General features: G+C 45.8%; 23 protein-coding genes and 1 long non-coding RNA gene across 53 annotated transcripts; 9 read left to right on the top strand and 15 right to left on the bottom strand.

The window, feature by feature from the left end:
* Window positions 1-3,446: 3,446 nt before the first annotated feature.
* LOC131109701 (uncharacterized) lies at window positions 3,447-7,947 on the bottom strand. The gene is made up of 3 exons (XR_009120773.2): window positions 7,592-7,947; window positions 5,557-5,660; window positions 3,447-3,870 (listed from the first exon to the last, which is right to left on the bottom strand). It is a non-coding gene; the product is annotated as an uncharacterized LOC131109701 (long non-coding RNA).
* Window positions 7,948-8,931: 984 nt separating this feature from the next.
* LOC131109585 (zinc finger and BTB domain-containing protein 14-like) lies at window positions 8,932-11,464 on the bottom strand. Its single transcript, XM_058061745.2, has 2 exons — window positions 11,287-11,464; window positions 8,932-10,798 (listed from the first exon to the last, which is right to left on the bottom strand). The coding sequence occupies exon 2, from the start codon at window positions 10,774-10,776 to the stop codon at window positions 9,610-9,612; it is 1,167 nt and encodes a 388-aa protein (XP_057917728.2). The 5' UTR covers window positions 10,777-10,798; window positions 11,287-11,464; the 3' UTR covers window positions 8,932-9,609.
* A 4,696-nt stretch (window positions 11,465-16,160) lies between these two features.
* Window positions 16,161-45,943, bottom strand: epb41l3b (erythrocyte membrane protein band 4.1-like 3b). 18 transcript variants are annotated; one of them, XM_058061555.2, is made up of 27 exons: window positions 45,806-45,943; window positions 33,643-33,734; window positions 32,974-33,114; window positions 31,581-31,685; window positions 31,464-31,506; window positions 31,312-31,387; window positions 31,027-31,245; window positions 30,340-30,427; window positions 29,789-29,818; window positions 29,294-29,446; window positions 29,094-29,191; window positions 28,708-28,883; window positions 28,245-28,414; window positions 27,422-28,006; window positions 25,399-25,452; window positions 25,209-25,244; window positions 24,955-25,020; window positions 24,294-24,464; window positions 23,531-23,587; window positions 22,808-23,359; window positions 21,818-21,856; window positions 21,214-21,264; window positions 20,466-20,549; window positions 20,008-20,106; window positions 19,204-19,284; window positions 18,882-18,997; window positions 16,161-16,858 (listed from the first exon to the last, which is right to left on the bottom strand). In XM_058061555.2, exons 3-26 carry the CDS (start codon window positions 33,025-33,027, stop codon window positions 18,887-18,889), a joined length of 3,198 nt encoding a protein of 1,065 aa, XP_057917538.2. In that variant the 5' UTR covers window positions 33,028-33,114; window positions 33,643-33,734; window positions 45,806-45,943; the 3' UTR covers window positions 16,161-16,858; window positions 18,882-18,886. The 18 variants fall into 18 exon arrangements, with proteins under 18 accessions (XP_057917538.2, XP_057917529.2, XP_057917531.2 ...); XM_058061546.2 differs by lacking the exon at window positions 45,806-45,943 and adding an exon at window positions 38,943-39,222 and having other exon boundaries at window positions 33,643-33,761; XM_058061548.2 differs by lacking the exon at window positions 45,806-45,943 and adding an exon at window positions 38,943-39,221 and having other exon boundaries at window positions 22,814-23,359; window positions 33,643-33,761.
* A 1,269-nt stretch (window positions 45,944-47,212) lies between these two features.
* Window positions 47,213-65,239, bottom strand: tmem200cb (transmembrane protein 200C, genome duplicate b). Of its 3 annotated transcripts, XM_078789092.1 has the most exons (4): window positions 65,113-65,239; window positions 55,336-55,380; window positions 53,767-53,975; window positions 47,214-49,449 (listed from the first exon to the last, which is right to left on the bottom strand). In XM_078789092.1, the coding sequence occupies exon 4, from the start codon at window positions 49,414-49,416 to the stop codon at window positions 47,923-47,925; it is 1,494 nt and encodes a 497-aa protein (XP_078645218.1). In that variant the 5' UTR covers window positions 49,417-49,449; window positions 53,767-53,975; window positions 55,336-55,380; window positions 65,113-65,239; the 3' UTR covers window positions 47,214-47,922. The 3 variants fall into 3 exon arrangements, with proteins under 3 accessions (XP_057918661.2, XP_057918659.2, XP_078645218.1); XM_058062678.2 differs by lacking the exon at window positions 53,767-53,975 and having other exon boundaries at window positions 47,213-49,449; XM_058062676.2 differs by lacking the exons at window positions 53,767-53,975; window positions 65,113-65,239 and adding an exon at window positions 59,288-59,353 and having other exon boundaries at window positions 47,213-49,449.
* Window positions 65,240-67,133: 1,894 nt separating this feature from the next.
* LOC131109381 (receptor-type tyrosine-protein phosphatase mu) lies at window positions 67,134-177,868 on the bottom strand. Its single transcript, XM_058061315.2, has 35 exons — window positions 177,284-177,868; window positions 150,216-150,338; window positions 140,479-140,753; window positions 137,053-137,131; window positions 134,637-134,752; window positions 133,527-133,701; window positions 128,028-128,321; window positions 120,424-120,732; window positions 119,392-119,501; window positions 116,232-116,433; window positions 115,467-115,569; window positions 113,158-113,431; window positions 111,063-111,099; window positions 110,349-110,423; window positions 107,849-107,984; window positions 105,816-105,845; window positions 98,904-99,112; window positions 97,458-97,538; window positions 97,100-97,126; window positions 95,227-95,238; window positions 93,696-93,889; window positions 90,835-90,922; window positions 90,211-90,287; window positions 84,603-84,639; window positions 78,945-79,042; window positions 76,566-76,682; window positions 75,691-75,845; window positions 75,423-75,558; window positions 72,593-72,742; window positions 72,356-72,529; window positions 71,564-71,695; window positions 70,047-70,172; window positions 69,199-69,362; window positions 68,660-68,795; window positions 67,134-68,580 (listed from the first exon to the last, which is right to left on the bottom strand). Exons 1-35 carry the CDS (start codon window positions 177,729-177,731, stop codon window positions 68,527-68,529), a joined length of 4,953 nt encoding a protein of 1,650 aa, XP_057917298.2. The 5' UTR covers window positions 177,732-177,868; the 3' UTR covers window positions 67,134-68,526.
* Window positions 177,869-181,486: 3,618 nt separating this feature from the next.
* lrrc30a (leucine rich repeat containing 30a) lies at window positions 181,487-182,481 on the bottom strand. The gene has a single exon (XM_058061325.2). It carries the CDS (start codon window positions 182,479-182,481, stop codon window positions 181,585-181,587), a length of 897 nt encoding a protein of 298 aa, XP_057917308.1. The 3' UTR covers window positions 181,487-181,584.
* A 4,833-nt stretch (window positions 182,482-187,314) lies between these two features.
* Window positions 187,315-192,742, top strand: rheb (Ras homolog, mTORC1 binding). Its single transcript, XM_058061657.2, has 8 exons — window positions 187,315-187,643; window positions 188,642-188,713; window positions 189,395-189,462; window positions 191,195-191,277; window positions 191,358-191,414; window positions 191,501-191,548; window positions 191,859-191,940; window positions 192,058-192,742. The coding sequence occupies exons 1-8, from the start codon at window positions 187,592-187,594 to the stop codon at window positions 192,148-192,150; spliced, it is 555 nt and encodes a 184-aa protein (XP_057917640.1). The 5' UTR covers window positions 187,315-187,591; the 3' UTR covers window positions 192,151-192,742.
* A 138-nt stretch (window positions 192,743-192,880) lies between these two features.
* ly97.3 (lymphocyte antigen 97, tandem duplicate 3) lies at window positions 192,881-194,275 on the bottom strand. The gene is made up of 4 exons (XM_058061658.2): window positions 194,218-194,275; window positions 193,951-194,026; window positions 193,125-193,247; window positions 192,881-193,032 (listed from the first exon to the last, which is right to left on the bottom strand). Exons 2-4 carry the CDS (start codon window positions 194,015-194,017, stop codon window positions 192,926-192,928), a joined length of 297 nt encoding a protein of 98 aa, XP_057917641.2. The 5' UTR covers window positions 194,018-194,026; window positions 194,218-194,275; the 3' UTR covers window positions 192,881-192,925.
* Window positions 194,276-197,704: 3,429 nt separating this feature from the next.
* On the top strand, window positions 197,705-211,779 carry acvr2ba (activin A receptor type 2Ba). Its single transcript, XM_058062005.2, has 11 exons — window positions 197,705-198,136; window positions 201,038-201,254; window positions 201,605-201,720; window positions 201,923-202,074; window positions 202,154-202,297; window positions 202,374-202,517; window positions 202,966-203,114; window positions 203,190-203,304; window positions 204,174-204,312; window positions 204,939-205,069; window positions 205,475-211,779. Exons 1-11 carry the CDS (start codon window positions 198,085-198,087, stop codon window positions 205,667-205,669), a joined length of 1,554 nt encoding a protein of 517 aa, XP_057917988.2. The 5' UTR covers window positions 197,705-198,084; the 3' UTR covers window positions 205,670-211,779.
* Window positions 211,780-213,270: 1,491 nt separating this feature from the next.
* Window positions 213,271-239,329, top strand: LOC131109390 (rho GTPase-activating protein 29-like). 3 transcript variants are annotated; one of them, XM_058061336.2, is made up of 22 exons: window positions 213,271-213,447; window positions 214,001-214,346; window positions 225,207-225,350; window positions 227,605-227,701; window positions 228,933-229,005; window positions 229,212-229,272; window positions 229,690-229,839; window positions 229,922-229,986; window positions 230,059-230,169; window positions 230,982-231,062; window positions 231,260-231,427; window positions 231,510-231,647; window positions 231,796-231,977; window positions 234,589-234,752; window positions 234,844-234,978; window positions 235,283-235,381; window positions 235,602-235,765; window positions 235,956-236,144; window positions 236,210-236,347; window positions 237,227-237,465; window positions 237,552-237,822; window positions 237,898-239,329. In XM_058061336.2, the coding sequence occupies exons 2-22, from the start codon at window positions 214,070-214,072 to the stop codon at window positions 238,846-238,848; spliced, it is 3,897 nt and encodes a 1,298-aa protein (XP_057917319.2). In that variant the 5' UTR covers window positions 213,271-213,447; window positions 214,001-214,069; the 3' UTR covers window positions 238,849-239,329. The 3 variants fall into 3 exon arrangements, with proteins under 3 accessions (XP_057917319.2, XP_057917320.2, XP_057917321.2); XM_058061337.2 differs by lacking the exons at window positions 213,271-213,447; window positions 214,001-214,346; window positions 225,207-225,350 and adding an exon at window positions 226,815-227,115; XM_058061338.2 differs by lacking the exons at window positions 213,271-213,447; window positions 214,001-214,346; window positions 225,207-225,350 and adding an exon at window positions 227,158-227,428.
* Window positions 239,330-240,363: 1,034 nt separating this feature from the next.
* On the top strand, window positions 240,364-262,368 carry abca4b (ATP-binding cassette, sub-family A (ABC1), member 4b). The gene is given in 49 exon segments (XM_078789090.1): window positions 240,364-240,660; window positions 242,080-242,192; window positions 242,259-242,352; window positions 242,819-242,960; window positions 243,026-243,162; window positions 243,227-243,354; window positions 243,444-243,641; window positions 244,449-244,538; window positions 246,231-246,477; window positions 246,550-246,689; window positions 246,992-247,108; window positions 247,198-247,395; window positions 247,479-247,684; window positions 248,452-248,628; window positions 248,908-249,130; window positions 249,212-249,433; window positions 249,562-249,766; window positions 249,849-249,935; window positions 250,289-250,504; window positions 250,617-250,794; window positions 250,865-250,996; window positions 251,335-251,474; window positions 251,543-251,680; window positions 251,762-251,943; window positions 252,702-252,807; window positions 252,877-253,082; window positions 253,197-253,254; window positions 253,458-253,630; window positions 253,749-253,873; window positions 253,954-254,081; window positions 254,220-254,493; window positions 254,611-254,643; window positions 254,713-254,818; window positions 254,886-254,960; window positions 255,282-255,451; window positions 255,538-255,715; window positions 255,796-255,911; window positions 256,328-256,475; window positions 256,885-257,008; window positions 257,075-257,204; window positions 257,359-257,479; window positions 257,544-257,606; window positions 257,687-257,793; window positions 257,909-258,050; window positions 260,396-260,530; window positions 260,622-260,725; window positions 260,806-260,898; window positions 261,632-261,881; window positions 262,057-262,368. Coding segments are annotated over 48 exon segments (6,948 nt in total). The 5' UTR covers window positions 240,364-240,660; window positions 242,080-242,126; the 3' UTR covers window positions 262,177-262,368.
* LOC131109391 (noelin-3-like) lies at window positions 261,377-270,148 on the bottom strand. Of its 2 annotated transcripts, none has more exons than XM_058061342.2 (7): window positions 269,829-270,148; window positions 267,975-268,118; window positions 267,557-267,712; window positions 267,256-267,475; window positions 266,996-267,102; window positions 266,249-266,930; window positions 261,377-262,156 (listed from the first exon to the last, which is right to left on the bottom strand). In XM_058061342.2, the coding sequence occupies exons 1-6, from the start codon at window positions 269,946-269,948 to the stop codon at window positions 266,253-266,255; spliced, it is 1,425 nt and encodes a 474-aa protein (XP_057917325.2). In that variant the 5' UTR covers window positions 269,949-270,148; the 3' UTR covers window positions 261,377-262,156; window positions 266,249-266,252. The 2 variants fall into 2 exon arrangements, with proteins under 2 accessions (XP_057917325.2, XP_057917326.2); XM_058061343.2 differs by lacking the exon at window positions 269,829-270,148 and adding an exon at window positions 268,247-268,328.
* A 253-nt stretch (window positions 270,149-270,401) lies between these two features.
* LOC131109740 (collagen alpha-1(XI) chain-like) lies at window positions 270,402-327,348 on the bottom strand. 2 transcript variants are annotated; one of them, XM_078789089.1, is made up of 67 exons: window positions 327,302-327,348; window positions 311,846-312,010; window positions 310,789-311,002; window positions 309,861-310,023; window positions 306,139-306,267; window positions 302,579-302,668; window positions 302,217-302,300; window positions 300,530-300,838; window positions 299,663-299,728; window positions 298,582-298,623; window positions 298,170-298,232; window positions 296,728-296,802; window positions 296,495-296,578; window positions 294,566-294,622; window positions 294,019-294,072; window positions 293,874-293,927; window positions 293,291-293,344; window positions 293,144-293,197; window positions 292,637-292,690; window positions 292,518-292,562; window positions 291,870-291,923; window positions 291,756-291,800; window positions 290,043-290,096; window positions 289,137-289,181; window positions 287,908-287,961; window positions 287,797-287,841; window positions 287,318-287,371; window positions 287,193-287,237; window positions 286,576-286,629; window positions 286,383-286,490; window positions 285,734-285,787; window positions 285,348-285,401; window positions 284,797-284,841; window positions 284,528-284,581; window positions 284,264-284,308; window positions 284,071-284,124; window positions 283,931-283,984; window positions 283,780-283,833; window positions 283,593-283,700; window positions 283,049-283,138; window positions 281,843-281,896; window positions 280,662-280,769; window positions 280,483-280,590; window positions 279,612-279,665; window positions 279,486-279,539; window positions 278,354-278,461; window positions 275,757-275,810; window positions 275,360-275,413; window positions 275,228-275,281; window positions 274,993-275,046; window positions 274,763-274,870; window positions 274,639-274,692; window positions 274,512-274,565; window positions 274,366-274,419; window positions 273,659-273,712; window positions 273,487-273,594; window positions 273,364-273,417; window positions 273,234-273,287; window positions 273,063-273,170; window positions 272,938-272,991; window positions 272,817-272,852; window positions 272,695-272,748; window positions 272,378-272,630; window positions 271,915-272,027; window positions 271,777-271,845; window positions 271,382-271,615; window positions 270,402-271,290 (listed from the first exon to the last, which is right to left on the bottom strand). In XM_078789089.1, exons 2-67 carry the CDS (start codon window positions 311,928-311,930, stop codon window positions 271,144-271,146), a joined length of 5,256 nt encoding a protein of 1,751 aa, XP_078645215.1. In that variant the 5' UTR covers window positions 311,931-312,010; window positions 327,302-327,348; the 3' UTR covers window positions 270,402-271,143. The 2 variants fall into 2 exon arrangements, with proteins under 2 accessions (XP_078645215.1, XP_057918003.2); XM_058062020.2 differs by lacking the exon at window positions 327,302-327,348 and adding an exon at window positions 316,680-316,982.
* A 1,001-nt stretch (window positions 327,349-328,349) lies between these two features.
* On the top strand, window positions 328,350-332,184 carry LOC131109963 (alpha-amylase). The gene is made up of 9 exons (XM_058062552.2): window positions 328,350-328,801; window positions 329,266-329,412; window positions 329,498-329,695; window positions 330,483-330,713; window positions 330,996-331,129; window positions 331,203-331,425; window positions 331,513-331,634; window positions 331,726-331,851; window positions 331,928-332,184. Exons 1-9 carry the CDS (start codon window positions 328,613-328,615, stop codon window positions 332,115-332,117), a joined length of 1,560 nt encoding a protein of 519 aa, XP_057918535.2. The 5' UTR covers window positions 328,350-328,612; the 3' UTR covers window positions 332,118-332,184.
* A 38,697-nt stretch (window positions 332,185-370,881) lies between these two features.
* LOC131109953 (netrin-G1-like) lies at window positions 370,882-415,532 on the top strand. 4 transcript variants are annotated; one of them, XM_078789086.1, is made up of 7 exons: window positions 370,882-371,105; window positions 375,995-376,574; window positions 390,630-391,273; window positions 403,639-403,811; window positions 406,301-406,327; window positions 409,086-409,130; window positions 413,658-415,532. In XM_078789086.1, exons 2-7 carry the CDS (start codon window positions 376,329-376,331, stop codon window positions 413,888-413,890), a joined length of 1,368 nt encoding a protein of 455 aa, XP_078645212.1. In that variant the 5' UTR covers window positions 370,882-371,105; window positions 375,995-376,328; the 3' UTR covers window positions 413,891-415,532. The 4 variants fall into 4 exon arrangements, with proteins under 4 accessions (XP_078645212.1, XP_057918523.2, XP_078645214.1 ...); XM_058062540.2 differs by lacking the exon at window positions 370,882-371,105 and adding an exon at window positions 371,235-371,771; XM_078789088.1 differs by lacking the exons at window positions 370,882-371,105; window positions 409,086-409,130 and adding an exon at window positions 371,235-371,771 and having other exon boundaries at window positions 406,301-406,323.
* An 8,379-nt stretch (window positions 415,533-423,911) lies between these two features.
* On the bottom strand, window positions 423,912-451,622 carry LOC131109370 (guanine nucleotide exchange factor VAV3-like). The gene is made up of 28 exons (XM_078789085.1): window positions 451,017-451,622; window positions 449,012-449,128; window positions 446,508-446,566; window positions 446,363-446,428; window positions 446,056-446,164; window positions 445,828-445,920; window positions 445,554-445,622; window positions 445,375-445,478; window positions 445,171-445,270; window positions 444,966-445,061; window positions 443,250-443,318; window positions 443,102-443,188; window positions 442,214-442,299; window positions 441,996-442,128; window positions 440,659-440,768; window positions 439,734-439,835; window positions 439,548-439,639; window positions 438,791-438,818; window positions 437,564-437,711; window positions 433,610-433,675; window positions 433,356-433,390; window positions 433,150-433,266; window positions 430,522-430,609; window positions 430,020-430,187; window positions 427,389-427,395; window positions 427,111-427,164; window positions 425,280-425,428; window positions 423,912-424,992 (listed from the first exon to the last, which is right to left on the bottom strand). Exons 1-28 carry the CDS (start codon window positions 451,218-451,220, stop codon window positions 424,951-424,953), a joined length of 2,598 nt encoding a protein of 865 aa, XP_078645211.1. The 5' UTR covers window positions 451,221-451,622; the 3' UTR covers window positions 423,912-424,950.
* A 2,182-nt stretch (window positions 451,623-453,804) lies between these two features.
* On the top strand, window positions 453,805-459,317 carry dcaf8 (DDB1 and CUL4 associated factor 8). 2 transcript variants are annotated; one of them, XM_058061299.2, is made up of 13 exons: window positions 453,805-454,089; window positions 454,425-454,501; window positions 454,570-454,638; window positions 455,053-455,696; window positions 455,899-456,039; window positions 456,108-456,202; window positions 456,312-456,422; window positions 456,498-456,628; window positions 456,690-456,797; window positions 456,865-456,995; window positions 457,110-457,229; window positions 457,702-457,818; window positions 457,895-459,317. In XM_058061299.2, the coding sequence occupies exons 2-13, from the start codon at window positions 454,462-454,464 to the stop codon at window positions 458,000-458,002; spliced, it is 1,815 nt and encodes a 604-aa protein (XP_057917282.2). In that variant the 5' UTR covers window positions 453,805-454,089; window positions 454,425-454,461; the 3' UTR covers window positions 458,003-459,317. The 2 variants fall into 2 exon arrangements, with proteins under 2 accessions (XP_057917282.2, XP_057917281.2); XM_058061298.2 differs by lacking the exon at window positions 453,805-454,089 and having other exon boundaries at window positions 454,121-454,501.
* Window positions 459,318-460,410: 1,093 nt separating this feature from the next.
* ndc1 (NDC1 transmembrane nucleoporin) lies at window positions 460,411-465,218 on the bottom strand. Of its 3 annotated transcripts, none has more exons than XR_009120737.2 (19): window positions 465,046-465,218; window positions 464,457-464,577; window positions 464,280-464,381; window positions 464,032-464,206; window positions 463,841-463,967; window positions 463,658-463,766; window positions 463,517-463,568; window positions 463,313-463,445; window positions 462,845-462,937; window positions 462,691-462,772; window positions 462,443-462,607; window positions 462,049-462,315; window positions 461,847-461,959; window positions 461,613-461,663; window positions 461,476-461,539; window positions 461,081-461,181; window positions 460,857-461,017; window positions 460,678-460,792; window positions 460,442-460,584 (listed from the first exon to the last, which is right to left on the bottom strand). XR_009120737.2 is itself a non-coding variant. In XM_058061297.2 (18 exons), exons 1-18 carry the CDS (start codon window positions 465,079-465,081, stop codon window positions 460,729-460,731), a joined length of 2,016 nt encoding a protein of 671 aa, XP_057917280.2. In that variant the 5' UTR covers window positions 465,082-465,218; the 3' UTR covers window positions 460,411-460,728. The 3 variants fall into 3 exon arrangements, 1 of the variants encoding a protein (XP_057917280.2); XR_009120736.2 differs by having other exon boundaries at window positions 460,449-460,580; XM_058061297.2 differs by having other exon boundaries at window positions 460,411-460,792.
* A 150-nt stretch (window positions 465,219-465,368) lies between these two features.
* LOC131110007 (uncharacterized) lies at window positions 465,369-466,624 on the bottom strand. Its single transcript, XM_058062646.2, has one exon. It carries the CDS (start codon window positions 466,224-466,226, stop codon window positions 465,489-465,491), a length of 738 nt encoding a protein of 245 aa, XP_057918629.2. The 5' UTR covers window positions 466,227-466,624; the 3' UTR covers window positions 465,369-465,488.
* Window positions 466,625-466,772: 148 nt separating this feature from the next.
* On the bottom strand, window positions 466,773-470,555 carry yipf1 (Yip1 domain family, member 1). Its single transcript, XM_058061302.2, has 10 exons — window positions 470,337-470,555; window positions 470,108-470,219; window positions 469,816-469,970; window positions 469,665-469,745; window positions 469,507-469,594; window positions 469,306-469,422; window positions 469,059-469,225; window positions 468,294-468,476; window positions 467,633-467,739; window positions 466,773-467,471 (listed from the first exon to the last, which is right to left on the bottom strand). Exons 2-9 carry the CDS (start codon window positions 470,136-470,138, stop codon window positions 467,653-467,655), a joined length of 909 nt encoding a protein of 302 aa, XP_057917285.1. The 5' UTR covers window positions 470,139-470,219; window positions 470,337-470,555; the 3' UTR covers window positions 466,773-467,471; window positions 467,633-467,652.
* Window positions 470,556-470,750: 195 nt separating this feature from the next.
* On the top strand, window positions 470,751-473,528 carry lrrc42 (leucine rich repeat containing 42). Its single transcript, XM_058061300.2, has 7 exons — window positions 470,751-471,388; window positions 471,790-471,921; window positions 471,986-472,107; window positions 472,236-472,321; window positions 472,388-472,501; window positions 472,576-472,660; window positions 473,144-473,528. The coding sequence occupies exons 1-7, from the start codon at window positions 470,988-470,990 to the stop codon at window positions 473,443-473,445; spliced, it is 1,242 nt and encodes a 413-aa protein (XP_057917283.2). The 5' UTR covers window positions 470,751-470,987; the 3' UTR covers window positions 473,446-473,528.
* Window positions 473,529-473,553: 25 nt separating this feature from the next.
* On the bottom strand, window positions 473,554-476,355 carry tmem59 (transmembrane protein 59). The gene is made up of 8 exons (XM_058061301.2): window positions 476,121-476,355; window positions 475,921-476,026; window positions 475,446-475,540; window positions 475,082-475,234; window positions 474,950-475,019; window positions 474,721-474,832; window positions 474,485-474,602; window positions 473,554-474,019 (listed from the first exon to the last, which is right to left on the bottom strand). The coding sequence occupies exons 1-8, from the start codon at window positions 476,274-476,276 to the stop codon at window positions 473,858-473,860; spliced, it is 972 nt and encodes a 323-aa protein (XP_057917284.2). The 5' UTR covers window positions 476,277-476,355; the 3' UTR covers window positions 473,554-473,857.
* Window positions 476,356-476,601: 246 nt separating this feature from the next.
* On the top strand, window positions 476,602-478,019 carry tceanc2 (transcription elongation factor A (SII) N-terminal and central domain containing 2). The gene is made up of 4 exons (XM_058061916.2): window positions 476,602-476,848; window positions 476,916-477,057; window positions 477,188-477,381; window positions 477,646-478,019. The coding sequence occupies exons 1-4, from the start codon at window positions 476,750-476,752 to the stop codon at window positions 477,832-477,834; spliced, it is 624 nt and encodes a 207-aa protein (XP_057917899.2). The 5' UTR covers window positions 476,602-476,749; the 3' UTR covers window positions 477,835-478,019.
* An 819-nt stretch (window positions 478,020-478,838) lies between these two features.
* cdcp2 (CUB domain containing protein 2) lies at window positions 478,839-486,168 on the bottom strand. Its single transcript, XM_058062648.2, has 6 exons — window positions 486,102-486,168; window positions 485,213-485,560; window positions 484,806-485,147; window positions 482,480-482,836; window positions 479,279-479,457; window positions 478,839-479,204 (listed from the first exon to the last, which is right to left on the bottom strand). Exons 1-6 carry the CDS (start codon window positions 486,166-486,168, stop codon window positions 478,899-478,901), a joined length of 1,599 nt encoding a protein of 532 aa, XP_057918631.2. The 3' UTR covers window positions 478,839-478,898.
* Window positions 486,169-487,997: the final 1,829 nt, after the last annotated feature.

The raw sequence follows: 487,997 nt of genomic DNA, 5'->3' as shown, positions 1-487,997 counted from the left end.
TTCTATATCCATCCACCAATTTTCTATGCCGCTTATCCTCACTGGGTGGGGGGGTATGCTGGAGCCTATCCCAGCTGCCTTCGGGTGAGATGCTAACCGCCTCTTGCTCTATAATGAACATATGTCTTGTAGTATCTATTTGTCATAGAATTTCTCAATATGAATTATGGCACAATATATTTTGTCTTTTCATTTTTTGGCTTGAAGGCCACATGCGCTTTTCCATGATTAGGTCGCCCCTCCCGGTTGGAAAAGTCAAAGTAAATTGCTAAAGGTTTCTCTTGTGCTTTATTCAATAATCAAATGCTGCTCTCTTTCATGTGTATGATTTATATTCTTTGGAGCATCAAAGCAGCCGACTACCTCCATCCTCTTTGCATTTTCTCCTCTAATCCAGGATCCATGCTCCAGCACACCGACTCCGGCCTTCCTCGGAAGCGGGCGAGCAGGAAGTGGACAGACACGGTGATGGGATTTGTAAGGAGGCCGGAAGGGGCTTTCATGGGGGAGTGGCTGGGAGCAGGGAAGTGAGACCGGAGTCTTGTTCTTGTGTGTTGACCCCTGCGTTGCCATGGCATCGGCGCCCCGTCTTTGTGCAGGAATGTCATCCCTGCCACGCTACTAGTATTACTAGTATTCCCTGGCTGTTACTGCTCCCAAACATTCTACGCCAGCTCTCTATTCCTGATTAAATCCATGCTGCTCACGACTGGAAGAGATGAGGGTTTGTGTTTTCTGATCTTCTTAGGGCTCCCTGTGGACGTTTGTGTCATCTGCAAAAGGAGGGAGTGGCTCGTCATGAGCAAAACATTCCAACTGAGTCAGGCCTCTGAATTTCATTTCTAAAGAGTTAATTACTTGGAGAAAATCCCATCATACCAAACGTCAAAATATTAAGGGGGAAAATGTCATCATTACAATTATCAAACCTCACACACTCAACAGGGGCCCCAGAAGCATCCAAAAATGGCATCAAATGCTTATGTTACCATTATGGTATAAAACTAGTTTGAGGGCGGTGATTTTTTTGATAAAAAACGTAAGGGGTTAGTATGTCGTTTTTTTCAACTTGCTTCTAATGCACTTTTCTGATGAAAAAAAACAAGTGAATCCTCACACACACTCAACAGGGACCTAAGAAGCATCCAAAATGGCATAAAATGCCAATGTTTGAGGGCGGTGATTTTTGACAAAAATCACAAGGGGTTAATTAATTGTATTTTTAGAATGGTTTTCCGGTCAATAAATAAACAGACACTGGCCGCAAATGGCCCCCGGGCCACACTTTGGACATCCTAGTGTGATATTTCATGGCTTTTGTCCCACTATCGTGGGCTAAAACTGCCAAAAAAAGTAGAACCCAGGACGCAGCCATGAGGCACTCCATGCTGCCCAAAAGTGTTTTGTTAGCCCCTCCCTATCTGATCCGTGTTTGATCACCAAACTTTGAAACAACATCTCCACTCGGGACACGCTGAGGAGTGTTTTTGCACACTCAACTGTTTGCCAAAGCGAAGCCGTCAGAACGCCTGCGACCACATTTGACCCTCGGCTGCCTTCCGAGGAGAAGCCAAAGCGTGTGACTGAAACACGACATCGCCTCCAACTTCAACATGGACCACATCTGCTGAGCCCGGCAAGGACACTTAAACGAATCCAGAACCAAAAAGAGACAGCGTGGTGGGGGAGGGGGGGGGTCGTTTGATGGGTAAATAGTCCCATGTGCAATAAGGGCTTCTATTGTTTGGAGCTTCTCTGGGATGAAACGGCCTGCGGGTCCAAAGATAAATGAAGGGATGATGAAAGCTGGGAAGAATGAAAAAAAAAAACATCTAGAGGAGACGAAAGACACTTAAGGGGGCAACAATCTCATCCAGCAAACGTTTCACATATTTCCTGGCTTGTATATTACTATGATAGAATAAAACTGACAAAAAATAAAAAAGGGGGCCCTGGGACGCAGCCTTGAGGTAAAAGTACAGTTTTAGCCGAGCCCATATTTCCTGGTTTTATGTTACCATTATGGAATAAAACTAAAGTTTTAGCTTAGTTAGTGTCTATTTCCTGGTTTTATGTTACCATTATGGAATAAAACTAAAGTTTTAGCTTAGTTAGTGTCTATTTCCTGGTTTTATGTTACCATTATGGTATAAAACTAAAGTTTTAGCTTAGTTAGTGTCTATTTCCTGGTTTTATGTTACCATTATGGAATAAAACTAAAGTTTTAGCTTAGTTAGTGTCTATTTCCTGGTTGTATGTTACCATTATGGAATAAAACTAAAGTTTTAGCTTAGTTAGTGTCTATTTCCTGGTTTTATGTTACCATTATGGAATAAAACTAAAGTTTTAGCTTAGTTAGTGTCTATTTCCTGGTTTTATGTTACCATTATGGTATAAAACTAAAGTTTTAGCTTAGTTAATGTCTATTTCCTGGTTTTATGTTACCATTATGGAATAAAACTAAAGTTTTAGCTTAGTTAGTGTCTATTTCCTGGTTTTATGTTACCATTATGGAATAAAACTAAAGTTTTAGCTTAGTTAGTGTCTATTTCCTGGTTTTATGTTACCATTATGGAATAAAACTAAAGTTTTAGCTTAGTTAGTGTCTATTTCCTGGTTTTATGTTACCATTATGGAATAAAACTAAAGTTTTAGCTTAGTTAGTGTCTATTTCCTGGTTTTATGTTACCATTATGGAATAAAACTAAAGTTTTAGCTTAGTTAGTGTCTATTTCCTGGTTTTATGTTACCATTATGGAATAAAACTAAAGTTTTAGCTTAGTTAGTGTCTATTTCCTGGTTTTATGTTACCATTATGGTATAAAACTAAAGTTTTAGCTTAGTTAGTGTCTATTTCCTGGTTTTATGTTACCATTATGGAATAAAACTAAAGTTTTAGCTTAGTTAGTGTCTATTTCCTGGTTGTATGTTACCATTATGGAATAAAACTAAAGTTTTAGCTTAGTTAGTGTCTATTTCCTGGTTTTATGTTAAAGACTCAAAGAGACAATGTCATATGCTAATTAGGGGGAGGTACTAACCGGAGGGTTCCCGGGTCATTACTAGCCACTCCCCCTCGGAAGCAGCAACATTTGTTCCCAAAAGCAAACGAACCAACGTAGCAGCTCACTCCCAGAAATCCATGTCTCAGCACATCTCTCCAACGCTCCCATCTGGAAAAGGTCCGTGACTGCAGGCGACACAGTCGGGATTCTTGTGGTTTTCGCGGCAGCCGGTCCTTCCATGTTAGCTGCTGTTGCTGCAGCGCCGAAAAGGCACCAAAAACGCACGCGTGTCCTGCAGAACACGCCCTGCACGCAGGAGGACAAGCATGTAGAAGCCATGGGAAGCCTTTTCATCCACCTGATGGACGCCAACAGCAGGTTTAGTCAGGGTGCATTCAGGGAACGAAGGGATGCAAGGACCACGTCCATATCTGACTTTTTATTGACTTGCTTTTCACCTGCTTCATCACTTCATGCAAGATAACATTTGGCTGAGGGGCTGCTAGTTAGCATTGGATAGCATTAGCAGCAATAGCATTAATGCAGTAGCTCCCAGCAGCCCCTAGTAGCTCCCAGTAGCTCCCAGTAGCTCCGAGTAGCTCCCAGTAGCTCCCAGTAGCTCCCAGTATCTCCCAGTAGCGCCCAGTATCTCCCAGTAGCTCTCCAAAGACTTGACTTGGAGTTGCTATTAATGATGGACTCCCATAGCCACTAAATGAGGAAGTGGGGTTCAGCAGTAGTCCAGAAGTACTTAGGAGCGCTCGGGAGCGTGACCAATCACAGGGGATGGAGCGTGCTCGGAGGCGGGCCGTGTGTGGAAGGAATTAAAATAGACCATTTTGGGAATCCAAGGATATCAAGCTTTCTGTGTGGGTTATGGAAAAAGGAAAAAATAGCATAATAATAATAATAATAATAATAATAATAATAATAATAATAATAATAATAATTAGGTGACCCAGAGACAACACGTAGACAACGTTCTCCCCGTTAGTCATGTGATTACATGTGTCATGTTATGTGACTGTATGTGTGTATAGTATGTAGCATGTCGTATGTACTATGTAGCATGTCGTATGTAGTATGTAGTATGTAGTATGTAGTATGTAGTATGTAGTATGTAGTATGTAGTATGTAGTATGTAGTATGTAGTATGTAGTATGTAGTATGTAGTATGTGGTATGTAGTATGTAGTATGTAGCATGTAGTATGTAGCATGTAGTATGTAGCATGTAGTATGTAGCATGTAGTATGTAGCATGTAGTATGTAGCATGTAGTATGTAGTCTAATAATAAAACAGTCTTATTTAAGAAGTGCCTTCCTCCATTTTGTCTGTGCTTTGTATGTTTTTGGCCGGTCCACCCACCATGGGGTTGGAGGCTTCCCACCACGACTGGCTCACCTGCCCTGGGCGGCGTCTATGAAATTAGAGCCGTCTGTCTGTCAACCAGGCTGGGAATGCCTTGGGAAGTTGAGCGAAGTCGCGGGACAGGGAAGTCTGGGCTTGTTGGGAAGTCGGGCTATGGCGAGGGAGCCATGTTGAAAGGAACACGTATGTTTTTTAAGTGCAGCCAACTCGGGGCCTTCAAAGGAAGTCATAAACACAAGTCAAGTGGAGTTTTCAAAGATGCTAACGTGCGAGTCCTTTTACATGCTACAATGTCATGACTTGATGGCGGCGCTCGCGTCCGATGTCCAAACATGTCCAGTAACCCCCCCCACCCCCTCATCCCTTGATGGACAGCCAAATTGCTAAAAGGTCACATTTCACAACACAGCAACACCCCCCCCAAAACATTTGATCTTTTCCTTTGAGCTTCCTTGCTGTGGGTTAGCGTGTGTCTGTGTGCGTGTGCATGTGCGTGTGCGTGTGCGTGTGCGTGCGTGTTTAGCGTGTATAGTGATGCCTTCTTTACAGCACACTTTGATGAACTGCGTGGCGACCATTTTCCTTCATATTTCAGAGAATCATCTTGCAGACATTTCATACGCAGTACACATGTAGTACCCGTGGAAGTGTACAATTTGATAGTAGTACACAAAAACATGCTATTGTTTTAAAATACCGTACCATTCCACCACAGCAGATATGTCATATTACACATATCGATATCGATAATTGAGAGTCAGACAATATCGGCATATCAGTTTTCGGCCAAAAATCCAATTTCTTTCTTTCTTTGTTTGAGTTCGAGTCAATTATTAAAACGTTTTGGGTTCCCCCAAAAAAGTTTTCTCTGGAAGATTAGTACGTAAAAAAACAAAGTGTTGGTGCAATTTAGAAGCAAAGTGATTTGATTCTTGTTTGAATTCTTTCCCGTTGAAGTTTGGTTTGAGGGAACTTTGTTTCATCAGCGCTAGCTTGGCTTGTTGTCCGCTACAAGCGACCATGATGTAACACTCACGCACGCACGCACCAAGTCCAAGTCCCCAGCATGTCCAAGGACCAGCGTGGGAGCCGACCCTGCGACTCTCCAGCAGCAGAGATGGATGTGCGGCGTCCGTCAATGAACGTGTGTGTGCGTGTGTGTGTGTGTGTGCATGAAGTACCAGAATTTGTCCCAGATTTTCTTCTTCTTGGTCGTCTCCAGGAAGCTTTGATGTGGCTCTCAGTGTTGCGACCGCAGGGCCAAGAGGAACCAGATGATCTTTTCCTGCAGTAAAAGGGAAGAGAAAGAAGTTGAACAAGACGGGGGAGGAGGGGTGGCCATGAGGCTGCAGGTAAACAATCCGTCTTCATAAATCCAGGATGAGGCAAACACGAGGAGGAGGACGAAGCTGCAAAACAGATGTCATCTTCTTCACGTCAACACTTTGATGGATTTGGATTTGAATTGCCAGGACGATGGAAAAAATACATGCAGTCCCCCGAATTAGATATGCCTTTATTCGTCCCTCAGTGGGGAAATTTGTCGTGGGCATAGTTTTAGACCAGCAGTGGCATAGAAAAGGCTGCCGTCTTCATGCCAGGCCACCAGGTGGCAGTGCTGCAACAACACATGAGGTCTGCACATTTGGAAGGGAGCCCTGAAAGAAGTTGGGGATGGCTCAGAATGCTCGGTTTCAAAAGGCGTGGTAAAATTGCTCCTTTGTGATGTCACAGAGGGCTGGACTTCCTTATGTGGGCGTGGCTGTAAGCCAGATAAGCTCTGCCCTCCCCCAGGATCCTAATCAGGATCCTAATCAGGGTCCTAATCAGGGTCCTAATCAGGGTCCTAATTGGTTTCATTTCGTGGAAGTCATGGAGCAAAAGCGTTAGTTTACGTCGTGTAGTGAAGCCTGCTTTTGTTTTTATACAAAACAGTGGGCGCATACATCTGGGGGCGGGTCCTAGGTGGTGTGATGTCCACGGGGTCGGGGGTGGGTCCAGCAGAGGACGGTGATTGTTGATGACAAGGGTCCGTGAAGCAGCACCCGGGCCTCCTGTCCTTCCTGTGATCTTGTCGTCATGGCGACAGCAGGCCTCCGTCAAACAGATTAGCTGACGTGCTTTGATCTTCAAGACGGAAGGCCAGAACGAGGAACCCTTAAATTGGCGACGCCGGTCCACATCAAACGGACCGCTGGCATGGCGGCCGGCTGGATGCTCTTAGAGGAGCACTTTAGGAGATCCACTTCCAGGCGGAAACTTTTTATTGCAGATCAGATGGGCTGAGAGGATTGTGTGGTGGGAGCCAAAGACCAGGGTGGGAGCCAAAGACCAGGATGGGAGCCAAAGACCAGGGTGGGAGGCCATTGTTTCTCATCAATGATGTAAACATTCCTGTGGGAAGAAACCGCCACTTTTCTTGTCATGTGACCACTGAAGGCTTCAAGTGGTCGCGTGAAGGTAAAGATTGGTAGATCTGGTCAAAGTCTAAATATTATTGACACATATTTGCTTCTGGTACATTTGGAGTTATGCATAAAAGCCTCAAGCACGACGTTCTTCACCAACACGGAAGCATTTAAAGCCGCAGTACCTTTTTTACATCCACGTTCCCGCTGCTACTCTTCAGAGAAGATGCAACCTGCCATTGGCCACCTTAGATACCCTCTCTATGGTTGGCTTCACTATGCAGGTCAAGGGTCAATCAGCTTACCAAACACATTTTATGTTCCAATAACTAATAATTAACTAAATGTATTGAATCAATAAAAGTATTGTAGTATTGTATCAATAAAAGAACAAGGGTGCCCACATGGAGGCACCTGCCTACTTTAGTTGAAACAACGATTGCGATTTAGAATATTAAAATCTAGACCATGTTCTTGGTCTTTCTGGTCATATTTTGAGTAAACATCACAAGTCACATATGAGGAGCGCTTCGTTGGAGGTGTACCTCATGAAGTATCTCAACCAAAACATTCAACATTGTGTATTTTTGTGGTACAAAGATGTCAGCATCAGCTCGTTTACGTCTACGCTGACCTGCTTCTTCACTCTTGGAAAAACACCAGAGACAAGATGATGGATGAGAAACACTTCAGATGTTGGTGGTCAAACATCGCACAACACCTATGCACATGTGTACCGTGGGGGGGGGGCAGGGGGTGTCAGAGGGACATTAGGGACTTCCTTTGAAGCCCATCAGCAATTTCTGACCTGAGAGGACGCTTCATCAAGGCTTCACAACGGGTCACCGCTTGCCTGCAAGACGAGCGTCAGGGCGCAAAGACGAACGTTGTCAACCTGTGGCACGTGACGATCCTACAGGAAGTCCGGAGACGATGCGTGCACGTGATGTTGTATGCAGTTGTTTGTGCCTGTATAAATATCCATATCCACTGTATGTGTGTGAGATGAATGTAATTAAACTTTCTTTTAATTAGACGCTGCTCTTTTCTGGGAAGTCTGTGGCAGCGCTGGGTGGAGCTACACTGGAGACTGGAGGTTTGCGGTCGGGCCCGGGGAACCGTGCCGCCCCGTAATGGAAACCGGCTGTTTTACCACACACACACACACACACAAACACCACGCACGCGTTCACGTGCATTCTAAAAGGGAATGACGTGCACATTCGCATGCACGCCCATGCGTGTCAGCTCATGCATACATGCAAACAAATAAGCACGAGCACATCTCATTAAACACGCAAGCAGTCTCATTGCACATGCGTGCACACGTCCACGTACATGCACACACATACGAAAGGCGCTTAGAGCGCACGCGCAGGCAACAATAAGCCCCGGTCAAATCCCGTTCCGGCCTGTTTCACCGACACGCACACAAACAAAGCAGGAAGCGGGGCTGTTGTGACGTCATCACAGGTGCTCCTGCAATCAGGAAGTACGGCAAACTGCTTTTTGGGCGAGGGGAGGGGCGGCAGCGTGTCAATAGGGGGCTCGTGGCACCCCCACGCGGCAACACGACACACTACACCCGAGTCAAAAGTGTACAATTCCAAAGTGCGTGACCGCGTCCTTCCAAATGTCACGCGCTCGTCCTCGTGACAGGAGTTGTTTTCCTACTTCCGCAAAATGGCGACGGCCGCCAGCGTCGATACAATAACAACACGAAACATAACATTAAACAGCAAAAGGTTCAGCTCAAAGCTTACGATTAACCCGAAGAGGCAGGAATAGTGATTAAAGTTTCACCAAGTGGTGACTTTTTAACTTCCACCGACTAAATATTGATTGGTGTTGCTGTGATATTAGCATATTAGTGATATTAGATATACCGATGCAAAGATTTGCTGCTCCCTATTTCACAAACGTGGGGGATTAAATACAAGGGAAAACGTCAAACAAAGATTAACGTTACAAAAATATCATTCTAGCAATCGCAAAAGCGTCAACACAACTTTGACATTCAGATTCCTTTTGTTGTTTGCACATTTTAGTCTGATAAAGCTGCAATTTAGGATATTCTAATATTAATAATTAGTAATTAAATAATCAGACCAAGACTTCCCCCTTATGAAAAAACAGGACCAAAAAGCATAGGAAACACAGCAAATGGTGTTTATTGTCAAAGTGTCAGACAAGGTTATTTATATATGTATATATATATATATATATATATATTTACGTGTGCGCTCATAATTCCTTATTGTGAACTGTAATTGTGCCACAAGCTAAGCTACAGTATGTACACGCGGCAGGCCACGCCCCCATACTGTATAACAGTAAATCTAGTCCGGCGGCCCGCGCTGTCCCAGACTTTGGTCTGAGCCGTGACTCTTTCTCGTGCAGCGGAAGAAGAATGGGAATATTCAATCAATACAACTAAACACATCCACGTGAATATAAGCAATGCCCCCCCCCTCGTTTGGAGACAACAAATCATGAAGGGTTAAACCAGGGGTGTCCCCCCAGTTGATTATTAATGAGATTATGACATATGAACAGGTCGACTTGCGTTGCATTGCTTTGGGAAACATTTGGACACCCCCCCCAGTTAAAGAAAGATTTCAATGTGAAAAACCCCACCCAAGCAACCGTGGTCATGAGAGGTGGGTCGCCCGGGGAGACGCGGGCGTACGGCAGCGTGACCTAAACATTTACACGAGTCTACAAGTGGAAACAAAACGCGTTCCTTCCGCCGCGCCCCTGCCGTTTAAAGCGTTTGTCCGCGGGGGGTGTCGCGTCACAAGCGCGCGTCCCCGTTCCCCGAGAGGCTCAGCAGTCGGAGTTGTGCGAGTGCGCCGCCGTCTCCAGCTTCCAGTCCCTCTGCTCGTCGGCGGCGGCGCCGTGCTGCGAGGCGGCGGGCGACAGCGACATCTGTCGGCGGGGGTTGCCGCTGTGCATGGTGTTCCAGTGGCGCTTCAGGTCCGACGCCTTGATGAAGGCCTTGTCGCACGAGCCGCAGTTGAACGGCCGCTCGCCGCGGTGCTGCCGCTCGTGGTCCTTCAGGTGCGACTTGTGCTTGAAGGCCTTCTCGCACAGCTGGCAGGCGAAGGGCCGCTCGTTGCTGTGCACGCGCTCGTGGCGCTTGAGGTCGGGCCCGCGGATGAAGGCCTTGCCGCACACCACGCAGCGGTGCGGCTTGTAGCCCGAGTGGATCTTCAGGTGCTCCTTGAGGTGGGCGGCGGTGGTGAAGGCCTTGGGGCAGTGCTCGCAGCCGTACGGCCGGTTGGCGGTGAGCAGCCGCTCCTTCTTGGCGCCGTGGTCCAGGGGCTTGGCCCCGGCGCCGGGGCAGGCGCCGTGGTCGCGGTGGCCGTACAGCAGGTACTCCAGCTTCATGTCGCCCGACGAGGACGAGCCCCAGCCGTGCGCGTGGGCGTCCTTGGCCATGCCCGTGTTGTAGCCGTGCGGCGGGGGCAGGTGCGACCCCCCCGCGCCCATGCCGTCCATGCCCTGGTCGTAGAAGCTGTTCTTCCGCACCTCTTCCATGGCCAGCTCCTTCAGGATGGCGTCCTGGGCTCGCATGCCGTGGTCCCCGGGGGCCTGGTTCTCCCGCGTCTTCATGTTGGTCAGCTCCCGCTTCTGCGTGCACAAGTTATCCAGGAAGTTGATGCCCAGGATCTGGCCGGACGACATCATCATGTTGATGTCCTTCTTCCGGACCGCCAGCCGGGCCGTGTACATGTAGTTGAGCACCTCCTCGAAGATGTCCGAGCGAATGAAGTCCAGCTCCACGATGGAGTTGTCCTCGTCGCTCTGCTTCTTGAAGAGCTTCTTGAAGTAGTTGCTGCAGGCCGCCAGGACGCAGCGGTGGGCCCTGAACTCGATGTTCTCCACCACCACCACCACGTCGCAGTGCTCGCCTTCCATCCGCTGCTGGTTGAGCATCTTCAGGAAAGTGGCCTTGTGGTCGTAGTCTATGTATCGCAGTAGATCTGACATGCTGCCTGTGGAGTGGAGCAACCTGGGGGGGGGGGGGGGGGGCGAGAAGCGACAACAGTGAGTGACGGCAGACCCTCTTAAGTCTAAGTCCGGGTGCTGACGGACTCGCTAAGGCGGACACTAAAAGTTAGCACAAGTCGCCGACGAGATCATGCAGAAATTCCTCCGGAGGGGGGGCGTTAGGCCCAAGGCGAGCCAAGCCGCAGTCGTGCGAATAAAGTCAACAAAAACAAGCTCGCTGCCATTAAATGCGCTTCTTAAGAGTCGGGTGGTGCGTTCACGAACCCGGCCTTCGGCGTGACGAGCCCGCAGACGAGAACCGTAGCGAGAATATTCCCATATTATTTCACATTTGACTGCGTCCAGCCATTTTGGCTCCGATGGCATGTTCCCGTGTCTTCAAACAACGGGAAGGCGGCGCTGCTAAAGCGGCCGAAAGGACGCCGTGCGGCCTTTAACGTCGTCGCCGTGCGCGGACGGCGACGGCAGGGAATTGAAAAGGTTTCCTACCCGAAGCCCGAACGCGATCCCCGTGTTGTCACGCAAGGGAAGCAGTCGACGATCCACAGAGACGCTGTCGTTGCTCCTCTTCCTTCTCGGCTTCTTTTCGCTGCCGTGCGGGGAACGCCGCCTCGGTCTGCTGCCCCCCGGCGGCCCGGAGGGGCTCCTGCAACGACGTCCCTTTATTTCAAAGGCACGTTGACACAAACTGCTTTCAAGATGCTGCGGCGTTCATCGCATTCATTTCCCCCGGCGTCGTTCGCTTTACTCCGCCTTCATGTTGTCCTTCCAATTACTTCCGATTGGTTTGCCTCAAAGGGGTCTTTTTTTCAGGAATCTCTTCCTGTGGGCGGGGCATTAATAATACTTTAACAACACGTTCCTAATACATTACTAGTACTTTACGAACACGTTACTAATACATTACACATTACTAATACTTTGCGAACATGTTACTAACACATTACTAATACGTTACTAATACAGAGGGTGACGCAGGGGACAATTTTCCGCCCAAAATAATGTTGACAACAAGAAAATGTTGAAATGTAGTAGTAACTGTTTTAAAGCTACTTTTATGAATGAAATGTAACCAAATGTAGTAGTAACTGTTTTAAAGCTACTTTTATGAATGAAATATAACCAAATGTAGTAATAATTGTTTTAAAGCTACTTTCATGAATGAAATGTAACCAAATGTAGTGGTAACTGTTTTAAAGCTACTTTCATGAATGAAATGTAACCAAATGTAGTAGTAACTGTTTTAAAGCTACTTTTATGAATGAAATGTAACCAAATGTAGTAGTAACTGTTTTAAAGCTACTTTCATGAATGAAATGTAACCAAATGTAGTAGTAACTGTTTTAAAGCTACTTTTATGAATGAAATGTAACCAAATGTAGTAGTAACTGTTTTAAAGCTACTTTTATGAATGAAATGTAACCAAATGTAGTAGTAACTGTTTTAAAGCTACTTTTATGAATGAAATGTAACCAAATGTAGTAGTAACTGTTTTAAAGCTACTTTTATGAATGAAATGTAACCAAATGTAGTAGTAACTGTTATAAAGCTACTTTCATGAATGAAATGTAACCAAATGTAGTAGTAACTGTTTTAAAGCTACTTTTATGAATGAAATGTAACCAAATGTAGTAGTAACTGTTATAAAGCTACTTTTATGAATGAAATGTAACCAAATGTAGTAGTAACTGTTTTAAAGCTACTTTCATGAATGAAATGTAACCAAATGTAGTAGTAACTGTTTTAAAGCTACTTTTATGAATGAAATGTAACCAAATGTAGTAGTAACTGTTTTAAAGCTACTTTTATGAATGAAATGTAACCAAATGTAGTAGTAACTGTTTTAAAGCTACTTTTATGAATGAAATGTAACCAAATGTAGTAGTAACTGTTTTAAAGCTACTTTTATGAATGAAATGTAACCAAATGTAGTAGTAACTGTTTTAAAGCTACTTTTATGAATGAAATGTAACCAAATGTAGTGGTAACTGTTTTAAAGCTACTTTCATGAATGAAATGTAACCAAATGTAGTAGTAACTGTTTTAAAGCTACTTTTATGAATGAAATGTAACCAAATGTAGTAGTAACTGTTTTAAAGCTACTTTTATGAATGAAATGTAACCAAATGTAGTAGTAACTGTTTTAAAGCTACTTTTATGAATGAAATGTAACCAAATGTAGTAGTAACTGTTTTAAAGCTACTTTCATGAATGAAATGTAACCAAATGTAGTAGTAACTGTTTTAAAGCTACTTTCATGAATGAAATGTAACCAAATGTAGTAGTAACTGTTTTAAAGCTACTTTTATGAATGAAATGTAACCAAATGTAGTAGTAACTGTTTTAAAGCTACTTTTATGAATGAAATGTAACCAAATGTAGTAGTAACTGTTTTAAAGCTACTTTTATGAATGAAATGTAACCAAATGTAGTAGTAACTGTTTTAAAGCTACTTTCATGAATGAAATGTAACCAAATGTAGTAGTAACTGTTTTAAAGCTACTTTCATGAATGAAATGTAACCAAATGTAGTAGTAACTGTTTTAAAGCTACTTTTATGAATGAAATGTAACCAAATGTAGTAGTAACTGTTTTAAAGCTACTTTTATGAATGAAATATAACCAAATGTAGTAATAATTGTTTTAAAGCTACTTTCATGAATGAAATGTAACCAAATGTAGTAGTAACTGTTTTAAAGCTACTTTCATGAATGAAATGTAACCAAATGTAGTAGTAACTGTTTTAAAGCTACTTTTATGAATGAAATGTAACCAAATGTAGTAGTAACTGTTTTAAAGCTACTTTTATGAATGAAATGTAACCAAATGTAGTAGTAACTGTTTTAAAGCTACTTTTATGAATGAAATATAACCAAATGTAGTAATAATTGTTTTAAAGCTACTTTCATGAATGAAATGTAACCAAATGTAGTAGTAACTGTTTTAAAGCTACTTTCATGAATGAAATGTAACCAAATGTAGTAGTAACTGTTTTAAAGCTACTTTTATGAATGAAATGTAACCAAATGTAGTAGTAACTGTTTTAAAGCTACTTTTATGAATGAAATGTAACCAAATGTAGTAGTAACTGTTTTAAAGCTACTTTTATGAATGAAATGTAACCAAATGTAGTAATAATTGTTTTAAAGCTACTTTCATGAATGAAATGTAACCAAATGTAGTGGTAACTGTTTTAAAGCTATTTTCATGAATGAAATGTAACCAAATGTAGTAGTAACTGTTTTAAAGCTACTTTTATGAATGAAATGTAACCAAATGTAGTAGTAACTGTTTTAAAGCTACTTTTATGAATGAAATGTAACCAAATGTAGTAGTAACTGTTTTAAAGCTACTTTTATGAATGAAATGTAACCAAATGTAGTAGTAACTGTTTTAAAGCTACTTTCATGAATGAAATGTAACCAAATGTAGTAGTAACTGTTTTAAAGCTACTTTTATGAATGAAATGTAACCAAATGTAGTAGTAACTGTTTTAAAGCTACTTTTATGAATGAAATGTAACCAAATGTAGTAGTAACTGTTTTAAAGCTACTTTTATGAATGAAATATAACCAAATGTAGTAATAATTGTTTTAAAGCTACTTTTATGAATGAAATGTAACCAAATGTAGTAGTAACTGTTTTAAAGCTACTTTCATGAATGAAATGTAACCAAATGTAGTAGTAACTGTTTTAAAGCTACTTTCATGAATGAAATGTAACCAAATGTAGTAGTAACTGTTTTAAAGCTACTTTTATGAATGAAATGTAACCAAATGTAGTAGTAACTGTTTTAAAGCTACTTTCATGAATGAAATGTAACCAAATGTAGTAATAATTGTTTTAAAGCTACTTTCATGAATGAAATGTAACCAAATGTAGTAGTAACTGTTTTAAAGCTACTTTCATGAATGAAATGTAACCAAATGTAGTAGTAACTGTTTTAAAGCTACTTTTATGAATGAAATGTAACCAAATGTAGTAGTAACTGTTTTAAAGCTACTTTTATGAATGAAATGTAACCAAATGTAGTAGTAACTGTTTTAAAGCTACTTTCATGAATGAAATGTAACCAAATGTAGTAGTAACTGTTTTAAAGCTACTTTTATGAATGAAATGTAACCAAATGTAGTAGTAACTGTTTTAAAGCTACTTTTATGAATGAAATGTAACCAAATGTAGTAGTAACTGTTTTAAAGCTACTTTTATGAATGAAATGTAACCAAATGTAGTAGTAACTGTTTTAAAGCTACTTTTATGAATGAAATGTAACCAAATGTAGTAGTAACTGTTATAAAGCTACTTTTATGAATGAAATGTAACCAAATGTAGTAGTAACTGTTTTAAAGCTACTTTCATGAATGAAATGTAACCAAATGTAGTAGTAACTGTTTTAAAGCTACTTTCATGAATGAAATGTAACCAAATGTAGTAGTAACTGTTTTAAAGCTACTTTTATGAATGAAATGTAACCAAATGTAGTAGTAACTGTTTTAAAGCTACTTTTATGAATGAAATGTAACCAAATGTAGTAGTAACTGTTTTAAAGCTACTTTTATGAATGAAATGTAACCAAATGTAGTAGTAACTGTTTTAAAGCTACTTTTATGAATGAAATGTAACCAAATGTAGTAGTAACTGTTTTAAAGCTACTTTTATGAATGAAATGTAACCAAATGTAGTAGTAACTGTTTTAAAGCTACTTTTATGAATGAAATGTAACCAAATGTAGTAGTAACTGTTTTAAAGCTACTTTTATGAATGAAATGTAACCAAATGTAGTAGTAACTGTTTTAAAGCTACTTTTATGAATGAAATGTAACCAAATGTAGTAGTAACTGTTTTAAAGCTACTTTTATGAATGAAATGTAACCAAATGTAGTAGTAACTGTTTTAAAGCTACTTTTATGAATGAAATGTAACCAAATGTAGTAGTAACTGTTTTAAAGCTACTTTTATGAATGAAATGTAACCAAATGTAGTAGTAACTGTTTTAAAGCTACTTTTATGAATGAAATGTAACCGGCTGTGTATTTGGGCTCTATGAAAAGTACAAGAAGCGGTTTACGTCCACCTCAGTTAGGATGTGTGGCAAAATGCATAGCAAAGATTTGCCTTGGTTTATGTACAATTTCTGGTTAGTGTACGATACATGTATAGACCACGTCAAAATCTTAAGACCATTTGAAAAAGGTCTAGAATGGACCTTTTGCACATTGGGACCTTCATGAGGTTTTAATATGCAAAGCGGGGGGGGGGGGGGGGGACTTCAAGTGAAATAGGCTGTTTATCAACAAGTTGAAGACCAGGCCTCCAAAAAGGTCTGAGTAGGACTCCGTAATGAGTGTCCCAAGAATATAAAAAGAAAAATGATATCACGTTTCAGTTGTGAAATCAACTTTTAATTCATCGGCAAGCGATTGAAAAGAAAGACACTGACGTCTGCCATGTTGTCATCTGACCAATCAGGAGAAGGAAACGTGAAGAGACGATACTTTGGTGCTCTGAGAAGCGAGGAGGCGCACGGCGTTGGCTTGACGGCAGGTGGAGGCGGAGTCGCACGAGGTTGAGGCCTCACGCTGGCGGGACCCTGACAGCCTGGCGCGGGTACGCTAGCATCTTCCTTCCTTTCCGTCAAGCCTGGTCTGGTCTGAGATGTCATGGTTTCCATGACAACAAAAATGGTGAAATAAAAGCCCCTTTCGCTGAGCAAACCTGCTAGGCAACATCGGACGGTTGGAGCACGGAAGGTGGAATATTGCAGACGGAAGAATTGAACCTGCAGCTGGACGTCATCGATAAGAAGATGGAATCGAACCGTGAAAATGCATTCATGTCTTAAGGCGCTGATCCACCTTGCTGCTTATTCGTCATCGCTTTTTAAACAGGAGTTATGGAATATGAATATTAACGCCCGGCGGCTGTGGCGTCATGCAGTGGCCTGTATTTTTGCAGGTCGGATGGTCGCCACCAGGGGGCAAGCTGCAACATTTGGAGGAGGAAAAGGGGCGGCTTTCTATTCCTGGATCAACGGTGGGATTGTTGGATGCAGCCATTAGTCCTGGAAGAGCAGAGGAAACAGGAAGTCAGTCTCGGTCAGTGCTGCTGTCTCCAAAGGAGACATGGGGACCCGGGGACAGGGGGACACGGGGACCCGGGTACACAGGGACAGGGGGAAACCCACACCGCGCTGTTCACACCTGGTGTGGGGGACCATCTCAAACGTCCATGAAGCTCATTTTTAGGGATTTAATGCGGCACGGAGCGCTGTTGGGCCAGAATTCCCTGGCAGGTAAGACCACACCAGGTCTGATCAGGGCCGAGCACAACCCGCATCCGGTCCAGGGAAACCTCCCAAATCCACCAGCCCCATCATTCCCACTGGGATGCGTTCCTTTCCAGCACACGCCAAGCGCTGCAACATGTATGAAATGAGAGTATAGTGTGCAATGTAGATGGAGGTTCGAGTCCCATGCTGAATGGGCGGGGCGCCCCCTGCTGCTCCTCTTTTATTCTGTTATCGGCGCTGTTGTTCTGTCTCAGTTTTTCATGCACTCCGAATCATTATCCACTTAACGTTTAGAAAACAACCCCCCACCCCCCTAAATTCAAATTAAATTGAAAGCCAAGATGTGAGGGATTAGCATCTTTCCAAAATGTCAGTCAGGACATAAAGACGACGTGTCCCGCCTGCCAGGAGTTATGATGGGATGCAGCGTCACGTAGCACTGGTTTCCTCCATAAAAGACGTTTCCATGGCAGCCACCGGGTCACGCCGGCCCCTGATTAGGTTTCCGTAGGTATCAACAGGTTTGCCGGTTCAGCAGGAATTTCATCTTTTCGTAAGGACACAAAGTCAGCTAAGGGTGGAGACCAACGCTAGGTAGACCAACGCTAGGTAGACCAACGCTAGGTAGACCAACAGTAGGTAGACCAACGCTAGGTAGACCAACGCTAGGTAGACCAACGCTAGGTAGACCAACGCTAGGTAGACCAACGCTAGGTAGACCAACGCTAGGTAGACCAACAGTAGGTAGACCAACGCTAGGTAGACCAACGCTAGGTAGACCAACAGTAGGTAGACCAACAGTAGGTAGACCAACGCTAGGTAGACCAACGCTAGGTAGACCAACAGTAGGTAGACCAACAGTAGGTAGACCAACAGTAGGTAGACCAACGCTAGGTAGACCAACAGTAGGTAGACCAACGCTAGGTAGACCAACAGTAGGTAGACCAACGCTAGGTAGACCAACGCTAGGTAGACCAACAGTAGGTAGACCAACGCTAGGTAGACCAACAGTAGGTAGACCAACGCTAGGTAGACCAACAGTAGGTAGACCAACAGTAGGTAGACCAACAGTAGGTAGACCAACGCTAGGTAGACCAACGCTAGGTAGACCAACGCTAGGTAGACCAACGCTAGGTAGACCAACAGTAGGTAGACCAACAGTAGGTAGACCAACAGTAGGTAGACCAACAGTAGGTAGACCAACAGTAGGTAGACCAACAGTAGGTAGACCAACAGTAGGTAGACCAACAGTAGGTAGACCAACGCTAGGTAGACCAACAGTAGGTAGACCAACAGTAGGTAGACCAACGCTAGGTAGACCAACGCTAGGTAGACCAACGCTAGGTAGACCAACAGTAGGTAGACCAACAGTAGGTAGACCAACAGTAGGTAGACCAACAGTAGGTAGACCAACAGTAGGTAGACCAACGCTAGGTAGACCAACGCTAGGTAGACCAACGCTAGGTAGACCAACGCTAGGTAGACCAACGCTAGGTAGACCAACGCTAGGTAGACCAACAGTAGGTAGACCAACAGTAGGTAGACCAACGCTAGACCAACAGACACCGTGTTGCATTGAGAAGCAAGCAGGAGAGCTCCGTGTCCGGCAGGCAAGCAGGTTGCATGAGGATGATGAAGGGTTAGTGTGAAGGTTTGAGGAGAACATCCAACACGTGCGTGCGTGGACCACGCGGTGGCTACAGAAACAGGGTGACCGGGGGCTGATGGGAAAGCGTCATGCCAGAGAGCCGGGCTGGAGGAGAAGCGGGAGCAGGACCGGACTGGACTGGCTTACCTGGGTCAGTCCTCCCCCTCCTCAGGCGTGATCTCTGTCTCTTTGTGTACCACTACTTTGGTCACTGACATGTCAGGATGCTGTTCTTTAGCCTCCTTTATGGCCTGAGCCAGAGCCTACGTACACAATGCAGTGCCACAATTGGGTCACCGGGGGGGGGGGGGGCAGAGAACAGGTGGGGGTGGCATGCGGCATTTAAATCAGTAATCCAGCAGGAATGTCAGGACTGTTCACATTTGTACCACGTTGGACGTGTGGAGGGCCCGCATGCTGGGACCCTTCCTCTCCAGCATCATCATCAGGTCCAACGGCTGAAACGTACCTCATCGTGGTCGATGTCGGAGTCTCCTGTGATGACGATCCGTTTCTCAATTCTGGTCTCTGAGATCCCCCCTTTCACGGTCTGGAAGATGACAAACCAACAGCTGATTCTGGGGTTCCGTAAGGAAGCGCTTCCCAACCGTTATTGAGCCGAGCCACATATTAAACATAAACAGCTCCAGACCATCACACTACCACCGCCGTATTTTTCTCAAATGGCAAAAGGTCTCTGGGATCATCAAGATGTTTCCTGGCAAACCGAGATGAGCTTTCATATCCTTTTTTGTTCAGCAGGGGGTGTAGTCTTGGAACTCAGGTCTTTGCCAGGGTCTTATGGTGGAGTGCTGTGGGGTCTTTTGTGACCTTAAGGTACTATAACCATTTCTGGGGGGGTGAAGCGGTAAAAAATGATTGAATGAATGAATGTTTGTGTCAGAGTGAGAGGTCTTACTCGCTCATATTTTGAAATTGCTGAAGTTTGTGGGCGAGTTTAAGAGCAAATATGCTAATAATCAAGAAAAACAGTCATACAAAAATATGCTTGCTGACTGTATTGTTTTCAATAACGGGCCAAAGTTCCCAAACTGATATCCTTTACACACAACGTGATGTCATTATCCTTGTAGTCGCACATCCAATCCTTTACCACAAAGACAATTGCCCTACTTATTATCCATAAAATGTATTTGTACCTGCAATTAATTCTGAGTTAACTCTGAGTTAACTATGGACAAAACATGATTCACCGTGATGAAATATTTCTAGCAACGGCGGCACGTAGTTCTTGTTGAGCTTGAACTCTCACCTTTGTGATGTGTGTGGTGGTGGTGGTGCTGGTGGTCTCAGAGGTGATGGTCTGGGCACTCAGCAGCACGCCCGGGTCGGCGTCGCCGTTCATGTCGCCCTGTTGACAAGTAGCATGTTCAATGGTGCGCTATTGCTAACGAACCTTCCGTCCCAGTCAAGGGAGGGGCAATGGTCAAGGTGTTTCACATGGCGGTGCACCGAGCCTGGGGGGCCATGTCCAGCTGGTCTTTATTGGCCTGTAGCACGTTCTAAAACCCAACTAGGAAGAACCATCAGAGTACGGTGGGGGCCAAAGGTCAAACACATTCATCACGCATCCAAAACAAGGCCGCTTCCTTTAAGGCGTTGACTTTGACAGCCTTAGTAGTCGATACTAAGAAGTTCCAGGAGTCAGAGACATTGTGGAGTGATAGACCTTAGCACCACAGATAGATCATAGATGGCATTAGCACGTACCGCTCCAGATTCGTAGGTGATGGTCTTGGTCTCCGTGTGGATCACGGGGGTCTCCTTCAGGCCGATCACATCCTGGTCATGATGCTGCTGACGGCAGGGAAACAGTTTAAGGCTCAAACCTGCACCTTTTAATCCGGCACTTGCCCGTACGTAAGCGGCACTAGACTGTACGTAAGCGGCATTAGACTGTACGTAAGCGGCACTTGCCCGTATGTAAGCGGCACTACACTAGACTGTACGTAAGCGGCACTAGACTGTACGTAAGCGGCACTAGACTGTACGTAAGCGGCACTAGACTGTACGTAAGCGGCACTAGACTGTACGTAAGCGGCACTAGACTGTACGTAAGCGGCACTAGACTGTACGTAAGCGGCACTTGCCCGTATGTAAGCGGCACTACACTAGACTGTACGTAAGCGGCACTAGACTGTACGTAAGCGGCACTTGCCCGTATGTAAGCGGCACTACACTAGACTGTACGTAAGCGGCACTTGCCCGTATGTAAGCGGCACTAGACTGTACGTAAGCGGCACTTGCCCGTATGTAAGCGGCACTTGCCCGTATGTAAGCGGCACTAGACTGTACGTAAGCGGCACTAGACTGTACGTAAGCGGCACTACCCCCCCCGCCCCCCACCAAAAAAACCTATGTATGGACTAAAAACCAATCGTGTTCAGCCTCCCAGTCAGCAAGCAGAAAAGCGCGGCACACAGCTTCCCATCCGCTGCACTCGGTCATGGACACTCACCGCATCGGTCTCCGTGGTAAAGACCGTCTTCTGGTCTGGACCAGCTGGTACCTGTGATGGACAAGAGTGGTGATAACAAGAGGTGGTTTGCATCCCAGTAACACTTTAAAATAACATTCAAAGTTGGACCTTGACAATAACAACATGTGACAAAAAAGCACCAGTTTGACACTTTTGACTGACATCTGACATTTGACATGTGCTATTTACAGGCACAACCTGGCAACTCAGAAGATTCTCCTATTTGTAATTTTATAAAGTATCAATTAGTAATTTACTTTAGTTTAATTGTCTGCAAAAGGGGCTCATCCTGGACGGGACAGCTGGGATAGGCTCCAGCATCCCCACAACCCTAGTGAGGACACGCGGTAGAAAATGAATGAATGGTACGTTTACAATAAAAGTTGTAAATAAATTGCACATTTTGCCAAGAATGATGCTGCCATTTGTAAAGATTTAAACAAGAAGTGAAAAAGCGAGCGACCAAAGCAAACCAGGAGGTGCAGTTCCACGCACCGCCTGCAGATATCAACATGGGGTTAAAGTCCACCATCACGGCCACCAAACATGACAAGTGAGCGTGTGACCTGAGAAGTGTGGTCACCTTTTGGCACGAGGAAGAAGAAAGGCGTCCAAGGGTTGACTGTAAGGATGTAGGATGTAGGATGTAGGACAAGGAAGAGAGAGAGGACAGTGAGAAAGGACAAAGGAGTCAACAGGCCAAAAGGAGCGAGGACGGGGAGCGCTGCTTTCCATTGTATGGAATACCGTTGTTATGACGCGTCAACCAACCAACAAGTCCTGCCGGGCAGGTAGATCCATACAATGAGTTTTAGGGGAGGGGAGGAGCTGGAGAAAGCCGCAGCAATGGGGGCGGGGCGGGTGGCGCCATCGAGTTGCTGCTTCTCCCGAGTCGAAAGACAACACTCAGTCCCACCGCCCGCTTGTTGGAGGCGGCGGCTGGGGGCTGAGGCTGGGCGTGTTTAGGGACTGTTAGCCATGCACGATGATGGATTAGGATCACGATTAGTCTTAGAACCATCATAAGGCTGCTGCTGGGAGGAGGATGGTGAGCGCCACACACGGGAGACGACTAACAACCACGATGGGCGAAGCTCAACGCCAACGCAGAGGAAACCCTGCACACGGGAGGCAACGCGTGATTGGCCGTCATGTGGAGGGAAATCGGCTGGTGGTGTTGGTGATGAAGATACCTTACTTACATGGTGTCCACAGAGGGCCCAAGCACTGCAGGTTCTCCAGCAGGAGGTTTGATTGAGGAGCTCCTTCCCAAACCAAAGGAGGGTTCCTCATCCAAGTCAGCTGCCTTAGTGAGCGTCCGGAAAGAAAACCTGGAGTGTGTGGGCCCTCCATGGCAGGAGTACTGATTAGCATCCTGCCTGCTCATTGGTCCATGATAGAACTTTCTGGGATCTTAAACTGAATGGTCGGACGGTGACTGGCAATGGCGGCCCGTCACGCAGGTTCCCCTGAAGATGAATGGAGGGCTTGACCTCCAGTGTGTGGCGCCCATAGTGGGGATGTGGGGGCGTGGGGGTGGTGGGGGGCATGGAGCTGCTTGTAGTTTTCATACAGTTACCACAGCCAAGGCTGTTGACTCTGGGAGTGGAATCTGAGCCACATCCGTCTCTGACTGCTCTTGGACGGCGTCCGCTTTCTGGCCAGACTCCTCAAAAGTCTTCATCTCCTCCGTCAACACGCTGAAGACCTCAGACTCCTCCGCCTTCAGCACCTCCGACACCCAGGAGGCCATGGCCTTCTTGGGTGAGCCCACGGCTTTAATGTGAGACATGTCTTCCATCAGCGTCTCCATCTTCTTGACGGAGGGACTTCTGGCTTGGATGACCGTCTGGAGATGTTCTTTGTCTTCAGCCTCCTTCAGGATGATGAGCATGCCTCGCTTGTCTATGATGGCCTGGGACACCTCCTCCCTGACGGATCCTGGGCTCACCTTGGCCAGAGATTTCTCCGACAACTCCTCCTGGGAATCTGGGCTTTTCTCCTCAGCCTGCCCGGCCATCCCGTCCTGGAAAAGGCCCTCGTCCACAGCAGTGGGCGGGCTAATCCCCCGTGGCTCGGAGACGGCTTTACTATCTGTGCCGCAAATCAGCAGATCTCCTGCCGCCTGGGGAGACACTTGGCTTATTGGAAAGTAGATTCTTCACGTTAATAAGGTGTTAGGACATAAGCAGGAGAAGGAAAGTCACGTTTGGAGACAAAGACCACGCTGCCAGCTTGCAGGGCAACACGGCACCACTCCGAGCACAAACATTAGAAAATGGGGAGAATGGTTCACCTCCGTGGTTTTGGGTTCCTCCTTTCTCGCAGTTCCAGCAAGGACCCCGTCTTCATTCTGCAGAACCAAAACACAAATGTGAGATAAGACGAAGACTTTGAAAGAGGATGCAAATATTCCCGCCAAAGTTGTGGTGAATAAAGTCTGGTGGAGCAAAGCCTTCATGGCGTCCACGCTTGGCTTCATTTGCACACTTGAACATCACAGATGGAATGTTCTGCTACCGTATTCACCTTCTCCAGCGTCATGTGACCATTCCATGGTGAGATCCCGCTGTACGGACACAGCTGATGTCATATTGTCCTAACTCTTGGTAGGATCCAGATTGGGGTCTTTGATAGCATCGGTTAACTTTGGTGTGCAAATGATCCTTTATTCTCCTGAAAATACCACTACCACAGAAGTACTACCTTGGTTACTTTGTCAAGCCCACCCAGCCGTCAAGGGGCCGAAGACCAAACAGCACACTACTACTACACAGTACTACTACACAGTACTACTACACACTACTACACTACACGACATGAGTTGGAGGGAATCGCTATGAAGCAGCAGAACACCAGACATGGGTGGATGTTGTGTACAAGTACGTCTCAGGCAGCAGGTAGACCTTAGCATCGCTCACAAGGTCCCAGGCTGGAGTTCCTGACATGTGTCGGCACCCCAGCATGAAGGGAAGTTCTTTTCAGTCAGGAAGCCAGACACCCTCAATGTTATCTGACCTACTTAGGATAGAAGTTTTTCCACAACCACGTGTGCTTACGTCCTGCAGGTCCAGAGGTTCGATCATGGGCGCTTCGCGAGCCGGGGACGAGGAAAGTCTCCTCTCCCATTCCGTAAGGCCGGGAGCAGCAGCGTCCATCTCCAGGAAGGAGCGCTTGAGCTCGCTGATGTTGGCTTGGTGCTTGACCATCTCCGGAGGGGGCTCCATGTCCTACAGCGGCCCGGTGAGCCACGATTAGAGGTAGGTGAGGCGGCGGGAATATGGAATATGCAAACTCAATATTGCCAAAAATAAAAAAATGCAACGGATGCAATGGAAAAATGCAAACAAAGTCCAAATGTTTGGATGCAAGTGTAGCAATCACAGTGGAACCTCTACATTCATTTGGGGGGGAGGCGGGGTACACCCTGGAATGGGCAGGGCTGATATAGTAGTAGCTAGATATAGTAGCAACACTATTACTACTGTCGCTTGTCGAGGTGGACGCGTAGAGGTTCCGCTGGACTGCAATGGTTCTCCTGTACGGAGACACGCCACTCCCAGAAATCCTGTTTGTGTTAGTTTTGTTCCTTCAGGTCCGATGGCTTGCAGTGAGACAGTGAGATGCTCGTACCCGCACACGACGCCAAGACAGCACAGCACAGCGCCATGTCAGTAAGATTAGGATGGATTAGGATGGATGAATCAGATTTGGACCAACCTCCAACATCAGATTACCGTGCTTGACAAATAGCGCTTCCTCTTTTACTCGCCTAAGGACACCAGACTGCAGAGGAGGAAACAAACAGGATTTGGAGCTTCTCTGATACCATGCAGAGCAAACCAGAGGAGCAGAAATGGGTGGAAGTCCTCCCCCCAACAAGAACACAAGAAGTAGTAAAATGTAAAATGACGATGTCGCCTCTGAAGGGTGAGATGGCAGCAAGCAGGAAGTCATCAAGGCAGGCATCGTACCTGGGTGCGCACCTCAGAGTCCTCATCTGCATCCGACTGACGGCCATGAGGAGCACGTGGAGGTGAGGAGGAGGTGAAAAGAGTGATATGTGGAGGAGGTAGAGAAGTACAAATTGAAGTATGTCAAGATTCTTCACGTGTCGCCAGCCCAAACCCCGCAGATGGCCGAACCACGCCCCCACATACAAACCTCCGTGGCCGTCACATCTCCGTCCAGGGCAAAGTCAGTCTGTTCGCTGTCGGTCTGATTTGTCAAAGCCGACGAAAACATTCCAGCAGCAAGGAGATAAAGAAATAAAGCCCACGTTGGAAAAACACACACCAATACTTCAGTCGTCATTAGCACAGATGGAAAGGAAATGGGAACGCAAATGGGAACGCACGGGAGGTTGTCGTCATCACTGTCGAGACCAGGGCTGTCCAAAGTACGGCCCGGGGCCACATGCGGCTTGCAACTTATTTTTTGGAATGGGCCGAGACCTATGGCGTACTAAAATCAAACGGGGCCTACATCGAAACACGACAATAAGGTTTGAGGAAGACATTACCATGTTGAATGCTACAGGAAATTCCATGGATACAGGCGGACCTTGTGTTCCGACGTTCCGTGTATTGGTATTTCATAGGTACTGTACGTACACACTACCAACGGAGGGACGTCGTACAAAAAGCGTTGCTACGACGACTTCAGGAAAGCGAGAGGAAGGGTCCAATGCTCCCAAAGACTCTCTCAAGGATAAAGATCTCTGAACGTGGAAGAACCCAACCAAGCGGTGTAGTCCATCTTTCCATGACTGGATCTCCTGTCCTTCATGGGTTGTCTGCGGTGTAGGGACGACTCAAACATGGTAGTCATAGCAACGGAACGTCTGTCGGCCACGGGCCTCCTGGACCAAAAACTAGCAAACATGTTGTGGTTTTAGCGTGTTGATACACAAAGGTTGGACAGCCCTGTTCAGGACGAGGCGGCCGCACGAGGTTTGGCAACACAAAATGACATTAAAATGACATTAAAATGACATTAAAATGACATTAAAATGACAAAACCAAAAAAGAGCAAATGAAAATACTGCAAGTGAGACAGACTCAGAGGAAGTTGAAAACCATCAGTCAGTTCATTTTGGGGTCTTTGCATCTTTAAAAATATGACAGCTGAATTTGAAACCTGACTTTCAGGCCCCCCCCCTCTCCATGCACATTTGACACCGGAGGGGCGAGATGGTGACGCAGCTCTGCATTACATCATCCAGGTGATGCCAGATCCATCCAAGGGTTGGTTCATTTGGATGGACGTAGAGGGATTGTGTTGTGTTGCATTCTAATGCATTCTAATGCATTCTAATGCATTCTAATGCGCTGGTGGAGGCCTTGCAATGCAGAGCGCTGCAGTAAATGCACGTGTTGTCATGCAGTCTGGACACGATGGAGGCATAGATGACAACAATGATGCCGAGACAGGTGAGACACAAAGCTCTTTGAAATGCACTTTGGCTAAAGATGGCGACCTCTACTGGCTTGCCGACTTTAAACTGAGTTGGGAACTGCAGCGTTTTAGAGAAATCAGTTTAAGAGGTGCAATGGAACCTCCAAAGTCTACCCCCCCCCCCGAAGTATTATAGCTGGTCACCAAAGAAAAGTGTGACCATAACCATAAAACGGGAAGTATTTACTTTGTGAAGTACCGTATGAGCAATACTACTACTACTACTACTAAAGGCAGAGTCGTCTTAAACGAGTAACAAGTTTGACTTGTCTTTTAGAATTTGGAATATTATGCAAGCGTAAAAAGAAGCTATAATAAAACTAAATCAACTATATACTTTGAGCCAATTTACCAAGATGTTGGTACTACTAGTACCGCTACTCATAAGAACATCACCACCAATAATAACAACCTCCAGCCATGGAGGGACTGTGCTGACGTTGGGCGTTCCACTGCAGCACACAAATAGCCAAGTGCATTTAACCGTCCCACGAAGGCGGGTCGGTACAAGGCGGTCCAACATCAACTCGTGAGACTTGCACCCCTGCTGATGCGGATGCGGCCACAACGTGATGAAGAGCACAAGGTTTGAAAGTGGACGGACACCGGGACCAGACAGTCGCCAGGCGACCCGGCAGAGCTCGATGGAGGGCAGCGTAAGGGCTCAAGGTCAGAGAGGCGGCTACGGGAACACACAGAGTCCGACACCCACACCCACACCCACACACACCTCATCTTCCTCTGAACTGTCATGGTCATGGTAGCCCTGGGCTATGCAGGCGGTCAGGGAGGCTGCCTTGGGCTCCAGGTAGCAGAGGCACAGCGCCAGGGGGAAGGAGAGGGTGAGGGCGTAGGGGACGGAGAAGGAGGTGGACAGCAAGAAGAAGAAGATGAAGAGAAAGCAGGGGATGAGCGAAGGAGACTTGATGGGCAGGAAGTTGTGCGCGCACTCCGGGAGGAAGCGCATCTCGGACAGATCGGGGAAGCTGATGTAGCCGTCCTCGTCCAAGATGGCCGCCAAGTCGGGCAGGTGCAGCGAGAAGGAGAAAAGCGTGCCGCTGCGCGCCTTGCCCTGCTCGAGCCGCCGCTTGCGGGCTGACAGCAGCAGCGCCCGCTCCTCCAGCAGGGCCTCCTTGCGCTCCGAGCGTGCCTGCTGGCGGCGGCGGCCGCCATTGTTCTTGACCGGGCTCACTGATGAGGCCCGTTTGCGCGTGCTCTCCCTGCGGCGCCGCCGTACTTGAGTGGACAGCAAGGGGGATGAAGGGAGTGAGAGCTCAGAGCTGAGGGGGGTGCTGGTGAACACAGAGGGCGAGTGCTGATGGGGGGGGGTGTTTGTGGTGGTGCGGATGACGCCCAACACGCATGAGCACACGTGAGTAAAGTCATGTGGTTAGAAGGAAGGACGGGGGTGGGGGGGTGGGTGGGAGGAAGCAAATTAGTAAAGCACACAAAAGATGAAAAGTGCTAAAAGCTAAAAGCAAGTCAGATAGCGTACGTCATCCAGCCATGAAAAATCACCTGGGAAAAGTCATTTCGTCTCTGGCGCCGCTTACCTTGACTTCCTGTCTGAGTGGTGTCGTGGCGGCGGCGTCCCCGCGTGCATCCTCCTGCTCCGCCTTCTCCTCCTCCGCCTTCTTCTCTGTGGTGATGGTGGTGATGATGTCTCCCCTGGCCGCCCCGTCGCTGTCCTTCATCAGAGTCTCATGGTTCTCCGTGACGGGTGCTGGAAGATGCCAGGAAAAGTCGGACGGGAGTCAGCGTACGTTTAGGGACACCTTAACAGCCCAGCGGGTTCCTTGGTTCCTGTTCTGGTTTTAACGGGCTGGCTGTGGCTACAATGGGATTGAATGCTTGAACTGGAACAAAACCCATCAGACTTCAGCCTTCACTGGGACGGTTTGCATCCGAGTGTGAAGCTTCTGGGATGAGACCCCCGCGACCCGGATCCGGATAAGTGGAGAAAAAGGGAATGGAGCAAAACCAAAGCAACAGCACTTGAGCGAAGGTCCTCCTCACCTCCGTCCAAGCTGCGGGACATGGTGTAGCGTTTACTGGCCGAGCGTTCGAAGAAGGGAGCGGGTCGAATGATCTGTGAGCTGGCACGGCGAGTCTGAGCCTGCGTCCTGCCGCTGTAGCGGAACTTGGAGCCCATGGTGAGGAACTTCTTCGGGGGCGCCTCGGGGGACACCAGCCTGCCACAAAGAGCATGCACGTGTTCTTGGATTCGAGCGTTTTCAGCTTCCCACGTATGTACCGTACTGGGCATGGAAAACGGCTTGTGGTGCAACTTTCAAATGTTCATTCATTTCAGTAGATCAAGTCCAAAAGCTTCCAGCATACACGGTCAAAGCCAAGAATTCAAGAAGGAACGAGCGGGTTCAAAGCTGCTTCTTCAGTCTTACCTGAAGAAGGTGTGGTGCTCCACACAAACCTTCCACAGCCGCTTGGCTGCACGGTGGTTTGGAAGCTTGAAGCCGATGGTGCTTTCAAACTGCTCAAACTTGAAGCCGCCACCCCAAAAAAGTGGCGTTAGAGTCACTTAAAAAGGTGCAACACTTTTGGATAATGTATCGTGCTTTTCCCATTTCATACGGTTGCTTACCTCGCCAGGCCGGATTTTGATGTAGAAGTTGTTCCTCTTGTAGGAGATCTTGAGGATTTTGGGCCAGGCGAACCTGTTGATGCGCAGCCTGTCCCTGTAGATGAGGAGGCCACTGGCGCACACCCCCAGCATGATCTCCACACCCTCAGAGTCCTGAGGACGACACAGGCACAGAATGACAACGCAAACCTCAGACTAGAAGCAGACCAGAAGCTATCAGGCTGAAGCGGCAGGTGGTGTGGCGAGGCTTCTTCTACCTACGTATGCCAGGGGCTCGGAAGCGAGACGTTAAGTCTGGATGACGTCAAGCTCGTCACCAAAACAAGACATCAGTTGAAAGCAATCTGCGAGGGAAGAGCCCATCCAAAGCGGGAACTATACCGCTCTTAAGGAAGTGGGATGTTGGAGAGTGTGCAGTGACCATGCACATTCACACACACACACGCACACACACACACACACACACACACACACACACACACGGCAGCCGCTTACCTGTGCCTCGGCATGAGCCAAGCCTACCAACTTTGCATTTAGTGAGAGAGGAGACAAAAGAGGGAAGCTGGTCTGACGTGCTGCATTATTCCTTATCCTACATCAACAGGATCATCAGACACTCCAAAAGTATTCCCGGTCCTCATCTTGATGAATCTCTAATCTGCCAACGCAATATCCTCTCGGATTCACATGTCGTCTGATGGACAGCAGCCAAAGTGGAGCATGGCGGCAATGAGGCGTGGCATCGTAGCCATAGAGCCGTGGCCGCCGTCACTGAGACTGCTGCCCCCGCGACCCGGACCCGGATAAGCAGAGGAAAATGGATGGATGGATGGATGGAAAGGCATGTACACGCATCACAAGTGACCTTTCATAAACATTTATGGGATTGACAGCTGAGTTCCAGGAAGTACCACTCAGTAAAGCTTTCTAGTAGGAAACATGTATTTACCCTGAATAGGTATTGAATAGGTTTGTGAACGCACCACCAGCTAGAGTTGTACTGTGCCACATGACCACTGCCGGCAAACCGTATGCTGGACTGTTACCTTGGCATGGTGAAGATCAACGCCGTACATGGACAGCTTCTTGGCATTCTCCAGGAAATGGATTTCAGCTTCTGCTGGCGTCATCCCCCTGATTGGACCACAAAAGGAACAATCAATCAATCAATACGACACAAACATCATTCAGTATGTTCACATAAAAGACACAAGGTGATTTTATATCCTACGTACCTTTTATCTTGTCCTAAAGCTCCAATCTATGAATATTATTATTTCTATTATAATATTCTATTTCTATGAATATTCATTTTTTTCAATGAAAAAGATGAATTTCTGGAATTGAATAAAAGTCTATCTATAAAAGATCAAATTGGACTAAATGGGTGTGCTAAATACTTTTAGGGTAGGATTAATCATTTTAATCATTTGTCATGATTACAGAACAATTTGTGCTGGGATTTTGAACTTTTTTTTCTTTGTGATGCCCTTATTTTGTAGCCCCACAGGATGTGCGTTGTGTGTGTTGAGGTCACTTGACAGTCAATGGAGGAAATGAAAGGCATGAGAAGAAGGTCAGGTTTCCATGTTTTTCCCCTGTACAATAAATGGAATAACGGAAGTCCAGCCATGGGATATCTTTCACTACTACCACAACTAAATACTACCACAACTAAATACTACCACTTACTAAATATACACCAGAAGAACACCTCTGTAGCTTTCACTGACTTGTAGGTCTTGTGGAGCTCCATGACCTTCTCCTCCAGCTCTTTGGTCTGGTTGGGTGCGAAGCGCAGCTCGCTGATGTAGTCGCTGGCCAGCTCCTCTGGGTCGTAGTCACCCAGTTCCGACTGCACCGTGTACGAGCCCAGGACAGTGTGTGTGGCGAAGGAACAAGGCAGGCGGCCCGAAACCACGTCGTCTCTCAATTGCAGGCACAGGTAGTACCTAAGGGGGTGGATGATCTACCATCTTCACCACCTGCTTCCTCATTGGATGAAAGAAAGAGCCCACCTGGTGATGTCTTCTGTCAGCTGTGAGGGGTCGGGGGGGTAAAACTTCACATTGAAGGCAAAATTCCAGGGCAAAGCTGAGAAACAGCAAGACAGGTTGGATTTCAATGTAAATGATTGTAGAATGAGCCGTCATTAATTCAAGATACTTACTCCTGATCTGCTTTTTGAGGTCCTTGGAAGGGTCCAGCCAGTTCTAGCAAAGATAGAAGCAACCATATGGAAATGAATCATGTGCATAAATCCACCTGCAACGCTCTGTAAAGCTACCTTCTGATTCTCCACATCTCTGTACGTGATGCCAAAGTAGTCCTTCTCCAGCAGGTTGAGGTGATCGCACACTTTGTCAAAGAGAACGTGGCTCTTGACCCGTTTCTGGAGGACAGAGCATGACCAACATCAAGTTGACCGGCAGGCACTCGTCGTTCATCCAAGATCATTTGTTAGCGCTTGCTAACAGGGGTGTTGTTATGAGCTCATCATAAGAGCCGCCGGGAGGACGGGGAGGACCAACCCTGGCGGGACGTGTCCAAGGGGATTAGCCGAGTCTTGACAGGCTAGCGAGGCTTTGCTGTGACAGCGGCGCTCAACACTTGAACCCAAACGCCCTGACACCCACACGGAGACTTTCCCAATGCAATCCAACTTTGGTGTTGGCAAAGTAGAACAAAATAAGTAGAAATGCTGAAATGGGAAATAGTAGAGTTTATTAAGAAGCTTACTAGCTAAGATGTCATCATAACAATAACACTAAAGGCTGGTAGGACGGCGTTTCCAAGATGAGGATGAAATGATGTGCAATGCATTTAAAGTACAATAATTCCGCTACTTTTTGGGCTAAGACAAATAATACGTTTTTTCACCTATATCCCAAGGCTGAGATGAATTCCTTTCTTGGAATATATACCGTAACGTCTTTTAGTATTAGGGCTGGGCCAAATGGACCAAAGTCATACCCTCATATACTTAGGTAGAATATTCATTCATATACGTCCATATTTTTTCCATGAACTGAATTTAGACAAAAGTCAAATATATGTAAGTTTTATTAAAATAAAATAGTATATTCTCTTTTCTGAATAAAAAAAAAGTTCAATCTAATGTTGAATCCTCAGTGCAATCATGCTGCACTCACGGTAGCCTCTGCAGCCGTGCTAGCGCCGTTAGCGCTTCCATCTCACGTTCCCATGACGACAGACGGTAAACATGTTTGATGGTGTCTTTGAAGACCTTTATACCGTCTTGAAACGCGTCAAATCCAGTCTATATCGATACAAACGACATGCTTGTTTTTGATATCGGATAACAGAGATATGGATATTTCAAAAATATGGACATATCCCCCAGCCCTATATAGTATACATTCATATCAAATATCAAAGTGGCCCTTGCATCCTTTCATTTTTACGTTCAGTCACTATGTGGCCCTCAATGGAAAAAGTCTGGACAGCCCTGACAGATCATCTTCTAAAAACTGTTCAGATGCTCCACCAGCTGGTAACTGGTTGACTGGTATTGGTTGTGATGTCCAGTGACAAATGCTTGTTTTCCCAGTCAGATGTTTGTGTCAGCCAACACCACCAAAGCCTCTGTAGGACCACCTCTGGTCAGGGGATTTGGAGAGCTGAAACCCTCCCAGACCAGCGAGACTAGCGAGTCTTACCTCCACATCGAAGGTGAAGTCGGAGCCGTCCAGCAGTGTCACTTTACATTGCATGATCTTCGCCTTCTTGGCTCCTTTTGAAGGAGACCTGGACAGACTGGTGGACGACTGGCGGGACACTTGGTCTCCTTCCTGCTGCTCCTGAGAGGTGAAGATCATGAAAGTGTGAAGGCCCTGAAGGCCCTGAAGGCCCTGAAGGCCCTGAGGCCCCTGAGGCCCCTGAAGGCCCTGAAGCCCCTGAGGCCCCTGAGGCCCCTGAGGCCCCTGAGGCCCCTGAGGCCCCTGAGGCCCCTGAGGCCCCTGAAGCCCCTGAAGCCGTGCATTGTACTGACAGATGCATGCCGGGCAGCGTTCCCTATCCCTGACCACTTCCACTTCCCCAAGTGTCAGATGCTTCTGTCTTAAACAAAACCACCAGTTCTGTCACATGTCTGCAAGCTAAAAATAGAAAGCGGGCCGTCGTGAGTGCTTCTCCAAATGTGCTCGTGTCCCTTCTCGGTTTGGTTATGGAGAGAGTGAGTGAGGGAGTGAAGTCTGCTTATGGCTGCCTTACGTGACATGTGACTTGCCAACGTACTGGCGGTCCTGCTGGGTTCCATTTTATATTAGACTGATGGAGAAGGAAAAAGGGACGCGACTCAACACGTCCAAGGACAGAGAGAGGCTGACCTGGTCTTTCCTGGCCGGGGTGCTGTGTCCCACGGCGGGCGGAAGCTGCTCTGGCTGGTCCTCCTGCTGCTGCCTGGCCTCAGAGTCTGCGCCTGATTTGGTTGTCATGGTAAATTACGCTGGAGCAGAAGAAGAGGAGGTAAAGAGGGAAACTCCATGAGTCAGCTGACCACCGCACTCATTAGCTTGAGAGACTTTGGTTAGACACCCAGGGATTTCAAAATAAAGCTCAGTGGAGCTCAGTTTTAAGGTCTCGGTTACTACGTGACCCAACTTAGCTGACGCTAGTACACGGTAGTAGAAACCCTATTAACGCCCCCTCAAAAACAGGTGGGGTACACCCTGGACTGGTCGCCAGCCTGAGCTGGTTGCGCAAAGTCAGCTGGGATAGGCTCCAGCATACCCCTGCAATCCCGGTGATGATAAGCAACATAGAAAAAGGACGGATGGATTGGTCCATAAGGCCAGTGGGCCCCCGAGCACCAAGGCTATCCGCAGGCTCAGGGTGGGAGATGGGGGGGGGGGGCATGTGTGCAGGATCGCGGGTCGGCTGCTGTTGCTGCCAAGGGACTGGGTGATCTAGTGTGGATGCTTGCCATTCTGCAGTCGCCCCCCTCCCCCGCCTCTATTTATAGGGCCCTGTTTGTGCCGTCGTGGCAGGATCTTGGGCTTGCAGCGGAGGTCGGGGACACATGCCTCTGGATCAAAAGGGGAGCCGTTGTGGTCTGAGGTGCCCCCCCATCCCAAAAGAACAATGTGAAGACAACACTACCTGGGGTGAGCAGAGAAGCATACAAACTAGCGCCATTTGGCTCCGACTGAAATGGAAGGTGATGATGTCACAGGAAGTCAAAGCTGCAGTACGTCTGTGCTTGGGAGTCTGGAGCTTGTATAGGAATTTTGGGAATTGCTTCCCTGACATCCGGGGAGCGAGGTTGTCTTGCGTTGCTCATCAAGCTGCTTTCAAACGTGCACAATAATCAGGCCATAAAAGGTAGATTAGGAAATACAGTCAGCAAGCATTTATGATGCTTTATGATCCCATTCCCACAGGATCCAAACCAGTGGTGGGACCAATGAGGGTTCTATCACCAGTATCCTCCTCGCTGCACCTTTATCACGTGTGGCAGTAAAGCAGCAGCTAGCTAGTTAGCTGACAGCACTAAAGCTAACCTTTGCCTTCCTCCCCCACACAGACAAAACAGGAAGTATGGGTATGGGGGGAGGAAGGGGGCATGGTAGCACCATAGAACAGGAGGAAGAATACGTTCAGTCACTGGTGACAAGCGCTCCTCACAGGGCGAACAGCAGTCCAGACACAGCGGCCTTGTGCGCATGGTGCATGGTGCATGGCGCATGGTGCATGCATTATGCAGCAGAGAAAGATGCTTTCAGCCCCGCATTCAGTGCCAGGATTTGTGCTGGTATCAAGAGTGGCAGGCCACCCCGTTCAATACCACACCAAGTCAGTGGCGGCCAGAGCTTTAGCAAGGCACTTTAGTCAATTGCTTTGTTGAGGAGTGTGCCGTGAACGCAATGCTGAAATGCATAGTTATCAGGGGGGGGGGGCAGTGACGGACCGCTAACGGAGTGAAACAACAGTAAACATTTCCAGAAAGGATGGGGGGGGAGGGGAAGAATGCTATGAATGTGGTTTGTCTATATGTGCCCTGTGATTGGCTGGACCCCGCCTCTCACCCCAAGACAGCTGGGATAGGCTCCAGCATACCCCCGCCCTAGTGAGGATAAGTGGTATAGAAAATGGATGGATTTGTTTTGACTGCAGTTGATCAATAACTGGATCTCCAGCATAGAAACAGGATTCAGTATAGACAAATGGCAACAGCATCCAGCCATAGCTTCGGACAACAATATATATTATATGTACAGTCAAAGTATTTTACACCCATTTTCATTTTCATTGTGACAAAGCTGTTGGTGGAAAATACAGCAGGCACTCGGGAAGGCACCAGATGAACTGGGCAGAGGAAGATTCAACGTCAAGCCTTGACGGTGCCTTCACGGCAGGACTTCTAGATGTTTTGAAGCGTTTAGAAATAGTTGAAACTGTTGATTGTTATTTTGATTGAATGTTTATGATTTAATATGATTTAATAATGATTGAATACCGTGTGTTGGGAATGTCTGGTCAGAAATCAATGCTGCCATCTTAGCCAGGCAGCTCTGATAAAAGATCTTTAATCTGGCCAAATAAAAGACGACTGCCAAAACAATCCCAACAAAGCTAATCACGGCGATATTCATGTCCAAAATTGGTCCGGCTTCATCTGCGTATGGTTACATATTCCATCCCTGATGAGTGGCAGCCAGCTCCCTGCTGCAGGGATGGATCCAATCTCATTTTTAAAAAGCTCCATTAGAAAGCGGCTTGGTGGCCTGCACACACGCACACACACGTGCTAGAAGCTAGAAGCAAACAGATGACGAGCGGCCATCTGTGCCGAGCGCCATTAGCCGGCGTGCAACACAGCTGGGCCCGCCCCCGCCATCCCTGCCCCTCACATTCACCAGCCCCCAGAGGCTTGTGGAGGTTACATGGCTGCTGTCTTTTTGACACGTCACCCTCAACCCCCCCCCTGCATGCCAAGCATACACACGGCGGTCCTCCCCGCATGGCCGCTAGCGTCGGACAGCTGCCGCGTACCATCCCAGCTACTGTAACGGGAAACCGTGTTGCGGGGTCTGGACATTTGGATTGACATCCAGGTCCCCAAAGTGCTTTTAAGAGGCCTGTCTGCGGCATCCATTCCTTCTGTCCTCAAATGTTTTCCTGTATGCAAACACGAGAATATGGCACAATCTTTTTACCCTTTAAAACTTAAAAAAACTATTGTTTCTTTAATATTTGGAATTACATCTTTAAAAACAACTGCTAATAGGACAGCATTTTCCCTTATTTTATTACAACAACAATATCTGGACTTTTCCTGCAAACTATTGTTCCAAAAATGACACCTTTAGTTGTTTTGCTAGTTTCTCATATTGCAACTTTCACTTTATGCTGCTAAAATTACGGCATATTACAACACTATTTTTTCCTTGTAAAATATGTCAACAAATGACTATGATGTCTTGTGTTCTTTCTGCTGTGATTTCAAATAAAAATGTACCAAACACGCGAGGTGACTTTGCACATAGAACCAGACGGGATGGCCGATACCGGTCCAACTTTTTACCCGTTATCAGCTTGGAAATGAAATCAGTGGTATCGCTAGCGCTCACACTGCAGCCATGTTTACTTCTGCAAACACACACAAATGAGTGATGTGGTGCTTTTGCCAATGCAGGTCACTTCCCAGACGCTTTGCGTTCATAACATGTGACATTTGTTTGGTGACGTGAATCTCATTTGGGAGTAAATGCGCTGTGACAGTGTGTCCTGGTGCGATGTCATCAGTGGGTAAATGTGCTAACAGTGTGTCCTGATGAGCTATATATATATATATATATATACACTAGATCTGTGTACATTATATACAGTATATGCCCCTTTATGCTAAGCTATGTGTCCATAACAAGGATTATTAAGTCATTCTTTGTGGCTTCTTAACAGGGAGCAGATGGGATTAAAACATGTTATGAGATTAGCTATAAGTAAAGAGTAAATCAGCTGTGCCTTGATTAGCACAAACATGTCTGCTGAGGGGTGCAATGTTAAAAGCTGGGTGGTTTTGACCTCTGCCAGAGTTTTGTCTTCCGAGCATACATGAATGCCAATCAAGATTCATAATTAAGTGGTTCATCCAATGAGACTAATTTGGAGCTTTTAGAAAGAAGCGCTCGCTGTCAGGCAGCATTCGTGTAACGGGTTTATCATTGCGGTTGTCCTTGACTATCACGGCACTATATGGTTATATCGCCTTACCCATTTCCTGGGTTCTTACAATAGGCTAGAGTACTTTGGAATACAGGATGTGAACAAATGCATAGCAAGTGTGGCAAGCACGAGAGGTAGGATTCAGATCACATTTCCTCTTTCTACTCCACTTGGGACATGTGGAACAGTCAACTGTTATGTGATGTGCTCCGGCGCCGTTAGGATGATGAATTAAAGCATTAGCGTTGCTCCTGCCTTCAGACTGTTAGCTATCATCTTTAGCTATCTCAAGATCCACAGGGCAGTTTAACATCTAAACATTTTTTTTAATCAAGCATGCAAATGTTTTCATTGCACGGACGATGAGCAACAGGGCAAATTGGCACCAACGTTCAAATACTGCAAAAACAGAAACCAAACTATCCCCATGAACATGAAGACACATGCAAGAGAAAACCGTATGCAACAGAGAGGACGTTAGCCAGGCTACCAGGAAGGCCTGAGGAACATCGCTTTTGAAGGACATGAACTGGATGCCGGCAAGATAGTGGGCAGGATGAAAAGGTGTTGTTGTTACACTCTTTAACAGAAATACTTTCCAGGATTATTATTATAGCTAACTATTTTTGCATATTTAATTTGCAGCTTGCTTGCCTTATTTATATTCCGTGAAGCAGATGTTGCATCCCATCAGATTATGAACAAAAAGTGCAAGAACGGTTTGAAATGAAACTGGACGTGTTGAATGGCGCCATTGAATTCCCGTTCCAGCAAAGCCGCCCCACGGAGAATGGGAAAGAAAGACAAGTGCTTGTGTGTCGCCGCCATTGTACACACATTCATGGAGCAGATGAATGCACAGCAAGGCCCTCAATGCTGGCCTTGGCTTTTTGCCTTTCCTTCATCTCAAGCAAGACGCTTGTCTGCTGACTCCAGGTCAGCCATCACCCCCGGGGATGCAAGGATGCGGGACCAGAGGCCCAGAGCCGGGGATGCAAGGATGCGGGACCGCGGGACCAGAGGACCCACACCGTGTCACCTCTGCGTGACCACGCCCACCGCACTGCAGCCCAGAAACAGCCCACCGATCCGATCCGTCTTGAGTCCCAGACAAATTCCACCCTACAACTTGCCCCAAAGCACCCGGTAGCGCCATTTTACAAAGCAATCGGTACGACAAATGAATGCTTTTCAGCACTTCTGTCACTTGAGTTGAAAACAGCTAGCTCACCTTTAAGTGCCAACCGTGTCTCAACCCGAAGCACACAGCCGCTTATGCTAGCAAAACAACGTTAGCACGACGCCAAAGTAGCTTTAAAGTAGCTTTAAAGCACGTCAGGACGACGTTGAAGGCAAACCATCACTGTACTCCGACACGAAGCCTTCCAAAGAGCACCTTTGAATGTGACGAGCGCCCTTTCTGTGACGCCCGGTTAAGGCGATGAAAGCGATAAAAGGTTACCGGGCGGAGACGTCCTCGTCCGGCTGCTTACGCGGGCTCCCTTCGCCGTGCGTGGACGTGCGTGGACGTGTGTTTCCTGACAGCGGCGCTGCTCGTCTGGCTTGCCGTCGTCGTCGTCTCCTTCTCCGCCCCGCCAGCCTTTCGCCCTCCTCTGCGGCCGAGTGGAAAAACGTGCGTGCGCACACCCCCACGGTCGCTAGCACACGTAATTAATGGCCCGAAGTACGGCGCTGTTTTTTACGGGGAATAATGCAGCACGGGAGACGACAAGTGACGTCATCGAGTCTGCTTCTGTGCTCACGGTGCATTCACGGCACGGACTAAAAACGGAAGACCAAAGACTGTTTATGGACAGTGTTTACATGCGCAGTACCGTGTTGATTATTCTAAGTTCGGCCTCTTTCACTGGTCGGCAAGCCTATTCCAACCAACAGGGGCATTATTAGGCTGATACCAAGTAGGCAGTGTTTTTATGGCCAGGTCACTCACACTAAGTATTGGTAGTGTTTTTATGGCCAGGTCACTCACACTAAGTATTGGTAGTGTTTTTATGGCCAGGTCACTTACAAAGTATTGGTAGTGTTTTTATGGCCAGGTCACTCACACTAAGTATTGGTAGTGTTTTTATGGCCAGGTCACTTACACTAAGTATTGGTAGTGTTTTTATGGCCAGGTCACTTACACTAAGTATTGGTAGTGTTTTTATGGCCAGGTCACTTACACTAAGTATTGGTAGTGTTTTTATGGCCAGGTCACTCACACTAAGTATTGGTAGTGTTTTTATGGCCAGGTCACTTACACTAAGTATTGGTAGTGTTTTTATGGCCAGGCCACTTACACTAAGTATTGGTAGTGTTTTTATGGCCAGGTCACTTACACTAAGTATTGGTAGTGTTTTTATGGCCAGGTCACTTACACTAAGTATTGGTAGTGTTTTTATGGCCAGGTCACTTACACTAAGTATTGGTAGTGTTTTTATGGCCAGGTCACTTACACTAAGTATTGGTAGTGTTTTTATGGCCAGGTCACTCACACTAAGTATTGGTAGTGTTTTTATGGCCAGGTCACTTACACTAAGTATTGGTAGTGTTTTTATGGCCAGGTCACTTACACTAAGTATTGGTAGTGTTTTTATGGCCAGGTCACTTACACTAAGTATTGGTAGTGTTTTTATGGCCAGGTCACTTACACTAAGTATTGGTAGTGTTTTTATGGCCAGGTCACTTACACTAAGTATTGGTAGTGTTTTTATGGCCAGGTCACTCACACTAAGTATTGGTAGTGTTTTTATGGCCAGGTCACTTACCTTACACTAAGTATTGGTAGTGTTTTTATGGCCAGGTCACTCACACTAAGTATTGCAAACGGAGCACCATCAAAGAAAATTATTTTTTTACAAATAAAAAAATGCCCAATGGTGGCTGAAATTGTTTGCAGTTTTATAGAACTGCATGGCATTATATTCCAATACTTCACGTTTTACGGAGCTAATAACCCATCCGTCCCTTTTCTAGAACAATCTGGTGTTTTATGATATGAAATATGACGAATGACGCCACTGCTGTGAGGCCGACCGCTAGACTGCCAACTAAAAAAACGTTTGCGGGAGAACGCGTTATGTCGCACCACTTTTGTAACCATTCAGAGCTACTTACGCCATACATCGCAAACAGGAAGTCATCAGCACTTCAAACCTCAATGGTGGCGCTTTGAGGCGCTCAAAGGCTTGCTTTTGAAGTTGCTACTGTTCATGACATCATGAGGGCACAACGTCCTTCCTCATGGACATCATAGCAGCTCCACGAAGCCACCCTCCTTATGGAGGACAGCGTTGGAGAAAGGCTTCGCTACACATTATAAAATGCAGCCGCAAGGTCTGCCAATTAGCAGTCAGCTTTTAATGAGGGAGATTATTCTGATCCTGATGTAAGCTATGCTAACCTATCGCCCATCCATCCACTTCCTGTGCCGCTTATCCTCACTAGGGTGGGGGTGCTGGAGCCTATCCCAGCTGACTTAGGGTGAGAGGCGGGGTCCACCCTGGACTGGTGGTCACTGGACCTCCATGTAGCTCGTTGGTGCTCCAAGGACTTTGGATCTTTCCCTGCTTCCTCAAGCGTTGTGCTTTCTGCTGATGTCAGCGTCACGTTTTGCCCGCCAATGTAGACGTTTGTTTCCTGTTTCCTGTTTCCTGTTTCAGCAGTGCGGTTTGGATTCCCCCGTTGCTACCCAGTGCTACCCCATGGTGCTACCCCTGTGGTGCTGATGGTGTTGATATCTACAGCCATATTTCCATCCTTTTCATGACATTTGTCTTCAAATATGTCATTGTATAATGATTTGATAAGTACATGACTAATAAAAGGACCATTTTATCTTTTTTATAATAATAATAATAAGTCATAAGAATTGACCCATCAAACGAGGGAACTAAATGGAGTGTATGTACATGAGGGTACACCTGGCCAATCTAGTAAGGGACATGTCGGACGCGTGCAGGTGTACCTAATGCTGCGGTCCCCCGAGTACATGGAATGATTAGAATTCCTTAGATTGGAAAGTCGTTGCACCAGATAAGAGCGGGTGATAGGACTAGGCTAAGAACCAAAGGCTAAGAACCAAAGGCTGAGAACCAAAGGCTGAGAACCAAAGGCTGAGAACCAAAGGCTAAGAACAAAGGCTGAGAACCAAAGGCTAAGAACCAAAGGCTAAGAACCAAAGGCTAAGAACCAAAGGCTGAGAACCAAAGGCTAAGAACCAAAGGCTAAGAACCAAAGGCTAAGAACCAAAGGCTAAGAACCAAAGGCTGAGAACCAAAGGCTGAGAACCAAAGGCTAAGAACCAAAGGCTAAGAACCAAAGGCTAAGAACCAAAGGCTAAGAACCAAAGGCTGAGAACCAAAGGCTAAGAACCAAAGGCTAAGAACCAAAGGCTGAGAACCAAAGGCTAAGAACCAAAGGCTAAGAACCAAAGGCTGAGAACCAAAGGCTGAGAACCAAAGGCTGAGAACCAAAGGCTGAGAACCAAAGGCTGAGAACCAAAGGCTGAGAACCAAAGGCTAAGAACCAAAGGCTAAGAACCAAAGGCTAAGAACCAAAGGCTAAGAACAAAGGCTAAGAACCAAAGGCTGAGAACCAAAGGCTGAGAACCAAAGGCTAAGAACCAAAGGCTAAGAACCAAAGGCTAAGAACCAAAGGCTAAGAACCAAAGGCTGAGAACCAAAGGCTGAGAACCAAAGGCTAAGAACCAAAGGCTGAGAACCAAAGGCTAAGAACCAAAGGCTGAGAACCAAAGGCTGAGAACCAAAGGCTAAGAACCAAAGGCTAAGAACCAAAGGCTAAGAACCAAAGGCTAAGAACCAAAGGCTAAGAACCAAAGGCTGAGAACCAAAGGCTGAGAACCAAAGGCTGAGAACCAAAGGCTGAGAACCAAAGGCTGAGAACCAAAGGCTAAGAACCAAAGGCTAAGAACCAAAGGCTAAGAACCAAAGGCTAAGAACAAAGGCTGAGAACCAAAGGCTGAGAACCAAAGGCTGAGAACCAAAGGCTAAGAACCAAAGGCTAAGAACCAAAGGCTGAGAACCAAAGGCTGAGAACCAAAGGCTAAGAACCAAAGGCTGAGAACCAAAGGCTGAGAACCAAAGGCTAAGAACCAAAGGCTAAGAACCAAAGGCTAAGAACCAAAGGCTAAGAACCAAAGGCTAAGAACCAAAGGCTGAGAACCAAAGGCTAAGAACAAAGGCTAAGAACCAAAGGCTAAGAACCAAAGGCTAAGAACCAAAGGCTGAGAACCAAAGGCTGAGAACCAAAGGCTAAGAACCAAAGGCTGAGAACCAAAGGCTGAGAACCAAAGGCTGAGAACCAAAGGCTAAGAACAAAGGCTGAGAACCAAAGGCTGAGAACCAAAGGCTGAGAACCAAAGGCTGAGAACCAAAGGCTAAGAACCAAAGGCTAAGAACCAAAGGCTGAGAACCAAAGGCTGAGAACCAAAGGCTGAGAACCAAAGGCTGAGAACCAAAGGCTAAGAACCAAAGGCTAAGAACCAAAGGCTAAGAACCAAAGGCTAAGAACCAAAGGCTGAGAACCAAAGGCTGAGAACCAAAGGCTAAGAACCAAAGGCTAAGAACCAAAGGCTAAGAACAAAGGCTAAGAACCAAAGGCTAAGAACCAAAGGCTGAGAACCAAAGGCTGAGAACCAAAGGCTGAGAACCAAAGGCTGAGAACCAAAGGCTAAGAACCAAAGGCTAAGAACCAAAGGCTAAGAACCAAAGGCTGAGAACCAAAGGCTGAGAACCAAAGGCTAAGAACCAAAGGCTAAGAACCAAAGGCTAAGAACCAGCAGAGAGCCGACCGGAGGACACGTGTCAGCTGATCAATGCGTCCTGCAGCGCTGACTCAGCACCGTGACAAACGACATGTGACCTGTGGACTCGCTTCGCTGATGTGGCCGCTTGAGTCTTGGCTTTTTCTTTCTGCTGCGCTCGCACGCTTCCCTCTTCCTGCTCGCGCGGCTCAACTTTGACCTCGTTTAACCTTGAAGCCGCCCTTGTTTTTTTCAGCCAGGAGAGCGTGGCTTTAATGTGATTTAGGCGTGGAAGTCAACAGGAAGTCAAAGCTAATCATAGCATAAAAAGTCGTAAAAAGCGTTTTTATCATGGCTTTGCTAACGACGCATACTCCCGTCACGTGATTGCGGAGGAAGCGGCTTTCAAGGTTAGGGAGGGCCAAATAGCTCATTGCTCTGTCGTGAACGTCCTTGAGGGGAATATGACATTTTTATATGACATTCATTATATGAATATGACAAGAAACTTCCTGTTTATTTTAGAACATGAATTATCATAAGCTAAACTTGGTCAAATTGCCATCATTATGTCTCCAGGGAGCCTTTGAAGCGGCCAAGTGACTACTTCCTGTATGAATCACCTGGTTCTCATGCTGTCATTTCCTTCATGCGCGTGTGTGCCAACTCTCCCTCTCCTTTCCGTCATGTGAGGCAAGCTACTGAGGAGCCATGGCAGCCCGGGTGGCAGGTTAAAGTCTTCCCGGGCAACAAAGACACAAGTAAGTAGTACTTGAAAGTACAGTATATGTACATGGAATATACAGTATTCCATGTAAGGAATCACACAGACGGCGTGGGAGCCGTGCGTTCCCATACGGTCGTCCCTCAGAAGAACATTTGAGGAGGTATCCAAATCCACAGCTAATCCTCATTCCCACTATAAATCCTGGAGCACCGTCAAGGTCCGTCCCTGGAGACGTGGCCTCGTGTGGCCGAGCCCCACGCCGCTGCCGGGAGATAACGCCTCCGCCAACCAGTTATCTCGCCACTCAACAAGATTGAGTCATCGCGTTATCTCCTTTATGGCCGCCGAAGGCCGTGCGTGGGGGATTTGGGGGGGGGGGGGGGGCATTCACGTTTGGAACGCATCAGGAACTTTATGACACCCGAAAAACAAACCCGATGACTTCATTAGGTACCCTGGCACCATGCCAAGGGTGTCCAAAGTGCGGCCCGTGGGAAGAAAACTAAACTAAACTAAAACAGTAAAAAAATAAGAATAATATTTATTTTTCATTTTAAGTTTTCTTGTTCGATTCTATTTAACATGAAAAATGCCAACTTTGGACACCACATTATTCCACAGTATTCCATGCAGTTTTCCAACGGCCATGTTGAGCCTGTTTCCCGAGTGACCATGCCGAGGTAGGACCACAGGACCGTAACCTCCCCTGCATCATCTGTCCAAGATGCCGCAGACCGAGAGACGGAAGCGAAGCCGCACAGCAGCACATGCCAGACGGATTGATCGGGACCGTATCAGTATCCCATCAGGATCCCTAGTATTGACCGGAATTCCACAGATGAATAGTCAGGAGATTTCGTCACATTTCAACTCCGGAAGCTTTTCAGGTCCAAGAGAACTAAACCTTTCCTGGAACCTTTCACGTTCATTCTTCGTGCCTTTTGCTTTTTCTTTGGCTATTTATGGCTTCATGGCAACACTTCTTCCAAAAGAAGACTTTGCCCTGGTCTTATCTGTCTGGCACGTACTGGCCCGTACTGGCCCGTACAGGCCCGTACTGGCCCGTACTGGCCCGTACATTCACCTTCATCATTCCCACCCATAAAGCCTGCAGGTCCAGGGCACCCACCAGGTCCATGGACCATGTGACAACTGGCCCCCCTTCCTTGAGACCTTCACATTTCTAGTTTCCATTTCCTATACCGCTTATCCTCCGCTTATCCTCCGCCTATGCTGGAGCCTATCCCAGCTGCCTTGGGGCGAGAGGCGGGCCCAGCCAATCCCAGGGCACATATAGACCAACAAGCATCCACCAATGAAGCCAAACCCAGGTGGCCCCTCATAGGGGACATGCCCAATCCCCTGACTGCGTGGCCAGCATGCTAACCGCTCATCAGGAAACAGGAAACAGGAAACATCAGCTCAAGTGTGGGAGGAGAAAGCGATGCTCAGCACTTCAGTTGAAAGTAAAGTAGGCTTCTGCAACGTCAGTCATTACCAGCTTGACACGTGATCTGTGGATCTGTTGAGCTTCCACGGAGGTTACGGGATCAAACTAAGAAACCAGGACTTGGACTTTTAACGTACCGACGTCTTCCTCTAGGGTCCATGTTGCTGCCGTGAATGAATAAAGACTCACCATATTTGACGTTCCATGGCCGACAGTGGTGGGGGTGTTGGGGGGGGGGGTCGGCGGTCACCAGAGGAAGCAACAGAAGCACAAAGTGAAAACAGAAAACAGCATTACATGACATTGGACATGCTAGCCTAAAGCTACCAGTGCTGCTCCTCATGGAAGCATATCCTCCTTCTAACGGACATGGATCATCTTTACCTGACTCCTCAAACTCCTCAAACTCCTCAAACTCTTCCCTCGACCCCCCAGCTGTGTGAGCGACCACCAAGAGGAGCGCCTCGGAGGGAAAAGCAGCGGACACCTGTCAAGTCAGCTGGAGGGGGGGGCCAATCCTCATTTTAACCCCGCCCTCCTTGCTTGGAATTAGCCGCTCCCCCTCAGCACAGCGTTGGCGCCATCTAGTGGCGGTTCCCAGTAGCAACGTGTGTGTGTGTGTGGAAAGCGGTGGCCACCAGAGGGCGGTAGAATTAGGCCACACAACTAGTTTACATTGGTTACTTTTCACCATATTTGGCAATATGGAGCACATTGGAGACGGCTGATGAAACTAAATCTTTAGTATTGTGGTTTTAGTCTGCACATGTATACAATTTAATCTTGTTGAGAGCTGAGTGTGCAAATAAATACATTCTTAGTATTATATTAGCAGTAGTATATTAACAGTCACAATATCAATGTCTTTACTGCATACATACGTAGTTGGAGTACATATAGAGGTGGAGTCTATGTGTTTATATACTTTAGATACTTTATAGTTGGAGTACATATAGAGGTGGAGTCCATGTGTTTATATACTTTAGATACTTTATAGTTGGAGTACATATAGAGGTGGAGTCCATGTGTTTATGTACTTTATATACTTTATAGTTGGAGTACATATAGAGGTGGAGTCCATGTGTTTATATACTTTAGATACTTTATAGTTGGAGTGCATATAGAGGTGGAGTCCATGTGTTTATATACTTTAGATACTTTATAGTTGGAGTGCATGAGTCCATATTAGGGATGCTCCAATCAGGGCTTAGTCTTGTGAGAGCTACTTTTACCAAATGAAAATGGCCAATAGCTACTGTATTTCCACCCCGGAGGCGTAATACTGTACGTATGACATGCTGTTCTCTGATTGGTTTATGGCTGCTAGCATAGTACTGTACGGATGACATGCTGTTCTCTGATTGGTTTATGGCTGCTAGCATAGTACTGTACGGATGACATGCTGTTCTCTGATTGGTTTATGGCTGCTAGCATAGTACTGTACGGATGACATGCTGTTCTCTGATTGGTTTATGGCTGCTAGCATAGTACTGTACGGATGACATGCTGTTCTCTGATTGGTTTATGGCTGCTAGCATAGTACTGTACGTATGACATGCTGTTCTCTGATTGGTTTATGGCTGCTAGCATAGTACTGTACGGATGACATGCTGTTCTCTGATTGGTTTATGGCTGCTAGCATAGTACTGTACGTATGACATGCTGTTCTCTGATTGGTTTATGGCTGCTAGCATAGTACTGTACGGATGACATGCTGTTCTCTGATTGGTTTATGGCTGCTAGCATAGTACTGTACGGATGACATGCTGTTCTCTGATTGGTTTATGGCTGCTAGCATACATATTATGTCCCTGTGTCAGTAAAGATACAATTAGTCTGTCGGAGCCGTTGGATAGCGTCCCTTTAATGCGTCCAATTAAAGGCAAGGTGTGTCACATGTTGCAGTTGAGGCAACAATCATCAAGTTTGCAGACTGAAAAACTCCAAGCGTCAATCTTCTTTTGTCATCGTTTAATTTTTTTCTGGATGCAAGAGAATCGGAACTATTTGGCGCAAACAAGCTACGCATTGGGCGCACACAAGGACGCCTACATTGTTGGGGTGGGGGGGCATTTATCCAACTGTGATGGTTCCTATAAACAAGCGTGCATGTAAAGGAAGACAAAGCCTAAATCAAACCTGAGATTAATGTTGGTGACGTCATGGCGTGTTTATTCACACAGCAATGCAGTAGATGACCAGTTGAGCTTTTTCTCGGTGCTACAAAGGCGGCCTTTCCGCCTTTTCCGCTAGTCTACCAGCTACAGTTGCCTCTACCGCCGTAAACCTCGATCCAGATCCGTCAAGTCTTTAGTATTGCTCTTGCTACATTGAAAAAATAGAAAAGTCACATCTGAATATTGGAGCTGTTTTTACGTTTTGCCCTTGAGTGTTCATGGCTGTGTGTCCCCCCCCCACCCCCCTGCCCCCGGGGCCCCATGCTCAGCCCGCCATCATCAAGTCTTCTACAGGACAGTTCCAAGGTAGTCTACGGTCTCTGTTTAGGGTTCCACGGAGTCGTCGGGGGTCGTCAGTCCCTCGTCTCTCGGAGCTTGATCCGCCGCCGCTACGTCCTGCTCGGGGTCAGCTAAAGAAGTATCCGGGGCTTCGAAGGACTCGCCCCCGAGGTCACTCAGTTTGATGTAGCCCTTGCTGTTGGAGCGCTCCAAGCGGGGGCAGCTCAAGCGCCGCCCCCTGTCGCCCTGACGACACACGCTCGCCGACAGGCTGCAGCGTCGGGCGGACCGGGGCTGATCCGTGAGCGAGTTAAGGGACAGCCGCGACCCCATCGCCCGTGCAATCGGGGACGGGGGGAAGAGCTGCGTCCACTGTGGGGGGTCCTGTCGCAGCCCCTGCTCGTCCTCATGTGACCGCTGAGGTGAAGGTGGACCAGCGGTGGGGGGCTCCTTGTCTTTGGCGTCTGTCTTGTGGAGATGTCCGCCACTGGTCTGCTCTTCTTCGCCAATATTTTCCGCCTGGATGACCACGCCTTCCTGCGGGCGCCCCTCCGATGCCGCCCTCTCGGGGGCCTCCACCTCGCAGTTGTTCAGCTTGATGACTGGGAGGGTGAAGGCATTGACGGAGGAGGTAACGATGGAGGTGGTCTCCCACTGTCGGGGCTGCGGGGCTTCCTCGCCGCTGTTGCTGTAGTCCTTGTAGATGCTGTAGACCGTGTCAGTGAAGGTCTGGACATCTTTGGACCAGCTCCGTGTGCGGCTGGCCAGCGACGGACGCCTGAAGACCTCCTCCCCGCTGAGCTCACCGTGCAGGTTGAGTCCGGTGGAGGGCCAGGAGCTGCGAGTGTGCATTCCGCTGGGGGGGTGGGAGCCCAACGGACCCTCGGCGCTCTTGGACTGGGTGTAGTTCACCAAACCGTTGAGTGGCGAGTACTCCTTGGAGCGGACGCTGTGCAGGTCGATGACCGTGGAGTAGATGTCCCTCAGGTTGATGATTTTGGTTTTCTTGTCTCGGTTCTCGTGGAGAACTGCGTTGGCACAGATGAAAAGGAAGATCCCGATCCCCATCACCAGCGGTCCAAAGACCTTGAGGTTGTCCGAGTACAGGTAGTTGTCCAGGAAGTCGCACAGGAAGCCGCAGTGGGCGGAGGGGGTGGGGTCACTGCTGTTGGAATGGCTGTGGTCGAGCAGCTTGGTCTGGTTGGAAGGATCTCGGCCGCCGTTGGAGGAAACGTTTGGACTTTGGGAGAAGCTCATCTTGTTGTGGCCTCCGGTCCGGCGGCGCTCTTGGTACTGCTGCTGGTTCTGGCTGGGCCAGTAGCCCAGTATGGCCATGGAGATCCCCATGACCAGGACCACGACCCCCACGGCGGCCACCAAGCCGGCCGGGGAGCACAGATTGAGCTTTCCCTTCACCACAACCACATCGTTCTTCTTCTTCTTCTTGGATTTCCGCTTCTTCTTGTTTTCTGCTCGGTTCTTGGAGCGCAGGGAATCCTGGCGCCGGTTCATGCGCAGCAGGCCGCCCGTGGCGATCATGGTGGCGTTCGGACAGCAAGCTTCTTACTCGACCTGCAAGAGTACACAAAAGCCGGGGTGGGGGAGGGGGGAGTTGGGATTAGGTACACATGGAGAAGCAGATGGCTACACTTGATGTAAATGTTCTACACGTTCATCTACACATGGATTATATGCCTAATCCTGATTTATCACAGCGGGTGGATTAGTACGCTAGTACACTAGTACACTAGTACACTAGTACGCTAGTACGCTAGTACACTAGTACGCTAGTACGCTAGTACGCTAGTACACTAGTACGCTAGTACGCTAGTACGCTAGTACGCTAGTACGCTAGTACACTAGTACGCTAGTACGCTAGTACGCTAGTACGCTAGTACACTAGTACACTAGTACACTAGTACGCTAGTACGCTAGTACACTAGTACACTAGTACACTAGTACACTAGTACACTAGTACACTAGTACACTAGTACACTAGTACACTAGTACACTAACAGCATACATCAGATGCTCACAGACAAGAAGGACTTTGGGATGCGGGGGTGCAACCTTGACCAGTTGCAGGTGTATTTATGGTCTATTCATGGTGTATAATACAGTGTATTCACGGTGTATTTACGGTGTATTCACGGCGTATAATACGGTCTATTCACGATGTATAATACAATGTATTCACGGTGTGTTTACGGTGTATTCACGGCGTATAATACAATGTAATCACAGTGTATTCACAGTGTATAACATGGTGTATAATACGGTGTATTCTACGGTGTGTTCACGGTGTATAATACGGTGTATTCACAATGTATAACCGATGTAACCGCAGCAGCCCAGCCCATCCACCTCTCGTACTACTCGACAGCTGGGATAGGCTCCAGCATACCCAGAAAATGGATCCATAAAAAAATGGCTTTTGGGGAGCAGATATTATGGAGCCCCACAAATCCTGCCTGGCAACAAGGGAACAAGGGAACAAGGGAACAAGGGAACAAGGGAACAAGGGAATGACAAGTCGTTATAAAAACGGTGCTTCCGGGAAATGCGCCTCCAAATTCAAGGGCTCTTGTCGATTCCGTCTTGAGGGCACGGAAGCAGGAAAAATAATGGAAACTTTAGTGACGGTGTTTGTAGTGAATCCCGGGATGGCAGACGGCGGGTTGCCAGTTGGATCAACTAAAAGCAGTCATGTGACTGACACGGAGCCCAGCTAAGTGATGACATGAGGTGAGGTGAGGTGGATGAGGATGAGGAGATGAGGTGAAAGTGGAGGCGTGATCCAAAAATAAAGTCCACAGATGATGTGGGTTGAGTGGGCAGGTAAATAGCTGCAGGTAGAAGATGCTCGCCAGATGTGGCGGCCATATTAGTCATCAGCGAGGGCCCACATTCAAGGAGGACGTGTCCACGTATCAGCCGGGGAGGAGCTGATGTTTCCGGACAGGAGGCTGGGGGGGGGGGTGTACTCCCCCATCACGTTGTGGCAACCCCCCCCCCCATCACTCCCTCGTGCTTTCAAAACAAATACACTTCAGCATGAGGCATCTCCATGTGACAGCCGCTCTAACTGGACACTTCATTAGGTACACGTCCGCATGCTGCCTCATGCGACGCCACGGAAGGAAGGCTTTTGAGAAGATATGGCATTCGTCCGTGTCCGCCATCTTTCTATGGCTTCTTTGCAAGACTTATGCTAGCTCCGTCACCAACAGCAGCTTCTCATCCTGGAACCTCACTCTTCCACTCGGGTCCCTCTCATTCTCACATTTTTCCAGCTATTAGCAACCCCCCCCCCCAGTTGTGCTCCATGACTTCCACAAAATAAACCCACTTAGATGAGCTGTTACTTCCACAGAGGCCACCGGTCCTGGGTGGGATAGGCTCCAGCACCCCCAGGACCCTCATCAGGATAAGTGGTAGAAAGCACTATGATGGCATAGTGCTAGTTAGACTAGAGTCTAACATAGTGCTAGTTAGGCTAGAGTCTAACATGGTGCTAGTTAGACTAGAGTCTAACATGGTGCTAGTTAGACTAGAGTCTAACATAGTGCTAGTTAGGCTAGAGTCTAAGATGGTGCTAGTTAGACTAGAGTCTAAGATGGTGCTAGTTAGGCTAGAGTCTAAGATGGTGCTAGTTAGACTAGAGTCTAACATAGTGCTAGTTAGGCTAGAGTCTAACATGGTGCTAGTTAGACTAGAGTCTAACATAGTGCTAGTTAGGCTAGAGTCTAAGATGGTGCTAGTTAGACTAGAGTCTAACATGGTGCTAGTTAGACTAGAGTCTAACATGGTGCTAGTTAGACTAGAGTCTAACATGGTGCTAGTTAGACTAGAGTCTAACATGGTGCTAGTTAGACTAGAGTCTAAGATGGTGCTAGTTAGACTAGAGTCTAACATAGTGCTAGTTAGACTAGAGTCTAAGATGGTGCTAGTTAGACTAGAGTCTAAGATGGTGCTAGTTAGACTAGAGTCTAACATGGTGCTAGTTAGGCTAGAGTCTAACATGGTGCTAGTTAGACTAGAGTCTAACATGGTGCTAGTTAGACTAGAGTCTAACATGGTGCTAGTTAGACTAGAGTCTAACATGGTGCTAGTTAGACTAGAGTCTAACATGGTGCTAGTTAGACTAGAGTCTAACATGGTGCTAGTTAGACTAGAGTCTAACATGGTGCTAGTTAGGCTAGAGTCTAACATGGTGCTAGTTAGACTAGAGTCTAACATGGTGCTAGTTAGACTAGAGTCTAAGATGGTGCTAGTTAGGCTAGAGTCTAAGATGGTGCTAGTTAGACTAGAGTCTAACATGGTGCTAGTTAGACTAGAGTCTAACATGGTGCTAGTTAGACTAGAGTCTAACATGGTGCTAGTTAGACTAGAGTCTAACATGGTGCTAGTTAGGCTAGAGTCTAACATGGTGCTAGTTAGACTAGAGTCTAAGATGGTGCTAGTTAGACTAGAGTCTAACATGGTGCTAGTTAGGCTAGTCTAACATGGTGCTAGTTAGACTAGAGTCTAACATGGTGCTAGTTAGGCTAGTCTAACATGGTGCTAGTTAGACTAGAGTCTAAGATGGTGCTAGTTAGACTAGAGTCTAAGATGGTGCTAGTTAGACTAGAGTCTAAGATGGTGCTAGTTAGACTAGAGTCTAAGATGGTGCTAGTTAGACTAGAGTCTAAGATGGTGCTAGGTAGACTAGAGTCTAAGATGGTGCTAGTTAGACTAGAGTCTAAGATGGTGCTAGGTAGACTAGAGTCTAAGATGGTGCTAGTTAGACTAGAGTCTAACATGGTGCTAGTTAGACTAGAGTCTAAGATGGTGCTAGGTAGACTAGAGTCTAAGATGGTGCTAGTTAGACTAGAGTCTAAGATGGTGCTAGGTAGACTAGAGTCTAAGATGGTGCTAGTTAGACTAGAGTCTAACATGGTGCTAGTTAGACTAGAGTCTAAGATGGTGCTAGGTAGACTAGAGTCTAAGATGGTGCTAGTTAGACTAGAGTCTAACATAGTGCTAGTTAGGCTAGAGTCTAACATGGTGCTAGTTAGACTAGAGTCTAACATGGTGCTAGTTAGACTAGAGTCTAAGATGGTGCTAGTTAGACTAGAGTCTAAGATGGTGCTAGGTAGACTAGAGTCTAAGATGGTGCTAGTTAGACTAGAGTCTAACATAGTGCTAGTTAGGCTAGAGTCTAGTTAGACTAGAGCCTAATGAGCGGACGAGGCTGATCAAGGAGACGATGGCGATGCTGCTGCTCATATTTTCATGGTGGAATAAAAAGCGGATTGTCGGACGTCGGCCGCATCGGAGCATCAGAAGGCTGCATTGGGCATCGAACACGCTTTAGCCTGACAGCGTGGGCGTGGACTCTATTTTTTGGGAGGGGGTTAGAAAGGCCAAGTGTGGGTGACCATCGTTTTTGTGCACGGAAGCTGGCATCCGCTTTGGCTCTGCTTCCTAAAAAGCATCACTGTAGCATGGAAGGAAGGAAGGAAGGAAGGAAGGATGGAGGAGATGAAGAGGAGGGTGGGCTATTGGGGGGGGGCATATGTTAGCACAATTTCCACGACCGAGCGTCAGTTTGTGTGTGCCTGAAGATGTCCAGAACCGCGGCACAGGTCCACAGATCCAAACACGTCAAACACGTCCAACACGCGCCTCCCGACAAAGACCACGCACACGCGCACGGACACAATGAACCAAGAGCCATAAAAAGTTGGGTCTTTCCGGCAGACGGATGGCATATTATCGATCACCGTCATGACAATCCGATAGCAAAACGATGCGTTCGATGTTCGACCCCGGTCCGCGAACGCATCACACCTCTGTGCTGATGGTTTTAGTCCAATACATCAGGTCTACCGGAAGGAAACGTCCTACCTTCGGGGCGTCCAGGGAAGGCGTGTGCATGTCGATGTGCGCCAGGAGAACAAGAGATGATGGAGGACCAAGAGATGGTGGTGCTAGTCCTCTAGGTAGAGAGACCAAGAGATGGTGGTGCTAGTCCTCTAGGTAGTCCTCTCCACGATGGACGGACCGAACCCAGCAAGACACGCAAGGCGATGCAAAGCAAGGCAGGGGCGGGCCAGCTGCCCCCCCCCCCACCCCCCCGGGGCAAAGAGAGGGAGAGAGAGAGAAAGAGGAAGCATGATGGATGTCCTCGTCTTGCATATTTGTATTAATAGTGATAAATAATAATGACAACAGTCAGTAACAATAACAGTCAGTTGTATTGTAGTATTATGGGGGGGGGGGTGTTAGTATCTTGCTATATACGTATACTGCATCATAGAAGGAGCTGTCCAACTAATTGCATCATCTCAGGTACCAAAAAGGGAACCAATATATTCACATATACATGATGGAACTATGGAGGAATTTGGAAACATTTGAAGTAGAGCTGAATGCTTTGGGACCACATTCCAGCGGGTCTAAATGCTTTGGGATGACGTTCCAGCGGGTCTAAATGCTTTGGGATGACGTTCCAGTGGGTATAAATGCTTTGGGACCACATTCCAGCGGGTCTAAATGCTTTGGGATGACGTTCCAGCGGGTCTAAATGCTTTGGGATGACGTTCCAGTGGGTATAAATGCTTTGGGACCACATTCCAGCGGGTCTAAATGCTTTGGGATGACGTTCCAGTGGGTATAAATGCTTTGGGACCACATTCCAGCGGGTCTAAATGCTTTGGGATGACGTTCCAGCGGGTCTAAATGCTTTGGGACCACATTCCAGTGGGTCTAAATGCTTTGGGATGACGTTCCAGCGGGTCTAAATGCTTTGGGATGACGTTCCAGTGGGTCTAAATGCTTTGGGACCACATTCCAGCGGGTCTAAATGCTTTGGGATGACGTTCCAGTGGGTCTAAATGCTTTGGGACCACATTCCAGCGGGTCTAAATGCTTTGGGACCACATTCCAGCGGGTCTAAATGCTTTGGGATGACGTTCCAGCGGGTCTAAATGCTTTGGGACCACATTCCAGTGGGTCTAAATGCTTTGGGATGACGTTCCAGCGGGTCTAAATGCTTTGGGATGACGTTCCAGTGGGTATAAATGCTTTGGGACCACATTCCAGCGGGTCTAAATGCTTTGGGACCACATTCCAGCGGGTCTAAATGCTTTGGGATGACGTTCCAGCGGGTCTAAATGCTTTGGGATGACATTCCAGCGGGTCTAAATGCTTTGGGACGACATTCCAGCGGGTCTAAATGCTTTGGGACGACGTTCCAGCGGGTCTTTCATCTCATTCAAGCGTAGAAATGTGGTAAATATTCCAATGATTGGTGTAAAAGATGACGTCATCTCTATTATGGGATGTCTTCCCAAGCGGTGGCAACCAGAACCTGCAGCAACCATCATGGCCGCACTTTTCCAACTTCTAGTAATGACTTAGCTCAGCCTGACTTAATAATTCATTAGCAAGACATTTGTGGGTAATTACACTCACCTGAGCCAGCTGATGAATGAGGCCTTCACGGGGGATTCACTGCCCCTGGAAAAAAAGGAAAACGTGAAAGGGAGAGATTTAAGTGTGTCACGCGTAGCCAACGCTTGGATTTATTTCATCATTTTTCATGCAGAAATTCAATAATTCAGTGTGATGACTTCCCTGGATGCGCAAAAGCTGTGTCACTTCATTCCTCAAACGTCCCAGAGGAGAGAGGAAGGGCGCATGTGGCAAAAAATAGTCGCTCCTTTGTTTTCTTCTCCTTCAATCCTTGTGGGGAGAGGAGAACTTCTATTGTTCCCAACTGCTTCCCTCACATAAGACGTATTGTGATATAGATATAGTAGATATAGATATAGTAGATATAGATGTAGTAGATATAGATATAGTAGATATAGATATAGTAGATATAGATGTAGTAGATATAGATATAGTAGATATAGATATAGTAGATATAGATATAGTAGATATAGATATAGTAGATATAGATGTAGTAGATATAGATGTAGTAGATATAGATACAGTGAAGAAAATAAGTATTTGAACACCCTGCTATTTTGCTATTTCTCCCACTTAGAAATCATGGAGGGGTCTGAAATTTTCATCGTAGGTGCATGTCCACTGTGAGAGAGATAAACTAAAAAGAAAAATCCAGAAATCACAATGCATGATTTTTTAACAATTTATTTGTGTGATACAGCTGCAAATAAGTATTTGAACACCTGAGAAAATGAATGTTAATATTTGGTACAGTAGCCTTTGTTTGCTATTACAGAGGTCAAACGTTTCCTGTAGTTTTTCACCAGGTTTGCACACACTGCAGGAGGGATCTTGGCCCACTCCTCCACACAGATCTTCTCTAGATCAGTCAGGTTTCTGGGCTGTCGCTGAGAAACACGGAGTTTGAGCTCCCTCCAAAGACTTTCGATTGGGTTCAGGTCTGGAGACTGGCTGGGCCATGCTAGAACCTTGATATGCTTCTTACGGAGCCACTCCTTGGTTTTCCTGGCTGTGTGCTTCGGGTCGTTGTCGTGTTGGAAGACCCAGCCACGACCCATCTTCAATGCTCTGACAGAGGGAAGGAGGTTGTTCCCCAAAATCTCACAATACACGGCCCCAGTCATCCTCTCTTTAATGCAGTGCACTCGTCCTGTCCCATGTGCAGAAAAACACCCCCAAAGCATGATGCTACCACCCCCATGCTTCACAGTAGGGATGGTGTTCTTCGGATTGTACTCTTCATTCTTCTTCCTCCAAACACGCTTATTGGAATTATGACCAAAAAGTTCTATTTTGGTCTCATCTGACCATAAAACTTTCTCCCATGACTCCTCTGTATCATCCAAATGGTCATATGCAAACTTAAGACGGGCCTTGACATGTGCTGGTTTAAGCAGGGGAACCTTTCGTGCCATGCATGATTTCACATCATGACGTCTTAGTGTATTACCTACAGTAACCTTGGAAACGGTGGTCCCAGCTCTTTTCAGGTCATTGACCAAGTCCTGTCGTGTAGTTCTGGGCTGATTCCTCACCTTTCTTAGAATCATTGAGACCCCACGAGGTGATATCTTGCATGGGGCTCCACTCCGATTGAGATTGACCGTCATGTTTAGCTTCTTCCATTTTCTAATGATAGCTCCAACAGTGGACCTTTTTTCACCAAGCTGCTTGGTAATTGCTCCGTAGCCCTTTCCAGCCTTGTGGAGGTGTACAATTTTGTCTCTGGTGTCTTTGGACAGCTCTTTGGTCTTCGCCATGTTACAAGTTAAAGTCTTACTGATTGTATGGGGTGGACAGGTGTCTTTATGCAGCTAACGACCTCAAACAGGTGCATCTGATTCAGGATGATACATGGAGTGCAGGTGGACTTCTAATGGGCAGACTAACAGGTCTTTCAGGGTCAGAATTCTAGATGATACACAGGTGTTCAAATACTTATTTGCAGCTGTATCACACAAATAAATTGTTAAAAAATCATGCATTGTGATTTCTGGATTTTTCTTTTTAGTTTATCTCTCTCACAGTGGACATGCACCTACGATGAAAATTTCAGACCCCTCCATGATTTCTAAGTGGGAGAAATAGCAAAATAGCAGGGTGTTCAAATACTTATTTTCTTCACTGTATAGTAGATATAGATGTAGTAGATATAGATGTAGTAGATATAGATGTAGTAGATATAGATGTAGTAGATATAGATGTAGTAGATATAGATGTAGTAGATATAGATGTAGTAGATATAGATATAGTAGATATAGATATAGTAGATATAGATATAGTAGATATGACCCGCAATGTTGGGAATGTTCTTCAGGGATATCTTCCCCAGCCATCCAAGGGATGAAAGACTGCTATCGTTTCAAAGCGAGGATGTCCAAAGTTTTGGACGTTTGGCAACCTGGCCTGGCCGAGGAGGAGCGCTCATGTGGGCCAGGCTTTGCCAGAGGCGGCCTTGGTGCCCTGGAGTTTTCATCAATGATTTGAATGAATGAATGAATGTCCTGATTATCCTAAGCTATATAAATATGTTACAGGTCAGTACATTTTTTTTGTCAGTCCAATGTCATATTGGGTGATTACTTTCAGTTTTTAGTTTACCACTAAATTCCTACAAAACGTCAAGACTATTTTTTTTAGTCCTTGTGGAACCTTGGTTAGCATCATGAATCCGTTCCACAAGGTCCAAGCACGTAGTAAGAACCCTAACCGTTTCCACGCGGGACATTTATCATGTTATTTCAAAGAAAGGCTGCAAATGTCCCCGGATAGACTTTGGTCACCGCCGTTCTTTAGTCCTTGGAATGTCAACAAAAATCCCTGGAGGCCACCAAAAGCATAAAATTGTCTCACCAGGAGACCTTAGTCCTTATTAGGCTTCAGGAGCAGAAGCTCCAGCTATCAACTTCATCAATCTGGGTTGTGACCTTCATGGCTGGCCCGCATTCCTACGGAGCAACTTCCCCATAAATCAGCATTGGGCTAATGAGATGCAGGCAGCCCGCAGGTGGACCGATGCAGGCCACAGAGACGTATGGATGTTTGGGTTCCCGTGTCAGGCTTCCACGGAGCGCCGGAAATGGAACGAGACATTGGCGGAGACGAGTAATTGGGTTGGGAGAGGGAAAGATGGAGTGGGAGTGGGAAGCAGCAGGGAGCTGCACCCTGCAGCGTGTAAGGGCGGGAAGGACGGTGGCGATGTGTCATGTCTTGCTGCCGCATGGTGTCCTTAGGGAATCTAACACCAAGAACCACATCTTCAATGGAGGTACACGTAACCTTAATAGTGTAAAATGTACGCAGAGCCACACAAAAGTTTGTACATGAAGTGAAAAACGTGCAAAGTGGGGTGTACACGAAGCTCAGATTCCACTAATGTGAAAACTGAAACTAACCCGATGAAAAACTGCAGCGTGTCCATGATAACCCACACAGAAGTCTTTCTGGATCTTCCAGAATCTGAACCTATTCCAGCAGTATTTCCTTGGATTTACAAAACGGCCTTTATTAATTTATTCCACTCACAGCCCGCCTCCTGGCACGTCCACTCCACTGTGATTGGTCACACTCCCAAGTGTTCCCGAAGACTTCCCGACGACTGCCGAACCCCCCCGAGTTGATAAGAAATGAATAAACCCTTTGGAGAGCTACTTGGAAAGTACTTAGGAGCCACTGGCTGGACACCCCCGACTTGACTGACCCCTGTGTGTGAAGTGAGTTACGTTACCCAGAGTGGGGAGGTCGGGTGGTAACGTAGGTCCACGTTTATTTGGGTGCAGACAATCCTGACACAACATCGGTAGAAGTTCGGTAAATTTGGTCATAACGTTTATTGTGGGACTGCCCGTGTTTAAAAGCAATTGTGGTGGGAAAGACGCGCCCTGATGCACACCCTATACTGCTACACAGACAGCTGCGTACTTACACAAAAACACGATTAGGACGCTGATACATTGGTAGTTGCAGCTTGCGCTTCCGACTCCAAGTAACGCTGGAAAGTCTTCAGCACCAGTTTGGCGGACAGTTGGCGACAGAATCTGCAACTCCAACCACTTCTGTTAGCCGTCATTCAAACCTGAACAATATTCCTGGAAGCCATTCCTAAGGGCTAACATGGTGAAAACAGAGCGGGGGGAGGGCAAGCCGACAGCTTGTATCCGGGAACGCCCATATAAGGAAGTCCGGCTCACAGCAGGGGCGGAGCTAAGGGGTGGCCAATTTTGGGAAACCAGAAACACCGTTTTCACTTGGACGTATTTCACTGCGGCACACAAATGGCGGCTCGGAGTGTTGGAGCTGTGACAAACTTCCAAGTCGACAAAAATATATGACAAGCTAGCATCCCGCTATCCTATCTGGGAAGTCCTTCATCATTCTTATGGTGTACCTCCCATCCTGTTCATGCACACTCTGCTTCTCTACGCCAGCAAGCAGTATGGGTTGCTCAAGAGGTACTTGGTGGGGCCTGATGGTCAAAGTGCTCGTAGGAAGGAGATGTGGCTTTTACTGATAAAATAAGACAAACAATTCACTCCCTTTCCGTTTCTTCTTTTTGAAGGTCCACTTAGGAGCTCCTTAGGATCCAACAGTACAAGACGTAGTACATTAGTACAACGTAGTACAACTTGGCAAGCGAGTTTATCGGTAAGGACCTCCAAAGGCCAGTTGTTGTTTTGGCTCTGGTGTACCTCATCAAGGATCTCATCATCTACTCGTGCGTGAAGACATGAGGCTAGCAGAACATAGAAGAACATGGAGGAGCGCTGAAGATACGACTAATTAGAATCCTCAACAGCACAACTTTGGAATCCTGCAGCAACAAAGCAAAAGAGGTTTCTTGGCCGTCTGTGTGTGTGTGTGTGTGATGGTGTGTGTGTGATGGTGTGTTTCTGGAGGCCGTTGGTGTGTGTGTGTGTGTGATGGTGTGTGTGTGATGGTGTGTGTGTGATGGTGTGTTTCTGGAGGCCGTTGGTGTGTGTGTGTGATGGTGTGTTTCTGGAGGCCGTTGGTGTGTGTGTGTGTGTGTTTCTGTAGGCCGTTGGTGTGTGTGTGTGTGTTTGTGTTTCTGTAGGCCGTTGGTGTGTGTGTGTGTGTTTCTGTAGGCCGTTGGTGTGTGTGTGTGTGTGTGTGTTTCTGTAGGCCGTTGGTGTGTGTGTGTGTGTGTTTCTGTAGGCCGTTGGTGTGTGTGTGTGTGTTTGTGTTTCTGTAGGCCGTTGGTGTGTGTGTGTGTGTTTCTGTAGGCCGTTGGTGTGTGTGTGTGTGTTTCTGTAGGCCGTTGGTGTGTGTGTGTGTGTGTGTGTGTGTGTGTGTGTGTGTGTTTCTGTAGGCCGTTGGTGTGTGTGTGTGTGTTTCTGTAGGCCGTTGGTGTGTGTGTGTGTGTGTGTTTCTGTAGGCCGTTGGTGTGTGTGTGTGTGTGTGTGTGTTTCTGTAGGCCGTTGGTGTGTGTGTGTGTGTGTGTGTGTGTGTGTGTGTTTCTGTAGGCCGTTGGTGTGTGTGTGTGTGTGTGTGTGTTTCTGTATGCCGTTGGTGTGTGTGTGTGCGAGCAGGGATTATTATTATTATGCGTGCGAGCCAAGACGCCAGCTTCCTGGGATCAGAGCGAAAAGGCCTTCTTTCATCTCCCATCCTGGATAATGTAGGTCATCTCTTCGGGGAGAAACAACAAACATGAAATGAGGCAGAAGAAGAGCACATAAGGCAGGCGGCCTCGTGAAAACATCTCCCCATATTTCCTCTCATCTTTTTCAACGCCAAAAAAAGCATCCGTTGACTTTGAGCGAAAGGGGAAGTGGAATTTTCCCAATGTGAAATACGGCATCTTTCCTTCTCTGTTCTGTTGCCTCGGAAGACAGGAGGCTACTCGGGATTGGGTATCCATGGCAACCGTTTCATAATGCTCTGCAAGCACCTTAGAACAGGCGTCCTTTTCATCCGGGCCGCAGGGCAGACAGCGAAAGGGGCAAAAGGTACGGCTTAGCACGGATGGAGGGAATGCTGGGAAATGGGATGATTGAGGAACAAGGCGGCAATGATGGGACAAATTCATTTAGCTGGGATTACTTCCTGCTGCTTTGAGGACCCGATGTCATTTGACAATAACGTAGACAAAAGTACAGTAGTCTTTGACAAACTGCTGGGTAGTTATACAAGGTCATATGGGGGTCATACGGGGGTCATACGGGGTCAATGCAAGGTCATACGGGGTCATCAGGGTCAATTCAGGGTCATCAGGGTCCAGCCTTAGCCAGACGCTGATGAAGGTCCACAAAAGTAGGGGTAGCCAATGTGCGGACTCGGGGCCATCTGCAGACCACGGCTCATTAAATAACTGATACTATACTATGTACTATAAACACATATACTCGCAGCGTCACAGTAGTACAAGTACACCCTGATAGCATCCATCGGCTCGCAGCATCACAGTAGTACAAGTACACAGTAGTACAAGTACACCCTGATAGCATCCATCGGCTTGCAGCATCACAGTAGTACAAGTACACAGTAGTACGAGTACACCCTGATAGCATCCATCGGCTTGCAGCATCACAGTAGTACAAGTACACAGTAGTACAAGTACACAGTAGTACAAGTAGACCATGATAGCATCCATCGGCTCGCAGCATCACAGTAGTACAAGTACACAGTAGTACAAGTACACCCTGATAGCATCCATCGGCTTGCAGCATCACAGTAGTACAAGTACACAGTAGTACAAGTACACAGTAGTACAAGTACACCCTGATAGCATCCATCGGCTCGCAGCATCACAGTAGTACAAGTACACAGTAGTACAAGTACACCCTGATAGCATCCATCGGCTCGCAGCATCACAGGAGTACAAGTACACAGTAGTACAAGTACACCCTGATAGCATCCATCGGCTCGCAGCATCACAGTAGTACAAGTACACAGTAGTACAAGTACACCCTGATAGCATTCATCGGCTTGCAGCATCACAGTAGTACAAGTACACAGTAGTACAAGTACACCCTGATAACATCCATCGGCTCGCAGCATCACAGGAGTACAAGTACACAGTAGTACAAGTACACCCTGATAGCATTCATCGGCTTGCAGCATCACAGTAGTACAAGTACACAGTAGTACAAGTACACCCTGATAGCATCCATCGGCTCGCAGCATCACAGTAGTACAAGTACACAGTAGTACAAGTACACCCTGATAGCATCCATCGGCTCGCAGCATCACAGTAGTACAAGTACACAGTAGTACAAGTAGACCATGATAGCATCCATCGGCTCGCAGCATCACAGTAGTACAAGTACACAGTAGTACAAGTAGATCATGATAGCATCCATCGGCTCGCAGCATCACAGTAGTACAAGTACACAGTAGTACAAGTAGACCATGATAGCGTCCATCGGCTCGCAGCATCACAGTAGTACAAGTACACAGTAGTACAAGTACACCCTGATAGCATCCATCGGCTCGCAGCATCACAGTAGTACAAGTACACAGTAGTACAAGTACACCCTGATAGCATCCATCGGCTCGCAGCATCACAGTAGTACAAGTACACAGTAGTACAAGTAGACCATGATAGCATCCATTGGCTCGCAGCATCACAGTAGTACAAGTACACAGTAGTACAAGTACACCCTGATAGCATCCATCGGCTCGCAGCATCACAGGAGTACAAGTACACAGTAGTACAAGTAGACCATGATAGCGTCCATCGGCTCGCAGCATCACAGTAGTACAAGTACACAGTAGTACAAGTACACCCTGATAGCATTCATCGGCTTGCAGCATCACAGTAGTACAAGTACACAGTAGTACAAGTACACCCTGATAGCATCCATCGGCTCGCAGCATCACAGTAGTACAAGTACACAGTAGTACAAGTACACCCTGATAGCATCCATGGGCTCGCAGCATCACAGTAGTAAAAGTACACAGTAGTACAAGTACACCCTGATAGCATCCATCGGCTCGCAGCATCACAGGAGTACAAGTACACAGTAGTACAAGTAGACCATGATAGCGTCCATCGGCTCGCAGCATCACAGTAGTACAAGTACACAGTAGTACAAGTACACCCTGATAGCATTCATCGGCTCGCAGCATCACAGTAGTACAAGTACACAGTAGTACAAGTACACCCTGATAGCATCCATCGGCTCGCAGCATCACAGTAGTAAAAGTACACAGTAGTACAAGTACTCAGTAGTACAAGTAGACCATGATAGCGTCCATGGGCTGTACATGGAACGGAAGAGAAGCGTATCCCGTAATCCGGAAGGACGGGTGTCCAACTGGAAGTCCAGGTCAAGTCATCAAGAAAGCGGACGTCATTTCCCGTCAGCTGGCTTCCACGTTCCCGTGGCAACACCGCCCCCCCCTCCCCCGTCCGTGCAGCTCCTTGCATGTGATGAGTCTGTTGCCATGGCAACCCTGCGGAGCTTTTCCTGCCAATCGAGCGCAGAAGACGAGTGAACCAGCGGTGCCCCCGTCCGCTAGGACAGCATGTCTTCATCTGTTGCCACGGCAACCTGCTACAGCGTTCCCAATAGATGGGGTGGCATGCCGGGAGGCCGTGCCTTCATCTCGCCGGCCTTGCATGGAGCTCCTCCAAGGAGGAGAAGATTGATGTTGCTAAGACTGCTTGCTAATCAGGAGGAAGGCGCTCTTCCTCATCCTCATCCTCATCCTCATCCTCTTGGATGATCTTTGTTCAAAGGTCTGGCTGGTCTGGCTGGTCTGGCTGGTCTGGCTGGTCTGGCTGGTCTGGCTGGTCTGGCTGGTCTGGCTGGTCTGGCTGGTCTGGCTGGTCTGGCTGGTCTGGCTGGTCTGGCTGGTCTGGGCCTGGTTTTCCATTGCTGGGGTGCCCTTGTCTGCAGGAAGCCCCTCCCACATCAGCACCATGGGGACCTTCCATGACCGATTTTCATGGCACCGACTCATGATTGAGATCATTGGGAAGACATAGGGATGACCATCACCTCCTCCCGTGCTAACCGCCCAACTAGCAGGCCCCCACGGCCCCTACGGCCCCCCACGGCCCCTACGGCCCCCACGGCCCCTACGGCCCCTACGGCCCCCATGGCCCCTACGGCCCTCATGGCCCCTACGGCCCCCACGGCCCCCACGGCCCCCACGGCCCCTACGGCCCCCACGGCCTACAAAATAAATAGAAATAGAAAGACTGTTCTTGGGACAAGGGGGCAGCAGCCAAACGATGGCGTCCATCCTCATCAGTCCTGAAGGCCACTGAAGAGAAGAGCACCAGAATGACAGGAAATGACATCACAGCGATGCAATTAAGAGTCGGAATGATGTAATACTACCATCCAGTCACGTTGGACACGATGCCATGTGACTTGTCACATGACGTGACGTGGTTTGCTACGATAACGTTCCAGGTGCTGCCATGGCGAAAGCAACCAACGGCGTCGTAGCGAGGCAGCACAAAGCGGAGGCCTCGCCGGGCTGCCGGGACGTGATGGGTCACGAGGGGAGTCACAGGAATAAGGACACCACCTTTAAATACGGCTGGGTCCCATCCGATTTCACCACAGCGCCATCTGCTGCCCGCGATGCTAACCCTCCGGTCTCCGCTCTGCTCGGACGGGAAGAGAAATCAATTTTGCTTATTGATGGCGAGGCTACAAATGAAACCTAATATGGCGGATTGTTACGGGAAGGCGGCCCCCACAGCTGGGGCGGCCTCTGCCAGCGCCAAGGCTGGATGACAATATCGATATCTGTACAGTAAGAAGAGAAAGGAAGTGAATCGGGTAAAAAAGGATAATTGACCTTCTTCCTTCCTTAGAGATAAGCTGGTCATGATTGCGTCATCGTTGGGTCGCGACCCCAGGATGCGGAGATGACGACCAAAGCAGCTCAAACGTCGTTTAAACTGATGCCATACGGCTAAACCACGAGCACGTGCAAGCAGGGACACCACGATGACCCAACAACGTGAGGAGCGCACACCTGAACTAAATAGACGTCACCGAAACAGGAAACAGGTGAGGGGTTCAGTGCAAAGCAACGGAAAATAGAAGGGAGCAACACAGGAAGTGAATACAAAATAAGGGCATGGACCAGGAACTAAGGCATGAACGGAAACTAAATGAACCAAGGCCAACTTTGCCCTTTGACCTTTATGTTTGGCTGTGCAGCGGCACCATGCGGCACAAGCGCTTCAGCTTTCATAATTTAATAATTCATCACTTTTTTCACTGCAGAGGAGAAGTACCAGCGTAGGAAAACATCAGTTTGCTCATTAAACCCTCATTAAATATGCACAATGGAGATGTGGAGGCAACGTTTCATCATCACTTACATATTTTGGGTCTTAATTCAATGGATTTTTTGGGGTTGCAGCGGACTTAAACAGTGAGGAGGCCCCCAATGTTGACTATGACAATGTTGTTCATTGGCCGGTGATAAGATAGCAGGAATGCGCCATACTGCCCTCTTGTGGACGCTTGCCGTCACTGCACAAAGCTCCTCGCCCATCACTGCATGCTTGGACTGTAGATTCATAAAAAATGCATAATGTCTGCTATTTTGGAAAATGGGAAACCGGATTCTTGCACGGGGCTTCAGAAATATATTTTAGAAAGGAAACATGGGTTATTTATGAAGCCCCCCCGAGGGCTGCATACTGAAATATCCAAAAATGCATTTCTCTAATATGGAAAATAAATAAATAAAATTGCATTTTAAAAAAACGTTTATTTTTATTTATTTACATTTATTTAATATTTTTTTAATTTGGGGGGTAAAAATGTAGCATATTTTTTTATATTCATAATTTTCTTTGAAAATTCCATCCATCCATTTTCTATGCCACTTATAGAAGAGCACTTGTGTCATAGAAGATCTTTGACTAGGTGTAAACGTATTGGGCATCCATTAACCTGCTGGAGCCTATCCCAGCTGTCCACCCTGGACTGGTGGCCAGCCAATCACAGGGCACATATCGACAAACACCCATTCCAACTCCACACAGAGATGTCCAAGCGGGGATTCGACCCAGGTCTTCCCCATCTCCTGCCTGTGTGGCCTACATGCGAACGCCCAAGAGTCCGCTGGGATAGGCTCCAGCATACCCCCACCCGAGTGAGGTTAATGGATGCATGTTTACACCTAGTCAAAGATCCTCTACGTGACAGGAGTGCTCTGCTGAAGGACTTTAAAGGGCTCGATTGGAAAAGAGAATTGTCCTTGATTTGGCCTGCACTCCAAAAAAGCAACATGTGTCTGCCTTATCAGCAAAAGTGTAACATGGAGTTTATGGTATATTTATATGTTTATTTATTTATTCATTTTTCAATCATGTAGTTTTAACATGACAAGCAAAATCCTTCAAACTACTTGATGGTTTTATGTCAGCACAAGCCATTAGGTTGTGCTGACATAAAAAAATTGAGTCAGGGATCTCATTAAATGACAGCTTTTTAATTAGGTGGAAATTCTTTCTATAATTTTATTACGTTCACCCAACAAATTATTTCATTGCGTGTGGGGGCCGTGGGTTGAATATCCCTGTCCTCTAGGAGGACTTTGGGGTTCATCTGTCCTCTCTCTCTCCCATGGACACATCTGGTGTGGGCGAGCGGCACCTTTCTCTTCTCTCATCAACCTTTCTTTCCTCACTTCCTGCTACTCATCCTCCCCTGGGCCCCGTGGAAGAGAGAGATGGAGATGGAGAGAGAGACAGAGGGCTAATTGTCCAGGCTAGCTAGCAAAGTGAAATGAAAGAGTTGTGTGTGAGCAGATGGAAGGAGGACATTTCCTGAAAAGAGAGTTTAATTCGGAGCAGAGACTCAAATGGCACCAAGTTGATCTTATTTTAGATAAGAGTCATATTTACATAACGGCAACTTATTGGATAGTATACATAGTATAGTAGGATAGTATAAGTACAAGTACAGCGGCACCGTCAAAAAGCGGTGTTATATTGGCCTCTAGTGGTTGAAAGCTGCACTACACCATCAGCATCATCAGAACGACAACCCAACTTGCTAGCAAAAAACTAAAGTGAAAGAAAGTACAAAGAAATTGTGGGTAAAGATTTAGTCTTTAATTTGCCATCAAATAAATGAAAATAAGTTATATTTGATTTGATCTGCTGGGAACAGTTTAAGCTACACTTTCCCGGCTATGTAATTATTATTTATTTGATGTGTTGTTGTTATGCAAATTAGGAAATGGAGGCGGGAGTTTGGGGATAAGAACAACAATTGCAAGTGGATGATTACCAGGCCAAGACATGGCGTGTGGATGCCCCCCACCCCAAAGAAGAAGGTCTCCACCACCGTTGAAGGTAATATAATTGCAATGGAAGCGCCTACATTTTCCCTTACCAAAATAAATATCTTTTTCCTGGGCAGGCCTACAAAGGAAGCTACTTTTCCTAAAAATATATTGACATTTCCTTTGAGTCTCATGTTGGAATCTTAACTACTAAACAATCCCCAATGTTAATTGTAATGTTAAATGTAATTTTATTACTTTGAAATAATCGAATTATAAGGAACTACGATTCAAATCATGTGCCGTTTAATACGACATTCTGTATGAAATAATAAGCCATGTTTTCGGAGGAAAACGAGCCCAAGCTTGTAGTTCCTCACCCGGCCGCCAGATGTCCTCATAGCGCCATCTTTGTCATCCCCAAGACACACCCTGACAACAAGCATATTGTTGTAAGTTACATTTATATTATTCGTGTCTTTACAATCCGTGATACAATGAAACCAAAAAGAGGAAGAAAAAGCACACATTAAGATGAAAATAAACCAAACTATAAAACATATGATTGTCACTTACTGCCAGTCACAAAAGCAAAGCAAATCCCAGGAAACATACAGGCAATAAATAATCTAGACAAATCTGTACAATATGCACAAGAGGGGTACAATGGGGGTGCAAGTAAAGCTTGGCAGGAGTCAGAACTTTACAGAACACAGATGGAGCGTTGACTCGCTTGGATGCCCCCCCCCCCGTTGGGAACCAGGAGCAAATGGGCTCATTTCATTTTACACAAGCGTAAGACATTCCCATTCCGTGTTTTGTTTGATGCTTGTTGTCGGGTGGCGGGCTAAAGGGGGGGGTGTCGGGTCAGAGCCGAGCACACTTGGCACGTTGGACACGTCAGACATGTCAAAGTCTCTGCAGTGTGAAAGGAAGGGTGGGGGGGGGTCCCGTCCAGTCCAGTTAGCCAGAGTTGAGGAACTCCAGCGCCACCTCGTAGCAGAACTTGTACTGCTCCTGCAGGAACGAAGAGGGGGCGCCAACATCAATGGGCTTCTTGGCTTGTAGCATACATGCTAACATCGTGGCAGCTCACCAGCAGGTCCACCATGTTGGGCTTGTTGTTCCTCAGCGTCTTGACGGCGTGAAAGACGTCCACGGCGCGTTGGTGCTGCAGCATCTCACACACGATGCTGATGGCGCAGAACGTGCCGCTGCGGCCGCCCCCGTTCCTAGAAACACGCAAACGAACGTTTCTCTCAGCGTATATCCACGTCATCGATGTCATCGATACTGTATCGCCGGGATGGCCAAAGTGTGGCAAAAAAAGAGCAAACATGCAGAATGTGAAGCTTGGAATGTGTGGAATACGCTCACATAATTAACATGAGTTAGTCATTAATAGGAAAAGTTCAAAGTTCATAGTGATGAATATTAGTTATCCTCAAACGTCCACCGTTTAAAGCCATCGTGCTAGCAGTCCAGCGTTCTGATGATCATATTTCTTGAACCATTTGTAAATGAACGAACCTCCAAACAAGCCAACAACCTGACTCAACGTGTCGGTGCATCGTTGACGACGGCCGCACGTCCATCACCAGGACGAGCGGATGTGTTTGCTGTTGCTGGACTTACAAACAGTGGACCACGGTGCGTCCTTCTCCTCCGTCGTACTCCTCCTGCCACTTGTCCACCTGCCTGATGAGCTTGAGGAAGGAGCGCTTGGACATGGGCGTGTCTCGGTACATGGGCCAGCCCAGGAACTGGAACTGCTGCACCATGCGGTATCCGTCCTGAGGCTGGAGGATGACAAAGCGTCACGGAGGCTGGGGGCCGACTGGACGGATGAGGGCGGGGTGAGGGCACGGATCCGCGTGTTGATGGATGAGAACGGTTACCGTGGGAGACGATGGCTAGTTAAGCCGTCTGCCGTTCAGACACTCTAAATCACACTCAGACACGTGGATCGATACCGCCTGTCAGCTGGCGTGCGTGATTAGATGGGCGCAGCACATACACATATATATATATATATTTTTTTTTTGTACTTGGGGAAAATCTTGGCACACCACTAACCAAAATATATGCTTTGGTGTATTTACCCATATACTGTGGTGTTTTTAAGAAACTACAATAGTAATGATGCAAAGTGGCGTCACGGACGTCGCAGAGCGGTGTTCCCTGGCCAGTGCGTGCGGGCCGTTAAAGGCGTGCGCTATAGATTCCGCCAACATAGATGCAGCAGAAGGAAGCTGGTATCTGCTGGTATCTGCTGGTATCTGCTGGTGTCTGCTGGTGTCTGCTGGTGTCTGTCGGTGACGGCCTCCTTGTTAACGACAGAAGGACTCGGCCTCTGCACAGCTTGAACGGACAACGGCAGCGAGCGAGCAAGTGGGACGTGTGATGGTGGAGAATAAATTGGCGCTCGTTGCAGGAAAAAAAACAAGTTAGCAAAAGTTGATAAAAAGTTATTTTTCCCGTACCCGTGCTGCGTTGTAGATGCGGAATATTCTGCTGATGATGTCCTCCTCCAGGTCTGCAGACACAAACTCCACCTGGATGGGACCGTGGCGGTGGACTCCGTTCTCGGGCCAATACTGAGGACACAACTACACACACACACACACACACACGGAATACTTTAGAGTGCATGAGTTAAATAAAGAGGCTGAAATAAAGATGGTGATGGTGGACGTGCTTGATGCCACCGACAGCTGCACTTCCTGCCTTCCACCTCGCCCACTACAGTGAGAATATCCAATGAAAGACTTCCCTCTATCCTCACCGGGTGGGGGGGGTTGGGGGGGGGGCATGGTGTGTGTGTGTGTGTGTCAGTGAGGGAGAGAGTCTTGTGTCTTCTGGCTTTCATCCTTGGGTGTTATGACAGAGCCCCGGGCTAAGAAACGTGGAGATTCTTCTACCAACACAAAACACTCAGGGCCGCCCTCGCCTGCACTCACACCGCACTTCACTGATACACAACACACACACACACACACACACACACACACGGGTGGGGGGGGCTGGGGGCTGGTGTCCCATTAGTTTGATTGGTCAACGCCATGTGCACATTTACAGATATTTATTGTATTATTGTTCCTCCGCATGGCAATATTATTATATAGAATTGAATGATGACCCTGCATGCATTGCAATATATTTGATTATTAATATTATTCAACCTTCATTGCATGCATTTGCATCCGTTATGATATTTCTATCAATCCTGTTCAATCTGAAAATGCAATGTTTAATTTATAAAAAATATATCATAATATATACATATACATTGTAACTCATGAACAATAGCTACAAATATATATCACATCATTTTATTTATATTTAAAATAAAAGATGTATTTATTAGTCCTGTTTAATTTTTCACTGTGCAATCAAAAAAATATGATTTTATAATATATGTCATGTCACATGATAACTGGGTATGTATGTTTGAGTCACATGATAACTATGAGTCACATGATAACTGGGTATGTTTGAGTCACATGATAACTATGAGTCACATGATAACTATGAGTCACATGATAACTATGAGTCACATGATAACTGGGTATGTTTGTTTGAGTCACATGATAACTATGAGTCACATGATAACTGGGTATGTTTGAGTCACATGATAACTATGAGTCACATGATAACTGGGTATGTTTGAGTCACATGATAACTATGAGTCACATGATAACTGGGTATGTTTGAGTCACATGATAACTATGAGTCACATGATAACTATGAGTCACATGATAACTGGGTATGTTTGAGTCACATGATAACTATGAGTCACATGATAACTATGAGTCACATGATAACTATGAGTCACATGATAACTATGAGTCACATGATAACTATGAGTCACATGATAACTAACTGGGTATGTTTGTTTGACTTGTTGCTGTTCTTCCTGTTTGTTTTAAATACAACAAAATGGACCGTCGGAAGTCAAACAAGCCGGAGTTCAAACGGGACAAGACGGTCCAAAACCTACCTGAGCGGGGTCAACGTCGTTGAGCATGACGATGGAGGTGCAGTGGTAGTCCAGGACCAGCCTCCAGAAATCCTTGACCGTGTTCGGCAGAGGATGCTGTGTCACGATGAAGGCGGACGGCTGCTTGTAGCTCTGAGGGACAGACGGAGACAAAAGAACTTGGTCAAAGGTTGAAGACTTGGTCGTGTGGACCGAGTGAGCAGTAAGTAACAATTTATGAGTCTGAACAAAAGCACCAGCGTAGAAGGAGCGGCGTTGCTAGTCGCCGTTTTCCACCACATTAGCCGTTACCCATGCTGTAGAAAGCTAAGACTAACATGCTAAAGCTAGTTACCGTTGAAGGAACCTCTTTTCTTGAGAAACCTTGGACCGTCCAGTCTCTACTTCCGGATCAGGTTTGGGATCCAACACATACGGATGGATGTTAATTGCCGTTTATTAGAATCAACTGCTGTGTCGTTAGCTAGCGGCACAAACTGGAACTCCTATTAAGTTCTCGCTCGTGTGACCAAGCGGAACGGGCGTGCCTGGAGGGGGCCGTGGGTGGAATAAATGAAAACGGACCATTTTCACGGGAACCACGAAATCCAAAGAAATCCAGCTGAATGGGTGCAGACTCTGGAAGATCTAGAAAGCTTTGTGTGCTGGTTATGTCGTGTAGCCACAACTCAATACAAAGGGCCAACAAATGAGCAGAATAGGTCCCGTTAAAAAAATGAATTCTGGTTTATAATCCTATAATATTTGGCTGACTTTATCAACATTGTAACGGACGGGGGCTCAAACACGTACATCCATGAGGGCGGCGTTGATGTAGTTGGAGCTCTCGCCGTCAATGGTGATGAGGAAGGGCAGGCAGCGGTCGGGGGGCAGGACGTCCATGCAGCGGTTCTTCTCGTGGTTCCTGGGCAGCAGGGCGATGCTGCAGTCCTCCACCCTCAGCGTGGGCGTCACCATGTTCAGCGTCTGCCGGCACAAACCAACATGCTTACGCTGGAACCCGCTAACGTGCTAACTGTGCCGTCTTACCCGAAACTCCTCCTTGATGGGACTGGAGTTAGTCTGCGGGTCCAGGCGGTTCATGTCGTAGTAAACCGAGCGGAACTGTCCGGCGGGAATGGTGGTGTCGCCGCAGAGACACGCCTCCAAGATGGCGTCGTGAATGAAGACGTACTGCTCCTGCAAGGCAAGGCATCCTCATTGCGAATCCGTCTGGCAAGGGCGACTTTGACCTCGGGTTGAACCGGCCTGACTATTCCCGGAGCCGTTTCCCGTGACTAATGTTTGTCTTTAAGGTCACATGACGTCTTTTGCTGCGCTTGCTGATTTGGTACGAGCCTGAGGAGGGGATCGCTGCACCGGTTGGACCGTTCCGCTGACCCAAATACACGCTGACAACCTCAACGTGTGGCTTAGCATATACGTATGTAGTAGTGCTGTGGTATTATTGTAGTATTATTTTTAGGATCCAAATACCAAGATGCTAGCAGCACAATCTGATATGATGGAAACTTGGAGTGGTGGGGTCCCTGGTGGTGGGGGCCTGGCTTTGTGGGGTGGTGGGAGGCAGTCACTCCACTTTCATTCTCAGTGACAGCTACATGTACACATACTATGTATTTATGCTCCAAATATACACTTACAGACATACTTGTACACATGTACTTACAGTATACATACTGTATACGTACATGTACATATACACCTATCAAAGTACTTCCACACATAACTCACTGATTTATCCACAGTGATGTTGTTGGTTTTATTACAGTGATGGTGCTAAGATGCTAATTTAATCTGTTTTTTTTTTTTTAGAGAGCTTCACATTTGAAATAGGTGTCTCCCAATGACATGCATTGTTAGCTAGCTCATATTAACTCTTTTTCTGGTGTTACAATACACAGAAAAGGGAAAGAAATAGGTGTTCATGTTTCACATAAGGATTGGGAATGATGGACAAAATTCCAAAGAAAGTGGTGTGATGGCACTATATGCAGGGGGAAGAAAGAGTTTGGCTGGTAAGAATCCAGCAGAGGGCGCTGTCTCCATGCATCAATTCACATAATGTTTTCCAGCAGGAAGATGCTTTGACAAGATGTGCTGTTTTCTAGGAAGGGTTTCTTCAGCGTCCAGCTGACTTTACTGTAGTATATTTTTAATAACTATGAGGGATATTATAGGGCAGCAACATATGCTAAGAAGTAAAAAGCATATGCCCCCCCCCTTTTGCTGTTCTTATTTTCAAAAGTTTGTTCTTAAATAATGTTGCTAAGTTTTTCCTTTTGTAATATTCTAACTTTATTGAGATCATTTTCCTGCAATGCCATCAAATATTGTTCAGTTTTTTCTCATATTATGACTTAAAAAACAAAGGAAGGAGAAAATGGCGCCCGTCTCTTCCTCCTCCCTCTTTCATCCGTCAGTCAAGCAGCTGACACGCCGCCGCCGCCGCCGCCGCCGCCGCCACTGCCAGTTGATGGAAATGTGTTCTGAAGTGACATTTCCAGCAGACACCGGCTTGTCATTTCCCGCTAAAATCCACGCTCGCTCGCTCGCACAAGGTCGGCGATGAGACGACACGTGCGGCTCCTCGTTAAGGAAGGACGGGACCTCCTGACCCCCTTCGCTCGCTTGATGATGGCCAGCGCTTCAGCCAATGAGGTGCGGGGTCCGTGCACGGCAACGAGCCCACCGGGTCGCCAGGACTCTTACCGGGGTACGGATGTGTTTTGGTTGACTTTGAAGGTCACTGAACTTGAGGGGAGGAGTGACTCAGCGGCGCTTGAGGTGCGCACCTCCCTGACAAGGACGCCGTTGTGAAACGTTAAAGCCAACCATGCCTGGGATTCAACGGGAATTCTCTCAAGTGACACCTCCAGACGGCTCAGGAAGTCCCAAATGTGCAAGCCTGCTGAAGTCCTTTACTGCAGCCCACCTTGGGAGGGGTCTGGCTTTTCACCTGGGGGGTTTCCAAAGTAGAAATCTCTGAATTTTTAGATCCCTGTGAGGATTCCCATCATTCATCCGCTCATTCTCCATCTCATGAATCATATTTTTCATTTGCTCAGGGAAGTTTCCTTTGCTTCTTTCCTTTCCTCAAGGCAGCATTATCTTCCAAAAGTGCCTTGATATCCTCCTGTACGACCTTGACCCGCTAACCATTGCTTAGGATCCAGTTCCCGCCAGCCGGACTGGCTCTGCGTCTTTGACTTTGGGTTTGGTATTGTTGCTAGGCAACCTCTTTCAACTTCAAAAGCGGCCTGGTTAGGTTGGCTTGCTAGCTGCTGTCAGCACTTGGAACTTTTATTTGGAGAAGTCTGTAGTTGATATGTTAGTAGCTGAAAACTCCCAGATACTTCCTTTACACGCAACATCAAGGAAAGAGCATTCCAACATTAGGAGAATCAAATCCAAACATTATGGGGATGAAGATAATATGAAATGAAAATTGAAAAAGTTTTACCAAAGAAACAATACAATCCCAAAACAGACAACATCACGTCTTGTCCAAGCGCGTGGTCAAGTAGTTAGTGTTCTGGACTTAGGAGCGCACACCTTGGGTTTGAATCTCCACTAGTAAGCATCATTGGTATTCATCAGGAAGGGCATCCCGAATTTAAAGGGCTCACGCCCAAAACCGTATGGGGATCAAAAAGATGTGCTGTGGCGAGCCGAAAGAAAGAAACAAAAACGTCTTGTCAAAGCATCTTCCAGCTGGAAAATGTTGAGTCAGTGGACTTTTGAGAACGTGCTCGCTGCTGGATTGACAACTGCGGATAGCGCCATGCAAGCATTTTCATTAGAGCATTAGAGCAAAGAAATCCACAAATGTGGAGAGAGAGCCTTGGATGCATCCTACCTCGGTCTGGACCATGTTGACCCTGCGTGACCTCAGCTCCCGAACGCAGTTGTAGATGTCCACCACGCCCTCACGCTCGGCCATGTCTAGCATGATGTCGATGACGATGAAGCAGCCCGTCCGACCGGCACCGGCGCTGGCAATTGAATCATGTGGAATTGAATGATAGTCTCAACATCTCAATGGGAATATTTGAAAGATAGAAATGTGTGAAACCAGTTCTGCTGTCCTAGACTATTTGCTGTCAAATGGGGGCCGGGGGACCGACCTGCAGTGGACCACCATGGGCCCAGCGTTGCTCAAGGTCTTGGACTTGACCCGTCTGATGAAGCCCAGCAGGCCGGTGGAATGGTACGGGACGCCGTGGTCTGGCCAGCCTGTGAAGTGGAACTGACGGATTTCCCGGATCTCATGGATGCCTCTCTGGAGTCGCCATGGAAACGCACACACATGAACACTCGGGGTAAGATGCATGTATAAACGTGCGTGTCTAAACCTCCCCTATACCCTCGCTTGCCAAAGTGGGGTACACGAATTGATCAGCTGATCAGCTGACAGCCTATTCCACTTCCATAATCCATTGATTGATTTGAATTGATAGATTTTTTTTTTTTGCATTTTGAAGCCCTACTCAGATCCTTCTTAAAGGGGACCTATTACGCTCTTTTTAACCCTTTGTATTGACTTGTGACTCCTATAGAGCAGCTACACACAATTACCTGCACAGAGCTTTCTAGATCTTCCAGAATCTGCACCTATTCCAGTTGAATTTCCTTGTGACTAATTTAAAACATTCCACTCACAGCCCGCTTTCGGGCACGCCCACTCTGCTTTGATTGGTCACACTGCCAAGCGTTCCCAAACACTTCTGGGCTACTTCTGAATCCTGCTTTCTAATTTTGTGTAAAAGTAAGTTGATTATAAATGAATAAACGCTTTGGAGAGCGACTTGAAAAGTGGCTAGGAGCTTTTGGTGGGACTACTACTACTACTGGATGCACACTCTGTAATGCTACACACAGTTAGGACACTTCCAAATTGTTACTTGGAGCTCGCGCTTCTGACTCGGTGGTGGGGGCGGGGCCTAAAGCTTGCGCTTCAGACGATGTACCTAACGAAGTACTCGGCGTATCCTTTGCGTACCTTCTCCACAGCAAAGGTGCGGATGACGTACTCCGACAGCAGTTCGGTCTCGATGAGCGTCACCTTGATGTCTCTGTAGATCTCGGTGTCGTCTGGCCAGTACTTACAGCACTTCACCTGGAAAACACAACTCATCAAAAATCATATCATAATCAATATAATATCAAGCGATTACCGTCGTAGTTGTTTATTTGGCGGCATCCCGGCCTACTCTCCCTGTCCTTGGTGTGCTGTGTGGGGAAGTCTTAGAAGCGTACTGGAGTTGCAAAGTGAATAATTGGATGGAGACGTTAACCCCCCCCCCCCCGTCATCCCATCTTTTTCCCATGTCAAAATGAGACAGGATGCGTATTATTATTCCGGAAGAAATGAGAATTTCAAGTATGAACGGACAGCCTCGTTTGCACGTGAATGGGATTAAATGGTAGCCAACTCTGCTGCTTACGCTTTGGGATGTTACAGAGGACGAGGGAGGGAGGGGGGGGACAAGATGGGCAAAAAAAGGAAAAGTGTATGAGGTGGCGCTCCAATAATGATGTGAAATCATAAACCCTGGACTGTTAAGAAGAGATTTCCCTACAGAAATCTAAAACACTCCAGTGGAAATATTACTCGTATTAGCTATAATAAGAGTGCAGAATTACCCCCCCCGCCCACCTCCTTCAATTAAAGTGTTACTGGTGGGGGCAGACTGCTGCTGATAGACTTGAGGACATCTATCTGATGCTTTGGATGGAGCCGCTTCAACGTTCCTCCGAGGAGTCCATGAGCTGGTTAGCGATGAAATGAGAATTCCACAACTCACACGCACACACACACACACACGCACACACACACGCACACGCACACACACACGCACACGCACACACGCACACGCACACACACACACACACACACACACACACACACACACACACACACACACACACGTGGCTAATCCCCCGATGACAACTCCTCCCAGCCAGCAGCGGTTAGGTGGAGGCCATTACATTATTGGATGTCGGAATTGTGCGCTCCGTTAGCCTGCAATTAGCCCGCTTAGATTCCAAGATGGCACCGCAGAAAAAAGTCCAATAAAACACGCCAGGCCACTTGACAACTATTCCTACTTTCATCCATCCATCCTTCTTTTATCCAACCATCCTTTGTCTATCCATCCATCCAGCCATCCATCCATCCTTTATCCATCCAGCCATCCATCCATCCTTTATCCAGCCATCCATCAATCTTCCTCTGCTTATAGTATGATGACTACAGTATGAATACTACAGTATGATTACAGTATGAATACTACAGTATGAATACTACAGTATGATTACAGTATGAATACTACAGTATGAATACCACAGTATGAATACCACAGTATGAATACTACAGTATGATTACAGTATGAATACTACAGTATGAATACTACAGTATGAATACTACAGTATGAATACTACAGTATGAATACTACAGTATGATTACAGTATGAATACCACAGTATGAATACTACAGTATGAATACTACAGTATGAATACTACAGTATGAATACTACAGTATGAATACTACAGTATGATTACAGTATGAATACTACAGTATGAATACTGCAGTATGAATACTACAGTATGATTACAGTATGAATACTACAGTATGAATACTGCAGTATGAATACTACAGTATGAATACTACAGTATGAATACTGCAGTATGAATACTACAGTATGAATACTGCAGTATGGCTTCCACAGGTCGTTCCTGTGAGTTTTTAGACTTTCTATGGAAGTGCATGTGTGCGTGGAAGTGCATGTGTGCACGTGCACTTGATGGTAAAGTAGGAAGTTTGAAATCTTCCAACAAATGAAATACTCCTACACCCCCCAGCCGGTACAGAGGCAGAGCGTTTCCCCAAATTCATCAGCCCATGGACGCAGCAGATGGCCCGCTGTGCTACGCTACAGCGCCTTTACGAGGAAGCTCCACTCAGCCTCCATTGGACGGGGATCATATAGCAGATGCTCTGGGGGCCCCCTGTGGGTAGACCCCCCCCACTCCCCTTCCTCCTCCTGCGCTGCTAAGCAGGTGTGGGGAAGAGGAGGGGCGGGGCTGGGTGTCTGCACAGGAAGGGCCCTAATGAGGTACCAGGAGAGGGCGGCCATGAATCACCACAAAGCTGCAACGTTCACATCAGCAGAATTTAGACGTGCGTTCGTGTTTCCGCCACAATGTGTCGGAATGATCAACTTCCACGCTCGGCTCAAGTTAGTGCCACAAATGACAGCAAATAAAAAATATTATGGAACGCTCCCCTCAAGCACGCTGGGGAGGCGGAGCCTCCACTGCTACCCGAATGTGCTAACGAAGCTCATCCATCAGCTCTTGGGGGGGGGGGGGTACTCACCCTGCCCACCTCCACCAGGTTGGTCACCATGACGATGGCAGCCGTGTTCTCCTGCCACACCATCCTCCAGAAGTCCAACACCGTCTCCTGCATGGGGCCTGGAAGGACAGGAAGCACACCTTGACAACCTTTCACAATAAAGCTCTTATGCTTTACTTAATCCATGCAGATTTTTCAAGGTCAAACTCGAGCACTTCTCACCCCCCCCCAGTTTAACCAACTCCTGCACATGAAAGGAGGTGCTACTAAAAATGACAAGAAAAGAAAAAATAACATGAGATGAATTTGTTCATAGGAGAGTTTCAGTTTCATGTTTGGAAAAGAAGGAATCTTTGGTAGCTGAAGCACTTTGGAAACAAGGTGGGGGGGGGGGGGGGAGAGCAATAATTGTAGATGAAGAAAGAGTTCATTCATTTATTACACAGGTTAATTAGAATGACGATGAACATTTGCTTAATCAAAAGGCAGAATGGAATTATTCCAAATTAATTAGCAAATGCAAATTTTGACATAGTTGACAGCATTCTAATGAACCCCCCCCACCCCTCCCGCCCCCAATTGCCAGGAGGAATAAGTACAATCATGCAGATGCACTAACTTTAACTAATTACCACAACTAACTCATCCAATCAGACAAAAACACAAACATTCTTGTACTGACATTCTGTATGACCCAAACTCCATTTCATCATAAAAAGATCAAATAATTCCATTCAATAGTTGAAACCTAATGACTATTACACTTTTTATTATTAACTCATTCCATGTCAGACATTTTTAAAAAATGATTTGGAACTTAGGTTTTACGGTTTGTTTTTCAGGCTTAAAACGGCACCAAATGTGTCCTGTTCTTCCCGGGAGTTGTTGTCCTTCCCGGGAGTGGAGCGCAGCCAAGAGGTCACAAAAGACCCCACACTGCAGGTCTCACTTGCCTGAGTGAAGGTCAGTGTTCATGCCGCTGGACCAAAATGGCCTGCATGGCCCAGTTCCAAGATGAAAACCACCACTGAACAAAAAGTTCCTTAACGTGTGTCTCGATTTTGCCGAGACCTTGAGGAGAAAATGAGGAAAGAAGTTGAATGCGTCCCATTACTTCTGGTGTCAAAGTGGACTTCATTAGACACAAACGAGGAGTTTCCACGATGGCCCCTCCACGTGGTCTTTCTTGTTTTTAGCCACCAATCAGGATAAAACCCGTGTGAGCCTCCTGACAGCTAGGAAATATCACATTTCTCATATTTCTTCCATCAACTCCTCTTATTTCCAGTCGCTCTCCCATTTCCAAAGACGTTTGGAGGATCTCCCGGCCCAGTCAGCGCGGCGTCGCCAACAAACTGCAAGCTCCGAGCGCCCACCCGTCCGCCCACGCCGGCCCCCGGGGGAGGCCTGGTGGCGGCGGATGCTACGCTACGGCGAGAAGTTTGGGCAAGTGAGAAGCAGGACAGCTGGTGTGGAGGTAGCACTGGGGCATGGTTATCTTTACTATGATTATTATTATGATGGTTATTACTATGATTATTATTGTGATGGCGGACAAAGCCTTGGCGGTGCCAAACAAGATGACAGGAAGTGGACAAACGGCTGAAATTGAGAACTTCCTCAACTTCCTTTGTTTGTTGCTCTTCCTGACGAATACCGACGATGCTTACTAGCGGGGACTCAAACCCGGGGCGTTTGCTCCAGAACGCCAACCACTGCACCACCCTGACTCTATTGAAGATATCAGGTGTGGGACATATTATTTTTAGTCCACAGTATCAGATATCGATATCACAGCTACCTGAGCTGTACCATGACCTTTAATGTGACTAGTAAGTACTAGTAGTACTAGTAAGTACCAAATACGATGACCACAACATAAGACAAGAACCATGGGATATCAGTGATATCAGTGAAAGCATATTTTGTTGCTATGGCCATGATATCCAATTGTCAGTATTGAAAAAGTACAGTATTACTTAGTAGTAGTAGTAGTAGTAGTACAGTTTTAGAAAATTGCTCAGGGAATATTTTCCCAATTTCTGCTGGCTTCCAAATAGCTAATAGGACAATTGGAGATCAATTAATGAGAGATTTTCCAATCAGGATTTTATGCTGCCGATACCGATACGGATATCGGAAGTGAGAGATTAAAGCCGTCTATCAGCCATACCGATGCCCAAGGCTATCAGGAATACACAGACATACTAACTAAGGAATATCATTCCAATTGTAGGAAATAGGAAATACAAATGTAGCACATTTTCCCACCAAAAACAAGGTTTAGTCTTTGTGGCGAATGATTGCGTGTTATGTACGTATCAGAAACAGGTTAGCACATTAGCGCCACTAACGAGGCGTATTTTTCTCCTGTGCGCCACAAACGAGCATGCTCCGTCAGACAACCTTGCCGAGGGGTCGCTCCCAGCCTGAAACGGAGGACTCGGAGGAAGTCAAAAGTGTTTGAGCGCTCGCTCGGGAACGCCGAGGTAGGAGCGTAGCTCTTTTTTATGTGCAGAAGTTTGGAGGAACTTCACAGAAGGATTCCTCTCAACTGACAGAGGATGACGATGCTGCCGCAGTGTTTCAGGGAGTGGGATGGCGGCGGCGGAAATCCCAAAGCCACGCAGACGGCGATCAGCAGCCGCCTAAACGGCGAGCCGCATTCCTTCGGCACCCATTAATAAACACAGTCGGAACATTTTAGCAGCCGGAATGCTGGCTTAGCATTGATTTGTTGTGTTCCAGGTCGCTTTGGAATGCCAACCAGTAAATATTCCAGCTCCCAGCCTTCAGGAGACATCCCTGGTGGAGGGAAAGAGCAGCAAAGGTCAGAGGTGAGGATGGAAGCTGGCAGGACACGGCGACGTCTCACGGCGACGTCTCACGGCGACGTCTCACGGCGACGTCTCACGGCGACGTCTCACGGCGACGTCTCACGGCGACGTCTCACGGCGACTGAAACGATGACGGGCTTGTAAAAAGCCACCAAGGTGAGGCGTTTAATCTGCCGACTAAATGGGCTGCAGCCCGCCGTAATGAGGCGGGGTGATGAGGCTTTTATGGGGTGACAGCTGCTCCACCTGCCGTTTTCACCTTGACGCCGCCCAGGGCGCTCGTCAGACGACCCTAAAACTAATGAGCGCCGTTTCCTTCCCAGCTCCGGCTGAGGAGAGCGGCGCCCAGAACCTTCATGACGTTGCTGCTTTCATCAGCAGGGGTGGGGGGTGGGCGCACTTGTCTCACAGGGCCTTTAGGTGGTGGTAGTGTGGTAGGTAGGAACGTATCCTGTGGTGGTAGTGTGGGAGGAAGTCAAAGAATGTATCCTGTGGTGGTAGTGTGGTAGGTAGGAACGTATCCTGTGGTGGTAGTGTGGTAGGTAGGAACGTATCCTGTGGTGGTAGTGTGGTAGGTAGGTACGTATCCTGTGGTGGTAGTGTGGTAGGTAGGTACGTATCCTGTGGTGGTAGTGTGGTAGGTAGGTCCATATCCTGTGGTGGTAGTGTGGTAGGTAGGTCCATATCCTGTGGTGGTAGTGTGGTAGGTAGGAACGTATCCTGTGGTGGTAGTGTGGTAGGTAGGTACGTATCCTGTGGTGGTAGTGTGGTAGGTAGGTCCATATCCTGTGGTGGTAGTGTGGTAGGTAGGTCCATATCCTGTGGTGGTAGTGTGGTAGGTGGGTACGTATCCTGTGGTGGTAGTGTGGTAGGTAGGTCCATATCCTGTGGTGGTAGTGTGGTAGGTAGGTACGTATCCTGTGGTGGTAGTGTGGTAGGTAGGAACGTATCCTGTGGTGGTAGTGTGGTAGGTAGGTCCATATCCTGTGGTGGTAGTGTGGTAGGTAGGTCCATATCCTGTGGTGGTAGTGTGGTAGGTAGGTCCATATCCTGTGGTGGTAGTGTGGCTGGTCAGTACATATTGTTCCTCTAACAGCTGCCACTTTCCAATTGTGGTCCATCCGTAGCAAATAGAAGCATTAGCATTAGCATTAGCATTAGCAATGGCAGAGCTGGAGGGAGCAATTAGCTGCCAACGAAGCTTTAAGGAAGTACAATCTTTCCAAAGAGGAATTCTGTTCCACTTTTTTAATGACTTGTGTCGGAGAGCTGGTGGGTTGTCACTTGGGGAGGCCTCTCATCTCCAGCCCCCCCATGAAAAACCAGAGCAGGAATCCAGATGTTTCCACATGTGAGTGGAGGAGGAGCGGCTGGGGAACCAAGCTTATGAAGTCCAAATGCTTTCTTCCTGAATTCAAATGCAGATTGATACTTGTTTTGGTCCATCTTGGGGATCACCTAGCCACTACTTATGAATATTCATTTTCCAAGGCACATATGCGTCTTTCCAGGAAAATAACTAATCAACATGAAACATTAGCAGTCTGAGGCTCAGAGCTAATCATCCTCACACCCACAAATAACATCATATAAATAAGCAATACAATCAAATAAGCCCAATGTACATATAAGATATGTTCTTCAGACATGCTTACTTCCAATCTCTCCATTCACCATATACGAAATCATCTTCCTAGGACAAAGCCACTTCCTGGTTAGACTTGGAGCATAGCCCGTGGGCAGCACACTAGATGGGTATGATTGACACGTGTCCTCTGTCCTTCAAGACAAAGTACCACACAACACAACTTTGACGATAGATCAACTCCGACGTTGCAGAAATGGATAAACGGATCCCGAGTAGCGAGGCGAGGCGAGGCGAGGCGAGGCGAGGCGAGGCGAGGCGGGATTAGCGCAGCGTGTTTGCTGCGACGTGGTGGAGGAGAGCAAACTTGGGCTCGCGTTAATTGAGACACCGAGGAGGAGAGGCGCCGGCCGCGCTAATCAACAACTCATTAATGCAACTCCCAACTGGCCCTGAGCACAACGTCTACCTCCCTCCGCCGCAAATACACCGCTCCTACTTTCTTCACCACGTTCTTTTGGCTAAGTACACCAGTACATGTGCACCAAGTACACCAGTACATGTACACCAAGTACACCAGTACATGTACACCAAGTACACCAGTACATGTACACCAAGTACACCAGTACATGTACACCAAGTACACCAGTACATGTACACCAAGTACACCAGTACATGTACACCAAGTACACCAGTACATGTACACCAAGTACACCAGTACATGTACACCAAGTACACCAGTACATGTACACCAAGTACACTCGGTGGCTTTTAAAGGACTGCAGAGACACGAACTAGTAGTAATTGTCTGTATCATCTGCCATCATAACAGCTTTGCTCTGGTGCGTGTGTATCATCTGCCGTTATTACAACTTTGCTCTGGTGCGTGTGTGTCAATTACACAAAACAAATAAAACATCATTAATCAAATATACGAGTTACCGCTGTTAATGCCCTATTTCTGAGAGGCCTAGAATATATAGGAATAGATATATAGAATATATATCAATAAATAAATATATATAATCTAAAAGTATATTAGGGCTGCGTATGCATAATTATTGCCCACGTAGCGTGGCGGTAGCCTCTGCTGGTTTCTACTTGTCATATTTTGTCCTGTTTCGGTATTTAAATGGACTGATTTAAAATGTTTCATTAGAAAAATACATGAAAGCGTATAATAACCAATAACCAATAATTAATAACTAATAACTAATAACCAATAACCAAGCATGTATGGAAAACAGTATTTCTTACCTTGAGTGGCGATGTAGTGATTTGGCCTGTGGTATCCCTGCACAAAATACAACAAATAAATGTCAGACTCCCATACGGTACATACAGTACATACAGTACATACGGTACATACAGTACATACGGTACATACGGTACATACTATGCACTACGTACTATGAATATAACATTAAGTACACCTGCAGAATCTCTTTCTGCAAAGTATAAACCTACCACAAATATTATGTTGATGTCAACATTTCAAATGTTTAGCGGTAGGAAGCTAACACGTTGATAGCATGATGACATAAGATAGCATGATGCCCTGTGATTGGCTGTCCAGGGTGTACCCGCCTCCTGCCCACAGTCAGCTGGGATAGGCTCCAGCACCCCGTCCGTCTCATTCCTGGGCTTCATTCTGGTAAAAGTGGGTGTCGAGGTGCAAACTTTTATTGCAGGTTTATTCCAAATTTTGTCCGTGTGGCGGCGTTCCTATCCGCGTTAATATGGACTGAGCCGAGATTCAGTTGGATTCCATTCGAGATTCGCACAGTACATTGTTGAGGTGGACACGGGGTTCGGACACGGGGTTCGGACACGGGGTTCGGACACGGGGGTTCGGACACGGGGGTTCGGACACGGGGGTTCGGACACGGGGGTCCGAGTAATGTTGCCCCAAGGGGCTGAAGATGAAAATTAGCACCCATGTGCTTTCCATTCCAGACGCTCCAAGGCTAAACTCTTTTTTTATCCCACACAACCGTGAACTGCAAATGGCCCCCTCGCCGCATCATGACCACCCCTGATCTTTTCTCCAATTCCATCCATGAATGAAGTCGCCATAGTTGACTTAAAACGAGCCTTTCAAGCTTTCTTCCAAAAAAGGCGTGAGCACGAGCGACGCACACGCAATCCGTCAGATTCAACTAACAGCAGCCATCTTGGCCGTCTTGGCCGTCTTGGCCATCTTGGCCGTCTTGGCCATCTTGGCCATCTTGGCCGTCTTGGCCATCTTGGCCGTCTTGGCCATCTTGGCCGTCTTGGCCATCTTGGCCATCTTGGCCGTCTTGGCCGTCTTGGCCGTCTTGGCCATCTTGGCCGTCTTGGCCGTCTTGGCCATCTTGGCCGTCTTGGCCGTCTTGGCCATCTTGGCCGTCTTGGCCATCTTGGCCGTCTTGGCCATCTTGGCCGTCTTGGCCATCTTGGCCATCTTGGCCGTCTTGGCCGTCTTGGCCGTCTTGGCCGTCTTGGCCATCTTGGCCGTCTTGGCCGTCTTGGCCATCTTGGCCATCTTGGCCATCTTGGCCGTCTTGGCCATCTTGGCCGTCTTGGCCATCTTGGCCGTCTTGGCCATCTTGGCCATCTTGGCCGTCTTGGCCGTCTTGGCCATCTTGGCCATCTTGGCCACAACAGCTTCCTAGTCTCCGGGATTACGCTAATCCCTTCAACTTGCGTTTGTCCAATTCCTTGTCTTGTCCCCTGAGACGCCAGGCGGGAAACAAAACATCAGGAGGACTTAAAGGCTCTTCATCCCGTCATCCTTGCCTGCACCCCCCAGCCCCCCCCCCCCCCCGCTGCTTATCTCACTCATATTCAATTGAAGCGGGACGCTGATTAACGAAGGGAAGCAGACACAAAAGGATATTTCCCTTTCTCTCCTCCTCCATTTTTAATGACTTCTTTATCTGCCGGCCGAGCGGGACTTTTATTTGTGCTTTCATGTTAGCTCCTGGATTAGAGGTGGGGGGGCTTGTGGGGGGGGGGGGGGTGTCAGGTGCACAATCACCGCCTCCAACATTTCCAAGGAAAGGAGGCCGACACAAGTGTAAGCATGCGATGGAGACGCCAACAAAAGAAGGCGGATGGAGGAATAAATCATGGAACTAAAAGGGAATTTAATATGTTTGGCTTTTTGATGCCTTGCTTCTTCCTCTGATCACTTCCTTTTGTTCCAGTGGCGGCGAGGAGGAAGCCTGCCCACAGGCTCCCATTTGGATTTCCTGATCAGGAGATGATGAGTAGGAATATCCCGCCATAAACGTTGGACAATAGTGGCAGACCAATGGGATGCTGGTTCAATTTCTTCAGCTTAATTTGGTCCTCCAATTGAACTAATGTCAACGTTTTGATATCAACACAAGCTTCTATAGTATATTATGATAAATATATTCAATATTGTTATGAATGTGATGTCCGCGCTCTAGAATGTGGTGGGATTGTAAAGACTGACGTATGTAAGCAAGGCGTCTTCCTTTAGGAATCATACGTATATAAGGAGGCTAAGGAAGTGCCACTCAGTCACAGACAACTCATACAAGTGATGGGCAGAGATGATCATCTTCATACTTTGTACTTTGCTAATAGGGATGTTTGTGCCACATACAAATGTGCAGCTTTGCAAATGATCCGGTTGCCAGCATTACTACTGCTCTTTTTTTATTGAAATTGGACCAAATATTTCAGGTAAACATGACACTTTTGTCAAACCTGTTTGGCCCATTGCAGGATTGGTGTTTAAAAAAAAAGACGTCTTAGATGCGAAGAAGACATGAGAAGACTCACATTAGCATCGGCTATCGTCTCATCACCCAGCTAGTGGCCACTACCAACCAATACCAACCACTACCGAGCACTACCAAGCACTACCAACCACTACCGAGCACTACCGAGCACTACCAACCACTACCAACCACTACCAAGCACTACCAACCAATACCAAGCACTACCAAGCACTACCAACCACTACCGAGCACTACCAACCACTACCAACCACTACCAACCACTACCAACCACTACCAACCAATACCAAGCACTACCAAGCACTACCAACCAATACCAACCACTACCAAGCACTACCAACCACTACCAACCACTACCAAGCACTACCAAGCACTACCAACCAATACCAAGCACTACCAAGCACTACCAACCAATACCAAGCACTACCAAGCACTACCAAGCACTACCAAGCAATACCAAGCAATAGTCAGCAATGTTGTATAATTGCATCCCTAAATAATAAAAGGTAGTACTCCAATATTAAAAAGGGTCCTTGATGAATAATCAGGCATGTTTTCATCATTCATCATGTTGGCATAGCAATAAATCTCTTCAATGAGGAAAGCCTGAAACTTCCAGTTGTGGGGTTCTAAATGTCAACGCTAATTAGTAGCTTCAGGTCAGACGGCCACCCCCCCACCCCCCCCACCCCCCACTATCACATGCATGGTACATCTTCGTTTGCAAGAAAAGGCGAAAAGGCACCGTTCATGGCAGCATAGTGCAGGGGTTATTTGGTTGGGGCACCGGGAGGTCCAAAGGGCGGCTTGGGGGCCGTATGCAGCCCACAATGGTTTCTTTATCGGGCTGCGGCACATTCTAAAAACACAATTGAACAACAAAACCTAAAACATTGCAAAAAGAATAACATCAAAATATGAGGAGGAAAATATTTCCTCTTCCATGTGTTGCTACGGTATATTGACGTGATCTGTCCATGGGCTCCACAATCAAGCAATCAACAATCAGCGTCATATCTGATGAGCACATGTATTTGATTTTAGCCTCCATTTTTGCTACGTTATCACATGTTGTAACGTGGATGTTTGCACTTGTACCACGCCTTCATAGGAATAAAGTCAAAGTCGGATTCTAACAACTAGTTAGAACTAAAAAAAGTTGCACTTTTATGAGAATAAACGTATAATATTAAGTGGAAAAATAATAAAATAATAATATATAAAATATAATATAAAAATAATGTCGCTTAAGTAGGATAGACTTGAAATATTAAAAAAAGGCATTTTTAAAGTTGTAAGATGACGAGATGAAAGAAAACAAAGTCAAGTTGCAAAAGTGAAAGTCTGTTGGGAAAAATGGGAATGAGGTGAGGATATCACGGAACGTTAGGAGAAGGATGTAGCAACATTATTATTGTTATCATATTGTTATTATTATATTATGATTACAGTCGGGGATGATGTTTATTAGCCTAATGGCATGTTTGGGCTGCATATGATCGTCATCATGATGTCATCATCATCATCATCATCATCATCATCATCATCTCCCGTGGCCGTGCAATAAGAAGAGCAGCAGGAACTTCCAATGAGTTAAAGAGCTTGCCGGGGAGTAAAAACCATCGTTACCCATATGTCTCCATTTATGAGCACTTGAGAAGAAGATGGGGGGGGGGGGTGTGTGGGGGGGTCCTGTTTAATATGCATGCATTATCTTGAAAAGGCTTGTAGCCGTGTTTGTCTGACTTGTTGTGCCGGCAGCATAATGGAGCATAAAAGCCAACGCAGCAAAGGTAAATAATTGAGGGCTGGCACACCTCGCATTATGAATCCATGTTTGGGGGCGGAACAAGAGATTACAAATGGCCACATTAGGCAGGGCGGGGGGGCACTTATGGAGGCAGGTACATCGGCAGGCTATTAGCCTCAGAGGAAGCATCTCGCTGGCGGGGAGAGGAAGGGGTGGCGCTCCCGTTGGCTGCCTCTCGTTTCCTCCGCCATAAATCAGGTCAGACCAGGAGGCGGCGCCTAAGTGAGTTGGATCTGTTGTTAACGGGCGGGGGTGCGGGGGGGCCTCACGCTACTTTTTAATGACTTTAGAGCGGCGTGAAGGCGTGCTAAGACACCCCAGGGCATGCACCGTACCTTCTGGAGTTGGCACGCGTGCAGAACGAGGGTGCTAAAAAAAAAATTCTTGATGTTACCGCTTATCCTCACCAGGGCGGGGGTACGCTGGAGCCTATCCCAGCTGTCTTTGGGTGAGAGGCGGGGTCCACCCCGGACTGGTGGTCAGCCAATGACAGAAGCGCTACCATTCAATCATGCTAGGTTAGCATACTGAGGAGAAATTTGAAGATGTGTAGTGAAGCCTTTTGGGCGGATGTCCATGAAGGGGGGAATGTTTACCCTGGTATTTCCTTTGGTGCCAGGCTGTCCCATTCCTTGGGATGGTGTCTATTCCTCCATTCCTTGGAATGGTGTTTATTCCTCCATTCCTTGGAATGGTGTTTATTCCTCCATTCCTTGGAATGGTGTTTATTCCTCCATTCCTTGGAATGGTGTTTATTCCTCCATTCCTTGGAATGGTGTCTATTCCTCCATTCCTTGGAATGGTGTTTATTCCTCCATTCCTTGGGATGGTGTTTATTCCTCCATTCCTTGGAATGGTGTTTATTCCTCCATTCCTTGGAATGGTGTCTATTCCTCCATTCCTTGGAATGGTGTTTATTCCTCCATTCCTTGGAATGGTGTCTATTCCTCCATTCCTTGGAATGGTGTCCATTCCTCCATTCCTTGGAATGGTGTTTATTCCTCCATTCCTTGGGATGGTGTTTATTCCTCCATTCCTTGGGATGGTGTTTATTCCTCCATTCCTTGGAATGGTGTTTATTCCAAGGCGTGTATTGTTAGTCTGATCTTTATTCCTCTTCATTTAACCCCGCAGTCATACGGTACCGTGCTGTATAAAGGTTGTGTGTGTGTGTGTGTGTTTGCGTGCGACGGTGGCCTCCCCCGCGGACCCCCGGCGACGACGGGCCCGCCGCCCTCTCCCACCCCCGAGAGGAAGCGCGGTGACCTTTGCGTCGGTGGCGCTGGCTGGTGTTTGTACTTACATCAACGTAATTTGCATTAATGTAATCGGAGCTCTGTTCCCCCTCCAGGGCCTGCAGCCTCACACGGGAGTGATCATCTGGAAAAGAGGCAGAGAGGAAGGAAGCACGCTGGAATCAAGCAGGCCGGCGCGTGGCAGGAGGAACAGGAGGAAGAGGAGGAAGAGGAGGAACAGGAGGAAGAGGAGGAAGAGGAGGAAGAGGAGGAAGAGGAGGAAGAGGAGGAAGAGGAGGAAGAGGAGGTACTGAAGAGGGGGGTGGGGCAGATGGAAGCGAGGAAATACAAAATAAGACTTGAACCAAGTCTTTGGCTTCAACGTGGTTAGGAAGGATTTGCCAAAAGGCCTTTTGATTGACATTTGTTGTCTCCACAGAGTCGCAACTAAAACATATGGAAAAATGTAAATCTTTTTTTAAAAGCTAATGTCAGGACGTTAGCATCACAGCAGCTCTGCTGGATGATAATAAAAGTCTTTTGCCTGAGCACCTTACACTGACCACTTACCCCCCCCCCCCCCAAAAAAAAGCCAGGCCAATAAATCAGACAGCACCATGGAGGAATGCGGGGGAGGTTTAGGGGGTGGGGGTGGGGGTGGGGGTGGGGGAGCAGTAAATTGATGTACATACATGCAATAATGTTCCCGTATCGGTTCTTCATGCGGTTCTCATCCTTCTTGGCCGAGTCCCACGGAGCCGACTGCCCCTCAAAGAAGCTCTGTTAAAAAAAAGGGGGGGGGGCATGTCATGTGATCATTGATTTAATTGCTAACAACTCAGATGTTATTGCTAACCGCTATATTGTCGCTAATAACTTCATTGTTAATGCTAACAACTACATTGTTATTGCTAACTGCAACGCCATTGTTAGCAATACTAAGTCGGTATTAACTACAACATTTGGGATGTGATGTTATTACTAGAAAGTTATTACCATGTTATTGATAATAACTACACTGTTATATTGCTAACGACAATATTCATTTTAACAATGGCGATGCTATTGTTAACCACTATGTTATCGCTAACAACTACAATATGTTATACTGCTAACTACAATGTTATTGTTAACAACAACAATGCTCTCAGTAACCACGATGTTATCGCTAACAACTACAATATGTTATACTGCTAACTACAATGTTATTGTTAACAACAACAATGCTCTCAGTAACCACTATGTTATCGCTAACAACTACAATATGTTATACTGCTAACTACAATGTTATTGTTAACAACAACAACAATGCTCTCAGTAACCACTATGTTATCGCTAACAACTACAATATGTTATACTGCTAACTACAATGTTATTGTTAACAACAACAATGCTCTCAGTAACCACGATGTTATCGCTAACAACTACAATATGTTATACTGCTAACTACAATGTTATTGTTAACAACAACAATGCTCTCAGTAACCACGATGTTATCGCTAACAACTACAATATGTTATACTGCTAACTACAATGTTATTGTTAACAACAACAATGCTCTCAGTAACCACGATGTTATCGCTAACAACTACAATATGTTATACTGCTAACTACAATGTTATTGTTAACAACAACAATGCTCTCAGTAACCACGATGTTATCGCTAACAACTACAATATGTTATACTGCTAACTACAATGTTATTGTTAACAACAACAATGCTCTCAGTAACCACTATGTTATCGCTAACAACTACAATATGTTATACTGCTAACTACAATGTTATTGTTAACAACAACAATGCTCTCAGTAACCACTATGTTATCGCTAACAACTACAATATTATTGTGCTCTAGTTAGCTACCATGTTATCGCTAAAAAAACACTATATTATCACAAACATCAATGTTATGGTTACTAACATTTATGTTATGTCATTGACAACTATGATGGTATCGCTGACATCTACGATGTTATCATTGACAACTATGATGGTATCGCTGACATCTACGATGTTATCATTGACAACTATGATGGTATCGCTGACATCTACGATGTTATCATTGACAACTATGATGGTATCGCTGACATCTACGATGTTATCATTGACAACTATGACGGTATCGCTGACATCTACAATGTTATCATTGACAACTATGATGGTATTGCTAACATTTATGTTATCATTGACAACTATGACGGTATCGCTAACAACTACAGTATTTTTTCTGACAACTACAATATTACTGTTAACAAGTAAAGGTTTTGAACAAACGCCATTGTTGTCGTCTTTGGGCTAGTCCACTGATCCGCCTGCACCCAAACGCCACACGCCAACGCCAACGTGTCCTGGCAAAGTGAAGTACTACATTAGCATTCTGGATGCGTGCTGGCGGTGGGAGGCGGGGCCGCCGCTTTAGCAGCTGGTAGCAGGAAGGAAGGTACATTTCTTTTTACGCTTTCAATCACCGTGGCGTTCATTGGTCTGGGCGGCAAATAAAGATCTCCCAGACATGAAATCCCGTCCATTTAGCCTTTAAATATGCTAAAGGACATCCATCCGTTCGTAGGAGATGGCAGGAAGTCAAGCGGATGGATCATAAGCTCCTCCTCTTTTATGGCTTCACGTCAAACATGAGGAGACACATTGTCTTCTAGCTTCCTAAGTGCGACCCTGTCTACTTCCTGCAGTGCAAGAACATCTGCTCCACTAAGCAACACAACATATTTCATATTACTATTATTATTATTATTATTATTCATATTACTTCATAGATTTCATGAAAGGAAAACTGCTTTTTTGGCAGTTTGGAAACATCAACACGTCTTTTTCCATGCGTTTGAAAATATAATAAAAGCTAAGATGAGGAGGCTAATTCATGCATGTAATAATAATATATAATAATAACAATAATAGTGAACATCAACGCTGTGACTCCATGAAGACACAAAGAAGGATTCAACATAACAGAGAAGCACAATTGTGGGCTGCAATTCCATTTGGGAAGTGATGAGGAAATAATATTCCGATCATTTATTGGGAAGAAATTGCAGCTAAAAAGGGAACAATTGTGCTTCTTGTGTGCCACACATGGTCTTCATGAAGCTTCTGGGAAGGATGTTCTTCAGCGTCCTGCTAACGTCTGCGGTCAACAATGAGGACGTTTCCATGTCAATTTGGGAATATTTGATTCCAAAAGTCCAAAAAAGTCTCAATGTTGTACAAATGTATTGTTAATGTAGTATTTTTTTAAAGCTTCATAAAGATTGCATGTCCAACACCTCACAGACATAGCTGGGGGGGCTGGGGGGGCTGGGGGGGCCGGGGGGGTCACTTGGTAAGTGCCCTTTAGGTTTAGGTTGCAACAACAAGCAGCACCTGAAACACCCTTGGAATATGAAATATGAATATGAACGTCTTACCTCGTTTATCTGGGACAGAAAGAGCATGTGTCAGAGAGAGATATAGTAGAGCGTTAGACGGCCAAGTGGCTCATGAGCAGGGCATTAACCTCAACACATGATGTGTTTCCAAGGAGACGCGGCGTCCTACCTCGTACTCCTCCTTGAAGCCGTAGCCCTCGGCGCACTTCATCTGCGTGATGTGCTGCAGCAGGTCGGCCACGCGGATGGCGGGGTGCAGCTGGCCGCTCTGGTAGGGGGCGTCCACGGCCTCGCGCTTCCTCAGCGAGTGGGTGTGGGACTGCACCAGGCTGCTGGTGTCGCTGCTCATGTTTTGGCCCTCGTCTGCAACAAGCACAGGGGTGGGAAGAAGGGGGGGGGCGGCCGGGCCCGGGTGAGAACAAGATGCAAAGGCAAACATGGCGACACCATGCGTGAAACAGTAAACCATATCTTCTGGAAGTTTAGCTTTGGGATGGACTGTCCCGCTCGCCGTTGGACCAGATGGATGGACTCATCTCATTCACTCTTCAGCACGACGTCACCATCTCGTCTCATCACGACCATCGTCCAGTGACCATCTACTGACTGGACGAGTCATGTGGTGAGAAGGTTCTGGTCCAAGTGTCTCTTAAAGGGACCTATCATATGCTCATTGTGGACTCCTATAGAGCAGCTACACGCACAAAGCTTTACAGATCTTCTGGAATCAGCACCCATCCAGCTGGATTTCCTTGGATTTCAACCAGCGATCATTTTCCTCATGAATAGATCCATAAATAAATATCAATAAATATAGATCATTATAGATTAAGTGAAGCTACAAAATGAACAACCAAGTTGGGTTAGTACAGTACTTCTGGTATGGGGGGTACTGCAATGAACTGCTGGGGGGGGGGGCACTTTCAATATTAGTGTAGACCTGACAACATTACATATATAATTATGGACGGGTGGTGTGTAGGTAAAAAACACATAAATAATGTAATGTAAAAAAATAAATAATGTAATAATAAACCTGATGACGTTGGATAATATTTTCTTGTCCTAAAAAGGCATAACGGGTTCATATTAGCGTGCCTACTTCTGCCGAGGAGGTCGTGGTGCTGCAGACAGCAACAATCTTGCTAGCGTGCTAATCCTGCTAGCGTGCTAATCCTGCTAGCGCGCTAATAGCGGTATATTTTGGCAGCAGATGCTAAGACATTTTTTACTGGCATCAACTTTGTTTCGTTTATTTGGAAACTTGAGTTGGTGGTGGACGTGAGGCACAGATGTTGTTGGGGGGGGGCGGGGGGGGGGTCAGCCCATGATGGACGTGCAGCCAGAAACATGAAGGATGCGTGGATGCGGATGAAAGGGTTGGGGGCGGGGCCAAGGTGGCGCCATGAGAAGCATCACATAAACAACAAACAGCCCTGATCTCCACGGAAATGAAATCACGTTTAAAAAAAAAAGCCCAGGAGAATGGGAATGGGAATGGGAAGAGGATGAACGTGGAGTGGGGTGGCGTTGGGAGGGGGGCACATGCTCGGCTAATGGCGGGGCTGCAGGGGAGGGGGTGGGGCAGTGAAATGCTAACATGTCCACTGGTCATGCAAGTTATGTCACAATGTCGGAAGCCCTCGCTGTCCGACTCAAACCCCCCCACCCAGGCCCGGGGCCCCCATGGGAGAACTTACCATTAATGGGCACTTTTTAGATAGCAGATATAAGAGGGAACGAGTGTGGAAAAGAGAGAGAGAAAGAGAAAGACAGGAGGGAGAAGAGAAGGGATAAGCAACAATACAGCATGAGAACCTGGTACACTTTCAGCTATGCTACGCTAGCCTGCGCTAGCCTATGCTAGCCTATGCTAGCCTATGCTGGACGTGGCCCCCTCGTCCCCCCTTGAAAGATGCCTTGGCCCGGTCACCGAGGGGGTGGGGGCGGGTTTAGAGTGATGCATGGGTGGGGATGACAAAGGTAAAAGAACTTAGGAAGGACGTTGTGGCTTTAAGTGACAATTTCATAGGAAATCATTAAAAAAAATGTATGGCATGGGGGGGGGGGGTTGGGGGGGGTGGAAAAAACCCAACCCATTTAGTTTGTCATTCAGTCAGCAGCCAGTAAAAAACAACTTTAATATAGTAGAAATTGTTTTATTGATATATAGTTAGCATGTTCCTGAGTTTGACATTCCGTGACTTAGCTTCAAAATTCCACAAAAAATTGTCCTGTATTTTTTGGAATTTCTGTTCACATAAATAAAAGTATTTAGAATTTTTGAGATATAAATTCATACATGGGAAATTATAAAAGATTAAAAAATGTGAAAATATTAGCTCCCCTCACTAAATAATTTCCAAAGCTAAACATCTAGCGTATAGACAGGCGTCCCTCGTTTATCACTGTTATCTGGTTCCATACTCCACCGGCGTTAGCATTTCTGACGGCTCGTCATTCCTGTCATGCCCCTACTCGGGTACAGAAATCTTTTGCCCCCCCCCAATTTGAAATACTATTGATGGTAGTAATATCTTGTCATTTACGTGTACTGTACAAACTGAGCGTGGAACCGATGGAATACAAATCAAACCAAGAGTCAAATCCACGTTGGAGGTCTGGACTAATATTGGAAGTTCTCCCCCTAATAGATCACCGTGTCCCCCCCAGGGGGCCGGCCCCACTGCTTGGGCTCCACATCAAATATTGTGTACTTTGAGCAAGTATTGTGATGGCGACACCCACCCTGAACCCCCCTCCCCAGCCGGCCCCCGGACAATCAGCCCCCTGGCCCCGATGGTTGGATGCGTTTGAGCCGTGCTGCAATCCGACGTTTACTCTTTCCCATCTCATTAAAAACTAGCATGCTGACGAAAGACGTTGTTTTGTTTTGCGGTGGCGTCGGCCCACTTTGGGAAGAGCCGTTCTTCTTCATTATTCCGTGTTAAGGCTGAAGAGGACGAGCGGGAGCAAAGCAACAGGAAGTAGGTCGCTAGCTAGCAGTGGCCGAGGGCAGGAGGAACCGTGTGGAAAGGTTCTTGTTGTTGGGGGTGGAGCTAAATGAGGGGTGAGGAGAGAAGGGGGGGCGGCAGTCTGCCTTTATTTTCCATGATATGTGTCTCCGTGCAGCTGTTGATGACCCCCCCCCCCAATCCAACCCACCTGTCCATGCATGAGAAGGCCAACACGTGACGTCACACACGACACGCAATGCAGATGGGATGTAGCAGCCTCAGCCGGGGGGGTGGTGGGGGGGGGGGGGCAGGCAGGTATGAAGGTGGGCTAAATGAAAGCCAACAATGGAGGGGGGGGGGGGGGGTTTGAAGTTCTCCATAGTCTAAACGAGTCTTGTTGCCTTTCAGCCGTGAGATCTAACGCTGCAGAGATTCCCGACCACTGGGACACGGCACAGTTGGGAATACCAACAAAAATGGCAACAAGCGCTCCCAAAATCTTTGATTGACTAGGAGCCATTCATGGCCACAAGACGGAATACGTGCCTTGGCTCAAGGGCTGGGAAACACTGCTCTATATCCGTGAGGAGGAAAAGAAGAGCAAGATGATTCTCACCTAAGATGGCGGTTGGCACAAACGGGTCTGCTCATCATCATCATCATCATCATCATCATCATCGTCATCGTCGCCCCACAAAGCCACAGCAGACGTTGTCAGGTGGAAAAAAGATGAGCAGGAAATTAGACATGAATACACAAAAGAGGAAAATACAATGTTAATGAGGGATTATTAGGTATATTACGGTAATGTTAGCGTATGTACGTAACGTTCCATGAACTGAAATCCTGGAAAATCTAAGATGGAAAAAAACATCTCTGAAGCTCTGAAGTCTCTAAAGGTTTGCCAGGCCAAGGCTTACTATTTCCCATGGGAACGCCAACCTGGGAATGTCCAGTGATGTGGGTGCTGGTACCTGGGTAGAAGGCGCTGGTGGGAATGGCGGCGTTGAGCGTGTTGGCTTTGGGCAGCGTGAAGGAAGAAGGCGATGACGGGGCTACGGACGGACAAAAGAAAGACACAAAACACTGGGAAGCATCGTTGGGAAGGGAAGCACGTGAAATGTTTGCACTCCCAAACACAAACAAAAAAACTAGCAAAATGGCCGACGTGTTTAGAAATTCCACGTTTTGGTAGAAAATCTTCCATTTGACCTCAACTTGATGGCAACTTCATCCTTTCCATTTTTTACAGCGTTTGTGTTGCCTCCTGCCTGTTTAGCCTGCTAGCTTTTTAGCCTGCTAGCCTTTTAGCCTGCTAGCCTTTTAGTGTTTAGCCTTTAGCCTCTTAGCCTGCTAGCCTCTTAGTGTTTAGCCTTTAGCCTCTTAGCCTGCTAGCCTTTTAGCCTGCTAGCCTTTTAGCCTGCTAGCCTTTTAGTGTTTAGCCTTTAGCCTCTTAGCCTGCTAGCCTTTTAGCCTGCTCGCCTGCTAGCGTAGTCTTTTAGCCTGCTAGCCTTTTTGTCGCTAGCCCCTGTCCAGGTTTGTTTATGTTCCATTTTGAATGCGTGGAGATGGAAAAGGAGCTTAAGGTCAAAGTAAAGGTCAATGTGCTTCACGTCTTCGTACTAAAATCCTTGCCATTAAGTCCGTACGACTCCTCGACATCCTGGCGCCACAACAACAGGTTGGCATCCTGGTTATCACGAGACGAGCGTACGATCCGTCTCCTTTTGAGCCCAAATGAACCCCCCCTCAGGTCCCTTTAGGGGCCACCACTGAGAGGGGTAATACGTCCTGGTCTTAAACCAAGAAAGACCACACGTGGCAGACAGTTAATCAAGGTCAGCCCATCACTGGGGGCTCCGGCCCCGCAGGACTGGGGGGTCCAAGGAGGTAATCTGATGCTGGGGAGCGGGATTATGGCGGGGTCCAGCCCCGGGTGCAGACTTAGCCCAGATGCCCGTCAACAGAGGATTAAGTTCACGCTGCGAGGGGCCAAAGGACCGGGGGGGGGGGGGGGGGGGGTCCATGATCTGTCTGTCATTTCATCATTAGCCAACCTCCCTGTGATGCTAGGTGGCAGTGATGCTCCTATCAGCTGTCAGGATTCTACATGCTAGCAGCTAGCTATTAGCAACTACCTCGCTTCTCCTTACGGACCTTTTCCAGAAGTTTGGATGAAAACTAAAACCGGAACAAACAACCAGCATGGAAGGTCTTTGGCAAAACCCAATCCCACTAAAATAATATCAAGCCAAATCCCGCTTTGTAGTTCTACCACCAATTGTGGAAGTGATCTCCTTCCAAGTGTCATCTTTGTCATACAACCGCATGACCAGAAACCAGAAACCAGAAACCAGAAACCAGAAACCCTCAAGGCTCATGCAAGCAACATGAATTTACTCCCCCGGTTGTTGGCTTACCTCGGCCGTTGAGCGTGAGCGCGCACTCGCTGCGCGTGTTGAGGGTGAGCGCGCACTCGCTGCGCGTGTGGTTGTGCGTGTCCATGAAGGACAGCGCCTCGTCGCAGTTGGTGCCTTGCTCCGTGTAGCTCTTGTCCATGGAGTTGACCATCACCGTCATCTCCTGCCGCGTGCTGCTCAGCGTCTCTTTGCGCTTCTTGGCCAGTTTCCTTCCCAAACAAAGAAGAAGGAGAAGAAGGAGAAGAAGGAGAAGAAGGAGAAGAAGGAGAAGAAGGAGAAGAAGGAGAAGAATAAATCTTACTGTAAAACAAATGGTCGTACAGGACTGCTGGTCCCATACATCACCAGGTACACCCCTAATATCTTTTCATATTCGGCTGCAGATGACTTATGGCAATGACTAAGCAATAGAAAATGCTTCTGGAGAGGGTGAGGAGGTGTGACCCCTAACCCAAATCCATCAGAACATCTCGTGATTTAAGGTTCACGTGGTGGACAAAGTGCCGTGAGCTCAAAGAGTCAACCTGATTTTTCTTTTTGACCCACTTGGAATTTAAAAAATAGGAGGACACAAAAAAAAAGAGACTTTTTCACAGAACATTCCCAGCAGGGCAGAAATGAGACGACTCGGCTTTGGTGAGGATCTGGATAAAGGTGCAGATGAAGGAATGGACGCCCGCCAATCTCTCCATGAACCGTGAAGTCCTCGCATCCAATCACGGACTTGACCACATGGAATTGGGTTGGACGCGTGGACAGCTGGTCACCACCAAATCCACAGGTCCACCCTCTACGGGGTGCGCCACGCTCAGCGCCCCTGCGCCTCCAAAATAGAGCCCCTGATTTCCAATAAGTCTAATAATGACAGTCCGGTAATAATAAGAGTAATAATAATCCTTCCTGTGAGAACTTGGCAACTTTAAAGTTTGCTGAAACCAAAATGAGCCAACTGAAAAACGGAAAACAACTTCTGGTTTTTTTTTTGTGTGTTGAAGGTTTTTTTCTCCTCTCAACCCCTGTGAAGTGTCCCAGCAAAGAAAGAGAATTCCTGGAGGACTGGCTCTCTGAAGCCGGCCCTGACCTCAGCGAGGAAGATGAAGAGGAAGAGGAAGAGGAGCGCTGATTAATAAAACATCACTTCATCACTGGGCGGAGTTAGCGCTCCATTATTTCCAAAAAAGGAGCATCAGCACAGTCAAACAGCTGGAGAGGCAGAGCACTGCTGCTCTTGTAGCGGGCGCCCCCAGCCTTTGGGGTCTTCCCATGGGGGGGGTCCATTTGTGGCCTCTTTGAATGCTGCAGTCTAACGACGCCATCCCGCTGCTTTGTTGTCGCAAATCTCCTCTATTTGTTCAATCTGGATAAACCGCTGGCGTGCTGGTGCCATACCATGCCGGCCCCGCGGGACACCCCCGACACCCCCCCACCCACAGTCATTTCCTCCGAGGGGCTCAGCATGGCGCTAATGGGCCACACGTTGTTGGAGAGCCACATCTTCATCTGCAGGATGCTCTCCTTCTCCTTCTCCTTCTCCTTCTCCTTCTCCTTCTCCTTCTCCTTCTCTTTCATCAGCAATTAGGGCGCCAACAATGAAACCTTTTGTTGTTGTTGTCAAGGACAACTGGGGGGGCGGGGGGGGGGGGTGTGGGAGTGGTCACATGTCGTCTACCTTAGACAACACAGATTCATCTCTCCAGGGGGCGTCTGATTAGAAGCACTAAAATCATATACTCCTCACACAACACAGTATACAAGTATAGTACAGAAGTATAGTACAGAAGTATAGTACAGAAGTATAGTAAAGAAGTATAGTATAAAAGTATAGTATAGAAGACAGTATATCTTGTCAAGACACAATACTATACTTTAGTGTAGTCAGTGTACAGCTTGTATCGCAGTATAGCAAAGGAGGCAACACAACTGTCTAAACAGCTGGCAACACAAGTGCATGGTAGTGTTAGCATCACAGTCCAGGGCTGCACAAGTAGCTGCGCTTCTCTGGAAGGAAGGAAGGAAGGAAGGAAGGAGAGAAGGAAGGAGGGATATACTACGGTACTGTCCTCTGAGAAGTTATAATGTAATGTATATAATGTAATGTATATAATGTAATGTATATAATGTAATGTATATAATGTAATGTATATAATGTAATGTATATAATGTAATGTATATAATGTAATGTAATGTATATAATGTAATGTATATAATGTAATGTATTGTATATAATGTAATGTAATGTATATAATGTAATGTATATAATGCAATGTATATAATGTAATGTAATGTATGTAATGTAATGTATATAATGTAATGTATGTAATGTAATGTATGTAATGTATATAATGTAATGTATGTAATGTAATGTATGTAATGTAATGTATATAATGTAATGTATATAATGTAATGTAATGTATATAATGTAATGTATATAATGCAATGTATATAATGTAATGTAATGTATGTAATGTATATAATGTAATGTAATGTATATAATGTAATGTATATAATGTACTGTATGTAATGTATATAATGTAATGTATATAATGTAATGTATATAATGTAATGTAATGTATGTAATGTAATGTATGTAATGTATATAATGTAATGTAATGTATGTAATGTAATGTATATAATGTAATGTATATAATGTAATGTATATAATGTAATGTAATGTAATGTATATAATGTAATGTAATGTATATAATGTAATGTAATGTATATAATGTAACGTATGTAATGTAAAGTGAGGATAGTAGTAACTTTAGGGCGATATGGTATATCCAATATGTCAGATATGAACAGGTGGAAGAGACCCGATTCCCGTTTTCCATGCCTTTCCCCTTTCCCCTTTCCCCTAGCAGCGTCCACCAGCCACCCCCCCCCCTTCTTCCCTCTTGGCCAACTTTGGAGTTGAGTTGAGTTTCCCAGACGGAGGCAAGATGCTGCATGATGAAGATGAATCTTCATACAAATGCGCCACTAATTTGTAGGAGGGGAAATATGAAGATGGATGAGAGTATTAAGGAGTCCCAAGTACTGCCACATGCAGTACACAGTACAAATAGTCTCACGTTTAAACGCTTGATCAATGGCACTGGTTGTCATGGGAGCTGTACTGGAGACAGGAACAACTACTACCGCAGTAAACGGAGCGCACCCGTCCGTCCGTCCGTCCGTCCATATCCATATCCATATCCATATCCATATCCATCTCCATCTCCATCTCCATCTCCATCTCCATCTCCATCTCCATGCAAGTAGGTATTGGTATCATGTTAGCATAACAATAGCAAAGCGTGTCCACGGCGGACGTTTCCAGGCAGGCAGGCAGGCAGGCAGGCAGGCAGGCAGGCAGGCAGGCAGGCAGGCAGGCAGGCAGGCAGGCAGGCAGGCAGGCAGGCAGGCAGGCAGGCAGGCAGGCAGGCAGGCAGGCAGGCAGGCAGGCAGGCAGGCAGGCAGGCAGGCAGGCAGGCAGGCAGGCAGGCAGGCAGGCAGGCAGGCAGGCAGGCGATGACATCAATGGAGGCCTCATTAGGGCGAGCAGGCCTGATCTTTAACCGGCAGGAGCTCTGCCACAACCAAAAAGGGAAGGCAGCCACCGATTGAGCGTCAGCGTTCCTCCGGTGCGCCCGCGGGAAGTGACGCCGCCGCCGTTTCTTTAAACGGCCAACTTCAAAAAGCCTGCAGCTCAGCATGGAGGTTTTATTTCTACACCAACTTGGAGACGTGGGCAGCAAAGGTTCATTAGGTTTCTTTGTGTGTGTGTGTGTGTGTGTACATGCGTAGACGTGTGTGTGTACATGTGTAGACATGTGTGTGTACATGCGTAGACGTGTGTGTGTACACAGGCAAGTACGTGTGATTCCCATCAGTACGTTTTCATTGCTTGTTGATACTCTTTTTTTCCATCAACGCTGGCAGGGAATAATCATTTATGCAGGATACGAAGCTCACATCAGCACCAAAATATGATTTTTTTTAGCGTTATTATTTTTTAAAGGCTGGAATTTGTGTCAGATCAAAGACGTCACGCATCAAGGGTAGTCAACCTGAGGCTGCTGAAAGTATGATGCCCACCTGGGCCGGCTCTTAGATGAAATAAATATGTGAGATACCGTAGATACCGTAGATACCGTAGATACCGTATACTGATTACTGTAGTATAGCCAACAGGTATTTCATGTGGCTTAAATTGCCACTTTTTACAGTGTAGGTGACATCCTGGGTTTAAACGTGCGTGGCATCCTCTCCGCCCCCCCCCCCCCCCTCCTTCTGGTTGATCATCATGCTGCGGCGCTAGTGCTAAACGTGCAAGGCTTGTAGCAATTAAAGTGATTCCTGGTGCATGTTGAACACACGCTCACTTTAATGGAGGTGCGCCGCCGCCGCCGCCGCCGCCCCCCCGGGTCCATGTTAGACACGCTGCATTTAGCAGCCCTCCCGCGTCCCACCACTCCATCGCTGCAAAGAGTTCCGAGTGTGTTATGTGTGTTGCATCAAAGGTGATGGGCGGAATTCCAGCTAAACAACGCACACGTCTGCAGACTTTGTTTGCACGCATTCAGGATCCACCGAGCACGGAATGATGTCAGGAATCGAACTTGGTAGCGACCCGCACGTCACTACCGCTCTGCCCTTTAGTACGGCACGACAAGGCACGACATCATGGGCAGACACCAGGTCCTGGAGTGGCCTAGCCAGTTTCCAGATTTGTACTCCATAGAACATCTTTGTAGGGATTAGAAAATCCGGGTTGCCCAGCGACAGCCCCAAAACATCATAGCTTTACAGGAGCTGTGCAAGGACGAATGGGCCAAAACAGCAGCAAGTGTGTGAAAACCAGGTGAGGACTAACAGAATGTCAAGAAAGGGTAAAAACTAAGTATTGAAAGGAACTTTTCCACCCTAATTTGCATATCAATTCTTTAAAAACGAGATTTTCTGCTTTTTTGATCTCATTTTGTTTGCCGTAGTTGAGGTATACCTCTCTCATCTTTTAAGAGGGACGACATGAACAATTGGTGGCTGACTTTTTTGCTGCACTTGAACGCCACGTCGCGTAAAAGCTGCATTAGACAATCTTTAGCATTAGCATTATTTAGCATGGCATGATAATCTACATGATGACATGCTGCGTTCAGGTGACTACCATCCCATTGGGAATGTTGGTTGATGGACGGCTCTGACCCTCACGGGGGCACCGCCCCCACATCCACAGGAGCGGATGCCCGATTCAAGTCTTGCCGCCCATTTGATGGCACATGTGAGCGAATGGCTAACGAGCGCGGCGTCGCCACTTCAGTCGCTCGCCACCTCTGGCAGCGTAGCCAAAGTGCATATTTTGGCAACGGCGGGCGGCAGCTGAGACTTTGATGAACGCGTGGGGGCTTTAATGGGCGCCATCAATCTTCCAGGTGATGGCTGGCGTGCACTGGGGGGGGGGGTCGTCAGCTGATTTGTATTAATTCTACCTTCACAGATGAATGGGATGACCTGCCAGTGATGAAAAGTTAGCATTTCATCCAACTAAGGAGGAGGATTCGGAATTTCCGGCAAGGCTTTAACGCCAGGATTGAGCGTGGCGTTATCTCCAGGTGTATTATTATGGGATGTTCTGTGATGTGATCAATGCAGATTAGCCCACGTGGCACCATCCAGGTGTATTATTATGGGATGTCCTGTGATGTGATCAATGCAGATTAGCCCACGTGGCACCATCCAGGTGTATTATTATGGGATGTTCTGTGATGTGATCAATGCAGATTAGCCCACGTGGCACCATCCAGGTGTATTATTATGGGATGTCCTGTGATGTGATCAATGCAGATTAGCCCACATGGCACCATCCAGGTGTATTATTATGGGATGTCCTGTGATGTGATCAATGCAGATTAGCCCACATGGCACCATCCAGGTGTATTATTATGGGATGTCCTGTGATGTGATCAATGCAGATTAGCCCACGTGGCACCATCCAGGTGTATTATTATGGGATGTTCTGCGATGTGATCAATGCAGATTAGCCCACGTGGCACCATCCAGGTGTATTATTATGGGATGTCCTGTGATGTGATCAATGCAGATTAGCCCACGTGGCACCATCCAGGTGTATTATTATGGGATGTCCTGTGATGTGATCAATGCAGATTAGCCCACATGGCACCATCCAGGTGTATTATTATGGGATGTCCTGTGATGTGATCAATGCAGATTAGCCCACGTGGCACCATCCAGGTGTATTATTATGGGATGTTCTGTGATGTGATCAATGCAGATTAGCCCACGTGGCACCATCCAGGTGTATTATTATGGGATGTCCTGTGATGTGATCAATGCAGATTAGCCCACGTGGCACCATCCAGGTGTATTATTATGGGATGTTCTGCGATGTGATCAATGCAGATTAGCCCACATGGCACCATCCAGGTGTATTATTATGGGATGTTCTGTGATGTGATCAATGCAGATTAGCCCACATCGCTCCACAAAGACGCCACAGAAGGACAAGAAGCCGCTTCAACGTTTCAAATGTTGTCTTTGTGCAAAAACATACGTGCAGAAACCCAAAGCATGCTGGAGGGGGGAGGTAGGGGTGGAGGTAGGGGGGGGGGGGGGGGGGGATGAAATGTGCAACGTGAAGGACGATGTTGGCTGCATGCATTGGAGAAGATGTCCTCATGTAGCGCTAACCCCGAGCCACAATAAAACCAAATAGTAACCAAAATACTCAGCAGCTTTGAGTTTAGCATGTAAAGGTGGTGCAGTTAGCATCTCGGTGGACCCACGGCTCCCTCATTATGTGAGAGTGCAGTAGGGGGCAGCAGGTGGGGGGTGTCACATCCGGTTGCATGCGTGGGGGTGAGAAGAGAGAAGAAGCATGGAAGCTAACATTCCACCCAGCTGGTTACTTACAGGTAGTAAGTGTAGGAGTGATAGGTTCTTCTGCCGAGTGGGGTGGTGGTGGTGGTGGTGGTGGTGATGTACGCAGTGGAAGGGGGAGAGGTGGAGGGGTGGATGGAAAGGAAAGAAAAAGTAAAAATATATTAATGTTTGGAAAAAAAATACCAAACTCAGACATGTGAAGGTTAGACTTTGTGATTTGGACGCCGCAAAGGGGGTGGGGGGGGTGGGGGGTTATGGCCGACGGGTGGTCGACCAATGAGAAGCTCTGACGTCTAACATGTGACGTTAGCTATTCAGCTTGCTTATGCTCTTCCTGACACGCAGTATTTGGAAATATCTGGGGTACTTATTGTATTTAAACATTAAATAAGCTACCATCAATAAATGCAGTACACTTCAGCACCAAGACAGTATTATCACACACATGCAGTATTTCAGTATTTCAGTATGCAGTATTTCATCTAGGTACAAAGAAAAGGTCATGCCGATCCGATTTTCCGACATGAGGTTGGCATGGCCAGCAGCGTAACGCCTCAACTGGGACTTTTCCCCAACTTCATCCTCTGAACCGACTTTGTGGAGGAAAGTCCGTCTAGTTCCGTCTAGTTCTCAAAACAAGATGCCTTCAAAGGAGCCAAAAATTCTTGGTTTTTCCCAACTGTTGGTTCCACTGCGTTCCGGTATTGGATGCATCCACGCATGGAAATACGAGGGATGCAACTCATTCCAGTTGCTCGTATCCGTAATCTCGTATTTTGGTCTGGACCCAAAGCTCATGCCGATAGTTAGGGCGTTAGGGTGGGAACAAAGATCCCGCCCTAACCCCAACCCGAAAATGAAGTGGATTGGATAGATAGCTCTCTATTCACCACGACGATCCGGTACTGCGACGAACCGATCCGCCTATGGACCTCACGCTCCCATCATCAACTCCTCCACCTGGGGCAGGACCTCATTCCCAACCCGGAGGGAGCATTCCACCCTTTTCCCACTGAAAACCATGGCCTCTGATTTGGAGATGCTGAGTCTCATCCCAAAAGCTTCACACTCAGATGCAAACCGTCCCAGGAAACGCTGAAGATCCCAGCCCGACGAGGCCATCAGGACCACATCATCCACAGATGATGAGATGAGATCCTAAGGCCCCCGAAATGGACTCCCTTGATGCCTTTTCATGGATTCTGTCCATGAACAGGATGGGTGACAAAGGGCGGCCTTGGTGGAGGCCAACGTTCATCAGCCTCCACTTCTGGCAATGCGAACCAGGCTCCTGCCCCCGTTTGTACAAGGACCAGATGGTACGTAGTAGCTCCCCACCAATCCCGTACTCCTGGGTCACCCCCCAAAGGACACCGTGAGGGACACAAACTCCCATGCACCCCCAGCACCCTGGTGAGGGTGTAGACCTGGTCCAGTGTTCCATGACCAGAACGAGGCCTTTGGCCCCGGCATGAGCAGGGAATGATGGACTTCCTGGCCTTTCCGCTAACATTTGCTGCGTGTTGACTCCCGACCAAGCGATGTTGTGATTGGACGGTGGACATGAATGCTAAAAGTCCATGAACAAACGGTACGGGTGACCTCTGAGGTCCGAGCCTTAACGAGGCGGCGGCATGTCGGCTCACACGGCCCACGTTCCCCGTCGGCACCGGTCATTTGCGGCAAATTTGACAGGCGCTGTCGCCTCCGTCTGGGCTTTGATTGGACCCGAATGAAAACAATTACTGGGAGCTGATGTGGTGCAGACGGGACAACCCTGGAAAGCCTTTATTAGCGGAAAATACGGGAAATACGGGAATGGGCTTCCGCTCACACGGATTCTTGCTGTGGAATTATTTGTTATCATATGAGGTATAAATATGTCATCTGCAATTATTGTGTTGGTTATGGGGGGGGGGGGGGGGGGCATATTCCAAGAGTATGCAAAGTGCGGTGCGGGGTCCATTTGCGGCCCGTGGCACATTGTAACAATAAAACTGGCGTTGGTGATTTACCGCAACCAACCACAGCAGACGCAGCTCACCTTCGGAGGCGGGGCTTACCTTTTCTTCATGAGGAGCACCACCCCCAGGAAGATGATGACAAAGAGGAGAATGCCGGCGATGACCCCGGCGATCTTGACGGTGTGGTCAGTTTGCTTCTCCGGCTCCACGGCGTTGGGCTTGTGGGTCGCTGCCCCTGCAGAAGGCACCGCTAGCCGTTAGCCGTTAGCCGTTAGCATGGATGGAAATCACTAACATCCACTCTTCAAGCACAAACGGGAACATTCATTCATCGAGCGTGAAAATGCCAAAATGAACGACACACGCCATTGTCAGTCATCTTTGGACAAAATATTAGCAACGGCTATGATGCAACAACAAACGTGATATGATGATGATGATGATGATGATGATGATGGCTAAAATGAAAAAAAAGTTCCTTTCTTTTATTCTCTTACTTCTTGCTCTTCATTAGAGTGGCAGGCGTATGCTGGAGCCTATCCCAGCTGACATTGATCGAGAGGCGGGGTCCACCCGGGACGGGCGGCCAGCCAATCACAGGGCACATGTGACAAGACAACAAACATGCATATTTTGGGAATGTGGGAGGAAGTCGGAGTACCCGGAGTAACACACGCATGAAGAACTCCACCAATGGACATTTCAGCCTGTGTGACTAACATGCGAACCACTTGACCACCGTGCAGCCAAATAGAAAAGTATAGAAAATAGAAACTACATAGTAGATGCAATCGTAATTATTATTACGCATGTACATATGAATTATTGTAGTATTTCTAAATGTACCGTATACTGGAAGAAACGTGTGCGTTTGTTTTGCTTGCCTGAGCACGTGGAGGTGAAACAATCCCCACTCTTATTATGTGCGGAATAAACATGGTGGAAGCTTTTCCGGCTTATTATCCGCTTCCAGACTCCACCTTTCTCCGCCTGCGTCCTCCAGCACGAGCAGGAAGTTCAGTGAGATAAGTTAGCAGCATCTTCAGCCTGGTTTAATCCTGTTTGGGTTCAAGCGCTGTGGGATGCACCAGGCCTTGTGGCGGGAAAGATAATGCCACGGAAAATATACATTTATTCAGAAAAAGACACGGAATCTCTAAACCCCAAAGTGGAGATACTGGAGGAGCAAAGTGGGGATTCCACTTTTGGGAGTGTGGGGGGTGATAAGGGAATCACAAGCGTCAGGGAATCACACCTAAACATCCACATTTAGAAAGATGAATAAATGGCTGTGGCAGACAACTATAAGGGCGCTTTGTCTCGCCTTCAACGTGACAAAGGATCCATCCGTCCATCCAACATGATAAAGGATCCATCCGTCCATCCAACATGATAAAGGATCCATCCGTCCATCCAACATGATAAAGGATCCATCCGTCCATCCAACATGATAAAGGATCCATCCATCCAACATGATAAAGGATCCATCCATCCAACATGATAAAGGATCCATCCATCCAACATGATAAAGGATCCATCCATCCAACATGACAAAGGATCCATCCATCCAACATGATAAAGGATCCATCCGTCCATCCAACATGATAAAGGATCCATCCATCCAACATGACAAAGTATCCATCCAGATGACAAAGGATCCATCCATCCAACATGATAAAGGATCCATCCATCCAACATGATAAAGGATCCATCCATCCAACATGACAATGGATCCATCCATCCAACATGACAAAGGATCCATCCAGATGATAAAGGATCCATCCATCCAAGTGATAGGATCCATCCTATGAGTTTTTTAATCTTCCTTACGTGTTAGCAATCATCTTATGAGCTGATGACACAACATTGTGATTTTTTTTCTTACCCTAAACACAAATGTGACAAACCCCCCCCCCCCCCCCCCCCCCCCTCCAGCTCCAAAGGGGCTCTCGTCTATATTCCCATCTTTCCCCAGCGGGATTGAGATTCTCTCAGCGACTCGCAGAGCAAAGAGGAAGCCGGTGGAATTTTAAAAAGATGTTCTTTTCAGCTTTCCAGCTTTCTTTTATTCATTACCTCCACCAAGGCAGCGCTGCACCATTTACCGTTTTGTTCTCCAGCCGCCACAAACTACTTTCAGGCTCCTTTACACAAATTTATGTCACGTCTGCACTCGGTCGTGACCCCAAGACGTAGACCCAGGAGTGTAGTGGGGGGGGGGGGGGGGGGGTGTCTTTCATGGCAGTGGGATGCATACAACCATGAGATGCAACACAACCAAAACCACAATCAACCAACACACACACACACACACACACACACACTCCTGAAGAAGCCAGCTAAGTACGGGATTACATCACCCAGCTGCACCAATCTGGCAACTGGAAGGGGCGTGTCCCGACCCCTGACCCCTGCATGGTAGGTTCCATAGAAGTACACGAAGTAGTAGTATTGTTGCAGGCCTGACACTGAAGGAGCGTTTTGGTAAAAATAAATAAAAGGACATCAGGAATCAGGCCCGCGTTGTTGACTTGTCACATGACAGCGCACAAACATCAACACGACAAGCCCCGCCCACGTGCCCGCCCACACTCCTGACCTGTCAGTTGGCTGTCGCCGGCCGCCGGTGCGATGCGGAGGTACGGCGTGGTGAGTTGGGTCACGAGGATGGCAGCTGAGGAGGACACATCAAGACGTAAACAGACTGGCCGCAACACGCCAGCTAGCAGGCTACAAGCTAACATCAACCGTCACATACGGGATACGCTTTACCGACATTTTTAGATCAGAAACTCATCATACACACATATGATTATACATATATACGTACATATATGTTACAACATCTATGCCACGTAATATATACGTACATACATAAGATTATTAATATTCATATATATGTGTATATACTAGATGATAAATATGGCCAATTTCTTTCATTAAACCACAACAAAAATGGGAAAAAGTTTTTAATGTGCTTCAAATATTTTTTTTAAAACTTTTGCATATTAAGATGACTTATTTTTTTTCTTTTTATGATTTTTTTTTATTAGTACCGACTTTTGCATAATAGGGGCCATATTCAAATATTTTGGCAAAGGGATTGTTGGCTCTGTTCCAGTCCTGTTTGTCTCTTAAGCAGGAATAAGCAGACATATTAGGGATGATATAATAATATTATTAAAATAATATTTGAGAGGATATCATTTCAATGCCACTTAAAAAGTCATGCAGTTTCAGTGTGTGATGTAAAAATCAATAGCGGGTTTATCAGAAGCTTGTGCAGGCACACGGTATGATGTTCTTCTCCTACCTTTGGTGGCAACCTGGACACAGTCGATTTTGGTCTCCTGTACAAAAGACAGGAAAAGGGAGAGGCCATCAGTCAAGGACACAATCTGGCAACATCGTGAAGCCACGTTGACTGTCACGCATCCAGCTCAGTGCCTGGCAGACTGCACTTTTAAAGCCGCGGCGCGGATTCGCTCGTGGGCGGACTCTATTCTACTGGCACAAAAGCCGGTCCTCCAGTAGAAGAACGGCGCTCCGGCCTCTAAAACTTCAGCGCTCACAGAGAAATGTTGTCAACACTCCAGTGCTGAAAAGAAAGAAGGACACACAAAAGACAAAGAGAGAAAGAAGTGTTGTGTCCCTGAGCTACCCCCCCCCCAACCCCCCCCGATGCTGAAGCGCTTCAATGCCGGCGCACCGACACTCAGTATCCTTCTTTTACTCCGTTTCATTTACACCAGACATCCAGCTAAGACAAAATCACCACTCTTCATTGACGCTGATGGAAAGCTATTCATTCCATCGCTTTAGCAGATGATTGACAGGCTCTCTGACGAACTTCCTGTTTACCAAGAAGGACGCACACGGCAAGAGCCTCCTTTTGCTGCAGGAGTTTTCAACTTTTGGGGCAAAATTCTCCACCAAAACTTTAGAAAAGTGTGCTGACGACTCCTGCCTGAATTGGGACAAGCGAGAGGAACAAACCAACGCTAAAGAGGCGATGGCGGTCACAAGGCTAGCTAGACGCAGCTTCTCCTGGAACGGCGGAAGAAGCTGGAAGGTACAAACGTCTACATCAACCAGCAACTGACAAATGATCGCCAAGAGATCGCCAAGAGATCGCCAAGAAATGGTCAAGTGATCGCCAAGAGATCGCCAAGAAATGGTCAAGAAATGGTCAAGAAATGGCCAAGAGATCGCCAAGAGATCGCCAAGAGATCGCCAAGAAATCGCCAAGAAATCGCCAAGAAATCGCCAAGAAATGGTCAAGAAATCACCAAGAGATCGCTAAGAGATCGCCAAGAGATCGCCAAGAGATCGCCAAGAGATCGCCAAGAGATCGCTAAGAGATCGCTAAGAGATCGCTAAGAGATCGCTAAGAGATCGCTAAGAGATCGCTAAGAGATCGCTAAGAGATCGCCAAGAGATCGCCAAGAGATCGCCAAGAGATCGCTAAGAGATCGCCAAGAGATCGCCAAGAGATCGCTAAGAGATCGCTAAGAAATGTCCAAGAGTGCCAACTGCAACATTTTGATGGTTCCATGCTGGAAAATTCCCTAACAAAATGAAAAGATAAAAATGTCTTGTCTCATGCAAGAAGCTTTCAAGCTTCTGTGTGTGTGTGTGTGCACATGTGTGTGTGCACATGTGTGTTCGCATGTGTGTTCGCATGTGTGTGCGCATGTGTGTGCGCATGTGTGTGTGTGCGTTCCTCTCCAGTGTAAAGTTGCGGAATGAATAGAAGCCCTGGCGTTCCATGTCATTCCCGCTGCCTCCTGAGCAGCCGTGGCTGGAAGAGGCCACTGGCGGCCATTTCTCATTCAGCCTTAGTGACAAAACACACTCGACAAATTGCTATCGAGCTACGAGGACACAAAGAGGAGAGGGTGGGGTGGGGGGGGGGGGGGTGCTGTAACATCCACTTGAAGGGGGGGGGGTGACCTGTACCATCAGCTCGACCGCCGCGGTGGCCTGCCTCTCCCACTTAGCCCCCTTCCCCCCCCCCCCATTGGGATGATTGGCCAAGAAACAAGGCCAGCATTCTGCTGCCTGGCTCAGGACTCGTGCTAGCGCTCTATAAACACTCCTGATTTATTTCCTGGTCCTGAAGACAACATGGTCCTGCAGAGGACATGGTCCTGAAGACAACATGGTCCTGCAGATGTACTTTGTGACTCCATCAAACATATCAATATCATGAATTAATCAATCAATGAATTTGAGCAATGAATTGCCAAGAAGCATTAAAGTCAACGTTTGTTCATCAGCTGATCCAAAGTTTAAAGCTCAGCCTTTAAAAGCCAAAATGGATGGAAGATGGAAGCCCATCCTACACTTTGGAACGGTGGACATGGTCTCATGTCCCAATCCCCAATACCCAATCCCAATCCACTGACCCCGTTGGCGGTGCTGACGGCCTGGTAGTAGACGCTGTAGCTCTTCTGGGGCAGGAGAGGAACGTTCCAGTATCCGTTGTAGGTCTTGTTATCCCCCACGGTGAACGGCTGGGGCCAGTGGACGCCGCCGGCGGGGAACTGGGCGGCGAAGTAGTACTGCGAGTTGAGCTGCGTGGCGTTCTGGAAGTGGATGGGGACCGGGTAGCAGCGTAGGATCTCGGCCGTGCCCCGTGACCTTCGAGGACGCTCCTCCTCCACCACCACCTGGTAGGCGCTGGACGACACGCATGGGAACGTTAGGGTTAGGGTTAGGAAAGCAGGAAGTGAACAAATGTTACAGTTTTGGTTTAACCAGTAGAAAGAGGGAAACGTCACATGACCTAAAGTAATAGTCCACTTCCTAGATTTTAGGTTCCACAAGGAGGATCCTTAGCTGGACACCAGTGGCCCCCACCAGGCATGACAATGACATGATGATAACTGGCATGTTATGGGTTGGATGGGGGGCAGGGCTTGGGACGTATGGGTGGAGTCCTCCAAGACAAATATCATATCTACTTGATGTTGAGATGTTTGTGTTTTCATAGGAAATATGATTTATTTTGCTTGGTGACAACACAACCTTTTTGTCCCAGGTCAATGACAGCGTGATACAAGTGCGCCCCTCAGTGCCCCCACAGTGGGGACTTTGTGCCCACGTCGGCCGCTGAGACTGACCAGTTTTGTGGACCGTCCGGTTAGCATGCAGGCCACGTCGACGGGCTGCCGAAGCGGCTCGCAGCTGCTGGCGTCGTTCAAGCAACCCAGCACGTATGAACAAAAGCACTTGTTGCTTACAGTTTGGGGGGGGGGGGGGGGTCACCAGAACATGGCGTATTTCGGGGGGGGGGGGGGGGAATATTCCTGGCAAGTGGAACTTTCATGATGATGATGATGGAGCATCCTCTGGCACGTTTATTTAAGTCTTCATCATGCCCCCCCCCCCCTCATTAGATGCAAACCTATACTCCCCAGGGACCCTCAGGGCTGTCGTTTAGCGATGGCTTGGAAGCTGATGAAATGGGATGAAATATTTAATCCCGTCCGGAGAGAGCGGGACGGTCGGCCACGGCTAATCACGGCCCCCCCGTGGAAAGCAGAGGTCAAAGGGCAAATGGAGCCGAGCCACTTGAGTCGGGCTGCCTGCCTTCGGTTGTCCTTCATGGGCCAGTAACCCCCCCCATACAAGCCAATAAAATTGGTGGTGAGGCAGCGACTAGCAATCAATAAAGTTGCCAATATTGAATATTTTGGAAGTGTACAAAGTGAGCTGCCACGCTGTAAAAAGTGTCAGAGGAACATCTGTGAGCTGCTGCAGGTAAAGGGTGGAGCCGCGGCAGAAAGGAGGTCTGATTTAGCGGAGGCAAATCATTTGACACAAGCGTGGAAACCTTAACCCCCCCCCCCCCCTACACCCCCACACGAGGGGGCCATGGCAAACATTCTTTAAACGCACCATGACTGATAGACAGTGGGCTAATCCTCTTAAAGGAACACTGTCCCCTCTGGTGAGAGATGTTCCCGCCACGCGTGTGTCGTCGTACGGGGAGATTAGCGCCCAATCCCAACGATACGGAAGCATTTGTACATGATAGCAATTAGCTTAGCGGATAACGACGGCCTCGCTGCCTCTCCAGCGTGACTTTAATGCCCCGACCGCTTGACGGGCAGCCGACGTTTGTCACGGCGTTATCGTGTCATCTTGCAGCGGACTTCCTGTATTACAGCGGAGCAAACGCCCGCAGCGCCATCGCTGCTCCCAAACCCAATCAGCGTTCCAGATTATCAAATCAGGCCTCGCTGCCCCCAAATAAATACATCAAAAATACAAAGTTACCAAATCCCCCCCCCCACCCCCCAAGGGCTTTAAAAGTGATTCCATAAAGTGTTCCATCCCGGAATGAGCCAGCTTCCCCCCGTGGAGGTGCCCATGGAGTATTAAACATCTGATGGACGTGTGCAAGTTCAAGTCCTTGAACAACAACATGGCAGCTCTTCAATCCCAAACATATGCTTCATATTCCGTGTAGGAATGTTGGGGCACCCCTGGTCTTTGTCAGGATGGTCCATGGGATGGACCATTCCAGGTAAAGATGTCCTATAGCAGACCTATATCTGTATACCAATGTAGTGCATACGGTCCGAGTGGCAGCTAGCAAGCTATGGCGGCCCCCAGATGTTAGTGCCAGTTGGTTGGAGCCATTAGGAACATTCCCTGTCCCTGTCCTGGACTCCATGAAGAAATGTGTGTGTGGGAGGGGGGGGGCTACCTCACAGGGGCGCCCCGGCTTTGCGCGGGCTTCAGCAGCACCGTGACCGTGCTGTCTGTCTGGTTCAGGGACGTCTCCTGGTCGTAGGTCGGCATGGACGGAGCTGGAGAGGACACAGGAAGTCGTCACTACTCCATATGCAAATGCAGGCTTCGCTACGCATCTTAAAATGCTGGAAGGTATATTTAGTATATTTAGTATATTCTAGCATGACATTCTTTAAAGGTGAGTGTAATGCTAGCACTTTAGCACCACGATGCTAATGATGCTAGCAACGCTAGTGGCGCATTTGTGTTCATTTTAGGAATGGGGCGTATGTGGCAATTAAACGTGCTAAAGGTACTAATATAAAAATAGCATATGACCATTCTGGTTAGTACTAATTACTAGGAAGTCGTTAGAAATATTTTAGTGAAAACAATCAAACCCAAAATGAGAACTTATGTAACCATCTTCACTGTTCTTGGAAAAGACAAAAACATTTTTATTGTTACTTTTCTTCAACTTTTAGTCCATACTTTCATCAAATTTGAGGTCAAACTGGGAAAGTAGGAAAGTGCAATAAGTATTTTAAGAAGTATTACTGTGGTGGTCAGATATCGATGAGTTGATTTGTGGGTCGTGTTGGCCTGCAAGCTTCCAGTCTAAAACTATTCCCGTGGTACATCTAGCACGTCAACATGGCTGCCGAGCGCCGCATGACTTATTCATCAGCAGCCGGGCTGCCGTCCCGCCGACCCGCCGACCCGCCGACCCGTGACCGACCTGAGATCTTAGTGGTGAACTGGGTGACGACGGGGGGGCCGTAGCCCTTGGCCGTGCTGGCACGCAGGGTGAAGGAGTAGGTGGAGCCCGGGTAGAGGCCGGCGAACACGTGGGTGGTCTCGTTGCCGAGCTTGGCTACCTTGCCGCTCTGGTTGGAGAGGTCCAGCTCGGGGTCGAAGGAGCTCACCGCCTTGTAGGAGATCTGCGGGGGGGGGGGGGGGGGGGGGGGCAGCAGGAATAGCTCTCATTTGTGCAGAACATGTCCAAGTTATTATGCAGCTTCTCCTGGGAATTGAATGATTTCATGCACGCCAACAAAGACTTGAATTTATCCAGTTTACTAAGTCAGAACCGGAGTCGGATCTCCGGGAAAACTAACAAGGAATACTCCAGTATGCCGACTCAGTATGTGGAATGAAATTATGGAAGGCTTACGTAAGAAGCTCAGACAAAGAACCAAGAACCAATGAAGAACTTGATGTTGGATATTTGTTATTATGGATTATGTATTACACTGATTATTAAATTACACACTGTAGTTGGGATAGCGGTGACTATTGGGAAGTAGTAAGACTCAAATATGATTATTTCATTTGAGGCATTTTTAAGAATATTTGTCTTTTTTCTAACATACTTTTATTTTTTAATCTGACTGAAACAAAACCACAACATTGATGGGGTGCAGACAAGGAATAATATACGTATGTTTAGTTGGGATGAGCTTGGAATGAGGGTGGTTAAGGGGGCGGGACTTCCCTTTCGAACATGTGTACGTTTATATGTACATAGTTATTTGATTTTCATTTGTTTTGATTTAGGTTGGTTCATTCTTTTTATTTTAATTGGTTTTATTTTTTAGACTTTTACTGCTTTGCTTCTTGTTTTTTAATATTTTAATATCTATTTTACTATTTTAATTCTTATTTGATCTTTTAGTGTTGGATTCAATTCAATTTGTACCTTTATTAATTGTATTTTATTTGTACTTTTTATTTTACTAGTCTGTCCAGCACTTTGGAGACTTTATAAAATGTGCTCTGGATGTTTTTCATGTTCAAAATAAACTAAAAAAAACAAAAACAAAAACCATAACCATAATTCATCAATGTGATATGAATAATATGGGAATACAGAAGTTATTATAAGAAGAAAGTTAACTCCATTTAGTGAGTGGCATTGGAAAGAAAGGTAATAGAAACATCCATCCATCCATCCATCTTATACTAAATACAAGAATGACAAGAATAAAGGCTCGTACTACTACCACTACTACTACTACTACTACTACTACTACTACTACTACTACTGGTGCCGCAACACAGGAGCATAAAGCAGCTTGAGCGCCACTTTAGGCCGCATTGTACTGCAACTTACACCAAGAAGGTTTTAGGGCGGGGCTTCCTGTTTAAAAGTGGAACATGCGTAGCAACACGTTTGTTGATGGCGTTGGCTGTGCAGGAGGCATTAAGGGAACGTTCTCGCTAATATCCATTTAGAAGAAGTCAAGAAAAGCCCACGCTCCTAAAAATGGAAAAAACTCCATTATAATTCCAATTAAGGAGCACAAAAGGGAGTCGGGAGCGCGGCGTCATTTGTGTCCATCAAGTTAGGAAATGCTTGGAAGCTTTCTCTCATTTAGTCTTTTGTCTGCGCCGCCGCCAACTCCTGTATCAGAAGGTTCCAGGGGCGGCCGTTTGAAATGACACGTCATGGCGGACGCATACGCGCCTAATGGAAGTGACGGGCCAAATGATGGGAAAACAATCCGCTCCACGGGAGATAGGAATATTGCCTTACATTGTTCTCCAGGGAGAAATCTGCACTTGAAAAATCCAAATAGTTCCAGGAGAATCCCAGCAAATGGGCTGGAACCTCTCCACTTGTTCCAAGTGAATGTCGGACGCCTGAAGAGATCCCGACCAATAAGATGGCCGCTGATGATGGAGAAACATACAATCCTTTCCCACTCGTCCACGTCCTGCACGTTCATATCTTCAGCCGTTGTTTGTTAGTTTGATGCTACACCATTTTGGACAAAGTGGCTAATGACGACCAGAGGTCAAACCCACCGTTTGGGAATAATAATAATAATAATAATAATAATAATAATCCTAGCCCTGCAAACCACAGCCACAATTATAAAATTATAAACATACCAGAGCCATATTTCCCTCATCTATCATCAATATTCATATTTGGACAGGCGTATAAAAAGTTTAATAACAATAATTTCTTGTTTCCAGTAGTTGAAAGAACAACAGTGACTACTTTTACATGAAATACTATCAGTACTCTGGTACTCTTTGTTACGCAGTACACGACCAATATGATGGTTTTTTTTTCATGATGGACATCGTTTCCGATACGCCTCCACTGCACAACCCCCCAGTGGCCCCCGACCCTCAGCCCCGCCCCCCCTCACCCATTCAATCTTGCCAATGAGAGCGAGGAGCCCCCCTGGCTAACAGAGTCAAAATAACATGGCGGTGAGCAAACAGCGACCACAAGTCAATCAATCTGTGGGAGTACTCACCAAACATATCCTGGGGGGGTGGGGGTGGGGGTGGGGGGGCAGGTTTCTCTACTAGGGGTGAAGATAAAACGTGTCCAGATTTCTCATTTGGAGAAAAGCTGCTTGGTGAGAACAGAATGAACTACAACTACAGTACTACAGTACTACAGTATCAACTACAGTAGTATGTCATCACTACTATGGATACTACTTCCTTCCTTCCAGGGGTCGCCACAGCAGACCGACCTCCTCCATCCAAGCCTGTCCTACATCTGGTCTTCCTCTACGCCTCCTACCTGGCAGCACCCTTCTAACCCCCCCCCCCCCCCCCCCGGACGTGTCCCAACCATCTCAGTCCGGCCTAAAGGACTTTATCTCCAAGGCCTCTAACATGGAATGTCCCTCTGATGTACTCCTTCCTGATCCTATCCATCCTGGTCACTCCCATCCTCATCTCTGCTACCCCCAGTTCTGCTTCCTGTCTCCAGACCAAACAACATTGACCCCAGGTACTCCAAATTCTCCACCTTCTGTATCTTCTGTATCTCTTGAGTTTCCAGTTTGTGTAAGTTTTTAAAAATAAAGTAAAGTCCAAATACTTGTATACGGAAGTAAAAGATGAGGTAGAAGGTAGTACTCGTGTCATACCTCATACTGCGTGATGACGCCGTACGTCTGAGTGGGTTCTCTCCACGTCAGGATGATCTTCTCCTCGTAGGCGCTGCCCTGGATGGAGTCCAGGGGGACGGCGCCCGGCACTGTGGGACCAGACACAGCCATCGTTAGCGACCCCGCAACGCCGTACGTGATGATTGACAGTACCTCGCTAAACCACCCAATCAAATGTAAGGGGGGGGGCATTATTAACGAGCACGCCATGTGACCCTCTAACCGCTTTCATTGAGCACCACAAGGAGGAGGCCCAGCCGGGATTCATCTCCAAGGAGCTGCAGCCATGCGACTCCTTCCTGTGGGATCCGCCGACGGGAGCGTGGCGAGGAAGAGGCGGGGCTTTGAAGCGGCGCAGCCACAGGTAGCAGCACCACAGGACGCCTGTGGAACAGCTCCGACTGATCCTCCACCAGCTAGCGTGCATGACTCCCACTGTTATTATATATATGTTTTATTAATATATATATTATATTTCCTTATTATATTTTATTATCTAAATAATTCATTATTTAGTGGAATGTCTTATTATTATATTATTAAAAATAAAACAAGCTAAAATGTTTTCTTTCCAATTTGTGGATTCATCAACAAAAACTTCACTAGAAAACTCGATTACTAAAATATTGGATGGCTGCACTCCTAAATGAGTTACCTCACAACAGGAAGGTTAATCATCATCATCATCATCATCATCGTCATCATCATAACAAGCTGGACTGCAGCTGAAAGTGGACTCTGAATGTCCGACATCACTTCCTGTCCACCCAGCCATGAGGATGAGTCTTCCTGATATCTTAAATGGCGTATTTTGTCCAATTCTACTTTAGTATGAGGGTGACTATAGGGGTGCTATTTGATGTCTGGAAGGCTCTATCATGGTAAAAACGACCAACATATTCCGTTACTCCACACGAAGCCTCCCTCATGGGAAGTGGGTCTACACCAGTTCCAGCAGTTCTACCAGTCAGGCCTAAAAGAGGGATTAGTCCCCGGTTGGTCGAGCCTCACCGTCCTCGTCGGTCTGCACCCGGAGCTCGGCGCTCTCCTTGACCCCCTCCGGGTTGCGCAGCACCAGTCTGACGCTGAGGTTGGTGAAGGGCGTCAGGTTGTGGATGGTGTGCTGGGGGTCGCGGCTCTGGGTGTCGTAGCAGACCTCCTCGCGGGTCTGGTCTTTGCCGCCCGCCCGGGAGTGGTACTGCACCGTCAGGTTGTAGCTGTGGCAGCGGGTCACGTTGTAGCCCAGCGGCTCCCAGCGCACCGTCACCTGCTTGGATTGGACGTCCAGCACCTCCAGGCGCCGGGGGCCGTGCATGGGTTCTGTGGGGGCGGAGGGAGAGGCGTGAGCCCACATGGCGCCCATCAATTAGGCGGCTGGAGCCCGTTAGATGGCGGCAATGTATGCTGCGGCACGGCCAGCGCTCTTTTTGCTTTTGTTGTTTTCACGTTCGACTCCCGCTCAAATCGCTGCTTCCTGTTTCCAGGCCGCATCCCATCACCGCCGCTCACCCACAGCCGACGCCACCGACACGCGGCAGGAGGCGCATCATCCCTCTTCCTGCTTTTCAGACCCCCCACCCCCGATGCTAGCTTGCTCTTTACATTGGCTGATATGCCGCCCGGGTGGGGCACGCCCCCCCCCATCCCTCCCTCACCTCCAACCACGCACCTTCTCCATCTTCCCCCCGGCCGCTTCCTAATCCCCTTTCCCGCCCCTCCCGTCCTCAACAAGGTGGCTCAAGGTAATGGGATCAATTCCCATCCCGGGTTCATGTGCAGCCCATTTCTGTGGAACCTAACACTTTCCCACCTATTAGGGGGGAGCGGGGGCTCTAATTGGTTCATTCCCCTGCACTCGCAGCCTGGCTTTAGCTTTCCCACAATGCATACGGACACTTTCTAGGATTCCATGCTGGGATGTGTTGTGAAGCTGGGGGGTGGGGGGAGTGGGAAGGGGGGGGGGGTATGTCCAGACTATTTGGTAGCCACGGTAACCTAACGTTCGCTTTAAACCGCTAACGTCATGCCCCGTCTACAGAAAAAGGCTTGGCTACACGTCTTAAAATGCAGCCTGGAGCTGCTGGTGCGCTGCGGCTGCGCTGCAGGTGCGCTGCGGGTGCGCCTCTGGTACCAGCATCTTCTTTTTCTTTGGTGAATAGGCTAATCCAGCACCATGTTAGAATGTTAGCTCTTCTGCATCACGTACAGTCGCTATGCTAGTGTTGCTAACGTGTGTACCCACTCCATGACGGTACTACACACAGTACGTGATACTGTACACGCCAGCTAGTATTATGAGAAACCACCAAAGCAACAAATGAAGTAGGAATTGTTAGAAGATCAGCTGGGCCACATGGACTGTTGCCACGGTAACGTGCGGTAAAAAGGCCAAAAGATGAATGCAAACATGGCCAACAAGATCCAGGACAGGAAGTGGCCAGGAAGGAGCAGAAAATGGGAGCTTTAAAGGCTTTATTAGCGGAACTATCTGCAGGCTGCACTCAGCGGGCCAACAGACGCGCTAAACGCTGGCGGAGGACGGCGGGGCGGGGCGGCCGGACACACAAATCAAATTCAAGCCGCCGCTTTCAATAAAAACGGAGCGCCAAAAGCAGCAAAGTGTGACTCCCAAGCAGACAAGCTCCGCCGCTGTGATTTGTGGAGGATGTCACGCTTCCATCTCGGTGGAACGCCACTGATTAATGCCCCAATGCCAGCGGAATGCACACACGTAGAAGACACCATTTGTCAGCCGGAATAGCCAAACCTTTCCGTTGTCATTAAGACGCTTTCTCCTGCTTCTGTTTGTCTTTCTTTATTTCCTGCACCGCTGCTTCCCGGCATTCCATGGGCGGATGATCACGACTTGTGTTGCCTCACAAACGACATCCTATGTTTCATAAAGAAAACCATCATGCTCATCCGAGGCTTACGACGTGTCCAAGTGGTTAGCAATGAACCGTCTTTTTAGTTTGTGGGATGGAAACCAGTTTGGGAATGATATTGTAGAATCACCCAGCAGGAAGTAATCGTTTCCTTTATCAGTGTCCTTCAGTTCCTCTGCCAAAGTGTGTCCGACAATGAGTGCTGCTCCTCGGGCAGGCGAGGTTGAAGGCAGCGCCCACACATCCGTCTTCTGTTGAGCTTCGCTACTTGAGTTCATCCACCGTAAGCCCCCCCCCCCAACTTCTTGATGGCGGGTGCGAGTATTGTCATTTATGGCACCAAAATAAATGACAACCAAGACCCCTCCCACCGCATAAATCAAAGTGAAGCACTTGTCGCCGCCTACTTAGGAGCACATGAAGTCTGAGATAAAGCTTTACGGGGGGGGGGGGGGGTGAAAACTGGGAATAAATTGCAGTTGGTCTGCCGCTTTCTCCGAGATGTTATGAGTTATACACACGGACGGAATGAGTGCTTCCAGGACGCCTCGCCAAGGGGAGCGGGACATCCATAATTTACACAACGGGGGGAGGGAAAATCAGTGACAAAAATTACAGTGGATAAGAGCTTGAATAATTAAAGGCCCTGAATAGAAAACATTTAAAAGACCTTGGGAAGCACTTCTCTTGGAATGTTTAAACACCAGGATGGGGGGGGTCCTGGATGGGGGGGGGCACATGAACTACTGGCAAACAACTCCATCTTCCTGTTACCTTTCCACCACTTTTAGACGTTTCTTCTACAGATGATGGCATCAAAACTATTCCCACTCGGACGCCCAGACACCTAGCCATGCTAGCGTTGGTCGACTACACCAAAACACGCAACCAACACACCCACACCCTCCACCAACACACTGGAGCAACACAGCAACACAATAACACACCAACACACTAACACACCAACACACTGGAGCAACACAGCAACACAATAACACAACAACACACTAACACACCAACACACCAACACACTGGAGCAACACAATAACACACCAACACACTGGAGCAACACAGCAACACAATAACAACAACACACTGGAGCAACACAGCAACACAATAACACAACAACACACCAACACACTGGAGCAACACAGCAACACAATAACACACAAACACACTGGAGCAACACAGCAACACAATAACACAACAACACACTAACACACCAACACACCAACACACTGGAGCAACACAGCAACACAACAACACAACAACACACTGGAGCAACACACCAACACACCAACACACTGGAGCAACACAGCAACACACCAACACACCAACACACTGGAGCAACACAGCAACACAATAACACACCAACACACCGGAGCAACACAGTGCATGTGCGAGGCCAGAAAGGGACGTTTGTACCAAATGTGCCTCGTTTGTGCACCTGAACATTTTGATGAAGAAGCTCAGTAAACACAAAGCTTGCAAGCATCTTTTTTTCTTTTACCAATTTTCTAAAGCAAATTTGATGCGGCACATCTGCTAGCCGCACACTGAACAGAATAGACGGCTAGCAAATAATAGTGAAAGGTCTGTGACGCCCGTCTCTCCGGGGGCTTGTTTGAAAATGCGTCCTTGAGAGAAGCACAAATGGCCTCCCAATGGCAGAGCCAATATTATACGCCACAATTCTCCTTTCTACTTCCAGCTGGCTGAGATTTAAAAAGACTTTTATTGTGGTCCTCCTGGAGACCCTCAAACGCCACCGACGACTTTCTGGATGCTTTTTTCCCTGACAAAAGAACGCAAATCAAATGTTCTCCCGAGCGAGGCTTTTCATTCACCTTGGCACGGACAATACCTGAATGCTATACGCTACATGACTCCTCCCATTGGGGCCCGCCCCTCTTCTCACCGGTCTTTCCATTCCATAGCCGCAATTAGACGCTCCTGGTGGCAACTATTTACTCCTGGGACTCACGGGGACAGAGGTGGACTCACGGGGACAGAGGTGGACCCACGGGGACAAAAGTGGACTCAGGGACAGAGGTGGACCCACGGGGACAAAAGTGGACTCAGGGACAGAGGGACGGGGTTCTATTTGTCCGCTGTGCATCTGACAAAGGAGAGGAATGATGACTGACAGATCCCAAAATGTCCATCTGTGCTGGAAAGGCCTCCTATGTGGATGGAACATATTTCCCAAATCCTTCCCCAAGCTGTAGGATGGGATGGACACCATCCACCGTCTGTCAGCACTCGTGCCTTTAGGTAGAGCCTTATAGCGAGATGCTGGGCACTGAATAAGCATGCCCCCCCCCCACAGCTTCCTAATGGAGGGCTGATCCCCGATTAAGAAGCATATTCCCCCGTGTCTAACAGAGCCTCCATGCAACGGAACGCCAACGTGGGGAAAAAACACAAGCAGATGAGCCTGCCGACTCCCAGGTGGCGCCGCCCATCGCGGCGGACAGAAGTCACGGGCAGCGATCTGGCACTGGGGGAGGAGGCGGTCCGTCTGAGCAGGTGATTGGCCCTGGCACGGACATCGTGTACTGACTGTGTGACCTACACGCTAACCACTCGGCCACCGTGCCCCCCAGCGTATTATTTAGATGATCTTTTCAATGACGGCCCCAAATGTTTTGGAAGTCTACTTCCTGTTTGTAACCTCAAGTTAAAAATAAACCAACTTTGCCTTTTTCCCTCAAATATGCCCACTTTGAAAACCACCAGATGAGGACGGTCCTTTTCATCCTCCATGCCAGCACCTTGGACTCCTTGGACTCCTTGGACTCCTTGGACTCCTTGGACTCCTTGGACTCCTTGGACTCCTTGGACCCCTTGGACCCCTTGGACCCCTTGGACCCCTTGGACCCCTTGGACCCCTTGGACCCCTTGGACCCCTTGGACCCCTTGGACCCCTTGGACCCCTTGGACCCCTTGGACCCCTTGGACCCCTTGGACTCGCTACGACTGGTTGCAGACAAGACGTTGCTAAAAGTTGGTGCTCATCTGCTCACTTATCTTTATCTATCTCACTGGGGGCTGGAAGTGCTTTCTCCGTGTGAGAGCATTCCCAAAAGTGTGGGCCGCCCACACTCACCCCACCCACACTCACCCCACCCCCCTGCTGTGCTGCCTGGGCGCCGCCTGATCACTTTGCGACTTGTTAAAAATAAAACTTCACACAAACCAAGAGGAAAGGAGAGTGTCATCACCGCCGTCCTCGTCAACCAAATGGTGCTGGTTCTCTTGGAGCTCCGAGTCACTGGCGACTTTTCCATCCTCTCCAAGGAACAAAACGTTTGGCTGGCCCTAAACTACTGTGTCCAACCAGAGAAAACGCCCCAACGCAGATGCCACCAGGAGCTTAGTCAGGTGGACCGGAGGATATCAGGCTGTAAAACATGAGCAGGATGCTATACTGTACTAATGTCATTGATATGAAAATCATATTTCATGCCAACATAATCCAATATGTCATGTATGCCATCCATCCAATATCCGCCAATAACACTAGTTGGCCCGTTTTACTGGACATCCAAGTGTTTAAAGACGTCTGGCACCCCTGCTGGACTGGTCAGTACCTTTAATGACCCTGATATGATCTCATATATCTTTGTTATGCCGATATGGACCGATCAATATTATCAAACTGATTTCCCTCAGGTATCCTGAGGTTTTCTTTTTTGTTTTTATGATACATTAGCTTCACGCGTGTGGTTTTTTGGGTTGGTGCGGGGGGGTTGCGTATGCTTTTGGCCTTTGCAGCATTTCTGTTTTGCATGTTTTTGTCTTACAGCGTTTACACGATGGGATTTGCCATTTTCCCATTCCCATTCCCATTCCCATTGTCTTATGCTGTTTTTGCTTTGCATCTTTTGTGGGTTGGAGCGTCGGGACATTGCAGGCGGATGTCCCATCGACCGCGGTCCAAAACCCCTTCACAGCCACAAGGAGCCCCCTCCTGTGGTCACGAGGTTTCAATCAGACGCCGCTTTCACGGAAGAGCTTGGTGGCAAAGCCAAGCTTTCCAGGAATGATGCTTTGCTCCGTGTGTCCTGGCGACGTCCAAGATCCTGGAATGAAATAGTCTTTGTCTTCACAAACATTGCCGTCGCACAGCTTGAACTAATGATGCCGCGGCGTGGGTCTGATGTGGCTACACGTTCCCATCAGCGCCCCCAGCCAGCGAGGCAGCGGTCCTGTCCGTCCCCGCCGTGATGTATGCCGCCGTCCTCGCCGTTCAATTAGGAGCCCGGCCGAGGTTGGGCCTGTCAAGAGCCGGACAAGATCAAGAGCTGCTTCCTCGGCAGCCGGCGCCATCAATCTTTCGCCACTTGACTGGCAGGCTGGCCCGAAGGCGGGGGGGCAGGCAGGGCCCCCTCCCTGGGCAGAAACAACTCAACTCCGGGGGAGGCACAGGTTGGGCCATTCATCCTGATCTGTCACGCTAAACGTGAATAATCTCCTGACCTTCACCACCGTGAGAAGGCAGAGGAATTTCATTTGGTTTGAACGCCAAAATAGCCGCTGGAAGCTAGCTAGCGAGGTCGTTGTTGGCTGGCATTTAGCTGCGTCATGGAGTCAGATGGGACAACTGGAAAACATCTCAAAGTACCTCCAACCTTCATTCCAGGATTGATTCCAGGACAACAACCAAAAACCCAAATTGAAGATGTAAACCAAGATGTTTGTTATTCCAAAAGACGAAGGAGTGTTGGAGGAACGCAATATCGACAGGAAGTTACGTTCCACATGGACGGTTATGACTTTAGATTCATTTATCATTAAACGTGCTTAACTTGTTTTAACACTTTTAAAAGCCTGAGACGCATGAGGAACTTTTGGAACATGACTGACTTGCTCGTCACGTCAGGGTGGCTTTATTACGCCATCTAATTAAAAGACTAAACGAGCGCATCTTAAACATGAACCAGGTTTGTTTTAGTATTTCTACATTTTCATAGCAACCATTTGACAATAAACACTAGCTAAAACCATTCATTAGTCTTCCATTTGAATATTAGCTTCTCGTTACGCATGTTTGATGACGGTAAATAATACAGTCAATACCCTTAGCTAGCCGGCTCAATCAATCGGAATTTACTCGACCATCCAATTAGTCTAGAGGCGGCGGCCATTAGAGGACAGTGACATGCCTACACAAGACTTGAACCAGCAACCCCACTGGACGGCAGAATGTGGGTGGTAGCAAACGGTCATTTGTTTCCAACAGGAACTTCACTGGAACAACACTAGAAAGCTTTCTGTGCAGGTTATTGTGTGTAGCTGCTCTACAGGAGCCCACTAGTCAATACAAAGCACCACGTATGAGCACAACAGGTTCCTTTAAGAATTGTCACGCTAGTGTGAGCAATGCTTGGTGGGGTCGGCGGCGCCAAGCAAGTGGAGTACTTCCTGTGTGGCTCCACCCCCGTTGCGTTCGTGGAAAAATGAAGGTGTCATTTTAAACTCCTTTTGAACTCTGGCCCACGGCTCAATCCATCAGAATTTATTCTCTCCTCCGTTCGACCACCATGGGCGAGAGATGGAATCTAGCGGCATATTAACGCCTGCGTTGGTAGCAAATGTTGGTGAAAAAATAAATCCATGAATAAAAGAGAATCACCCCCAATTACGCTACAAGAAGCAGAAGCAGAAATCGATGAAAAATGGTGCCCAAATAAACGTATGTGTGAAGTCAAATGTCCAAGGACTCACCGGCACATCGGGTTCGGGCCCTGAGCGGGGGTCCGGGCGCCCCGGTGCCGCCCTCCAGGGGCCTGGTCAGCAGGACGCTGATCTCGTACTCGGTGTCTGGGTCCAGGTGGCCAATCTTGTGTGTGGTTTTGTCCACAGGCTGCAGGTCGTACATGGTACCCGACACGGTACGGTACTCCACCTCCCGGTCCACGATGGGGCCGTCGCCGTTGATGGAGTTGGCGTTGAGCTGGATCCACAGGTAGGTGGCGCCAACCGCCGTCAGCTGGGGGGGCGCGATGGGCACCGGAGGCTCTGGAGAGGAAAACCGTGTTTGGTATTTCAGAATCAGACCTGCAGTGACACGAGGCAACATTCCTGCTTTTAGGGAGTTTGCATGTTCTCCCCGTGCATGCATGGCTCTTCTCCGGGTTCTCCCCCCCTCCTCCCCAATTCCAAAAACATGCTAGGTTAATTAGCCACTCCAAATTGTCCATAGGTATGATTGAGAGTGTGAATGGTTGTTTGCCTATATGTCAGCTGGGATAGGCTCCAGCATGAAGTGTCAGTGATGAAGTGGAATTGCCATCATTGTAAAAATCAATAAAATGAAGCCCAACCCATGCCCCCCCCAGGAGTATTTTGGGATGGCTATAAAAAGACCTTGACAATGACCTTTACGTCTGGCGATGTTAGTCACCACGAGTTGGCGGGTGGCCTCTCGCTGGGTTGTCATGGAATCCTGATGGATGATGGTTAGCACAGACGGTTAGCGCACATTGGTGGCGTCAGGTCCCTAACCCCCCCCCCCCCCCCCCCCCGTAATCCCGGCTGTCAAACGTCACCTAAGGTGAAGCGGCTAATCCAGCGAGATGAAGACGGTTGGGGGCGCCACCATCTTTTTAAGGTCACACGTCTTTAAAAGGTTTTATCTGTGTTGATGTCTCATCTTTAGCGTGTGGAGACAAACAACACCTGCTACGTTCCGGCCCACAGATTTATTCCCAGACAGGACTTTTTGGGTAAGTCCTTACAAATGTGGCAAAGGACTGGAGGTTGGAGACCCCCGCTGTGATGGCGGTCACTTGGTATGCAGTCACTAATGATGCTAAGATGATTGGATGAGCATTTTATTAGGCTCAGTTTGACCTCCGACACCAAAGACAGATGCCTCCAAGATGCCTCATATGCTGCTTCTAAGACCTACTGTAGACCACAGACTTAGACCCAGACTCCCTTCTATGAGGACACAGCGCTATTAGTCCATGGCTGTCATGCGTTTAACAATTGGGATTTGAACCTTCATGTATTGATCCAAACAGATTGTCTACTTTGGTCTGCTGGCATAGATACCGTGGATGAAGACATATACGTACATGAAATGTAGAAAATGCATAGCCAATGAATGATTATATGATTATGAATGATTTGACTAATTAAGCGATGATCGATCACAGACCGCTCGTGTTCCCCGGCACGCCGGTTGGGAATTACGGCAACCTTGACATTTATGGAGCATTTTATTATGACCAACAAAGCCCCGCTGGGGTCCAATATCGTTTAAAGGCCCTGAAATGAGCATGATAGGACCTCTGGAACCTTCCTGTCTTCCAAGGAATGCAGCTCCATCAGGAATAATTGATCATGCTCACAAATGAGTCAATAAGGGCGGCGAGAAGGTTTGCCGTATTGGCTTCCATTTTGCAGTGGCAGCTTGCATTCCACACGGCCAAAGGAACCTCGGAATTTCTCACCACTGACTCAACGCACGACTATGTGGAAAAGTTGGCAAGATGGCCCCCAAAAAAACAAAAATACTTTGTTTTCAAAGTTTGGATGCAAGACGTGTGGAGTTCAGTTGTCAACAGGAAGTAGCATGTTACATCCTGTCACCCTACGGTATGTAATGTTTACGTAAGGAGTGGCGTTTACATTAGTCGAATGAGAGAATAAAGAACTAATGTTGTGAAATACACACTTCAGCTTATTAGCAAGTCCTTTCCTTCCGCTGCCAGGAGGCTGAACGCTCCTGGGTGGCTGAACGCTCCTGGGTGGCTCGCCACGCCTGCTCCGCGGGCCAAACGTGGGGGTTGGCGAGCAGCTGTTGTCACCATGTTGACCACAAAAGTCAAACGTAGCGACAGCAGCTGCGTCCTCCTCGACTGCGACATCTGCCCGCTGAAGGACCAACAACCGAGCCAACAAGCCGAGAGGAACAAAAGTGCTCAAAACAAACAAACGACGAGTTTTATTTCCACAAAACTATTTTACTTTAACAATGATGTAATCCTGTAGTTAGTTTTACTACACAGTTCTATGGAATGATCATAGAGCAGGGGACACCCCGGGGGACACCCCAGGGGACACCCCAGGGGACACCCCAGGGGACACCCCTATCCATCGGTATCCAATCGGTTTTCCAGCGAGGCCCAGATGATGAAAAATGAAAGGATGTGACTTTGCCACGTTCATATTTTGTAAAGCATGCTAAGAACTAGCTAAAATGCTAAGATACTGCTAAATATATATACATATACTATATATATTTCAAGACAAAATTAATCTCAGCTTTGTGACATACTGGATGTGAAAAAGCTGATGATGAAGTTTGGATAGTTGGATAGTTGGATGAGTAGCGTCTCCTAGCCGTGCAGGTTGCTAACTCCAAGTTCTGGCAGGAAAATCAAACAAATTCAACTCTCATCGTAGTCATTTTTGGACTAAAACACTCAATTCTAAGGAGTACACAGTACTGTCCACAGTACACGTTTAGTACTGTCCACAGTACACGTTCAGTACTGTCAACTAAATGTATGATGTCATCAAGTCCAATGTGTTTGTACCAAATTCTTCTAAATGCTAAACCCAAACAGTGAAAGTGCGATGAAGCTAACGTGTGCTAATGTGCTAACAGTAGTTGGCCCAAACAAACAAGGCGAGTCTTTTGTGTGTTCAAGTGTTGCTGATTAGCCATAGCGCCGTCTTCACGGTCATAAATCCTGCTTTCATTTGCCACTAATGTCCCCAGAGCCCCCAACCCCCCCACCCTCCAGCCCCCCCAGTTAGCATGCAGGAGTCCTTCTTACGTCGCCGCCTCGCCTAACAGGCTAGGAAAATGGAATCGATCCCCTCGGAGGAGAGGAGATGAGCGGTGAGACGGACCGGCCTTCAATTTGTTGGGTTTTTTCCCTCTTCTCATTGCCCCCCCGACCCCCGACCCCCGACCCTGGTGAGGGTCAGCGGTAGAAAATGAATGGAGGACTTCTCATTTGCATCCATACGGCCTCTCCACACTTGGAAGTCACTGAAAGATGAGACGAGGTGTCGTCCTACAACATGAGAATATGGGTTGTTGGTTCCAATCCCAAAATGCTTTTATGTGTGCAGAAATTGACAATTTGTTTCAATTGGCAATATTTTGATCTGTATCCATGTATCCATGTATCCATGTATCCATGTATCCATGTATCCATGGGATAGGCTCGGGCTTCCCCGCGACCCAAATGGGGACAAGGCAGGGAGGAAAAGGGAGAGATGGACCTTCTCATTGGCGCCAACTGGGCCTCTCGGGGGGGCGGCCACGGATGGGAAGGCTCAGCTGTAGCGCTTAGCAGGGTCCAGAAATACGGAATAATTACGGTCCCTTTCAGAAGCACGGGCTGCACTACGGGGGGGGGGGCAGACATCCATATGGCCCTGGCTGGGTTCTGGCATGGGAAGCAGGAGTCATTATCAGGAATAATCAAGCATTCATTGTCCTCCTGTTCCGGAAGCACGGATGTATTATAATGAGTTGGGGGGGCATAATGACTCCCCCCCAAAAAATGTGTTGGACACGGTGAATGGGCATTTAACAGGCAGGATTTAGGAGTCAGAGGAGCAGGGGCGGGGGCGGGGGCGGCGGCGCTAAGAGGAGATGTCATCTTTTTTACGAGCGTGAAAACGCCTCTTTTCTTCTTTTCTTCCTCAAACCCTGGCGGCTAAACGGCGGCGATGAGGTGTGAAGCCTCCGTGGAATTTAAAGCGTGGGGATGCATTACGAGATGAGATCCCGATAATGACGGGATTTTAAATATTTACTGCCCTCCGCTCGTTTATCTCTCGGAGGCGGCGGGAAAACAAACGGCTGTTTCGTTAGCGTAGCGTGGCTTTGGAGAGCCTCCTTGATGGTGGCGTGTCCTTAAATTTCTTTTGTGCACACCCCCGGTGTTATCGCCCTCCCCCCCATCCCATCCGCCCCATCCCGCTCTGTTGTGTTTGTGCCGTGATTGACACGCCTCGATCTGTAGCGGCAGGATTAAACCTATCAATCACATCAGGCTCGGAGACACAAAAAGAGAGAGGCAGTAAATTCAATTGAGAGCACACGGAGAAGATTGAGGTGAAGAAATATGGAAGGCCATTAGCGGACGATAGGGCTGCAGGAAAGTGAGGCCTTGCAGACTCCATAAATTCATATCCAACCACTGCGGGAGTCAAACATCAGAGAGGCGACCGTAAACCCTGCCGCCGCTCGCCTTTGTGATCTTTTAAAGCGCCATTGTGCTAAGTCAAGGACGGCCTTTACTGGGGTGGGGGGGTGGGGGGGAGGTCCTGTGGATAACAAATCACCATTAAAAAAAAAGCCGGTGTTTTAAGCGGGACCTTTACGCAGCGTTTCCCGTTTATCTGCCGCCGACTTTGCCTGAAGGTCATTGGTTGCCAAAACACGCCTACGCACGGCAGGAACGCTCAATGCTTTATGTGGCCGCTACGATTACATTCAAAAATGGACACATATACACAAGTTGTACACAAGTTGTACACAAGTTGTACACAAGTTGTACACAAGTTGTATCTTAATATTAGAGCGTACGCGTCGTAGTATGAGAGGCCTTTATCTTGCTCCAGGGAAGCAAGAGGAGCTGTCCATGGTAATGCAAGCAATTCCAAGCTTAAGTGGGACTCAGAAAAGCGTACAAATTTGGCCCCCAGTTTGACACCTGCCACCTATGGTGTGAAAACAGGATGCAAATACAAAATAAAAGCACAAAACAGGAACCTAAGCCGAACAAAAGAAAAAGTCCCAGAAGTGAAAATTGTACGTATTTTTGGATACTTTAGTGGAATATTAGACTAATATTCAATATATTTGGTACATGATTTCAGTACGTGGAATCAAATCAAATCAATCACCTCGTACTTTGGTATGTGACAAAAAAAAATTAATTAAATTAAAAAAATTAAAAATAATAATAAAAAATAATAAAAATCACTTCAATTATATTAGAAAGGCAGGAAGTGAACAAATGTAACAGTTAGTGATTGTAAAAGTACCAGATGGAGGGGTAGGATTTAATAAGCTTTGCTTCTTCCTACTCCTTTTGGACATGTGGAACTGGGAACTGATTATGGGATGCACTCAATTGTCAACAACCACATTTTTGTGGAATACTTGATGCGACCCCGCCCCAGTTGAGCCAGTAGTTGAGTTCGAGACCCCCACCTTACAAAAGGTTCAGGTTCCGGACCAGTACTCACGCTTTATGGTCAGCTCTCCATAGTTGGACACCCCGACCCCTTTGTCCGAGTGCACGATGCAGCGGTAGCGTCCCGAGTCGCCCTTGGTGGTGTTCTCCACGTCAAACGTGCCGATGAAGCGGCGGTTGTTCCAAGGTTTGGTGGCCTTCATGGGGGCCTCCCGTCCCCCCATGCCCTGCTTGGACACAAGAAAACCAGGCTGGACAGGTTCCATATTATCAGTATAAATGCTACCGATACACCAAAGACCGGGTCGGGGATTCGTTCATTGGAAATGTTTCTCCTCGCCAACATCGGGAGACTTGGCCCCATGGTTGCCGTACCGAGTCCTCGTTAATGAGGACGTGAGTTCTTCAACATGATGGAGTACCTGGCACAGGACCCTTGGCGCCGGGTGTTGGCGTCACGGCCAGGAGAGTGCAGAGCTGCCAAATGCACTCCCCCCCCCCTCCCCTCCCCGTGTGTCTCGATTATAAAACCGTGTATCACATAGCACGTAGCAACGCTAGCAATTTTTGCTAGCAAGCAATTATTATGGGATAAAAAAACCCAAACCTACAAGTCCTGGCGTGGAAACGGGATTTCAGTAAAAGCATTTGGGGGGGAACTTTGGGGGGAACTTTGGCAAAGTGGCCGGCCAACCAAAATGACCACAAGAGGGCAGCGACCACTCATCCAGGAAGTCACAAAAGACTCCACAACAACGTGGAAGAGCCTTGCTGGCCTCCTTGGAAGATGAATTTGGGCTAATCTTATCTCAAGATCAGTTTCAGGTTACTGCGTATTCATTTGGCACTAATACTAATACTAATACTAACAGTAATACTAACACTAATACTAATCCAATTTCATTTTTGCTTATTTTTGTTTTGGATCAAGTAAAATGAATTAGCTGCATAGAGATGATTTCACCTGTTTTAGGTATTTTTGTCCCAACATTTGATCTCATTTGGCAACCTTTCTGTCATATTTCAAGGTCAGCCAACACCTTTCATGATGTACATTTAAAGTTTTAAAGTTTATAAAAAGTTTTAAATGGTATAAAGCGCAGCATCATGGAGGAAGAAGCGCAGGCTGCACGGCAAGGAAGAAGGAGAAATGATCTCCCACCTGAAGCCAGAGGTGGAAATTGTCCCTCTTGCGTCCATTGACGGTGCAATGGAAGGAAGCCGTCTGTCCGGCGTTGACCTCCACTCCTTTGATGGTCAGGAAGTGCGGCGTGTTCACTGGGGAAGGAAAAAAAAGGTAAAATGAAGCAATGCCAAGATGCTAACATGAGAAGGTATGCAACCCCTGGTCCTGGAGCCAAAGGTGCAGGCAGACTGACAGACACTTCAACTTACATGCAACATTTCTAAAGGTGTGCAATTAGAGAGGTTCACTTATTTTTCCACTTGATAAATAAGAATGACGACATGCGACTGGATGGTTAATAAACTCCATGAGCTCCAACCTTATCCTGATGATCCTGGGGGCTAAGTTGCCGGGGGCCTTTCTGCCCTGGTGGGGTCACACCAGACAAAGCGTAGCTCTAATAGCCTCCCCTATGCTGAGTCAGACAAATGGACCGGGACTGGACCCATGGGGCCCGGCCAGACAGCCTGAAGGGGCACATGGGCTCACCACTCCTGGGAGGGCCCAACGGGGGCGGGTGCAGCGTGAGCCGGGTGGCGGCTGTCGGCACATGGAATATCCGCCCTCTGGGAAGGAGGGACCAGGAGTTCCAGCTAGATATAGTCAGACGCCCCTTCTTGTTCCCCGGATCAGGGCCTGTACCTCGGAGTTTAGTTTCCCTCCCCCCTAATGATGCGGAGAGATAGCTCACCTTGCATCTCTGGTGCAGTAGTGATGAAGACGATGTGATGAAGACGAAGTGATGAAGCTAGCAAGCAAAGCAGATGTGAAAACTAACGTGATGCTAATTTGGATGTTGTGGTTTGTTTATAAAAGCAGCCTTGAATGGCTGCTGCTCTTTAGCCTAGCATGCGTTACTAGGCTAACCCCGAGGCCCCTGCGGTGGTTTGGCGTCCCCAAATCTCCCACACGAGACACAGGAGAGCGTTGTGCCGCTAATTGCGGCGCCACCTTGGCGCTGAACGAAGGCGAGGCGTTCTTCTCGTTATCGTTGCTCACAAATTCCACTTCAACTTATGTGGGACGTTTTGATTAGCGGGGCTATTCCGCGCAGAGAAATAGGGCAATTCCGTGGGCGACCTTGGTTTGAAACGTTAACCAACTCTCCGTAGACTTGGCAAAAAAAACGCTAATTCTATCGCTTTCATCATATTTTACGACGTCCTCTTTTCAGCCGCAGCCTCTTTTTATGGCGTCCTCTGTCAATTCCAAAGAGCCGGCGTCTATTTTCCTCTCATCACGTTAATGACGGGGGGGTGGCATAATCACACCTTCCTTGGATCTCCCTAATGGCGGAATAATGAGCAAATGAAAGGGCTAAGGAGATGCTCTTATCCCTCAGACGGACCTGATTCCCAACCAGGGGCCTATCGATCCCACCGGGAACGCAGTCAAACATCCATCACGTCGCCGGGCCTCATTGATGGCGGCGTCTACATTCAGATGTAACACGTATCGCCATATAAATCCATCCCATTGATGGAACATTTGTAGGAATGGGCTTGGGAACGCTTGGAGAGCCATTAACATTTAACAATGAAGAGCATGATGCTTCTTCATCTGTGAAGAGTCTGGATCAATCCACCAAAAGCACGCTTATTGATCGGCTCTTTACACAAGCCCGGTGTGGAAAAGCTCTTGGTTTAAAAGGTAAGAAGCCAGGAGGGACGGAAAAGAACCGAGGAAGCCTGACGGTCCGACAGCAGCAGGACCTGAAGCCGGGAAGCATGAAACGCACTCCGGATTAAAATGATCCAAAACTAGACAAGAGTGTACGCTTTGTACTCTTCAATCTGAAAGATTAAAAAAGCATTTTTTATATTACTCCTTTTTGCATTCATTTTTGCATTAATTTAATTTAATTTTTTTTTGTAATTTTTGGAACAGTAAAGCAAACATCTGCAGGCCACTTTAGACACCTTGGCTTAAGTATTTAAAAAATCAATCAATCAATAATCCTAATTGTGAAAGGTAAATGTCTTTCACAAATAGCGGAGTGAACGCCTGCCAAAAATGAAGGAATGAATCCAGGATGAGCCACAACTTCAAATGATGACAAATGATTGGCTGCTTGAAATGGTTGGAATCAATAAGAATCATCAATAAGCTTACGGTACATGTACTGTACCAAGTACTTGGTAGCAAGTATTTCTTGACTGACTTCCCTGGACATCCTAACGGCAATGGAAACATGCATGCTATTTGTTTTTTATTCCGCTTTTAACGCTGAAAAATCCCATACTGATTTCCTCCGGAAGCTCATAAATCTCCCAGCAGCCACCAGGAGGTTTTCCAATGGCCTTTGTTGGACGAGGGGGCCTTGACACAACAACAACATGCATTTGGAAGGGTGTCACGGAAGGGACAAAGGAGGGAAAAAAGGAAGGCTTACTGCACTGGTGGCCTTGAACCACAACGTCTTTGATGGCCAGCAAGCCGCGCTGCCCGGACGTTACCACTTCAAACACGATCTGAGGAGCAGAAGAAGAGCATCAATATGAGGGCGTGCACGCAGGCTGCACGAGTGCTGCAGAACAATTGCATTATTTTTGCAATATGGACACGCCGACTTCCACGTTTCCATCTCCATCACGTCAACCCTGGCAAGGCTTTTACCGCCTTTTTACCGTTTTATGTGTTTGACGTCTCTTTACGCCGTGTGACGGTTAAGGAAGTAAAATAACAATAAAATAACAACATACCCAAATCTCACCTTCATATGACATCCATGCATCATCGCTTAGTCACAGGAAGGCCTTTCTCCTCTTAAAGGGACACTAACACGCTTTCTACCACCCTTCTGACCTATAATGTAGTACCAATGTAGTATTCTGCTGTTAACCATTCTGACCTATAATGTAGTACCAATGTAGTATTCTGCTGTTAACCATTCTGACCTATAATGTAGTACCAATGTAGTATTCTGCTGTTAACCATTCTGACCTATAATGTAGTACCAATGTAGTATTCTGCTGTTAACCATTCTGACCTATAATGTAGTACCAATGTAGTATTCTGCTGTTAAACCAGGGGAGACCCTACCAGGGGCAAATAGCTCCTGGGATCACTTGGGGACTCGAACCCTCCACCACAATGAGGTGGTGATGAGGAGCATAAGTAAGTAAAATATGAGAAACGCAGAATAAAGTTGCAAATTTCGGAAGATTAGTTTGGGTAAAAGTTACAATATTAGGATATTGAAGTCAAAATAGTCGAACAGTAAATACTATTGTCCAATTATTGTACGATTATGAGAAAAGTGTACAAGAAGAGAGTAGAAATAAATTAAAAAAGGGTGTAACATAAAGAGAAAAGGTTGATACTAATAATACGCTTGAATAATAATAAAACAATAAAATGCAGGGTTTAAAGGTTTGAGAACGACACATGAATTTCCACAAAGTCTGCTAGCTCAGTTTTTATGAAGACAATTAGCAATTACTGCAGTATTTTATGAAGAGGGATAAGACGAATGGCAATGCCTTTGTCATGAAAATGAACTGGATCCCAAAAAGCGTTGCCACGACATCTCAAAGCTGTCACAAAGGGGCCGCTGACATTAAGCTAGCGACTCTCTGCTGAGAAGGTTAGCGTGCTGACAAGAACAGAGGGAATATGGAGGCTTGGAATCGGAGGGTGGAGCTTGGAATCTTGGTTTTTCCTCTGTTAACCATGGCTACCTGCAAGGAAACGTGAAGTCCTCCTGGCTTAGCACAGAGCGAGTCTCCCAGGCAAGACTAGGAGTGAAACTAAATCACACATTTATCACATTATCGACAAGTCACAGGAGAGAGGTTCGATTCTTGGGAAGGCTTCAGAGCAGCCAAGAGGTGAAGTTTTTGGAAGATGGCCTGGCGTCAGGAAGGGCACGTGGAAGCCCATTCATGGGAAAATTGCAGCTATTGCAGCGCTAACCAGTCTTTCTGTCCTCGTCAATAAAGCGTTGTTTCTGGACCATCTAGCAGCTGCTCCTGTCGTCCAAAGGAAGCGTGTTGGACTGCTGGACCAGCATGACCTAGCTTTGAGCCTCCAGCCAACGAGCGTCCACAGCCCGGGCGGGGGGGGTGTGTCCCGGCGGTTATTTACTGGCTAGTGTGCGGTACGGTAAAACAGGAAAGAGAATGCCAGTCCTTTCTGCCCCGCCTCTCCCCGTGCTCATAAATAAATAACAGCATATGTCGGGCAGGTGTTGCCATATGTTGACGTGTCATGCCAAGTGTTGCCAGCCGCACGTCTCACACATTCCTTTTGTGGCCTCGGCACGTGGAGGCGGAGTCACTTCCCATTGTCATGAGGGGGCAGGATGGCGTCAGATGAGGCTGTCTAATTATGAATGGCTTTTTGTGTCACATGGAATATGAAAGCCGACGATGGCCCCATTACTGGCTAATAGGAGGGAAATTAAAAGGCCAAGCGCCTCGTACATCGCCATCAGACGCACCAACCCGGCCCCGCCGCCTAATTGAAATCCTTTGTTTGCGCATACAGACATCAGTCAGGCCGTCTGAGCACCGCCGTGTCATTGATTCCGCCACCACGGACAGCACCCGGCGTAATTGGGTCTGACCCGCTGAGCCAACGTATCCACGCGGGACGCACGCCGTCGCCGTCGTCACCACAAAGTTCAGTGTCCTCATTTGTCGGGGGGACAGATGGCGGGCCGACGCTCCGCGCCGCGTCGTCCCCCGAGGGCGGCGGCTAAGTAATACATTATAGCGGGATTGATTAGCCCTGCCGCTACTGTATCGAGATCAAGACCGATGAGGACGGTTGGCTTTTTCTCTCGTATGAAGCTTCGCTAGCATGATATTCCATAATTCCACCGCTGCACACTTCGGGTTTTGGGGATGACCCCTCACAAAAGTAATTACGACAAAAACACCCTCACCACGGCAGAAAGGCTTCCAGGCAATTAAAAAATAATTAAGAATCAGGTGGCTTCCCTCTGACAATTGTGTAGCTTAGCAGGCAATTAAAGACACGTATAATTAGCGCCGTGTTGTTAATTAGTGACACTTTCCAGCTTTCTTTGTGGCTCGTAATGAACAGATCGTTAGCCTTTGGAAGTCTACGTGCCGATATCCCAACATCCCTTTCAACACCCCTTCTTCCCGCCAGGACGGAGTTGGGTGGGATAATAACAATAATATTGAGCCATAAATCCTAGTCCGCATGTTCACTGTTGTTTTCTCAAGATTCAATGTGGGGGGGGGGGGGGCCCAGAGCCCCAGAGTCCAAGCATTTGACCACGCTGGCTTTGCATTCATTTGTCTCACAAGGGCCAGGCTATTTCCTGCACACTCTCCACTCTCGCTGTCCGTGCCGCTCCCCAAACTCAGCCTGGTCTCTTGTTAACTAAATTATCAGGCTGGCTTTGGCTCGGAGGGCAGGATGGACCACCACCACCCCCGCCCCCACCACCCCGCACTTGCTCTGCCAGGCTGTAATGAAATAATTCACAGCCCCCGTCAGGAGGTGAATTGGTCTCTCTCTGCATCGATTAACATTTGGTGGACTCGGGGAACAAGAGCGGAGAAGAGTAATAGCTAGCGAGTGTGAAATCAGCCTGCCCCGGCCGCCGGTCGTGTGCGCCGCTAAGTGAAAATGAGCTTGAGAAAGGGGGGGGGGGGCGTCGGAGAGCGGGAACAGATTACCATGGATACTGGAAGGAGCCTGGCCAGCCGGTACACGGTGCTCTGAATGGGCTGCCATTCTTGGGCTTCCTCCATTGAAGATGGAAGACGCTCCACGTCGTTAACAAGTGCTAATGAGCAGCCTTGTTGTGCGTGGAGATGCTACACGAGTACAAAGTAGTCACCTGGTAGAAGTTGGGCCAGTAGGTGCTGACGGCCAGCTCCACCTGAGCCCAGGAGCGGGACGCCGGGCCGGACACGTTCCAAACGGGCATTCCCGTGGGACTGTTGTTCTCCTTGATGTAGACGTTGAGGTGGCCCGGGTGGCTGTTGTCCCTGCCCCCGATGTAGTAGTGGAAAATCACGCAGTGGGTGTCGTTCTCCCTCAGCTGGGGGGTCAGCAGCAACGCCTTCTGCCCGGAGAAGCGTCCCGATGTGTTGACCATCATGAAGGCAGAACCTGCAACCCAACGACAACCGTATTTATGATTATTATTATTATTATTTTTGTGGCCGATGAAAGGTCACAAAAACTGCACTTTCTTTGGATCCTGGTGTCAAACATGAACACATATTTATTTTGCTTTTCTGTGCATGTCATAGGAGAGTAACACAACACCTGGCTAGCCGCTAACTGCTAGCTGCTAGCTGCTAGCCTCACTCACAGACGGAACAGACAGAAAAATGACTATGACTGACTCGAAATTCGGCTACAAAGACGCAACAATACGCTCGTTTGCTGTCAGCCATTTTTTTCCTGAGGACGGGCGCACACGTCTCGTGCTGGAAGATACAGCCAACTTGCCAAAAAATAAAAGAAGTGAAGAAGAGTGCAAAGTTTGTTAAAGACATTGGAGACAATTGGCAAATCAGTGGGTTAAAAAGCTGCTTTCCGGCGTCCCCGGATGAGCTTTTTATTGCTGGGGTTGAATATTGAAATTGGGCTCCAAGCAAGAAGAACGCCGCCGCCTCTGAAGGACGCCACGTTGGTTTAGACGGCCGATGCTCGGCCACAAGCGGACTGTTGACGGGAAGCCATTGAAATGCAGATTCCCGGCGAGGGAGCGTTTCCGCTCAGCTGCGTACGAACAATCGACGTGGATCTCCGTCATTAAAGTCAACATCTGGCGACGACGGCGGCGCTAAAAGAGGCGAGCGCCATCAAGTGTGTCGCGGCCTCGGCCTACGAGCGTGTCGCCGCCGCGTTCTCTCACAATAGCCTATTTGTTCACTCAATGAGTCGCCCGCTTGTCTTGTTGCGGTGCGCTCGTAACGGTCACCAATTCCATCTGTCTCCCACTGGAGATAACGAGCTGGGGGCGCAGGGGGGGCTGTCATGTTTACACCATGAAACGGGAGGCGAGGAGGGAGCGCGTGGAGGAGGAGAAGGAAGTGACAGAGCTGCTTCCTAACGCCAACTTCCCTTCAGGTGGCATCAAACGCCTGGCGCCGCCTTTTACGTCTTTTACTACACCTCACACCGCTTCCCTCGGCCCGGGAACGCGGGAAGCAGGACGCTCCCCGGCACTGCAGCAAGCCTTCTTATGGCAGTCCAGTATATCTTGTTAAGGGACAATACCACAGCAATACTACAGTAAAACTACAGCAATACTACAGCAATACTACAGCAACCATGCACCTTAGAGTAGTCACTGTACAATTCTGGATAGAAAACAACTCAACACAGCCTTTATTGTACAAACAGATGGCAACAGATGGCAAGTGAGATAATTGTGTCTCGTCTACGGTCGAGCATCGTAGTCCGGGGTTGCACGAGTGCTGCACGTAATAGGGAGCTGTGGTTCATTGAGAGAAACATTTTATTATTATTTAAATTGCTGGCAACACAAGTGAATAGCAAGACAATTCTGTCCCGTCTACGGTCAAGCATCGTAGTCTGGGGTTGCACGAGTGCTGCACGTAATAGGGAGCTGTGGTTCATTGAGAGAAACATTTTATTATTATTTAAATTGCTGGCAACACAAGTGAATAGCAAGACAATTCTGTCCCGTCTACGGTCAAGCATCGTAGTCTGGGGTTGCACGAGTGCTGCACGTAATAGGGAGCTGCGGTTCATTGAGAGAAACATTTTATTATTATTTAAATTGCTGGCAACACAAGTGAATAGCAAGACAATTGTGTCCCGTCTATGGTCAAGCATCGTAGTCTGGGGTTGCATGAGTGCTGCACGTAATAGGGAGCTGCGGTTCATTGAGAGAAACATTTTATTATTATTTAAATTGCTGGCAACACAAGTGAATAGCAAGACAATTGTGTCCCGTCTACGGTCAAGCATCGTAGTCCGGGGTTGCACGAGTGCTGCAAGTAATAGGGAGCTGCGGCTCAGCAGTCTGGCCAGTAGAACTCTACGTTTAAGATGGTGTTGGCAATGTCAGTAAATTCCTATTAAAAAAGGCGTGTCATATAATAATAAATGAAAATCTCTCCAGTGTCATTATGATGGATTATTATTATTATGATTATGACTATTATGATGGCGATGGATAACATGTGGCACTCAGGAATGCATCTTCTGAGCTGCAGGGCCGTTTCCATGACAACGGAAGCTGCAAAAGATGTTTGGAGGGGTTTTGGTAATGGGGGTCTGATGAATAAGTTATGCAACAGGTGCAGCGGGGCTCCCATGGAAGGGCGCCCGGTGGCCCCCGCGTGCATAGTTTTGGGACCCACGCTGCCATTGGCGGCGGTTTGCTGATGGCCTTGTGCGTCTCGTTACTATTAAACAGGAGCGGCTGATTGAATGGCGGCGCTTCAGGAAAAGGGGGCCGGCTTTGAGGTGTTTGTCCAAGCGGGATTGGGTGTCACTGATGTTTCTTTCATAACATCCAGCCATCTGCTCGCCTCTTTGTGTGACGCCCAGGAGCGCTAATGATGACTCCATGAATTGTTGACTTCCTGTTCACGATGCAAAGTCAAAGATGGAAACAACAGAACAAGAGGTGGGGGGTGGGGGTCGGGGGGGGGGGGCATGCAAAGTCTTTTGTTTCTCTGTATGAATAATAACACGGCGGCAGGTACACAGTGGAGTTATTCCATGAAGTATTAAAGCCTGCCAGGAACATTTTGGTTTCACTGCTACTGTCAACTTTTGTACTAATCTTGCAAAAACAAAAAATGCCACATGAAAAGAAAACTACCAAAATGCACCAATTAGAGAGAGAACGGCAGAGAGCAAGGCATTTTTGGCCTTGTGCGACTTATACTCCAGTGCAACGTACGTATGTTTTTTTTCTACCTGATTATGCATTTTTGGCCTTGTGCGACTTATACTCCGGAGCGACTTATAGTCCAGAAAATTTGGAACTTTGGTTATCAAGTAGTCCCACATAAAAAACGTGCAAAACGGTACGGTGAGAAGTTTGTTATGTACAATTTTGTATTCAAACAGATTTGACAACATGGAGTCGCCCAAAAATCATCATGCATGAAAACTGCGGTTTGCTGTGAAGGACAGCTATTTTGCATACTTTCCACATTCTGGTTAGCGTTTTAAAAAGTGGACATTTAGTGAGTTTTTGTAAGAGTTTGAGGGAATCTCTCATTGAATAATGCATGAATCTTAATGAGAATATTCAGTGAAGTCGTTAGCTATGAAAGTGTTCATTTTTTGGCCTTGGCGGAGGTCTGTTTGTTTCCCGACTTTCCTCACCGCCACAGGCTACGGCACCAATCAAAGAGTCCAATTAGTGACGGTAAATTAGCAGCCCACCGACAGGTTAGATTTGGGTCCCAAACCAGGCTTTTCCTCCTCAACGACTTCCATCACAGACCCGGATAAAAGACGGCGAGCACCTCCTCATCACGCCGACGGCAATTGTGTGTCATGGCTCCTCCCCCGGCGGCCGCACACTGAGGACCTGCTGCCCTGTGACAAGCTGATTAGCCGGCCGGCGCACAGGCAGCTAATGAAAATGACATGTTAGCGCTGTGCTAATGCACCGCCGCCGCCTTCCGTCTCCGCGCCGCGGCGTTGAAGATCAATTAAAAATACAGAAGCTCTCAAGTCCCTCGGCTGCGGCAAGCGCCATTGTGCCAGCTATAATTTATTATTATTACAATGTAGGCCACCTTCACCTTCTATTACGGTGATGGCTGAACATGAAAAATGAATTCAATAGCAAAGCAAGTGTTCCTGCTCCACATGATGTTTGGATTCATGCTGTCGCTGCTCTCGTATGAAGACCCATGGACGGGGTTATGGGGTTTCGCTACTTCCTGTGTCCATGACATGCAATTATATGAGCTGCTGGACTCTCACAAGTGGAGCGTGGAGGGGTGTGGAATTTATGTCCAAATCATCTCTTTAGACTTTAGCAAGACATAAAAATGACATCCTTCCAATTGGCTGCAGGTATTTTCTTTCAAGGTGAGTCCTTCACTAAACTAGTTTAACACATTGAAATAAAGTCATCCACACGACACTGTTGGGAAAAAGGTGTACCCCAGGGCAGACTCTCCAGTACACTAAAGATTATCACTTTATCCTCAATAGGCAGACTTTTTATACGCACACATAACTATTCATATATTCATTATTTGGTCTTGCTTCACTAATTTAACCATCATTTTTAGTGTCTACATGGTTTTCTAGTAGTCTTGGGAATCAGATCTCTGTGACAAAAAAAACAGTATCGGCCCCATCCCCCCACCAATCACAAAACAAGCATGTCTGCCGTGTGTGGAACTTCCTGTCCTTGAGAGAGTGATATAGGTTTTGCACCCTCAACAATATGCCACAATAAATGTCTGGCTGGGGTGGCGGTTAACAAGCTTTAGCGTTTGGGTGCTTGGAACTCCATCCATCCATCCATCCGTCCACCCATCCATCCATCCATCCATCCATCCATCCACCCATCCACCCATCCACCCATCCACCCATCCACCCATCCACCCATCCATGGACTAAAAAGAAGAAGTGATTGAAAGGATCCCAGCCCATCAGTAAAAGCTACGTATTTATTGGCGGCGAGTGAAGGTCTGGGAAGAAGATATCATTTTCAATAATGACCAGCTCTCATTATTTCTCCTCCGCTCGGGTCCTGAACCCTGATTGCGTGGGTGGGTTGGTGGGGGGAATGAAGGGGCGCTCTTTAAACCCGAAGCCTTCAGGTCTCATTTGCTAATAAAATTGGGAGAGGTCACGGCAGCACAAGAGCGCGGCTGCCACTTGGGAAATGCCGATGAAGACGGGGCTATGCTGTCGGCCAATCAAAATAGCTCATCCTGCAACAGGAGGGGGGAGCCTGTTCCTGTGGACCGCCATCGGGCTGGCGAGGACTTTACCTTTTGAAACATAAAAGGGGGGGGGGCGCTGATGGGATAACAAGGCGGGTTCCATCTTGGAGGGCATCAAACAGCTTCACCTGAAACCATCCATCAAGCGGGGGTCCCTCAGCCCCACGTATGATCTGCGGCCGCATATTTAGTAGCTGTCAATCATCAGCGTATGTAAAATGAAAAGCTTAATGCGCCATCTTCCAAGTGCAGTACGGGCAATTGGCTGGGCTGCAATTAACGGGTCATAACGAGCCATTACACCACAGAACCGCCGGTGTAAGTCACCTGACTGCATCGTTAGCCGCCATGCACGCCATGCACAACAATATGCTAATATGTCCTCCATCACAACATTAACGTCTAATCCGGTTTGTCCAAGCAGCCGGAAACAAGAGCGACTCCCCGTGCATACGCAAACATCCACGCTTCCGAATCCGTCCTCAAACGTATCGGGATGACATCATTTCATCCTCTAATCGTTTAATGGCTTCCTCCTACCCCCCCCCCCCCCCCCCCCCACCTTGCTAACTCTTTGGCCGAGTCACAAACTTGTGAACGACTCTAAAAGCAATTAGCTTATTTTGTTCTTTCACTCTCGCCATCCCATCTTTGGCTGATGTGATTTAATCCAGAACGTCCTTGGGGGTCCCTACGCTGGGGGTCATCTCCGCTTGTCTTTTAAGTGGGTGTGGCTCCGTGTGGTTGGTGACAACATTCTGCTAAAAGAGTCATTAGCAACGTTTGAACCAACCTGAAGGTTCCAACCCCTGTCCTCCCGTGCTCATGTGGAAGTATCCTTGGGGGGACACGTACTGAACCCCCAGTTGGTCCTGATGCTGCGTCATCACTAGGTAAGTGTTCTATCCAACAGCAAAACAAAGACATCCACTTCCTGGCGTGCGACACATTTAGAGCAGGCATGAAGAGGACGACAATAAGTCATGAAGCCCAAGCTGCATTTGTGTTGTGGCCAGCAGAACACGGCAGCCTGCTTCATCTCCGTTTGCTGTTCTTCCCTGCAACCAGCCTCTCGGGACCTCCGGGGAACGCCGGGGAACGCCTCTGCTTCCTGCTGGCAACATCCATGACAACATGGAAGGACAAAAGGCAGCTTCCTGCTTGGTGGCACCCGGACACCCCCCGTATAAAGCCCCGCCGCCACAAGCAATTTATGCACCAAAACACCAAACGGTATTTGAGGCCCTGTCCTTTCCAGATTCTATCCAATCCAAGTCCGCGTCTGACAGAGGAGCATCCAAGCGCTCCGTTCTCCAGGCTGAGCGAGCGGCCTCTTGGCCTCGTGCTTTTATGGTCCCGGTCCAGGCCGGATGAGGCTTGCGGTGTTAACAACAGGAGGGGGTGGAGGGGGGTGTCTAGGAGGAGCAGCATGCCCGGCTAGACCTGCTGCTTCGGACTTGGACCGAGACACCCTATGGAGGAGCGAGCATGCAATTAACCGGGGATCTGCGGTTAATTGAGGGGAAACGTGAAGACGATTGCGTCATGCCTACAGTCAAGCATGGTGGCACGAGTGCTGCCGGCACTGGGGAGCTGTGGTTCATTGAGGAGAAACATGAATTCCAACATGTGCCGTAACATTGTGGACCACAACCTGGGCCTCATGGCTTCTCTCCAACATAAGGAGCTCAAACACACCTCCAAGATGACAAGAGCCCTGCTGAGGAGGTACAGCATCTCCGATCCGAAGGAAGGAAGAATGGAAGGAAGGAAGGAAGAATGGAAGGAAGGAACGTAAGATCCAGTAGATCCACCAGTGATGCCACCAGGGAGGAGTGAGAGGATCCCAGTAAGAACCAGCACAGCGCTGCTCTCTTCCATACCCAAGAGGATTAAGGCTGTGCTCGGCAGCCATGACATCACACTAAATATTCACACGGTTTGGTCAGGTTCACTGTGTACTTTCTCACGTAGTTACTGTGTACTGTGTACTTTCTCACGTAGTACACAATATCTTACACAGTAACGGCAGTGAGTTGATCCTGCTATGCGAGCTATATTGACTAGAGTAAAAGTATATAAAGTATATATTTATATTTATGTATTTATTATGAATGAAGTATATATTTCTGTGGAAGATATGCTAAAATGCTTGGAGGAATGTGAGGGATTTCAGGCAGCGATACGGCTGATACCATATATATGATATCAGCCACGCTTATTGGGACCATCATTGCAGTCATATTGCAGATTAGAATAAGCAAATCCATTTCAATCATGCAAGTCTTTCCATCAGCTACACGCAGGAATTCATTCATTCCACTCACTTATTGTCACACACACGCACGCACGCACACATACAAACACACTCACACACACACACACACACACACACACACACACACGCAGGATTAAAATGCAGCTGCCGAGCAGCGAGACACTTGAGGAATGGCACTAATGGAATGACACGTTGGAAGAAACACTTGCGACGCCCAGTGAAGGATGTTGTTTTCCTTGGCCATCAGTCCACTAATCTCACACACGATACCAATGTGATGGGTGGAGGGGGGGGGGGGGGGGGGGGGCTACTTTGCAGGACCCTCACCAATTTTAGGCAGACTTGTTTGTGATCACATCACGATTTCCACTTTGTGAGTTTAGACTAAAGTCAAAGCCAAATATGCCTGCAAAGTTTTATTAAAAGGATAACTAAGATGATATGTATTATATATAATAATTATAATAATTATATATAGCTTATATATTATTACATAATTATTGCAAATTATTATTAATAATAATTATTATACATTATTATTAATACTATTCATTGTAATTGTATAATTATTTGATTATAAATAATTAGATTATTATATTATTAGATTACATATTATACATTCTATATTATATATAAGATTATATTGTCTTTTTTTCAAAGAAATATAGAAATGTAAAGTAACGTTCCAACGATTTGACTTTAACTACCGATATATCGGCCAGTCCTACTTTTGAGCCAACTGATTAAGGTCAGGCTGTCTGGGCAAAGGTGGCATCCCAGTCCGTAAAAAGGTGGCATCCCAATGAACGCCCCCGTGCGAGGTAATGGGAACGGGAATGGGAATGGTTTCATTTGAACATGCATCAGGTTCCAATGGAATACATCCCATAACCGTCCAAAAGCAGCAGGAAGGAGCCAAGCCAAACGTAGCGGACGTGATGATTGAGCCCAGCGCTCTTCACACGCGTTTGTTTTCTTCAATTGTGTGTAATTAACAGCTAGCGCATCTTTCTCCATTTCTCAGCACTCAACCTGCCACACGAGGCTGTCGCCCCCCTCCCCCCCTCCCCCCATCGCCGTCCCTTCGGATCACTCAGACGGAGACGGGAAATGGAGGTGAAATTGTTTTACGGTCAGAGCAGAAGGAAGGCTTGATGGCTGCAAATGCGTTCCGCCGCTAGCAAAAGCTCACCTCTGATTGCCGCCCGGCTCTTAACCTGTACTTATGAATCTCCACCAAAGCACCTTATCAGACTCTCACAAGAGATGGTTATCCTGCCCGCTGCGCGCCCATGGAAGCGGAATTGAAGGAGGCTGCGGACAGAAGGCATCGCTGCTTGAAACGTTTTGGAAAATTGCTTGTAGACACCAACCGTCCATCACTTTCAGCAAAGTGCTCGGCTGACAATTTCCACAATCGTCCTGATTCTTAATGTCTAAAAGACGGGCCGGCTATCGCTTCTACATAAAACCTCCTGGCAGGCGTCACGCCACGGTTTGATGCACGCTTTATGCTGGCACGCGTGACCTCAGGGGTGTCGCTGAGCTCCTCCGTATTTTTTACATCCGTCACCTTCTGGTGATCAAACATAATGAATTTGGGTTCAACTGCAGATTGAAGAATGGCTTTGTCATAATGATCACGTTGACGGCGTTTACCAATAAATCATGCAACTATTTATAGTAGTGTTCTTAAATGTAGTTGTCGTGCATAGCCTGCTATACTACATCCTGTACACACATGTACTAAGCTACATGACCGATATAGAAATGACATTACGACTGACCACAAACTGCACAAGAACAACAGCGTTGATATCAAGCAACCTACGACAACCATGTCATTGTCAGGTCATTTTTTAGAATAACAACAACAATAAGAATTAGCTTCTGTAGTTATTAGCCCATATTTCCACATAATAAGACGGCTATGGTAGAACCAGAGACCACTTTTACAAAGACCACTAAACTCATCACACAGCAACTTCACACTCAAGAGGAATAGCTAATAAATATACAAACGTGTACCAATACAAGTTTAAAATGGCTTTTCCCATAATGCATTTCATTGGAGGTCAAGGGGCATAGAAAACAGACTTAAATGGGTCTGACCGCCACAGGAAGCCAGAGGATTCATGATCTGAATCTCGTAGAAAACCATAAAAGGAAATAAATAAATAACATTTTTTCCTGGAAATTGACTTGAAATTGATGTCATATTAGTTGAATATGTTTACGTTTGTGTCAATTCAAACACGGAAATGAAAGATGTCAAGCACAAAAACAAACAAGGATCCTCCATCTCTTGGCAACACTCGGAAAAACTGGAAAAACCAGTAAATCCGGCCATCAAAGTCAAAGCCTGCTACTACGATACGGTTTAGCTACCTGAGGGCATCCACGGATCAGAGGAGGGCTTGTCTCTGGTATTAACCTGCTCCCAGTCCAGGTCGTCGTCCCGGCCTTGGCTGTACCCGCACGCCGCCAGTGGCTTGGCAAAGTTGCAGTCGCCTGTGGAAGAGGAAAGAAAATGACAACCGTTGTTCCAATTGCAGTTTGCCAAGGAAGGAAGCATCCGTGACAACGGTTAGCCAAGCGTCCGGCGGCCAAACGCTATCATTGCTATCCAAGCATCGGGTCGACATTGATCGGTTTTACTTTCCTGTTTTTAAGCACCCTTGCTGCGACACCGACGTGTGATCAATCCGTACACAATTCCGATACTCCTGATTTCTTTGGAGCGTCAGGACCACACAGCGAAGGACAGACGTTGGCCACTCAGAACATGAATTGACCAAAGGTGTTTGGAAGAGTCCAATGTCTTTGGCAGCAGGTAAGAAATGCGTAGCATTGATCAGGACGTTGTTATGTTGCTTCCATGTTGACAACACGTCAACACGTCAACACGTCAACACGTCAACACGTCCGTGTCTGTTCAAAGGAAATGTTTTCGCTAACTCAGGATGTCCTTGGAGGCGGAACAATATCTGGTCTCTTACAAGCTTCCCCTGACATTCTGCAGCATAAAGGCTACAAAGCTGATGGCCCCCCCATTCCCCCCCCCCATTCCTTCTTGTTTTCCAATTCATCTCTCTGGTGACATTTTCAGTACAACGTGCAAATGAGCGGCGATCGCAGGATAATTAATATCTAGCTCCACAGGGCAGGCGCTAATGATTTATTTGCAGACGTTTCTGAGGGGGGGTTGCATGCCTGAAATGCCAAAAGTATCAGATGTAAAAATGTGGACCTTTTTGGGGAGGGGGGATTTTATTGCCGCATCATTAAATCCAAGAATGTGACTTCATCCACACTAACTTTGGTTGGTAAGCTAATGACTTGGGAAGTACATTTTTATAATGCTATGAGCTAGCTAGCAAGCTACCTAGCCACATAGCTACTTAGCTTATCCAATAACACAATCAGCTTTAGGATGTCAGAAAAAACATCACTTTTAAAAATCAGACGACAGAGGATGCTTCTGTGCGTGTCTAAACAGACGTGAGTCGAGAGAGGGATCACCAAGCTAACACAGGACTTCGCTATGCTAGGATATGTAGCGAGTGTTTTCTTCAGATCAGGAGTTTTCCTCTTTCCCAAGGGAATCTTTCTGACTTTTCCGAAAACAGTGGTATACATGGAAAGGAATATTCCAATCTCTGGTCTAGAATAGTCAGAATAGTCCATGTGGGCATGCCCATGAAACGACTTTTTCTTAATAATTCTGTATTGCCAGTTTTTCGTCTGTCCAGTCTTTAATTTATATTCAGTTCTTTCTAACTTTGGATCAAAATCAAACTGTCAGCAGCAGTCCAGTGCCGATTGCTGGCTCATATCTGAGCATAAAGAAAGCACCGGGATCAATTTTAATTCAATCTAGCTAATATTTTATAATTAAACTTGGGACATGTTTTATATCAATATATATTTATTCTTGTGAATAATACTTCTATGGACCTGGATGTATACAAACAATGTACAACAAGTAGTGAGCTAAACCGTGTCAAATACCATTCCCACCAAGTCAAGGTTTGCCAAAACACCCTCCAAGTACTGCGAGTCAAATCAAAACAGTGTCAGAAAAGTACTGACAACTTCTAAAACAAAGTACTCAAGAAGAGTCAGTTTCCAGAACGAGGCCGCCGCCCCTTTACTGTCGTGTCGTCAGCCTGTAGCTTCTACTTACTTCTACTTACAAACAATTTCCTTAGCGTGGTGACACCAACCTCACCGCCGGTCTTTCAACTTGCAACTTTTATTCATCATCTTCGACAGACGCAGCAGCTCTAATAAATGGCTAATAATAACGCCAATAAATTCCCTCCTGAGTCTTCGCCGTCATCTCATTAAGGCCGTGTGTGCTCGCTCACGCCAGCCTTTGTCATACTGACAAAAGCCCCCACATAGCCGTCCTCGGCTGTGCCTGCCGATAACCAGCAGCTTGTAATTTAAATTTAAGCTCAAAGCAAAAAGTCAGCCGAGAGACGGCTCAGAACTAAAAAAGCGTATGCCAAGTGTCCACTGTATAAATGACAATTAAAAATACCTGCGGTGCCCCGGTAGCTTTTCTCTTTCTCTGGGCCAAAGGTCAAATCGTGTGTCAAAATAAAATGTCTTGTTAAAAAGAATTTCTGTTAAGTGGTTATTAAGGTGTTGGCTTTGATAATAATAATAATAATAATAATAATAATAATAATTCATGTTGTGTAACAAACAATAGTTCATTCATTTTCTACGAGGGTAACGGGGGTGCTGGAGCCTATCCCAGCTGGACTGGTGGCCAGCCAATCCCAGGGCACATACCCGGAGAAAAGCCACGCATGCACGGGGAGAACATGCAAACTCCACACAGGGATGGCCGAGGGTGGAATTGAACTCTGGTCTCCTAGCCTGCGTGCGAACCACTCGTCCCACAAACAATAGTCCACCCTACTAAATGACATGTTGGACCATGTAGCCAAACGGGTGCAATGCTAATGCTAAATTTGAGGAAATTGGATCACAGGTCGCACATTTTGTACGATCGGTTAAGAGATTGTGAAGTCGGTGCAAAATCAGAGCCAACTGATGAATTCAGACTCCAATGTGCGGTAAAAACAATGGCGGTTCCCCAAGTAAACATTTTTTATTTTTATTTTATTTGTCTAAAATGTGCCAACTTGCACAAGCAGCTTATGAATTAAAAACCAAATGATCAGAGCGTCATAGAAGATGAGAAGGTCTGATAGTCGGCAGCCATCTTTGTCGTTTCCGTATCTGCCGGTTCTCGCCAGCCTCCGATTCAGCGTATTAAAAGAGGAAAGCGTTAGCTGCAAAAAAGACGCTGTTCTTAATGCTCGATCAATTTTCCAATCAGCGATGCCAAGATGCAACTTGGAGCACATTTCCATGATTCCTTGGCCGCGGGCTCACTGGGAGCGGCCGCCTTCCATCAATATTTTGACTCAATAGCGGCAGGATCCTTCGCCCCCGGGCCGCCCACCTTCCTCTCACGGCTCTCCAAGAGGTGGCCGTTAGCGGAGGTTAATATTCAAATCCATGGCAGCGGCCAGCAGTTGAAACATATTCCACGTCTGTGGGTGCCGGGTGAAGAAGAGGAGCAGCAGGAGGAGGAAGGAGGCGCAAAGCACAGCCTGCCTTGTTAACTTTTCTTTTGAAATGAACTCTGATGTTTAATAATGAATCAGAAACATTCCCTCAGCAGGCGTACAAAAGGAAAAAACACTAAATATCTCTTGTACTGCACTCCAATCCTTTTTTCAATCCTTCCACCGGGAAACTTATTTGGAATTACAATCAAGGTGAACAAATATTCAAGTTGGTACCAACATGAGCTTCCGAGCAGGGCTTCCTTCATGGATGCTAACAGTGTGATCTCTGCTTTTTGATACAACAGATCGGTTCATTTATTCTTTTTATTATTACACTGTGCCAAAATACTACATTTGAAATGAGTAAAGTGGGTTCAGGAATAAACAAATACAATTTGACCAAAAATATGTGTGTAATTTGCCTGCTGGCAAATGCTGACTGGAATTTGATTGTGTGTAATCCATACCATCCATATAATCCATACGCTAAATAGTTGTGTCCATTGACGAGGGTCACGGTATGTGAACGAGGAATAAATGTTGATCTTGAAACGGGCAGCGTTTTGGGGGCAGCACCAATCCTGGTCACTTGGTACCGACCCTTGTTTCCGTGTATGAGCTGAAATATGCCTTTTAATAATAATAATAATAATAATAACAACCTCTCCAGTAGTAGGTAGCAGCAATCCCGCACGTATGCAGATGCCGGCATGGATCAATAGCATCTTAATGGCGCGTCTCCCAGCGGGAGGCTGATACGGTAACCAGCATGTGGCACACGTCCCATATAATTAGCCTTGACAGCTGCTGAAATAGATATCCTGACAACAGCCTGCCAACTCCGTGCAGGAGATGGAACTTTCAATGAAAGCCCCCATCGGGTGCAGGTAGTCTGGGGGCCACACTGGTCGGGTCCCCACCCTGTTCACGCACTTCTTTGCGGGGAGGCGGGCAGGCAGCGTGAAGCTAAAAAGGTGGCCTTGGATATGCCATGGAGCAATTTATTCCCGGGTGAGAACGTGCAATAGTCTTTATTTTCACGCAGAGTGCATTTCAAAAAAATCTATCCATCTTTTCCCGGACGGAGCTAGAGGCCGGAATCAATACGTCAAGCCCTCCAACGCTAAAGCCCATTTCTAGTAAAGATTTTTAAGTTGGACTTAAAAGGCCTTTTTTTCCAGCAAAAACGTAGCAATGGACGTCACGTGTGTGGAGGTTGGGCGCTGGGCTGCAGCGTGGACAGGATGTGTTGTCAACATCGGGGAGAGGCGTCGCAGCACGTCGGCCGCTTCGGTGACTGAAACTGACCAAGAAATGTGGAATGTGTGTTTGAATGTGATCCTACTTGGAAGACTCAAACAAAAAAACGCCCTGTGAAACCAGTGAAATGCAACCAAACACCCGAAAAAAGATTGAACCATCACCCGCTGACCCTGGATGGGACAAAGTGTTCCCATCTAATATTTGATGGTGCCAAATGACTCAAGCTCAAGCTTTTCTTCCCTTCACACACACGCAGCAGTGACACACAGTTATGGAAAAGCGTTATGGCGCTAATTTCACATATTTCACATATTGTTTACACTCCACTGACCAATCCCTTCATTTTGGGTGGGGCCAAATCAAAGACAGCAAACAGCTACAATGGAAAATCAGCAGTAATTGTCAGTAATTCATGGATAAAATAACCAGTTTGCACTCGGGTGGCGCCATCTTGAAACGCGAGACCTCGCCACCAAATCCATATCTATATCGTTCTGAACGATATGCACGTTTTTGATAAGATAAGATAAGATAAGTACCTCAGTGGGGAAATTTGCATTGCACAGCAGCAAGAGAACAGAATCAGTTAAGCAGTCCAAAATACACAATATGAAAAAATAAACTATATCAACAACCCAAATATTAACAAATTAACAATTTTACCCAGGATTATATACAAATACAGTTTGCTAAATAATATGAAATATGAGATGAAATATATGACCAGACTATACACTATGAGATCTTGCTAGTGAGTTAAGTATGAGGCATTAATATAATAATAATATATTATTTAATATTATTTAATTAATATTGATTAACATATTAATAATATCTATAACATAGTATGAATATCAATTAATTAATGTAATATTAATAATATATTATGAATATAATAAAATATAATGTTAACATATTGCACTTAGAGAAGCAGTATATGGCTGAAGGAGCTGTCCAGTGCTGATATTGGGCTTAGAAGAAATATCAATATTTTGAAAATGTATTTCTTAGCATGTCTACACGTGTTGCTTGCCAAATGATCAAAATATTAAATCCTTTCATTTTTACGATGTGGCCCCGGCTGGGAAACGTGGCCACCCCTGCTTGGAGCTACGATGGATTCATCCAAAGCATTTACGACATCTTGAAAGGAACTCAGCCGTCCTTCTCCACAAGCAGCACCGCGTCCGTCCTGGCGGCAAATGTCATTTCCACGAAAGCTCCTGCCAATTGTGCAATTACCAGCCTTGTCCTTCCTGGTGAGGAAACGGACGGTCTTCTCCTCCCGCCAATCCACGTCCGAAATCTACGCTTGATTTAACAAACACCTCTTCCGCCGGCGTTCCCCCGCAGTTCCCCACGGTGAGGCATTCTGGGGTAATTTAATCCCAATGTGGACTATCTCCCTCCACCCGCGGCCAGTTGGGAGCCTTAGCATCTTGCAGCTAAGCTAATCCCTTGGGGGCTGACAGGCCTTTTCACTGGGGCTCTATTTCACGTATCTATTGGCAGCTCCTGCACCCAATTACGTGGATATATATTATCTGTTTGGGGACTTCAACTGTGGGAAGGGATTTAGATAATCAATCTCAATATCATTATCAATCACGTCTTGCTGTTCGCCACATTGATCGGCCGAGAAATAAAGAAGCTGGAGTGCTAATCTTGCCGAGCTAAGCTGTGCTCCTGTCAGCAACATTTGCTGAGCAAAGCGGCGCGGGGTGGAACATTTGAGGCTGGGACGTCTCTGTTGTTGAATGTTTGAAAAACGCAAGAAATACCCTGCACAAATTCACTGCGATTAAAAGGATGAGCCCCTCGGCCGTTTGTTGAGCACGTCCGAAGCCCCAAGATCAACCTGATGAATGTGCTTTACGGTGGCCAGCACGTCAGGAGCAGCCTCGTGCACGCCAAGACGTGCGCTGACCATGACAGGCAGCCTTCCACTCCGATACGCTCCATTTGGCGGATCATTCTGGAGCCAGCGCTCGACGTCTAGCCCGACCACTGCGCCTGTCAGAGGACCACATCAAAACCATCTCCATCCGCTCCACCGCTAAAGACAAACATGGACTTTACTTTGTGATGCTCCCTGCATGGAGATAGCATCCTGCAGCGATGATAATAGCCAAACAAGATGATAATTATTTCCTCCTAGGGGTTCCACACGGAGCGACAGCTTGTCAGGCGTATTGGAAAGACAGCATGTAATCCAAAAATGAGCCCTGGAATGCTGAGGGATCACATCCAATCGCTCTGACTGCGGACAACAAGCTGCCACTTATGACGAGCAAGAAGGGCCGAACGAGGCGCCATCATGCAATGTGGACCTGAACACTAAATGAAGGCCTGGGAAGAAAGGATCGTGCTGCAAGGTTTCGGCCAACGGATGTTGATTAAAGGCCTCCTATGATGCACAATGAACTTTTTAATGATATTCTACATGAATACATGAATCTACATGGCTGCCGAGAGCACATTTGCCACTGAGGGGCACAACTGGAAAACCAGATACTACAATAATAACAATCATCATCATCACAATAATGATGACAATCATCATCATCATCATCATCATAATAATAATAATCATCACCATAATGATTATTAATAATGCTAATGATAATAATAATCATCATCACCCGTTTAAGCGGCATCTCCCAGGGAATGCTGCCCTCCACGATTGCCCACAGCGACAACTCATCCAGGAGGTCACAAAAGACTCCACAACAACATCCATGACTCCATGAGTCCACCATAGGAAAGACACTAAATGACCTGCATGGCCGAGTCCCAAGACAAGAACCACTGCTCAACAAAAACTACATTAAGGTTTGTCTCAATTTTGCCAGAAAACATCTTGATGATCCCCAAGACCTTTGGGACATTTTTTGGAACGTGTGTGTCCCATTACATCTTGCGTAAAAGTAATGGCCCATTCCATTAAAAGAACATCCCACCAACAGTAAAATATGGTGGTGGTAGTGCAGTGGTCTGGGGCTGTTTTGCTGCTTCAGGACCTGGAAGACTTGCTGTGATAGATGGAACCTTGGATTACCAAAGCACATCCTTTCCAGCCATGTTGGGTCACGCTGAACCCGGCTTGGCTTCAATCCAGAACTCACCAGCAATGGCTGAAGAACAACAATGGAGACTTGGGAGTGGCCTGGTCCAGTCCTGACATGAAGCAAGTTGCGGCATACATTTAAATGAAACCCCGCTAACCATAAGCAAAACATGTTAGCGTTTAGGTTTGATGCTGGTAGTGTTTTACCAGCTACTTTTAAAAGTGTCCAGCCAATGGAGAGACGTGGATGCTTTCCACTTAAATTAGCCTTCAGCATTGATCCACAACGGCGCTAGCTCAATACTCCGGATGGATGCAAGTTGAAACTTTCCCATTTGATCCCGCTGCTTTGGGGCCGAGCTTCAAATCAATGCCAGGAAGTAGAAGAGGAGAAAACGGGTTTCCGGTGAATAATAGATCCACACCTGGACCGGGAGCTTTCTGGAAGGGGTAAAAAAAGGAGCAAAGCCAGAAGAAAGCGCTGGAGCCGGATGCTAAATCCCCTCCCAGAGAAAACAACACCCAGACCCCAAAGTCAATGCCCCCTTCAGTCAAAGCGCCGCAATCCTCCCAAAGCTCCACTAAATCAACACTTCTTTGAATTCTGCCTGAGCAGCGTTACAATAAGAGGATCAAATGCTAATGTTGCTATCACTAGCTTTTCTTTTCCTTCCCCCCTGCGCCTTTCCCAGCGCCCAATTTGTCAGACAAGATGCTAACAATTGAGGAAATGAGTCCGAGGGGAGGCATTGTGCAAAGGAGAGAATTATCTTGTTTGATCACGGAAAAAACAAGATGCCACTGTTGCCAGAAGAAGTGGAGCAAATGCAGATATTCACGTAGCCGAGTGGGGAGAGATTCAAGGTTGAATGTCAAAGAAATAGAAATAGCGAGGCTAATTAGAAGACTAAAAGAAACAATTCCTCCAGAGGGGGGAATCTGGGTCGTCAAGCAGAGAGAAAGAATTCCTTCACGGCTCTATTTGTTTGTGGAAAGCAAACTCTTCTTCTCTCTAAAGAGAGGGAAAATGTGTCAAAACATGCACCCCCCACCGGGCTGCTTGTTCTGCTATTCATCTGACCAACACACCACATGGGGGCGCTGCTATCCAATCACACTTCAGATTGGTCGCACAGCTCTACAAAGCCCGGTCTAACTTTAGGACTGGACTGTCCCAACCTTTTCCAGGGGCCACATCGTCAAAAATCAAAGGAGGCAACTTTGTCACTTCGATATTTTGTACAGCGACCTGAAGGTTGAGGGTTTGATCCTCCGTCCTACCGTGATCATGGCCAAGCATCCTTGGGTAAGATACTGGACTATAAATAGAAGTGCAGTGTGTATGTGGAAGGGATGCCACCCAGTAGCATGCTAGTAGTTAGCATCTTGGTGAAACGAGGCCTCCTAAACAAGTCAATAGAAGACAGACGTGAAGTGGGTGTGTGGAAGGGATGCCACCCAGTAGCATGCTAGTAGTTAGCATCTTGGTGAAACGAGGCCTTCTAAACAAGTCAATAGAAGACAGACGTGAAGTGGGTGTGTGGAAGGGATGCCACCCAGTAGCATGCTAGTAGTTAGCATCTTGGTGAAACGAGGCCTTCTAAACAAGTCAATAGAAGACAGACGTGAAGTGGGTGTGTGGAAGGGATGCCACCCAGTAGCATGCTAGTAGTTAGCATCTTGGTGAAACGAGGCCTCCTAAACAAGTCAATAGAAGACAGACGTGAAGTGGGTGTGTGTGTGTGGAAGGGATGCCAACCAGGACGGTTAGCATGCTAACATCTTGGTGAAAGATTAGATTTTATTCCCACATTGACTTTTTTTTACATAAGATAACTATTGTTTCTAATGTTGGATTTTGTATTATTTACAAATTCATCCAAATGTGAACATTTCATCCAAAATCTGCATTTGCATCCTAACATAATGCAAGTCATGGGGATGCACGACACATGACAGGTGTCCATCTCAGGGTCAAAGGTTACCAAATGACGTTGCCTTGGCAGGTGCAAAGCAGATCTGAGATTTCAGTCCCGGCGAGAGCAATCTTGGGGTCATCACCTGAGCACTTCAAACACGATGGGGCTGGCTCTTTGTTTCTCAGCTAAAGAGCCATAAATCATCTCGCTGGGAGAGAGAGAGGGAGAGGGCGAGAGAGGCAGAGAGGGGGCGCAGCACGGCCCGCCTTCATCCCGCACGGTGCTGATGAAAGCATGAGGTCCCCTTTCAAACGGACTCTTGACCAGCGCTTCCATCTGCTTCCCGTCATACGGTGTAGCCACCCCCAGTGTGCAGCGAGCGGAAAAGCAGCATCACACGATTGGACCTTGGAGACAGTCAGGTGGCATGAATAAGTCACATGAATAGAATTCCCTGAGTCTCATTAATATAATCAATTTTTAAATCCAATTATTGTTTGACAGCTCCTGACCTAATTTGTGGTGGAAGGACTCCATGAAATCCTTGCATATCACGGCGTCTTCAACTTGTGTGAGCATATCTAATGTTCTCTACGGGAGAAGATAACAGGCTCGCTGGCGTTCTGTGCATGTGTGCTAAACACTCATCAGTAGCGACACCGAGCGCACCAGACAGGACGGTGAACGAGATTGGTGTCGTTCTTGCGGACCCAATCTCTCGCAGGTCTCGTGCTGGAAGACACAGCCGTCCAATGAGCGCGAAGGCTTGGAAGTCTGACGTTTATTATTGTTGGGCTACATGTGTACTGTGTGTACTGTGTGTACTGTAAGTGATCTGTAAGACTATATTATTTCCCTCTATTTAGCTATTTCTTTAGTCGGTGAGCCAGTCCTAGAAATCAGTCCTGTGAAATCAAGCATTTCAATCCATCCCAAACGTCTTTCAGGGCTGACTTCCAAATGTGCTAACGTCTTTATCCGACGCTTTGGTGCGCTTTAACACCATGATACGACATTCTAACTCCATTTATTGGTCGGAAAAGTGGGAAAAGCATGGTAGGTCCCCTTTAAATTCTCATGGATTTGTAGCGCTTGTGGACAGCCGTCCATCTGTCAGATCTAATCCTTCAGGTTCAGGGAAAAAGTGTTGCAGTCTGAATGTCTGCAAAAGGTCATGCTGCTCATAATAATAATAATCATATATCGGAGCAAAATGTCTCATCCAGTCATGCATCACTTCAGAGACGTCTCAGGGGCTATTGGGCTGATATTGGTTTGCCCAAGGGTACCAAATCAATCATAACGTGAAGGGGGGCTGCCAAAGTCCTCTTTCACACCCCCAACACGGGGTGCCAGCTCGCTGTCGTTTCGCCGCTTTGACGTGCTCCCACAAATGTCACGGCCACATGGTGGTGGGTGCGAGCCCCTGGAGGTGGGGAGGTGTCATTCAAGGATGAAAGACTGACGTGGACGGCAGACACGGTTTCAACAAACAATGTGTGCATCCAAACTGGTCTTATGTCAGGAAGTCCGTGACGGAAGCGTTCCTCAAGATTGAAATTTAGAGATTTTTAGAGATTTACGGGAAAAATTCAGAGATTTTTTTGAGATTTTCAGCAAAAAAGTTGTGGAGGACGCGTCTACTTTCCCCCCTGAGGGACGAATAAAGTTATATCTAATCTAATCTACTCCAACCAACCACACTGTAACCCTTGGAAACCTGACGTCATCCGTCACTCAAAAGGCATAAATAATCAACTTACGCCCAATCGAACTGTTACATGAGTTTAATGTCTTTAGCATTTGAGGTGATAAAAATGGATTAATCCATAAATTAGCATGAAAACCATCAATATACAGTATATCGTACTGAATAGAACTTTGCCGGACACAGATGGATGTAGTTGGATCATAAGAATATACAGTACTGTAAATCCATGTATTGGCCAATCCTTAAATCCTTACATGGTCAATACATCACGCAGGGCTTCTAATAACTGTTGATTTTTGTTAATACTTGGGTTGTTTATATTGTTTATATTGTTTATTTTTCTATATTTCTATATTGTGTATTTTGTACTGCTTAACTGACTCTGTACTCTTGCTGCTGTGCAATACAAATTTCCCCACTGAGGGACGAATAAAGGCATATCTTAATCTTAATCTTAATCTTAATAGCACCAACTTTGGGAATTTGACGTATGTGACTAAAACATTGCACCTCCTCCTTAGAAGTGGAAGGTTGCCAAGTCAAATAACACATTCCACATGTGCCAATACCTTGAGTCCATGCCTTGCTCAAGTTATAAAGTAGCAGTCATACGTACACAGTACATGAAGTACATAGTTTGAAGCTGACGGGGCTGTGGCCAATTAGCGTTCCAGACCACGACGTAGCCTCTTAGCCGGGGGGGGGGGGGGCTGACGGACCAAAGCGCAACGTCTTGTGACACCAGCCGTCCTTGGCAGAGTTTAAAGCGATGACACGATCGTCACGGTGATTCACAGCACCCTAACGCCATCGTGTTGTCGTAGCAACTTGAAAAACAGCAAGTGTGCAACTTTGCGTGCTGCTCAGCTTGGGAAAAAGCCGTGTGATAGCAAACAGCGGAAATAGCAGGAGGAGCATCCTGAACGTTTAGAGGCGTTTCATCGCTACGCTGGAGGAATCCACGGCAATTTGTCAACTTGACTAAAGTGCTGCAACTCCGACATGATGTCTGGCTGTGGGCCACGCTGCGTGATGGCGTGCCAATTAGATGAGCTACCTGGCAACCGGGGCACCTTTACACAACTGGAGCTTTCTGATGTTTGAAAAATGATTCTACTTAGGACAATGTCAAAACTAAGTCCGTTCACATTCTGATGGTCTGATGGTGATCACGGAGGCCAGAGGCGGGGTCCACCCTGGACTGGTGGCCGGCCAATCACAGGGCACATATGGGCAACCATCCCCTCCCCCATATTTAGGCAATTTTATTCACGACATAACGGCTTCCATTTTGTTTAGCTGGCTAATAGGACGCTAACAAGAAAGAATTTTTGGGGGATAAAATTTAAAAATCATTAAGAACAAGAAGGCTGTTCGACTCATGCAGTGTTTTAATGACATAATTAAATAATACTTATTATGTACGCAAACCAAGGTAAATTATCAACGTTAACCAAAAAACATGCTAACCGGGGCGGACGCTAACCAAGGTTCCACAGGTAATTTGCTGATGAGAGCCAAAAGCCAAAATTCTAGAACCTTTCATGACACAAACTTTGAGGTTTTTATTAGCTGGAAGTGCAAATTCGGAAATGAAGTGGAATGAAGAAACACATTCCCATGTGGAATATGCTCCAAGGAGCCCCAACAGTAAAGTCCCTTCCGAGGGGACGATGGCTGTACTCTGGCCTGGTGTCATGGCCGCCTCGACAGAGCGTCTGCATCAGTGCAGAGCTACAGCTTCCACGTTTTGGATGAGACGTATTTCCCTTCCAAATCAAAGCCTGACATAAGAAAGGAGCGTTATCTTCCCAGATCTCTGGCGGGTATTCTCCTCTCCGCTCCTTCATCTACCTGTCCACCGCTTGTCTGGTGGCTTGCCTGAGTTATGTTGGCTCGGCACGCCGACCTTGAGGAACTTTCAAAGTATTTTCTTTCAGCAGATTCACCCGCCCAAAAACGATGCTGTTTATTTTGTCTCCTGCCATCTTTATCTCCGGTCACATGCTGCTTGGCGCCATTTCCTCAGCAGGAGCGATGGCTTTCAACGACAAGCGCCGCGAATCGGAGCGACGTGTTGCATGGTTCCGCTGACAAGTGACGACTACCAATGCATCCGGGCCGCCTGCCAGCGCGTCGGCGTAGGAAGAGCCGGGGGCGAGGTGGAGGAGGTGGGGGAGGAAGCAGAGAAGGATGGGGGGGGGGGGGGGGTCTTCAAGGAGACGGGGGTTCAGCCTTGACTGACTGCTTCAGTCGACAAAGTGTCTTCCACATCATGTGCAGATATGCAAGTCAGGCGGCGTGGACGTGCCGCCTGCTACCGTGTGATGCTGCCTGATGGCCGCGTGACGCCGCGTCGCCGCTCATTTGGATCATCCTTCGGTGTCCCCGCCTTCAAGGTCAGACGGGTCACAGAGGGTGGAAGCACACTGGACCAGTGGTACCGTGCTAGACTTGGAGGAGGATTGGATGATTTAGAGTTGGGTATTTATTTCTATTATGAAATCATGTCTATCTTTGGTTATCAGGAAGAACCGCCCTGGTCCACCTTTGCCAGTCGTGCTAATTGAGGGGAAGAGTCACGAATCAGCGCACTCAGCAAACAGGAATTAGGATGTGAAGCGGGCCGAGCACAGTAGGTCAAACACGCGTACTACCCAAGCCTGGTCGGAGTGTACCACCCGATGCTTTGTAGGGCGACAGCAACCTAGCCGTAAACAAACACTAATTGGTAGCTAATGTTCTTAGCTTTTGCCTGGTTGATTCACTGCCTTTGGGCCGCCATGAATAATTCATGGCGGCATGCGGAGCCCCTACAAGGCACCACATTCATTATGGTATCATGCCCAGCAATTCCAGGCACTGACGGCTGGTATTAGAATAATATGCATATTGGGTCCTCTTGCTGTTTCCCGGAGCGTTGGCAGGCGGTTATAGCGTTTCCGCTGGCAGCCGCTAAGAGGGACGCAACAGCCCTCGTGGATGACAAAACCCCCTTGTTTTGACAGGGGATTGAGAGAGCGAGGGAGGGGGGATTAAGTTGTGTGGTCACGCTGCCGGGTGGCGCGTGGAATCAGTCGGCGGTGATTTTCGTGTCAATCCTCCCTCCCCTGATACCCGCCGATTCCGCAAGCAGCACCTGGCCTTGGCGGCATCGGCGGCGGGGGAGGCAGCGGCCCCGCGGGGGGAGTGTGGTTGCACCGCAGAGTGTAAAAGAAGGACAAGCCAAAGACAAAGTGGAGCAGAGAAGCCTCCGTTCCTCGCCGTGCCGCAGCGGCAAGCACATGACTGTCAGGACTGACGGTTTGGTCAAATGTCGTCGGCGAGGAAGGCGAGGAAGGCGATGCTGTTAAATGCCAGCCGGCTCTGCATGAGGCGTCCCAAGTGCCCCCCCCCCCTCGCCGGAGACACCTCGTCTCCGGAGGCCGCGTCCTCAGGCTGTGTCGACATTCGTGTGGAGAGCAGACACAGGGACACTCGGTAAAGGCGTTTTTTGCCAAGTTGAAGTGATGATGATCTTCTTATGGGACTCATACATTTAGCTATACGTGCTATTTGTATTTCTATGTTTCATTTCACATTACAGAATAAGACTCCCGGAATGTACATGAATAAAGGATACAATCAATATGACCTATGAAGGATAAAACACCGACTATTGGAGAGTATGCAGACATCCCTCCTTCCCGCCAAGAGTTCATTAGCACCACATATTTGTAGACGTGTGTTTGCTTGGCCCCATGGAAGAGGTAATGGGAATGGGAATGGGAATGGTTTTATTTCATTTGAACATGCATCAGATTACAATTGAGTGCATCCCATAATCAGTTCCCAGTTCCACATGTCCAAAAGGAGTAGGAAGAAGCAAAGCTTATTAAATCCTACCCCTCCAGCTGGTACTTTTACAATCACTAACTGTTACATTTGTTCACTTCCTGCTTTCATAATATAATTTAAGTATTTTTTTTTACTTTTAATTATTTTTATTTAATTATTTTTTATTTAAAAAGGTAGTTGTGTAGATGGTCCAAAAAACTCACTGCACACTGTACAAAGTAAAACATCAGCCAAGTATTGGTAAGGAGCGCCGGCCATCGGAGTGCATTACTGCAAATTGTCTTTCTTTGTCCTCCGCTGTCAATTATCTGCAGTTATGTGCAGTTGACTGGCACCCAAAGCTCTTGATGAGCGATGTGCTGGCTGGCGTTAGCGTTAGTCCCAGACTGTCCTCATTGGATGTCACAGCACCAATCGGCCAAGCCGCCGACATTATGCGGCATTAGAATCAATGCAGTCCGACGGAGCGGATGTCGGGCCCCCCGTGGACCCCCTTTGACTTAAGCAGGGAAGGAACAGCGCGGCCGGCCGGTTGGCGCTGTGGAATCCGTTTCTCCTGATTCAAGGGCCTTTTGTCTTCAAGGGTGCCGCTCGTCAGTTTTTGATTGCGGCGCCCGAGCGAACACGGTTAAAAAAATGCAAATGGCAGCTGAGCAACATGAAGTAGAGTCACCATCTTTGGCAAATATCTACATATTCCCAAAAGAAGGTTTGAAATATGTTTAAAAACTAGAGTTATGCACGGTGGCCCTTCTGGAGTTTTGGGATGGACAGAACTGGAGCAACGGCGGTGAAAGATGAATTAAAGCGTCGGGCTGGAAGGTTCCCGCACGGCAGCCAGCAGGCTGGCGTGCAGCCATGCTAACGTCTGCAATGTCAACGCATTTTAGGGAGCATCCGCCACGCACGCTTGGCCTACTCAATCACGTCTTTTCTTGCCTCACAAGGCGTGACGGAGTCGCCAGGGCGATAAAACATTACAAGACCATAAATCCTCAGCATCATACACAAAAAGGTCAAATGTCAGCTCCTCCCACTGGATGATGATCTCAGTGGAGAAAAGTTCCCCTAAACATCGCCACAAATGAGTATCGAGAATTTTTCTATAGAAGAACCGTTACAGCAGAAAATAGCCCGAAGAGCCCACGGAGCAACGCGACCCCTCCGCTGACCCCCTCGCTAGCGGAAATTGCCTCTAATGACGACTCGCAGGCGCAGACGCATTAAAACCATTTGACACGTCTTCTGGAAAATTGTTGCCGTGCGCTAAATAGCGCTTGAAGAGAAGTGAGAAAAGTCAAAGTGGCACATCACTCAATGAACACAATGGACGCCACCGAAGTGCTCGCCACACCGCCGGTGATGACGCCATGACGCCGTCCAGGGAGCTAAAACGGCCAAAACCAGCAGGCCGGCCTTCCAAGCCGAATGCTTCATTATCTCAGCGCCGTTCTAATCAACCAGCATGAAAGCACGAACAAAAAGATGAATGAGACTCATCCTAATCTATCTTCTTGGAGTCAGGAGCCTCGGGAGAAGCAGGACCACCTTTAGGGATTTCTTCCAATTAAAAAGTGTGACGCTAAAACCAAAGACCCGGTTAGTCAGTCGAGTGTTCCACCTCCGTTTCATCTTCCACACAAGAAAATCACATATTTTCTTGTTGTCACCCCTCACTGGCTCTCTAATTACGACGCATACATCATCTTTTATGGAAATGCTTGGGCTTCTTCTTCCCTATGGAGCCGCCAGGGAGCGGCCACTCCGGTTAGGAGGAAAAATATAACTTGGAGTATACAGTCCATGTTTATCTTCTTAGTGTAATGTTTTGCCAGCCGAAAAGAGGTGGGGGTGGAGGTGGCGCAGGTCATGACATACAACATGGCCTGGGCCATCAAAACCAAACAAGATGATGTGAGCATCATTGTATCGCATTTGAATAGGTAGATCCTCCAGATCTCCTGACTGTGTCAGCAACATGTTCGACCACGGTGGGACCGATGACGATGACGTAATGGTTGTGCTAAAGCACTTCTGAAGCGTACAAGAAATAATCCAGTCAACAAAACCAAAACCATGGTGGGAGACCATGTTAAACTAGTCCTTGAGTTCTTCTGAATGCAGCTTCCTATCATGTGGTCATCATCAACATCAACGCCTGGCCAAACGTTCCCATAGCTGCCATGGAATTTACACACGTTCGATGCGACCAAAGCACGGCCGCCTTGACTTCTGCTCCAGACGAGCTGGTCTGTCGTTCCAACACGTTCCTTCCTGTAATTATCTTTACAAAAGCACTGACAGATTGTCTGCACCTCAGCACGTATGAGCCGTGCGGTCCCAGCCTTGTGTGCGTGCTGGTCTTATTACCGTGGCTACCGTGACAGGAGGCGGCAAGGAGGCCTTCATGAATCCTGGAGCCCGGCTAATTGGTGACACCGCAGCGCCGGGGATTGGCAGGACCGCTGGAGGCCGGAGCTCACACCAGTGAATTAAGCCGTCATGTTCATTTCACCCTCGGAATCAAACTCTCTGCTGGTCAGCTCGAGGATGAGGTCTTTGTCCTCATTGGTTGCTACTTGCTACACAGCAGGCTACTTCCTGCTTCATCAAAGCGTGCTACAAAAGGGATGGCGTCTTTTACTTCCGAGGTCACATGAACGTCAATGACAAACGTGTGCATTGACGACTGCATCTTCACCTCAGAATGAATCAAAACAGATCAAATGATTTTCACTGGAAAAGGGGGAAAATATTAGACATAATTGGGAGAGCATGATAAAGTGTATCAGCACATGGTCTTGTATAAAAGTAGAGTACATTCATTTTCATTAGTTATCAATGAAACATTTAGCCAGATTGTTGCCTCAGTTTAGGTACACTCTCTTGGTTATCGTACAATATGGCAGCTGGAATCGAGCGCCCAACCAAAGCATATTTGTTATTGATGGAGACTACAAAATAATGCCGTGCTTCTTCGCGTCCTTTCCAGAAGCCCCTCCAGGGTCCACGGAAAGCTAAAAAGGTCTAGGGCAGCATTATTTATAGATTTTATAGATTTCCAGTTGCTGTCCTTGCCTTTTTAGTCTGAACGTCTTGGCTGCCTACCTCCAGCTGGAATCCTATTATGACTAATTCCACATTAAGATCTGGGAATGGCAATTGGGAAATCCGTGGTTAGCCCGGGGACTCGCTCAAAGACGTAGCGAGGAGAGGAGAAGATATATTTACATTTTAGTCAAGTGGCGCTCCGGCAGGCGGGTTAAAGCAGTCACAGGAGAGACAGACGGGGAAAAGAAAAATATTCACAAGCGACTTCAAAACACTGGCGCTTTTGGAGGCGCTCGAGGGCGGCAGGATGCAACCGTCCGTCAGAAGCGAATGCAGCGTCTTTATTGTATGGCCATGACAGTTTCATCAACTATTTAAGTCTGCTTGCTTATGATACGTGACTCGCTAATGGGACCGATGGTGCAGGACAACAAACCACTGGAGGCCATGTTTGACATGCATTACAGGACGCATTAGCACAACATGCTACACGTGAAACCATTCTAGTGTTTTTGCTCAAGTTGCCCCTATGCACGTATGACTGGCCCTGAACTCACCATCGGCTCCGCTGAACCTAAAAGATGCAGACGAATGTCACCGACGACTCATTCTCAACGGGTGGATGGGACGTTTAGGTACTCGTCAAATATTACATTCAAATACTGTATATTCATTGCCCAGTCACAATCCTAATACAGTAAGTATTCTCTATTTGTGCTGTCCAACCTTTCCTTAGTGGGAAAGACTACGGTACATCTCCTCTATGAACGTTCAAGAATGTTAACAAAGAAACAACACAAGCAATAAAATGCCAAAATATATTCTTTAGAGGGAAGCGGAGTACCTCAAAAACATACTAGCTTCATTAGCCACTCCAAATTGTCCATAGGTATGAATGTGCCCAGTAGCAAATGCGCCACAGACCGGTACCGGCCCCCGGCCCGACAGTTTGGGACCCCTGACTTAGAGGACTGCGACAGAGACCATTTAAAGTCCCGGATGTAAAGACATGCGCCCCTCATACAACGCAGCCCAGTGAACAAAAAGACTGGTGGTAAAACCCAGCACACCCAGACACCCCAGTGAAATGGGGGGGAGGGGGGGCATTGTGTAAAAGCAGCCACATTGCGGTCCCTCGTCTGCATCAGTGCCAACCCCGAAACATCCGGCTGGGTGCAGTGCCGTTGAGCATCAGCATCATCATTACAATCAAGTCGTCACGTCCTCGCCGGTTTGTTTGTGCAGATGCGTTGGTCTCCAAACATGTGTTTTCCACGCCGCGTCCCTCTCCGCCATGTGGCCGTGCGCCCGCACGTCACGTGACTGGGCTGCCCTGTAATTTCTTCAAGTGTGGCAAAGTGATTACAGGGTGGGAGCGGAGCTTGAAGACAACCGTCATCTTTCCCAGTTATTGTTTGGCTCCGCAGCTGCTGGTCTCAATGGCCGCCTCCGTGAGGGAGTGTTCCGCGCCGCGGCCGCAGCTTAGCGCGCTTTGGCGGCACGGACTCAACTTGACGTTGGCGCCATCGACCCCCAGCGTCATCAAATCCCTCCACCCTGAAAGAACCGCCGTGAAATGCTTGAATCTAGTAAAACGCCACGTTGACAAGCTAACTGCTGATGCTCTATCCGTTAGCGTTGTGTTAGCAGTGTTATCCGTTAGCCAAATATTCCAATTGCAAGCGGAAAGAATGGAACGCTTGTATGCACCTCATTCCCAAAGAAAAGTGCCAATTCGAAAGAACATATAATGGGATTCCCAGGGGTGGAATATTCCTTTTCCCAATCCGATTGAGGTATCTTGTTCCCGCTTAAAAACAGAAAGTTGTCAGTTGCGTTCTTCTTTGTGGTGTTTTTCTTCTTCTGTTGTTTATTGGCGGTTGGCAAGCAGCTTTGGTGTGCATTAGCGCCATCTGTGGAACAGAATCTAAACCCTTCTATACTTTATTAAAAAAGAAAATATATATCTACATAAAACATGTCCGAGTTTAATGATCAAATATTAGTAGGATTGAATTTGGTCTTTTCCTGTTTAAGTTTATCCCGGGTGCGTTCTTCCAGCGAATGCTCAGATATGACGTAACACGCAGGAGAAGACGTTTTTCAGGCGGAGTGCTCGCCCCGCCCTGTGCGATGCGAGGGAAACAGTAACGCCATGAAAAGCGACCTCGAAGAGGGTCAGACTGCGCTGGGCGCCGAGGGCCGTTACAAAGGAGCCCCATTTAAAGAGGAGCATGGCCAGGCCCCCGGAGGTCAGGGGGGGCTATTTACTAAACAAGAGGCTCTTATTGGCGAGACCATTCCCTGCATGCACACAAATAGATAACAGCCTTGAAATAGGCGGCCTGGCGTGACCGAGGGGAGTATAATCAGGTACATTCTGCTGAAGGGTGCATTCACACTCAAGTACTGCTGCTCAATTCTACTTGGCTGCTCATAGAACGTATGCTGATTATTTTCCACGTCCTTGCCGCCATTACTCAGTCAGAGGCTTCATTCATCCTGTGGGATGGCTTCATTATTGAACAGTTGAACAGTCGATGGCTTCGCTCCCTGCCAGCTTTTTAGCACGGGGGGGGGCAAACGGTTGGCGTGCCCGACCAGCGCCTAATGCATTAATGACTGCGTCTGACGCACGCTAATGCCACGGCAACAGATTCACACTGACAGTAATAGAGCATTTTGCCCGTGGTTACACTTAGTGGTTACACTCAGCAATTCCCCCGACCAACCCCCCCCGAACACCGCCTGCCGGATGCAAGTTCACCTGCCGGGCCGTGACACACGCTTAATAAACAACAGGAGACAGGGTGGAACGCCCTCCATCCTTCACCCCTCCCCGTTGCCCACATTGCACCTCCATGGCGTGCACTCCTTTTGGCAAGTCCCCTCCCAGTGTGGGGGCAAAAGTATCAGGACTCTATCGGGTCATTCATCCATCAATTGGGCAATGGACTATAGCAGGTACATACGCTTTTGTAGCACCAGACAAGTAGCTTCTATTTTGACAGACAAGGTGACATGTTCTAATGTTATAACGTCATTTGCTATCAAGTGATGCTAGCCCAACTTCACCAAGCGTCCCTCAGCATCAGGAAGGATTATTTAGCCAATATATAAACAGTAAAAATAATACAAGTTGTGAAAAATAACGTCCTCATTGAAATTGCTTCCCCTTATTCCTCCTCATCGCCATTAATAACCAGTGAGATCAATTTGTAAATTAATTAGTGAATTTCTGCACCGGTTTGCCACCTAGGACGTACCACACCTGCTGTAAAAATATTTCCATCAAAATAAATATCCATAAAAAATCTACATCAAATAATTGTGCCGCACACGAGTCGTTTCTGTTCCACATGTTGATCATACAACTGTTCAGTGATCAGCCAGCATGCCCAGCAGACACACACAAGCAGCCCCCACGCCCCCCCCCCAGCTCTCTTCATTAAAAGGCCCCGTGCCTACCAGAGTACAATTCATTAGTTTTTACCCCGCCTCCTTTCCTCCTCGTTTGACGAAGGCGCCGCATGTGTAATTAGAGGATCTCTGTTTGTCCGGCATCCTTCACTTATCCACATCTCCAGGCCAATTATCATTCCGAGGCAGAGGCACAGCTCCCTCATAACGCCGCCACCGCCGCCGCCGCCGCCGCCGCCGCCTCGAGAGTCAACTTCAAAACTATTACTGCCTCTCAAGAATGTAAATAAAGTCGCTGGCAAATCAGCAGCTAATCATCAAATGTGGAGTGGCGCCCCCGGGACCTGCAAGATGAGGAATGATGAGTTTGCGGCTGCTTGGAAGAGCCCCGGATGGGCTGCCGACGCTCCACACTCTGCAGACCACCAGGCTATTTTGGGATGGAACTTTGCCGCCCGTTTTTCCTTCCCAGTGCACTGTTGTGCTCTGCATGTTTGGCTCCCCAAATGAGCAGCGGAAGAACCGGAATTGAAGCAAAAATGTATGAATCGGGGAGTCCAAACTTTTTCCACTGAGGGCTGGGGGCCCACATTGATATTTTTACTTTTTTTCCCCAGATGATTTTTTTTTAAATACATCAAAACGTTTTTTTTTTTTTTTTTTTTTAGAATAAAAAATATTTGGTGGGTAAAATAATATATTTCTGTAAAAAAAATCACATTCTTTGTTACACATACATTAAAAAAACAAAATTGGAGACGTAATTGTAATTTGTTTATAAAATAAGAAATCATACATTTTCTTTACATTTTTTTGCAAAAACCAACATTTCAGCTTTGTCTTCTTATGCTGCATTTTTGCTCAATTTGACCCAATTCTTGTTGTATTTTTTCTTGTTGAATTGCTGCATATTTTAGACTAAAAAACACACCACACCTTGGACACCCGTTATTAATGATAAAATATGCATCTCAAGTAAAAAAAAACACTGAAAGAATGGAAAGTTTGGATGTGATTAATTGATATTAGTTGATTTAGTTATTTCAGTGGCTTGTAAACATCATAAACAGCAAGTTGTACAAAGTATGCCAACTCAAAGCAGCAAAGGCATCCTCATTTCCAAGCAACAGACTTAACTTCTTTTTAGGTTTGACCGTTTCCAGTGGTTAGCTTATTTTTACACTTGCAAGAGTTAAAAACCAGCTTTGTGATGGAAGGTCAGACCGTGATTTATTGTTTTCAGACCTAACCACTGGTTAGCTTCTTTTTACACCTGTACAACTATCAGGCATGACACAAGTCACTTGGTCATTAAATATAAGACTATATTTAAAAGCTTTATAAAAAATGTCAGGCATGAGCTTTGGGATTAAAGTTAACTGTGGTTTATCATTATCAAATATACAAAGATATACTAATATCACTTTGAACATATGACGGTGACAGTTTAACCCTGGAATTTCCTACGACAAAAAATGATTGCGCTTGCTGCTAAAGTTCTCCATTTGAATTGAGCAAGTTTATTCAAGTCCATTGTTTGAAGTTAACCATCTGGTCTGCGTGGCTCTCTCCTACGGACTAACGAGGAAACCGAGGTTCCGCTAGATTGTATTTTTTTTCTCTTCGGTGTGTGTCTAATTTGGCATCTTCTCCAGCTTCTTTTGCCTTAATTGGCCATCCTTGTTTCTTCCAAACCAGCCTCCCGCGGTCCCATTTCGGTATTGGACCTGGAGGCTGGAAGAGTTGAGGAAGGCGGCTGAGATGTTTGCCAAGCCGCGGGTGAAGGCCGCCCAAAGCCAGCGTGTTTATCTCCAAAGATCCCCCTCGTGTTTGTCATTCGCCACCCAGGCAGGAAGCGCCGCATTAGATGAGATGCAAATGTGTTGCGTTGACGTCCCGCAGATAGACGCGTCTTTGTTGGCGTGTTAAAAAATGCATAAACGGCGCTGTCAGTCCTCGCTTAAAGAGACGCGTCTAAATAGCGGCACTTAGCGCTTCAGACTTCCTGAAGTTTCTCCTCAAGAGTTGAAACCAAGCAGCTACAATCAATCTCTTCCGGGTAAGTAATGCCGCTCACGCCGCGGCGGGCAAATCCAGGCTTCTGCCGCCTTCATTACCATCATAATAAAAGTGTCTGAGAAGCAAAGTTACAGAGGAATTTCGACACCTCACTGGCGCTTTGTACTATCATCAATCCTCCAACATGCTCGAGGAGGGCGAGGGGGGGGAGAAAAAAAAATCATGCATATTTAAATTAATTCTGCACCGGCTCCCACAAATGAAGCTGCCATCCGTCAGGACACCTTACGGAAAAAACTATTAAATCTGAATCAGCTGGGAACCGCAAAGAAATGAGTGAAGAACTAAATGATTGCTTCCAATTAAGTTGTTTATCTCGTAGACGAACATCTGCGCTGGCTCTCCTTGGTCCGAGTGCGCACGCCAATCAGGACTGCCACACCCGCCAACGGCGGGCTGGGACTGGCATATGGATCTTCAAGACCACAACTTGAGTCATGCTGGAAAAGGGTTTTAAAAACCAGAACACGAGCTGCTCAACCAGGATGGCTGACTGAGGAAAACACCAGAACGCCAAACTCTGAATGAATTGGTAGTCTTGGTAGTCCAAGTACCAATCTGTAATCTGGAACAACAACAACCTTCAAGTGGCGACATGATAACGGTGTCGCCATCACAACGACAAGTACACAGGAAGAGAACACGTTTTAATAGGAGATATTTCATATTTGGACAACGTTTGCAATATGGCCTCGACTAGCAACTCGACTAACTGGTGTAACGTGAATAGAGTGAGCTTCATATTTTCACTGTGGAACCTTGGTTAGCGTCATTAGCTAGATAGACAGACCTGTATTCAGAACACAAATGTACACAAACTGAGGCAAAATTATGGCAAAACTTTACTCTGAGCTGCTTTTCATCTGCCTTTTTTCATGTTTTTTCTGGATTTTTGTTTGAGAAAATTCTCTGCCACTCCAACTTCCTGTTTTGTTCCCTGTTTTTTCTACTTTTTCTTGTTCCCCAGATTTTTCAGTATAAACGTAAGTGCAGTTTTTCGGTTTGTTCATAATCGTTTTTCGGTTCAAAATATACATTTTGCTGTGGTTCTCACACATTTTCCGGATAGCGTACATTATGGTGGTATTATTTATGTATTTTTCTCACCAAATATCTGGGCTAGTACACCGTTAGCTTGCTAATGCATGGAAATAGAAAGCGGAGGTTAGCTCCATTGCCCAGTGGTTGACTGTAGTTCTTTGCCAGCTAACACAGTTACGCCAAGTCACGTGATGTTGTAAGTGCCTGGGAGTGCTTGGAATGAGAATCTGTTTACTTCCTGTGTAAGTCTTCCAGCCACAAAGCGAAAGCAAAACGGGAGCAATGCTTGACAAAATTAGGAGAGGTCTCGCGGGATTGAGGTTTGAACTTTTCTGTGACTTTACAGGCATATGTGGTGTGATGAGGAATGAATCCATGGGGGGGGGGTTATTCCAACCCGCCACACAGAGATGAGATGATGTGCAGGTGCACGCGCACACGGGCAAGATAAAACAGGCTTTGTGAGGCGGATGGTTGTGGTGGAGGGAAACAGACCAACACTACCTGCGTGATCTGATTAGGACATGAGCTGTTAGCACGTCTGCTCCATACTAAACATTCCACACTTAATCCGTCACCTACCCCGGGAAGAGTGAAACACATCCAATTGATTTCTCCCTGGTTTACATATTTACGCGCACACACACACACACACACACACACACTTTGGTGCAATTAGGAGGGCGTTTATCGATGGTTCCTGCACCTCTGGGAGCCCCGCGGTGAAGCCCACTCCAATAAATCTCACAGTCCTACACTTGCCAGTGGGCAAGACTGATCAAGGAATAAAACCAAGGAATGGGGGATACTCTGAGCTTGGGTCTCTCTCCCTCGCTCGCTCGCTCGCATCCCCAATAAAAAGGGAGGGGAGGCACATTTACTGACCCGAAAGGTGGGTGAAAAATGTTCCCTAGGAAATTAACAAGAGTATTAACAGATTTAGAAGACAAAGTTTGCACAGTGCCTCTCCTCCATCAGCTGTCACTGCACTGTAGGCATGTACCACACTGCCCCCAGCAGGCCGGCTGAGGGAGCGCACCAGTGCGTGCAGTCAGTCAGTCAACTTCAAATTAGAGCTGCAGAAATGAAATACAGAACGTTTGGTGATATAAAAGCGGCCCGATCGATGTCATCGTGCATCCATTAGCGCTCATCAGCAGCAAGAGTGACTAATGCTCTGCTCCGGGGGCCGATATCAGCCCTGCAGGGACCCCCATCTAGGGATGCACTATGGCACTCGACATGATTTTCAGCCCCCAAAATCAATGTTATCTGAATGTTATTAATCAGAGTGGTGCTCCAGTCTGAGTGGGGCTGGCAGACTGGTGGGATTCATAGTCTTGACGAGTAAAACAAAAAAAAAAATCACACCAGAAGTGGACTGAATAGCGTTGATTGTTTACAGCAGTGGTCACCAAACACTGGTGCACTGCAGACCTCACGGCAATGTCGTGCTATTGTCATGTACCGATGGATAAAACAAGGAAACTCCATAATAATATCTAATAACAGTAGGGTGCAAAACACCCAAAATGAATGCAGCCGGGTGCCAGCCTGGATTTGCCTTCCCCAGACAAGATGATAATAGCGTAGTTTGATGTGCAGCCTGTTTTTACCGTCCATTTTGTTGCCTTGTCTGTTTGTAGCTGAAATTACACGAGTAATTGGACGAGAAAGGCAACATCTTATACTTGAAAAAAAGTTCTGGCGCCTTCATTTTTGATTTTCATCCAAAATGACGGAATAACAAACTTCTCCCTGCACACGTCGGCCCCTGAAAGCAAAATAGATATATATGTTTTTTAAGGAGCTGCTGTCATAATTTAGATAGAATTTAGCTTTCTTGCCTCCCATTAGACTCCTGATTCGGCTTGGATGTTTTTCCCCGCATCCCGAGCCAGAAGGCTCTCGTTTGTCTCTTCATGTATCCACTGACCAACATTGATGCAAGATTAAAGTTAAATAGCAAAAATCATATTACTTCCCAAATAGATTTGAATAGATTATATTTCATGATATAATAAGATAGAAATGTCATGGGCCGGTACCAGACCATTCCACTCAATATGTCGCCCATTTTAGCCTGAAATGTGATAGAATTGCATTTAGTTTTTAGTTAGCTGGTTTTTCCCAGTGCTTGGAAATGGTCTTGTTTACTAGCAGGTCGCACTAAGGCTCGGGGATCCTTTGAGGTTAATCACATTAGACAGCAACTTATCAAGATAAAGTTAGACACCAACCCTGAACTCCTTACACTTATGGTCGTGTCAATACGTCTCGGGTGGGGGGCCACCCCGGTAAGGGGGGCCACCCCGGTAAGGGGGGCCTCCCCGGTAAGGTGCACCCCGGGGAAGTCTGACACCAAGTACCCAAAAGGTATCGCAGGAAACGTTCATTAAAAAGTCTCTTTACATTGAATTGAACGAGTAATGTTTGTTATTCCCGCGAGCGTGAACGTCTCAGACGCGTTCACTTACCTTTAAAAACTTCTCCCTCGGCGGACAGCAGCAGCGTGATGGCGGCGAACCAACAAGGGAGAACTTTATCCATGTCGACGCTCCGTGGCGGTTCAACTCTTCGGATGTTGTCTCTGCCGTCACTTTGGCCGCCAAGATGTCCTTTTGTGTTCCGGGGGGGAGGGGGGTCTGCGGGCGAGAGTCGCCCGGTGAAGCTGCTCCTCCTCGGTCGTCGGCTGGCGTCCACGCTGGAAGGAGGACCGCGAGTGAGTCTTGACTGTGCGTGGATGGAGCGGCGCCGGAGAGAAGCGGCGGCTGTATGCGCGCCGTGTGGCCGGGAGAGGGCGTCTTGGAGCCCTCCCTCCCCCGACCCCCTGCCTCTGACTGGGTGGAACTTTCCAGGTGAAAAGTGGCGGCTTGAAGCTTTCTGGTCTCCACGGGAACAGGTAGTATCCACAACTAGCCTCATTCTTTTTGTTCTGGTACGATATCCATTAACGTAGACGTATTTCACGTCGATACAATGTCCGTCCGTGACAATGGTATATTCCACATGCTTCCACAGCAGCAGGTGTCCCCCATATTCGTTAAAATAATGGCGAACTGTGTGACGTCACACAGACGCGACGAGCTGAACAACACAATCACAAGTTTATACGTTTTTAATTATCTTAACGTAGCTTAAAACCGCTCAACATGTGTTTTTAAAGTATGCCAGGCTCACTGTGATGTCACAGGGAGCTAGTGTACTATATTTTGTAGTACAGTTGTACTTGCTAAGGTCCATGGGTCCATCGCAGCTTTTGTCATGACTCAAGGGTAAAGCAATGGGACATTGCTACGTGACAAAGGTCCTTTTAGACCTTTCTGACTGATCTTTCCAAGCACACAATATTGTCTTCTATGGCGCCATGAACATGGAACCTACCACAGGAAAGATGATCCCATGGATGATCCAGCAAAGCAGAAGTGCTCACTATCAAACATTTAGCCAGATTGGGAACAATGTTTGAGAGAAATGCTAATATTGTTTATCTGGAATATATAAATAACCGGTCAATCAAGTCTTTAACTTCTGTTTTGCTCTTTAAGGTTGCAGCATTTCTATCATGCAGTTTGTCTATGACTGTTTGAGCATTGTGTTGCCTACATCAGGAATGCACAAAAATACTAGTTTGTAATTGGCCGAGCTGACCAGCATCCAGGCAGCTGAATGACTTGATTTGGACTTGTCATGGAGGAGAGTCGCCTCCAAATCGATACTCCGTATTTGAGAACCCCCTGCAGCAGAGGCCATTAAACAGACATGATGAGCTAAGTGAGAGGTAATCGTCAGGAGTGTCACTCATATGCTATTTGTCAATAAACGCCGCCTCGTGAGAAGGCTTTCCTTCTCAGTCAGACAATGGCATGGTCCCCCCCCCCCCCCCCCCCAGGCTGGAGAACAACGGGGACGCTTGCTTTTTAATCATCCTCCTTGATTGGCGACGACTCCATGCAGGATTGATGAGCTGTCACAGCCTCCTGGTGATGTGATGTCGCCATGTTGCCTAAAATGTAAATGATGATTTCACTCAATTATGCAAAAAACACGTTGCTGCTTTCCATGAAACGTTGACTTGATCCACCTGACAGGATGTCACGGAACCGGCTCGGCCTGACAATTTCATTGCGTTGCATTTTGCTTTCACTTTAAGAGAATAATGCATCCCAGTGGCAAAAGGCTTCAGTCTCTCCCTGCTCCTCAATTATTTTCTGTCATGCCCCCACTGGGGACAGAAGTCTCTTTGTGACCCCCCAATTTGAAATGCGTATACTGACAGTCAGTAGAAACTCTGAGGAAGATATGTATGCCTATTTCTACTTGTAGGAGCTTGTATCTACGTATACCTTGGCCATTTCTTGTGGACTCGGTGCTCGGGTAGTTGAGGTGATGATGAATTGTCATGTTGTCACGGTTCTTTGCAACCTTAGATTTAGTTTTTATATGCCAATATCTTGAAACAAGTTTAGGCCTTCAAAATAAAAATGAAAGATTCTATTGACTGTCAGGGTACTATTTATTTATCAGTACTTTACAGACTCAACAAAACAAAAGGCATCAAAAAACGGAGAGCGGTGAAGCATGAGTCCAACCGCATGCCCCCCACCCCCTACCCACTAATTGAGGAGCCCTGACTAGCCTGAACAATTGTCTGTTTCTGTCTCAGCATTGACTTTGAGTCATGTAATAACCAGTAGGCTCCAGCAGAGGTCGCTTTTTCTTTTTTTGCTGCCACCAGCACCTTGTTTTAAACCTAGACCCGGGTGTCCAGGGGGCGTCCAGGGGGCGTCCACGGGGTGTCCAGGGGGTGTCCAGGGGGCGTCCAGGGGGTGTCCAGGAGGTTTCCAGGGAGTGCGGCATTCAGGGGCTACTGTAATACATATTGTACATAAAAGATACTAAAATCAACCCAATACTAATCTGTCTGAACAAAACATCCGCATCTTAGCTTTGTGACAACGCTAATTAGTAAGACATAAACATGGAAAACTGTGGAGATTTTCTACAGTGGTGAATATAATGTATAATAATCATCATTAGTATTATGAATATATCAACCTTTGGATTCCTCATTCATAATGACATTTCCCAACCTTTATTATACCAATACAGATATTTTACATAAAAAAAACATGCGGCACGCCACCAAATGAAAATGTATAAATAGTATATAAATACCAAAATAAGAATGAAGTGAATGATGTGTCTTCTTCCATGAGTGGAGGAGCGTTGAATGGCTTGTCACTATAAATAGGCTGCACAGGTAGATGATTAAAGTCACTGGGCTAGTCGAGGAAAATGCTGAGGGAGTTATGACTTGAGTCTGAAGAAGGTTACTGCGCAGTAAAATAAAATGATGTATTTAACAAGAGCATAGCAATATGTTCCACTGTGCTCGGAGTCCATGACACTAATCGCCGAGGAGGTGACTCCAGTGGGAGTGGGAGCAGACTCCCCACTTGTGACTACTGGGAATGGGGGGGGGCTTTCAGTAGCAACCACAGAACAAAACGTGATTTTGCTTTGGGGTCTCCAAATACCAGAAAAAGGCACTTTTGAGATCGGCGGATTGAGCAAGAAAATGGCCCAGTTGGCGACACTGGGCTGGACATGAGATGGGAACATCTATTTTCCAAATGGAAAAATACCTGGGGAATTATTCATAAAATGAATGAACTATAAAGTTGTGTTGTGATATAATATGTGAGGTAGCGATGCTTTTCCAGCCAAAAAAGCATTTCTCTGGTTATTATTCAATATTCCACACCTGACTGAAATAAAGAAGAAAACAATGCGTTTAAATTCTCACAAGAACTGAACCCGCTTTCTCACAAGTAATACTTCACTGTAGCAAGTCGCAAAGTACTCACACTCAAAACGATCAGAATTCATCTTTTGCTGGGTTCGATGCCGGTTATGGTGGCTAGCATATTTCGAGTAGCGCGGAACCTTGGCTAGCATCCTTCATTGGTTGCGGAACTCTATTAAAGCAAATCCGTGTTTCCCATAAAATGATGTACGTACGTTCCTTCCATGGATCTCAGAAAGACGGAAAGAGGTAGAACACACATCTGCAAGTTTAAATATTATGTGGAGTACCCCAGGGGCCAATACTGGGACCAAAACACTTCAACCTGTAAATTAGTGACAAAACATTTCAAGCTAATATTTGCAGATGATACTACCTATGATTTAGAGATTTAAATGAAGTATTGGTTTTTGTACGAGTCCCTGGTCGGTTCTCTGTGCATATTATTAACGACGGGGGAATGTCGATGTCGGGAATGTCGATGCCCCATGAATGGCTGCCACAATCGACATCAGCGAGACCGACTTACTGTATAAAATACTTTTTCAAATCAAAGTCAAGCAAATGATGTCTAAAAATCCCATCATCGTTTTTAGGATGTGCTTCCTGTTGCATCCCGTTTTTCCACTCTCCCTTCTGATGCTGCTTTGCTGTTCTTTCCATTGACTTTACGCAACTGATCCCTCTGACCTGAATGCAACACTGCTTGTGTGTGTGTGTGTGTGTGAGACCCCCCCCCCCGCCACTAATCGTCCTCCAAATGCGGACCTGTGAATTTCTGCGACTGGTGTTAGCCCTTATGTGCGGCTAAGACGCCGCATGGCGGTCCTGTATTTCCAGCCAACACGCCAATCTATTTGTGTGCCGCCCTGTGATGTAATCCCAACAGCGGTCTCGATGGCATCCCACCACGGTGGGTGGCGGCATGACCGGCCACGTGCCCGGCGGTGTCGGACGGCCACTGTCGCCTCACGTGGGCTTGAGGTAGTTGTAGAGGGCACTCAGTCCCCCCTGCAGCACCTCCTGAATGGGCTTGAGGAGGGGGTTGTGGACGATGTGGAGTCCCTTGTCCAGAGGGTGGCAGGCCAGCCTCCGGAGCCCGCTCAGCAGGTACATTTCCACCGGGACGCTCTGCAGCTCGTTGAAGTCCACGTTGAGGAGCTCCAAGGACTCCAGGAAGCACAGCGTCTTGGGCAGAGTGTGGATGCTGTTCCCCTCCACGATGAGGATCTTGAGGTTGACCAAGTCCTGAATCTGGTCGGCGATGGTCTCCAGCCGGTTGCAGGCCAGGTGAAGGAAGACCAGGCCCTTCATGCTGTAGACGCAGGTGGGGATGTGGGCGATGCGGTTGTGGCTCAGGTTGAGCTTGCTGAGGTTGCGCATGGCCGCCAGGCTCCCCGGCAGGCTGCTGATCTGGTTGTTGGCCAGGCTGAGGACCTCCAGGCGGGCGCAGGAGCCCAGCTCCTCGGGCACCTCGCTCAGGCGGTTGCGGCAGGCGAAGAGCACGCGCAGCTTCTTCAGGAGGCCGATCTCGGGCGGCAAGCTGGCCAGGTTGTTGCCCCACAGGTTGAGCACCACCAGGTTGTCCAGGGCGCTCAGGGCGGGCGGGAGGGAGCACAGGCAGTTCATGGACAAGTTGAGCTTCTGAAGCTCTCGCAGCTCCCACAGCTCCGCCGGGGCGTCGTCCAGCCCCCGCATGGCCAGGCTCAGGGTGCTGTAGCCGAAGTGCACCGTGGCGTGTCTGCGGATTCGCTCGGCGGCGGACGACAGCCCGCCCTGCTCGCCCCCGCCGCTCTTGCCGCCTTGGATCACGCTCACCTCGCTCAGCTCTTTGTTGGAGAAGCCGTGGGACTGCTTCCCACCCATCCTAGTCCCCGGATTCCCGACGGGAGGCTTGTTAAAGGTCACGTTCCCCTGTCGTACGGAACATGTCTGAATCCGGAGCTGGAACTTGGAAGATCCTGGCGGAACTGAGAGAGCGGTGTGCGTGGTCCCGGACGAAGGGGCTGTCTTACTGGGTTTCATTCCCCAGCTGGTCCTGTCACTTCTCAGCTCCACAGATAGAACCGCCCCCCGCCCGCTCCCCGGGGGGGGGGGGGGGGGGCACGACGCGGTGCAAGTTCAATCGCTTCAGGTCTCTGCCATGATGTCATAGTCAAGGGGTCCCCAAAGGGTCGTTTTACTGGCCTGCAGCTTTTTATTTGCTACTCCGATTTCTTATGGTGATTCTTATGGTGACATTTGGGATCATATTTTGTCATGTGTTGCTGTCTTTATGCTCTATCAATTTTCCTCTAAAATAATCTAAAGTCATATTTTGACTTCATTCTCCAGAATTTTTTTAAACCTGCTGTTGTTGTTTTTTTAAATTATTTCAACTTTCAGCTTATTAATTTTTTTATTATGAATTTATACTATACATTTTTTGCAACATAATTTTCCAAAACATAGAAATTTAGTCGTTAGTTTATTTCTCATAATGACTTTAAAAATATTTTTTTCTTTAATATTTCAAATTCATGCTTCTAAAATGACATCATTTTTCCTCATAATATTCCGATGTTTTTCTCGTAAAATTACAACTTTTTCTCATTATAATTTCTCTTTTTCTCTAAATATTTTGGCTTTTTTTTGTAAAATTACTGCAAATTTTTCAATTTTTGCTGTTGTTTTTTCTTACTTTTTTAAAAGTAGCTCGCAAGCTGAAAAAGTGTGAGCATGAGAAACGAGTACATTACCTTATTATCCATATTGGTGATGAAGATAATCTGGATGGGGGGGTACTCGCTCATCCATAATAAAAATATCTTAGGAGTTCTGAGGTCAAAGGTTATTTCTTGCTTTATGCATGATTTTAGCTGTTTTGAAAATGTACGATATTTGGCATGATAGGATGACTTGTGTCCCGCCCTGTGTAGGTTCCTACTTGTTTATATGGATGGTCAGGTGTGTCTCCACATTAGTCATGCATCGTCTTTGCTGAGAGTTGTCACTCTCGCCACGAGCGTGATCTTTGACAGACGTCAAAGGAGCCTCACACGCGTTGGAGGAAGAACTTTTTTTTCAGGTTTTGTGACTTGATCCAATTTTTCCTGGGCGGGCTCTGGAGAGAATGTGGCCTCAGCTGGATCGGCCTTAGTCATCATTTCTGGCCGCGTGCGCTAATCAAAAGGATAGGATGACAGTTAGCAGCGATGTTCAACTCCGGGCGAGTTGCCGTGCAGCTACATCAGCACTTTTGAGTGACAGCTGGAGGATTGGCTTTGCTGAAGTTGACGTTAGGGACGAATCTCCTCCATCACCAGGGAAGGTTGTCTTGTTCCAACGCTAGTTCCTTGTACGAGTAACCCAACATCTCACCTTCTTGGTAAGTTTGCATTCAGGCCAGTTGATGCCACTTTTTGGTCTCTGCCGATGAACATTCCTGTTACTGTCAACAATCTTTGGACCATCTTCCTTGAACGAAGAGCATCCCCCATGAACTCAGAGTGGTAACGATGATTTAGTGTCTATTGAAAATGTCTCTAAGGAAAGTGAGTGTTCCCAAACAAAGACGATAAGCATCGTCCATGCATGCTCCCCACTAATGTAGTGGAACTCCTGTGGGAGTATCTTGTCATCTCCTAATCCCGCGGCGGGCAGGCCTGCTATCTGTAGTTGGATCCCCAGGCAGCGATGAATGCACGATAACGACACCCAAGAAGGAGAGGCAAGTTAACTCCAGTGGTTGGAGATAAGATCTGCAACGTTCCCAGAGAAGCTCGCTGGGCTCCACGGTGACCAAATCAATGGTTGGCTGAGGCAGCACGAGGAAGGATGAAGCAAGCGTGGCTGTGACGGCAACAGGCGGCTTGATGAAGCACCGCCGAGGAGCCTTCACGCGTCCCATCTCGGTAATGTTTGCACTCCAGTCCAGCCAGCATGGACTGCTGAAGCTAATCCTTATGGCGGCTCCAGTAAAGGTCTGTCCTGGACTGGGTACTTGGCAGCTCGTGTCCATTGGTGCCAATCACGTACGACATCCTTTGGAGGGTAATTGGGGAAATAAGTTCAGAACTACATTGGAACCAAGTGACAGAAAAACCTTGTAGTTGACGTAAAGGTTAGCGTTAAAATGTGCCGTGAACTCATCATATTAGCTCTTCCACTGCGAGCTGTGGAAGATGTCGTTGCAACCAATGTGCTTCAGACACAAAATTCAAGACTTCAGAGTCGCTGGAACGAGGCGTTCAGGTGAAATGGGCAAAGTCATATTTCAACATTTGTCAGTTTGGTCACGTCGTTTCACAGCGGATTATTTTCCTGGCTCTCGTGCTGGAAACAATGGGCCGTGGCAAGGCTTGGTACTGGGAAGGATGGCGCTTGCCGGAGTGGAGCGCTTCCGGCGAGCCCCAAGCGTTTCAGCGGATACCCCACAATGGCACCTTGTGAGATATATATATATATACAGTACATATATATAGTTATAAATATATATAGAGTTGTATAACCACAGCCGCCTTTCAGACCCACAAGACCAACCTACGGTGGGCGTGGCCTGCAGTCCAAGCATCCTAACAAGCAATGGCGCTTGCAAAAACTCCAAAACAACATGGTGGATATTTGACTTGAATGTGAATATGTGCTTCTATTTCCATGGGCTCTGCAAGCGGGTCCAGGTGCCCGTCGGTGGCCCGAGTCCAGCTGGAGGATGCGGCCAAGTCGCTTTAGCTGGTGTGCAGGCTGGCATACTAACGGAGTGGGGAGGGGGGGGCGAGTGTGGAAGCACCCTCATTAGCCTCGTTACACTTGCCAGCGTATTTCCATGGAATGGAGTGACCGCGTCCATTTGGCAACTTTACCCCAGAGCTGGGACGGTTCCTGTGTACCAAGGAATCCACTCCACTGTCCGTTAAAGCCTGGAATACCAAGGAATCCACTCCACTGTTCGTTGGGATTTTCAGCCTTTTTCCCAATGTTGCAGTTTTGCGTGAACAGGGCGTGGTCAAAGTCGACCTGTAATAACGGCTCGCCAAAACGGGTGTAAAGCTTAATCTGTGGGGGTTATTGTTTGGGCCAACACTTTTTAATATACCATGTCAGCGAGGCCGGATTAAGGCCTTTACTAAAGTCACGCACCTGTTGCCAGGATGGGGTGGAGGGGTGGCCATTTGGGGTCAGCCCCTGTCGACAGATGCTAATCCCTTACCGCTGTTACCAGTGCGACGCGTTCCTGGTCATCGCCATGTTATCTATGTGTGTGTTGGTTTGGTGGTGTGGCGATGGTAGGCGGCCTACAGCCTTTTCTGACGATTTGTTTTTATGGTAGCCATTGTCCGAGTGGTCCGAGCGGTCCGAGCGGTCTCCTGCTGACATGCTGACCTCCTACGCACCTGTCTGTTATTCTATTTGATCAACAAGAGGCCGACCTCAGTGGAGGAAAGCAAAGAGGACTGCCATCCTCTCAGCACCTTGCCTGGAATTCCACTGCCGTCTGCCTGCCGGCTTAACCCGCTAATTGTGGTCTCACTTCCTGCGGTATCGCCGCATGCCTGCGGCGTGCTTTTCCAGCCACGGTTATATTAAGAAGCGGGTGTTTCAGCATAATGGACGTCACACTATCAGCCCAAATGATCGCTGTGCAACGGCTGTCTGATTTATATGCTGGCTTGCTGCGGTCCAGTCCAAGGCCGCTTTGGGGCTTTGGCTTCTTATTAGACGGTCCAGGGAGGTTTCACAGTCCAACAGCAAGAGACGGAAATAAACAGTAATTAGGATGTGTAGGTCGTCGACATATGCTGCGTGTACGAGTATGTCTGCATATATTGGGGATGCTCCAATCAGGACAACAATCACATAGATTGGTGATTTCTATTTCACTATGTATTTATTTGCACAGGGCCGTGTAGGTTTCAAATGTTTATTTTCTCCCTTAATAAAATGAATCATTTAAATTATTTATTTGTGTTGTCATTGAGGAAATTTACATTTGTTTGATGATCTGACTCATTTAGCAGGCTTTTTAAGACCTCTTCTGGTGCTGAGTGGGTTGTTTGGTGGTGCAGTAGAGACATCTAGTGGTGAATAGTCGTCACGACAACACACTGCATTACTTTTATTTGTTTTTTGCTCTGTTAGCAAACCGTCATGCTAGCAAGTGGCAGTGTCAAGTCATTTGAACCAAAAGGTGTTGCTACTGCTTCTATTATAAATATAAATATATTATCAATATAAATGATGAATAGCGATGATAATATTTACGACAGTTTTACGATAGTCGTAAATTGGTTGCTATGGTGGCCCGAGTGCGTACTCCTTCATATACCGCATATACATACACGCAGACTCTTTATTTTCTTATGATGGCAAGCAATCTGTAATAGCAAAGATAGCAAGGTGCTATCGGGACTCTGTTTGGATGTACTCATTGGCTACAAACCTGCTGACAATGAATTCTTCCCAAAAGATGGCCATGTATTGTCAATTAAATAAATACGAGATGACGTCGCCATCGTTGCAGCGTCTCTGCCTCCTGACCCCAAAGCTGTGAACGACATTGGACTCCACTAGCCTCTACGTCACATGTTTGCGTCACCCAATCACGTCGTACTGCTCGGCTACTGTAAGTGGACGAGCAGCTACGTTGCCCAATCAGAGTCTTACAACTGCCTTCACGACACGCCTTCCACGGGCGTGTAACCAATGAGAACCTAGCTGTAATTACTAATTCATTACAACGCGAAGGGGAGTGACGCAGTTATCGAAAATCCCGAAGCTCCTCCACGCTTTCCGCGTATGACCTGAAATAAACTCCATATTTCCCCCCCACCCGGCGGTGGGCCACCGTCTCCCGGTCACAACGCAGCGGAAGATCGCTGACATCGCTGCCGCTGGCTGTATGTGCCAGTCTCCGCGCTCGCTCCTTGGATCCGGGTGCCATTCCGATTGGAGGTTGCGGTCGAGCCCGGAGGACTCGATGCGATAACCAGAGCGAGACATGCCGCAGCCCAAGTCACGAAAAATCGCCATCCTCGGCTACAGATCCGTAGGTGAGCCGCGATCGGACGACGCTGGGGTTGGTGGGTGGAACCGGGGCCTCGGCTTCGGCTTGTCGAATGTGCGGCGAGGCGCTCACAGCATCCCCGCTCGGCCCGCCAGGTGAGGGCGGCCCCGGCTGGAAGACCTCCGTTAAGCCTTCAGCATCTCCGTCTTCTTTAGAGGCATCGAACGAGGCGGCAACACCCGAGCTTTGCTGGATTTGACGCATGACTGGCCCATAAGGTTATGTCACCGGAACCACGCCAAACAGGCGCAGTTGGGATGCGGAAAAAAAAGAAAGAAAGGAAGAAGTGAGCAATAATGGAGGCCCAATGCTTTGGGTGCATATTTGTACATACTCTATATACTACATTAACGCTACGGTGTGTTTAAAGATACGTTTCTATAATATTTGCGCATCTAGTGGCCAAGATGTGCATTCACTCAACTGCAGAGGGCACCAGGCATTGGTTAGGAGTAAAGGCGTCATGTCATGTGTACAAGAGCGTTTTGCATAAATATTGTATTGTCATCATCTCGACATCATACTGTTTAGTTTGCCCCCCATAGAATAAGTCCACGCTCAACGCCGTGTTAGCTTTTTGCTAACTTTCTTCCCTTTAAGCTCTGCCCGCAACTTCAGCTTTACAGATGCCACCCGCATCTTTTCCAAAAGGTGTTGTCAGTCATGATGAAGATGTCGTACTCCAGGTTTTCTTTGGCGGTCCATCCATGTGTGGTGTTTATTCATCCTGCAGGTAATTGGGCCATCTAGCAGGGCGAGGCCACTATTTGAGGAATCGGGTCCCTGTGTAGTGAATCGTACCAGACTACGGGGTCCAATTAAGGTCAAAACCAACAGCACCTTTCAAACTGCCTAAAACCCGCCTTTTTTCCCGTGTTGTGTAACATCAGCACCCATATGCACAAACGCACACACGTGGAGATTCCCAGTGGGATACGTTATGGTTGTCTAAAGATTCTTCCCTGTGCTCTTGGCTGTTTACAGGAAAGTCTTCCTTGACCATTCAGTTCGTGGAGGGCCAGTTTGTGGACTCCTACGACCCGACAATAGAGAACAGTAAGTACTTTGTCCAAGTCCCGACATCAACATTAGCAACAGTAGCATACAGTAGCTACTATGTGTGCTAATGTGCTACATCATAGTTATTATATTTGCCCAGGAGAAACTAAATGATCATATTCATCTCACGTCTGGAGAGGGCCGATGTTGGCCGGGATGAATTTTAAGACATGTAGCAAAGCCTGTTTTCTAGAAGTGGTCCGCAGGGCGGGTTCATCAGGCTATGGCGGTAGGATGTCCATAAGGAAGTGGGGGTCTGTCCTTGAAAAGCCAACGTTTAAGCGCCAACATATTGTTGGAGCATCATGAAGAGGTGGCTTTTCCATAGGAGGGGGGCTTTAAATAAATGCAAAGGGGGCATTATTGAGCGAAAGAGTCCTGCAGAGAAGATGTACATTCCCAGACACTCCAGGGAATCCCGTCCAAAGCTTGCCTGAAGGCCCACCTCACCCGTTTGCTGGCATAGTGCGCTTCTATAAATAACTTCACAGCGCTTCAAGTGAACCGCCAGCGTCCTCAGTGGGTAGAGACGGAGAAGATGTCCATGTTCCTGCACCAGATGAACCCGCTCGGAATGGATCCGCGAGTGGCGGATTCAGAAGACGACCGCAAGTCGCCGTAGCGCGGGTGACGTGTCAGAGTCTTATCTTCTTTTTCTTCTCCCTTCTTCCCCTGCAGCGTTCACTAAAATGATCACGATAAACGGCCAGGAGTACCACCTTCAGCTGGTGGACACAGCAGGACAGGTATGGGCTGCACTTGCAACCAAGCTCCGTACACTTCCATGATAAAGCCATGATGAATCCATAAGAAATCCATAAAGCAAAGCATTTAGAAATTCTGAGTCACAAAACTTCGACATTTGCACTTCACACAAAAGTAAAAGTACTGCATTTGCATTTTGAAGTAGACTGCATTGATGGAACGCGTTGGCTTCTATTTGTGAAGGCAGACGTCACAATAGGAACTGGTTAGATTTTCGTTTGGATTCATTTATTCAGCTCACGTTGGACCTAAAATCCCCCAAAAACCTCAAATCCTAGTTCCAGGTTCTAATGTAAATGTAAAATAGTTCAGTTAGCGTCTTCGTCCCCTGTAGAACGCGTACGTAAACAAGATGGCTGCGGTGCTCCCTCATAGCGTTTTGGGAAGTCAAAGTCTTGACTTAAACGGCCCCAGCAACTTAGCGGGGTCCAAAAATCTGAAGTACCCCTTTAAACCCTCAAGGCCTGGTGGACCAAAATGTGGACGTTCTTGAAAAGCATATCAGGGGTGCCCAAACGCTTCCATCCCACTGTACGTGTGCGCCTTACCCCCTGGACCCGTGTTGGTCCCATTGTCTCTAATTATCAAAAATAGTAAAAATAGCAGATGATTGACCTAGCTAGTCAAGGCTGGACTTTTTTTCAGATGTCAATCAGGTGTCCTCCTAAAATAAAATATGAATATACAGTATACATACAGACCTGATCAACAGCTTAGGAATAGTTGGACATTTGGACCTTAACGAGGTTTTAAGTAGAGCTCCAATATGAGGAGAGGAAGGAACATTTGGAACGTGGAATCAAATAATAATAAAGTCAAATGGGTTCCTTTTCACCTGATCAAACGTTGAAGGCCACAGGCTCTGGAATCCCAAATCTGCTCCAAGTTCTCCTTTCCTGTCAGGCATTGCCACGGCCAGCCCTCCTGATGCTAAAGCTAAGAAGCTAAGAAGCTGTCTCTTCCTGAAGCTGGTGGGATGGTGGAGCTCCATCAGCCAGGCCTCTGCCAGCGTGCCATGGCTGCTGAGCTTGGACGCAGGAAGACGCTCATTCTACTTTGTGGAAAGATCCCAACAAAAACCACACCTGGGGGATCCCATGGGCTGTCCATCAAGACAGGGGGGGCGGCCCTCCTTTGCAGGGAGCATCGAACACGGGACATTGAAAGGTGGACAAAAGTTGGATTCTCTGATGAGAAGAAATGGAACCTCCTGATTGACATCCCATAGAGAACATTTGGGGATGGATGGCCAGGGAAGTTGATAAACGTTCCAGACAGTAGATGCCCTTGGTGAAGCCATCTTCACCACTGGGACCAGTGTTCCCAGTAGCCTCCTGGAAACACTCCCATCCAGCATGGCCAAAGCCGTTCTTCAGGTGATGACCAAGAACGCTGGAGCTACTCGTTACTGAGTCTGGTTTGGATCAGCTGATAAAGAGCCTCTTTCACTTGAATTCTTCTTTTCAACAAAGTCCAAGTCCAAAGTCCTCCTCCAAATGTGCAAAAGGTCAATTGCAGCTATTTTGGTCATGTCTGTATAGTATATTAAAATAATCATAAAAACATCCATGCGGTGAAAGTGCAAAATAAATATTTCCATATTTCACTTTTATGTGAGGGACCATTTTGGGACTTAAGGGTAAAAGTGTAGTTTTTCTTTGAAATCCTTGAACGTGTAATCTGATGGAGCAAACGGATGTGACGTCTGTGCAGGATGAGTACTCCATCTTCCCTCAGACGTACTCCATAGACATCAACGGCTACATCCTGGTCTACTCAGTCACCTCCAATAAAAGGTACATTGACTTTTACTGTTGCCCTTTTAGCACCGTGGCTAATAAACGGCTAACATCTGGTCTTCATGTTTGGTCTTCAGCTTCGAAGTGGTGCAAGTCATCCACGAGAAGCTGCTGGACATGGTGGGGAAAGTTCAGTGAGTACGGCTTCTTCTCACGTTGTCCTAGCAAGGGCTGCCAAGCGGCACCAAACCAGTCTAAGTGTCCCCTTTTGCCCCCCCAGGGTGCCCATAATGCTGGTCGGGAACAAGAACGACCTGCATATGGAGAGGTACGTCCCCCTAGCAGCCCGGGCCACAGCGCTGGTCACAATATTAGATACGCCTAAGCTGTATCCAAAGTCTAAAATATCAACATGTATCAACATGCTACATGCAACATGCTAGGTTAATTAGCCACTCCAAATCGTCCATAGGTATGAGTGTGAGTGTGAATGGTTGTTTGTCTATATGTGCCCTGGGATTGGCTGCAGCCAATCATCCAGATATGATGTGAGGAGGCTAATGTGGCTAGCGATGCGTACCTCCTCCTATTCCGATGTCGTGGCTCGGCCCAATGACCCAGCCTCCTTCCTCCCCCAGGGTAATCAGCTGCGAGGAGGGAAAAGCGTTGGCCGACTCCTGGAATGCTGCCTTCATGGAATCCTCGGCCAAAGAGAACCAGGTAGGATCGTACGGTCAGATGATGATGTTGTCATCTAACAAGCGATAAGTCAGTCACTGAAATGCTAATAAACATTGTAACGTCGTAACGGGAAAGGCCCTGTGATTGCGTACGCAGACCGCCGTGGAGGTTTTCCGGAGGATGATCCTGGAGGCGGAGAAGATGGATGGCGGCGTGCAGCCCGGAAAGACGTCTTGCTCCATGATGTAGAGGCGCCCCACGGCCACACAGGACACTGCACTGGGATATCCCGTTTACTTGAAGGCTAGCCGCCAGTTCTCCACCTCAGCTGACTCCACCCCCTGCCCCGCCCCGCCCCGCCCCCACTCACCTAAGTACCCAATAGTGTCTATTTCTGGCTCTGAACACCCCAATTATTTATCAGTATTCCTGATTCCTATTTGTCATCCATGTTTTCCTTTGTGTGTGTTTGGTATCGACGCAGGACGAGTGGCCATCATGAATTTAATCCCAGTAACCCCCCCCCCCCCCACCACCAGTAAAACCAGCCCACCCTGTGCTTTGTACTCAACTGATGCAAAACAGCAACGCATCACAACAAACGTCGTCCCGTCTGGCGATAAGAACCGCAACTAGAGGTGATGGTGGTGGGGGGCCAGGCGTTGGGGGCCGGTGTATTTCTTTTGTCTACTGGTTTCCAATGCGGTCGTCACTGGTCTCGTTCCACAGCAGTAAATGGCAGACAAATTCAAACATGAATTCTGCATCCATTTTCTAAAAGTTGAAAATGTTGTACAAATGTTTTTGATTGTAATCATTAAAGCAAAAAGTGGTTATGTAAGCGCTCACCCGTGTGGACTCTTCCGTCGGGGGCGCCGGAAACAACGAGGGCCATCAAACGCACCACAGGTGATCACAGCAAGGATAACGGCGACACCATGGATATCTCGACAAATGACCCCAACTCGGTTTTTGCGCATTTCAATTTATTTGACAGGTTTTAGTAACCATGGAAACGGCTTCTTCACCAAGCGTTGCACATGTCACTGTCGCAACACGTGATGTTGATGAAAGCGTTCATCTTCAGCATGTGACAGTCTGACAGAGCCATGCATTTCTGGTAGTGGCCGTCTAAAAAGGAAGAGGAAGGAGACTTTCAAAACAATGGCCGACATGACCTGGCCGTGGCGCACTGGGACTGGAATGGGATGGGATCATCTCACATGGCTTGCTGAGGAAGCTGGCAGCGGCGCAGCCATCTTTCTCGGGTCTGCACGTCTCCACGCTGAGCTCGCAATCTCCTCCGGCCTTCTTGGGGACGCAGCGATGGCAGTCCAGAGCCTTGCCTGACAAGAGGCGCCAGGCCCGGGGAATCGAGTCATGACCATTTAAGGGTAAAAGATCACTTCAACATTGAGCGAGTACATGGCCAACTTCATCCTGTTGCCAGTAGGTGGCGTCCACACTAATTTAGGATGCGTCCTATGGAGACCTTCGGGGTGGTGTCTTGGTCATATGTACCAAGTATGATGAAGATCTGACCACGTGGAGCCAACTTATGAACGTTTCACTCGGCGTTCATCATATTACCAGAATTATCTTAATAATTACCAGAAATATTGGCTTTTTGCCGATATTGGCCAACTCTCAATATCCGATACCGATATCAACCGATACCGGCATGTGTAACCTGACATATCTCCTGTGGTGGAATGAACACACATGTTATGTACATACATAACATGTGTACATGTTATGTACATACATAACATGTGTACATATGGTTCAAGCAAGGTGAAATATTTGGGGAATATTATATATAATATATATCATATATATGATATATATAATATATATATATATATGTAATAATGACCAGCAACAGAATAAGGCAACGTGTGAAGTTGTTGTCCAAAGTGGCGCTCCCATCCTTCCACGTTTCCCAGGTTTGGGACGATGGCTTCCTGAGGATCGGCCCCTCTGTGCCGGGGGGGTCAAGGTAGAAGCGGTGTTTGTGGAGTGGGGGAGGGGGGGGTGAGTGACACTCACCTGCCGTGAGCAGCGAGGCGAGGCAGACGGCCAACAGGAACAACTTCATTGCCACGGGACACTTCATTAGGTATACCTACACAATCACATCCGTATCAGTTGGGCCTTGATCAATAATAACAATCATAAATTTCCTTTTGATTGACGCTGTCGGCGACGTCCTGGTTTCCCAACAAGCGTTTGTAGATGAACTTTTCCAATCCAAAAGGTAACATAGCATCAAATATTGACATATTTACAACACCTTTGGATGCCCCCATACTGTACCTTTCACTCCTCGATCTTTGCCAGTCAGTGAGCGGAATTCCGTCGCCGTTCCCACACCCCCCCCCCCTCTATATTTATAGCTGTCCATATGTGTTCCTGTCACGTGACCATCCCAGTGGGTGGTCCCTCTGTCCACGTTTGTGTGTTCAGGGGTCAAAAGGTGGCTTGGCAATGAAGTGGCCTTATGCAAGACGCGTGTACCCTTTGTGCGCCGGCCCTTGAGCAAATATGCTCGGTTAATGATATATGTATTTATTTATGATATATTTCATCATACAGAGATACAATACATGGCTCCACCATGTCTGCAAAGGTGATGTTTAATCCTTTACTTCCTCTACGAAGCATTACACCAGGATTACACCAGGGACCTGCAACCAGGGCACGGCTGCTCTGGCGGAGGAGGCTGGGTAGCCTGGCTGATGAAGCTGGTGAGGCTGGCTGATGAGGCTGGTGAGGCTGGTGAGGCTGGTGAGGCTGGCTGATGAGGCTGGTGAGGCTGGTGAGGCTGCTAAGGCCTGGCTGATGAGGCTGGGTAGGCTGGTGAGGCTGGTGAGGCTGGTGAGGCTGGTGAGGCTGGTGAGGCTGGTGAGGCTGCTAAGGCTGGCTGATGAGGCTGGTGAGGCTGGGTAGGCTGGTGAGGCTGGTGAGGCTGGTGAGGCTGGTGAGGCTGCTGAGGCTGCTGAGGCTGCTGAGGCTGCTGAGGCAGGCTGATGAGGCTGGGTAGGCTGGTGAGGCTGGTGAGGCTGGTGAGGCTGCTAAGGCTGGCTGATGAGGCTGATGAGGCTGGTGAGGCTGGTGAGGCTGGTGAGGCTGGTGAGGCTGCTAAGGCTGGCTGATGAGGCTGGTGAGGCTGGGTAGGCTGGTGAGGCTGGTGAGGCTGGTGAGGCTGGTGAGGCTGGTGAGGTTGGTGAGGCTGGTGAGGCTGGTGAGGCTGGTGAGGCTGGTGAGGCTGCTAAGGCTGGCTGATGAGGCTGGTGAGGCTGGTGAGGCTGGTGAGGCTGGTGAGGCTGCTAAGGCTGCCTGATGAGGCTGGTGAGGCTGGTGAGGCTGGTGAGGCTGGTGAGGCTGGTGAAGCTGCTAAGGCTGGCTGATGAGGCTGGTGAGGCTGGGTAGGCTGGTGAGGCTGGTGAGGCTGCTAAGGCTGGCTGGTGAGGCTGATGAGGCTGGTGAGGCTGGTGAGGCTGGGTAGGCTGGGGAGGCTGGTGAGGCTGCTAAGGCTGGCTGGTGAGGCTGGTGAGGCTGGTGAAGCTGCTAAGGCTGGCTGATGAGGCTGGTGAGGCTGGGTAGGCTGGTGAGGCTGGGTAGGCTGGTGAGGCTGGTGAGGCTGGTGAGGTTGCTAAGGCTGGCTGATGAGGCTGGTGAGGCAGAGCCCCATGAAAATGGACAAAAAAAATGGAAAAACGAATTTTTAAAATCCCTTACAGTAAGTACATATTCTTTTATGGCTTGTAGTATTTCATCGTGACCACTAGATGGTAGTGTTGACATGAGTACTCACACAAGGACTGCAGTGATGTTTTTTGATGTCTGCTAATGTTGCCCTAATTATTAATATTTCATATCCAATACTGGTGCTCGTGTGAGCATATCTAGTGTATCCCGTTCTTCGAAAATCTGTCTCGCTTTTAGATCCATAATATCATCATTTTGTTCTCCATGTCCCCTCTGGAACCTGGTAGGTTCTCAATAAATGGACGCCATCTCCAAATAAGTCAAGGAGCCAAACAGGAACACTTTCATAGCTGATTTTAAGCTGAAAGCCTGGACATCATCTGGTCCTGGTCAGGTTATGGCTTGGTTCTTAGTAATTGGTGATTAGCGCCATTAGGGCTAATTGGTTATTAGCGCTACGCCTACAGATTCATAAAACCATCATCATAAAATATGTACTGCTGACTTTACCACGTGTGCAAAGCAAGCAAGTACTCCATACTTTATCTGACACTGTCTTTCAACTCAGCTCACTGGCCCACAAAACACGTTTGGGCGTACACCCCCGAGTAGTGGCTGGCCCAGCACCCCCCTTCTCTCAGACTTGCACCTTTTTTTCCAACACTGCATCATCCGGCCCTGGCGGCTCTTTCATTTCCCTCCCAGCATCTCATCACGGTCGCTCGGAACCTTTTAATCAGCACTCGTGCGCCCTCTTCTCTGGCAAGCGCCTCGACAACAGAGCGTCCATCTTGGCGAGGTTAGCCCGTTGGCTTCACGAGGACACGCGTTGTCTCGGGTTACACGCAGAGCCACTTGTTCAAGCTCCATTACCTGCACGCTAACCTTATTCCCGGGCCATTTGCCGCCTGATTGGCTGAGTGCGTGACATCAGAGACGGAGCGAGAGGAGGCTTGACTACCAGGAGTCATCAGTGACATGCTGGTAATGCAATTGGCCGCCTTCCGTACGGACCCGATGAGGTCATTGTCAATACTCATCCATCGTTGTTCTTAGGATTACAATAAGAACACAAAGCTTGACCTCCATTTTGGTTTGGTTTCTAAAATGCTAGTCACCCATTCTATATGGAATGATCTGTTCCAGAGTAAAACCATCACCCCGTAAAACCTTTACAGGCAATGTCGGTGTTAGAAGTAGATCATCCGTCATAATCTGTGTTCTGCCTTTTCTTTCAGTCCACGTCTGACTGGCAGTAGGCGGGCTACCTGCCGGCTACCTGCCGGCTACCTGTGGCCGGTTAGTCTCTTGGCTTTATGAGCGTGGCGGTCAGACTTGTGTTCATTGTGTTGTTATTGACTAATATTTAAGGTAGTTTGATGATGTGAAATGTTAAAGTGTGACAAACATGCAAACATTAAACATGGCATGGCATGGCATGGCACGGCTTTATTTGGGCTTTGCAATCTGCACATGAAAGCACCAATTAAAAAGATTAGTTTGCATTGGCTTACTGCATCCCCAGCTTCAAAAATAGGCCAGCTATTTTTACCAACTTATGCATAAAAGATCTTTAGAACTGGGGTGAAATACCGTACACCCACAAGCCACATCATTAGGTACACTTGTCCCATTTAATGGCCACAACATTATAACAACATTTATAGGTCAGAAAGGGGGGAAATTCATAATAGGTCTCCTTTAGCTCTTATTGTTGATGATATTCACTCATCTAACATCTGTATTTGGTGACATCATGTCAGATATTTTGGTGCATTGGCATTCTAACTAGCCCCAATTTACACATTGCTAAATGAACAGACTCTAGTCGTATTCAAAGGACCAAATGTGACCGTGAACGCACCACGGGGATGCTGTGCGCGTCAAGCAAAAGAAAGAAGACGCGCGGATAGGAATGATACCTGAGCATATTAACATCCGTTAATTATAACTTAAAAAGCAAATTATTATAATAAAGGATTTGGTGAAACGAGGGCGTCGTGGGTGAAAGAGAGGCGTTTCGGTCGTAAGCGCGAGGTGGCGTTAAGGTCACCGGCTAGGAGGCTGCCTGGATTCCCCCTTTGTGTTTACACATCCGGGTCTCCCGGCGAGCAGCCCTCTCCCCATTTAGACGGACGCCATTTTGGACACACATCACTAACATGCATGTAAACCCCCAGCGACCTCTCGACGCAGCGCCGCGGAAAACAACGTCTGCCTCGGTCACCGGAGTCGCTTCGACCGCTTCTTCTGTGTTCTTTTCCACCTCCCTGCCTCCATAGTTTCTTCTTTTCTTCTTTCGCTCTCGGCGGCGGCCGACACGCTACACGGTGCTGGCTGGCGGAGGCTTCTTCCGCTGGAGGGGACCGGAGAGGCCTGCGGTCGGTTTGATCCCCGGACCGATGATTTGGACCGGCTTAGGGTGTTGATGAACCAGGCGGGGGACCTGCGGGCTGTGTTTACAAACGGAACATGTCTTTCTCATGGCTGACTTGTTCACTTCTTCTGGGAACTTTGTGCGCAGGTAAGCGGCGGAGAGGTTAGCTTCAATCGCAAGTGTTTGCTAGTTTGTCGGGTATTAAAACTAACTTTCCCTTTGCGGTTATTTCAAAACTATCGCTGTTATCGGTGTGCTGTTTGTTTGTGGGCTTCCTGTGCCAAGTCCACCTTATTCAGGTGTTTGTTGTGTTTTATAAAGCTGAAACATGCTAAACTGTTGCGTCCACCACCTTTGTGAGCAGAGGCAGGAATAGAAAGCAGCAGCTGCAACAACATCCTGAAACCTTAGAAGCTCCACCTCAACTCATGCTTGCTTGGACCGTAAAGAGCGGAGAGAAAGGGGGACCCTTGTTTTTGTCCAAAATGGCCATATTCCATCTTTACATTGACTATAAAGCAAGTGAAATTACAAGTGAGGTTTGCTTGCCTCCCCCTCCGCCCCAACCTCCAATAATGTGCTCCACTCCAACGTTGATCTATGACCCCTTCTTTATTTTGGAGCATACGGACCTCCAAGCACCCCCAACCCTTGTCAGCCCCCCTCCCCCATCCCATGGAATGACTACAATAAGATGTGGAGCCCAGCTGCCTCCTCCGTGTGTGGATGCGTCTAATGCATGCTTTTATAGATTAGGGTTGGATGTAGCAGCAAGTAAGCCTCTTCCATGTTGGAAGAGGAATCCATGTTGTTTTGGTCTAAAGCCTCACAGTGAGGGGGGGGGTTGGGGATCTTGTAGTAAAAGTCCTCCCTCGTCACGTGACCATTGTCTCAACGGAGCGTTTTTGAGCATCAGTCCCAACAAAACATCCCAATCATTTTAACTGGTGCAATGTTTGCTAACTGGATGCATCCGCTGTCTCTTTTCCATTGTTAGCTGCTGGACAGCTGATGGTATGTGTGTGTAATGGGGGGGGGGGGGTGAGGGCAGTCTGCTATAGGAAGGGATTTAAAGAGACAAGCTTTTTACTTGCCTCATTGTGTCAATTCGGAATGTGCTTATTATCATTTGTTGACATTATGTTGCCATTTGGTTTAACTTTAACTAAATTTGTGCAAGTAGGGGTGCCATCACGTGACATTATTGATACATAAAATTGATAAAATTGTGAGGGATTTCATTACATGACATTACAGCAGAAACTGGCAAACATTTGAGTCAAGTCCATTCGTTCATTTGTGTGTCACTTTTTTATAGATCAGGGGTGGCCAGCTTGTTTTCAGTGAGGGACACATTGCATCTATGGCTGCCCTCAAAGGGCTGCTTGTCACTGTCAATATATATGAAAATAAATACTATAGCCTCATAATGTTATAACATGATTCCATTCTCCTCCGCTGGTCTGGGTCACGGGGGCAGCAGTCTCAGTAGGGAAGTCCCCGGCCAGCTCCATCAGGAGGACACCGAGGCGTCCCAGGCCAGCTGTTAGACATACCTGTAATCCCTCCAGCATGTCCTGGGTCTGCCCTGGGGCCTTCTCCTGGCTGGGCATGCCCGGACACCTCACCGGGAGGCATCCGGACTCGATGCCCGAGCCATTGTTTTATTTTAAAAAGTAATATATAGATATCCCACAATTGTTCCATGTTTAATGCGAACTGTGACTTGTTCCACGGTCCTTGAATGCACCATTTAACTTTGCAATGGAAGCGTGTCTACCTGTGTCCTCTTCAAAAACACAAAACCATTTTTACTGCATTTTATTCAGCCTTATTTCCAAAGGTTGGGCCTGCGTGTGCCTTTTTATACAGAACCCAGTAAAGTGGGATATGGCTGAAACACAGTGACACAGCGTCCCGCAATTACAGACTTAGATGCCTGGCAGCGTGTGACGATATACACAATATTTACCAATCAGGACGTCCCAATCCACTATTGATATTTGATATCAGCAAAAAACAATATAGGGTTATATCGACCTGCATGTCAAATCTCCACTATTGGCGTTCTGATGCGAGCAGTCCATTCCAGACTTTGCTCCAACACGTCTATTCGTCAGCAGATGGATGGGGCCCATGTGATCACAACAGCAGCGTTTGCTAGCTTGCTACCAAAGTAGCAAGGAGCCAGAGTGACGTCGGCCGTGCAGCAGCGCAAAGATGTTGCAACCGTATGAAACTGCCATGGGGCGGCAACCGAGCCTTTGTCACATTCCACACTACAAAATAAGTCCTAAAAGTATGTGTGATTTATAGTATCGGATCGATATTCAAGGCTGCAATATCGGTATTGTATCCAAAGTGCTAATGTTGACGCCCCTGCTGACTTACAGGCTGTGGAATACCCTGGCAAGCAGGCCGACTTCCTTTACCACTCTGATGCTACTTTGGTGCAAAATTTGACTCCCCGTTTTCATGTCAGCGGTGCTTCGACGCTACAGCCGACAGACAGAATAAAAACCAGCAAAATGCCAGTTTGGCAGTGCGGTTTGACGCCAGTGTTTGGTTTGTTACATGCAAGCGTCTCTTTTTAAATAAACACCTAAATGAGGCGATAATAGACAGTAAATGCCCGAGGCAAAGGTATTACACATAGAACGTGCATCAGAGGCTGGTTTCTACGTTTGTTTCTTGAGATGTATAGCACTCCAGGGATTTGCCCTGAATTGTACTTACTATAGAAGCGTCTGGTGTACTACTCCACGATATATTTGTGGCACAGCTAATTAAATGTTTAAAGAGATCCTATCACACGCTGGATTATTCACCAGCAATTCCCTTGCCCAGAGGAACCTACTCTTCACTACAGAGGGCTCCCAAACTTGGCGCCGCTCCAGAGCGATGATGGAGGCTCGGCTCAGGGAAGCTTCCCACGCAGCGCCGTGTGGATCCTCCGCCATATGTCTGCCACGCTCGCTTCTGCCTCGTCCGGCTCATGACGGCGCCGTGCTGACCGAGGCCCGCCTTCTGTCTTGTCCGTCTTCGCAGGGTACAGTCTGGGCGAGGCGGAGACCCGGGAGTGCGTGTTCTACAATGACAACTGGCGCGCAGAGAAGACCAACCAGAGTGGCTTTGAGCGCTGCGATGACAAGGACAAGGACAAAGACAAGCGGCTGCACTGCTACGCCTCCTGGCTCAACTCCTCAGGGACCATCAAGCTTGTGAAGAAAGGCTGCTGGCTGGATGACTTCAACTGCTACGACAGGTGAGGTCCCGTTTGACCTTTACTCTGAATGCAGCGGGAGTGCGCTGCAAGGTTCTCCGCTTGTTTCACGGGCCTCATGTCGGTTGCCCGACAGAGTGGCTAATGGCGCATTTGTATACTCTGCATCAATATCAATATCAATACCCCGTATTTTTCACATTTTTTCATGAAAAAAAATGCTGAATTTAGCTCAGCTAGTTGGAGGACAAGATGTCTTTACAGCTGGCTTACGTTTAGAAGCCAGACTTCAGCATGATATTCTCGCCGAGATAACTTTCCGGTGTCCATGTTTTTACTCATCTGAGCACTATTAATGCAGGTGTGTGTTTGTGTGTGTCATCTCGCTTTAGGCAAGAATGCGTCTCCATGGATGAGAACCCTCAGGTCTTCTTCTGCTGCTGCGAGGGCAACTACTGCAATGAGCGCTTCACCCACCTCCCTGACATGATTGGCGCTGGCAACCGAGGTGAGGGGCAAACAGCATCCCACGCCTGGCAAAGCGGCATAAAGTAGCTGGGGAAGCTAGCTTTGCTATGTACATGATGTCCATATGTACTTTAGTTTGGCTCTTGTAATGTCTTCATCGAGATAGCTGGAGATGAGCATCCTGACACACGGTGACGCAACAATGATACCAATGTTTTCCGTGTTCTGTTCTTCCCTGACAGTCAAAATCCGGCCTCCACCCAGGGTGCCGTCCATGCTCAACGTGCTGGTCTACTCCCTGCTACCTCTCTGCGTGCTCTCCCTGGCAATCATCCTGGCTTTGTGGATGTACCGCCACCGTAAGCCCCCCTACGGCCATGTGGACCTCAGCGAGGTGAGACGGGTCCTGGGCCCTCCACTCATTTTTAAGCCGTATTTGTCAGCCCCCCAGAACAAAATCGTTTGTCATTCAGGACCCCGGACCCACTCCTCCCTCCCCCCTGATGGGTCTGAAACCCCTACAGCTGCTGGAAATCAAAGCCAGGGGGCGCTTCGGTTGCGTTTGGAAAGCCCAGCTCATGAGCGAATACGTTGCCGTCAAGGTTTTCCCAGTGCAGGTGAGTCAAGCCGTTGCACACGGCGCCCGCTTTAAACGGGACGGGGGCATAATATCAGACACCCACCATGTCGCAGGATAAGCAGTCGTGGCAAAACGAGCGAGACATTTTCCTGACGGCGGGCATGCGGCACGAGAACATCCTGCGCTACATTGCTGCTGAGAAGCATGGAGCCAACCTGGAGACGGAGCTGTGGCTCATCACGGAGTTTCATGAGAGGGTGAGCGCACAGAAATAGCATACCTTAAAGCCTATAGGAGCCCTGCGGGGACCAGACCGCTTGCTCTTTATTTTCCAATATTGGGCTTTTGTTTACCTCTGGAAAAGCCAATCATCGCTTTTATTAATTCCTGCGTTTTATTGGGCGGCGCCGAACCGCAGCGGACAGTCAACTGACTTTAATAATGGACTTGCTTTGTGCACTGGGGACACAAAGGGTCTCTCCCAAACTGTTCTCACAAAGTTGGACACATTAACGCTCTCCCAAAGGGCTTGCTAAGATGAATTAAGATTCTGGATGGGCTCAGGGGACTGATTAATTAGTGGATTAAGACTTGTGTAGGTGAAAGGTCATTAGCAGCCAGATGGTGACCAGTACTACATCATGTTGCCTTCTAGGGGAGCACTCCAATAGAAATGGCCTGTGCTGGATGTCTTGTTTCCTTCAGGGGTCGCTGACTGATCACCTTAAGGGCAACACTGTGACCTGGGGCGAGCTGTGCCACATAGCCGAGACCATGTCCCGTGGCTTGGCCTACCTCCATGAGGACATTCCCAGCTACAAGGGGGAGGCACCCAAACCCACCATTGCGCACAGGTAGGCAGGAGCAGAGCGCATATACCTTGAGAATGCACAATGATAACTTAACACAAGCCAATGACATTTTCTCAGGGATTTCAAGAGTAAGAATGTGATGCTCCGAAACGACCTGACGGCAGTCATCGGAGACTTTGGGCTGGCTGTCCGCTTCGAACCAGGAAAACCTCCAGGAGATACTCATGGCCAGGTAATTCACATCCACGCTCCCAGCCATGTCCATCAGACCTGGCTCCTTTGATTTGGGGCGGCAGCGTGGCCCCAGTGCACTTGCTCACTCAAGCAGCCAACTTGGAGAAAGATCATGATTGTTTGTGAACGAGCACCTGTGCCTGCAATGTGGACACGTCGTATAATTAGTATGATCTTCCCCGTTATTAAATGTTTACCCCCACGCTGCACAACAACAATAGCGGACAGAACAGCTCCAAAGGCCGCATGCAGATGGCCGACGATGACCTTTCTTTATGTTACCCATAGTGGCACAAAGAGAAGGAAGACTAGTTTTCTCCGGGTATTCCACTTTCCTCCCCCATTCCAAAAACATGTTAGCTTCTTTGGCCACTCCAAATTGTCCATAGGTATGAATGTGAGTGTGAATGGTTGTTTGTCTATATGTGCCCTGGGATTGGCTGGCCACCAGTCCAGGGTGGACCCCGCCTCCTGCCCGAAGACAGCTGGGATAGGCTCCAGCATGCCCCCGCAACCCTAATGAGGATGTAGCATAGAAGATGGATGGATGGGCTAAACATAGTATGGCTACATTTGTCAAAGTGAAAGTTACACTTGAAATGTATCTTTCTGTTTTCTTGTGGAGAACTGTCCCTTTAACACTTGGTGCAGGTATTCTAACCGCCAACTTTCACCACACATCACATAAACAGGACGACTGAAAATAAGCCTCAAACGTCAGGAACGTTGCTGTGATGTGTTCTGTAATGATGGGACAAGGTCATGACTGACAGCCCAACTGAGTCCTGAAGTCTGCTATGGGAAAGCCAGCCAAGGATGTGTGTGCCCCTAATTGCAAATGTCTGAGTCCCACTTCCTGTGGTTCAGGTGGGCACGAGGCGCTACATGGCTCCAGAGGTGCTGGAGGGAGCCATCAACTTCCAGCGTGACTCCTTCCTGAGGATCGACATGTACGCCATGGGCCTGGTGCTGTGGGAGCTGGTGTCTCGCTGCACCGAGACGGACGGTGAGTCCAGGACGAGTGGGGGAAAGGTCACGCTTCCTCACGCTGATCCAATAAACAAAGGATTAGTTTATGTTCTTGACTGCTCAGGTCAGACCGTTGTTTGATTCCCCCCACATAAACTAAGTGTAACCCAAAGTGAGTAGGGAAAAGAACTTTTCCCCAAACTGTTCCCGCAAAGTTGGAAGCAGAGAATAGTCAAACTGGCATGCTAAGACGAGCTAACGAGTTAAGCTACAGTGTATTAGTGTATTAGCTGCTACTAGTGTCTTCAGCGACTTCATGGCTATGTTCTAACAGTGTGGAATCTCCTGCTTTAGCTACTGTCAGCTAAAGCAACCAAAATCAATAGCATCCTTTTTCACTGATCTCGGCCAATACAGATCGGTGGCTGATGGATTGGAGCAGCCCTCGTTAAAATAGTTGTTTTTTTCACATTCTAAACTCCTATTGGTATGACGTGGACATGTGCGGCTTATATGCTCAAATCTGTAATTGCCTCTAAATGTAGTGGGTGCTGCTTCCACACCAGTGAGTCTTATACAAATCAAAATACAGTCCATTGATCCGTGTGGTGGTTTACAATACATTAGTCCACATAATGAATTTGTCTTCTTGCCGCTCGTCAGGTACCGTGGGTGAGTACATGCTGCCGTTTGAGGATGAGATAGGCCAGCATCCATCCCTGGAGGACCTGCAGGATGTGGTCGTGCACAAGAAAATGCGTCCAGTCATCAAGGACTGCTGGCACAAACATCCTGTGAGTAGACACACACGAGAAGTGTCAGGGTGTCTGCATCCTTTGGGGTGGGTGGTTTTCCACAAATGATACGTTTACGTGTTTGTGATGATCACATCGCCAGCCTCAAACTCGCCACACCCTGCCAAGTGCTGCAAGAATGGGGGAGAACATTGTGTATAATACAAAGCTGACATGCCCTTTTTTCTAGACGTACACTATGGAGTAAATCTACATGTTTTTAGAAAATATATATTACAGTATATTCTTGACGATATTTACAATATAACAAAACCACCCTTTGGTTTTTCACTCGCTGGAAATGTTTGGCCCCCCCTGTCGAAACCTGTATGACTGTTACACAGCGTCTTTCAATCGCCACTGTTGATGTACGGGTCACATTTGGAACTTGTCTGTGGCCGGCAGGGTCTGAGTCAGCTGTGCGAGACCATCGAGGAATGCTGGGACCACGACGCCGAGGCCCGCCTGTCGGCCGGCTGCGTGGAGGAGCGCATCGGTCAGATCACCAGGACCACCGGCGGCACTACCTCAGACGGCCCCGTCTCCATCGTGACGTCGCTCACCAACGAGGACCTACCTCCCAAAGAGTCCAGTACCTGAACGGGGGCGGGAGCGGCGGGTACCATCTTTTGCCTCCCGAGCGCCCTTTTTTTTGCGTGAATATTTAATAATAACAACGTAGAGGAGGAAGAAAAGACTATCACGTTTTGAATGCAGCTGCTATTTTATCCCGATACTGGCATTTTTTAATTTTTCTACATCTAACTAACACATCCTTCTGCTGTAGTTGGGGAGTAGTATAAGCTATGCGACGGCAACAGTACATGTCATTACCTCATAATTCATTTGAGTCGCTCTTGTTTTTTTCCCTTGAATTACCTCATGAGTTTTTGTGTTTAGTTTGACGTCCTCCCCCCCGCCCCGTGTGGTCACGAGCAGCCAAATGAACTGAACTCTTCAGCTCCAAACCTTGGGAGGATGCGTTTTTTGAGACTGTTTAGACAAAATATATTCATCTTCCTCAGGGGTCGAAGCTTCTCTGAAACTCTGGTGTGCTCCCTTATTTTAAGGCCGTGAATGCCTCTCTCCCAACACAGAAGAAGAGAAACAAAACGTAAAATAATGGAGCACAGTGTTTTTTATGGAGCTAAATAGGTGCTGAGCATTGGTATTATTATTATTATTATCGTTGTTCGAATTATTATTATTATTATTGTTGAGACATTTGGACTTGTCGGAGATGTCGGGGGCACGTGTGGTGCTCCCTCGGGGAACTACCTCTCTCAGGTATCCAATAGGCTTCTGTAGGAGCTTTTATCTCCAAGCGGAGAGCCAAGCTAGCTGTCACGGAAATGTCCCGGACTCATTTGTCATTGCTTTGTTGCGTAGAAATTCACGCTTACTCCTTTGCCAGTGGCGGGAGCATTGACCAATGCTGCCTGGAGTTGCAATGTTACACAGGCTTCATTTCTACCGTGTGGGCGGCAGACCATCGAGTGAATGTACTGTTACGTCAATAATTGGTCAGAGCGTGGATACATTAGCAGTCGGATTGGGTGGATTTGTCTGTTTTTGGCTGGCTAGGACAAAGTGGCAAAGGGCTGGAAGATGATTGGAGAGATTTTCATGGAGCTATTTCCATTCTACATCGGTGCCTCCCAAACCCTTCAGGAGGCATTGCACCCTCTACTCCTGCACACTGCAGAATCATAACCCTTTTCATCTTCATTAACTAGAAATATTGATCGCAATTCATTTTGGCGTTTCCAACCCATTCAGTCACGACAAGGCAGTATCGGAAGCACCAAAACCGTACAGCATAACCAACGATAACGATAACCCCTGCTGCGCCGGAAATGAAAGCTGAAACACTCTTAAAGGGGGCGTGCACTTTTTGGGGAATTTTGTCCATCGTCCCCAATCCTTATGTGAAACATGAACACATATTTCTTTCCGTTTTCTGTGTATTATTACACCAGAAAACCAGTTCATACGAGCTAGCTAACCATGCACTGGGAGACACCTATTTCAAATGTGAAGCCCTCTAAAAAAACCCTCTACAAACATCGCATGGTTTGATATCCATGCTGTCATAATGCATCAACACATACACTGATAACATGTCATAGTTGCAGTATCTACCTGTATTTTATTACATAATATGTCATAGTTGCAGTATCTACCTGTATTTTATTACATAACATGTCATAGGTGCAGTATCTACCTGTATTTTATTACATAATATGTCATAGGTGCAGTATCTACCTGTATTTTATTACATAATACGTCATAGTTGCAGTATCTTGCCTTTGGATGATTTAAAACACTAGCCAATCCCCTTTTCCTGGGTGTACTGGTCCACATACTTATGCTAGTTCCGTCAACAACACTTGGGATGTCCCCTCCCCTTGGGATGGCCGTGTCTTCCAGCACGAGACGTGTGCTCCGGTCCTCAGGTCAAAATGCTGACGGCAAACCAGCATCTTGTTGAGTCTTGGTAGCCAAACGGAGGGCTAGCTATCCACTCTGTGTCTGTGGATGACGCTGAGATTAGCGATTAGCGAGGCGCTGTGTTAGTCCGCCAGATAAAAAAAACAATAATACCGCTGTAGCTTAATATACAAGTCAGTTATGTAAGTTCCCCTTCAATGCAGGAAATAATCCTCTTAGTTCATATAACCAACAAGGCTCAATGCCCCTTCTCTCCTTTCGCTTTGCACTGCGAGGCATTCAGGCACACTCATAATTGGAGACAATTGTTTTTCATTTTTCTTCACGTACCCCCCACGGCAATTGGTGTAGCCCACTTGTGATTGACTCGCTTTTGCGTTCTTTCTTTGAGCGGTGTATATTTTCAACTGACGTTTTTAACAGAAAAAAATATCCAAAAGGATTTTAATCATCATAAATGTTTTTAAATAATCCAAAATGTTTTAAAATAATGATTTGGAATATTGGGTTATTTTTTATATTTTCAAGTATAAATGATTGACAGTCGGTACAAGTCCCAGCCAGTATTTAAGCTTATATTTGATTACAATATTTCTTTTCCCAAATATTAACAATGACATTCATGACAAAAATAATCTGCAAACATAATAATAATTTGGAAAATGAAAAAAAAAATGGCTTTTCATTTCCGTTGTGGTTTTCCAGCTTATTTAGGAATTCTAAATGTCATTTTTTCCGGTCTATGGGATCGCTTGTGGTCCCACTGGGCGTCCTGATGTCTTGCAGCCTTTTCCCACTTTGTCCTTCCCAGCCACGGTAGACCCGCCCACCATCACTGTGGGCTTGGCTACGGCTTTGGTGTGTTTTGGATTTGGACTTTTTGCTTTTTAACCCTGCTAGCACTATACTGGAGCATAAGCGACTTGTCTTTCATTTAGTATTATTATTATTGTTATTATTTTCATTCTGGCCTCGTGTGGAACAGATTGCCACTTTTCTCCCCCTCTTGATACCTCAGTGTGTGTGTGTGTGTGCGTGCGTGCGTGTGTGATGCAAGGAGACGTTTGCCTTTTAGTCTCCGATGCAGTGAAGACGCGGGTGCCGAGTGCTCCATGTCCTTCTGACGTGAAACGTTGCTGAATGTCTGTTATGCTGCTGTGACTATTCCAGGATACTCAAGGATTTGTATTCTTGGTGGATATACACCATCCATGACGTGGCGTCTTATGTCCTCGTGTCCTTTGTGTCGTCCGTGATGATGATGATGATGATGATGACGATGAAGGGGTGAGCCCTCCGATGGTTTCTCTTCTCCAGACTGACCTCAGATATTCTGACAAAAGTACCTCAGGCTTTTTTTCTACATGTGTATCAACTTGTCTTAAGTATTTGCATACTAGTCCTGTCTGTGGAGATTGTTTTTCATTCAATTTCCATTCTTTTCTATCCTTTTGCCCTCTTTTTTTTTTTTTATTATCCCCAACTACAACCCAAGCAGTTGTCAGTGTCCATGCTGTGTGTGTATGCATGTATATATATATATATTTATCTATACATAATCAGTGCTTCTCAATTTTTTTGTCATGCCCCCCCCATTCATGTATCTGTACTGAAACCTGGAGAATGGAACAAAATGGAGAACATAAGTCACATTGCATGTTGAGTACTATGAATGTGTACATGTTGGCAGGGCTGAACTAAAATCAAAGCCCCCCCCTTTGAGAAGCACTGATATATATGTATGTACGTATGTATGCATGTATATACACACCCAAGAAGAGACACTGATTATGTAAATAGATGATGGGGGGGACACCATTGAACCCAAAATGATTGATCAGAGTCTTTATTAGTTTGGTGATGGAATTCACCATCTAGCTGGAAATGACACAAGATGGTGGATGGTTCAAAGTGTCGACGTGCGTTCTCATTTTATTGGATGAAAAGGGGGGGGGGGTGTTGCTAACGTTCGTAAACCCAAAAACCACTTCATTGTTTACATGATGCATTACGACACCACTTCTATGTCGTATATATAATTCATCATGGCCACCTCGGTTATGAATACAACATCAGCAGTGCAGTTCCAATACCACGTAGGTACAGCATCTCCAACTCAAACACGTCTCTGTAGTACTGCTGTAGTACTGCTGACGTTCCAAACATCACATATGTGTACTGGAAATAAACAGACACATACAGTAAGTACATATTCTTACTTCTCACCAACGTAACTTGTACTGCGGAAGTACTATTCATTGCCTTTCAGTATGCCAGAAATCCTGGGAAATTGACGTAGTACACAAAAGGTACATACGTATATCGTCTCTAATCCATTTTAGTCTCCTCATAAAGTACGCATTTCACTGTCGACTGGTGATTAATCTTGATTAATCATTTGAAAAGGGATGCATTTGATTAGATTGCTAATCATTTGACAGTCCTCATAAACATATGAATGTGTGTATATAATTATAAGTATAGAGTTTTCTTGTTAAATGAACATTAATTAACATTAATTTCTAAAAAACATCTGAATAATTAACCATGGAGTTTGTCTTGGACTCCTTGTTGTAGATGAGGATGCATTGATTGTATGACCATTTACCAAACCTAGCGTGTGTCGTTTCCAGCTAGCATCAAAACATCTCAAATATGAAATATGATCAGGTTCCCATCCTGCTCATATTTAGTCATATTTAGCTCATACAACCGGGCTCGGGTGGCTCCTGGTTTCTGTTTCCTGGGAGTTGGCCGGCGTGGACTGGTCACTCGTGTGTTTGGCACGTAAAGCAAGAACGACGACGACGGCGGCCATTTTGACCACTATTACCTCCAGTAATCACCTGCTGATGTGATGTTGAGCTGTCGGTAGTTTAGACGCACAGCTTGTGCTTTGATTCGTGCCGTGGAGCCATGATGACTTTTTGGTATCTTGGTATCATTATTTCGTACTCAGTTTTTGGCTACAGGCCCTAAACACGTGTCTGGATTTCCTCTTTCTAACCCTGGTTGAACTAAAGCATCGATGACGACCGTGTGTGTGTACATATATATATATTTATATATATATACTCTATATGTGTATGTACACGTATTCCAAGGATCCAGCAATATTTGCAACACAGCAATAGTCATTTTGCTATCAAACTGGGTAAAGTGGGCACCGGGTCAGCTGTGATGGACCATCCTCCTCCACCTGGGTTTTATCTGGCGGTGTGCCCGGATGGTCCAACACCGCTGTGGGGCGTCCCCACGGCCACACCACATTGTGCCAGCTCTGTAGCCTCCCGAGGCGGTCTTACAAACACACAGCTCTTCTTCTCTTCTGACCACTTACCTCACGCAGTACCTCGCTAGAAACAACACAACAGTCCCCTGTGGAAAACAACATATACGTGTATATGTACGTGTATGTATGTATGTATATGTACTGGCAGTAGTTGAGGTAATGACGAGTTGTCATGTTGTCACGGTTCATTGCAAGTGGCCTGGTCTCTGCAAAAGGCCAGCATTGTTAGTCCAGTGAGCGGCATCATACCACGTCTATCACATGAACGTCTCCGGGGGCCGGGTAGGGGGGTAGGGCGGGGGCCGGTTGGAGCTCCGGTTATATAGCCGGGCCTATGGGCTGGTCCCAAGCCACGATCGGAGACCTGCATGAACGCCACAACACGTCAGGCCCCGTTGACGGTAGACCGCGTCCAGGGTGAGAGAATGACCAGGACCCTGCTGGACCAGTTTGGCAGCAGCCCCACTTTGTGTCCACCCGGGATTGACTGTTGGGACTTTTCTTTGGGAGGTGCCATTTTGTTTTGAAAGTATTCCTGAAAAGTTGTGTTTTTGTTTCCGTACGCCAATATCCTAAAGAAATCATTCAAAGGAGGAAAATCCAGTTTAAGGCTTGAAAAGAATCCAAAAATATGTTGTTCAAGTTCCTGTTGACTGTGGTGTCTCATGTCCGTGTTGAAGGTCCTTTTTATTTGGATGGAAATCATTGTCCCGTGAGTCTGAGAGCAAAGACCTGGTATTTCTCCTGGTGTGAATGACCTCTTCCCTGTTTACGTGGCGATGGCGGCGGCGAGGATGCCGTCTTTATCCGTGAGTTTGAAGAATGCTTAGAAATATAAACTAGAGGAGAATACATCTTTTTTTCTATATGAAAAATAAATACAATGAGTAACCGACTTCATGGAGTCATTTTGTCACGCACGCCCACTAAGGTCACATTTTATAGACTATACAATTGGATTTACCACAATAGTCATATATGATCATATACATGTGTATTTCATTACATTAAATATTAAAATAAAACGAAAGTAGATGTAATAATATACTTAGTTTTTTTTGTTCAATAAGATCAGGGATGACTGCATGGTGGAGAATGGTTAGTGCAGGCCTCACAGCTAGGAGACCCGAGTTCGATTCCACCCTCTGCCATCTCTGTTGTAACTTGTTCTTGTTCTGTTTACTCTGGAACAAACGCTAGTGGTATGATCTGCAAATAATACCAACTTTAAGTCATTCATCATTTTCACGTAGAACAGTTTTGGTCCCAGTATTGACCCCTGGGGTACTCCACACATATTTTTAGCGTTTGACCCACTCCTCTGACTCTGGACACTTTTCTTAGTCGGCCGCTTGAACAGCGTAGAATTCATGCAAATTTTATTGTCTCTTTGATTTAGCAGTGAATAAATGATAACGCTAATCAATTCCCTCATGGGCATGCCCCACATAGCTGTCTCCCTATGTGGGACATTTGCTAGCCGGGGTACTGCTGTATGAATGACAATAAAACAATAACTGCAGGGCTTCAAAATCTTCAAAAACAATAATAATACAATGATGGCTAATTGCACAATAACAAGCATCTGGTAGGAATACCTGTGGATCAGACCCGGGCATGATTAGTTGAATGCCTACTAATTAGACAATCAACTAATTAGACTCCTTCATGTGGTTAGTGAACAAACAAACGAAAACAAACCACAACGTTCCTTGTTGATCCCGGGTGCAATGTGCTCTTTGCACACTAGATGGCAGCATTGACGACGCTTATTTCTATTATTATTTCAATGAGCACAAATTCAAGTTTCTATTTATTTGCAAGAGAATAGAGTTTCTAAGAAATGTACACTACAAGTGAAACGATGCTTTAATGTTATTTAAGTGCAGCTTTCCATCATATCGAGGGTCAATTACATATATCAAATAGATTGATTTGAATCAATCAGTCACACTTTAGATGGTTTATTCACTGAAGTGTCTTAAATGATTCATTCCGTTCTTTTCCTACTGGATTAAGGTTTCGGACCCGTCCCTGAAGGACCGAGTTCCGAACCCGAGGAGACGGCCTTCTCCATCGCTGCCCCCACCCCGTGGAATTCATTCCCCACCACTCCGTGCTTGCTCTGTTCGTCCCACCTTCAAAAACAACTCTAACCGGTTCGAATCTCTTTTTAACGTCTAACTTTTTATTAAACATTCATACTTTGCTTTGTTTTGCGTTCTTTTTGTTGTATTTTAATTTTTGTTATTTAGCTTTAAATGTTTTTTGTCTTACATTAAAGCGTTTTTGAGTACCTTGAAAAGCGCTATACAAATAAAATGTATTATAGTTAATTATTATTATTATTATTATTATTATTAAAATCCAAACGTCCACTAATACGCGGTGTCTCCAAGCCACGCCCCCAAGGAGGATCTGTCCATTCAAATCGAGCCTATCCGTCACGTGACGAGCGGGCTGGTAAATTTCGAGTGATTCGAGAGTTGTCGGTCCTCTGAGCTCCAAGAAGCCGATGGAGCCTCCAAGTCAGCGGACTACTTTTTAGTCTTTCTCGCTTGTTTTTCAGCCCCTCCGGACTAACTCCCAGACTAAGTCATTGTCTCTGCTGCCATGCCATCCGAGTGCCGAGCAGGTGAGCTTGTTTGTTTTTACATCTGCCAGCGAAGCACTTTCAAGAGTTGACTCTTTTTTTTAACTGAGCGTCCTCATTTGATTTAAAATGTCCACGTTGGGTTTGTATTTGTTATGAACTAACATGTCGTGGTAGTTTTTTATCTGTATTGTTAATATTTATATTAGTAGGACTTGTATTACGCTGTGGCTAATAACGTACAGTAAGCTAGCAGCTAATGTTTTCGTTCCGGCTGTCGAGTATATTACAATATATTTATATATTCTACATACTGGCGCTAATATGAACTTTTATTAACTGTACCCGGAATTAGCAATCTTGAAAAGTCAACTTAATGCATGGAATGAAAGTGGTTATTTTTTACAAATGCTTGCTTGACTGGCATGCTCATCTGGGAGACAGCTTGAGAAAAAGAAAGAAAATATTACAATTTGGATATGAACGATATGTTTGTTTTGGATAAATCCTGTCTACATCGATATGAACAATGTTGTTTTTGTGCTTAAAATAAATATTCATATCTCAATAATAACCATAATTGTTGTGTCTCTAGTGGAAGCCGTCCAGGGTCTAGACCGCCGTAGAGTCCACTAGCCACCCCTCCCCCCACCCCCAAGCTGGGATGCTCCGGAAGAGCAGCGCTGGAGGCGGCAGGCGACCCGGTCATCATGGCAACCATTCCAAGTCCCTCACGCAGTCTCTGTCCACCGGGTCCACCAAGACCTGGGATGGGGGCCGGCGCCGCTTCAGGGAGCGGGGCCTACTGAGCGGCATGGGCCTGTTGTCTGGGCCCGTGGAGGCGCCGGGAGTGGACCCCGAGTACGTGATGCAGCTGGTGGATGACGTCCGGTGCTTCGCCAACGTGCTGCTGTACCTCAAGGAGGCTTTCCAGAGTCCAGGTGAGTCCTCGGCTTGGTGGAAGCCGTGCTTTCACTTTGTGACATCTCTGATGGTTTTTATTAACCTAGCATGTTTTTGGAATGGGGGAGGAAACCGGAGTACCCGGAGAAAACCCACGCATGCACGGGGAGAACATGCAAACTCCACACAGAGATGGCCGAGGGTGGAATAGAACTCGGGTCTCCTAGCTGTGAGGCCTGCGTGCTCACCACTCGCCCGCCGTGCAGCCTCATAACGTAACAAGAAACTGAAAGTGTAGGAGTTGGCAAAAAAGTCCATTTAGTCCAAACCTGACACCATGAAAATGTAGGAAAGCCGCTTGCTGGGCCCCCATTAGGAATGCAGTTGCATGTGACGTCAGTCGTGTTATGGAGCTGTATGCGTAGCCTAGTACATGTGTGTACAGGATGTAGTATGCCAGGCTATGTATGATACATTCATATCATACGTAGTCGTACATAGTCGTACATAGTCGTACGTAGCCCAAGGGAGATGTCGGTCTATGATGGCTGTGTTCATATGTATGTACGTACTATGTACTACATATGTACTGTGTTACTGTGTACCTTGTTTGAGTAGAATAGTAGCATTGTGTTATTTAAGGAATTCCTCTTTGCTCCTAGATTTCTTTCTGTTTTGCTAGTGAAGACGCTAGGCCTGCAGCCCTGCTTGGTGTGTAGAATTTTCGGTGTGTGGGACCGGGTTAACAACCGGGTTAGCCTGCTGCTCTCTTTATTGCACAACAGCCACATGTCCTAAATAACGCTGTTAATGCTACGTAAGCCACCATGACTCTTACCAGCGGCTGGACAGTGTTCGTCATTGTTTGTTGTCGCCTGTCACTCACAGAGTTGCACTGCAAAATGTGACAGAATACATTTAGTTTTATTTGATTTACAGTTCATGTCAGCTTTCATTTTGTTCACTCAGAAGGCTGGAGGAGTTTTCCACTGGGCTGGCGTGCAGCTTAGAGGGAACGTTGGTCCTCAGGATGCTCAACATGCAGGAAGTGGAAATAGTCTGGTCCAGGGTCAAACTATGACTTTATTCACCTTTGAGGTAGCATTCCAAGCTGTCATCCTAGCAGCACAAACAGAATAAATCACCTGGCGTTATTACAGGGGCGGTTCGGAATGTTTGGCATGACGTTGTACGACATCCCATCAGTGACATTCCCCCACTTCATCCCGTGTGCCGAGTTCTGGTGGGTTTTTTTTTGGTGTTCCGGTTAAAAGTTCCGGTTAGTTGGTGGGGTCATTTAAAGGGGACCTAGTACGCTAACGTCCGGCCCTTTGGACTGAGATGCGGACACCGAAAGCTTTCCAGATCTTCCAAAAGCTGCACCTATTCCAGTTGTATTTCCTTGGAGTTCCAAAGCGGTCTGTTTTTAATTTATTCCACCTGTGGCCCGCCCCCGGGCATGTCCATGCCCAAGCACTCCGGAGTACTTCCGGACGACTGCCGAACCCCTCTATCTAATTTTGTCAATAGAGGGGCGGGCCACCCTGGGGGGAGTACTTTCATTGTTAGTGCAGAGCTGCCAATATGTACACATTTATTGTACTCAATGTGCAGTGTGAGTCTGAATTCTGTTGTGTTTATCTGGTTTCAGTTTCAAGCTCAGTCTGTACAGTAAAGACTAATACATGGATATTAACTCAGTCTGTACAGTAAAGACTAATACATGGATATTAACTCAGTCTGTACAGTAAAGACTAATACATGGATATTAGCTCAGTCTGTACAGTAAAGACTAATACATGGATATTAACTCAGTCTGTACAGTAAAGACTAATACATGGATATTAACTCAGTCTGTACAGTAAAGACTAATACATGGATATTAACTCAGTCTGTACAGTAAAGACTAATACATGGATATTAGCTCAGTCTGTACAGTAAAGACTAATACATGGATATTAACTCAGTCTGTACAGTAAAGACTAATACATGGATATTAACTCAGTCTGTACAGTAAAGACTAATACATGGATATTAACTCAGTCTGTACAGTAAAGACTAATAAATGGATATTAACTCAGTCTGTACAGTAAAGACTAATAAACGGATATTAACTCAGTCTGTACAGTAAAGACTAATAAATGGATATTAACTCAGTCTGTACAGTAAAGACTAATAAATGGATATTAACTCAGTCTGTACAGTAAAGACTAATAAATGGATATTAACTCAGTCTGTACAGTAAAGACTAATAAATGGATATTAACTCAGTCTGTACAGTAAAGACTAATAAATGGATATTAGCACTTTCATGATAGTATTTCAAATCTGGGGGGCGTAAAAACATTTCTGTTCCCTCGGAGGGCATGACAAAAAATAATTGTCTTAGCTGCAGTTTGACCCCTACTGTACACACACACACACACACACACACACACACACACACACACACACACTGGGGTCCCGCAGTGCGCCTGGCAGCGTCAGTGTGTTGTTTAACCATTCCTCTGTTTGGAGGAGTGAGGCCTCTGTGAGTCATAGCTTGTATTCGTATCAGTGCGTGTGTGCGTGTGTGCGTGTGTGCGTGTGTGTGTGTGTGTGTGTGTGTGTGTGTGTGTCTGTGTGTCTGTGTGGCTCTCCGAGTCGTCCCAGGAAAGATTTGGGATGTCTGCACGGTGGTGGCAGAGCGCATCGTTCGCCTCACAGGAAGAGAGAGGCTCATTAAAAGTGTTGCGTTTTGCCAGCAGTTGTTGAAGGATACGCTCCAAGTATTACAAATACTAGCTACCATAAGCAATAATTACTAAATAAAATCCTCCAATACGGCGAGATGACCTGCACAGCGCTGTTGAGCAAATCAAGTTCTCCTTTGTTCCCCTGCCTGACATTAATGGCCGTCATAGCGTCCTCTGAGCTGACTTGTAAACAAACCTTCCCTGTTCCGGAGGAAGACATCTCACGTTGCACCAAAAGCGACGAAGGAACCTTGAACATGCATCAGATTCCAATTGAGTGCATCCCATAATCAGTTCCCAGTTCCACGTGTCCAAAAGGAGTAGGAAGAAGCAAAGCTTATTAAATCCTACCCCTCCATCTGGTACTTTTACAATCACTAACTGTTACATTTGTTCACTTCCTGCTTTTTAATTTTTTTAATTTAATTTAATTTAGGGAGGGACTCGACAGCAGCAGAAAACCAGGAAGCTGAGGAACTTTATTTCTGTAGGCACAGCTTTTGTGTTATTAGTGGATTTCATTTAATCACGGGGGTGTGGGTCCATCTAGCTCTACAGGGACTACTCTAAAAAAAAAAGGCAGCCGCCCATGAGCCCGGCAGGCTGGCATTCAGGGTTCAGCTTAGTGCCTGCAGGTCTAACCTCCGCCAGATTGACGCCCCTAAGTGGTCTGAAGTCACGGCGCTGGCATGAAGGGCCGCCCTACAATCATCTCGCGGGCGAGAAAGTAGCTGAGACCCTTGTGGCCGAACGGGTGACCCCCGACCCCGTCCCCAGATGACCCTTTGTCTGCTCCACATGTTCTCTTTATCGGCAAGCCTCGCCCTCTCGCCCCCTGTGCCCCCACTTTACGGCTTAAAGCTCATACTTGAGGCGGGTTCAATGCGGCGAGTGTCAACATGCATCCATTATCGCCGGGGGGCTTCAAACTCAACTTTATTGTCATTCCATCAAATGGACAACAGCGATGTGTGCACTCGTGCACAGCTAACATTGTTAGCCACTCTCGGTGGTTATATTTAGCACTCATGCATGATTTGTGGTTTGAGGACAGCTCGGTTAGTTAATGGTTTTAATCAGCTTGTGGGGGGGGGGGGGGGGACACACAGCTCAGACCACCGCCCCCCTCCCATTCCCCCGCCCTGCCGCATACTCGGCATTCCTTTAGAACAAACGTTCACTTGTGGCCGCAGCACCTTCAATAGGCGAGTGGTAGGTGTGAGCCCCCCCCCCCCCCCCAGAGTAAAATGATGGCTGATGGAAGCTTTTCATTCATAAATCCTTAAAAACTTAAGGCTTTTTGTCCCCTAAAAAAGCACGATGGACACGGCATGGCCTTATTTTTGTTTTGATGTTTCACCATCTTGCATCCTCCTTTGGCCTGCAGGCCAACTGAAAACAGCAGTGCTGCATCCACGGAACGATGCCTTCAGGGCACCCTCGTAAAACATAAAAGCTTTCTTTGCTCAAGCATCGTTATTTTCAGTTTCATGGTGGGTGAAGTCATCGCAGCAGATTTTTTTTTTACTTATTTGAAAAGTATTGTGGCTTTGGTGTGACCGTGTTACCAAAAGCAGTCTGTGGTCCTTGTCCCTGGTCCTTGTCCCTGGTCCTTGTCCCACTGTGAAGACTGTCTGCGTATGCGTGTCATCACGACATCGTGATAGGATTGTGTCGTGTTCTGGTCGAGCCGCATTGTCACGTTACACAATGCAAAGTCAGTCAATTGCCTGTCGCCTTACTGATGTCTGACTTAGTGGTCCACATAGCTGCCTGTCTTACATCTTCCACAAGCAGATCCTGCAACCTAAGACGTCATTTCTTAGCTTGACTCTTTTGCACAGAACCCTGGAAAAGGGAGATACTGCTGTAACTGTGTCCTCTCACACAGCTTCCTGGGGTGTCAGATACTTCTCCAATACAGTCACAGTTGCTTCCATCACAAAATACCCGAGTCCGCTTTCTGCTTTTTGACACCTGAACCGTTCCTGAACCGCCCCTCTGCTACCATCTGAAGTTGCAAAATTGCCAGGTTCCATGTTGGTGCCTTTTATACAGAACAACCACACAGGATACAAAGGTGTTAGCGGGGTTGCTGTAACTGTGGCCACTTTCACATAGTTACATATGTGGCATCCAGGAATACTGGTCTGGCGTGTAAAATACTTCAAATAGTCCGACGGAGCCAAAAGTTCATTGAACACAACACAGTCAGAGAAGTGAGCCTCGGTTGTGAAATTGTCCCGGCTTCCTGCTATTTTCTTTCATACCGGCACAGAAGAGGGAGTCGGCTGCATCTGCGCGGCAGAAGGCAGCGGCTGCGGCTGGAGGGCCCAGCAGAGGAGGATAAACCTGCTTTTCATCCAGCTTTTCAGTGAATAATGTAAGAAGACTTGAAGTAAATATTGTGAAATAGAAATGTGGGTTGTGGATCCCAGCATGTTGTTCATTCACAAGAAGAAACCTTGGTGATCCTAAATTTAAACATTTACACTGCATGTATGGGATCGGTATTGGTATCCATATTCTGTCAGTCAAGGTGGATGTTGTTGTTGCCGTATCCGTGAGTGCTTTCACACGCGACGTGGCATTCCGGCATTCCCATCTGACATGTAAAATGTTTCTACGACAGAACGATAAGTGCGTTCCAAACAACACGGTAAGACGTGTGATGTTGGTGGCATCCCGCCTCTGATGGGGCTGTGATCTCGTCCCTTGTCTCCCCCGCCATGTAAGGAGTCCAGGTAGCACCAACGACCATGAATGCCCCCACAAGCGTGCCGTCTCAAGTGGGTGCTCGCGGGTGGCAGGCCAAACAACATAATCGTTTAATGGGTGTCTGCATGCAGGACAAAATAAAAGACTGATTTGTCGGTAGGGTGGGGGGCCGATGTAACCCACCCCCTTTTACCCCATGAGGCTGAAGGATGTTTTTGTGGCAGCTTGCGGTCGCCTTGTGTTTCCCGGGCCGGGATTTATGGTTACGGGCTGGGGATGTTTGTGTAGGAGATTGATCGTGGATTGGAGTGAAGGAGGAGGATTGTGGCGTGGACGTCACGGCTGGCGGCTGGAATTTACAGCTCGGGATTGGACCTGCACTGTTAAAAGGGGAGGGGTCAGCTTTACAGCTCGGGATTGGACCTGCACTGTTAAAAGGGGAGGGGCCAGCTTTGTTGGTCAGGTTGCTGGTGCTGTTGTTCTAGCATCTCCAGGACGGTCTCACTGCTGCTGGTCTTTCCAGTCAAGGAGACGTTCGTACAGGCACGCCACACTTCCTGGTGCTCCACCAATAAACGTTGCGATGGGGGGGGGTCTACAAAGTGCATCCCATGCCCGAACACAATAGCAAAGTCAAAATATGAAGACAAAAAGGTTGTAATCTAACGATAAAAGGAGGAATAAGGTCATATTTGTAGCATTGTAATATGAGAAACAAACAACACAATAAAGTTGAAATGTATGGAAATGTATTAGGTTGGGGATAAAGTCAAAATAATAAGTCATAATATTACAAAAAGTCTAGAAGAAATTGAAAACCAAGAGCAGAAATTGAAAAAACTTCATCATATTATGAGGAAAAACTTTGAAATATTAAAGAAAAAAGATTTTTCATTTTGAAGCTGTAATATGAGAAACAAAAGAAAAAAAATGGGTGGACTTGGGGCCAGCAAGTCCACCTCTGAATGGCTGAAGAAAAACCAAATGCAGACCTTGGAGTGGCTTAGTCAAGGTCCTGACCTGAATCCTATGAAAATGCTGTGGCTTCATGCTGGAAAAGCCCCCAACGGGGCTGATCTACAGAAAGTCTGCAAAGATGAGTGACATGTCTCCACGGTGATGTAAGAGACTTGATTGCAGTTGTTGCTGTCAGGGTGGACCAACCAGTGATCGGGTTTAGGAGGTTAAGGGGACTAATATTTACATTAGTTGGATGATCTGAAACCTTCAAGTGTGAGCAAACCTTTTGACACCACGGAATGTTGGCCAGGCTGGAAAAGGTTTGGGGTCTTGATGTCGATGAGAGGAGGTAGTATGGCTTGCAAACACTCTGCGTGGTGTCCAGAGACCAGCAGCATGAAGACCGGACCTCCCACGATGGCGTCCGCCCCCAAGCAGGTAGCTGTTTATGGAGCGCCTGCTGTTTACCGTCTGTGCGATGTCTGCGCGTGCCGCTGGGCCTCCAAACAAGGCATCCAAAAGACAGCAGTGGGGGGGGGGGTGTTAGAAGTCTTGTTTGCTGATGGACGGACAAAACAATCCCATCTGCCAGAGATCAGGTTGCAGGCATCCCAGCAATGCAGATAGTTTGCTAACGTCCCTCAGCCTTGCGGGTGATTGTACGCTAGCTGACGTTTCCTAAAGGAATGACCCGAAAAGATTCGTCTGTTCGGTGATCTGAGTCAACGTGCGTCACCATGCCAGAATGGCACAGTCATAGACGTGCACCCTCAAGGGGGTGTTCGTCTGTCGGCCTCCTGGCGAAGAAGAGGAGGTCCAAGGAGGGATGAAGGAAGCCTATAGTGAAACCCCCCGCAGCTATTTCCCATGGTACATTGTGTCACCGTAGCTGCAGAGGCTTGTTTCACGTTGAGCGCTTCTCGTGTCCGGACAAGGCTAGCTGATTGCTGGTTGTTATCAACTCCAGGGGGGGTCATGGGGGTAAGGGCCGTAACCTCTAGTCATCCTCGGCTAACTCCAGCTTATTAAAATGTCTTTAGGTGTTCAGTCATGCTATTTTAAGCCGCTTCTTTCTTATAATAAATAAATATAATATAATAATAATATATTGCGTATGGGCAATCAAACTATGGAATGGATTGAGTAAGGAAATCAAACAATGCACAACGATGAGCCAATTCAAGAAACTGTTTTTAACAGTGGGTGAGTCATTCGGGAGTACCGCTGGGAATGTTTTGGTCATCGTCTCTGCAAAAGCTGACCAAGCGTAAAAGCGCGGCTGGAAGGCGGGTCTCATGTCACCTCAACAAGAGGAAACAAGGTGGCGGCCGATGGCGATGGCGGGGTGGAAATAGGGCTCTTCCTTTTGACAAAGCAGCCCCCCCCCCCCGCTCTTCTCTGCCTGTTATCTCTACCAAAACAATGGTATGCCCCCACAACCCCCACAATCAGGCCGCACATTTCCAGGGCACTATTTGATGTCATTGTTGTGACAAAACCACTCACGGCTGATTTTCAGTGGCTTTTCTCTCTGGGCCGTCGCACACCGCGGCTAGCACGCGGAGCCTCTTATGATGAACAATGGCCGCCGTCAGTGAGAGCTGTCACATAGAATCGGACCCCACGGCTCAATTCCTTTTCCTAGTTTGTAAACATCATCTTTTGTTAACGGGGACCTATTATGCTCATTTTTTGGCCCTTTGTATTGAGTTGTGGACTCCTATAGAGCAGCTACACACAATAACCGGCACACAAAGCTTTCCAGTTCTTCCAGAATCTGAACCTATATTTAGCCTATATTTTGCTCTGCTTTTATACATGGTGACATGACAATAGCATTCCAATGAACAAGTTATTTTACTTTAGAAAGAACCCCCCCATAGCGACGCATCAAATGAGGGTTGACGCTCCCATATTGTACGGAAGAAGCCAACATGCACGCTCACGTTTTCCTTGATGGTAAACCTCTCCAAGCAGCAGCGGGCCGTCAGAGTGCAAGCGAGGAGCTTGAAAGGAGAAGAAAAAGAAGGGCGGGGGCTTTAATGAGGTCCATTGTCGGCGTCTGTGAGTCCTGGTGGGGGTGGAGGAGAGCTTCAAAGTGCAGCTCTCCAGGGCATGGGTGTTGGGTGGTTGGGGTGGTTGGGGGTCCTTACCGTGGAGCAGGTGAGCCTCCTCCACTAGCAGCTTTGTTCTTTAATCTTCGGGGGGGTGGGTGGCGAGGGTCTTGACTCTCTCTGGACGGCAGAATGAAGTCTGGAAATTCCTCCTCCAGCCTCAAGGGGTGCTGGTGGCAGTGGTGGTTTTGCGAGGGTGTGACTGACGTAGAACCCCCCCCTCGTAATTCTCTCAGTCATCCAATAAACTTAGCCTGGCTCTTGATGGAAACCAGATGACTCTCCTGCACTTCTTCCTGAAGATAGACGTGAAGTCACCTGGTCTGGTGACTGACAGCCGCGCTTAGGTGATGTCATCCTTTTCTCTTGATGCCAAGGGGGTGCAACTGCTGTCTGAAAGGATAAATGATGCGCCTGTTTGTCATTGTCTGGTGGTGCCGCCCCTCATGGCCGGATGGAGCATGTGATGCTCGTTTTGAAACGCTGGGCCATCTTCCCTTTTTATGGGCATGCACACCAAGTGTCTTGTCTTGAAACATGTACGTGTAAGACACGAGGAGCACTTGTCTTTATTTGAACACGCTAAAACCAATTGAAACGACCGAAATGATGCAGACCCATGAAGTAAATGTAAAGTTTGGAAATATTTGGAAATATTTTTTGTTGAAAAGAGGGGATCAGATTACCCGATAAATACAGCGACAATGTTGCCATGTCGGCAAGGCCGATCCCTCTTGCTATATAAATATATATATATATATATATATATATATATATATATATATATATATATATATATGCCAGAATAAGATGTAGCAAGAGGGATTGGCCTTGCCGACATGGCAACATTGTCGCTGTATTATTATGGTAATCTGATCTCTCTCTATATATATATATATATATATATATATATATATATGTGTGTGTATATGTTTGTGTGTGTGTGAACAATGAACAGTCCCATTATAATGTGTTTATGAGCAAGGCTAGCAGCTACCGCCAAATCTATTTGCGGCGTTCCAAGTAAATTCCTATATGTTCCCGCTAAGTCTGATCCACTTTGTCTTCCATGCTTTTAGCAATAAAGCACAACCGTCCACGTGTGTTTATCTGTTGTTTGTTTGTACTATTTTTAAATCTCCTTGTTTCATCAGCCACTTGCCAATTCCGCCCTTCCTCTCCCTCTGTGTGCGTGTTTTCCCACATGTGTGATTACATGTTTCAGCAGCCCCTCATTTACTCTCTTCCCATGTGTACTTCATCTGCCGGCTGGCCAGGAGGGGGACCAGTTGGAGACCAGTAGCAATCTGGACACGAATTGCCACCAGACTGGCTTCTTCACCTCCTGCCTGGGCCGGCATTTCGTCATTAATATTCATTTAGTCATTAAGCTGTGGACGTGATGTGTATGACTCCTGTATAAACCATAGAAAAGCACACAATGAAAAGGAAACATTTTAAGAAGAATTGGTTTGTTGTCCAGAAAGATCACCACAGTAGCCTGGTTTGATGTGCATGAGCATCAATTTTAGGAGAATAGAGTTGAATTGTTTATTTTAATAAAAAGTCATAATATAATAATAAAGTTGTATTATTTGGAAAATTATAGAATTGTGTATATTTAAAGGAAAACTACACTTTTGGGGGTAATTTTGCCCATCATCCACAATACTTCTGTACATGTACACATATTTCTTTGGCATTCTATGGCTGTGTCTTCCAGCACACAGCAAAATTGAGAGCAGGGTATCTTCTGTTGTTCCGTCTGTGAGTGACGAGCAGCTAGCAAGGCGTCGTGTTATTCCACAAGATTAATGTAGTTTTTCATGTTAGCTGCTACAATAACAATATGACTGCGGATTGGTTAATATGTTTCATACTAACTCATTTTCTCTCATTACAATGCACAGAAAAAGGAAATAAATATGTGTTCATGTTTCACATAAGGATTGGGAATGATGGGCAAAATCCCCCAAAAGTTTTTATGTAACCTTTATTAAAAAAACGCAACATTTGATGTGTTTTGTATTGCATATGAATGTTTTTTCCCTGTCTGGGACATCAGCCCTCCCCTGCTTTGGTTCCTAGTCAGTAAAAAGTGGAATTCATTTTGAAGCAGCAAAGGAACGACTTCCATGTTTACTGTGAGCGCTAGGAAGAGATTAGCATGTGTCAAGTGCCTTTTTTGTTGCAAAGACTAAAAGAATTCCATGAATGAGTATGACCGTGACTCCGGCTCGAGCGCTGAAGTGTGGCTGATGTAAACGCAGCCTGGCCAACTGTACATGATTCTGAGCTTTGAGTTCATCTTTCTGCCTCCCATGGTGCTTTCACTGACCCGCATCTTCCCATCCCTCGTTGTTTCTGCCAGAGGTGGACGTGGGTCTTCAGCAGGTGGTGCAGGAGCGTCTGGCGGAGCTGCTGCGCGTCCTCAAGGCCGTCATTGGAAAGCATCAGGCCCTCAACTCGGCAGACATCCTGGGGAAGGCCGGCACGGTCATCGCCAAGGTGAAAGGTCGGTGCTGCTAACCACACATACGGTCTACGGGCTTTTAGGATTAGCACGGATCATAGTTAGCATTTGGGATGCTTGAATATCCCGAGTGTGCCAAACTATGCGCCATCGAGGCCACAAAGCAGCGTTGCCAAAGCGTAGCTTGCCAAAGAGGAAACATTGGACTTCAATTACGATGCAAAAATGGCCCTCATCCAAGCTAAATATTATTAACCATAAATAACGGAAAAAGGAAATGAAACTTGGTTAAAATATTGGTAAATAAAATGTTGGGAGACTTTTCCATTTTTGTATTGCTATTTTTAAAACTATTTTTAATGTCATGGAGCAAATCTGCGGCTTTTGTTGTCTTTTGCCCGAACAATCAGTTCCATGTCAGGTAAAAGTTTGATCGCTAAAGCGTGACTTAAAACCCAACGCTGGCAACGCTGAGTGGAGCGACTGGGAGCGAGGTGACGCTAAGAGCGAGGCGTGGAATGATAACAGGACTCTTCAGAGCGCCTTCTTCGCCTCTTGCTTTGGGCCGCGACACCTCCGGCACCCCGGCGGCACCTGGGCGGAACCCAGACGGCAGGCAGCACGCATTAAACAAACATGTGCTCGCCCAACCGGTTTGGAAGGTTGGCGACAGTGAAGATGTTGCGTCTGGCATGTTCTCCTTCATTGTTCTCCCACCCCCAATGACACATTTTTCACTGGCGGCAAGATGTCAAGAGCAAGTAGGCGTGCCTTCAAAGTGGACCTCCATGGTCTGGTCCTGGGAGGCTCCATGCTGATGCTCCACAAGATTTCCAGATGGTCACTCACTTAAAAAAACATTTTTTTTACATATTCTACTTCTACTTAGGAACAATGACAACTAAACAAGTAAAATTGTCAAGTCGTAGTTTTTTTTTATAAAATATTATTTTATATTAATATTACAATATTATATTAATATTAATATAATTTTTTTACATATCATTTTTTCATATTCTACTTAGGAACAACGACAACAAAGCAAGTAAAATTGGCAAGTCATTGTTTTTTTATAAAATATTATTTTATATTAATATTACAATATTATATTAATATTATTAATATGAATATAATTTTTTACATATTTTTTTACATATTCTACTTAGGAACAATGACAACAAAACCAGTAAAATGTCAAGTCGTTGTTTTTTATAAAATATTATTTTATATTAATATTACAATATTATATTAATAATAATGTTAATATTATAAAAATATTAATTTATATAATATTTAATAAAATAGTCCAATGGGATGGGAACATGGCCCTTGGATGTTCTCCCATAGATGGTTGACACTGGCTCTACACGTTTTCATGCCACCATGCTGTGTGTTCGTCCATGCAGTTTTTGCTGGGTATTCAGGTTGAATGCCCCCCCCCCCCCAGTTAAATGATGCAGTTCCCGTATTTCGGACGAGAGCGGAACCGAGGCGGGCTGAGCTGTGGAATTATTGTTATGCGACCCACAGGATGTCCTGAGGAAGAAGCCAGTGCGGAGCTGAGCACCAGCATTCAGGCCGAGTGCCGCATCGCCTCCAGAACGTGGCGCTTGGCCCCGCCCCCGAATAAGCTCACAGCGCCATGACCTTTCCACGCTTCTTTGCCGCCAATGCTGATGGAGTTTGGCGTCACGAAGAGGAAATGGAAGCACAAACGCTAGAAAAGTCAAATAGGAAGTGGAATCCTCACAGACTCCCGTGGACTCGCTGGCTTTTTAGACGTTTGGAGATTTGAAGGAGGCGAAAGGTAGGAAAGGAACTCAAGCTGTTTGAGTGTTTCCTGTTGCAGCACGGGCAGGAAGTACTCGGCTTAGTCGCATTTCACTGCCTGCGACTTTGGTCGCAACCCTGTCTTGCTGAGGAAAGCGTTTCCTCGACAGGAAAACGCTGCATTCGAAGCCTTTTCAGCTTCAACCGTCCAAGTCTTCAATTCTGATTGGGGATCCGGAAAACACAACAGGAAGAAAACAACATGGAGGATTACTTTGGGGACTACACTTTGGATTGGTTTTAACTACAACAAGGGAATCCACCGTTCGACATTTGGGACACTTCTGTAGGTATGAAGACCTGACTTGATTTGAGACGAGATTTGTTGTGAGAGCCAGAAGAAGAAGTTCAAGTCTAATTGCTTGGAGTTTTGGCTTTGGTTTCACCGTACAAACATTAGTCCTGGCCAGTCATATTATTCTCCGTAGAACTAAACTTCTGCTTTGTTTTTCCTTTTTGTCCGCAGGCATCGACTTCAAAGACTTGAGGCCAGAAAAGCGAGACGCCTTATTTGGCGAGATTCACACGTCCATTGACGCTTTGGCATTCACGTTCGGCAATGTGTGAGTGTGACGCTCTTTCGTTTTTACCGACCTTAAACACGTTCCTGCTTGTATTTTCTTTACAAATTCACTTGAAATGATTTCCTGAAGTGAACTTTGGGGGTGGGGTTTGGTCTTTGGAGGTTTCACTGCTTGCGAGGTTTGCTACCGGCCGCCTTCTGCTCTGACTTTATTCAAAGTGAGGAAACCAAAAGGAAAGCTATGCATGCTAGCCGCATTGAGTCTTGCGGTAAACAATGGCTGATCACGTTGGGGTGGCGCTAAGTCTGGACGGTTTTTTTAAGTTGTTGTGGACAAAAAGGTTGCCTCCGTTTTGGTACAATTTAGGTCAGTTTGCTGTGCGAGGTATTGTTCCCCCAACTTGGACGTCTAAACGTGCGTTGCTGACTTGCTAACCGTGCATTTTTTCTCGAGTACTGCTGCCAATAACCCGCCATGGGGCCAAAGAAATATATGAATCATATATTATTATATTTTATGATATTATTTTATTGTTACTATTATATATTGTTATATTATCTGCATGTAAAACAATAACTATGCTCTATAAAATGTACTTTTTCTTCATATTTTGGCTGTAATTGGATTTGCATGATTTCTTATGGAAAAAATTGCCTCGGTTTTCATTCTACTCAGCTTTCGTCTAAACTTTTGGAAAGAATAATGAAAACCATGCAAGCTCATTTGGGAAATATCAACTATAAAAATAAAAAATATCATAAAATAAATAGTCTAAATATATAAAATGAATAAAATATAATCAATAATATAATAAATATCAACTATAAAAATAAAAAATAGAATAAATATATAAAATAATATAATAAAAATCAACTATAAAAATGAATAATAAAAAATGTCAAGACACATGCACATGGCAATGTATTGAGGCCCATGTTAATTTTCATGTATTGTATGATGAATTCATAAATGTAGTATCATCCCCGGACTAGAGCCCACAAGACATTTTTTAGTCACGTTTTCATCTCTCCAGATCTAGCGACAGCCCTCATAGAAAATGTGCTGAGGAAGAAGATGCCAATCAAACATTGTAATATCATCTTTGACTTGTCCATGATGCACCCATGGGTGGGTGTCAAGTAGTTATCCAGTGTTACCATGGTGATGCCAAAGCTGCCCCCCCCCATATCAAGCCAGTGTAGCGTTGTTTTATGTTGAATCTTGCTTTTACTTATTGTTGCTTCTCCGTGTTTCTGCCCCCCCCCCCCAGAGTTTCGGACTTCCTTATGGGAGATGCGGACAACGGCTCCGGGTTGGGGACCCCCCAGACCAGAAGAAGCAGGGTGAAGCGTTTTTCTTGTCTATTTGGTGGCTTTTGTTGCGGACTTTGTTCTCAGGGGGTAACAGGCAATTTAAGCAGGCCTCCATTTTGGGAAAAAAGCCTCAGAGACCTTCTCTCCCAGCTTGACTTGGGTGTCGACGGCGCAGCTGCTTCTGATTGCATGTTGCTTTCGCCCTCCGTATTTCATCTCCAATGTCCTCTCCGCAGTCGTTCGACAACCTCGCCGTGGATCTCCAGGAGTACGTGTTGGAGAAGAATGACCTCGCCGGTGAGTGCCATGCAGGCTGTAGATGGTGTGTTCATGAACTATGTCATGAAGCACGGCATGAGGCGTTTAGGCTCCTAAGATCACGGCGGGATTTAGTGTGCGTGTTGTCGGCATGCCTGAGGTCGACCAGCCCTAAAACCTCTGCCTCCACCCGTGTTATTTCTGCCTCTCATTCCGTCAGGCCGCTTGTCCCCCCCCCGCCCTGTCCACATGTCTGACATTCCCAGGCTTGGTTTGGGTGCAGGTCTGTGTGGGATGGGAAGCACATGGGTTCCGAGTACACTAGAATTTAGACGGCAGCATTTTCACATCCTCCTAAAGGTCCACTTCCTCATCTCAACGCTGTGTTTTTCTGGCACACTCACATCTGTGGACGCTTTTCACTCTCGATGGTCTTGAACATGCCTCCTCCTCCAGGCCCAGATGTTCCCCTGACGCGGGAGGAAGAAGTTGACTTGACCCTGCTGAAGCATGACAGCGGGGTGGAGTCGGCGCTGCTGTACGCCAAAGCCTGGTCCAAGTACATCAAAGACCTGCTGGCCTGGATGGAGAAGAGGCTGAGCATGGGTGAGGGCCCTCGCCGGGTGGTCGCCACGGGAGCTCCGTCACCTGCGGCAACCTTGCGCTAATCATCCTGTTCCTCCTCCAGATATCGAGTATGCCAAGAGTTACGCCAAACTGGTGGAGTCCGCCAAGCCGCTGGCAACCCAGCAGGTTGGTAGTCAACAAGCGGCACTGATTTTTAGGCCGTACGGAACGCTAACATTTGCGTTCCTCTGCGTGCAGGACTACATGCCCTTCAGCGACATCTACAATTCCACCTTCAAGAACGACCTGGAATATCATCAGCTGCTCATGCAAACGGCCCTGGCCCTGCAGACCAATAAATTCATACAGGTAAACATAATAAACACGATAAACATATAACAATAAACAGCAATATCACAATATCACAACTAATATAGTAGTTGTTCCCATGAGGGTGAGGTACCACCTTCTGAAATAATTGTCTGTATGACTGACAATGTGAATAATAATGATGTAATCATATCATGTGACCAGCCACGTGTTAACGACTTAAGCCCCATGCTACGCTAAACCGAGTCATTGCATCATGAAATAACATAAAAATAACAATACAATGAAAGACAAATATACAGTCTAAGATACTTATGTAAATATAAAACCTTTAAATCATTGCATGAACAAACAAATATACATACTAGATATGGAAAAAATATAAAATAATTGTTTTAAAATAATAACTGATTTATACTGGATGCAGGGGGGGCACATTCATGGTTTTCTGTATTTGATATTTTGATATTCGATATCCCTTCCTCTTCCTTTTCCTGTCCGATGTCTTATGTAATGTTTTCTAACCTTCTTACGTATGTTGTACATCCACCTTATATGTCTATTGCTGTGGAAAATACACGCTTGATGTTTGCTAATAAAAAAACACACGTTTTTTATATTTAAAGACAAACGTGTGTTTTATTAGTATTTACATTTCACTTTCCTCTCAAACAAAACAACAAAAGATTTACAATTCATTTAATGACATTATAATTTAAATGTAATGAAATTACATTATATATATATATATATATATATATATATATTGGGAGTACAATGCCAGCAGTCACCCACTCCAATAAGTGTGTCCATTACCAAGGGTTGATCTTCTCTTTTTTCTTCCTCGAAAGCCCCTGGTGTCTCGTAAGAATGAACTGGACAAGCTGAGGAAAGATCTCAAGGAGCAGTGGCAGAAGGAGCAGAAGAAAATGGTAAATAAAAAGTGGAATGGCGGCAGGTGGTGGACCTCCGCCAAGGCCAACCAATTAGACATGGGATACGAACCTGTGGTACATTAAAATGAAGATATGATATTCCATTCCAAAATGTTGAAAAGTAAGGTCTATCGTATTTGAGCTGTCTATTGATGGATGATAGATGTTGACCACCATCTTTGTGTCTGTTTCAGCACGAGGCAGACACCAGCTTGGGGAAGGCTCGGGCGCTGAAGGCGCTGAGGAGAGAGGAGTACCAGAAGGCCCGCTCCTCCACCAGCCGCTCCCTGGAGGAGCAGCCCAACATTGGCAACAAGCAGCTGGAGAGGAAGAGGAAGCTGGAAGAGGAGGCCCTGCTGAAGGTAGATGGACAAGGGGGGGGGGGGGGGGGGGGTTAAAGCTTGTCACGTTTTTATCTCAGTGCGGGCTTGTGCTCCTGCGTAGGTTGAGGAGGCCCAGGAACAATACCAGAGCTCCATGGCTGACGTGGGCGTCAGGAGGATGGACCTGGCCAACGTCAAACGCACCATCCTCACGCAGATCAGAGAGACGGTCTTCCAGTGCGACCTCACGCTGAAGGCGGTAGGCATCATCTTCCGTCTGGTGGAATAGAACGATGGTTAGACGCTACCATGCCAGTACCAGTACCATGTGACAATGCCAAGCCAGGAGTCAATTCATCTGCCAACTCCTTTGGCTATTTTGATTGACACATTGACTTCCCTCCTAGGTGACTGTCAACTGGTTCCAGATGCACCAGGTCCAGACGGTGGGGCTGCCCGCTCACCACCAGGCCCTGAGCGACAGCGCCAAGCAGTACGAGCCGGGAAAATGCTACTCTGACTTTGTGCGCCACCTGCCCAAGAAAGTGGCCAGGGAGCGTGTCAACTCCGACTCGCTCTCCTCCGACAGGTATCACTGACAACACCAGCAACACCAGTTACGGCCGAGGGGTTGGGGGTCTACAAAGAGTGAGTGAGTACCCCTCTAAGAAGTATAGGAGTATAAGAGCAAAGTGGCACCGGCCACAAATGTACAATGAAGAGGAAAAAAACATACCACTAAATTTCTTTTTTTTATTTTGGTGCTAAAATGTTATTATGTTTTATCATTAGTTAGTGTTGAGTACGTCCATATATTATACTTGAAATCTGTTTAATAAGTATGTCAGGCATATTTAGCGATGGCGCTTCTGTGCGTTTAGCTTGTTGGTTTCTTTTTTGCCAGCGCTACCTCATTTCATTTCGTCACTTTTATTGCAAATGTTGATCTGAAATCAGAGGCCAACATCAAGTTAGGAGGTTTTACAGGAGGCGTGAGTGGTGTGTTTCTGTGCATGTCAATTGCTATTTGTGGGTGGTCCTGGATTGTAACCCCCTACTGTACATAGTAAATATACACTTTTATCTGGTCTTGGAACGTAACCCCTACTGTACATAGTAAATATATACTTTTATCTGGTCATGGATCATAACCCCTACTGTACATAGTAAATATACACTTTTATCTGGTCATGGATCATAACCCCTACTGTACATAGTAAATATATACTTTTATCTGGTCTTGGAACGTAACCCCTACTGTACATAGTAAATATAGACTTTTATCTGGTCATGGATCATAACCCCTACTGTACATAGTAAATATACACTTTTATCTGGTCATGGATCATAACCCCTACTGTACATAGTAAATATATACTTTTATCTGGTCATGGATCATAACCTCTACTGTACATAGTAAATATACACTTTTATCTGGTCATGGATCATAACCCCTACTGTACATAGTAAATATACACTTTTATCTGGTCTTGGCTCATAAGCTCTACTGTACATAGTAAATATACACTTTTATCTGTACAAAGATGTTTTCCTTTACTGTCTTTTATTAGCCTATATTTAATCTTCATATTACCTTTAGATACCACCCCTTTTAACCCGTAATCAGCCAAGAAAAAGTACTTCTAACCTCTCCTACTGTAATGTACAGTAACACTGTTCCTGCATTCCCAGCATACTTTAGCTGTAAGTTGCCAAAGTATTGAAAGGATGTCTTCAATATCTCCCATCCCATCACCCTGTTGCCCTCCTTGTAGTTATCTCAGCTCATTTTCATGCAACCTCAACTCTTCATGATGCTCAGGTTTAACATTCGGGAGCCGCCATGGCGAATAGCGACTTCTTTCAAGGAAGAAGCCGACAATGAGTCAGAGAGGGAGAGAGAACGTGATTTAGTTGCCCTTCCTGTCAGGAAATATCTGTGGCGCTGGCTTGAATGTGGGCGAGCAGATTGCCAGTGTGAGACTTTGCCTCTTCTTTGCACTCGCTAAATATGACAAATATGACAAATATGATACAGGAAGAGCCGTCTTCCATCTGTATACGTACGTGCTCTTATGTTGAATTATCATGGTTTGGCTTTTTGGGTAGTGGCTGACATTGGTGGGCTGGCCTTCCTTATGTGCTGGTCTTTATATATTACATCATTATTATCATTATTATCATTGTTATCATTATCATCATCATCATTATATTATTATTATTATTAATATTATTACCATATTATTGTCATCATCATTATTATTATTATCATTGTTATTATTAACATTATTATCATTGTTATAATCATCATCATTATTATAATAATGTCTAATTATAAGTCTAATATTATAAGTATTATAAGTCTAAAGTAGGAGTTTGAGCTTACGTGAGAATGTTGTTAACAAAAATGCTACTTCCCAGCCTTTCCTCTCTCCTCCTCCTCCTCCTCCTCCTCCTCCTCCTCCTCCTCCTCCTCCTCCTCCTCCTCCTCCTCCTCCTCCTTCTCCTCCTTCTCCTCCTCCTCGCCACAAGCCAGCGTGTACCCTTTATGTGACCACGCCCCTCTACAGTGGAGCCTGAAACCTAAACCTAGACCATTTCATGTCTTGGCTACATGCTGGGAAAAAACTGCATTTTTCTGGGAATCACAAAAATGACCAGCAGCAAAGTTATTGAAATAGAAAATTGACGTGACTGTCAAAGTGTGCCAGATATTGAAATTAGTCTTCACTTTTTATACTGAGCAAGTATGAACCAATTGGGTGACACATTTTGAATGTATATATATATATAAAACATACATGTCATTTTGGAATTAAGAAATGACTCTACGTTTGGAGAAAAGGCACACTTTGCCACCGCGCAACAGTTGAAGTGTGTGAGGGTAACTTTCGAAAAAGTGGTGGGTGTGCTTAAAGGGGGCCCTTTAGAGCTGAGACTAGCTAGTCTAGCTTTGGTCTTACCATAAAATCCACTAAATGAAGCCGGGGAGAAACCTCAGATGTGTTTTGTGTGATTCTACGTTTACTTTACGGTCCTCTTTTATTTGGAAGCCTTTTAGGGCGGATGGCGGATGGCGGATGGAAAAACACTCCCATCATTCCTGGCTTCAAAAGGAGCGCGTGCTGGCTTTCATGTCGAAGAAGCTATTTGGAAAATCAAAGGCTAAGTCTGATGTGTTGTCTTTGCCCTCCCTGCAGGTTGGTGTTCAACAAGAGGTCCGTGGGCAGCAGGCATTCCTCCCACGGGAACCTGTCGCAGGCCTCCCTCACCTCCTGTGACGTCCTGAGCGGGGACGAGGTGGACAGTCCGCTGCACCAGCCCAGGATGGGCGAGCTGAGGTCCAGCAGCACGGACATTCAAGGTGGCCGCCGAGCATCCGTCGTGACCGTTTTCCACGTTTCCACGATTCCACGTTTCCGAGCACGCCGGATTGAACCTACTTGTTCCCGCAGGGCTGAGAAGCCAAGCGCCCCTCAGAGCCTGGACCTCCAGTAGTCCTGGGAGCCAGGGGGGGATGTGCAGCGACTCGGAGAGTGTGGGAGGCAGCAGTGAGTCCAGGTCCATGGACTCCCCCTCTGCTAGTCCAGGTATGGTACCAGGCGTTATCGCAGGGATGCTGACCAATCATATCGGCCGATATTGACATCAAAATGAGATATCATATCGGTATCTTGGATCTTATCAAACTGGAATTGGAATTATTAATAACAATAATAACAAGAAACGACAAACGCTAGAGAAAAAACTATCCCACTGAACCCAGTTTAGAATTTCACCTTTTGTATTTGGCTGGCACCATTTTTTTCTCCTAATTATGGCTTCATTCCGCTAATATTTGGATTCCTTGTCCTAATTGCGTCCTGACTGAATAAACCAATCTCATCATCTCAGGTGACTTCAAGCGGCGTCTGCCCAGGACGCCCTCCACCGGCACCATGTCCTCTGCTGATGACCTGGATGAGAGAGAACCTCTATCGCCTTTCGACAACGGTAAGACACGATTCCTCGTCTTTCCAGCTCCTGTCCCATCTTCTCAAAGCTCACAGTCTTACTTCCTGGACGCGTGCTGGCGTCACGTTGTCAGTGTGAACGTTTATCGTCTGGCTGGGAAATAAAGAAGCAGAATGTTTCATTTTCTATGATCATCATGTTGTTCTCATCCTTTGCCGTTCTTTTTGGGACTGAGGCGTTGTTTCCGCCATGTTGTCAGGTCTGGCGGAGATGGTGACAGAGACGACGCGTTCCCCCGGCCCGTTTCGGAACACCCAAATGTCCAAAGCCGCCCAAACCCACAAGCTGAGGAAGCTCCGAGCGCCGTCCAAATGTCGGGAGTGCGACAGCCTGGTGGTCTTCCACGGAGCGGAGTGCGAGGAGGTACTTTAATTGGGGATGTCCGGCGCCTTGAACGCCTTGAGCGCCTTGAGCGCCTTGAACGCATTGAACGCCTTGAACGCATTGAACGCCTTGAGCGCCTTGAACGCCTTGAGCGCCTTGAACGCCTTGAGCGCCTTGAACGCCTTGAACGCCTTGAGCGCTGTGTCACGTAAACCTTCTGCCCCCTCAGTGCTCTCTGGCCTGCCACAAGAAGTGTCTGGAGACGCTGGCCATCCAGTGCGGGCACAAGAAGCTGCAGGGACGCTTGCAGCTCTTTGGCATCAGCTTCGCCCAGGCGGCTAAGAACAGCGCAGACGGGGTCCCCTTCATCGTCAAAAAGTGCACCTCCGAAATTGAAAGCCGCGCCCTCAACATCAAGGTAGGACGAGTTGCGTCGCCGCAGGTCCAGACCCCAAGTTCCGTACCAACGCTGTGCTTGGCTAGGGCATCTATCGTGTCAACGGCGCCAAGTCGCGTGTGGAGAAGCTGTGCCAGGCTTTTGAAAATGGCAAAGACTTGGTGGAGCTGTCTGACCTCTCGCCGCACGACATCAGCAACGTTCTCAAGCTCTACCTCAGACAGGTTGGTTCCTGTTTGGGCGTCCCTGCTCCGTAGTTTGGGGCTACTTTGGTCCAATTCCAAGACCCTCAGAATATTGACCTTTAAAACTACACAAACAACAAACTTTAGAAACTCCCATTTCCTCCAAAAAGGTTTATTTCTAGCCTTTTGGGGTCTTTATAATCAGAATCACAATCAACTTTATTGTCATTGTATTGCATCCAATTAAATTTGAGTGTAACTCCAAGGTGCATTTTGTAGAAAGTAAAAAAAAAAATAAGGAGAAAAAATAAAAATATGATAAATAATAATAATGATTAATAACAAATAATAATTATAAAAATAATAACTAATACGTATATAAATAGACATAAAATATATATATATATAAATATATATAAAAGAATATCAAGAAATATTATAATATATCAAGAAAGAATATCTGTTCAGAATAAATGTAAATATATGTACATGAAAAACAATAACCTATACAGTAACCAAAATGTGGAATTGCAGTAAACAAAAGGTAGTATTTCACATATTGTACCCGAGTTTCACTTGAATAAATTCACTTGAATAAATTGGTATTAGAACATAAAGTGGTTTCAGCCAAAACATGATTATGATTATGATTATATACCACTTTTATTATCCATGTTTTAGCTGTGTATAAATGAATGAATGTTTGTTTTTTTATTTTAACCTTTTGTTAAACCTTTTAAAATGTATTATTATATTATGATTATGATTACATTATGATTATGACCAAAAAGCAGAGAAAATCATCTTTTTCAGCAGAGAAGCAAATTCCTCACATGATGATATGGGATCCATCCGATAGACCAGACAGGAAGTACTAAGCTCTTCCAGGAAGAAACCCACTCTGTGTTCTCGGTGCAGCTACCAGAGCCGCTGATCCTGTACCGCTACTACAACGACTTCATCGGTCTGGCCAAGGAGTACCAGCGGGCGGTGGCCGAGGAGGCCGACGCCCTGCGGAGCGCCCAGGCGCAAGGGGAGAAGCCCGGCGGTCCGAGCCCCCACCTCAACCGGGCGCTCCACCGGATCAGGGACCTGCTGCGTCAGCTGCCGGCGACCAACTACTGTACTCTGCATTACCTTGTGGCGCACCTGAACAGGTACCAGGCTCCTGGACCGGGGTGGGGGCCACACTGGCTCCTAATCGGAGTCCCGTCCGTCACAAGGTTCACCTTATTTGTCGCAGAGTGGCGGAGCAAGCCGATGAGAACAAGATGACGGCGAGCAACCTGGGCATCATCTTCGGCCCCACGCTGATCAAACCCCGGCAGGCCGACGCCGACGTGTCCCTGTCCTCCCTGGTGGACTACCCGTACCAGGCGCTCATGGTGGAGCTGCTGGTGCGACACTTCCCGGCCATCTTTGGCGCCTCGGCGCCGGCCGGCTCCAACGCCGCCGCCCAGGAGAAGCTGCAGCGGCTCAGCAGACATTCCGCCTCTTTGATGGACATTAAAGAGGTCAGGGTGTCTTCTCGAAGTTCTACAAAACTCACGGCTTACTTTTGGTGCTCATCTTGTGGTTTTGCCCTGCAGAGCACCAAAGCGTACAAGAGGTTCTCCTCCGTCATCCCGTCCTCTCACATCCTTGATGAGGTCCAGGAGGTCCAGCCGGGAACGGACAGAACAGATCCCTTGGAGGGACTCAACGGCGTCACAGAGGTCCAGAAGTCCACCAGCTCCTCTTCTTCACTGGCACCAAAGGTCCAACTCCGAGCCCACCGCACTCGCCTGGCGTCTCGGCCCATCAGCATGCCGCTGGAACGCCTGCCGAGTGCCGCCCAGGTCAGCGAGCAGAACAGCAGGAACATGGCCGCCAAAGCGGTCGACCCCGCGGTGGAAACCATCGAGGAGGTCTTGGAACCGGAGAGGTCCCGCCGCAGCGGCTCGTCCCGAGTCAGCGCCTACTACATCACGCCGTTCATCAACACGCAGGCCATGCAGAGGAGGGCGTGGGACAGGAAGTACAAACATTACGACGTCACGCCTCGGACTGCCATGATCATGGCCAAGCTGCCGCCCACTGCTGCTGCCCCAGCCGCCCCCGTCCCCGCCTTGAGTACTGTTGCTACCGTCTTCTCCAACAACCCTGACGCCATGTCCGTCACACCAGACTCTTCCTCGCCTCTAACACTCAGACAGCCGAGGACTTTGCAGCCGCCCCCGGGGACCTTCTACAAGCCCCCCTCCACCTCTGGCAGCAGCAGAGCTCGGACGCTTCCCGACTGGACCCCCGGCGTCGCCGCTACCACTGCCCCCGACCCAGAGCAGGCGGCGCCCCCCACAGCACCGCCAACCCGGCTCCAGACGCAGGACTCCACTGACAGCGCAATCGACCCCGGGGTTGCGACCTCCGCTTCCCTCTCACCCCCCCAGTCGCCGCCCCCGAGCAGCCCCGACGACCTCAGCCTCGGCGAGACAAAACCCGTCTACCAGAGACCTCGGCGGCTTCAGGAGCTGGAACACCGGGAGGCCCACTTCGTCTGACCCCGCTCGGGTTTGGGCGGCATGGGACAGTCCTGTGGAAACACAACACCGTGAAAGTGTTCTAAGTACTTAGAACCCTGACAGTGTTCTAAGTACTTAGAACCCTGACCGTGTTCTAAGTACTAGCACCATCAAAGTGGTTTAAGTACTAGCACCCTGACAGTGTTCCAAGTACTAAGTAGTACCATATTCCATCATCTCACTGGATCCAAAAGAAAACCGATCATCCTCTTGTCTTTTATTCAACTCCCAATCGCACTTAATGCAGCTTTTACTTGGAATGTGCTGACTCAGCATATTTTCATCTTTGTATACTCCTTTTAAATGTATCTGTGATTGGTACCTGCTACGGTATGTAAACAGTATTTATCTCCTATTGTACTCCAATCATACTCGCATGTTCCTTTGTAGCGTTACAGTGAGACAGTTCAGATGACCAACGGCGGTCCTCGCCGCCGCGGATTAAAATATCTTCTTCAAATTGAAAGTTGGGGAATTTCTTCACGATGCGACTTTGCGGTGCTTTAATTTGATTTGATTTTTTATTATTATTATGATGATGATTATTGTGATTATTATTGTGATAATAATAATACTAATTATTATTGTTATTATTATTATTATTATGGTAGAGCCGATCAGAAGAGGGGCTCAAATGGGAGGGGTCTTAACAACCCCCATTCGTCCAAACTGTAATTCATCAAGTGCTTTACCTCTGCTCTATGCAAATTAGCATTGGAAATGTTAGCCTTAACCAAGACAGCAATGCATATAAATTAGCATTGGAAATGTTAGCCTTAACCAAGACAGCAATGCATATAAATTAGCATTGGAAATGTTAGCCTTAACCAAGACAGCAATGCATATAAATTAGCATTGGAAATGTTAGCCTTAACCAAGACAGCAATGCATATAAATTAGCCTTGGAAATGTTAGCCTTAACCAAGGCAGCAATGCATATAAATTAGCATTGGAAATGTTAGCCTTAACCAAGACAGCAATGCATATAAATTAGCATTGGAAATGTTAGCCTTAACCAAGGCAGCAATGCATATAAATTAGCCTTGGAAATGTTAGCCTTAACCAAGACAGCAATGCATATAAATTAGCCTTGGAAATGTTAGCCTTAACCAAGGCAGCAATGCATATAAATTAGCATTGGAAATGTTAGCCTTAACCAAGACAGCAATGCATATAAATTAGCCTTGGAAATGTTAGCCTTAACCAAGACAGCAATGCATATAAATTAGCATTGGAAATGTTAGCCTTAACCAAGGCAGCAATGCATATAAATTAGCATTGGAAATGTTAGCCTTAACCAAGACAGCAATGCATATAAATTAGCCTTGAAAATGTTAGCCTTAACCAAGACAGCAATGCTTATTTTCCATTGAGCTTTTAGGAGAAGATTTTTCCAATATTTTTTTTTCCCCATCATAACTTTTTTGTGAGTCTGTAAAAGGCCGACTTGTTGTTGCGACTCTCCTTTGCATCTGGTTGGCCCTGGTACTTGGACTTCCTGTTGGGACTTAACGGGACCCTCTGTCCCTCCCCTCTTCAGTTCTGCCTCAAAATGGATGGCTGTTGTCTTTTTTTACGCCAGGGCCGAGTTGAGCCGGGGGATTAGAGCAATCAGATTAGGATCACTGCTGTTGTGGGTAGACTGGTCGGAGAGTCCCCTCCTTGCCTCAAGCTCCTGGTCTCCATGAGGGGCAACTTTTACACCAGGTTCCGTCCCAGGTGAGGTTCACTCCAGACACTTCTGCTTGTTGTGTGGTGACATCACTGCGTCCGGGACCGCAGGATAGCAGTGTGAGTACTCCGCTATGCTTACGCTGCTTTTATACTCGTGTTTGGTTCCGACACTCTGAGCAGAATTGACTTAGCCAAATGTCGAGTTTGATGGCCGTTCCGACTTTTCCTACTTCCTACCCGACTATTACACTGGACAGCTTGTATATTAAATATCATCAACCACTGGAGGATGCCCAGTGACATTCATTGTGGTTGTCTACGCTCATGCCTTTCTAGTTTGTTATTAATATTATTATTCTTATTATTATTGTAAGGCTAAATCTAGCTGTACTAGCCTTCTTTTCCTCAGTCTTTAAAAGAGGGAGTTGATTTGGATGGGATACATGATGGTTGTCTACCTTGGTGCTTTTTTATTTTAATTAAAAAAAATGAAGCACGTCAGTTAGTTAGAAGAGGACCAGGAATAAGTATAAATATATTTACATTTCTTGGATGCCATTCAGGATCTAGTGACTGTACCAACATACCATGGTCTAATATTTTGAGGTGTTTCGGTGATGTTCGGAGGGCGTTGTGTCGTTTTGGCATCCAGCCTCGTTGTGACATCAGCTCTTGTCCAATTTGTCACCGCAAACAAACAAATTGCACTTCATGTCCGTCCTCATCTCACACGGCCATCTGGACCTCACCTGGAAAGCACGACAAGACCTTTACAAAATTCTATTCTACTTTTGTCTAAGCCTGTGTGTGTGTGTGTGTGTGTGTGTGTGTGTGTGCAAGCACACTACTGCTACTATGTTGTGTGGTAATAATAATCATCATCATCATCATAATAATAATACAGTAGAAGCCGACTCTGACTTCCGATGCCAGTTGCTGTTTTATAGCCTAGCAAGCTATGCTACATACGTATGCTGCATATTGCTTCTTTGTTCCAAGGTAAGGATATTTGCTGGTGTATTAATAATACCACAAGATGTACGCCGCATCGTATGCTAACCCGGAAAATGTATGTAAACCTGAAAAACACGCTAACCAGGGCGGACGCTAACCAGGGCAGATGCTAACCGCGGTTCCACTGTGTATTTTTGCAAAGTCATGTAGGATGTGTTGAAATGGACCATACCATAGTATTGGTCCGATACCAGGTAAATACAGGGCCGGTATCGCTGATACCGATATCGTTATTATTGTCATCCTTTATTTTTCAAAATAATGGAATGACCTTAATTTGTGTGTCATAATTAATAACCCCGATGCTACGGACCTTTACAGTGTGAGAACCCTAAAAGGATCGGTCCGCCCTCCGAATCCAACCATACGTGCTAACAGCGTTATTAGCATCTAGCAAAAAGCCTGAGATGTCAACGCCATGTCCAGCGCGGCTCTAAACGCGTCAGGGAGCGAGGTCTCCCACATGCGGCCCAAAAGCTCCATGAGGGCCCTTCATAGCCTGCTTCCCGTGCTTGTGTGCAGGTTGACCACCATCCCATGACCCCATCCAGGGCTCCACCTGCCAAGCCATGAAGATGGGCTCTCAAATCCGCCTGTTACTGTGGAAGAACTGGACTCTCCGCAAGAGGCAGAAGGTAGCAGGCGTTTTAGCGCTTGGGGTGCGCTTGATGTTTGATGAAGTTCTACCTGTCTCGGTGCAGATCCGCTTCCTGGTGGAGGTCTTCTGGCCCGTGTTCCTGTTCATGGGGTTGGTGTGGCTGAGAAAGGCCAACCCGCTCTACCAGCAACATGAATGTAAGAAAAAGCACACGCCTTAAAGGTCCCATATGTGGATTTTGGTGCCACCATAACAGGAAGTGTTGTAGAAGAAGTTTGAAGGTCAACCCTCCTGGGACCACGCCTCTGTCCAACAGCGCCATTTAGCACTTTATTACTTCAGCATTTTATTTTTATTTGATCCACTCCACGTGTACACCATACCGTCATAGATGCCATAAAGCAGGTACAACATCGTCGGGACAGAAGGACTCATTTTCATAACTCATAACTCATAACTCATTTTCTCACGCTAGAATGCCCAGAAAAGGGAAAGCCCGGGAGGCGGGGTTAGGTATAGCAAAGGTGAAGCATGATGGAGATGTTAGGTTGGTGTTCCTAAATACGGCCATGAAGGCCGCATCAGTTTTGCATCACGGGGTTCCTTTAAGAAGATTTTTGGGAAGTCCATCACCGCTCCACCACGGCCCTGCCACCCTTGCAGGTCACTTCCCCAACAAGGCCATGCCATCTGCAGGCGTTCTTCCGTGGATCCAGGGCATCTTCTGCAACGCCAACAACCCCTGCTTCCGCTACCCCACCAGAGGAGAATCTCCAGGGCTGGTCTCCAACTACAACAACTCCATGTAAGCGTCGTTGATCCTCCTCAGCGCTTCCAGCTGTCACATGACATCCCGTTGTTTTGTTCCAGACTGGCGCGGTTCTACGCCGACATCTTGGAGATGTTCAACGACACGGAGGTGCAGCAGCTCAGACGCGTGTGGCATGAAGCGTCCACCTTCTCCAACTTCATGGAAACATTGCGCAATAACCCGGCGGTGGTATCAGGTACAGGAAGCTCAGACCCGCTATCCCGCCGGGGAACGCTTCTAGAACTGGTCTTCTTCTTCAGGCCGGGGTCTGAAGATCGAGGACATTCTGAAGGACGATGAGGTTCTCACGGCCTTCCTGCTGCGAGACGCCGCCCTCTCCGACTCCGTGGTTTACCAACTGATCAACGCGGAAATACGAATCGAACAGGTGCTTGGGGGCGGATGCTAACGGGGGCGGGGGGGGGGGGGGCTAACCGTGTTAGCTCCCTTCATGAATGCCTTTCTGCTGTCCCCCAGTTTTCCCGCGGCGTCCCTGACCTTCAGCTGAAGGACATTGCGTGCAGCCAGGCTCTACTGGAGCGCTTCATCATCTTCCCGAGTCGGCGGGGCCTCCACGGCGTCCGCAACGCCATGTGTGCCCTCAGCCAGCCCAGGCTGCAGAGGATCGAGGACGCGCTCTACGCCAATGTGGACTTCTTCAAGATCTTCAGACTGGTGAGTGGCCACCATCATCATCATCGTCATCATCATCCAGTCTTAACGTGACGTACCTAATAAAGTGGCCGTCAGTGCTCAGCATGAGGGAGTCATGTGACGGCATTATCCCTCTTGCCCTGTTTGCTAATGGGCTTACCTGGCGCCCCCCCCACTAAGACATGACCCGAGTCCTGCTGGCCTGGCGGGGGTTAGCCTAGATGTTAGCACAGCGTCCAGCTAGTCATAACCAATCATAACCAATCATAACATATACAACGTTTTCTTCTTACTGTTTATTATTTCCGAACTTAAACCAATTAGTAATGATTAATGATGAACTAATTATGATTAATTTCACTGCCTTGTTAGCTAATGTACTTTACTGAGCAAGGAAATGGCGTTACATATTATTCTACCTCATGTATGTTTATTATATTGCAAATATTATCAGGAATGGGAAAGTACTTTGTCATCTGAATGTGTTGATATTTGAAAGGCCAAATGACAGTATCATAAGTATCATGGTGTACTAAGTACTATGCAGTTAGTACAAACGTAAAAAACGTAGTACGCTACGTTGGCGAGAACGTAGCACACCGAAGCGCATTCCAACTTCCTGGCGTCACCCTGACTTCCTGACAGGAAGGATATCTGGTGGGCTCATATTGGTCTGACGTTCCCTCCTTTGCTTTCTTTGTTTCGGGAATGTTCCGAAATGTGATCCACCGTGGCCTTTTCACCCCCCCCCCCCCCCACACACACACACTCGGGACACTTTTTAGCCCCCCTTTTCATGTCTTTCCTGCTCACTGTGTCACATGACAGCTGCCTCGCGTCATGGACGGCGGGTCAGATGGGGTCGACCTGCGGAGGTGGGGGCGTGTCCTCAGGGCGACATCGGACAAGATCTGGGAGGTGAGTGTCCCCCACAATGCACCACTGCTGCCTGTGGTATTTTTAGCCGCTCCTTTCCGATGCTCGTTCGTACTTTGATGACCATCTGAGCGTACGTACATGTTGTACGGGACGTGCTGTCTTTGGATTGCCGCTACGTCTTTCAGTTTCTTTCATCAGATTTGTTGGTCTCCAGGGTCAAATTGGTCTCTGTGGACCATCAGTTCTACAAACCAACATTGGACGGTACTTCAGTCATGGTCCGTCACCACGACTGCACCATAACAGTCCAGGGTGAACTGGCTGGTGGAGAGAATAGGAGGAATGGGAATGGGCTCAACACGCATCCCTGTGGAACCCCCGGGATGGTGAGCAGAGGGGATGTGGTGGAGTCACCCTTCCTGTCTGTCTCATCTCTGGCGGTGACTGGATCAGATGGTGTTTCTGTTGGGGGGCGGCAGGGCTGAAGCGGCCTGGGGAGTCCAGGTGTGGGGGGACAAGTGGAAGGGTGATGTTCCGTTGGTTCTCCAGGAACTTGACTGCAGCCGTCTGATGTTATTGTTATGTTATCGTTATGTTATCGTTATGTTATCGTTATGTTATCATTATGTTATCGTGATGTTATCGTGATGTTATCGTGATGTTATCGTGATGTTATCGTTATGTTATTGTGATGTTATCGTTATGTTATCGTTATGTTATCGTGATGTTATCGTGATGTTATCGTTATGTTATCGTTATGTTATTGTGATGTTATCGTTATGTTATCGTGATGTTATCGTGATGTTATCGTTATGTTATCGTTATGTTATCGTTATGTTATCGTTATGTTATGGCTAGGTCACTAAGCCACTAAGATCTCTTCCATCTTATTTCATTTTTAATCACTTTTATAGCTTTTATATTCTATTTTACTTTCGCATAGTTATTTTTGTATTTTTATAATCATAACCTTTTATTTATATCCCTTAGTGGCATAGAAAAGTCTTGGATGGATATTTGTAGTCTTTTTCAAAAACAATCAACCATAATAAAGATGAAGATTTGATGTCATTTAGTTGTTTAAACATTAAAAATAATAATTGTATAATAATAAGAATGTGTGTGGATGTTTGACGTCCCATCATCACCTTAAAGCCGAAGAATGGGTGGGGGGGGGGGTAGGGGGAGAGAACATTCCTTGCTGATGACACATCCTGTCATGGGACCTCCTCCTCCTCCCGGTCATCGCCATGGTGACCGAGCGGCGCCATTGCTCACACGTCCTTCCTCTGCGTTGTTTGTTTATGACATCATCAGGGAGCGACCATAATAATAATAATAATAATCACGCCACTGATTTATTGCTACACAAAAGCTCACCTTTATTGAATTCATAATGTTGTATTTATGGATATGTTTCATAAACGTATATTAAAGTCCATATAAGTTAAATATTAAACACAAAAATTGTCATATCAAGCTACCTACTGTACCTACAGTATCTGAAGCACTTTCATTGCAAACATGAGCAGAGCAGGGTGTACCACAGGGATCAGCATCAGGTCCACTGATATTGGAATTTATCTGCAGTTTAATAGGATTTGATTATGTAATGCAACAATAGATCCCAATAGATTAGTCAATCAATCATCAAAGCTAGTACAAATATTGAAAGTGTGATACAAGTATAATAAATAAAGAAGTATCCCCCCCCCCCCATGTCCTTCTCAGCTGGCGGCGAGTGACAACTCCCAGCGCATGGTCCAAGCCCTGACCCCCCTCTTCCAAGCCGGCGGCCCCCCTTCCTTCTCCTCCCTGTCAGCATCCGTGTCCAGCCTCTTCTGTGGCTACCCGGAGGGCGGGGGCTCCCGGGTGCTTTCCTTCAACTGGTACGAGGACAACAACTACAAGGTGTTCCTGGGCGTCAACGGCACTCGGGGGCAGGACCGCCAGCGCGCCGCCTACGACCACACCACCAGTGGGTTCAAGTTCCCATCCCAAGGAAAGATCTAAAAATGTGCGTCACCGAATGGACTCCCCTCTGTTTCAGCCCCCTTCTGCAACAGCCTGATGGACACCCTGGAGTCTAACCCCATCACCAAAATGGTGTGGAATTCCGTCAAGCCCCTGCTGATGGGAAAGATTCTGTACACCCCCGACTCCCCCGCCGTCCGCAAGATATTAAAGAGCGTAAGGGAGACCACCTCTGACCCCACTCCCTCACCTCTCTCCACGGGCCGCCCTTAATAATGATCACTGGTTGTTTTCATGGGATTTCAACCGCTCACCTTTTGGCTAACCACTTGCCGACATGGGGGGGGGGGGGGGGGGGCACAGGGGGCTTCTTTGTTTTCTTTGTTTTTACTTGTTGATTCTGAGAGCTAGTTCTAATATTTGGATGAAGTAAGCTAAGTCTTCTCTCTATTGGGAATATTTCAATGCAGAGGCTGTCAATCAATCAAAGCGGTGCATCATGAAGTGTCATCATTTAGGCGAACACGACATTCGAGGAGTTGGAGAGGCTGCAGAATTTTGGGAAGATGTGGGAAGAGGTGGGGCCTCAGCTGTGGGACTTCTTCTACGGCAGCGTGCAGATGAACATGATCAGAGTGCGTGATTCATCAATATTTCCTGGGGGGGGCGGGGGGGTCTGCTGGGAATATAAGATGTTTGCAATATTTTCATATTTACTTCACAGGACACTCTGGCAAACCCGACGGTGATGAACTTTGTTGACGACAGCCTCAAGGACGCAAACCTGACCACCAAGGACATCCTCAACTTCCTGTACGCCGGGCCCGAGGAGGCGAGGGAGGCGGGGATGGTGAGCTTCGACTGGAGGAACATCTTCAACGTCACCGACCAGATCATACGCACCGTCAACAATTATGCCGAGGTAAGGATATGAAATATTAAAATAGAAGGTGATGTTAATTCGCTGGAATCGAACGAGAGCTAATCATCCTGGTCATCCTGCAGTGCGTCGACATGGACAAGTTTGTGGCCTACAACGACGAGTCCCAGATGATCCACCAAGCTTTGTATCTGCTGGAGGACAACAAGTTTTGGGCCGGCGTGGTCTTTGCCGACATGTACCCTTGGACCACCAGCGTCCCGCCGCACGTCAAGTACAAGATCCGTATGGACATCGATGGCGTGGAGCGTACCAACAAGGTCAAAGACAGGTCAGTGGCCTGGGTTAGGTTATGTTGTGTTGTCTTATGTTGTGTTGTCTTATGTTGTGTTGTCTTATGTTATGTTGTGTTGTCTTATGTTATGTTGTCTTATGTTATGTTCTGTTGTCTTATGTTGTGTTGTCTTATGTTATGTTGCCTTATGTTATGTTCTGTTGTCTTATGCTCTGTTGTCTTATGTTGTGTTGTGTTACATTATGTTATGTTGTGTTGTCTTATGTTGTGTTTTGTTGTGTTGTCTTATGTTGTGTTGTCTTATGTTATGTTGCCTTATGTTATGTTCTGTTGTCTTATGCTCTGTTGTCTTATGTTGTGTTGTGTTACGTTATGTTATGTTGTGTTGTCTTATGTTGTGTTTTGTTGTGTTGTCTTATGTTGTGTTGTCTTATGTTATGTTGTGTTGTGTTACGTTATGTTACGTTGTTATGTTATGTTATGTTGTGTTGTCTTATGTTGTGTTATGTTGTGTTATATCATGTTGTGTTACGTTGTTATGTTATGTTATGTTAGAGGAAGGAAAAACTATAGAATTACAGATACTTATCATAGCAGTACTCATATAGTGTGCAATGATGCCCCCTGGTGGCAGCAAGCATCCATCCATCCATCCATCTATTTTCCATGTTGCTTATCCTCACTCGGGTCACAGGGATATGCTGGAGCCTATCCCAGCTGACTTTGGGCATGTTGCCATGTGGGGGTTTGTTAAAAATATGTACCTCCAAGCCAAAAGTGTTTCATACGTGTTCTCCTTGCAGGTACTGGGACCCGGGCCCCAGAGCGGACCCCATGGAGGACCAGAGGTACATCTGGGGGGGCTTCGCCTACCTGCAGGACATGATCGAGCACGGCATCATCAAAGTACACACCGGCCACGACTGGCCATTGGGGGTCTACGTGCAGCAGATGCCGTACCCGTGCTACGTGGACGACCTGTGAGTGGGACGCTAAACCGTACGGCACAGGAAAGGGAAACTAAAAGTCAGGACAAAAACACAAGCAGTGTTGTCATAGCGATGAGCTGCTGAGTCAGCAACAACAGCAACTGTAGTTTATGCTAAGTAAAAGACGCATGGCCTTCATACCAGCAGCAACGTTTGACATCAGGGGGTTGCCTACAGCCACATGTGTTCCACAGGCAATGTTTCTCGACCAGGCGCTAGTTAGACACCCACATTTATTCATTTGTGGCGCCGTCCTGGTTCTTCTCCCAGTTTCATGATCACGCTGAACCGCTGCTTCCCGATGTTCATGGTGCTGGCGTGGATCTACTCAGTGTCCATGACGGTGAAGAGCATCGTGTTGGAGAAGGAGCTGCGCCTCAAGGAGACCCTCAAGGCCATGGGCGTGGCAAACGGCGTCCTGTGGTGGACCTGGTTCATCGACAGCTTTGTTGTGATGGCGGCCAGCACGGCGCTGCTCACGTCCATCATCGTGGTGAGGAAGTGGAGGAGGCCAGGAGGTACTTTGGAGACAATGGCCGCCAATGAACCGTCTTCCATCTGCTGGTCTTTCCAGGGCGGCAAGGTGCTGAACTACAGCGACCCGCTGCTGGTGTTCTTCTTCCTGCTGACCTTCACGGTGGCGAGCATCATGCAGTGCTTCCTCATGAGCGTCTTCTTCAACAAGGCCAACCTGGCGGCGGCGTGCAGCGGCGTGGTCTACTTCACGCTCTACCTGCCTCACGTGCTCTGCTTCGCCTGGCAGGACCGCATCACCACCAACATGAAGCTCGCCGCCGTACGTCCACAAAACTTTTGTTTGACCTTAATAATGATGTGGAGTGCCTGAGAAAGTGCACACCAAGTTCATAAAAGCAGCAGCAGCTTATCGTCTTTTCTTCTTGTTGCTTTCTGACTGCTGTCCAGAGCCTTCTATCTCCGGTGGCGTTCGGCTTCGGGACGGAGTACCTGTCCCGCTACGAGGAGCAGGGTTTGGGTCTGCAGTGGGGCAACATCCAGACCAGCCCGCTGGAGAAGGACGGCTACTCCTTCCTTACCTCCATCCTCATGATGCTGCTGGACGCGGTGCTCTACGCCGTCCTGGCCTGGTACTTGGACCATGTCTTCCCAGGTGAGGCTGCCCCAACCTTCCTGAACGTTCCCAATGAAAGCAGAACCAACCCTAACGGCTCGCTGCTCCGTGGTCCCCACAGGACAGTACGGCATCGGGCGGCCCTTCTACTTCCCTTTGCAGCCGTCCTACTGGCACAAGGCTGCACCTTCTGGGGGTGACCATCCAGGTTGGAATGAAGGTTTTAGTGCTAAAAGTAGACTGGAAGCGCTAATGCATATGCTAATGTTTTGGCCTGTGGCACATTCCAAATACCAACAACAAGTTAGCAAAAATGGAAACATTTCAAGTAATTTTACAAGAATAAAGTCAAAATATTGAGAAAAAAGTAATGCTAATGCTAATGATGCTAATGCTAATGCTAATGATAATGGATTAATTTGATTTAAACATGCATCAGGTCCCAATGGAATACATCCCATAATCACTCCACAGTTCCCTGTCCAAAAGAGTAGGGAATCCAATGAAACCATTCCCATCACCAACCTGACCAACAGACGTCCCTGGTCTTTCTCCACCCAGCTCCTCCAGAGGCAGACAAAGTGGAGAAGGATGCCGAGAGTGGCGCCCCCCCGGACCCCGCCTGTAACGGCTCGGCCGGCAGGCAGAAAACCTGCAAGCACCAAAGCAAGCGAGAACGTCTGGAGAGGCAGAAGGAGTGGCTGAGGCGCCAGGAGGAAGAGGAGGAGGAGGGGGGGAAGCCTTCTAGCGACAATGAGGACTCTGGGAAGGATGAAGGTGAGGACGGCTTTTCTCCGGGTGGATGGATGGATGGATGGATGGATGGATGGATGGATGGATGGATGATGTTTATAATATTTATTAATGTTGTCATTTTCTCCTCTTACAGGCCTGCTGTTGTTTGAGCCGGACCCACTCGGTCTAGCCAAGGGGGTGCAGATCCAGGACCTGGTCAAGGTCTACAGTGGAGGCTCTCGCCCGGCCGTCGACCGTCTGAGCCTCAACTTCTACGAGGGCCAGATCACGTCCTTCCTGGGACACAATGGCGCTGGAAAAACCACCACCCTGTATGGAGGGGGGCATCATGGGACTTTTTTAGTGTCGGCTTTTTAGTGTCATGACTGTGTCTCCATCCAGGTCTATCCTGACCGGACTCTTCCCGCCTACATCTGGCACCGCCTACATCTACGGAAGAGACATCCGCACCAACATGGACACAATACGATCCTCGTTGGGAATGTGTCCTCAGTACAACATCCTCTTCAAGCAGTCAGTGGCTGATGTTGCAACACACCCACTCACCCACTGGACACTTTATTAGGCACACCTGCACATTGTAGCCTGACTGATTGATTGATTGCATTTCATATTCAAATTTAGAAAAGTGAAACATTGGAATGAAAATAAAAGATCCAAAAGATCTTTTCTTTATTTGTTATTGTAGGATGTCGACTCCCACATCAGAAAAGTGTGCATATGAAAATGTGTATGTCAGATTGAGCAACACATACGTATATTCATATATTCATTTCGTGGTTTTCCGGTTATGATTTGGAGTTTGCAAGCCAAGCGTGGTTGAGTCATTCTGGTTCGTGTCTGGGTTTCAGTCTGACGGTGGAGGAGCACATCCTCTTCTACTCGCTGCTGAAGGGTCGCACACAAGCGGAGGCGGAGAAGGAGGTTGAGGAAATGCTGGTGGACTTGGACCTGCCTCACAAGAGAGACGACCAAGCCCAGAACCTCTCAGGTGAGGATGGGCCTCTTGGCTGCACCGAAGACTTCCTGCCGTGACCTCACCGTCCTCGCTCTCCACAGGTGGCATGCAGAGGAAGCTGTCAGTTGCCATGGCGTTTGTCGGGGGCTCCAAAGTGGTCATCCTGGATGAGCCCACCTCAGGAGTGGACCCTTACTCTCGGAGGTCAATTTGGGACCTCCTGTTGAAATATAGATTTGGTACATACGGCGTAGAATGACACGGACGTCCATCGTGTCGTCAGTGTTAGGATGGATGTGATGTCCCACATCGGTGTGCAGGTCGCACGGTGATCCTGTCCACGCATCACATGGACGAGGCCGACCTGCTGAGCGACCGCGTCGCCATCATCTCCCAAGGCCGCCTGCACTGCTGCGGATCGCCCCTCTTTCTCAAGAACTGCTTTGGCGCCGGCTTCTACCTGACGCTGGTGCGCCGCATGAAGGAGCTCAGGAAGAAGGAGGTGAAGTCTACACCGGGGGGGTCCAAACCCCTCCAGGGGGGACCACATGGTGGGAAATGAAAGGATGCAACTTTGCTACTTTGATATTTTGTAAAGCAACACGGATATGCTAAGTAGTTCTAATTCAGGAAAAAACTGCATCCCAGCTCCGTCATATACCGTTACATACATGTACTATTATCAACTCATAATATTGGGTCATATAATACCATAACTTTTTAACGTAGTCTTCCCAAAATTACAACTTTATTTTATAGTTTCTCATAATATTCAGTAACTTTATACTACTTAAAACAACATTATTTTTCCTCATATTTTGTTATTCTTGTAAAATTGTGACTTTTTGTAATTTTCTCTCAGTATTTTGCCTTTATTCTTGTCAAATTACTGCTGATTTTCTATATTTGCTGTTGTGTGGATTTCTTTTTAAATATTTTAATTTAAAAACAGGAAAAAAAAAAAAGCAGCCACCGGCACCAAATGGCCCCTGGACGGCACTTTGGACACCCCTGATACAAATATTACTGATACATCATCATTATAAATCCAGCCTAATAATGTGTATGAAACATTTTCTACATTTACTGAATTAAAAACATGTCCTGACCCGATCTTCAGGATCGGGATCAGGGTCCGACCCGCTATATTTTTGAAGATCGGATAATATCAGCTTAGGTGCAGATTCTGGAAGATCTAGAAAGCTTTGTGCGTGTTATCTTGTGTAGCTGCTATGTAGCTGTTTCTTCTTTTCCCGCCAGAATGACTGCGACTGCGCTTCCGACTGTTCCTGCTCCTGCTCCATTTGCACCAGCTACAAGGACCAGTCCCAGAACCAGTGTCAGACCACAGACCGGGTCCTAGACGGTGAGGCTCACAAGTCCGTTCCTGTTTCAGATCAGGACTGTATGATGAGGACGTTCCTGATGTTCTTAGGGGACATCGACAGCATCAGCAGCCTCATCCACCACCATGTCCCCGAGGCCAAGCTGATTGAGGTCATAGGTCAGGAGATGACCTTCCTGCTCCCCAACCGCGGCTTCAAGCACCGCGCCTATGCCAGCCTCTTCCGGGAGCTGGAGGAGACGCTGGCCGACATGGGCCTCAGCAGCTTTGGCATCTCGGACACGTCCCTGGAGGAGGTACGACGTGCCACACGGGCCACCTTACAACTCCAGATGATGACTGATTGACTTGGAAAAATGATCATATCTCATCACGACATTTACCGCTTTCCTCAACTGTGATGCTTTCAGATATTCCTGAAGGTAACAGCCGATGGAGAAGCAGCAGCAACCAACGCCGCCACCGCTGGTAAATATTGTCACTTGACCCCGCCTCTCCCCGCCCACACCCATCACCTGTCACCTGTAGATGGTGGTGCTGCAGTGGAGAAGACGCTAAGGTCCGACACTGGAGAGCACATTTAGGAAGATCTGCTCCACGATGTCACCCGTCTTCGTTGCGGCGCCTAGTCGTGTCTCCCTTGTATCGTTTTAACACTTGGTCCTTCGCAGAGAGCTGTGATGCCGCGCAAGCTAACGGCGTTAGCCACACTGCCTTGGACTGCAGCCTCGGCAGGGGGTCCAGGCAGGTCAAAGGGGCGTGGCTGACCCTCAAGCAGTTTCACGCTGTGGTGGTCAAGAGGTTCCATCACGCCACCAGGAGCTGCAAGGACTTTGTGGCCCAGGTAAGAACTTAACAAAGCTAACAGCAGCAAATTGACGTCTTCTCTATTTCCAAATATTTAAACGTTAAAACGTTAAAAGTTATTTTGACTGAAGCTGCAGACGTTGTTCATCTCTCAGATTGTCCTGCCAGCCAGCTTCGTCCTCATCGCTCTCATCTTCACCACTGTCGTTCCTCCGTTTGGGGAGTACCCCAGTTTGACCTTGACCCCTTGGATGTACGGAGCACAGGTCACCTTCTTCAGGTCTGAGGCCGCAGGCCGGCATCTTTGTTCATCTAATACCGCCTGGACCTGGTCTGCTTCACATTGCCTTTTCGTTTCAGTAACGAGAAACCTTCCGACCCTTCCATGAGGCACTTCACTGAGCGCTTCCTCGGGAAACCCGGTCTCGGAACCCGCTGCATGGAGGGGGAACCGCTAGGGTGAGCACCCGGCTTTACAGATGCCATGTAGCACCAGTGAAGCTATCGCCAAACTCGCTAGAGTTCTTCTTGTGTTTCTCCTCCGTCCAGGATGTCCTGCGGTGGCGGCGGCGGTGGCGGCGGCGGTGGCGGCGGCGGTGGCGGCGGCGGTGGCGGCGGCGGTGGCGGCGGCGGCGGCGCGTCTGAGTGGGAGCGGCCTGACGTGGCTCCCGTGGCCCTCGACATGCTGCAGAGCCCTGAGTGGACCCAGAGGAACCCCTCCCCCTCCTGCCTGTGTAGCAGCAAGAAGAAGCTGACCATGATGCCCATCTGCCCCGTCGGCGCCGGAGGCCTCCCCCCACGCCAAAGACTGGAAGTCACGGGGGACACCATGCTGGATCTGACTGACCGCAACATCTCCGACTTCCTGGTCAAAACCTACCCAAGTCTCATCAGAACCAGGTGACCACAGCAACGAAGAACCGAATCAAATGTGTTCAATAGGTTTTCTAAACACGGATGCTCACCCCGGGACAGGATGTACAGCAGCTCGTAACTCCTCTCTCGTTTGTCCCACAGCTTGAAGAGCAAGTACTGGGTCAACGAGCAAAGGTAACGATCCGTCATCACAACAAAACAACCATCAGTCAGGCGCCCCCCTGCTGACGCCCCTCTGCCCAGATATGGTGGCCTGTCCGTCGGGGGGCAGCTGCCCATCCTGGACGTGGAGCCCCGAGACATTGAGAACGTTTTCCGTCAACTCGGCCAAATGCTGAACATCACGGCGGTAAAAACCAGACGACTCGCCGCATTTTTCCAGTCCATGAAAGGTGAATATGGTCCTTCTCCGGCAGGGGCGGCGTTCTCGAGCGGCGCTGAGGGAGCTGGGTCCTTTCCTACGATACATGGAGAGCGAATTCAACGTGAAGGTGGGCTTGTGTTGTCATGGTTACCCTTTGTTTAATCACGTCAAGTACAGCATTTCCTTATGGTGCAGACACTGGCCTTTATTTAGTCAGCTGCAGAAGGTACCAGGCATCTGGTCCGGAATAATAGTACAAAACATTCTTAATATTATGTTTACCCAAATTATTCATAATGATAATATCCCATTCCGGGTCCGGGTCGTGGGGGCAGCAGTCTCAGTCGGGAAGCCCAGACTTCCTGGTCTCTGGCCCTCCTCCAGGAGGACCCTTTTCTCAACGCGTACTGTGGGTGGGCTTATGTGTGGTCGCGGCTCTCCCTGCCAGGTGTGGTACAACAACAAAGGCTGGCACGCCATGGTGTCCTTCATGAACGTGGCCAACAACGCCATCCTGAGGGCCTTCCTGCCCACCAGCGCCAACCCCGTGGAGTTCGGCATCACCGCCACCAACCACCCGCTGAACCTCACCAAGGAGCAGCTGTCCGAGGTCACAGTGTGAGTATCCCATGCACTTTCCTTTCAGGCGTATTAGCAGCACCCATGCTAAGCTAACAATGCCGACTTATCATGGCCGCCGCCAGGCTGACCACGTCAGTGAACGCGGTGGTGGCCATCTGCGTCATCTTCGCCATGTCCTTCGTCCCCGCCAGCTTCGTCCTCTACCTCATCCAGGAGCGTGTGACCAAAGCCAAGCACCTGCAGTTTGTAAGCGGGGTCAGCCCCCTCGTTTACTGGCTGGCCAACTTCTTCTGGGACATGGTGAGGGCATCCTGGAGCCGTCTGATTCATGATGCTGGATTGATTGATTGTCCTGACCTTGGAGAGCCTTTCGTCTGCAGATCAACTACTCCATCAGCGCCGCCATGGTGGTCGGCATCTTCGTGGCCTTTGACAAAAAGTGCTACACGTCCCCGGCCAACCTGCCTGCTCTCGTAGCGCTGCTCCTGCTCTACGGGTAGGACCGGACATTTTTACACCGTCCTGCAGAGACATTTCATCTGTTCCAGGGTCAACCTGTGGCCATCAGAGATTAGCTGGAAATGCTTTCAGTCACGTTTAAACATCTCATGCAAGTCATGCAAGGGATTGCTGAGTGATACTGTCTAGTGGTCTTTTATTGATATTGCGTATCATATTGATCATCTGCGGGATGCTTTCCATTATCTCAAGTTGGATGGACATCAGTGGTTCTATGGTTATCATCACAGTCCCCCCATTTTACAATCACTGGTCACAAACAAGTACTAAAAAAGCCAAAGTGACAGCAGCAGCTTTAATCCTGACTGAGCTGAGCTGACATCTCACGAGATTTACTGGTGTTTCCTGTCGGAGGTTCGGCTGTGCTGCACTGACTCGTGTTCCTCCTGGCAGGTGGTCTGTGACGCCCATGATGTACCCCATGTCCTACATGTTCAGCATCCCCAGCACGGCCTACGTGTCTCTGTCCTGCATCAACCTGTTCATCGGCATTAACAGCAGCGCCATCACTTTTATCCTGGAGCTTTTTGACAACAACAGAGTAAGGACAAGCTCTCTCTGTTCCACCATGAGGTGCAGTGGGCCTTTTTGGCCACCAGAGGGCAAAAGAGTACACAGTGTTAACCAGGAAAGGGGATGTGGTCCATGTGGTGCTCTTTCAATATGGCAGGGGTGTCCAAAGTACCGGGGGCCGTTTGAAACCTGCAGCTGTTTTTCTATTGGCTCACAGCATATTCTAAAAATTATTTGTCAAACTATTAAGAAAAAATTGTATCATTTAATGAGAAATTTGAAATGTTAATGAAAAAGGACGTAAGGTGCTTGTCGGCCACAAGAGGGCAGCATAACTACACAGTGAAACAAGAAATTCCATTTCCTCATGTTTTGATGTTCTGGTCCAATATGGCGACATTGACTCTAACCTGTGTGTGTGTGTGTGTGTTTACCAGTCCCTGCTGATGTTTAACGAGTGGCTGAAGAAAGGTCTGCTCCTCTTCCCACACTTCTGCTTGGGCCGAGGCCTGATTGACATGGCGATGAACCAGGCAGTCACCGACGTCTACGTCCGATTCGGTAATCCCGCAGCCCGTAAACGCACCAACAGGGCGTGTAGTGATGTGCGTCTTTGTGTGTTTGCAGGAGAGGAGCACTTGGAAGACCCGTTCCGTTGGGACTTTGTGGGCAAGAACGTTTGCTTCATGGCAGTGGAAGGTTTCGTCTACTTTCTTCTCAACCTCCTCATCCAGTACCACTTCTTCCTGGACCACTGGTAAGGAACTGGTGACCCCAGTCCACATTTTCTTCTCGTCTCACCCAAGATAAGATGGTCCTGCTCGACTGGGAACACGGTGGTTTGTGTGTCTGTAGCACAAACGAGGACCTAATGCACTTGTCCCTTCATGATCTTCTCGCCGCTTCTTTAGGATATCGGATGACCACCGGGTCCCAGTGGAGGACGAGGATGACGACGTGGCGTGTGAGCGTCGCAGGATCTACGACGGGGGCAGCAAGTTGGACATCCTGCAGATCAAAGATCTTTCCAAGGTGGAAGCCAGACCTCTCACCCCCCCGACACACCTGATGTGGACTTGACGTGTTTTTCTCACAGACCTACGTGGGCAGGACGACGGCGGCTGTGGACCACATCTGCGTGGGCGTTCCGGCTGGAGAGGTGACAACGCTAAGAGACTGACTTGCGGTTTTGGTGAAGTCCACCATCAACACTGTTCTCCATGTCCCTTGTCCTCCAAGTGTTTTGGACTTTTAGGGGTCAACGGCGCCGGGAAGACCACAACCTTCAAAATGCTGACTGGCGACACTGACGTCAGCTTTGGGGACGCCACCGTGGTCGGTTACAGGTAAGCAAAGTACTACATCAAAACAAAATGGCGGACACGTTAGCCAGCCACGTGAGCTAGCATTAGCAATGTTTGGCTATTATATTGTGTAAAGTGTGTCTTCGTGTTTGTGCAGCATCCTGACCGATCTTCTGGACGTGCACCAGAACATGGGGTACTGCCCGCAGTTTGATGCCATTGACGAGCTCCTGACGGGCAGGGAGCACCTTTACCTGTACGCCCGCCTCAGGGGGGTCCCAGAGGGGGAGATCCCCAGGGTGAGTTCCTGCACGGTTCTCATCCAGGATGCATTCAAATGCAAAGTAAGAAGTGGCGTCATTAGGCCTTTTTTAGGGGGGGGGGGGGGCTTCAGACCCCCTAAAATAATTTGATATTTTTTATTGATTAAAAAATATAAAAAAAATAAAACAATTAAATAATACATTTAATAACAATTAATAATAATTATACATTGTTAATAAAAATATTTTTAAAAATCTGACAAATTAAATTTAATTTAAATTTACAAATTTAATAAAAAGCAGGCTAATAAGTAATCCAATAAGCAGGCTCATACTAGCTTACTACTAATAATCAGAACCTAGTGACGCCCCTGAAAGTAAAGTCCGTGTAAGTCTGTTGAAACTTCACTTTATGCCCTCATTGTGCGTGCAAGGACAAATTTTGTGGATTATAATAAATAATAAAGTTATTGTGGGAAATAATGCCAAAAGTATATTATCCTGCTAGAGCAGGGGTGACCATTACGTGGATCGCAAGAGCATTGTGGGTAATCGCAAAAAAAAAAAAAAAAGTTGGCGCCAGTCTATCATCTGACCTGACCTTTCGCTGACACACGGGTCACTACGCATGCGCACACACCCGTGCTAAGTACCGCTAAACTCTAGCAAGCTAGCGAGTAAGAATGGGGATAAAAATGCGTGGAAAAGCTTAACCAACTAAAAAGCCATACGGAGTATGGATGGCTTCTTTTTTAATGTCATTCTCGAAGTGCGTTTGCCTCATTTGTCAGTCTACAATGGCTTTACCGAAGAAGAGAGACGTGGACTGTTCCTAAAACCTAGCACACCGAGTTCCCTCCGAAAAGCGAGCTGAGAAGGAGGAAAGTGAAGAACTAAAATCCCAGTGGAGGAAAGTGAAGAACTAAAATCCCAGTGGAGGAAAGTGAAGAACTAAAATCCCAGTGGAGGAAAGTGAAGAACTAAAATCCCAGTGGAGGAAAGTGAAGAACTAAAATCCCAGTTGTCCGGACAGCAGTCGTTTTCCACACATCTAATTTCCCGATGCATCCCCGGCTGGTTCCATGCGGTAAGTAAGTAAGGTCCTGACAAAACTAATGTACACAGTTGTATTGTGCAATATAGCCCGATGCAGTAATGCTAAGTACATATAAAATAATTCTCAATATATTTATAAATAATATGTTTAGCATTTTTAGTAGGTGGTAGATCATTTTGAGTCGGTCATGCACCCGTGGTCATTGTCGTAAAGTAAACGTCAAATGACAACTTATATCTAATAAGCTACATTACACATGCCGTTGTTATGAATGGGAAATGATGAGGAACAGCAGGGGCGTCACTAGGTTCTAGGACGGGGGGGGGGGGGGGCTTAGCTCCCTGGAGATGCACAGGATATGAATGAATGTAGTAGACATTCAAAAAAAATCCCCAAAAATCTAAATATCCCAAAAACAAATAAGGAACAAGAAGCGGGATATAACTTTCCCACTTTTGGACAGATTTAGTAGAGATACTCAATAGCTTTAGGCCACCATTAAATGTACACAAGTACACACAATCTATACTGCAAAACCAGTGGACAGTGATCAATGATATAATAATCATTATATTATTCATTAGCCCATTATTATTACTATCAACATTATTCTTCTCATTATTACTACTACTACTACTAGTAGTAGTTGTATAGTATTAGCCCGTTTTTGCCCTATTATATGAAATTTGTCAAAGATTTTTTCTGTAAAAAAAATCTATAAAAAATATCAAAATATTTAGGGGGGCTTAAGAACACAAAATAGGCCTAATGACGCCACTGAGTAACAGTAAGTATCCAAGTACAATGGAAGTAACAATAAATTAAATAACAATAATTGTAAATAAAAATAAATTTCATGAATGAATAAATATTTCTAAAATATTTTTGCAAAAAATGTCACGCAAGTTATGTTTAACAAATGAAGTTATTATGTATTAAATTAATTGAGCATAGTAATTTATATTACAATATTGTTATTGTTGTTTATATTTTTTATAACTATAATACAAATGACTGCTATTTAGGTTGCACAGTGGTGGCTGGGAATGGTTGTTTGTCTACATGTGCCCTGGGTTGTCAGCTGGGATAGGCTCCAGCATACCCCCACCCTAGCGAGGATAAGGAGTAGAAAACGAATGAATGTTTTATTTGAAAATATATATTTTTCATTGTTATTTGACTTTTGTCATTTTTACCTAAACTGCAGCCATTCATTCATTTTCTACCGCTTATCCTCACGAGGGTCGTGGCGGTGCTGGAGCCTATCCCAGCTGTCTTTGGCGGGGTCCACCTGACTGACTGACTGAGCATGCTCCCCCTGCAGGTGGCCGAGTGGGGCATCCAGAAACTGGGCCTGTCGGAGTACGCCAGCCGCCTCGCTGGCACCTACAGCGGCGGAAACAAGCGCAAACTCTCCACCGCCATCGCCATGATCGGTTGCCCAGCCTTGGTTCTGCTGGTGAGCGCCTTAATCGTGTCCACTGACGTCTGTGGGACGCGTGGAATCCTGCCAAGTGTCATCCTGCGTGTGCTATGTCACGTGTGTTCAGGATGAGCCCACCACGGGGATGGACCCTCATTCCCGACGCTTCCTGTGGAACGCCATCCTGAGCATCATACGAGACGGGCGGGCCGTGGTGTTGACGTCGCACAGGTCAGCGGTTTAGCAGCGACACCACCAAAGATGATGATGATGATGATGATGTCACTATACTTCCTGTTGTTGTCCACCAGCATGGAGGAGTGTGAGGCCCTCTGCACCAGACTTGCCATCATGGTCAACGGAAGCTTCAAGTGTCTGGGAACCATCCAGCACCTCAAATACAAGTCAGACTTTTCCATGTCCGCCATTCCATAGCGTACTTATGCTTACTTACACTCACTTACTTATACTTACTTAGCCAAAAACATAAAACCACATTTAACGTTGTGGCTACGCTGATGTGTATAATATATGCTAATGTATGACAGTGATATGTATAGTATATGATAACGAATGACAGTGATATGTACGTATAATATATGCCAATGTATGACAGTGATATGTATAGTATATGATAACGTATGACAGTGATATGTACGTATAATATATGCCAATGTATGACAGTGATATGTATAGTATATGATAAGGAATGACAGTGATATGTACGTATAATATATGCCAATGTATGACAGTGATATGTATAGTATATGATATGGAATGACAGTGATATGTACGTATAATATATGCCAATGTATGACAGTGATATGTATAGTATATGATAAGGAATGACAGTGATATGTACGTATAATATATGCCAATGTATGACAGTGATATGTATAGTATATGATAAGGAATGACAGTGATATGTACGTATACGTAATATATGCTAATGTATGACAGTGATATGTATAGTATATGATAACGAATGACAGTGATATGTATAATCATGATAACGTATGACAGTGATATGTATATTTTATATATATTATGCTAACGTGTGTCAACATCTCATCAGACAGGAACTAGTACCTACATTTGAGTCCTCACTAGATTTGTCTTTTGTATTGGATGCCGCAGGTTTGGCGACGGCTATGTGGTGACCATGAAGGTCAAGGCGGCCAAAGCGGGCGTGCTTCCGGAGCTGGAGCCCGTGGAGGAATTCATGGAGAGCAGTTTTCCAGGCTGCGTCCAGCGGGAGAAGCATTACAATACGCTGCAGTACGAGATTGCATCCTCCTCGCTGGCCAGGATCTTCCAGCTGGTCGTGGCCAACAAGGACCGACTCAGCATCGAGGACTACTCCGTCTCTCAGACCACGCTGGACCAGGTAGGACAAATATATCCTATCTAGCCATGACTTTGGATGGATGCATGGATCAGTAGTTAGAATCATTGAATGCAAAATGTAGCTTTTTATTGAGGATCTTCTTCAAACACTGACCAACAGCAACACATCCTAACGTCCACAACCATGTCCCAAAACATCCTTGGTGTTCCTTCAGGTGTTCGTCAACTTCGCCAAGCAGCAGACGGCAGAGGACGACGCGGTCACGTTGCGGAGACGCGGCGCCGGCAGACCCAAAGATCTGAAAAAAATCTCACCTGTCAAGAGGAAAACTTAAGTGGGACTGTGATGTAAAACCATCGTTGTGATGTATTTCCATGCATGTATGAATATGTATGAATATGTACATACTGTACAAGCAACACGCTACCTGCACTACTTTTGTAATAATGCATATTTCTACGACAAAGCACAGACTGTAGATTTACATAAAGCGGCATTAAATGTTTTAATATTAACATCATCTCTGGAGGAGGTGCAGCGTGTCGTTTTTTTTTCCTTCACTTTTTCAACTTGCTTTTAATGCACTTTTCTGTCAAAAATAAAAGTGGAAACCTCACACACACTCAACAGGGGACCCAGACGCATCCAAAAATGGCATAAAATGTAAAAGTTTGAGGGCGGTCATTTTTGACAAAAAACGTAAGGGGTTAGTATGTCGTTTTTTTTTTCTTGATTTTTTAAAACTTGCTTAAAAAGCACTTTTCTGTCAAAAATAAAAGTGGAAACCTCACACACACACTCAACAGGGGACCCAGAAGCATCCAAAAATGACATAAAATGCCAGATTTTGATTTGGTGATTTTTGACAAAAAACGTAAGGGGTTAGTATGGCGTTTTTTTCATTTTTTTCAACTTGCTTCTAAAGCACTTTTCTGTCAAAAATAAAAGTGGAAACCTCACACACACTCAACAGGGGACCCAGAAGCATCCAAAAATGGCATAAAATGTAAAAGTTTGAGGGCGGTCATTTTTGACAAAAAACGTAAGGGGTTAGTATGTCATTTTTTGTCATTTTTTTCAACTTGCTTAAAAAGCACTTTTCTGTCAAAAATCAAAGTGGAAACCTCACACACACTCAACAGGGGACCCAGAAGCATCCAAAAATGACATAAAATGCCAGATTTTGATTTGGTGATTTTTGACAAAAAACGTAAGGGGTTAGTATGGCGTTTTTTTCATTTTTTTCAACTTGCTTCTAAAGCACTTTTCTGTCAAAAATAAAAGTGGAAACCTCACACACACTCAACAGGGGACCCAGACGCATCCAAAAATGGCATAAAATGTAAAAGTTTGAGGGCGGTCATTTTTGACAAAAAACGTAAGGGGTTAGTATGTCGTTTTTTTTTTCTTGATTTTTTAAAACTTGCTTAAAAAGCACTTTTCTGTCAAAAATCAAAGTGGAAACCTCACACACACTCAACAGGGGACCCAGAAGCATCCAAAAATGACATAAAATGCCAGATTTTGATTTGGTGATTTTTGACAAAAAACGTAAGGGGTTAGTATGGCGTTTTTTTCATTTTTTTCAACTTGCTTCTAAAGCACTTTTCTGTCAAAAATAAAAGTGGAAACCTCACACACACTCAACAGGGGACCCAGAAGCATCCAAAAATGGCATAAAATGCCAGATTTTGATTTGGTGATTTTTGACAAAAAACGTAAGGGGTTAGTATGTCGTTTTTTTTTTCTTGATTTTTTAAAACTTGCTTAAAAAGCACTTTTCTGTCAAAAATAAAAGTGGAAACCTCACACACACTCAACAGGGGCCCCAGAAGCATCCAAAAATGGCATGAAATGTAAAAGTTTGAGGGCGGTCATTTTTGACAAAAAACGTAAGGGGTTAGTATGTCATTTTTTGTCATTTTTTTCAACTTGCTTAAAAAGCACTTTTCTGTCAAAAATCAAAGTGGAAACCTCACACACACTCAACAGGGGACCCAGAAGCATCCAAAAATGACATAAAATGCCAGATTTTGATTTGGTGATTTTTGACAAAAAACGTAAGGGGTTAGTATGGCGTTTTTTTCATTTTTTTCAACTTGCTTCTAAAGCACTTTTCTGTCAAAAATAAAAGTGGAAACCTCACACACACTCAACAGGGGACCCAGAAGCATCCAAAAATGGCATAAAATGCCAGATTTTGATTTGGTGATTTTTGACAAAAAACGTAAGGGGTTAGTATGTCGTTTTTTTTTTTCTTGATTTTTTAAAACTTGCTTAAAAAGCACTTTTCTGTCAAAAATAAAAGTGGAAACCTCACACACACTCAACAGGGGCCCCAGAAGCATCCAAAAATGGCATGAAATGTAAAAGTTTGAGGGCGGTCATTTTTGACAAAAAACGTAAGGGGTTAGTATGTCATTTTTTGTCATTTTTTTCAACTTGCTTAAAAAGCACTTTTCTGTCAAAAATCAAAGTGGAAACCTCACACACACTCAACAGGGGACCCAGAAGCATCCAAAAATGACATAAAATGCCAGATTTTGATTTGGTGATTTTTGACAAAAAACGTAAGGGGTTAGTATGTCGTTTTTTTCATTTTTTTCAACATGCTTAAAAAGCACTTTTCTGTCAAAAATAAAAGTGGAAACCTCACACACACTCAACAGGGGACCCAGAAGCATCCAAAAATGACATAAAATGCCAGATTTTGATTTGGTGATTTTTGACAAAAAACGTAAGGGGTTAGTATGTCGTTTTTTTCATTTTTTTCAACATGCTTAAAAAGCACTTTTCTGTCAAAAATAAAAGTGGAAACCTCACACACACTCAACAGGGGACCCAGAAGCATCCAAAAATGGCATAAAATGCCAGATTTTGATTTGGTGATTTTTGACAAAAAACGTAAGGGGTTAGTATGTCGTTTTTTTCATTTTTTTCAACTTGCTTCTAAAGCACTTTTCTGTCAAAAATAAAAGTGGAAACCTCACACACACTCAACAGGGGACCCAGAAGCATCCAAAAATGGCATAAAATGTAAAAGTTTGAGGGCGGTCATTTTTGACAAAAAACGTAAGGGGTTAGTATGTCGTTTTTTTTTTTCTTCATTTTTTCAACTTGCTTCTAAAGCACTTTTCTGTCAAAAATAAAAGTGGAAACCTCACACACACTCAACAGGGGACCCAGAAGCATCCAAAAATGGCATGAAATGCCAGATTTTGATTTGGTGATTTTTGACAAAAAACGTAAGGGGTTAGTATGTCGTTTTTTTTTCTTGATTTTTTAAAACTTGCTTAAAAAGCACTTTTCTGTCAAAAATAAAAGTGGAAACCTCACACACACTCAACAGGGGCCCCAGAAGCATCCAAAAATGGCATGAAATGTAAAAGTTTGAGGGCGGTCATTTTTGACAAAAAACGTAAGGGGTTAGTATGTCATTTTTTGTCATTTTTTTCAACTTGCTTAAAAAGCACTTTTCTGTCAAAAATCAAAGTGGAAACCTCACACACACTCAACAGGGGACCCAGAAGCATCCAAAAATAGCATAAAATGCCAGATTTTGATTTGGTGATTTTTGACAAAAAACGTAAGGGGTTAGTATGTCGGTTTTTTTTTTCTTGATTTTTTAAAACTTGCTTAAAAAGCACTTTTCTGTCAAAAATAAAAGTGGAAACCTCACACACACTCAACAGGGGACCCAGAAGCATCCAAAAATGACATAAAATGCCAGATTTTGATTTGGTGATTTTTGACAAAAAACGTAAGGGGTTAGTATGTCGTTTTTTTCATTTTTTTCAACTTGCTTCTAAAGCACTTTTCTGTCAAAAATAAAAGTGGAAACCTCACACACACTCAACAGGGGACCCAGAAGCATCCAAAAATGGCATAAAATGTAAAAGTTTGAGGGCGGTCATTTTTGACAAAAAACGTATGTCGTTTTTTTTTCCTTCATTTTTTTCAACTTGCTTCTAAAGCACTTTTCTGGTCAAAAAAACAGGGGAAACCTCACACACACCCAACAGGGGCCCCAGAAGCATCCAAAAATGGCATAAAATGCCAGAGTTTGAGGGTGGTGATTTTTGACAAAAAACGTAAGGGGTTAGTATGTCGTTTTTTTTTCCATTTCATTTTTTTTCATTTTTTCAACTTGGTTGTGTGTGAGGTTTCCTCTGTTTTTTTGACCAGAAAAAAGCATTAGAAGCAAATTGAAAAAACCAAGAACCAAGCAAATCAGGTCAGTGGACCTTCAGCTGCTTTCCAAATTGTGCAGGAGCTATTTGTCCCCAGTAAAACCATTACCATTAGCATTAGCATTAGCATTAGCATTAATTGTGAGCTGAAAGTTGATGGTTTTGTCAGGATGCGAATGTCAGAGAAGAAGAAGAGTCGGTTCCAACCGGACTTACCCCCTCAGGCGTGGTCTTCCGTCTTGATCACGTGAAAGAGAGTGACGTTGAAAAGGACCTGGTGTCCGTTGTTCCAGCCGTAGAGGGCTCGTTCCCGGGCGTTGTAGTCCAGCATGGACATGTGGAAGTACTGGTTGTGGAAGGGAATGTCCGTGTACTCGTAGCTGGCCGTCTTGGTGGAGTAGGCGTAGTACACCTTGGCGCCCGTCAGGTGGGAGTTGGTGATGTAGAGCGTCCCGCAGATCATGAAGGCCTCTCCGGCGTTGCGCTTGGAGTACTCGGTGTTCCACGTGTTGAGGACCTGCAGCGTGTCCGGGTTCAGCTGGCTGACCACGATGTTGCCGGCGTTCTGGTTGGTGGCGTACACGGCCCACAGGCCCAGCTCGTCCGCCATCAGGTCGATGTCGGAGAAGCCCCCCCAGGTGTACGGGTACACGTTATGGAAGCCGGCCGACTCCAGCGCCCGCTGTGTGACCACGCGGCCCATCTGGAAGCTGTAGCGCACCACGATGTTGCTTTGCATCTTGTTGTAGTACAGCGACCCGTTGTAGACCACATGGTTGGTCCCGGCCCACTTGAAAGGCAGGTTGTACGTCCTGGACTCCGCCCCCGCCATGAAATCGGCCATGGTTTTGTACTCTTTGACCATCTTGTTGTTGGTGTAGCCGTCCATGTACCAAACCTGAAGCACACGCAAGCTTGACCTTCTGGGAGGACGTGAACGCCTCGCTCGTGCGGCCGACTCACCTTGCTGGTTTTTGGAGGCGCTTGCGGGTCCGTCATCCAAGCCCCAAACCTGGTCCCCGACGTCTTCACTGTGAGGGGGCCGGTGATCTTCATCAGCTTGCCGCAGGCTACAAACAAACATCAAAAAGTGCTGAGACTCTTTTTCTTCTGCTGAACCCAAGGGCGTGGGGCGTTCATTGGACTCCGGGAATGTCGGCGCTAACCGAGCATGTCCTTAAAACCCCCAGAGGAACAATCATTTGAATCAGGAGTCCACTCACTAAGTTTGCTCATGCAACTCTGCAGACGGTTTTCCAAGGCGAGGACCTTCTGGTGCAGCTCCTCGTAGTCATACGTTCCCATCTCCTCCTGGAAGCCCAGCAACACGCCGGACAGATTTCGGATCTCGTCTTTGAATTGGGAGACGAGCCTGGCGTCCGTCTTGAACTGCTCCAGCACAGGAATCAACGGCTGGAGGGAGTCCATCTTGTCTTTTAGCTCCTGGAATACACATCAGGAATAGCATGGGACACGCCAGGAGTATGCTGGAATGATCTGGGAGTACCATGCGAGTCCAAGTACCTTGAAGTTTTTGTTGGCCAGCGTCTTCCTTTCGGAGTCCATCTGTCGGAACTTGGAGCGTAGACCTTTGATCTGGCTCTCCATCCTCATGATGTACTGGAAATCCCTCTGAGTGCGCAGGTTCAAGACCTCGATGGACTGCGTCATGTTCTGGACCTTTTTGGGGAGCAATCAGGCAGCAGAATATGGATATCTCCAACCAGCATAAACATTTCAATTCAGCAGCATTGTCCAGGAACAGGAAGAGGAACAGGAAGAGGAACACCTGGAACACTTGGAAACAACACCTGGTGGGGGGGGGTTACCTTTCTTAAATTTCACTTTGGGTTTGGGCAATTCATTATTAAATGATATTAAATATTATATGGCAACCGGAAGTGCCCCCCTAACATGCAGGTGTGTGTGTGTGAGCACGTGCCTTCTCCAGCAGCTGACGTAGCTGTTGTCCTTTGGCGTCTCTGGAACACAAGCTCTGGCCCGGTGCCACCACGGTACACACGCAGCGGCCGTCGGCATCGTGGGCCGAGCTGTAGACCTGCCATCCCTCCCTCGGCCTGATGGTCTGCACGCACGACAGCAAAGACAACATTTCCGTGTTCAACATGGCGTCCTGCTGCGCTAACAAGCATGCTTAGCGTGGTTAGCGTGGGAGGCGAGCATAGAAGAAGAGCTAAGGACACAAAGTTGGACCTGAGCGGACGCTTGGCTGCTGCTTTTCATTCTAGGAGTATATCTCACTCCTCGTCGCTTCAGGACAACTTCCTCCTTCTGATGAGTGACAGGCCCCGCCTCCGAGTACACACGTGTACACGAAAGCCCCGACCCCCCAACCCCCCCCCCCGGCAAGCAGCTTCCTTCCTGTTCTTTGGCCACAAGTTGGCATCAACCTTGCAAGCATCAGACGTTCATTCTGCTCCTCACTTATATTTAGCACATCTTCCGGACTACAAGTCACATGACTTTGCTGTTCCTAAGACTACTGCTTATCCTCACGAGGGTCGACTTACAAATGAAATATACGTCATTTGACAGACAGCCACAAGAGGGCACTGTAGACTTTCACACCGATATCTCCTACTGCTTCTACACCTTAACGATTCAATATTTAAACAGTAGATTTAGCTTACAAAGACAACTGAAAACAGAACACAAACACCCCCCCCCCCCCAAAAAAGAGAATATTATTCTTACTCTTGTTTGGAGTAAGTGACAAAGTTTATGTGTATCTGAATAAGCATTGTGTTAGCATATCTTCCACCTATTCAGCCTGTTCTCTATCCTTTTATTGTACAACTTGCCTTCCAAGAGGACCTAATGTCTGTTTTGGTCAAGTACTTTGGAAAATAAATTACCCACAAAAATACCACTTATACTCCAGTGCGACTTATGTATGTTTTTTCTACCTAATTATTCATTTTTGGCCTTGTAGTCCTTATAGTCCAGAAAATACAGTATACATATATATATCCATCCATTTTCTATGGATATCTTTGCCAGGGTTGCAGGGGCATGCTGGAGCCTATACCAGCTGACAAAAGGCGGGGTCCACCCTGGACTGGTGGCCAATACCTATGGACAATTTGGAGTGGCCAATGAAGCTAACAAGCTAACATGTTTTTGGGATGGGGGAGGAAAGTGGAGTACCCGGAGAACCCCCCCCCCCCACACACACACACGGGGAGAACATGCAAACTCCCCAAGAGACTCCCAAGAGGAGATTCCAACCCAGGTCTTCCTGTCTCCTGACTGTGTGGCCTGCATGCTAACCACTCAACCACCGGTCTGAGTCGTGTCATCAAAAGTTTAGACACATGTTCACATTGAACAGCATGGGAAAGTGTCTCTAAACATTTGACTTTTGATAGAATGTATGAATACTATAAATGATACTTTGACTGACAGCATAGTAGTGTGATTTGTATGATGATATATTCACTGTCATGGATATTACTTTTTTTTTTAAATAAGAGAAACAGAAATTGCTTCTTTTTGTTGGAAAAAATGAACAATTTAAAGATGTATGCTTATGATTGGCCAGCAATGTTTACATCTTACTCAGTATAATATACTAAACATATTATATTTGCTATAATATTTTTGTAATCATTTTTTTAGATCCATTCTTTCCACTGTAAAATAATTTCTCCAGAGATGTATAAAGTCAAGTTACTATCACGTATAAACACAATAAGACAATACAAAGTCATAACACTTCATAAAGTCAGCAATCATGCACGAATATCACTGATAGTCGTGTGGTCAGTGAACTCACCACAGACGGCCAGCACCCGAACAGCAGCAGAACCAGGAGAGGCTTCAGGACCACGGACAGTGTCAACATCCTGCCTGCAACTTCAAAACTCAAACTAAAACATACAAAAATAAAGATCATATAAGCGAAATGTTCCCAAATGTTCCCAAATGTTACTTTGTCCTCGTGCTGGGCAGCCTGTGGTGGGCGTGGTCAAACCGGGATAAATAAATCTATGAAATATTAAGAAATCAATCCTCCAAACGCCCCACGCCACGTCAGGTCAGGAGTCCCGCTGGTTCTGGTTTTGGTCCAGGTGGCGGTCCGGGTCCAGGACTCAGAGAGTCGAGATGCCGCTGCTCCTTTTGACGCCGACACGGGCGCGTGCGTGCCAGCCAGCGTGAACGCGCATGGCTGGGACGACACGATTCCTTTTTTCAGGGAATTAATTTTACAATCCTTGAAAAAAATACCACCCAAGGGCCACAATATTAGGTACACCTGCCATTTTTACCTGTAACAGCATCAACACGTGTTGACGGTGCTTGATGGAAGCCACGTTGCAGCCGCGACAGGCAGACACAGACGTCCAGTTCCAGAATCCAGTTTTAATCATTTTTGCAAGAACAATTGAAGGCACACAAAAAGTCAAGGATTTTTCATGTTTTTGCTGAATTACCATGAAAGAAAGTTGGTAAAGTCCAAGTACTGCAGATTTAACAAGCGAGTGTGAGGTATCACATAAGTATTTATATTATTATTTCCTTTTTATAATAATCATTACTATGGCTTGATTTCCCACCACAAAGTCATAAAAAACGTGTGAATTGTTTGTCTTTTCTTAGTCATAAAATGTTTTTATTTACAAAGCGCCGCATTTGCTCAAAGTCGTGTCCTGATTGGTTTTTTTCTAAACGCAAATCCAATAAAACTCATTCAATTTACTAGCTGGGACACAAGCATGCAAGTTTTTATGTTGGATTCAGAAGGCACAATATTGTACAAAATAATAATAATAATAATAATAATAATAATAATTACAGTTTCATCAAAAAGCCATTTGTGTAGCACCTGGAGTGTTTTAAGCACGTCCGTGTTGGAGACGTCCGCCACGGCATCACATGTCCTTCTCCCTCTCCTGACTCAGTCACGTGGGTGTGGCCCTACAAGGGCGACAACTAGACCCCCCCGGTCCAAGCGCTGGTACCACCGGGTCTTCTCTGACCCCGTCTGTCACCAGGGGGGAGGGGTTTGGGGGAGGCGGGCGGTAGCGGGGTGGAGGGGTAAGGCTAGGGAGGTTCGGAAGTTGATTCTTGGGGGGGGGGGCATGTCGTGTCTAGCCGAGGAAACAGACTGGGCCGACCTCGAAGCCAAATCTTTGGTTGGAGTCGCCAAAGTCGTTGAGCATGACGTCCAGGATGGGCAGCTGGTCGATGCGAGGAGTGTTGATCTCCAAAACGGTCTTGGAGTAGCCTTGCTTAGCCTGCGGCACGGTGACACGCCATCAGCATCCACTTACGTGACTTACATACGTTGGGAACCGCGACGCACGCCTCAGGTGGCGGGGAACTCACCGCGCAGCCGTCGAGCAGCGGCTTGATGAAGGGCGTGTTGTCGTAGGCCATCTCCTCATCGTTGGAGCCCAGGAAGCGTAACGCCTTGTCGTGGTTGTCGGCCTTGGCGTCATACCAGGCGGTGGACTGATGGCACACGTAGGTGAAGTTCTGCCGCGCCGACGAGCTCAGCAGCTTCAGGAAGGTCATCTGCACCGCGTTGATGCTGCGCTCCGCCACGTCCACGTAGTTCAGCTGCGAGGGATGATTGACAGGTGATTGATTGCGCTGCTAGGAACATCCCTGCTGGTTCCCTGGACTACGGCCGCATCGCCGCTACATCGCTACGTGTCATCGTGGTCAACAGGGAGAAACACGCATCTACACGCTCTGATTGGACGATGAGCAACACTTACGATTTTGCCACGTTTAAATTCACTAAACCAGGATCCTGGCGTCTCTTTGGGCCAGTTGGATATTCTGACCTGCGGAGAAGAAGAAGTGGTTCATGCTAGCATCAAACATCTCGGCGTCGGGTTAGCTTCCACACTCACGCCTGAGGATTTCTTGTCGGGGTAGATGCACGTCTCGCCGCCTGCCGTGAAGTTACAAAACACTTTCAGGGCGTCTCCTACGCAGCCCTGGTTGGGGTCGATCCAGTATTCACCTGTGGGGGGCGGGGGGGTGGGGGTAAATATTAATATGAATATAATACATTAATATTAATAATTCTTACATATCACAAGTGTAAAAATAAGCTAACCACTGTTAATATTAAGACACAAAAACCTTAAGTTAATGAAATGATGAACAACAAAGACAAAAGCGATGCGTCCCAGTTCCGTCCCATACAGTCATCACTCCATATTTCTACAAGTGTAAAAAGAAGCGCATAGCATAGCATAGCATAGCATAGCATAGCATAGCATAGCATAGCATAGCATAGCATAGCATAGCATAGCATAGCATAGCATAGCATAGCATAGCACAGCACAACACCGGCTCCTGACCCCCTACCGTCCGGGAAGTCGGGCTGGCTGAGGTGCAGATCGTTGCAGGTCCGGGCGGGATTGTCCTCTGTGCCGAGCGGGAACTTCATGCGCTCGATGTCCTGCTTCAGGTTGTTGAGGGACCCGAAGACGTCCTCCATGGCGAGGCCGTCCGTGCCGTAATCGGCCAGCGGCTCGTCTCCTTGCTGCTCGGCGTGACGTCTCGTCTTCCTGGAAACCTGCTGGATGGGCAGCGGCTGGATGAAGTCGCCCGCCGGACCCTGCGGGGGCGGAGGGGGGACGTTAAGATGGGACCAGACGCAAGGGCTCTGCATTTAAACATACCGGAGGTCCAGGAGGTCCGATCAGTCCCGGGTCTCCTTTCTGACCGGCTGAACCCTGCGGAGAGAGACGGCATCACGGACACGTTCAAGAGGAAGACCTCCATGCCAAAGACCAGAACTCACGGTGGATCCCTTGGAGCCTTTCTGGCCATGAGCTCCCTGTTTGAAACCAGAAGATCAACATGGCGGCACAGTGTCAGAGGAGTCAGAGACGGCAATAAATGCACAGAAATGCTGGACTTACAGGAATACCAGGAGGACCAGGAGGACCCAGAGGACCTTGGGAGCCCCCGAGACCCTTAAAGCAAGACAAGGTCCCGTTAGAACGTGATAGAACCCAACAACATCACACAGTAAACCACCACTCACAGCTTCACCCTTGCCACCAGCGGCACCCTGGGGTCCAGGCAGGCCTCGGTCTCCCTTCTCTCCGGCATCGCCAGGGGGTCCGATCAGACCGATCAGACCAGGATGACCCTGTAGATGAAAGATTTAGACCCCCACGTTGGTCTCCTGGAGACGAGCCAATGAGGCTCTTACCTTCTCTCCCTTGAAGCCAGAGTCGCCCTTCATACCAGGAAGTCCTGGTGGACCCTGTGAGGGTGGGGGGTGAGGTCACCATGAGAAGACAGTGAACAATGTGTGTGCGGCAGGATCTGAGAATTCTTACAAGAGGTCCTGGAGGTCCGTCCTTTCCAGAGGCACCGGGAAGTCCTTGCTCACCCTGAAGAACAATTGGAACTTTTACTTCCTATCTGGACTTCTTCCATCAACAATCAGAATCCAGACTCACAACAGGGCCGGGGATTCCTCGCAGACCCTCAGCACCGGGCTTCCCAGGAGGTCCCTGGGCTCCCACGGGTCCAGTCTTTCCAGGAGGTCCCTCAGCTCCAGATTCTCCCTGAGGGAAGGCGTGAAGTTCTTAAAGGTGTTCTCTTGGCAACATGAAAGAATGAGATGATCACCTTGGATCCCTTCTCTCCTTGTCTTCCCTCCTGTCCTGCAGGTCCAAGGGGTCCCTTTAAGGGAAACAAAGACCACATTGATGGAGAGCCGCTCTTGTCGTTCATGTCCATATTTTTCTGACCGCGTTGACCTTCAGAGGGTGCTTCCACCGGCTGGGCCATTATGGTCCCAACATAGCAGCTAAAAGCACATCAGCCTGTTGGCCAAACAGCCTCGGGTCAGACCCTCACAAGGGGGCTGGCACGGACCATTAGGGGCCGACAATAATCAAATATGGCTGCCAAAAGCCATCCATAGTGGGACCTCAATGTAGGTTAGCAGCTTGTGGGTGCATGAGCAGTGTGTGTGTGTGTGTGTGTGTGTGTGTGTGTGTGTGTGTGTGTGTGTAACATCATCCAACCAAGTCCATGCTCAAAACGCTTAGAAGTGGAGTAGGCAGAATATGAAGCATAAAATGGTCCCAACGTAGAGGTCTTATGGCGACTTATTCTTTGGGACGAGCTTTGCTTTGTTGCAGTTAGTTGATGCCACAGTCTGCATATTCCTCCAGCAAATATTGTAATAGCGTACATAGGACGAGTACTCAAGCAAGGACTACTGTGACATGTACATCTGCTAACATTGGCCTAATTATGAACATTTCATACTTCATTTTATGACTGATGTTCGGCTCAAGATTGCATAACATCTTACATAGCTGACTTACCCGTTTCCCAGGAGGTCCTGGTACTCCAGCCTCACCAGAAGGACCTGCGGGACCCTAATTGGAAGAAGATGAAGACACATTTGGATGATTGATTGGGCCCCCGTCCCGCTACGTCTTTTCACCGGTTGAGTACTGGTTGAACTTACGGGTTGACCAGCCTCTCCATCATCTCCCTTATCTCCTGCTAAACCGTCAAGGCCCTGCATGAGAAGAGGTTAGCTGCTCCGTAAAAAATACAACGCTGTAGCTGATGGTGATGGTCCTAATACGTACGGCAACACCCGGTTCACCAGGGGGTCCGGGGTCTCCAGGGAAGCCAGCAGGGCCCTGAGAAGACAAGAACTTGACTCAAGTGTCTGCCATGTGTGGATCGTGTTCTTTCACGGAGTTGACGTACAGGGTTACCCTTTGGACCGTCATCTCCAGGGGGTCCTCGGGCGCCAGCAGGTCCAGCGGCTCCTGGTGGTCCAGTTTCCCCCTTCTCGCCTGTCTCTCCTCGTGCGCCCTGAGGACACGAAAACACGACCGTGTGGCATCACGTGACTTTAACTGGCATGAAAACGCTCATCGTGTCAATCAGGGGTGTTCAAAGTGCGCCCTGGGAGCCGACGCTGATCCTGTACTCACTCCTGGACCCGGCTCTCCTGATGATCCCGGGTTGCCCGCCTCGCCAGTTTCTCCCTGTTGACCAACAAGGACAAATTTTGTCAAATTGCAGCCATCATGGAAGCTAAAGATGACCATAGATGACCATAACGTACCCCCCCCCCCCCCCCCCCCCCCCCCGACCATTCTCCAGTTACTCATGACAAAAAGATGTGAGCTTCCACTAAAATGGCACCAAAAGTGTTTTCCAACTCACCTTCTCACCGACAGCTCCTGGTCCTCCAATTCCACCGGGGGGGCCTTGGGCTCCCTGTGGGCGGGGCATACGTGATGGTGAGCGCTATTATGTACAGTAAATGTAAAAAAAATGTAAAAAAAAAAACCTTACATTGGCTCCACTAGGGCCCTGAGGGCCTCGGGGGCCTGGAGGTCCAGGAGGACCCTGCAACAGGACAGAGACATCGATATGAAATTATGGCTTGGGGAGATTTCAGCACTCATAAGTCAAAGTAGCTGTGGGAAATATGGACGCTCCAATCGGCTGATTTCCAGGTTTTTTTGTGAGGTGATGATGCAACTCCACAATAGAGGAGAGCACTTTGGGGGCCGTTTAAAGCCGGAAAAATGGCGGAGTGAGTAGAGTGTAGAGTTAAACCAGGTGATCGGTATCAGTATCAGCCGATCTCCATCATGGATGGTTGGTATGCGGGTGTGCAGCACGAAGCCCTGATGAGCATCCCTGGTGAAGTCCACCCAAAGTTAGGTTGGGAAGAAATGATACTTACCATGGCTCCGACGTCGCCGTTCTCTCCCTTCTCACCAGGGGGGCCAGGCAATCCCTGCAAAAGGGGGGGTCACATTGGTTAGAGGCTAGTAGACCATTCACTAAGGTTCCATCATCTACTAGAACTTGACCTGCAGGGAGCGTATATTTGACAAGTAACACTTGGAGTATCCAAACCTAGCATCCTAACCTAGCATCCTAACCTAGCATCCTAACCTAGCATCCTAACCTGGCATCCTAACCTAGCACCCTAACTTAGTATCCTAACCTAGCACCCTAACTTAGCATCCAAACCTAGCATCCTGACCTAGCATCCAAACCTAGCATCCTAACCTAGCATCCTAACCTAGCATCCTAACCTAGCACCCTAACTTAGCATCCAAACCTAGCATCCTGACCTAGCATCCTGACCTAGCATCCTGACCTAGCATCCTGACCTAGCATCCTGACCTAGCATCCTGACCTAGCATCCTAACCTAGCATCCTAACCTAGCACCCTAACCTAGCACCCAAACCTAGCATCCAAACCTAGCATCCTAACCTAGCACCCTAACCTAGCACCCTAACCTAGCACCCTAACCTAGCACCCTAACCTAGCACCCTAACCTAGCACCCTAACCTAGCATCCAAACCTAGCATCCAAACCTAGCATCCAAACCTAGCATCCAAACCTAGCCTCCTAACCTAGCCTCCTAACCTAGCCTCCTAACCTAGCCTCCTAACCTAGCCTCCTAACCTAGCATCCAAATCTAGCATCCAAATCTAGCATCCAAATCTAGCATCCAAACCTAGCATCCTAACCTAGCCTCCTAACCTAGCCTCCTAACCTAGCCTCCTAACCTAGCCTCCTAACCTAGCCTCCTAACCTAGCCTCCTAACCTAGCCTCCTAACCTAGCCTCCTAACCTAGCCTCCTAACCTAGCATCCAAACCTAGCCTCCTAACCTAGCCTCCTAACCTAGCCTCCTAACCTAGCATCCTAACCTAGCCTCCTAACCTAGCCTCCTAACCTAGCCTCCTAACCTAGCCTCCTAACCTAGCATCCAAACCTAGCATCCAAACCTAGCATGATGTTGCTGTTGAAATGCGGCTGTAATGTTAGCACTTTAGCATCACCCAGCTATGCTAGTATTGCTAACATTTGTTTCCACTCCTTCATGTGACTTTGTTGTATGTGATATATGGAATCTATTACGATGGATAAGTGGAGACCTACGGTGTGATGTCACAAGTGGGCGTGGACAAAGAAAGGTCATTAGCATTGAATCGTGTTCTTAGCAGGACTTACAAGAACTTCAAAAGTCTAAATTCCAGCATCCAGGCTAGATTTTGGCCAACACTTAAATAGTTGGCCTATAGCACACATGGGCCTGTAAAAAGTGTACAAAATCGGAAAAGAGACGACTGATGCTTGCAGCCGCCATGACAAGTTGCATGATCGCTACATTGGTGTTTGACCGTTTAGCTGATTTCCTCCTGCGCTTGAGCAGCAGGCTAACTGATGAGCGCCGGAAGCTCAGCCAGACTGGACCAACAAATAAAGCATCAAGCTGGTTTGGGCTTCCACCAGGCTCTTCATACTGACGGCCCGTGTCAAGTAGACGTGGATTAGAGAGATGCACTCGTTGGCACCCACACACTAATCCATACGTGTTTGCTATTTGCTAATGCTGCTGTCATTCATCCACTTCTTATCTGCTTCATCTGCAACAATGCAGCCCCGCCTACTCCGGCGTACGGAAGGCTTCGGATAGAAGCCATTCACTGTCTGCGGTCAAATCATTGATGCTGCAGAGGCGAGGGATGGGCGTCGCTCAGAGTATCCGTCTGCTTAATTAGAAGCCGGGAGATGGAGAGCATTACGGCCAATTAAAAGCCAATCGCACTTAATAACAACACTATCTGCTCGTTTCACCGCCGGGGCTTCGCTCTTCATTTTCATCCTCACCGAGCTTGCAAATAATCCACTCTGACTGTTCCCAAACGTGCTGTCACTCGGTTTCGTGCGTTAAAAAGGATCTACTTTTTTGCTTTTTCCATGACATTACGCCTCTTTGCGTTTTTGTCCCAATACTTGAAACACTAACATGCATGCACATGTGTATGTGCAGCATTTATAGTACAAATTGTGTGCCAGACGACAATCAATACTCATGACTTATTTCATTCATTTTGGGTCCTCACTTGGGGACAGGCAACCATCGAGTCTTTGAGTGAAATCTTTAAGGGCCAGTTTTACATCACAAAACGTGTGCCTTAATCACAGTCGGAATGTTGGGCCAAAACAAACCCAGCACCCTGCAGCGGACCCTGGGAGTGTAAAATGGCAGCCTGACACCACGGCAACGTGCCAAGCGCTAAACGTTAGCAGCAGCGATGATGGATTTGTAGCCCCGTCTACTCCCGGAGAGGCGAGGGGAAACAAACATTATTTAGCCAGGAGCGAAGCTGCATGAATAAATAACGCTGTGGTTTGGAAAGTCATGGAAATGATGCAGGGAGATGAAATGACCAGGAAGTCATTAGGGAAGGAGGCGTGTCCTCCATTTTAACGAGGTTTAACAAGTTTAACGAGAGTAAGGATGCAGACTGAACAAACCTGCAGTCCGATAGGTCCGGGAAGACCAGGAAATCCTCGGGATCCTTCGTCTCCCTTTTGGCCAAACATACCCTGCTGGCCGCGGGGTCCTGCCTCGCCATCGCTGCCCTGTGGGGGGACAAAGGTCAAAGGTCAAGAGTCATGCATTCAGTAGATGAGCAGTTCACTACTTTGACCCAGTCCATTCGGATGGACACTTCTTATGCAGCCATCAATATTTTGGGCCTGTTTATTTGTTCAGAAGAATTAATAAATAAATGATAAATACAATTATTTTATATTATATATTTATATTATCTATATATATTATATATTTTCTATTTTATATTATATCACAAGAATTTTTATTTTTTATTTGTGATAATATTTGTGATGTTTTAGACTTTTTTTCATGTATTAATATTTGGTAACAAAGTGATCCAGAAATGTAGTAAATATAAAATAAATATATATACTGTAATGTGCTTTTCACATTATCCCCTCCCATGTCCCATACGGCGATGCGGTGGTCCGGTTACACGATGACAGTCAGCAGCCCGAAGGAAGATGCTGACTTCCTGTGAAAATATGGGTGGACTAAAATTGGATGGAAGCATGAAGCACTTTTGTCAGCACTCGTGGAGCTTTGGATGAGCTTGTGGACTCCCAAAAAGTAGCCTCCAGCGCTAAATGCTAAACAGATGAATTCTTACTTAAAAGCGGCTGTTTTTGTGTTTGTGTTTGTGTGCGGCAAAGAAGCTCGCTACTTCTTGGCTGGACTCTAAACCAGGAAAGCCTCTGGTCATTGTTCCTCCTGCACGTCCACGCTTTGCTATGCTAAGCTAAACTAACATGCTGCGTGATGATGAGTGTGTGTGGGATGTTTGGGCTTTGAGGCCCAGCTGACGGACTGCCAGGTAATTTAGGATTATGCATTCTGGTCCAGCTGCAATCCACAGATTTGCATTTATTGTAGTTTCTAAGGCCAAATCTGCTGTAGTGTATGTAAACCAAGGTAAACAACGACCAGCGGGGTGTACTATCCACCAAATGTAGCTAAACAACAGTTATCGACGTGCACCAGGCCAGGCCAGGCTTTCAATGCCAAAGTCAAACCTTCCAACATTGGGATATTCCTTAGAAGGGTACTCACAGCTGGACCGGGCGCCCCGATCACACCCTGAAGACCACTTGGGCCTGGCGGTCCCTGAAAGAGTGACAAGGACAGAGCTGACCCAAGTTCATATTTCCAGTACGGAACTTTTCACAGGAAACTTACAAGTTCACCCTTGTCTCCTTTGCTTCCCTTCTGTCCGGGTCCTCCAACTTCTCCCTGCAGGCCAAAAACACAGCAGAGCTCACATCCTTCCCATTCCCTCGCTTCCTTCCCATTCCCTCGCTTCCTTCCCATTCCCTCGCTTCCTTCCCATTCCCTCGCATCCTTCCCATCCCCTCGCATCCTTCCCATCCCCTCGCATCCTTCCCATCCCCTCGCATCCTTCCCATTCCCTCGCATCCTTCCCATTCCCTCGCATCCTTCCCATTCCCTCGCATCCTTCCCATTCCCTCGCATCCTTCCCATTCCCTCGCATCCTTCCCATTCCCTCGCATACTTCCCATTCCCTCGCATCCTTCCCATCCCCTCGCATTCTTCCCATTCCCTCGCATCCTTCCCATTCCCTCGCATCCTTCCCATTCCCTCGCATCCTTCCCATTCCCTCGCATACTTCCCATCCCCTCGCATCCTTCCCATTCCCTCGCATCCTTCCCATTCCCTCGCGTTCTTCCCATTCCCTTGCATCCTTCCCATCCACTCAAATCATTCCCATTCCCTCGCATCCTTGCCATCCCCTCGCATCCTTGCCATCCCCTCGCATCCTTCCCATCCTCTCGCATCCTTGGTCAATACTTTCAAGGTCACCTTGACTGTGACTGCCCAATAAATATTTCTCTAGAGATTCTAATTTGATTGGCCCGCAACAACCTTGGGTGAATATTTGCAAATAATTGCCCCCCCCCCCCGTCCTCACACACAACCTGTGGGTGGTTAGTGAGCCAGGGCCAACAGAGGACGTGATGGGACTATTGGGGCATCGTGGTCGCTCCCTCTGGACGTCTGGATGGATGAAGAAAGATGTTTGGATACCCACCTTGTCACCATCCTCTCCTGGTGGGCCTTGAGGTCCAGCAGAGCCAGGAAGACCAACAGGACCTTGGATGCCATCACGGCCAGCAGGACCCATGGGCCCTTTCTCTCCCTGCATAAAATCAGGATCTTAATGGAAGTGCTTCTAAGTGCCTAAAAGGACTTAATGCCAAAGTCACTCACAGGACCGCCTTTTTCGCCAGCTGGTCCTGGTGGCCCTTGGGGGCCATTGCGTCCTGTCAGACCGATGGGACCTCCTGGGCCAGCAGCACCCCTCTCTCCAGGGGACCCCTGTTACACGGCAAAGAAAATGATCATTGGTCATGGTTGGATTTGGCGAAAAAACAACAGTGGTGGAGGAGGATGAGGCTTTCCTTTCCTCCAAGAACTTTAAATTCAACCCCGGATGTCTGCTAGAAAACAGCACGCTGGTACTAGCTACCAGGTACTAGACATAGTACCCCGTAGTACCTGCTTTTGCCAATGGAAATGCATCATGGTGAGTAATATGAGTATGGTATGGTATGGTAGCATAGCATAGCATAGCATAGCATAGCATAGCATAGCATAGCATAGCATAGCATAGCATAGCATAGCATAGCATAGCATAGCATAGAATATTATAGCATAGCATAGCGTAGCATACCATGCTATAGCATAGCATAGCATAGAATACTATAGCATAGCATAACCTTGGAAAGCATTGCGTTTGGTCAGAAGTATAAGCAAGCACACGCTCAATTGCCCGTTAAAAGAAAAGGCTAGCATGAGCTACGCTGTAAACACAAAACCCCTGGCTGACTTTGCCACAGCCTGACAGCAGCAGTGACAGGAAATCGATGTGTTGCATCAAAGATCCCAAAATATTCTACCAATGGCTCGTTTGAGAAGAAGCGCCTCATTCCGCATCACAAACGCTCATTCAGAGATAATCTTTTCACCCCCCCGGCTCGGCGTATCGCCTGTCATCTAATGGGCGGGCGGGGTTGTAATTATAGGAAGGCCACGTTTAGCGCGCCAGCAAAACGCTTGAAAAGCTGGCTGGCAGTCAGCTTTCCAATTCCCTGCCGAGGCTTTTGATGACGACGTCGCCGTAAGTGAGGGGCCCTGAGACAAAGAGCCCCATTTATTTACACATGACTCCATCATTAGCGATCCTTTTCACTCTTTCCAAGTGCGTACGACCAAGCCAGCTTCAACATCCATGAATTCAGCTCCAGGATGTCCTTTAGCGTTTTTAGCGATAGTAATCACAGACGAGATAAAGGCTTCCCGACAACTACGCAACCTAATCAACAAACTCGCAGCAGAAAGTTGCCCTCCAGATATTTTTGTGCTCAATAATTATACAATTAATGACTTACGATGGGGCCGGGGGCCCCCTGGGGCCCTTCTCCTCCCTTTAAGCCACCTGGACCCTGAAAGCAGAGGAGATGATGGCTTCAGACAAGGATGGAGGATTGAAAGTAATCACAGCTGTCAGATGTTTGCCAAGGTTCCTGTTCCATGTCAAGTAACAGCAGAAGATGGGGGATTCGTCCCCCACCTTGGATCCCGCTTCTGACACCAAACCTCATTTTTCCATATTGCTAAGAACATATCACTCAATGTTGAATGTGAATATAGCGTATGTAGTGCACGTTCCAAAAATTGTCCAACATCCCAAACGATGATTCTACCATAACGTGTTATAGCTTAAACGAACATAGGATATGTTCTCAACATAATGATATCGTTTTCCATTCCAACAATAAGCTTGTTTTTGATGCAGACTCTCGCATTGGATGTCGTTAGATTACATAATGACATATACATTATTCATGCAACAGAACACATTCGGTCTTCAGACCAACGTAAAAAAGAAGGATCAGGTCTGAGAGCCTGCAGTAGCGGTCGGCGCCCATCCATCTCCACATCCCTGTCGTGCGTTCCAGTTCCTGTGCTGAGTCACTGCAGCATTCCTCGGAGGGCTGCATATGGAAAAGGCTGCTCACAAATACAATAAAGCCTTTCATTACCGTAACTCATTTACGGGACTTTCGACAGCGCCGGCGGGCACCGAGGATGCCGAGCGAGCAGGCGAACCTGAGATTTAAACTAAATTTATTGGCTCCTAACTTGAGCTGGTTTGCATGAGAGCACGCGTGTCCTTGATTGTGTGACGGGATTGTCTCGCGTCTCAGACCGATCAGACTAAAACGGCGTGTGGATCTCAGATAAGAGTACTTCAGTACTTCAGACTTGAATGGTCCAGTCCAGAATGAACTCAGTGGGCTGGACCCTGGAGCTCATTGTCATCACACGCTCACAAAGTCTGTGGCTCATCGGGAAAGCTCAAAACCCAAACTCTGTCACTCTGCGTTCTGTTGAGGTTAACCGTTTTGACGCTGCCATTGTTGATGCGTCAATGCGTCAATAGCTAATTGTTCACTAAAATAGGAACATGTAAAATAAAAGCTTTTAGGATGGACACAGCTTGACCCTGGAACGGACTATTTATCTATATCTGCACCGGATGATCGTACTTTGCCAGGAAATCAATCTTAACCAGAGTGTTGGGTGTGTGTTACCATGGCGCCCGGAAGACCTCTCGTTCCCTGGAAGCCCCTCAGTCCCGCAGGACCTGGTTTTCCGCCGGGACCTTGTGGACCTGGATCTCCCTGCAGAGCGAGAAAGGAAAAAAAATCATCCATGAAGTGACTTCAGGTGTAAAAATGTCATCTTTAGATTTTGCTTGAGGGGTCAAAGACAGGAGTAGAGATACCCCGATTGATTGCCACCTATCGATATCGGACGGTTTCTGTAAAAAAGACGTGATCGGCATTTACCGATAAATGTCTTTCAACTATACAAGCGTGCTGTTTCACGTAGCATTGTCAAGACCCTTATTGGGCCAACCCGGGCCAAACCCCTAGCGTGTGTACACCATAAGTACAAAGCAATGAACCGCCAGATATGAGGGATAATTGTACGCAGACATTTTTTCTCTTTTAATTGAGTGGGTGTGGCTTATATTCAGGGGTGCTCAAATTCTAATTGGCTCCAGAATTTATGGTGGTAAACTCTGCTAAATGCTCTTGTGGCATACCCAGCCCATAGGAAGCCCTCGTTTACCTTTCCGCCCTCTTTTCCAGCCGCTCCCGGCAACCCTTGCTCCCCAGGGGGGCCTGGGGAACCGGGGTGCCCTCGCTCTCCACTAGGCCCAGTCTCTCCGGTTGGACCCTGCAACGACAGCAACGATAGTATTTCCCATGTATGCTAACTTGACAACTGGTGATGGTATTTTCCTCTGGCAACCTACCTGAGGTCCGACCACTCCTCCGGGTCCAGGTGGTCCAGTCTTTCCTTGGAAGCCCTGAAGGTTGGATCTTGTATGAAATATGACCACGCCCATGACATTTTTTGTGAGCTGTGTATTAGGTAACACCGCCGGGACGGAAAGTACCACTGACCGTCTCTCCTCTTTGTCCGGGGTGACCTGGCAGTCCATCTTTGCCTGCTGGTCCCTGCGGGGGTCAAAGGAGAGAAGAACATTCAATGTCAGATCATTATTAATATTTAAGCGAAGGACCAGGATACCGTACTGACTTACATTGGGTCCCTTTGGTCCGGGGAACCCTACAGGTCCTTGTGGTCCTTGAGGACCCTTTAATGACATGAAAGCAACGCGTCCGTTGATTAAAGGGATTTAACTTCATTTAAACATTTGATTTTAAAGCGTCGGCAGCGAGAGCCACTTTGAAACAGAAACTGGGTATCATGAGCAAATAAAGAGCAACACTGACCCTCTCCCCAGGGGGTCCCGGGGGTCCGTCATTGCCCGAGGTGCCCTGAGGGGAGGAAGAAATAACAGAAAGAAAACACTGTCAGCTTTACGAGTTTTAGTTATTTTGATTTTAAAGTCATGTGACACTCACCGTAGCTCATGTGGCCTGGCATGTCATATTTATTATGTAGTACAGTATGTGGTACTATACTATTTACTATCAACTATAATGTTTGTAATATTTATGATGTCTGACAGCAAGTGTAAAAATGAATTAGTTTACCTTTGCTCCTGGTTTTCCAGTCGGTCCCCTGGCACCACGCCCCCCACGAGGACCCTACACACAAATTGTACATAATAATATCCATATTGTACAGATGCTTATAATATTTACACGTGGAGAAAACAGAACAAAAGTTTCAAGTACTCCTTCACTGCAGCATTTGCTGCAATAATATAAAGCAATCCCAAATGCAGAGATTGTGTATTATTATTATTTGAGCACCATAAATAATTCATGTGCAGCTCTGTGGACGAGTGAAATTGCCTTACTGTCGGGCCGCGTTGCCCTCGAGGTCCAGATTTGCCAGCGATTCCCTGAAAAAGAGGAAGAAAAAAAACAAGAAAGAAAAAGATTTGATTTGGGTTATGAAGTCTAAGCAGGTTTTAATGATTTTGCAGAAGCGGAAGGTGACGCAGTGGCAGAGCGGCACAGATGAACGATACAGGCTTTTAGAGAAGCACCGTGTATCCATATGCAAATGACTTACCAGAGTTACCAGGGAAAATTCTTATTGTGTCACATTCAAAAAAGTCATTTTTCATTTAGCTTTTCCGTGCCACGTGCCGCTAGGAGACGCTCACGAGGCTTGAAACCTTCTGCCAAAATGCTAAATGCTAGGGGGCAGTGTTATCCTGCCAGAGAGCATCCACGCTTGTTGGCTAGCTGTTTAGCTCCCTGTGTAGTATGACTAAATAGTAATTATTCATTCATTTTCTACCCCTTATCCTCATATCCTTATTTCGCATCATCAAACATGGCGTCAATGACCTCACATGTGTGACAGCGTGAAAAAAAAAAAGGCGTATTGTGTGCAGCTCACCCTCGTGCCTTTCTCTCCATTGGAGCCTGGGAAGCCCGGGAAGCCGTTGGAGCCCTGCAAGGCAAACACTTTGTGTCATGGAGGAGCATCTACAGGGGGATTCATGCGGTGGTCCCTGATGCGGTCCCTGATGTGATCAATTCATAAAGCCAGCGTCTGCACAACATCGGCAGCCTGTCGCGCCTGTGACTTAGTTGTCTCATTTGTAGTCCCTCACCCGTGGAGGACTACACTCCTTTATTGCATTAGAAAAGGAAAGTCTTCCTCACTTCTCATTGAAGCATTAGGGACCTATTGGACCATAAATGACTCTTTACTTTAATAATTATGTCAATAAAGTATATTTAGGTATGCTGGAAACTAAAACAAGCATGTTTCCCGCTTACCTTGGGACCGAGTCTTCCAGGATATCCTGGCAATCCAGGGACTCCAAGCTTCCCCTAAAACACAAGATGATTAAAAAGACATTTAGAGGCTGCAGACTTAGTAAAAATCCTACCATGGACTTTCCTCGTAAGCTGGAACCTACCCCAGCTGACTTGGGGCCACCAGTCCATTGGCTGACAAACCCACATTCATACCTATGGACAATTTGGACGCTAACAAGCAGGGATTCTAACCCAGGTCCTTCCGGTGTCCTGACTGTGTGTCCTGCATGCTAACCAGAGGAATATTGTACGTGCCGTGGTTTGCAAGACGTCAACATTTGAGCGTGCCCATAAATTTCAGGTCATTTATGGGTGTGCTGCAGAGAACCTCAGCTAGCAATGTTTCATTGGCGTTTGATTGGTCCAGACTTCATCTGCATTATTTGAAGACCAAAGCTGACAAAGACATACAAGATAAGATTTCCATCCTCACGTTCTAACGAGCGACTGAATGTTCTTAGAGCGTGTGGGGTGGTTAAGAGACTAGCGCTATGAGCTAATCATCTGTGGAGGACGTCCTGCAAAGGTCGGTGGAGTCATGTGGGCCAATAAAAGAACATTGAGAAGACGTCATCTTAACTGACGACTAACTATTTGACTGGCATACCTTCTCTCCAGCTGTTCCCATGGGACCGGACTCTCCGTTAGGCCCTGAGGTTCCCTTGGGGCCCTCGGGTCCGTCCTCTCCTCTGGGTCCCTGTACGCCGACCTCACCCTGGACGTCAGTAAAGATGATTGATTATTGTGATCGTCTTTTCTCTCTCTTCCTGCTGCAAACTACGGTAAGGATGTTGGTTTACCTTGTCGCCCTTGAGGCCCATGTCACCTTTGAAGCCTGGAAATCCATCTTCTCCCTAGGGATAGGACACGGAGTCAATCAATGGATCCATGTGGCCTGGAGTACTCAAAAAGGGGGCAAGGCTCCTTCAGTGAGGCTTAACAGTGGCCTCTAGTGGCCGCTTGGATGAAAACAAGTCTAAAGTCACTCTACTGTTACTCTACTGACATCTGGCGGTTGGAAATGGAAATAGATGAGAATTGATGTTGGGGTATGAATACGTCGATTTATTAAAGTTGAAATAATACTAAAAATAAAATAAGCAATTTAAAAATCAATAACAGGAAGACAAACAAAAACTAAATGATATAATATAATGATCTAATTCATAAAGGTAAAATAAAAAAATGTTCCAGTTGCAATACAATTATGCAAAATTCCCACTTAATTCCTATTAACTCTCATGGTGTCCAATTTACTGGAAATGTTCTGCCCCCGCAACCCCCCCTTTTAAATTGGAACTCCCAAAACTGCCTTATTGTTATGAATTGTTTTAGGCTGTCAAGAAATGGAGTCAATAATAATAATCCATTTTAGTCCTTATGGTTTGTGGTGGACTGGACCCAAAAAGATGTTTACCTTTTCTCCTTTGCCGCCTTTCAGACCTCGGATTCCCTCTGCTCCCTGGAACAAAGGCAAACAACATGAATGACAGCGAGCGGATGGCGTGGCTTGAGTGGCGTGCGAGGACAACGGGCGCTCACCTTGACGCCGCGAGGCCCCGGGTACCCGATGGAGCCCATCGGTCCGGGGAAACCCTGAGGAAGAGGAAATGATAGCAAGGATTAGGAAGGCGGGGAGAATGTTTATTTGACATATTTCCACTGATTTCCCAGAAGTCCACGCTGGCGAGCCAAGTGTGGAAGAAGTCGTGCGTGTGGAAACGGGAAGAAAAAGCTGAGGCCAATTTGAAAAAGTGGAATATTCTCATAAAGCTTGATGAGAAGACATTTTTTCAGTATTATCATGTCACAGTAGATCCTTAGAGGTCTGTGTTTTCCTTAGCATCTGTCAGTCAGGAAAACGCTGCCAGATCTCCTTGTCCTTTCCCTCTATGATTTCTGCCGAGCAACAAGTGACAGAGAGAATCATCTGCCCAGTCCTGTTCTATCAGTCCTGAGAAAAGTCAAGTCCAAAAGAAATAGCTGCTTTGGTGAACTTCTTGGTCTAATATGAGACTTACGGCTGCTCCTTTCTCGCCCGCCGGACCCTCTTTGCCTGGGTGACCCTAAAACAAAGACACCGTTAGCTTATTGTCAAGTTGTTTGGCATCTTGAGGAGGCGTGGCACTTACAGGAGGCCCATCAGCACCAGCCAGTCCGGCCAAACCCTGTTTACCTTGAGGTCCCTACAGAAAGGGCAGAGGTTCATTTCGTATCTTAGCAACGACAGCAGCACACACGACTTGGCTAGCTCAAGTCAACATCAGTCATTGGAATGCATCTGCACCAGGTAAGGAGCGGCAGGTAAAGTAGTTCCCTATTAGCAGCGGCTGACTTATTTTTACATCGCATGGCAGTCTGTGCATGTTTAATTATTTCCTATTAGACACATTATTTTTAATCATGTTACTGTCCATACTGTATGTAGATCAGAGGTGTCCAAAGTGCAGACAGGGGGCGAATTGTGGAACAAGGTCTTTTTTTCTTGTTGTTATTTACAAGAAAAAAATGAAAAATCTGCAGTAAATTTACAAGATTAAGTAAAAATATTTTCAAAAATTCAAGAAAAAAGTCTAATTTTAAAAGCACAAAGTTGACATATTAAAGAAAAAATAATATAATGTGAGAAACAAATAAAACAATAAATAAAGTTGGCATTTTTTTGGAAAATTCGGTTGCAAAAAAAAAACTTCTAACGCTATGACAATAATTTCAAATTATTATATGAATAAAGTGATAATAACAAAAAGAAAGTTAAAATAGCAGAAATGGAAAAAAATAGCTTTAATTTTATGAGAATAAAGTTAAACATTAAGAGAAAAAACAATGATAAAAATAACATATAAAATGACATTAAAAGAAACAGCTCCAACAATAAACATAAGATCAACATTCAAGAAAAAACATAGTATCTTTTATAAGCCGTAATAAAAATGATATAAATTAGGTTGGGGAAAATATAATAATATTATTGGAATAAAGAACATGTATGAATATTATTAAAAAGGAAAATGTTTGGAAAATTAAAAAAAAAAAAAAAAGCAAAATGTGAAGTTGATAGTCATAAAAGGCTTTTTCATCTTTAGCACAAAACGGGGGTGCTCTTGGAACGTCTTTACGTAAAATATCACGGTGGCCCTCGTTGGTAAAACCCTGGGACACCCCAGGGGTGAATCCACTGATGAAACAACCACACTAGTAAACACCAGTAGATGTCCATATCAATACCTGGAGATGATATCTGCTACAATAAATGCACCGTCACGTGAGAGCAACATCTGCAGAAGAACTTCAAACTCTTAGGGGAGGGGAGGAGCGGGAATTGGGGGTGGGGGGGGGGGAACTCATTCTGAATACTCACTTTTTCTCCAGGAGGCCCGATTGGACCTTGAGGCCCAATAAGACCCTGAAAGTGGAGGAGAAGAGATGTGTCAGTTGTTGCTCCACACACACACACACACACACACACACGCACACACAGAGTGTATATATATACACACACACACACACACACACACATACACACACACGGAGCGTTTTACGGTGTAGAAATGAAAAGTCAAGCAGACGTCAAGTGGACTGAGAAGGTCTGCTCCCAGTTTGAATGAGCTTATTTTGCTAAGACTACGACTTCATTGCTTCCACATTTTTAGGCGAGGCCACTTAGCGCCGCCGCCTTGGACACGCTCAGCCGTGCATGCAAACGCGCTTTATTGTTTCCTGCCCTCCGTTTGATTCCCCGGGCCCCGTCCCGTCCAGCGTTTAGGAACATATCTTACATTTTTCCAAAGCCTCGCTGCTTCGTTATAAGGCCCCGATCAGCCAAGAAAAGGTTCTCCAAGCAGTGGACAACTAGGAGTCTATTCCCATTTCCTTTTTTCCAGGGAAAAAGGAAACCTGGCACAGGATCCTGCCTTCTATTAGCTCCGATGTGGACCACTTCACCATGGAATATTGTTCCTGAACACTCAACGGGAGATAACTGTCTTCTTCTCCTCTCAGTGCTCACAGTAAACCACGTCACAGCAGAGGGTCTTAAAAAGGAGGAGGTGGGGGGGGGGGATAGACACGGAAAACGCTTGTGCAGACGTTTGATGGAGAAAACAGAAGTGGCGTTCACACTCGCACACGTGAGGAGAAACAATTGGATGTGAGGAGGAGAAGAAATATTGTAGGGGGGGGTGGGGGGGTTGAAGACAGGATGTGATGGTGCTGAGTAAGAAACCAGGTCTGAGGGGAGGGGGGGGGGGGGGGGGTGAGAACTTACATGAGGACCAGGCAAACCCTGCTGCCCAGGCGATCCTGGTTCTCCTTGAGGACCCTGGAATGTAGAAGATCCCATCAGTCATATTTTCACTGGACTAATATGCACCACTAATAATTATATTCATCATATTATCATTTTCTATCCCGCTTATGCTGGCATGCTGGAGCCTATCCCAGCTGTTTGTGCTGGTGTGTGGGAACCGTTTGCTGTGGAAGAAGCTCATCAAACACAAAACAACAAAAATGGAAATGACCCAAAACAACAGTAGCCCAATACTTACTAATACTACAGTATACTACAGTATTTTACTGTGTTTCATTTACTTATCATTTTAGTTATCATTTAGTGTCTTTATGACAAAATATGACCAAATATTGATCTGATTGGATACATTTTTCATCAGGTGACTTTTCCTGGTATACAGCACTGGGTGTGGTTTGGGATGTTAGTATGTTACTGGTTTCAGTGGGTGTGGTTTGGTATGTTAGTATGTTACTGGGAGTGGTACACTTTGGTATGTGAGTGTGTTACTGGGTTCACTGGGTGTGGTTTGGTATGTTAGTATGTTACTGGTTTGGTATGTTAGTGTGTTACTGGTTTGGTATGTTAGTGTGTTACTGGTTTGGTATGTTAGTGTGTTACTGGATTCCCTGGGTGTGGTTTGGTATGTTAGTGTGTTACTGGATTCCCTGGGTGTGGTTTGCTATGTTAGTGTGTTACTGGTTTCCCTGGGTGTGGTTTGGTATGTTAGTATGTTACTGGTTTGGTATGTTAGTGTGTTACTGGATTCTCTGGGTGTGGTTTGGTATGTTAGTATGTTACTGGTTTGGTATGTTAGTGTGTTACTGGATTCCCTGGGTGTGGTTTGGTATGTTAGTGTGTTACTGGTTTCACTGGGTGTGGTTTGGTATGTTAGTGTGTTACTGGTTTCACTGGGTGTGGTACAGTTTGGTATGTTAGTGTGTTACTGGGTTCACTGGGTGTGGTTTGGTATGTTAGTGTGTTACTGGATTCCCTGGGTGTGGTTTGGTATGTTAGTGTGTTACTGGTTTCACTGGGTGTGGTTTGGTATGTTAGTGTGTTACTGGTTTCACTGGGTGTGGTACAGTTTGGTATGTTAGTGTGTTACTGGGTTCACTGGGTGTGGTACAGTTTGGTATGTTAGTGTGTTACTGGTTTCACTGGGTGTGGTACAGTATGGTATGTTAGTGTGTTACTGGGTTCACTGGGTGTGGACTCCTGGACCTGTAGGATCCCAACCCAACGAATCCCCAGGAGGAGGTCCACCCCGAGCACTCGATGCTGTCTGACAGGGATGGAGATGGAAGACGAAGACGAAGACGAGGCTAACGTGAACCCCGTGTGAGGACAGCGAGGCTTCATGCAGATTTACCAAATCATATGTTTTATGAAAGATTTACGACCCTCGGGAGGCGGCACCGCTTTGTGACTCACAGCCTCATGTGGTCTAGTTTAGACGTCATGACCAAGACCCTGCAACAACACGGCTGACTATTTCATCTCCTCCTTGACTAAAGCTGAAGGCATCTTGGTCATGCATTGTCACACGGGTCAGTTGATCTGCTAATGACCTCCATTCCTGCAGGTCAAAGACACGCATCAGCTTCAAGCAAGGCGGATGACAAAGTGATCTCTTTGGTGGTCTTCACACACGATGTGACGGTTTAAAGAATGAGCAAACACGTTTCTCACCATGTTTCCTTTGGGACCCGCTTGCCCGTCGAGTCCGGGAAGACCCTGCAGGGATATGACATTGCTTTATGATGCCGTGAGGAGATACTCAGTGGATGGCGGCCATGTACATACACGTTGTCCTGCAGGACCAGCAGACCCTCTGGGGCCCAGCAGACCTCGGGGACCCTGTATGGCGAAGTGAAGAGAGATGAGTACAACAGCAAAGAAAGACTAACGGGGACTGAGTAAATTAGCCAAGAGCATCCAGTATTTGGTGAATAAAAACAACAAAGAAAAGTACACTGAATAAAAAGTAGAATGCGGACTAGGATTGAAATAAGCCGACAACAGTAAAGTTGTGAGTAAAATATGCCTTTAAAGTATGCATTTAGAAAGTCCTGCATCATGGTATTAAAAAGTGCTGTGGAGTGGAGGCAGCATGCAGTCGCTATGCTGCCCTCGTGTGGTCACAACGGGTAACAACCACTCATACAAAGCTATCCAGCTCAATTTAGAGAACAGAACTTGCAAACAATGAAGACGAAATTCTAGGCGGCTTGCACAACGCTTTGGACTTGATCTCACTAACGGCCGCTTTTGTTCCACATTTCAAGGCTGAGAAGATGGCGTGGCGTGTTTGACAGGTAGATTTAATGCCGAGGGAGGGGCCGCATGTAGTGGGAATAACATCTCGTGCATATTTTGGGTTGTTTTCTTTATTAGCTGGCTTTTAACAACCCCGTCTCGCCGTGTCAGCAGAAGACCGATATATTCACTTACGCTCTCTCCGGCCACGCCTCTCTGTCCGACCTGGCCGTCTTCTCCCTGTGGAGGGAAGCGGCATGTTATTGGGATGGAAAGAGGAAGGTGGGGGATGGCTAAGGGTCTGAGGCACGCACTCTTGGTCCATCTTCTCCTGGAGGTCCTGGAGGCCCTGTAGGACCGTGTTCCCCCTGGAGAGAGGGAATCAGGGAGATGATTAGCAAAGCCAGGGAGTGGCAGGCTCACATAATAGTCCTGCAAGTCCTGCAGCTGGAGGAAGGAAAATAAAAAGACTTTTTGCTCTTTGAAAAGCTGATGAGTCAAGAATTCTGAAATCAGAAAGGATGCAAAGAGAGCTCCTTTAATCTACGCCGGGTCACCACAGATGGCACGGATCTTCCGTATAGGCTTGTCTGTATTTAGCCATCTATAGGCCTCATCTGCCGGCCCTCTAATTAGGCCCCATAGGACAGAGAGCCTGTCTCAAAATGCTACTCTGTCATCTACTCGTGTTTGATTCTCTCAGCAGGCGGCAGAAGTCGGCGAACGCGGCACACGGGACTCCTCGCCCGCCTACCGCTCTGCTTTACATGGGAATCAGCTGGTCTGTCCCTGGTAAATGGGTCAGATTCTCACACACTCACCCTGTGGCCCTTCTCTCCGGGGAGACCGGGAAGGCCGTCAAAACCTCGATCGCCCTGCAAAGACACGGTGATGCACGGTGATGCACGCTTTCACCCCAACATCTGCAACCATCACGGCATGCCCCCTAAAGTCTGTGTGCCGGTTACCTTGGTTCCCGACTCTCCTGGCATTCCTCGAGCGCCGTCGGCTCCGTTGCGGCCCTGCAGCACACAAACACAAACACTGACATTTGTTTGATGAATGAATGAATCAACGAATCATTTAAAGGGGAACGATTATGCTCATTTGTCAGCCCTTGGTATTGAGATGGGATGACACACTATAACACGCAATACTCCGCACAGAAAGCTTTCTAGATCTTCCAGAATCGGCACCTATTCCAATTGCGTTTCTTTGGATTTGTGCTTTCCACCAAAATGGTCTGTTTTCATTTATTCCACCCATGACCCCCCACTGTGGTTCTCTCCACCTCAGTGGATGCACAGCGTGTCAAACGTTAATGCACCTGAGCCTTCCCAAACTTCTTTCAGGGCTCACTTCCAAATGAGAGAATACAACATTCTAATCTAATCTAATCTAATCTAATCTAATCAAACGTTCATAGGTCCGTTTTCCCACCACTGTATAAATGTGAATGTTCTGGACAGACGTGCAGGAGAGGTCACTGAAGTCACATGACTAAAAAAGGGCGTCAGCTATGACTGCATGATTCATGAAAACATGACTGACCCTCTTTCCTGGCTTTCCTGGGGGGCCGGTTGGTCCCTGGAGACCTCGAGGGCCCTGTGGAGAAAACAGGTAAACATGATCCAATCATCATGATCATCAATCATCTGATCCAATGCATGCGGTGGGGATACAATAAACCCCTCACCTGAGGTCCGTTGTCTCCGCTGTCCCCTTTAAGACCAGAAGAACCAGGAAGACCCTGTGTGGCAAAAAAAGATGATTATTGATTATGTATTTGCATGTTTTGTTTGGAAAGGGTATATCGTTCAGGTAGGGGTCGCTAGAGGGCGAGAAAAGCATCATGATAATATGCACAAACAGGCCAAAAGTACTAAATATATGTACTAAATGTATGGTACAGTACACAGTACGTGGGAAAATGTCGTCTTGTACTCTCATACTTTCACTAGTATGTGCAGTAATTCAGTTCATACATCAGAGAGGTGATGTGAGCGTTTATGAAGCACATCCCCACGGCCTCACAAGTCCACCAGGACCAACCCACACATTACTGGGCGGCCTCAGCCCAGTCATTATGCATGTGTGCACGGGTGTGTATGTGTGTACAGTACATGTACAGTATGTGTGTACGTATGCATGGGTGGGTAGCGTACGATAAACGCAAAGCCAGGGCGTGCTCATGACCTCATACGTGGGATGAATGGGGGGGGGGGTGTTGAACAGTTACTCACCACAGGACCAGATCTTCCCGTCAGGCCGGCTGGCCCAGGAGGACCTCTCATAGCCAGCTGGGGATCAAACAGACATAAACCATAAACCACTTGGAAGACTGGAGCATCATTCTCACTGAAAATGTTTTGTCGGACTGCGGCCACATCATACAGCCAATCTAGGAATTGACTTTCCCAAAATGGTGGCCTCCGCTTGAACAGATGCTGTTCTGTGGATGAATCCAAGCCAAATGAAGCTAGGAGAATATACATCTACATATCGTGCTGTGTACCCCAGGGGTCTATACTATACTATATATATAATGATATCTGTAAAGTCACCAAAGACCTAAAGCTAGAACACCTCAAGTCCAGGAGGCATCGGGACTAGATGTCCAGGGCATCTCAGCTGGCTCCTCTTGGTGTGAAGGACCAGCGGCTTTTTACTCTTTTCGGCCGCTTGTATCCACCATCTTGTTCTTTTGGTCATGACCCAAAGCTCATGACCACGTAGACCAAGCTTTGCCTTCTTCTCAGGTCTCTCTTCACCATGACAGTCCGATACAGGGTCTGCTCCCATCCACCCGTCGACCTCACCGGCCTTCCCTCACTCATGAACAAGACCCCGAATATGAAACGTCACTCCCAACCAGGAGGGTCCAATCCACCCTTTTACCACTGACAACCATGGCCTCGGATTTGGAGGTGCCGAGTCTCATCCCAGAAGCTTCACAGTCCCAAGTGAATGTTCTTAAACCCGATTGGATGAATAGATGCATTCATTCAAGCGGTTTTGAAGGGAAAACACGTCCTGATGGTAGCGACACTCTAAAGTGGTTGTTGGTGAGTTACTGATGTCAAAGTTGACCTCCAAATCGTTTACATTTTCCAGTCAAGTCCAAACTTTGACTCCAGTCCAACTGGAATTCGCACCTCTGACAATTACTACCAAACACGGCGGTACTCTCTGCAGTTTAGTTATCAATCGCTGTATAAAGAACAATAAATGAAACTGCATCGGTTTAAATTGAAATGAGCCTTTCCAGGTGCGGAGTGGACGCTTTCCTTCCTCCTCCCTGCCAAGGCGTGTGGAACGTTTGCAGGCTAATGACCTCAGTGATGATGATGATGATGCTAACTCCGCCCTGACAGGCTAATGTTCATTCTGTTGTTGCTTGGCTCTGTTGTTCCAGCTAATAAGCCGCAGAGACAACAATTTGTCCTTGATTATTCTCTTTGCAGCTGTCGGGCCAAAGCTTTGTACTAAAAGACTAAAAAAGACTAGAAATATACGCAGGCTATATAAAACAGTCATTTACTGTAAGTGAGTTTTGGCTGCACTCCAGCTATGTCGAGTGTTGGTGAGGTGTGAAGATGACGTCCGTGCTTCCCTTAATGGGCTCCATGTGTTGTCGCTCACTCACTAACTCACCTTGTCTGCAGAGGGAGGAATTGGATGATTTTAAGGACAACTAACATACTGGTAAATGAACAGTGGAAACCTGGTTTGTAATGTTTGCATTTAACTTTAGTTAACTTATATTTACACAAATCGGACACAAATCACCATGACGCCACTTTCATTTTGCAGTTCAGACGACATTATGTATTTGTCAATTTGTATTGAACAAAAAGATGAAATGCACGAGGTGTATTTGTGAGCCAAACCATTCCATTGTTGGTATTTTTGGTCTTGGTTTCTAATGAGGGCTTTGTTGTACTTTCTACATTTCAATACCAAGCAGACAAGACGAGCACGTTAGCAGGTCTGCACTGGGACGACAGTGAAGATGATTCTAATTGCCTGTACACTAACTGGACACAGCTTGACTCTGGAACAGACTACTGGAGGTCCACTAGCAACCCAAATAGTGTATTGACAAAGCGTATTTCAGGTGTCAGGTGTTGGGTGATAGAGGGACAGTGGAATGATGAGTGTGGAATCCTTACCCTGGCCTGGGAGAGGATGGCCTGAGCCTGAGCCTCTTGGGCCGTGACCACGGGTCCCTTGTGTGCCTCGCCGCCTGCACGGAACTGCACGGGAAAAGGAGGCATGATTCAAATCCAATCGGTGCGATGGAGTGAATGTGATGAATGGCGATTGGCGAGTGAGCGGGTGAGCGGGGTGTCATGCAAAAATGTGTCAGCCTGCTGTGCACGTGTGCAAAAGTGGCAGAACTTACTGGAAGCATCAGAATGGTACCTGCTGGTCCAGGGACACCGTCTGAACCAGGGATTCCAGGTCGTCCTGGAGGACCCTGTGGAAGCACAAATGGGATATTATTATGATTTACCTTCTAATCATAATAATGCCATAAATACGCACGCATTTTTCTCACATGAAATTTGTACTGTCTAACATTTGCAGCATTTCCCGTTTTCAGTACAACTGAAAAGCATCATTACTTTTGTGATGATTTTCTGCAAACGCACACAACTTTGCGCTGTTCCTTTTGTATTTATATTGCCGACCAAGTGTTGACTGTTGGGATGAAGGCTCGGCATCCTGATGGCTAGGTTTTTCAAAGATGGGAAAACTGGGTCAGGTGGTGTGTTTGATGTGGCCAAGTTCAATTTCATTTAATAATTGATGATTAATGTATGACTTATCATTATCAGTCATTATCACAAGACAGATTGTTTTCCTGTCACATTTTAATCGTGCCAGATTTTAATGAGAGGCGTGAGAGAGTTCACCAACGCCGATTATAATCTTGACCAATCAATTGAACGCCTCTCATTGCCTTTAAATGTGCGGGGCCCACTGGACTGCTCATCAGAGACCATAATGGGCGTCACCACATCGACCGCCTCATGGGACAGTCACATTAAACACAGCAGCAGGCTAATCCAGGCACCGTGCTTGTGATCCACCTCCACAAATCAGCCAATTTACCACTGTGCAGGGTGCGCTTCACCTGCGCCGAGAATAGACCAGGTCATAGCTGGCCAGCTTTCAGTGCACCTTTGGCGTGCCCTCTTGTCATAACGGTTTCACTGCGCCAAGCTGAAAATGTGGACACCTCCTCCTGGTGCGCTGCCATGCCCATCTCGGCGCAGCGCAGTCTATCAGATTACCAAATTGGCTGCGCACATTACCACTGGCCGGGGTGCGCCACACTCCATCACCCTGCGGCACCACAAAAGTGGAGCCAGTAGCCTCTTTTCATCCCCATCTGTAGATCCTTCTCGGCAAGACACTTGGTTTCCCACGGGAGGAAATGAGGGGAAGAGCGGACCAACAAAAACATTTCCTGATCACTTTAAAACCCACAAGGAACAGTAGCGGCATTGTGTCCGCGTGATCTGCGCGTCATGGCGCTCCACGCTATTGACAGTCCACACTGACATCCAACTGTGTGTCATTTCATCAATCATGGGATGGAAAACATTCAATTAGCCCAAGAAACACTTCTTAGCGCGACGTATCAGACATCATGGAAAGGTTCAACTCTTGAGGCATGAAGAGACCATCCCCCATGAGAGGGGACGGTTTGGGGGCCTTAGGCTATAAATTGGAACTTCATTTCCAAGGGCGTGAAGGTCCAATGTAGATCGTGTATGAATGGGAAGCGTGCGTCAGACGTTCCAAGAAACAGCTGTAGTCTCTTCTACAGGAACTCACCCTTGCACCGGGATCTCCTGGGGGCCCTGGGGGACCCTGCGACCCTGGGGTACCCGGGATACCCTAAAAACAGACACAGGCAGACAAAACGACACAGAGACAAACATACTTTGAGTTCATTAAATCCCAAACCTCGGCTCCCCAAGCATTCCCACCGCAGGCGCTTCCATCCATCCAACAGTAATCATGCTTTGGCCAACACAGACAGAAGCTTCAAAAGGAACCCCTATCACCCCCTTTTTGGTCCCCCCCCCACATACACACACACCAAACGCACACAAATACTCCAGGCACCACTGACTCTCTTTCCATAAAGGCATTTTTCTCCCCCCGCCCCCCCCCCCCTACTCTTTAGCTGTTCTCCATGTGTGAAAGGAAGGCAGGAGCCTTCAGTGAGGAACGTGATACTCACTGCCTGGCCAGGGGCTCCTTGGGGTCCTTCTATAAGCATCCCCTGGAAAAAAGGCAAGGAGATACAGTAGCATTGAAAATGCACTTTGAATCCGAAGGGAAGAAATGACAGACGTCTGCTGCTGCCTTGCGGCTTGGAGGCCGAGGACTTGACTTATTGCTACAAGCGCTATTTCATCTTCCTTCTTTCATGTGCGTGTGGTCAAAGACTTGGATGGTGACACAGATCCTGGATCTGGAGCTGCTATTTCGGTTCATATTAGGGGTGAAATTGAATAGGAAGACGGCGGAGCTGTCAAAGTCAAGTCAAATGAGTCAAGTCTCTCCCGTAGGTCAAAAGAATGATTCACGTATTCGGGAAAATCCACCTAATTCCGACTGGAGCGGTTCTATGTCGTATTTCAACGTGAAGTGAAGGATATACGGCCAAAATGACTGGTGCCTAATGTGTTGTCTTAATATGACAAAACCATATTGGTCACGCCCACTTTTTGAAATGGGCTTCCTGTCGACGAGCCTTGTTGTCTTATTTGCGTTTAGCAAATAGCTAACGACATTTTTCAGGGCTGACAAGTGTAACACATTTCTATATGTACATCAAATAATACAATATGTTATATTCAGATGATATTAGCATTATTTCATATATGATTTTTATTTTATATGATTGTAAAATCATCTCATGATGAACATATGTACCAAATTTCATGTCAAAAAACATTTTATTTATATATTTTTATTTTATTGTATTTTTCGCCATACAGTAATATTATTAAAAGTATTATCATTCTCTTAATATTTTGAGGTTAATCTTGTGAATTGACAGCATTTTTGCTGTAGTTGTTTTCTTAATATTCAACTATGTCAAGTTCATCCATCCATCTTCTATGCCCAGTATCCTCGCTAGAGTTGCGGGCATGCTGGAGCCTACCCCAGCTGAGTTTGGGCGATTATGGCAATTACGTCAACGTTCTTTTTGTACATTTTATTCCTGCCTTATTTTGACTTCATTCCGGTAACATTGAAGCGGGACATTGAAGCAATGCTAAAGTGGAAATGTAACATTTAAAGGCGTCACTTACGGGCTCAATGACTGCTGGTTCTCCCTTCTCTCCTTTCTCCCCCAGGTAACTTTGGCTTCCTCCCACCTGCCCAAGAGAGAAACCACAACGTGAGCTTCCTTTCAAATCGTAATGCAAGTTCATGTTTGAAGACAGCTCCAAGGTGAGACCGACAGGAAGCAGATGCTCTGTCCTCGACGGGTGGGCGTGCCCTCTTTTTTTTACACGCAAGACACCAATAAAAGCGCTAAAAAAAGCCGGGCAAAGGGTTGGCTCCTCCAAAGGATTAAAGGGAGGCTGCTCAGAAAAATCATTCTGTGAAATGCTATCATTTGGATATGGGGCAGACTCCTCAGCTTCCTGCATCCAAAAAGACAAAAAAGGACAAAAACGACAGACCCCAAGTGAGCACAAATGGGGTCCTTGTCTGGCCTATCCATCCAATGACAGAAGAGCCCCAAAACCACCAGAAGGCAGGGTGCCCAGAAACCACCACACTTTATACTGGAAAGTCTGTTTGGGGGAGTCTTGGCGGGTTGGTGGACTGGCGAGCGCTAATAGCACGTTAGAGATGAACCCGAGGCAGTTTGTCACTTCCTGCATGGGAGAAGGTTGATCGTGAAGTCCAGGAATGTCGCGAAATGTCCCCATCTGATCTGACACTGATTAGATTTAAAGTCCTGGTGGCAAGTCGAACCAAATGGGTCATCACGCAAACGGGGTCACGTCTTTGCCGACAGCAAGGTCGACATCTGCGGGATCTTAAAGAGACGAGGTGTGCGTCTCATCTCTGAGGTGTGACGGCGTCTGCTTCAAGCTGCAATCCCAAACAATACACGGCGCCGCTCCGAACGCACGCTGCCACGCTCCCGCCATCATCCCACTTACGCTGCTCTCCCTGAAGTCTGTCTGCGCCGGAACGCCGGGTCCAAACTCCTCCTCCTCGCCCGTGGAGGTGGTCTTGGTTTCGGTGTTTGTGCCGTAGTCGCCGTAGTCGCCGTAGTCGAAGGGCTTTTCCACAAACTCGTTGTTGTCGTATTCCTTCAGGTCGTACTCCTTAAAGGTGTAGCTGTCCGCGCCAGCGTCCGTGTTGCCGTTGGTGTCCACTGAGGCCACGGTTTCCACGGCGACGGTGGGGTCCGCCCCAACCTGTTCCACGCCGGTGATGTAATCGTCGACATTTTCCTCTTCGTATGTCTGAAAAGAATCCGCCAGGGGTAGTTAGGAAAGAGATCCATTTATTACTATGATGGTATGTACATCAAATAATACAATATATATTCAGATGATATTAGCACTTTTTTATATAGGATTTTTATTTCATATGATACCTGTATACCTCAATATCGTATTTCTTACTGATATTCGATATGCCAACATTGTCCGGCCTTTTGTTTTTTGCTACCGATACCAACCGATAACAACCGATATCAGAATATTTCAGAAATAAACACAAATTAAGAGTAATATTGCCTTATGCAATACAAGTTATAGAAAAAGTGGCATAATTACTTGAAACATTTTGTTTCAACAATAGTCATTCATAAAATGTGAGCAATAGTCGATTTCACGGTCATATATAATATAATAGTTAATAATAACATGCTCTCCGATTCAGCTATACCATTTAAAAGGTGCACATTTCAATGAGGCACAAACATCTGTAAGGTGCAAAGTACACTTCACTCATGGGACAATATCATTATTGGCAGGAAGAAATGATCAAAATATGAACAGATATCTCATTTTTATGCCAATATGGGCCGATAATACTTTGGTAATTCTATTTTATTCAAGGAGAATTGAAGGGAAATAAAAGTCCAGTTCCAAGTCCTACAAGACAAATTCCGCTATTCCTCAAATTCTCCACCCGGACTGACATGATGAGGGGTCTGCCTCCATTTTGAAATGTCTGAAGTTGTACTGTACGTCAATCGGTTATGGTCGCTAGAAAATGTTCAACCACACTTTTGGAAGGACGAGCACCAAACTTGTTTGGAGTATTGGTCGAGTCTCACCAGTAGAACTTAGTACTTAGTAGATAAAATTTAGTTGAGACAAAATCCCTCCCAAAAAAAATCCAAGTTACGCACCCAAGTGTAGTTTGTGCAACTGTACGATTTGAACTCGTCGGCTCGTGCAACAAAGCGCCTGATTGGTGGGCTTAAACGGGCCAAATGTTCCTCACTGGGGCGTTTATGTTTAGGGCAGCTCAGCACAAATGAAGGCAGGTCCTGCCAAATTGGGGAAATGTCAGAGCCATTTTTTGTGTCTGTCTGCTGGCCTTTAAGGCAAAAATAAGTGAGGTTTCCCGCTGCGGACTTTATGACGCATGGCTTCTCATGGGAAAGAAAACAGTAGCATAGGCAGCTCCGTAGTATCGAGGATTCGCTGGATTCCGACCACCGGAGAGGCTTGTTAAAGTGCCGTTTGGAAACAGCTGATGGCGGCGGAATATAAACGTAGACGGGTTGTAAATCACGTCCCACCAGTGAGATAATAACCGCTGAAAATGAGGCTGCATTAGAGCGATCAGCCGCCTCCAAGTGACCGGTCTTGGTTTCCAAAACGTTACCTGGCCATTTGTGGGCGTTTCGGGCTGACTTCCGTCCACGGTGGTGTAGTCGTAATCTGTGAAGTAGTCGCCGCCCACCACTGTCTGCAATCACAGCAGCAAATGCAACTTAGGGTCTTGATATCACAGCATTTGTATTAGAAACACGACCGCGTGTTTAAAATCTCATAGACTCGTTTGTACACTTTAGTTGTGATGCCAATCTCAACTGACATTTCACAACTTTTGGTATTTAAAAAAAATGATAGCATTGCAAAAGTACACAACAGGGATAGAGAGGAAAAGGCGGACAGACAGGAAGAAGTCACGTGACGGGTCCTTCATGACGTCGGCCATGAGAAGCGTATTAGTAGGAGTGGTACCTCGGTCTTGGCTCCTTCGGTCGGGGGCGATTCAGTGGTTAACTCTCCTTCACTGTAGTCATAGAGCTCACCATAATCATAGTTAGTGTACTGTAAGGGGAAAATGGAAGGGAAGGGGGGGCATCAGTAGGTGCCAACATGTAAATATTATTTACATGGCATGGAAGAGCAAAGCAGAAATGTGTTTACATTCATCTCCTGTCTGTACTACGTCACACATGAGATCAACTGGGATCCATATTAGCATTTGAAAACATTAATGAAGAAGAATCTGGGCATCACCAGCCGACCCAGGCCTTTCATTAATGAGCAGCCATGAAAAGAAATGTGCTGCCCTCGACGGCAAAATAGCAGGCAGTAAATTAGCTGGAAGACAAAATAAATGTGCGGCTCGAGGGCTGTAAAACAGCCCACATAAATGCAGGAGGAAACGGTCAGCTGTGGGGATAACGTTGATGTTTATTTACAGCTTCAAAGTCAAACCGCAAGGAAATAAGCCCAAAGCTTCAAATGTGGGAATCGGCACTCCAAATATTAAAAGGTAAAAGGTTGGAACCTAAAAAGGATTTAGCCAAATAAAATAATAGCAAAATATTATGATATGAGTAGCATAATCTTTAGAAATTACATAAAATAATAATAAAAATAAACCAAATAAAATAAATTCATTAAATTTTAGTTTCAAACTGAAAAAAGGTGTTTTTTGGCAACATGGAAGCGGGTCCAGGTTGTAATATAATTTTGTGAGCTGCCTTCTGCACACTCAATAAAATGAAAGAAAAGTGCTGAGTGTATTTTTATATTTAGAGGTGAATGAAGCCTAATTGAATGGTAGAAATCAATATCACTCCCTTGACAACTGTGGACGTCATGAAAACAATAAAAGCTGCAGTGTTGGCCAACAATCCATCCAGAGGTGACGCTCGGGGAGAAGGGACGGCCAGAGTGGCGAGACTGGCCGCTGTGGACGGGGGCTAGGGGGCGGGGGCGTACTGTGTGGTTTTGTGAATTGGAGAAGATTTATGATCCTCTGATGAGTGCTTGGCTGGGACTTGGCCTCAAGTCTTGGATGAATTTGCACACATATGTCCACACGCTCCTCCCGTATCGCTCCTGCTTCCTCTTTCATCCCAGCTGCAGACGTACGGCCGACAACCATGAAGCTCCCTGGCGGAGGCCTTGGTACGCTACAGCAGCAGCCATGTCTGGGTGACCAGAAGGGATGGAACACCAGGGTTGTCCAAAGTGCAGCCTGGGACCCTTTTTTTTTAGGTAGATAGGTACTGGCAGGTCAAGTGGCTTCAGCGGTGGTTGAGGCAAAAACTTGGGACACCGGGAAGTCTGGTCCTACTGATGGCCCTTCCCATGACCCAGATAAGCATATGAAATATTACAGATATTATTATTATTAAAAAGAAAACTGCTTTAAAAAAGTAATTCTTAAAAAAAATGAAATATACTAAATTGTTTAAAATAATAACTATATTTATTTTATAATATAACATAAAAAATTAATGTAGTATAATATAAATATACTGTACATGTTTACATAATATAAACTGAATGTGTGAATGATTATTATCTTTGTCGTCTTATCCACGTTTTAATCCAAGCTGGGCTGGACCATATTTGTTTACCGGGCAGACGCTTTGTGTATCGTGTGGGAATTTGGTACGGTCCAGAATCTCACTGGGTTCCTATAGAGAACCCAGTAGACTTTAGAGTTGCGGGGTGGGAAGTTGGGAAGTTGGGAAGTTGGGAAGTGATCTGGACTGTGCAGCAAATTCCAGAAATAATGGTGACGATGAATAAACTATATGTGCGTCGTTCCAGGAGCCAAAGTGATCCCTGCTGTCTCTCTCCACTTGACAACCTCCTCCTTTTCTCGTGGCCTTCCAGAGTGAACTTGATGGTGAAGCAACATTTTCCATCGCTGCCCCCCCCCCCCAGTGTGCAGCCGCTGCCTCCAAACAGACAGCATCAAGAAAAGCAGCAAAAAAGTGTACTTTTCCAGGTATCGGGAGTCTTGCAGGGGAAGTTAAAGCTTGAATTTCACAGGGACTTAGGGCAGAGCCTGCAGAAGTCGTTAGTGATATAAATCACGGGGCCACTCCAAATGTGGGCTCACAAAGTTTCCAGTGTGAGCTCATCAGTTATTTGCTCTAACACAAAAATGTCATTTGACAGCAAGGGCTCGTATTAAAAAAAAAAAAAACATGAAAAAATGCTTTATTTCAGCGATGGAGTTAAAGTGTGACATTAAGTGACAGATTGATTGGGGATTTATTTTAAGGAGCACTAACATGTTTTTTGGACTCAATTTCACATCCCCGTTTATAAGGGCACATTTTGGATAAATTATGGCCAGCGAATATAATTATATGTTAACATTTGATCATTTTAATACTGTCATAATTTATGATAATTGTTGTGTTTACCTATTAAAGACCTTTGGAATAACCTTGTTTCCATTGGCTGTTGTTGATGTTTATTACAATTATAATTATTATTTATTACAATCATATTATATGTTATTATTTTTGATTTTGTTTTTTATGTCCTTTCATTCTATTTGAGGTGTTTTAGATGTACCTCGTTGCCTTTTGTGAGTTTTTGTGCCTTTATTTATTATTAGGGTCTGAGTACCGACGTGCAAGGGTCATCATGAAACTGCTATGTTTATGATTTTTTTTAATTATATACTGTATATTCTGCAATACTCTTGCATTTTTAGGGCCTCAACATGCATGAACACTCATCAAAATTAGCATTTGGAAAAAAAATTAATATCCTGAAGTAGAGGCTCCTTTAAACTCTGACAAAATTAGCCTCCGCCTTTCATGGCAACGTCAATCAGGATAGGTTGCACAAAAAAGCCGCAAGAACCCATGTTCCAAAACAAACAGGAAGTCGGCTATTTTGCTTTCTGCTGGCAATTTTGGGCAAATGCTAGGGATTGCGTTTCAAAAAACCAGTCCCGGGCACTTGGACCAAATGAGCCCAAATGGAAATCATGGTACTACGTAAGTGGGTCATGTTACATCATGAAGGATTTTAGGCTGTGGGTGGGGCGCGGCAACATACTTTGATGATCAATCAGACAATTTGCCACTGAACTGTAAACATTAATAACACACTTCTACAAGATCAGAGCTTGATCATAATTGACACCTTGACGCTACACATAGGCCACTTCCTGAATATGTGTCAGCACCCAGTGGCAACAGGAAATGAAACGTGCCCTCCGACTCACGCCAGCCCTGAGTTGCATGAGGGCCCAATCAATGCTGCTCGCAGCTTTAATGATGTTTTTAATTCCTTATTCTGGACAGTATGGCAGTTTCAAAGCGCTTTACTAATGAAGGTTTCAAAATTGTTACGTTTTCTCCACCATCCTAGGACAACCAACTAAAGCAGCTCCACCAAACAGTGGAGAGCAGTAATGACAATAATATTGACAATAATTATGAAGTACAATGAAAGGAAAGTACACAAATATATGGGGAAAGCAGTACAAAAACAATTCTGGTGTTTATGCCCAACCCCGCCCTTACACTGACCTCTTCCTCGGGTTCCTGGGCCTGGGGGGTGTCCTGGTGGTTGGGGGTTTCACAGTCAGGACTGTAGTGTTCACAGTAGTCATAGGCGGCCCTGGGGTCGGCCACGATCAACAGCTGCTGGATGTCGCCCTGGGACCGGGGAGAGGACAAACAGCATGTCGGGAAGTTAGCCTGGCAGCACTGAGCTAAAGCTAAAGCTAAAGCTAAAGCTAAAACAATGAATGTGATGACAACCACAGAACATATGGGATAGCTGTACAAGAGTATCTGATCTGGCTGCTCAGTACAACATGGCTAAGTCAACGATATCCATAATGGGCCATCGGAGCTGCTAATGTAGCTTAAAGGGCCAAATAAGGTAACCAAAACTTTAGAAAAGAGTACAATCATGGTGTGTACAACTAATACGTATAAGTACATATAGCTAAGAAACCTCATGTACGTAGTGTCCACATGAGGCAAGGTCTAACCAGCCCTTCTTATCTGGGTGTTTACATCCGTCAGGTATGTAGCTTCCAGGGTCTCAGCAGTGCCGTGCTAATAAAAGGTGAAGGTAGAACAACAAGCAGGATGTGGTGGTGCGGTGCGGGTTTAGCAGTCATCTGCTGATATATAAGGCAATGAATTAGGGCTGGGGGGGGGGGTCTGCAACCCATTCTAACATCTGCCAGTCCCCGCAGATAAATAACACAGCTCCGTATTTATCTCGGGACGTCTGGTTTTCATGAGCTTTTGGAAAAGGAAATTAGATCCTCACCGGCGGCCAAAAGCCTCACTTTTTTTTGAAATGGTTGTCTCCTAAAGAATTGCTTCTGCTCGTGGAAGACGTTATTGATACCCCAAGAAGCGCTTAAGTCACCTCAGATGACCTGCCTGGAGATATGCAGCTACACTGACGGGGATGAAAGCGCTTCCTGGAGGTTTACGGTCGACGTTACACAAACATTCTCAGACGGGTTTAGCTTAGCATGGAGGCTAACAGAGTTGAGTTTAATTTGGCATGGAGGCTAACAGACTGCAGTTTCGCTTAGCATGGAGGCTAACGGAGTTGGGTTTAATTTAGCATGGAGGCTAACAGACTGCAGATTAGCTTAGCATGGAGGCTAACAGAGTTGGGTTTAGCTTAGCATGGAGGCTAACAGACTGCAGATTAGCTTAGCATGGAGGCTAACAGAGTTGGGTTTAGCTTAGCATGGAGGCTAACAGACTACACTGTACTACACTCCACTGTACTATAAAAGTACTGTTATTATAAAGTAAACAAAGGAAGTGATGTAACAATGCTGCGGAACGGACGTTGGTAGATAGAAGATGTTATTTCCACGTGGCGTAATCCACATATTTCTCTCTTTCTCCGTGTGTTTTGTTGCAAAAGGAAAATGTGATGATGTCACCCTGACCCGCCCGTGACACCAATCAGGGCCCAGATGTGTGATGCATAACACAGCTGCTAACACGGGCGCCTGTATGAGCAACATGGCAGCAACAACACTCCCAGCTTTCCTTGTGCACTGTGCACCACCAGCATGCTGGAGGTCCAGCTGAGGGGGGGGCGGATTAACAGTGAACCCAGAAGCAGTGATGGGGTGGGGCGGCGGGTGCTTGGGGGTGTAATACTCTCCAGATTTCTCCCAAACGCAGCCTCTGTGGCCTCTTTTCATTCAGTTGAGCACAAACAAATGCTCAGATCTGGATTTCCAATTAGTCGAGAAAAAACACCGCTTAGCTTAGCATAAAGGCTAATCTTATCCATGCAGGCTGAAATACTTGAGTTTAGCTTAGTTTAAACGAAAGAATAACAGACTTTAGTAAAAATTGAGTTTGATTATCTTAGACTTCAGTTTAGCTAGCATGAAAGCTACAACAATGAAGTTGTCCTGGCTTGGATTGGCCAGAATTCAATTTAGCTTAGTATATTACCACAAAATATTTGTGTTTATCTTAGCATGTAGGCTGAAATAGTTGACTTGAACTTAGCTTAGCCTAAAGCAGGGGTTGACAACCCGTGGCTCGTTTAATTTAGCATTGAGGCTAACAGACTGCAGTTTAGCTTAGCATGGGGGCAAACAGAATTGGGTTTCATTTAGCATGGATGCTAACAGACTACAGTTTAGCTTACCATGGAGGCTAACAGAGTTGGGTTTAGCTTAGCATGGAGGCTAAAGGAGTTGGGTTTAATTTAGCATGGTGGATAACAGAGTTGTGTTTAATTTAGCAGGGAGGCTAAGAGAGTTGGGTTTAGCTTAGCATGGAGGCTAACATATGTGGGTTGTCAGGAATGTTGGAAGGCTCAATGAGCTGTTTAGCTTGACATGAAGGTGGAAAGTGATACGTTTAGCTGAGCAAGAAGAGTCAAGTAGTCAAGTTTAGCCTAGCATAAAGACAGGATGTGCTGACTTTAGCTTAGCATCAAAGCAACATCTGCTAAATCATTTGGAAGACAAATGAAAAGGCTTGTTGAAAAAGGTTACGACTTGGAAGAAAAGTGTTTGCTCGGATCTTTTCTCCCAAACTGGTAATTAGCATAATTCCAATCTCAGATGACTGCGGCTTTCACCCTGGCATTCTTTCCAAACTCACATGCGAGGTTTTATTGCCTGACTTCACCGCGCCGTATTTCCTTATCCACAGTCTCAGGATGCTAAAGCTCGCCGTAGAAGAAGAAGAGGAAGACGACACGTGTGGAAAAGTCAGGTCTTCACATCGCCAGCATTCCTAAGTCACACTTCAAAGCTTGTCAAATGTTACCATTTTTATTTCTTACATAATGTCCCCAAGCTATATACATATATATACATATATATATAAAAAAAATTCCTGAAAAAAAGTTTAGGCTCCGGATTTTTTTTTTTTTAAGCCCTGCAAATAGACTGTTGTGTCGAAAATGTGTGCTAACTATGTGACTATTGCTCTCGGCCTATAAACCTCTCACTTTACAAGCCAATGAAAGACCAATTAAAGATCTGGCAACATGGAGCTGACATTTCCAAACCTCCTAAAAACATTCATCACGCCAATTTAGAGCTTCAAAAATACATTATACAACTCATTTACAGCAAGACTTAAATGGACTTAAATTGACTTAGAAAGAAGACTAAAAGAGTTCAACTTGGTTTCGTTTCATTCATTTTGGGTTGCGGGGGTGCTGGAGCCTATCCCAGCTGTCTTTGGCCAATCACAGGGCACATATTGGAGAGGGTGGAATTGAACTTGAGTCTCCTAGCTGTGAGGCCTGTGCGCTAACCACCTGACAGCCGTGCAGCCGTGAAAGTTAAAATGTATACTTAAATTTGCAGGAAATTAGTTTACTTAATCTTAGCAAGAAGGCTAGACTTAGCTTAGCTTAGCATTAAGGCTATAAGAGTGGATTTTACGAAGTAATAGTATAAGTAGCAATGTTTGTAAAATAAAGTCTATGATTCTTACAACCTAACTCTTTCCTAAGTATATTAGTGTGTGTGTGTATAAACGAGAGAAATGAACTTAAACTGCTTTATAAAGTAAGTGCATTGACTTTACCCATCCAAGATGGCGGTGACGTTGACGTATCGCAGCAGTGTACAAACCCACTGGAAGTGACGTCTATCTATGTCTATGCTAAAAGTTATGCTTGAATTCGCAGTAAGGCTAAAAGACTCTCATTGAGATAAGCTTGCAGGCTAAAAGTGTTCAATTTCTGTTCAAGTTAGCATTCTAGCATGACCTTTTGTCATCGTCGTTACCTCAAAGACTTGATCATCCAAGATCCTGGTGCCAAAGACGGCGATGCCTTCAGTGTTGATGGCGGCCTGCTGGCTTCTGGCCAAGGGCTTGGTCACCTTCCTCTTACAGTCCACGATCATTGTGACGCTGTTCTTCTCCACGCTGATGGCCACGCGATGCCATCTGGCCAACACAAACGCAACATCAAGGTGCATGCTAACACACGACAATCTAATGCTAATGCTAGGCTTACTCTTTCCTGCAGCGCTATTTAGCCCTGTGAACCTAGCGTAGCAGAGTGACATAATACAGCTCAGAATACATCCCCCCCAAATAAATGCTGCTAATGTTGCACAAAACTTCATCAAAAGGATTAACTATGCTTTTTCTTTAGCTTTTTTGGCAAAATATATCAATATTAATATTATTAAAATATTCTTACCTTTTACAGTGCATAGCCTGTCTTTACATTATAATAGTTAACAAATATGAAAAAAAGGACACTAAAAATGGTGGCATGTTGTTAAGCTTGGTTAACTTCTTTTTACACTTAGTAAATAAGAATGGTGTGTTTTCACGTGGCATGGTGGCATGTAGCGTTTAGCATGTCATATGCGTCACCCTCGTAGTGTAAGCGGCATAGAACATGGATGGATGGATGGATGGATTTCATGCACTGCAATTAGCGGTGGTTAGCGTCTTTTTATGTTTGTACAACAATAAGAATGCTATGGTACATTCCTCATTGTGGGACCAATGAAGGCATGTAGTACTATGTTTTTACGCTTTGCTGAACTTAAATCGCATTGTTTAGCGTTTTTGCATTTGACGAGCAACACTGCTTAACTTCTTTTTACACTTGCATTACAGTTAAAAATGCCAACATAACTTGCTATGGTGGTCCAATTCAGTGTGGGTGTGAACCCGAGGGGGTGCCATTTGACTTACTTGCCATCGGCCAGGTTGATGGAACGGAACAGGGGGTAGTCCTCAGGGGTGGGCTTGCCGTGCTGGTCCTCGTACAGGAAGATGGGGGCGCGGCCCACCTCCACGCCCAGCTGCTGCACGCCTTGTTTGCTATAGAGGGACAGCAGGAAGGACTGGAGGCCGGCTTTGGGCTTGATGGTGAATAGGATGGAGAAGTCCTCTGGGAAAACGCTCCCTGGAGGTCATGCATGGAAGCACGGGTCAGAAGAGTCACGGAAATGCAATGGAAAAGTTCTGGAAAACCCCGGTGTCCGAGCATTTTTAATTTTTTTCATTGGCTTTTTGCACCAACATCAACGAGGGGGTGTCACTCGTTAACTACGTTAGGCTGCACTCTTTTTTTCTTTATGTTTTTTACAGCACTTTTAATGCTTGCATGACCATTATCATCACCACCGTTGTGACCTTTAGTGTTTAACGTCCCAATGTTCTTTTTATGCTAGCACAGTTAAATACTAAAATTATATGACAATATTGACCCCGAGACATTTGTCATCATTTTTTAGAATTTGTTCAGATTTTTTTTTTTACTTTATTACAAAATTTAGATTTTAACGTTGTGACATTAAAAGGGGCTTATTATGCTTTTTCCACTTTTCTGACCAATAAATGTAGTTAGAATGTTATATTTGTTCCACATCCATATTGGACACATCCGGTAAAGGCAGGTTTACTTTGTGCGCTAATAAGGAGATGGGAGGGGCCAATGGACGCCCTCTCGTCATTACACTGGCTGGAGAAGGCCGAATGGTCGCTTATGAAGGATTCGTCATCTCTGCTCACATTTACAGTTTCAGTTGGAGGAAAATAGCTCTTGAAGTATAATATAGGATATTGTACTAATAGTGGCTGCTTTTGTGTCTCATAAACGGATGCAGACGGAGAACGAGGCTGGCAGCAATTAGACTTCACAAGAGTTCCATTATTGACGTTGGCGCTCAACATTGTCCTTAATTGGACCCAATAAATCCCAGAGCAGGAATAACAACAATCTGGCCCTGCTCTTTTTTAAGTCTACCTGGGAAGAGCTGCTTGGTCGGAGCGCTGATCTGGGCGTTCTTGCTGACTCGGTAGGCGATGTCGGGCTTGGAGCCCCTCCTCATTGGGCAGAACCCGGGTGTTTTCTTCACGCCTTGAGGGGAGCTCTTGAAGTCCAGAACCTTCAACACATCCACGGGCTCGGCTGTGGCCAAGAGAAAAATGTGTCAGGTTAAACTCTCACTGAGGAAAATATCATCACATTGCAACGACTCAAATGCTCGGTCAGATATTGCAACATATCATAGCAATCCCTGGACACCGAGGCCCCCTTGGTGGAACAGGGGCTGCAAAAAAATGAAAATTGCTTTTTTGCTTCACAGTTCCACCCTCGAAAAAGATTATTTATCATCATCATTATTATTATTTTTAATTTTACTTTTACCTTCAATGGAGATAACTGAATATTTTTCATTGTTTTGTTTGTTTACCGCTGTGTTAGTAAAAGCTCAAATTATTCTCTATGAAATGATATTTGGAATGGATTTGTTGGATTTGCATTATTTTATGTTGGAAAAATTGTTTTGTTTTTCGTTTCTTTCATTTGTCATCGGATCTCTTGGAATGAATGAATGAATAAAAACATATAACACTGCATAATAATGATTTTCCATGCTGGAGCCTATCCCAGCTGACTCCGGGTGAGAGGCGGGGTACGCCCTGGTTTGGTCACCAGCCAATCACAGGAACAGCTTCTTGTTTGGATGCCGGACAGCATTCCGAAGCTCGTCCTTGAGCCATTTCCTGTCACGTGACTCCTCCCAGTGATGATAGCGAGGAGAGCAGGCAGGATGGTGGCGTTTGTTTTTTCAAGTGTGCGGTTCGAGTGTTGACGTGCGCATTGTGGCTACCAGACGACATCACTCCTACGTCTTTAGCAGATGTTTCTTTGCTCCTCTTTGTTCTCCTTGGATGGATGGGCAACGTCCCGTCACTCCACCTACGTTTACAATGGTCTTTATATTAAATATAGAATAAACCGCTAAATGTAACCATGAGAAAACGGTGCAAAACAACAACTCTTACTGCAACAGCTGGCCAGCTTTCTTTTAACATCTGCCAAGCATGAAAACAAGAATTCCTCTTCTCAACACTGTTTGTTTGGGAGTTAGCGGGATTATGCAAAAACACACCACCGATTCCCATGGATCTTCATGGAGCAGAAGCCCACGAAGGAGCCACTGAAATTGGTGCAAATCAGGATAAAAATGCACAATAGAAGCATTCATTCTTCAAGCCAGCAATTAGACCTGTCCGTCTGATTGGATTGAAGATCTTACATCGTTCTTTGTGCACCAGGAAGTAGCCTGTTAGCTACGACATGCACAGAAAAACTAACAACATTTTGTCAGTTAGCAAGTTTAAGCAACCATGACAGAACACGTAATATGTCAGATGACATTTGGACATTCGGTGCAGGGGTGTTCGAAACTTTAGTGAAAAATGAAAGGATGTAAGGGACACGCTGATATTTTTAAAAGTGTAGTTCCCCTTTAAATCACAGCTATTAACATTTCTTAACCTGGTAAACCTTCAAATGACTAAAATGATGAATAATTCAAAAATGGACTCAAAACTCAAACAACGCACTAAAAACACCCATTTGAAGAAATGGGAAATGCTAGGCTATGTCATAAGACCACTGCACTTTATGCTAACATACCTCAGCTTCATGGTAACACATGATTACATCAGTTTAAAAAAATGTAAAAATGGTACGTTCCTGTCTTCTTAGGTTCAGTAACACACATTATGAAATGGTATGAACTCGAGGGTTGTTGTTTATGATGACTTGTGTTGCGTTTTCACGACCAGTCTTCCCATTATAGGTCTTTGCCGTCTACATTGCTTCAGTGTTGTCAGAGCGCATGCTGCTGATTGCAGAAACGGCGTTCATGCTTTAACGAGTGCTACAGATGCTAATTCTTTGAGGTTAATATACATTTCTAAAAGTTATGCTTCATGAAAATGACAAATACAGACAGGAGACAAACTGTATGGCCAGACATCATTTGTCTCCTTGGGGAGGAGGAAGGGGGGGGGGGGGGTACACCTCAAAATCCCCTCTAAGGAGATGTGATTTATGTGGGAAAAAAAGCCCCCAGACGACATTCATAGGCGTTTGACAACATCAAGAGCAGGCCACATGACGGCACATTTTCCAGGCCGCTACTGTAAATATCCAATTAGCAAGTCTGGATGGATGTCACCTACAGCCGCATGTGACGCCTGAAGTGGTAAAAAAAAAGTCTGATAAAAACATCCGTCACTTAATAGTTAGTCACTTCTTTTGCTGGAGTTGACGGCACGTGAAGCCGGGGAAGTGCTGATGGTGCTATTCCTGTTGGGTGGCTGCTTGGGGCGGGGGCAGGGGGGCTTGGAAGTCCACATGCTGAAACCATTATGGGTCTGGCACCGCTCCCCACATGCCCCCCTAAGTAAAACATACACAAGACTAAACCAGGATGGCCCCAACTTTTCCTTCTGATGAAAAATAGGAACCTGACTGGGGATGGGGGGTTTTGGGGAGGGGCGGGGGGCTCCGTTGGCTGCATTGTCAGCATTGTGCCTGAATAATATAACGCTATTGTATCATGTCTTTTAAAAATATTACCTAATCAAAATGATTTCAAAAGTCTGTGTGACATGATAACATATAGATATGAAAAAAATCTATTTTTTATAGATATAAAAAACAGATAGATATTAAAAAAATAAAAATAAATAATAATAAATAAAAAATAAATAAATAATTAAATAAATAAAAATAGATATGATATTTACATGCGTTGGGACTCTGACGGATATTCTTGTCTTGATAAAAGCAAAAAAAAAAAAGATTTCCTCATGCGAATACCTTTCTGCATTACTGCATACCTCAAAGCCTCATATATTCCAGATGTGGCGAATGGTTGAGGACACCCACCCCCAACCTTCCCTTCCACTTCTGGTCCAAGAGAAGACGTCCGCCAGCTCGTCATTCACAGACAACCAACCCTGATGATGACTGCGAATTAAAAGGGGTGTTTGTGGGCCGTTTGGCAACACGTGTCCTCTGCATGTTAACAAGCGCCTGGCGTCGTGCACTCAGGTGCAAGCAGAGACAAGAAAAAGGTTGAACTCCTTTTTCAGGAGAAGACAGACACATTGATTTTGGACGATGGAAGCTTAAACGTCCCCGCCCCGTCTGCTCCCCAGGCATGGAGTTTGATGTGGAGCTGTGATTAAGATGGAAAGCGTCTCAGCGGGGGCGGGGGATACATTTCTTTTGGGATGTCTTTGAGGAGAGGTGCTCTTAATGAGCTCTGGCAGCAGTGACAGCAATTAAAGCCCCCCCCCCCTCCTTGCGGGGATCTCACAAATGTTTGCATATCTTGCAATTATGGTGAGCTTCCATCTCAATCAGGCAGACAGGAAGCTGCGCTTTGATGCTTGGGCGATATATTGTTGACTATTGTCTGCTCCATAATGACGCTTTCGATACTAATCCCAACAAAAGTCGCTACTTTTATATTCCATGGCAACATTCCGCCCAGCACAGACGTCTCTGGCTCAAAAGAAATATTATTCAAAGCTAATGTGACCCACATATGTTTCTTTTTTCTAAGCAGTCAAAATACTCCACATTTTCTTTTTCCTTTTCCATCAACGCCCCCTCTTTGGAGTCTTTCTGGGGAGCTCGGCGGTGGATCATGTGGAAAGATGGAAAAGATATCCTTTAGGCCAGGATGTGAATTCCATCAAGCCTCTCTCTCTGAAGTCCTAAGGCTTTACATCAAACTATTTTCTGGCCTGTTAAGTAACAACTATGAGTCAATGAAAACGGATTTTTATTCCCCTTTGCTGCAGCAAAAGTGTTCCATTTAGTCTGCATTCACACTTTTAACATCAGCTATGCTAGCGTGGAAAGTAAATAAAAGGCCATCATCAGACACTTGGCAGGCTCCAATAAGTGGGCGAGTCATGTGACCGCTACGCTGGTCAGGGTTCAACCATAAATTGGAGCACAAATGACAAATATGCAAGAGAAATACACCTCTGCTTTCTCCCTCAGTATGCGTATTAATGGGGCTCTTTAAAAGTATATTTTACAGGCTTTTGTTGAAATCTAAGCTTGGCATATTCACATCATATGGGAGAAAATGCACAATATATAAATAAGGTATTGTATTTGAATTAGGTCATGAAATATCTGACAAAAGCCGTCCTTACTTGACGCATGTGATCTTTACCGTGCAGCCTTTGGTCACATGACACCAACACCAGTGTCAAAAACAGTAAAATATGGAATATGGTTCTGTGTATGTAAAAACAGTCTGGATACTGCAATATTGCAATATACAGTATACACGTATTCAACCAGTTTTGTTTGTGAGGTGACATAAAATGCCACCAAGACTCCATTTGCTCCTGACTTTATCACATTTTCGGTCTCCAACCATAATTCAGAAGTCAGAATTCCCAGGCGTCCTTTAAGGCAACCCCATCATAAAACAAATAACAAACGCACCCAATTCTCTCACTAGTGTTCCTATCGAGGTGACCTCAGCTGACCACCTCTAAATGTGGTGAGGGGGGTGACCTATTTGAGATGTAAACTTCTAGGAGTGGTAGGACAGGTGCAGGGGTGGATTTATGTTACATGCAATATATATATGTAATATTTATGTCCATTAAACTAGTCCTATGATAGACGATGCTGAGATATTGAGGAGGGGTCGGGATTAATCAAGTTATGCTTCTTTCTCCCCATTTTTGTCCAAAACTGCAAGTGTAAGGATTGAAGTTTGAACGATTGAAACAAGGACCCCTACCTGCTCGGATGGAGACAGCTTGCAGAGTTAAAACAAGGACAGCGGCCAACCACCTTTTCGTCTTCCAGCGGGTGGCCTGCCTGCGCGTCTCCATGGCGATAGCCCGCACGGATGCGGCCTTTGGCACAATAGAAGAAAAAAAGCTTCTTCCCTTTCCTCAATCCCAGGAAAGAGCGGCAAAGTGCGGCGCTGGCTCTACAGCTCCATGTGGGGACGTATCACAATGCCTTTGGCGGCCTTCGGCAGCAGACGGCTCCCCCCTTCAAGCAAGCCCAGCTCCACACTGATGGCGGACTTAGGATGAAGAAACCTGGAGCTTTCTTGAAAAGCTTGGAAGGCAGCCACAAAGGAGGATAGTCGCTGTGAAAATCATCAAATCACCAGTGGGGAATGTTGTCTAGGGGCTGGCCACCCACGCCTCCTCACCCCCCCTTGGACCTCACTGGGCCCCGCCCCCTTTTCCACAAGCGCACCACTTGGTTCAGGTGTAGCCCGAATGGGAGGAGGCGCCGCAAGGAAGCCTAAAAGTTGCTAATGAAGTGCAGCAGACCGCATGCAAATGAGGTAGCGGGGGCGGAGTCGTCATTTTAGACATTTCCTGACACAGCGTTGGAGCTCCCGCACGGGCCACTGCTTCATATAAAAAGTCCCGGTAGCCAAAATCAAATGTTTTCCAGACTGCAGAGCTTCCTCTCGCAGACCCCGGGCCTGATAATAATTAGGGAATATAAAAAAGGAAAAGGCTGGAGGAGAGAATGGAAGCACAGGTGCAAGCCATAGAGCCGTCGCACAAACGCTCGCCACCTCTTTGGCAGAACGTGTCGGCGTTTATGCATTATTGGCCCGCACAAATGAAAACCATTAGGGTGCGACGCAGCACATCAAATGATGTTAGTCTCCGCCCCAAAATACTACAAACAGGATGAAAATGCCCTTTAAAAGCATCTGATTATACTTTGAACAAGTTGTCGCGGATGGTTTGAATTAGCCAAACTTTTTATATTCCGGCTTTTATTTGTGTTTAAACTCTAAACACATTCTGCTGCCGTAAAAAAAGGCAGAAAATGACATTCCCGCCATCTGGGTGTGCCTCAATCTGCTCCTAGAACCCAAAAGGAAAGCGACAGAGGTGGTTTGGATTAGGGATGGTACTCGTTATCAACGAGCATCCGTGACAGATAACGAGCATGAAAGGAGGGCAGCTGTCAATCATCCGTAATGGAAATCCTCATTGTTTGTTTCTGTCCTGTAGTTGTTAGGAATAAAGTTTATTCATTCATTTTTGTACCACTTTTCCTCACCAGGGTTGCGGGGGTGCTGGAGCCTATCCCAGCTGTCTTTTGGGTGAGAGGCGGGGTCCACCCTGGACTGGTGGCCAGCCAATCACAGGGCACATATAGACAAACAACCATTCACACTCACATTCATACCTTTTGACCCCGTGAGGATAAGCGGTAGAAAATGAATGGATGGTCAACATTTGAGACTTGATTGTTTCTTTAGCAGGAATTGTTTTGGGAATGACAGCCATCTTCCAATACGACGCCTTTCCCCCAACGAAGCAGCCGGTGTCCATAAGACAATGGAACACTTGGATTAAGTTTCCATGTGCATCAGCCAAGCCTCTGGATCGGCCCATGTGATTGGCTGTGAAAGTCCCCCTTTGACGACGATTTGAGTGGATCAATGCACCCACGCAGAGCAGCTCCACAATTACCGGTCAGACCTGAAAGTAGGTCTCAGGAGATTTCCATCCTGGGAGGAAAATGTACCTTTTTCTTTCATAACACCCCCCTCCAAAATGTCCCAGTCTTTTAAAATGACTGTGTTTGAGACCTTAAATGATGCGGTAGAGTTCTGGGTTGGGTTTCGGGCTAAAAACGTCAAAGCCCTTGATTAGGGTTAGAAGAACATTGAGGCTTGGCTCGGTAAAGTACATCCTTGTGTCCCGACGTGGCTTTCCTTATCTGGGCTGTCTTTATATATTTATGTACCGTATAGCGCTAAGGAGGAACATGGCGATTCAGATGGCGGATTAAGCAAACCAGACAGTACTTAGGACACGAAACAAGCTGGGGAACGCTAGCCAAGGCAAAACATGAGCAAAAATTTGAATGATAACTGAAAAATGTGCTAACCGGTTGCGGACGTTAACCAAGGTACTACAGTGTTCTGTCAATATACGGTTCCATCTAAATCTCTGATCTAATCTGACAATTCTGTGTCTTCAAAGAGCAGAATGACATTTTGGGTTTTGTCCTTCATATTTAAGTCACAGAGCTGAGAAAAATGTACAGCCTGCTGCCTGTAGCGGCTCTTTAGCATGGACCGGCAGAGTCTTTCATTTTCTGGATGATTTGACCGGCGGGGGCCTCTTTGTAGTTGGGAGGCATGTGATTACACGCGGCGCATACGCTGCCAACATGCGCCAGGCCGACGATGTATAATTATTCATACATGCTTCAAACGCACAGCAGCTACACAAATAAAGTCCTCAAACGTTGGCTTTGATTCGCTTGTGTTCAGGATGTGTTGGGCCAAGTTAGAAGCTTCCAAACGTCAACCAGCACACTTTCCTGTGGATTCACAGCCAAGAAAAAGTACGAGAATAAATGCAGCTTAGATGCTAATATAAAATGTGATGGGGCAACATCTCCTTAGCGTTTCTATGACGGCACTGAAGCAGACAACAGCTCATCGGTCCCTTTGCCAAATATGCTTCCAAACACTTGAAAAACATATTTTACCCAACCCAGCTGTGTGCTACAGCGGCGTCTTTGTGTTTCGGTTAATTTTAGCAGTTTGGATGCAAGCTTTCACAGAGCTTTAAACCCACAACCACTGGACTCCCACGTGTCAAAACTCATCACGACTCCTCTTTTTTGGTCAGAAGTGCATCGCAAACAATAGAAATGGATAGAAAGTATGCAAATGATCAAACAAGAGCTGACAAAACTGAGTCAACTGACACGTACAGACACATTATACAGTATTTTCCGAACTATAAGTCGCACTTTTTTTCATAGGTTGGCTGTTCCTGCGACTTATACTCCAGAGCGACTTATGTACGTTTTTGTCTACCTGATTATGCATTTTCGGCCTTGTGCATCTTATACTCCAGTGCGACTTATGTATCTTTTTGTCTACCTAGCTGCTTTTGTTGCCTGCAGTCTGGAAGGACATCCTCCTCTTCTTCTCCCAGATTTCCTTGCATCAACACACAGAATCCATGACAATAAAAAAGCACAGCCACGGCCACGGCCAAAAAGGGCCCCTGGGCCGCACTTTGGACCCCTCTGGTAATTGGAATGAACGGCAGCACAAGGGGTGGCAAGACAGGGAATTCCAAAGACGTTTACTCATGATGCCAAATGAAAAATAATGCAGGGTTGGCGATAAATGCCCACCTTGGAATGACATGTTACTAGCAGCCGGGAAAATAAAGAGGCAGTTTTGCTTGTTTGTATTATTTTGTGACATTTCTCCAATGTGCTCCTGACTCCACAAAAGTCAACATCCACCTGGAAATATGCATTTGTCGACATGAAAGTGACATGATTGTGCAGGAAGTAAGACGCTTTCCCACAACGACGTTAATGACATGTTTACCTCTCACCCCTCTCATGTTTGATGTCTTTCATTGGCTTAGCATCAACTCAAGGCTGGCAAGAAGACAAAATGAAAATGCAGGTTTGGACCTGGCATGTCCGGATGTTTGGTCATATTTCCAAATGTTACATGCGGAGGACTAAAGATCGACTTCTTGCTTGAGGATCTTCCGCTCATCTGTACGTTTCTGTAATCTTTTGATTGGAGCCGAGTGTTTCTTGTCATGCTTTTTGTCAAACAGCGTAACAAAGGCTATCACATTTGAAGGCAAAAATGATCCAATGTGGAGTCAAGGCCAAGATTTGAGATGTGACGACATTTAATAGAAAACACATTACAGTGGAACCTCCAACCTGGAACACAATGGTTCGATTCAGGAAGTCCTGTCCGTGGAAATGCTTTCCAGACATGCGTTTACATTTTTACATCCAAGTGTACATCATACAAGTGTTAAAATAAGTTGAGCACAGTTCATAAAACAAGAAAATTAAAAAAGAAAAATTGAACAAATGAGCAATCATTTTGCAATAATAAAGATGAAATTATATTAAAAAAGTACAGTCATGGGGTGAAAAATAGCATAAAAATGAAATATTACAGGAAAATCCATCCTTTTTCTATGCTGCTTATCCTCAAGAGCGTCGCGGGGGTGCTGGAGCCTATCCCAGCTGTCTTCAGGCGAGAGGCGGGGTTTACCCAGGACTGGTGGCCAGCCAATCACAGGGCACATATAGACAAACAACCATTCACATCCACCAACCATGCACTTGTCCCGGCAAGAGCGCGCTGCTTGTGGCTCCAGCAACAGTTTGGCGGATATTTCACATCCATGTTCACAAAAACATGGATGTGCACGTGTTAACGCATGATCACAGGATGGGTATCAAACCATGCAATGTTGGTGGAGGTTTTTTTTTTAGAGGGCGTCATAGTTAAATTGGTGTATCCCAATGACGTTGGTAGTTAGCCAGCTCATATTAACTAGTTTTCTGGAAAAAGAAATATGTGATATAAGATAAAAATATAAAATATTATTTCAGAAGAAAGATGAAATATTTGGGAAATACCAAAACAGCAAAAAGAAAAAAAATATTATATATATATATATATATATATATATATATTTTAATGGGCTTTTTCGCCTATACGACAGAGCTGAGATGCTTTTTTTCCCCAAATGTCTGCCAGCGCGTATTCAAGGTGTGTCAGGCATATCTGGAGCGTGTCGGATATTGCAGTAATGTGACATCATGTCACTTTCTACCGTGCTCTGTGATTGACAGCTTGTATTCAAGAAGAAGAACCATCACATTCTGTCTCCTTTTGTTGACAAGAGCGATTATTTTAAGCTCCAGGAGGCCCATTGCTCTTCACAGGACAGTAAGTCCAGCCACCAACACCTAAACAGGAACTTGAAAAGTATAGCTGCCGACTGTGTGCGTCTCCATCGTTGAGCGTAGCCGCTCAGTGGGCGTGCGCTGGCGTGTGTGATTTTCTGCGTTTATATTTGCAGCAAGGTATCAATTTGGTGAACCGTGCACCAGTAATAAACTTCTATTCCAGTGCTGCCCGCGCTCCGGCCTCCACCGCAGGCTGCGGCGTGGACGCTCGCCCAGGAAGCTGCCGCCAAGCAAAGCTGTGCAAGCGCCTCTGAGGTTTACTCCACTGCAAGCTGATGCTTCTTTGGCAATTATTCCCTTATTATTCCCTTCTATAAACACAGCGTATTTACATGATTAGTTAGCCGGATGACACATCAACACTTCAATGGTGGAAGCAACTTTTGGGTGAATATTGTCCCTCTGATAATCCACCGTAGGATTGTTAGGCCTTGGTGGAGGTCTGCACCTGACTGAGTATCATTGTCTTTATTTTTATTATACAGAAACCACAAAATCAATTTCACCGAACATTTGAGAAGTGAGGCACACCGCCCTCTTTTCTCAAATTTTTACCATAAGATTATGCGCAGCACGACGCACCTGCGCCCCATCCCTCCCAGCGGCGCAAGTGGGATAGAAGGCATGAGGGTTTAACTCAGCCGAGTGTAATCTTAACCAATCAAATGAACGCCTCTCAAAGGGCATCATGCCTGGATGAGGGGAGGGGAGGGCAGGGGAGGGGAGGGAGGGGCGTGCATGCAGCACAGCAGTAGCGCTTCCCATTATGCGTGACGTCTTTGATCTGACATCAGATGTGATGATGTGATGGGACAATGAATATAAAAATGTGCATGCTGCTTCAGAGGCTTACATTAAATAGTGGTTGCTGGTTGCATTGAAATGTGCCTGACATTCTGAAGAACCTGTCTGTTCGGTTTTGGGTGATGAGTGTACAGCCAATTTACCACTGCGTAGGGTGCGCTTCGCCTGCACCAGGAATAGACCAGGTCAGAGCTGGTGATTTTTCAGCGCACCTTTGTCGCTGAAAGAACAATTGTCACTGACCAGAGCTGAAAGTATGGTGCGCCGCCATGCCCATCTTGGCGCAGCCCAGTCTACCAGATTGGCTAACTAACTAACTAACTAGCTACATTTATAGGTCAGAAAAGTGGAAAAACATCATAGGTCCTCCAGGGCGCACTTTTACCGTCTAGGTGAATATTATCCGAATTAATATTATACTGTGTACTCTGTATTCTTGCTGTAATGTAGTATCTTCAGCATTTATTTCCAGTATTTGCAGTAAGCTGTGCAGTGTGTGAAAGGTACGGGATGGGGGGTGGGGGGTGGGGGGTGGGGGGGTGAATGCTACCTGACTCACAGTGGGAATACTTTGGAAAAAATGACAAGTCCTTTTAGAGGTGGAATGATTCCATATGCGGGAATGCCTTTCTCCAGACTACTGCTCTTAAATGGTTCCAGACTTTGTATGGAGCTTTACGTTACCGCCTAAGAAAGTACGGTACAGGGTATGCTGACAGGATCCCAAACACTGGCGCCCCCTATGGGTCCAAATACTCTGGAAGAGGTGCTGGCGTACATAAATACACACATCTACACACAAATGGTAACCCCGGGCTCCGCCTTGCCGTATGCCGCACGGAGCTGGTATGAGCCTACAACAGGCGTTTTAATCTTACGGAATGACTTTTCCTGATTAGAAGTATTGACGAAAAAGAAGAAAAGGAAGGAAGACTCCACCTTATGTTGGACTTTAGTTTGGATTTTCTGCTTTGGAGATTTGGAGATAATTCCCCAGCGTGGACATACTGAGCTAACTAGCTTGTATGCTCCGTAGAGCAACAGAAAAAGCCATAAACACATCATCAACTATTTCAGTTTTACAGTCTGTCAATATGTTGCCGATAATATCGGTCAGACATCCCAATTAGTTTCCGAATCCCGCCCGTGACCCTGCTTGATGGCAGCCATGTTTTTCAACCAATTGTGCTCAAATTGAACACACGTGTGCTCATCAGGCCCCTGAAGGCATGAAGCCAAATTTGGTGAGGATTCGGTTTAACACACTAAGGTTACCGCATGTGAGAAGTTTCAAGTCAGTCCGACTTTGCGGTTTAATAAGAGCTACCATGTGGTGTATTCGCCATAAAAGTAATAGCACAGGCGACACAGTCGGGGTGCCGGCTTGGACACATTTTCACCCCTTTGCGTGCAGTTTCGTGGAAGTTTGAAAAGTGAGCTTGCTTGAGCAGGCGGGACTTTGAATGTAGAGCCCCCCCCCCTCAAAAAAAAGCCACAGTGCTGTGCTGGGTTTAAGAAAGTGTCCATTTTATTTCTACTGCTATTGTTTTTGTGGTTAGACCTGACATTTAAGGTTTTGAAGAGCTGACCCAGCTGTGGGTTCGGCCCCCCCCCCATCATCTCACAGTGTCTAATTGTATCTTTCACCTCCCTTTCTGGCTCCTTCCAGCTTTTTATGTCCCTTTTAACAGGAGCAGAAGCAGTGTGGAAGTCTCATTTGTTGTCTTAGCGTCTTATAGCGGAGATGACTCCTCAGACGTGCGTAGGGTGAGGGGTGATGGGGGGGGGGGGGGGGGGGGCGTTCCGAGTGGAGGCACTGTGGAAACAATGCCGCGTCCAGCTGGCAGCGCTTGCAAACCGCCGCGGGGGGAAAGCGTCCCTGCAGTCCACACACTGTGGGAGGTGTCGGTGATGGAAAATATAATGTAGCGCTCATACGTTTTCCACTTGGATCCACGCAGGATGTGCTGTGGGCACCATGCTGACTCGTCTTAGTGGAAGGCCACATACGAGATTTCATGGAGACCCAACCGGACTGTGATAACTACGATGACGCTCCAACGCTCCAATGCATGGAAATATACGTATGGCAGAGTACTTCTAAACTTATAATATTACCTTGTTTCTACACTTACATGACAAGTGAGAATATGAGCAGTCTTGGGCGCTTTCTTGTGAAATCAAGAGAGCGTTTTTACCTTACTTTTACACTTTAAAGGGGAACTGGACTTGTTTTGGTATTTTTACCCATCATTAATAAAACAATATTTGACAATTAAAATAAACTGATTTTACAAAATTTAATGAGATAGTAATTCATGTAAATATATTTAAAATAAAATTAAATATTATATTTGATATGTTGTGATTATTTTATGTACATTTCAATGTTATGACAGTGTCTCAGTATTACATTTATCATTTGTTACTTGAAGTAAATGAAGGTATCAAATATAGAAGATATATAACATGACCTAAAAATGAGTGAGTTGACATCAGGTACAATAGTGATTCATGTCCATAATGCATTACAACATATCTAATAATACATTACGTGACTAGAAGGGGCTGCTATGTATGTAAAAAGTGATAAAAAGGTGAGTAATACGGAATATATTTGTATTAAATCACACCTGACTTGGACGGTTATTGGGGTTTTGAGCCAAACCTGAGACCGCCCTCTAGTGGCCACAGTTCACAAGTGCACCCTGAATGCCACAAAGAGGGTGTTGTGATGAGCAACGATGAGGATCAAACCAGAGGAACAAACACCAAGGATGGAATGGAAGAGTAGGACTTGAAAAATGGCATATATTTTGGAAGAATTAAGTCAAAATATTAAAACATAAAAGATGTCATTTAATGAATGAATAACTTTATGAGAATAATGTAATATTATGAGGAAAAATCTGTGGAAAAGGTTGAAATATGAGGGAAAAAAATACAAACAAAGTTGGCCTAAATGGGGGTGCCAAGCCTTCCCGCTTCCAGTCTGCTCAAGGGAATCTGCAGGAAGAAAACCCAGGCAAGGAGAAGGCAGGGACTGCTAACCAAACTAACTAAATAGGAAGAAAGCGACACCCTGTACTCACAAATGCGCCATTACCCCCCCCCCATGGGTCAAACCATGATGATGATACACCATTACCCCCCACCCCCCAAATACCCAGCTCCTACTTCCATGTACGAGATGTTGCTCAGCTGCAGGAAATGATGTAACCCAACGACGGTGACGCGCCACAAGGCTAATGCTTTTACGAGGTGACCTGCTTTACATAACTGGTTCCACATGGAAAATGGTACGTTGATATTCAGGAAATGTTTTTAAATAACGATCTGGAAGGTTGCCACGACAAGATTAGGGACTGCTAAAAGTCAAATGATGCAATCAAAAGAAATTGTTTTGTTTACTTTGGACTCCAACATGCCAATACACAATATATATATATATATATATATATATATATATATATATATATATATATATATATATATATATATATATATATATATATATATATATTATGGTACAGACAGAACACTCTAAGAGTCATATTGTTGAAGCTAAAAATGACTGCATTGTTTTCACATAGCGTGTATAGTACAGGTTGTACAGTTGAGCCAATGTGCATTAATCATTTACCATCAAGGTCAATGGAGGTCATTTCCAACGCAAACAGCTGGAGGTGCACAAGTAGAGCACACACACACACACACACACACACACACGCCTGAACACTCCAACCAAAATGGAAAGTACACAAAGTACAGTAAGTTGACACTCCAAACATTCTGGCTAGAAAGTTGAAATCATGCAATTATTGCACAGCTAGCATCATGTTAGCCTGCTATGGATTTCAAGTCACAAATTATGACTGAGGGGGGGAGGCAGAGAATGAACCTGTGACCCATCAATACTTTTATACATGTAATATATGAGAGAATAACTGGCAAAAAAATAACTAAAAATGGAATAGTGTTGTCACGATACACTCAAGTCACAAGATCATCCATTTTCTACCGCTTATCCTCACTAGGGTGGGGGGGGGGATGCTGGAGCCTATCCCAGCTGTCTTGGGGCGAGAGGCGGGGTCCACCCTGAACTTTAAATGGGACCTATGATGCTTTTTCCACGTTTCTGACCCATAAATGGAATATTAGGATGTTGGATTCTGGTGCTAAACCATGCTAATGTTTCAGATAATGAAGTTTGCGTATTTGGTAAAATGGGTGTGAATCTCAGCAGTGAGGACCATTCCAACACATCTGATGCACTGCTGGCGATACCATACTTTATCAATACATGGAAGTTTCTGGATGCGATATGATGCCATAATCATTTAGTTCAAATCAATGCCATCCGATACAGTATGATGCAATTCAACATGATGCAAATAAGCAAAGGGAAAACTGGAATTCAGTATGGTCCTCCAAAAAGGATTTGGGTTTATTCCTTCTAGGCACTTGGCAGTAAATCCAACTAAAGTGTTTGTCTTTTTTCCTATGCATCGCTTCTTCATCATTCTTTTTGCCATCTTAAAACACTTTGACATCGGCTATGGAAATCCAATAGCAGTGCTTCAGTGGTGGAGTCAAACAATCAACAATAATTACCGCTGTAAAAAATTAAAGGGAAGGTGACACTTTCAACAGTGGAATCAATGTTTGTTTATATTCCTGTCTGCTAATGTGAATGAGCCAGCTAGCTAGCTAGAATTAGCTAGGCTAATACAGTAGTGAGGAGCACTTGTTGCAGGGACGGACAAATAGCTCCTGGACAATTTGGAAAGCAGCTGAAGATCCACTGACCTGATTTGCTTGGTTCTTCCCCGGTGTCCGACCAGGAACTAGACGGGGGGGGGGGGGGGGTGGCGGTAGACTTGTCCGTGTTGGGGTGTCCCCCTTTTAAGATGGAATGGAAGAGTAGAAACTTCCTCGCTTCTGCTTGCGTGCGAACGTCCATGCTGTTTTACTAGTAGTTGGATGTGCCTCACGGCTTCCGTATTTATTCAATACAAAAGGCCAAATAGTGATGGTGCATTCATGGTGCCTGGGGAACAGCAACTGCGGTGAAGTTGAACATGATAAACCACAAACGCATCGAGATGATTTCACCTGTCAATTGCATCCATACCCATACCCAATGCATGTACCTTCAGGATGTACCTGATGTACCTGAATGTAACTATTAAGCATGTTTATTGAAATAAACAATTTTTATAACCCTTTTTTAATAACCCTGTACCAAAGAGTTCAACTCCTCATTGGGGGGAGGAGGACAACGAGAACTGAGGGACTATAATAATACTTGTAGGAGCTATTTAGTAGTGTGTTCCTAGCTTTATAATATCTGTTGATTTATTTTTTGTTGTTTTGTTTGGATTACTTGATAATATTTTCTTGTTAGTTATTTATTTGTTCATTTATCAGATTTTGTTGGGGTTAATTGGTAGTTTATTTGGGGTTTATTTCATTGGGGAACACCATGGTCACCTGAAATGTATTTATGTGGGCAGTTCTCACAGGACCAGCATGCACCGAGGTGGGACTATGGTTTTTGTACCAAAGCAAGAGAGGCAACAGGAGACAATGCCTTTGTTCTTTTTATGTTTGCTTGCTTGGTAATAAAAGAAATAGGAAGAACTGTGCTACACAGGGAGCAACGGAGATGCCAATTTCTTCTTCTGTTCTTCTAAGCTGCTAGTTAGCTTTGGTTACTGTTAGTATGGCTGGTAGTCTTTGGCAAACACAGCATTGCGTTGCAGACTCGTGCGTTCAATACTGAATAATCATTTACTCAGCCAGGCAGAATGAAACAGATTTTAGTGGGAAGTTTGGGGATTTAGGGTTGTGGAAATTCTAAATGACCACTCCAGGATGAAGCTATGCGTGGTAGGAGCCTGTTCCATATGGTGCACAATACAGAAGACCAGTTTTCTGGGATGTAGCGGTTCGGTGGTCATGTTTAGACGGACCGTGAGAAGGTTATGCTAAGTCGCAGCTGAGTAACCCGCCTTGACATTTTTCCCAGCCTCACATTGGCTGCCTGCGGAAGACAAGGTGTACAAACACAGGTGTGACGCTTCACTTCTGGCGTCTCCTGCTGTTGACGTTTTTTCGATGATTCAGGCTGACAGCAGCATGAGGTGGGTCATCCTGTGGGCGCTGCTCGGGCTCAGCGTAGCCCAGCATGATCCCCACATCAGGCAGGGCAGGACGGCCATCGTCCATCTCTTTGAGTGGCGCTGGGCGGACATCGCCGACGAGTGCGAGCGTTTCTTGGGGCCCAACGGCTTTGGAGGAGTTCAGGTACATGATGTTTTTGGTTTTGATATGCTAATGCAGAATCCTCTTTTATTGCAGTTAATTGGATCCTGACCCAAAGTGGGATTCCTTCTTTATAAATGGAAAATGTAGTAGTTCTAGCATAAAAAACCTGTTGATGACCTTCTAAATATAATTATTATTAGAGCCTTGTAGACATGATTACCCAAAATATTACACACAAACAAAGCTGCCAAATTTGTCAAGTGGGAGAAAACTGTACTTAAAAATCACAAAAAACGAAGCAGTTCCTAAACTTGTTTACGCCTTGGGCCAATTGAGAACTTTCAGCATGTTCTTGCATACCCTAAAGAAGTAGTTTTTGAATTTTTGCCATTTTTTTCCAAAGACTGACAAATGGGACATGTAGTATTATATATTTGAAGTGAACGTACGATGACATTATGAGGTCATTTATGTGTTTGAACAATTTTTTTCTTTGTTTGCAGATCTCACCTCCTAACGAACACATTGTGCTGAACAATCCCTGGAGGCCATGGTGGCAACGATATCAGCCAGTCGGCTACAACCTGTGTTCCAGGTCTGGCAACGAGAGCGAGCTGAGAGACATGATCACCAGATGCAACGACGTCGGGGTGAGTCCTCGTGGTGGGATGTCCAGATTAGGCTCTTGGATAGAACAGCAAAAACACTGCCATGCTTTTCAAAATGAACCCGTAGGTCAACATCTACGTGGACGCCGTCATCAACCACATGTGCGGCGCCGCTGGCGGTGAGGGAACCCACTCCTCGTGTGGGACCTGGTTCAGCGCCAGCACTAAAAACTTCCCTAGTGTTCCCTACAGCAGCTGGGACTTCAACGACCACAAATGCCGAACCGGAAGCGGCGAGATCGAGAACTACAAGGACGCGTACCAGGTGACAAAAAGCACTTTGAAAAAAAAAAGTCATTTGTTGAAAAGAACCATTCAAGTGAAAGAGAAATGGCTGTTTATCAGCTGAGCAAGCGTTTACAAAAAATGACTAACCACAAGAAAAACATTTCTCAGCAGGACTCAGTAACGACTAGCTCCACCGTTCTTGTTCATCACTTCAAAAATGTGCATATTGTAGAAATGTTTCAACTGGTCTTAAAATGTTGATGTGTTAATGTTATGTGATGTCGGTGAAAAAGCCTATTAATAGAATCCGTTTCACTCCTTTCCCATTTTAGCAGGCTTTTAAAACATTTCTAAATATTTTGTCTTAAAAATGCTTTGTAAATTGTTGTAAAATTATGACTTTATTCTCTTAATATTACATAACTTTTCCCCAACCAAATTTGCCAAAAAACAAACAATTAAAATTACCATACAAAAAATGCATTACATGAAATTGTATTGTTTTTCCCCCACCATAATGACTTTTTTCTCTTAATATTTTTACTTTATTCTCATAAAATTCTAGCTGTTTTTTCCATTACTGATGATGTTTTTTCAACTTTTCAACTATTACAAGGTCCACAAATTTCTGATCAAACTGAACCCTGATGTTCAAAAACAAGGCAGTCAAGCCAGGAAGACAAAGTCCTTCTTCCTGTGCTGAGATGAAGCAGACAGTAATCTAAACAGTCAACAAGGATTGTCCAAAATAGGCCAGCAGAAAAGGATTTATCACACCCTTCCCAACTCAAGGTCATTTTCTTGGTCTGTGTTTTCTTGCCCAGGTGCGTGACTGTCGCCTGGTTGGCCTCCTGGACCTGGCCCTGGAGAAGGACTACGTCCGGGACAAGGTGGCCGAGTTCATGAACAAGCTGATCGAGCTGGGTGTCGCTGGATTCCGGGTTGACGCCTGCAAACACATGTGGCCCGGCGACTTGGCCGCCGTCTACGGTCGCCTGCACAACCTCAGCAACAAGTGGTTCCCTGATGGCTCCAGACCGTTCATTTACCAGGAGGTGCTTGGTCTACAGCAGACTGTTTTCTTTGACTATTTGGCTTTTTAAAAGTTAGTTGAATCCAGACTTCAACTTGCACGACTGAACTAAGATGGCTCTCAGATCCAACCTGTAAGGCCACCTTGCATTTAAACATAGTCTGGCTAGTCCCCAACTCTAGACCTGAATGTGAGCCATCAGTGAAAAAGCTGTAGGCAGTAGGATTATGTCACAGAAACATAGTGGAAGGGTTAGAATCCTGACTTGTCAATAAATATTGGATGCGTCTTCTGACCCTTCCAGGTTATTGATCTAGGAGGTGAACCAATCACGTCTGGAGAGTACTCGCACTTGGGACGAGTGACCGAGTTCAAATACGGAGCCAAACTGGGAACGGTCTTCCGAAAATGGCAAAGCGAGAAGCTGTGCTACACCAGGTCCGGACTAAGACGGCCAAAGTCTTCGTCACGTGATCGTGCCAAAATCATTTATTCAAAAGTCTGTGTGCAGAAACTGGGGAGAAGGTTGGGGATTCATGCCCGACGGCAATGCCGTCGTCTTTGTTGACAACCACGACAACCAGCGGGGACACGGTGCCGGCGGTGCGTCTATCGTTACCTTCTGGGACTCCAGGCTCTACAAAATGGCTGTCGGCTACATGCTGGCCCACCCTTACGGAGTAACCAGGGTCATGTCCAGTTTCCGTTGGAATCGTCACATTGTCAATGGAAAGGTTCTCCGTCATGACGCTCAGTTCACTTGGGAACCACAGTTGACCTTTGAGTTCCGTGACTGATGGAGCCTGGTCATCTTTTCTCAGGATCAGAACGACTGGATGGGACCGCCGAGTCATAGCGACGGAAGCACCAAGCCTGTTCCCATCAACCCCGATCAGACTTGTGGAGACGGTTGGGTGTGCGAGCACAGGTGGCGTCAAATCAAGTAAGTCCTTGATATCCTGGCTTTCAAGCTTCAAAGATTCATTCTCCAGGTCTCGGGGTCTCTGATTGCTCATGGCTGTCAAACCCTTCAGGAACATGGTCATTTTCCGCAATGTGGTCAACGGACAGCCTCATTCCAACTGGTGGGACAACCACGGTAACCAGGTTGCCTTTGGCCGTGGTGACCGTGGTTTCATTGTCTTCAACAACGATGACTGGTGTGACACGCATGATCCCTAAAGTCTGAAACCTGCCGCTGCCCGACGGTGCTTAACCTCATGTGGTCTCCTTTAGGGACCTGGATGTGACTCTGAACACCGGCATGCCCAGCGGCACCTACTGTGACGTCATCTCCGGCCAAAAGGAAGGTGACAGGTGCACAGGAAAGCAGATCCACGTCCGTGGTGACGGCCATGCCGACTTCCGGATCAGCAACCGGGACGAGGACCCCTTTGTGGCTATCCATGCTGAATCCAAACTGTAACCGCTTACTCTGAACAAACGAGCTACAAATGTCATGGCGGCATTAAAGGGGCTTCATGGTGAAAGGCTCTCTTCTGCTGTCTTCATGGTGCTGGAGGTGGTCAGGGTCACTGCTTGGGTTTTGGAGGCTATAGGAACACTCTGGGATGGTTCTGGGCTGGTGTAGAATTAGCATCTTTGCCTTGGGCTTTGGGTACCTGAGCTTCTGCCCTCAGGTTTACCACAGATTGGGAAGCTGGGAAGCCGGGAAGCTAGGAAGCTAGGAAGCTAGGAAGCTAGGAAGCTATCCTTATCAATGAATGAACTGATGGATGTCAATGGCGTCTTGACTGTTGCTGTCCATCCGGGATGGGAGACTACTCAGTGCTGACTAGGTTTACTGTGTCCATGTTCCATATTCCGTGCCTCCATTGCTGCATCCGTGTTTACTGTGTGTTCATTAATCAGCACAAAACAATCTTTCCACTTTTATGTTCTGTTCTGTACATCAACATCAGTTCCAGGAAGGAAATGGTACTTTTGCTAACTACCATTGGGGGACAGCCTTGTTGCCAAGCGACAGCGGAGAATGAAAGGTGCGTCTTTAAGGATATTCTCATAGATGTTTCAGGAAAATAGGATTTTATTATCCCTTCCCTAAAGAAAAGATCCTGCTATACGAGTTGTACACGGATTACTCTAAAGCAAAAGGTCTCAAGCTTGGAACTGGGAACGACCCATTTATGTTTGTCATTTTTATTGTTATTTATTCATTCATTTATTTTGTTTCTATTTTTCATACTTTTAAGTCAAACCAAGCAAGTTTATTTTTACATTATGATTACAGTATTATTGCAGTATTATGATGGTAATGGTAATGGTTTTATTTCATTTGACCATGCATCAGATTCCAATTGAGTGCATCCCATAATCAGTTCCCAGTTCCACATGTCCAAAAGGAGTAGGAAGAAGCAAAGCTTATTAAATCCTACCCCTCCATCTGGTACTTTTACTATCACTAACTGTTACATTTGTTCACTTCCTGCTTTCATAATATAGTTTAAGTTTTTTTATTATATTTGTTTATTTTATTTTTATATTTTTTTATGTGTTATTTTTTTTTTTTTGTCACGTACCGAAGTACTGGGTGATATGAGCATCCAATGCCATAATGGGTACCATAGTAAGTGTCAATATAGTGATATATATAGCACATCATGACTGGTTGTATTACACATATAAAGTGCATTTTAAAGGACATTTTTTGGGCATTTTTGTCAAAGAAGTGAGGAAGACTATGGTAGCTGCATGCACATAAATAACTCCTGATTTGAAATTAAATATCAAAATTGCATAATTTGGACTTGCTGGTTGGATTTGCGACCCCAAGTTTGGGTCCTGACCCAGCAGTTGGCCACCACTGTTGTAAAGCATATCACCATTTACTTTGTACAGTATTCCCCCATGAAAGTCATTGCTACTGTACGATGAGCATATCTTGAGTAAATCCGTTCTGCCGTCAGACATCTGCTTGGGGGAGGCGACGTTTTGGATGAACCTTGGCTGGCCTGTGAATGCCCTTCCTGCACTTCCTTCCTCCACTGAGGACTTCCTGTCATCGCAGTGTCACCCAGCACGGCCCCGGCACGGGGGCAAAGGGTGGACGCCTGAGACCCCCGCTGACAACTTCCTGTCCTCGTCTTCCCTCCCGTCCACCTTCACAGCCCGCCCACTGAGTTCTTGGCTTGGAGTTCAGACTTCTTTGCCAGAAGAGTCTGCTCGTCTCAGTTGTCATGGCAACGTGACCCAAGTTTGAGAGATGAGACCAGGATGAGACCAGGATGAGACCAGGATGAGGGTTCAAGGGGAGATGATCTTTGTTTTCACGACGTTAAGAGTGCAAACGAAGGACAACAAGGACGCCTCCGTCCCTGGGCCTGCCTCGCCTGCATCTCCTCAATTATTGACACCCCGATCCTCCCTCCCACCATCTCCACACTCCGGTCCGGTCCGGCTGTAGCTTCCGATTAGCCACCCAGATGTCAGCTTTGCCGAGCGAGCTCTTTGGCGCTGTCGCCCTGACTGATGCTCAGTGACACGGCTGTCAACGGCGTCCTCTTCCTGTTTCATATTTCATGGAGCGCGCCACACCTGCTTTTCACAAAGAAGGAAAGCCAAGCATTTCCTGGGAGTCCAAAAGTCGGAATAAGGCCAGGAAGGCATTGCGGACGGAGATTCAAGACTGATTGAAGTTTCCAGGTTAGCAACAATACGAAGAGCAACCAAAGGTTCCTTTCACTTTCCCACCCAAAAGCCTCACCGGCTCCGTGCCGGGAAAAAGGGAACCCTTTCTTGGATTTGCTCCAGCTTCCCAAAGGACAACACAAACTGACACACTGCAGTTGTATTCACAGTACATGGAGACATGTACTCATGGGTACTACTGTATTATGTAACATGCCCACACAAGGGGGGGGTGCAAAGTCCAGTGCAGGGGTCAGTGGCCCTTTCAGTGGCCTGGGGCGTATTTGGGCATTAAAATGAATGAGTAAATATTCTAATTGGGATGGATTAGGAGGATTAGGGCCACATTAGAAAGAAGAAAATGAAGAAACGGCTATGAGTGACAAAGGTCAGATGTAACATTTTTGTATCGTGAAATATACCAAATGTTAATAATGTTAAGGAAAAAAATAATAATAATGTTAAGGAAACCCCCATAACCCCTACCCCCCCCCCCCTCCAAGACTTGCTTTGTGTTCTGGGAAGAGAAAAGAACTATTCTTATCCAGCCCAACACCCTTTTAGCCGGTGCTTGGAGGAGGCTGTTCCAGTTTGGGCCACAAGGGGGCAGTGTTACAACAAGAACTAAAATGCACTTTCCCCCCTCCCTAGGTCAAACAAAAACGGCTCCTTTATTTGGTGAATTTATTTTAACACAGCTTGAAATTTGTTTAAAGATTATTTCAGAAATAAGAACAAAGAATGATTTAACCAATCACGATAAATAAAAATAAACATCCCAAGTCTGGAGACACTTCACCAGCCAAGAGAAGGAGAAAGTGTCTGAATACTTTTGTACAAACACTACCGCTCAAAAGTTTAGAGACACTTTCCTATTAATAGGAGATGACAGCCGAGGCAACAGTGCTTGTTGTCAAAGATATCAACGATGTGGATAGGATCTGTTGTTATTACCATGGCAACAAGGGAACTGGAGGCTCCAAGCCACAAAGAAAGAAGCATGCAGTCAGGAGGATGACATTCAATAACGTTTGGCTATGATATTATGATATCATGGTGGCGAAGGCCTGGCTCAGATACTCAGGAACCCGAGTACCTGCTGTCCATTCAGTGACACTTAAGGTGCTAAACTTTCTGGAGTCATCTTCAACCTTTTCAAAATACGAGCCAATAGTTCAGTCCATGTTGGCGGTCGTCCTAGCAGTCAAAGTGAGAGCTCACCTCGTCATTTTAGATTCTTTATAAACATGATTTTATTGGTTTTAAATTAAACAAAACAAAGTCCTTCTGTGTAAAAATGTGAGCTCAGCAGCAGCCATGGGGACCCCCATGTAGTCAGAATGGTACGACCTTGATCAGGTGACATTATTATGTGATTGGAAGCGATTGATGGCTGAATCAGACTCCTACGAATGTAATCTAATATTCTAGGACAACCCTAATAAACATACATACATCCACGTGCATGCACGGGGAGAACATGCAAACTCCACACAGAGATGGCCGAGGGTGGAATTGAACGCTGGTCTCCTAGCTGTGAGGTCTGCACGCTAACCACTCGACCGCCGTGCAGCCTGGGAAACAATCAATCAATGTATATTACATTATATATTATAAATATTAAAACCAAATCCTGAATTGACGGATGGCTGAAGGAAATGCGTTGTCATGGCGAACAGGAAGTCGGAGATGGGCGACGTGAATGGGAGCGTTGCCAGATGTTCATTTGAAGTAGACGCGTGATGGGCTGCACATGGAAGGTAAAGAAGAAAAAGAGGAAGCTTATTTATATTTGATGTGCTGCAAAGTCGGCTCAGGGACCGAATGAGATGACCCTTCCAGTGGCCCCCGTGTGCTTTTGCTTTTATTGATTCCTTTATTGCTGCTACTGCTGCTTGTTTGCACCCCCCCCCCCCCCCCTTTCAGGTTTCAGGTGCGGCTCCTGGTATGTTGTGACTGCGGCTGCGAGCAACAGTTTCAGGTTTGTGTGTGAAAGGTAGCAGATGGTGGCATGAATAGTGCAGTAGGGGCCCGTCCACCCCCCCCCCCCCCCCGCCCCCTTTTTGGTCTTGCGTGCAGCACATTACCTCCACAACCGTGTCCCAGAATTGATGTGATGGAATGACGGCATCATTACCGGACTTTTTTTTCCAGCAACATCAAGGTCATCACCACGGCGACCTGTGACATCAGGAACCTCTTCGGCCGGCACCTCACAACTTCCTGGGAGTGTGTGGGAAAGGGAGCGTTGGGAATGTAGGCGCACTATGTTGGAAACATGTCATGCACGTGTCGGTATGTCATTATTGAACTTTATTGTCTATTTTTAATGCGTTTTATTATTATCATTATTATTGTTACATTTGCTATTTATGTCGTTTATTGTCACGGGGGGGGACCACCCACTCCGATTCCAGAGAGGGGAAGGCTGGAGGCTGGTCCCCGTCGGCCCAATGAAAGGGAAGAGGCCCATGGCCAAGCCGATGGGTCACGGGCATACCTTACCCAGGTTAGGTTGAGAGCCCACGGGGGTTGTTAGTTTATAGAAATAAAACATAATTTTGATTTATCAAACAACTTTTCTTCATTGAGCTTTCCTTTATGGACACACTGGGAATCCTGCAAATGTTTACTTCATGGCCGTTGATACCGACATATTCCCATGGAACTTCCTGTTGGAAAACAAGCATATGTTCCCCGTCTGTGCAGGGGATTGGAAGACAATTTTCCCACCTAATTCCCAGCATGTCTGGCAGGCAGGCGTGAAGGGGAGGTGTCCACAGAAGCACCTTAATTATGCATGGCAGCCCAGGGCCGACCATAACATTAAAGTTGCATGGATTTAGCTTTAGAGACGCCATTTTTAAATCACTTCATGACCAGGCCGGACGCTCCTATGGTCCCTGGTGATTTTACAATTATTATTATTATTATTATTACTATTCTCCTTAAGATCAGGGGAACGATGTGGACTATGTGGTCCCTCGGCTCAAGTCCTCTTCAGTGGGAGAAACAAAAATAACCATAATGTAACCATAATATAACCATAATATCGCCATAATATCACTGTAATATAATCATAATATATCCATAATATACACATAATATAACATAATATAACCATAATATCGCCATAATATCACTGTAATATAATCATAATATATCCATAATATACACATAATATAACATAATATAACCATATCACCATAATATTACCATAATATAACAATAATATAACCATAAAAACACAATATAAACATAATATAACCATAATATAACCATAATATACCCATAATATAACCATAAAAAACACAATATAAACATAATATAAACATAATATAACATAATATAACCATAATATCACCATAATATTACCATAATATAACAATAATATAACCATAAAAAAACACAATATAAACATAATATAAACATAATATAACCATAATATAACCATAATTTAACCATAATATAACCATAATATAAGCATAATATCACCATACTATAACCATAATATAACCATAAAAACACAATATAACCATAATATACCCATAATATAACCATAATATCACCATAATATTACCATAATATAACAATAATATAACCATAAAAAACACAATATAAACATAATATAAACATAATATAAACATAATATAACCATAATATAACCATAATATAGCCATAATATAACCATAATTTCACCATAATATAACCATAATATAAGCATAATATCACCATACTATAACCATAATATACCCATAACATAACAATAATATAACAATAAAATAAACATTCCCAGTCGGCATTCCGACATAGTCGCTTCCGAGACTATTCCATCCTGGTAGCGGAGACTCAATCCTCCTCTCACGTGACCATCCATGCCACCCTTCAGCTGCAGATTTTATGATTTCATATTTCTTTGCCGAGAGCGACTAGCATCGAGTGGCGCGGCTATTCCATCTTCATTCCACGAACTGCATCTTTCTCTGCCATCGCCTTTCGCACAGCGCCACCTATTGTCTGGGACAGAAGGCGCCACATCTGAACGAGATATTCTTGAGGTACTTGAACGTAGCACAGATGCCAAACAACAAGCGTCCCGATTCTTCGTCTTCTTCCTCCAAGGTGAATCCCACCAGTCTTATTTTTTATTTATGTCCTTGCCACCTCCCGGGGGCGGGTCATTCATGCTAAGGCTGCTCCGTGTTGACCCGCTCCGAGTCGGAACGCCACACACACTCAGCCTTCTCCAAGTATTTGTGACATTCAGCTGAAGAACGATGTACAGTAGCTCCTCACATGTAAATAAACGCTGTAGTAGAATAGAAATATAGTAGAATAGGTGCTGGGTACGCCCGGGCACACCCGGGTTTATATACGCTTTATACATCTTTACAATAGATTGCAGTAAGCTTATGAATGGAATATGGAATAACATAGCAATGGAAACCATTGACAGAGGAATTAAACGGCCACAGATGATTCCCAGTGGGACGCATCAGACGCGGTCAGCGACAGGTCGTCTTCTCTTCTGACATCTGGTCTCTTTCAAAGACTGATTGCACTCACGGGATGATTGACAGCTGCCCAGTCGGGTCAATGCGGCCCTGACAAGTGGCTGACAGCCTGATTTTCTCACTGATCGGCAGCCCGCCCGACCGCCGCCTGCCATCTTTTTCTAAGTGAGTTGTCGTTTTCTAGCGCTCCTCCTGATTATGCGGCGCTTGACTTTGTGGCGTCAGCATCTGAACGGGCCTTAATGACACTTTGGAAGTCAGGAGTTTGCATGAAAAGGATGGAGTAAGCATCAGCACGCACACTACTCAATCTCGTGACATGCACACGGAGGCGCGGAGGCGCGGAGGCGCGGAGGCGCGGCGGCACGTATATTTCTTCTAGCGTATTACATTGCCGTTGGCTTGACGGAAGTCAAGCAGCGTGTCGTCCCGCGCTGGCAGGGTGCGAGTCCACTGATGGTACAGGATCAACGGCAGCAAAGACCACCGGGGGCCCATTAGTGGCTCCAGATTGTCGTGTTCCCACCACGTTTACACCTCTTAGTGCCTTTTTAAACAATCCAGCACGGCTTTTTGAAGTGAGGCTCCTGCGGCGCTTTTGGCATTCTGTGGTTTGCCGCCACCCGGGGAGCTGATTTCAGATTTAACGATTTGATTTATTTTCAAAAAGGCTTTGCAGCAAGTGCGGGCGCTGGAGGTGCTTCAGAGCTGCGAGGGGAGACGAGGGCGACGGCGCTGCATGACAATGACGGCGGTGGCAGCAATGGTTGCGGCGCATGCCGGAATGGCTGCCATGTGAGCCGCATGAGCAAAATGGAAAAATGGAAGGCCAACAAATGGATAGCTATGAAAACTGATATATGTGCGCCCTGTGATTGACAGGAACCTGACCAGGAAGATGGAAGTGGAAAAAAGATGAACATATTTTAGATGAAAAAAGTTCAATTCCTCATGAAATCATCATAAACAGCCAGGAAACGGGAAAACAGGAAAACATCCCGTTGGATTTCAGGCCATGAAAACACAACTATCCACCACAAATAAACGGATAACTTTATTTATTCATCCATAATCCGCATAATAAAGATGAAAGCTGCATCTCTTTGTACGTTGCTTAAGACGTCAGTTCGCCACTTCATCGTTGCGGTGGGTGTCAATGCAAATGTACTGCATATCAATATAAAATAATAACAAAATAATAATTATATATGATTATTATTCCATAAGAGCATGATCAGAATAATGATGATATAATTGTGCATTGTGACTTTTTCAATTGAAAGGACATGAAATTGAAAAGAAATAATTAGGACCACCAGAAAAGCTAAAAATGAACAGTGAAGCCAACAGCAGGGATTTCAGGATAGCATTCCCAACAATGGCTGACACTCAAAAGGAAACTTCCCATCAATTTATCTCGGCGGGAATCCCTCAGCAACGCAACGCCTGCTCATCAAGCAGATGTCTCCTCCGAAACAGAAGGACGCCCCGTGTGGAGGCGGATGCAAGGGAGAAGAATCATCAAGAGGAATGAGAAGTAATTAAAAGTAGTTCCTCAGTCCTCTCATGTGATTCCATGAGGACTGATGTCCGTGTGGTGACGAGGTGGTCACTCACCGGGGTAAAATCCAGCATCAAACGTGGACACGAAACGCTGCAGGGCTGCTGGAAGCCGGCCGTCTGTGTCACCAGGCGAACTTCCAAGACAAAAGGAAAAGTTTTTCAGCGATTTGCACGTCGCGCTCGGGGATCTGGACAGGCGGCGAGCGTGACAGAGCGGACAGCAGGGCGGACATCAGCGGGGATCTGCCGGGATTTTTCAGGGACCGAACTCTGTCAGTGTGGAATAAGTTGCAAGGAGCTACGGTCCCCTTGCGCCGTGTCCGCTCCACAACAACAGATGCCAACCGCCTTTTTGCCAATTCCGCTCCTTAATTCACACTTGGAAAAAAAACAGACCAAGCAGGCTGCTCAGGGAAAAAACACAACTTCCATGTATTTAAAAAAAGAATCATAAGGAATTAGAAGTCTTAGCAGGAAGGGAAGATCCGTTCTGGTCCGAAAGCAAACATCAATAACGGAGGCGGTGAGGATGTATTTAACATTCTACCGACAGAGAGCCAAAATGATGAAATACTTGATGATGGTGACTTTGCATGCTTTATTAGTCCCCTAATTGAACGCCGTGACGGCCAAAAAGATTAATTCCCGCCATTCCAGGCAGGGAGCATCACCGATTCTCCATGCAGACAAATGTTTAGCATATCCAGCATCCTACGATCGATATGTTGTCCGAGAACGTCGTCTCTTGTGTGAGACAATTAATTCGCCGAGGTCGACCCCCGGCTTGAGTTTTAGTGAAGACAACATCAGGCGCCTGCAGATGAGCACGCTGGAAGACAGGAGGCGAATGACCCCGCTTTGGTCCTTCTTGGAGAACATTAGCACCTTTCACACAAACATCCGCCATTTATCTTCATAGATAACCCTGAGAAGCCAGGAAAATACTTGGCAGATGGATGCCATTGCTTCCATGATTCAAGTACCGTATTTACTGGACTATAAGTAAAAAATAATCAAAAATGCATAATCAGGTAGAAAAAAACATACATAAGTCGCTGCGGAGTATAAGATGCACAAGGCAAAAATTGCATAATCGGGTGGACAAAAACATACATAAGTCTCACTGGAATATAAGTCGCACAAGGCCAAAAATGCATAATCAGGTAGAAAAAAACATACATAAGTCGCTGCAGAGTATAAGTCGACCAAGGCCAAAAATGCATAATCAGGTATAAAAAAACATACATAAGTCGCACTGGAATATAAGTCGACCAAGGCCAAAAATGCATAATCAGGTAGAAAAAAAACATACATAAGTCGCTGCAGAGTATAAGTCGACCAAGGCCAAAAATGCATAATCAGGTATAAAAAAACATACATAAGTCGCTGCAGAGTATAAGTCGACCAAGGCCAAAAATGCATAATCAGGTATAAAAAAACATACATAAGTCGCACTGGAATATAAGTCGACCAAGGCCAAAAATGCATAATCAGGTATAAAAAAACATACATAAGTCGCTGCAGAGTATAAGTCGACCAAGGCCAAAAATGCATAATCAGGTATAAAAAAACATACATAAGTCGCACTGGAATATAAGTCACACAAGGCCAAAAATGCATAATCAGGTAGAAAAAAACATACATAAGTTGCACTGGAATATAAGTCGCACAAAGCCAAAAATGCATAATCAGGTATAAAAAAACATACATAAGTTGCACTGGAGTATAAGTCGCACAAGGCCAAAAATGCATAATCAAGTAGAAAAAAATATACATAAGTCGTACTGGAATATAAGTCACACAAGGCCAAAAATGCATAATCAGGTAGAAAAAAAACATACATAAGTCGCACTGGAGTATAAGTCGCAGAAGGCCAAAAATGCATAATCAGGTAGACAAAAACATACATAAGTCGCACTTAACTCCTGGTTAATCTCTTCAATGACCAGCGGCGTCCTGGAGAAAAAGCCTCGTTAGCCTCAACAAAGACCACATGACGTGGATGACATTAGGTCCCACAGGATGCATATTGTTCCCCTGTGGCGTTGGGATGGAAGGCCACCCAGCAAGCGGGAATACCTTTGTCCTGGTTTGAACATCTGTGTTTGACAAGCGTCAACAACGTGCCAGTCGTCCTCGTTGTCGCTGCCAGTGCAAACAGCGAGGGTAAAAACAGCGAGGGTAAAAACAGCGAGGGCAATCCATCTTTTGTTTGATTTGACTTCATCCTTGTTTTGAACATTCAAACAATGCTCCAATTCCGCTTCCAAGCATCCGTAAGGTTGCTCACAGCATTCCACCTTTTTTTATTTCTACCTCTGAACGCCAAGCATGATAATACGCATCATCATCCGTTATCTAGCTCGCCTACTATTGCCCCGAGGGAAGCTAGCTCCACTCCCCCCACATATGAGGCCGGACCATGTCATTATCCAGGATCAAATCCAGATCCCCACCATCACCATCAGCCCCGGCTCGATGGAATATTGACAGCCACCGACTGACGCCTCCTTTTGCCGATGATAAATCAAGCCCAGTGTTGCCCGTGGCAATCGTGGAATATGGCTTAATATGCTAGTCACATACGATAACCAGTAAGCAGGGGAATATGGCTGCTGATTGGTCTAACCTAATTGGTTGGCTACGATAGCATTGGTTCTTTCATCAGTCAGACGTACTCCTTTTTTCATCCACCAATTCCACTAATATTTTGTCGGTAAAGTCGTTAAATATGGGTTAGGTGATCTGGAACAAAATGGTGGACTATATTTTAGTCCTGTCATAATGGGTGGTAGGCAGTGATAGCTTGCCATGCCTCCACCCCTCAAATACGACTTTTCCATCATGACACGTGCTTGCAAAATTCTAAGTATTTGTTAAGGATGTTTGATCCCCCAAAATCAGATCTTGTTGATTTTTTTTTTTGATGATTTGCATGCGTCCTTACATGGCGGGCACCTTGGACCTGTAAAGTACGGCCACCCCCACCGTGATTAAAGGACTTCCAAGATTTCCATTGATTTGAATCAAAATGGGCATCTACCCGTATTGGATCCTTGATCATTTGCATTTCCTGTCATGATGAACGCGTGTACTCAGGTTTGCACCAATCTGACCCTCTGGTGACGGGATAATATTCTAATGTAATACATTTGTTTTGCAAATACTTTAAGTTTTCTCATGATACTTCTTCCACATTCCTAAACATGTTCTGGTAATTGACAAAAATCTGAAATGACAAAATGAAAACTACTTCAAATGATCTTCCATTTTACGAATGAAACGGACAACCAGGCTAAGAGAGCAGAATGCGAAGCCTGAAGAAGAGCCTGAAGAAGAGCCTGAAGAAGAGCCTGAAGAAGAGCCTGAAGAAGAGCCTGAAGAAGAGCCTGAAGAAGAGCCTGAAGAAGAGCCTGAAGAAGAGCCTGAAGAAGAGCCTGAAGAAGAGCATGTCAATCCACTGCTGACATGGAGACCATGTGTTTCACGGCGCAGCAGTCGAGACGGACAGCAGGGAGGGGAGTGCTTGTCCTACAGGAGGCCACGGAGTGATCCCGTCCTTGACCACCACTCCCGAGCACTCGGCTCTCCTCACGACTTCTTAACTGGACCCGAGGAGCCCTTAAAGCGCCTCCAATCCCCCAGCTGGCAAATTTCAGCCTTAAATTCATCAGGACGTTGGCGAATGAAACATTATCCATCTGTTCGGCGTCCCTGACAGAACCCCCACCTATTCCTCCTGTGAGGCCACCTGCGCATTCCAAGTGGAGGGCTGATGATTACATTGTTGCTGGTGGTGCTGTAATCCCAGCAGTAATCAATATCTCTGGCCGCGTCCCATCCCTGCATGTAAAATATCCCCCGGCAACACTTAGGCCTCACTTTAATTATTCTCTCAAAGTCATCAGCGACTGCAACCAATACCGAGCCCCCTGCATCCGACCCATGAATCACTCTTTTTGTTGGGGCTCGTTTTACGACGTCAGGGACGACAAATGATCGGCATGAATGGTGAGAATATCGATGCACGCACAGGAAATCACCTGGAAAAAAATTAGCCTATGATATGACAGTATTATGTTTAACTTATTCTCGTCATTGGCTCCAGTTCTTAGGACTAACTCACCGGAGTCAATCGCTATTCCATTCGCTGGAGTCAATGGAATGGGAGTCAATGCATGCACAGAAACTCACAAGTCCTCATTTGGGACCTCAATTCACTCAAGTCACCTGTTGCAGAAATTCGTGAGGAACGTGTACCCGTGAATCCCGATTGGTTCAATAGTCGCGCGTCTAATGATGCTAATAACTTTGTATTAGCGTTACTAACTGGCAGGCTGTGGTGCAACTCGTCTACTCTCAACTGTTGTGGGTCATCACGGTAAACAACAAGGGGCTCAGGACAGATCTCTGGGGACAGATCTCTGGGGACAGATCTCTGGGGACAGCCAGTGTTCAGGGAGATGGATTCTGGACCGACCGGATTCTGTCGGTGAGGAAGTCCACCACCCAGTTGCACAGGGAGGTCTTGAGTCCCAGCGTCTCCAATTTGCATACCAGGTCCTGATGGATGATCGTACTGAATGCTGAGCTGAAGTCCAGGAACAGCAGCGTGTAGAACTTCACCAAGATTGGTTGAAAAACACAACCACCATCAAGCAGGGCACAGGCAGGACTCCAACGAGTCCTATGACCAAATGTCGATTTCGTGTATGCTAGCATGTCATCCAAAGCGCTTTGAATAGAACCCATCGGGGGTGCCACAGATGTCCTTTACAGTCGTGTAAATGGGGTGTCCTAATTTTAAAGTTCTTCCTATTTGATGATAATTACAACAAAGTGTGGAGCATCCATCACCTTCTGCTGTAGAAGCACCATCGACAATGAAGGCGACCAGGCCTTGAGCCTTTTTAAAGCCCCAAACTTTCAAAGTGATGATGGAGGAGCCGGAAACTAAAATTAGACGACGGGCTGCTACATATTTTATCTGTTCTCATCATGCAAAAAACGAGTGAGAGACAGAGACAGAGTGAGAGAGAGAGAGAGACAGGAAGGGAGGGAGGTCAGCGGTCCGGCGACTTCCTTTCCATTTTCCTCCATGTTTGGATGCTGGAGTCGCGTTTTACCTCGTCTCTTTGAACTTAACGAGTGTTCCACAAATATTATTTATCAGACCAGATCTTATTCTGTGATACTGTTTTGGTGTTAAATTAGGACAAATTAGGCTTTACGCTTTATTGCTGGCCAAATGTGTAATATGTAATATATCAATAAATGTCATTTATAGACTTGGATTGAAATTATAATAAACTCCACATACATTATTCAATTGCCCCTAATAGGGCAAATACTATCATGAAGGCTAATAAACAACAACTACTATGTCTACAGTTGAAATATGTACTTTGGCCAACTAGGTGTGTAAAAAGTGGCTAGTTCGGTATACGTATGTTTAGCGTTGACTCGTCCTACGTGTGTTTACGTTCCTGCTTGATATTCCGCTCCCAATACTGTGTTTTCCCGTGATTGCAGTAGTGTTCTGTCAAGGCAGGTGTGTGACAGGACAGGTTCACTGCAAGTTCAGCGTACATACTAAATATCTGCTTTTGTTGTGTTCTTCATTTTGTTAGCTTACTCATGAACACTGTACGTCCTTTAGCTTTGGGGGCAAAAAGGATTTGAATGACAGCTATTAGTAACTTTTAGTTATTGTATTACTGACTTTATTTTTGGATTAAGAAAGGAAATAATTGGACAAAAAAAACCAAAACAAAAAACAAAAAAAACCCTTAAACTATATTAGGAAAGCAGGAAGTGAACAAATGTAACAGTTTCTTAAAAGTTCTACTTATAAATGTTGGTTGACAGTTGCATGATCTGTCTTTTCAGTTTATTTAACTTGTAATTTTTGATTAATATGAACTTTTTACAAATTTGTTAACCTACTTAAAATAATTCATAGTTACTACAATTAAATATAAAGTATCTATTGAACATGAATAAATCAAACCAAGAATAAATTAAGAATAAATCCATTGCATCAGATAGAAAAAGAACGCGATTTCTCTTTTCTCCCCCAAATTAAAAAAGTATATCTAATATCAACTCCAAATATTAAAGCTCTGATATACTCAAATGTTTGAGTTTATGAACAAAAAAAAAATCTCACTTTTTCGGGTTTACAGTGTACAGATAGCATTATTCTTATTATTATTCTCATTCAACATGAACAACAGCCGGGGTTATGAATGGAATTCTGAATTCTGAACTGATGTTCTCCTTAGGTGACCAACCAAAGAGTCAAGATGGCATCTCTGGTGATAAGAACTCCTCCAAAGAGATGCTGGCTAATGAAGCGCTTCGGTGATCACAAATAGCGTGATGTTGCTGTGTCACTTCCATCCGTCGCAACCCCCCCCCCCCCCACAAACAGCCTCCTCGCCAATCAACAGCACAATTGATTTCCTGATTAATGCCCCGGCCCGCCTACTTGCATTGAGGCCTGCAGACATCATTTTCTTTGTGAGCGTGATCAATATTTGCAGCAACGTGAATGAATGTCGGGGAGAAAAGTCATTTGGTTTAGCCGGGGCACTCAGGCTAAAGCACTGATGATGGCGTTCTACCTATTTGCGGCCATCCAGCTGTACTCTTAAGACGGCTACTTGCTTTTTCCTTCAGTTGGATCATGCTAACCCATCTGCATCTGGAGACGACCTCCGTCTATCCCAGCTGTCGAAAAAATGTAAAGTCAAATAAAAAAAAAGCAAAAAAATCAAACATAAATAAAAGACAACAGTGATTTTCAACCAAAAAGGTTTTCGCTCCAAAAAGGTAAAAAAAGACCACACGACTCACAACCAGTTAGAAGCCCAAAAATAAAATGGCCTTTCAGACGAGTCTCACAAGATTCCACTCTGGGGGCCGTTCAACATGAATGGGGAGAGTTTGCCACGACTTGGGGCCCGTCTCCCCTGGTCTTACGTCTCGTCTTGGGCACCGCGAGTTAGAACCGGCCTTCGGACCTCGATGACCACGCTGGAGTGTACAGCCCTTTCAATGCCTTAAATCAAAATCAATTCCAAAATGAACAGCCAACCGCGGCAGGAAGGCTAAAATTGGGGAAGGAATAAAGCTCTCATGCTACCCATGATGCATCAGTGCCTGACGTAACACAAGCCTGCACAGCGCTGTCTTGTTAAATGCGCCGTACGTTACGAGACAAGTTTACCGAGTAACTTTCGATAGAAACGGAAATAGGCGAGCTAAGAAAACCTAATCAAGCGGAGGCAGCGTGACCGACGCAACACGAGCCGCGTTCAACTTACCAATTACACCGTGGACGCTCCTCTGTGGCCGTCTAGGGAGAGGCGGTCCCTGGGTGTGACTGGCCAATTCCATAGTCGTGTCCGACAAAAATGCATTATCCTGTAAATGAATACAGATTCCCTTGGAGTTGTTGCTCTCGCTGCGGCATCGTTGTTTCCTTGATGTTTGTCTAATTAAGCACAGCATGGGGTCTTCCAATCAAGTCCAGAATCTGTGAGCCAAGAAAGTCCAAACAATAAAAAAAATGTCAAGAATACAAGAAGAAAGTGTTCTCAGGGTGAAGTTGAGGTTCTTTCCATCAATTTAGTTCTTTCTACTCGTTTTCTCTTCCCTCCTCCTTCACTTTGACAGCTGTGTCTGTTTTTTGGGGGGGTCAACTAAAAACATTCCGAACTTAACGCCGGACAAGAGATGCCATTCAAGCCCTGCCGCCGTCTGAGGATGTTCAGACAATCCAAGAAAACCCACAGCGCTGTCATCTTCTCCAACTTTCTCCCGAATAATGCCCCCCCCCCTTGTTGAAAAGGCCCTTGTTCATGCGCAAAGACACCAGACTAATGGCAGCAAATCTGTCAGCGAGGATCATTATCTCCCGCCGTGAGCAGCTGGGAAATCGTCAAAAAGCATCTTGTTGTGGATGCAAATGAGCCCCCCCCCCTTTTGAAGCGGCGTTATGTATGGAGGTGTTTGCGGTTGCCAATCACCGCTGCTAAACCTGCACCAGTTCCCGGTCTAACGCAAGATTCCCACATTTGCACAAAACCAAATGCTCATTATTTTTTCGGCGGTGGTTGAGTACACGAGTGGGAAACCCAAACAGGAAGTGCAAAGGAACGGCGAATGTCAATCCTCATGTGGGACAATAATTCACTGGGATTATGCAAGGAAGAATTTGTGACGCAATTGTAGGAGGCGCTCTCGTAGCTCATTTACATCTTTGTCTATTTCACTCAGGGTGTCTGCTGATATCGCTTTAAAAACGAGATATCGGATCAAATCAGTATCCTTTTTTTCGAGTGAGACCTGATCAAAGCGATACTGGTGATGATGTGCTAGAGAATGTCATCCAAAATCGGGAAAAAATACGACAATCCCTCGCCACTTTCAATCAAGGGAAGATGCGGGATGGTCCAAAAGAGGGATGTTCTTCTCCCTGAAGAAGTCCTTCACACACCGTTAACCCAAAAGTTAGTTCTACTCAAAGTATTTGGTAAATTCCACTTCAATAAATTAGTTGTGTTGCATCACTTAAATACTCCAACTAATATTCTCTGAGGCAGTACTTATTTTTTTTCAAGTTTAGACGACTTCAACTATCAAGTTTTACTTCGGACCAAAGGGATGGCCTGCTGTGATTGGCTTCAAATGCAAGACAAGTCCGTTGGATATTTGCGCCATTTTCTTTTTCAGAGTGCAAAGTGCCGTCTACGCTACGAATCCCAACCCTGACCCGGAACCCAGACCGGGACGGGTGCGGGTGGGGGGCCCACTTGAAAGTCACAAGGCTGAGGGCGGATGAAACGACTGCGGCGTAATAACAGTTGCCAGCTCAATGACCAATTATTGCTGATGAAAGGGACATTTTGTGAGGACGACATCAGAGCATCGGATTAGCCAAAGTGATTTCCTTCTCCCGCGGGCGTCTTCCACAAAGTCTGCCGGTAATCCTCTTGAAAACTTTTGCCGCCTTGGCTTTCGCTGACCCATGGCGAGAAGACACATTCAAGGGAAATATAATCTGCTTGATGTCTGGATGGACGGGTTACACACTAACAGCCGCTTCATTAGGTACACCTACAGGTGATGCAGAGTTCTACAAAAGTATTCATGTTAATGATAATCATGCACTTTTAGCAAATTGGTAATTACAAGTCGGGATGTCCCAGCCCACATTTTCTGGCGTCCAATTTAATCTGTTTATTGTTTTTAATAGTAAGTTTGTTATAAAGATTAATTTGTGGAATTGAGTACGGTTATGAAAATACCTCTTAAATATCTATTAAATATAATGCAATCAAAGTATTGTTGAATTTACTTTTATTTTTTTACACAGCATGACAAACGATACTATTTGCTTCTTGTAAAAAAAATAGTAAAGTCCCTAATCCAATAAAAAAATCCCCCAAAAAATCTAATTGGAAAATTAATTAAAATGCACTGTACTCTTACTGTGAAAAATGAACACATATTTCTTTCCCTTTTCTGTGCATTCTCATGCGAAAAAACGAGTTCATATGAGCTAGCTAAGAACGGAGTCATGGAAAATACTATTTTGACGCTACAGCCCTCCCCCCAAAACGCCTACATTGTTCCATTTACATAACTCACTTGTATATTAACGAGTTACAGCGGTATTGTTATTGTAGCAGCATGAAAAACACGTTTCATAACTTACATGGTACATTTCACAAGACCGCAGGCACGATCGTGCATCAGTCACTGATATTAAATCAGTTGGAAAAGTGCTTGTAGTACTGAAGGCGGTGCTTTTGCAAAAAATACATTCAACAAGGCTGACAGATGACTTCCCTGTTTGCATGAATCACCAACTTCACACAGCTCAGTAAAAATAACTCATTAATAAAGTCTCAAGGATCCCACCCATACACACGCAGTGCACATATCGCTGAATAATAACCAAAACGTAGCAACTCCTGATCAAGCCATGCCAATTTCAGATTTAACATATCATTTGCATAACAACAAAACATCAAATTAATTTAATTTAATTTAATTTAATTTAATTTAATTTAATTTAATTTAATTTAATTTAATTTAATTTAATTTAATTTAATTTAATTTAATTTAATTTAATTTAATTTAATTTAATTTAATTTTGCACTAATACATATTTTTGTGCCAAACAGCCATAATTGCATCATTGCTAGCGTTATTTATTTGGATTCTTATTTGCACATTTATGAAGATGAATCCATCTTACGTGTTGATAGTAGGAGAATATAAACCCAAGTGACTAGATGTGTCTTATTTAGCGTAAAGTGCGCATATTTGTGAAATGCATGACAGTAAAAGAAGCATCACGCGTTCATGACATGACATTAGTTTGAGGGAGGAGCTGGAAGCCGGATGGAACGTACTGTAGTTAAGAACAGACCTGCCGGAGACGTGTCGCCGCTTTGCCCTTGGGGACAAGCGATACGAGCTCCGAAGCGCTCCATATCGTCACGTTTGGCCATTTTTCACTCCAACAGCGTGGAAAGAAATCCCGTTCTGATGCAAATCAGACACACAATGTTTGCAGAAGTGTCTAAACAAGTTCATTAAGTATCCTCCAATGCTGGCAGAGCCCACATTAAGATGATCAAATGCCACAATGAAGATAACATCTTGTAGTGGATGTGTCAAACCAGGGGGAAGCCAGGTGGATTAGGCCTTTAATCTCCACACTGGATTAAAATGCCAGAGACGCCGGTGAGTAAATCCGTTGCTTTCTATTCAGCGGCTTCTCTTGCATAAACATATCCACGTGTGATCTGGTTAGTATTCTCAGGCAGGCCTGCTGCGTTTTCATCCATTTCAGCTCTTCTATTGAATTCTAATGGGATATTTAAGTTTAAAGACTGATGTTGTGCGCATTACGGGGGTGGAGAACAATTCCCTGTAGTGGTCATTACTCATGACTGACAAACACGGCGAAAGGTTGCCCAGACCTGACCGACAAATGTTTTATGTGCTACCGTTTTATATCGTTATATTGATGCTAAGATGCTTTTTTTCAAGTTTGGTTTACATCCATTTACACATATTCTACACAGAGGATGAGATGAGATGAGATGAGATGAGATGAGATGAGATGAGATGAGATGAGATGAGATTAGATTAGATTAGAGCTATCATTTCGTACCGTTTCGGCTTATTAAATTTCCCGAGCTGCTCCGCTTGATTTGAAGGAGCGACGGTTCGACTCTTAGCTCCTCCGGATGGCCGAGCTCCTCACGGGCATGGGTGTCCCAAATGCGGCCCGTGGGCCATTTGCAGCGCATGATTGTTCACAAAATCTAATTTAATAAGAGAATTAAAAATGTTTTTGATTCAACCACAAAAATGATTTTAATGACCAATGCCTCCTTCAATTTGACGGAACGAGCAATCAGTTAAAATCACCTTCTGGAGGAACTGGTTGGAACTGTAGTGTTTCGGACCATGGTACCGCTGATCTCAGGCGACTGGAATGCCAAAGTATTGGTGCATACCAAGACCAGATAGAGGAACAATTGGGAAATATGGCACAGGAACAACCAATAAAACGGAATTTCATTGGTTTTATTTATTTAAGACTGACCCGCCGTGCTTTGGCCAACAACCTGCATCGTCAGACCCGTCAGACCCGTCAGACCCGTCAGACCCGTCAGACCCGCCAGACCCGTCAGACCCGTCAGACCCGTCAGACCCGGTGCTCAGTATTAGCACCCATAACTTCCCAGGAGTTGCGTTCCAAGAGTTCCAAGCCAAAACTTGAGGAAAATATGCTCCACTTCTGCTGCTTGAAAATGTTGAAGGAGTCACAGATATATTTGCAGAAGAAATGAACGCCACAGCCACTGAAGTACTTGGCAACCAAGAAAAACAATAAATGTGGATCACACGTGAGATTGTCAAGCTTTGTGATGAACGAAGAGATCTACAGAAACGGCACGTAAACATGGAAGAAGCGAAGGGGCAGACAAGTTCAGAACAGCCAATAAAAAAGTCAGAAAAGAAATCAACAAAACAAAAGATGCATGGATAGACCAATATTGCAACCAATAATACCAAAAAGCTGCCAGCCATCAAGAACCCGACTAAAAAGAGAGAGAGAGGCGCCCGCTTACAGAATCAAAAGCAATCATTGACAGGTTGAAGGAAGACTGTACCAAACTCTTTGAGATCAGCCCAGATCGAGCTGAAGATGAGAAGCCATCCGTACTAAAATCGGAGGTTAGGAAGCAATAAGAGTTCTGAAAGCGAGTCTGCAGAAGAAGATAAAGTCCCTGTGGAACAACACCAAAATGGAGGTAAAGCTGTGGTTGATGTTATCTACCAAATGTTTCATTTCATATGGAAGCAGAGCGACTGACCAATACAGTAGACCAAATCTAGATTCATGTCTCTCCCAAAAAAGGAGCTCTCCGCCAAATGTAATAACTAGCGAACTATTAGCCTCATTAGTCATTCAAGCAAGGTACTTTTTCACATCCTTAGACCTCAAATCTTTTTCCCAGAAGAACGAGCCACATTCTGCCGTGGAAAAAGCACAAATGAGCAAATATTCAGTATACGAACCTGAACAAAGAATACTTCAAACATCAGAAGGACTTACACTAAAACGCCATTAGCTTTAAGAAGCTACTTAGCATTTGTTAACAGTACGTTACGTAATACAGTCCACTGTTTTGCTGGTCAGCACTTCAGTGCCGCCTTGAAAGGACCAGCTGACATCACGTGAACTTAGGTTGGAAATGATCTGGTTGGTTAGAACGGTCAGCAAGTGTCAGGACTGTCGATGAAAGCTGATTCAGCGCTTGCCCAAGAACGGTAACAAGATGGCGTGAGTGCGTGGACACACAAGGACGCAAAGGCTCTTGGATGATTGCTTGGTGTCAAGACGGGAGCAAAGAAGTCACTTCTGTCCAGGAAAAACATCAGGAACAAACTGGTATTCTGCAGAAGGTAGAGGGACTGGGCTGCTGAAGACTGGGATGAAGTCATTTTCTTTGATGAATCCACTTCCTGATTGTTTAGGGCGGGGGTGTCAAACTCATGCCATGCAGGGCCAAGGCGATTTTAGTGATCATCCCCATTTTCAATTTGAGGGAAGGAGCTCATCAATTGCTGGAGAAACTGGTTGGAGAGAAAACCCGCGGTGCTTCAGCCTTCCATTGACCCGTGGTTTAGGGCATCCAGACAAATCGGTCGTCTAGAGAGGAAAAGGTGAGGACTACAGTCAGTCCTGAATAAAGTATGGTACCTAAAGCAACTTCTCCCAACTATTCAAGACCAGTTTGTTAAAAACTGCCTTTTCCAAATAGTACCATAGTACGTCTGATAAAAACATCAAGTATAATACAATAGCAGCCAAATCCACACCCAGTGCAACCACCTCTAATTGTACTGCATCTGTCATTTCTATTTGTACTGCTTTTCCGGATAACGTGACAATAATCCTTGTGTTCGGCTGCTTAAAAGTGTTTTCGTTTTCGTTCCAAAATATGTCAAAAAACCGATAAAACAAACCCGAGCGATCCTTCATCACATCCTCTCCCACACAGGAGTCAACTTGAGGCAGGCTTTGTACGCCCCCCAGTGCACCGCAGACAGCACCCATAAATGATGCACTCCAAAGATTTACTACACTTGGGAAAATATTCTGCAAATATTGTCTTTTTTATTCCGGGAGGGGGGTGCAGATAAGGCGTTGTTGACTCGGACACATCTCCAGGTTCTCAAATAAAAGACGCAATTATGCTCCCGATGAGATGCAGCCGACTGCGCTGCATGACAATGAGGCTTTGTGTCAACACGCCGGGAAGTAGCGGAAAGATCATGGAGGAATGTTGAACAAGTAAAAACGACAAGATTGGATAAGCGGCGCATAAGCTAATGTTTGCTACAACGTCAACAAACAGAAGAAAACGACTCAACTTTTATAATTAGGAGAACTTATACAATGACTCAGTGTGCCAGTTTGCTGGGAAAAAAACAAAAAGAAAAAATTCACGGATGACCTCGACCAGAATTTTGTAATCAAATTAAAATCTTCCATGTTAGTTATTTTCATAATTTTAAGTGGGTAAGTGAGTTTCCTCATTAGTGTACTGGAAGAGTGTTTTTTTGACATGTTTACATGAGTTTCTCCCCTTTTGATGCTCCTCTGTCTGCTTTTTGATTGGTGGTGACGAGTGCAACATCCAAAACATAGCATAGTCACATGATGCAAAAGTTGCCAGATTGTTGTCAGACTCCAGGCTTTATTTTAAGATGTGTAACGAACTCTTCACCGGCGGGTTCTCGGGACATCCCCGTTAGGACGCCATTAAAGCCACAGGTGACCATTAAAACGCGTTTCAACTGTAAAGTGAACACATATATTGTACTTTTTCCCATTTTTAACTGAATATGCTGCTTTTAATGCTGTAGGGCTGTGAACAATAATACGAGAGACTTTTCAGCAACCTTTCTCACGAACACTCCAACAACTTTTGGGCAAACTTGGCCTCATCCTGTCAGCGTGGTGGCAGGCAGACAGGCTGGTGTGTGTGTGTGTGTGTGTGTGTGTGTGTCAAAGGAAGTGGTCTGTCATCAACTTGAGGGATTCAGTAACTGGAAGAAAGGAGGTGAGGATGGGGGGGGGGCAGGCAAAGAGAGTGAATGGCAGCGATGGAGACACTAAAAGGCGAGGAGAGCGAGAGAGAAAAGCCATGTTTTGTGTGTGCGCCATTGTGACTGGGAGGCAGCGGAAAGCGCCGCGGGCAAAGCCCCCGTGTGAAGGTGGCCAGAGAGGTCCCTGCTGCCGGGGAGACAAGACAAAACAACAAGCCCAAATGCATCAACGCCGATGCCCTGTCCCACCTTCAAATGCACCGGCAACAAGCACTTGGGCTCGGTTTGGGATTTTCCTGTTGACCGCTCAGCCTCACTCCGGTCCACTCCCAAAAGTTGAGGATGAAGTCACTAAAAGTACGGTAGATGAAAGGGGAGAAGAAATACCCCCCTACATGATAGGGGACTAATTGCTGGTTGTCTGCTGAGTTCCAGTGTATATAAGAAAAGTACATAAAACACACACAATAGCGCTTGTGGGAGACCCACTACAGACATTGTGTTCCACGCATTCCACAACTGCTCACAAAGAAGAGCATCCAGTTGAAGACGGCGAGCCACACAATGATGGCGGATTCAACACCAGAGATGAATCGCCTGCATGACTTTGCTCTTTTGTTCAAGGACGTTGTCTTGCCTCCTGTCCTTACCTTTTTATCTCTGCAGACACAACACACACACGCACACACACACACACACACACACACTCACGCAAACGTCGACACCTTGTTTGCGCAAATGAGAAATGACAAATGCATAAATCATTCAGTCCCTTCGGCGTGACACAGAGTGTCCCACGCCTGGCTGAGGAATATGTCCACCCAAGTGTCATGTCGCAAGTGACATGCTAACTGGCCATGCTATTTGTCTCTCAAATCACATATTGTTATTATTATATAAAAATGTCTTTATCTTCAAATGTTATTTCTTAAAAAACATATTTGTTCAAAAAAAATTTAAATGTAGGTATATTTAAAAAAAAACATTCTCAAAAAAACACTCCCATCTTGTACCAAATAGAAACAACAAAAATTCATAATCTTACAAGAAAAATGTCAAACCTTTTGTGCTGATATAGCCAAAGCAAAGAAAATTATCTTGCACGTTTGTCACATGTAAATGTTTTAGCTCATCAAACTAATTAAAATAGCAGATAATGACAACACAACTAAACACAAAATGCAGTTTTTAAAAGGTGACCTGTTATGCTTTTTCCACTTTTCTGACCTATAAATGTACAAATGTATAAATAAAAGTGATTGGAGTTCTTGATTCCCTACCAGCAAAAGAAATGCATTTTCATCTGCATTTTGGGCCGTTTGGTGAAGATGGGCCACTATGCAGCTGGACTAGCCCACATCTGGCTGAAGCCTTTCCAACGTTACGTGGTGGCGTGGAAGAGTCAGAAGAGCCAGCAGTAAGTAAGAGTTTATCAGTGCCCCAACGAGAGTCGGTTGACGTTACGTAGCGGTATACCAGTATAGATTCTGTCTATCGTCAAGTGTGTGGAACCAACCACTGCAGAGTAAGTGAAATAAATTAAAACAGAACATTTTCGCGGGAAGCACGAAATCCAAAGAAATACAGCTGGAATAGATGCAGATTCTGGAAGATCTCGAAAGCTTTCTGTGTGGGTTACTGTGTGTAGCAGCTCTACAGGAGTCCGCAGCTCAATACAAAGGGCTGAAAAATGAGCACATTAGGTCCCTTTTAAAAGGTGAGTACGTTGTTTTAGTTGTATTGTCTCATCGCTGTAATGACCAGGTCAGAGTTGATTTCAATATTATAATATTCATGATAATAATAAGAATAATAACACAGCCAACTGTCATCTCTTTGTAGTGATAATATATGTACTGAATGAATGTTAACAGTGTAGAGTATGTTAAAAAAATGTAACGTGTGTAATATTACAACTGTGACTCAGTCAGGCTTTCACTTTCATTTTCCCTGACACTAATCCATCGTCAAGACGCGGCCATTATCTATTTAGCCAAACGTATAATTGCTCGTCAGCGTGCCAGGAGTGTTTATTGGAATTTCCCACATGCTAATTAAACTGCCCCATAAACAATTTAGGGGCCATTAGAGAAAACACAGGAAAGACTGCACAAAATGAAAGGGGGGGGGGTGGAAATGTGGCAAGTTGCCTTCCTGTAATAAACAATTAGATCTTGGCAAGCTAAAACGACCATCTTCAATCAAGGAGAGCAGCAGCAGCATAAAGACACAAACATGACGGCTTTGTGTTCTACTCATTGTTTACACATGTGATGCTAGCTAGCTAGCTAGTGTGTACTGTCTTCAAGTCTTCGTAACGCTCGATTTAATCACATTTCATGGCTACTGCCAAAGAGTATGACCAGAACAAAAATACAGGAAGTCCTGGGGGAGAGACAGCCTTGTTGGGAGGCGGGGGTACCAATAATCAGAGCTTAGTGACAGCTGTCCATCCAACAGGAGCAGATCAATAAATGTTAACCATTTTGTAAAAGTACCTGTCTGTTAGAATAAACTGTAGATAGAATGAATATAGCGTTAGTTATCACTATTATATCCATTTGCTTAGACAATAGAAAGTGTTGAAGAGGGAATGTTCCTGTGACCCTGATCAGAGAACTCCAGGACGTTCATGTTAATCCTGCAAGAATGTGTCAAGAAAAGAACTCGTAAAACAATAAAAGTAATGACTCTCACATACACACACACATAGACAAACAAATACAGCTCGTGCAACTGCCCCCCGTCCCCCTTAGAGTTGCACGACCAAGTAGTAGGGACCCCCGAAAGAGAATAAAAAGTAAAATATATATTTATACTGTACATTTTGTATTTTCATTTTTAATAGATGTGTCTGCACCGACTTCACCAAAACAAATTCCTAGTATGCGTTTGATCATACCTGGCAATAAAACCATTTCTGATCTGATTTTTAAATAAAAAAAATAAAAGAATTACAGTTCATCTTCTTGCAGGAGGATTCTGCGCTTTGCTTGAAATCATTTTTGTTATCCCAAATGTTATGTCAAAGGGTTTCCATAAGATTCCAATCTGTCTTCCAATCTGGATGTGAGTTGAAACCAAAAGCCCAACTTTGCAGTCCGTCCGTAAAAAGGTGATATCCAGCACACCGGGAGCATGAAGCATGAAAGTTTGAGCAGTAAAGGTGCTGTCATCATTTATTCAGCATCATGGCCGCTCTTCTTGCGTTTCAACTTCAAAGCCAGCGGCGTCTATTTCATGTCAGGAGGAGGAAAAGTCACGAGAAGAAGAATGCCCCATACCAAAGGCGAGGTCATGAGAATGCAGAAGGATTCATTGTTGCCGCGTGATACCGCACCACCTGTGCTGGAAATCCTGTTGCAAGCATTAAGTTCTTTGCCTTTTCTATCCGGCATGACCGACTCCCGCCTGGCTTGTGGCGCTCTTTCATCTGTTTTATGGCGGGATTACCAACATGAAAGATGACATCACCTGGAAACTGGAATCTTTCATAATGAACATGAAAGGGGACCTATGAAGTTTTTTTTGTTTACCTTTCTGACCTATAAATATCGTTAGAATCTTGCATTCGGGTGTTGAACCATTCCAAAGTTGCAGATAATGAGGTTTGTGCATTTGGATGGACGGATGGATGGATGAATGGATGGATGGACGGATGGATGGATGGATGAATGGATGGATGGATGGATGAACGGATTGATGGATGGATGGACGGATGGATGGATGGATGGACGGATGGATGGATGGATGAATGGATGGATGGATGGATGGACGGATTGATGGATGTATGGATGGATGGACGGATGGATGGATGGATGAATGGATGGATGGATGGATGGATGAATGGATGGATGGATGGATGGATGGATTGATGGATGGATGGATGGACGGATGGATGGATGGATGGATGAATGGATGGATGGATGGATGGATGGACGGATTGATGGATGGATGGATGGACGGATGTATGGATGAATGGATGGATGGATGGATGGACGGATTGATGGACGGACAGACGGACGAACGGACGGTCGGACAGGTGGGTGGATGGATGGACAAATAGATGGATGGATGGACAGATAGATGGATGGATGGATTGATGGACGGGCGGACGGATGGATGGACGGATGGGTGGATAGATGGATGGACGGATTGATGGATGTATGGATGTATGGATGTGTGGATGAATGGATGGATGGATTGATGGACGGACAGACGGACGAACGGACGGTCGGACAGGTGGGTGGATGGATGGACGAATAGATGGATGGATGGAATGATGGATGGACGGACGGACGGACGGACGGATGGACGGGCGGACGGGCGGTCGGACGGATGGACGGACAGGAGGGTGGATGGATGGACGAATAGATGAATGTATGGACAGATGGATGGATGGAATGATGCACGGATGGATGGAGGGACGGAGGGAGGGCGAGGGGGGGGGAGATGGAGGGATGGATGGACGAACGGACGAACCAAACCACATCAGTGAATTTTCCGAGGAAATGTGGTTTCCTGGCTCCCGTATTACACCAAAGATTAAACAAAAGAAAGAATGAAAAAAGAACAGACAAATGGGAAGAAACTTAAATTAAGAGCTACAAATGAGTGCAGTCGAGAATAAAGACAATAAATAGAAGACACGGAATGTAAACATAATGTACAGCATAAACAGTAAATTGCACAAATAATTTTAATAATTTAAAATTTTGCACAGAGATGTATTCCCAATGGAAATCCTCACTGAGAAATGTGTTGTCCATAAGGTGTGTGTGCATGTGTGCGTGTGTGTGTGTGTGTGTGTGTGTGGTGGGTAGAAGGGCTTATTTGGCATTCAGCAGCCTGATGGCCGGGGGGGAAGTAGCTGTCTCCAGACCTGGTTGTTCTACAGCGGATGTTGCAGAGCCTTCTGCCCGATGCCAGGCGAGAGAACAACCCATGCTGGGGGTGTTTGGGGTCGGAGAAGATCCGATGGGCTCTTGCTCCTTGTGACATCACAAAGTTACAGTTATGCAGCGCCTTCTGAAACCGAGCGTTTTGAGCAGTCACAAACATCTTTCAGGGCTGACTTCCAAATGGGCGTGTCTCGAGGTGGGCCGTGGGTGTAATAAATTAAGACAGTCCGTTTTCACTGGAAGCAAGAAATACAGCTGGAACAGGTGCAGGTTCAAGTTCAGATCAAGGAAGCTCTCTGTGCTGGTTATTATGTGTAGCTGCTCTATAGGAGTCCATAACTCAATTTAAAAAAATATCATAATAGGTCTCCTTTAATACAAAAATAAAATCTGTCTGTGTTCTAGTGTGGATGTTGGTTTATCTCCCCGGCCAAGCTACTGTCGTCTTACATCCTGATAACACTTTTAGCATCCTTGTGCTACCGCGCTTGTCCAAAGATAAGACATCTTGGACGTGTTTGGGTTCATCTTATCAGACTCGGAGGGAGCAGAGTGTTGGAACAGGACTAAATATCAGTTGCGCTTATCAACTTCTTCACATGGTGGAATGTTCTGATAAAGCTGCGTCGATGGCAACTTCACACTCTATAGAAGTGTCCGTTTTTCCATGAATTTTTTTTACTTCAATTCTCAAGTTCAATTCCACCCTCGGCCATCTCTGACAGCATCTGCACCAAGATCATGTTGGTCTTTGGAGCTGGTCTGTGGGTTGACTTTGACTGTTCTCACCATCCTTGGCCAAAGGACGAGTAGTTTTGCTTTATTTTAGTTGTATTGTACAGGACGACATCTCACCTCTATTTTTGCTTTATATATACTTTACCATACCTTATACTTCAATTTTACTCATGAAAGCTTCAAAAATGTTTGTCTTCACTACATGCAACATAAAAACCAAGCTAGCATTCCAGTCTCCAAAGGCTAACGCTAACATGAGCATGGTCAGTCATGTTACATTCGTAAACGAACAAAGGACTTACAAAGACTTCCTGGTTGCAGGTTCTTGTTGGAGGAGTCCATCACGCCCCCGCCCTCCCTGGTCTGGCTGATGGGTTTTGCAAATGAGGGGGCGCCCCCTCCTTGGGCTTTGCTAAACGAATTAGGGAAGCCTGAGTAGCTGGGGTTTTTTACCTCGGAGCACTATACGCACATTATCCTGAGCCGTTGAAAGCCTAAATACCTGCCGGGCCCCACGCCACCGTAGAGCGCCTGCCATCTCCACCCGCAGAGAGGTTGCACAGAAGGGGAGGCGGGGCGGAAGAGGGAGCGTTTGTTGACGGCAAAATCAATGAATTGATCGAGCGGACAACTAGCATGAGGATTGAATTGCACTGCTGTGATAAAAATAAATGTTTTTCAAATGAGGGAAAAGGAAAACAGAAAAATAAAAATACTTCTCCCGTGATGCACAACTTCTACCAGGAAGTACTTGATTAAGTACTTGATTCATTTTAAACGCTTTTTTTTTTTTTTTACAAGTCAGATTTTTTTGGAGGCGCATGTCTCCGCGCATCCATTTTTTAATCCCGCTTATCCTCATCAGGTTCGCGGGGGCATGCCGGAGCCTATCCCAGATGATCCAAGGTGGCTCCATGTTCAGCTCCACACCTTGATTGGGTTCTTAGCTTGTTCTTGGCAGCACTGCAGCGCTCCCATCAACACTTCCTGAAGGTGATGTGAAATCTCGGCCAGTTAGAAGCCCCGTCCCCCCACTCCCCCTCCACCCCCCCTCCCCCAGTGGCAGCACAACATGGCTAATGGTCTTCCTCGGGGCCTGCCCGGGCAAAGCCTGTCAATACGATTCCCTTCCGCCACTCCTGCTTGCCAATTCCCATCTGAAGGCGAGCCGGTTTGCGGTGGTTGTCTTTTCCTCCCCTCGGCGTCTCGTCTCGTTGCCCGTCTGAGATTGTGTGATTGTGACAGCTTCACAGTCCACCGTAAGGACGTGTCTTTGCTCTTTGAATGTTCACAGAATAAAATAGACAGTATGGGCTTCCTGTGTGAGTATTCACTCAGCTAATTTGGCTCCATCGCATCATGGAGGCTCCTTTTCTGTGCATTATAACGCCTGAAAACAAGTTAATATGAGATAGCTAACAATGGACGTCATTGGGAGACCCTCTAAAAAACCCTCTAACAACGTTTTATTGTTTTTATATACGCACATGCTGCGATCATGCAAGAACAAGTACATTGATACCAACACGGAATACTTCGTCTTTTTCGTCTTCCTCTTTGGGCTTTTCCCTTCAGGGGTCGCCACAAACCCATCTCCTCCATCCGACCCCGTCTTCCACATCTGTCTCCCCTCATGTCCTCCTTCACTACATCCATAATTACATCACTACATTTCAACAATAATCACATTGTTAAAAAAATCTAATCTAATGATAATATTTTTGGTAATGTTAATGATTGAGTTTTGGTCGGGAACTTTCCCAAAGAAGTTCAAAACTCCAATAGCAAAATCTTGCTGTGAGCGTCCTTCTTAGTAAACAGGAAATGACACATTTAAAAAATATATAAATAAATAATAACCTAAAGAGTTATGAAGTGACAACATATGGACCAAAAATACATAAAAAATGCATGTGGATTTTTTTTTCATGTTATTGATATTGATGACTATAATATTTAGTTTTTATAATCTTTCTACAAAGCAGAGTATTTAATCCTTCTCCTCATTGCTAATTGATTAATTGATTAGTATTCTTCTACACAATAAAGCAATAAAGCAGTTGTTAACCAAAACAGGTTCCACTTCCTGGTCTTCCTTCCCTTCAGTCTTCCACGCCGTCCTTTGTGTTGAGCGTCATCCTTCAAACTGAATGCTTCTTTGTTTGCGGGTTGCATCCAGCAGTGTCCTCGTTGTCATGGTGATGGGATCTTTAACGTGTATTCAGGTTGTGGATATCTTTGACGGCAAGCGCTCTTGCCTCCGCTGGTTCTCTGTTCACCCTGATTATATTATGAACTTTTACATGACTCTAAGAAACTACAAAAGCATGATTGTACAATACAAAATACCATTTTTAGACCACGTTAGCATCTACAGTGTAAATACCCCTCCATCTGGTACTTTTACAATCAGTAACTGTTACATTTGTTCACTTCCTGCTTTCCTAATATAGTTTAAGTTTTTTTTGTGTTTTTTTTATTTTTTCCTTCATGTTTTACTTATTTTATTTATTTTATTTTTGTCACATACCAAAGTACTCGGTGATATGAGCATCCAATGCCATAATGGGTACCATAGTAAGTGTCAATATAGTGATATATATAGCACATCATGTTGTGTCATCACTTCCTTGCTGCTGAACAAATAATAGAAAAGTCACTTCCTCAACTTTGAAAAAGGAAAAAAAAAGTCTGATTTCCTGACCCACAAAGGTGCAAAGGTGTGTAAGCTGCCACCCGTCAGCCATGAACAGAAGGAGGCTGTCAGCAGCCAGGCTGAGGGGGTTACACTCACCCGACTGGATAGTGCATATTCATTGGAGCTTTTCTCCGCTCCGGTTCACCGCTGAATGTTCCACTGGGCTCTCAAGGGTGAACCCAGAGACAGGATCAATTCCAAGGCCGCTCACTGTCGCTCTGATTAGCATGCACGACACCTTTTACCTGTTTAGCCGCCCGCACAAGGAACAATCAACATTATTGGAACCACTTTGAGCCGTGTCCTTCTAATGCTGGGGACAGCATCGCGCGTCTTTGGAGCAACAACATTTTGGATCCTGCTTTGGAATAATTGGGATTGTGGCAGAAATAAGGGGAATTATGACAGATTATAGCATTGAAAATTATCATGCTTTTCCTTCTTTATGATGTTTCCACAGATGACAGAATGCAGAAAAACTGAAAGATGCAAAATGCACTTTCAAAGACAAAACCTTCTCCATCGCTGCATCGCTGCATCGCTGCACCCTCTGGAATTCTTTGCCTCATTCACTCCGTGCTTGCCCTGACCTTCAAACCTTCTAAAAAAAAATAAAAACCCACCTGTTTAAATCTGTTTTTGATGTTCAACTTTTTATACCTGACTGCTGTGCCCCGCGTTTAGCCTTGTTTTTACCTCTGAATTAATATATGAATGTTGTATTTTCATGCATTTTTACTTTGTTTTTTACTCAACTCTATTTTTCTTCACTATTCCTAAAGTGCTATACAAATAAAATGCATTATTATTATTATTATGATTGTTATTATTATTATTATTAAAGACGCTAAAAGCAACGTCAATATATGCTAAACATCTTATATATAACAATACATCTTGTTAATAATTAATTTATGTACTGTTCACATACTGTATGTATTCCAATGGCAAATGAAAAAAAATAAGTCACCGGAGCCACACTTTGGACACCCCGCTGTTGTGTATAAACGTATAAATATAAAGGCTGGACCTTTTGGGACTAGATAGATCTTTAAACAATATCCGGCATCAACCCTGCGTCACCATGGTGGCAACAATTCAGCTTTGCTTTTTCTTTGCAGAAGGACGGGCATCAATGAGGCGTATTAAAAAAGACGAAGAAAGGGTCCCATTCAAAGGGGCAAGGCTTTTCTTTTTTTTTACAATTAACTACTTCTTACACGACTTCTTTCACTTACACTTCAAGCGTTTGTTTCCTTCCTGAGTTTGACTTTTTGGTCACGCTTGCGTGTTTTAGATCATCACACAAAGGTAAATATTAGCACCAGCAGGTTTCCATTTTTCCTCCCTTAATAACAACTTCCGTTTCAAGGGGACCTATTATGCTCAGTTTTCCAGCCTTTGTATTGAGTTGTGGACTCCTATAGAGCAGCTACGCACAATAACCCGCACAGATAACCTTCTAGATCTTCCAGAATCTGCACCTATTCCAGATGTAATTCCTAGTTGGTGCTAAGAGTGTAATGATGGATGCAGTGGTAAAGTACAAGAAGAGGGTGTATTTAGTCGAGTTCATAGCGATACCCGATGCCGATGCGTCAACAAATAAGAATCCAGCCGCATGGAGAGTAAGCCTGTGTTGTTTTTCTCTCCGAGCCACAACGGCACTTTGGCTGTTTTATTGCCCCCCTCTGTTGTCTTTAAGCTTTTAAACTCATTTATCAAGAGGTAAAAAAAAGCCATTATCTAACTCGCTGTCACACATCAGCAGGAAGTCAAAGTAAAAGCAGTTTGCTCCATCCGCCGAGACACCGTTCCAAGCTGCATTGGGGGGTAGAAAGAAATAATAACAGGATGTGTTTGCAAGAATTTTGGACCGTCTCGTGAGAATCTATTTAAAAAATATAAAAGATTAGTGGAAAACTTTGTAGAAGCTGTCATGGGAACGACTTGCCTTTATTTGTCCAACTCTCCTCAACAAACAGCAAATGTTTTCTTATTGGAGCTTTTTCCATGTGGCAGGCTGGAAAATACTCCATTTGGTTTTTCATTCATGTTTGCCATAACCCCTCTGAAGGCATCTGTTGATGAAATATGTTTAATATTAATGCGATACAAGAGCCTGCACTTCTCACATGCAGCCAGTAGAGGCGCAGTTGAGTCCATTGCAATGAGTTTGCTCTCCAGGCAACTCCGTCGGGTTTTTATTTTAAATTAATGCATCTGCATTTCTATCCATCTTTATCTACCTCTGCATGCACTTTAAAGTGTTGCTACTCAGATGTTGGTGTGAAAGTCAGCCTCCTGTTTTTATTTCCAATGAAGTCATCAAGGTGATCAATAAGTTGCGGTTTGCTACTTAGTGATATTACAACATTGGTTGTAATATCATTTCCTCATGCAGCACAAATGTGTATTAAATGGAGGGGAATACCAGCTGCTTCCAACGAATGCCCCATCGCTTTAGGTAAATAAAGAGTCCAGTTCTAATCAGAGCATTTTAGTCTGAATTCGATGAAATGATCTCCCTGACTTCATGTTATTCATCTCATAGACTTCTTGGGCGGTCCCGAGAAAAGCTGACAGGTGGAAGAAGATTTTTCAAAAAGCATCAGGAAAGGCAATCTTTGGAATGGCGCCTTGTAATTTGACTAAGTGAGCCATCAAAGATAGCCATTTAATCCCAGAATCCCCCAAAACACAAACTCTTTTGATCCGGAGAAATGAGGCCAGCTCCGGCCCTCCAGAGGAAAAACTCAAATCCATTTTGGGGATTTGAAGTCAATTCTGGGAATGAAAAGATCAAACTTATTTGTCAAATGTGAAGCCTGTGGTTATCCAATTAAATGAGATGTACACAAACAGCAGGGCGGGGCATCAAATAAAACGTCTTCCTGTTTGATTCGACAAATAAAAGAGCTGGCAGCTACTCGGGCAACAGTGAGGAGCTTTATATTTATTGTATATTTATACTTTATATTTATATTCACGTACATCGGATGCTCCGGCTACTATGCACAAGGGAACCTCGGTTTTCGGACCCTCTGGTTTTCCTCTATGGTACGACCCAAAACTGCCAAAACAGAGCATCCATGAATTGTTGATCCAGTCTCTGTGAAAAAGGATTGGGGTTTTTTCACATTGGGACACTATAGACGCAGGATTTGACCCGCCAAATCATTTTATGTGAAAGCTGGGAAATAATGGTTTTAATAATTGTTTTAAAAATATATATTATTTTTGTGTTATTATTTTTTCTATTGAACGGCAGGACTGGAGAAGGTGCAGGTTGACTTTTATTCTAATATCACGGACCCTTAGACCGTCCGCCCCTTAAACCCCCATCCAGCCTCCAAGACTTCGTCCAAGCCTCCATCTTCATGCTTTATTCATCTTGTACATCATAAGCATCACAAGGAAGCCACTCTTGGGCTGTGGGATTCATGTAAATGGACACAAACAAGCGCTCCTGAATGCTAATAGGAGGCATCCGTTAGCATTGTAATGCGGAATGTTATCAATTCTCTCCCTGATGTGTTTTTTTTTAAACCAAAAGAGTGCGTCCTGTCAATGACTCCTGGAGATGGAGGTGTCCATGTTCATTCCAGGAAATATTTATCACTATTCATTTTGTATTTAAAAAAAAACAGGCTTAGCTACACGTCTTAAACGTAAAATAGCGCTCTGCCACTTTTCCATCAGTAGGCTATGAATGTATGGTAGTTCTTCTTCAACAAATATGCTAACCTAGCATGATGTTACTCCTCCATTTGACTTGTTTAGGGAACAATCCTCATGCTCCTCTGAAGAGGTGAAGCAACATCTACTGGTCATAAATAAAGCCACCGACCCTTGTTGCCCGCCCAACACACACTTCCATGAGAGGCGGATTCCCGGAATGGGAAAGGTGACTTCAAGGAGCAGACAAACGAGGAGAAACCGTAGGAAGAAGGTGTGTTTACAAGTTCAGGATGAAGTGACTGCTATGTGTTTGCATCTTTGTGCACAAACACATTCGGGCGTGGATATAGAATCCTTTTTTTTGAATCCCCCTCCTTGGATTTCAGGGGCAGTGCGGGAACGCTTGCAGGAATACAGTAGCTCCATCAGGTTGAGGGAGATGACAGTTATTGTCAACACAGATGTCTTCTCAAGGAATGCAGCAGAAAACTTCCTCCAAACAACAACAAAATGTTTGTGCCCTACTTTTTACGACTCTGAGTTTCTAACATCAGTTTAACCCGAAGGCACTCGCCATGGCAACCACTTCTATTACTGGCAACGCAACTTTATTTGGTGACCATATTTTGACAACCAGGACACACAAAAGACGCTTTATCGTTTCACCGCTCGTATCGTTATATCGTCAATACAGCTGTGGAGATGGCAGCTGGACGTTTCATTGGTTTGTTTTTCTTCAGAAAATATGCTAAGCTAGCATGATGTTGCTGTTAAAAGATGTGCAATGTTAGCACGTTAGCATCACATTGCTATGCTACTCATGTGTCCTGTCCCATTCCTTAATGTTACTACGTTGTACGTGATACACAGCGTCGGATACACATCTCATTAGCATGGGATTAGCATTATTGTTTTTGTTATGCTATAATATGTGCTTAGCTAGCCAAGGTTGGTCCTACAAATCCTGGGTTTCCATGTTGATGAACGTTAACTTTTAAGTCGACTTTAGGAATAGATGTTGCTTTTGTTCGGAGCTAAGAAACGCTTTGTGTCAGCTTCCTGTTCCGACCGCTTGACTATGGAGATGTACTGCTTATGGATGCTAAAGTCCCTTAGCTACGTTGTCGTTGTCTATCATTGTACTGTCTGAGTGCTGGAAGCTAGATGGAGTAGGCTCCATTACATGTAGTACTAACACACAGTACGCAAAGTAACTGGAGTACACAAGCATTTCTTGGTAATGTCAATCAGCGGGAAGGGAGATAACTGAACCCAACACAAACTACAGTCATGGTGTCAGATGAATAGAAGAGAACAGATAAATAACACACAAGTGTATTTAAAAGTAATTGCAATACTCTACAGAACAACAAAAAGTTAATTATTTAACATTAAACACATAACAACTACTTAAAGAGCAGTGCAGCAATGCATTATGGGAACACAGGAAAAAACACAGACTTTAACATAGGGGGTTGCAGTTGGGATAAGTGAACAGGACACAAACTAAAGTCATGGTGCCAGATAAATTAAAGTTTCATTTTTAAAATACACAGAAGCCATTAGGGCCGACTAAAAGCACCTTTGAACTGCCTGCAGCATCCGTGCCGTATTTTGGACAACACACTCTGACATTTAGTTACAACGGTAAAAATAATATGAGATATCATACGGAATGCCGGAAACAATGAATGGAATTGCGACGTCGTGAATGGTCCACAGCTTCCTTGAAGCGTTCATCGGTGCTCAGACGTCAGTCAGTTCCGACTTGCCTCCTCTGCCAGACACGTTATAATTGATAGTTAATTGGTTCTGGAACGTCATCCGTGGAAGCGCCCCTTCCGGGTCTGAGAGGCAGAAGAATTCCAGGCGGTGAAGCTAGCGAGCCAAGACCCGGCCATCATGGCTGATTCATGGCGTTTTAATGACTTGTTCATCTCCTCGCAAAGAGCAAGGACTCCATAAAGTTTACAACGTGCTCTAACACTCCGAACCCGGACTGTAAAACCTCAACCAAATGTCAATGTGGCGAGTCGTGGAGCAATTAGCGGCTAACGATCGGCTATTAAGGCGTTTACGGGAGAAGAAATATCAAGTCGAGGCGGCGTTGTTGACTCGTGGCTGTTTATCGGTTTATCCACGCCGCCAGCAGACACGCACACACGAGGGAACCTCGAGGACCTTTCCGCTATCCCACAGCTTGTACCTGTCAAGAACCTCTCTTGGGTTTGGGTGGTGACCCAACCCAAAGGTTCATCTGCCTTCTCTTGGTGCTGCTGTTTAAAACCAAATCAAAAGGTTTTTCTGCTGACTTTTGGTATTATTTAGTGAGCTTCAGGACTTCAATTCCCTCAAGAGATGTCATTTTATTGAAGATAAAATGTTGTGGCTGCATCGTTTTATGAAGTTCTTATTCGGTTTCTAAGGCAAAACTCCTTTCTTGTAGCGCACCAATTTCTTCCCAATTCTTCCAGTATCCAACAGCTTTCCCAAGGAGACTTTGTTTGGATTATTCCTTCGGGCGTGGAGTCGCTGGCTCGTCAGATATGTTGGAACATTTTAAAACACTGAAAATAAAAGAAATTAAATCATCTCGATAACTAGGGAAAAATAATGATAAATATTAATTAATAATAGTTTATCATAGGACTTACTTCCTGAACCCCCCCCCCCCAACCCCCAGTGCCCGTACACGTCCATCAAGTGTACACTATCCCTACTGTATGAGCGGGCGGGAGTCACACAAGATTAAAGCAGTGGCAGGTGGACTCCACTCCACATGAAACAATATCAACAAACCCCCAACCCCCCCCCCCCCCCCCCCCCCCCCCCCCCAAAAAAGCTCGCATCTGTCAGCAGGGTGAGGGGGCAGACGCCGCTGGGAGCGTGGACTCGCCCATGGAGGAAATTCCTGCCTCTGATGTGATCCAGAGGAAGGGGCTTTGTGGGAATCCTCCAGTTCACCCTGCAGCCTTTGACCATGAGGGTGGGGGGGTCGGGGGTGGGGGGGTGGTTATGTGGTAGCACTGTAGCACATTGTACTCAACACGACCATGACTACTTCCTGGTCTTTGATTCAGCCTATTCATGTTGTTTGTATTGTTTGTTGTTGTTGTCCTGTGAAAAGGCTCCCCGGTACGATTCCGACCTACACTTTCTCCGATTTGGATGTTGGAATATTTTTCATTTCAATCATTTTGACTTATTTGAATCGGACTTTTGTTGCACTGGGATTTGCTCAGGAATCGATGGAGAGCTTGATGCATTTAGCTCGGTGTGTGTATGACATTATGGCATCCCATAATAAACACACTGATGAGCAACATGGAATGATAATCTATAGCTCCTCCCTCTTCATTAAATCCACTTTATATTGATTTCCACGATCCCAAGCACGGAATTTACGGAAATGATTGACGACCAGACGTCATTTTTGCTGCAGGTTGAAAGAAAGCAATCATTCGATCAGTTTGGTGTAAACGTTTTACGTCACCGCACATTGGTGGCGCCCCCTATTGGTGGTGGTTAAAATGTTTTGTTCCTAAATGGGCTTTTTTTCACAAATGTTTAGAATTTAAAATCAGCATCATAAAAAACTCATCTTACGTGAAGCTACCCCCCCCCCCCCCCCAGGCTTGTGCATCAGGTGCGGTCATCACCTTCCTCATCCGGCCTCACGTGCCCACCCCCCCCCCCCCCCCCGCCTGGCTGCCATTAAGGCGTCAATTAAAAATGCGCGGCGAGGCCGACGTGTCACGGCGCTGTATTGGCGAGCAGCAGCGTGGAGGCCCCCCACGGAGGAGGAGAGGCTGACATCCACGACTCCTCGCCAGGGGAGAAACCAACACCGCGCTGCTCGCTCGCCGGGAGTCCTGATGATGCTGATGATGATGCTGAGGATGCTGATGCTGAGGATGCTGAGGATGCTGATGATGCTGATGATGATGCTGAGGTCCAACTTGGAGCTGCGTGGGGATTTGTTTTCCTTTCTTTCCTCCTCCTCGTAGGACACTTAAAGGAAGGTAAGACATTAGTGTGTCCTTTTACCCACGAAGTGGAACTTTTCCAGACAATTGTTTAGTTGAAAGTCATTTGCGAGGTTTTATTTCCAGTCGTTCTCGCCTGCCTTGCAGCTACCGAAAAAAACGAGATTTAATGTCAAACGACACCTCAGCGACGTGGAATGGTTAACAATGCAAGTTTAAAAAGACACGCGTGTCTCCCGTCACGCCGTTCCATCGACTTTGTGCAAGTTTAATGCCGTCGCTCAGCTCGGCAGATGTTATCTTTAGGACCCGGCGGACTCTCCACGTCGACGCTCCCTCAGTTTTGGACCCGGTGGCTCGGTTCGAGGAAAGGCTCTTATCTCGCTGCTCCTGCGTGGCGCGACAAGGAAGCCCGTGGATTTGCACCGCGTCGTGGACTTTGACGTTGAAGTTCGGGTGCTCTGAAAATAAGAAAGAACAACCAAAAAGCGCTGCGCCACAAGCAGCCTTGCCTGCCTGGTGCACGGCGTGCTCTCCGCCACCTGCAGAGCGGCGTGCACGGCGCAAACATTGCACCTCCGGGGTCAATTTGGCGCACAATAATTGGAGAAAAAGTGCTTGGTTGCTGGGTGCGAGTTGGACGAGATGCGAGGCTGACTGGAGGAGAACTTGTTGAATGATCCAGGCAGACCCGGCTTGAATGTGAGTATTTGCACTTTGGGGGGTTATGGGGGGGGGGTGATTATGGGGTGGTGGGTTCCCCTTGAATAAGTCACGTGGAATTGTTTGGCAAAAGATGTGTCGATTACTGCTGCTCGATAAAGTCTAAAATATGGAATGGGGTACACATGCAGTAGTATGATAAACGCTGGTGGGGGCCGGGGGCCGGGGGCTGGGGGTGTGCACCCCCATTTTACCACTTTGTTGAAAAAGGAAAAAAGAAAAGTGAGCTGTGATTATTTTTACCTCAAGGTTACTTAGCTGGCAATAAGACAGAGAGAACCTGAGGAGGATAATGGGGGGGGTGTGGGGGTGTATGGGGGGGTATGTGGGGGGGGCTGCAGAAGGACAAAGACAATCAGAAGCCGAGTGTGTGCCAGCGCAGACGTGCCAGCGCCTGCCAAGTGATCCCGCCTGACTCATGTTGGACCATGACGATGGGTTAGGGGGTTGGGGGGGGTGTTGGATCGAGCTGCCCCCCCCCCAACTCTCGAGCCAACCGGTGCAAAAAAGCATGACAGGGCTCCAACTGGCCGCCTTGCAAAAGTTTGCCATTCGATTGTGTGCAAATGTGTAAAACAAACAATGGAAGAAGAAGAAGAATCATCATCGCTGTATTGTCGTATTGTGGTATTGTCGCCTGAACGCAGCATGGCGTCCATCCTGTCACTGTTGGGTTTTCATGTGTTTCCATTTGGAGCAACAAGTCACGGCGGCGGCGTTTGTTTATCTACGGGCGGTGATTGGAAGAAGGCGATAATTGGAGTAGGATGAAACGCGTTACGCTAGCAGCTTCATTTTTTTCCACTGTCATTTGGATCATCTGGAGTGCATGAGAAAGTGTCATCGCGGTCGAGGCAAACTGCTATGTCAGCGATAATAGCGCTGATGAGTTCATTGTCCGCATGCAGATACTGCCACCTTGTGGTCTTATTTCCAAAACAACATCAGGAGGTTACCTACAGCCGCAGCTGTTAATGTCATATGTTATGTAACCTGTGCTAATGAGAAGCCTTGGTAATTATTGGCTTTGGTGGACGGTGCTTCCTGGTGGTTAATTGAATCGAGGCGCTACGTGTGATTTATTTTTAATTATAACCCCCCCTCACCGGCCCCCACCTGACATTTATATTTATGAACTCTAAGAACACGAGGAGACCCTGCCCGAATCCGGTGCGGCTTGATGGCGTGTTGACTGACACACGATTCCCGCTGAGCATCTCGAGGGACGTTTTATGTGGCCTGTAAACGTCTGGAAGTATATATTTATTCATCATTCTTGCTAAACGTGTATTTTTTGTGTACTTGCAACAAGAAAGCTGTATTTTTTTTGGCGGTAATTATTTCTGAACAATTTATTTTCAAGTGTGTTCTTTGCATTTTAAATGCGTCATTTGCAACAAATAGCGGCGGTTATGCGAGCGGGGAGTAAAGCACGGCTCCTTAATTCCACTTCTAATCTAATAATCCATCATTTAACATCTAATTTCATCTCATTTCCATGTGACATTGCTGAATGATCCCACTTTATCATTTCACTCCCACTCCGCTTTGCTCCTTACGGATTTATACGGATGTCTGTGCCTCAAAGAAATGTGCCGCTTTCCTTCAAATTGCTTACTTGAATTGGATTCTTAATTGAAAATATGAAGAGATTATGTTATTTAATGACTGTTATGTTGAGGCAAAATGTTTGAAGTCAATCTGGTACTTTTTCTATAACTTGTATTACATATTGTTTATTGTGAAATGCATCCTGTGCATTAGTTGACTGTTAATTTGCTGACAATATCAATACATATTGATATTGTATATATCAATAATATCAGTATATCGGTAAGAAAGTCAATAAAGATATTAATATTAATATGCTTTGGCACGTATAACATGAAGCAGAGAGGTAGCAGGGCATGTGGGGTATTAATATTTTGGTTTTAGCAGGTTGACCCCCCCCCCGTTTTACATGCACTTCCGCTTTAATGATGATGAACATTCAGTAGGTGAGCAAATTGGATGTTTGTTATTTCACTAGCACACAAAGAGTGGAGCGCAAATGAATCAAATAGATATGCTGGTAGGTGGTGGGGTGGGGTGGGGGTGGTAGTGGGGGGGCGCCTGCTGACTTTGAAAACACTTCCACGCTCCAGCTTCCTGGGGACGCCGTGCAAGCACACACAAGGGGATGTTTCACTGGCCTCCAAAACACGGCCAGAGTGAAAGCGACAGAGGGAGCGAGGGGGGTGGGGGGGGGGTGAGGTGGTCACCCCCCCCACCCCCACCTCCACCATCCCTCTCTCTCTGCATACTGAAAGCTGCTCTAATATTGATGACTTTTTATTCTAAAGTCTGACCTGAGTGAAATTGTCACAGTACTGATTTTCCTGACGTATTGAATGCTCCACTCTCACATTAGCAACACAGAGGAGCCGCTAAACTTTCATGTTTGCAACATTTATTTTCATAATTTATAACTTATATCATTTACAACTCACCATTTCTATTCCACAATGCATTTATTTCTAGTCTTCTCACATTATTCACCGAAAAGCTGAATGAAAAGCAGGTTTGTCCTCCTCTTCTGGGGCCTCCAGCCGCATCCGCTGCCTTCTGAAGCGCAGATGCAGCCGACTCCGTCCTCTTTGGGATCAGTGTGCACAACGCCCGTTTTAAGCGTGCTGCATACGCTCACTCGTTTATAATATAGCAACCTGGAAGTTATGTTATGTTATGTTGTCTTATGTTGTCTTATGTTATGTTGTCTTGTTGTTATGTTGTGTTGTGTTATGTTATGATGTTATTTTATGTTTTGTTATGTTGTCTTATGTTGTCTTATGTTATGTCGTGTCATGTCATGTTATGTTGTTATGTTGTGTGATGTCATATTATGTTGTCTTATGTTATGTTATGTTGTCTTATGTTATGTTGTCTTGTTGTTATGTTGTGTTGTGTTATGTTATGATGTTATGTTATGTTTTGTTATGTTGTCTTATGTTGTCTTATGTTATGTCGTGTCATGTCATGTCATGTTATGTTGTTATGTTGTGTGATATCATATTATGTTGTCTTATGTTATATTATGTTGTCTTATGTTATGTTATTTTGTCTTATGTTATGTTATGTCTGCCTTTCATCCCGCTGTCTATCAACGTGATGACTGCAATATTAGCAGGATTAGCTCCACGTGCTTCTTATTAGCTTCCCGTGTCCCCTATTAAATAAAATATAGCATAATAGGGCGGGGGCTGCCCCCCCACCCTGCTCCTGCTGGTGCTTAATTTGTCTGTCTTGATAATGAAAGCCGAGCGCTGCATTATGAAAGGCGCCCCCCCGCCAATGATGCCGCTCGGATCAGCGGCTGACATTTATATTTATGAAATTTCAAAAAGAGAGGTGTATCCGCAGGAAAGCCATCTCTAATTCATCATGTGATCACGTGTTGATCGACATGAATACACGTCAATCAACCCAGCGCGTTTGGTGCGGCCCTCAAATGCTTGTCAATCAGACACACAGTCCGAAATCCAAGGGGTGTCCAAAGTGCGGCCCAAATTACGGATTTTGCGATTCCAAGCCACCCCCAGCGGCTAACAGACAACGGTTTTTGTGGCTCCCCGTCATCTTCTACCAGGCACTGTTAGCACGTTAGCATGTTAGCTTGACTGACTGATGTCTTGCGACGGCTCCGCCACCCAAAAGTACAGCATTTCTGTCTCCCTGGCTGACTTTAATATTCCCCAAACGCCCGTGAAGGCTCCTGGACAGGCGCGGCCGGCAAGTCCCGACTGGGACGAGGCAGCGGCCCGGAAAAGCAATAACTTAAATGCAGCGACTCAGGCAGACGGAAATAAGCCCTTTTGTATGAAAATCCAATGGAGATTGGGCTTGGGGGCCGTTGGGGCCGTTGGGGCCGTTGGGGCCGTTGGGGCCGTTGGGGCCGTTGGGGCCGTTGGGGCCGCGCCTCCTCTCCAATTTCACACAACCATTTTGGCAAGGTTATTACGCAGCGATGCACGTTAAGTCGAGGAGGGCTAACATCAAATCAAATCACTTTGTCACATGCTTTTTACTTTGACACGCAGAGAGTGCGCGCCGGTTAAAATCCCCACACGCTCATTTCACTGCCCTGAAGCCACACTGAGTATCGTGTGAAGTCTTTATATTTGACAAACACGGCACCAAACTGTCTTTTTCCCTTTCCTCTCTAGGACGCGGCCCGTGGCTGAAAAACACCAGCGAGATCAAACCGAGACATCTGACAGCTGCGTCCTCTTTGCACGTCGCGTCTGACCGCGAGCTGACCTGCCAGTCGCCGCCTTCTGGCTGGCACACCTCAGGGCGGCTAATTGAGGGCCAAACCGGCGCACACGGAGGCTAAACGCGGCTCGGAGCCGCTAGCTAGGATGCTGTCGCCACTGCCCACGGCGCCTGAAAAACCACGCCCCTCAAAGCTGAGATCCGTCTAGAACGTCTTGGCATCGCCGCCGCAGAACCTGTTCAAAAACTAAATCCAAGAAGGAGAAGCCCAGCGGAAGCCCAACAATGCTCTTGAGCGTCGTGCTCGCCCTGCATGCCGTGTGCGGCGGCGTGACGCTCGCCATGCAGCACTACCCGGCGGCCTGGGGTCACTACGACGTGTGCAAGTCCCAGATCTACACGGAGGAGGGACTAGCGTGGGACTACATGGCCTGTCAGCCCGAAGCCACCGACATGACAAAGTACCTGCGAGTGGCCCTGGACCCCCCCAACATCACGTGTGGTGACCCGCCTGAAACCTACTGTGCTTTGGTAAGTGGCCATCTCGGAGTACTTTGTGGGAGTTGTGGGGGGGGGTAAACATTCACTGGGAAATCTCAAAATAATACATTCCAAAGTCAAACTCAAGTGTAAAAAGAAGTTTTTTATAGTATAGTTATATATATGTATATATATATGCCGTTTTAAAGTGCTAAGTAACAGGAGCGCTCTGCTGTTGAGGACCAACTGAAGACAAAGATGGCCGAAAAGCCTCTGATGATGAACGTTCTGCTGACATCCAAGACTTTTTTGCTTTGTTTTGTTGCTGCAAGTTCCGACCCGGATACACCCCCCGCGGTCATGGTGGCAATTGTTGCTACTTTTTGCTAAGTAACACAAAGCAGGGGTCGTAACCTGCGTTTAGCAGCACCTTGGAGAGCGACGTCTCATTGGTTATTTAGTCGCTATTGTCAACAGTTCTGCCACAGGTTGCGTTCATGTGAAAATCCCCAATCAAAGAAAGCAGCGTGACGCCGGCAGGAGGGAGAAGTGGCGCGAATGCCCGCCGCCGAGGGCTCCCGGAGAGTAAATATTTACCAATTAAAACGTGGCGTTTAAAAAGCAGCGTGTTTGTTCTCGTGGCTCCAGATGGCGCCGAGACGTTTAATGCCGTTGTCAGATGAGAGGAAAGGACGGGGAGCTTTACATCAAAACAAACGCAGGAAACTTAAGTCGCCGGGTGCATTAGCGGGGATAGACAGCACGGAGCGTGGCGCCGCATCGCGATTAAAGCGCTGCGAGCTTCTTTTTGTTCAACATCCTGAAAGCAGGCCTAGCTTTAGCACTTTAGCACTTTAGCGCTTTTTGTTTATTTTCAATGCACTTTTTCATTGACTGGCGCTTTATTGGTGTTGGTGCGTTAAGGCCTGAGGACGCCAAGGTCCAGTCGGCGGCGTCGCCGGAACGCTTGGCGCGCGTTTGATATGTCGGCTGGCACGTGAGCAGACTGACACGCTGACCTTCTCCACCAGGGCTTCCTGGGAGAGCATTGGAGACAAGAGGAGCATTCAAATGAGCTCTTTTCGTCTGCTCTCCTGCGGTTGTCTAATCAGCTTCCAGCTCCTAACGGTGCGTGTCAGGTGTGGTCAGAGTCCCCTGGATGGATGGATGGATGGATGGATGGATGGATGGATGGCTGGATGGATGGCTGGATGGCTGGATGGATGGCTGGATGGATGGATGGATGGCTGGATGGATGGATGGATGGATGGATGGATGGATGGCTGGATGGATGGATGGCTGGATGGATGGCTGGATGGATGGCTGGATGATGGATGGATGGATGGATGGATGGCTGGATGGCTGGATGGATGGATGGATGGATGGATGGATGGATGGATGGATGGATGGCTGGATGGATGGATGGATGGCTGGATGGATGGATGGATGGATGGATGGATGGATGGATGGCTGGATGAATGGATGGATGGATGGATGGATGGATGGATGGATGGATGGATGGGTGGATGGATGGATGGGTGGATGGATGGATGGATGGATGGGTGGATGGATGGATGGATGGATGGCTGGATGGATGGCTGGATGGATGGCTGGATGATGGATGGATGGATGGATGGATGGATGGATGGCTGGATGGATGGCCACTCCACCCCTGGTGCACAAACACCTCCCTTTATTCTTGCTCTGATTCAGGCTAGGCTTGAAATAGTCATAAGTTATGGAGCCTGGCAAGGAAGGGGCGTTAATAATTCACGAGAGCTGATTTCTAACAAATTAGGCTTTAAAATGTAGAACGTGTTCGGTGCAAAGTCAAGGGGAGATGTCTGCTTTTGGATTTATTGCAGGACTAATTCCTTTAACTTTGATGTTGGGGCACCAAAGAGAGTTAGGAATGAGACCACGGCGTCTCATAAAGATCTTTAAATGACTAATGATTATTCCAAATGGACGATCTGTCAGTCAGATACATATCGGGATATGAGCTTTGGTCCGGATCGCCCAGCTCGAGTTACTCGTCACATTTCCAAAAGAACTGAATTAGTCAAGGAATTATTTTCTGCGTGTAAAATTAGAATTATTCTCCATAAAATTGGCGTTGGCGTACCAAGGCTGTGAAAGTACTACCAACTCCAGCTCATATCTGCCGTAACAGGAGGAGCGTGATGCCCCCATTCACCAGGAAATCAGCTTTACTGTCTAATATGACAAGAAGAAGCGTTCCCGAACATCTAAAGTGTTCACCAATTGGGTTGGGAATAGGGCGGCTGAGGATAAGAGAGTCTCTGACTTCCTTTCCCCATCTGGAGATCCGGCGGTGGAGATGAATGAAGGAACGCCGGGGCTTTGAGTTAGGCGCCATCGGCCTACACGTTCCAGCAAGCGGCGCCTGTTCCAGCGACTTTTGAGTCTGGCAGGGTGGATCCTTGTAATGCCTGTGAACTTTATTCAGTTCTCTAAGAACGGATGAAAGAGCGGAGGCTGCCGGTTCAGCGCTCGGTCCCCGCTGAGGCTTAGGATGGAAACAAGATGAGAGCTGCCGCTAAGCTGCTGGGAGACCGCCACGTATTCATTGTTTATCCGCGTTAAGAAGGGCTTTTATCTGCTTTTGCAAATGAACTCTTCACTTGGGAAAGGTAAGGAAAAGTGTCCCGGTTTGGGTATGGATTGACATGTTTTCTTGTCGTGTCGGCGCCGATGGAGGAACCACTTGGTCACTGTCGCTCGGAAGTGTTGACGTGGCCACAGATGCTTATCATCCAGCTTTGACGTCTCCACCTCAAAGCAAAGCAGGGGTACTTCCTTGGCGGTGAATGGAGACCAAAATAGCGTTGATCAGGTGGCCACAGGTAGGAGTCCAAATAACGTCTGCTGGGAGCATCAATAGAACTCCTTTGCTCCTATTTTTGTATTTTATAACAATTGAAAGAAGTGGTGCGATTGTGTTTTGGAAGCGTAATGGTAATGGTAATGGTAATGGTAATGGTAATGGTAATGGTTTAATTTCATTTGAACATGCATCAGATTCCAATTGAGTGCATCCCATAATCAGTTCCCAGTTCCACATGTCCAAAAGGAGTAGGAAGAAGCAAAGCTTATTAAATCCTACCCCTCCATCTGGTACTTTTACAATCAGTAACTGTTACATTTGTTCACTTCCTGCTTTCCATAATACAGTTTAAGGTTTTTTTGGGGGTTTTTCGACCAAATGGGAACCCTACTGGGAACAGGCCGTCTTATGCCCGTGAGGAAGGAAGTTCCTGCTGTTATGATGTCATGGGAGGGAGATGATAGATGGAGATGATAGATGTTTCTTACTCCTTTTACGGTACGTTACCTGTAGAACTTTATTAAACGGGAAGTTGCGCGTCTTATTTACATAGGTGTGACAGGAAGGTTGGGGTTTATTCTTAAAGTGGCGTCGTCCTAAATAAAGTCAACAGCTCTAATTGACGGCCGCCGTCGAGGAACTTCTGTCTCATTGATTCTGTCAGCCACACTGAAATGTCAAATTACTGAAGTGCAAGAAGCACAATTCAGTCGTGACGCATTCATGCTCGTGTTGCATCGAAGCCACATGGGGCAAAGATGCTTGAGATGTGTGTGTGTGTGTGTGTGTGTGTGTGTGTGTGCGGCAAATGAGTTAAATGGGGTGGCAAAGTGTTGGGAAGAAAGGCGGGCGGTGGAGTCGTATCATGAGGTAAGCGGATTGCTTTTGAATAATTGCAAGGCAACGGAGGCCCTCACGAATGGCCTGGGGGGTGCTGGCCAGATTTGCGTGTGGAGTTTAAAATTCAAACCTGCAGAGGACGGGCAGATTTAATATCTTTGGTTCGGTTTTTGAGTGGGAATGAGGATACGTGATACGAGTGATATGCGGAACTCAAATAGGAAGAAACAATGTGAGGGTTCCACCCAATGAAAAGATTTTAAAGTGTCCAGTTGGAGTCGGGATGTTTATTTACTTCAACTGCAAAGTGGATCCATTCCAAAAGGGTAAACAAAAACTCAACAAATGTACGAAAACAGGTACATGAAACACACTGTTGCGTCTCCCCCCCAACCTATGGAACCGTTACATTACTGACGCTACCTGCCTACTTTGCCAACACTTTTTTCACCTACTTCTCACCTACGACACCTACTTCTGGCACACTGAAAGCTGCCACTCAGAATTAAATAGTGTGCTTGAATGCCTCATCAGGGCATATGAGGAGGAGGAGGAGGAAGACAGTTCTTTCCCGTTCTTTCTGCGTCTTATGAAGAAATAAAGAGAGTCTGTGAAGAGACACTCGACTCTGTAGAATAAGTGAGCAAACGGGTTCGTTTGTTTGGCGTATTTTTGACAATAATCTTTGTTTAAACCAGGGCTTAGTACCACTGTGTACGAGTTAGTTTTAACTTTGTACCATTGGGCCACCATAGGACTTCGCCAAACTTTGGTTGGTGGCAACTCACTCTCTCCAGCATTGGCGTTGCAATTGTTTATATCCACTCCTGTTTGAATTACGTCGGGAAACTAACTCCTCATTTCACAGCTGTTGGAATCAAATAATCAGGTGCTAAGACGGTCTTGTATCACTGGAGGCGTCCATCAGTGGCGTCACAACATATGAACTTTCTTTGGTACAACGTGAGAAAATTGCGGGAATCTGAGCATAGAGCATAAAGGCTTTTTAAAGACGACATTCGAGATATTTGAAAATAAAGTAGAGAGAATGCTAAGCCGTACACAGAAACTCATCACTCTCTCTCCGTCTCCATGCATAATTCATCCGTCTTTGTATTTACAACCCTTCAAGAATGGACCTGTCACGCATCCCCGGGAATAATGCTGACATATCTCCGTCTGTCAAGCGCTCACCTCAGCCGGAGCGTCCGGCCTCCATGTTGGCACCGGGCCGAGATATTACGCATCACGGGTTGACAGAAAACAAGGGACGGGGAAATTAAAAAGCGGGGAAGACAAAAGAGGTGGCAGGCGAGTGAAAGCATAAATGATGATTCTCTTTACCGCCATCAGCCGAGCCAGCCCCGCCTCCTGCGTTGGCGTTGGGGGACATGTCGCGTGTCATGGCGGTGTCTCGCTACGCAGCGGTGCGGCGATGATGTGTCGGGCAGGGCCGGTTCACGACAGAGTCAAGGGCGGCGGGGTGACGGGAAGCTAAACGCTCCAACTGTTCCTCATCTCCAAACAAATCCACGCATGACTGAATCCCTCCTTGTCTTCTCCCCGACAAAGGGTGAGCGGGTCAAATGGGGGCTTTGGCAGTTTCTGTTGCCACTTCTGAACTCCTTTGTGTTATGTCACCAGCTTGAGGCTGACTAACTGATTTACTGACCACTTAAAACTGCAAGATTCTGGAGCGAGGAGGTGATCCCATCATCATAAAACACCAGACTGGGAACTTATCGGCCTGGCGCAGGACTTGTGAAAACTGCCGCTGCCAAGCAAGAAGCCAAACGCTTTACTTAACCGGAACTACTTTTTTTCATCACCAAAGTTTAACCAGAACTGGGCTCACGGGACCACGAGCGAGGTAAGTCACAGTTGATGGACTACACTGCTGATGGGGACGTCATACGACTTCATCTCAAAGGATCCAAACGATTCCTTTAAACCGGTTCCGGTCAGTTTCCGTGTGCACAGATCTCTGAATCCGATTCCTGACCAGCAAGACCGAAATGTAGGACTGTTTTGTGAACACGGGCGAACCCGATGCCTTTCCAACATTGGACGTTTTGAAGAGTCGGAAGCCCAAGCAATAAGTAACCGTTGAATTGATGAGTGTCCTAACTGTGTCAGTTAACAGTTTAACAATCTGTGTAGCATTATAGAGTGTGCATACATAGCGACTTAGGTGCATGCTGGCATATTGCAAGCTAACCGATGTCTGGAGTTGCTAACAGCCTTTTTCACCACAATCGGTGGATCTACCTGACTTTTTTTAAACACGGGTAGTTCCGCGAAAAACGTTTAATGACCACGTTTCCCCTTTCAATGTTGTGTCAAGATTGTCTGCACTCAATGAATGCAGACCTACGTTACCGCTCTTTGAGTTCCTAAGTCAAGGGTCTCCACCCAGGAGCTCCTAACAAGTAGGATTCATTCATTTATTATCAACTCCTATACCAACAAAATTCGAAATTGGGGTTCGTGATTAGGAGCGCTTGGGAGCGGACCAATCACAACAGAGTGGTCGTGCCCGGTGGTGGACTTTGGTGGAACAAATCAGACCTGTTCTCAGTGAAGTTGCTGATTGGTTTTGGTGGAGACTACAGCCCGAGTTCTTTTTGTCAGCGTGTCCCAAATGTCAAAACGCTGGCTTTGTTTTGGTTGGAAGGCAAAAAGGTCAAGCAGTGCAGCATTTTAGAAGTTTGCATTCATTTTGAAGCGTTATGTCGAGAGAGACTCCGCAGCGAGTGGAAAGGTTCTGGAGGCAGAAACAGCAGCGAGATGACAGGCAACTATTGGGACCCCCGCTCCCCGCTCCATCGCCCCCCCCCCCAGGAAAGGCAGCCATCACGTTGTCAAGCCACATCGATCTGAGAAAGAGCAAAAGAGTACGTGTGCGCGGGTGGAACCGGCTTTTCCCGAAAGGAGCTGATTTTTCTAGAATGCTGAGTGAAAGGGTGACATTTGAGCGCTGCTTTATTCCTCACGCTGGCATTTGAAATTAATAGAAGCCTCTAATAACTATGCAGATGGGGGACCTGGAGGTGCGGTGACATACTGAGCTAACACGCTGGCAAACAATGCTGCCATTCACTCCGTTCCTCGCCGATGACCCCCGCCAGTCTCTACCAATGACCTTTGTTCATGCACTTGCTTTTATTTCTAAACACCATGAAAATGAATGCGGTGCATTACCCAGCCTGGGTGAAATTCTAGGATGAAATACTCAGCACGTTTGTCCACGGTGGAACCTCCATTTTCATCATGAATTCCTTCTGAAAGATCTAGAACCGAAAACCGCGGCCCTTTTCCCCAAAGGAAATATAGTCATCCCTCAATTATCACGGTTAATTAATTCCAGACCAAATTGTTGTCTGTGAATATCCGCATTGCAGGAAATTGCATTTATTTTCTAAATTTCTTTACAACATAAATACATTTTAAAAATCCTTATTATCCCTCTGGACATAAAATAACACCCCTATAGTCACATTTATAACCTGTTACCCAATACTGTGGACTTACTAAAAGAAAAAATAAAGTTCTCTACTACAGTTGGGAGATCACCGGACAGGAGAAGGAAACGAACGCATCACGGTACGGTGCCACCTGGGACAGATAATGAGGACAGGTGTTAATTAACGCTAAGCGCCCTTTCCCTTTTGTCTGGCGACTCCCCGTGAATCCCAATCAAGGTCTGCGGTGGCGGCGGCGGCATCAGCGTTTATTTCGCCCGGCCTGGCACTTCAAAGAGCCAGACTTGGAAGCGGTTGGCGTCCTCAAAGGGACCGCCTCTGCAAGGGCGGAGCGCTTGATGTGCAGAAAATGGAAACATGAATGCCAGGAGACGTTTTGTGTGTTTTGTTGTCTTGATCACCGCCAATAGCGAGTTGCAGCCGTCACGTCTGCGCCCTGCCAAGCTCAAACACTTGATGCTCGCCTTTTTCATCTTACGTTTATTTACAGCGCCGGTGCCAACTTGTGTTTAACCCGGAAACCATCCCAGGGACTTTTGGACTGTTGGATGATTAGAGGTGAAATCTTCACGTCCTGGAATTGTCACACAAAAATGACACATTGGTTCTTACGAACCAAAAATTAATCATTAATCTTGACATAAGCAAATGCAGTTATTATTTGACAAAATGTCAATATCACCTATTGGCATTCCATTGAATACTGTATTATGCTTTTTCCTATTCAACGCAAAATAAAAATGGTGTTAATATATTGGCCTTTAAGGGTTAAAATTTCTACAAAATAATTCATATTTTACTTGAATATTTCAGGCAGACGGGACGCACGGTGACTGAGTGGTTAGCATTTTGGCCACACAGCCAGGTGAAGGCCTGGGTTCGACTTTGGGTTTTCTATCATTTTTTATCATTCGAGTTACATGTGTGAGAGAATTCACAGCAGGGCCGGGGGTTGGGGGGGGAGGATGGGGGGGGGGAATTTGAGGACAGAAATCTGAACCCATATGAAGAGACTATGTGAGAGACATTGACAGATCATAGGTATTCAATGCTATTTGGCTGAATATGAAATGTACTGAAGTAGGACACACCTGGGGGGGGGGGGGCACCGGCACCTCGTACATATAGGGTAGGAAGCTGCCAAGAAGGGCGAGTCCCTGTCCTTTAATTGAGCTGAAGGTCAGTAGAATAGGAAGTCACTGCCGGCCCTGACTGCAGGTCATGAACGCTCTATTGAGTTTCTGCCAAAGCTGCCCCCCCTCCCCCCCAGACACCCCCTGCAATGGCTTAGCGCAGCTCGCCCAAGACGCCTCCTCTGTCGGGGGCTTACGGCGCGTTCCTGAAAGGATCAACGGCCAATAGACTCCTATTGGCTTCCCTGGAATATCATCCCTTTCGGCCTCGGCGGCCATTGCTAAGACCCCCTTCACTTATGTTGAGCTACTTGAGGACTTCTGGCCAAATGGAGCTTGGCTTTTCAACTGATGGAGCTTTTATTGTGCGCTCTGATGGTCGCCTCGTGATTCCATCAACGGGCGCTTCAACTCCAATCATCGTTTTATTGTCGCCTGCCATCAATTCCCACCACCGCGGATAAAAAAGAGAGAGGCCACGTCAGAGCCCTGTGGTGCTCCCACTGGGTGAAGAATTGTGATGGTGGGGGTGCGACAGGCAAGTGCAGGTGTCATGAGCAGGTTGGGAGGTGTTGGGCCAGGCAGGACCACGGCTTGATTAAACCAGCAACACCTCTGGTTTCAGGTTCAGCAGGGACCGCCGACCCCCCCCCCCCCCACCCCCCATATACTGTAGGTAAAAAAGCCAGATATTAGGACCAACTTTCCAATTTTCCAACTTTTTCTCCAAGCTCGTCTTCGAAAAATTCCAACTTTGTTTTTTCTCCATGGTGGTTGAGTGGTTAGCATGTTGGCGACCCCGTCATGAGATTGGAATGATTGGAATATTCCTTTCCATGGATACCATCGTTTTTGGAAAAGTCATTCGGAAAGAGAAAAACTCCTCATGTAAACGTGGCTACTGTGGTTATGAGAATATGAAAAAGGTGGCGCTTATGACCCTTGAGATCTCTGGTACCGGTCCCAGACTTTAAACCTGATCCAAATAAAACCAAGTGCAAATTAAGCAACGGAAGGATAACAACGAATCCAGAGAATGAACATATGAATTGCCGTGGCAACACAATGACCTTTTCTAAACAAAGCCCATAACAATAATAATAATAATAATGATAATAATAATAATATTATTAATAATAATAATAATAAAGAGCTTTATTTCAGAGATGACATTCGGATGAGAATATTCCCAACTGTCTTCCGTATTGTCCCGCTGCTCATATCGGACTGACCTTGGGGGCGGGGGGGTGTGTGTGTGAGACATTATTAGCTGCACCCGCTTCTCCGCCGCTCGGCATGCGAGGGTCACATGACAGCGATACTGAGCGGCCGGGCTCGCCGATGCTCGATGTTTGCAATAGTAATCAGGGCCGATCGTTAGCAGGATTATGTTAAATGTCATTGGCTGTGGAATGAGGAAGTGCATCTAATTTGAACAATCAGATCTCGAATAAAATGAAAAATAATAATCATAATGACCTCCCAAAAAAAACCCACAAAACAGCTGAATGAAAATAAATGCACCTTGACAGGAATAAGGAGCCTGAAAGGACAGCATTAGGATATAATGTTTTAGATTAGTAATTCATACGTGGACATATTTTAAGCTACTTTTAATGGCCGTCTCTATTACAAGGCATCATTTGATATATATTGTACAGTATATATGATATATACTCAAGAATTTGTGACATTTGCTCCAAGCTGTAATAGGATCTAAAGCCTTGACCAACTGATTCATATTTCATGAACACGAGGAGGAAATAGCAGAGCTTTTTGTCTTTGTTTTTTTTTTGTTTTTTTACATGCTGCTTAAAAATGGAAGAATATGAAGGCAAGGAATGTGGCAGTTTCAGAGAGCAGCACAAACTGGGTCTAACAAGGACACAAAAACGATGCACAACTTTGCAAGAAGACAAATATGTGTAGTTTAAGACTAATCTGATGCATGTTCAAGTGAAATAAAACCATTACCATTATTTACTATTACTATATTATTTGCAGCCACACTCAATAAAAACACAGATGCTGAGTCAGCAATGCATAGGATGCTTTATTTGGGGAATGAACTGGGTGGTACATGTAACTACATATAAAGGGTTGTATAAAGGAAATGATGAGGAATATACTGTATGCATGCAAATAATGTCAAATTAATAATAGTAAAATTAAAATTATATTATGAAAACCGCAGTTTTTTTTCCCAAACTCCCATTTTTGGCGTGCGGGTCTCCGGAAGCCTTTCATCAAATTTAAAATTGACTTGAAAATCTTTCAGTGACCCCATTTAATAACCATATGATTGTAAAATAACTTTATGGTCTTCATGGTGAGGTTGGAATTTCATGGGGGAAATATTCTCCACCGACTCCTTCCTCCCCCCGCTGCGGCTGCCGTGACCGCAGGTGAAGGATCAAGCTGAGGGGGCTTATTGTTTTCCAATAGTCGGCCCCCGGCTAAAGCCCCAAGGCCGAAGCGACCACAGTAGCCATTGATTGCCCAAAAGGCGATGTTTTTGTTGTTAAATAACCACCGCAGGAAATCCCATCAAAGGTCCTGACCTTCTTCTCTCGGTCTGCGCCTTCAGCATCGCTGGCCGGGTGGACAGACCCCGAGTGTTAGTCATGACGAGGGGACTTGAACGGGATGATGGTGAAATCCAGTCCATGAATTTCTGACCCCGCTTCCTCCGACGTCCACCTTATTTACTTATTTGCTCCTCGCTTGGCGGCGGGGAAATGGCTAGGTCATTAGCCGCCGACGCTTCAGTCAACAAGTGGGAAAGGCCGCTGGGGAAATCACACGCGGAACAGCGGGGTCCACGCGTACATCCGATGCTCCTCAAGCAAGAAGAGAACAAGAACCGGCGCACATCATTGCTGAATATTCAACACCGGTACAATTTATCACCTCGGCGGATGAAGCCGTGGCGCCCGCCATTTCTAGTTTGCATCTACGCAACGTCAGCTGAAATTAGCACATCCATGTTTAACTCCTGAAGTGCTGCACATTACAGATGCTCCACATCGTCCTTCTTACCAGTCATCTTTTATTCATTGGTTCCACACCCGACCGTGATCAACGAATTTCCCCTCAAAAAAGTCAGGTTCCTTATTCATAAATTATTTTAAATTATTACTATTATTATTATTTATTCAAAGTTATTTAAATTATTTGTGCCATTTTATGTTTACGCTGTACATTGTTGTACATTTATTCTCCACATTATTATTATCATTATGAATTATTACACGGGAGCCAGGCAACGACATGTCATTGGCAATTTCACTGCTGTGTTATTGGGCAATGACAATAAAGGAAGAAATGATAAAAGGATGGATGAGAAATGGGAATATAGGGGTGTTATTTCATGTCAAGAGGGCTCTAATGGTGTATTTAAGGTTGTAAAGCAGTTTTCTATGTTCTAACTACTCCGGTTTCTAAATAAGGAATGCTACTTTGTGGAAATTCACATATCGTGGTCGGACCTGGAACCAACCAACCAGGTTAAACCACAAATGCTGGACCTCTTGTAGTTTTTTGAGTGAATAATAGTAATAATAATAATAATAATAATAGTGAGAAATGGGACTATAGGGGTGTTATTTCACGTCAAGAGGGCTCTAATGGTGTATTTAAGGTTGTAAAGCAGTTTTCTATGCTCTAACTACTCTGGTTTCTAAATAAGGAATCCTACTTTGTGGAGATTCACTTATCATGGTCGGACCTGGAACCAACCAACCAGGTTACACGACAAACGATATCACCTGTCCATCAGTCGCTGAGCATTTGTCTAATGACGATCACGCTTTCAGATATCTGTATTCCATGCATGCATCTTTGTTGTCAACTTCCTTGGAAACCAACGCTGAAACGTCTTCTTTTTACATCCCCCGCTTCCATGTGTGCGACGTAACCCTTGTTAGCTTCATAATTGGATTACACTACAGCCTTTGAGTCGGTTCAGAGGGCCTGCCGACCCACAATCTCTGCATCTTCCTCCGTGTCATTGCACGGAGCATGTGGCTGATAATGGCCGAGAGGAAATCTACATGAAGTGAGATATCCGAAGCAGGAAAGAAACATGTATCCGGGCTCCTTTGAGGAAGATAAAGTCTGAAATAAAAATGAATTTGGAGCCACTCACACAGAGACAAAAGCAGCAAGTGGTCCTCAACATAAAGCGTAATGGCGAGCAGCTTATCAGTATTCTTTCCTGCCGTCCTCGCGCCGAGTGTCAATCTCGCTAAAGGGAAGCGCCGCCTCGCCGGGTGGAGATAAGCAGGCTAGCGTTGCACCAATCATTGTTCTCACCTTTAGATAATTCCGCGTGTAGGGTGTCAGATGATTGCTGATTATCGAGCCGCTTTACAGTTGATCTGAATCTCATCAGCACTTAACCTCATTGTTCCGGGGCCGGGGGTGAGCGGAATGTCAATTGAGGAGTGCCTTCTGATGTCGGGCTGTGCTTCGACACACACACACACACACACACACACACACACATAATAACACATGGTCCTTCTCGCACAACCAATACACGGAGAAGCTCCACTGTCTCCTCTCTCACCACAAACATGTTCACACACATGCAGGGTGGCTGCCTTTGGGATGGAGCAGACCCGGGCCCATGAAAAATGGATGTGCAGCCACCCCTGTGTATTTTATAAGAAAAAGTCATTTGGATTCTATTCCCATTTCAGCTCCAATACAACACAGGAATATCAATTACACCGGCAACTTGTGTGGCAGCGGAGGAGGATCCGCACAGCGACGTCGTCATAATAGAAGTAGTGCGTATACATATATACATATATATCATATGTACATATATGATATATATATATGCCATTACAATTGTCAAGGCATGAACACTCCCCAACACGTCTTCCATCTCTTATTCTAGCCTTTTTCCTACAAACGCTCGCTCTATCCAGCATGTTGAACTTGACTGCCCTCTATAGCTGACACGCGGAACAGCAGCTTGGAACAACACAATATACCCAACGCTACAATATTTGAGTTTTTGGTTCTGCCATAAATGAGGTTATGGCTGTTGTTTTTATTATTTCCTTACAGGCTAATTGGTGGATTAATTAAAAAATATTATTAATTATTATTTTATTTTTTTGTTTTTTTTTGGGGGGGGGGGTATTTTTAATTTTACTTGAATACAAATAGAAATACAAACAGGACAGCACCTCCAGACGCTTGGTCTTTGGTGAAGTACATTAGGAAAAAATGACACTTATTTTTGTTTTTTCCTCTTCATGGCGCATTTTTTGACCGATGTGACTTTTATTTGAAATAAACTTATCGTCTGGAAAAGAGGGAATCTGTAATGAGTAATAGGGAGTAATAGGGAATAGGGTAATATGCAATATTACGGTAACCAAGCAGATGAGACAACTCTGAGTAAACTTTCAGTATCATTGTTTCAGTATCACTTTTTATAATATAGAAGATTTTTTTTTACTGAGGAATATTTTTATGAAACAAACAAGTGTCATCGTCTGGGGCTGCATGAGTGCTGCCAGCACCGTAGCGCTCTGGTTCATGGAGGAGGAAACATAAATTCCAAACTGTACAGTGACATTGTGGAGCAGTATAAGTGGCTACAATGTACACGTGGTAATACTACATGTAATAATATCAATAGCAAAAGGAAAAGTGCTATCGTACAACACTGTTGTTGTTTTGGTTGTGGCGGTTTACGGTTTTGAAAAGTTTTGATGTTCCAAAATGCCAAACCAAGACTGGTGGTGTGGACTTACACGTATGCACTATTTGGTTGCATTTCCAGGAGAACCCCTACATGTGCAACAACGAGTGCGACGCCAGCACGGAGGAGTTGGCTCATCCGCCCGAGCTGATGTTTGACTTTGAGGGCCGCAACCCAACGACCTTCTGGCAGTCCACCTCGTGGAAGAAATACCCAAAGCCCCTGCAGGTAAACATCACCTTGTCGTGGAACAAGACCATCGAGCTGACCGACGACATCGTTCTGACCTTCGAATCGGGCCGACCCGAGCAGATGGTCTTGGAGAAGTCGCTGGACTACGGCCGGACGTGGACCCCCTATCAGTTCTACGCTACCGACTGCTTGGACGGCTTCACCATGGAACCAAAGACGGTGGGCGATCTCACCCAGCGCACATTACTGGACATCATCTGCACCGAAGACTACTCGAGAGGCTACGTGTGGAAGAATGACAAGACGGTACGCTTCGAGATTAAGGACCGTTTCGCCCTGTTCGCCGGGCCCCGTCTGCACAACATGGCCTCGTTGTACGGCCAGCTGGATACCACCAAGAATCTGAGGGACTTCTTCACCATCACCGACCTGAGGATTAAGCTGCTGAAGCCAGCCACTGGAGCCACCATGGTGGACGAGAATAACCTGTCCAGATACTTCTACGCTATCTCCGACATCAAAGTGCAGGGAAGGTAAGACGCCTGTCAACTTTATTTTGAAAGGAGGAAGCGTCCATTTAGTTTAGTTTCCATTTAGGTGGTTTTTTTAGTGTTGGGACACCATGGAAAGATTCCAGTCAGACAACGGACACTTCATACTCAACAAGCGGGGTCAAAAGTGGTGCGTTCAAGTGCATCATGTAACTCCTGGGGCACAAGTTGCCGCTGCATTCACAGACAATTGTAAATCACACAAACAGCCACACATGCAGCCCAAAGTTTGTGATATTTCCAAAAGCAACCACTTGTTGCTCAGCCAACAATAAGACAATGTTAGCAAACGTTCTACTTGGTAAACAGATACAAATTTATCGTAAACTTTCCGTTTCAGTTTGGCATGAAATGATATGCAGACTTAGACCATGACCATCTGAGTGGACTAAGAAGTGAAGTTAAAATCCAATGCATTTTAATGCCAGGGGAAGTATGCCACCATCAGAGTGGAATAAAAGATATGTAGGATGATGATAATGATCTATTTATCAGTGCTCATGTCAATCTTTATCCCGTTGGCATAACAGGGCGACCCCAGGATGCAAAGAGCAGGACCAAAATGCAGACAAAAAGGGGTTTTCTTTATTCATAATTTGCTTGCAGCATCAGGATAACAGCAACTGGCCAAACAAAGCAAACGAATGATAATGAACCAAGAACGGAAGGAGCCCACACCTGAACTAAATAGACAGGAGTGAAATTAGAAACAGGTGTGGGAGACAGGAAAAGCAGAAACAAGACTAGACAGGAAGTGAATACAAAAATAAGAGCATCCAAGGAGAAACTAAACTAACAACTATGGCAACAACTTATATATATATACTAAATAAACATTATTTATATTTATATATTTATTTATTTATATAAAACTCATTTCTTTCCAAAAATGACTTCAGCCATTATTAGTTTATTCAAGTTGTAAAGATTTGGAAAAAACACCATCAAAACTAACCAGAACATTTTTGAAGAGGAGGTTTTCTTTAAGTTTGCATGACGCCACGGAGGGAACAGCCTCCCTCCTGGCTGTGAAATAATGTTAGCGTCTCACGTAAGGTTTACGATGTCATATTCAAATGATGAGATGATTAATATGATGCCAGCGTTGCATGAATAGCCAAACCGGAGTTCCTCCTCCTCATGAGCCTTCAGAGGAGGCTTATGTTGGCCAAGTGTTCCTGTGTATATTAGGAAAGTGGATCACTGTGCTCATTAGCATTAAAGCTACGTGCACGCTAAAAGCTAAATTCCAGTATCAAGGCTGGATTGGGGTCAGCACGCTTTGCCAGGCAACCAACGGTTTGAGGCTGAATCAACAGCTTCTGGATGGCCGAGTGTTTTTGCCTCGACGGCCCGAGACGATTAAGCAAGAAATGAATTAACCCAACACTCCCATTGGCGTTGCAGCCATAAAGCTTTCACTCACCTTCAGTCAGTTGAAATACGACCCCCCCACGCGCTTCACTCGCGGCCATAAACTACACAACGTGAGAGATGTTTAATCGGGACAGCTTCAAAAGCGGCCGTGGGGTCGTGGGCGTACGCCCGTGTTCCCGGGAATGGAAACATTGTCTTTTCACGCCGTCTGCAAACGGCCCACGAACGCCTCATAAAGGGTCTGCAGCTGCTTCTCCAACGGGCGCCGCGTTGCTGTTGGTTAAAACCCGGGCAGTGACCACCCATCAGGCCGGGGTGGAATGAAACACTTAGCGCCTAATTGGAATTCAGTGGGCTTCAGTGGCAAATTAGAAGCATTAACACGTTTGGCAAATTGGCAGGAGACTAATCTTGTAATTAAGAGCATTTGCGGCTGATTAAATTCTAATCATCTGGGACGTGTCGGTGGAGGACAGAGTCTGGCAGGTTCTTCCAAATGTGAGCTTGGCCTGGCTAATTAGAAGGTTTGTGGTTTGATCTCAGGGGCGTTCTGTTTGGGCGACTTTTTGGTCTGAAAGCTTCTCAGGACTTCTAAACAAAACTTGACATGGAGAGTCAAAGTGAAAGGAAGAGGATGTTGGAGACATATTGGATGTGGACTATACAGAAGGGAAGTTCTGCTTGGGAGCTGAGATGCCCGTTCAAGACAAAACACACCAAAACAGGAAGGCGGTGTCGGTGTTTTGTCTCCCTGTAATGAATCAGATGATTGGCAACATTTTTTCATGCATGCAATGCTAATCTATGGCATATTAATGTGTGTAAAACATATGGAAGACAACAAACATTAATTTCTCAGGAGTATTTCACATTGCAATTGGAATGTCAAGAAAATAAAGACAATAAAATAAATGAATCAAAACATGTGGTACATAAAAAAACATCTTAGTATCGACATTACAGTTCTAGCACTCAAGTGTTTGATGCCAGGTCCATCTTGTCCTCCTCATTAGAACCTTGAAGGTGACCTAGAGGTCACGCTACTGTCGCTTAGAGTGTTAGAGTGTACTGTTCATAAAAGTTGCATGTTTTATATGCATCCTTTATGCTTCATATTCCTTGGTAAACAAGCCAGTTTTCCCTTTTTCGGGAAGTCCTGGAAGTTCCTCTTCTGGCTCCAGCCAAATGGGAAAAGCCTTATCTCAGTATGGCAGTGCATTCCGATAATTCCGTAGAAATCCTGTTTAACTGTCAATCAGGCAAGGTAACCTCGAGACCAGGGGTGGGCAAACTACGGCCCGGGGGCCACACGCGGCCCACCAAGCGTGTGAATCCGGCCCACCACTTGTTTTCTAAGGATGTCAACTTTTAGCATACAAACTGGACACATGACTTGCAAGTCGGATGTCTTATTTAGTAAAAAAACAAAACAAAAACTAAATTTAAAATGAAATGACATTCTACATTATTCTGATGTTTAAAGTGCTCCTGAAAAAGGGGAAAGGTAGTATAATAATAATGATAAAATAAATATATAATATTTAATGATTTAATGATAAATTAAATTATATAATATTTAATGATACATAATAATAAATAATAATCTTAGCATGCCTTCCAATGCATTTGGAGCACAACCTATGGGGGGGGCACCACTGTTTAGTTGTGCCAGCTACTTCTGCCATCACACAAAATAAAACAGAGTTCTTGTTTGGCTATAAGACAACAGTCTTAAGAAAGTGGAGGTAGTGTGTTGGACGCGGCCGGGAACCGAGTCCAAATCCCGTGTAATCCTGTTGCTTTTCCGCTGTGACAATTGTTAATCCTCCCCAAATGGCGTGGAGCTAAAGGAATATTTTCCAGCAGGAGAAAGATGGAGAAAGATGGAGAAAGATGGAGAAAGATGGAGAAAGATGGAGAAAGATGGAGAAAGATGGAGAAAGATGGAGAAAGATGGAGAAAGATGGAGAAAGATGGAGAAAGATGGAGAAAGATGGAGGCAGCGGAGGCGGCTCACAAAAAGGATATCCGCATGTCAGCAGATGAAATGCGAGATGATGATGATGATGCTGCTTTGCTGCCTTGCTGGCGTGTGACCACTGAAGAAGGTTTACATCTTCCCCGGGTGTGTTTTTCCAGCGGGACGCACAGCCTGTCGTGAAGGTGCTGCAAAGGAGCTACAAATTTAGACTGCTTTTAAGTGTCTGCTACACTTGAAGTGTGTGAAGCGGTGAGCTTTTTTTATGAGCTCGCGACTCCCGGCAGAGGAGGAGGAGGATGGTGTAGTGGGGGGAGCGGGGGGGTATGCAGAGTTGGATGATGGCTTCGGGGTAACATTAGGGAGCATAAAATAACAGCAAAATGCTTTGTAGCGCTTCTAAAACTATTCATTTTTATCTAAATTGAATATGAATAACTGGTGTATACCTCTGAGGGAAGATTCAGGCTATTTTTTTATACTCTTTGTAATTCTACAAAGTGAATAATAACGTCGCTCTCAGCCTTTTAAGTCGCCGTAACCGTTGAAGCTCAGGTGACAACCCGCTAACCGAAAACAACCTTTTGCACTCAAATGTTCCCACTCACTGTGCTACTAAATGCTATCATTTAGATTAGCATACACGGGGAAGAAAAACAGGTCTATGTTCAACCTGGAGGGGTGTAACCTTGGTTAGCATATGGCAAATTTACGCTTTGGTTTGCGTACATGTGGAGTTATTAATACACTAAGTCCGTCTAGCTGTGTTCTTAATGTATTTTTATCATAAAAGTCTTTTTTTCTTTGTATTAGGTTGCAAAAATACATGACTTTTTTATTATTTATTTATTATATATATTTTTTATTTTTATTTTTATTTTTATTTTTATTTTTATTTTTATTTTTATTTTTATTTTTATTTTTATTTTTATTTTTATTTTTATTTTTATTTTATAAATTTTTTCTGTCCAAAAATGACTTAGGCCACATGCTTGATCATTTTCATATTGTTTTCATATTTATATTTTATTGACTAGAGAATAACCCACTCGCTCGATTCCATTTCGTGTTTTTGGTTTCCATTTGTTCCACTTGCTGTACCCAAAGTGAACCCAACCTGAGAGGCGAGGTACCGTTACGATGGCGTAGCATTCCCCTCCGCTAAAGAACGCGTCCGTACGTGATGAACACGGCGAACTGACGGTGATCGAAGATGGCGTGCGTGTGCTCCAGCGGCTCGGTGGAGTGAACGGATCCACCAAACTGCTGGAGTCAAATTGAATTACTCCTGCATGACAAGCAAATGATGACATACTTGCGTTGACATGGCAAGTCAGAAAGTCCAATTTCTTGCATGTTCAATATTAAACCATAAGCCCACTCATTAATGAACACGACCATCCCCGATGTGGAATGTTTTATCAACGTCTCTGTCAGGATTTGTCACGTTGGCAAAGTCATTTCAGCTCTAATAGATGTTTGGAAATAACGAGCTGGTCTCCCAGGCTTTGTTGTTTACGCTGCTTCGTTAAATTAACACAGGCTGCCAGGAGGCCTTTCATTTGGCATCCGCCATTTATGTTCGACATCTTTGGTTTACAGTCCTCCCATCACAAAGGATTTCTATTCAGTAAAGATCAATCCTAAAATTGCATCAAAATGAATGAATCGGGGACTGCACGGTGGACGAGTGGTTAGCGCGCAGGAGACCTCAGTTCAATTCCACCCTCGGCCAACTCTGTGTGGAGTTTGCATGTTCTCCCCGTGCATGCGTGGGTTTTCTCCGGGTACTCCGGTTTCCTCCCACATTCCAAAAACATGCTAGGTTAATTAGCCACTCCAAATTGTCCATAGGTATGAATGTGAGTGTGAATGGTTGTTTGTCTATATGTGCCCTGGGATTGGCTGGCCACCAGTCCAGGGTGGACCCCGCCAAGTATGGTTTGGGTTTGCAGATACTGCAGCTATGTTATCATCTGATATCGCACCAGCGTGAAGCTGCTTATGTTACTTTTATTTAATTTTATTTTTTTTATTATTATTGTTATTATTTTTTTTTTTTTTTGTCACTTGTTACTTTAATTTTAAGGGACGTTTTTAAAAAAGATAATTTCTCATTTACCCATAAGGCAAATGTCCAAAAGCACTGTCAGAATAAATCTGAGACAACAGCAACGGTGTACTTCATTTAAGGTTTGTCCTTGAACTAGAGGTCAAAGAGTGAAGGCTGGGTGCTAAAGTCGGAGCGTGGATGTTTCCTTTTCTAATGTCCGTTTAATACGATGGGTTGGGGTGGAGGACGATGCGAGGGAAGAACAGGAGGTCAAAAGAGATGGGGAAATAAAAGAAGACAATGTAGAGGACGACACGGAGGAATGGAGGACGAGCACATTAGCAGCTTATGGATTAGCGGGCTGCTGTTTCCCAGGCCCCGCTGTAGCTGCTCTGACCGCGCTAGCCCGCCGCTAGGCCGTGTCTTAATTAGCCAGCGACATGCGATCAATAAGGAAGGGAATGGTGTGAAAGGTGGCGGAGTGGGCACGGTTCTTATATAGGTACTTATGTATATATGCATATTTATATATGCTGTGTGGAAGCCGTCTGCCGTAAAACATCAGAGCGACGCAACATGACTTCTGAAAGGATGATGAACAGAATTAAGATGTCTTGAAAGCAGGCAGGGTTTATTCTTCTGTTTTTTATTACTTTTATCACCCGTGGTGTCTTCTGCAGGCACATTTATGACTGCATTATTAATTATAATACATGCTAGCTATATCGACCGACCCACCTATTTTTCTGTCCATCTATTTGGTACACATATTAGAAGACATATTAGACATAATAAGACACGTGGACTCGCTTTTTGTATCTTTATACTTCCCGTTGTGTATTTTAGCGTCTCCTCAATGTAACATTACTGACACCTTGTGACCAGTATAGGATATTACACATCATCACAATGTCTTTCAATGTGTCTTTTCAATTTGGAGATGCCCTTTTTATTCTTGACAATGCTAAAACTTTTGCTTAAATACGCATGCATTAGGCTGCACGGTGTTGGAGTGGTTAGCGCGCAGACCACACAGCTAGGTGACCCAAGTTTGATTCCATATATATGTTTTTAGGCTCTTTTTTATAGATTTTATGTCGTCAATCATGCACTGACTGGTTTGCACTTTTATTTTCTTGCATCATATATATTATTATTATTATATATATTATTAATATTATAATTATAATTTCAACTTCGGGCATCTCTGTGTGGAGTTTGCACGTTCTCCCCGTGCATGTGTGGGTTTTCTCCGGGTACTCCGGTTTCCTCCCACATTCCAAAAACATGCTAGGTTAATTGGCCACTTAATGAATGTATTTTTGAAAAACCACGATCGAGTGAAGCTACGGACATGGAACCGTGAGGTGATGAGGGATTAATATAAGATATCTTGATGAGAAACCACCATGTGGTGTACTCGTTATAAAAACGTCATAGCGCAGCCAACACATTCGGCGTGCATGTTTGGTAGCGGGTGAGGAGTAGAAGAGTTACGTTAGCAAACAAACATGCTAGCACACCGACATGTGATTGCAGCCACGTTGGAGTGACAGCTAGCCAAAGTGCAACATTTATTTATTTTGTTACTTGCAATAACCCAATCAACTCATGGCAGCGATGTTTGCTACTTGTTGGAATCAACACGCACACACACACACACACACACGCACACACACACACACACAATCCTGCAAGTACGTGCCCGCTGAACCATGACAGCTGTTGCCGGTGTGATTGACAGACTTTGCGAGTCGGGTTCAAGTGCAGGTCCGCACGAGCAGTCAGCCGTATTTATTTCTTTATTTTCCTCTGCTCACTTATCCTTCCACCAGATGTCTGTCACACGTGGAGATGTTTCCTGCCAGTCATCGCTCCGTCTCTGGCGTTTAATTAGCGCTCATTAAGGTCCAGGCTGCCTGGGTAAATATTCACTACAATGTTTTACTATTAAGACGTTACATCATCTGAGAACCCTCACATCATGAGAGGGCGGCTAGCATCAAGTCAGCATCACGATGGCACGTTACAACAAACGTGTATTGTTTGCGTGATTGAGGCTACGTATTTGGGCCTGGACCGAATGTTGTCATCGTATTAAATGTTGACAGTAAAAAGGATACTGGAAGCACTTGATTGGGCAACTTATTATGTAAGTAAATTATTACTACCATTTTTACAAGCTTTGATTTCCCCCCCAAAAATATATATATACTTTAAAAGAGCCCACATTAGCAGATTCTAACAATTTCTACCAATAAAAGAATAGAGAACAGGCTGAATAGGTGTAAGATATGCTAACACAATGCTAATTCAGATACACTAAAAATAAACATGAACACAAAAGGTGTCCAGTGTTTATGGAACATTAATATGTTTTTCATTTATAAGTCGCTCTGGAGTATAAGTCGCAGGAACAGGCAACCTATGAAAAAAGTGCGACTTATAGTCCGAAAAATACCAGTTTAAATTTCCATAAAAGCTAAATAAACATACTATTTTTGTTTAGCTTCTTTACCAGCTGAAATTTCACAAAAAGATTATGAATATCGGGTAATATCCCCTTTTCACGCAGTGGAATCAAACATGACACGTGTGCATGCCCCCCCGAGTGTCTCTGCAATCGAGCGTTCACCAGTAATGAACATCTGAACGTGCCCCTCCTGGTCTATGCTAGCCGACTTAGCTTGCGCAGCGTGCATGGAGTCTGCGTTCATATTTATTCTCCTTCCACCTTCCTCCGCTGCCTGCATGAATAAGAAGATCCTCCATATTGGGGGGGGGTGCATATTACCATACCGTGGCGCTACATCAGCTCCCATAATAAGTCCCACAATCGAAACAAATCACAAGCTTTCTTAGCCGACAGGCAAATTCAAATTCCGTGTTACGACGACACGGGAATGGGAGCGCAGGGCATTAACTTGTGATCCATTCTCAATTTTCCCACAACAATTTGAGCCCTGGCGGGGAGCTTTTATGTTTGGGCAAACAATGGGCTTGAGATGTATTTCATTAGAGTCCAGAAGAACGACAAAAATTGAGCACGGAGCGACGCGGCGCAGACGAGCCAAATCGGACTCGTCAATTTCACGGTGATACATCTCCATGTAATGAGGTGACTTTGCGGCTCGCCTTGCCACCCTTCCTCATGACAAATTGGAATACGGAATACGGTACCTTTTGGGAATGTAAGAAGCGGTGGAGGTAGAGCGCCATGATGATGTTGCCGTGTTTCTTCTCCAAAGTCTTCTTTCAAGGTAATGACATCATGCATGGTCCATTTTACTTCCGATATTTCATTCAACAAAATATAGGACTCTACAGTTAACGTTTGTTGATGTAGATATTAATCTTACATTGTAAAATAAAGATTCCTATTATATGAAAGTATTTCTAAATGCTCCTCATACCCCCAAGCATGCTGGAAGGCACTTGCAAAAATAAGGTCAACAGAATAATAATAATAATAATATGAACAAGAAAACTGTATTTATTATTTACTGCACTGCCTTTAAGTTTTAACACATCGTGATGTTTTTGTATACATGACCCCCCCCCACCCCCACCCCAAAGGCATCAGAGACATTACTGCTCTCAGAGAAGCTAACCTCACTATAATCATTGTTTATTTCGGAGCTGGTCATGTTGTTATTATTATTAAAAATATCAAAGCTTATGTCGCGGACGGCGTTGTCGAGTTTCTTTCAAAGTTTCAGTCAGGCCAAAGTTTCCCTCACCAGGCCTGGATCCTTCCTGCCCATCTCACCTCCTCCCTACGCAGTATTTCATCTGTCAGATGTATCACTTCTCAGGACATGTGAGGCTTTTCCGAGTGTCATGTCAGGGAAAAGTTTTCCAGAGTTCTCAGTATGCATTTATACAGCATGGAGACGCATTACCGCGCCTGACCATGGCCGGCTTCAGAGAGAACTGCTGAGGAGGATCTGTCTCAAGGGAGGCTGCTTTCTGTACAGTTTTGTCTCATGTACATGGATCCCTCGCGGAAAGAAGACAAGGACTTTACTTTGACAAAGTAAAAGTAAAAAAGACAAATAAGTATTTAAAATGACTAATGCATTCATAAACGTCCAAAAAGAGCCGAAACTATCATCTGTGATCATATCTCTGTCGTCAATGATCCATCCATCTAATACTATTTTGAATGGAGCATCCTTTCAGGAATCCTGATTGTGTATCACAAATAATAATATAATAAAAATAATAATTAATCATATTTCCCATACCTTTTTGGAGTCTGATTTTGAAAATGTGAAAAAATGTCAGAATTTCCGAGTGTAATTGGTCTTTAATTATCAATCATTTTGGGATTCTTCTCTGTTTTGGGGTCGTTATTATTACTCCATGTGTCATCATTGGAGGAAATGTACTTTTTGGGAATATTTCAGAAAACACTTGACACCGGAGTTGTCTTACATCTGTCCAAAAATGCTTCTAGAAACTTCCAGCGAGTCGTCACAGACGGAAGGAAGACGAAAGAATAGAAACAGAGGCGTTCAATTCTTCAATCAAAATTAGACTATCACAAGAATCTTTGAAATCATAATCTATTTTTGGAATATATTCACAAATGCTCAAGAAAAGACTTGTGATGATTGTCTGATATTTTGGAGCTATATAACTTCTGGTGAAAAGTAAAGACTTCTTTGGATATTCTTGTTTCATGTGCGACCTCAACAGGATTTATTATTTATTATTAAAATTGTCATGCTATTATTTTCCTGCCTTTGCTTCTCCAGCCTACAGAAATATGCTGAATTCCTTTTTCCTTCTTCTATCCATTTGGCTCCACGTCTAATAAAAGCTCCTTTTGCTTTATTCATGTACATGTCATATAGTTCGGATGTAGCATTCATTATTTTTTTGTCATATTTTGTGGGATTAGGAAGGTTACATAGGTGGAATAATTCTTTAATGAATTCCCGGGGATTTCTTTTTGAGACTTACGGCCTTTTCACGTTATCTGAAACTTGAACCTGAGAATACAACATTCAGCAGCCATATTGAGACCTTGCTGGTACTGGTCTACCAACATAGCATTTTAATATGTTTTGACTAATAATAAACTCATTCATTCATTTCAGAAAAACTATACATGGAGGGAGTGATAATCCAACCGATGACTGATTCTACTTGAGGATGTTGCGTCACTGTCAGACTGGGAGAAAGCAAAATAAAACATGTTTACATTTATGCTGCAATAACTCAACTAAAATGATATCTGAATGTTTGTATATGGGGAATAAGCAAGCCTTTGGGGCGAGTGGATGAAAAGTCACCTTAACTAAGTCAAATGTTCACCAGCTCTCACGTTCCGCATTGGGAATAGCAAAAAAGCCTCTTGATTGTGAAATGACAGTGCCTTCGGCAAAAGCATCGACTTCCCGGCGATGCGTCCCTCCCCTCTCTGCCCCCCTCCCTGGACTCCACATCCCCTGCCTGCGCCATTCGGGCCAGATGATCCAGATTTTGCTGGTTTTTAATTAAGTGGAAGGTCAAATCTCATTGCCGCTGACTTCAGGGAGCCGCTGACGTCTGCGTGGCAGAAGGGCAACACCCAGTCATTCATTTCAGGGAGCAAAGGGGACTTTTCATTCATTAAAAAGTTAGGGACCGTGGGGAAATGAACGGGGGGAGGTGGAATAAATACTGTTTAGAGTTGGGACACGGGTTATTTCTTCCTATTAAGGTGCGCCAAGCGCTCATTGGGAGTTCAAGCTTTACGCATGAATTTGTGCGCTTTTTTTATAACCGCCAAAAGAGTTGCTAGTGCAGAACTTTGATAAAAAGATGAGAAACCTCAATTTGATTTTATCTGATTATTCAGTTCATGTGAGCAAGCATCCACCTCTGTTCCACTTTGTACACTCGGGGTTTCTTTCTTCTTTAGGACATTCCAAATTGGTTCGATGCTTTTCATCGATTTTTCAGCTTTTCTCGTCTTTTTCTGTTTTTTACGCAAAGACAGCTCTCTGGTTTCCATGTTGTTTTCACCTCTAAATGCAGTCTATGCAGGCAAAGCCTATCCCACCCAATCTGAAAGTGGGCGTGGACATCCAGTGCTTTTTATTGGCTGAATATGTGGCAACAAAAGGTGCCATATTGTAAACTGTGCTGCATATTTACATCTGGATGGAGGTGCTAATACCTGGAGATAAAAGCTTGCCGTCTGCTCCCGTATTCACCTCTCCTGGTCAAACGTAATGTTTCAGTAAGGCCTTGGCCTGGCTGATACGTATGTACAGTACTTGCGGAGTGCGCTGTAAGTGTTGTGTATTGTTGCTGCTCATTTACCGCCCATCTCCTGCTGCAGGGTTTCCCTTCCCTTTAGTGATCTATCATCAATGCCAGACGTCCCCGCAAGGCCAGGAAGTCAATTAGGATGGATGTTGGATCAGCGCTGTCATTTCTCCGTCTCGTGTTCTCCGGCGTGGCGGCGTCACATCGACGCTGCTCTCGAACCACGTGATGAATGAACGAGTGATGAGAGTTATTTGTACAAATAACACAGCCGCGGGGGGAGGTTGCGTGTCAAATCCAGTGAACGGTCACCCGTCCTCTGACTGGTTCTGCATCTCCTTTTAACCTTCTGGCAAAGCCGGGAACGGAGAGCCCAGCTTATCTGGCCGCTATCAGCAGTCAATCAGATCCCTGTTTCACGCCGCTTTAGCAAAGAGCGTCTTTCATTTAGCGCTCAGCACGGAAAAAGTGGACTATTTGCCTCAGAAGCGGCGACAAATGAGGGCTTGTTTTTTTTCTTTCGCTTTTTTCCCTCCAAAAGCAGAACACAATCAAGCTTTGTTGAGACAACCGGAGCTGGATTTCAATTTACTGCCATGAAAAGTGTGAAATAAATGTTGCTATTGATTTGTTTGTGTGCGGACGTGACAGCGCTGCCTTTTTCTGTCTTGGTTTCAGGTGCAAGTGCAATTTGCACGCCAACAGCTGCGTGTTTGACAAGGGCAAGCTGGGCTGCGAGTGCGAGCACAACACCACGGGGCCCGACTGCAGCCGCTGCAAGAGGCACTACCACGGCCGAGCCTGGAGCGTGGGCTCCTACCTGCCCATACCCAAAGGAACTGCCAATATATGTGAGTGGACCGCGCTTCGGTGCGCCAAGCTGCGCTGAGTCACACCGTCAAGATGGGCCGTCCTGTCAGGTCCAAGTGCCCCTGACCCGCCCCCGAGTGGGCTACGGTGATGCCAACGAGCATCAACTCATGTCTGGGCAGGAGACCAAAGAACTACATGGCCCAACTTTAGAAAGTTCTAGCAGCCCCCCGTTGTGCTGAAGTGACGCAATAATGAGGTTTAACGGAAATAACGGTTGAAAATGATTTGGCAGATTAAGAAATCGACTTTTAAGACCGGAGGTACTCGAACGTTGCAGCTTTTCATGACATCATGATGGAAAAACGATGCCAGCTCCGACCCACCCTAGCGTAATCGCCGCTCCTAAAAAGGCGTAGTGCCGCTTGGAGATGTCAGTCACCTACAAACCTTCAGTTCATCGGCTAACCTAGCATGATTCCAAAATGTATTGATAGCACTTTAGCGTGCTAGGACACCTCCAAATATGACAATTCCACCTAAGCCGCGTATTTACAGTACAGTATTTAACGCTTCAAAAACGTTGTCTATAAATAGTTTGCACATGCACGCTTACTTTACACACACACATCTGTAAATAGTTTAGACATATGCAAACATTTGTAAATAGATGATTATTTTGTGTTATGTTCTAAATCTGTGAATTACCGTATTTTCCGGACTATAAGTCGCACTTTTTTTCATAGGTTGGCTGTTCCTGCGACTTATACTCCAGAGCGACTTATAGTCCAGAAAATACGGTAATCATTCCACAGTGGAAGATTTGCAGTTGATTGTTCATTATGCATTTTTGGCCTTTTGCCACTTATGTATGTTTTTTGCAAACTAATTATGCATTTTTGGCCTTGTGCAACTTATACTCCAGAGCGACTAATAGTCCAGAAAATACGGAAATGTGCTTTCATAAAAGTAAACAATTGGTGAGATGTTTGAGGTGTCACTAAAACAAAAAAATATGGACGTCAGTCACTGTTGACTGTGAACATATTTTTTTCTGATGAAAGAAGAGAGTCTAACATATCTTTACCTTGTTTTGATGTTTGTTTTCGTCCAAAGGTTGACCTTTCGTGGGTCTTGAAAGTTCTGCAAAAATGCCCAAAATCTCCGGCAGCTCTCCTCTCTGAAACCAGCTACCAGCCAATAAGAGCCCCTGGTTGAGACTGACGGATCTATAACGTATCGAAGTTTACATTTACATTGTTGTTGTTCCCCGATTTTCACAATATATGCCCCCCTTAAGTTAATATACCATGGTAATTCCTGGTAATATTGAAACTTCACATTCCGAATCCGAGGCTTTGTCGTAATAAAACGCTATCCTCGCCGCCATTACGGAGCGACACAGCCTGAATAATCCGGTGGTTATTTCCCGAGTAAACGCCCATCAGCACTTGACAATGTTTTATCTCCAGCAAGCGCGGCGTAATGCCGCCTACTTTTGTGTTCCCGCGCTGGCTCATAAGCAGAAGGTGCTCTTTTGTATGATCCCCATTATAATCTTGGATGGGAGTTGAGTCACATTCATCAAATCCCAAGCCGGAGGCGGGGGGCTCATTGCCTCTATAAATCTAATGGAGTCACTCAGGGATGCGCTGGTGGTGGACAGGCAGGCGAGGCCAGATGGTGGAAGATCTCGCCCTCTCCTCGTCTGTTCACGCTGATTCAGCCTCGCAGTCAGACGCTCTCGCGGCGAGCGCCAGATAGATGATGGATGTCGCCTCTCGCCCTGCTTTTGTGTGACAATTTTATCGATCGCTGATTTTGTGTCAGAAAATCTGAGCGGTTGTTCCTCCGTGGTGGAACATCTCCCGACCGGTGTTGGCGTACGGGGCGGAGGCGCAGGTTGGAAACCCACGAATATATTGCCGCATTCACCTTGCACCTCAATTGCTGCATCGTGCTTCCTGCCGGCAGATTGACAGGCCGTTATTAAAAAAATCCAACACATGGCCGCATCTGCACTGAACTGATGAAAGCCAGGTCTCGCCGTTTCAAAAGCAATATTAGCTCTTATTTGGCAGTGGCATAAAATGCAATAATGTCGCACGTGTCAGTGACGAAACAATATTGCTCCCCCCGGGGGCCAAATGAACTTATTTTAATGTTGGATTATTCTTATTTCTGGCAAGCATCGTGCCTTGCGTCATTACGTGAAATATGCAGGCCTCGCACCAAGACAAATACGCTGAGCCTGCAGAACGCAATGAGGGTTTAATACGTTCATGTGCGTTCAGAAATTAAACATTGACTTTAATGACATGTATTTTGTCCGCAGCGACCTAATTATGCATTTTTGGCCTTGTGCGACTTATACTCCAGTGCGACTTATGTATGTTTTTTTTTAATCTAATTATGCATTTTTGGCTTTGTACGACTTATACTCCGGAGCGACTTATAGTCCAGAAAATACGGTACATGTAGCGGGAACCCTGCGTTCTACTAAATCGTTGCTCTTCTGTTCCCTCCTCAGGTATTCCCAGCAATCACGGACCCGTGCGTAAGTTGATTGGGCTTTTATTTTATCCATCAGCATGACTGTGGCCATCTTGCATGTCAACATTGTGTTTCACTAACAATTACCATCATTTCCTGTGTAAATTATGCACTGGTGTTTAAGCCACACCCACTAAATTTGGCAAGAAAGACATATTTGTTTTTAACATGAAAAATAATAATAATAAAATTAAGCTAAGTCAAAATATTAAGACAGATGGATATATTGATATCACGTATCCTTGATTTGTGTACATTACCTGTCTCTTATTCTTAAAAAAAACAAATATAAAATTCAATTTTGTGATTTCTGATGTTTAACGCGTTCCCAAAAAACGGGACACAGGAAATAAAAACAACAGCATAAAAAAAAAGTCTTCTTCATCTTCAGTATGTACAGTATATCACAAAGCTGAGACGCAGTTTTTTTTCAAAATATCAAAGCAGCAAAGTTGCTTCCTTGCATTTTTTATGATGTTGCCAACGCTGGAAAAACCTTTGGACACCCCCCCCCCCACCCGACCCCCCCACAAAGTCAGAGCTGTTGTATGAATATCCTCTTTTATTCTGAAAAACAAATTTATTCATTTCATTTCATTTTAATGAAACAATGAAAACGGCAAACTTCTCTTCCCACCGCCAACAAATCATCTGACTTCCTGGCTTTATCATCACTCTAAGTTCAATAAGTTTTGTTCTGTGGTTCTATGGTTATCGTCGCATTATTCCTCTCTGCAACCACTGGCCCACTACAAGTAATTTTAGGCCGCGTACTCTGGTAGTGTGGTACTTTGTTTCTTTTTTAAGGACATATCGAAAACCAAAAGAATTTTACCCGAGGGCAATCATGGAAATCCAATCAATCTGTTCCGAACACCCAGAAATATTAACACAAAACACATTTCATGAGAGAATAATTTGTAGAAAAATGCCAATGAAATATAAATGTAGAATGAAATGGATAAACGAACCTTTATTAAATATATCAAATGTAGCAAATTGCACAAAGATGGAAGTGTTCAGATGTTGAGGTTCCACCGTATACGTCAAATTGAACAAATACTAAAACTCGACAAGAGCTTGAGAGCCGAGGGTGGGGGCAAAGCTGACAGTAGGAGCATCCGGCATGTTTGGGCCGGCCAATCAGCTGCCGCCGTGGAGTGGATTCTGCCTCCCACACTAGAATCTTTGCTCTCGGCACAGACAGATATTTGCCCCAAGCCGGAGAAGAAAAGCCATCTTTTATAAGGTTGTGGCCCCCCCACCATGCATCCCTCTGCATGCTGATGCCTGAAGGTGACTCTTTTACAGCTGGTGACTGAGCAGCCACCACATGGAAGTGTCTCTGACTTCATCCGAGTTGCATGCAGACGTTACTCAAATCAAGTACTTGTACTGCAGAAATGGCAGTTTCTGCAATGCAACAAATACAACATCCATGGAAGTACTAGGGGTGTAGCTGGTATGTATTTGGATTTTATTGGACGGAATATTTGGTAGCATAAAAATACATTTAGTCGCACGTCAACACCATCACCAGATAGCGTACCCTGCCTTTGGCGAGTGCGGTGCTTCTCATGGTACGGGGCAGGCCCCATGGGGGGTTTGTCAGCGGAGTACTTTCAATGTTACTGCGGACCTGCCAAAATGTACAAATGTATGGTACTCCACATGCAATTTGGGGTGTGCATATGAACATATGATGTTCATATGCTTCATAACTCTCCACGTTGTTGCTTGTTCTTGCGTCTAATATGCTAAGATGTTAAATACTGTATGTCATTCAAGAACAGATGTATCTCAGCTTTGGGATATTGGGGGAAAGCATATTCTTACCATTAATTTCACTCTTTGCTTGCTTTTTTTGTTGTTATATGTGATTTGTAATTTTTTATGACTTTAGTCCAATAATATTATAACATTATGTTAAAAAATTACAACTTCATTCATTGTATTTTTTCCTCATATTATGACACTTTTAAAGAAAATATGTTTTTTTCCTTTAATATTTAAACTTCATGCTACTATTATTTATTTTTCGTAACAATATTACATTATTGACCTTTTTCTTTCAATATTTTGAGTGTTTTTCTTGCTTTCTTGGTGTCTGGAGTTTTCTTTATTAAGCTGCAGGCCCCCAAGCCACACTTTGGGCACCCCTTCTTTACGCTATCATATAGTGCTACATTGTTTTTGTTATTATGTCCTTCCAAAAACTGAAATTAACAAAAACAAACAACCAAAATTGCAGGTACACAAAAATATGAACCAAAACTATATTTTATAGTTATATATTATAGTTTTAAATGCAGAAAAAAAACAATTATTATAAATGAGGACTGGATGGAACTTATTTTTGATGTGAAATTCCCGTACATCCCAGAAAGATGGAATTCCTAGTGTTTTTCGTCTTTGTCAAATTGCTGCCACTTGCAGCTTTCTTTGGCCCCATGGCGTGTTATTTAGTCGTTTGATTGATGGATCTATTAGACAATGACCAGCTAGCAGTTTGCAGGGTCGTTTTAGTCGTTGACACAATCCCTCAGCTTCAGGTTTTGCATTTATTTCCTGTACCGTACCCAAAATGAAGCCAACCATGACCCGAGAGTCACCCGAGCGTGACGACGGCGCACCCCTAGTAAATAAGTAACTAAGGATCTGCATGCTGTCCCCATGTTTTGGCTGCTATGACTCACATGACAAGCCACATGACAAGCCACATGACTTGTAACGCTTTGTCCCGTTTTTTGTTTTGCACGCAGATCGAGCAAATGCGTCATTTCTTGGTGTCGCGAATCGTAAGCAAGGTAGGCTTGTAGGCTTTGTTCAGCATGACAGTGAATTGATTGGCATTCTGACCACCATTGTGGATTATCAGACATGGCTTGGTGGTGTGTTCGCATCGCCCGCCTTGCTTTCATCATGCATGCACGCACACACACACACACACACACACACACACACACACACACACACACCGACTCCCGCTGTTTGCAGCAAGGACGGAGACGCCGCACCATCAGCTTCGTCCGCAGCCTGCTAACCTCTGTGATCGCACCCTTTGTTTAATTACCCACAATGCTCGTGCCATGAGGGGAAGGGAGGAAACAGAGCAAGGAGCAGAAAGCAGAGAGGAACTTCCTTGGGGTTACGGTCATTATGTAGATGGATCTCCTGTTAATCCGCCGGCCCGGATGTTCTGTTCTGCACCGCATGACTTCCTTTCAAAGCAAACCTCGCAAAGGTTACACAAAGACGAAAAACTCTAGTACGGGGGTGTCCAAGCTTTTCCCTGCACGGGCCGCATCCTGAACAATGGAAGGGGGAAAGAAATGAAAGATGTATACAGGAATCCCTCATTTATCACGACAATCCCTCATTTATCACAGTTAATGCAGTTAGAATGTTGTGTTAAACAAAGCCAAATTTTCGGAATATGAGCTTTGCCAGAGCCAAAAGGCTATTTTTCATCCGGTGTCCGTTGAGGAAATGACTTATATCTTCTCGCAGGATGCTGCCATAGAAAGTTGGATATACCCTTAAAGTAGTACAGCTTGTATAATAAAAGTATATGTTAGTATCAGTATATGTTTACTATCACTACACAGACAGTGTCAGTCATCACAGTCAACATGTCCAAATTGTGTGACTATTAAGCACCATGTTGTCATGTGACCGTATGTGACCACCCCTCCACCTCCATTCCGCCTCAGCATAAGTGGAAATATACGTAGGTACTATACAGTAGAAACAAAAGGCAATAGAATATGAATAAAATACCATAGCTTATTAAATCCTACCCCTTCATCTGGTACTTTTACAATCAGTAACTGTTACATTTGTTCACTTCCTGCTTTCATAATATAGTTTAAGGTTTTTTAAATATTTTTTTATATATTTTTTATTTTCTTTTTTTATTGTTATATTGTTATTTATTTTTCATTTATATATGATGAGCATCCAATGCCATAATGGGTACCATAGTGCGTGTCCATATAGTGATATATATAGCACATCATGATTAGTTCAAGACTGGTTAAAGTCGTGGTTAAACTAAGATTCAAACAACGCTTGGAAGACGAAGCGGTCCATCAAAAAGCGATTCTCCTATTCTTATAAGCCACGAAGTTGACTTCCTGGCGTGACTTCAGTTTCTATGACAAAGTTATTAGCAAAAAAAAAAAAAAGCTGCCTTTGAACGCTCCGTTGTCTAAACTGCCGCTGTCAGCTGCGACTGCGGGGGCAATCTATATTGAACCTCAGCGCCTGCAGCCGTGATTAATGACGAAGCCTTCATGTTAATATGATAATGGGAGATATGGGGGGTTGGGGGGGGGCAGTGTTTCAGCTTTCACCCTGACATCATGGAAAAAGATATTGATCTGACGTAATTGAGCAGCATTGGCCTCGTCTCCGATCGGCATGAAGTTAGCTGATCCCGTATCTGGAAATGACCTCCCGATGTGGCGTCTTACGGGAGCATCAGCGGCGCCATCATGGAGGACGTTTAGAAGTATCGTCATCCCTCGCCATTGAGGTGTCACTAAAACCAAAAATGGACGTCAGTCACCGATTGGCCTGAATTTTTTTTCACTGCAGAAAAAGCTCGTTTTCTCAGTTTTTTGGTCACAATCATCATGGTCATCATGGTCTTTTGGTCATAATGTTTTGGCTGAAAGCACCCTGTGTTCTACTGCTGAATTATAAAGACCCCAAAAGGCTAGAAACAAACTTTTTTTCTGATGTAAGAGTCTAAAGTTTCTTGACATACTCTCAATGTTTATGTAGTCCTAAAAGTCAATATTCAGTTTTGCTGAAAGTTGAGCAAAAGCCCCAAAACAGGATGTCGGTATGGAGCGCTCTTGTCTGAAAATGGCTGTCAGTCTGCAAGTTCATTTCGGACGCACGTTGTCGCTTGTTGCCCTGCATTTGCTCAAGGGCGGGCGTGTCGCAACAGTTTTAGTGCTAAAACATCACACATCAAGAGGTGTGAGGCGGACATATGTCTCCCGGAGAGGACGCACCAGAGGACCGCCAGGATGTTCTCACTCCGTTTGTGTCACGTTTGCTGTACTCAAAAGAGCAGTTTTCTTTTTTTGTTGTTGAAGTTTTAACGTTTAAATCCACAAATTCAATCTTAAAGAGTGGAGGGATTTATCCAGGATGAAGTTGATAACGAGGAGGAGTGATGCTAGTTTAAATATAGCCCCCCCAAACTAAAATCTTTCCACGGGACGGCTAATGTGGATTAGAGCGAACATGATCACGTTAGCATCGATACGCCCCAAGTAGAATGATGGCATCATTTGTTTTTGGTCCACAGATGCTTTATGATAGACCCTAAGAGCATCAACGTCTTATACTTCCAGGATGAAAATATCCCAAATAGGAACATGAGTGACTCTAAACCAGATCCAAACTGATTCTAATTTCTCCTATTGTGCCAATTACACTTGGCAAGAAATCAATTCTGTTCTGTGAGTCGGTAATAAACACATGGAAACGGGACTGTTAGTGAACGTAGCTTAAAATATTTGGTAACTTTTCACACGTCGCTCTTCTCAAGGAGCAGCTGATGCTGATGCTGATGCTGATGCTGATGCGGATGCGGATGCGGATGCGGATGCTGATACTGATGCTGATGCTGATGCTGATGCTGATGCTGAAGCATCAATAAGTTCCATACGTTCATCATTTATTACTACTTTGCATTGTTTTCTGCATTGAAAAGTAATTATTAATTATAATTAAGTAATTATTCCCTCCAAAATATCTTTTGGTTGATATCTTGGGTTTCTGGGATGGATTGGTAAGATTGACTTTATTTCCTGTGGGAAGACGTTTCTTGGTTTATGGCAGCCAATCGGTTCCCGGACTGACTGTGATTAATGAACTTCAGCAAAGTAGTAATCTTTATTCATAAATAAACTCATAAATAAATTCATAAACCTTCCAAATAAGTTTTTCAGCATTATCGGAGCCCTGTAGACATGAAATAACATCCCATGGTCTCACACGTTAGCATTGGGAGACTTCCTTCTTGGTCCTTTTTACTTCCTGTGGTGGCTTTTGTCCCATCAATGGAACATTACGGTACTAAACTAATTCATATCTAAATACTGGGCTTTTTTAAATCACATTTGTTTTGCTTTTTATGTTTTCTGCTCACTTTTGATCTCCCACAGCATCCATAAAAATGGTGGCTGCGTCAAAGCCAATTGTGCAAATGACATGATGACATACGTATATACAGTCACTGGTACATTTGTTCACTTCCTGCCTTTCTAATATAATTTAAAATTTATTTTAAATTTTGTATTTTTATTTAATTTCTTTTGTCACATAGCAAAGTACAAAATGGCTCAATAATTTTAATTTTTTTTGTATATTTTTATTGTATAAATTAAATTACATTTTTTTTTTTACAATAACTAAGGGACCTGGTGTTGCCATCAGAGAATTGATGAAAAGCGGTCCACTAAATTAAATTAAATTAAATTAAATTAAATTAAATTAAATTAAATTAAATTAAATTAAATTAAATTAAATTAAATTAAATTAAATATAATATAAATATAATATAATCTTAAATGACACTGTAACAAGCTATTTTTGTTTTGTAAAAGTTTTATGTTTAGTTGTAGTCCACAAAACCACCAATGTTTCTGTCAGATAAATAAATGAATACTCACGATAATAAAAAAAACAGTCAAGTATTTGGCAGAAGGGCTGTCTTATTATCATTTATATCATTTTTTTAAAGGCTGAGACACGGGGTCGCCTTATTGCAAAAAAATGGTGTGATTATGCCGAGGCAGCCATCCAATTACAATGAAATCTCTGGGTAAATATTACCTCTTCCAGGATTTGCGCCTGTGCCAACAGCGGATAAGCGACTCGGCGAAGATGAGCTGGTGTACTTTTCATCCATCAGTCAGCAGCTCCAAATATGACATCTGTTTCCTCCAACAATGCTGTAACATCACATTAGCATATCAAAAGGGACTGGCATTTTGGGGATGGGGGGGGGCGAACCCCCCCAGCACAGCAGGCTGCTTCACATACACGAGGACGGTTTCATTGGTTAATTTGGTTTGTCCTTTGTTTTGCCAGGATTATTTGTTCTCCCGCGTGTCTTTGCTGCTCTTAAAATAGAACAAAATGTCTTTGTCGTCAACAATGGCTGCCGGGAAAGGCCGCCGCGTCTCTTCCGTCTCGCTGCACGCCACACGTCCTTGACGCGACCTCCCCAAAGAGGCACACGCGGACGAGACCGGAGGAGGCAGCTGGCGCCCCGGCCGTGACGCTCTCCTTTTGTGCTTGTGTGTCCGCAGCCCGGGTGTGCGACAACGCCCTGCTGCGCTGTCAGAACGGCGGCACGTGCCACCATCACCAGCGCTGCCACTGCTCCGCCGGCTTCACCGGCGTCCTGTGCGAGAGGGTCCGCTGCCAGGGCCCCGGCGAGTGCGACGACCAGTTAGCGGGACGGGCCTCCCCGCCTCAGATCACCGCCGACGCTCGCCGAATGTCCATCGCCTCGCTCGTCTTGGTCGTTTCTCTTTGCTGAGGGACCTTGATCCTCTTGGTAACCAAAAGGTGGACAAAGCGACTCCTTTCTACGTCTCAGGACGCTGTTGTGGATCGATGAAGTCACCGCTGTCTTGGTAATCTCACTCGGATGAAGATCTGATACTTTATTGTAAAGGAGACTGGAGATGACCAAGTGTACAAAAAGACTCACGTGCTTTCTAAGAGTTATTCATTCTTTGTGTAGCGCTTATCCGCATTACGCTGACGGGTGAAGCCGCCCTCACCCGATGGACCGCTCGCCAGCCAATCACAGGACACGTACACAAACACGCTCACGTTCACGCCTGTGCACCGTTTAGAGTCTCCAAGTAGCTGAATGTGCACATTTTGGGGGGGAGCGGGGGGGGAAGAAGCAACATGGCCGCGATCTCCCGGCTGTGCATCCGACGTCCCAACCGATGAGGAGTTTCCCGTCTTTGTTGGCGGTTGGAAATGAAGTCCTGCGTTCCTACGTTGGTTGGCGTCGGTAGTCACCAAGTCTTCGACCGCCAACACCCGCCCCCCCCAAACATAATCCACCATCCACCAACACCTCCCATCTCCAAAAAGACTTTATCCCAACCAAAAAACAAAAGAACCCAAAATGAAACAAATGAAATTGGGAAGTAGCGTACATCCTGGAAGCGGGAAGATGGCGGAATATAAAGCTTGCGGTACGTTGCATCACGTTACGAACGACCTTTAAACGACCCTCATTGGCTTCCTTCCTTCCTCCCTCCTTCACCTGCGTTGGTCTCTGAAGGGCACCCTGGTCATCAGCGACACTTGGGCCCAGGCTGAGGAAGTTCGACTGAGGCTTGCACGGTACAACATATCGGAAAAGGAGTAGGAAGAAGCTGCTCTTATTTAATCCTTCCCCTTCTCGGTATCAGTCTTCATGTGTTTTATTTGGCCTAACAAGACGCGTGCTATTCAGTAATTGTATTTAAGTTTTGTACCAACAACAAAAGATATTTTCATGGATTAGCAAAAGCGCTGAGAGTGTCGCTTCTTTTTTTTTTGGACTGCGAGAGGTCGAGTTCCGGTTTGTTTGCTTGTGTTCACACACGGTTCTCCTAAAAACAAAGTAAGTGTTTCCACATAATACACTTCCACCACCAAAGGAGGAAAAAAAACATCTTTATCTTGTTGTTGTCATTGGTTGTACACGGTGAACTTGTCTGTAGGTGTTTTATTTTGAAAAGCTATCCACTCTCACTCAAGCTTCTGATGTTCATATTACGACCGACGATGAACTTCCTGCCGGGACCACGACGGAGGCAGAACCACATGAACCTCAACGGGCTCCAAAAAGACTCCAGCGGCTCCAGAGCCAATCTGGAATCTAATCCTTGAATCAATCGGGAGGGAACGATGTCTGAAGGCGGCGTCCTGCTGCGGGAACCTTCATGCTCCGAGGCGCTGAGAAAATTAGCTTTAATTCAAGGAGGGTCAAATGAATAAAAATGAAGTCGCATCCCACTGGGTGGCATATTGAGTGCTGAGACCAATTTTATTTGAGAGATGAATAACCCCCTCCCCCTCCCGAGGTTGTGGTGGAACACCAAACTGTGTTCGAGTCTACTGTAAGTGCCTCTCATTAAACGATGAAAAAGACCAGCGAATGGCTGTTTTTACAATGCAGGTTGTCTGAGATGAGGGCAGAAGGTTGGACTATTCACATCCGTTTGCCAATTAATTAACCATGATTAATCACCGTTTGCTGCTATTTCTGAAATATACCCATTTTCACCGCCTTTTATTCCAGGATTTATAATGACAGGGCATGATTATATAGAAAGTATTTCAGATAATGTATGCTCATTAAAGGGGACCTATGAGGCTTTTTCCGCTTTTCTGACCTATAAATGTCGTTAGAATGTCGGATTCTGGTGTTAAACGATACCGACGTTTCCGATAATGAGGTTTGCGCATTTGGAAGTGATCCCTGAAAGAAGTTTGGGACGGCTCAAAACGCTGGCTTTCAGAGGGCGTGGTAAAACTGCTCCCTTTGTGATGTCACAGAGGAGCGGGCTTCCTTATATGGGCGTGGCTGTATCGATACACTCTCTGGCCTCCCCCAAGCTGTGTTTCTTTGGGTGGAAGGGAAAGCCACATTTGTTTTCCAATTCCTAAAGACGTCACTATCAGCCACAAGTGGTTGGAGGTTGATTCCCTACCAGCAAAAGAGAAGTATTTTAATTCGTCAACAGGATTTTCCCAGGAAGTCAGAAGAGCCAGCGGTAAGTAAGCGTTCATCAGTGTCCCAACTGTCTTAATTTTGTTTAGAACGTCCGTCCATCCACTTGGCAGGGTGTGGCGAGTTTGACGCTGGCGATGTGATCATCTGTGAGCCAGCGGCTATAAAGCCCCCGACCCCAACCTGATGTACTTGAAGTGGGGGCAACATTTGGGGATGAGTACTGCCTCAGTACAGATTTCACACTGATACCACACTGATATCGTATCTCCTCTCCGGGCACAGACGAGGGAGTCGGCTGCATTTGCGCTTCAGAAGGCAGCGGATGCGGCTGGAGGGCCCAGCAGAGGATAAACCTGCTTTTCATTCAGGTTTTTTGGGATCGGTATCGATATCGGCCAATTTCACCCATGAATTATCGGGATTATCAGCATCAAATTCTGATCAGGACACCCTAATGTTCATCATGAAAAGATCCATGGAATAAGTATAGCATAATGCAGTCGTCCACCATCTTGGTTTGTCCTTTCCATTTTTTGTGGATTTGGGCGATTTCGATTCCTATGTGGCGCCAATACTCCTTCACAATGTTCCACAGAATATTCCAGAATATTCCACAAGCCTGTAAAAAAAACAAGCTCCAGGCCAAAAGCAGCCCCCAGGCCATAGTTTGAATTATTAATTGGATAAAAACGGCGTGTATATTCATCCAGCGGAGCACTTCATGTTTTCTAAGGCAGGCATGGGATTCGCATTATTTTCATTTTTGTCGGAAAAACAAAAGTCGTTGAATATTTGAATGTTTGACAAGCGAAGAGACAAAACAAAGTCAAACTATTGGATTTTTGCATGAATACAAAAGGGCAAACACGCAGATGTTCCCACGTTTTGTTGCTGTGCAGCAAAAAGCAAAAAATTGTGTTTGAATAGAAACAAGACACGGAATAAAATTTACATGTAATAAACATTTTAATTCTATTTGCGGGATTATAATCAGTACAATCAATACAAATATATATATATATTTATTTTTAATTTAAACTGTAAATAAAAGCATAAAAGTCATCCCCATGTGACTTCTGCAACGTCGGGTGGCGTTGGGAGACCATTTTATGTCAGAACATAAAAGTGGTGACTCTTCTGCTTTTTTTTTACTTTATAATTCATGGAATTATTACAAAATTCACAAGTTGAACCCGATACATAACTTATTAACAATAGCAGACTTATTTCAAGTAGCCCCCCCATGCTGGCAGCACTCGTGCAGCCCAAAACGTGACGCAACTACGCTTCACCGCAGCCAAGACGCGTTACCTTGATATTCATTTCGATAATAATTTTTTTGACTTTTTACTGTGGATATACTTCTATACAAAGTACAGTATTTTCTTTCTATACTCTGGCTAATGGCTAATCCAATGAAGTACTCCAGTATTTCAAATGATAAAACGGCGTTAGCATCACAGACGATGAACTTTGGCCATGGTGATGCACTGATATCGATATCAACCATCTGGCGTCGCTTACCTTCGCCATTTACACAGGAAACTAAATACTGTAGTTTTTAGTGTAGTTCAGTGGTTCCCAAAGTTTTTATGGTAATGCTTAAATTTTAGTTGAACGCGTTTATGGTAGATCTTGATGGGAGTGACGCTTGACGCTTCCCATGGTCGTAGAAGCTCCTGAAGACTTGTGATGTCAGTGGGTGGACAGGGAATCATACCCGTGATCATGGCACGTAAAAATATGCTTGGCAGGGGTGTTAATTCCGCGACGTAGTACATACATGTACACATACTAGATCCATATACAATAGATAGATAGTTTATTTGTCTCCAATTCACATTTCCAGCAGCTCTACAAAAATGGGCTCCCATATTTGCAGACGATCTCATCAAGCCGCCTGAAGCGTGTAAACAAACGACAGTTGTCAGTCGGCACGCTCCTTTCATCCATGGTTTTCCAGATATGCCGCCCATCCTCAGTAGGGATGCAACGATTCCCAGAAGTAAGCACGGTAAAATCTGCGCTCGGTTACATGAGCCCTTGGAGACGTCCATTGAAAATGTCTTTTTCATATCGTATGATGTACTTCCTGTCGGTACTTTACTTTGTCTCTTCAATTGTTGGACACCTGGAGTCGTACCACAGCGTTGAATGTCAAGTCCAACGTTCTTCCAACCTCATGGATGGGAGCTTCAGGCCAAGATCAAAGGTATGTAGGATATCAATTCACTTAAAGAGGACCTTTTATGCTCATTTCCGACCCTTTGTATTGAGTTGTGGACTCCTGTAGAGCAGCTGCACACAATAACCAAATAACACAAAGCTTTCTAGATCTTCCAGAATCCAGCTGTATTTACTTGGAATTCCCAAATGGTCTGTTTTAATGGGCCTGCCTCCAGGCACGCCCACTCTGCTGACATCTGTAGTTCAACGCCAGGTTTAACACCAGAATACATTCTAGAAAACATTCTAACTACATTTGTAGGTCAGAAAACAAGGGAAAGCATCATAGGCTCCTGTCATTCCAATCAATATTCCAATATTCTATATTCCAATCTGTCACATGACCTCTACAACGTGATGTTTACGCAACTGACCCTTGGTGATCCACGTAATGGGAAACGTTGGCAAGGAGCAGCTCCTGTGTCTCAATGACTTGGAAGACAAGAACCCAGACCTCCATGTCGGGTTGTCGGTGAGAGCACCAAAGTCGCTGTGCAGGGGAGTGGAAACTTTTGTGTCAGTCAACAATGTAAATAATGTAAATAATAATATTAGCATGCATATATGATGAGCCTCGCCGCATCCCCAGCTTCACGTTGGATTTCCAAAGGAGTTAAATATTAATAAGCTCCAGCTAAAAATGGAAATGCGGAGATCCTGTCTTGACTTTTAAACAAAAATTCAAGCCAAACTTGTGTGTGACGTCGGCATCCGGGAATCGAACTGTGTGTTGTTGTTGAACAAGAAATCAACAAGTCTAGTCTAGTCTAGTCTAGTCTGTAGTCTAATCTAGCACTACCTAGCTGATAGTGCCTGGATTTCACGATGCAATCGCCAATCAATATCCCACCATCCATCGATTATCATGACCATTCCCCATGTGAAACACGAGTCCAAGATCCTCTATAAGACCAAGATGCTCTACTGTTTGTGAGGACCTGCTTCAAAAACACTAGTCAAAGATCCTCTAATACCCCCGACATGCAGATGCTTGTCAAAGATCCTCTATATATGTTCTGCTGCTCTTAAGTAGCTATTGTAAAAACACGAGTCAAAGATCCTCTAATACCCCCGATATGACAGGAGCACTCCTATGGAGCTACTGCAGATGCTTGTCAAAGATCCTCTATATATGTTCTGCTGTTCTTAAGTAGCTATTGTAAAAACACGAGTCAAAGATCCTCTATATATGTTCTGCTGTTCTTAAGCAGCTAATGCTAAAATACTGAATACTGAAAAATCAAAATTCAAAAACCACTCGGGTATTTAGGCGATTGTCTGGGGCTGCTAATTGCTAAATCAGAAGGGGATTCGAACCGTCCATCTACCGACTGTCCATCCAATATACTGACCACTTGGCCCCGGTGTGAGCCCACATTATTTCCTACCTATAAAGGCAAAGAAAACACAAACAACTCTGAGTTTTACCAATGTCCCGAAATGGGCTGCCAATCTTCGTGGTTCCAGGTAGAACATTAAAGAAACCAAAAATAAGCTCAGGCTTGGTTGAGGTAAAAATGTGCCAAAACAAAACACACACGGATTTTCAAGGAAGGAAGTTGAAGAGAGAAATCACCTTTCTTGTCACGATTCAATGGGATGCTTCCTGATTTGAATACAATCTACAGCAGCTATCTGCCCCCCCGGCCCCCCCGCCCCCCAGCCCCAGATGCTAATCCTATTCAGCGCCACCATCATCAGCACCACGGCTCAGTCTATTTTCCCTCCATGTCGACTCGGGCGCGCCTGGCCCTCAGCGCCTCACCTCCATTGCAAATCAGCCTTGGCGAGGATTGGCGGCGCCTCCTCCGCCACCCCGTTAAGGAATCACATGTACCGCTCTGACGCTGGAAGGACATTTGTTTTTTCTCCTTTCAATGCGGTAGAGGAGTTAATGGTCCCTCTGTTCGGTCTTCGCAACTTCAGGTGGGAAATTCGACATAACAACACACGAGTTCCTGCAGAGCTGAACTATCCTACGTGACTTTCCTTCCACGATTATTCTTTCATAGATTACACTCGAAATTCTAATCTCATCATATAAATGTCTTACACAATTTTCGTTCAGACCTTCACCTGTCAGATCTGTGGAGACAGTGGCGGTTCTGGCTTGAATGACTTCCCTGGGAATCGAACCCATGACCCTGAGCGACAACCACCTCTGCATGCAGCTGAGTGTCGTCGGCATAACAGTGAAAGCTAATCTTATGTTTGCGAATGATGTCGCCGAGCGGCAGCATGTGAATATTGAACAAAAGAGGACCAAGCGCTGATCCTTGTGGAACCCCACAAGTGACGCTACAATACTGAGAGGTCACATCCTTACAAACTACACCATGCGTCCGATCCAGGCGATTAGATCTGAATCAACATTGTACCAGACCAGTAGCACCAGTATGCATTTGAAGGCATTCTGGTAGGATAGCGTGATCAAGGGTATCGAAGGCAACATGGAGATCTAGTAATAATAATAATAATAATAATAATAATAATATTCAGGAAGCGTCACGATCCGTAGAGAAAAGAAGATGTGTCCCTTAGCAAAGGCTGATTCACTAAAGCGGTTCAACCTGAAACCAGACTGAAGACGTTGACTTAAATTGATCTCCATGCGTCATTTAGCTGTGTGCTACAATTTGTTTCATGGATTTTCAAAATAAATGTGAGGTTAGACACCGGCCTGTAATGACAAATACTCTCAGGTTGAAGGTTTTGTATTTTGAGTAGAAGTTGAATCACCTCGGTCTTGGAGAAAAGCGATATTTATCATATTTAAGATTGAAGAACTTAAAACTGGGAGCAGCTCTTGAATGAGTTTCCCATGTTGTCTGTCACGTTGGTCGGGAATGTCGTTGCGTTGCGACCCCAAGATGCAGAGAACCAAAGTGCAGATAAAAAGTATTTCTTTTAATAAAAATTGCAGATAAGCAGAACAAACTGGCCAAACAAAGCAAACATACGACAACGAACCAACGAAGGAAGGAGCCCACACCTGAACTAAATAGAAGGAGTGAAATTAGAAACAGGTGTGGGAGACAGGAAACAAGGCAAGACAGGAAGTGAATACAAAAATAAGAGCATCCAAGGAGAAAGTAAACTAAAAAGGGAACATAAACAGGAACCAACACTGACATCGTATTCCCAGTCGGGCTAACTTAAAGCACTTTTAAACGTTTAATTCCAACGGCAAGGAAAAATGTTGGCGACGGTGCAAAATGGCCGCCCATCAGAAGCCCCTCCGTGCACGCGTCCCGTCCAAGGCTGCAGTCCAAAATCCTTGTCACCGCGTTTCATCTCGGGGCTAAGACATGAAGAGGAGGAGGGGGGGGGGGGAGGCGGGGGAGACGCTTTATGATAGGAGTGTTCGCAGTGAGTTTTGGCGGTTTAGAGGCTGTGGCACGGCGGAGGGAAACACGCCCGAGGCGGCGTTTGCGTTGGGAGAATACTGATGGCTACACGTGCGATGCTCCATCCACACTCGGCTGATGGATCTCGCACAGGAAGGAGAAAGACAAACATGTCAGTCAAGGGGAATACAAAGCGGCGAGCGCGAGGACAACAATGGCGAGCGGATACGGACGCGCCGATGAGCCGTAAACAAAAACTAATAAAGCAGTCGATGATTGTCAGGGACACACTTGCCATCATAACCATACAAACTAGTATACTGTATATGTTAACGATACTATGGTAGTCCTAGCAAAGATCCTTTAGAAGATAAGAGAGCTCTGCTCTTTTTGAGGACGAACTGCAAAAGCACCAGTAAAGATCCTCTATAAATGACAGTCACACACTTGTTTTAAAGCACTCTGCTCTTTTGGGCAACCTACTGGGAAGCTGCTGTTTTTCCACTGCAGAAATGCTTGTCAAATCAAAGATCCTCTATATCAGCAGTTATGGCCCTTTGCAGACCCGTGACCCGTTTAGCTGAATGGGAAATATACCGTAACATATGATCATGCTCGTGGACTGACATTTGACCTGAAGCCATGAACAGAGCAGCACTGACAGCAGGTTGCTAGTTTTGATCCCGCTTGTTGAGTATGAAGTGTAAATGATCTGGCTGGAATCTTTCCATGGTGTCCTAAAAGAACCACTACCCCGTTCTTATTAGTATCGTAAATACAAACCTAATTTCCGGGTGAATCTCCCGCCACGTCCCAGCAAGGGATCCCACTTGTTGAGTATGAAGTGTAAATGATCTGGCTGGAATCTGTCCATGGTCTCCTAAAAGAACTAACCCGTTCTTATTCCCCCCTTCCTGCTGCGGTCTCCTCACACTGCGAGGCGTTCAGGCGTGCTCATAATTTTGAGTATTCAGAGCTAATTGCTTTCCTTTTTTTTCATACACATACCCCCTACGGCAATTGATGTACCCCCGGGGGTACGCCCACCCACAACAATAACAAGTCAAACATCCTTCAAATGATTGGCGCGGTCTGCTCTTTTTATGTAACTGCAAAAACACAAGTCAAAGATCCTCTATATGACAGGCTCGCAACTGTTTTTAAGGACCAACTGCAACAACGCAAGTCAAAGATCCTCTATATGACAGGCTCGCGACTGTTTTTAAGGACCAACTGCAACAACGCAAGTCAAAGATCCTCTATATGACAGGCTCGCGACTGTTTTTAAGGACCAACTGCAACAACGCAAGTCAAAGATCCTCTATATGACAGGCTCGCGACTGTTTTTAAGGACCAACTGCAACAACGCAAGTCAAAGATCCTCTATACGACAGGCTCGCGACTGTTTTTAAGGACCAACTGCAACAACGCAAGTCAAAGATCCTCTATATGACAGGCTCGCGACTGTTTTTAAGGACCAACTGCAACAACGCAAGTCAAAGATCCTCTATATGACAGGCTCGCGACTGTTTTTAAGGACCAACTGCAACAACGCAAGTCAAAGATCCTCTATACGACAGGCTCGCGACTGTTTTTAAGGACCAACTGCAACAACGTAAGTCAAAGATCCTCTATATGACAGGCTCGCGACTGTTTTTAAGGACCAACTGCAACAACGCAAGTCAAAGATCCTCTATATGACAGGCTCGCGACTGTTTTTAAGGACCAACTGCAACAACGCAAGTCAAAGATCCTCTATATGACAGGCTCGCGACTGTTTTTAAGGACCTACTGCACGTTCAACGTAAGTCAAAGATCCTCTATATGACAGGCTCGCGACTGTTTTTAAGGACCAACTGCAACAACGCAAGTCAAAGATCCTCTATATGACAGGCTCGCGACTGTTTTTAAGGACCAACGGCAACAACGCAAGTCAAAGATCCTCTATACGACAGGCTCGCGACTGTTTTTAAGGACCAACTGCAACAACGCAAGTCAAAGATCCTCTATATGACACGTTCAACTACTGCACGTTCAACGTAAGTCAAAGATCCTGTGTGATGAAGGAAGTGTCACCGTGTGGCGAGTGGAGCCTGACTATCCTGCATGACTAAAGGGTCTTTGTGCTTTTTCCGGTGGTCCGGACTCTCCAATGAACGGGTGTTTCGTCAGCCTTGAGTCATTCCTTGTGGAAGATTCCAGGCAAACACAAAATCCGAGGAACGTCTCACCTCTGGCGCTCCTTTTTGAAGACGCAAGACCTTCAACATCAAAGGCCATACAATCACCTCACGCCGACGTCGTCAAAGTTCATTTCTTTCCACACATGACGACTCCGCCAGCCTCCAAAATGGGATTTTTGGAGTTGTTCAACGTGCTAAATTGCACCATTGATGCCACCAATTGCATTCTTAGGCAGGGGTCTCAAACCCGCGGTCCATGGAACACACGTTTTGTGACCCGCTACTTCAAAGTTTAGTGTAGATCTCCTCAGGAGACGGTCAGAGGAACGTTAGCTTGCCGAAAAGGAAGCGGCTCTTTAATTGAGCGACAACACAAAAATGACAACACAGCTTGTAACAAGTAAACATGTGGGGCGCGTGCCTTGGGGCCTTGGGGCCTTGGGGCCTGTTGGCCTGTGTCTGATACCGTAGGAGTTGGCTCGAAGTAGTCAAGGCCCTTTTCTGTTCCCAGTGCCCAAAGCAAGGTCCATAAAAGGCATGCTTGGATGAGTTTGAGGCGGAAGAAGACCATTAAAAACGTTTGAGGTGAACCAAATGAAGAATGCAGTAGCTTCTCACAAAACCAAAATACCCAAATCCTCCATCAAGCCTTCCTGGAAAAGTCCATAGTCATTATTATCGCAGCAAAATAGGTGACCATGTCCATATTTGGCACTTCCTGTCTGGTTAGACTTGATCAATGCATGGGCGGAGCCGTTGCCTGGAAATATGAATACATTTATTCATGCGTTGGACTTCCAGCAATCCCAACCGTGTTTGCCAGCGGAGTCTTCATGTAACAAACTGCGACCGCAGCGAAGGCGACTCCAAACAAGGTGAGCCATGACGCCAGGAAGAAGACCAAGGAACAAGGGTGAAGTCCGGCGATGCTTCCAGAATGATCCAACATATGCTTGGCATCCGTCAGAGGGCAGGGAGGAAGTTCTAGAGGGCGTTTCCTCTTACGTTCCTCTCAGCCATATGTGGCGTACGGCAAAGACGGCACCGATCTGGCACCCTGCAGAGGCGGCGGAGGTCACATGGGTGAGACATCCCAAAGTCAGTCCTCCTCTTCCACGTAGGTGGAAGGAAACCAGCCCACCTGGAAGAAGAGTATGCAGTATTTACCTCCTTCATCTTAATCTTAATTAGTATCACATATTTGCATGGTAAATTATTTGTAAAAATGACACTAACTAGGTGAAAATGCAGTATAATAACAAAAATGCTATGAATAATGTACTATGTACTCAAATATTCGGTGCTACACTGTACTGATGACAAAAAACAAATAAAAGTGATATTGTTTGAGACGATAGCTCACACTTGACAAAAAGAAAAAATAGTAAATCTCTACAGAGAGAAGATTTGGCAAAGCGGCCAACCCACCCTGCCCCCGACCTCTCCCTTCCACCAGCCGTGGGACGTCTTGCTGTGGATGCTCACCACATCTCCCCGCAGCAGCGGCAGCTCCCACGTGTCTCTGGAAGCGAAATCGTAGCGGGCCACGGCCACCGACACCACCCTGGGACAAAACACTGGCACATACCAGGACCGCTATTGGTTAGACGCCTGATCACGTGACTCACGGGAAACATGCGCTAAATTCATGCACGGAAATGTCTTTCCTTTCTGACAAGGAAGACAAAGTCCACCCGGGTGGGGAAGTTAGGAGAACGTCTTTCAGGTACAGTAGAACCTCAATTTGCTCCAAAAAACATCCAGGCAATTCATCAATTAAAAATAAAGCAAATCGAATTAATCTGTTCATACATTGTGTAGAGAACAATTACAGTATATACCGTATCTTCTGGACTATAAGTCGCTCCAAAGTATAAGTCGCACAAGACCATAAATGCATAATCAGGTAGACAAAAACATACATAAGTCGCTCCAGAGTATAAGTCACACAAGGCCAAAAATGCATAATTAGGTAGAAAAAAACATACATAAGTCGCTGCGGAGTATAAGATGCACAAGGCCAAAAAATCATAATCAAGTAGAAAAAAAACATACATAAGTTGCACTAGAGTATAAGTCGCAAAAGGCCAAAAATGCATAATCAGGTAGACAAAAACATACATAAGTCGCTGCGGAGTATACGTCGCACAAGGACAAAAATGTATAATCAGGTAGACAAAAACATATATAAATCGCTCTGGAGTATAAGACGCACAAGGCCAAAAATGCATAATCAGGGAGAAAAAACATACATAAGTTGCTCTGGAGTATAAGTCGCAAAAAGCCAAAAATGCATAATCAGGTAAGATAAAAACATACATAAGTCGCTCTGGAGTATAAGTCGCAAAAAGCCAAAAATGCATAATCAGGTAAGATAAAAACATACATAAGTCGCTCTGGAGTATAAGTCGCAAAAGGCCAAAAAGGCATAATCAGGTAATATAAAAACATACATAAGTCGCTCTGGAGTATAAGTCGCAAAAGGCCAAAAAGGCATAATCAGGTAATATAAAAACATACATAAGTCGCTCTGGAGTATAAGTCGCAAAAGGCCAAAAATGCATAATCAGGTAAGATAAAAACATACATAAGTCGCACTGGAGTATAAGTGGCATTTTTGCGGGTAATTTATTTTCCAAACGACTTGACCAAAACAGACATTAGGTCCTCTTGGAAGGCAAGTTGTAGCAATAAAAGAATAGAGAACAGGCTGAATAGGTGTAAGATATGCTAACACAATGCTTATTCAGCTACACTAAAAATAAACATGAACACAAAAGGTGTCCATTGTTTATGGAACATAAACACTTTTTCCATTTATAAGTCGCTCTGGAGTATAAGTTGCAGGAACAGCCAACCTATGAAAAAAGTGCAACTTATAGTCGGGAAAATACGGTACATGCAGAAAACGATGTTGACTACTGATGTGATTCCTCATACATCCTAACGAGACGTAAGTTAGTGGCGTTTCCCATCTTCTTAATCGAATGGCTGACACTCACCGATGTTGGCAGGCCAACAGTACAGAGCAAATGGGCTCGTTACGTACCGTTCCGTGCAATACCGAACCATTGGTAATGGTTTTCTCCCCCACAGTATTTCTTTCTTCATGTGTCACATTTTTAACGGAGCGCACCAGGGCGCCATCCGCTGGCCACGGTGTCACACGAGTGCATTATTCATCATAAGGAAACAAGATAGTGAAGTCATGTCATGCAGGAAGCCTTTTCTACAAAGAGAGCAAAGCTGTAGAATGTACCTGACCAGAAAGGAGAGGAGGAGGGAGGAACAAAGCTGCAACCATCGGGAGGAACTACACACACAAACAGCCAAAAAAGAGAGAACAGGAAGTTTGAAATGGAGAGAGAAAGTTGGCAAAGTCAAAGAATAAGCTCGGATGCAACAACGAGTGGGAGAGAAGAGGTCGTGATGTCTTATCTAGCTGACATTGGTGCCCCCCCCCCCTCCCTCAACAAGAGATGTTGTCAAGATGCTAGCATAAATGTAGTAATAGTTTCATCATCGTTAGACAAATACTCAATGACTTATGGACAATTAGTCAATTAGTGCTGACAACCAACCCCTACGACGTCATTCAGACGTTCACATTCCAACAAAGCAACTCAAGTCATGTGATGAACTGGCAAGCTGTCAGAGATCAGGCTAACATGCCACCCACTCATCCACCGTGCCAACAAACACAAATATGATTGGAATGTACGGTTAATGTTTGTTGATGGAGACATGAATCATAGAAGATGAAATAAAGATGGCAACTATACGTAGCATCCCTACAGTATTTCCAAACATAAGAAACAAAAAAAGCCCTCGTATCCCCGAGCATGCTGTAAGGCACCGGCACAAATAAAGTCAAATGTATTTTTGTTTAGTAGACACACAACTGAATAAACAGCTTTGACTTTGATGGGCTCCATATATGCACATTTTTATATTCATCACATTTGGAACTGATAGAACAAAACAAACCCAGTTCAAGAAAAGAGTGGAAACCAGTGGACCAGTGGGGGGCAAAACACTCACACTCCCAGCAGATCAGCAGATGGTCCTTATATACCCGCCCAGCCCTGCTGATCACTCAGACCTTCAGCTGGGAGTGGACACCTCAGCTGCTTCCACTTGCTCCTAACGAACAAGATGAGTCTTGTGGGGAAAACTAAAGAAAACTCATAAGAGGAAGTTTGAACAATTCTTAATGTTGCTTGAAATGGAAGTGGAGCCACCAAACTAAGGTTGCTTGCATGCTGTGGTGGTCTCCCATTAAGGTACACGAGGAACTCATGAGGAACTCATGAGGAACTCATGAGGAACTCATGAGGAATTCATGAGGAACTCATGAGTAGTGGTGAGGCTGCGGTAGCATCCTTCGTTCCTCCCTCCCTCCCTCCCTCCCTTCCTCCCTCCCTCCCTCCCTCCCTCCCTTCCTCCCTTCCTTCCTTCCTTCCTTCCTTCCTTCCTTCCTTCCTTCCTTCCTCCCTTCCTTCCTTCCTCCCTTCCTTCCTTCTTTCCTTCCTTCCTTCCTTCCTTCCTTCCTTCCTTCCTTCCTTCCTTCCTTCCTTCCTTCCTTCCTTCCTTCCTTCCTTCCTTCCTTCCTTCCTTCCTTCCTTCCTTCCTTCCTTCCTTCCTTCCTTCCTTCCTTCCTTCCTTCCTTCCTTCCTTCCTTCCTTCCTTCCTTCCTTCCTTCCTTCCTTCCCTCCCTCCCTCCCTCCCTCCCTTCCTTCCTTCCTTCCTTCCTTCCTTCCTTCCCTCCTTCCCTCCCTCCCTCCTTCCGTCCTTCCGTCCTTCCGTCCTCCTTTCCTTCCCTCCTTCCCTCCCTCCCTCCCTCCCTTGCTCCTTCCTTCCTTCCTTCTATCCCAGAATGCAACCAGGCATGGGTTCCCCCGCGTTGAATGACAGAGACGCACAAGTGCACCTTTGAAGATGGCCGACCGATGGCGTCGGGAGGAGGATGAGGGACGAAGATGTGGCTACATCGCACGCACACACACAAGATAAGTTTGTTTACATGCTTGTTATGTGATCTGAACTCCAGCTGTGTTTTATGCTAACTCTTCCTAGCGTGGCGTTCCCGCCATGAGAGCTGGGGGTTTTCCCCGCAGTGGGCGGCTGTCACACTCTTCTTCTTCTTCTACTCGGTTGCCCGTCCAAGTGACATGTCGTGTCCTGTCAGGGAGATTGTGCATCCATCTGGGAAGCAAGTATGCATGCGGCGTGTGACGCTCCGGCGAGGAGAGGCTCCTGGTGCCTTGCCTCGGGGCATCGGCCTCTAACTGGGACCACCCCGGCTCGCCTGGTGGGCTGCCAGCTTTGCTCCTCTACGTTCCTTTGACGTTGCACTTCTGTTGCTGGCTTTTCGCCTCCTGGAGCATCCTATTGGAGGATGCAAGACCACCTGATCTACGTCAGGGAAGGTTCTTTCTTCCTTCCTTCCTTCTGTCCTTCCTCCCTTCCTCCTCTACACTGACTACTCTTTGACTACTCTACTACTTTTTGAGAAGATGTATTGTTGTAAAGATGCCTGTGGTTGAACATCCAAGGCTGCATGGCTTACGTTGAGTCATACGTGTTTAAACGCCTCATTACTGCAACTTCCTCACCAAGGTGGCATCCATTTCCCCTTTCAGGTATCAGCTTGCTCTTCTTGTGGCGTCTCAACAACTCCAGTTACACAAAAAGGCAGCAATAAAATAGAATCAAAGATTTTGTCTCGGCAGAGCACCCACTCTGACTGAAAACACTTTTTTTTTTACTTCCATTCATGACATTCCATGTTATTTCCATTAGGAAAAACATGGCAGACTTTTCAGGAGACGTAAATATTTCAATGTGAAGGACATCCTCGCTTAATTATGAACACAGCCGAGCTGAAGGAAGAAGAAGAAGGCAGCCGCCTCCGGAGCTGCGGTGTAGCTGGTGATGATGTACTTTACATTTCAAATAGCCAGCAAGCTAACATCTTTCTAGATTTCTGCTGTGCATTTCTTTAAAGTGAAGACAACATTGCCGTTATTATTTCAATAGTCTTTCCAAAGGGACAGCCCCCTCTACTGGCCTGGTGTGTGTATTACACTCCATTTTGCACCAAGCCATCAAATACATTGAAATCATCTTGCAAGATGCGTGGGAGTGTTTCCACCTGTCAAGGAGGACGAGACCTGGAGGAAGCTTAGTTTGCCGTTCAGACTCACCGCTGCCAGACTTGGGAATGGCCCAAGGCGAACTTCCGTTGGAGAATTCCCGGTAAGGGACCCGCAGTGTGGTGTCCAGACTGCTGAAGCCTTCTTTTAAAGAGTGCTGCTTGTAGTACTCCACCAAGTCCTGCAGGAATGCCAGGAATGCCACAGGCAGGGCAAATAAAAACATTGGCCAATAATTTAGAGTAGTATTTATATTAGCATTCTTTTGAAATACCGTACAGTAATTGTATGAATGGAGCCATTATTCTGCACTGTGGTGTTATCAAATACATTTCATACAAGTCATGTTCAAAAGTTTCAAATATAAAAAAGCAATATATTATATAAAACATAATAAAACAACATATAATGTCAAAATATACACCACATATAATATAATTGACTAAAATGCAATGTAGCAAGAGAACTAGTGCACGATTCTACTGATTCTTGGTGTAACGGAACATTTTTTTTACCAGCACGGTCTTGAAGTGTCGACTCTCGGCGATGTAAAAGCAGCCATCCTTGGTCAGAATCTTAATGTGCTTGACTCTGTCGTTGAACCTGAGTGAGATGAATAAGACATGGGGTGCTAATCAGCGAGACGCTTCCACGTCAGGCCAGCCTCCGTGCTGAAAGTCACGAAGGTCTGTCGCCACCGCTCGCTACCGACGTGGACCGTTGCGGAATTTGGTGGGAATGTGTCAATCACGGACCAACCTGGCTATCTTGGGGACCACCAGTTGCCGGTCGGACCAACAACGTGCGAGTCCAAATCACTTCATCGCATCAGGGATGAATTGAAAAGAAATGGAAATGCCCATGATGTCCATGAATGTATCACCAAATATTTCTTCTGCTGGGGCCTGTGCCCTTGAATTCTTTACAAGCTGACCTTGAAGTAGAATAGAAGCTCGTTCTGTGCATGTCGGATTCACGGTAAATCTCCCCGTGTGCGGTTGGAGTACGACAGATGAGGGGAACTTTGGTGGCACGGCCAAATCACTGACACGTTATGAATCCATGCGGCGGCATCCATTATTGATGTCTATTGAGTTATGTGCTGCATAACGCATGGAGACAGATGAGACGTTTGCGCCTCTCTTCCTCCCTCCCTGGCGACCGTATCGCTCGCCGCACAACTGACCACTCCACACCTCCACTCGATTAGACGCGGCTCTCCGTGTGAAGTTCCCTTATCGCCAAACGGCCGTCCCTGATGATGATGATGATGATGATATCAAGCGCCGCTGAGGGCTGGTGTTCAAGTCTGATGGGGTGTCACTGGCTAAATATTTGGATCTGAGGATTTCTGTGCTCCAATTTGCTGTTTGATGACTCCCTTGACTCTGTTTATGACCATCACTTGGTTGCTCCGCTTTTCAAAAGCAGGCTTCACTACGCATCTTAAAACAATGCCTGGCATGCTCAGCGACAAACATGGGAGATGTTAAGTTTCATCATTTAGTTTTTCTTTTGCAAATATACTAACTACATACACTGCTTAACATTATCAACTACGCAAGGAAGGAAGGAAGGAAGGACGGAAGGGGGGAGGGAGGGACGGAAAGAAGGAAGGAAGCAAGAAAGGAAGCAAGGAAGCAAGGAAACAAGGAAGCAAGGAAGGAAGGAAGGAATGAAGGAAGGACAGACGGACGGAAGGAAGGAAGGAAGCAAGGAATGAGGGAAGGAAGCAAGGAAGCAAGGAAGCAAGGAAGCAAGGAAGCAAGGAAGCAAGGAAGGACAGACGGACGAAAGGAAGGAAGGAAGCAGGGAATGAGGGAAGGAAGCAAGGAAGCAAGGAAGCAAGGAAGCAAGGAAGCTCCACCAGGGATGTCACAAAGGATTGGAAGAGGATTCTTCAATTGTATCCAAGTTGACCTTCTTCTGTATTGTCCTGATGTCTCCTGAAGATGGTACCACACCGCTAATTAGCATTACTTACGTAATTAAGCATGACTTACCACGTCCTCCTGGTGGAACTGGAGGACGTGGCCGCAGACCGGGAAGTCCGGGCTTCCCTACTAAGTCTGCTGGATGGACGTACGTATTTAAGATGGTGTCCTTTTTACAAGGAGGATCTTACAGACCTTTCTTTACAAATAGAACTCAATCAAGTCACGGCAAACAAAGAATGATAGCAAGTGCTCAGGGTTTTGTAAAGGCAGCTCCCAGAGCGTTTGTGGAAGAGGAGCACACGCGTCATCAGTATGCTAAGCCACTTCTCGGCACAAGAAGACACAAACAATTGGTGGAAAATTAAAAGGCTTTTCCTTTTGTGTGTAATCCGCTGATTTCTCTACGAGCACCTCAAGCAGCAGGCAGTTCATCTCTATTGTGTTTTGCATAATAGCATCCGGAGCCAAGCACCATGCGAGGAAGGGAGCAGTGCCGCATAATGTTCTAACCTTGACTAATTAATTGTTTGCCTGCTGAATCAATTAGCTAGCCTCCCACCACAATGGATCACGTAAAAACCCGCCCAGTTCTCGGGTTTTACAGAACAATGTGGAAAATGGCTACCGGCTGCAGCTCAAGTCAGTTCTTGGAAGACATTTGCCAGATCGAATAGCTTTCTCATAGACTTAGTCACTTCTTAGTCTGCTCAAAGTCACACTCATCTCCAAGACCTCAACATCGTGATCTTCACAGCCTATCTAGACAAACAGAAAAATTGAACCAAAATGGATAAAATATCCAAAAAGTCCAATGGATTGAGAAGGTTCAGTCAAACCTTCTACAGATCCTTCTAAAAAACAGATCAATCTACCTTGGATCCATCCAGGAAATCCTTTCCAACACTGGTATATCACAGTCATCCATCCAAAAAAAACACAAAAACAGATCAATCTACCATGGATCTACCAGGTAATCCAATCAAACACTGGTATATCGCAGTCATCCATTCAAAAAAACCCCAAAAACAGATCAATCTACCATGGATCATCCAGGAAATCCTATGCAACACTGGTATATCGCAGTCATCCATCCAAAAAAAAACCCAAAACAGATCAATCTACCTTGGATCCACCCGGTAATCCAATCAAACCCGGACCGATGTTGGTGGATCCCTTCAAACAGATCCTTCCACCACGGAAACTTACTTTATACTGATGGCGTACTCTGTGCACTCTCTACTCCTGTTCCGGACCAGATAGGTGCTGTTTCCTCTGTCCTGGAGCTCCACCTCGGCCTGGAACCTCTCCATAGGGCCTGCAAACCTGAATCGCCCGCAAACACAATCAACTTCAAGAAAAAACGAAGGAGAATTACGTTTTATTTTTGTTTGTGGTCAGTTTTCATGGCTTACCAGAGCTGTGAAGAGTAATCTACGGGCTTGGGAAGCTGCCAGGGAAAAGAAGTGTGGTTATTTTGCCGTGCATCGCACTGGGAAGGTGGAAGGCATTCCTGGTAATGTGATATTCAGGCCGCTAAGATCAAACCTCGACAGAGGCAGAGAGACATAATGGAATGGCTCAGACATCAATACTAGCCATTAGCTGCTAAAGGCGTTGCGTTCACACTTAATATGGCACATTGATCAGCAGGAATATTCACACTTACACACGGGCAAGGCCGCACAGCGTCGCTTGGAAAGAAGCCAGTCTTGCCGCTTGCCAGGATTTTGCCCTGTGAAGGCGACTGGATGTTAATCGCATTAAATTTGTCTCGGAGCGACCGGCGCCTAATAACCCCTCCTCTTCCTCGCCCGCACGCACCTCTGCTTCCCCTCCGACGGGCGCAGATAAATCCTCGGCAATTAGCGCACAACAAGCAGCGCATCTAATTTGCAGCCCCGACTTAATTATGGTTGCAACTCCGCCGGCAGCTACATTTGGACTGCATCTCAACAAGGGCCTTATTTGCCCTAAATAATGGATCCTATTGGCCCCGCTGAATACCCAAATGGAGGCGCCGCAAAACCAAACAAGTGGATTTTATGTGAAGATATGAAAATCTACCAAGCCGATTCTTTACGATGAAGGAAGGCATTGATTGGCTCATCATTTCTTGGTTAGGTAGCGGGATTATGCAAAAACTACCCCCCCACACACACACACACCCACAGAACTTTGTGGAAGGGCAGTGCAAGAACCTTTTCAATTGCGGTGCAGAAACAGGAGCCCATTTTCAAGGTTACAGTCCAATTGCATTAAGTCCGAGGGGGGTTATTGACAAAGCACGTCTAGCAGATTTATTTATAGAGCAGCATTCGTACACAAGGTAATTCTAAGGGCTTTACAGAAATGAACGCTATGATCATTTCATAAAAACATGAAATCATTCTACAATCATTGCATGAAATTCCATAAATCATTCCACGAAACAAAACAAAAAAAGTGTTTAGCCTAGATTTGAACGTTGCCAAAGTTGAGGATTTTTGCACAATTTTTCTCTGGAAAACTGTTCCAGATTTTCATGTTTAGTCCGAACTCCTGCGAGAGACCACTACCTTTAGGGGTGGGGCCAAATCCGACTACGGTATTCGGAACGGCACAAATAATGCACAAATTACAAATACTTAAAAAATATTTGTATTCTGGAACCAATTGAAACATCCTATCAGGAAGCTGCGTTTCTTGGTGAAACCGCAATCAGCCAATGAGTGAACGGTGTTCAGCAGTCGGGGGCGGGGACAGAGCGACACGGAGCAGTAATGGCGGTTGAATAACTCGACGTCAGAATGGCTGTATTCTGTTGGCCATTTATTTAGAACAGCTTTAAGTCTCTGGTGACTTTGCAGATGTGATTGATGTACAAGTTAAACAGTTTTGGTCGCAGTATTGACCCCTGGTGTACTCCACAGGTAATATTTAAACTTGCTTTAATCATTGATAATGATTTACTTTGACTACACATCTGAAATAATGTGTGGGTACTTTTACTTTGTTGTTGTTTTATTTAGTTGTAGTTATTTTTGTTGTAGTTATTTAGTTAGTTTTAGTTTTTCATTTGAAACAAAAGTATAGTAATAGATTTCTGCATTGTCCTTGTGAACTTCTTCCACCAACTGAGTTTATCTCTTCGTGTTAATATCAATCCGGAGGGACAGTCATTTGACTTAAGTGGGCCATAGCGTTGAAAATGAAGTCAATCTGAAGAGCGGAGCTGTTTATGGGTCCAACTCTTCTTGATTAGGCTGAAATGCCTTTTTCGGGGTGGAAGCGTGCAAAGCTTGGCAGTAACTCGATTGGAGAGCAAATCTTTCGCCACCTCTATGATTCATTCCTCACAATAACATTTCATCAGAGCTTTTTGCGTCTATTTGTTATGCCCCGGATAAGCATGCGATAAAGATTAAACGTATTACTCTGCTGGCATAAACAGGCAGCAGCCAAAGGATCAAATGAAATTACAGTGATTGATTGTATTGTTCTGCCAGGGGGATGGAGATAATTGCCTTCTGGGTAACGGGGGGTATGAATTCTCCACGCGCTGTAATTCCATCCTGCGGTGCCGCCGGGGACGCCCGAGATTAAAGGTACCCTGTGGCGTTTTAATTGTCGTCACAAGTGCTTCTGTTTGGATTGTGTGTGTCTTGCCGTAACCTCTGTGGACTACTGATACTTTAGGAGATCATACTGATGTCTTCTCCTTTTAAAAATACTCGTGTGCACTCGAGTTCAACTTTATGGGTTTAGTGCTTCTAATTTGACTACTTTCTTGAAATTGAATAGGAATTCTTCAGGGCCAGCAAAGTCTTCCAGTAGTTTTCCAGTAAAAAGGTCTATCGTCCTCATTTGGTAGCTCCCAGTACGTGTAGGTTAGATTTTTTTTGACCAACCAGATTTCAGCCTCCGTGTGTTGCCATATCAACCCAATCTGCCCACAAATGCCGGCCCATTCCTCATCATTTCACGGCTTCAGTCTATCCCAGTTTTTCAAAATGTTGACATTTTGTCTTTTGGCCAAAAAGAAGCATTTTAAAGCATAAACATTGTTCAATAAAGTTCAATACAAATATGCATAAGGCATTCAGGAGACATTGCGATGATATGTAGTATTTTACACTGGTCACTATATGATGAGACCGTAGCCACCACAGGAAGTACTGCACAGTACTGAAAGTAAATAATAAACTCTCCCAACATGTCACTCTATATTAGGTATTATTTTCTCTTATTATGTCTAACATCTTTGGGTAAAGACCTGTATAGGCGACTATAGGGGTGTTATTTCATGTCTGAAGGGCTCTAATTATGCTCATTATTTGGCCCTTTGTATGGAATGTATTGTGTATTGTATTGTATAATTGTATTGTGGACCCCTATAGAGCAACTACACACAATAACCTGCAGACTGTGGACAAACATGCCTCATACTGCGTGCTTTTCTCATGGTAGCAGTTAGTGTCAATAATAAAGATATGATTTACCGCCTCTGAGACGCTCCGTCCACTTAAAGTGACAAAGCTGCAGCGACAGGCCCTGGCGGTGGCAACGCAGCCTTCTGGCAGCTGTGCCCTCACCCTCGCCCTCGCCCTCCGCTTTGTCCTCTGTCACAACACTGACAAACAGCGTAGCCCGGCTGTGCTGCTGGCAAGGACTGGCATGCGTCTGGGGCGGCAGCATTAGCGGCAGGGAGGGTGCCTCCGCTGACGCAACAGGCGACATAAATCAGCACCCTTTCGAAAATAGATAAGGTCAACCACTAGGGGCCCTGAGAAGGCCCCCCTGAGAAGCTCGCTAAGTGGGCCTCGACTAGAGGTGCTGCGCTGCCAAAAGCATTTCCAGAAGGTGGTGGAGGTCCCGCTTCATTGTCTCTAAATGTATCAGGATGACATCATCACGGGTGACATCATCACTATGATTTCATGTCACATGTGTCATGTGACTATACAGTCATAGTCCCAGTCAGAGTCCCAGTCAAAGGCCAAGAAGGAATAATAATGCCCGATAATGGCCCCCGTCCCACCTATTGGATAATGGTGTTCTCTCCCAGTCCTGAAGGTGGCGGTAATGCACGTTTAAAACTAGATGACACCTAAACCACCAAAGAAGAACATCAAACGACTAGGTAGGACAGCTCAAGTCTGGAGGCTTTAAGCAGGATCCAAAGGGTCCACCCCCCCTAAACCAGGGGTGTCCAAAGCTGTTCCAGTGAGGGCCACATATGAAAGGACGCAAGGGCCACTTTGATACTTTAGAAATGAAAAATCTGCAACTACTAAAAAATATCGATCTGTAAAAAAAATTCTTTCATATTTCAACTCTACGCTACCAAAATTTCCTCATAATGTGATGATGTCATTCTTGTAACATTTTTCTTATAAAACGTTTTTCTCGTTTTCATTTTCAATTTTTCCAGTCTTTGTTCAATTCTATTTTTAGAATGCCGCCCCCCCCCTCCTCTGAGTACTGAAGCTAGTAGTGAAGGTGATACCAGACAACACACAGGGCGGATTCGAACTCAAAGATGTGGCGTGCGCCGAGGTCCGCTGAGCCGCGTCCTGCTATTATTTTTTTTTTTGGCGGGGGGGGGTGACAGCTGTGGAGACAAGAGGCCAGTGACACGCACCTGCCACCAGGAGCTGTGCAGGTCGGCGAACATCAGCTCGATCACGTCGCCCGCATGAGCGCACAGCGGGGGGCCGCACGGAGGCCAGGGGGCGCCTCGGTAGTCTCTGATCATCAGCATCCTGGGCAGACCTGGAGGACATGACAAGGTTTATGGCCGGCCGTTAAAACAAAGCAGAGGCTCGTCTGCAGAAGGAGACATCAGTGTCATAAATTCTCCAGAAAAACTTTTTTTTTTTTTACCGATAGATGAAAAACATCCGTATGTCTGATAGCTTTTAGAAATATAAAACACCCCCACATCCCCTCCACACCCACTGGGACTTAGTTTACACTTAAAGACGCTGTGGGGTCAAAATACTACATAAGCTAGAAGTATTAGAAAGTATGGTCTACAGGAATTTTATGAAGCAACACATGCAGTTATGATTATTATTAAGCCGCTATTATACTTAACCCCCCCCCAAAGCTCACGCAGTGGGCCTCCCCAAAGTGTCCCCACAAGGTCAGAAGCGACTGGTCCTGATTCAACGCTGATGGATGACTTGCGTGTTGAAGAGGCGTGTCCCGCTACTAAGTCAGCGTTCAGCCCCTCTCCAAATATTTTCTCAAGGCGTGCACCAACATGGCGGCAGCCGTCGGGCTAAGCGGAGACGAAACGCCGCTGCCAGCGAGAACGACACGTCCACTCAGTCTCGCCGGAGACCTCCCCGAGAGTGTGCCCCTCCCCGACACCAACCCGCGGCGAGGCGGGCCTGAGGACGCGATTAGCAGCCGGTGACCTCGCCTCGATGCGCTGTCATATTTACGCTTTGAATAAGAAATCATAAAACAGGTCACTTCAACTTCCATGAAGCCTGAATTCATCCCTGGGGTTGTTCAGAAGTCAGCCATTATTGGGGGGGGAGGACTTAACAATGCTAAGAAATATACAAGGCATGTACCAACATGAGTTAAAAAAACAAAAACAAGCTACGTTAACTTTATCCCATGATGGATTTCGTCCCAGCATAGCATTCATTAGCAGTTGCTGCCAGGGAGCTGCATTGACGTCAGCCTCCCTCTGAATGAAATGAACATAATGGATGTAAAATGAAACACATGCAAAGTGTCTGCCGGGAACGGGAGTCGATGTGTACGCACCGCAGCCGATTTGGGATATTAACTAAAAAACGCACCAGCCGGGGGGGAACGTTAGTCATGGTGCCGCTGTATTTGTATTTTTCATTATAAGGAAAAGCGGTACTCACCTGGGTCTGCATGGGTCGCCGACTCCTGCAGGTGAAAAAGAGAACGAAAGGGAAGTCTCAGAGGAGGACGTTTGACCTGAACACTGAGTTATCGTCATGCTGGTTCAATCATTCATCCATTTTGGAGATACTGTAAGGGCTTTCATTTTGGGATAAAAAACATTGAACTCATAATAGGATGTCCAGAACTTAGTAGGATATTAATTGGCTACAACTTTGCAGAAACTATTTGCTATAAAATGTCATGTAATTAATGAAATAAATGAGTTATTTTGATGTTCAAAGATGTTCTACGTGAGAAGAATCTTACCTTGGACCTCAGCTTGGAAGCGTCTGCAGTGTGAGAAGAACATAGAGAAGAACATGGTATGAGTTTGGACTGCTTCTGGCTTCAGCAACAGTTTGGTGGAATCTAAACTGTTCAATATCTAAACGGGAAAGGTGCATTATTGTCGTATACACTTTGTCACCCTGCATTCACAAAGGTGGGGGGAACCACAGTGTCCAGCTGGAGGACTACGTCACATATTTTAGATCTGGGTAGAACCGCATTTCCACCTGTCTTTTTGTGTTCATGTCCAAAAGAAAAGCGGTTTTCCTTTAAGCTGCCCCACATCCATTGAGTAGGTCCTCTGGGTCGGACATTTCATATCTTGGTATTTGGTTCTAGACCAAAGGTCACCATGGAAGTGAAGGGACTGTCTTTTCCAAAAGGCACTAAAAGCCTCGTCTCACCTGTCCTTCCGCAGAGTCCCAGCTGACCCAAACACTCCTTGTGGACCGCCAGGCCGCATCTGAAGCACAGGTAGCCCTGGTTGAAGATGCCCCTGAAGACACGGGACGAGTTTAATGGATGCTACACGCCGTTCCCTTCAGAATCGTCCCAGAAACACGGAAAAGCCTTCGGATGCGGAATCTTACCTCAGCAAGAGGTGGCAGAAGCTGCATGAAAGGATTCTTTCAAAGGTGTGCATCTTGAACTGGTGGCCGTTGTGGTTGGCCAGTTCAGGTCGGATGTTGGAGCTGACCAGGAAACAGGAAATCATTGAAAAAATGTCAATAAAATTAATCAAATCATTTCATTTTTGTAAGCAAAAAAGCAAAAAAAAGCAAAAAAAATCCTGAATTATTTTTTGTAATCCTGGATTATTTTTTGTAATGGAGGTACTGAAATTCTTCAAGGAAATTTTCATTGCTAATTATGACAAACAAAACAAAATAAAACTGTAATCATTGCAAACTAGGTTGGAGAAAAATGTTATATTATTATGGAAAGAAAGTCATAATATTATGAAATAATAATTAAAAAAAAAAAACAGTAAAAAAGTGAAAATATTTTCCAACGGTAGCAGTACTCGTCACTCCCAAATAGCAAAAGAGTAACGTCCTACTGTGAAGACGAGAGGAAACACTCACAGAGCGCTTCTTCCGGTTCTTCTTTTCAACAGGTCATCAGTGAAGTGATTTCAACCTCAGATTGTTGAAATATTAATATTCCACATGCACACCCACGTGTGTTTTCATCCCCACAAACACGCCAATCATCCAAATACACATCATTAAAACATGCATGCAACAACATCCCAACATGACACAATAACTGTACCCCCCCACCGCCCCCCCACCCCACCCCGCCCCGCCCAGGCAGGAAGAAGGACTTGTTTGTTGCACTCCTTGTATGCGTGCATGTTGGTGTGTTATCTCACATTGGCAGCAGTTTGATTTCGGCAAACACAACATGCATGAAAGCATCAATCCACCCACCCCCCCACCCACCCACCTCACCCCACACCCTCGCCCTGACCGAGACACGCACACAAAATGGAAACAAATCAAGTAGACTCACACGGCCGCTTCAAACTGGTCCAGCCATTTCTTCTTCAGCTCTCTGGTCTTGAAGAAGAGCTCAAAGCCGGTGTGGCCCTGCTGGTGCGTCACATAGAAGCTGGAACACCACTGAAGAAGAAGAAGAAGAAGAAGAAGAAGGAGAAAAGTGAAAAATGGAAGGATGAACTTACTTTACCACTTTGCTATTTTGTCAATGTAACATTACTGCCACCTAGTGACCGGTGCAGAATACTACATATCATATCTCCTGAATGCCTTACATATTTTACTTCATTTCTTCAATTATTAGCATCAACTTTCCTCTGTTTTTCCCATTTTTGCTTTAGTTTTTGTTTAAAATTGTCAAAATTTTTAAACTTTCTTCTTGAATAGCATTCATAAATGTACTTCTTGTAATAGTATCACTTTATTCCCATATTAGAACTTTTCCCCAAGCTAATCATCCAAAAATGTATTTTGTTTCTTTTCTATTTTTTTTGTTGATTTTTTTTTGGGTGTAGTGGTTTTTCATTTCCCCAAATGATTCATTTCTTTTAATTTATTTAGGTTTTTTCCAAACATTTTCCAATATTTTCTCAGCTTCAACTTATTTCTTTAATGATATATGGATATTTTTTCCTCATAAAATGAAAGCATATAGTAAAATTACAACATTTAATTTTTTGGCCAATTTTGTCCTCCAAGCCCAGAGTGTTTTCAGCCATAATGTTGTCCAACGTGTTATGTCGCCTCCAATAAGAGCAGCTTCGGTCGCCTCGCTGAAGTCAACAAGTGTTTTCGGGGCTCTGCTGAGTGTGGAATCATCGGACGGCACCGCCACCGTCCTCGCTTGGCGGCACGCCGTTTACACGCTGAAGTTTCATTTTGCAGCGAATGATGTATGGCTGCGAGCAACCTTGGACGACCGCGCACATTCATCACCCGCTATTAGCATCTCGGCCGGACGGCACCCGGCGTTGGCGAGGAGGCTGCCTCCATCACATCGCTTGTTGTTTCTCCTTTTCCTTGTTTGCGTATGAGTCCGTTCTTAGCAGGATGACACGGAAAAATCTATTTCTATGACGTTTAGGAGAAAAGATGTACATAAAAATACATAAAACATGATTTATTTTGTTTTGTTTGTTTTTCATACTAATTTTCAGACTTTTTTAGAAGTCATTTTTAATGTTTATCTTTCTTTCTCATAATATTACAACCTTATTCTTATCCTTGTTGGCTTTTTCCTCTCCACGTTTTGACTTTATTCTTAAAATGACTGCTAATTTTTCCATTTTGTACTTTTAAACAATTGTATGAATATGATGTAATAAGAACACTTTGGACCCCCTGCTCTACCTTCTTGCCCTCCTTCTCCGAGTTGGGGTTGTCTGTGACCTTGAAGGCGTTGAGGTCGAGGACATCCTTCATCTCGTAGTTGTCGCCGCGTCGCTTGCAGAGCACGGCGGCGACGTCAAACAGAAAGATGTGTCTGCAACCAGAAGGCGGCGTCGTTTGACGTTTGAAACATAAAAAGCTTCAAATCTTTGACTGGAGAAAAAATATCGGATGCTAACCTGTCCTGTTTCCGCTTGTCAACGTTGGACACCACGCGGACTTCCCCGTCTCCTCTTGGACGCCCGTAGCCAATCAGAGGCTGGTTCTTTAACGTCAAACAAACACGTCTTGTAATATACGGTATCATATCTTCTTCCAATAGCTGGAGGATGTTTATACAGGATATGTGTACTACACGTGTACCATTCATATTAATACAGATGAGTAAAAGAGGTGATAAATGAAAACTACATTAAAAGTATAAACCATTAAAAATGTACAATTGGACTGCATTTAAATACATTATTTTACAATTATATTTATATTAGGGTTGTCAATCCATGAAAATACTCAATAATTTAATTAATTTTGCCCATGGTTAATTCATAATTAATCGCATTTAATTGCAGAGGAAAATGTTTAATAAGTTTAATAAATGAGGATGTAAATCGATTTGATGGACAACGACAATATTCAATTTTGGAAATATAGATCATATTTCATATAAAAAATAATACTCAATTACAAGTCCCACAGTTTTTGAATGCTTAATGTCCCACGTTTTTGATCGTCCCTGAACGCACCTGTATTCTGCAATGATATTTTAATATTTTTCAAATATTGAACATGAGATAATAATGTAATAATTGCATTATTTTGTATATTATATACTCTAATTACATCTGTATTTATGTCAATAATTTAGCAATGATAATAATGAAGTTAATGCATTTTTGAAAAGATATATTCTGCAGGTGTACCTAATGAAACGGCTGATAGACTTATAAGTCACAGCTTGAGTCGAGGCAATCGGGGGCGCACACGTCTTTTTCGAATTTTAAACGACTAAATGACCGCCGAGGCTGGAGGCCATCGGACTGCCTACTGGGCCAGCACGTGTGGAGTACCAGGTTCTCGATGCAGCGCTGGTACTGGTCCATCTCCCGCAGAGTCTCGTTATCTCTCTTCAGCTCGTTGACAAACTGAGCCAAGTCCTGCAGACCAACAGGAAGCATTTGCACCAGGAATTGATCGCGCGTGGAAGGCGTGACTTACTTTCATCGCATCCAGCGCCGTTTTTAGGTTGCTCTTCTCCGCAGCGTCGTGAGTGTGCTTGACCAGCTCCTGGTGGACACCAAGACAGTGATGGACACTTGTTATTATCATTATTATTATTATTATTTCTCCTTCATAGGGAAATGAACCATGTTGGTAAGATGAGCCCAGCAATACTGCCACCTAGTGGCCTTTAATAGACATTACTACCAATATTGGTAAAATCAAAATGGACCTACTTTTTATGCTGGTCATTAACCATTCACCTTTCTTGGATAGATCAGATGATTATGTCATAGAAATATAATATTTCAATGTAGTTTCTCTTTCAAACACACATTTTATTTATTCCTTTCATTTTACATAATGACATTTGTAACTTTCTGCATCTATCACTGATTATTTTATTATTAATATGCATTATATATATTACATAATTAATATCCCATATAATTCTAACATTAATATTGCATTACCGTTTTTATATTTTTATTTTTATAAGTTTAGAGGGATATTTTTTCCAAAACTTTTCCAGTTTTGCTTTCTACGTGATTTGCAGGTGAAACATTCCAAAGTTGGGAAAAAACGTTATTGATGGCGGGGAAGGCCAGCGTGCGGGTGCCCATCTGTTGACGACACCCCAGGACGACTTTGTGAAGGTCATAGACGACATACGAGCCAGGACGGCCTTTGAAGCTCCTCCTCCTCCTCGTAGGGCGCCTGCTATATTTTTAAATGTGATCATGTGACTTGACGAGCTGCAAAGCTACGGTCCCGGACCCCCGCCAGGCCCAGACACCCACTCATTTCATTTCTGCTTGGTCACTTCCTGCCTGTTTCCTTCCCACCTTTTTTTACCACACGTGTCCCCTGAGGGATGGACACATCAATTCAACACAACACTCCTGCTTTTATCCCCGTCCTGCCCGACGGCTCCTGGCTGACCTTTGACCTCCAATGAGAGGAGGCAGGCATTTGACGATGAGGCAATATCCTGTAAGAGTGCATGTCCTCTGAAGCAGCACCGAACCAACACCCTGGCCGGGAAGCAAAGCCCAAAGCTAAGTCATGTGATCCCAACGTGGACAATGTCTCCATCAAGTGGCCAAGTGGGGAAGGTGCATGTATTTAGTTTTTACAGGGATCGAACGCGAGTCTTCAACTCTAAACTGTTACCAAAGCGTGACAAAAAATTCACTAGATTTATTTGGAATATTTTAGCCTTGTCATTACTTTTATTTTTGATTTTATACAAAAATAAGAAACACTACAGGCGCCTTCATAAAAGGTCACCTAAAACTCAAATAATTCAATCAATAAATCTATAAAACTAATATATAAACATAAATAAATCTAAAAGTAAATGTTATCATTTAGCCTGTCAATTGATTAAAATATTTAATCCTGATTAATTGCATGTTGTCTGTAGTTAACTTATAATTAAATGCATTTAATCACAGTTTAAAAATGTTTTTATGGACCATAAGTAGGGATGTAAATCTCTTGATTTTTGATGATTTTTGATGATTACTTATCGACTTATATCCTGGGGAATGGAATCATGCAAAATATGAAATATTGACACCCGCCCCCCCCCCTCATTTACAGTGAACTTACGTGAATAAATACACAAATACACCGTGCAGCCGTGCAGAATATGGAAGTTCCATCTTATCCCCAAATGGGATAGAGTATAAAGTGGACAAGCATCCTTACCTGAAGGAGAAGGTGGTACTTGAGGACTCTTTGCATGGGGACCACCAGCAGGTCTCTCAGGGCAAACTTGCCATTGTTGGCCTTCTTGGAACACTCCTGGAACCAACAAAGTACAGCAAACTTCAAACACTCTAAGTCTGACCCCTAACCTCCAACCTCTAACCCTAACCCCAAAAGACGTAACCAACTAAAAGACGTCCCGCACCTCCAACTTGAGGCGAACATCTTCCTTCTCCTTGCAGATGAGGTCCAGGACTGCGATGGCGACCTCCACGCGGCTGCAGTAGACGCCATAGATGAGGAGCCTGCAAGGCACGGGCAGCACAGTGAGGTGGGGGTGTACCTAATGCTACGGCCAGATGTCTGGTGTTTTAGACGGACGAGAAGTTGGCATGCGTTCATGGCAGACCTTTCCTTGTAGCTGATGAAGATCTGGTAAAGGTTCAAAGCATTCTTGTTGAGGATGGAGTCCCGAATGTCCACCATCAGGCTCTGATGAACCTTCACCAAGTCCTAGGATGGAGGTTCCATGGAGGTTCTTACACGTTTCATGATCAACGTCTTTTTGGAAAAAGATGGGAAACTCACTGGGATGTTGACAAACACTTTGTCTATCTCCGCCACCGAGAGGAACATCTTCAGAGGGTTGAGAAAATACTGCGAGAAGACGAAAATAAAGTAGAAAATGAAAAGATGAGAGCTGTAGTGTTGACAATTATTCATAAAAATAAAAATATATAAATATTTACAGTAGCCAAACTATAGTATGAATAATATCCATCAATAATGGATGCCAACATAGTGCTGGGGGGCAGCGTCCATCATGGCGTGTTTGATGGCGTTTCAGGCGCCGTGCGTGTACCTTCTCGATGGATTCCAGCGTCTCTGTGTACTTCTCCTCCGTCTGTTTGATCTCGGAGAGGCAGCAGCTACGAACGTCCAACTCGGCCTGCTTCTGAAAGACAAAGCAAAGGCTAGAATCTTCATGAATGAAGCAGACGTGCTGGAAGCAGCGAGCATCACAGACAGGAGGAGAACCAGGCCAAAACGGGGAGATGTTAAACCCTGAAATGATGCTTGATGGGTCTACCTGCTCTTCAGTCCTCATAAGGTCCTCATAAATCTCTCCACCTTCACACATTTCTTCCAGCCCGTACACCGCCGCGTACAGGTCGTCCTCATTCTCCGTAGCGTTTTCACTACAAAGACATAAATCGTGTTTGTATTAGGTGGTCCTTTTTAATGTGGTGAGAAGATCCAAAGAGCTTTAATGCAGGTTCTGATGGAGTGAAATAATGATGCTCTATGTGGAGCAGTGATGGTCTGTCAGGGAGACCTGGTGGTACGTGTGGTATACATGTAGTATGTGTAGTACATGTGGTACATGTGGTACATACTCAATCAGGTCTTCCAGGTCATCGTAGACGTCCTCGTCCTTGAGGCTTTCCTCTATGGGAAAGGGCCTACAAAAGACAGAGCTAAGTTTGGAAGGACCGGAACGTCGAGGCCCCATGCGGAGCGCTGAAGATGTCCTGGACTTACCTGAACCCCCCTTGTTGTGCTACGTCCGTGTAGGAGAGCTTGGATAGTGTGTCCATGACCTGGTGAAGGAGCATCAGGTCATGAGAGCAGTTTTTGACTTTAAAGTCACATGCTGCACTTGAAAGGATGGAACGGAGCTGTCTATCATGTACGCAGCTTCCTGTGTCAACGCGGCTGTGGCTTCCTGTGGCTTCCTGTGGCTTCCTGTGGCTTCCTGTGGCTTCCTGTGGCTCGGCCTCTCTGCGGCCTGGCGGTCATCCATCATCACACGATCCTAAATGCCAGATGATTGCGCTACTCAGCAACCTGGCCTCGCCGCATAGACCAATGTCCTGTATTCATTGGTAGTAGCTAGCTAGCTCCGGTCATGTGACTTGGATTGGAGTCAGACACGACTCACGACTTTGATGACGTCAGACTCAACTTGACGATATCGGAATACGGGGGCAACTCAACCAGTCCACGTGTTTTGTGGGCTTGGAGAAGGCAAGTAGTAGTAGTACTAGTAGTAGTAATGTAGTTACTAAGTGATGACTGCAGGTTATGTAGTGATGTCATGTAGTGTTGGTACTGTTACTACTAGTAGTAGTAGTAGTAATAGTAGTAATGTAGTTACTAAGCGATGACTGCAGGTTATGTAGTGATGTCATGTAGTGTTGGTACTGTTACTACTAGTAGTAGTACTAGTAGTAGTAATGTAGTTACTAAGTGATGACTGCAGGTTATGTAGTGATGTCGTGTAGTGTTAGTACTGTTACTACTAGTAGTAGTAGTAATAGTAGTAATGTAGTTAATAAGCGATGACTGCAGGTTATGTAGTGATGTCATGTAGTGTTAGTACTGTTACTACTAGTAGTAGTAGTAATAGTAGTAATGTAGTTACTAAGCGATGACTGCAGGTTATGTAGTGATGTCATGTAGTGTTAGTACTGTTACTACTAGTAGTAGTAGTAATAGTAGTAATGTAGTTACTAAGCGATGACTGCAGGTTATGTAGTGATGTCGTGTAGTGTTGGTACTGTTACTACTAGTAGTAGTAGTAATAGTAGTAATGTAGTTACTAAGCGATGACTGCAGGTTATGTAGTGATGTCGTGTAGTGTTGGTACTGTTACTACTAGTAGTAGTAGTAATAGTAGTAATGTAGTTACTAAGCAATGACTGCAGGTTATGTAGTGATGTCGTGTAGTGTTGGTACTGTTACTACTAGTAGTAGTAGTAATGTAGTTACTAAGCGATGACTGCAGGTTATGTAGTGATGTCATGTAGTGTTGGTACTGTTACTACTAGTAGTAGTAGTAGTAATAGTAGTAATGTAGTTACTAAGCGATGACTGCAGGTTATGTAGTGATGTTGTGTAGTGTTGGTACTGTTACTACTAGTAGTAGTAGTAATAGTAGTAATGTAGTTAATAAGCGATGACTGCAGGTTATGTAGTGATGTCGTGTAGTGTTGGTACTGTTACTACTAGTAGTAGTAGTAATAGTAGTAATGTAGTTAATAAGTGATGACTGCAGGTTATGTAGTGATGTCATGTAGTGTTAGTACTGTTACTACTAGTAGTAGTAGTAATAGTAGTAATGTAGTTACTAAGCGATGACTGCAGGTTATGTAGTGATGTCATGTAGTGTTGGTACTGTTACTACTAGTAGTAGTAGTAATAGTAGTAATGTAGTTACTAAGCGATGACTGCAGGTTATGTAGTGATGTCGTGTAGTGTTAGTACTGTTACTACTAGTAGTAGTAGTAATAGTAGTAATGTAGTTACTAAGCAATGACTGCAGGTTATGTAGTGATGTCGTGTAGTGTTGGTACTGTTACTACTAGTAGTAGTAGTAATGTAGTTAATAAGCGATGACTGCAGGTTATGTATTGATGTCGTGTAGTGTTAGTACTGTTACTACTAGTAGTAGTAGTAGTAGTAGTAGTAATGTAGTTAATAAGCGATGACTGCAGGTTATGTAGTGATGTCGTGTAGTGTCGGTACTGTTACTAGTATCAGTAGTAGTACTGGTAGAAGTAACGTGTCCAGTAAGTGGTCTGAATGAAAGTAGGTTAGTTGGATGGTCTGGGTGCTTCTCATCCCGTGTTTATGTCTCGGTGTATACGTGGATGTAATCCAAGGTCTCCAAGAGCAGCAAATTGGCACACGGGCCTGCAAGTGGATAAGCCAGGATGACATGCGTGACATTCCCTTCTGGAACAATCTCTCGTCCTGCTCGCTGGTCAACAAGGCTGGCTGGAGCTCATCCAGCAGCACCCTGACTTCCTCCCCACAAGGACGGCGATGGCGGAGTCCCACCAGCCAGCCAGAAGAAGCCCGCATGGCCGAGATTATAGCAACATAGCCTATCTGCCTGTGGGATTATCAGATTAGACCGCAAGCTTCTTTGGACCTCGGCGCTCTCAAACTGGAAAGTTTGGGATGAAAGCGGAGCGCTGCGCGTCTTCTTAAAAGAAGCCATGAGTACACGATGCCGCGTTAGCGCCACTAATCTCCTTTACCTTTCCGAAGTTCCGCACGTCAAACAGGTCGAAGGCCTCAAACAGATCGCTTTTCTTCATGCCGAACACGTTGCAGCAACACGTCAAGAAGGTGCGGATGTTCTTCAGGCACAGGAACTGCAATCAATTATTATCATCAATATAAGATCATAATTCTCCATAATAAAAATAACAAATGTATAGAATGCATCAAAACACAACATGGCGTACTATGCATACATGTACTATGAGGCGTCTTTCATGCTGAAACCTGCAATGTGGGCTGAACAACCGCTTTTTCACGTTTCTGACCTAGAACTGTAGTACCAATGTAGTATTCTGGTGCTAAACCATTCTGACCTAGAACTGTAGTACCAATGTAGTATTCTGCTGTTAAACCATTCTGACCTAGAACTGTAGTACCAATGTAGTATTCTGGTGCTAAACCATTCTGACCTAGAACTGTAGTACCAATGTAGTATTCTGCTGTTACACCATTCTGACCTAGAACTGTAGTACCAATGTAGTATTCTGGTGCTTAAACATTCTGACCTAGAACTGTAGTACCAATGTAGTATTCTGGTGCTAAACCATTCTGACCTAGAACTGTAGTACCAATGTAGTATTCTGGTGCTAATCCATTCTGACCTAGAACTGTAGTACCAATGTAGTATTCTGCTGTTAAACTATTCTGACCTAGAACTGTAGTACCAATGTAGTATTCTGGTGTTAAACCATTCTGACCTAGAACTGTAGTACCAATGTAGTATTCTGGTGCTTAAACATTCTGACCTAGAACTGTAGTACCAATGTAGTATTCTGCTGTTAAACCATTGTGACCTAGAACTGTAGTACCAATGTAGTATTCTGCTGTTAACCATTGTGACCTAGAACTGTAGTACCAATGTAGTATTCTGGTGTTACAAGTTTTGGCAAACATTACCTTAATATATAACAGTCACAAACGTCAATATTGCATCAAATATGGGATCAAAGTCAAAGCGTCAAAGTCTGGAGCCAGCGCTTGAAAGACGTGTTGTTGTCTCCCCCCAACACGGCCTCCACCGAGTGACCGTGTTTCCACCGAGGAAGATGATAGTGGGTCAGCAGGGCGCCATGAAAGGAGCACTTTTCGAATGGAGGTCAAGCGGCAAACACGCTTTTCACCAGAAGACACGGCCTACACCTACGGGCTATCTGACTGTTCCGCACTTTATTGTCCGATGCACTAAAACGTGCTGCTGTGTCTTGGCTGGAATAAACAGTCAGGACAAACAGGACAACGTTTCCTTGGTTTTCCTCATGAATTGTAAACAACGTAGAATGAAACGAAGCGAAAGGCTGCTTGTGGTTCAGATTAAGAGCTGCCTCCTAACGGGCGGATCAAAAGCAGGATTTTATCAAGGTCCCTCAAGAGGCTGTAAGCACCAAGGGGTCAATTCCATTATGACATTTGCATCTTTTTTTGTTTACTTTAGAGTCGGAATCCCATGGAGTACTCATTTTATCTCTTGGATTTTGCTGTTTTTGTCCCGACAAAATAGAGCAGATGATTCTGATCTAAAGGAGGACTTTCTTTCTATCAATATAAACGTGTTTTAGTACCTGAAAAAATCAGTTTATTACTATATTCATAACAGGAAATATTTCATATACAAAATCCAAGTCCTAATATATACTATATTAGTACACTACATGCTAAAAATGTTTATATTTTGCAGTGTACAACTGTATTTCATCATACTGTAGAACTGCACATAACATTTCTGTAGCCTTATGAGAAAAATATTGATTAATAATGATTTTTTATGTAAATTTGCCAACAAATGCAAAAACATTGCCTTGATGTTTGTTATTAAGTTACGACTATTCACTCATAAATATTGCTTTTTTAAATCTACACATTATTATTGTATCTTACATTATATATTTATTATTGTTGATGTATCACTGTGTACTGTTTAGGATAAAGATGCAGTATTCTACTCGGCTCCTGTGAAGTTGCGCTGTGGAGTCCTGGGGGTACCTGAGACATCTGCGGCCTGAGGTTGATCTCCTTCAGGTCGATGCTGCGAGCTCTCAGGTTGTTGAGCAGCTGACAAAGCAGCACGCCGTCCCGCAGCGTTTGCGCCAGGTCGAACACCTGAGCAGAGTCGGCAGTGACGCGATGGTTGAGCGGAAGCACCTTGCAGCCGATCAGCCACAGGGCGCACTGCCTCCAGTATTCCATGACGGTCCTGGTCACTGAAATGCAAAAGCAAAAGTTGACACTCCAAGATGTGGCGTCCACAACATGCTGAGAGACGTGTCCCTGAAGGGAGCAGCGGCCTCAATAGAGGGGGAGGAGCTGCACAACTGGAGCAATTTAAGTCCGCTTAAGTGGGCAAAGCTTCCTGTGGCTTCCTGTGACTGCGAGGACTTCCCCCTTCTTACTTCAAGTGACATTTACACACAGATGGTCCGCGTCAAACGTAAAACTAGTCCTGGTACGCAGTGAATACTGTCGTTCATCCATTCATCCATTCATTCCAGGGCAGTCCTACAGTATATCTGGCTAACAGGGCATGCCCATATAGGGACGCACGGCTCCTTGTGATGTCAACATTTAGTATCATCCTAAACTTCTTTCACAGCTCACTTCCGAACGCACAAACCTCATTATCTGAAACTTTGGCATGGTTTAACAAGAGACCAACATTTTAACATTATAGGTCAAAAAAGTTGAAAAGCATCAAAGGTCTCTTTTAGAAGATGTTTCACCTCTCATCCAAGCAAGCTTCATCAGTTAAAAGCAGCCCAGATTAGATAATTAATATTAATAATATTAATAATATTATTAAATGGGGCTGTTAGCGGCATGTCTGTGTTTTGTCCGGTGTTAAAGGGATAGTTCAGATTTTTTGATCATTTAAATCATTATGTACCATAGAGTGGCATGGACAGTGTGAACTTTCATTAAAATGTCATTTAAAAAATCCTCCTGGCGGCCTTAAATTTAATCAACAGCACCATCTGCTGTTCTTGCTGCAAAATACAGGCTTGACTGGCTTCTGTGTGTAAATAATGATGACAATAATCACATCACAGGTTAAAAAGATCAAATTGTTGACATGGCCAAACACGGCTAATACGCATCAAATTCGACATGATCCCCATCCCGTTGGGATGCAATATGGAGTATCTACTTCACTTCCAGTCAGCAAAGAAAGAGAGAAAATACAGACAGGCACCCCCCCATCATTAAGAGCAAGACATAAACACAGGAAGGAAGCTGACGTATCCCATGCTGTTTCACACCGGATGAGCCCACAACAAGTTTTAGCATTACTGGCCTGGACGCAACACTGGAAATTGTAACCTGCGTTTTAAACACCAAAATGATGCAGTTATTCTATGTAAATATGTGTCGTATAATATTTGCCCTTTTCTCACTCATATGTCAGCTTCTGTGTACTATTTCTGTACTTTTTAACAGTGTGATGGAAATAAAGCTGATGAAGTATTACATACTTGTATTCATTTAATTCCCAGTGGATAATTAGTGAACGTGTGCCAACTATATTTATCAATTAAAGTGTTTTAGAACTACAATTTGCTATTGCAAAATGTAAATAAAGTCTCATCTTATCTTCACTGGAGTTGCAGGGTAGCTGGAGCCTGTTGTGGGCGCTAAAGGCACTATTACCTGCTATAAAATCTGCTGGAAATTCTTGAAAGGGGACCTATGATGCTTTTTCCACTTTCCTGCCCTATAAATGCTGTTAGAATGTTGTATTCTGGTGTGAAACTATGCCAAAGATGGGTTTGCACAATTGAAAGTGAGCTCTGAGAGAAGTTTGGGATGGCTCCAAATGCTCGGTTTCAAAAGGCGTGGTAAAACTGTTCCTTTGTGATGTCACAGAGGGGCGGACTTCCTTATATGTTGATAGTTAGGAAGCACTTTGGGCGTGTGACCAATCACGGCGGAATGGGCGTACCCGGAGGCGGGTCGTGGGTGGAATAAATTAAAACAGAATAAATTTAAAAAGACACTATACTTACATTTGCCCTGGAGAGCTTTAACAACAATGGAACTATCGCCTCAAATTGCAAGTTCATAAATATACAATCTAGTATAGCCTCAAATAGCTCAATGTACGATTATTCCAAGAAAACAGATGTTCTTATTGTTTATTTTCTTGCACAACATGAACACACACGCGTAATTGCAGTGAGAAGGTTCCAACTCGATGCACACACCGGGTGGCAACACCCTCTACACCAATAGTTCCGGGATGATTTATGTACCAACCCCCTGGCACTACAAGTACTACAATGTAAGGTTAACAGACAGTTAAAGTTAACAGAGTTTTGGACAACGAGATAACAGAGCCTTTAAAGTTAACGTATGGTTAAGCCTGGTTGAAAAAATAAGTCCCCTGCTGATTCCAGCACTCAATGAAGTCAGCGGAAGTAGAACCAGAGGTACAACTGTCATATACACGAGAGTTTATTTTTCAACATGTGCAACGCATTATGTTTTAAAAAATATTATACGGAATGGTGACTAAAAAAGAAACGTTGCTGAAAGTTGCAGGAAAATGTTTTGGCCTACCTGTTTCTCCCCGGTACTATTTGTGGGACCCACATAAACTCGATAATACCAGCGAAAGACGACATACCACTACAAGAAGCACAACTGTCAAACAATATTAATAATTCTCTCTACCTAGCGTTGTGATATAGTGTGTATTTAATAAAGACCAAAGGAGATGAGAGTGAAGTCCTATTTTCGGCGGTGCTGCTGCTGCTTTTTTTAAGGCGTTATACGTCACCGGAAGTTTGCCCAAAAAAAGAAGCAGCAGCTCAAACCGTCAAAACATAAACAGAGCAGTCAACCTTGTTTCTTCTTCTCGCTGCTGCGACGCTGACGCTCGCCGTCAACAATGTGGCGTCTTTTTCCGTCACGGTCTGCCCGCTAGAGGCATTTGCTGGGCGGCGAGGAAAGCAAAGCCACAAAAATAAAAGATTAGGACTGAGCTAAAGAAGTGCCGAGCGCCGGGCCTGCGAGTTGAGCTAGCTAGTTAGCCGCGCTAGCTTGCGGGTGTGAGACCAAACAGGTGTTTAGCAACAAAAAATGCCAGCAGTTGATATTCGCTAACCTTGCATATGCTACCTTGTCACGTTATTGCCATTCCGTTGTGCTGTTGTCGCCTTTTGTGGAGGGACGGGGGAGTAGTGCAGGAATGCCACCAAAACAGGCCTGCGCGTCAGTTTAAAACTGTTGTGTTCAGTATGCCGTCATAAAGCGTCTGTGGGGGAATTCTGCACTTGAGCGTGGTGGTTCGATGACCTGACAGGCGGCATATGCATGTCTTTGAATGAAAAACAGTAACTTCTTAGAGTTGACTAGTTTGCAAGTTGCAATGACTCGCGTTTTTGGTGTGTTTGACAGACTCACCTTGGTGGAGACGAGGAGCACACAAACGGACATGATGGCGGAACCTGATGGCAAATCCACCTTGGTCAATGGTATTGAACCGCAGTCAGCATCTTTTGTTTGGGGGTGTTTTTTTCTGACAGGTGTGTGTTCTTTGCAGGGCCTTCTGGAGAGGGGGGAGCGGGGGATGATAAACACAAAGACGAGGATGCCTGCGGAAGCAAAGAAGGTTAAAAAACAAAATCTGTGCTGCTAAAGGCTGTGTGCATGCTAACTATGTGATGGTGCAAGGTAGAAAATATCCTAGAAACTCAAGGTGCAAATTGTAGTAAATGTCATCTACCTATCTATTGTGGCGCCCGTAGCAAGTATAAGTGTGATTATAACCATAGAGTCGTAAATGGCGCAGGTGGTACACATACACGTGTCTCTTCTGGCTAACGCAACAATAACAAAAGAATGTGAAGGGAGTCCAGTCTATTTGGCTAGTGTGTTGGATTACACCGTCCCATAATAGTTCCATAATGTCCTTAGGAGGGGGGGCTAACATTGCACCAATTTACCAAAAGTCTGAAATGTCTAACTTCTCAGTTTGCCAGCATTAATCAAATTGTTGTCTTCTTGGTGTCCTCTTAAAAAAAAGACACAGGAGAAGCATCCGGAGACAAGAACGTGTCGGAGAAAAGTGAGCCGAAGGCGAGCCAAGATGGAGAGGTGGATGATGAAGACACAGATAGCATGGATGGCAGCGGCCTCTACTCCCTGACTGAGGATGGTGAGCGAGAGAGCGAAGGAGATGGACAAGATGGGGCAAAGGAGAAGGAAAGTGGAAGAAGGGCCGGCAGGAAGAGGAACAGACCTTGCGCCGGCGGCAACAACACCACCCACTCCTCCAGCTCGGACGAGGAAGAACAGAAAGACGAAGAGGACGACAACGACGACGACGAAGACAATGACAACGAGGCGATGGAGGCGTGGCTTGGTGCTGAGCTGCGGGACTTGCGCGGTCCCGCGTGGCGCGCCATCCCCTCGCTGCGCTCCAGGGAGATCGGCCGGGATGCGCCGCAGTTCGTGAGGCGGGTGTGTGGCGCCCGCGGCTTGGTGCAGAGGCTGGAGCTGCAGGGCCGGCTGGAGAAGCACTCCGGCTGCGTCAACACGCTGCACTTCAACCCGTCGGGCACGCGCCTGGCGTCCGGCAGTGACGACCTGAGGGTGGTCATCTGGGACTGGGCCGTACGACGCGCCGAGCTGGAGTTTGACAGCGGACACAAGAGCAATGTTTTTCAGGTGAGACGCAGCCCCGCCTCCACAAAGAGGCTGAATGAGATGAGAGCCGATGTGTTCCTCATCACGATGATGGGCCTACTTGGTAACAAAGCAATGAGGTTTACAGCCGCAATAAAATAATCAGTATTATCTCCGTGAATAACAGTTAGCAAGGTAGCAGTCGAGTGTCGTGCCTAAAAACCGTATCGCTGATGACCTCCAGGCAAAGTTCCTGCCCCACAGCGGCGACTCCACCTTGGCCATGTGCGCCCGAGACGGTCAGATCCGCGTGGCCGAGCTGTCCGCCACACAGCGCTGCAAGAACACCAAGAGAGTGGCGCAGCACAAAGGCGCCGCCCACAAGGTGAGTATTTGACACGCTGGTTCACACGCCGTCATATGTCACTTCTCGCCGTTTTTGTTTGCTTCCAGCTGGCCCTGGAGCCTGACTCGCCGTGCTCCTTCTTGTCAGCAGGAGAAGACGCCGTCGTGTTTGGAATCGACCTGAGGCTGGACCGGCCCGCCAAGTGAGCCATCTTGTTGACTTAACACATTTCTGCTCGGTCTATGGAGATGCTGCCGTGTTACACGATGAGCAAACCGATGCCTTACCGTGTGTTTGGGTCCGTGTGGCAGCAAGCTGGTGGTGGTCAAGGAAGGCGACAAGAAGGTGGGCCTCTACACCATCTTTGTCAACCCAGCCAAGACGCACCACTTTGCTGTCGGCGGGAGGGATCAGTATGTTAGGTATGCCTGATGATGATGATGGGGGGGGGGCTGGGTGGTCCCACGTCTTTGTCGTTGAGATGACTCGCTCTGTAGGATTTATGACCAGAGGAAGATCAACGAGAACGACAACAACGGCGTGCTGAAAAAGTTCTGCCCCTCACATCTGGTGTCCAGTGAGTCCAAAACCAACATCACCTGCCTGGTGTACAGTCACGACGGCTCAGGTAAAACGACGGCTCGGGTAGAACGAGCAGGCGAGCACGCTGAACCTGCTGATGTGTGCAGAGCTGCTGGCCAGTTACAACGACGAAGACATCTACCTGTTTGACTCCAACCACAGTGACGGCGCCGACTACTGCAGGCGATACAAGGGACACCGCAACAACGCCACAGGTGGGACACGCCCCCACCAATCTGACGCCGACCGACGCTAACGCCTCCTCTGCCTCCTTCCCGCTAGTGAAAGGCGTCAACTTCTACGGTCCGTGCAGCGAGTTCGTGGTCAGCGGGAGCGACTGCGGACACATCTACCTGTGGGACAAACACTCGGCTCGCATTGTCCAGTTCATGGAAGGGGACATCGGGGGGGTGGTGAGTGTCACATGATACGACCAAAAGGTGTCATCAGGGTCGCACGCTACCGAATGTCGCATTTAACCAATATTACTATTGCCCTTTGAACTCCATCGTCCCGATGTGACGCAGGTGAACTGCTTGGAGCCGCACCCCCACCTGCCTGGAATGGCCACCAGCGGCCTGGATCATGACATCAAACTTTGGGCGCCCACCGCCGAGACCCCCACCGTACTGAAGGGCCTCAAAGAGGTAACTGCTTCTGTCTGATGGTGGGGGGGTTCCTATGTTTTTTCCAGATAATGAAAAGGATGGAACTTTTATATTAATATTAAAAGTATTAGTGGTATCAACTTTGCTTTTTTCCTATTTTCCAAATATTTCAACTTTCTTTAAAATAATGCTTAAAACTTGTTTCCCAACTAAAATGACAATTTGTCATTTTTTGTATTATGAAATTTGTAATTTCATAATATTACAAATGTATTTTATTCTTGGAACATTTGTTTTGCAGCTTGTTTTCCTCGTAATTATGACTTTATTCCCTGAACATTTTGACTTCTCATCATCACCTTTTTCAACAATGACAACTTCATTTGTCTTTTTCCAACTAAATGTTTTCCTCGTTGTTATCCTCATAAGTTTTTCCTGGCAAATTGCTACCTGTTTTTCCGTATTTGCTGATTATATTTGAATTAGCATGATCTGTTTGCCGCACCTGAAGGTGATGAAGAAGAACAAGCGGGAGCGTGACGAGGACAGCGTGCGGCACAGCGACCAGTACGACACGCAGCTGCTGTGGTTCCTCATGAGGCACATGAGGAACAGGCGGCCCCCCAGGGTAACTGCGAACACACACGGTCAAGCGTGGCGTACCGTCGTAATTGTTGACTCACTGTCCCTAATATTGTGACTAGACTCGCCGCGAGGGGGCCGACGCCGACACAGACGAGTCCTGGAGCTCGCCCAACACCTCGGACGAAGAGGAGGGGGGTCCGGATCATGTCCAGTGCATGTCCTCCTGAAGCGCATACACAGTCGCAGTCCAATGGGAAAACGTGTTTAAAAAAAAACAAAAAAAAAAAGATACATGTTTTCCACTGGACAGCGACGGTGCATTCGTGCACCTACATAAAGTACACTTCATGGCCCTTGGAGAAGCACACATCTCCACATGTGGTGTCCAAAAGGCAGCCAGACATGGAGATGTGTGCTTTTCATCGGACGGCGCTCATACACTGGCACTTCTTCTGGCACATACACGTGGAATCTGACACAAGGCGACGTCTCAGCAGACCCGGAACGACCTTCACACCCGACACCAGCACGTAGCCCCGCCCCCTGTGTGACTTCCCGTATGCCGCCTTCCTTCTTTGGCCATGCCCACCCCACCATTGAGCGCACTTTGAATCAGGGATGTCGGAGTTGGACAAGCAAAACGTGCACTAACTGATTCTTTTGGCCGTCTTTGGGGGAGAGACGGGGCTAATTTGTTTGGCATATTTTTGTTGCACTTAAAGCTCTTGGATGGGACTCACAAGGAAGGAAGGAAGGAAGGCGTCTCACTCTGTTGCGTCCAACAGCCTTTCCTCCACCCTCGATCACGATGCACGTGGAGCGGCTGGCTGCTCGGCTTCAGCGTTCCTCGGACGTTCTCCTGTTCCGCTTGGCGTCTCTAACCCAGTGTGGAAGTAGAAGCAGATCATGAGTTTTTGTAAGCACCCGGAATCTTCAGTCCTAAGAGAATGTGGACGGAAGGCTAGATGGGAGTGGGGGGGGACATGCTTTGGACAAGTGTGCTTTCCACTTCTTTTTTGTGTGAGCCATAAAGTCCAGCTTTTTTCTCGTTTTCCGAGAACTCGAGTTATGTAGTTTGAATTTGTGTACATAATATAAATATGAAAACTGTAAAAAAAAAAATCTAAAATTTAATGAATAAATGAACATTTAGAAAATGCTGTTTGATTCCAAAATGAAACAATACATTTGATTGGTTGCAGAGGTTTATATTGGATACCAGGACAAAACACTTGACGCCCTTTTTGTTTCCCTCCTTTACTGTTCGATGGCAGTATTAAAGGTGTTCATTGTTCTTGTTTAGGTCAACTATTTCATCTTTGGTCTTCATTTGACAGTTTAATTCTAATTGTGAAACTTTATCTTCCACAGCCACCACAGTTGGTCACATTGTAAAATTAGTTGAGCTGGAAATATGGTCAAACGTTTGTACAATAATACAAAGACCGTACTGTTGATTGATGGGAGGATGCTGACGTGTTTGAACATGGTGCCCACTCTCGCTGTTTTTCAAAATGAATAAATGATCACTGTTGACTACGGCATATTATCGTATTAGTCCTAAATTAAGCATTTAAGCATAGAATGTCTAAAGGAGTGGTCTCTTACAAAATGAAAATGGCTAAGAGATACTGATTTAAAGCCAAACATATGGAATAGGCTTGTTTTCCCAAGAACAAAATGTTGGTATCCACAACTCACATTTTCTATTCACAATGCATTTTTATTTTCTGTTGTCACATGACCTGAAAAGCTGAATGAAAATCCACAATATTTAGTAATATGGGTGTGAATATCAGCACTGAGGACGATTCCATACACATCTGATGCACTGCCAGCGATACCATACTTTAACGATACATGGAATTTCTGGCGATATGATATGATGGGATAATCATTTAGTTCAAATCAAAAATTAAAGTGACACTTTCAACAGTGGATTCAATGTTTGTTTATATTCCTGTCTGCTAATATGAATGAGCTAGCTAGAACTAGCTAGGCTAATACAGTAGTGAGGACCAGAAAGTGGAAAACAACTTCTACCCTTTTAAAATGGGGGGGGGGGGGGGTACACACTTGTTGCAGGGACGGACAAATAGCTTCTGGACAATTAGGAAAGCAGCTGAAGATCCACTGACCTGATTTGCTTGGTTCTTCCCCGGTGTCCGACCAGGAACTAGACGGGGGGGGTGGTGGTAGACTTGTCCGTGTTGTGGTGTCCCCTTTTTAAGGGGGGGTGCTGCCGTTGGACGGCTTCTTAACGCGACATTCTTTGCAAATGACGGACGTTTTGTCGAGCTTCCCGCCGCTCTTTGCGAATCTGTAGTGTTTCCGAACATACCATTTAAACCTTGCGGGGGGGTTAAATATAGAAACTTCGTCGCTGCTATGTGTTTTACTAGTAGTTGTATGTGCCTCACGGCTTCCGTATTTATTCAATACAAAAGGCCATATAATGATGGTGCATTCATGGCGCCTGGGGAATTAATAAAACGGCTTTTAAATCAGATTTTACCGATTTTACCAACAAACGCATCGAGATGAATCTAGATTTCACCCTCAATTCAAAGAAACGCAGCTTCCTGATAGGAGGTTGTAATTGTTCCACAATACAAACATTTTTCAAAGTATTCAAGTAAAGTTGAAGGTGCTCAAACTGCAAAAGAAAGAACTGTTGAATATCCAGCTACATTGATATCAGCGTTTATTCCGGGTTATAGGTCAGCATCTTTGTCAGCGAAGCATCCCACCCAAAGACACCGGCAGAGTCTTTCCCTCCTGAGCGACGCCAAGGTTTTTCCTCCTCTGACTCCAAACAATAACGTATTGTTGACATCATATTTTTATTTAGCAAAGCATAGCAGTCCTAAAAAAAGGTAATATGTACAAACAGGCATCTGACCTGTGACTGTTGTCTTCCCAGTTGGTGTGCTTGGACATGGACATTAAAAGGTTATTCTTTGTAGTGGAGAAAGTGCTGCAGTCTCTTGCGATGATCTGCCGACATGTGAACAGCACTGAAGTGCAAAAACAAAACGTTAATGCGGCGCTCCTGGAAATGTCAGCACCTCCTGCACTTACTTCAGGTGATCTCCAAAGGTGGTGGTTATTCGGTATATGGCCGTCTTTAGTGCAGCCCTGAGAGCGAAGCGCAGCGTCTTGTAGGCCGAGTCTCCCATGCTGCCGGTGGTCCTCACGGGTTTGGTGGAAGCATGAGGCAGCTTGAAGTGCCGGTCGACTGCCTGGAACAGAAGGATGGCTTCTCACCACGAACATGCTACTGAAGATAAATAGTGCAAGCTGACCTCTTGCAGCAGCAGCATACATGAGAGGATGCTGGGTAACGCCGTCTGGACCACTCCAAAGTGGTCCTCGGAGAAGGAGGCTTGGACCAGGTAGGACAGTCCTGCAAGCCAGGTTTTATGATCAGGTAAGGAATGTACTGACAGCGATGACTTGTGATGCTGGATATTGGGATATGGATATGAATATGGATATTGGCTTTGTTACCCGCGTCTGATATACCGACATTGTCCAGCACTCATATCACTGATGCCGACATGAGCAGCAGCTCTTGCCTCAAACTAAAGAACACATGATGCTTCTGGAACTGTGATGTATTTCACCAATAAATACTTTTATGCCAAATACTGCAATGCATGTTAGATAAAAAAGTGCATGTGCAGGTAAGCAACCTTACCTTCTAAAGCCCAAATGTGGGCCTGGCTGTCGGCAAAGAGCGCTTCACTGGAGGCCTCTGGAAGCTGTGTGATAAAGGAAGACGGGTGAAGTGCGGCGTTCCAGTCCAACTTGCCAGTGACAAAGTCGTGAGCTCACCTTGTTGAACAGGTAGGCTATGAGCACCCGCTTTGACAGGTAGGTTTTCACCTTCACAGATGAAAAACAAATGTTAGCATTTCAATGAAAACATGACAGCCTTAATGTGTTTACCATGCTTTTCATATTGTGTTATTTTTATCATAAAAACTGCCAAAAATAGACATATCCATTCATTTTACAAAGACGTTGAGTAAATAAAGTGACGCCTGGCGGCATGCAAACATTACGAACCTGCTCTTTTCGGTTGTGGAGGAACTGGGCCAGAAGGTTGGGTTTGGGGGCGTCCTGCTTGGGACCGGGCAGGGGGACAGGCGACGATTCCAGGCTGCCGCTGAGCTGTGAATCTGGAGCAAGGGAATGACACAAGAACAAATAAAACTGACTTGTAAGGAAGCCAAGATATTTACTGTATGCACACCGCATGTCCGCTCACCCGTGGAGGTGGACCACAGCTTGGGGGCCCTCCTCATGACATGGGGGCTCTGCACGGCACCGTGCCACGGCGAGCCCTGATCCACAGGAGCGGTGAGACGACGCAGGCCAGACCAGGCGAAGGGGCTGTCCAGGCTGGGAGGTGTGAAAGGGGCGGTCAGGGGGCTCTGTGCCACGCCGCCGACAGAGGGGGCAAAGACAGACGCTGGCGTCTTGGACAGGAAGGTGGTGGGCCGCGGACTCATCACATCCTCCAGGCCTGAAGATACTTTGATCAAAAACATTTGGGATCCTTTAATGTAAGCCAAGCTTAAATGTATAAACTTAGTAGCCACGTCATCACCAACTAACTAACAGCTAGAACAGTCCCAATGTCCAAAATGAACAGAAGGTACCTGTGGACGTCTCTGATGAGGACTTCCTTTCACTCCCTGTGGACAGAGACTTGGCCCTGCCGTTTGTCGCCACGCTGTCGTGATACGCCACCAGTCGCTGCGTCAGGTCAGCCAGCAGCGACAGACACTCCCTGCTGATGGAGTTCCAGTTGTGAGGATGACCACCTGATGAGGAAAGATGGACATTTCCATCATGTTATGCTACGTTAAGGATACCAAACGTTAAAAATCAGTGCAAACAAGCAAACCTGGCTGACTCAGGCTGAACACCTCAAAACGACGTGGTGGAGAGTGCTGAGAGAGCAGAGCCAAGTCCTGCAGGGCAAGGAACTTTATGGGGGAGAACATGCAAGGTGAGGCACAGGAACCTACATGACTTGTGGAAGAAAGCTAACGGGCTACCTTTAAAATAGCCGGCTGGGGCTCACTCAGGACTTTGGGAAGACATTGGTGCACATCCTCAGTAAAAGATGACTGCACTGGAAATATGTATCCCTGCACAAAAGGGTCATCATTCCATCAATTACATTGTAATTAATCAAATCATCACGTATATAGCTTTGTAGGTGCTTCACAGACAGAATCACATCTAAAATACTGTATCTATAATCATCATGTGTCAAAATAAACAAATGAATAAATTGTTTTTTAATTGAAATGTCAAAACTGACAGCTCTGTGATAGACCTTAAAGGGGGTAAATGCAGGAAGAAAACACCCAGATTTTTCAAATAACACACCCAGAGTTTTAATGACATCTTAAGACAAACATGGCTGATTTACCACTTTCTTATACGTACAAATTAAGAAGACTCCGCCCTCTAATGTCTACATAACAAAGACTGACAGTCGTGTGTGTGTGGGCACCCACCTCAGTGACAAAGATCCTGAAGAGGAGCAGAGTGATGTACCAGCTGAAGAGCAGGAAGGTGGCGCTGATCCACAGGTGGTAGAGCAAGGACAAGTCCAGCAGTCCGGCGATGGTGTCCAGACGATGGGCGGAGCTAGAGGGGAAGACGAGCATCAGGGTGTAAGCGCCGTGAGGGCGGTGACAGTTTTGCTTGAATGCACTGACCTGTCCCTGTGGAGATGGAAAGTTTTACAGATCCATTCTCTTGGAATATAACCTGCAAACACAAAGCATGAAGATGGCAGCAATGTCTGATTTACTCAACACAAGACAATGACAGCGAAGGTCGTTTAAAGCCGGGCTTACCCAAAAAGAAGTACACTATGATGTAGTTCCTAACGGAGTAGAGTGCTTGAGTGGCGCTGCACTTCACCACAAGTGGCAGGGACGACTTAAAGCGAAGATACTTGTATTGCTAAGGGAGGAGAAAGAATGCTAAAGTTCACCAAACTAACTAGTGACAACTAAAGGCACTTTGGCATGACGCACCTGAACAACGTGGAAGGAGACATAGTTGATGTTGTGGATCACACCAAACAGACTGTGGGAAAAGCCAACGAAGGCTCCCGCCAGGCAGAGGACGAGATGGTACTCGTTCAGACACACCTGAGTGGGCCTGTTCAGACCATTATTAGTCATGTGTTAGCATAACAAGCGCCACTTAGAGCCCACTTGCTTACCCCTCACTCTGGGCACACGGATATCCCAACATCTCATATCTGCCCCCGATGGTGACGGCGGCGCACCAGGCCACAATGATGCCCATAACGCAGTGGACCAGGGAGTTGACAATGTGGCGTGGGTGAAGCAGCTGAGCCAAAAGGGCAATTTTGGAGCAGGCGATGCTTGGGACCACTAAGGGGAACATAAATCATATCATGTGGCGCCTCGGTTTTCAACAAAAATAAAAGATTTGAACTCTGCTCACCCGTATAATACTCAAAGATCAGGAATCCAACCATGACGGTGACGGCGCACAGCAAGACGAAGGAGAAAATGGTGCTCGTGCTCGTCATGACGGACAAACATTCTGTTGAAGAAGGAAAAGCAAGACATTTAGCTTGACTGGAGATTGAAGAACTTCAATATGAATATGCTTACTGACCTGATATGGTCTTGATCGGGAGGAGAGGACTGAATCTGCTGAGGATGACAAAGACGGCCGTGGTGGGCGGCAACAGGAGGACAGCCCAGGCAATACTGGCCGCAGCCCTCCAACATATCACCTGAAGAAATAACGCTTGTGTCGATCATTGACATTTCTGTGGAACTTCATAGAACAGCAAAGGTAAGAAAATAGAATGTATTTATTGTCATTGTAACAGTTACAACATAACAGAAGGTGTATTCTAAAAGTATTTTACAGCCTAATAAAAAAAACTGGACGTTGGAGACCATCTCCTGTTATATTTCCCATTTCATAAGTCTATCATTGAATGATGGAATCATTTACTCCCACAATATTCACCTCAAAGCTTACGGCCCCCATTAAAAGACCTACAAGTGTATTATATCTTTTCACAGACACAAACCACGAAAAATGTGTACATAGGTGAACTTGGATAGCATGTAAAGATTAACGGAGCTAAACGTAAGCTAGCATAAACAACGCGTCTATAGTTAGCATTTTCGCGAACGCCGTGTCTTAGTTGTATATAAACAAAAGCGGCCTTTTGGAAGACAAATTCACTCACCTTGCGGACAAACCAACAAGTTTGATCCGAAAACATGACTCTAGTAGAGATCAAAAGTAGTCCTTCGGACTTTTCTGCTGTTCAAAAACTATTATCCATCATCAACTCAAATTTCCATGCCGCGCCACATTCACAGGACCTCGAAAGGACCCCTGGCATCGCTAAGGGTGTCCGAATCACTTCCTGTTTGAAAAGAAAACGTTTTCCCCCGAAACAAAATCAAGCGTTTATTGTCAGCTAACTGGGGGAATGCTTTACGGAATATGAGTAATATCTGAATGAAACATTATATATCCAGATATATTTAGGATATTTCGGTAAAAACATTTTAGTAATTGACATAAGGAATCATGACAAACACACCCATGAGACTTGCTGAAATGATAAGGTCATTTACTAATATCTACACAAATACATACATATATGAGTAAGTGCAATTTTATTCAGTTCTGAATCCCATTACTTTCGTCATGCATTAAAGACTTCTCCTGATGATAGCCATTCCCATAAAATTCCAAAGCAGTTTTTTGGTCGTCCAGGGTCAACGATTTGGACTCAAAGGCATTGGCGGGAAGCTTCTGTGTTGAGCTGATGGACATGTCCGTCTGAACGGCTTTGTGGGCAATCGGCTTCTGTCCTGGTTTTAGCGCGATGGCAGGGAGGGCCTGCTGCTCCCGCTGGGTCTTCTTGTCCTCCCACAGCTTGAGGAGGCGCCGCTGGTTGTTGGTCATGTCTTTGAGGTTCTGCTGCAAAGACTGCACCTGCTCCTCCAGAAGCGTCTTGGAGGTGACCGTGTTAGCCAGCTCGGACGTCAGGTCGTCGAGGGTCAGACTCAGCTTGCTGGTCTTGTCCGCCAGCGAGGTGCACTCACGCTCCTTCTCTTGCAGGTCGTTGATGATGTCCTTGGTGGTCTTGCCGTTGAACTTGGGGCTGCATTCTAGGCCGATTTCCGTGCGAAGGGCCTTCACTTGCTTCCTCAGCTCCTTGTTGTCTAAGGTCAAGGTCTTCAGTTTCTGCTTGAGGGCCTCGGTAGAGCGCATCCTGGACTCGTACTGCCTCAGCTTCTCCCTGAGGACGCTTTCCCTGTGGACGGCATCATCTCGTTCCTGCCTGCACTTCTCCAACAGCTTTAAGGTCTCGAATTTGGACGCTCTGTCACTTTTGCCGTTGGAGGAGGCCATCCCAGCGATCACCACGCAAAGCACAACAACAAATGGGATCTCACAAAGTCATTTTTGCTCCTGTTACGGTAGATCCTTGGGCATCATGCGGTGAGATCCCCAACGGCGCACCTGAGCCTCAGCCTGAGACTGGGGCAGGTGACATTCCTCCCACAGGGTTTCCTACCAGTGTAACTCAAAGCTGAGGCTAGAATAACCATTAATTAGGGCGCCAGCATCTCTGACAGTTTCAAGTGACAATTTCTTCTTCCTATTTTGTTCATGAATCTAAACTCTAATTCAAATATGTCTAATATAACTATTGGCAGGTAGTGTCCCCGTTGGGTAAGCCAAAGGTAGTTGCCAACAGTGCCGCATCACCCCCCCCTCAGACGGCATGCCAGATTAAGATGGATGAGTTGTGAAATGTCACTTTTACAGTTGGGAGCTATTAGTTACAAGCTCGTGCTGCATAAATATTTAAAAATGCCAAAGTGCTGAAATGTGCCAGGTGGTGTCAACGCAGTCAGCTGCTGATTAAAAAAGAAGTCAGGTTGCCTCCAAGTGTGGGATTTTAAAGTTGGTTTATTGGAGTTATAATCTTTATGTGCTGTAAGCATCATCCATGACACGGACATTCTGTGTTCTGGACGAATCCGAATCATTCAATCAGAAGGGGGTCATTTTTGTAACTGAAATAGAATTTTCCATTCTTGAACTCCATTCTTTGATCCAAGTTAGTCATTAAGCAAAAGAATTCAATAAAAGATGCATTTAGGATGCTCTTTTTGGACAAAGGAACATCAGGACCACAGGACTTTATTCCCTTAAATGACGGCGTACTCCTCATTAAATTATGTTTACTGTTTGAAGTATGGCCCTAATACCCCTTTGTACTTTTTGTATTTGTTGACAGTGTTGAATGATTATATTAAAGAAAATGAAATACATTCATCAGTAGAGAAAATTCAGTGTAATCCTTTCCAAATCCCATTCCCCTGATATTCAATAAATAGATGCCTGCAAAGGCCAACAATTGGTAAAGTTTGGGCTGCTGGTGCGCCACCGTACGTTTGTCTTTGTGGAAGTTCAGAACCCACCCCAGTAGAAAGAAGAGGACTGGTACCAATGTTCATCGTCAGCCATGAAACCAAGCATTAAATGTCGGGTTTTGGGCCGGCAGGTGCGAGTGGAGGTGAAATCCAGACGGCCCATGACTTCATCCCCACAGCAACCCAATTCTCTCTGACAAGGCAACAGGAGAACCTGCAAGTTGGTAGAGGGGAAAAAAACAGCAACACATGCTTGGGGAAGGAGAAATCATGTAAAGGAAGTGTGGTGTTGGATTGCGCAAACACAAACCGGAGACACTCAAACAGGCTGCAAGGTGAAGAGAAGTACAGGCAGATATTAGACGATGGGAATACCTTAAAACAATGGCTGCTTATCATGTTGTGGCATTGGCATGGATGGCTGATAATGCTGATGGCGTGTCGGGTTTTAGGACCGGCTCTGCTTTGCTGAAGAAATAGGCCTAAAAACAGGGAGGAATAAAAAAAAAAGAAGAAGAAGAATACAATCATTGTCAAAGTTCCATGTTGTTGATTACTGTGCGGACTAATTACACCAATGCGAGGAGACATGTGACACCCTGAGAGTGGCGACACGCACATCTCAGTTTCCCCTGAGAGCCAGGTCACATGGCACACTACTTCCCACCCTCAACCCATCAAATGAGGACAGTCAACCCATCAAATGAGTCCGTGATCCAGATCACCCCCAAAATTTAAATCAGATCCCCAAGATTTGAAGTATCATGAGTTGTCAGCATGCAGCAGCTTTAAAATGCAGTGTGAAAGTCATGAGTGTTACCATCAAGACATCAGTACTATTCATGCTGGTTATGAATTTTGCCCCTGACTGATATTACAACACTGGCTCTATTGCGGCTTTGTTGCGACATATACTAATTGATACAAAAAAAAACATGCTGTTATAAAAGAGCTATGTTTTCCTTTCCACTTTCTCATGCACCCCAAATCATTATTATTTCAGAAAAATGATTGTGAAAATGATTGTCTGCCTTACCTTACAACCGACAGCAAGGAGGACATTGAGCACCACAATGGCCGACATCACGGCCGCAATCATCTTGGGCTGGTCGTCACGCACTGCGGGCCAGAAGGTGATGACCAGGACAGAACCGGACAGGAAGAGCGCCAGCAGGATGGACAGCCACCTCAGCCACTCAAATGGGAATATCCACAGAACCTTGTTGGGATGACATGATCAAATATACGGTATTTACCTCAAAGGCCATGCAGCTATTTCATCATGTTCATGCAACATTCAGTCAATCCAATGAAAAAAAATTGTCATGTTGTCTGGTTTCTAAATGGGGCAATGAATCCACTGGGAATGAACTAACATAATAGTACTTGGCAGCTACCAACAATTCATTCGTGCTTGTTGCAGGATCATTTGGAACACAAATAAATGTATATAAAAAAAATAAATAAGCCCAAATTAAACAAAATCATAGAGCTGCATAAATTCATCACCAGCCAAATTAGAAGGCTGCAGATGAAAAAAACTAAAAAAAAAACACCGGCTGTGACACAAGCCATTTATACAGATGTCTTGCGAAATGCACCACGCACATTAACAAACAATTTCAAGATTGCAACGTGCATACTGCAACATATTTGCAGCAACAATTGTCTGCAACAACTTTGTCCTCACTTATGTACGTATATAATATATAGTATGATAGCCTATGAACAAGAACAAGGAAGCAGTAATTGATCCTCCTTTTAATCCTAGCATGAATGTGACTGTGTATGGGAAACCTACCACGGCAGGAATGTAAATGGAAAGGGAGTATCCGTACACGCAGACAATCTCCATAAAGGAATACGACACCAAGTTCATTATCTTGTTGTTTCTCCAGAGCAGGAAACCCCAAACTGCAAGCGGCACCAGCCAAGCGTAGATGAAGATGGCCATGGCCGCTATGGTCACTGGGGGAACACAACCAAGCATTTCCGATGAAGTTAGTGGGATGTTAAGCTCCCGCAGACCTCAAACTGGGGACTTTTACCTTTTCCAAACTCAGGTGTGTACCTATAGTCTGGCTTGCCTAAATTAACCAGGAAGGTGGACAAGTTCCCACTGATAGCAATGGCAAATACAAGAGTGGTGCAGATCCAAAATGGCCCTAAAAGGGGACAGATCAAGATATCAGCCACAGAAGCTGAAAAGGTCTGATATCATCAACAGGAATATGGATCTGCCAACGAACCGTAGAGATCAGGATTTCGACGAAGGTAGACATGAATGAAGTTCTTTCCAGGCCATGGCAGCACGGATCCTATGATTCTTTCCTTAACCTAAAAGACATACGAGTCCATTACCGTCTCGTACACACTTTCATGACGTAGTAATGGCAGTTATACTTACGTGACGTGTGTCCACGTTGAAAAACATTTGGTAGTACTCAAAAGTCCAAAAAGGGATACTTTTCTTTTGACCAGAGAGAAGCTTCAATGGACGAAAAAACATAAATGAATACAACTTTTTCAAGCATTCAACGGTTCTTTGCTGACCTCACCTCAGCTTTGTCATCACTGGCGAGCGGATCGTCGTCGCCGCCATCAGAAGTGAGGTCGAGGGGATTTCTCAATGTCTCTGAATTGATTAAATCGTCCTCGATGCTGATGGTGGTTGAATCTTTGCCAGCTGCTAGCAGACTGCTCTCTTCAAATTCTGAAATAAAGACATTGAGCACTTTAATAGTACGGTCATTAACAGTAAGTGTAATACTAAACTTTGCTCATGTTCTGCAAAGGCTTGTAAGAATGAGACTGCAGTGTAAATACATGGAGACAACTGAGGCCACCCACCTTGAAACTGGAATGGGTCGTTTGCTGCCATTGACACGAAAACCACCGATCAATCCGCCAGGAACTTAATGTTTTATGAGTTCAAGTGACACCAAAGCAATCGTTCTTTTTCCTATGAAAGTAAAAAAAACAACACCACCAGAAATAGAGATTCAGAGTGTCCTAATGTGTCTGCTGCCACGACAGATAAGAGAAAAAGCGTTTAAAAGTGTTATAAATGGGCTACTACCTAGCTAGCACGTCTTCATGCGGGAAACACTGACGCTACAATACTTTTTTTAAAGAATACAACAATATTCCGAAGTCTAAGTCAACTTAACATACAGATTTGGCCGCAACAATACACACAATGTACAATTTTCCAAACAATCTTGCAAAAATAATGTCGAGTTTGCTTTAGCTACGTTGACGGAAGCAGGATCAGGAAGAGGAGCCGTGTAAACATGACAGCTTCCTTTTTAGTTCTTTCAAAGTAATTGGCATCAATGGATTTTTATCTCAAATGTCTCCTTTATTTTAGTACATTATAGCCATTATATATTCAGAGATATGTTATAAGTAACATATATTGTTTTTAATGTCGTGTGAAGGTTTGGTGATGAAAAAACAATTGTGTCTTTTACTATGGACTTTTATTGTGACACAAACAAGCTAAACATGCTAGTCGGTCAACTTGTAATGTTGGCTCAACATTTGGACCTCGAATTTCGGACAAAAACAACATAAATAACGAATAACTTCAATGCATGGCCGTATTTCAAAGACACCAATGACATTGCTGATGATTTCATCAAGGCTTCTACATGAGGGCTGTTGTAATGAACGCATTAATTAGGTGGCTTGGCGCAAAAGCGTGAAAATGTTTCGGTGAGTTGAATTAATGGCCTCCAACATGGACAGCGACGTCATTTACGTACGGGAAAGAGGCAAGCTGCGTCGTGTCAGTGACATTGTACTCGCACCACCCAAGCCGGCCTCGTCGTGCAGGAGGACCAACCCGTTTGTGCAGAGGAAGGAGCACTTTGTCTTCACCTACAACGCAGAGGGCAGCCTGAGATACAGCAGCAAGTCTCTCTTCGACATCGCCCTCCTCTTCATAGCTGACAACGTCCACCATGTGGACTCCCTGGTGGGCTTCCCCGAGCAGATAGGGGACAGGCTTTTTACAGCCGCCGAGGAGAACCGGGTCTTTTTGAACCCGGACCTTTCTCCTAAAGCCCTGCAGCTCTTCAGTGATGCCTACGGGGGCATGGTGCTGGGATCGCTCTGCCTCAGGAATAGGTTGGTTTCAATGCCCCTTTTCATTCATTCATTCATTTTCTACCACTTTTTCCTCACAAGGGTTGGGGTGCTGGAGCCTATCCCAGCTGTCTTCGGGCAAGAGGCGGGTTCCACCCTGGACTTTGTACAGCCGGGTACCCCTTCAGACCTCAGACCTGACGTCATGCATCCCCCACTTGGAGAACCTAGGCTACATAACATGAGTGTTTGAAGTGGACTGAAGGGCTGATCTGATGTCATTCATGGGCTGTTTGTACCTGCAGGCCACCAGTTGAATGTCCTGGTTTAAACAAAGCATGTACAGTACATGTTATGAAATACATAACAGTTAGGTAGCATCTTCTCGGTCCTTTGACTGGCTGGAGTTTACCGCTGCATCTTATCTCCACGGTTCCCTGCAGGTTTCCTTTACTGAGCGAGAGGATGGATGACATCAAAACCTTCCACAGTTTGAAAAGTTTAGACTTGTTCGGCTGCAGACTAGGAGACAACCACGAGATCTTCCTGCACCTGACATCCAGCTCGCTGGCAAGGTGAAGAACGCACCACTGTCAGGTCCAACGTCCTCAACGTGAAAACGCTTCTTCTCCTGTTTAGCTGCCTGATCCAGCTCTGCATCGGCGCTAACGGCCTGTCAGACGTGGGCCTGCAAAGACTGACGGCACCGGTCAGGATGAAGAGGAAAGGACTGGACAGTCTTCAGTACCTGGATATGTCAGGTTAGTTGACATCTTATTATAATGTCATATCAAACTGCAATAACATCTCATCAATAGCACTACAGACAGTAGTACTGTATTATTTAGTGGAGTATCTCGGATTAAAAGTCTTTTTCCTTCCAATGCAGACAATCCCATCTCAGAGAGCGCTCTCAGGTATCTTAAATGTCTCCCCAAACTACAAAACCTTGATGCCTCCAGGACCAGTATGAAGGTGAGGCTGGCTGGTTGATTATCATTGTGTTCAACTTGTGATTCAACTTTTTGTTTAACTTTGCAGTTTGGAACGAGATTAAAATCGACAATATGGGAGATGCTGGGATTAATTTACTCAGAGAAACCACTGGATGCGTTCGATCACTCCACATGTAAAACACAGGGATGGGCAGAACAGGTGATTTTTAAACATATGTTGTCCTGTTTAATGTGTGGCTTCTGTAAAAACCAAAAAGTGCTTCAAATGATCAGGTGGTGAACCAGTGGGAAACCAATGGAGCGCAAATGCCCAAACAGAAAAAACTGGAAGAATCCAGAATATCGGCGCTTCGCTTCTGTAAGTTTTTCACTCTCTGAAAGTCTGAAGTGTAATTTAAGAAAATATATTTTAGTTGATAGTCGCTTCACAAGTTTAAATTAGGGATGGGCATATGACAAAATGTGAACTCTGGGCAAATTAAGAATCATTAAATATTTTTATATTATTAAATTAATATTGATAATATTTTATTTTTTGAATATTTTTTACATTTTTTAAAATCGGTTTAGCCATATAATATTTGCAATTGGACATCTTTGGCTCTACAAATAACAAATGTAATTTGTCATTTGTGCCGTTCCCAATAGTGTATTCTGGTTAGGCTCCACCCCTATAGCATAAACTAGCTTCTTGGAGCACAGCACACACACAAAAAGATCCCCTTTAATATTTTGAATTTATTCTTTGTTTTTTTATTGTTTTTAGTATAAGCCGCGGACCAATAAAAAAAGTGCGGTGAAAAACTCAACAGAATTCTTTACACTCAAACTGAACTTTTAGTCGGTAGGCAGAAGTTCATCCGAGAGGTGCTGAACGCATCCTCGTCAGGCGAGAAACCGGCAGCTGCAGCCACCACCTTGGAGAAGGAGCAACACCTGCACTTCTACAAACCTTCAGCAGGAGGCGGCGGCGGCAGCGTCCCCCCAGACGCCGACTTATCTTCCTCAGCCAACCATCAAGTCAGGACGTCCAAAAGGAAACGCTTGCCGGAAAGATGGGGCGGCTCAAAGACCAGCCCGCCGCCAAAACGTGCATCAGTGCTGACAGCGGCAGACATGGACTTGTTAGACAAATACGTCTAACGTCTTCTATTGTAATGCTTGGCTTTCAGGCAGGGGTGTACCTTTTCTCTCATGTTGTAGAAATAAAGCTATTTTATACATCTTGATGTACTGAAATACTCATTGTCCTTTTTGAATTTAAAAGCATTTTATTGTTAAATCTGATGGGTAAAGGAAGCTGCTACCACATTGTACCATACCAGAAGGTGTCGGCATTATCCATTCACATTTTCAATAAAATAAGTTATAACAATTAGAGGAAAAAGCACCCGTAAAACTATTACTTTTGAGCTAATGTAGAAGCGCAAAGCCTCCATTGTGTCCCACGCTTCATTTGCAAAGCAATCATAAAAAATGTTTCCCCAAGTAGTTTTTTATGTATATATCACAGGACAGCGTAGGGATTAACTCATGTTGCCAAAAAAAGTAGCTTTTAGATGTCAGATTGACTAAGGTTCACCTTGGGAGGGAGAGGCCCCGCCCCCTCCTTTTCTGCTTCCAGCCCTTTTGGGGTAATAATGAGCAGCGAGGACGGCAGGTGGGGAATCAGTTTCTGCTCCGTGATGAACTCCCCGTCACCGTAGATGCTCAATTTCTGAAAAGTTGGAAGCATCTCCATTAATAGGGCATCATTTCATTTTCCAATAATCTGCTGGATGCGGTATGCAGCACCCCTATGGAAAGCTAAGTCCAGTTTGTTGCTTAGCATGTTATTCAACAATATTAAGAAATGTATCATCCTATAGACTATTGCTTAATTTGCATACTAAAATTACTTCCATTTTTCTAACCATTAGTTCTGCACTTTATTCCAGCATTAATATCTCCAACATGTTTAATTGAATCGTTTTATTTAATCCACCCATCCATCTTCTATGCCGCTTATCCTCTCGTCTTATTTAATGTTTCCACTTATTGTAACTTAGTGGTTTCTGTTGATCAATCGATTCCTATTTTAATTCATGAAACAAGCTTGGCTTCTTCCTACTCCTTTTCAGAGATGATAAGCTGAGAACATCCCGGGTTTTGACCAAGAACAATGCGGCAAAAAGGAACCTACCTCAGCTGTCACATGCTGGTCCACAGCGGTGGCCATGGTGGCACAGCATATCCAAATGAGGACCAGCACCGACAAGACCAAAGTGGTGGTGAGAATCCAACCCGGCAGCCAAGGGTTCCTGTATATTCCACAGTACAGCAATGAAGAGTTGCATAGCTTGGGTTCCCCACCCAGGAGAGACTAAATGCTGGGATGTGATGATCCTAGTCATCCTGAATTCAAGCATGTTCACCGACCTTGAGAGACAGCTGAAGAGGTTGTAGCTGCCATCGGCGCTCATGTCCCGATCCCGTTCCTGGATGAGAGTGCGCTGGTAGTCCTTGTAGACGGGGCTGCTCAACACCGAGGCTTCAAGTAGGAGAAGAATGAAAGTGATACCTCTGTTTGTGTTGACTAAAGCCTGTTTTATGCTTTCTGCATCTCAGAGACGTGCAGCACTCCTAGTCTTAACACTGACCAACTTACTTGTCTTCTGAGGTTGATGCTCCTCTTCTTCCTCCACTTCAAACTGGAAGAAGTTGATTTGAGGCTCAGTCTGGCAATCAAGACAAACATGAGGGTTTATTTTAAGACAAACAGTCCATGACAGCGTCTCACCTGGAAAATGACCACTTTGCCGTCATCCGCCTGGAGGTAGAACGTCCACGTGGAGGTGATGAAGCTGTGTGCCTGATTCATCATGTCGTCCCAAAAGCCTCGGACTAATGTCAGCGGGTGCAGCAGGTGAATCCTCGGCACCATGGCTTCCAGCTTCAAAACAACAATAGAACTATGATAACACTTTACAACATAGACAAATATTTGGGTCAAGTAATTACAAAAGAACAACAAATTACAACCGATTTGATATCAGAGCAGACGAGACGCCATGTCTTCATCACTTAGGTTTGTTGAAGTTAAGATGAAAACAAGTTACCACACCCTGTTAATTAATGTCAGACTAAGATTTAACATACTGTACCTGTTCATAGCGTTGCTCAGCAAAAGGAAGCTGACTCTGGCAGCCCAGTTTGCATGCATACTGCTCACTAGCTTGTTTGTAGGCTTCGTGGCAGGCTGGAAATCAGGATGGCAGAAAAAAGAATATGAAAATGCTGGATATGTTTTATGAATGCATGCATGAAAATCCCTCCATCATCTTGGATTAAAGTAAAGATGAATTACGCCAGAGATAAATGAATATATGGGAAACCCTGCATAAGGAGGGGGAATTGTGACCAAGTCCAGCACTGTACAAACAGCCTTATGTACGCCTGACACCATGTTGGGGAATGTAAACAACATACTACATAAGAAGTGCGTTGCATCAGAGTGAGAGTGATTTGTATTGTACAACACAAAGGACTGTACGCAACAAAAAAGGCTTGTGTAGTAGCCGGAACACTTAAAAGCAGAGAGTGGAAGCCATTGAGGTCAAAGGCTCATTTTCAGCTTACTTGATTCACAGTCGGATTTAGTGCGATTCAAATCTTTGCTGTCACGAACAAACTGGCAAATGGAGAAGAGTCGGCAGCCTCGCTGACAAGCATAGAGTTCCTCCTCCTACAAAAAATATAATTTCATAATCAACAGCACAAGGCTAATGATGGAAGCTAAAGCTAGCCGTGATCCCTTAAGCTAACTTGACAACACTCACCCGCGGGTACGTATGTAAAGTGTATGTCATCTCACACGACCGATGGCAGGACGCCGTGCTTCCCAAGACGCTGTCAAACACGTCTGAGGAGGCCCATACGCTCGTCAGCGGGAGAAACAACCCCAAAACACCGAAGAAATGGGACAATGTCCTCATTTTGTCTGCGAAGTGCCAAACAAAACAACACCGTCCAGTTCAACTCTTTCTTCCTCCTTGGTAAAGTCCTCGCGAGAAGATGACGTCTACGAGATTGTTTTGTGGCTTTTAGAGGCCCGGGACATATCAGCGTTTTGTAGTTTCAGACGAGATAAGACGAATAAGTGAATTGGATTTCACTCATGTTTACTAACATAATTAATGGGAACAAAATAAACTTGATTGAATATGAGATTCGTATATTTGAGAAAATGTGGTTGTCGTTTTTTGTTATGTTTTATATTATTATTATATTTTATATTTACCGCCGATGACTTCTACATTCCCGACTACCTCAAATGCAACACCCGTAGCATAACACTGCTAGCTCACAGCTAGCTTTAGCAGTTGATGTTGTGGGTTTATCCGCCAGAATTCTCATAGTAAATGAACGAATAAGCTCATTTAAGAAAACCCCAAATTTGTGATTACAAATGGACAATTTTGTGGTGCGACTACCGACGGAAGACAAGCCTAAAAAGTCGAGGAGCAACGAGAAAGTTTACAAGCAAACCACCATAGAATCGCTACGGGTGAGTTGTGTTTTCATGAAGGTGCATGCAGCCATAGGACGCATTGAGACTTTGCTGTTTTCTGTAGAGGGTGGTCGTCATTGAGGACATTGTGCGCTGCAAGTCCACGTTGGAGCTGCCAGGACAGAGCAGGAACAACATGCTGAGTGCCCTGACTGAGCTGAGCAAAAAGATGCCATCCAGGGAAGTGCTCAAGAGCACTAAAATAGGTAGGCTGTTTATTGTTGTCATTGCAATTCTGTATGATGCATAACATACAGGTTTTAAACCCCCAAATCAGAACTGTTTACTCAACTTTGCCCCATTAAAGTCATTGTCTAACCCCCCCCTCCTCCTCAGGTCACACTGTCAACAAACTGCGGAAGCATCAGGACCCGGAGGTGAGCGCAGCGGCCGCCAAGGTTTACACAGACTGGAGGACATTCATCGAGGAGAATTCCAATAAGCCGTCCATCGAGGTGCGCTCCGACAAGCAATCCGAGGGGCTCAGGAGCAACGCCAGAAGGCTCATGGCAGAGGCCTTGGAGGTCAAGGTGAGGACCTGTGTGCCACCCACTGTAATGGCTTCCTCGAGTGCATCGGGAATATTAAGCCTGGGATGTGCGCTCTAACACAGAAATTAGACAACTCCATGCATGATATCTGCTGCATTATGTTAAAGCCCATTTCACACAGCCTTTATTCCCCACATTGTTGTTCTGTATGTACAACAGGGATTAAAATACTCTTCCATAAGTCTTCCACTGAGGCAATATTTATTGAGACTGACTTTTTTATCGTCTTTCTTTCCCCGCCAGGAGGACACGGGACTCGTGGACAACATAGAGCGAGAGGTGTTTCACCAGAGTGGCAGATTAGTCAGCAGTTCCTACAGGAGGACGATCAGAGCGCTGGTGTTCGCCTTCAGGCACCAACCCGAGCTCAGAGCTCACACGAAGAAGAACAGTTCCTCAGTTGGCCAGCTGGTGTCCAAATATAAGAAATAGCCTGCAATCGATGCAAAGCTCATACTTGAAACGTAAACTATCGCTATTATTTTTTATTCAGTGTAAATATGTCGTTCATTCTCATTGGTCCCCCTGCTTCCTTTTTTTATTGCTGATTGGTCTTCTTGTTTTTATACTGGAAAGAAAATGTGAAGTAAAATCCTCATGGGTGACTTCATTAGGTACACCTGCATATCTAATGGGTTCATATACAAGACATGTAGCATACATTGTATTGATCTCCTTTCAATGTAGACGGGACCTATTTCCTAATTTTTTGACCCTTTGTATTGAGTGGTGGTCTCCTATAGAGCAGCTACACACAATTACCCGCACAGAAAACATTTTAGATTTTCCAGAATCTGCACCTATTCCAGCTGTATTTCCTTTGATTTGTGCTTCCTGCCAAAACTGTTTTAATGTATTCCTTTTTATGCCTCTGGGCATGCCCACTCTGTTGGAATTGGTCACATGCCCAAAGTAAATAAGGATGTTCCCCTCTCTGTCACGTCACAAAGAAACAGTTTTACCACACCTTTTGAATCCGAGCGTTTTGAGCCATCCCAAGCTAAATTTAGGACTCAATTCCAAATACGCAAAGCTTGTTATCTGACACCAGAATACAACATTGTAACTACATTGACAGGTCAGAAAAGTGTAAAAAGCATCATAGGTTCATAACTTCAGAGCATTTCACTACAGTTGAGTCATATTATGCATCATAATATACAATAATTAAAAGATGGGACAGCTGTACCATTACACCACCAGGAAGTGACACAGGCAAATTTTGTCATTTTAATCTCTTCATCTGCTACGTGCTGTCAATCATAGAGGCAAAGAGCCCTCTCCTGCCTCAGGCTGACGAGACAGGGAGGGATGGGCGGCCATGACAACATCTCTCAAATTAGCATCTGCTACATAAATGCTAGCCGTAATAAGAGTGCCACCCAGCTGTTATTGTAAAAGCACATTTGTACCGGATGTGATGGGTGTACCTAATGTTGTGGTCTGTCAGCGTGCGCTGCAACCAATCGGCGGTCATGGTGGACCTAACGTTGCCGCTACAGGAGCACCAACCAGATGATGGCGATCACCATGAGGATGACGGCCAGCACGCAGATGCTGATGAAGACGATATCGCTGAGGTCGTGGGGCTCTGCTTTGGGTCGTCCAGCATGGCCCCCGCCACCGGCATCGGCGTGCAAGGCCTGCTGCTCCAGGCGGCGCTCTTCGGCCGAGACAATGGAGGCCGAGGCCACCTTCCTCATGGCGTCACACTGCACCTTGTACTCCTGGACGTTGTGCTGCTCGCCGTCGGAGAAGTCGATGTAGAGCTTGTTGACCAGCATGGTGATGTTGCGGTGTTTCTGCCAGAGGACAGCTTCAAAGGTTATTTCCTGTAGCTGACACGTGACCGGCTGCCGACGTGACTGGGAGTCACCTGGCTGGCGGTGCCACAGTTGACGAACTGTGCGAGTATCTTATAGGAGGTCGCTGTCAACTGGGAAGTGCAGGTGGGGTTGCCCAGGTAGATGCGCTCGCGGTCCAGCTGAGGTAGAGACTGCTGGGGTATCAAGATGGTGAACTCTGACCTGGTGCAGCTCACGTTCACAGGAACAACTTTGGGAACACAAAAGCACACATTAGCTCATCGTTAGGTACACGACATCCAATGTAAAACGAGAATGCTGTTATAGTATTTTACAATGAGGTACACAAATTACAGTACCTACTTAACCCTAACCACCACTCATAGCTCTTCATTATTTCATCAGTCACTACTCTAAATGAAAGTGCCCTAGTTCCTCAGTAACTACTCTACTCATTAGTTTCTCATTAGTTCAAGAGTAGTTTATATCTAACAGTCTGGAGAAGGTGATAAAGACATTTCAAAAGCTTTGGGACTCCAGCAAACCACAGTGAGAGGCAGTATCCACAAATGGTGAAAACATGGAACAGCGGTAAACCGTCCCAGGAGACAGGGGTTTCCTCTGGTATCCATGTTTCATTGTTAGAGTTCCAATGCCCACTCAGCTTAGCAAGCCTGAGTTAAACCAAAAAAGACCCCTGAAATTCCAACCAATTGTGGAACCATGCCGCTTGAGGGCACACAGAACAGCGGCTGAAACAATAAAATACTTTACCGTTTTGACTGGAAAACGTTCCTGTGTGGCCCCGCCCTGACGTGGCTCATTGCGCCTGACAGTTCGTGTTTGTCAGCGTGTGGCCAACGCAGTACAACATTGCAGAAACACTGATTACACATCATGACTTTCTACAGCCTGTGTGATGTCTTTAATAGAAGTGTGACATCATTATTCTCGCTAACCAGACAATCAAATACAGAGGAATGTCATACAGCGTGCCGCAGTACTCGCCTCATCCTGAAGCGGTGGGGGCGTGCGTCAGCTGGAAGGTGCTTTTCACGCTCGCTCTTCTACAACCAGGAACGGCCAGGGTTTTGTTTTTTGTTTTTTTCAAATGGAAGCTACTACTGTCTTGTGGAATTAATAAAAAACGACATCAAGAGGTTTGTCTTCAGCTAAAGCCGGTCTAAGAGGCCACAGTATGCCCCCCTGTATTGTTGGGGTAAAGTAGCCTAGGCCACTTTAGATCCGGGGTATAACATGGCCTAGGCTACTTCGCTAAAGAGCAGATTTTACCCCATATGAAATACACTTCATATTAATAATCACATCCTAAAGCTGAATATACGTATATACCGTATTTTCGCACTTTTTTTCATAGGTTGGCTGTTCCTGCGACTTATACTCCAGAGCGACTTATGTACGTTGTTTTCTACATAATGCATTTTTGGCCTTGTGCGACTTATACTCCGGAGTGACTTATAGTCCAGAAAATATGGTAATATATATACCGTATTTTCCAGACTATAAGTCACACTTTTTTTCATAGGTTGGCTGTTCCTGCGACTTATACTCCAGTGCGACTTATGTATGTTTTTGTCTGCCTGATTATGAATTTTTGGCCTTGTGCGACTTATACTCCGGAGTGACTTATGTACGTTTTTTTCTACATAATGCATTTTTGGCCTTGTGCGACTTATACTCCACAGCGACTTAAATATGTTTTTTTCTAGCTAATTATACATTTTTGGCCTTGTGCGACTTATACTCCGGAGTGACTTATAGTCCAGAAAATACGGTAATATATATATCGTATTTTCCAGACTATAAGTCGCACTTTTTTTCATAGGTTGGCTGTTCCTGCGACTTATACTCCGGAGTGACTTATGTATGTTTTTTTCTACATAATGCATTTTTGGCCTTGTGCGACTTATACTCCGCAGCGACTTAAATATGTTTTTTTCTACCTAATTATACATTTTTGGCCTTGTGCGACTTATACTCCGGAGTGACTTATAGTCCAGAAAATACGGTAATATATATACCGTATTTTCCAGACTATAAGTAGCACTTTTTTTCATAGGTTGGCTGTTCCTGCGACTTATACTCCAGTGCGACTTATGTATGTTTTTGTCTGCCTGATTATGAATTTTTGGCCTTGAGCGACTTATACTCCGGAGTGACTTATGTACGTTTTTTTCTACATAATGCATTTTTGGCCTTGTGCGACTTATACTCCGCAGCGACTTAAATATGTTTTTTTCTACCTAATTATACATTTTTGGCCTTGTGCGACTTATACTCCGGAGTGACTTATAGTCCAGAAAATACGGTAATATATATACCGTATTTTCCAGACTATAAGTAGCACTTTTTTTCATAGGTTGGCTGTTCCTGCAACTTATACTCCAGTGCGACTTATGTATGTTTTTGTCTGCCTGATTATGAATTTTTGGCCTTGTGCGACTTATACTCCGGAGCGACTTATGTATGTTTTTTTCTACCTAATTATGCTTTTCTGGCCTTGTGTGACTTATAGTCCAGAAAATACAGTATATTGGCACATTTCAAGGTTATTGATAATTTGACAATTGACAATTTGATGACAACATATACTATTTACTAATAGGTGAAAGGTATACTGTATTACATTGGGGTATAATCTGTACTATTTACTAATAGGTGAAAGGTATACTGTATTACATTGGGGTATAATCTGTACTATTTTCTAATAGGTGAAAGATGTACTGTATTACATTGGGTTATAATCTGTACTATTTACTAATAGGTGAAAGATGTACTGTATTACATTGGGGTATAATCTGTACTATTTACTAATAGGTGAAAGATGTACTGTATTACATTGGGGTATAATCTGTACAATTTACTAATAGGTGGAAGATGTACTGTATTACATTGGGGTATAATCTGTACTATTTACTAATAGGTGAAAGATGTACTGTATTACATTGGGGTATAATCTGTACTATTTACTAATAGGTGGAAGATGTACTGTATTACATTGGGGTATAATCTGTACTATTTACTAATAGGTGAAAGGTATACTGTATTACATTGGGGTATAATCTGGCCCAGAGGAGTATACAGTGTTCTGGCCTAGGCTGTTTTATACCAGAGATATCTCCCAACCAATCGGGAAATAAAAGGAAACAAACACAATAATCGAAATAAACTAATTTCATTGATAACATTGAACTACTGTCCTGTAGGAACTTTCCGGGTTTTAGTATTCCAGTGATTATCCAGACGTTTACCTCCAAGATAAGACGCTGAGAAGCCCCTGTGTGCCTCGTCCCTGTCCGTGTTCAGCACCACCAGCATCTTGTTGCCCCGGGAGACGAGAGAGGGCGGCCTCTCGTTGCCGCACCAGCGCCCCATCAGGGGAGCGTCCGCCTGGCTGCCGCCGTCGTACACGGCCACCGAGTCGTAGTCGCACTCGCCCGTCAGGCTGTTGCGGCCCTCCAGGTCCATGACGGGGAAGAAGAGCTTGATGCGGTAGCCGGCCGCCAGCGAGATGCTCCAGTGGCAGTTGATGTTGTTGGGGTAGATCTGGGGGAAGTGGGGGCTGCTGAAGTTGCCGCTCACGGCTGACAGCAGCTGCTGGCATTCACCTGATGGTAAAGATATGATAAATATATGATAAATATATGATAAATATATGATAAATATGTCTGTGGCATGGCAAATGAAGGCATGGACACAATGGGGACCCAAGCACGGGGAAATGGGCAACTTCCAAGACCGGGGTGTGTATTCATGGACGAGGCTAGCAGTCGCCCAGTCCAGGAGACAGATTGACAGTTGGACTTTCTCATGGTCTTGAGTTAACGCTGCTGAGATGAGTGATAGAGATCAGCAATCTGCTGCATGTCATTGTCACCTTTTCAGCAGACGGAGTTCCATTTTTATGCTATCAGAGGACAATGTCTCTAATGAGGTCATATTTCTCCTACTTCCTGTCTCCACATTGTTGCCGTTTCTGCTTTCTGTACGTCTGTTGGCCCGTCCAGTGATCATCCATCTTTCTAGTCTTTCTGTCCATCCTTTCATTTGTCCATTTTTACAGTCTATCCAATTATGTGTCTGTCCGCCCATCCATCCATCCATCCATCCATCCATTCCTGTCAATCCATCCATTCATCCATCCATCCATCCATCTCTGTCAATCCATCCATCCATCCATCTCTGTCAATCCATCCATTCATCCATGCATCCATCTATCTCTGTCAATCCATCCATTCATCCATCCATCCATCTCTGTCAATCCATCCATTCATCCATCCATCCATCCATCTCTGTCAATCCATCCATGCATCCATCCATGCATTCATCCATTCATCCATCCATCCATCCATGAATGCATCCATCCATCCATCCATCCATCCATCCATCCATCTCTGTCAATCCATCCATTCATCCATCCATCCATCCATCCATCCATGAATGCATCCATCCATCCATCCATCCATCCATCTCTGTCAATCCATCCATCCATCCATCCATCCATCCATCCATCCATCCATCCATCCATCCATCTCTGTCAATCCATCCATCCATCCATCCATCCATCCATCCATCCATCCATCCATCCATCTCTGTCAATCCATCCATCTATCCATCCATCCATCCATGCATCCATCCATCTCTGTCAACCCATCCATCCATCCATGCATCCATCCATCCATCCATCCATATCTGTCAATCCATCCATCCATCCATCCATCCATCTATTATCCATCCATCCATCTCTGTCAACCCATCCATCCATCCATCCATCCATCCATCCATCCATCTATTATCCATCCATCCATCCATCCATCCATCCATCTCTGTCAACCCATCCATTCATCCATCCATCCATCCATCCAGCCATATCTGTCAATCCATCCATCCATCCATCCATATCTGTCAATCCATCCATCCATCCATCCATCCATCCATCCATCCATCCATCTATCATCCATCCATCCATCTATCATCCATCTATCTATCATCCATCCATCCATCCATCCATCCATCCATCTATCATCCATCCATCCATCCATCCATCCATCCATCCATCCATATCTGTCAATCCATCCATCCATCCATCTCTGTCAATCCATCCATCCATCCATCCATCCATCTATCATCCATCCATCCATCCATCCATCCATCCATCCATCCATCCATCCATCCATCCATCCATCCATCATCCATCATCCATCCATCTATCATCCATCCATCCATCCATCCATCCATCTATCATCCATCCATCCATCCATCCATCCATCCATCATCCATCCATCTATCATCCATCCATCCATCCATCCATCCATCCATCCATCTATCATCCATTCATCCATCCATGCATCTCTGCCAATCCATCCTCCAACCAGCTCTGTACTTCCATCCAACCATTTGTCTCTCCTTCCACCCTCCATCCCTCCATCCATCCATCTCAAGTACACCATCATATCCCACAATTGCAAACACAACCCCCCTTCCTGTGCCCCCCACCCCACCTCGACCCTTGGTTGTGCTAAATGTTGGTTTAGTTGCAATACTACAAATAACGTGACATCGAGGAGGAGGAGTTACCTGAGTAGTAGTAGGCCTTAAAGCCTCGGCCGCCAATGTTGAAGTCCGACTTGAAGACCACCAGCAGCTGACTGGAGGTGGTGACAGTGGTGGGGGGTTTGTTGGCCCCACAGTACGTGCCCAGGTGGCGGTGACCGATGCCGCGTCCGTCGAACATGGCCAGGTAGTCAAAATTACAACCCTCGTTGTTTTCCATCTGGAAGTCCAGGAAGACCAAGGTGACCACGGTGCCGTTGGAGACCTGGATGGACCATGTGCAGTCTGCGTTGTTGCTGTAGTCCTGAGGGTACCCCGGGCTGGAGATCACACCTGATAGGCCGGTGAGGACACCCCCACACATGTCTGTGGAGAGACACACCATCCTTGTTGACAGATTTTAGTTAGCTTGTATGCTAGCGCGTGCTCACCCTTCCTGTAGCCAATCCTGAAGCCCCTGTGGACCACGTGGCGGTCCGAGTGGAAGATAACCGACATGACGTTCCAGGACGAGGTGAACGGGGGTGGGGCGCTGTCGCCGCAGAAGGTGCCCAGGAGGTTGCCCTCGTCTCCGGGCGCGCCGTTGTAGATCTTGACGTGGTCGTAGGCGCACTGGGCGTGGTACTCCAACTCAAAGTGGTAGAAGGTGAGCAGCACAGCAGAACCTTCCGGAACCACGATGAGCCAGGAACAGTCGATGTTGTACGGGTAGACGCCTGGGAAGTTTGGACTGGAGAGGTTGCCAGATGAAGCAGAGAGGATGCCGCCACATTTCACATCTTAAAGGTGACAAAATAAAATATCGTTTGATTTGATTACCTACAGGAAGTGTAATATTCAAGTGTGGTTAGTATACCATTTAACCCAATTTAACTATTTTCTTGTGCAGCACGATTTACAAAAATACATTTCCATGCAGATATACAGTACAAAAATTTACAAAATAAGAGTCTAACCACAGGAACTCAGCCATAAAAGGGAACATAACATAATATATTATTAAACATAATAAAAGGGAACATAAACAAACTAATGGTTCATGAAAAACCTGTGGCACATTCTAAAAGGGACCTATTATGCTAATTTTTGGCCCTTTGTCTTGAGTTGTGGACTCCTGTAGAGCAGCTACACACAATAACCAGCCCACAAAGCTTTCCAGATCTCCCAGAATCTGAACAGGAAGTAACAAAGGAACAAAAAGGCTAACATGTGAATCTATATGATGTCTTTCTGATTTTCTATGATTACAGTATGTCTACTGTACTGAGCAACAGGAGTGTAAAAGTGACTATTTTATATTCATCACAAACGTCAACTTACCTCTTCTCGCCGCGGCCTTGTGGACCAGCAGCAGGAAATGAAGAAGCGAGGTGACCCTGAGAGTCATGATATTGCTGATTTAGCCCCGAAACATATCGAAAGGCGGCGGAGGCGGCAGCATGATGGCGCACGGGAAGACACCATGGATGGACACTGCTAAAAAATTTAAACCAACCTGATCCCCACCTGGGCCTGGCTTAGGCCTCCTCCTCCTCTTCCTCCCCCTCCTCCTCCTGCCTCACTAAATTTTAATGAGTGCAATCCTATGAGCAGCTTGTCAGGACATCGTTTTTAATGGCGGTCACAACAAGACAGGAAGTATGTCAGCAATAAAAATGGCAGAGGTGCAAACTGTTGATGTCTTTTTGTTTCTTTTCTTTGTTAGCAGGTCTAAAAAATATCATTTTTTTGTGGTTTATTCTCATATACTTGTGACTTCTTTTCTTGTTAAATACAAATTTTCCACTATTTAATCTATTTCTAATTTTATTGCTGTAATATTATGAAACAACAACAACCTTGAATATTGTTTCTCCTGCATGAACCTACACAAATTCACACCAGCTGCAGTTGAAAGTCGAAGGCGTCTGTGCAGACCTTGAGCTAGGAGACACATGCAGGAGTTTGAATTCATAACAAAGAAGGAAGAGCTAATGATGTCAAAGCTAAGGCAATACCCACCTCAGCCTGCTGGAGGGCGCTGTTGCACCGCCGCGCAGCTCCCTCGGCTCCTTCCAAGTCATACCAAGCTCCAAGCTGAAATAAATAAGAATGTGATTAAAATCAGTCAAGTGATTTTTTTTCCTCGTCCCCTCCCACGCACACACACACACACACACACACACACACACACACACACACGCGCGTACAGAGCAGAAATTCCTGGAACAGGCTCCTGCCTTTGAATCCTAATTCCGTCCTGGTGCTGGAGAAAAAGCTTGTCATTGTTCAAGGATGCGGATGACGGGCAGCATTGAAATGTGTTGCAGGAAGATACGGCCTGTTCAGGGCAATTCAATCACCTCAAGTAAATACTCCAGAAACAAATAGGCTTGAAATGGCGGCAAAATGACTGAAAGGGGAGCTTGAGTGAAACACACGGCGGCTCCCTTTCTTCTTCTTGCAGTATCACTCGGAGGCTAATTGAATATTATTGAAGTATTATTGCTGGAAAGAAACCTCCGGATGCTTTGTATCTCGCGGCGTAAATGATGCATTACTAAAGTCGTCAGGGCTGGTCGTCATGTGTGCGCACGCTAGCGTTGGCATTTGATTAGAATAACGAGAGCTGATAACAAATAGCTTCTGCTAGCGGATGACATTTGACTAAATACCTCCCAAATGCTTACACGTGTGCGCGGGAATGCTGATGGTGCTCCTGGTAAGCGTTTATCATTCCTCCCGTGACAGGATGAAAATGGTGCAATTCTGGGAAGTCCGCCGCTTTAGCGTATGTTGTTCTTTTTGGCCTTTTGTTGTGTACGCGCTTGTTGCTTGCTGACCGGGGGAGCACGCAGCGGCTTAGCGCGCCACTCGACATGCCGTCTCCGGGAATGTGTGTTTATGTACGTATATGCACGCTGTACGTATAAGCAATTCCAGCCGGGAGTTCTTTTCATCCCCTGCGCGGTAATCTCGGCAAACACGGCCAACAAACGCGGAGCAGCTTTATTATTCTGTGACATTTCCTTCCCCATTAGACGAGGCTTTGTCCAGGACAAGCCACGTGTAAGCTGGCGGGTATTCGCCGGCCAGAAACAAAACGTGTGTTTGCATGCCGCGTCCGTTCAACGTGGTCCCAAGGACTAATCCACCTGGCGCGCCAATAAATACTTGGAGATCATCAAGCCCTCGTCGGGAAGCCATGAAGCCGTGAAGACGCTCCCGGGATCAAGA

The sequence above is a fragment of the Doryrhamphus excisus genome, linkage group LG2, assembly GCF_037039965.1.
Source record: "Doryrhamphus excisus strain RoL-2023G ecotype Guam linkage group LG2, RoL_Dexc_Guam_v1.1, whole genome shotgun sequence".
In the NCBI taxonomy this organism is placed as follows: domain Eukaryota; kingdom Metazoa; phylum Chordata; class Actinopteri; order Syngnathiformes; family Syngnathidae; genus Doryrhamphus; species Doryrhamphus excisus.
This window is presented reverse-complemented; position numbering and strand designations above follow the sequence as displayed.

Excerpts from the sequence above, each read along its gene's own strand:
- lrrc30a (XM_058061325.2), bottom strand. The coding sequence starts at position 182,481 with ATGGGTGGGAAGCAGTCCCACGGCTTCTCCAACAAAGAGCTGAGCGAG.
- cdcp2 (XM_058062648.2), bottom strand. The coding sequence starts at position 486,168 with ATGACTCTCAGGGTCACCTCGCTTCTTCATTTCCTGCTGCTGGTCCAC. Across the intron at positions 485,561-486,101 it reads CAAGGCCGCGGCGAGAAGAG|ATGTGAAATGTGGCGGCATC; the intron begins GTAAGTTGACGT and ends GTCACCTTTAAG. Across the intron at positions 485,148-485,212 it reads CAGGATTGGCTACAGGAAGG|ACATGTGTGGGGGTGTCCTC; the intron begins GTGAGCACGCGC and ends GTCTCTCCACAG.
- LOC131109381 (XM_058061315.2), bottom strand. The coding sequence starts at position 177,731 with ATGAGGCTAGTTGTGGATACTACCTGTTCCCGTGGAGACCAGAAAGCT. Across the intron at positions 120,733-128,027 it reads GGCCCGAACCCGATGTGCCG|AACCCATGCACGGCCCCCGG; the intron begins GTGAGTCCTTGG and ends CCGCCCCCACAG. Across the intron at positions 72,530-72,592 it reads CCATCAAGGAGGAGTTTCGG|ACGCTGAACATGGTGACGCC; the intron begins GTAAGACGGCAC and ends TTGTGCCGGCAG.
- tmem200cb (XM_058062678.2), bottom strand. The coding sequence starts at position 49,416 with ATGATCGCCACGGGCGGCCTGCTGCGCATGAACCGGCGCCAGGATTCC.
- epb41l3b (XM_058061546.2), bottom strand. The coding sequence starts at position 33,750 with ATGACAACCAAATCAGGCGCAGACTCTGAGGCCAGGCAGCAGCAGGAG. Across the intron at positions 25,453-27,421 it reads ACAGTTCAGAGGAAGATGAG|ACCGACAGCGAACAGACTGA; the intron begins GTGTGTGTGGGT and ends TTGACAAATCAG. Across the intron at positions 19,285-20,007 it reads CCACCACACACATCACAAAG|ACCGTGAAAGGGGGGATCTC; the intron begins GTGAGAGTTCAA and ends GTCATCTTCCAG.
- ly97.3 (XM_058061658.2), bottom strand. The coding sequence starts at position 194,017 with ATGAAGTGTCCCGTGGCAATGAAGTTGTTCCTGTTGGCCGTCTGCCTC. Across the intron at positions 193,248-193,950 it reads CGCCTCGCTGCTCACGGCAG|GCAAGGCTCTGGACTGCCAT; the intron begins GTGAGTGTCACT and ends GCCTCTTGTCAG. Across the intron at positions 193,033-193,124 it reads CAGCTTCCTCAGCAAGCCAT|ACGGCCACTACCAGAAATGC; the intron begins GTGAGATGATCC and ends CTTCCTTTTTAG.
- LOC131109391 (XM_058061342.2), bottom strand. The coding sequence starts at position 269,948 with ATGATCTTTATTTTTGTATGTTTTAGTTTGAGTTTTGAAGTTGCAGGC. Across the intron at positions 268,119-269,828 it reads TCGGGTGCTGGCCGTCTGTG|ACCATCAGGCCGAGGGAGGG; the intron begins GTGAGTTCACTG and ends TCGTGCGTGCAG. Across the intron at positions 267,103-267,255 it reads GAGTTGCATGAGCAAACTTA|CCTGCGGCAAGCTGATGAAG; the intron begins GTGAGTGGACTC and ends GTTTGTTTGTAG.
- LOC131109390 (XM_058061336.2), top strand. The coding sequence starts at position 214,070 with ATGCTCCGGAAGAGCAGCGCTGGAGGCGGCAGGCGACCCGGTCATCAT. Across the intron at positions 214,347-225,206 it reads GGAGGCTTTCCAGAGTCCAG|AGGTGGACGTGGGTCTTCAG; the intron begins GTGAGTCCTCGG and ends TGTTTCTGCCAG. Across the intron at positions 237,466-237,551 it reads CTTGTGGCGCACCTGAACAG|AGTGGCGGAGCAAGCCGATG; the intron begins GTACCAGGCTCC and ends TATTTGTCGCAG.
- yipf1 (XM_058061302.2), bottom strand. The coding sequence starts at position 470,138 with ATGGCAGCAAACGACCCATTCCAGTTTCAAG. Across the intron at positions 469,423-469,506 it reads TCGAAATCCTGATCTCTACG|GGCCATTTTGGATCTGCACC; the intron begins GTTCGTTGGCAG and ends GTCCCCTTTTAG. Across the intron at positions 467,740-468,293 it reads TCCTTGCTGTCGGTTGTAAG|GCCTATTTCTTCAGCAAAGC; the intron begins GTAAGGCAGACA and ends CCCTGTTTTTAG.
- ndc1 (XM_058061297.2), bottom strand. The coding sequence starts at position 465,081 with ATGTTTTCGGATCAAACTTGTTGGTTTGTCCGCAAG. Across the intron at positions 463,767-463,840 it reads TCTCCTTCCACGTTGTTCAG|CAATACAAGTATCTTCGCTT; the intron begins GTGCGTCATGCC and ends CTCCTCCCTTAG. Across the intron at positions 461,018-461,080 it reads GTATGCTGCTGCTGCAAGAG|GCAGTCGACCGGCACTTCAA; the intron begins GTCAGCTTGCAC and ends CTTCTGTTCCAG.
- LOC131109740 (XM_058062020.2), bottom strand. The coding sequence starts at position 316,773 with ATGGAGACGCGCAGGCAGGCCACCCGCTGGAAGACGAAAAGGTGGTTG. Across the intron at positions 291,801-291,869 it reads CTGGTCCTGCAGGACAACGT|GGTCTTCCCGGACTCGACGG; the intron begins GTATGTACATGG and ends ATATCCCTGCAG. Across the intron at positions 287,962-289,136 it reads TCGGGCCTCCTGGAGAAAAA|GGACCTCAAGGTAAACAGGG; the intron begins GTGAGTATTCAG and ends CCCTTTCTGTAG.
- tceanc2 (XM_058061916.2), top strand. The coding sequence starts at position 476,750 with ATGGACAATTTTGTGGTGCGACTACCGACGGAAGACAAGCCTAAAAAG. Across the intron at positions 477,058-477,187 it reads GCTCAAGAGCACTAAAATAG|GTCACACTGTCAACAAACTG; the intron begins GTAGGCTGTTTA and ends CCTCCTCCTCAG. Across the intron at positions 477,382-477,645 it reads CAGAGGCCTTGGAGGTCAAG|GAGGACACGGGACTCGTGGA; the intron begins GTGAGGACCTGT and ends TTTCCCCGCCAG.
- LOC131109953 (XM_078789086.1), top strand. The coding sequence starts at position 376,329 with ATGCTCTTGAGCGTCGTGCTCGCCCTGCATGCCGTGTGCGGCGGCGTG. Across the intron at positions 391,274-403,638 it reads GACATCAAAGTGCAGGGAAG|GTGCAAGTGCAATTTGCACG; the intron begins GTAAGACGCCTG and ends TCTTGGTTTCAG. Across the intron at positions 409,131-413,657 it reads TGTCGCGAATCGTAAGCAAG|CCCGGGTGTGCGACAACGCC; the intron begins GTAGGCTTGTAG and ends GTGTGTCCGCAG.
- LOC131109370 (XM_078789085.1), bottom strand. The coding sequence starts at position 451,220 with ATGGAATACTGGAGGCAGTGCGCCCTGTGGCTGATCGGCTGCAAGGTG. Across the intron at positions 446,429-446,507 it reads GCACAACAAGGGGGGTTCAG|GCCCTTTCCCATAGAGGAAA; the intron begins GTAAGTCCAGGA and ends TGTCTTTTGTAG. Across the intron at positions 438,819-439,547 it reads GGGACTCTGCGGAAGGACAG|ACCCAGGTGAGTACCGCTTT; the intron begins GTGAGACGAGGC and ends CGACCCATGCAG.
- dcaf8 (XM_058061298.2), top strand. The coding sequence starts at position 454,351 with ATGAAAAACAGTAACTTCTTAGAGTTGACTAGTTTGCAAGTTGCAATG. Across the intron at positions 454,502-454,569 it reads CAAATCCACCTTGGTCAATG|GGCCTTCTGGAGAGGGGGGA; the intron begins GTATTGAACCGC and ends TGTTCTTTGCAG. Across the intron at positions 454,639-455,052 it reads TGCCTGCGGAAGCAAAGAAG|ACACAGGAGAAGCATCCGGA; the intron begins GTTAAAAAACAA and ends CTTAAAAAAAAG.
- LOC131110007 (XM_058062646.2), bottom strand. The coding sequence starts at position 466,226 with ATGGCCTCCTCCAACGGCAAAAGTGACAGAGCGTCCAAATTCGAGACC.
- LOC131109585 (XM_058061745.2), bottom strand. The coding sequence starts at position 10,776 with ATGTCAGATCTACTGCGATACATAGACTACGACCACAAGGCCACTTTC.
- acvr2ba (XM_058062005.2), top strand. The coding sequence starts at position 198,085 with ATGTCTTTCTCATGGCTGACTTGTTCACTTCTTCTGGGAACTTTGTGC. Across the intron at positions 203,305-204,173 it reads CAGGAGATACTCATGGCCAG|GTGGGCACGAGGCGCTACAT; the intron begins GTAATTCACATC and ends CCTGTGGTTCAG. Across the intron at positions 204,313-204,938 it reads TCGCTGCACCGAGACGGACG|GTACCGTGGGTGAGTACATG; the intron begins GTGAGTCCAGGA and ends GCCGCTCGTCAG.
- LOC131109963 (XM_058062552.2), top strand. The coding sequence starts at position 328,613 with ATGATTCAGGCTGACAGCAGCATGAGGTGGGTCATCCTGTGGGCGCTG. Across the intron at positions 331,426-331,512 it reads GTCACATTGTCAATGGAAAG|GATCAGAACGACTGGATGGG; the intron begins GTTCTCCGTCAT and ends ATCTTTTCTCAG. Across the intron at positions 331,635-331,725 it reads CACAGGTGGCGTCAAATCAA|GAACATGGTCATTTTCCGCA; the intron begins GTAAGTCCTTGA and ends CAAACCCTTCAG.
- rheb (XM_058061657.2), top strand. The coding sequence starts at position 187,592 with ATGCCGCAGCCCAAGTCACGAAAAATCGCCATCCTCGGCTACAGATCC. Across the intron at positions 187,644-188,641 it reads CCTCGGCTACAGATCCGTAG|GAAAGTCTTCCTTGACCATT; the intron begins GTGAGCCGCGAT and ends GGCTGTTTACAG. Across the intron at positions 191,415-191,500 it reads GACATGGTGGGGAAAGTTCA|GGTGCCCATAATGCTGGTCG; the intron begins GTGAGTACGGCT and ends TTGCCCCCCCAG.
- tmem59 (XM_058061301.2), bottom strand. The coding sequence starts at position 476,276 with ATGAGGACATTGTCCCATTTCTTCGGTGTTTTGGGGTTGTTTCTCCCG. Across the intron at positions 476,027-476,120 it reads CTTTACATACGTACCCGCGG|GAGGAGGAACTCTATGCTTG; the intron begins GTGAGTGTTGTC and ends TATTTTTTGTAG. Across the intron at positions 475,235-475,445 it reads CTGAGCAACGCTATGAACAG|CTGGAAGCCATGGTGCCGAG; the intron begins GTACAGTATGTT and ends GTTGTTTTGAAG.
- lrrc42 (XM_058061300.2), top strand. The coding sequence starts at position 470,988 with ATGGCCTCCAACATGGACAGCGACGTCATTTACGTACGGGAAAGAGGC. Across the intron at positions 471,389-471,789 it reads TCGCTCTGCCTCAGGAATAG|GTTTCCTTTACTGAGCGAGA; the intron begins GTTGGTTTCAAT and ends GGTTCCCTGCAG. Across the intron at positions 472,502-472,575 it reads CACAGGGATGGGCAGAACAG|GTGGTGAACCAGTGGGAAAC; the intron begins GTGATTTTTAAA and ends TCAAATGATCAG.